The sequence below is a fragment of the Schistocerca nitens genome, chromosome 10 (assembly GCF_023898315.1).
Source record: "Schistocerca nitens isolate TAMUIC-IGC-003100 chromosome 10, iqSchNite1.1, whole genome shotgun sequence".
In the NCBI taxonomy this organism is placed as follows: domain Eukaryota; kingdom Metazoa; phylum Arthropoda; class Insecta; order Orthoptera; family Acrididae; genus Schistocerca; species Schistocerca nitens.
Window position 1 is genome coordinate 60331461 of NC_064623.1, and position 576716 is coordinate 60908176.

The 576716-nt window shown below is 45.1% G+C and overlaps 1 protein-coding gene and 1 pseudogene across 1 annotated transcript; one reads left to right on the top strand and one right to left on the bottom strand.

Annotated features, from left to right (window-relative positions):
• Positions 1 to 20548: 20548 nt before the first annotated feature.
• LOC126209864 (uncharacterized) lies at positions 20549 to 478172 on the top strand. Its single transcript, XM_049938990.1, has 2 exons — positions 20549 to 21167; positions 474710 to 478172. Exon 2 carries the CDS (start codon positions 475545 to 475547, stop codon positions 478170 to 478172), a length of 2628 nt encoding a protein of 875 aa, XP_049794947.1. The 5' UTR covers positions 20549 to 21167; positions 474710 to 475544.
• On the bottom strand, positions 275162 to 275279 carry LOC126210686 (5S ribosomal RNA; annotated as a pseudogene).
• Positions 478173 to 576716: the final 98544 nt, after the last annotated feature.

A 576716-nucleotide genomic window follows, 5' to 3' on the forward strand; every position in this document is an offset into this window, starting at 1 on the left:
GTTTTGTCATGACTGGCTCCCCCAAGGCCATCAGTAGTTCTAATGGAATGTTGTCTACTCCCGGGGCCTTGTTTCGACTCAGGTCTTTCAGTGCTCTGTCAAACTCTTCACGCAGTATCTTCTCTCCCATTTCATCTTCATCTACATCCTCTTCCATTTCCATAATATTGTCCTCAAGTACATCGCCCTTGTATAAACCCTCTATATACTCCTTCCACCTTCCCTTCTTTGCTTGGAACTGGGTTGCCATCTGAGCTCTTGATGATCATGACAGGGCCAAATATCTCACGAAATAAGCGACAAAAGAAAAACCTACAAAGATCGAAACTTCTCTAGCTTGAACGGGGAAAGCAGATGGCACTATAGTTGACCCGCTAGATGCCGTTGCCATAGGTCAAACGGATATCAACTGCGTTTTTTAAATAGGAACCCCCATTTTTTGTTACATATTCGTGCAGTACGTAAAGAAATATGAATCTTTTAGTTGGACCATGAACCGTGATTTATTTTCAAAGAATATTCTTAAGAATATATTTTATTTACTAGCGATTCATCAAGAACATTAACACATTTAATCACACTAAGCAAGCATGGAAGTAGTTGCCAGGGAGTAGCTGATGAAACCATAATCAAATTGAGAATTTTACTCACTTTAGTAGTGCCTAAAAGCATTTTTTTAAAAGAAACATTTAAAATTATAATCAGAAAGCACGCTCTAAATATCAAGTTACAATTTATTCAGAGGCAGAAAGAAACAAGTTTCGACTGTATGAGCTTTCGGGCAGAGAACCTTGCCGCTGCCTTTTAACACGGCCGTAGTCACGACCGCTCACAACAACCTCTGAAAGACTACACTGGTGCAAATCTGCAACACTCCAGATTACTTTAAACTAAAAATTTTAACAACTCACACAAGCACATAAACTATGCACCCCGTAGGAGGCATGGAATGGTACAAAACACTAACATTAAAAAAATTAACTTGCCACGGAAGGTGCAACTTGATTTCTTTTTTTTTTAAAAAAAAACCTCTTACGGTCGAAGGGTGGCAACTTTATATACTAAAATGACCATTAAAATAAAAACCCATAAAATGCAGTCTTACACAAAATGTACATGCTCTACATTACCCATATACCGCCTCTCAAGATGATACGCGAGATAAAAACATATTTCAGGAATTCAGCCGATACACTTCAAGCAATAAATTTGTTAACACCGAATCCGACACATATAACAGAGGCACCTATTAACGTATGGCAGACCGACAGTCAGACAGATAGACACTAACTGCCTTAACAAATGCGGACGGGAGACAGACGAGCAACCTGGGGACGAGAGACTAACCAAGAAAACAAGTAGAATTTAACAAGTAAATGAAACAGCATGTCACGAATCACTTAACTTCTAATAAACTGCGATGTCTGGCGAAGACCTGGCGCAGCACCCCAAAAACGCTCTCTCGAACCGTCCGCTGCCAGCCGCTTCAACGGACGCAGGAAGGCGCGCCGATCTCCCGTCTCACGGCGTCGCAGCTCGCACCGGCCAGACCAATGTCGTGGGTTGACTCCTGTTGCTTTCGTGTCGGCCGCGAAGCCACTACCCCTCGATAAACGGCGCGGCCCACTGGACTGACGTGGCGACCACACATGCGACGACTCTCAAGACGGACAAGTCATCTTGTGTCCCACTGCGCGACCGACCAACAGATCGATCCAACCGCCAATGATCATTGCCTGAACAAAATCGAGCAGACTGGCGGCCTAACACATACTAGCACTCCGGACGACAGACAGAAACTGACTGTCCCCACACTAACCCGGCTGCCCAACTCACCAGATTCCCCGCCTAGCGAGCTCATAGCGCCCCTTAAATGCACGTGAGCAGGCTACCTTTCCCACCAGAGGAAGACACCAAAGCTGCGATTGCCACAGCGGCGCCACTGCCAGAAACGGAGGGCGACTGCTTCACACTACGCGCTGCGGCGCGCTCTTCAAAACAGCAATTTTTACCACGGCTCAGAGAGAATAAAAGAGAGTGACACAGATATAAAATGAGGGGACAAAAGCCATGAGATAGCGACACATATACACATACTATCGCGTATACAGGGTATAAATGGACAGTGGATTGGTGGAGCTGTCATTTCTACTCACGTGTTTCATGTCAAAAGGTTTCCGACGTGGTTATGGCCGAACGACGAGAATTAACAGACTCTGGACGCGTAATGGTATTTGGAGCTACACTCATGCTCATAAATTAAGGATAATTGCAAAATGTGGTGCCACACTACGTGGCACTACAAAAAACTGGCGCTAATAGCATAGGCACATAGGGAACACACACGACACAGATCTGTAAGTCCACGGTATTGGTGATAAGTTGAGAAAACCGTCCCGAAACACATGTGCTACATGACACCACTGTTTCCTGCGCATGTACCCCGACATCAATATGGGATATGATCACCGTGCACACGTACACAGGCCGCACAACGGGTTGGCATGCTCTGGATCAGGTGGTCGAGCAGCTGCTGGGGTATAGCCTCCAATTGATGCACCAGTGCCTGTCGGAGCTCCTGAAGTGTCGTAGGGGTTTGAAGACGTGCAGCGATACGTCGATCGAGAGCATCCCACACCAGCTCGAGGGGGTTTAGGTCTGGAGCACAGGCAGGCCACTGCATTCGCCTGAAATCTTCCGTTTCAAGGTACTCCTCCACGATGGCAGCTCGGTGGGGCCGTGCGTTATCATACATCACGGGGAGGTGGGACACACTGCATCCCTGAAAAGGCGGCCGTACTGGTGCAAAATGACGTCCCGGTACACCTCACCTGTTACAGTTCATCTGTCAAAGACATGCTGGGATGTACGTGCACCAATCATAAACTCACCCCACACTATCAAACCACGACCTCCATACATGACCCTTTCAAGGACATTAAGGGGTTGGTATCTCGTTGCTGGTTCACGCCAGATGAAAACCCGGCGAGAATCACTGTTCATACTATACCTGGACTCGTCCGTGAACATAACCTGGGACCACTGTTCCAATGACCGTGTATTGTGTTCTTCACTCCAGGCTTTACGGGCTCTCCTGTGACCAGGGGTCAGTGGAATGCACCTTGTAGGTCTCTGGGCAAATAAACCATATCTGTTGAGTCGTCTATAGACTGTGCATCTGGAGACAACTGTTCCAGTGGCTGCGGTAAGGTCCCGAGCAAGGATACGTGCAATACTCTGTGGCCGTCTGCGGGCACTGATGGTGAGATATCGGTGTTCTTATAGTGCTGTACACTGTGGACGTCCCGTACTGTAGCGCCTGGACACGTTTCCTGTCTGCTGGAATCGTTGCCATAATCTTAAGATCACACTTTGTGGCACACGGAGGGCCCGTGCTACGACCTGCTGTGTTTGACCAGCCTCCAGTCGCCCTTGTGTTCTACCTTTTATAACGTCATCAATATGTGTTCTCTGAGCCATTTTCAATACACAGTAACCATTAGCACGTCTCTCCTGGGCTTGTGACCATGTCGATTGGATCTCAGACTGTAAAAACGTGTCGTGGTCAGATGAGTCCCGATTTCATTTGCTAAGAGCTGATGGTAGGGTTCCAGTGCGGCGCAGATCTCAGACTCAAGTTGTCATCAAGGCACTGTGCAAGCTGGTGGTAGTTCCATAATGGTGTCGTCTGTGTTTACATCGAATGGCAGGGGTCATCTGGTCATACTGAACGGATCATTGACTGGAAGTTCTTATGTTCAGCTACTTGGAGACTATTTGGAGCAATTTTGCAATCCATGTTCCCAAAAAACCACGGATTTTTTACGGATGATATTGCGGCACGTCATCATTCCACAGTTTTTCGCAGTTGGTTCGGAGAATATTCTAGACACTTCTAGCGCCCTACATTAATTCCGTAGAATATTAATGAGACCTAATAGAGAGGTCAGTTGGTGCACAAAATCCTGCATCGGCAACATTTTCGAAGTTATGGGCGGCTATAGAGGCAGCATGGCTCAATAATTCTGCACGGAATTTCCAAAGACTTGTTGAGTCCATGCCGATTTGCTGCGCTACGTCGAGTAAAAGGAGGTGAGACACGATATTACGAGGTATCTCATGACTCTCGTCTTGTGGGTGTAAAGAGTGTTTGATTATTATAAACACAAACGAAACGGGTGAACAGAGGACAATGAAACGAACGAATGAACGTAGGTCAGAAAAACTAGTGCTCAGAGTGAAGTTAAGACAACAGAGATGGCGTGGTGTCACGAGGCCGACAGGAAGTGGGACACAACACTGTGACAGGCGGCCGAGCGGTTCTAGGCGCTACAGTCTGGAACCACGCGACCGCTACGGTCGCAGGTTCGAATCCTGCCTCGGGCATGGATGTGCGTGATGTCCTTTGGTTAGTTAGGTTTAAGTAGTTCTAAGTTCTAGGGGACTGATGACCTCAGAAGTTAAGTCCCATAGTGCTCACAGCCATTTGAACCATTTTGAACAACTCGGTGTGAAGCAAAACGTATGACAGCCATCAGAGGAAGAAGTGTGTTGTAACTGCCGGCGAGGAGGTACAGAATTCAAATAACAGTGCAACTCTCAAAAATTCTAGAGAAAATCGACTCTGAGGATTCCCGAGCAACTTTATTTTTGAACGCGGCGCGTGGCTTACTCTGTACGTTGGAGAGCGGTAACTGATTATCAGTGGATCGCTGGCTCGGATTTCGCAACGGTCATTCGTCTTTCTACTCGAATACCTACATCGTTTAACCATAACATTAATCAAATATAAGCTGATTAACACATATCTAATCGTAGTTCTTTCTAAAAAGATGCACGTCTTTTTCATGCTACATATTGCGCACAAAATTCCAGTTTTTATTGCAAATACACTCCTGGAAATGGAAAAAAGAACACATTGACACCGGTGTGTCAGACCCACCATACTTGCTCCGGACACTGCGAGAGGGCTGTACAAGCAATGATCACACGCACGGCACAGCGGACACACCAGGAACCGCGGTGTTGGCCGTCGAATGGCGCTAGCTGCGCAGCATTTGTGCACCGCCGCCGTCAGTGTCAGCCAGTTTGCCGTGGCATACGGAGCTCCATCGCAGTCTTTAACACTGGTAGCATGCCGCGACAGCGTGGACGTGAACCGTATGTGCAGTTGACGGACTTTGAGCGAGGGCGTATAGTGGGCATGCGGGAGGCCGGGTGGACGTACCGCCGAATTGCTCAACACGTGGGGCGTGAGGTCTCCACAGTACATCGATGTTGTCGCCAGTGGTCGGCGGAAGGTGCACGTGCCCGTCGACCTGGGACCGGACCGCAGCGACGCACGGATGCACGCCAAGACCGTAGGATCGTACGCAGTGCCGTAGGGGACCGCACCGCCACTTCCCAGCAAATTAGGGACACTGTTGCTCCTGGGGTATCGGCGAGGACCATTCGCAACCGTCTCCATGAAGCTGGGCTACGGTCCCGCACACCGTTAGGCCGTCTTCCGCTCACGCCCCAACATCGTGCAGCCCGCCTCCAGTGGTGTCGCGACAGGCATGAATGGAGGGACGAATGGAGACGTGTCGTCTTCAGCGATGAGAGTCGCTTCTGCCTTGGTGCCAATGATGGTCGTATGCGTGTTTGGCGCCGTGCAGGTGAGCGCCACAATCGGGACTGCATACGACCGAGGCACACAGGGCCAACACCCGGCATCATGGTGTGGGGAGCGATCTCCTACACTGGCCGTACACCACTGGTGATCGTCGAGGGGACACTGAATAGTGCACGGTACATCCAAACCGTCATCGAACCCATCGTTCTACCATTCCTAGACCGGCAAGGGAACTTGCTGTTCCAACAGGACAATGCACGTCCGCATGTATCCCGTGCCACCCAACGTGCTCTAGAAGGTGTAAGTCAACTACCCTGGCCAGCAAGATCTCCGGATCTGTCCCCCATTGAGCATGTTTGGGACTGGATGAAGCGTCGTCTCACGCAGTCTGCACGTCCAGCACGAACGCTGGTCCAACTGAGGCGCCAGGTGGAAATGGCATGGAAAGCCGTTCCACAGGACTACATCCAGCATCTCTACGATCGTCTCCATGGGAGAATAGCAGCCTGCATTGCTGCGAAAGGTGGATATACACTGTACTAGTGCCGACATTGTGCATGCTCTGTTGCCTGTGTCTATGTGCCTGTGGTTCTGTCAGTGTGATCATGTGATGTATCTGACCCCAGGAATGTGTCAATAAAGTTTCCCCTTCCTGGGACAATGAATTCACGGTGTTCTTATTTCAATTTCCAGGAGTGTATAAATACTTAAATATCGATAAAGGAATGTTAATAAATTTATAATTTTTTTATTTAAACAATCCTTATTAACAATATCGTAATAAATTATGATTATACACTGGAGAGCCAAAGAAACTGGTATAGGCATGCTTATTCAAATACAGAGATATGTAAATAGGTGGAAAACGGCTTCGGTCGGCAACGCCTATGTATGACAACGAATGTCTGGTGCAGTTGTTAGATCGGTCACATCTGCTACAATGCCAGGTTATCAAGATTTAAGTGCGTTTGAACGTAGTGCTACACTCAGCGCACGAGCGATGGGACACAGCATCTCAGAGGTAGTGATGAGGTGGAGATTTTCCCGTACGAGTGTACGGGGTGCATATCAGGAATCCGGTAAAACATCAAATCCTCCACATCGCTGCGGTCGGAAAAAGATCCTGCACGAACGCGACCAACGACGACTGAGGAGAATCATTCAGCGTCACAGAAGTGCAACTCTCCTACAGATTGGTGTAGGTTTCAATGCTGGGGCATCAAGAATTATCAGCGTGCGAACCATTGAACGAAATATCATCTATATGGGCTTTCGGAGCCGAAGGCCCACTCCGGTACCATTGGTGCATGACACAAAGCTTTATGTCCCGCGTGGGCCCGTCAGCACCGACGCTGGACTGTTGAGGACATGTTGCATGGTCGGACGAGTCTCGTTTCAAATTGTATCGAGCGGATGGACGTGTACGGGTATGGAGACAGTCTCATGAATCCATGGACCCTGCATGTCAGCAGCGGATTGTTCAAACTGGTGGAGTCTTTAATAGTGTGGGGCTTGTGGTGTTGGAGTGATATGGGACTTCTGATACATCTAGATACGAGTCTGACAGGTGACACGTGCGTAAGCATCCTGTCCTATCACATGCATCCATTCGTGTTCGTTGCAAATTCCGACGGACTTGGGCATTTCCAGCAGGATACTGCGACACTCCACACGTCCAGAATTGCTACGGAGTGCCTCCAGGAACGCTCTTCTGAGTTTGAACACTTCAGCTGGCAACCAAACTCTCCAGACATGGACATTATTGAGCATATCTGGGGTGTCTTGCAACGTGCTGGTCAGAATCTCCACCCCCCTCGTACTCTTAAGGATTTATGCACAGCCCTGCAGCCCTGCAGCACATCTTCAGACATTAGTCGAGTCCATGCCACGTCATGTTGCGGCATTTCTGAGTGCTCGGGGGGGTCATACACGATATTAGCCAGGTGTACCAATTTCTTTGGCTCTTCAGAATAGATGTTTTAACTAACATATATTTGATGGATTTTAAATTTGCAGCAGATAGTAGCAAAATTCGAACCAGTGATTCGGTTATTACTGAATTACGATCCTCCAACGCTATCGAGTGAGCCACGTGGCCTGTTTTGAAAATCCAGTGAAATAAATTTGCTCAGGAACGTACGAAATCGATTTACTGTAAATTTTTTGAGAGTTACATCGATCTGCTTTGGGACATTGTTGTTTGAGTTATGAACTTCAAGTACAATAAAATAATATAAAACATTACAATTCCCAGTGGTCGCCTTGTTAGATGCTTAAAGTTTTACCTATGGCTGATGCTCTTGTTAAGAACAGTGTTTACCTCTGATACATTGCGATTTCTCCACAGTATTGCGTAAAGTGATTTAAAAATCTTGTAAGAGACTTACATTGAGAAAGGCTGAATGGGTGTCAACCGTCCAATATCAGAAACAGAATTAATCATACCCCGGATGGGCACCCGAAAGATGTTGGAATGTGCAATCCAAGTCTTACAGTTGTTTGTTGTCGCGAATTAGTTGTGCACGGTAATAGAAAAGTGGATAAACGAGGGAAATATGAATTTTAGAAATGCAATTCAGCTATGACGTGAGCTGTTGGGACATCAAAAATAGTGTATACAACAAATAGTTGCCAAGCTGTTGCCATAGAGCTCGGATCACGCTTTATGAAGGACGCAAAAAATTACGAAATCTTCGAACCCACACCAGGCGAAGAAACGCTGGTGGCCGTTCATCCACATGATTTGCATTTGATGCCATGAGTTTCATCCTGCCTCGAGACGCAGCTGAAGTAGAAACGATAAGGAATCACTTTTAACTCGTGCGTATATCTCTGCAAGAATTTTCAAGGTGGTTTGCTGCATAGCTTCGAGTAACGATTTGGTTCAAAATTCTTCCTTTTTGAAAACAAGTGTCCAATCGTTCCTTCGTACTTCATCAATGAGAAAACTGAAATCAGTTTTGAGATTACGTAAAAAATGGTTCAAATGGCTCTGAGCACTATGGGACTCAACTGCTGAGGTCATAAGTCCCCTAGAACTTAGAACTACTTAAACCTAACTAACCTAAGGACAACACACACATCCATGCCCGAGGCAGGATTCGAACCTGCGACCGTAGCGGTCGCGCGGTTCCCGACTGTAGCGCCAGAACCGCTCGGCCACCAGCGGCCGGCTGAGATTACGTAAAGACAAGTTACAAGTATTATTTAATCCGCAATATTTAGACATAAATAAATACTCTCAAACACAAGGCTATTCGGATCTGCTCAGTAACGATAAGTTTCCTATAAACCCACCGACCCAATCTCGAAAAATGTGTTCACAACTTTTTTACATTTTTTTAAAAAACGTCACTTGCGAAACGAAACATTGTTGTCTTTTTCATATCTTTCTATGGTTACAGACACTGCACGAAATACCTTAGTTAACTCTTTCACTACCGTATTAATTTTTGGCGCAGTGAAAGACATTCATGTATAGTTAACATAATGGAAGTACCGATTTCTAACATTTATTGCACAAGGCGGCCAGTGAAACTAATGAACTTTGAAAGGTATTTTGCACAAAGAAAAAAAATCATGTCTGTGTACGTAGCCATTAAGAGTGGTAAAAATAGATGCCTTCATAATCATGACTGCGATAGTACCTTCCCTATCGCGCATTAAATTTTCCAATAACTGAACTTCGAAAACTGTAGTACTACTAATTTCTGCCCTGCCTACCGATCAGGTTCTACGATGGAAATGACACGAAAGTAACAACATTTCGCTGGCCGGTGTGGCCTAGCGCTTCTAGGCGCTACAGACTGGAACCGCGCGACCGCTACGGTCGCAGGTTCGAGTCCTGCCTCGGACATGGATGTGTGTGATGTCCTTAGGTTAGTTAGTTTCAAGTAGTTGTAAGTTCTAGGGGACTGATGACCTCAGATGTTAAGTCCCATAGTGATTAGAGACATATGAAGCAAGCTATTACTTTATGTTGACAAGAGCCTCTACCTGCGGACATTTACTAGTGAGCATTCATCCTGAAGTACGACATATGTAATCTGGCTGCTATCTAAAGCCATGCCGTGGGATAATTCTTGTTTTGTCAATTTTGTATATGACAAACCCGTTCGGCGTCATCTACTCTAATGTACCATCATGCGATGTAACAAGGCCCACTACTTCTGAAGAAGATATTTTTACAAATATCGCAACCTAGGGCAAGGACTAATAATCCATTCTTTGCAACTGCATGGTTGATTTTTCGACCTCTTCAGATTTTTACAGTTGCTGTCTCGCAGCTATGTTTAAGATAAGATCGGCTTAGCGCGACCGCGGACGTAGTAGTGTACTGATTTGAAAAGATCGGCCGTCGGTCGTCGGTGGAATCCACCGATATCGGATGCCCCGTGACGGCAGCCTTAAGCCGTCGGCACACGGACCGTGCATCCGAACGTTGAGCGTGCCGAGTTTCTGACGTCATAGCGTGGAATCGCAAGTTCTGGAGTCTCTCCGAACGTGCAGGACAATATCTGGCATGTCAGATATTCTGAGCGTGCGTCTGAGCGTTGACCAATGAGATGGCATAACGCCACCTACGTCACACGCACGCCGTCTCCCTTCAGTACAGTGTTATGAGGCACCACATTGGCATTCATTTCAAGCCTATATGTATATATGCCGTTTCTAAGCACCAGAATATTGAGAATCACTGGAAAACCCGTTGTTAGTTGTGTGATTCGTTCCAATACAATAATGAGAAACATCATATTCGTGGCAAAAGAGTCATTGTAACTTGCGTATTATGAGAGTAGGCTATTTGAGGGCAGCGACACACTGAAGATCCGCGCAAAACGTATTGTTCTTGGTACAATTTGTTATAATTAAATTTCAGTTAGGAACATAATTATCTACGATTAGCGTTTATAGCAAGGGGTAACCTAATGTGATAAGTACAGCGAGCGTGTTATCGGTTCAGCGTGCCGGCACGGTAGCTCAGCGTGTTCGGTCAGAGGGCTGTGTGCTCTCTGTAATAAAAAAAACTGTCAAGGAATCAACGATGAACTTGAACGGATGTCTTGTGATGTCCGCGCGGACCAAACGCAAAGAACTATATCGAACGAACAAAAAAAAAAGTGTGTTCGGACAGAGAACTGGCTGCTCTCTGGAAAGAAAAAAAAAATAAGGACGGGATGAGCAACGAACAGCAACGGATGTCACGTGACGTCTGCTACGACCATATACAACGAAAAATCGCGAACCAAAAAAATAAAAAAAGCGTTGTGAGTAGCGTGTCTGTCCAGTAACGAGTTTTTGCTGGGGCGGTGATTCCAAATTTTTTTCCTGACATTCGCGTTTTTATTAGGTTCTGATACTTTATTATTAGTTTAACATGAGTATATGCTATAATATTTGATGTTATGTAAATATAAATTCACCTTTTTTGAGGTGTGACTTTGTTCGATTGGCTTAATCTCAAATGGTTCAAATGGCTCTGAGCACTATGGGACTTAACAGCTACGGTCATCAGTCCCCTAGAACTTAGAACTACTTAAACCTAACTAACCTAAGGACAGCACACAACACCCAGCCATCACGAGGCAGAGAAAATCCCTGACCCCGCCGGGAATCGAACCCGGGAACTCGGGCGTGGGAACCGAGAACGCTACCGCACGACCACGAGATGCGGGCGCTTAATCTACAGGACAGCTTACGCTACTTGTATAAAGATATTTTGGTCCTCTTTCTTTTACGCTTAGTAATTCATTTGTTGCAAGGATTCTGCTACTGGGTAGGAACAGTGATCAAGTAAGCTGACCTTGAGGTTTTACTAAAATGTGGAAATGATGAAATAATGTTTATCTTATGCGGAGAAGTATTCCAAATTTGTACCGCAGTGTTTGTAATGGAACTTTTATAAGTCTGTGTGCTTATTGATTAAAGGACAGCGGTTTTACAAGCATGAATGAGATTAAAAGTGCACACTTAACAGATCTATTAACTGTCCCGAAGAGACAGCTCCTAAAGTGTTTCGGGAATTGGAAAAAGCACTGGTGTAGTATGTATTGGGGAATATTTGGAAGAGGGTAACACTACTGTAGATTAACAAATAAAGTTCTTACAAAAAAATATAAATGGATGTGTGAACGCACCTCGAATGTCAAGCTTTTTGCTTAGAAGTCGAGAATCGGTGTACATGTTTCGAAGGAAATTTCATCGGTGTTTGCCGCGCGGGATTAGCCGAGCGGTCTAGGCGCTGCAGTCATGGACTGTGCGGGTGGTCCCGGCGGAGGTTCGAGTCCTCCCTCGGGCATGAGTGTGTGTGTGTTTGTCCTTAGGATAATTTAGGTTAAGTAGTGTGTAAGCTTAGGGACCGATAACCTTAGCAGTTAAGTCCCATAAGATTTCACACACATTTGAACATTCTTTTTTTTTTCATCAGTGTTTAGAATATGGCTCTGAGAACTATGGGACTTAACTTCTGAGGTCATCAGTCCCCTAGAACTTAGAACTACTTAAACCTAACTAACCTAAGGACATCACACACATCCATACCCGAGGCAGGATTCGAACCTGCGACAGTAGCGGTCACGCGGTTCCAGACTGAAGCGCCTAGAACCGCACGGTCACACCGGCCGGCTCCCACAAACCGAAACGACGTATATCACTGCACGCCGATCTACATCGCTAGACCGACAACAGGCAACAGATTTTGAGAAGCTTCAACAGGACTGGCATTTTACGGCGGGATTTACCTATGAAACCATAATTTCAGAGTAGCCTATTCTACTAATAATACACTCCTGGAAATGGAAAAAAGAACACATTGACACCGGTGTGTCAGACCCACCATACTTGCTCCGGACACTGCGAGAGGGCTGTACAAGCAATGATCACACGCACGGCACAGCGGACACACCAGGAACCGCGGTGTTGGCCGTCGAATGGCGCTAGCTGCGCAGCATTTGTGCACCGCCGCCGTCAGTGTCAGCCAGTTTGCCGTGGCATACGGAGCTCCATCGCAGTCTTTAACACTGGTAGCATGCCGCGACAGCGTGGACGTGAACCGTATGTGCAGTTGACGGACTTTGAGCGAGGGCGTATAGTGGGCATGCGGGAGGCCGGGTGGACGTACCGCCGAATTGCTCAACACGTGGGGCGTGAGGTCTCCACAGTACATCGATGTTGTCGCCAGTGGTCGGCGGAAGGTGCACGTGCCCGTCGACCTGGGACCGGACCGCAGCGACGCACGGATGCACGCCAAGACCGTAGGATCCTACGCAGTGCCGTAGGGGACCGCACCGCCACTTCCCAGCAAATTAGGGACACTGTTGCTCCTGGGGTATCGGCGAGGACCATTCGCAACCGTCTCCATGAAGCTGGGCTACGGTCCCGCACACCGTTAGGCCGTCTTCCGCTCACGCCCCAACATCGTGCAGCCCGCCTCCAGTGGTGTCGCGACAGGCGTGAATGGAGGGACGAATGGAGACGTGTCGTCTTCAGCGATGAGAGTCGCTTCTGCCTTGGTGCCAATGATGGTCGTATGCGTGTTTGGCGCCGTGCAGGTGAGCGCCACAATCAGGACTGCATACGACCGAGGCACACAGGGCCAACACCCGGCATCATGGTGTGGGGAGCGATCTCCTACACTGGCCGTACACCACTGGTGGTCGTCGAGGGGACACTGAATAGTGCACGGTACATCCAAACCGTCATGGAACCCATCGTTCTACCATTCCTAGACCGGCAAGGGAACTTGCTGTTCCAACAGGACAATGCACGTCCGCATGTATCCCGTGCCACCCAACGTGCTCTAGAAGGTGTAAGTCAACTACCCTGGCCAGCAAGATCTCCGGATCTGTCCCCCATTGAGCATGTTTGGGACTGGATGAAGCGTCGTCTCACGCGGTCTGCACTTCCAGCACGAACGCTGGTCCAACTGAGGCGCCAGGTGGAAATGGCATGGCAAGCCGTTCCACAGGACTACATCCAGCATCTCTACGATCGTCTCCATGGGAGAATAGCAGCCTGCATTGCTGCGAAAGGTGGATATACACTGTACTAGTGCCGACATTGTGCATGCTCTGTTGCCTGTGTGTATGTGCCTGTGGTTCTGTCAGTGTGATCATGTGATGTATCTGACCCCAGGAATGTGTCAACAAAGTTTCCCCTTCCTGGGACAATGAATTCACGGTGTTCTTATTTCAATTTCCAGGAGTGTAGTTTGCATAGGAATTTAATCCACTCCTTGCACAATAAGAGCGATAAACTTTCCCAATCAGGAGTGTATAAAATTACATGCGGGGATTGTCCAAAATTTTACATCGGGCAAACGGGACCATCTCTGGGTGTCAGGTATAAAGAGCATATTCCTACTACAAGCGGTGACGGTACTAAGGGCTCTACTTACGCGGAACACCTTGTGCAAACGGCTCATGCGCCCAGCCCCCAGTTAATATCGAGTTACTTCATGCCGAGGTTAAGGGCTTTAAACTGGATGTTTTGGAAGAAATGCAGATCTTTAAGCATCTGCAACATGATAAAGACAATATCCTTAACGACCAACTCCTACTAAGAAACAGAAAATTTTTTGAAGGTTTCGCACCTTTAATTTATTCTTTATACTAGTAAATCTGATGATCAGGGGATTATCACATGCGCGCGCTGATTGGCGAGCGCGGTTGGTCAAGCTGTTCATCTTTTTTTCTTTTTTCCCCATTTCGTTTACGATGAAGGTGATTTTAGCCCGTTGAACAAATGGCTCTGAGCACTATGGGACTCAACTGCTGAGGTCATTAGTCCCCTAGAACTTAGAACTAGTTAAACCTAACTAACCTAAGGACATCAAAAACATCCATGCCCGAGGCAGGATTCGAACCTGGGACCGTAGCGGTCTTGCGGTTCCAGACTGCAGCGCCTTTAACCGCACGGCCACTTCGGCCGGCCCCGTTGAACACCTCACGTTTTATCCCTATATCTTTATTACCACGACGTCTTTAGATTACGTCCACTCAACCACCTCCCCCCCCCCCCCCCCACCATCCAGGCTAACTATTGGCTTTAGGAATAGTTTCTAAGAGCTCCTCCTGTTGTCATAGGCAACTTCATATATGATTCTTTCCTAGCATAACTAACCGTGTGCGGTTAGTTTTAGGTTTCATCTCCTACTTAGCTCGTCACTTATTCTATCCATTCTATTTTTTGATATATTCCACGGTGGGGAATATATGGGGTATTTAGCCACGATCCATGTATAAATTTTCTCGTATTCGTATGCGCATGCGCATTCAAGTAATGTGGTGTCACCGCCAGACACCACACTTGCTAGGTGGTAGCCTTTAAATCGGCCGCGGTCCGTTAGTATACGTCGGACCCGCGTGTCGCCACTGTCAGTAATTGCAGACCGAGCGCCGCCACACGGCAGGTCGAGAGAGACGTCCTAGCACTCGCCCCCAGTTGTACAGCCGACTTTGCTAGCGATGGTTCACTGACAAATTACGCTCTCATTTGCCGAGACGATAGTTAGCATAGCCTTCAGCTACGTCATTTGCTACGACCTAGCAAGGCGCCATTATCATTTGCTATTTATCTTGTGATGCATGTACCGTCAGACCGATGTTTACCAATTATGGATTAAAGTTAAGTATTCCAGAAGCTACGTACTATTTTTGCTACTATAAAGACCTTGTCCTGTTCCAGACCTCACGCCATCCTGCGTGAGCTTAAACGCGTGCCTTTCGGCTACCTCATAGTGGCTTGGCTGTCTCGCCAAGTCACAAAAAGTAAGTTCCCTTGTCTTGCGCATGTGCATAGGTAGAGGGTCGGGCGTGTAAGTGAGCGTCCATTTGCAGCTGCAGTTTATGGCGGGTCATGGCCCATCGAACATAGGCCGGTGTGAGGTGGAGCGGTGGTGGTGGTGGTGGTGGTTAGTGTTTAACGTCCCGTCGACAACGAGGTCATTAGAGACGGAGCGCAAGCTCGGGTTAGGGAAGGATTGGGAAGGAAATCGGCCGTGCCCTTTCAAAGGAACCATCCCGGCATTTGCCTGAAACGATTTAGGGAAATCACGGAAAACCTAAATCAGGATGGCTGGAGACGGGATTGAACCGTCGTCCTCCCGAATGCGAGTCCAGTGTGCTAACCACTGCGCCACCTCGCTCGGGGACGTGGAGCGTACACCATTAAGTTAAGTAGTGGTTTTGAATTTGCACATATGTACTGTTTGTGTTTTCCTTTTTTTCGTTTATGAATGTATAGCCATGGTGTTCTTTTAATAATTGACCATGGTCTTCTTAGGCACTTGTGGGTTTTATTGTTCTGAAGAACGTGTAGTTATCTACGCCGAAACCTAGGTTAACACTAGGTGCTTTTTTCGCAATCGAGGCGGGTTTCTAGTTTCTTAATACAACAGATTTTGGGTGCCCCTGTAGGCCGGTGTCAGCGTTCTTCATAGAAAGGCCACTTCCCCCACCAAAAGCGCTGCTCGCTCTTGAGTTTACAGACACCCGGTGTACCTCCTACGGTTTGAGCAAGCAGAGCCCTGGCGCTGTGGGGCCGCACCGCACGCAGGCTGGGAGCGGGTCGCTGTTGCAAAACCCGGCGAGGCCGCAGCCGCAGCGGCCGCTACCGGCGGAGCGCAAGTCGAGGGCCGGCTTCTGCAAAGTGGACGGCGGCGGCGCGCATGCGCAGTGCCGGCTCAGTGGCGAAACCGCGTGGCTCGCCGTGCCTTCAGCAGTAGCGGCCGCGGCGCAGTCCCGATCGGAACGGAGCGGAGCCGTGCGGCAGCGTAGCAGCCGTGCGTCGCGTCGTATCGGGCGTCCTCCAGCCGCTCCTGGAGACCTCGCTCCAGGGCCTCTTTCTGCGTCGATAACAACATCTCCGCAGCGGGACAGCTTCTGACTGGAAATGCGGTCTCGGCGCGGATGCTGACGAAGCCGTAGCGATTTCGTGTGTGCACTGTCTTGCCATCCACTTCCCATTCCGAATCGTAACTACATTCGACCCAATTTCGCCAGCAGGATTGTCGATTTAGTTCACTGTGGGTTCAGTAAAAGACCTAAATTTGCCTATACCCACGATAAATACTACATGTGCGTGTACTGTGCTCTAACTAGCATCAACTGAAATGTAAATCCTAGACTCTGTACCCCATTCGCATCGAAAATAAAAAAAAAAGTAGTACACTTCGTATGATGAGCTAGAACTTTGGACAGTGCAAGAAATCGATGTAGTTTACCGTGGTTTGCTCTTCGAACTTTTGACGACAGCTACAGTCGTCGATAATTTCGAGAAGAGATCGCACCCAGTTCTCGGACGCCGTTGGAAACATTTACTTCGCTGACAACAGACTCTCCACCTGTTGCAACTGGGAAATACTTCTGAATGGTTCTGCGTGATCGACGTGAATACTGACGAAGCCAGAGAAACTTCGAGTGTATTGTCACCCAATTCTCTCTCCCCTCCCCCTCCCGCCCCACAAAACCACCACCCCCTTCACCCTTTCCGAATTGCTCGTGTTTTCGGATCACTTCCATAAATCCAATTGTTGACTGGATGCACTTTTCAGACACCGTTTTGATGCTACCCACAGGAAATACAACGTAAATGCGTAGTTCACCCTGACACCTTCGATTAAAACGTCAATCACTAACGATTCTCGGCGAAAAAGAGTCACTCGTCTATGGTAAATATTGCAGATGTACAAGAACTTTACAGCGATGTCGGCCATGCTGTAAAATCGCTATAGTTTACTGTGACGGCTGTGAAATTTATCGTTATTGGCCAAGTGGGTTCAGTTTCCATAGTTTCTCAAAGAAAACGCACCCACACATTAACGATCTACTTGTACATTCCTTGAGTTCCGTGCCCTTATTGTTACCTCGGCTAAAAAAATCAGTCATTCACCATTTCGTATCAGTTTCGGTATTTTCGGGATGCAGCGTGCTTACATATTGTCACTCCCTATGTAGATTATCTAAGACCATTGCCTTTACTGTGAGCACAGTTGAAAACGTCAGATCTGTACCAGAGAGCTGTTTCATTTTTGCATATCAAGGGAGTCACTAACAGGTCTATTACGATACGCCCTACCAGTAGTTCTACATTTTTTGTTTTTGTTGTGTTTTGAATACAGGTTTTTGAACTAGTCTGCCGTTAACAAAAGCACTTTTTTTGGCAAAGCTGTTTCATTCTCAGAGTTTACACACGCTGCGTCTTAATGCCATCTGGAATATTTACCTGTTGCCATTCACTGCAAAGTTAACCGGCACATCAAAAATGCAAGCAGTTTCTAGGAAACTATTGATCGTCCTGCTTGCCACACCAAAAATCTACTTTTTTATGATAAGAATCTTCTAGTTACTGTCATTGGACAATAACCCCATTTCTACTATTACTCGAATATTCCACTGATACTTGAGACTTGGTGTTACAGTGTTTGTCAGAAAATCAAAAACGTTGCGTAATGATGATTTCATAATTCGTACGTCAATATTTGATGACAGACAGCTGTAGTAACCATAGTTTGTTGCGTGTGTGTCTCGTATTTCATCTATACTATGAAATACTGGTGCTGCAGGCTACACTGGCAACATTTCAGCTGAATCACTCATTTCTCGATTGTGAGCGACAGTTACAGCTGTGTAACAAGTGTCGCACAAAATGTATCTGTAATCGAGAAACGTGCTCCATTTCCTAAAGCACCATACACTCAATTTCGGCAAGATACTGTCCGCATTGCTTTTGCAAGCGTCTTTTGCGTGCTTCTAGATTTCTTGTGTGAGACAGTGATAGACGTTTTCCTCTCACCTGTTGCTGAAAGGGCGTCGTAGATTCAGTACCTGAGAAGGATAAAAAACATAAAAAGTAACTGCGTTTATGTCCTGGAAGCTAGGTCGCTTCAGAGTATGGGATAATATTTTTCTCTAGAGGAGCTTACTCTTAATAACTGTGACGGGTAAGTGATCCCCACACAGTCATTTGGTGTGTATGGAATCGATATAGTTATCGATGGTTACTGTAGTATTCGAGGTGCGCTGATAACCCAACCCTTTATCTGGCATCGCGAAAAGCTGAAGTGCCAACTAGCGTAACTAGAGCAGACATTAATCTTGCTGTACTACTAAAGCATCAGTAAATCCCAGCGACAACATAGGAATAGTTTTATAGTATGTCCTAGTGTATGTAACATTGTACCTGGCTTAGCGCAGAACACTCATATTGACAAAGATTCACCTTTAGAGAAAGCGTTTTCTGCACCTTCACCTTTGTGCGAAACGCATGATACTGCAAAAATGGTTATCAGATCCTTGACAAATCAGTGATTAATCTGAACCGCGCGGTGGACAAGAAACTTGTTGCCATACAGCGTAGTGAAAACTATCTCGAGATCGACATATCAAGAAGCGTTCTGGGACGAGATAATGAAAAATCTCTCTTTATACATTTCTCAGATACTGAAGCTACAGGGGCACGTCTGTAAGCTACAGCTCTACACAGGAAATTTGTGTATTTAACTTCTGTCATATTGGTCGAGTGTCGAAGAAACGAGTTCGATCAATTGCTCCTCGCTGTTATTTATCGCAGCCTCTGAGTGTATTCGCCAAGACCGCGCGTATTTCACATTCTGTCACATTTGAAAACACCGACTACAGACACTGAATTCGCATCCTTGGTCTGCTGCACTTAAGTCAAGGGGGGCAACTGGGTGGATGTTGCACAGTGCTATTCATTGTACAATTCCGCTGTATTATCCTTAAACTTTTTCATTCTTAAATTTATTTACAACGTTTTGCCTACAACGTACCGTCGTTTACATTAGCACGAATGAATCATAAGATCGCATACTTTTTGAACCATTTATTAACTGACATAAATTAATGGTTCTGCGTTTTAGATACTCCCAGATCAGACTGAAGAGCAATTCAACTTCTTATTTCTTATAGGTATGTTATAAGGGCGTAAAGCTTACACGAAATCTTCTTCAGGTACCGTATTGTACCCCGGTTTCTTCTCTGCTGCTATCGAAACTTACATCGAAGTCATTCGCTACAGGATTTCTGTCGTTTTGTTTGATTTCCCTATCCCCAATCTTGCCCTCTCACGTCATTGGTACCTTGCATAATGTCACAATTTTTTCATCACATTTTCTGATTCTTAAATTTTTATAATATTTTACGTCTTAATATCGAAAAATTAAATACTATTTTTTCTAGAACGTACAGTCAACAGGTCTTCTTAACCATTTCTTAATAGACCTAAATTAATTTTTCTGTATCCTAGGCAGTCCCAAATAAAATTAAAGAACGTATTAATCCCTCTCTCTGTATAAGTGTGTTAAAAGTTCGAAAGGCTAACACGGAATTCCCTTTGGGTTTCCATTCGGCAATCTATCGTCTTGTTCGATTCTCATCTACCCAGTTGTTTAGAATGTTCTGTGTCGTAATATAGAAATAAAATATATATTAATTCTCCCAGAAAGTGCCACTAAAACAACGATTCTTTCTTAACCATTTCATAACAGACCCAAATTACCATTTTTCTACATTTCAGAAAGACCCAGATTAGCGGAATAAAGTGATCAACCACTTATTCCTTACTGATATGGTGTAACCACGAAAGGCTGACACGGAATTTCCTTCGGGCTCCTCGTTCTGCCTCGACTTTTCCTCTGCTGCTATCGATATATCGAAACCATTCGCGACAGGTGTCACTGGCCATTGACACTCCAGTCGTTTTGTTTCAATTCCCCTCTCCCCACCCACATCCCTACCCTTCCCCAGATTTCCACCCCCCCCCCCTTCCCTCCAGTCTACCGACGATAACCCTCGATACAGTGCGTCGACGCCCCGCGGACGGCGTCGATAACCTGTTGCGAGAGTATCGACTCAGCCGCGACCCGCCTCAACAGGTGCGGCGCTTCGACTGGACCCGAGCCAGTGCCGCGCGGGACGTCGCCCGGTGCGCACCACTCAACAGGACGTCGACGGCGCCTGAGTCGAACAACGCCTCGACCGAGCGCCACTCACCTTCGCCTGGGACCTGGCGGCAGGGATAGGACCACGGATGCGCCGGGAACAGTGACTCTGCCGCGTATGGGACTAGTTGCACGCCGTCAACTGTTTTTCGCACAGTGTTTGGCGCCCAGACATCTGTTTACTGCCCCAGTGCCGCCGCGTTCACACGGGTGTGCCCCAGTTCTTCGACTTAGCTGTGCCGAGTTCCTTTTTTTCTTTCTGCTCCACTTTCTTCGTCGCCTCATTCTTCTTGCCGCCGTCTTCTCACGGTCGCTCGTCGTTTCCTTTAAAGCGCAACCAGCGCCTCCGCGCTTAAGGAAAGTTGCCACAGGAGAGCGGAATAATTTCTGCCCCTCGACGTCTTCCACCTCCAACCGGCCCTCACCCCTCTCCCTCCCCAAATAACGCTACTGTCTGCGTGTGGTGCGTGTGAAAAGTGCGTGCGTCTACAGCCATCAATCCGACGAGAACGGACAACAGACGGGCCCGCTGCCATCGGTTCCCGTTTTGTTTTCGTTCCTGCGCTCCGCACCGCTGCACGCCAGCCTAAACAGGTAGGTGAGCACAGCCACTAGCTGTGATCGTACAAATCAAACGTAATAGTCGGGCGAGGCTATCTCGCCCGCTTTCTTTAACATTATCGCCTAATTTAGCACCTTATTTGTACAGATAAAAAGTCCGTACGGAGAAAAAGTCTCTATCGTAATCTCGTCGGTGAATTTATTGACCAAAATAACACCGCGACCGCAGCCGGGAAGTCATTCGGAGGTGCCATCTCTTTTGGGGCTTATAGGCAGCCGAGTACCTCACCTCCTCCGAGCGTCATCGGAACAACATGGCACGTTTCGGGCCGCTGTGAAATATTTCTTTTCGGGTCATGAATTTTTCACGCTGCGGCGTAGATGACTTAATCGTGTTCGGGAAGACCGGTCCACTGTGTTTTCGTAATCCAGAGCCGTGTTGGCTGTCGCGGGAACTCTCCGTTCCACTCTCAGGCGAGTGTTTCGGAGATACATGTCAGCTTAAGCTGCCCAAATAAATACAAGACCAATGGTGGGCTCACATCAGAGCTAATTGCCTCACTGTCACGGAAAGGACAAAAGTTAAACCAACCGCAGTATCTCTCGTAGCATCTACAGTAACATAATACACAAAAAGTATCTCAAACCTGAGCTGATCCCCAAGATTATGTCTTATTATTATTATATATTTTTTATCTTCGTACTGATGAATAAGGATCAAGTAACAACTTGAGTTCCCCTTCGTTGTTTCCAATTTTACGAGTGCTCCAACTTGTCCACGTCTTTCCTTTCTTCTGTCCAATTCTACTCATTTCTTATTTATTCTGCCTTGAACGCCTCCTACATTATTTTATTGTTAAAAGAGATTCTTGCTATTATTTCCGACACGTTGAAGTTGTTTCTAGCGTCTTCTTATTTCTGTAATGCATGCTATTGTTGACTTCTTTTTCCAGAAATACAGGAATTCTCTTTCGTTAATCTTATCTCTGCATCCAAAGAAGATTAAACCTTGCTTTGCCGTTATATTATGTTTTTTCTGTACGTTTTAGTAGATCTCCTCATTACTTCTCATTTTCCAACTATCTGTAGTTCGTATTACACTCATTATATTTGTGATAATTTGCCTTTCAGCTGTGTTCTGTCCCTGCTTACAATACTGCGTTAAAAATTCACATTCACATAAAAACTACGGTCTTGCCACCGAGTTATATTGCTTAAGTTTTGTATTTCTGTATATGCATTTCTTGCTGTAGATATTTTTTGTGAAGCTCGTATGTAATGTTGCGAATTTTTCTAGTTTATTTCTGCTATGTATCATTATATATTTTATCTTTGTATTGATCAGTTATGACAAGTAACAACTTCAGTTCCTCTTCGTCGTTTCCAGTTTCTCGAGTGCACCAACATCTCCACAACTTGTCTTTTTCTTTCTTCTGTCAAATGCTACTTATTTTTTCTTAATTCTTCTGCTTTGAAAGCCCCCTAGATTAATTATTTTATTGTTAAAAAGAGATTCTTGCTATTATTTCTGATTCATTAGAGTTGTTTCTAGTGTCTTTCTATTTCTGTAATGCATGGTATTGCTGTTTGCTTTTTACACAACCACAGGAGTTCTCCATCGTTCACCTTTTCTCTGTGTCCAAACAAGATTAACCCTTGCTTTGCCTTCATGTCCTATTTTTCTGCACATTTCGGTAGATCTCCTCATTGCTTCTCATTTTCCAACCGTCTGTAGTTCGTATTACACTCATTATGTTCCTAATATATCGTTAAAAATTCACATTCACATAAAAATTATCCGATCTTACCACTGAGTTATATTACTTAAGTTTTTTATTTTTTCCTGTAGATATTTTTTTTTCAAGCTCCGACACCTGTTGCAAATTTTTCTGGTTTTTTCTGTCTTGATAATAGCACATAAGACCAGTGCTATTGGCTACTATTCATTCTGTTTTGTCTTTCTTCTCCTTTCTTCGTTATACTCGGTTAAAAAGTGCAGTTGGAATTACTAGCTATTAAGCATTATTTGGTACAATACCTTACCTGACTGTATCAGCATACAAGAGGATGTGGTTCTATGAAGAACATTATTCTCATTGTACATAGCTCAGCACCACAGAAATACTTTACAGCACTTCAAAATTATGTACATCTGAATTACTAAGTGTACGTTTTGTGAATGAACTTATCTTTTTGTACATGTCTGATTGTCTTTGTTGGCCACCTCGATTACCGATACATCGCCATCAATACATAAGTATAATATACTTCATTCTTATTGAACAAAACTTGAAAATGAAAAGAAACCGAAAAAACTGAGAAATTATTTGTGAAATGGTGTGTCTAAAAGTAATTGAATGAAATAAATTAGATAAAAACATGATGCCCCTTCAGATACAGAAAATGAGGTGCCAACTGAGAATTTAAGAATCAGTGTTTAAGTCATAATAGTAGAATTTCAAACAGTGAGGGAGGATACGTGTCAGGTGGAATTGCAGGCAGTGGTCTCATTAATGTATGAGCACCTCAGTTGCTCTCCATGATTTCGAGCAACATTCGAATACACGTCAAACGTTTCTCTAATCCATTTTATTTCATAACTTAAGCGATTCCTCAACACTATTTGTCCGTTTTCTTTTTCAATCTTCTTTCCATTCTTCGGTTACTCTTGTAAGGTGACACGTAATCTTCTCGTCAGTTCTCTGTCTGCGAATTAGACTTAACATGACTACGTGATATTCTGTACTTTGGACAGAGGAAAAAAGTTTCATGCAGTTACCAAATATCTTGAAATTTTACAGATCGTTTTCGGAGTATTAGCATTACAAACGATTTATTTGGGCTGATCAGAGTACTGTCTCATCGAGAATCATCAAAGATGGTGCACACGTCTTTGGGAAATGGCAAATAGTGGTACTGCAGCTCGAGTTAATTTCCGTGCTTGGAAAAAAAAATTCGGATAATTTCCGAGTTATGCAAGCATAATTCACTTTTCTTTTTCTTTTTCCTTGTCCATTTTAGTGCTATCTCGTGATTTTTATTTATTTTTTATGTATTACTCGCACAATAGAGCCCACCAGGGTGAATGGCTATAGTGTGTGGTAACCTACATCACCGCATAGGTAGTTTCAAAAAGTCGATCTCACCTATGGGGTCACCTCCTTATCAGTGCGGTAGTCCATCTTTTCGTTGGCGCTCATTGGGTATTTCTTATTGGTTGGACTGGGCGACATGTTATGTTACAGACGTTAAGAACCTTTATTCGTGTTATGGAGATCCCTGCCAGAAATCCACGATCTGCCATCAAGATTTCCACGAGTTCCCTAAATCGCTCCGGGCTGGGATGGTTCCTTTTAAAGAGCACGCCCGCCGTCCTTCCTCGACCTTCCCCAGTCCGACTTCGCGCTCCGTCTGTAATGACATATTCGTCGACGAGACGTCGGAGCAAATATTAATTTATTTCGGCTCATCAGATGTGTCTTTCTCTGTAGATAGCACTTAGTTTTTAGACTGTGATGCCGCTTACCGACATGCCGTAACACTAGCAGCTCTGCACGTATCGTTTTGCATTGTAACGCATCAGAACCAGATTTTTGACAAATTTAAAGTGCAATTTATCACCGATTTTTGCGCGACAAATTACCTGCGCTTCACTAAAACATTACCGTCCCAGAAAGACAACAGAAGTGGTTTTTTGCACTATGGCAGAGTAGCGACGGTAAAAACACCGACCATTTAAAACTGATACCGGTACTTTAGTTCTGAATAACTGCTATTTCTCGGTACTTCTTTAGTCTCGGTTACAACAGGTATTTTTATTTTCTACTGATATTCGGTTGTGGAACCCATATATCAGTGTACCGTAAGAGTGGTAATAAAATGTTTGGTTTTCAGGTAACGATTTTTCTAGAAACAAGATTGCTAGGAAGTTCTGTGGCTTCTAAAAGATTCATAGTATTCTGAATGATATTGGTTTCTAAGGAAATGAGTGAAATTACAGATGAGCCCATTACAGAACGATTATATATGAACGGATTCAAAAATAGTTCAAATGGCTCTGAGCACTATGGGACTTAACATCTGAGGTCATCAGTCCCCTAGACTTAGACTACTTAAACCTAACTAACCTAAGGACACCACACACATCCATGCCCAAGGCAGGATTCGAACCAGCGACCGAAGCAGCAGCGCGAACTGAAGCGCCTAGAACCGCTTGGTCACAGCGGCCGGCATGAACGGATTGGAGAATAATAATCGGCCATCGTATTAATTCATTACTAAAATTTTAACTATTGTCATGTGTTTGTTCCAGGAAAACGTCGTATTTTGCGTATTGTCCAAGTTAGTCATTTCAATTTTTTAAAGGGGCATTTTCAGTTCCGTCAGTAGAAAATTACCTTAAAAAGTAAAGATATATATTTAAGAAAAACATGTGTTTTTCATTCGAAATCTACATCTACATCTACATGATTACTCTGCAATTCACATTTAAGTGCTTGGCAGAGGGTTCCCTACCATTCCACTCCCGAACAGCGCGCGGGAAAAACGAACACCCAAACCTTTCTGTTCGAGCTCTGATTTCTCTTATTTTATTTTGATGATCATTCCTACCTATGTAGGTTGGGCTCAACAAAATATTTTCGCATTCGGAAGAGAAAGTTGGTGACTGAAATTTCGTAAATAGATCTTGCCGCGACGAAAAACGTCTTTGCTTTAATGACTTCCATCCCAACTCGCGTATCATATCTGCCACACCCTCTCCCCTATTACGTGATAATACAAAACGAGCTGCCCTTTTTTGCACCCTTTCGATGTCCTCCGTCAATCCCACCTGGTAAGGATCCCACACCGCGCAGCAATATTCTAACAGAGGACGAACAAGTGTAGTGTAAGCTGTCTCTTTAGTGGACTTGTTGCATCTTCTAAGTGTCCTATCAATGAAATGCAACCTTTGGCTCGCCTTTCCCACAATATTATACTTAGTTGAATTGACAGCCTTGAAAATTGTACTATTTATCGAGTAATCTAATTCCAACGGATTTCTTTTGGAACTCATGTGGATCACCTCTCACTTTTCGTTATTTAGCGTCAACTGCCACCTGCCACACCATACAGCAATCTTTTCTAAATCGCTTTGCAACTGATACTGGTCTTCGGATGACCTTACTAGACGGTAAATTACAGCATCATCTGCGAACAACCTAAGAGAACTGCTCAGATTGTCACCCAGGTCAATTATATAGATCAGGAACAGCAGAGGTCCCAGGGAAACACCTGATATCACTTCAGTTTTACTCGATGATTTGCCGTCTATTACTACGAACTGCGACCTTCCTGACAGGAAATCACGAATCCAGTCGCAGAACTGAGACGATACCCCATAGGCCCGCAGCTTGGTTAGAAGTCGCTTGTGAGGAACGGTGTCAAAAGCTTTCCGGAAATCTAGAAATACGGAATCAACTTGAGATCCCCTGTCGATAGCGGCCATTACTTCGTGCGAATAAAGAACTAGCTGCGTTGCACAAGAACGATGTTTTCTGAAACCATGCTGATTACGTATCAATAGATCGTTCCCTTCGAGGTGATTCATAATGTTTGAATACAGTATATGCTCCAAAACCCTACTGCAAACCGACGTCAATGATATAGGTCTGTAGTTCGATGGATTACTCGTACTATCCTTCTTAAACACTGGTGCGACCTGCGCAATTTTCCAATCTGTAGGTACAGATCTATCGGTGGGCGAGCGGTTTTATATGATTGCTAAGTAGGGAGCTATTGCATCAGCGTAATCTGAAAGGAACCTAATCGATATACAGTCTGGACCTGAAGACTTGCCCGTATCAAGCGATTTGAATTGCTCCGCAACCCCTAAGGTATCTACTTCTAAGAAACTCATGCTAGCAGCTGTTCGTGTTTCAAATTCTGGAATATTCTATTCGTCTTCCCTGGTGAAGGGATTTCGGAAAACTGCGTTCAATAACTCCGCTTTAGCGGCACAGTCGTCGGTAACAGTACCATCGGCACTGCGCAGCGAAGGTATGGACTGCGTCTTGCCGCTTGTGTACTTTACACACGACCAGAATTTCTTCGGATTTTCTACCAAATTTCGAGACAATGTTTCGTTGTGGATCCTATTAGAGGCATTTCGCATTGAAGTCCGTGCCAAATTTCGCGCGTCTGTAAATTTTAGCCAATCTTCGGGATTTCGCGTTCTTCTGAACTTCGCATGCCTTTTCCGTTGCCTCAAAAATGGTTCAAATGGCTCTGAGCACTATGGGACTTAACATCTTTGGTCATCAGTCCCCTAGAACTTAGAACTACTTAAACCTAACTAACCTAAGGACATCACACACATCCATGCCCGAGGCAGGATTCGAACCAGCGACCGTAGCGGTCGCGCGGCTCCGGACTGAGCGCCTAGAAACGCGAGACCACCGCGGCCGGCTTCCGTTGCCTCTGCAGCAGCGATCGAACCTGTTTTGTGTACCATGGGGGATCAGTTCCATCTCTTACCAATTTATGAGGTATGAATCTCTCAATTGCTGTTGCTACTGTATCTTTGAATTTGAATAATTAAAGAAAAACAAAGCTACTAATTGCACCCAAAAGATTGTTATTTGTCTCTCATTTCTAAGAAATATCAACAGCTGAAGGAAGTTGTGCGAACACTAATATATTAAAAACTTTTCATACTTGCCAATAAAAGTATGAAATAGCTGATCAGTTGTCTGTATCTACACTCCTGGAAATGGAAAAAAGAACACATTGACACCGGTGTGTCAGACCCACCATACTTGCTCCGGACACTGCGAGAGGGCTGTACAAGCAATGATCACACGCACGGCACAGCGGACACACCAGGAACCGCGGTGTTGGCCGTCGAATGGCGCTAGCTGCGCAGCATTTGTGCACCGCCGCCGTCAGTGTCAGCCAGTTTGCCGTGGCATACGGAGCTCCATCGTAGTCTTTAACACTGGTAGCATGCCGCGACAGCGTGGACGTGAACCGTATGTGCAGTTGACGGACTTTGAGCGAGGGCGTATAGTGGGCATGCGGGAGGCCGGGTGGACGTACCGCCGAATTGCTCAACACGTGGGGCGTGAGGTCTCCACAGTACATCGATGTTGTCGCCAGTGGTCGGCGGAAGGTGCACGTGCCCGTCGACCTGGGACCGGACCGCAGCGACGCACGGATGCACGCCAAGACCGTAGGATCCTACGCAGTGCCGTAGGGGACCGCTCCGCCACTTCCCAGCAAATTAGGGACACTGTTGCTCCTGGGGTATCGGCGAGGACCATTCGCAACCGTCTCCATGAAGCTGGGCTACGGTCCCGCACACCGTTAGGCCGTCTTCCGCTCACGCCCCAACATCGTGCAGCCCGCCTCCAGTGGTGTCGCGACAGGCGTGAATGGAGGGACGAATGGAGACGTGTCGTCTTCAGCGATGAGAGTCGCTTCTGCCTTGGTGCCAATGATGGTCGTATGCGTGTTTGGCGCCGTGCAGGTGAGCGCCACAATCAGGACTGCATACGACCGAGGCACACAGGGCCAACACCCGGCATCATGGTGTGGGGAGCGATCTCCTACACTGGCCGTACACCACTGGTGATCGTCGAGGGGACACTGGATAGTGCACGGTACATCCAAACCGTCATCGAACCCATCGTTCTACCATTCCTAGACCGGCAAGGGAACTTGCTGTTCCAACAGGACAATGCACGTCCGCATGTATCCCGTGCCACCCAACGTGCTCTAGAAGGTGTAAGTCAACTACCCTGGCCAGCAAGATCTCCGGATCTGTCCCCCATTGAGCATGTTTGGGACTGGATGAAGCGTCGTCTCACGCGGTCTGCACGTCCAGCACGAACGCTGGTCCAACTGAGGCGCCAGGTGGAAATGGCATGGCAAGCCGTTCCACAGGACTACATCCAGCATCTCTACGATCGTCTCCATGGGAGAATAGCAGCCTGCATTGCTGCGAAAGGTGGATATACACTGTACTAGTGCCGACATTGTGCATGCTCTGTTGCCTGTGTCTATGTGCCTGTGGTTCTGTCAGTGTGATCATGTGATGTATCTGACCCCAGGAATGTGTCAATAAAGTTTCCCCTTCCTGGGACAATGAATTCACGGTGTTCTTATTTCAATTTCCAGAAGTGTACATACACTGAAGCGCCAAATAAACTGTTACAGGCACGCGTATTTACATACAGAGATATGTAAAAAAGCAGAATACGGCGCTGCGGCCCGTAACTTGTATATAAAACAAGCGTATAGCGCAGTTGTTATATCGGTTTAAATGAGCTTGGTTCAAATGGCTCTAGGCATCAAGGGTCTTAACATCTGAGGTCATCAGTCCCCTGAACTTAGAACTACTTAAACCTTACTAACCTAAGGACGTCACACACAGCCATGCCCGAGGCAGGATTCGAACCTGCGGCCGTAGCAGCAGCACCTAGAAGCGCTCGGCCACAGCGACCGGTCAGGAAGAAGGTACACGGCTCGTGTTTAGTTCAATCATGCCTAGGCAGGCAATACCGCAGTTCGACGGCGTCCGCATGGTTACTTTGTGCCAGGAAGGACTCTCAACAAGGGAAGTGTCCAGGCGTCTCGGAGTGATGTTGTTCGCACAGGCCGGCCAAGGGCTACTACTGCTGTGGATGACCGCTACCTACGGCTTGTCCTCAGCTCGTGGTCGTGCGGTAGCGTTCTCGCTTTCCGCGCCCGGGTTCCCGGGTTCGATTCCCGACGGGGTCAGGGATTTTCTCTGCCTCATGATGGCTGGGTGTTGTGTGATGTCCTTAGGTTATTTAGGTTTCAGTAGTTGTAAGTTCTAGGGGACTGATGACCATAGATGTTAAGTCCCACAATGCTCAGAGCCATTTGAACCATTTGAACCTACGGCTTACGGCTCGGAGGAGCCCTGACAGCAACGCCACCATGTTGAATAATGCTTTTCTGGCAGCCACAGGGCATCGTTTTATGATTCAAACTTTGCGCAATAGACTGCATGATGCGCGACTTCACTCCCGACGTTCATGGTGAGGTCCGTCTTTGCAACCACGACACCATGCAGCGCGGTACAAATGGGCCCAACAACATGCCAAATGGACCGCTCAGGATTGGCATCACGTTCTCTTCACCGATGAGTGGTGCCTATGCCTTCAACCAATCGTCGGAGATGTCATTGGAAGTGGCCCGGTCAGTCTGAACGCGAGTGCAGCAAGGTGAAGGTTCCCCAGCTGTTTTTGGGTGGCATTACGTGGGGCCGACGTACGCCTCTGGTGGTCATGGAAGGCGCCGTAACGGAGGTACGATACGTGAATGCCATCCACCGCCCGATAGTGCATCCATATCGACAGCATATTGCCGAGGCTTTCGTCTGCATGGACGACAACTTGCGCCCCCAGCGTGCACATCTTGTGAATGACTTCCTTCAGGATAATGGTATCGCTCGACTAGAGTGGCCAGCATGTTATCCAGACATGAATCCTATCGAACATGCCTGGGATACATTGAAAAGGGCTGTTAATGGACGGCGTCACCCACCAACCATTCTGAGGGTTGTACGCCGAATCGCCATTGAGGTGCGGTATGATGTGGACCAACACTGCCTTGAAGGACTTGTGGATAGTATGCCACGACGAATACAGGCATGCATCAGTGCAAGATGACGGGCCACTGGGTATTAGAAGCACCGGTGTGTACAGTAACCTGGACCACCACATGTGAAGGTCTCGCTGTATGGTGGTACAACATGCAATGTGTGGTTTTCATGAGCAATAAGAAGGGCGGAAATGGTGTTTATGTTGATCTCTATTCCAATTTTCTGTTCAAGTTCTGGAACTCTCGGAACCGAGGTGATGCAAAACTTTTTTTGATGTGTATATATGGGCGCAGCGGACGGCCGAAGGAAACACCTGCCGTCATCTGATGATCCGGTAGCAGCCTCTAAATGGCCGCTTTCTTTGATACATATTGTTTTATAACACTTTTATTAATCAATTTAGAATCTTCGTAATTTATTATGAATGAAGTTAAGTTGGCTTTAATTACAGAAAAAGTCTTAGCTCGAGTGCATTGAAACTGTGCCGTCTAGAATTTTTAGAACGGAACCGACGGTAGAACAACTGAACTACAACTTTAAGAGACTTTACATCAAAGTCTCGAAACTTGTTATAGCTACACTACTGGCCATTAAAAATTGCTACACCAACAAGAAATGCAGATGACAAACGGGTATTCATTGGACAAATACATTATACTAAAACTGTCATGTGAATACATTTTCACGCAATTTGGGTGCATAGACCCTGAGAAATCAGTATCCAGACCGACCACCTCTGGCCGTAATGACGGCTTTGATACGCCTGGGCATTGATTCAAACAGAGCTTGGATGGCGTGTACAGGTACAGCTGCCCATGCAGCTTCAACACCATATCACACTTCATCAAGAGTAGTGACTGGTGTATTGTGACGAGCCAGTACCTCGGCCACCATTTACTAGACGTTTTCAGTTGGTGAGAGATCTGGGGAATGTGCTAGCCAGGGCAGCAGTCGAAAGTTTTCTGTATCCAGAAAGGCCCGTACAGGACCTGCAACATGCGGTGGTGCATTTTCCTACTGAAATGTAGGGTTTCGCAGGGATCGAATGAAGGGTAGAGCCTCGGGTCGTAGCACATCTGAAATGTAACGTCCACTGTTCAAAGTGCCGCCAATGCGAACAAGAGGTGACTGACACGTGTAACCAATGGCACCCCATACCATCACGCCTGGTGATACGCCAGTAAAGCGATGACGAATACACGCTTCCAATGTGCGTTCACCGTCATGTTGCCAAACACGGATGCGACCATCATGATAACTGTAAACAGAACCTGGATTCATCCGAAAAAATTACGTTTTGCCATTAATGCACCCAGGTTGCGTCGTCGAGTCCACCATCGCAGGCGCTCCTGTCTGTGATGCAGCGTCAAGGGTAACCGCAGCCATGGTCTCCGAGCTGATAGTCCATGCTACTGCAAACGTCGTGGAACTGTTCGTGCAGACCGTTGTTGTCTTGCAAACGTCCCCATCTGTTGACTTATGGATCGAGACGTGGCTGCACGATCCGTTACAGCCATGCTGATAAGATACCTGTCATCTCGACTGCTAGTGATACGAGGCCGTGGGGATCCAGCACGGCGTTCCGTATTACCCTCCTGAACCCACCGATTCCATATTCTGCTAACAGTCATTGGACCTCGACCAACGCGAGCACCAATGTCGCGATACGATGAACCGCAATCGCGATGGGCTACAATCCGACCTTTATCAATGTCTGAAACGTGATGGTACACATTTCTCCTCCATACACGAGGCATCACAACAACGTTTACCCGGCAACGCCGGTCAACTGCTGTTTGTGTATGAGAAATCGGGTGCAAACTTTCCTCCTGTCAGCACGTTGTAGGTGTCGCCACCGGCTGCAGCCTTGTTTGAATGATCTGAAAAGCTAATCATTTGCATATCACATCATCTTCTTCCTGACGGTTAAATTTCGCGTCTGTAGGACGTCATCTTCGTGCTGTAGCGATTTTAATGGCCAGTAGTGGTTCAAATGGCTCTGACAAGGGCACCTCCCCATCGCACCCCCCTCAGATTCAGTTATAATTTGGCACAGTGGATAGGCCTTGAAAAACTGAACACAGATCAATCGAGAAAAAAGGAAGAAGTTTTGTGGAACTATGAAAAAATAAGCAAAATATACGAACTGAGTAGTCCATGGGCAACATAGGCAACATCTAGGATAACCTGAGCACAAGAGCGCCGTGGTCCTGTGGTTAGCGTGAGCAGCTCCGGAACGAGAGGTCCTTGGTTCAAGTCTTCCCTCGAGCGAAAATTTTATTTTTTATTTTCAGACAATTATCAGAGTTCAGGCACTCACACATAATCAACTTCGCTTTCCAAAATTCCAGGACATGTTCAGATTTGCTTGGACATATGCAGGATTTGACGGTCTACACACGGAAAAATTTGAAAACGTTAATAACATATGTTTTGACAGAGCACAGAGAAAAATATGGGACTATAAAACTGTTGCATTCATTTGTTGCAGTTTATGTGACACACTCTGATGTTTTCATCACTTTTTTGGGAGTGATTATCACATCCACAAGGAAATCTAAATCGGGCAAGGTAGAAGAATCTTTTTACCCATTCGCCAAGTGTGCAAGTTAGGTGGGTCGACAAAATATTCGTGTCATGTGACGCACACGCCGTCAGCAGTGACGTATAGAATATATCAGACGTGTTTTCCTGTGGAGGAATCGGTTGACCTATGACCTTGCGATCTAATGTTTTCGGTTCCCATTGGAGAGGCACGTCCTTTCGTCTACTAATCGCACGGTTTTGCGTTGCGGTCGCAAAACACAGACACTAAACTTATTACAGTGAACAGAGACGTCACTGAACGAACGGACAGATCATAACTTTGCGAAAACAAAGAAAGTAAAATTTTCAGTCGAGGGAAGACTTGAACCAAGGACCTCTGCTTCTGCAGCTGCTCACGCTAACCACAGGACCACGACGCTCTTGTCCTCTCGTTTCCCTTGATGTTGCCTATGTTGCCCATGGACTACTCAGTTTGTATATTTTGCTTATTTTTTCATAGTTCCACACAAGTTCTTCCTGTTTACTCGATTGATATGTGTTCAGTTTTTCAAGGTCTATCCACTGTGCCAAATTATAACTAAATCTGAGGGGGTTGCGATGGGGAGGTTCCCTTGTGAGCACTATGGGACTCGACTGCTGTGGTCATCAGTCCCCTAGAACTTAGAACTACTTGAACCTAACTAACCTAAGGACATCACACACATCCATGCCCGAGGCAGGATTCGAACCTGCGACCGTAGCAGTCGTACGGTTCCCGACTGCGCGCCTAGAACCGCGAGACTACCGCGGCCGGCTGGCCAGTAGTGTATATTATATAATAGATGTAATCAAGCGCTGTAATCACAACTTTCTATCATTAATATAATCGATACTTAATCTATTACAAATAAGGACGTTTTTGTTCCGAATTTAGTTTTCAATAAAGTACTCGAAAACTATTAGGGGCAGGATAATGTGTCATATAGTTAATGTTTTGATATGAAACTGAAGCTTCATATGAATTTTCATCTTTCTACTGTAGCGCCTTCAGTTTTTCGAAAAATCTCCGATTTTAACCAGATTGTTGCTCCGATCAAGTTCAGACTTGTAACAGTTGATTTTTACATACATTTGCAGATTCTGAACAATTTTTGGCTTTCTAGATTTATTATTTAGCGCCACTTGTTTTTTGTTTAAATTTTTTATTTAGGGAAACATATTCATCCAATCACTCTGAGATTTAACAATTTTAACGTTAATATACGAAGCATATGTTGACAAAGTTTGGGAAAGCTACTTTAATTTTTAATTTCATCCTTAGATTATGATGCAATATGTGTATGTTACGCACAGGGGCGTTGTGATGACGTGGCGTTAGTAGTTTCCGGCACACACGCTCCCCTCTGTATCTCTCAAGTGATGCAGCGCTTGATCGAGGGAGGTGGCGCAGTGTTAGCACATTGGACTCGCAATCGGGAGGACGACGGTTCAAACCCGCGTTCCGCCATCCTGATTTAGGTTTTCCGTGACATCCCTAAATCGCTACAGGCAAGTGCCGGGGTGGTTCCTCTGAAAGGGCACGGCCGACTTCCATCCCCATCCTTCCCTGATGCGATGGGACCGATGACCTCATTGTTTGGTCCCCTGCCCCCAAATCATCCATCATCGCTTGTTTTACGACAACTACCGTATAGACCAAATGCGGCAAGTATACCATCTAATAGGCCACAACTCACGTTAACAGGTACATTATTGTGTGTGCAGCGCTGTACGAATTCGGATTCCATGTGTTTTGAGATGTGATATTTACTGGTATTAAGGGAAACGTGGAAGGGAGGACCCACCAATGTTACTTTCTTTTCGGACAACCTTTTTATTTAACAGTATATAATCATAAATTTGTTTTCTTTAGAAATTAACAAATTTGTGAAATGAATAAGCTTTTACAAGAGAAATCAAAACAAGCACAACATAATAATTACAAGGACCGGGACCTGCAGCCCTCCCGTTATCGGGTGAATCAGCGGTGTTTACTACCGCACTGGACACAGTGTATATTATTAAATGCCCTTCTGCAACACCTGAAAACATATAAGTAATATTGATGAAAAAAAATGGCTCTGAGCACTATGGGACTCAACTGCTGTGGTCATAAGTCCCCTAGAACTTAGAACTACTTAAACCTAACTAACCTAAGGACAGCACAGAACACCCAGCCATCACGAGGCAGAGAAAATCGCTGACCCCGCCGGGAATCGAACCCGGGAACCCGGGCGTGGGAAGCGAGAACGCTACCGCACGACCACGAGATGCGGGCAATATTGATGACAAGAGTGTTTCAATTACTCAAGCAGATGACGTAATTATTTAAATTTGGAAACTATATGTCGGAATCCAGAATGAGATTTTCAGATTTAATCTGCCAGGAAGTTTCTCCGCTGCAGTGTGAAAATCTCATTCTGGAAACATCCCCCAGGTTGTGGCTCAGTCATGTCTCCGCAGTATCCTTTCTTTCAGGAGTGCTAGTTCTGCAAGGTTCGCAGGAGAGCTTCTGTAAAGTTTGGAAGGTAGGAGACGAGGTACTGGCAGAAGTAAAGCTGTGAGGACGGGGCGTGAGTCGTGCTTGGGTAGCTCAGTTGGTAGAGCACTTGCCCGCGAAAGGCAAAGGTCCCGAGCTCGAGTCTCGGTCCGGCACACAGTTTTAATCTGCCAGGAAGTTTTATATGTCAGAAGGTTCGGGGCCCACGCTTAAAGGGTAAACAGGAAACAATTATGACAATGATAAGGCTTGCTTTAAAGCGAGCAACATTTTCGTTTCAATCAGCAACCAAGGAGCGACTGGATCTCATCGCGTCCCTTTTGACAATCTTATTCTGACTAAAGTCCTGGTGACTTCGCTGTTAATATGTCAAAAGTTTTCCCACGCCCGGGTTCCCGGGTTCGATTCCCGGCGGGGTCAGGGATTTTCTCTGCCTCGTGATGGCTGGGTGTTGTGTGATGTCCTTAGGTTAGTTAGGTTTAAGTAGTTCTAAGTTCTAGGGGACTGATGACCATAGCTGTTAAGTCCCATAGTGCTCAGAGCCATTTGAACCATTTTTTTGTCAAAAGTTAAATTGCTTCTCAATTATGTACGACGCTGTGAAGGAACGTTTTAAACCATTAGGTATGAGCACTTATTACAAGAGAACTCACTCGGCGGAACCACAAGATCCAGTTAAAAATACACCAATAATGACCTGGCCTTTCAAAGACAGGAACGCACAACTTAGTACAACAGGTAGTTCAGATTATCTCAAATGCAGTTACAATCATGGAATTGAACCAGTTAACATCTAAATCTAACCACAAGACTCCTGTGTGTTTAACGCCAACCTGTGCCTTGGTGCAATTGTTCCGACTCGATTTCCGACCAGGAGTTGACTCATTACAACATAAATGATCGGGTATATACTAGAAAGGAAGGGCAATATAATATCAGAACAAATTTTTAAGTGACAACCAGTGTCTTAGTAGAATACTACGGCCTATATTTACGACCAAAGAGCTGACCGAGTAGAATTCCGAGGGTCGGGTGCAAACCAGAAAATAATTAGGAGGTCGGGTAGACAATGACACGAATCACCACGAGGATTACAGAACGTTACTCCCCTTTCTCAGAAAGTAGCTCCATGGATCCACGCTGCGTCGCGGCGGTTACTGAGTAGTGAAGATGAAAGCCAGGTAGAAGAGGGCATATTCCCGGCGGAGGTTCGAGTCCTCCCTCCGGCATGGGTGTGTGTGTTTGTCCTTAGGATAATTCAGTGTGTATGCTTAGGGAGTGATGACCTAAGTAGTTAAGTCCCATAAGGCCACGAGCGGTCGTCCGACACGAATGTTGCCAACCAACCGACGGGATGTCGGTCTGATGCTTGTAGTCGATGCTGACTCCGGTGAAGCACTCCGGTATTCTTCTTCTGGGCAGGCCCTCCTTGCACAGCTCGTTGCTTCTGCCGCTCGGACCTCGTGACCGCCTCTTGTCGCGACGCTACCGCCAATCCCCAAACATGGTACTTCCTTTCTCGGGCCACCAAACCCGTATACATATCGTCAAGCAAAGAGCTTCCGATGACACAACCCACAACCCACATAGATATTGGCAACGGGGCCGCAAGAGGCAGTCGATACTGTCCTCAGAGCTAGTGGTGCCAGACAAGACAGTTCACTAACTTAATGGCACCACGGCTCATGTTTGTTGCCGGCCGGTGTGGCCGTGCGGTTCTAGGCGCTCAGTCTGGAGCCGCGTGGCCGCTACAGTCGCAGGTTCGAATCCTGCCTCGGGCGTGGATGTGTGTGGTGTCCTTACGTTAGTTAGGTTTAAGTAGTTCTAACAAGGGAACCTCCCCATCGCACTCCCCTCAGATTTAGTTATAAGTTGGCACAGTGGATAGGCCTTGAAAAACTGAACACAGATCAATCGAGAAAACAGGAAGAAGTTGTGTGGAACTATGAAAAAAATAAGAAAAATATACAAACTGAGTAGTCCATGTGCAAGATAGGCAGCATCAAGGATAATGGGAGCTCAAGCTCGCCGTGGTCCCGTGGTTAGCGTGAGCAGCAGCGGAACGAGAGGTCCTTGGTTCAAGTCTTCCCTTGAGTGAAAAGTTTAATTTTTTTTATTTTCAGACAATTATCAAAGTTCATTTACTCACACACAATCAACTTCCCTCTCCAAAATTTCAGGACATGTTCAGATTTACTTGGACATATGCAGGAGTTGACGGTCTACACACGGAAAAATTTGAAAACGTTAAAAACATATGTTTTGACAGAGCATAGGGAAAACCGTGCGACTGCGAAACTGTTGCATTCATTTGTTGCAGTTTATGTGACAAACTCTTAAAGTTTGATTACTTTTTTGGGAGTGATTATCACATCCACAAGAAAACCTAAATCGGGCAAGGTAGAAGAATCTTTTTACCCATTCGCCAAGTGTACAAGTTAGGTGGGTCGACAAAATATTCCTGTCATGTGACGCATATGCCGTCACCAGTGTCGTATAGAATATATCAGACGTGTTTTCCTGTGGAGGAATCGGTTGACCTATGACCTTGCGATCTAATGTTTTCGGTTCCCATTGGAGAGGCACGTCCTTTCGTCTACTGATCGCACGGTTTTGCCGTGCGGTCGCAAAACACATACACTAAACTTATTACAGTGAACAGAGACGTCAATGAACGAACGGACAGATCATAACTTTGCGAAAACAAAGAAAGTAAACTTTTCACTCGAGGGAAGACTTGAACTCAGGACCTCTCGTTCCGCAGCTGCTCACGCTAACCACGGGACCACGGCGCTCCTGAACTCACGTTGTCCTTGATGCTGCCTATCTTGCACATGGACTACTCACTTTGTATATTTTGCTTATTTTTTTCATAGTTCCACACAACTTCTTCCTGTTTTCTCGATTGATCTGTGTTCAGTTTTTCAAGACCTATCCACTGTGCCAAGTTATAACTAAATCTGAGGGGGGCACGATGGGGAGGTTCCCTTGTAAGTTCTAGGGGACTGATAACCACAGATGTTAAGTCAAATAGTGCTCAGAACCATTTGAACCATGTTTGTTGCTAATATCTGTCGCCATTGTTATTAAAATAGCACTGATCGCGTTCCCCATTTTCTATGATGACACAGCCTTTCAAAGCAATGGAAATTTTAAGGATAAAAACTACTCGTTGTTTTAAAGATACTTTGGTATGCCTTCTGTGGCTAGTTGGTATTTTGTGAAACTTGTTTTTTTTTGTTAATAGGGTTATAAGCGAAAAATAAAAAGAAAAACACGCGTTATAACCGAGATCAAACAAATACCGAAAAATACTGGTTATTCGGAACTAAAATACCATCATCGGTTTTTACCGGTCTGTTTTTCTCATGCCTACGTGACGCGCACCATACCACGATTAGGCTGTTTTTAGCAGAAAGTCGGTTGTGTAAAACAGACTTACGGTCGGAGGCAGGTGAGCGCTTACAACCGTGATGTTCAAAACAACTTTGTGGTTGAAGCTAGTGAGCCGTGGCGAGCTGGCGCCAGTGTTGTTTTGTTCGTGTATCGTTGAGATCGATTGTGGTTGAACTAAGCTGTCATTGCTTTTCGCGTGTCTTATCTTCCGGGTTGGCGGGCGAAGGAAGGGGGTTGTTAGCCTTCGACGGATAACCCTCGAGATCTCGTGACATTCGCTGGCAGACGAGTGTCAACGGCTGCCGAACGAGCGTGATGACCGTTATATGTTGTGGAGTGAAAATGGTCGGGCGTTTTGGCGACATGGGCAGCTTGGAATACAAGTTCTGTTACTTCGCTGGGAACAAAATTTGAAGTGAAGCGGTGAGCTGTAGAACCCGTTCCTTCGTATTGTGTACGTGATATGAAGTAAGTGGTGATAATTGTGTTTTGTTAACCGACGCACTCAGAGGCATTTAAATTTTATTTTTATGGTGGACTTTCATAGTCGAACTTTAAGATGGTGTGGAAGAGTTCAGTTGGACTAGTTAAATGGTGGCCGTTATTTGAAACTTTTCTCAGAAGTTTTACTAGTGCACTGTGTTTCTTGTGATCAAACGATTTTGTGTTGGCGTTTTAAAGCCTGCACTCTATTAATGCAGTTATCCATATGTAAAATGCTTAAGGTCAAAGTTACGAATTTGTCAGTAGTGTGACGTTTTCCTTTACACGCTTACCCATATGTCGAGTCAAAGGTTCTGCCGAATGTTTCTATGTTCCAGAGTTATTGGAATGACTTTGTGATTCGCGCAAAAACCTTTGATTGTGCCAGCGCCTTGGCGGGGGGTGAAATGTCGTCCGAGGTCTACGCCTGGCAGTGTTTAAGAACCTGGCCACTACCGGGAGATGTTCACATACCGCCTTCCAAAGTTTAGTATTTATCTTACCTCCTCCAAGGCGGGTTAAGCTGGTAGATATACGTATAAATATATATTGTATGTAACTTGTTCTTATACGAGGCTGTTTCCTTAAATATTAGCGACTGGCAACTGGCTAAACTTTAAATTGCATAGCATCTGCTGAGTTCCTTGCGCAGCTCATTCTAGTAGTCTTTTATTACCACGTCTGAGCACGTCAACATTCCTTTTTAAAGATCAGTGTTTCTGCTGTAGTTTTTTATGCAAGTGGTTCTATCATATTATGTAATTGGATCTTAGATTAGCACTAGTGTTGAAGTATCATTAAGTCACTCTTTACTGGTAACTGTTTCCATTATATGTAAAAAAAAAGAAAGTTCAAATGTGTGTGAAATCTTACGGGACTACCGAGCGAGTTGGCGCAGTGGTTAGACACTGGACTCTCATTCGGGAGGACGACGGTTCAATCCCGCGTCCGGCCATCCTGATTTAGGTTTTCCGTGATTTCCCTAAATCGCCCAAGGCAAATGCCAGGATGGTTCCTTTGAAAGGACACGGCCGATTTCCTTCCCCGTCCTTCCCTAATCCGATGAGACCGATGACCTCGCTGTCTGGTCTCCTTCCCCAAAACAACTCCCCCTCCCCAACTCTTACGGGACTTAATTGCTGCTGTCATCAGTCCCTAAGCTTACACACTACTTAACCTAAATTATCCTAAGGACAAACACACACACACACACACACACACACACCCATACCCGAGGGAGGACTCGAACCTTCGCCGGGACCAGCCGCAATATATGTATGTTGAGGGAAATCCTATAAGGGAGTTTGGATTTCTGAAGTTTGTCAGTAATTCTGTTTTCTTAGTAAGGGAAAATAAAGCGAGGGGTATTAATTAGTGCCTGGCAACGTTAAGTTTGTAACTGACCTTTTAACAAGTGCTTCTTTAATGGATTGAAACAGTAAGGTTATGAGGGTATTTTAGTGAAGAATATTAAGTGTGGCCATATTAATATAATAACTGGTTTTACGGAGATTGATGAAGTGGCTATGTGAAGTAATTGATAATTGCTATGCTTAAGGTATCTATAAATGCCTGGCACATTAAGTTGGCTCAAATGGCTCTGAGCACTATGGGACTTAACATCTGAGGTCATCAGTCCCCTAGAACTTAGAACTAATTAAACCTAACTAACCTAAGGTCACCACACACAGCCACGCCCGAGGCAGGATTCGAACCTGCACATTAAGTTTTTTATAACCTTCTCTTAAGGGACTGTTTATTTGAGTACTGAGTACGTTGGGTTTCTAACTGTATTTGCAAAGCTTTATCTACTGGCTCGTCCACAATTTGTAATTGGCAAATTCCTTAAAAGGCGTAGTGTCCGTATACTGTCTTCATTATAAATTGTGACTACCAATCATGATTCCATCCCGCTTCCTCTTTTATGGTATCTAAGATATGGTGGGCAAGTGTGGTACGAAAAGGGAACCACGTACCAGCTAGGTCTACCTTTGACACAGATTCGTCGCCAGACCTACCTGGCGTCTACATCTACATCCATACTCCGCAAGCCACCTGACGGTGTGTGGCGGAGGGTACGTTGAGTACCTCTATCGGTTCTCCCTTCTGTTCCAGTCTCGTATTATTCGTGGAAAGATGGATTGTCGGTATGCTTCTGCGTGGGCTCTAATCTCTCTGATTTTATCCTCATGGTCTCTTCGCAAGATATACGTAGGAGGGAGCAATATACTGCTTGACTCTCCGGTGAAGGTATGTTCTCGAAACTTCAACAAAAGCCCGTACCGAGTGTCTCTCCTGCAGAGTCTTCCACTGGAGTTTATCTATCATCTCCGTAACGCTTTAGCGATTACTAAATGATCCTGTAAGGAAGCACGCTGCTCTCCGTTGGGTCTTCTCTATGTCTTCTATCAACCCTATCTGGTACGGACCGGCCGGTGTGGCCGTGCGGTTCTAGGCGCTTCAGTCTGGAACCGCGTGACCGCTACGGTCGCAGGTTCGAATCCTGCCTCGGGCATGGATGTGTGTGATCTCCTTAGGTTAGTTAGGTTTAAGTAGTTCTAAGTTCTAGGGGACTGATGACCACAGATGTTAAGTCCCATAGTTCTCAGAGCCATTTGGTACGGACGCCACATCGGTGAGCAGTATTCAAACAGTGGGCGAACAATTGTACTGTAACCTACTTCCTTTGTTTCCATTTACTAAGGGTTCCTCCAATGAATCTCAGTCTGGCATCTGCTTTACCGACGATCATTTCTTTTTAAATCACTCCTAATGCGTGCCGGCCGGTGTGGCCGTGCGGTTCTAGGCGCTTCAGTCTGGAAACCGCGTGACCGCTACGGTCACAGTTTCGAATCCTGCCTCGGGCATGGATGTGTGTGATTTCCTTAGGTTAGTTAGGTTTAATTAGTTCTGTTCTAGGCGACTGATGACCTCAGAAGTTAAGTCGCATAGTGCTCAGAGCCATTTGAACCAACTCCTAATGCGTACTCCCAGATAATTTATGGAATTAACTGCTTCCAGTTGCTGACCTGCTATATTGTAGCTAAATGATGAAGGATTATCTTTCTTTGTATTTACAGCACATTACACTTGTCTACACTGAGATTCAATTGCCATTCCCTGCACCATGCGTCAATTCGCTGCAGATCTTCCTGCGTTTCAGTACAATTTTCCATTGTTACAACCTCTCGATATACCACAGCATCGTCCGCAAGAAGCGTCAGTGAACTTCCGATGTCATCCACAAGGTCACATATGTATATTGTGAATAGCAACGGTCCTACGACACTCCCCTGCGGCACACCTGAAATCACTCTTACTTCGGAAGACTTCTCTCCATCGAGAATGACATGCTGCGATCTGTTATCTAGGAACTCTTCAATCCAATCACACAGTTGGTCTGTTAGTTCATATGCTCTTACTTTGTTCACTAAACGACTGTGGGGAACTGTATCGAACGCCTTGAGGAAGTCAAGAAACACGGCATCTACCTAGGAACCCGTGTGTATAGGCCTATGAGTCTCGTAGACGAATAGCGCGAGCTGGGTTTCACACGATCGTCTTTTTCGAAACCCATGCTGATTCCTACAGAGTAGATTTCTAGTCTCCAGAAAAGCCATTATACTCGAACATAATATGTGTTCCAACATTCTAAAACTGATCTACGTTAGAGATATAGGTCTATAGTTCTTCACATCTGTTCTACGGCCCTTCTTGAAAACGGGGATGACCTGTGCCCTTTTCCAATCCTTTGGAACGCTACGCTCTTCTAGAGACCTACGGTACACCGCTGCAAGAAGGGGGGCATGACCACTGGTGCCCTCTGTCCACGGTAGATTGGGTAGGTACGAGCATGTGTGTACGTGCGTGCAGCCCACACAGCGCGTAACAGCAGCGTAAGCAGACACGCACAGCTACGCAGCCTCCCGTGGCCTGTGTGGCTGCCGCCAACATCGACAGAGCCGGTGGTGCTCCCACTCGGTACCGCCGCGGCCATGAATAATGCATCAGGGCAGTGACGTAGCTCCGTGCCCCCGTTGCCCTGCACAAGCGGCGTCAGCGTGCGACGTCTCGCCCCCCCCCCTCCACCCCCCCCCCCCCCGCTGCCATCACTGCTCTGCTCTACTGTGCGGTACACACAGGGACGCCCGCAGCTAACAGCCGGGCCGGTACAGACGTGCCTGGAATGCGCACTGCTGTTAGAACATACTCCACTGCTATCTTGCCAAACTCTGCCTTGGGTCATACTGAAACAGCATCCCCATTACTTTCGTCAGCGGCTCTCAAACAGTGCATTAACCTGTTCTTCTTCTAGTGCTATCGGTCTCGGATGTTTGAGACCATCATAGCTACAGTAGCGACAAGAAATATTCTAGAATGATATTTTCACTCTGCTGCGCTGATATGAAACTTCCTGGCAGATTAAAACTGTGTGCCGGACCGAGACTCGAACTCGGTACCTTGCCTTTCGTGGGCAAGTGCTCTGCCATCTTTTTTTCTTTTATTGCACAAAAAAAGTAAAACAAGTGGCTACAATGAAACGACATAAATAAGGTGACGGATAATTGAAGTCATAAATTACAGCATTCAAAGAATGAGTCTTTAGCAGTAGCACAATTTAGCACCTTCATTGTCACCTTCAACTGGTGGCAGTTCAGCATGCACATTTTCTTCTCCTGCAGCCTGAGGTTCCTCATCATCATTCCCCAGACCCAAATTAATCATTCAGTAAATCCTTGATGTGTGTTCCTCCCAGGGTAAATTACGTGGACAGACGAGCAGTCTCGAACAGTGACATCACAAAATCCTTCACTGCCTTGTTATTTTTTGTCAGTTTCAGCCTTCGGAGTTCAAGATCTTCCTTTAGAACAGACACCAGATGTTTGTCGCCATACTCTTGTATCTGCTGTACTACTGATTTATTTTTCATGTGTGACTTGCAGGTGAGGTTAGGTTCGGGAACGTGACCCAACACATTCCCTCTCTACTAGGAATCCAGTTCCTAACCTATAACCATTCTGTTGAAGACAACTCGGAGCAGCCGGCCTGTGTGGCGAAGCGGTTCTAGGCGCTTCAGTCTGGAACCGCGCGACTGCTACGGTCGCAGGTTCGAATCCTGCCTCGGGCATGGATGTGTGTGATGTCCTTAGGTTAGTTAGGTTTAAGTAGTTCTAAGTGCCTGATGACCTCAGATGTTAAGTCCCATAGTGTTCAGAGCCATTTGAACCAATTCGCAGCATGTTACCATATTTATTGTTATGATTCTGATATTTTAGTATCAAGCACGACTCACGCCCCGTCGTCACAGCATTACTTCCGCCATTTTATCGTCTCCTACTTTCCAGACTTTACAGAAGCTCTCCTGCGAACCTTGCAGAACTAGCACTCCCGGAAGAAAGGATATTGCAGAGACATGGCTTAGCTACAGCCTGGGGGATGTTTCCAGAATGATATTTTCACTCTGCAGCGGAGTGTGCGCTTATATGAAACTTCTTGGCAGATTAAAACTGTGTGCCGGACCGAGACTCGAACTCGGGACCCTGCCTTTCGCGGGCAAGTGCCGAGTTCGAGTCTCTGTCCGGCACACAGTTTTAATCTGCCAGGAAGTTTCAATAAATATTCTGACAAACACATTTTCGCCGCTGGCGTGTGCGTCGTTCGATTCCTGTCTAGCTAGCCCGTCTTGGCTCACTGTGTAGCGGCTAGCGTGCATACACTGACGAGCCAAAAGATTATGACCACCTGCTTAATAGCTTGTTTGTGCATATGTGGAAGGAAATACATCACAGATACTGCGTTTCAGGGATCCCACAGTTTGTTGGTACGTTTGTGGAGTTATGTGGCATTAGATGTCTACGCACACGTCATGTGATTCGCATAGATAACGGGTCGCTGTTTTCTGCGTAAGCAGTAATGGCGCCCGGTAGCGACCAAGATGGGTACCAAAGAATTTACATCCGGCGGATTTGGTCGCCAAGATATCAGCATGAGATCACTTCATTGTTTCTCAAACCACTGTAGCAACATTCTGGCTCCGAGACATGGACAGTTATACTGCTGAAAGATGGCTTTGCCGTTCGGGAAGACATCCATTACGAACGGATGTAACTGGTTCGCAGCTGTCAGCCTGTCTTACTTTAATACCACAGGCCCCATCCAAGCGCTGGGGAACGTCTCCCACAGCATAGTACTGTTCCTGCCAGCCTGTGGCCATGGCACGTTTCGAGCAATCGTACACCTCGATGACGGCGTTTTGTGGAGACAATCATCGACCTAGTGTAGCAAAAATGTGATTCACCCGAAGGGCCGACGTGTTTCCCTTGATCGAGGGTCGAATCCCATTGGTTCTGCGCCCACTTCAGTCACAGTTGACAATGTCATTGGCTGAACCTGTGAACACATCATGTGGTCCACTGTGGAGCTGTATGTTCAACACTGTACAATGAACAGTGTGCTCACAAAACACACCAGCGTTATGCTCTTTCCGCAGAGATGCCACAGATCACTATCCTACTTCACAGAGCAGGCAAGACTCTGAAGCCCTCATTCCGTCAAGAGTCGTGGACGTCCAATCATTTAGCGTCTACTGGTAGTTTCACTGTCCTTCTGTCTCTTTCTGTAGATGCTTACGACAGTAGCATGTGAACATTAGCCGTTTTCCAGAAACTCCTACACATGCTCTGCGTGATAATAATCTCCCCTTTGTTAAAGTCACTTATCTCAATGGATTTTCTCGTTTACAGACCAAATCTTCACTATGCTGATCCCACATCCATGTCTACACCGTTTACATACGCTACTGGCCATTAACATTGAAGAAATGCAGATGAAAAACGGGTATTCATTGGACAAATATATTATACTAGAACTCACATGTGATTACATTTTCACGCAATTTGGGTGCATAGATCCTGAGAAATCAGAACCCACAGCAACCACCTCTGGCCGTAATAACGGCCTTGATACTCCTGGGCATTGAGTCAAACAGAGCTTGGATGGCGTGTACAGATACAGCTGCCCATGCAGATTCAACACAATACCACAGTTCATCAGGAGTAGTGACTGGCGTATTGTGACGAGCCAGTTGCTCGGCCACCGTTGACCAGACGTTTTCGATTGGTAAGAGATCTGGAGAATGTGCTGGCCAGGGCAACAGTCGAACATTTTCTGTATCCAGCAAGGCCTGCACATGACCTGAACATGCGCTCGTGCATTATTCTGCTGAAATGTAGGGTTTTGCAGGGATAGATTGAAGGGTAGAGCCACGGGTCGTAACACATGTGATATGTAACGTCCACTGTTCAAAGTGCCGTCAATGCGAACAAGAGATGACCGAGACGTGTAACCAATGGCACCCCATACCATCAGACCGCGTGATACGCCAGTATGCCGATGACGAATACACGCTTCCAATGTGCGTTCACCGCGATGTCGCCAAACACGGATGCGACCATCACGATGCTGTAAACACACCCTGGACTCATCCGAAAAAATGACGTTTTGCCATTCGTGCACCCAGGTTCGTCGTTGAGTACAACATCGCAGGTGCTCCTGTCTGTGATGCAGCGTCAAGGGTAACTGCAGCCACAGTCTCCGATCCTGATAGTCCATACTGCTGCAAACGTCGTCGAACTGTTCGTGCAGATGTTTGTTGTCTAGTGAACGTCCCCATCTGTTGACTCAGGGATCGAGACGTGGCTGCACGATCCGATACAGCCATGCGGATAAGTTGCCTGTCATCTCGACTGCTAGTGATACGCGGCCGTTGGGATCCAGCACGGCGTCGGTGTTATCCTCTTGAAGCCACCGATTCCATATTCTGCTAACAGTCATTGGATCTCGACCAACGCGAGCAGCAGTGTCGCGATACGATAAACCGCAATCGCGATAGGCTTCAATCCGACCTTTATCAAAGTCGAAACGTGATGGTACGCATTTCTCCTCCTTACACGAGGTATCACAACAACTTTTCACCAGGCGACGCCGGTCAACTGCTGTTTGTGTATGAGAAATCGGTTGGAAACGTTCCTCATGTTTGCACGTTGTAGGTGTCCCCACCGGCGCCAACCTTGTGTGAATGCTCTGAAAAGCTAATCATTTACATATCACAGCATCTTCTTCCTGTCGGTTAAATTTCGCGTCTGTAGCGCGTCATCTTCGTGGTGTAGCAATTTTAATGGCCAGTTGTGTATCTCCCCTCTACAACCTCGAGAAATGTGTAAGGTGAATTGTGAGTCTCTACACATAGCGATTTTTTAGGATGTAAATGAATATCTATTTAACAACCACAAACGTTTGCTGGAGTTTTGGATTTCCTGCCGGATGCTCGTTAGTTGTGGCAGTGGAGCGTCGTGCGCAAGTTTTCACTGAGGCAGCTGGGACGACAGATTGCATTGTTTACTCGAGGCAATTTCGAAAGGCTGGCGGTGAGGAGAGCAAGGCGTTTGTTATTACGGCGAGGTCACGACTCGGCGCCTCACCGCCGGATGCCTGGAAAAGTGGCGGCTGGCGGAACGACCTTGCGGTGGTCGTTGTGGTGGTCGTGGTCGTGGTCGTGTGATGTGAGGAACCGGTGGGAGTCCCCAGGGAGAGCCGCAGTCGTTTAGACGTTGAAACGTGACGGCAGCGCCCTCTCCAAATATTTACCAGTCAGGCGTGAAAGGGGCAGGGAGAGCTCTACACACACCCACGGCGGTGCGGTCGCGCCGGCTGCGAAGGAGCGAGGCGAACGCACAGTGTCGATTCAATCCGCATAATTGCCGCCTATCGCCCGTGTCATACGTCACATGATATCCACTGAGGAAGTAACCCGTCTGACCAAATGTAACCGCACACTTACGAGGGAAGATCGGAAAGCAACGCAAAATAATTTTACTACCAAATTCTTCCAATCCATCTGTGGCATGAATCAGCAAACCGGTGTTTAGTAGTACTCCGTTTTCAGGCCACGAGCGGCCTACCGGGACCATCCGACCGCCGTGTCATCCTCAGTGGAGGATGCGTATAGGAGGGGCGTGGGATCAGCACACCGCTCTCCCGGTCGTTGTGATGGTATTCTTGATCCGCGCTTTCTGATTATTTGACGAACCGCAAATTGCGTCATTTATTCACAGGGAAGGAATTTTCAGTCCCGTCCATGTCACAAGTTTTAATGTGATTTAACATGTAAGCATTTTTTCTCTCTTTCTAGATACTGATTGTAACGATAATTGTGGTGACCACTTTCTTCCAAATTAGCGCATCTAGCCTGATGTGGCTTCTAAAGAACGAAACCGCTCGTTAAATAAATTATTCACAACAGCATCCAAGCGGTTGTTATTCATGGAATTTCAGGAACGTTGCACATCAAGGAAAGAATAGCAGTGGGAACGAAATGCATGCATTCCCTCAGAGAGACGCTTGGTTCTAAATCGATCTCAGTGAACACTAAGATGAAAATATACAACATAGCGATATGCCCAGCAGTGATGTACGGTTCAGAGGAGGAGGAGGAGGGTATTGATGTTTAACGTCCCGTCGACAACGAGGTCATTAGAGACGGAGCACAAGCTCGGATTAGGGAAGGACGGTAAAGGAAGTCGGGCGTGCCCTTTCAAAGGAACCATCCCGGCATTTGCCTGGAGTGATCTAGGGAAATCACGGAAAACCTAAATCAGGATGGCCGGATGCGGAATTGAACCGTCGTCCTCCCGAATGCGAGTCCAGTGTGCTAACAACTACGGTCAGAAACATGGAGCATGACTAAGCTAGAAAGGGACAAACTATAAATATTTGAAATAAGAGTAATGAGGAAGATATGGGGACCAGTTTCAGATAACGGATTATGGAGGAGGAGGAAAAACGAGGAAATCTACCTTCTGATGTGACAACCAACTAACGTACAGGAGATAAACAGCAAAAGAATACAATGGGTGGGCCATGTAGCCCGTATGCCAAATGGAAGACAGGGGAAGATGGCACTAGCGGAGAAACCAAACACCAAACGCCCCATTGGACAATCAAGGCAGCGCTGGATGGACGACCTGGCGAAGGACCTAACAGCCCTGGGAGTTGAAGACACCTGGAGGGACCGGGCACAAAACAGGAAGGAATGGAGGCAGAGTGTGGAAGCAGCGCGGGCCTGTGATCGCTGAATATCTCTCTGTCTATCTGCTGTATGAAAACCGTTGCCTCACAGATGCTGCCATGAGTTGCGTTGCATTGTCACGCTGCTACAGTTATTGTGTCCGAAGTCCTTCACTACTGTACGCAGTACACAGTGCTCTAAAATGTTTTCATATCCTAATGCATTTAAGTGTTTACTTAAGCGCAACAAGGGAAACACACCCTAACCACGAGAAACTCCATGTACCGCAAAACCACCACCTCCAGGTAACATTCTCCAGGCCTATACGAATACTCAGCCCTTCGATCGGACTGCCACAGGGTACAGAGTGATTCCAAATCACTCCTTTCCAATCATCTACTATCCAGTGGAGCCGCTCTTTATTCAACCTCCAGAACCTCTAAACATTGACAATGGAAATCTGTGCCTTGACACGCTGTTCTACTATTCTCCATCCTTTTTAACTCCCAACTCACGGTTATCGTGGTAGCTGGGTCGCTGGAAGCACTTTGTAACTCATACTCATTCCTTCCACTCATTTCGTGCGCTTTTTATTTTATTTTACTTTATCTTATTTAATTTTTTTGTAACTACACTCCCCAATTCTCCTCATTCCGTGTCTTTTAGTACATCAGGCCTGCCTGATCCCGGTTTAGCTGTGGACTGGAAAGTTGCACAGGTCACTCCAGTATTCAAGAAAGGCAGTAGCATTAATGCACTAAATTACAGGCCCGTATCATTAACGTCGATATGCAGCAGGGTTTCGGAACATATATTGTGTTTGAACATTATGAGTTACCTCGAAGAGAACGGTCTTCTGACACATAGTCAACACGGATTTAGAAAACATCGTTCTTGTGAAACACAACTAGCTCTTTTCTCACACGAAGTGTTGAGTGCTACTGACGAGGGATTTCAAATGGATTCCATATTTCTAGATTTCCAGAAGGCTTTTTACGCTGTGCCAAAGAAGCGGCTCGTTTTAAAATTGCGTGCTTATGGAACATCGTCTCAGTTATGTGACTCGATTCGTGATTTGCTGTCAGAGAGGTCACAGTTCGCAGGAATTACGGAAAGTCATCTAGTAAAACAGAAGTGATTTCTGGCGTTCGCCAAGATAGTGTTTAGGCCTTCTGTTGTTCCTTATCTATATAAACGATTTGGGAGACAAGCTGAGCAGCCGTCTTCGTTTGTTTGCAGGTGACGCTGTCGTTTATCGACTAATAAAGTCATCAGAAGATCAAAACGAATTGCAAAACAATTTAGAAAAGATATCTGTATGGTGCTAAAACTGACAGATGACCCTACATAATGAAAAGTGTGATGTCATCTACATCAGTGCTGAAAGGAATCCCTTAAACTTCGGTTACACGATAAATCTGTCAAATCTAAAGGCTGTCAATTCAACGAAATACCCAGGAATTGCGATTACAAAGAACGTAAGTTGGAAAGACCACATCGAAAATGTTGTGGGTAAGGCGAACCAAAGACAGCGTTTTATTTGCAGAACAATCAGGAAATGCAGCCTACACTATGCTTATCCGTCCTCTTTTGGAGTACTGCTGCGCGGTGTGGGGTCCTTACCACATAGGATTAATGGAGCACATCGAGAAACTTCAAACAAGGGCAGCACGTTTTGTATTACCGAGAAATAGGGAAGAGAGTTTCACTGATGTGATACAGGATTTGGGGTGTACATCATCAAAACAAAGGCGTTTCTCGTTCGGCGGCATCTACTCATGAAGTTTGAATCACCAACTTGCTCCTCCGAATGCGAAAATATTTTATTGACACCGATGTATATAGGGAGAAACGATCATCATAATAAAATAAGGGAAATAGGAGCTACCACGGGAAGGTATAGGCGTTCGTTTTTCTCCGGGTTGTCCGAGAGTTGACTAATAGAAAAATAATGTGAAGGTGGTTCAATGAGCCCTCTGGCATGTATTTAGCTGTCAGTTGCAGAGTATTTACGAGGTGTGGCTAGAAAAAAACCGGACTAGTACTGGTGAAACAATAAAACGAATGCAATAAGGCTGAAAGTCGCGTGGCCTGTCACGTGACTCTCGCTCCGCCTACTGCTCGAGTTTCATCTGCCTCCTGCACTCAGTCTGCCCGTGGCGTCTGTTTTAAGTAGTTGACGTTTTGTCTGTGCGACGGAAAATGTTGAGTGTACAGAAAGAACAGCGTGTTAACATCAAATTTTGTTTCAAACTAGGAAAATCTGCAAGTGAAACGTTTGTAATGTTACAACAAGTGTACGGCGATGATTGTCACAAGTGTTTGAGTGGTTTAAACGATTTAAAGATGGCCGCGAAGACACCAGTGATGACACTCGCACTGGCAGACCATTGTCAGCAAAAACTGATGCAAACATTGAAAAAGTCGGTAAACTTGTTCGACAAGATCGCCGTTTAACAATCAGAGCAGTGTCTGAGTTAACAGGAGTTGACAAGGAAAGTGTCGAACAAGTTTACCGATTTTTTCAATGTTCGCATCAGTTTTTGCTGACAATGGTCTGCCAGTGCGAGTGTCATCACTGGTGTCTTCGCGGCCATCTTTAAATCGTTTAAACCACTCAAACACTTGTGTTCGCGATAAACAATCATCGCCGTACACTTGTTGTAACATTACAAACGTTTCACTTGCAGATTTTCCTAGTTTGAAACAAAATTTGATGTTAACACGCTGTTCTTTCTGTACACTCAACATTTTCCGACGCACAGACAAAACGTCAAGTACTTAAAACAGACGCCACGGGCAGACTGAGTGCAGGAGGCAGATGAAACTCGAGCAGTAGGCGGAGCGAGAGTCACGTGACAGGCCACGCGACTTTCAGCCTTATTGCATTCGTTTTATTGTTTCACCAGTACTAGTCCGGTTTTTTTCTAGCCACACCTCGTATGTAGACGTAGAAGGAGTAGCGTATTGTGTGTTCAGCGATTTGTGCATCTCTAGCCTTAAAACACCTATTCTACAGAAATAAAGAGTTTTACAGGTAAATGACCTTCAAGAATGGTAATACACATTCTCGTACTTGAAAATAATTTATATACGGCTTCAGCCGTTAGTGCTGAGTTATTTCCGCTGTCAGTTTCTCATATTAGAATATCGATCAATTTCTGGCGGCTCCTCTACTCGAGGAAAACGATGTAAGTTTCAACGCACGATTCTCAAGGGAATCCTGTGTCCCACGGTAGCCTTTGCATCTTTTCCCACGGCCCTCGACAATATCATATATCTGGTCCGCATCTGAAATAACACGGCTAACGTTTCGCTACTCTAATAACTGCGCTTAATGTCTCAACTTACGGCCGATACAGTCGGAAAATTACGACCTACGAAAAACAAATATACACCGTCTTCATAATATCGTGACACTTCACATAAATAAGGGGTGTGTTTCCTCGCGAATGAGCATCTGGTTTCACCGCGTTTATTACCAGGTTTCCCGAGGCGTCACTAGGAACCTTGATCTACACTGAAATGTGGGTCTTCGTGACAGGAGGGAAACTGGAGTATTCCAGAGTTTCATCACTTTACGTCAAATGTGAAAGCATTTCTGAAGAAGAAAAATTTGTTAGCATCGAGTATTAATTTAAATGTCAGGAAGTCGGTTCTTAAAGTATTTGTATGGAGTGTAGCCATGTATGGAAGTGAAACGTGGATGATAAATAGTTTGGACGAGAATAGAAGGTTTCGAAATGTGGTGCTACAGAAGAATGCTGAATATTAGATGGGTAGATCACATAACTAATGAGGAGGTATTGAATAGAACTGGGGAGAAGAGGAGCTTGTAGCACAACTTGACTAGAAGAAGGGATCGATTGGTAGGACATGTTCTGAGACATCGAGGGATCACCAATTTAGTATTGGAGGGCAGCGTGGAGGGTAAAAATCGTAGAGGGAGACCAAGAGATGAATACACTAAGCAGATTCAGAAGGATGTAGGCTGCAGTAGGTACTGGGAAATGGAGATGCTTGCACAGGATAGAGTAGCATGGAGAGCTGCATCAAACCAGTCTCAGGACTGAAGACCAAAACAACAACTTGTCAAGTGTCTTTTTTGTTTTTCTTTCGGTCTGGTAACATTCTGGTCTCGTAAATACACCGGTTTTTATGCATTCATGTATATGTTTTTATTGCTGGAGTTCACTGTTTGAACACAAAGAAAATAATTTAATGGTGGTTAAATAGAAAGAAGTTAGCATTTTCACTTCCATTTTTCACTTTTTTTTTAAAAATTAGCTGGACATTTCACTACTCATGATAGACACTGTGTTTACATTCAAACATGTAGGTTATGGTCAAAGAACTTAGACATAGGAGGTTCAAAGATGTTGCTCATACAGAACCATTTAGGTTATTTTGTACGTCCATCCTTTTAGCAGGAGGTCTCTGGGACGACGGCCGTTCACTGTCGTGACAAGTAAATAAAAACCCCTACAGCCGTCCTTATGACTTTATTTTATTTTGTCGCTACCGGTTTCAACGCTTCAGCGCGTCATCTTCAGGCTGTTTTTGATGCGATACAGGTTGATATAATCCCCATGCATACCACGTCTGTTGCCAGCATTACTGGATACGGAGATAATGTGTCAGCTCTCCAACCATCAACTGCAGCTGACGATGGCAACAGATGTGGTACGCATGGGGATCATATCAACGTGTATCGCGACAAAAACAGCCTTAAGGGGCTCCGGAAAGGCTCAAAATCATGAAAAGTTCAATTTTTACTTTTTTGCGTTTTCTGAATCTGCAGACTATTACCTTTTAATAGATATATAATTTATTCAATTCCGAAGACTACAACTATTTTTAATTTTTTTTGAAATGTGTTCTACATGGGCGTGACCTACTGTGGCGCTGTTAAACTGCTGTCAAATGGTGTTATTATTAACGTCCGTGTTCATCAGGTACATTTTAGTGATGTGAGATAAAGTATGTGTTGTGGCTAACCTGTGATGGTTCAATATATATCGCTGGTGTGAGTGTCGATTGTTTCATGTTTATTTACTCTGTCGTTATCTCGAAAATATTCGTAATTAATTCTGTTTCTTGAGTCTCTGTTTTGTTGAAGTATAATAATGAGTAAAAGTAAAGTTATTAGAAATCCTCTGAAGGCTTTTAAGAAAAGGAGAAATGTTGGAAAGCCAAAGGTATGTGTTATTACTGGAAACAATAAAGACGATGAAAATCCCCAACATAGCTTGTGTCCCAAAGAAGAAGACAGTTGGTGTAAATATAACAAAGGATTGCTAACTGGTGAAGTGTACACTCATAAGCATAGTCTGCCTCATGCAATAATGGGCGTGATAAAACCTATTTTCAGAGACTTAGCAGCACCTGAACTGTTGAAAAAGTGTATTCACGGAAAAACTCAAAACCCCAATGAAAGTGTAAATAGTGTTATATGGTCGAGAATCCCCAAGACTGTATTTGTTGGAATAGAAACACTTCACTTTGGTGTGTATGATGCTGTTGCGACTTTCAATGATGGCAACATTGTAAGGTGCAAGGTATTTAGAAATATGGGAATGAAGATAGGTTCTAACATGGTACGAGCGATGCTTGCTTTAGACAAGGAACGCCTTCGGGCTGCAGATAGGGCTGTAAAGAGTCTAGAAATACAAGCAAGAGTAAACAGGAGGAGGAACAACAGGAAGCTGGAGGAGGAGTTTGCAGAGGATGAAGATAATCCATCCTATGGACCTTGAATGCACTAAAAAGTTAATCCAATCTTTGTCGCTCGATTCCCAAAACTTTTATTTTCTCATACTAATTACATGTTTTCTAAGGATCTTCCAAACATATTTGTTTCAAACTTTCAGTAAATGTTACACAGTACCTTCTGCATAATTTAACACAGCCTTTTTGAATATATAAATAAAAAATTGCAAAAAAATGTTGTGAATTTTCATTAAATTAGAAAAAAATCATCTTTAATAACTGAACTAAAATTTTGTAAAATCCCTGTGTTAAGTTGTAGCCCATATTCCAATAAATAATCTGTAAAAAGTTCAACTTCCTACCTCAAATACTTTGTGAGGAAAGATGTAATTTATAAGCGTTATTTTAACATTGCAAGTATAGGGCGTTCCGGAGCCCCTTAAGCGTTAAAACTGGTAGCGACAAAATAAAATAAAATCATAAGACGGCTTTAGATATTTTTATTTACTTGTCACCATTTAGGTTATGGTGAGTGGTGCTCCATACAGTCCAGACCTCGCATCGTCGGACTTTCATCTGTTTAGTCCCGTGAAGAAATTCCTGACCGTCCGACGCTTTGCGACAGATGCGGAAGTGGAACACCAGCCCGCAGATGGCTAAACTCCAACCAGAAGGGACTTGGCTAAAAATGGTTCAAATGGCTCTGAGCACTATGGGACTCAACTTCTGAGGTCATTAGTCCCCTAGAACTTAGAACTAGTTAAACCTAACTAACCTAAGGACATCACAAACATCCATGCCCGAGGCAGGATTCGAACCTGCGACCGTAGCGGTCTTGCGGTTCGAGACTGCAGCGCCTTTAACCGCACGGCCACTTCGGCCGGCCAGAGGGGACTTCTACGAACCGGACATACTGAAACTGGTACACGGTTGGAGAAATCTATAGGGAACATCGGTGACTGTGTAGAAAAGTAGACAAAAGTTCACTTGTGATCCCTTTTTTTTTCTTAACCTATTAAAGTTTTTGGTAGTAAAGTCACTGCGCGCTACCTTCCGATTTTTCCCTTGTACTTTTGAAAGGTAAATTCCCCAACGGACGTGCTTGGCGGATACTCCAAACATATTTTACAGTATCCAGTGATTTATCGACGGTAGTGCAATCGAACGGCGACGGGGACTGTCGCCTATTTGCGCGCAACTAATTACATTTATTTACAGCCAGCGGTGACTCGCGGCAACATTGCCAGGCGTCGATGCTTTGCACACCTTCCCGCGTTCAGTTGCGCCGTTCTGGCGTCGCAGTCCTCCTGTATACAACTGCACCATCCGCGAGCAGCCTCAGCCAGCTTCCGATGTCGTCCACCGCATTATTCGTACGGAATATATCATCGCTAGTAGCGATAACTGACACGGGCGGCAATATGCGGTAATAGAAGCAAAAACATACCATTAAACATTCGTTCGCAAAGGAGCTGTTTGCGAGGTAATAAATTCCTACTTGTCCTGCTTCTCTAACTGCATTCGATTTTTTTTTTTTATGTTCTCACTGCAACTGGAAAACCGGAAGGTATAAATTCTGTAAATTTAGATGGTGGTATTACGGTATACCTTTTTTTGTGTATGTACTTACACGTCTTGCGCCTACTGCAACACGCAAGACGCCGTTAACAGTCTGTCTTTACGTCGAGCCATAACGTGGTACGAAAATATTGCGACAGTACAGTGTGTTGCAGAAAGCGTTCGACGATGTGAGATGTTCGGAATTCTGAGAAAAATAGGGGTAAGCTATAGGGAGGGACGGGTGATATACAATATGTCAAGAGCCAAGAGGGAATAATGAGAGTGGACGACTAAGAACGAACTCCTCCGATCAAATGGCTCTGAGCACTATGGGACCTAACTCCTGTGGTCATCAGTCCCCAGAACTACTTAAACCTAACTAACCTAAGGACATCACACACATCCATGCCCGAGGCACGATTCGAACCTGCGACCGCAACGGTCACGCGGTTCCGGACTGTATCGCTTAGAACCGCTCGGCCACTCCGGCCGGCTCCTCCGATCAATTTAGCCCATACTGTTCAGTCTGTACATTGAAGAAGTAACGATGGAAATAAAAGGTTTAGCAGTGGAATTAAAATTGAAGGTGAAAGGATATCAATGATACGATTCGCTGATGACATTGCTATCCTGAGTGAAAGTGAGGAAGAATTACATGATCTGCTGCACAGAATAAACAATCTGATGAGTACAAAGTGCAGATTGAGAGTAAATCGAAGAAAGACGAAAGTAATGAGAAGTAGCAGAAATCAGAATAGCAAGAAACTTAACCTCAGCATTGATGGACACGAAGTAGATGAAGTTAACGAATTCTGCTACCTCGGCAGCATAATAACCGGTGACGAATGGAGGAAGAAGGACATGAATAGCAAGCCAGCACTGGAAAAAAGGGCATTCCTGGCCAAGACAGATCTACAAGTAACAAACACAGGCCTTTTTGAGGAAGAAATTTCTGAGAATATACGTTTGCAGTACAGCACTGTATGGGAGTGAAACGTGGACTGTGGGAAAATCGGAACAGAAGAGAATCGAAGCATTTGAGATGTGATGCTACAGACAAATGTTGAAAATTAGGTGGACTGATAAGGTAAGGAATGAGGAGGTTCTGTGCAGAATCGGAGAGGAAAGGAATGTGTGGAAAACACTGATAAGGAGAAGTGACGGGATGATAGTAAATCTGTTAAGACTTGATGGAATGACTTGTATGTTACTAGAGGGAACTGTAGAGGGCAAAAACTGTATAGGAAGACAGAGAGTATACATACAGCGAATAATTGAGGGCGTAGGCTGCAAGTGCTATTCTGAGATGAAGAGGTTGGCGCATAAGGGGAATTCGTGGTGGTATGCATCAAACCAGTTAGAAGACTGATGACAAGAGAAACAAAAAGAAAAAAACAGTTTTGTAGAGGACAGGGGGTTTTTATTAGGAAATACGGTACGAAATTGTGATTTAGTGTGTTTCAGTGCGCGATGCGCCAGCCTCACGGCAGACGGCGGACGAAGCCTGGCCAGCGCGTTATGCAGGTGACACAGTTTTCAAACGAGCGTCGGTATGTGTGTACGTGCGAGGCAGCCATAAGAACGCAGCATTAGCAGAATTACGCAGGCGCAGGCCGCGTGTGGAGCACTTGCGTTAGTCAACTCATCGAGAACCTTCTAATAAACTGCTGCGTAACCGGCGGATTCAACAGTGGCCTTCACTATTTAAGTGCCTCAGAGGTGGGCGTCGGCATCGGTTCGACGGATTGGGCGTTCTGTCGCTGTCACGTCGTCGTCGTCAGTGACGCTGTCCCCGAGGACCGGATGGCCGGGGGGAGGGGGGGGGGGGGGGTTGCCCGCTGCTGCACCGGCGACTCCCGGCGTCGTCACGAGCCGCTGCGTCTGCGAGCTGGGCCGGGCCTCGTGCTGCTAACCTCTTACCGCCCGCGCAGCCACTGACCGAGCGCGGCGTCGTGTTCCCCGGGCTGTGCGCATCAGCCTGTTTCCACCACGACACGAACAGTGGGGCTGAGCTACCGGAAACTGTATTGGAAGAACCAACAATAAAGAGGAAGATTGCTAAAAACAGCCACCTTCTTCTACCCAGCCACGGCCTGCAACGCCGACACGTCACCCGCTCCAGTCATCCTACGAGGGCAGTTCAATAAGTAATGAGTCATCCTACGAGGGCAGTTCAATAAGTAATGCAACACATTTTTTTTCTGAAACAGGGGTTGTTTTATTCAGCATTGAAATACACCAGGTTGTTCCCCAATCTTTTAGCTACACAACACTATTTTTCAACGTAATCTCCATTCAATGCTACGGTCTTACGCCAGCTTGAAATGAGGGCCTGTATGCCTGCACGGTACCATTCCACTGGTCGATGTCGGAGCCAACGTCGTACTGCATCAATAACTTCTTCCTCATCCGCGTAGTGCGTCCCACGGATTGCGTCCTTCATTGGGCCAAACATATGGAAATCCGACGGTGCGAGATCGGGGCTGTAGGGTGCATGAGGAAGAACAGTCCACTGAAGTTTTGTGAGCTCCTCTCGGGTGCGAAGACTTGTGTGAGGTCTTGCGTTGTCATGAAGCTCCAAGTTCGTTCTGATTTTTGTGCCTACGAACACTCTGAAGTCGTTTCTTCAATTTCTGAAGAGTAGCACAATACACTTCAGAGTTGATCGTTTGACCATGGGGAAGGACATCGAACAGAATAACCCCTTCAGCGTCCCAGAAGACTGTAACCGTGACTTTACCGGCTGAGGGTATGGCTTTAAACTTTTTCTTGGTAGGGGAGTGGGTGTGGCGCCACTCCATTGATTGCCGTTTTGTTTCAGGTTCGAAGTGATGAACCCATGTTTCATCGCCTGTAACAATCTTTGACAAGAAATTGTCACCCTCAGCCACATGACGAGCAAGCAATTCCGCACATTCTCCTTTGCTCTTTATGGAGTTCGGTTAGACAACGAGGGACCCAGCGGGAACAAACCTTTGAATATCCCAACTGGTGAACAATTGTGACAGCACTACCAACAGAGATGTCAAGTTGAGCACTGAGTTGTTTGATGGTGATCCGTCGATCATCTCGAACGAGTGTGTTCGCACGCTCCGCCATTGCAGGAGTCACAGCTGTGCACGGCCGGCCCGCACGCGGGAGATCAGACAGTCTTGCTTGACCTTGCGGCGATGATGACACACGCTTTGCCCAACGACTCACCGTGCTTTTGTCCACTGCCAGATCACCGTAGACATTCTGCAAGCGCCTATGAATATCTGAGATGCCCTGGTTTTCCGCCAAAAGAAACTCGATCACTGCCCGTTGTTTGCAACGCACATCCGTTACAGACGCCATTTTAACAGCTCCGTACAGCGCTGCCACCTGTCGGAAGTCAATGAAACTATACGAGACGAAGCGGGAATGTTTGAAAATATTCCACAAGAAATTTCCGGTTTTTTCAACCAAAATTGGACGAGAAAAAAAAATGTGTTGCATTACTTATTGAACTGCCCTCGTATTACAGTATGCAGATCATTGTGGCATAAGTGCAATCTCACTATCTCGATAAGACTTCGATGACAATCTCACACTGTTCGTCGTCTCCTTCCCCGCCATGTACTGCCGTGTGGCATCCTTTAACGAGGCGCAGACGAATCATTGTCAGGTGCCTTGACAGAGAAACGAGTCGGAGGCTATAACACGAAAACTGCTGAAGCGACTGCAGTTCAACTGCCGGTGGAAGGAGGTGCGGTCGCTGCGCTGGTGTACCAAACGTCCCGCCTGATGGTAACAGGCGCAGCCGTCACTAGGACTGTTGATATTTTCAATAAATATTGGAAATCCGATATACTGAAATTAAAAAAAACTGTCATCATCGTCCTTCGATACATAGTCAAAGAGTCGATATATGTCCGCAGCTCGTGGTCGTGCGGTAGCGTTCTCGCTTCCCGCGCCCGGGTTCCCGGGTTCGATTCCCGGCGGGGTCAGGGATTTTCTCTGCCTCGTGGTGACTGGGTGTTGTGTGATGTCCTTAGGTTAGTTAGGTTTAAGTAGTTCTAGGGGACTGATGACCATAGATGTTAAGTCCCATAGTGCTCAGAGCCATTTGAATTTAGTCGATATATCGAAGGTGAAAATATCGACAAATCTGCCTGTAAAATTATCGCCTGCACATTATAAATAGCCTCCGGTTTTAGGGTTGTATGTTTAAGTATTGATTTATTATTATATGTCCCATACATCCACAAGCTAGCTTCCTGCCTATCCCCTTTAGACTAAGGATAGAGAGAAAAACAATTTGAAAACCTGTACGTTAGTATAGGGACTTTATGCAGATGAAACGCTTGTATTACAAAGCGTTGTTGATAGACTGTTGTGTCGTTAATTCATAACTGTATACTTGGTGCATAGTCATGCAATATTTCGTTCCAGTTAACCTTTCATATCTTCTTTTTTTAATTTGTCATTCCCTACATGTCGAAATAAACGTTTTTCCACGCTGTTGTAGAAGAACTGCGTGGCGAGGCTAAACGTTGCTGTTGGTAGCGCCGATTGCGTCAGCATTTCCACTCACACATCTCCGCCCGCCAGACAAACCAATCACGTCGTTGCGGTTTTTGTTCATCATTTTCGGCAGCCGTTTTCGAAGAATGCTCATAAGAAATAGCACACTAGTGGCATTAAAAATTGCTTTTTTTTAGCGCAAATGGTGTGCTGTTTCTTCACACTGGAAATCATGTTAATCCATTTTCACCGCCACACCCTAGTGCAATCGGACTTCTTTTGTGCCACCTATACTTGCTCCACACAGTGAAAGAGAGAGAATGCACGCGATGAAAGCTCAAAAACTTGTTATACTCCTTCACACGGTAAAAATAAAATTATATTGTACTACCAGTTTCAAAAGAACAGTTTCACATATTTACCGAAAGCTGCGTAAAAATATAATATAAAATAAAAATATTGGAACTCGATATTGCCATTTTGATACTGACCTGTCGATTTATCAGGGAAGAAAATATCGCAAACATATTTCGATGCTGAAGATTAAATGGGTAGATCAAGTAACTGCTGGATAGAATTGGGGAGAAGAGGAATTTGTAGGAAAGAAAATATCGCAAACATATTTTGATGCTGACGATTAAATGAGTAGATAAAGTAACTGCTGGATAGATTTGGGGAGAAAGGAATTTGTGGCACAACTTGACTAGAAGAAGGGATAGGTTAATAGGATACGTTCTGATGCATCAAGGGATCACCAGTTTAGTACTGGAGGGAAGCGTGGGGGGTACAAATCGTAGAGAGAGACCAAGAAATTTGAAAATTTGTGGTAAGTTCCTATGGGACCAAAGTGCTGAGGTCATCAGTCTCTAGGTTTACACACTAATTAATCTAACTTAAACTAATGTACGCTAAGGATAACACACACACCCATCCCCAAAGAGATGAATACACTAAACAGATTCAGAAGGATGTAGGTTGCAGTAGTTACTCGACATGAAGAAGCTTGCAAAGGATAGAATAACATGGAGAGCTGCATCAAACCAGTCTTTGGAATGAAGACCCCAACAACAACATATCAATACCTTCTTGGGAAATCCTAGACCTATCCGTGACCCAAATTCGTACTCAATGGCTCCCCATACCGTGACTCCAGCGCAACATCACTGGCCTTTCCAATGCACTGGAATAATGAGACCTCTCCCCAGGTCGCCTGCTCTCTCGCCGGTGACGGTCATCCAGGCTGGGTCAGAACTGAGGTTCATCGCTGAACATGATGCGATGGCAATCGTTTGCAGCCCATGCTACCCGGTCATGACACTACTCCACACCCATTGATTTGTGTTGTAGCATTAAGTGCAGCCAACACATGGGACTGTGAGGTAGCCACTATTCTCCAACCAATGGTGCGGGATGACAAAGGAATTTTCTGGTAATCCATTACGTGTTCTCAGACGTCAAGCGCATATGTGAAGGGATTTTAATGCGCTTGGTGCACAATACAGCGATATTTTCCTTTTCCCCATGGTCAGACCTGTTCAGCCAGAACCTTAATGTATGCCTCTCTTGATCCATTGCGGACAAGGGACAGGAGTTGGTCAAATATTTAACAAAGAAATTCGCCAAACAGCCCGGCAAATTGAGAAATTATATTATTTTCGCTATAGTTTCGGCAATTTACTATGACATCTTCAGGCCCCATATGCACTCCTAAAAATTATCGAAATTGGCATCCTGGAGCCATTTGTTTCCGGATGTCGTGAATTTTAAAATGCTTCCTTCGAAGACAACTGCAACTAAGTGCACCCGCAGTCCAAGAAATTGGTCCTTAGCATCCTGTTCTTGATCTTCCATGCTTACTTTTCCCTCTCGTTCTGGTAAATATTGCACATTGCATGACCCTTATTGTAGCTTACACCGATTTTCCTGATAACTTCGAACATCTTGCACCGTTTCATTTACTCGAACACTTCTTACAGGCCGATGAAAATGACAAACGTGGTGTCCCGACTTTTAAAAAAAAAAAAAAAAGAAGCACAGCCATGTATCAGAACGCTGGCTGTTTGGTGTTTTTTAAGTCAGAATCCGATACGCAAATAAAGCAGTCCCTCTACTTTATAACGAGGCAACACTGTTGTCAGACAGAAAGAAAACAAAAGTAAACACAAATACATACAATTGACATGAAGTGATGAAACTCTAGAAGACTCCAGTTTCTCTCCTGTCACAAAGTCCCACATTTCAGTGTAGAACAAGCTCGTCGAATCGCACAATTTCCATGTTTGCCGCGCAGGATTAGCCGAGCGGTCTAGGGCGCTGCAGTCACGGACTGTGCGGCTGGTCCCGGCGGAGGTTCGAGTCCTCCCTCTGGCATGGGTGTGAGTGTTTGTCCTTAGGATAATTTAAGTTACGTAGTGTGTAAGCTAAGGGACTGATGACCTTAGCAGTTGAGTCCCATAAGATTTCACACACATTTGAATTTTTTTCCCATGTTTGTGGGGCATTCGGATGTGGCGGTGGCACGACGTTGGACTGCAAGGGAATGTCGTGGCAGACACATATTAATTTTCTTATTCAACGAAGAAACTCGCAAAAAACCATGAAAATCGAGATTTTATTTTCGCTACCAGTTTCGGCAATTCATTACTCCATCTTCAGGTAACATATGCACCTCTCAAAAATTATCGATATTGGCATACTGGGGCCATACGTTTCTGGATGTCGTGGATTCTCAGGTGTTTCCTTCGAAGTATTGACTGCAACTGTGCACGCCTACAGTCCAGCAACGTGGTGTAAACACCTTCAAACATCTATTGTACAGAAATAAAGAGTTTCGCGTGTCAATGACCTTCATGAATGGTAATACAGATCTTCGTATATGAAAATGATTTACATACGGATTGAGCCGTTAGAGCTGAGCTACTTGCCTCGGAAGGTTCTTATAGCGGAATATTGAACAACTTCTGGCGGCTCCTCCGCTCGGCGAAAACGACGTTAACTTCACTGTACGATTCTCAAGGGAATCCCGTGTCCCACAACAACCTCTCCACTTTTCCCACGGCTCTCGACAACATCATATATCCGTTCCGCATCTGAAATAAGGCGGTTGACGTTTCGCTGCTCTAATAATTGCGCTTAATGTCTCAACTAACGGCAGACACAGTCCGAAAGATACGACCTCCGAAAAATAAATATACAGCATCTTCATTATATCGTGACGCTTCACATAAATACGGGATGTGTTTTCTCGGGAAAGAGCATCTGGTTCTACCGCGCTTATTATCAGCTTCCCCGAGGCGTCATTGGGTAGCTTGTTCTACACTGAAATCATGACAGTAGAGAAACTGGAGTCTTGGAAGAGTTTCATCACTTAGTGTCAAGTGTCCGTAATTGTGTTTACTTTTGTTTTCTTTCGGTCTGACAGCATTGTGGTCTCGTAATACAATAGAGGAACTACTTTTTTTGCGTATCGAATTTTGACTTAAGTACACCAAACAGCGTTCTGGCACGTTGTTATGTTTCTTAAAAAAAGTCGGGAAACATCCATAATTTTGGTCGGCCTCCAAGAAGCGTTCGAGTACGTAAAATGGTGCAAAATGTTCGAAGTTACCAGGAAAATAGGTGTAAGCTACAGGAAGAGTCATGTAATGTACAATATACACAAGAACCAAGAGGAAAAAGTAAGAATGGAAGATCAAGAACGAGGTACTAAGGACCGCGTTCTTGGACTGTGGGTGCGCTCAGTTACAGTCAAGTGTTTGAGGGAAGTCCTTGAAAATTCACAGCGTCCATAAACATATGGCCCCAGCATGCGAATATCAATCATTTTTGAGAGATGCGTAAGGGGCCTTAAGATGGAGCAATGAATTGCCGATACTGGTAGCGAAGATAAAATTAAGTAACGTCTCAATTTTCACGGCTTTTTGGCGAATTTTTTTTGTTATATAAAAAAATTAATGTATACCTGCTATGACGTTCCCATGCAGTCCAACGTCGGGCCACTGCCACATCCGAAATCCCCACAAACCTGGATATTGCGTGCTTCGACCAGCCAGACAAATGGAGAGCTATAACGAGGCGCCTCTCAATATCTGTCAGGTGCTGATAACGCTATCTCACACAGTAACTCACCGTACGACAGTTTGCAGAGGGTACGTCGTACCATTATGAGTCATTTTCTTTCCTGTTCCACTCGCAAATAGAACAAGGGAAAAACGAGTGTCTACATGTCTCCGTATGAGTCCTAATTTCTCGTATCTTATCTTCGTGGTCCTTATGCAAATGTAAGTTGGAGCCAACAGACTCGTTCTTCAGTCAGCTTCATATGCCGGTTCTCTAAACTTTCTCAGTAGTGTTCCTTGAACAGAATGTCGCCTTCTGCCTAGGGATTCTCATTTGAGTTCTCCAAGCATGTCCTAACACTTTAATGTTGGTCGAACCCACCAGTAACAAACCTAGCCGCACGCCTCTCAATTGCTAGGGTGTATTCCTTCAATCCAACCTGGTACCGATCCCAAACATTCAGGCAGTACTCAAGAATAGGTCGCACTAGCGTCCTACAGGTGGACCATAGTTTCCTAGAATTCTCCCAGCAACCAAGGTCGACCATTCGGCTTACCTAACACAATCCTCACAGGCTCGTTCCAGTTCATATCGTTTTCAAACCTTATGCTCAGATGTTTAAACGATGTGATTGTGGCTCACAGGACACTACTAATGCTGTAGCCTTGCATTACAGGTTTGTTTTTCCTATTCATCCGTACTAATTTTAATTTTTCTACGTTTACAGCGAACTGCATTCTTCACACCAAGTAGAAATTTCGTCTAATTTATCTTGTATTCTCCTGAAGTCATTCAGCATCGACACCTCATCGTACACCACAGCATCGTCAGCAAACAACCGCAGATTTCTGACCACCTTGTCCGCCAAATCATTTATGTACATATAGAACAACAGCAGTGCCATCATGCTTCCCTGAGGCACTCCTGACCATATCCTTGTCTATTATGAACGCTCGCCGTCAAGGAAAACATAGTGGGTTCTGTAAGTCTTTGAACCAATTTGCCTGTCGCCCTCCAGCCATAGCTCGCATTATATCATCTGAGAGACGAGCAAGCTAAGTTTCGCATCGGCGATGCTTCCTAAAACCATGGTATTCGTGAACACAAGCATCTTGGTCTCAAGAAAATGCACGAGATTGGAACTGAGAATATCTGACGCTGCTCACACCCGTTAGATACCGTACCTGTTGACAACACGCTCTTGTAACTGTCACAGAGAACTGCCGCTGTGTTCGTTTACAGACCCACTGATGGTGGGGAAGTGTACGAAATCACACTCACATTCGGCCACGTCTGCTGGATGCTTCACGTTCTTCTCAGACAGTGTAGTTATTATGTTTTTCGATCCCAAGCATTAATAACGTATCAAGAGCCACGAATGACCGTAAAATACTTCACGATATCCAGTATTGCAAATTTACTCTTTCTGATGGACACACGTCCAGATCGTCCGCTCTCAAAATTCTGCCATCTCTCTTCCCACATCCACCACTGCTGGCGGCTCACCTCCAACTGCGCAACGCTACGCGCTGTTCACATCCAACTGCCCAACACTACAAAGCGAATCTTCCGACAATGAGTCCAACCAGCCACAGACTGCAGACACCACAGTCAATGATTTTGACACAGAGCGCTACGTGGCGTTACCAACATAAAAACCTAAACAGCCTGCTTACAGTTTTTACCATACAGAAAATTTCATTTCACCCTGTAGGGGGTAATTACCCCCACGTTGGGAAGCACTGCTTATGTGATGCATTCATTCTTTCTGGTGGTTTATACTGAATCTGTTTTTCGATCCCAAGCATTAACAACGTATCAAGAGCCCCGAATGACCGTAAAAAAAAAAAAAAAAAACGTACACATTGGCAAAACTCATGAGTCAAATACGTAAGCTACAATCTCTTCATGAAGAAATACTTGTGAAATAAAATGGCCCTGAGCACTATGGGACTCAACTGCTGAGGTCATTAGTCCCCTAGAACTTAGAACTACTTAAACCTAACTAACCTAAGGACATCACACACATCCATGCCCGAGGCAGGATTCGAATCTGCGACCGTAGCGATCGCGCAGCTCCAGACTGAAGCGCCTAGAACCGCTCGGCCACAACGGCCGGCGTGAAATAGCACATAATGACAACTTACTGCACTGTAGACAAGAGATAACGAACACACTATTCTATCCAAAACAAATGGTTCAAATGGCCCTGAGCACTATGGGACTCAACTGCTGAGGTCATTAGTCCCCTAGAACTTAGAACTAGTTAAACCTAACTAACCTAAGGACATCACAAACATCCATGCCCGAGACAGGATTCGAACCTGCGACCGTAGCGGTCTTGCGGTTCCAGACTGCAGCGCCTTTAACCGCACGGCCACTTCGGCCGGCTATCCAAAACAAGCGTGTATTTCTACTGATGTCTGCTCTGATGACTGGCATTTCCTTTGACACACAACAATTTCGAAGTCAGAAGAAACCCTCATTGTTGCATTTCACAAGACATCCAAATTCACGAATATTTGTTTAATATAATTAGCTTTCCTTCAAAAGACGACTGTGCTGAATAATTAAGACGTATGCGGCTCTGATGTAGCAACAGCTGTGTTAATAGTGTCTAGTTTTATCATTACGCTTGTTTGGCAGTTTTCTTTTCAGCTACAGCTATGGTGGCTTAGTTGGCAAGTTAAATAATGTAGGCATTGCATTCCGTATCTATTTACTATTTAACACATTCATAAACTGGTTTGCCTTGAAGTGTTGTTAGCAAAACTACTCGTAATTATGTAGATATACGACTTCTCTCTGCAATTCATCATGCTTTCTTCTAATTACTGTTTCCTGTACTTAAAACAAAGTTATTCTTCAGTAATTGTGTGCAGGTTACGAGAAGATCATAACTAAACAGTGCTGTAATGAACTCTTTCTTACCTCTTCTCTTCCTTAGGAAAGCTGTATAATGACAAATTTGGTGTCTTCTTTCCGTTACTGACACAATTTATTGCGCTATATACGCTCCGTTCCCTACTAACTGTCTTAAAGATCATTACAAACGATGATACTTGCTTTGAGCGGATATCGTATTGAAGCAGCTTGGCTTACTGTCCACTTGGTGCGCTGCTGTAGCAGTGCACAACAAAAAGCGAGCATCAGCGCCACGACGCTGTGTGTGTTATACTGTGACGTCACCATCAGATTGTATTCCGTTCACACAAAAAAGGGACGTAAACATGACGTCACGTCGCTTAACCCAACGCTGAACCGTGAAAGTAACGTTATGAAAGTTGTTTGAGATTTGATGACTGACTTTTATGTACTTTTCAGCGCTGATTTCAAAAATGAAATCCATTTTTTTCTATCACGTCAGGTCTTCTCACAAAAATGGGAGTATTTTTGAGTATAATAACAAAATTTAAGCAATTTATCACATTTTCCCCAACATTATAATTTTTTTATTTATAAATCATTGTTCTAAACTACATTTCCAGTACACTTCCATTTCTCTTTAAGCTCATAAAGTCCTTATAATAGCGCTTTCGCTTTCGTCGAAGCTTCTTTTATTGCTTTTCCGGCTGTGGACTGTACAGGATCATCTCTTTTTATCATCCGGCAGTAGTCCTCTATCATGTTGACAGGATATCAAAGTTCGGTCTGTCTTATTTTTCGCGCTGCATTATGCGTGTTCCTGATGTTTCTGTTACTATTTTCTTTTGTGGTTTATACTCGTAGTTCTGTTTTTAGCTCCTGCTCTCCCGAAACCCCCTAATACCCAAGTCTGTCCCGTTATTTTTATTTATTTTATGGACTTCGATAAATTGCAATTTTTTATTTACGTAACATTTTTTTAGAATTAAGGGTTTACTTGGTGTGCATGTACGATCTCTGTTCCCTGTGCTACATTTCTTTTTTCCTGTTCTCGTTACACTATAACGTTAAAAGCATGGGGTTACGTGATGTATGCGAACGATCTCTATTCTCTGTCTTGTATTGCTTTGGTTCCGAACGTTCGTTTAGCTTTCAAAATTTTTGTCATCTATCATCCACGTCTTACGTGTGACGTGATTGGTCAAAACTGACGAGTTGTATGCAGTTTTCACAGTCATGTATATTCGACAAATATGGAGACGTTCGAAACTGCAGTTACATTCAGGATAATTCGATTTTGCAAACCAGTCCTCGAGACTGTTTCTCCAAGTTTGTCTGAGGCAGTGTGTGTTGGGGCAGCATGAGTTTTGTTAAATTTGTAATTAGAGGACGATCGGAATGCTGTAAATTATACATTCTCCTACGAAGTTGCTCCTCGAGCCGAGTGTATCACAGTAATATCTTGAAACACACGTTTTCTAAGCATCATAAGAAGTAATTCATTTTATAAAAATTTATGACAATTTTAGACGAGTTTCAGTTATTGAGTTGTGGTTCTTCGCCAACCTTGCCACTGAAAATAAACGAAGCCGGAAATGGCTTAAAAGTGATGCCTGTGTATCTCTACCACGAAATAAAAATTGAAGAGGTAATAGATCATGAAAATGCCGTAGCTGTCCGTCTTTTTTCTTAACGAAGCAAGCCGGACGAGGTAAGGTATTTAATATACAAGATTGAAGGACAAATTGCTTCTAATAATTAATCGAGATTTAATACTGGACCTGGCTAAAAGCTCATGATTAATGGGATTGAGTCTTTTATTTTTAACTGTTAATTTTCGTTTGTAGAGCGACTCAAACTTTTTTGAATACAGTTTCTTTCCGTTTAGGCCGGCCGAAGTGGCCGTGCGGTTAAAGGCGCTGCAGTCTGGAACCGCAAGACTGCTACGGTCGCAGGTTCGAATCCTGCCTCGGGCATGGATGTTTGTGATGTCCTTAGGTTAGTTAGGTTTAACTAGTTCTAAGTTCTAGGGCTTCCCTCCTGAACCATGGACCTTGCCGTTGGTGGGGAGGCTTGCGTGCCTCAGCGATACAGATGGCCGTACCGTAGGTGCAACCACAACGTAGGGGTATCTGTTGAGAGGCCAGACAAACGTGTGGTTCCTGAAGAGGGGCAGCAGCCTTTTCAGTAGTTGCAGGGGCAACAGTCTGGATGATTGACTGATCTGGCCTTGTAACATTAACCAAAACGGAATTGCTGTTGTGGTACTGCGAACGGCTGAAAGCAAGGGGAAACTACAGCCGTAATTTTTCCCGAGGACATGCAGCTTTACTGTATGATTAAATGATGATGGCGTCCTCTTGGGTAAAATATTCCGGAGGTAAAATAGTCCCCCATTCGGATCTCCGGGCGGGGACTACTCAAGAGGACGTCGTTATCAGGAGAAAGAAAACTGGCATTCTACGGATCGGAGCGTGGAATGTCAGATCCCTTAATCGGGCAGGTAGGTTAGAAAATTTAAAAAGGGAAATGGATAGGTTAAAGTTAGATATAGTGGGAATTAGTGAAGTTCGGTGGCAGGAGGAACAAGATTTTTGGTCTGGTGATTACAGGGTTATAAATACAAAATCAAATAGGGGTAATGCAGGAGTAGGTTTAATAATGAATAAAAAAATAGGAGTGCGGGTTAACTACTACAAACAGCATAGTGAACGCATTATTGTGGCCAAGATAGACACAAAGCCCATGCCTACTACAGTAGTACAAGTTTATATGCCAACTAGCTCTGCAGATGATGAAGAAATTGATGAAATGTATGACGAGATAAAAGAAATTATTCAGGTAGTGAAGGGAGACGAAAATTTAATAGTCATGGGTGACTGGAATTCGTCAGTAGGAAAAGGGAGAGAAGGAAACATAGTAGGTGAATATGGATTGGGGGGAAGAAATGAAAGAGGAAGCCGCCTTGTAGAATTTTGCACAGAGCATAACTTAATCATAGCTAACACTTGGTTCAAGAATCATAAAAGAAGGTTGTATACCTGGAAGAATCCTGGAGATACTAATAGGTATCAGATAGATTATATAATGGTAAGACAGAGATTTAGGAACCAGGTTTTAAATTGTAAGACATTTCCAGGGGCAGATGTGGATTCTGACCACAATCTGTTGGTTATGAACTGCAGATTGAAACTGAAGAAACTGCAAAAAGGTGGGAATTTAAGGAGATGGGACCTGGATAAACTGAAAGAACCAGAGGTTGTACAGAGTTTCAGGGAGAGCATAAGGGAACAATTGACAGGAATGGGGGAAAGAAATACAGTAGAAGAAGAATGGGTAGCTCTGAGGGATGAAGTAGTGAAGGCAGCAGAGGATCAAGTAGGTAAAAAGACGAGGGCTAATAGAAATCCTTGGGTAACAGAAGAAATATTGAATTTAATTGATGAAAGGAGAAAATATAAAAATGCAGTAAATGAAGCAGGCAAAAGGGAATACAAACGTCTCAAAAATGAGATTGACAGGAAGTGTAAAATGGCTAAGCAGCGATGGCTAGAGGACAAATGTAAGGATGTAGAGGCTTGTCTCACTAGGCGTAAGATAGATACTGCCTACAGGAAAATTAAAGAGACCTTTGGAGAGAAGCTCAGATGGCAACCCAGTTCTAAGCAAAGAAGGGAAGGCAGAAAGGTGGAAGGAGTATATAGAGGGTTTATACAAGGACGATGTACTTGAGGACAGTATTATGGAAATGGAAGAGGATGTAGATGAAGATGAAATGGGAGATAAGATACTGCGTGAAGAGTTTGACAGAGCACTTAAAGACCTGAGTCGAAACAAGGCCCCGGCAGTAGACAACATTCCATTAGAACTACTGATGGCCTTGGGAGAGCCAGTCATGACAAAACTCTACCATCTGGTGAGCAAGATGTATGAGACAGGCGAAATACCCACAGACTTCAAGAAGAATATAATAATTCCAATCCCAAAGAAAGCAGGTGTTGACAGATGTGAAAATTACCGAACTATCAGTTTAATAAGTCACAGCTGCAAAATACTAACGCGAATTCTTTACAGACGAATGGAAAAACTGGTAGAAGCGGACCTCGGGGAAGATCAGTTTGGATTCCGTAGAAATGTTGGAACACGTGAGGCAATACTAACCTTACGACTTATCTTAGAAGAAAGATTAAGAAAAGGCAAACCTACGTTTCTAGCATTTGTAGACTTAGAGAAAGCTTTTGACAACGTTAACTGGAATACTCTCTTTCAAATTCTGAAGGTGGCGGGGGTAAAATACAGGGAGCGAAAGGCTATTTACAATTTGTACAGAAACCAGATGGCAGTTATAAGAGTCGAGGGGCATGAAAGGGAAGTAGTGGTTGGGAAAGGAGTGAGACAGGGTTGTAGCCTCTCCCCGATGTTATTCAATCTGTATATTGAGCAAGCAGTAAAGGAAACAAAAGAAAAATTCGGAGTAGGTATTAAAATTCATGGAGAAGAATTAAAAACTTTGAGGTTCGCCGATGACATTGTAATTCTGTCAGAGACAGCAAAGGACTTGGAACAGCAGTTGAACGGAATGGACAGTGTCTTGAAAGGAGGATATAAGATGAACATCAACAAAAGCAAAACGAGGATAATGGAATGTAGTCAAATTAAATCGGGTGATGCTGAGGGAATTAGATTAGGAAATGAGACACTTAAAGTAGTAAAGGAGTTTTGCTATTTAGGGAGTAAAATAACTGATGATGGTCGAAGTAGAGAGGATATAAAATGTATACTGGCAATGGCAAGGAAATCGTTTCTGAAGAAGAGAAATTTGTTAACATCGAGTATAGATTTAAGTGTCAGGAAGTCGTTTCTGAAAGTATTTGTATGGAGTGTACCCATGTATGGAAGTGAAACATGGACGATAACCAGTTTGGACAAGAAGAGAATAGAAGCTTTCGAAATGTGGTGCTACAGAAGAATGCTGAAGATAAGGTGGGTAGATCACGTAACTAATGAGGAGGTGTTGAATAGGATTGGGGAGAAGAGAAGTTTGTGGCACAACTTGAGTAGAAGAAGGGATCGGTTGGTAGGACATGTTTTGAGGCATCAAGGGATCACAAATTTAGCATTGGAGGGCAGCGTGGAGGGTAAAAATCGTAGAGGGAGACCAAGAGATGAATACACTAAGCAGATTCAGAAGGATGTAGGTTGCAGTAGGTACTGGGAGATGAAGAAGCTTGCACGGGATAGAGTAGCATGGAGAGCTGCATCAAACCAGTCTCAGGACTGAAGACCACAACAACAACAAGTTCTAGGGGACTAATGACCTCAGCAGTTGAGTCCCATAGTGCTCAGAGCCATCTGAACCATTTTCTTTCCGTTTATTTTGGAGGTATTTGTGTGTGTGTGGCTTTTTTTTCGATTAAGTCATCGTTTTGCGGAGGTGCTTGTGGTATCCCTACGCTATATAGGTCCAGTGTACGCTGTGATTCTACTTGTGTGACTCTTTTTATATTTTTCTTTAGTTTATTGAGGATGAATGTGTGTTATTTTTCGATTTTGTAATTGTTTGTGGAGGTGTGCCTGCTATCGCTGTCTCCGTTTGAGCGCTACAGGTCAAGCGAAATATTCGACTCCAGTTGAGATTTTCTCGCGTCTTTCTATTTGATTTATTCTGGAGCAGCTCGCCTGCGTTGTTTGTCCGTTATATGATATCGTGTAACTTTTTGAAAAGAGACAAATGTCCCGTTAATTTGGAATTAAAATGTTCTGTTCAAAAAATCTCTTTTACGTTCATTAAAAGCCACGGCTAAATTTTATTTCTCTGGGCGCTGTCGCCAGAAACATCATACGTATTGCAACGTGAAGACATCCGTCTTACTCACGATGGATAAAAAAAATCTTTCTTTAGAGTTACGCGATATGCAAATTAAATAAAATACTCAAATAATTATTTTTCTCTGTGAGGCTCGATGCTCCAGTATAGTTGCCTACGTACAATGGCAGCGTACACAATTAAAATAATTCTTTTCAATAAAACTGTACCTCTGGCCTAAAATAAAATGGAAATTATTATGAGACACCGTTTTACATTTATTAAGATTAAACCCTTTCAATACTTTCAGAATTAAACGACTATTAAGAAGTTTTTGTCAATTTTAACAGCAATGGCGTCGCTTCAACGATGCAACTACAAATGGCCAGGGCAACATTTAATTGTTACGTAATTAATTAAATAAAGGGGACAGGGAAAGTACTTTCTTGCAACTAAGAAAACGACATACCGCATTAGATACGTATATATATTTAACAGAAATTCTAAATACACTACATGTGAGTACATTAATTAATTACAAACCGTGATCTATGTGCGACCTAGGACGTCAGAACCAAGAAGTCGAAAGAACAGCAGAGAGAACAAAGAAACAAAGTTTCTTTCTTTTATACTACTTGACAAAGACCATGCTTGTTATAATTCTCAGAGCGCATATATCGCTTTCATTTTCGTTTAATATCGATTATTATATTTTACATTCCTATTTTTCAAGATGCGGTGCTATAGTATTTCATCTATTTGTTTGTGTGTTTGTGTGTGTGTGGGGGGGGGATGGGTTGGCAGGGGGGGGGGGGTGTTTGATATCGCTGTCTTCGATAGAGCTGTGAGCTGTGTAGGTCCAGTATACGTTGCGATTGCACTTGTGTGATTCATCGTATATTCTTTAGGTCTGTTGTGGAGGAATTCCTGTGCGTTATATCGTTGTTTTGTGGGCGTGTGTGTAGTGTCGCTGTCATCGTTTGAGCTTTGTACATCAGTTTAGCGTTTTCTGTATATTCACGTTCTGTTTATTCCAGATGAATTCGAGTGTTGTTATTTTCGACTGTCTGATTGCTGTGCAATGATCTTACCTTTATTAATCTTTTTAAAGTTTTTCCCGACCCAAAATTTCCTCATTTGCCCGGTTGTCCCGTTCATTTATTTTATTTCCTGAGTGAAATACCTCGCGTGATCTTTACGTTTGCATTTTAGCTTAACGGTCTGTATTGTGGTCGCCATCTTGAATAGTTAAATGCTCAACCATGGTCGAAGACTGACTGTTACCTATGATTATCTTAGGAAGTAAAGTATTCGATCACCTTTCCTCTCTGCATGATGCCATTGGCCGACGGGAGGGGGGGGGGCGGTGGTAGTGATTGGAGAATGGAGACAGAGAGGACATCCGGCCACTCTCCACCACTTCTTCGTAGGTCTTCAACAACCAGCTTGGTTAGTACCCGTCCGCCATTCATTTCCGTCCTCGGCCTTCCTCGAGAGTGGTGCAGCTGGTATCATCCATAATGTAGTTGACGTCTTCTAGTCTCGGTCTGCGTATTATATTTTTTCCTTCTACCGTCCCTTCAATTATACATTAATGACGCCATCATGCCTCAGTCGATGCCGACCCCGTGTGTCCTTTCCGTGTTCGATTACCTCCAGGAGACAGCACGGCTTTTCTTCGTGTTCTCTGCGGAGCACCTCTTCGTTTTGATATCTTGCCTGCACAAGAAATCTTGAGCTTTCTGCAGCACCACCACACAGGGAAGACGGTTATTTTATGTTTTTCTCCTTCTCCAAGTGGTCGTGTTTCACTTCAGCAGCACCCTTTACGAGGATTTTCCTGAGATGTTTATCTATGCTACGGGATGTGAAAAGGTTTCATCTCTCCTTAAAAGCATCTTTTGTCTAGTGGATTCGGGATATACGAGGGGCGTTCAGAAAGTAAGCTCCGATCGGTCGCGAAATGGAAACGACTATGAAAATCCGATAAAGCTTTGCACAGATGTGTTGGGTAGTGTCTCTAGTATAACCCCAGTTAGCATCACGTCGCTCTTCTCATTTCTGAGCTCGCAGTGAGTGCGTAAAGATGTCTAGAAAATAGTGTCTGCCGCCAAGTACGAGGGCCTGGTGAGAAATTTCGCCTGAAGCTATGCAGCTAACATTACATAACTGTCGTGCTGTTTCATCTTCAAGACATTTCTCAGCCACATTCTGCAGGGGCAATGAAGATGCTCCTGCATCGTTTTCAAATGGAAATGTGAGATTACCCACAATACAGTCCGCAATTGTCTCCCCCTGAGTTTCATCTCTGGTCACATGAACCGCTGTCTTTGAAGACAACATTTTGACACAGACAACGAGGTGTAGGCCAGCGTGGAGAATTGGCGGAAAGCACTGGCGGCTGCCTTCTATGATGAGGCTATTGAAAAGTTGGTACAACGCTATGACAAAAGTCTAAGTCAGAACGGCGACTACGTAGAGAAGTAGCTGAAAGGTGTAGCTAATTGTTACAAGTAAAACATTTCTGATGTTCACTGTGGTTTCAATTTGGCAATCAATCGGAGCTTACTTTCTGAACAGGCCTCGTAACATTCTGCTGGCACCCACCTACATAAGGAGAAATCATCATTACGATAAAAAAAAAAGAGAAATGAGGGATCGCATAAAAAAAATTAAGTGCTCGTTTTCCCCGCGCTCCATTCGAGAGTGGAACGGTGGAGAGACAGATTGAAGGTGATTCATTGAACACTCTGCCAGGCACTTTATTGTGAATAGCAGAGTAATCACGTAAATGCAGATGTAGATGTACAATATCCTCCCTTGACCTTCTGTCTAATGTAACTAAAGAGTCGACAGTCTCCCATCACTCATTGTTAAGTGAGCATTTGGCAACGTTGTTTTGTGTCTGCTCACCACTACGACTTTTGTTTTGTTTTTATTAAACTTCATATTACAGGAACATTTGAATGTGGTTTTCATCTGGGTCAACATCGCTGAACCACTAACACAGCCAGTTCCAGATCAAATACACACATCAAAAAAAGTTTTGCATCACGACGGTTCCCAGAACTCCTGAAGATAGACGTCGACTGTGGGTATTGTATCACAGACTGTTCAGAGATGTCACTAAACGCGCCCAAAGAAGTAAGCAACCATGCATGAGCAGCTCCTATTAGACGGAGGGGGTCCGACAGCCGATCAGTTGCAGTCGTTCCACCAGGAAGGAGGTACAAGGTTCATGTTGTCTGTAGTTCAACCATGCCTACACGGTCAATACCGCGGTTCGATAGCGTCCTCAATGTTACTTTTTGCCAGGAAGGGCTCTCAACAAGGGGAGTGTGCAGGCGTGTCGGAGTGAACCAAAGCGATGTTGTTCAGACACGGAGGAGGTACAGAGAGACAGGAACTGTCGATGACATGCCTCGCTCAGGCTGCCCAAGGGCTACTACTGCTGTGGATGACCGCTACCTATGGATTATGGCTCGGACGAACCCTGAAAGCAACGCCACCATGTTAAATAATGCTTTTCGTGCAGTCGTGTTACGACTCAAACAGTGCGCAATAGGCTGTACGCTGCGTAACTTCACCCCCAACGTCCATTGCGAGGTCCATCTTTGCAACCAGTACACCATTCAGCGCGGTACAGATGGGCCCAGCAACATGCCGAATGGACCGCTCAGGATTGGCATCACCTTCTCTTCACCGACGAATGTCGCTCACACCTTCAACCAGACAATCGTCGGAGACTTGTTTGGAGGCAATCCGGTCAGGCTGAACGCCTTAGACACACTGTCCAGCGAATGCAGAAGGTGGCATTATGTGGGGCCGACGTACGCTGCTGGTGGTCACGGAAGGCGCCGTAACGGCTGTACGATACGTGAATGCCATCCTCCGACCGATAATGCAGCCATTTCGGCAGCATATTGGCGAGGCATTCGCCTTCATGGTAGACGATTCGCGCCCCCGTCGTGCACATGTTGTGAATGACTTCCTTCAGGATAACGACATCGCTCGACTAGAGTGGCCAGCATGTTCTCCAGACATGAACCCTATGTAAGATGCCTGGGATAGATTGAAAAGGATTGTTTGTGGACGACATGACCCACCAACCACTCTGGAGGATCTAAGCCGAATAGCAGTTGAGGAGTGGGGCAATCTGGACCAACAGTGCCTTGATGAACTTGTGGGTAGTATGCCACGACGAATACAGGCATGCATCAGTGCAAGAGGACGTGCTACTGGGTATTGGAGGTACCGGTGTTGTCGTGTCCCACTGACGTGTCCTGAGAGGGAGTGGAAGGACTGCGTTGGTGCGCGTCAGAGAACTTACTTGGCATGAGGTCTCGGTGGTGTGGGCCGCCAACTCCTCACTGCTCCGTTGTAGAGAAGGCTGCAAGGTGAGCTAGAGTACGGAACTCGGATAGGATCTTAGGGAAGCTTTCATGTATGAACACTCGATGTATAGAACGATTATACTGGAAGTACCCCTGGCACTTGTGAGTTAAATAAGATTCTATATACAGTCTCCAATGATTGCCTATCTGGCTATGCAGTTGCCATTCCTAACTTCCCAAACTTAATACAGCAGAGGCGAGCGCACCAGACTAAGTGTCAGCTGTGTCGATTCAGCCTAAGTCCCTACTTGTTGCTGTGCTCAATACTCTCCTGCAACTCTTGCAGCATCCCGACGCCGACTAACGTGGACCGGCGTCATAGGTACCTCACTCCATCACTGTCCTTCGATCTAGTGGCTATCCGCTTTTATAGGGGGTAGTGCACCCGGCACCACTTGTTCTAGAAGGTTCTAGCAGGTTCTAGCATGTTCTAGCACCCCCGAACTTTGAGCCCTGAGTAGGCTAGTCACGCGGCAGCATGTGATGCCTACGTGATGAACTAGCCATTCTCCACTGTTTGCTGTGTCCAAGGGTTGCCACTAACTGTGCTTGAGCCTCGTGATACTGCATACTCCGTTCTTGTTAGTCGAGTACACATTACACATGAGATAGTCTGGTCACGTCCGCCTCGCTTGATCTGTAGCAATAATTTTCCAGCCTACAGCCTACATGATTTTAATTCTAGCTTCTACTATTCGCGACAGTGTGTACAGCAATCTGGACCACCACCTCTGAAGGTCTCGCTGTATGCTGGTACAACATGCAATGTGTGGTTTTCATGAGCAATAAATAGTGCTGAAATAATGCTTATGTTGATCTCTGTTCCTGTTTTCTATACAGGTTTCGGAACTCTCGGAACAGAGGTGATGCAAAACTTTTTTTGATTGTATGTCGATCCCGTTTTTTGTGGGATGAAGCGAGGAAAAAGAAGAAGTAAAGAACTTTACGTCGAAAGGACACTCATTCCTTTCTGTTCTGCATCTGCATAAAATGATGGCAGCTTTTCCTCTATCGGTTTCCGATGTAGCGGTTTCGTCGAGGCTGTCACTGCGCGAGCGGTTAATTTGTCCCAGTAGTAATCTGCCAGGATCTCAACCTGTCGAGAGCGTTTGCAATGTTCCGAGGCTTTATTTCAGGTACGGAAATGCCGGAGGGAGTCGGACGCTGCGACAAGCTGTTCTGACGGCTTTCGACGCTTATTTTCCCAGGAGTGTGGCCGGATCGCGCAGCCTGTTCTCCGAGCGTGTTTGGATTCCCGTCTCGCCATTCGTTTTGCAGCGCCGGCCCTGGAAATGGCCCATTCCCACCACACAGAGCCGGCGTTTCAGAGCGGCGGCTGCCCACGGCTGCCACAGAAACAGAGAGAGAGAGAGAGAGAGAGAGAGAGAGAGAGAGAGAGAGATGGACAGAGAACGCGCCGTCCTCCTCCCAGATGCTCGAGGTGCCTGGTCGTCCATTTCCCAGCCGTCCAGAGCGCTCTCCAACTGGATCTGCCCTGCGAGCGTCGAATCTCGCCCGCATCTGTCCGCTTCCTCTCGACACGCCGGCGTCGGCTCGCCTGTTATGCAAAATAACTGCGCGGCTTCGCAGCCAGTGACGAGATGGCAGATACACACACACACACACACACACACACACACACACACACACACACACCAGAGAGAGAGAGAGAGAGAGAGAGAGAGAGAGAGAGAGAGAGAGATCAGATGTGGGTTCCCCGTGCATCCGTGACCACCGCTGAGTTATACCGTCCTAGAGTCGCAGTTCCTTTGCGGGAACAGGGATGAGGACCGCCGGAGCGTCACAGGGGACTGAACTCCCTGGTTCCAGGTTGTCGTGGGAAGCGCCAAGTGGGCGCATGTTCAGGAGGCTGCCAGTGGGAACTGGAGAGTACAGGCCAGAAGTATGATCGCGAGGCTGACGTCACTCACAGATTACCCGATAATTATCAATTCATTTTCCATTTACTGCCACGAATTTTTGACATGCTATCTGGGAACTCTAGACAGGACCTACATATTGTATAATACTGACGACATACGATGATCTGTCCTTGTATTCAGCAATAAATTATATCAACAGCAAGCAGTGGTATTACTAGTGTAGAAATAAAACAAAAGATTGAAAATATAAATCAATTAAAAACATAAAATATAAGGAATTAACTTCCAAGCCGGCCCCTGTGCCATAACGGTTCTAGGCGCTGCAGTCCGGAACCGCGCTGCTGCTACGGTCGCTTCGAATCTTGTCTCGGGCTAGGATGTGTGTGATGTCCTTAGGTTAGTTGGGTTTAAGTAGTTCTAAGTTCTAGGGGACTGATGACCTCAGCTGTTAAGTCCCATAGTGCTCAGAGCCATTTGAACCAATTGAGTTCCAAATGAATAACATCCGGCTTGTATTATTACGCTACTGACCATTAAAGCAGCTACACCACGAAGATGACATGATACAGACGCGAAATTTAATCGACAGGAAGCAGATGCTCTGATATGCAAATGATTAGCTTTTCAGAGCGTTCACATAAAGTTGGCGCCGGTGCCGACCCCTACAACGTGCTGACATGAGGAAAGTTTCCAACCGATTTCTCATACACAAACAGCAGTTGACCGGCGTTGCCTGGTGAAACGTTGTTGTGATGCCTCGTGTAAGGAGCAGAAATGCGTACCATCACGTTTCCGACTTTGATAAAGGTCGGATTGTAGCCTATCACGATTGCGGTTCATCGTATCGCGACATTGCTGCTCGCGTTGGTCGAGATCCAATGACTGTTAGCAGAATATGCAATCGGTGGGTTCAGGACGGTAATACGGAACGCCGTGCTGGATCCCAACGGCCTCGTATCACTAGCAGTCGAGATGACAGGCATCTTATCCGCATGGCTGTAACGGATCGTGCAGCCACGTCTCGATCGCTGAGTCAACAGATGGGGACGTTTGCAAGACAACAACCATCTGCACGAACAGTTCGACGACGTTTGTAGTAGCATGGACTATCAGCTCGGAGACCATGGCTGCGGTTACCATTGACGCTGCATCACAGACAGGATCGCCTGCGATGGTGTACTCGACGACGAACCTGGGTGCACGAATGGCAAAACGTCATTTTTTCGGATGAATCCAGGTTCTGTTTACAGCATCATGATGGTCGCATCCGTGTTTGGCCAAATCGCGGTGAACGCACATTGGAAGCGTGTTTCGTCATCGCCATACTGGCGTATCACCTGGCATGATGGTATGGGGTGCCATTGGTTACACGTCTCGGTTACCTCTTGTTCGCATTGACTACACTTTGAAGAGTATTACGACCCGTGGCTCTACTCTTCATTTCAGCAGGATAATGAACGACTGCACGTTGCGGGTCCTGTACGGGCCTTTCTGGATACAGAAAATATTCGACTGCTGCCCTGGCCATAACATTCTCCAGATCTCTCACCAATTGAAAACGTCTGGTCAATGGTGGCCGAGCAACTGGCTCGTCATAATACGCCAGTCACTACTCTTGATGAACTGTGCTATCGTGTTGAAGCTGCATGGGCAGCTGTACCTGTACACGCCATCCAAGCTCTGTTGGACTCAACGCCCAGGCGTATCAAGGCCGTTATTATGGCCAGAGGTGATTGTTCTGGGTACTGATTTCTCAGTATCTATGCACCCAAACTGAGTGAAAATGTAATCACATGTCAGTTCTAGTGTAATATATTTGTCCAATGAATGCCCGTTTATCATCTGCATTTCTTCTTGGTGTAGCAATTTTAATGGCCAATAGTGTATAATACTGATGACATAATAAATTATGTCAACAGCAACCATAGGTATTACTAGTGTAGAAATAAAACAAAAAATTGAAAATATGAATCAACTAAAAAACGTAAAATACAAGGAGTTAACTTCCGTGTGAATAACATCCGGCTTGTGTTGCTAGATATGTTACTGGCAGCCTCGAAATTACTCGAGGTTTGCCGACTTCTAAACCCATGCACGACTTTCGAGACTAGGATTCTGGGAAGAAAGAATGTTGGCAATAAATGACTTAACCGCAGATTCGATGAGAGGTACTGTCAAAAATAGAGCTGTGAGATGTGGTCCTGAAAAGTGCTTGGGTAGTTGAGCGTCGGTGTTGAAACAGAAACCTGTCTTTTTTTAGAAGAGGAGCCTATGTTAGTCTCAGAAAACGAAGAAAAGGCCCACTATAGAAGATGAGTTTGTTAATTTGTTTGTTCTCGAACGGGAGATTTGTTTGTTGTAAAAGAGTAGCCTTGTAGTCTTAAGAGTGAAGCCTCGGTTGTTACAGCGGAAGAGCTTTGCTTGTGTCAGAAGCGGTGTCTTGACTGAGTTCGAAAAGAAGCTTTGATGTGAAAGAGGAGACTTGTTTGCTTTAGACAAAGAATAGAAGCCTGGTTTATTTTAGAAGAGTGGCGATATTCGTCTACATCTACATCTACATCTACATTTATACTCCACAAGCCACACAACGGTGTATGGCGGAGGGCACTTTACGTGCCACTGTCATTACCTCCCTTTCCTGTTCCAGTCGCGTATGGTTCGTGGGAAGAACGACTGCCGGAAAGCCTCCGTGCACGCTGGAATCTCTCTAATTTTACATTCGTGATCTCCTCAGGAAGTATAAATAGGGGGAAGCAATATATTCGATACCTCATCCAGAAACGCACCCTCTCGAAACCTGGCGAGCAAGCTACACCGCGATGCAGAGCGCTTCTCTTGCAGAGTCTGCCACGAGTTTGCTAAACATCTCCGTAACGCTATCACGCGTACCAAATAACCCTGTGACGAAACGCGCCGCTCTTCTCTATCTCCTCCGTCAACCCGACCTGGTACGGATCCCACACTGATGAGCAATACTCAAGTACAGGTCGAACGAGTGTTTTGTAAGCCACCTCCTTTGTTGATGGACGACATTTTCTAAGGTCTCTCCCAATGAATCTCAACCTGGCACCCGCCTTACCAACAATTAATTTTATATGATCATTCCACTTCAAATAGTTCCGTACGCATAATCCCAGATGTTTTACAGAAGTAACTGCTAGCATTGTTTGTTCCGCTATCATATAACCATACAATAAAGAATCCTTCTTTCTATGTATTCGCAATACATTACATTTGTCTATAGTGGGGGTCAGTTGCCACTCCCTGCACCAACTGCCGATCCACTGCAGATCTTCCTGTATTTCGTTGCAATTTTCTAAAGCTGTACTTCTCTGTATACTGCAGAATCATCCGCGAAAAGACGCATGGAACTTCCGACACTATCTACTAGGTCATTTACATATATTGTGAAAAGGAATGGTCCCCGTCTACCGTCCGCAGCTCGTTGTCGCGCGGTAGCGTTCTCGCTTCCCGCGCCCGGGTTCCCGGATTCGATTCCCGGCGGGGTCAGGGATTTTCTCTGCCTCTTGATGACTGGGCGTCGTGTGATGTCCTTAGATTAGTTAGTTTTAAGTACTTCCTTCAAAGTGACACTCATATGGAAACTGTTTGGCAACATAGGCAGCAACTACCCATATTCTGTGGTCGAAATGTTCTAGCAATCGTTCAGTGCCTCGATGATAGAAATCCGCTTCTCGGTCAGTGAGCCATTCTAGAACCACTGTGGCCTTCCCGATCAGCATGGCCCACGTCTGTGTGACCTCGGTCAAATTCTTAGGACAGTTTCACTACTGCTGGACCTGACAATGCGTTTGGCCCACACACCGCCAGAATTCGACTGTGAATCCCTGTATAATTTACACGTTTTGCCCACAATAATCGTATTGTCCCTCACTCACTGCAGTACGCACGCCAGGATAGTCGTGCGTGTTAAAGCATAACTTCTGGAACAGGGAAGCGAGCCGACCCCCGCTCGGATTCGGCCGGCACTGTTCAACTTGGATATGGTTTTTAGGCGGTTTTCCTCATCTCACTAGGTGAATACTGGACTGACACCCAAATGCCGCTTCAGTCAGACGAATCGCAAAAGACTTAGGAACCTCTCACTCACTTTCATGCGAATAAGTCTGCACTTATTCTGTCCATGGGGGTTACGGGTAGCGTCAGGATGGGCATTCCGGTCAGCTCTCAAACCAGGAGTAGTCAATCTTTTTTAACTATGGGAAACTCCCACTTTTGTATGCTTTTAATTGTAAAGTTTTCCAAATTGAAATGGCTCTGAGCACTATGCGACATAACTTCTGAGGTCATCAGTCCCCTAGTACTTAGAACTACTTAAAGCTAACCAACCTTAGGACATCACACACATCCACGCCCGAGGCGGGATTCGAACCTGCGACCGTAGCGGTAGCGCGGTTCCAGACTGTAGCGCCTAGAACCGCTCGGACACTCCCGGCCGGCCTTTTCCTAATTCCCGCCGATTCTGCAGTCATCGTGATTTATAAAGCAGGGAAGTAACTTTTCAAGCTTTATAAAGCACAGTACAGCAAGTTACAGCTGGTTGTTGTTGTTTTTGTGGACTTCAGTCCGAAGACTGGTTTGAAGCAGCCCTCCATGCTACTTTATCCTGTGCAAGCCTATTCATCTCCGAGTAATTAATCACTGCAACTTACATCCCTCTTAATCTGCTCACTGTGTTTACCTCTCGGTCTGTCTAGGATTTTTACCCTTCCCCGCCCCCTCCCCCCTTCCCACACACACTTCCCTCCATTACTAAACTGGTGATTCCTTGATGTGTCATAACGTATCCTATCAACCGATCGCTTCTTTTGGTCAAGTTGTGCCACAAATCACTTTTCTCCCCAATTCTGTTCAGTAGCTCCTCCTTAGTTACACGATGGAGCCATCTAATCTTCAGCATTCCTCTGCAGCGCCACATTTCGAAGGCTTCTATTCTCTTTTTATCTAAACTGTTTATAGTCCATGCTTCATTTCCATGCATGGCTATACTCCAGACAGATACTTTCAGAAAAGACTTCCAAGCACTTAAGTGTATATCTGATGCTAACAAATTTCACTTCTTCAGAAATACTGGAACAGGGAAGCGCGCCGACCCCCGCTCGGATTCGGCCGGCACTGTTCAGCTTGGATATGGTTTGTAGGCGGTTTTCCTCATCTCACTAGGTGAATACTGCCAGTTTACACTTTACATCCTGTATAGTTCGGCAAACGTCAGTTATTTAATTCGACTACAATCCATTATCCTCGTTTTGCCTTTGTTGATGTTCATCTTGTATCATTTCAAGACACTGTCCATTCCGTTTAACTGCTCGTCTAAGTTCTTTGATGTCTCTGAGAAAATTACAATGTCAGCCTTAAATCCTAAAAATTTTAATTCTGCTCCCTGATCTTTAATTCCTAATCCAAATTTTTCTTTGCTTTCCTTTGGTGCTTGTTCAGTATACACATTGAATAACATGGGGGATAGGATTGTAGCCTATCGCCGATGCTATTGAATCTGCATATTGAGCAAGCAGTAAAGGAATCAAAAGAAAAATTTGCAGTAGGAGTCAGAGGTCAGGGAGCAAAATAAAAATTTTGGCGTTTTTCGATGACGTAATTCTGTCAGAGACAGCAAAGAACCTGGAAGAGCAGTTGAACGAAATGGATAGTGTCTTGAAAGGAGAATATAGGAGGAATATTAACAATAGCAAAACAAGGATAATGGAATGTTGTCGAGTTAAATCAGGTGAGGCCGAGCGAATTAGATTAATCTGCCAGGAAAGTTTCATAACAGCGCACACTTCGCTGCAGAGTGAAAATCTCATTCTGGAAACATCTCCCAGGCTGTGGCTAAGCCATGTCTCCGCAATGTCCTTTCTTCCAGGAGTGCTAGTATTGCTAGATTCGCAGAAGAGCTTCTGTGAAGTTTAGAAAGTAGGAGACGAGCTACTGGCGGAAGGAAAGCTGTGAGGACGGGGCGTGAGTCGTGCTTGGGTAGCTCAGGTGGTAGAGCACTTGCCCGCGAAAGGCAAAGGTCGCGAGTTCGTGTCTCGGTCCGGCACACAGTTTTAATCTGCCAGGAATGTTTCAGATAGTGTGTTGCATTAAGGTAGACTCACAATTCCCATATTGCTGTCTGAAAGGTATGCGTCTATTGAAAACAATGAGTCGAAACAGAAGTTACTTTGGCTACGTGATCAACAGATTCTACCTAATTTCCTATCATAAATCGTAGCACTTAACACGAGGTTTCATACTTCTTCGCTTCTCTGACGTGAAATTTGAGAAAACCTTAACTGATTTCTGGTCGTATGAAGGGAAGCCCCTTCGATTCTGAAATGTCTTTCGTTTTTTTGGCTTACTTGTGGCAATGAATAACTTTCCTGCAAGTGTTGTCGGGAAGCTGCCGCTGCTTCTGTAATTGAAAGCTACTAAAGAGACGCGACTCAGTTACTAAACGGCAAACTAACTACAGGTGAACTTCGTGTGTAATGCGTCCCCGTTATGTGGCCGGCCGAAGTGGCCGTGCGGTTAAAGGTGCTGCAGTCTGGAACCGCAAGACCGCTACGGTCGCAGATTCGAATCCTGCCTCGGGCATGGATGTTTGTGATGTCCTTAGGTTAGTTAGGTTTAACTAGTTCTAAGTTCTAGGGGACTAATGACCTCAGCAGTTGAGTCCCATAGTGCTCAGAGCCATTTGAACCATTTTTTATGTGTCTGCATTTTAAATTCCAGTTGTGAAACTTCAGTGAATGACAAAAATTGTGAAATGGATGATGACGTGCTAAATTACGTTAACGCTGATACCTTTAAAAGGTGTACTGGCAAATTCAGGAAAGTCACTTTGCAAAAGTATTCTTCATTACAACCAACAATTGCAAAGAAATAATATTAAAAAGTATATGTAGATTACAAAATGCTACACGAAAGGAGTTAACCTTTCCTGGTTCGTCACTAGCGGTACCTGACTAAGAAGGGGGGAAAGTTCTGTGTTGGATACCAAATTTTTATGATGGTGTGCAGGAAGTATCTCGAGCGCAATGAAAGAGAGGAAAATTAATTATTACATTATTGTGAACTCTTCATCGAATCAGTCAAAAAAGGTTTCTCTCTCGCAGCAAAGATATAAAAAATCGTATTATAAAATCAATTTTTTCAAAAAAAAGATATTCATAGGTCTTGAAGATGCAGCAAAATTTGTCGAAACCGGTTCGTTTAAGTAAAGAAATATTTATGCTGTCTTAGCTTTGTATTGTTTTCTCTCAATAATGACAAATTTTCATGAATCTTGCCATGTCGCGCTCTAGGCCGTGGCTCACTTCACGATTAACAAGCGAAGACTCACCTTCTCTGTGGGCAGCACCCGTGCGGAGCAGCCGATCCAGAGATGTTACTGCAGACTTGCAGTGTCGCAGGTGACATAGCACGCTGTCTGCGAAACAAAATAAGGTGACTGCAGTATGTGTATTCGAGTCAAAAGGGAAGCTGATTGTGAACAAATACACTGAATCGCTAAAGAAACTGGTACAGGCATGCGTATTCAAATAAAGTGACATGTAAACAGGCAATTTAAGCCGCTGCTGTTGGCAACGCCTATATAAGACGACAAGTGTCTGGCGCAGTTGTTAGATCTGTTACTGCTGCTACAGTGGCAGCTTATCAAGTGGGTTTGAACGTCGTGTTGTAGTCGACGCACGAGCGATGGGACACAACATCTCGAAGGTAGCGTTGAAGTCGCGATTTTCTCGTACTACCATTTCACGAGTGAACCGTAAATACGAGGCCTGTTCATAAAGTTAGCTCCGATTGATTGCCAAATTGAAACCACAGTGAACATCAGAAATGTTTTACTTGTAACAATTAGTTACACCTTTCAGCTACTTCTCTACGTAGTCGCCGTTCTGACTTAGACTTTTGTCATAGCGTTGTACCAACTTTTCAATAGCCTCATCATAGAAGGCAGCCGCCAGTGCTTTCCGCCAATTCTCCACGCTGGCCTACACCTCGTTGTCTGTGTCAAAATGTTGTCTTCAAAGACAGCGGTTCATGTGACCAGAGATGAAACTCAGGGGGAGACAATTGCGGACTGTATTTGGGTAGTCTCACATTTCCATTTGAAAACGATGCAGGAGCATCTTCATTGCCCCTGTAGAATGCGGCTGAGAATTCTCTTGAAGAAGAAACAGCACGACAGTTATGTAATGTTAACTGCATAGCTTCAGGCGAAATTTCTCACCAGGCCCTCGTACTTGGCGGCAGACACTATTTTCTAGACATCTTTACGCACTCACTGCGAGCTCAGAAATGAGAAGAGCGACGTGATGCTAACTGGGGTTATACTAGAGACACTACCCAACACATCTGTGCAAAGCTTTATCGGATTTTCATAGTCGTTTCCATTTCGCGACCGATCGGAGCTTACTTTCTGAACGCCCCTCGTATAAAGAGTCCGGTAAAACATCAGATCTCCGACATCGCTGCGACCGGAAAAAGATCCTGCAAGAATGGGACGACGACTGAAGGCAATCGTTCAGCGTGACAAAGTGGAAATCTTCCGCAAATTGCTGCAGATTTCAACGCTGGGCCATCAACTAGTGTCAGCGTGCGAACCATTCAACGAAACACCACCCATATGGGCTTTCGGTGCCGAAGGTCAACTCGTGTACTCTTGAACACTGCAAAATGGTTCAAATGGCTCTGAGCACTATGGGACTCAACTGCTGAGGTAATCAGTCCCCTAGAACTTAGAACTAGTTAAACCTAACTAACCTAAGGACATCACAAACATCCATGCCCGAGGCAGGATTCGAACCTGCGACCGTAGCGGTCTTGCGGTTCCAGACAACACTGCACGAGACATAGTTTTACACCTCACCTGTGCCCCTCAATCCTGACATTTATGACTGGAAACATGTTGGCTGCTCGGACAAGTTTCGTTTCAAATTGTATCGAGCGGATGGACGTGTACGGGTTTGGAGAAAACCTCATGAAACCATGGACCCTGCATGTCACCAGGGGTCTGTTCAAGCTGGCGGAGGCTCTGTGATGGTGTGGGGCGTGCGCAGCTGAAGTGATACGGGACCCCTGATACATGTAGATACGACTCTGACAGGTGACACGTACGTAAACATCCTGCCTTATCACTTGCATCCATTCATGTCCATTGTGCATTCCGACGCTCTCGGGCAATTCCAGCAGGACAATGCGACACCCCATTCGTCCAGAATTGCTACAGAGTTTTTCCAGGAAGACTCTTCTGAGTTTAAACACTTCCGGTGGCCACCAAACTCCCGAGACATGGGCAATTCCAGCAGGACAATGCGTCACCCCATTCGTCCAGAATTGCTACAGAGTTTTTTCCAGGAAGACTCTTCTGAGTTTAAACACTTCCGGTGGCCACCAAACTCCCGAGACATAAGCTTTATTGAGTACATCTGGGATATCTTGCAACGTCCTGTTCAGAAGAGGTCTCCACCCCCTCCAACTATTACGGATTTATGGACACACCTGAAGGATTTATGGTGTCAATTCCCTCCAGCACTACTTCAGACATTAGTCGAGTCAAGGCCACGTCATGTTGCGGCAATTCTGTGTGCTCGCGGAGGCCCTACACGATATTAGACAGGCGTATCAGTTTCTTTGGCTCTTCAGTGTACCAACACAACACCCGTTTCGGTATTTCTCGAGGGAGGCTATGTTCCGGTTTCGAATCCCGGCCCACCACGTAGTGTTAGTCTAGCGGGAAGCTTCGTAACAGCACATACACGGCTGCACTGTGCAATATTCATTCCAGCTTTCATTCTTTCCTTCCTGCCAAAGAATGAAGAAGACTGACGTGTGCAGCACGGGCTACTGGCGTCCTATACTGTAGCAGAGTTGATGGGATGAACAGGTTCGCACTGTTTGGGAAAGAAACTGAGGACGGTGTCAACCATTGGAAAAGACTTACGAGTCGAGAAAAAAGACGAACGGGCGCTGTGACCGCATTCCTCGCGTTCGGAAGGCGCTAGAAGTCTCCAGAGGCGCGGAGTCGCTTCTCACATTGCCTGAACGTGGCGTGGCGTGGCGTGAATTCGTAATGAGGATCGCGACCCAGCTGCCGCGCGCGGGGTCGTAACTCAGGACCGCCAGCTCCGCGTCTGCACTCGCTGACTTTTCTGTACTTCTTAGTATTCCTTCCATCCCGAGCGCGTATATCACTGCAAAGCGACTGTAGCGGCATTCGCCACAAATACTGGCGTTACTTCCTGGCAAGTTTCGCTCAGAGGTGCTCCATAAATCCTCCCCCCCCCCCCCCGCCCCCATCCTGCTGAAGATGGCACTCTCTATGCGGTTCGCTCGGTGTTCCTCAGCGTTGCGTGACAGTTAATGGCTTTCACTACGCGGAAGGCACATCTCGACGATAAAACGTTGACCATCGACGAGTTTCAAGTGCAACGGACGCAGTCGGGCAATGTAAGGTTGGACGTTACAAGCAAATATTCGCTTATTTTTCGTCGTAACATCCCTTTCGATCATTACAATTTTTCCTATGAAAAATTCCGTTCCTGATATACGGTTCAGGAGGCTCTACAGTCTACCTGTAAACCCATTAGTGTCGATAAATTTCCTTACCACAGATACCTTTAGATGTCACAGCAGGGGGAGTAAAAGGGTACTATGTTGGGTGAACACAGAGACCAGTCAGAAAGTTTTAATTATCACTTAGAAATTATAAAGTTACGTAACTTTTTGTTTTACTTACATCTTTGTAGTCCTATTGCAAATTCAAATACCCTCGCCAAATTACTGTACCATGATGCTAGTAGAATCAAAAGTAAGTGCCAAAGCCTATGGATTACGTGGAGTATCGCCTGGTAGTTTGTTCACAGCATTAATGGAGACGTTGCAGCTGTCGGGGCCAGTACGTCACTCTGTAGATCAGAAAAACCGATAGCGGTATTTTAGTTCTGAACAACCGGTATTTTTCCATATTTGTTTGGTCTCGGTTATGATAGGTGTTTTTTTAATTTTTTTTACTAATAACCACGTAAAAAACTGAAATATCAATTAGTCATAGCAAGAGAGCCGAAATTTTTCGCTCTTAAATAAACCATTTTTACAAAAGAGTAAGTTTTATGCGTAAAATATGTGCTGATGTGAAATATTGCGTTATTGTATGATATGGGAAAACAATGCCGACAGAAACTGGCAACAAACCCATGGCAGAGAAACTGTTATACTGAGACAATAACGTCGCTGTGGCAGTGTGTCGTGGGTTAAGTACGCGTGTGAAAGAGTTGGCCCCACTGTCGTCGCCGGACATCCTTGTATTGCAGCATGGCACCAGCCCTGGACTGGAAACGTTTATACGAAGTGACGTAGCAATGAAGTACAAGGCTTCATTTGCTTTAAAATAATAAAATATTGCTATGCCATTTCTATAAAATAATAAAAAGCAAGGAAAATTGTGCTAAGATAAATTAAAAAGTGAAAACATTTCATTCACAGGATACAATAAAAAGAGAAGCTAGATGACCTGCCGCCTGTGTACATAATGGGCAAATATCTATAAGGAACACTACGAATGTAGGTTGTGGACCGTTGGGTATCACGTGAAGAGTGCAAGGGATAAGTCCCTGCACTTGCACTATTCTCTGTGCCCTGGGTGGCTCAGACGGATAGAGCGTCTGCCATGTAAGCTGCAGATTGTGACATTACAGCCTTTATCACTGCGATTTTGAACATGTAAAAGTTTTTTTTCTGTATTCGCGTCAGTATGTGCGAGCTTTTAACATATACCAATGAATGTTGTAACCCTATATCTTTGCCGCGCTCCTGAAAAGCGCAGAATATCACGATAGCTATAAACTGTTATACGCTGCTATCGATCAGTAAAAAAACGATGCACCTATGTTTCAAAATAACAATTGCCAATTTTTACTTCTGCAGGGAGCCGCGCCGCTCTCTAGCTGTTCTTCTGTGAATGTGTTGCGAGTCGGACGCAAAAGTATTGTGCTCCATACTGATATAATCATTTTATTGTAAATTTAAGAGTTTAAGTGATTAAAAATATATGTAGCCACAAACAAGCGAGAATGTGTATCATGAAAATTCGCTCCACCGCCACATTGGGTGGCCATGTTAATGTAAGTTTCCGTTTCATAATATAATACTTGAAGCCTTGAAGTTTATTTAATTTCAAAGAAAATCTCTCACCTTATTTTCATTAATTATACTTGTGATAATCTTTCCTGTTTAAAAGATTTATGCAGCCTCTGATCCAGCGTGTGTTCTGTCGGAACAGGAGGCTGTCGTGACGACATCGTTATAGTATTTATTCCAAGTTCTTTCAGTTCCGTTTATATGTTCGTACAAATCCAATTAGTTGGTCCCTTAGGTTTCTTTCATGTAACTTCTGTCTGTTTTCTCCGCGCGATCTTCCTCCGAAAAAAAAAATTCTGTTCATTTTTTAGTAATTTTCGATATCGCGAATGAGAAAAGGCAGCCGCCTCCTGCTCCGAACGGAACACCACGACTTTTCTAACGTCGGAGAGTACCGCACGAATTTTCCGCTAAAAGGTAATAGGATTTCTTAAAGCTGGATCAATTACACATGTTGCTGCTGTTCTCCGACAAATCTGGTGTGATTAATAGTAATTTATTCTGTCACGACAAAAAGAACCAATTTTATTTTTGCCAAAAAAAAAAATCATACCAGAAGACCCCGGCTTCGAGTCCCAGCCGGGGCACACATTTTCAGCTATCCCCATTGATGTATATCAACAACACCAGTCGGCAGCTAAGGGTTTCGATTAAACTATTATTTCATTCTAGAGAAGCTGCGCGGTCATCAATGCTGTTTCTTTTGGGACAGATACCATCTTCATATAATATGGCTTTGTTTGGTTGCAGTCCTTAGAAAACTGACAAATTAACGCAAACGCAGAGTTCTTGAGCCTCATTTTTCACTCGTGAGCAGTGAGTATTCGTAACGCCCAAATAATGGTACGATCTCCGACTGCAACATAACTTCTGAGCTGTGTTTCAAAAAATTAGAATCAATAAGAGTAGTCGTGATTTCTGTAGTATCACTTATCGAGGAAAGCAGTTAAAGATGGACGGACTTTCTTTTATTGGCCTATTCAATTTAGTATTTTGATTCTGTGTATCTTGAAACTTAGACTCGAAATTTTTCAAATACACTCCTGGAAATGGAAAAAAAGAACACATTGACACCGGTATGTCAGACCCACCATACTTGCTCCGGACACTGCGAGAGGGCTGTACAAGCAATGATCACACGCACGGCACAGCGGACACACCAGGAACCGCGGTGTTGGCCGTCGAATGGCGCTAGCTGCGCAGCATTTGTGCACCGCCGCCGTCAGTGTCAGCCAGTTTGCCGTGGCATACGGAGCTCCATCGCAGTCTTTAACACTGGTAGCATGCCGCGACAGCGTGGACGTGAACCGTATGTGCAGTTGACGGACTTTGAGCGAGGGCGTATAGTGGGCATGCGGGAGGCCGGGTGGACGTACCGCCGAATTGCTCAACACGTGGGGCGTGAGGTCTCCACAGTACATCGATGTTGTCGCCAGTGGTCGGCGGAAGGTGCACGTGCCCGTCGACCTGGGACCGGACCGCAGCGACGCACGCCAAGACCGTAGGATCCTACGCAGTGCCGTAGGGGACCGCACCGCCACTTCCCAGCAAATTAGGGACACTGTTGCTCCTGGGGTATCGGCGAGGACCATTCGCAACCGTCTCCATGAAGCTGGGCTACGGTCCCGCACACCGTTAGGCCGTCTTCCGCTCACGCCCCAACATCGTGCAGCCCGCCTCCAGTGGTGTCCTGACAGGCGTGAATGGAGGGACTAATGGAGACGTGTCGTCTTCAGCGATGAGAGTCGCTTCTGCCTTGGTGCCAATGATGGTCGTATGCGTGTTTGGCGCCGTGCGGGTGAGCGCCACAATCAAGACTGCATACGACCGAGGCACACAGGGCCAACACCCGGCATCATGGTGTGGGGAGCGATCTCCTACACTGGCCGTACACCACTGGTGATCGTCGAGGGGACACTGAATAGTGCACGGTACATCCAAACCGTCATCGAACCCATCGTTCTCCCATTCCTAGACCGGCAAGGGAACGTGCTGTTCCAACAGGACAATGCACGTCCGCATGTATCCCGTGCCACCCAACGTGCTCTAGAAGGTGTAAGTCAACTACCCTGGCCAGCAAGATCTCCGGATCTGTCCCCCATTGAGCATGTTTGGGACTGGATGAAGCGTCGTCTCACGCGGTCTGCACGTCCAGCACGAACGCTGGTCCAACTGAGGCGCCAGGTGGAAATGGCATGGCAAGCCGTTCCACAGGACTACATCCAGCATCTCTACGATCGTCTCCATGGGAGAATAGCAGCCTGCATTGCTGCGAAAGGTGGATATACACTGTACTAGTGCCGACATTGTGCATGCTCTGTTGCCTGTGTCTATGTGCCTGTGGTTCTGTCAGTGTGATCATGTGATGTATCTGACCCCAGGAATGTGTCAATAAAGTTTCCCCTTCCTGGGACAATGAATTCACGGTGTTCTTATTTCAATTTCCAGGAGTGTATTTTGTTCGACTTCTACGTTTATTAGAGGAAATAATAAGAATAAAATATCGAAAATCGGTTATTTCAGAAATCGGTTATTTTGAGCGGTTTCAACAGTCATGTCAAAGTAGCTTGGAAAAAAAAACGATATAACCCAAAACCGGTAGTTTCAGAGATAACCGGCATCCCTACGTACTCTAGAGCGGCGCGGCGGAGGACTGGGCCGTTCGTGAGGCAGAAGAAGGCGCCGCTTGCTAGCCGAGACGTTGGATGCACTGGTGGGGGTGGGGGTGGTTATGCTGGTGATGGATGGAAGCGCTTGCCGAGCCGTCACTGACAAATCCCTGTTTACAACCGATTGCGAGATTCGCGCTGCACTGGGTTCGGGAGCACGATAGTGAAGTTTGTAGAATTATTGGCTATCTGCTTCATCTGATCTGAATCCTAGGCAAAACTTGTGGGACACTATCGGGCGCCAGCTTTGCCCCTGTAAGCCGCCGGCCCCTAATTTGCGGAAACGAAGTAATCCGTGAGTAGACATCCGGCGCCACACACCTCTGGAAGCCCACCAGAACTTGCAAAATGCAAGCCGCGCAGAGTCGCTGTTGTACTGTATTACACTGAAGAGCCAAACAAACTGGAACACCTGCCTAAGGCTAAATTACACTGCCCGCGATGCGATGCGATGCGATGCCGAGCCGAGCGGAGCGATGAAGCGCTGAAATCGCGTGAGAAGGGGCAGGCTTGGTTTAACAGTGGCAACAGAGCGATGACCGTTTAGACTGCAGGCTGGGCCGAGCGATTTGATGCGGTGCGATGCGATGACTCCGCTGTAGTCGCAACCGAGTTTGCGTTTCGCGCGAGTGTTTCGAGCGATTGCTTGTTTGCGCTTGCGTCTGAAATAATTGCTTGCTTGCAATGGACATCGAAAGACTAATTAACAGTGTGCGTGAACGCCCTGTGTTGTGGGACCAGAAAAATAAATATTACCACAATAGGGATTTTGTTCGTCAAGAATGGAATGAAATAGCTGAAGATTGTGGAACAGACAGTAAGTACAAAAAAGTAAAATAAATAGCTAAAAGACTCCAAGAAATAAGTAACACAAACAACTTCGTTTATTATCTAATTTTAATTGTGTATAGATACTATTACAGTATTTTGATAATGAAATGACGTTCACAATAGTTACAGTATTTGATAATTTTGACATGAAATATATTTGCGTTAATGACTGTTGACATAGTTTTTGAAGGCCTCTGACACTCCTCGCTCTTCTTGAAGCACTACTGTTTGCTCTGACATTTTGGAATTTCACGTCTATATTTTCAGGCGAGGAACTGAAGAATAAATGGAAGAACCTACGTGACACTTTCCGCTCTGAACTCGAAGAAACTCGTGCTGAACGTTCAGGAGACGAAGGTGGCATGCCGCCTTTCCAATCCAATTGGCCGTGGTACGAGCTAATGACCTTCCTGACTGACATAATGACGCCACGGAAGACGAAGAATAATGTTCATCACAGTAAAAGAACAGCATCGCAACACGAGGACGCACACGACGACGTATCATTTTCACCAGCTCTTACAGAGAGAGAGAGAGTGTTTCACCTGATGAAACCAACCAAGCCAGGTCTTCAAGACTGTCTGTAAGTTCAGAGGGTAGCGTTTCGATGCCTCCTCCCTCACCCACCCTACACACAAACCAAAACAAGAGATCCAAGAAATCGACAAACTTGAGTTGCTAAATATAGAGAAGCAAAAGTTGAAGCTAACTGAGCAACAAATGTCGAAACCAGAAACGCAAGGATATAAATTCAGCAGGTTCTTTTGGAAGAATTGGAACAGTCGACTTCCACTGCACACTCGTTGATATCACCCTATGCACCTGAAAATCCAGTTGAAATCGTAATTGCTGGAAATCCGCAGAATGAAATAGTCATTTCTGAAATTCAACCTGATGACATTGTTATTTCAAGCCACCAAGATTCTGAAAACTTTGATACTTAAGTGAGTGAACTGTGATGTATTTTACTTCTCATTGTCAACTATGTCAAAATGTATTAAAAGAAAGTTAGAATCTATCACAATTTGCAAATTTTTCATAATAAAATGATTGCTGTAAACTTAATACTGTAGTTACCTGATGGTGATCATAACTTTCTCTTCAGGGGTAATAACCATTCTGAAATTTGTGTTTTGCCTCTGTAATCTATTTGAAACTGACGACACTATATAATCAAGTGTCTCTGTACTCATTCTGAAATAACTCCAAAATTTATCCTCATCTTTTCTCAAGTCACTGTACAAATGATGAAATTCTCCTAAAGCCCTCCTCTCCTTGTTGATTTCATGCACCCATTCACGACTGCGTTGAATTCTCAGAGCACTGTTTTCTAATAAAAAAGAATTTACTGGGTCGAGGAAACACGACATCGTGCCGAGACTGCTCAATTGCTGGCCAGATCGCGCGCGAACGCGCTGTATCGTGTGCAATGTGAACGCTCCATCGCATTGCATCGCTTTGGCCATTATGCCTCACATCGCATCGCAGGCAGTGTAAACGTACACTAATACCGTGTAGGGCCACCGCTAACACGCAGAAGTGCCACAACAAGACGTGGCATGGACTCGGCTAATGCCTGGAGCTGTGCTTGAAGGAACTGACACCGTGAATCCTGCTGGAATGTTCATAAATCCGTAAGAGTAGGAGGGGGTGGAGATCTTCTGTGAAGAGCTCGTTGCAAGGCATCCCACACATGCTCAATGACGTCCATCTATCGGAATCTTGGCGGCCGGCGGAAGTGTTTAAACTCAGAAGAGTGATCCTGGAGCCACTCTTCAGCAATTCTCGATGTGTGGCAAGTCGCATTGTGTTGCTGGAACTGCCCAAGTGCGTCGGAATGCACAATGGTTATGAATGGATGCACATGATAAGGCAGGACGTACGTGCCACCTGTCAAAGTCGTATCTAGACGTATTAGTGGTCACATATCACTCCAACTGCACAGACCCACGGCATTACGGAGCCTCCACCTACTTGAAGAGTCCCTGCTGAAGTGCAGCGTCCATTGATTCATAAGGTTGTATCCTTACCCGTACACGTCCATCCGCTCGATACGATTTGGAACAAGACTCGTCCGACCAGGCAACGTGTTTCCAGTCATCAACTGTCCATTTCGATGCTGACGGACCCAGGCGAGGGGTAAAGCTTTGTGTGGTTCTGTCGTCATGGGTACACGAGTGGGCCTTCGGCGCCGAAAGCCCGCATCTACATCTACATCTACATCCATACTCCGCAAGCCACCTGACGGTGTGTGGCGGAGGGTACCTTGAGTACCTGTATCGGTTCTCCCTTATATTCCAGTCTCGTATTGTTCGTGGAAAGAAGGATTGTCGGTATGCTTCTGTGTGGGCTCTAATCTCTCTGATTTTTATCCTCGTGGTCTCTTCGCGAGATATACGTAGGAGGGAGCAATATACTGCTTGACTCCTCGGTGAAGATATGTTCTCGAAACTTCAACAAAAGCCCGTACCGAGCTACTGAGCGTCTCTCCTGCAGAGTCTTCCACTGGAGTTTATCTATCATCTCCGTAACGCTTTCGCGATTACTAAATGATCCTGTAATGAAGCGCGCTGCTCTCCGTTGGATCTTCTCTATCTCTTCTATCAACCCTACCTGACACGTATCCCACACTGCTGAGCAGTATTCAAGCAGTGGACGAGCAAGTGTACTGTAACCTACTTCCTTTGTTTTCGGATTGCATTTCCTTGGGATTCTTCCAATGAATCTCAGTCTGGCATCTGATTTACCAACGATCAACTTTATATAATCATTTCATTTTAAATCACTCCTAATGCGTACTCCCAGATAATTTATGGAATTAACTGCTTCCAGTTGCTGACCTGCTATACAGTAGCTAAATGATAAGGCATCTATCTTTGTATGTATTCGCAGCACATTACACTTTTCTACATTGAGATTCAATTGCCGTACCCTGCACCATGCGTCAATTCGTTGCAGATCCTCCGGCATTTCAGTTAAAACCTCTCGATATACCACAACATCAGCCGCAAAAAGCCTCAGTGAACTTCCGATGTCATCCACAAGGTCATTTATGTATATTGTGAATAGCAACGGTGTCACGACACTCCCCTGCGGCACACCTGAAATCACTCTTACTTCGGAAGACTTCTCTCCATTGATAATGACATGCTGCTTTCTGTTATCTAGGAACTCTTCAATCCAATCACACAATTGGTCTGATAGTCCATATACTCTTACTTTGTTCATTAAACGACTGTGGGGAACTGTATCGAACGCCTTGCGGAAGTCAAGAACCACGGCATCTACCTGTGAACCTGTGTCTAAGGCCCTCTGAGTCTCGTGGACGAATAGCGCGAGCTGGGTTTCACACGACCGTCTTTTTCGAAACCCATGCCGAATCCTACAAAGTAGATTTCTAGTCTCCAGAAAAGTCATTATACTCGAACATAATACGTGTTCCAATATTCTACAACTGATTGACGTTCGAGATATAGGTCTATAGTTCTGCACATCTGTTCGGCGTCCCTTCTTGAAAACGGAAATGACCTGTGCCCTTTTCCAATCCTTTGGAACGCTACGCTCTTCTGGAGACCTACGGTGCACCGCTGCAAGAAGGGGGGCAAGTTCCTTCTCGTACTCTGTGTAATGATGATGTTTCGTTGAATGATTCGGACGCTGACACAGCATTGAAATCTGCAGCAATTTGCGGAAGAGTTGCACTTCTGACTCACTGAACGATTGTCTTCAGTCGTCGTTGGTTCCGTTCTTGCAGGATCTTTTTCCGGGCGCAGCGACATCGGACATGTGATGTTAGCGGATTCCTGATATTCACGGTACACTCGTGAAATGGTCGTACAGAAAAATCCCCACTTCATCGCTATCTCGGAGAAACTGTGTTCAATCGCTCGTGCTCCGACTATAACACCACGTTCAAACTCATTTGAATCTTGATAACCTGCCATTGTAGCAGCAGTAACTGATCCAACAACTGCGCCAGACACTTGTTGCCTTATATAGGCGTTGGCGACAGCAGCGCCGTATTCTGCCTGTTTACATATCCCTGTATTTGAACACGCATGCCTATACCAGTTTCTTTGGCGCTTCAGTGTACAAAGGTGAACCGACATGCTGTTAAGGCGGAAATGGCCGACTCTTTCCTTGGTTTGAACCGTACTTGAATGGCCTCAGTAATACGGTGGTGGAAAATTAAAATGAAGGAACTTATGAAAAAAAAATATTTTTTATGAAACTTCCTGGCAGATATCGGCGCACACTCCGCTGCAGAGTGAAAATCTCATTCTGGATACATATTTTTTCTGTATTTGATATTACACGCAGTTTTCACATACAGTTTCAAACAAAGCAAAATAAATTCGCTCATATTTCACTATTAGAATTAGGAGTAGTGTTAAAAACTGAGAAAAGGCGACCTTTCGAGTAGGAAGGGCGGAAGTTGGTATGTAGGTAGATCCGCTAGATGACGCGCACAGTGGTGAATATCACCAGTTAGCTACAGTTAACAGTTTGGAGGTGTGTCTGCTGACGTCGTACGCAGTTGCTGCGAAAATGGCTCCTGGAAAATCTGTATGTGGTGACGAGCAAGCAAGTATTAATGCGTGTGAAGACATGGGCCTGTCTAATCGCCAGATTACTAAGAAATTAGGGCGTTCCAGTTGTCTTACTGATAATTTTGTCAGACTGGGTCCACAATATGGCAAAAATGGCGGATATGTCCATAAAACTGTTAGCACCAGAAACGCGTTTGATTCTGCGTCAAGCAAAAGTCAGCAGCTTGTGCACCTCTCAAATCGTGGCTAGTTGCTGTTATCCTTCCCTTCCAGACGCGTTAGACAAATCCAGGCTCAAGACGGGAACCTGGAATTCAAGAAACTGCTCCATAAGCCACATTTGAACCATGCGGATAAGATGGCTCGACTAAAGTTTGTGGACGAACATGTATCGTGGACAGTAGAATGGAGCAAAGTAATTTTCATTGAGAAAAAGCTTGATATGGATGGGCGATATCGTTTTCAGTATTACTGGCATGATATTCGTACAGAAGGACACGTTTCGATGACTATAAACTTTGGCGGTGACAGCTTTATGATCTGGGCAGCATTTTGTGCTAACGGCGCGTCCAAAATAGGATGGTTACACCCCAGACTGTAATCCGATGATTCTAAAAATTGAATTGATTCGTGTGCATGAGGAATTTGAGGATGGTAACGTACTATTCCAACACGATAATGCTGTGCTTCACAGGCCTGCCAAAACAGTCGTGGTTTCAGGACAGGGGAATTCCACTTCTGAGCTGAACATCGAGTAGTCCGGATTTAAATCCCATGGAGACCTGTTTTCCGCAGTGGATGACAGTTTGAGACTGTGGCCGAACTGAAAACTGCAGTTCGAATGGAGTGGACCGAGCGAGGTGTTGCAGTGCTTAGCTAGCACACAGGAATCGCATTCGTGAGGACGAAGATTCAAACCCGCGTCCCTCCATCCTGATTTACGTTTTCCGTGATTTCCCTAAATCGCTTCAAGCAAATTCTGGGATGGTTCGTTTGCAAGGGCACGGTGCACTTCCTTCCCCATTCTTCCCTAATCCGATGGGACCGATGACCTCGCTGTTTGGTCCCTTCCCCCAAATGAACCAACAACCTGAATTGGTATCAATCTCGTCACTACCCTTATACAATCAGTACCTAAGAGGTTTTTTGCAGTTATTAACAGCAACGGATGTTGGATTAAATTCTAGTTCATAGTTGTGATCTATTTACTGTATGCGTTAGGTTGTTCGGACAACAGTTCAGTGCCTTTATGTCAATTTCCACTCCTGTTGGAACACGTGAGGCAATACTGACCCTACAACTTATCTTAGAGAATAGATTAAGGAAAGGCGAGTCTACGTTTCTAGCATTTGTAGACTTAGAGAAAACTTTTGACAATGTTGATTGGAATACTCTCTTTCATATTCTGAAGGTGGCAGGGGTAAAATATAGGGAGCGAAAGGTTATTTACAATTTGTACAGAAACCAGATGGCAGTTATAAGAGTCGAGCGGCATGAAAGGGAAGCAGTGGTCGGGAAGGGAGTGAGACAGGATTGTAGCCTATCCCCGATGTTATTCAATCTGTATATTGAGTAAGCAGTAAAGGAGACAAAAGAAAAGTTCGGAGTACGAATTAAAATCCATGGAGAAGAAATAAAAACTTTGAGGTTCGCCGATGATATTGTAATTCTGTCAGAGAAAGCAAAGGACTTGGAGGAGTAGTTGAAGGGAATGGACAGTGTCCTGAAAGGAGGATGTAAGATGAACATCAACTAAACCAAAACGAGGGTAATGGAATGTAGTCGAATTAAATCGGTTGATGCTGCGGGATTTAGATTAGGAAATGAGACGCTTAAAGTAGTAAAGGAGTTTTGCTATTTGGGGAGCAAAATAACTCACGATGGTCGAAGTAGGGAGGATATAAAATGTAGACTGGCAATGGCAAGGAAAGTGTTTCTGAAGAAGAGAAATTTGTTAACATCGAGTATAGATTTAAGTGTCAGGAAGTCGTTTCTGAAAGTATTTTTGTATGGAGTGTAGCCATGTATCGAAGTGAAACGTGGACGATAAATAGTTTGGACAAGTAGAGAATAGAAGCTTTCGAGATGTGGTGCTACTGAAGAATGCTGAAGATTAGGTGGGTAGATCACATAACTAATGAGGAGGTATTAAATGGAATTGGGGAGAAGAGGAGTTTGTGCCACATCTTGACCAGAAGAAGGGATCGGTTGGTAGGACATGTTCTGAGGCATCAAGGGATCACCAATTTAGTATTGGAGGGCAACGTGGAGGGTAAAAATCGTAGAGGGAGACCAAGAGATGAATACACTAAGGAGTTTCAGAAGGATGTAGGTTGCAGTAGGTACTGGGAGATGAAGAAGATTGCACAGGATAGAGTAACATGGAGAGCTGCATCAAACCGGTCTCTGGAGTGAAGACCACAACAACAACAAGGTTGTCTCGTTTCTTTAAACTTCTTAAGTATTAATGCTAGTGGTAAGATGACAGGGAATTTAATTTACATTGTTGAAAGCTGTACGAGAAAAATACCTGCAATTCCAAATACGTATATATACATATCTTTTCCTTATCGTTGCCTTTATGCTTATTTACACCACTGTAGAATACGGCATTACAAGCTGAATAGCAAAGTAGCTCTTGACAGAAGAGCTACGAAGCGGAATCCACTTGTCCCGGTCCTACAGCTGGTTCAGAGAGCGGAGGCGCCAGACCTCAACCCACCCCGTGCGTGCTGGCCTTCCATATTCGATCGCCGCCGCCCGCCGGCAGATGGCAGCGGTGTCGCAGCCAGAGCGGAGCCCTCGTCCTGCCGCAGCCATATTTGCCGTGCGCAGGTCGGCGTCTGGCGTCTGCGGGCTTTTTGCAGCTCTCCCCCTGCTCCTCTTCCGCCGGCTGCCGTAGCTCACCGCTTTACGAGCTCTCCGGCGCGACTTGGCGACCGTGCCAGGACTCTCCGTGAAGAACAGCCGCCACTCCACGCTTGGCCTGGTACCCTGTGTGGTCGCCGGCGGGACAGGTGGTACTGTGTTATTACCTAAAACAGACTCCTTAGCGCAACTCGAGTACAAATACAGCGATGAATTATCTGTGTAATGTGACTATACTTGGCTTGTAGAATAGTTGAGATGCGACTGTTAAACTGCTGGCTATGAAAACTGGCAGCTTGAAGGCAGCATGCAACAAACTTACAACTGGCATTGTTTGAAATGCTCGTACGTAAATGATTACCATTTCACCTCTAGCTAACAAAGTAGGTACAAGTAACAGCATTTACATTCTGCATACGGTAGACGTGTCTACACTGGTGTGCAAAACTTAAGGGCGAAACTAATATATGTTTTGTCAGTATCAAGTCAGGCAACGGCCTTGCCGCAGTGAATACACCGGTTCCCGTCAGATCACCGAATTTAAGCGCTGTCTGGCGTGGCCGGCATTTGGATGGGTGACCATCGGGGCCGTCAAGTGCTGTTGCCATTTTTCGGGGTGCACTCAGCCTCGTGATGCCAATTGAGGAGCTCGTCGACTGAGTAGTAGCGGCTCCTGACAAAGAAAACCATCATAACGGCCGGGAGAGCGGTGTGCTCACCACACGGCGCTCCTACCCGCATCCTCAGCTGAGGATCGACCACTTGTGGCCTGAAGGCGGAGTGCACTACCAAGTCACTCGATGACTATACGTACGGAGAACTGCTACAGTTATAACAAAAGGTAAATGAAAGGAATACGCAATGAGACGAATTGAAATGACACTTTCCGAGACAATAATTAGACGGAAGTCTTCGTGATTTATCACAGTCCCATGGACATTAAAAGAAGCAGAACATGGTTCTTAGTAGGCTGTGTGATCACCAATGGACGGCAGTGCATGCTCTGGAGCGTTCTACCATGATGGCGAAGTGGTTGATAAGGAGAGCCTGTAGTAGGGCGTTCCATTCCTCCACCAGTGCTGTTGACAACTGGTGGATGGTTGATGGTGCATTCCACACGTGTCCTGCGGGATTTAAGTCGGAGCGACGGGCAGACCAGTCCATTTGCCGAAAATCTTCTCCTTCCAGGAGCTCCCACACCTGCACCGTCCCATGACGTCACTCATTGTCATCCATAAAAATGAAGTCACTCCTGTTTCATATCACGTGCCGTCCAGCTCCCTGAGCACGAGTGCGAGATTTCTGGCGACATGCTCCCGCAGACTCGTTCATTTCCACCCAGTAATTAATATGTTGCTTTCTGTATCATGTCCTTAACTTTTTGAGAGAGTTTGTTTTGTTTAACGTTTCACGAATTAGTAAAGCACGACCACAACCGCAAGTAACAAACTAAGTCACGTGGTATATAGCGATTCCCAGTCTGAGACTGCAAATGACAGGCTGTATAATGTGTGGTAGATATAAAGCTACCAGCACACACAACTAATAACGTCATGTGAGTATGTGAATTGACATCTAACCGTTTTACTCCAAAATTTAGCATCCTAGACATAAATGTTTAAGCATGGTGTGAGTGAACGACATATAATGCCCCAGCTTAGCGACATATGTCGTAACTACTCTCACCTTCAGAAAACACAAAACGCCTTGAAGGATTAGCGATAGGACGCCGATATTCACAGGACATGTACATTAGTATATTCTGCAGAAATGATTAGCATTTCAACCATGTCGGCCGGCTGGTTCAATGTCAACATCGATATCGCGGCGCAACACTAGGTACAGGTAAAATGTGGCTGCGGCTCTCGTTGTCGCTAAAAACAGTAGGTAATGGATGAGCGTGACTTTAGCACACGTTCAGGATGCCTCACACTGTTATGAGCGATCCGTAACGTCCAATCAGTTTGAAAGAGGGTGCATTATTGGCATGAGAGAATGTGATGCATCCATCTGGGAAACTGCCGCTCGTGTGGGACGAAGTGACTCGGCAAAGCAACAGGTGTGTGCAGAATGGTTCACAGAGTGCCGTAGAACACGACGAGATGGGTCAGGTCGCACCACCCAGACCACCTCCTGAGAAGATCGACACCTCAACCGAATGGCACTGCAGGACAGATCTGCGTCCTCCTCGTCTCTTGGGCAGCAGTGGAACACATCGTTCAAATGGTTCAAATGGCTCTGAGCACTATGGGACTCAACATGAGAGGTCATCAGTCCCCTAGAACTTAGAAGTACTTAAACCTAACTAACCTAAGGACATCACACACATCCACGCCCGAGGCAGGATTCGAACCTGCGACCGTAGCAGTCACGCGGTTCCGGACTGAAGTGCCTGGAACCGCACGGCCACCGCGGCCGGCGAACACATCGTACACCAGGGCTTCACAACATACGTGCTCGCGGAGCAAGCTGTGAGCAGCAAGGCGCGAGCACTCAGCAGCGCGAGCACGCTACCCCCACTACCGGACCAGAGCGGAGAGTGGGGAGAGTCACGTGGGGTACACAACAGCTGCCGCCAGTCAATGTAAATCCGCGGCCACCTGCAGGGATATCACCCAGGAATTATTACTGCGACAAATGAAACAAATAAAGGAGAATGTATACGTGCCACATGATTTTATTAGCTTAGTGTATGCCTCTACATTCGTATTAATTTGTGAACTGTTACACAATAAAAGGTATCACTGAAGTGTGGGATTCTCGGTTATATTGTACTTTTTGCCCTTTACAATTGCGTCTATGTTCGGGGTAGTTGTTCTTGTGCATTTTAGGCACAGCGTGCAGTTTAAATTTCGATCAGACAACGCGTTTCTCAGGCGCGTCTTGTTACATTTCATTGCAGAGAACAGTTCTTCACAAACATACGTGGAACCGAACATTGATATTATTGTAGCCGCCAGTTTGTGCAAACGAGGAAATCTATCCTGAGGGAAGTGTCTGTAGAATTCCAAAATGTTTTTCTTGTTCTGAAAGTTGTCTCTGTATTCTCTGTCACACTGCAGGTCAATAATTTCTAGTTGCAGCTCAGGACGAATCTCTTCAATATTCGCTGGATATGGAGAGGAGAACAGATCAAAATCACTGTCTAGTGCTGTCAGATCTTGAAAGCGTTGATCAAATTCTTCCTTAAGGGCAACTAAACTATGTGAATAACGTTCACAGTCTTTGGGAACATCTTGCATGGATGATAATTTAGGAAAATGAGCTAGGTTTCCTGTTTCCAGCTGACTCACCCAAAGTGTCAATTTCATTTTAAAAGCTCGTATTCGATCTATGAAATGAGTAATTAGCAGATTTTTATCTTGTAGTAAAATGTTCAAAGCATTCAGATGGCTAGTTAAATCTGCTAAGAACGCGAGATCATATTCAAATGTGCGCGCGCATTTCCCCTCCCTCCCCTCCCTCCCTACTCCGCGACCTTGCACCTGCTCGCGAGCACGTGCCTGAGCAGACGCGAGTACTCGCGCTCAAAACCGGCCAGTTGTTAAGCCCTGTCGTACACTGTCAGTGGTAACACTCTGTCGCCATTTATTGCGGCATGGTTCACGTGCGCGTCGTCCACTTCTCCGCCTACCTTCGACGAATGTGCAGAAAATGCTAGATTGCAATCGTGTGTGGAACGACGTCACTGGGGACGGGAGTGGCATCAGATAGTGCTCTCGGACGAATCTAACTTCTGTTTGCTTGAAAATGATTGCCGCATTTTGGTTCGCCGCAGATGGACCGGCATCGCAGTGATGCATTCGCAGAAGACATACGGCGCCAGCTCAAGGCCTTATGATCCACAAGGCACACGTGTGCGTGTCCTGGGCAGTGTGACCAGTGTAATCTACGTGAATGACATGCTGTGACCCGTAGCCACGCCCTTTCTGCCACTCCCCAGACGCCGTTTTTCAGCAAGACAACGCACGACCACATGTTGCTGCACGAACACGTGCCTTCTTGGTGTCGCAGGATGTCAGCCTTTTGCCCTGGCCCGCCTGATCACCAGACTTGTCGCCAATCGAAAATGTGTGGGGTGTGGTAAAGCGACGGGTGCAGTGCTGTGACCCAATGCTGATCATCACGGTTAAACTTCGGAACCAGGTGAACGCAGCATGGATGGCTATCCCACAGTACGCCACCCGCCCCTTATACGCCTCGATGCCATCACGCATGGAACAAGTTATGGGGACGCATGGGGGACGCTGTGCCTACTAGGCAACAGGATGCATGCTGAACCGAGGTGGCTGAAATGCTAACCATTACTGCAGATAGGTGTATATGTCCTGTGAATATAGACGTTCTATGTCTAGTCGTTCAAGGTGTTTTGTTCTTTGTAAACATGAGTTTATATACAATAAGTAAAGCAATGTAATATGTTTCACACCTAATAACTGCTCCTTTATAGATTTAAAAACTTTAGAGCCAAAAAATCATATAACCTACGGAAGATTAACAATTATGTCTGAAAAAAGCTCTTCTCTCGTACTGAGCTTCCTTCACACTACGTTCCATACCAATAGAATGCGGTTTTTAATATTCACTGCGCCATATTTTTTTCCCATTTCAATCAATGTTTGCCCTAAATTTAGAAAGGCTACACGCTGTTAAATGGCCGCAAGTCCTTAGCACACATTTCCACTCTCATCAGCCACTTCGTCCTTTTCCAAAATATTTAATGAGTGAGGAAACTGCTGGTCAATTCTCAACATACTCGAGGTTCCCGAATGAGTTTCAGTGACTTTTTCCACAGTTTGTATTGTTAGACACCTACCGATTTTTTGAAGGTACCCCATAAATGTACGAAAACTTTCCCTTGCTGTACTTGTTTTCTTACTCGTATACATTCCCCAATTCTAAATTTCTCCTCAGTTTCCTTTAAGTTTCGTTTGTTCATTTTGCTGTTCCCATTGTGGTGTCACCACCAGACACCACACTTGCTAGGTGATAGCCTTTAAATCGGCCGCGGCCCGTTAGTATACGTCGGACCCGCGTGTCGCCACTATCAGTGATTGCAGACCGAGCGCCGCCACACGGCAGGTCTAGAGAGACTTCCTAGCACTCGCCCCAGTTGTACAGCCGACTTTGCTAGCGATGGTTCACTGACAAATTACGTTCTCATTTGCCGAGACGATAGTTAGCATAGCCTTCAGCTACGTCATTTGCTACGACCTAGCAAGGCGCCATTATCATTTGCTATTTATCTTGTGATGCATGTACCGTCAGACCGATGTTTACCAATTATGGATTAAAGTTAAGTATTCCAGAAGCTACGTACTTTTTTTACTAGATTCAACTCCTTTAAACTGTTCCAGACCTCACGCCAGCCTGCGTGAGCTTAAACGCGTGCCTTTCGGCTACCTCATAGTGGCTTGGCTGTCTTGCCAAGTCACAACACCCATCATTGCAGTGAAACTGCCTACCCTAACAAACACCTGGCTGTTCTGTAGTGCCGGCCGAAGTGGCCGTGCGGTTAAAGGCGCTGCAGTCTGGAACCGCGAGACCGCTACGGTCGCAGGTTCGAATCCTGCCTCGGGCATGGATGTTTGTGATGTCCTTAGGTTAGTTAGGTTTAACTAGTTCTAAGTTCTAGGGGACTAATGACCTCAGCAGTTGAGTCCCATAGTGCTCAGAGCCATTTGAACCATTTTGTTCTGTAGTCACGTTCGATTGACAGGGCAACGCGTTGTCAGAAGCAGCAGGCTGAACGCGTCCCATGGAGGTTGCAACGCCTGCGGAAACCCAGGTTGGCCTCCCTCTTAACCATTGTGTTTCACATTACGTAAATTGAAGGAAGGGGGTGGACGAAGGAAAGGAAAGGCATTACTGATGTCAGCTGCATCGGGATTTAGTGCGGCATCAGCGTAGACAAATGCAAAGGTGTGCCGGACTGGGATTCAAACACGGCTTCTCCTGCTAGCTACACAGTAGCGTTAACCACTGCACCACCCGGACACAGTGCATATCGTACCTGACCTGACAATCTTGCCAACGCCCTCGGCCGACCCTCATTCCCACGTAGCGGCACCTGTCCACAGTTCCTGTCCATATCCTCCGTGCGCCGTGCTCGCTACTTTGAGATTCCTGCAGGAGGCGGGACGTAGTTGTGCATCCGCACTGAATGCGGTGGATCCATTGCCTATCGAGGCGAATCAGTTACACCGAAGAGCCAAAGAAACTGGTACGCAGCCTAACATCTTGCAGGGCCCCCACGACCAGGCAGAAGTGCCGCAAGACGACGTGGCGTGGACTCCACTAATGTCTGAAGTAGTGTGGAGAGAATTGGCACCATGAATCCTGCACGGCTGTCCATAAATCCGTAAGAGCACGAGAGGGTGAAGTTCTATTCTGAAGAGCACGTTGCAAGGCATCTCAGATATACCCAATATGTTCATGGTTCAAATGGCTCTGAGCACTATGGGACTCAACTGCTGTGGTCTTAAGTCCCCTAGAACTTAGAACTACTTAAACCTAACTAACCTAAGGACATCACACGCATCCATTCCCGAGGCAGGATTCGAACCTGCGACCGTAGCGGTCGTGCGGTTCCAGACTGTAGCGCCTTTTACCGCTCGGCCACTTCGGCCGGCTTACTAAATTGAATAGGCCATATGTTCATGTCTCGCGAGTTTGGTGAGTAGAGGAAGTGTTGAAACTCAGAAGATTGTTCTTGGAGCCACTCTTCAGCCATTCTGGACGTGTGGGGTGTCGCATTGTCCTGCTGGAATTGCTCATGTTGGTCGGCTTCCACAGTGGACATGACTGGATGCAGGTGATACGGCAAGATACGTACGGACGTCTCACCTGTCAGAGTCGTATCTAGACGTATCAGGCGTCACATATCACTCAGACTGCACAGGCCCCACACCAGCCTCAGCCAGCTTGAACAGTCCCCTGCTGATATGCACGGTCCATGGATTCATGAAGTTGTCTCTATACCCGTACACGCCTATTCGCTCGATACAATTTGACACGAGACTCGTCCGATTTTGTTTCCAGTCATCAACAATCAAATGTCGGTGTTGACGGGCCGATGCGAGGCGTAAAACTATGTGTCGTGCAGTGATCAAGGATACACGAGTGGGCCTTCGGCTCCGACAGCCCGTATCAATGATGTTCCGTTGAATGGTTCGCACGCTGACACTTATTGCCGGCTCAGCATTGAAATCTGGAGCAGTTTGCGGAGGGGTTGCACTTCTGTCACGTTAAACGAATCTCTTGAGTCGTCGTCGGTCCCGTTCTTGGAGGATCCTCTTCCGGGCGCAGCGCTGTCGGAGATTTGTTGTTTTAGCGGATTCCTGATATTCACGGTACACTCGTGAAATGTTCGCTACCACGGAGATGCTATGTCCTATCGCTCGAGCGCCGACTACACTCCTGGAAATTGAAATAAGAACACCGTGAATTCATTGCCCCAGGAAGGGGAAACTTTATTGACACATTCCTGGGGTCAGATACATCACATGATCACACTGACAGAACCACAGGCACATAGACACAGGCAACAGAGCATGCACAATGTCGGCACTAGTACGGTGTATATCCACCTTTCGCAGCAATGCAGGCTGCTATTCTCCCATGGAGACGATCGTAGAGATGCTGGATGTAGTCCTGTGGAACGGCTTGCCATGCCATTTCCAGCTGGCGCCTCAGTTGGACCAGCGTTCGTGCTGGACGTGCAGACCGCGTGAGACGACGCTTCATCCAGTCCCAAACATGCTCAATGGGGGACAGATCCGGAGATCTTGCTGGCCAGGGTAGTTGACTTACACCTTCTAGAGCACGTTGGGTGGCACGGGATACATGCGGACGTGCATTGTCCTGTTGGAACAGCAAGTTCCCTTGCCGGTCTAGGAATGGTAGAGCGATGGGTTCGATGACGGTTTGGATGTACCGTGCACTATTCAGTGTCCCCTCGACGATCACCAGTGGTGTACGGCCAGTGTAGGAGATCGCTCCCCACACCATGATGCCGGGTGTTGGCCCTGTGTGCCTCGGTCGTATGCAGTCCTGATTGTGGCGCTTACCTGCACGGCGCCAAACACGCATACGACCATCATTGGCACCAAGGCAGAAGCGACTCTCATCGCTGAAGACGACACGTCTCCATTCGTCCCTCCATTCACGCCTGTCGCGACACCACTGGAGGCGGGCTGCACGATGTTGGGGCGTGAGCGGAAGACGGCCTAACGGTGTGCGGGACCGTAGCCCAGCTTCATGGAGAAGGTTACGAATGGTCCTCGCCGATACCCCAGGAGCAACAGTGTCCCTAATTTGCTGGGAAGTGGCGGTGCGGTCCCCTACGGCACTGCGTAGGATCCTACGGTCATGGCGTGCATCCGTGCGTCGCTGCGGTACGGTCCCAGGTCGACGGGCAAGTGCACCTTCCGCCGACCACTGGCGACAACATCGATGTACTGTGGAGACCTCACGCCCCACGTGTTGAGCAATTCGGCGGTACGTCCACCCGGCCTCCCGCATGCCCACTATACGCCCTCACTCAAAGTCCGTCAACTGCACATACGGTTTACGTCCACGCTGTCGCGGCATGCTACCAGTGTTAAAGACTGCGATGGAGCTCCGTATGCCACGGCAAACTGGCTGACACTGACGGCGGCGGTGCACAAATGCTGCGCAGCTAGCGCCATTCGACGGCCAACACCGCGGTTCCTGGTGTGTCCGCTGTGCCGTGCGTGTGATCATTGCTTGTACAGCCCTCTCGCAGTGTCCGGAGCAAGTATGGTGGGTCTGACACACCGGTGTCAATGTGTTCTTTTTTCCATTTCCAGGAGTGTATAACACCACGTTCAGAGTCACTTAGATCTTGATTACCTGCCATCGTAGCAGCAGTAAGCTTTGTAACAACTGCGCGAGGCAGTTGTTTTATTACATAGGCAACGGCCTTGCCGACTGCAACGCTGTATTTTGCCAGTTTACATATTTCTGTATTTGAACACGCATGCCTATGCCAGTTTCAAGGTGTCTGTTCTTTCGGACATGTCCGAGAGGACAGACGCCACACATTCATATACAGAATCTGATCAAAAGTATCCGGACATCCCCAAAAACATACGTTTTTCATATTACGTGTATTGTGCTGTCACCTACTGCCAGGTACTCCATATCAACGACCTCATAGTCATTAGACATCGTGAGAGAGCAGAACGGGGCGCTCCGAGGAACTCACGGGCTTCGATCATGGACAGGTGATTGGGTGTCACTTGTGTCATACGTCAGTACGAGAGATTTCCGCACTGGTAAACATCCCTAGGTCCTCTGCTGCCGATGTGATAGTGAAGTGCAAACGTGAACGGACACGTACAGCACAAAAGCGTACAGGGCGACCTCGTCTGTTCACTGACAGAGAGACTGCTGACAGTTGAAGAGGGTCGTAATGTGCAATAGGCAGACATCTATCCACACCACCACACAGGAATTCCAAGCTGCGTCAGGATCCACTTTAGTACTATGACAGTTAGGCGGGAGGTGAGAAAACGAATTTCATGGTCTAGCTGCTGCTCATAAGCCACACATCACGCCTGTAAATGCCAAACGACGCCTCGCTTGGTGTAAGGAGCGTAAACATTGGACGATTGAAAAGTGGAAAACGTTGTGTGGAGTGACAAATCACGGTACACAATGTGACGATTCGATGGCAGGGTGTTGGTGTGGTGAATACCCGGTGAATGTCATCTGCCACTGTGTGTAGTAACAACAGTCAAGCCGGCCGCGGTGGTCTCGCGGTTCTAGGCGCGCAGTCCGGAACCGTGCGACTGCTACGGTCGCAGGTTCGAATCCTGCCTCGGGCATGGATGTGTGTGATGTCCTTAGGTTAGTTAGGTTTAAGTAGTTCTAAGTTCTAGGGGACTGATGACCACAGCAGTTGAGTCCCATAGTACTCAGAGCCATTTGAACCATTAGAGCCAACAGTCAAATTCGGAGGCGGTGGTGTTATGGTGTGGTCGTTTTTTTCATGGAGTGGGCTTCGACCCCTTGTTGTTTTGCGTGCACTATCACAGCACAGGCGTAAATTGGCACCTTCTTGCTTCCCACTGTTGAAGAGCAATTCGGGGATGGCGATTGCATCTTTCAACACGATCGAGCACCTGTTCATAATGCACGGCCAGTGGCGGAGTGGTTACACGACAATAACATCCCTGTAATGGAAGGGCCTCTACACTGTCCTGACCTGAACCCTACAGACACCTTTCGGATGTTTTGGAACGCGACTTCCTGCCAGGCGTCACCCACCGACATGGATACCTCTCCTCAGTGCAGCACTCCCCAAGAAACCTTCCCGCACTTGCTTGAACGTATGCCTGAGAGAGCGGAAGCTGTCATCAAGGCTAATGGTGGGCCAACACCTTACTGAATTCCAGCACTACCGATGGAGGGCGCCACGAACTGGTAAGTAATTTTCAGGCAGGTGTCCCAGTACTTTTGGTCACATGGTGTAACCGTATAACACTGTGATTCGTTACACTTTTGTGTGACGGTGCAGCAGGTTGAGCTACTGTAATGGTTGCGGCGGAGATATGGGTAGACGGGCTGCAAGGAGCATCTGTAGACATGTGGTATCACTACAACTGCAATGGTAAATGGTTCAAATGGCTCTGAGCACTATGGGACTTAATATCTAAGGTCATCAGTCCCGTAGAACTTAGAACTACTTAAACCTAACTAACCTAAGGACATCACACACATTCATGCCCGAGGCAGGATTCGAACCTGCGACCGTAGCGGTCGCGTGGTTCCAGACTAAAGCGCTTAGAACCGCTCGGCCACACCGGTCGGCCATCCGGAACTCGACTTCAAGTGTCGGCAGGTTGTAGCGCTAGCTGCTAGGTGCGTTACCGCCGTAAAAACGTGGGACTTCTTTCTCGCACAGGGCTGCTGACAGGCAGCGTCCTAAGACTGGCTGCCGGCCATATAGAGAGCCGTGTGTCGCAGGCCAGCTGCGAGCGGTAACAGTCGCTGTACACTCGGTAGAACACATTTGTCTGGTCAGGTCAAGGCGAGAAGCAACGGGTGCAGTGTTCCTGGATATAGAGAAAGCATCTGACCGTGTCTGGCACGATGCCATAATTTACGAACTAGACCAGATAGGGTACCCTGTATCGTTAATTCCTTCTTACGTGACGACAGTTCTTGGTAAGGAACGGCGACAGGTCCACGAAGACACGGCAGATAGCGCCAGGGGTCCCGCAAGGCTCAGTTTTAGGTCCAGTCCTTTATATCACATACACGAATGACATTCCTAAGCACATCGGCGGAGACATTGCTGTCTAAGCCGATGAAACTGCCACATGCAAAAGCAGTCGCAGCCTCCTCCATATACACCGCCACCCACAGCAACACCTCGACAACATTCAGTGGTTCGCACACTGGACTTGCCTTCGCAAGGACGGCGGTTCAAACCCATGTTCGGCCATCCTGATTTAGGTTTTCCGTGATTTCCTTAAAACGCTTCAAGCAAAAGCCGGGACTGTTGCTTTGAAAAGACACGGCCGATTTTATTCATCATCCTTCACTCATCCGATGGGACCGATGACCGCACAGTTTGGCCCCCTACCCCAAATCAACCTACCAACCAACTCGACAATATTACGCAGTGGTGTAATCGATGGAAGATAAAGATCAACCCCACAAAGTGCCAGGCGATCTATTACACCGCCAAATTCAAGATTCCTGATCGTCAACTCACCACTGACGGCAGAAAAATGACCTGGAGAAACTCAGTAATTTACCTAGGCCTTGAAATAGATGGACGCCTGATATGGAACATGCATCTCACCACTGTAGCAAACAAAGGCTGCGCACTTTTCTTTAGGTCGTATCCCCTCCTGAAGGGACATGTATAAACCGTTCAGGGCAAACTCTTCTGGCGCCAACTCATACTTCCGCCAAAACGAAGTTTTCCGAGTCATCTCAGGTGCTTGCAGATACGTCCCCAACACGTACGGATTTACACACTTATTCATGGAAGCCCTACCGCTGTGGCCGAGCGGTTCTAGGCGCTTCAGTCCGGAATCGCGCTGCTGCTACGGTCGCAGGTTTGAATCCTGCCTCGGGCCTGGATGTGTGTGATGTCCTCAGGTTAGTTAGGCTTAAGTAGTTCTAAGTCTAGGGGACTCATGACCTCAGATGTTCCCATAGTGCTCACAGCCGTTTTTTGAACTTATTCGTTAAAAACACACAACATTTTATGAAACAACACAAACTCTCCCCCCCCCCCCACCCCACTCCCACCCCACCCCAGTTTCTCATACAAAATTTGGGACACGAACCATCAGAAACTTTATCTATATCCACATCTACATAGACACTCCGCAAGTACGGTGCGTGGCGGAAGGTACCCTTTACCATTCCTTGTCCTTTCCTGTTCCACTGGCAAAAAGAACGAGGGAAAAACGACGTTCTGTATGCCCTAATTTCTCGTATCTTATCTTCGTGGTCCTTATGCGCAATGTATGCTGGCGACAGTAGAATTGTTCGGCAGTCAGCTTCAAATGCCACTTCTCTAAATTTTCCCAACAGCGTTTCTCGGAAAGATCATCGCCTTGACCCCAGGTATTTGCAATTGATTTCCCGAAGCATCTCAACAACATGTAAGTATTATTCGAACGTAACGGTAACAAATGTAGCAGACCGCCTCTGAATTGCTCCGATGTCATTCATCGACCTGATCTGCTACGGATCCCAAACACTCCAGCAGTACTCAAGAATAGGTCGCACCAGCGTCGTATATGCTGTCTCTTTTACAGTTGAACCACTCTTTCCTAAAATTATCCCAGTAAACCGAAGTCGACCATTCGCCTTCCATACCACAATTCTCACACGCTCGTTCCATCTCGCATCTCTTTGCAGTGTTACGCCCAGATATTTATTCGGCTTTACTGAGTCAAGCAAGACACTGGTAACACTGTATCAGAACGTTACAGATTTGATCTTCCTATTTATCCGCATTATTCACGTTTGTCCACATTTACGCCTAGCTGCTATTCATCACACCAACTGGAAATTGTGACTAAGTCGTCTTGTATCTTCCTTCAGTCACTCGACTTCGACACCTTAGCGTATACCACGGCATTATCAGCAAACAACCGCAGCTTGTTGCCCATCCTCCCCGCCTAATCATTTATATATATATATATATATATATATATATATATATATATATATATATATATATATATATATATATATATATATATATATATATGTGTGTGTATATATATATAGAGAAAATCCACCAAAAAACCGTAGGCAAATATCCTGCACATAAATTTACCAATAAAAATGGTACAAGGCTCGTCGAACTATGTAAGCAGAATAACCTGAAGATAATGTCAACATCTCTAAGAAAATGTCCAAGAAAACAAAAGACATGGAGATCTCCTATACAACAAATTGGCGAGTTTCAAATAGATCATGTGGCGATTTCATACCCAGTACAAAAAGAAATTTACGACGTCCAAGTACGCAGAGGAGCAAACATTGATTCAGACCATTACCTAACTAGAATTAAAATCAAGTTTACAGCACGAAGAAGTCATCAGAAGAAAACAGAAATACAGAAATATGACACCAAGAAGATTAAAGAATCTAAAGTAAAAGAAGAATGGGAGAAGGAAAAGGCAAACACATGGGAAGAATTTCATTCTAAAATCACGCGAATAGCTAAGGAAACTATTCCCTTGAAAAAGATATTCAAACACCCTTGGTGGGATTCAGACTGTGAAAATGCATTGGAAAGGAGAAAAAAAGGCATTTCAAGAATATAACAGTAAAAAATCACAAGAAAGCCTACATTTATTTAACGAGGTTAGAAAACAGGTTTCAAAATCTATTAGGCAAGCAAAAAGGAAGTACACAAAGGCACAACTGGATGCCATAGAAGAAAATTTCCAAAACTATAATACAAGAGACTTCTACAGAACTTTCGCAGATAAAATACGAGGATATATCCCTCAAAATTTATGTTTCAGAAAACCAGATGGTAAATTAGCCCTAACAAACCAGGAAAACTGTCAAGTATTGGCTCAATATTTTTCTAACCTACTAAATTGCCCAGAACCTAGTTTAAGGTTTCCCAAAGAAACCTGTGCCAACGCTCAACCGGATTCATTACCACCAACACAGGAAGAAATCAAATGTCACATTAAAAACTTAAAAAATAATAGAACATCTGGCGAAGATGGCATTGTTGCAGAGCTATTAAAAAACCTAGGACCAAAGACGTTGCAAGAGCTCACAAAAATAATAACAAAAATATGGGAAACAGAAAAATTACCAGAGGAGTGGAAATGTGCCCTTATTCACCCGTTACATAAAAAAGGAGACAGAACAAATGTCAATAACTACAGGGGAATCTCACTTTTACAAGTCACCTACAAAATTCTCTCAACATGCCTGCTGAAAAGAACACAAGAGCAGCTGGAATGCCAAATTGGTGATTATCAAGCAGGCTTCCGCCCCGGTCGCTCATGCATAGAACAAATATTTAATTTAAAGACAATATTAAAACACAAAGCAATTAGAAATGCCCCCATAATTTGTACATTTGTAGATTTTAAGAAAGCCTATGACTCAATTGACCGGCAATCTTTGTTTAACATTTTAGAGGAACTTGGACTTGACTCCAAAACACTAAGGCTTATCAAAGAATCACTGACAGACACTGTATCTAAAGTTAAATTCAGGGGAGAAATCTCTGAACCTTTTCTAATAAAAACTGGAGTACGTCAAGGTGACGGGCTATCTCCACTTTTGTTTAATATAGTCCTGGATAAAGTCATTAAGGAATGGGAAAAAGAATTAAAAAATCAATCCTGCTGGAAACCAATCCATCTTGGTAGAACCAAAGACAACGTGGAGATATCTTGTTTAGCATTCGCGGACGACTTGGCCATACTTGCAGATGATGAAGAAATCGCCACCAAACAAATAGAGATCCTTAAGGAATGCGCGGATAAAGTAGGTTTACAAATTTCGTTTCAAAAGACAGAATTTTTCTGTACGAAATTCCATATACACAGTTTGAACACAAAATATGGAAAAATAAATAGAGTAAAACATTTTAAATACCTAGGTGAAATTTTGGAGCCAACCGGAGGAGAGAAAGTTGCACAGAAGATCAGACAACAGAAAATGAAGAGAGCATATGGTATGACACATGAAATATACAATAAAAAATGCATCTCCTCGAACACAAAAATCAGACACTACTGCGCAGTAATTAAGCCAGCAGCACTATATGCTAGTGAAACGCTCACACTCCACACAAAATGTGATTTAGAAAAAATACTAAAAGAAGAACGAAAAATTATGAGAAAGATTTTAGGTCCAAAATTAACAGAAGAAGGATACCGGATACAATCAAGAAGAACCACATAAACTATATCAAACCTGGCAGCAGACATAAGAAGGCGAAGATTAAAATTTTATGGACATGTCACTAGACTTCCCCCCACACGACTCACCAACAGAATTCTCACTTACATAGAAAAAGTCAAATCAACAACACCATGGATTAGCCAAGTAAAATTAGATTTACAAAAAGCAAATATTGAACTTAAAGATGTCAAAGGTAGAAAAACTTTTAGAAATAAGGTGGAAAAGTGGAATGTATTGTCGGAGAAGGAAGCACTAAAGAGACCAGGAACAAAATGGACAGAAGAAAGAAAAAGAAAACATGGAGAACGAATGAAAGAAGTATGGAAGAAACGACATCAGAAAGCTTTGCGTGATCCTTCTGGGTCCATTCGCGATAAGTAAGTAAGTATATATATATATATATAGAGAGAGAGAGAGAGAGAGAATAGCAGCAGTCCTGTCACACTTCGCCGGCCGTTGTGGCCGAGCGGTTCTAGGCACCAGTCTGGAACCGCACGACCGCTACGGTAGGAGATTCGAATCCTGCCTCGGGCATGGATGTGTGTGATGTCCTTGGGTTAGTTAGGTTTAGGTAGTTCTTTCTAGGGGACTGATGACATCAGATATTAAGTCCCATAGTCCTCTGACGCACTTGAACCATATTTTGTCACACTTCCCTGGGGCGCTCCTGACAATATCCTTGTCTTCGGTGAGCACTCGCCGCCGAGGACATCATACTGGGTTCTATTATTTAAGAAGTCATCGAGCCACGCACATATCTGTGAACTTCAGAATGAAATTTGCACTCTGCAGCGGAGTGCGCGCTGATATGAAACTTCCAGGCAGATTAAAACTGTGTACTGGACCGAGACTCGAACTCGGGACCTTTGCCTTTCGCGGGCAAATGCTCTACCGACTGACCTACCCAAGCACGACTCACGCCACTTCCTCACAGCTCGGGTAGGTCATTCGGTAGAGCAAAGGTCGCGAATTCGAGTCTCGGTCTGGCCCACAGTTTTAATCTGCCAGGAAGTTTCATCTGTGAACTCATTATATATGCTCGTACCTTCGTTAACAGCCTGCAATGGAGCACCATGTCAAATGCTTTCCGGGAATCTGGAAATATAGAATCTGCCTGTTGCCTTCCATCCGTAGTTCGCAGTGTAGCATGTGAGTAATAAAAGAGAAGCTGAGTTTCGCACGAGCGAAGATTTCCAAAACCATGCTGATCCGGGACATATGCTTCTCAGCCAGCTTCTCAGAAACGTACAAAGTTAACCCTTACACACACAAAACACCAAACACAAGCTGAAAACACACACACACACACAACACGAATCTCTCATCTTCCCAGAATCCCACAGCGCATCCTGAAGTCAGACAGGCACAGCCCTGTGGTACTTCATACACAACATAAACAACCACAACTGCTGGTAAACCTTTCGGGATGTGAAGTCGTGGTCCAAGAAACTCTTCCGTTCTTGACGTTTCGTCCAGGACTGCGCTGGGCACCTTCAGAGGAGCTCTTCCGCTGAGTCTTGCCGACTTACTGGGCAGACGTCCGAGAGCGACATATATGCTGTAGGAAAGTGGGCGTGGTCGAAGTAACACGGCCGGCCTCTGTGGCCGAGCGGTTCTAGGTGCTTCAGTCCGGAGCCGCGCTGCTGCTACTGTCGCTGGTTCGAATCCTGCCCAGGGCATGGATGTGTGTGATGTCCTTAGGTTAGTTAGGTTTAAGTAGTTGTAAGTCTAGGGGACTGATGACCTCAAATATTAAGTCCCATAGGGCTCCGAGCCATTTGAACCATTTGAAGTAACATGTGACGAGCAGAGATAATCCTTGTCAGGGTTAAAATTGTCTAGACAATTTTATCTCTGACAAGACGACAATCGATAGTCAAGTTTTATCTTTGACAAGGATTATCTCTGCTCATCACGTGTTACTTCGACCACGCTCTCTTTCCTCTCGGACGTCCGACCAGTCAGTCGCATCTCTGAAGATGTCCACCGGAGAACTGGACGAAACGTCACGACATCACATGCCGAAAGGTTTACCAGCAGCTACGTCATCCGGTCGGGAAAACTTTCATTCTATGATAAACAAACATAGCCTTCGTCGTCGCTGTACATTACACCAGACCTCACCACATCGCCGCTGTCCACAGTCAGGCGTTGTTTGTGCATCTACAGGTTCGCGTCCACACTGCTTAATATTCCTGGCACCTCCCACCTCCCTCAGCAGACTCGCCTCGGCCAGAGAACAGCCCTACGTCTAGAGAGGATATCTGCCGCATTACTGTGTAAAGCGTGTACACCGTTCTGACAGGAAAAGACCCGACTCCCGGGACGGCTTATGCTAATGGCGTGATGTGGCCCTTAATGCCCAATCCTCTAGCGTCTCTGCGTGCCCAGCGGTGAGCAGGCGACAGCTACATTAAGCAGTTGTCACACTGGCGCAGGAATTCTTATTAAATGCTAATTTCACAAATCGTTACTCGACGTTGCTACACGTTTAAACTCCGGCTATACACCTGGCAGAAGTAACGATGCATACTCGAAAAATGCTCTCAATTGGGGTCACGTTCTGCTATTTTTATCGCTGCAAACAGAGCACGTAGTACGCCAGAATTAGTTTCTGGAACATACTACTATCCACGTAGACACACCAAACCAAAACTGTACCGATAGCATTGTAGATACTTTCCAGGGAGGTCATCTTACTATTCTGATACAAACTGAGGAGACAAAAGTCATAGGACAGCGATATCCACATACACAGATGGCGGTAGTATCGCGCGCACAAGGTATAAAATGACATTGCATTGCTGGTGCTGTCATTTGTACTCAGCTGACTCATGTGAAAATGCTTCTGACGTGGCTGTGGGCGCACGACGGCAATTAACACACTCTGAACGCGGAATAGTCGTTTGAGGTGGACACACGGGAAATTCCATTTCGGAAATTGTTAGTGAATTCAATAACCCGAGATCCACAGTGTCAAGAGAGGCGGGAATATCAAGTTTTTGGTATTATCTCTCACCACAGGTAACGAAGTGGCCGAAGACCTTCACCTAACGACCGAGAGCAGCGGCGTTTGGGTGGACTTGTCGCTGCTAACAGACAAGCAACGCTGCGCGAAATAACCGCAGAAGGCAATGTGGGACGTAGGGCGAAGGTGTCCTTCAGGACAGTGCGGTGAAATCTGGCGTTAACGGGCTGTGGCAGCAAACGACCGACGGGAGTGCATTTGGCAACAGCACGACATCGCGTCCAGCGCCTCTCGTGGCTCGTGACCATACCATTTGGACCTGGACGACTGGAAGACTGTGGCCTCGTGAAATGAGTCCCGATTTCAGTTGGTATGAGCTGATCGTGGGATTCGAGTGTGGCGAAGATCCCACGAATCCATGGACCAAGTTGTCAACAAGGTACTGTGCAAGCCGGTGGTGGCGGCTCCATAATGGTTTGGGCTGTGTTTACTTGGAATGGACTGGTGCGTCTGGTCCAAATGAACAGATCGTTGACTGGATGGCTATGTTCGACTACCTCGAGACCATTTGCAGCTATTTATGGACTTGATGTTCCCAAAAAACAATGGAATTTTTATACGAGCGTAATCCCAAAAGTAAGGTCTCCTATTTTTTATAAGTATATAGACCTGTTTATTTTCACAATGGTTTACATCAGTTTACAGCTTGAACATTTAGCTATTTTTCGACATAATCACCATTTTTGTCGAGGCATTTTTGTAGACGCTGTGGCACTTTTTGTGTGTCCATGTCATACCAGTTCGCCGCCATGCTATTCAGAAAATTATGAACATCTTCTTTCATCTCGTCGTCGGAGCTGAATCGCTTTCCCGCCAAATGTTCTTTTAACCTAGGGAACCGCTGATAGTCACTGGGCGCCAAGTCAGGACTATAGGGAGGGTTGGTGATTATGTTTCACTGAAACTGGTGCAGGACAGCAACGGTTTGGCTAAAATGGCTCTGACCACTATGGACTTAACTTCTGAGGTCATCACTCCCGTAGAACTGAGAATTACTTAAACCTAACTAACCTAAGGACATCACACACATCCATGCCCGAGGCAGGATTCGAACCTGCGACCGTAGCGGTCGCTCAGCAACGGTTTGCCGAGCGATGTGTGGGCGAGCGTTGTCATGGAGAATGTGTACGCCCTTGCTCAACATTCCTCCTCTCCGGTTGTGAATTGCCCGTTTGAGTTTTTTCAGAGTCTCACAGTACCTGTCAGCGTTAATTCTGGTCCCAGCGATTCAGCTCCGACGACGAGGTGAAAGAAGAGGTTCATAACTTTGTGAACAGCATGGCGGCGAGCGGGTATGACATGGACATACAAAAACTGCCACTGCATCTACAAAAATGCATCGACAGAAATGGTGATTATGTTGAAAAATAGCTAAATGTTCAAGCTCTAAACTGATGTAAACCATTGTAGACATAAACAGGTCTATGTACTTATAAAAAATAGGAGACCTTACTTTTGGGATTACCCTTGTATAAAAATTCCACTGTTTTTTGGGAACATGAAGCCCATAAATAGCTGCAAATAGTCTCGAAGTAGTCGAACATAGCCATCCAGTCAACGATCTGTTCATTTGGACCAGACGCACCAGTCCATTCCAAGTAAACACAGCCCAAACCATTATGGAGCCGCCACCACCGGCTTGCACAATACCTTGTTGACAACTTGGTCCATGGATTCGTGGGATCTTCGCCACACTCGAATCCCACGATCAGCTCATACCAACTGAAATCGGGACTCATTTCACGAGGCCACAGTCTTCCAGTCGTCCAGGTCCAAATGGTATGGTCACGAGCCGATGAGAGGCGCTGGACGCGATGTCGTGCTGTTGCCAAATGCACTCCCGTCGGTCGTTTGCTGCCACAGCCCGTTAACGCCAGATTTCACCGCACTGTCCTGAAGGACACCTTCGCCCTACGTCCCACATTGCCTTCTGCGGTTATTTCGCGCAGCGTTGCTTGTCTGTTAGCAGCGACAAGTCCACCCAAACGCCGCTGCTCTCGGTCGTTAGGTGAAGGTCGTCGGCCACTTCGTTGTCCGTGGTGAGAGGTAATGGTTCAAATGGCTCTGAGCACTATGGGACTTAACATCTGAGGTCATCAGTACCCTAGAACTTAGAACTACTTAATCCTAACACACCTAAGTTTAACATTTTAATGTTCGTATAATAAGTTGCCGTCTCTTTAATCTAAGAATAGATGATCAATGCAGCTAGCCGCTATCTCTGTGTAATGTCTTGTCCGTATAGACGTGTATCTGTTGTCTTTAAGATCCCTTCACCTTCGCACATAAGTCTATACAGTCAAGTAAGGCCCTCCCAGTTGTTGGCTGATCCCTGGTAAGACAGGCGAAAAATTAGACTAATGGAGGATTGTTAGTATTATCTCTATTTTCATTCGCTCTCTCTCTTTCTCTCCTTTATCTGTGTATAATTTTTAATATAAGATTTCATTTCGTGATAAAAAGAATCAGCCAAATATAATCTTTGGTGGAGTCGTTCGTCTTGGTAATCAGCGGCTGGCTTGCTGTAAGAGATCTTTACATTCATTATTACTGTTAAACACTGCAGACAGTCGGGAGAATCAATCGTTTGGACAATTTGTTCCTTTTACGAAAGATTGCGAATTCCAGATGTGTACGAAGCCTTTTTGGACGTTTTAACAAGGACTCAGTGATTGCAGGCTCTCTTCGACACAGCTGAAACTTCCCCACTAATTACAGGGCCAATGTGATCAACAAATGATTCAGAAAAAACTCCTTCGTTCATTCAGTCCAGAACAAAAACGTCACAAACCTTATTTATGCAGGAAATCGTGAATTAAATCCATCTCCATTACATGTCCAGATCTCCGGTGATTCCGCGCCTTAATTATTTTCCTTTTACAATCTCTTTCTCTTTAAAACAAACCGCTAGCGGTACAAATGTTAATTGGCTCCCTTTAGCGAGAAGAAAAGCAGAATATTTATCTCTCAGAAACACGTCAATCCCTCAACAGATACTCCAGATGCTGCCCTAGTTACCACTCTAACAACCATGGAGAATGCATATATGCATCTCTGTTATTTCAAAGAATAAACGCACTAGAAAATACTTTGGCGTCGACGAACTGGCGCCGCATATATTACGAGAAAATCAGATCAGATAACTTTTCCAAAGTGAATATATGTGTATGGTGTGATTGAAAATGATTAATTGGTGCGTGGTAGAGGGTATTCGCTGTGGGGACATTACATAAGGACATCAGACACATCCATTCCCGAGGCAGGATTCGAACCTGCGACCGTAGCGGTCGCGCGGTTTCACACTGTAGCGCCTAGAACCGCTCGGCCACCCCGGCCGGCAATCGAGAGGTCAGTTCGTACACAAAACCCTGCACCGGCAACGCTTCCGCAATTGTGGGCGGTTATAGGGGCAGACGACTTGTTGAGCCAATACCACGTGGAGTGTCTGCGTTGAACCAAGCAACAGATCCGACACGATATTAGAAAGCATCCCATGAGTTACGTAAAGTCAGCGTGGTGTACTTGAAGACTCTTTCTTGCCGAATTCATGGCTGGAGGCATTAGTGTGAAGAGTGCTTTGAATGACTCATTTCTTGTCCGCGGTTATCACATTCTACACTCCTGCAAATGGAAAAAAGAACACATTGACACCGGTGTGTCAGACCCACCATACTTACTCCGGACACTGCGAGAGGGCTGTACAAGCAATGATCACACGCACGGCACAGCGGACACACCAGGAACCGCGGTGTTGGCCGTCGAATGGCGCTAGCTGCGCAGCATTTGTGCACCGCCGCCGTCAGTGTCAGCCAGTTTGCCGTGGCATACGGAGCTCCATCGCAGTCTTTAACACTGGTAGCATGCCGCGACAGCGTGGACGTGAACCGTATGTGCAGTTGACGGACTTTGAGCGAGGGCGTATAGTGGGCATGCGGGAGGCCGGGTGGACGTACCGCCGAATTGCTCAACACGTGGGGCGTGAGGTCTCCACAGTACATCGATGTTGTCGCCAGTGGTCGGCGGAAGGTGCACGTGCCCGTCGACCTGGGACCGGACCGCAGCGACGCACGGATGCACGCCAAGACCGTAGGATCCTACGCAGTGCCGTAGGGGACCGCACCGCCACTTCCCAGCAAATTGGGGACACTGTTGCTCCTGGGGTATCGGCGAGGACCATTCGCAACCGTCTCCATGAAGCTAGGCTACGGTCCCGCACACCGTTAGGCCGTCTTCCGCTCACGCCCCAACATCGTGCAGCCCGCCTCCAGTGGTGTCGCGACAGGCGTGAATGGAGGGACGAATGGAGACGTGTCGTCTTCAGCGATGAGAGTCGCTTCTGCCTTGGTGCCAATGATGGTCGTATGCGTGTTTGGCGCCGTGCAGGTGAGCGCCACAATCAGGACTGCATACGACCGAGGCACACAGGGCCAACACCCGGCATCATGGTGTGGGGAGCGATCTCCTACACTGGCCGTACACCACTGGTGATCGTCGAGGGGACACTGAATAGTGCACGGTACATCCAAACCGTCATCGAACCCATCGTTCTACCATTCCTAGACCGGCAAAGGAACTTGCTGTTCCAACAGGACAATGCACGTCCGCATGTATCCCGTGCCACCCAATGTGCTCTAGAAGGTGTAAGTCAACTACCCTGGCCAGCAAGATCTCCGGATCTGTCCCCCATTGAGCATGTTTGGGACTAGATGAAGCGTCGTCTCACGCGGTCTGCACGTCCGGCACGAACGCTGGTCCTACTGAGGCGCCAGGTGGAAATGGCATGGCAAGCCGTTCCACAGGACTACATCCAGCATCTCTACGATCGTCTCCATGGGAGAATAGCAGCCTGCATTGCTGCGAAAGGTGGATATACACTGTACTAGTGCCGACATTGTGCATGCTCTGTTGCCTGTGTCTATGAGTCTGTGGTTCTGTCAGTGTGATCATGTGATGTATCTGACCCCAGGAATGTGTCAATAAAGTTTCGCCTTCCTGGGACAATGAATTCACGGTGTTCTTATTTCAATTTCCAGGAGTGTATATTACTCAAGATATCACCGAAGATGCGCAAAGTGCGTAGTCCTGCTCACCCTTGCCTGGGCTGTCTTCTCAGTTGTAAATCTGTAGTGGTCAAATGGCTCTGAGCACTATGGGACTTAACACCTGAGGTCATCAGTCCCCTACAACTTAGAACTACTTAAACCTAACTAACCTAAGGACAGCACACACATCCATGCCGGAGGCAGGATTAGAAGCTTTGCCCGTAGCAGTCGCGCGGCTCCGGACTGAAGCGCCTAGAACCGCTCGGCCGCCGCGGCCGGCGGAAATCTGTAAGCACAGCTAGAATGTGGCGAGTGTTTCTCCGCGCGGAGCAGGACCCGCTGTGCCCCGCCACCGGATGGTAGGTGACAATGGAGAGCGGTGTAGCGCGCGCTCGTGTCGTCCGCCAATTTGCGCCAACAGTGGCAAACCTGGGGCCGAGCTGCAAGTCAGCGAGGCTAATGAGTCAGCACAGCGCCGGCCGACGCCACGCCTCCCTCCACACACGATGTGTGGACCAATTAGGGCCGCTTGCTCGAGTCGCCTCCGCCGTCCACGCCCTCATTACCTCGCCCATTATTACTTCACTTGTATTGCAGTGGACATCTGTCTCTGTTACAGAAATTTATGAAAGAAAAGTATTTTAGAAATATCGGTGATAGCTGGCCGTACAGCTTAATGTGCAGTGCGCTAACTATAGAGACGGGGAGGCATGCCAGTCAGACCCGTATCGAATTCGACGACCAATGGGGCTTCGTACGCCAGCCAGATTGTACACTACTGGCCATTAAAATTGCTACACCAAGAAGAAATGCAGATGATAAACGAGTATTCATTGGACAAATATTATACTAGAACTGACATGTGATTACATTTTCACGCAGTTTGGGTGCATAGACCCTGACAAATCAGTACCCAGAACAACCACCTCTGGCCGTAATAACGGCCTTCATACGCCTCAGCATTGAGTCAAACAGAGGTTGGATGGCGTGTATAGGTACAGCTACCCATGCAGCTTCAACACGATACGACAGTTCATCATGAGTAGTGACTGGCGTACTGTGACAAGCCAGTTGCACGGCCACCATTGACCAGACATTTTCAATTGGTGACACATCTGGAGAATGTGCTGGTCAGGGCAGCAGTCGAACATTTTCTGTATCCAGAAAGGCCCGTACACGTCCTGCAACATACGGTTTGGCATTGTCCTGCTGAAATGTAAGGTTTCGCAGGGATCGAATGAAGGGTAAAGCCACGGGTCGTAACACATCTGAAATGTAACGTCCACTGTTCAAAGTGCTGTCAATGCGAACAAGAGGTGAGCGAGACGTGTAACCAGTGGAATCCCATACCATCACGCCGCGTGATACGCCAGTATGGCGATGACGAATACACGCTTCCAATGTGCTTTCACCGCGATATCGCCAAACACGGGTGCGAACGTCGTGATGGTGTAAACAGAACCTGGATTCATCCGAAAAAATGACGTTTTGCCATTCGTGCACCCAGGTTCGTCGTTGAGTACACCATCGCAGGCGCTCCTGTCTGTGATGCGGCGTCAAGGGTAACCGCAGCCACGGTCTCCGAGCTGATAGTCCATGCTGCTGCAAACTTCGTGCAGATGGTTGTTGTCTCGCAAACGTCCCCATCTGTTGACTGAGGGATCGAGTCGTCGATGCACGATCCGTTGCAGCCATGCGGATAAGATGCGACTGCTAGTGATACGAGGCCGTTGGGATCCAGCACGGAGTTCCGTATTACCCACCGCTTCCATATTCTGCTAACAGTCATTGGATCTCGACCAACGCGAGCAGCAATGTCGCGGTACGATAAACCGCAATCGCGATAGGCTACAATCCGACCCTTATCAAAGTCGGAAACGTGATGGTACGCATTTCTCCTCCTTACACGAGGCATCACAACAACGTTTCACCAGGCAACGCCGATCACCTGCTGTTTGTGTATGAGAAATCGGTCGGAAACTTTCCTCATGTCAGCACGTTGTAGGTATGGCCACCGGCGTTAACCTTGTGTGAATGCTCTGAAAAGCTAATCATTGCATATCACAGCATCTTCTTCCTGTCGGTAAAATTTCGCGTCTGTAGTACATCACCTTCTTGGTGTAACAATTTTATTGGCTAGTAGTGTAGTTTTCACGCAGTTTGGCACACACGTTCAGAAAAACTCTGGTCTGGCCCCGAGCAGATATGATAAATGAACAGTTGAAGAGCAACAACATACACAACATACTTTACAAGACTCACAGGAATAACCACTGGTTCCTAGCACTTAGCGTAGAAACAGAAGATTCTGATGTGCCAACTGCTGATGGGTACAAGATAACAGCCCAGATCAGAGAACAAACAAGAGTTTATTCAATACAACTTACACAAAAATGTCCTCTAAAACGAAGCAAAAGAAAGAATGGTTCTTGAATAGATGAAGCAAAATCGACACTAGTCCTTCAATAAGTGAAACAAAATAAATAGTGGCTCATACATAACGGAGTCACTTTGATTTCCAATATCACAAATAAATATGTTCTGTGATACTTGAAAGAGATACACAAGCTTCAGTGGACACAATCTTAAAGTCTGACAAAGACAGAAACTTTGAGTGTGACACTATCTTCTCAGCTAAGAGATCAAGTGCGCAATTATTTCAAGTGTCAGTGAGCAGATTATGGATCACTTATTAGAGTCCCAGCTGAGGAGGTGGCATGCTGTCCACAAGTCAATGGCCCAGTCCTTGACGCAGCATAGTGCAGATCTTGAGGTTGCTGGCTGCGACTGAACTGTTCTCCAAAGCCCGTGCGGTGGTCTATGTAGCCGCCTCGTAGTGGATACTACTGCCTGGTGATGTGGCCAGAGTGCTGTTGACGCTCTGTTCTGGCCTGACCGTGGAGTTCCGGGACTGCTGAGTTCCGTGTCATCTGCACTGTATGGGCTGAGCTCGTTGCAACCCACATGACGAGTAAGTTGTGCGTAGTGCCATCAGCGCCTGATGCCTATGGCGCCACATGGCCCAGGTAACAAATACAGTACATCAAATAAGTCTTACCCTTTGGTCAGACACTTATTAGGCCCAAAATAAATTAATACAGAATTCTTCAGCGTAATATTTTAGGGCCAGTACTGTTCCTGATATACAGCAGTGGCTTTCCCAGTACTGTTAACCTTGGGGGGAAATTCGCATTCCTGATGACACTAAATGTAAATGTCTTGTGACTAGGACTTCCCGTCGGGTATACCGTTCGCTGGGTGCAAATCTTTCGATTTGACGCCACTTCGGTAACTTGCGCGTCGATGGGGATGAAATGATGATGATTAAGACAACAGAACAACCAGTCCCTGAGCGGAGAAAATCTCCAAGCCAGCCGGGAATCGAACCCGGGCCCTTAGGATTGACATTCAGTCACGCTGACCGCTCAGCTACCGGAGACGGACGCTGATGACATTAATGAGGTAGGAGCCCGAATTTCGTCACCTTAGTACGTCAGGACCTATATAAGCTCTGAAAGGATATAGAAAAGGCTGCAAATTGTTATATATATTCCTGAATTTATGCTCCACATGAAGATAAGTTACAATTAAACTGTTGTAACATATTAAAACCGGTATTTGACATAAATGTTAACATTGCAAAAATAGAAATACAAAAACAGTGTTTGTAATTTCGTCTCCATAAAAATTCTCTAAAGCAAAATTAATTTAAATGTATTTTTCCTATCTAACATCAGGCAGTTTCACTACTACGAATCGCTTGAATCTTATGAATGAACAGCTCTTTCAAGTTGTTTCGCCCTGCCAAAGATGTATAGCTTATGAATTTGTATGTCTGTGTAGATCAACAGCATATTTCGTGATAACGAACTACTCATTTCGTGCAACGAATCCAGTTCTCTCCACTTGCGTTGTTCCATGTCAAAAAAAGGGCAATAAACTTTATAAAAAAATATAAAATGAAGGTTTCATAACAATTCCAAATTTCGTCCCAGTGACAAAAATGCAAACTCAGTGGGTAACGAAGTAACAAACATCCCCAGCTTTATTATATTGGTCGTTACCGCAACATCTACATCTACATGACTACTCTGCAATTCACATTTAAGTGCTTGGCAGAGGGTTCATCAAACCACAATCATACTATCTCTCTACCATTCCACTCCCGAACAGCACGCGGGAAAAACGAACGCCGGCCGGGGTGGCCGAGCGGTTCTGGGCGCTACAGTCTGGAACCGCGCGACCGCTACGGTCGCAGGTTCGAATCCTGCCTCGGGCATGGATCTGTGTGATGTCCTTAGGTTAGATAAGTTTAAGTAGTTCTAAGTTCTAGGGGACTGATGACCTCAGAAGTTAAGTCACATAGTGCTCAGAGCCATTTGAACTTTTTTTTTTTAAAGAAAACGAACACGTAAACTTTTCTGTTCGAGCTCTGATTTTTCTTGTTTTATTTTGATGATCATTCCTACCTATGTAGGTTGGGCTCAACAACACATTTTCGCATTCGGAAGAGAAAGTTGGTGACTGAAATTTCGTAAATAGATCTCGCCGAGATGAAAAACCTCTTTGCTTTAATGACTTGCATCCCAACTCGCGTATCATATCTGCCACACTCTCTCCCCTATTACGTGACAATACAAAGCAACATAGGTCAAACCCTTTAACGCATGTCTACCATTTTTGTTATGAATCGTCAGATCTAGGAAATTTATCTTTTTGGCTACTTCACGACAGAAATTCATGTTACGAGACGCAGAGAAGCTGACAACCTCCTCAAAGAACAGAATGAATTTGCAACAGACGCATACTTCAACATTTACGACGATCTGTTCACCTGAGCGAATCGTTTGTATAACATACGTGCCTCAGCTGAGGATGGAGCCTTGGGTAGTGCGGGCCGCTGCAGATGTCAACAACCTCTAAGGCGGAGGAGCGTCCCATCCACCTGCAGCAGAGCACCACACTCGCCGTTCTGCCTGTGTCGTCCCTCCCGTACTGATGGACAACGGCATAAACAGGAAATAGCCGGAAATACAGCCCCACCGGGCGTCAGAAATACACTCCACAAGTGCTACTACTATTTTCATCTATAGCAATGTTTTCTCCTTGTTCCAAAATGCTATTTCACCGATTTAATGATCTGTTCTGTAATTTTAATTTTATATATATTTATTTGCTATTAAAAACAGTCTTGATCACGATTTATATTTATTAAGGTGACCGGTTTCGACCACTGCTGTGGTCATCTTCAGACCTACAAGTAGCATACAAAGCTTTAATTAGAGGGCTCCATACATTAAAGAAAATACATAAAGTTATAAAACGATGAATTACCATTGAGTAGGAACCTCTTTCAGCTGGAGAATCACTACTGGAGAAACCAGTGCACGTCTTACTATACAGGATGTTCCAAAAATTTACAAAGGTACGGTCAACCTTTCAGGAAACATTCCTCACACACAAATAAAGATAAGATGTTATGTGGACATGTGTCCGTAAACGCTTAATTTCCATGTTAGAGCTCATTTTAGTTTCGTCAGTATGTACTGTACGAGGTGCATTCAAGTTCTAAGGCCTGAGGCTGCATTCATTGTCAATACGTCCCAGAGATGGCAGCACCGTACGGAAGATGGAATGTTACCGCCAGCGGCGAGAATGAGAACTGTTTTAAATACTTAAAATGGCGACGTTTTCCTTACTTGGACAGCGTGCAATCATTCGTTTTCTGAATTTGCGTGGTGTGAAACCAATTGAAATTCATCGACAGTTGAAGGAGACATGTGGTGATGGACTTATGGATGTGTCGAAAGTGCGTTCGTGGGTGCGACAGTTTAATGAAGGCAGAACATCGTGTGACAACACACCGAAACAACCCCGGGCTCGCACAAGCCGGTCTGACGACATGATCGAGAAAGTGGAGAGAATTGTTTTGGGGGATCGCCGAATGACTGTTGAACAGATCGCCTCCAGAGTTGGCATTTCTGTGGGTTCTGTGCACACAATCCTGCATGACGACCTGAAAATGCGAAAAGTGTCATCCAGGTGGGTGCCACGAATGCTGACGGACGACCACACGGCTGCCCGTGTGGCATGTTGCCGAGCAATGTTGACGCGCAACGACAGCATGAATGGGACTTTCTTTTCGTCGGTTGTGACAATGGATGAGACGTGGATGCCATTTTTCAATCCAGAAACAAAGTGCCAGCCAGCTCAACGGAAGCACACAGATTCACCGCCACCAAAAAAACTTCGGGTAACCGCCAGTGCTGAAAAAATGATGGTGTCCATGTTCTGGGACATCGAGGGCGTAATCTTTACCCATTGCGTTCCAAAGGGGACTACGGTAACTGGTGCATCCTACGAAAATATTTTGAAGAATAAATTCCTTCCTGCACTGCAACAAAAACGTCCGGGAAGGGCTGCGCGTGTGCTGTTTCACCAAGACAACGCAGCCGCACATCGAGCTAACGTTACAAACAGCTTCTTCGTGATAACAACTTTGAAGTGATTCCTCGTGCTCCCTACTCACCTGACCTGGCTCCTAGTGACTTTTGGCTTTTTCCAACAATGAAAGACACTCTCCGTGGCCGCACATTCACCAGCCGTGCTGCTATTGCCCCAGCGATTTTCCTGTGGTCAAAACAAACTCCTAAAGAAGCCTTCGCCGCTGCCATGGAATCATGGCGTCAGCGTTGTGAAAAAGTGTACGGTTGCAGGGCGATTACGTCGAGAAGTAACGCCAGTTTCATCGATTTCGGGTGAGTAGTTAATTAGAAAAAAAGTCGGAGGCCTTAGAACTTGAATGCACCTCGTAGTTCCTCGATTCAGCGCCAGTTGGCCCAAATGAAGGAAGGTAATGTTGACTTCGGTGCTTGTGTTGACATGCGACTCATTGCTCTACAGTACTAGCATCAAGCACATAAGTACGTAGCATCAACAGGTTAGTGTTCATCACGAACGTGGTTTTGCAGTCAGTGCAATGTTTACAAATGCGGAGTTGGCAGATGCCCATTTGATGTATGGATTAGCACGGGGCAACAGCCGTGGCGTGGTACGTTTGTATCGAGACATATTTCCAGAACGAATCTGTCCCGACAGGAAGACGCTCGAAGCAATTGATCGGCGTCTTAGGGAGCACGGATCATTCCAGCCTACGACTCGCGACTGGGGAAGACCTAGAACGACGAGGACACCTGCAATGGACGAAGCAATTCTTCGTGCAGTTGACGATAACCCTAATGTCAGCGTCAGAGAAGTTGCTGCTGTACAAGGTATCGTTGACAACGTCACTGTATGGAGAGTGCTACGGGAGAACCAGTTGTTTCCGTACCATGTACAGCGTGTGCAGGCACTATCAGCAGCTGATTGGCCTCCACGGGTACACTTCTGCGAATGGTTCATCCAACAATGTGTAAATCATCTTTTCAGTGCAAATGTTCTCTTTACGGATGAGGCTTCATTCCAACGTGATCAAATCGTAAATTTTCACAATCAACATGTGTGGGCTGATGAGAATCCGCACGCAGTTGTGCAATCACGTCATCAACACAGATTTTCTCTAAACGTTTGGGCAGACATTGTTGGTGATGTCTCGATTGGGCCCCATGGTCTTCCACCTACGCTCAATGGAGCATAGTCTACCTGTGCTGCTAGAACATGTGCCTTTACAAGTACGACACAACATGTGGTTCATGCACGATGGAGCTCCTGCACATTTCAGTCAAAGTGTTCGTACGTTTCTCAACAACAGATTCGGTGACCGATGGATTGGTAGAGGCGGACCAATTCCATGGCCTCCACGCTCTCCTGACCTCAACCCTCTTGACTTTCATTTATGGGGGCTTTTGAAAGCTCTTGTCTACGCAACCCGGTACCAAATGTAGAGACTCTTCGTGCTCGTATTGTGGACGGCTGTGATACAATACTCCATTCTCCAGGGCTGCATCAGCGCATCAGGGATTCCATGCGACGGAGGGTGGATGCATGTATCCTCGCTAACGGAGGACATTTTGAACATTTCCTGTAACAAAGTGTTTGAAGTCACGCTGGTACGTTATGTTGCTGTGTGTTTCCATTTCATGATTAATGTGATTTGAAGAGAAGTAATAAAATGAGCTCTAACATGGAAAGTAAGCGTTTCCGGACACATGTCCACATGACATATTTCCTTTCTTTGTGTGTGAGGAATGTTTCCTGAAAGTTTGGCCGTACCTTTTTGTAACACCCTGTATATAATGGAGGCTCCGCCCACTTCTGACGGCATGATGTCATTACTAACCAATGAGTTATAAGTCGAATACAAATGTAAAATTTCTTAGTTAAAAGAACATTGTCAAGAAATAAACATAAACACACACTAAACTTAGCTTATTAAACAGCTATTGTCAGTTAAGAAGCGTTAAAAATACTTAAATATGTAGGATAAATGAACTTCGGTTTGGCAGTACATGGGTTGCTCTCTCAAGGCATGTTAGTGAACCATTTGGAACCACTGGTTGCCATGGTGAAGTTGGACGCCGTTCCAAAGATGAGGCAGCAAGCTTCTTTCCACTGATGTTGTTGTAAAGTCGATAGGCGAATAATAAATATTTGTAACACATTGATCACTGCCACTCCTATAATGTATTCAAAAGTAATTATATATATTTGACCTAGATATTAATAGTAAATTTGTCATATTTTAGGCTTTTGAAAAATAAAGACACTCTTATAGAGGAAGCGCGCGGCTAGCACAGAGAGGGGGAACAAAATCTAACAAATTTGTATATCTATACAAGACCGGTGTTTTACATTTTGTAGCTAGTTTGACAACGCATGAACCTGTGTTCAGTGTATGCCGCCTTTAGGTATGAACTATATGTATTTCACACAAATTCAGTTAGATTACTAATAAGCCTCGTTAAATATTGCACTTATTTTTAGGTTTTAATATAAATTTTCTTTTGTATTGTTACAGAGTGTGAAGATGGTCATCGTATGGTCGAAACGGGTTACGACTGTGTCATAAGAATGTGATTGCGTCTATAAATAAACAAAAAAATTTTCAAGCATGTTATTGATGTTTTCTTGGAGCTTTCAAGTGTAAATAGGACCTCGCCGCTGCATCCCGCTCGGCTCTCTCCTGGCGATTGCAGGAGTCTGCGACCAGACACCTGTAGCTTTAAGACAGCCTTCACAACCGAATCAGTGAGTGTGTCCGGGCCAGAGGGCGTGAAACGCCATATTGATAAGTGGGCTCACACTACCAAGTTCTTCGAAAATTTAATTCTATTTTGTTTTCACTGAAGGCAACAGCCTTGCTGCAGTGGATACATCGGTTCCCGTGAGATCACAGAAGTTATCCTCTGTCGGGCGTTGTCGGTACTTGGATGGGTGACCACCCTGGCCACCATGCGGTGTCGTCATTTTTCGGGGTGCACTCAGCCTCGTGATGCCAATTGAGGAGCTACTCGACCGAACAGTAGCGGCTTCGGTCAAGAATACCATCATAACGACCCGGAGAGCGGTGTGGTGACCCGCGCCCCTCCTATCCGCATCCTCCATTGAGGACGACACGGCGGTCGGATGGTCCCGGTAGGCCACTCGTGGCCTGAAGACGGAGTGCTTTGTTTTCACTGAAATAACATCATATATGCTCTGAACTGAGGATGTTTCGTTTTCCGCTGTCATTCTGGGTGCTACCCCTGTTTCTTTCCAAGGCAGTATACCCGCTACTGCCCCTGAGCACCTTGCAGATACGGCCCCTCTAGATTGAGCCACCAGCTACGCTACAGTATGGGCGTATTTGAGTAAACCAGTCGTGCAGTTGAGACCGGTACAGAGAATTGGCAGCCCAACAAATTCGCGCTCGCCGGTGATTAACCGCTAGACGCGCAATTCACTGTGCGCTGTTTATGCCCGTCGACCGGTGCAGTGGGCGAGGGACGCCCCGCTGCGAGAAGCACTTAGCCACACATGCGCTCATACATATTCAGCGGTCCGCGACTACACACGGCCTGCGACACCTGAGTAACGCCCCGGCAGCCGCGTCAGCGCGCTGACAAATTAACTCGCGACGTCTCCTACGGGGTGCAGTCTCCTCCGCATATGCTTTGTTAATGTCTGCGCGTAGGCCTGCTGGTCGAAAGCAAATTGTTGTAGACCACATCCTGCGCCTGCACTCGTATCGCCTTTCTCGGCATACGGCGTAATAAAGACACCCGTGTTACTATGGCGAATAATTTCTGTACGTCAGCAGACTACTTGTTACAAGAGGCAATCATTCCAGGAAATGTACTTGGCGCAATAACAACATAGACTGAAGTAAATATAGGTTTGCATTATACTAGCCCTGGCCGGCCGCGGTGGTCTAGCGGTTCTAGGCGCGCAGTCCGGAACCGCGCGACTGCTACGGTCGCAGGTTCGAATCCTGCCTCGGGCATGGATGTGTGTGATGTCCTTAGGTCAGTTAGGTTTAAGTAGTTCTAAGTTCTAGGGGACTGATGACCACAGATTTTAAGTCCCATAGTGCTCAGAACCATTTGAACCATTATACTAGCCCTGTTTGCCATGTGCTTGTAAACAATACCATCACTCGACAACAGTAAGCCGCGCGGGGTAGCCGCGCAATCCGTTCGCCTTGCCACTGTTCGCGCGGCTGCCCCGTCGGAGGTTCGAGTCCTGCCTGGGGCATGGGGGTGGGGGGTTGGGTTGTTTGGAGGAAGAGACCAAACAGCGAGGTCATCGGTCTCATCGGATTACGGAACGAAGTCGGCCGTGCCCTTTCAAAGGAACCATCCCAGCATTTACCTGGAGCGGTTTAGGGAAATCACGGAAAACCTAAATCAGGATGGCCGGACACGGGTTTGAACCGTCGTCCTTCCGAATGCGAGTCCAGCGTGCTAACCACTGCGCCACCTTGCTCGCTCGGGCATGGGTGTGTCTTGTCCTTAGCGTCAGTTGGTTTAAATTAGGTTAAGTAGTGTAAGCCTAGGGCAGTTTGGTCCCATAGGAACTTACCAAAAATTTCCAAAATTTCCGACAGTTGTAACATCACCTTTGAAAACGATAACACGAAATTGACGTTTCTTTGCGAAATAACTAGAAATCGGTGATTTTAACAAAATATCTTTGAAATTTGCCCTTTTCTTGCATAAAAAAATTATAAATCTGAGGACCAAATTCGTTTACCAATATTCGTAGCTATTAGTTAATGAATGTTGCAACTCTACTTTGCCTTTCCTCATGGCTGAAATTGGTGTAAACCTTAAAAAGACAGCCGGCCAGTGTGGTCGAGCGGTTCTGGAAACACGCGACCGCTACGGTGGCAGGTTCTAATCCTGCCTCAGGCATGGATGTGTGTGTTGACCTTAGGTTAGTTAGGTTTAAGTAGTTCCAAGTTCTAGGGGACTGCCAACCTCAGATGTTAAGTCCCATAGTGCTCAGAGCCATTTGAACCATTTAAAATGACAGTTCATACCTCACAGAACGATCTATGATGTAATGTAAAAATTAGCACTGAAAGTGGCCAAAACATTAACATCGAAATTCACAAAAAAAACACTTAACTAGGCCAAAAGTAAACGAAATTTGCCAAAAAATAACATCGAATATCACCAAAACTGGCACAAAAAAGCATCGAAATTTGTGGAAAGAAACTGCATCAAAAAAAAAATTAAAAAAATAAAAAATATGAAGGAAATTGGCAAAAATTAGCACCAAATTCAGGTAAAAATAACACCAAAAAGTGGAAAAGTGGAAAATTCAACACTAAAATTGGCAAAGAAAATAAACAACGATCCTGGCAAAAACGACACAATATGGCAAAAAATTGTAACGAAGTTGGCAAAAAATAACACCAGAACCGCCAAAAAATAACCCTAAAACTGATAAAATTAACACCGAATTTGGCAGAAGTATCATCGAATTAGACAGAAATATCATCGCATCTGGTAAAAAAACACCAAAACTAGCAAAAGGTCTCACAGAAATTGGTAAAAACTAGCAACGAAGTTGACAAAAAATAACACAGATGAGTGTAAATAACACGAAAGTTGGCAAAAATAACAGGGAAATTGACCAAAAAACGAATTTGGCAATAAAATTGGACTTCTGAATTTTACCTAAAACTATCACCGGAATTCGCCAAGAGTAAGACGGAAATCACCAAAAATTAACCCCAAAATCGGCAAAAAATGACACGAAAATTGGCGAAAAAACACAAAAGTGACGAAAAATAATACAAAAAAAAATGTTCAAATGTGTGTGAAATCTTACGGGACTTAAATGCTAAGGTCATCAGTCCCTAAGCATACACACTACTTAACCTAAATTATCCTAAGGACAAACACACACACCCATGCCCGAGGGAGGACTCGAACCTTAGCCGGGACCAACCGTACAGTCCATGACTGCAGCGACTTAGACTGCTCTGCTAATCAATAATGGTTGAAATGGCTCTGAGCACTATGCGACTTAACTTCTGAGGTCATCAGTCGCCTAGAACGTAGAACTAATTAAACCTAACGAACCTAAGTACATCACACACATCCATGCCCGAGGCAGGATCCGAACCTGTGACCGTAGCGGTCGCTCGGTTCCAGACTGTAGCGCCTAGAACCGCTTGGCCACTCCGGCCGGCGCTCTGCTAATCCCGCGCTGCAAAAATAATACCGAATTTGCCCATAAAATAAAACACAACATGGTAAAGACAACCGTGTTATTAGGGATAATCATTTGTGGCCGTTGGCTGACTACTTCTGACAACCGGCAGTTCTTCCCGGAAATGTACGTGGCGCAGTAACAACAGAGACTGGAGGGAATATAGGTTTGCATTATGTTTACCCGACGCGTCATGTGATTGTAAACAATACCGTCATTCAAGAAGCGTAAGTTCACCGTGTAGCATATTGGTCAACTCTTCTAAAAACCTAAGCTTTTAGCACTGCTGCTACCGCTAAATTCATATGCCAGTTTTTTACTCGGTTATTAATAATAAACGAAAGAAATAAAATTACCGAAAAATACGGATTATTGAAAACTGAAATACCGGTTTCGGTGTTAACCTGGGTAGCATCTGCATATCTCGTGGCTTTTCCATATTTTTGTGCGACCCCTGTAGGTTACCGCGAATACGAACCAGGATGGTTATTTCAGCATTCTCGCTTATGAAGTGAAGTGTAACACTTTCGTTTACGTTCACACGGTGTGTTTGCTGTGGACGTCGTCGCCTTCCAAGATGACAGCCGTCGCATTAGCAAGACTTCCGCTTGTGTTCCTGGTTTGACGAACGCTCGGGCACCATATTGCAGATCCACCGTCCCGCTCAGTCCCCCAGTCTTAATCACGAGAATATGTCTGGCACAATTTTCAACGGCAGTAGAAACATAGCTATTGCATTGTTGTTAAGACACGAGTCCGAAGACCGGTTTGATGCAGCTCTCCATGCTACTCTGTCCTCTCCAAGGCTCTTCATCTCCGAATAACTACTACAACCTACATCCATCTGAATCTGCTTACTGTATTAATTTTTTTTTTGGTCTTTACGATTTTTACCCCCCACACTTCCCTCCAGTACTAAATTTATGATCTTTTCATGTCTCAGAATGTGTTCTATCATCCCTTCTTTTGGTCAAGTCGTGCTACAGATTCCTTTTCTCATTAGTTCTATTCAGTACCTTCTGTTTAGTTATGTGACCTACCCATTTAATCTTCAGCTTTCTTCCGTAGCTCCACATTTCAAAAGCTTCTGTTCTTTTTATCGCCCACGTTTCCAATGGTTCAAATGGCTCTGAGCACTGTGGGACTTAACTGCTGTGGTCATCAGTCCCCTACAACTTAGAACTACGTAAACCTAACTACCCTAAGGACATCACATACATCCATGCCCGAGGCAGGATTCGGACCTGCGACCGTAGCGGTCGCGCGGTTCCAGACTATAGCGCCTAGAACCGCTAGGCCACTCCGGCCGGCGCCCACGTTTCACTTCCATACATTGCTACACTCCATACATCGGAAAAAGACTTCTGGCCCTTAAATTTATGCTCCATGGTAGACATTACTTTCTTCAGAAACACTTTTCTTGCCATTGCCAATCTACATTTTATATCCTCTCTACTTCGGTCACCAACAGTTAATTTTCGGCCCAAGTAGCAAAACTCACCTACTACTTTAAGCGTCTCATTTCCTTTTTTTTTTTTTTTTTTTTTTTAATCTTGTGGTACTCTACTGCTAAGGTCGTCAGCCCCTAAGCTTACACACTACTTAACCTAAATTATCCTAAGGACAAATACACACACCCATGCCCGAGGGAGGATTCGAACCTCTGCCGGGACTAGCCGTTTCCTAATGTACTTCCCTTAGTATCACCTGATGTACATCGACTACATTCCATCATTCTTGTACTGGTTTCGTTGATTTTCACCTTATAAGCCTCTTTCAAGACACTATCCATTCCGTTTAACTGCTCTTCCAAGTCCTTTGTTGTCTCTGATAGAATTACAGTGTCATCGACGCACCTCAAAGTTTTCATTCCTACTCCAAATATTTCTTTGCTTACCTTTACTGCTTGTCCACTGTATGGATTAAATAACGTCGGGGATAGGCAACAACAATGTCTCACTTTCCGTGCTCCTAGACTCTTTTAACTGGCATCTGGTTTCTGTACAAGTTGTAAACAGTGTTTCGTTCCCTGTATTTTAGCCCTGCTACCCTCGCAATTCCAAAGAGAGTATTTCAGTCAATCATCATTCACAAAAATACTGGCGGCTCTAGCATATCTAATCATCAGTGAGTGATCCCAGGTGGATGTAGCATACGTGAAGAACCTTGCCACTCTTCATCGCCGAAATGAAGCCATTCTGAAGACCAGAGGCGGTGTTACACGGCACTAGCGAAATGTTTCGCGGTTCTAATTGATTCCTTTGTCCCCTCACGCGTACTTTGACGTATTACGGCTTCATCTGGAATGGGGCGGAAGACTCCAGTGTAAACAAACAGACTTCTCTCCAGTGGTTCTACATGACACTTTCATGGGGACGTCTCTCTTCAAGGCAGTAAAACGCCTCGTTTCGTCTGCCGACATATCTTTTGCTGTAATTTAAGAGCCTTAGGGAAGCTCAGGCGACAAATATCCACGCACTTAAAGGTCGTAAAACATTAATGTACGCTGGATGCGTTCTTGCGTGGGCAGAAGATGCTCGCCATTAAACATCGCGTCCTCGTGATCGGATAACCTCAGAAGAGATACGAAAGTGACTTTGCGACAGTTTCGCTCCTTGCAGTCGTCCCATAAACTTGACGAAATGCACCTTCTGTACTTCGTAAAATGTACCGAGATACATAAAACTGGGGTCGTCGCGAGGAATTCGCTTGTGGGCGATTTTAACGAGTGTAGCTCCAGGTCTCACGTAGCTGGGAGTGTGTACAGAGCTGTCGGGTTTCACACGACTATTTGTATCGCCCGCACTGCGGAATGTCGCAAGTGTACGATCTGATAAAGATCTGTCTGAACGAAACACGTGCAAAGGTGAAGATGGGAAATCGCGTAACTGAGGAGTTTGAAATTGTGACAGGCAAGGAGATGGGTTGTCCCCTATCCTGTTCAACTTTGCCCTCGAGAAGATCGTACGCGAGAACTTCCAAGAGAACGAACGGATTGAAATCGAAGGAAAGAGACTGGCATACTTAGCCTATGCAGACGACATGTGTTTACTCTTTAGGTCGGAAGAGGAGTTGGAGCAAATGACCAAAGCACTAAAGGAGGCTGCCAGCAAATTTGGGCTAAACATAAACGAAGCTAAGACAGAGTACCTCGTTATGACGTGTGGTCATTGTCAGACTGCTGATCATCTACAATCACTGCAGGTGGGGGACCAGTCCTACAAGAGAGTCCAAGAATTCAAATACCTAGGGTCACTTTTCACTGAGAACTCCTCATGTGAAGCAGAGATCAATGCCAGAATACAGGCAGGAAACCGATCTTATCACAGCCTAGCACAACTGCTTCGGTCCAGATATCTCTCCAGACAGTTCAAGATTTGACTGTACAAAACCCTGATCCAGCCTATTGTTCTACACTCCTGGAAATGGAAAAAAGAACACATTGACACCGGTGTGTCAGACCCACCCTACTTGCTCCGGACACTGCGAGAGGGCTGTACAAGCAACGATCACACGCACGGCACAGCGGACACACCAGGAACCGCGGTGTTGGCCGTCGAATGGCGCTAGCTGCGCAGCATTTGTGCACCGCCGCCGTCAGTGTCAGCCAGTTTGCCGTGGCATACGGAGCTCCATCGCAGTCTTTAACACTGGTAGCATGCCGCGACAGCGTGGACGTGAACCGTATGTGCAGTTGACGGACTTTGAGCGACGGCGTATAGTGGGCATGCGGGAGGCCCGGTGGACGTACCGCCGAATTGCTCAACACGTGGGGCGTGAGGTCTCCACAGTACATCGATGTTGTCGCCAGTGGTCGGCGGAAGGTGCACGTGCCCGTCGACCTGGGACCGGACCGCAGCGACGCACGGATGCACGCCAAGACCGTAGGATCCTACACAGCCCCAACATCGTGCAGCCCGCCTCCAGTGGTGTCGCGACAGGCGTGAATGGAGGGACGAATGGAGACGTGTCGTCTTCAGCGATGAGAGTCGTTTCTGCCTTGGTGCCAATGATGGTCGTATGCGTGTTTGGCGCCGTGCAGGTGAGCGCCACAATCAGGACTGCATACGACCGAGGCACACAGGGCCAACACCCGGCATCATGGTGTGGGGAGCGATCTCCTACACTGGCCGTACACCACTGGTGATCGTCGAGGGGACACTGAATAGTGCACGGTACATCCAAACCGTCATCGAACCCATCGTTCTACCATTCCTAGACCGGCAAGGGAACTTGCTGTTCCAACAGGACAATGCACGTCCGCATGTGTGCCGTGCCACCCAACGTGCTCTAGAAGGTGTAAGTCAACTACCCTGGCCAGCAAGATCTCCGGATCTGTCCCCCATTGAGCATGTTTGGGACTGGATGAAGCGTCGTCTCACGCGGTGTGCACGTCCAGCACGAACGCTGGTCCAACTGAGGCGCCAGGTGGAAATGGCATGGCAAGCCGTTCCACAGGACTACATCCAGCATCTCTACGATCGTCTCCATGGGAGACTAGCAGCCTGCATTGCTGCGAAAGGTGGATATACACTGTACTAGTGCCGACATTGTGCATGCTCTGTTGCCTGTGTCTATGTGCCTGTGGTTCTGTCAGTGTGATCATGTGATGTATCTGGCCCCAGGAATGTGTCAATAAAGTTTCCCCTTCCTGGGACAATGAATTCACGGTGTTATTATTTCAATTTCCAGGAGTGTATATGGCTGTGAGACATGGAGTATCCGGAAACAGGACTTCCATAAGCTCCTTGTTTTTGAGAGAAAAGTGCTTCGGAAGATCTTCGGTCCGGTTCTGGATGCAGATACAGGGGAATGGAGGATCAGATACAACCACGAGCTTGAGGAACTATACCAGCAGCCCAACATAGCAGGAACTGTCAAAGCCAAACGAATGCAGTGGGCCGGCCATGTGGCCCGGATGGAGGATCACAGATGGCCCCGGAAGCTCCTGGATTTCACACCTGCAGGAAAGAGACCGCCAGGGAGACCCAAGAAGCGTTGGAGGGATGGACTCCCCGAAGATTTAAACCAAGTGTCAATAGATGTGGACGAATGGCGGATAGCAGCAATGGACAGAATACAGTGGAGGAGACTTGTAGATGCGTGCGGTCCACTGGGACTGATCACGTAGTAGTAGTAGTACGATGGAGAACCGGCGTGTGTAGTTGTTGACGTAGGAAGACGTCTAATGCGCCGGGATAGGCAGGTTGAACCCGGGGTGTAGCTGGACCTCTAGCACCACCCGACCGCATTCTTCCCGAATTTTGTTTCCGGGATCATCTCGAAAGTTAAGTGTGCACAATCCCAATGATACGGCAGGTAGGTGCCTTATCAAGGTTTACGAGATGATCCGGGAATTATTGCAATAATTCGTAGCTCACTTCAGAGATGAGCACAGTATTGCATCCAAATGCATCAACACACCTTCTTCAGTAGCGCTACAGCCCTTGGTGAACCTTGGCTTCTTCAACAATCTTCCTCCACAATTCTCGGTTATTTGCAGCTCTTTTCCATCCCCGGATTCCCATACGGGTGATATCCTTTATTACCTCGTCGATCCATCTTCTTCTAGGTCTCCCTTTTCGCCCAGCTGAATGGATCACACTTTTCATCATTTTCGTTGGAATTCTATCACCTTCAATTCTCTCCAAATGTCCTAGTCATATTCGCTGTGATTTCACAGATTTTACTATGTCCCTGCATTGTATTAACTCTTGTAATTCAGCATTGTAGCGTATTCTCCAGCCATCTTTCTCCCTTATTGGCCCATAGATTTTGCCTAGCATTTTCCGCTCAATGGTTCCTAGTGCATTTTTATCGTGTTCTGTCAACGTCCATACCTCCGACTCATACGTTATAACTGGGCGGACTAGGGAATTATATATTAGCAGTTTTGTTTTTCTTGTAACAAGGCTATTTTAGAAAAGTTGCATATTTTCAAAGTATTCTCTGTTTCCTGCTTGTATTCTTTCCAATACTGTTATCATTTGTTATTAGGCTTCCCAAGTAGTTAAAAGACGACACTCCTTTGAAGCATTTCCCATTGGTTTAGGTTTTTAGGCGTTCTTCTGGCCTGATATTGTGACACTACCATATATTTTGTTTTGTTTTCATTTACTATGAGGCCAAATTTTTAAGGCTTCTGTTTCCACTGCCCCGTATGTTTCTAGGAGTGTATTGGTATATCTTCCTACTATAGCAATGTCATCAGCGTATGCACATATCTGGCTAGTTTTCATAAATATGGTGTCTCTTCTGTTGACTTTATTTACTACACTAGGCAGGGCTATATTGAACATGACAGTGGAGAGATTATCATTTTGCTTCACACCTTTATTAAAGTCTAAGTTTTCACTTGTTCTGCTAAGGAGCTTTACTTTTTCTCTTGTCTCTGTCATTGTCATTCTGATTACTCTTATTAATTCAGCACATATACCAACTTCTTTCAGTACTCTGTATAGCTCTTGCCTATTATGCTGTCAAAGGCTTATTTGAAGTCGATGAATAGGAAATTCAGATCTATATCATATTCATAGAACTTTTCTATCATCCACACGTGGACGTCTCTTTTAACGGTGCGAATGAATTGTAGTGTGTCGTGGTGAATGATAACGTACGTGAAGGAACTATTATAGCATATATGTCGGTAGTGATTCCGTTTCATAAAAAAGGAAACGCTCAGCGTTGTGAAAACTACAGAATCATTTAATTAATTTCACATGCCAGCTAGATTCTTCTGTATGTCATCTATGAACCTACTTAGATAGAGAAATACCACTAGAGCAAGCTGGGTTTGTGCATAATGAAGGAACTCGAGAGCAGATTTTCAGTGTCAGCTACTGGGAAAATGTTAAGGATTCACTACCGCATTAGTTCTTTTTTTCCTGGACTGCAGCAAGGCTTCCCACTGTATTCGATAGAAACAACGGTGGGGGTTACTAGCAGAAATGGGCGTTCCTGATGATCTTGTTACCCTTACTCTACTCTGGTAGTTAGGGAACAGTCAGAGTGGATGAAACTATTTTTAGTTCTTTTAAACCGTGTAAAGGAGTTAGACAAGGGTGCATTCTATCACCAATTCTATTTAACAGCTATGGATAATATGTTATGAAAACAAGTCTTAATTGGATGGGGTTGACTGATTTGCAGGAGGGGGGCCCCAAACAGCGAGTTCATCGGTCCCGTTTGGCTGGGGAAGGATGGGGAAGGAAGTCGGCCGTGCCCTTTCACAGGAACCATCCCGGAACTTATCTCAGGCGATTTAGAGAAATCATGGAGAACCTTAATCTGGATGCCCGGACGCAGGTTTGAACCGTCTTCTCCCCCAGTGCGAGTCCAGTGTCCTAACCATTGCGCCGCCTCGCTCGCTCATGATAAATGAGTCACTAACACTGCAACCCCTTCGTATGGACATTGGAGATGGGAAAAACCGACCGGTTAAAACGATACCAGTATTTAAATTTGGATAACTAGTATTTTTCGGTATCTGTTTGGTATCGGTTTTATAACATGTGTTTTTTTTTATCTTTTACTCATAACCGAATAAAAAACCGAAATATCTAATACCCTAGCACCAGTGCTACAATCTTTCGTTTATAAATAAACCTTTCGTAAGAAAGGAATTATTTTTATTCGTTAATTTGCATTAGCTTGAAATTATGCCTCATTGCAGAAAATGGGAAACCTGATCAGTGCTATTTTAATAGCCGGCCCGTGTGACCGAGCGGTTCTAGGTGCTTCAGCCGGGAACCATGCGGCTGCTACGGTCGCAGGTTCGTATCCTGCCTCGGGCATGGATGTGTGTGATGTCCTTCGGTTAGTTAGGTTTAAGTAGTTCTAAGTTCTAGGGGACTGATGACCTAAGATGTTAAGTCCCATAGTGCTCAGAGCCATTTGAACCATACACTAAGGACAACACGGACTAACTATTCGTAATGCCCACGTAGTGCTATAAACGTAGGTTTGCCTTTCCTTAACCTACCTTCTGTAAGAAGTCGTTGGGTCAGTACTGCCTCGCTTGTTTCTACATTTCTCCGGAATCCAAATTGATCTTCTCCCAGGTCGGCTTCTACCAGTGTTTCCATTCTTCTTTAAAGGATTCGTGTTAGCATTTTGCAGCCGTGACTTATGAAACTGATCGAGCCACTATTTCTGTGGTAACGGGTTCTCCTTCTGTCACGTTTGATGCAAACTCCACTTGGTGTTTACAAAAACACCAAAGCACTTACGACCTGTTACGTGTCAGGAGAGGGATCGAACTCCACCCCTCCTGAGTGACAGAATAAATTTCTGAACTACTGCGTGACCTACAGAAGTTAAGTGAAAATATTTCTCATTCTGCGGTCGCGAAATATTTTCACACAAAAGATAGCTGACTGTATAGCATTATGATTTCAGCTAGATATGAAATGAGCTACCTTTCTAAAGGCTCCATGGGAGTTCGAACTCACTTATGGATTTATCGATCCCAAATGAGATTGTTAATTCAATTGTGCAATAATCCCTCCAGATATATTCCCCCCCCCCCCCCATTCTCTCTCTCCCTCTCTCTCTCTCTCTCTCTCTCTCTCTCTCTCTCTCTCTCTCTCTCTCTCTAACACACACACTGTGACATTAACATGCTGCTCACATCGCGGCTAATGGCTGCCGGTGAAGCGAGAGCTCTCCCGTTACAGATGGCTGCTGTAACGCTGACTTACGGCATGCCGGGCGACGGCCTTTTAATCCGACACCGCGACCAACTGCCTCGCGGCTCGTTAGCACTGCGTGAGGGGAACCCAGCTGCCGAGCTGGCGATCCCAAGCAGCAGGACGCGGTGCAAGGCCACGCTCCACTAGCCGCGAGTCTAGAGTGTGCGCAAAGCCCCCCAACACTTGCAAACAAACAAAGTTCAAGGCGTAACGTTACTACGGAATCTCTGCTGGAGGTGTGAAAATTTCAGCTAAGAGCTGTACTTTCACCTTACGGCCTGAGGTGTTTCGTGGTGTTACCGCGTGTTGTGGTACACTTCAAGCGCTCTCTCTCACCCGGAATGCGTGTGTCACTTGTAATAGTCGCCTAGTCGTAGATATTGCTATAATCGCACTATTTCACTCCCATTTAAGTAGCTTGTTAGCACTTGATGTTAGGTTGGCGCCATTAAAATGCATTGTAGTAATCGCTGCTGCTTGCTGGATCGCTGCTGTGTCTCGATGCTAATGCTGTCTCAATATCTGGTTGTCTAGGGGTAAAAAGATGAGGTCCCATGTTTTGATGTGCTTTTGATGGTAAATAATGAGCGAAACCAAAAAATAGTTAAAGTTCAAATATTTATTACTCTGGTGGCCATCTTAATTCCACTGTCCACCAAAGACAACGACACAACACAAAGTAGCACTTCTTTTACATGTTCTTTGCAATGTTTATCCACCTCGAACAGTAACACACATACACTTTGCCAAAGTGACACTCAGACTCCGCTCCCGACCCTTCTTGCTGCTTGCATTTATAACCTTGTCACAGAACTACTAAAAAGAGATATAGTTTATAAGTCACATGTACATCTGTTATCGTAATTTGTTGTGAAAAGTTATTAATTTATATTGAGTGACGTAATTTAACAGGTTATTAAAATGACAGACAGATTTGTTTACTTGACAGAATAATTCTTTGTTACAAAAAGGCTGTTTTTTAGAAGTTTGTCAGTTGACTTCTCTAATTTGCATAAATAAGTAAATAACATGAATTATTAAGAATTACATTGGTTTTAGTCTAAAATAGGAGTGTTTACGTGAATACTGAGTGAAAACGGTCCTAGTGAACAAATAGGTTTCACTGGGTGATTTTTATTTATGGAGATCCAAAATACGTAAGTTGGCCACTATTTTTCGTACTTCATATTAATTATTTAAGATCAACTTAGTGTTTTTACAAGATGACATTTGCTGTATCAGTGATCAAGTGATATTAACTTTTGTGTGGGTCAGTTATTCAGCATAATTTAATGGGTTGACTGTTTATGGAGACATGTTATGCAATCATTGTTAACATACACAATAACTTTTCTATAATCATAAATACTCGTTAAACTGGTTGAATTTAGAGGGTATCGCATACTTCGGTAAAGTAAAGCCTTTAATAGGTTCCGTTACACACTCCACCTCGAAAATAATTATCGGGCGCCGTTCTCGAAGTCAGTAACTTGCGTGGTCCTGCTGTAGAGTGACGCATGAGTGTTCTACCGGACATCTTCACGTTGTTGCGATGCACGGGACCTGCAAGAGTGCTACAATACGCGGGTAAGTCAAATGAAAACCTTAAATATTTTTTTTAAATATTATTTATTATGCAGAAGTGGTACAAAGCTGTATCACTTTTCAACATAATCTCCCCCACTCTCAATGCAAGTCCTCCAGCGCTTACAAAGTGCATAAATTCTTTTAGAAAAAAATTCTTTTGGTACTCCGCGCAACCAGTCATGCGCCGCGTGGCGTACCTCTTCATCAGAACGGAACTTCTTTCCTCCCATTCCGTGTTTGAGTGGTCCAAACATGTGGATATCACTTGGGGCAAGCTCTGGTGCGTATGATGGATGAGAAAGACATTTCAAATGCAGGTATGTGATTGTTGCAACTGTTGTACGGGCAGTGTGGGCCTTGCATTGTCATGTTGCAAAAGGACACCTGCTGACAGCAATCCACGTCGCTTTGATTTGATTGCAGGCCGTAGATGATTTTTTAGGAGATCTGTGTATGATGCACTGGCGACATTGGTCCCTCTAGGCATTTAATGCTCCAAAATGACGCCTTTTTTGTCCCAAAAGAGAGTCAGCATAACCTTACCTGCTGACGGTTCTGTTCGAAACTTCTTTGGTTTTGGTGATGAGGAATGGCGCCATTCCTTGTTCGCTCCTCTTCGTTTCCTTGAGACAGAAGATATCAGGCGAATGGAGTGGCCTTCCTGTTCTCCAGACCTAAACCCAATCGAACACGTCTGGGATAGTCTCGGTCGACGTATCGCTGCACGTCTTGAAACCCCTACGACACTTCAGGAGCTCCGACAGGCACTGGTGCAAGAATGGGAGGCTATACCCCAGCAACTGCTCGACCACCTGATGCAGAGTAGGCCAACCCGTTGTGCGGCCTATGTACGTGTGCATGGCGATCATATCCCATATTGACGTCGGGGTGCATGCGGAGGAAACAGTGGCGTTTTGTAGCACATGTGTTTCGGGATGGTTTTCTCAACTTATCACCAATACCGTGGACTTACAGATCTGTGTCGTGTGTGTTCCCTGTGTGCGTATGCAATTAGCGCCAGTTTTGTGTAGTGCCACGTTGTGTGGCACCACATTCTGCAATTATCCTTTATTAATGAACATGAGTGTATTTAAAACAGACATGTGTGTTGCTACGACATTAGTCATCGAAAGTGAATGATAGTTCTTTAAACTATTTTTCATTTGTTTCTGCTCGTTTACATTCTTGATCCCCAAGACACCGTCAATCCGTAAACCTCCAATGAACTAGAGCGCGGCCACGACAGATACAGAGGTGGATTCGCTGTTGCGCCTCGCCCACGGCCGGAGCTCACGTGGCTTGTACTATACCCGCACAGGCATAAAAACCAGAGCACGCAGATTGGGACGTTTTATCCCTAAGAACTACCTAAACTACATTTTCAGCTCTCACGAACGTCTTTCTTCGACCTAAAGAGATAACAGTGCAACATGTTATTCTGAAGAAGCCCATGTTACACGACAGTCCTCAATGATGTGTTAGATGTATTCCGATCTCTGTCTTCCTGTACAGTTTTCACGCTCCACGGACCCCCCTACTTCCACGGACGTTGCCCCCTGATGTCTTCACACGTTCGCTAGAGCCCTGTCACTTATCCTCGTGAATATTTTATACTGGGTGTTTCGGTAAGAGCGTGCAAAAATTTAACAGCACATACAGGATGGTCCAATCAACAATTTGAGGTAGGAAACCTGGGGTCGGAGAAGCCAGCTGAAGGACATAATAGGAATAAAATCACTTTTTTATTTATTTTTGTCATAGTTGACTGCAAATACGATCATTGACTCATTGGTCGTACCATTTGTACTGTATCTATCTCTACATCTACGTGACTGCTATTGACAATAAAGTGCCTGGCACAGGGTTCAATGAACCATCTTCAAGCTGTCTCTCAACCGTTCCAGTCTCGAAAGGCGCGCGGGAGAAACGAGCACTTAAATTTTTCTGTACGAGCCTTGATCTCTCTTATTTTATCGTGATGATCATTTCTCCCTACGTAGGTAGGTGCCAACAAAATGTTTTCGCAATCAGAGTAGAAACTGGTGATTGAAATTTCATGAGAAGATCCCGTCGCAACGAAAAACGCCTTTGTTTTAATGATTGCCACTCCAATTCACGTATCATGTCTGTGACACTATCTCCCCTATTTCGCGATAATACAAAGCGAGCTGCCCTTCTTTGTACTTTTTCGATGTCATCCGTCAGTCCCATCTGATACGGATCCCACACCGTACAGCAATACTACATAGTAGAGCGGACAAACGTGGTGTAAGCAGTCTCTTTAGTAGACCTGTTGCACCTTCTAAGTGTTCTGCCAATGAATCGCAATCTTTGGTTTGCCCTATCCACAACACTACCTATGTGATCGTTCCAATTTAGGGTATTTTTAATTGTAATCCCTAAGTATGTAGTTGAATTTACAGCCCTCAGATTTGTGTGACTTATCACGTAATCGAAATTTAACTGACTTCTTTTAGTACTCATGTGAATGACTTCACACTTTTCTTTATTCAGGGTCAATTGCCACTTTTTGCACCATACATTTATCTTATCCAAATCATTTTGCAATTCGTTTTGGTCATCTGATGACTTTACAAGACGGTAAATGACAGCATCATCTGCAAACAATTTAAGACGGCTACTCAGATTGTCTCCTATTTCGTTAATATATATCAGGAACAATAGAGGGCCTATAACACTTCCTTGGGGAACGCCGGATATTACTTGTGTTTTACTCGATGACTTTCTGTCTATTACTACCAACTGTGACCTTTCTGACAGGAAATCACGTATCCAGTCGCGCAATTGAGGCGATACTCCGTAGATACGCAGTTTAGTTTGGAGACGCTTGTGAGGAACGGTGTCGAACGCGTTCTGGAAATTTAAAAATATGGAATCAGTTTGACATCCCCTGTCGATGGCACTTATTACTTCATGATTATAAAGATCTAGTTGTGTTTCGCAAGAACGATATTTTCTGAATCCGTGCTGATTGATGTTGTTGTGGTCTTCAGTCCAGAGACTGGTTTGATGCAGCTCTCCATGCTACCCTATCCTGTGCAAGCTTCTTCATCTCCCAGTACTTACTGCTACTTACATCCTTCTGAATCTGCTTAGTGTATTCATCTCTTGGTCTCCCTCTACGATTTTTACCCTCCACGCTGACCTCAAGTGCTAAATTTGTGATCCCTTGATGCCTCAGAACATGTCCTACTAACCGGTCCCTTCTTTTTGTCAAGTTGTGCCACAAACTCCTCTTCTCCCCAATTCTTCAATACTTCATCACTAGTTATGTGATCTACCCATCTAATCTTCAGCATTCTTCTGTAGCACCACATTTCTAAAGCTTCTATTCTCTTCTTGTCCAAACTATTTATCGTCCATGTTTCGCTTCGATACATGGCTACACTCCATACAAATACTTTCAGAAACGACTTCCTGACACTTACTCGTAAATCTATACTCGATGTTAACAAATTTCTCTTCTTCAGAAACGCTTTCCTTGCCATTGCCAGTCTACATTTTATATCTTCTCTACTTCGACCATCATCAGTTATTTTGCTACCCAATTAGCAAAACTCCTTTACTACTTTAAGTGTCTCATTTCCTAATCTAATTCCCTCAGCATCACCCGACTTAATTCGACTACATTCCATTATCCTCGGTTTGCTTTTGTTGATCTTTATCTTACATCCTCCTTTCAAGACACTGTCCATTCCGTTCAACTGCTCTTCCAAGTCCTTTACTGTCTCTGACAGAATTACTGTCTCTGACAGAATTACTATGTCATCGGCGAACCTCAAAGTTTTTATTTCTTCTCCATGGATTTTAATACCTACTCCGAATTTTTCTTTTGTTTCCTTTACTGCTTGCTCAATATACAGATAGAATAACATCGGGGAAAGGCTACAACCCTGTCTCACTCCCTCCCCAACCACGGCCTCCGTTTCATGCCCCTTGACACTTAACTGCCATCTGGTTTCTGTACAAATTGTAAATAGCCTTTCGCTCCCTGTATGTTACCCCTACCACCTTTAGAATTTGAAAGAGAGTATTCCAGTCAACATTGTCAAAAGCTTTCTCTAAGTCTACAAATGCTAGAGACGTAGGTTTGCCTTTCCTTAATCTTTTTTCTAAGATACGTCGTAAGGTCAGTATTGCCTCACGTGTTCCAACATTTCTACGGAATGCAAACTGATCTTCCCCAAGGTCGGCTTCTACCAGTTTTTCCATTCGTCTGTAAAGAATTCGCGTTAGTATTTTGCAGCTGTGACTTATTAAACTGATAGTTCGGTAATTATCACATCTGTCAACACCTGCTTTCTTTGGGATTGGAATTATTATATTCTTCTTGAAGTCTGTGGGTATTTCGCCTGTCTCATACATCTTGTTCACCAGATGGTAGAGTTTTGTCATGACTGGCTCTCCCAAGGTCATCAGTAGTTCTAATGGAATGTTGTCTACTCCCGGGGCCTTGTTTCGACTCAGGTGTTTCAGTGCTCTGTCAAACTCTTCATGCCGTATCGTATCTCCCGTTTCATCTTCATCTACATCCTCTTCCATTTCCATAATATTGTCCTCAAGTACATCGCCCTTGTATAGACCCTCTATATTCTCCTTCCACCTTTCTGCTTTCCCTTCTTTGCTTAGAACTGGGTTTCCATCTGAGCTCTTGATATTCATACAAGTGGTTCTCTTCTCTCCAAAGGTCTCTTTAATTTTCCTGTAGGCAGTATCTATCTTACCCCTAGTGAGATAAGCCTCTACATCCTTACATTTGTCCTCTAGCCATGCCTGCGTAGCCATTTTGCACTTCCTGTCAATCTCATTTTTGAGACGTTTGTATTCCGTTTTGCCTGCTTCATTTACTGCATTTTTATATTTTCTCCTTTTATCAATTAAATTCAATATTTCTTCTGTTACCCAAGGATTTCTACTAGTCCTCGTCTTTTTAAGTACTAGATCCTCTGCTGCCTTCACTATTTCATCCTGCAGAGCTACTCATTCTTCTTCTACTGTATTTCTTTCCCCCATTGCTGTCAATTGTTCCCTTATGCTCTCCCTGAAACTCTGTACAACCTCTGGTTTAGTCAGTTTATCCAGGTCCCATCTCCTTAAATTCCCACCTTTTTGCAATTTCTTCAGTTTTAATCTACAGTTCATAATCAACAGATTGTGGTCAGAGTCCACATCTGCCCCTGGAAATTTCTTACAATTTAAAACCTGGTTCCTAAATCTCTGTCTTACCATGCTTACCGTGCTGATTACGTGTCAATAAATCGTTTTCTCCTAGGTACTTCATAATGTTCGAATACAATATGTGTTCCAAAACCCTACTGCAAATCGACGTTAGTGATATGGGCCTGTAATTCAAAATATGTTGATACTGGCGGCCATCAACCTCACCGGAAGCGTGACATCGGCAGACAAGATTGTCACGTACCCTGACAAATATCGCTGGCGTGTTTCGAATCTCGTCACAGGCAGTTACAATTCTGGCAAGTAATTATATCTAAGTATCCACTGGGGCCTCATACACAAGTGACTTTAGATACCCCCGTAGGAAATAATCAACGGGATTCAGGTCATATGACCTCTCAGGCCATGGAATGGGACCTCCCCTTTCAATCGAGCGACGGAAAATGCAGCACTAATATGATTCGGACATACACTCTCAAGTTAGGCGGTGCACCGCCATGTTGTATCCACATCCTCTAACGAACGCTATAAATACGATACAACAGAGCCATCTTCAGGAAAAGTAAACAAAACCTGAATCCTCGACTTCCTAGTATTGAGGCTCGTCCTCCTTGTTTCCTTACAGAAAAGAAAGTATGTACGAAACAGAACAGTACCTGTAATGGTAGACAAAGCTTTAGACAAGTTTACTTCCTTTTCGCCTTACGCTGGCTTCTCCGGCCCCAGTTTCGCTACCTCAAATTGTCCGGTGGAGCATTCTCTGCCTCCTGTTATATTTTTGCGCGCTTTTGCGGAATCATCCCGCATGCAAGAAGTCCCAGGAAGAATGGTCAGCATTCGGGGATATGATAGGAACGCTGATTCAAAGCAAAAAAGTCTCGTAAGCATGGACTTCGAAATACATACCTTAGGTGCTATGAGCACTTCTTCATTTTCGATATGTCAAACAAATATCTTCTACAGCATGCTCTTTGCTTTCCATATTTCCAGACGTGGCGGTATGGACCACAATAAGGAAAATACGTCCAGTACACTTGGGCTGTAAAGTGCTTTCCTGAGGAGCAATTAGCACTACTTCATCTTCTCTACTGTGAAACACATGTCTTCTACTGAACTAGTGCTCATAGTTCTTAAAATATGCATTTTAAAGTTTTCTAGCCTTTTTTGCTTCGCATCATCGTTCCTCTCATATCTCTGAATATTGTCACTCTGGCCATACTGTACATGCCTTTCCTCGCTGATTCTGCTCAGAACCTCCTCACCCCTTATCTTCCCTGTCAACCTCATTTTCAATATCCTTCTATAGAATCACACCTCAGACGCTTCTATTCTCTTCTTCTCCCATGTTTCCCACATTCCATGGTTCACTTTCATACAGTTCTGTGTTCCAAATGTATTCTTCTCAGATATTTCTTCTTATTATTAAGGACTATGCTTTTCTTGTTAGCGAGAAACTCCCTCTTAACCTGTGCAAGCCTGCTTTTGCAGTCACCTTGCTTCGTCCGTCATGGGTTGCCTTGCTTCTCAAGGAAGTAGAATTCCTCCATTGCGTTTACAACGTGGTCCTCAATTTACATATTAAGTTTATTGACAATTTCATTTGCGCTGACCTCATTACTTTCGTCTTTCTTTAATTTACTCTCAGTTCACAGTCTCTTCTCAGAACGGTGTCTTCCATTCAACATGCTCTCTGTATTACAGCCATACTGGTTGTCAATCGGGCGTATGAGTATGAAAAATATGAAAAGGTTTTTTCAGAGACCGCTATTAGTCACAAAACTTTGTTGAGTTACTTAAATGATCTAACGAGGCAACATATCTCGAGGAAAAGAGCTAATCCTCAAGCTACAACACCAATGCCAAAAACGTTTGAAAGATGCAGGGAAAAAACAAGTTTTTTTCTCAAAAGGAATTTGAGAAAAGACTGCGAAAAGACTGTCTGTTAGCAGTATGAAACAGGAATTAAAACAGCTTAGTCACGGGTTTATTTGCCCCTAAAGTTCTTGCCGTACAGGAAACGAAGTCGATAAGTCAACTACCCCCCCCAAAAAAAAACAAAAAAAAAACTGGTACGTCTCCTGCAGCTCAATAGATGGCAGTACGGTCGCCGAAATTTCCCACCACCATTATATGTAGTTTTAATGTTGCAGCTATTCTTTTTTCTACACTGTCTTTCTTAGTTTACAAACGCATGTATTGTGATGAATGCTGAGCCAAATTAAAAGCGCTGTCCCCAGAAAAAGATAAAAGAAAAAATGAAATAGTTAATTACTGTGTATGTTCTTCACAAAATAAAAGCCAAAAACTCCAACAACTCGGAAGAGCTGCAAAACACTACTATATGAAGACCAAAAAGAGTGAAGCAGTTTGTATGGATGTCGCGAAAAATGTCTCAGTACCAAACGTAACTGCGAACGAAGTATATTTTAAGCGCCAGCTATCGATGTATTCATTCGACATCCACATTCAGTTTTTTATGTGGGGATTGCCAACAAAGGACCTAAAGACGCAGTGTCATTTCTTTTTCACTTCTTTATCAATACCCGGATAACAGTATTGGTGACCTGTAACGGTATACTTTTTTAGAGACGATCGATTTCAGTCTGACCACCATCGAGTCCATCTGAGCTATGCGTTTGCGTATTGGAACAAGAGTTATCAGATTTACATTGTTCCATCACTTACATTAGCTGTATATACACAGCACTGTATTAGTTTCTTTTGTTAAACAGTCATAACGTGACGTACATACAGCTAACATCAGTCGTGGAACAATGTAAATCTGGTAACTGTTATTCCAATACGCAAATGCACAAAATGGCTTGGTTCAAATGGCTCTGAGCACTATGGGACTCAACATCTTAGGTCGTAAGTCCCCTAGAACTTAGAACTACTTAAACCTAACTAACCTAAGGACATCACACACACCCATGCCCGAGGCAGGATTCGAACCTGCGACCGTAGCAGTCCCGCGGTTCCGGACTGCAGCGCCAGAACCGCACGGCCACCGCGGCCGGCGCAAATGCACAGCTGAGATTATTTTGGACAGAATGATGCTTAGATATTCACCTCTTTCAGAAGACGCCAGCCGATTAATTAATATAGAGCTTCAGGTGGTTGGTGACATCTGTGTGACGATGCAAGGAATCTCGTTAATTCAAGTGAAATTTCCTCAACATTAAAGCGCTTAACTCATCAGATTAGATCGAGGCGATAGGTCCAATCATACATAATATTTCATGCAGTGGCCTAATTACGCAAACTGTGTAAGCTGGCCTATAAATCAGAGCCTTTAATTAGTACTTAAATTCCTGCGGCAGCTCGGGCGGCGAGAAGACCATACGTAGGAAGATGATTTTTGTAGGACATCTCTAGGCAAAGAAATCAAAGTAGCTGGTAACTAGATTAAAAAGAGAAATACTACACATAAACGTTAGAACAGCATCCAATGACAAGTATAAAATCATGTAATAACCACACTTTAGCGATAAGAATCAGTTTAAAGCTAAGTGAAAATAAAAACTTCTGATAGTAGTGTTGCGTAAAGTAGGTAATACGAGAATACGATTTGCTTTTACATTGTCTCGAGTTTTCAGTGTGATGAAATAATGGCGACGAATGGAAAGATATGTAAGGAAAGGGCTATATAAGTTTTGTATGCGAGGTTCCATACAAAACTGAGCATGGTTTACTTTTGCTCTTACCTACAGCTGTCAATACCGTCTTCTAACTAACAACTGCTGTTCAGCATTTGTAGAACGGTCCTAGCGAATTAAATACGAAGTTCCCTGAGGTGATGCTGTTGCATACAGAAAAGTTGCAAGGCTATAACGGATTTAGAAAACATCGTTCTTGTGAAACACAACTACTAGCTCTTTACACACACGAAGTGTTGAGTGCTATTGACAAGGGATTTCGACTGATTCCGTGTTTCTATATTTCCAGAAGGCTTTTGACCCTGTACCACACGAGACGCTTGTTGTGAAATTGCTTGCTTATGGAATATCGTTCAGTTATGTGACTCGATTCGTGATTTCCTATCAGAGAGGTCACAGTTCGCAGTAACCGAGGGAAAGTCATGGAGTAAAACAGAAATGATTTCGGGCGCCCCTCGAGGTAGTGTTACAGGCCCTCTGCTGTTTCGTGTCTATATAAATGATTTAGGAGACTATCTGGTCAGCTGTCTTACGTTATCTGCAGATGATTCTGTCTTCTATCGTCCAGTAAAATCATCAGAAGAACAAAACAAATTGCAAAACGATTTAGAAGAGACATATGTATGGTGGGAAAATTGGCAATTAGCCCTAAATAATGAAAGGTGTGAGGTCATCCACATAAGTGCTGGAAGGAATCCGTTAAACTTCGGTTACACGATAAATCAATCAAATCTAAATGCCGTAAATTCAATTGAATAGCTAGGAATTACAATTACGAACAACTTAAATTGGAAATAACACGTAGAAAATGTTGTGAGGAAGGCAAACCAAAGACAGCGTTTTACAGGTAGAACACTTAGAAAATGGAACAGATCTACTAAACAGACTGCCTACACTACGATTGTTTGTCCTCTTTTGAAGTACTGCTGTGCGATCTGGGATTCTTTCCAGACAGTATTAACGGAGTACGTCGAGGACGTTTTGTATTACCGCGAAATAGGCGAGAGACATCATTAAAAGAAAGGCGCTTTTCGTTGCGACGGAAACTTCTCACGAAATTTCAATCACCAGCTTTCTCCTCCGAATGCGAAAATATTTTGTTGACGCCGACCTACATAGGGGAAAACGATCATCACAATAAAATAAGGTAAATCAGAGCTCTCACGGAAAGATAGAAGAGTTCCTTTTTTCTCGCGCTGTTAGAGATTGGAATAACAGAGAATTACTGTGAAGGTGGTTGGATGAACCCTCTGCCAGGTGCTTAAGTTTGATTTGCGGAGTATCCATGTAAATGTAGATATAGAAGCAGGAAGACATGCAGACGATCGAAGGTTGGTGCAGGGATTGGCAGCAGACCCTCAGCACAAATAAATGTAACATATTACGCGTAAACAGTTGGATAGACCAGTTATTGTACGATTGAAGATTGCAGAACAATCACTGGGAGTAGTCACGTGATTAGTATCTAGGAATACCTGTGGGGAGCGATTTAACGTGGACCCACTACATAAAACTAACCGCATGCAACGCAGATTCATTGGAAGAATCATTGAGAAGTGTAATCCATCCACAAAGGGGGCAGCTTACAAAACCGCCATCCGAGTGATAGTTCGATGCTGCTAATTAGTCTGCGGCCTGTACCAGATAGGGCTGATGGAGGAAATAGAGTGGATCCAAAGAAGAGCAGCACGTTTCGTCAGAGATTCGTTTAGTAAGCACGAAATGGTAAACCAGTGGCAGACGTTACAAGAGATGCATTGTACATCATTGAGTGGTTTACCGTTAAAATTTCGAAAGGGTACTATCGTACAAGAAACAACCAATATATTGCTTCCTCCTAAGTGTATCTCGCGGAAAGTCCGTGAAGACAACATTAGATAGATTCCAGCTCGCACTGAGGCTGGAACTGGAAAGGGAGAAGTGACAGCGGTACAGAAGGTACCCTCCGCCACACAACGCAAGGTCACTTGAGGAGTATGGATGAGAACGTAGATGCAGAGCTCTTAAAGTCTATAATATTTACGTGAGCGAAATGGTAGTACTGAAAGTGCAAACTCGAGGAAGATAAGTTGGTGTTCAAAATGGTTCAAATGGCTCTGAGCACTATGGGACTTAACATCTGAGGTCATCAGTCCCCTAGAACTTAGAACTACTTAACCCTTTCGTGGGCAAAATTATTGAGCAGTTTTTTTTAATGAATGGAGAGCAGATAGTAGTTAACAGATAGGTATATTTATCATACAGAATATCAAATTTGCTCCAACTGTGAAAGTGAGGTCACACAACAAGGTGGGAAGTATTCTTCCCACTGCCCTTCCTTGGAGTTAAACGACAATAACAACTTTTTCAATATATGTCATATTTATTTGATAAATTTACTTCTCTTGTTACAATGATTGTCCACAATTACTTGCCATGAAATTTTCTGAAACATGGGTCTATGCAAAGTGGTATTTGACAATATGCACAAACACAGCGAGTGCTCATTTCCGCAGCTTTGGTACTACAATGACGGCACGTCCAGTAGGTTTCTCCTGAACTGGGTTGATTCTCCCCTACAGCCACATGACGAAAATCTTCAGGTACTTTAGCCCTTTTTGCCAGAAAGACAGGTTTTTGTCCACGCCTTTTTTGGGATGAGAAGCCAGCAATCAATTCTCAGGCTAGATGGATCCTGTATGTGAGCTGACCATGCTGTCCACTTTCTCTTTTACTTATTTTCCACAGGATAAAACTGTTCAGTGCAGCAACATCCACCAGGAAATAAAATATTCTGTGCTACCATTTTACAGAACGTCTGCCAATAGCATACCTTTCTCGTAATTGATCAAACTTATCGACACCACGCATTATTTTGTGGTATTCTGCCACAACTTCAGGACAAGAAATCTCTGTACTAGTACCATCCTTGTTTTTCTTTTCACTGTAGCTGTTTCTCATGGGTCATGAATTGAGGACAGGAAAGTGACTCGACGGTTATCCATCCATTTTGCCGCAGAAATGGCTCCTTTTGTTTCATACTGGAGTTCTCCTCATTCCAATTTTACGTTTTCCTTCATAAATTTGGGTAAATCAAAAGTATTTACCTTATACTATAGCTCTGAGGAAAAAAAATCACAAAATGTCACTCAGACAGCACTGAAAGGCTCCTCTACAGAGCAACACTCAGCCATACAATGCCTCTGCGCGAAGGTACAGCAAAAACGGTGGGAACTTCCGATTGGAAGTAGTACCCTATACTGTTCACTAAGTGGTAGCACCATACAGAGGTGGGAACTGTGAATCCCACGGGACTAGGAGCGAGTTCATTGTAGTGGGAAGCATGTTTCCCACTGCTCACGAAAGGGTTAAACCCAAGGACATCACACACATCCACGTCCGATCGTAGCGGTAGCGCGGTTCCAGACTGAAGCGCCTAGAACCGCTCGGTCACACCGCCGCCCAAGTTTGTGTTAAGAAGTGTGTACGACAGGTTTATGACTAATTACATATTTCGGAAACTTCGATATTATACTGTCGGTATATCGACATCATCATTTTGAAATATGCACTCTTCAAGATATTTGAGTGCAGATCTAAGGGCATAGAGAAGATACATAGACATTGTCAGCCTAAGGTTTTGAACTAAGGTGCAAAATCTACTTTTTTTTTTTTTTGTTCAGAGTCATTAGCAAGAGCTGTTAATCAGATTACAAAACACGCTGCACTGCTCTTACACAAGTTTTGTCGTAAAGGTTAGAAATGTGCGAAGTGGAAGGTGCTTCTCATACATAGTCACATCACAAATTGCTCGCACTGAACACAAAGGAGAAAATGGCACCACCTTTGTCCCGTGATGAGAACCTCGACTCAGCAACGATATCACTCCGTAATAACACTGTATTGAAACTTCTGAATAAAAATTTTTATTCTTTAGTGGACTGCCTCAAAGATATTGGAAGTTACCCTATTTCACTTCGTACTACAAATGAAACGCCTTGCAGAAAAATGGTGCAATCTTCACTTTTACGACATAGTAAAGTAGGCCTTCCGTGAAATTCTTTAAAGGAAGTTGTTAGTTTTAAAGCTGTCAGAACATTTTTGGCACATCTACAAATTGTTTAAGGATGAGTCTGGTCTTCTAGTGATTATTCTATTTTAATATTCAAAATGAGACTGTTTTTTAATATCATTCCTATAAGCCCACACTGAAATACACTACTGGCCATTAAAATTGCTACACAACGAAATTGGCGTGCTACAGAAGCGAAATTCAACCGACAGGAAGAAGATGATGTGATATGCAAATGATTAGCTTTTCAGAGCATTCACACAAGGTTGGCGCCGGTGGCTACACCTACAACGTGCTGACACGAGGAATGTTTCCAGCCGATTTCTCATTCACAAACAGGAGTCGACCGGCGTTGCCTAGTGAAACGTGCCTCGTGTAAGGAGGAAAAATGCGTACCATCACGTCTCCGACTTAGATAAAGGTCGGATTGTAGCCTATCGCGATTGCGGTTTATCGTATCGCGACATTGCTGCTCGCATTGGTCAACATCCAATGACTGTGAGCAAAATATGGAATCGGTGGGTTCAGGAGGGTAATACGGAACGCCTTGCTGGATCCCAACGGCCTCGTATCACTAGCAGTCGAGATGACAGGCATCTTATCCGCATGGCTGTAACGGATCGTACAGCCACGTCTCGATCGCTGAGTCAACAGATGGGGACGTTTGCAAGACAACTACCATCTGCACGAACAGTTCGACGACGTTTGCAGCAGCATGGACTATCAGCTGTAGACCATGGCTGTGGTTAGCCTTGACGCTGCATCGCTGACAGGAGCGCCTGCGATGGTGTACTCAACGACGAACCTGGATGCACGAATGGCAAAACGTCATTTTTTCGGATGTATCCAGGTCCTGTTTACAGCATCATGATGGTCGCATCCGTGTTTGGCGACATCGCGGTGAAAGCACATTGGAAGCGTGTATTCGTCATCGCCATACTATCGTATCACCCGGAGTGATGGTATGGGGTGCCATTGGTTACACGTTCGGTCGCCTCTTGTTCGCATTGACGGCACTGTGAACAGTGGACGTTACATTTCAGATGTGTTGCGACCCGTGGCTCTACCCTTCATTCGATCCCTGCAAAACCCTACATTTCAGCAGGATAATGCACGACCGCATGTTGCAGGTCCTGTACGGGTCTTTCTGAATACAGAAAATGTTCGACTGCTGCTCTGGCCAGCACGTTCTCCAGATGTCTCACCAATTGAAAACGTCTGGTCAATGGTGGCCGAGCAACTGGCTCGTCACAATACGCCAGTCACTACTCTTGATGAACTGCAGTATCGTGTTGAAGGTGCATGAGCAGCTGTACCTGTACACGCCATCCAAGCTCTGTTTGACTCAATGCCCAGGCGTATCAAGGCCGTTATTACGGCAAGCGCTGGTTGTTCTAGTTACTGTTTTGTCAGGTCGTATGCACCCAAATTGCGTGAAAATGTAATCACATGTCAGTTCTAGTATAATATATTTGTCCAATGAATACCCGTTTATCGTCTGCATTTCTTCTACCTGTAGCAATTTTAAAGGCCAGTAGTGTACTTGAAGCTACTACGCAGAAATTAAAAAAGGAAACGAATGTTTCTCATTTCCAAAGAATATACTCTCTCTCTGTGCTATCTGTTGTAACACAGAACCGCGCGAACTGTGGCAAGGCGCCTCGGACCGGACGTCCAAATACTGTAGAAAATTACACCAATGCTGTGTGTGTTTCATTCATAATGTTACAAAACGTGTGTCGCACTTGCTGCTCCAGGCTCTGTCTACGTCATCGTTGACCTCAGAAGGTGAAGACTAGAGGAGATGGAATCCAGTGCGGATGACCAGGTGTAAGCTCTACGCGTGGAGGTTCTGTGAAAGCCGACGCGTCCGTGGGTGCGATGTCGCTTCACGTGGTTCCTGCTCATACCACCTGTGGAGAGCCACTCTTGTCTGACTGCGTATTTCTGCCTCAGATTTCTTTTTTTTTTGCGCGCCATGTAGATGTTAGTGTGTGTGCGCCCGTGCGGCTATCTCGGGCGAGCAATCTCACGCTTTCCGCGGACGACTTATTTACACGGCCAGCTAAAGGCTCGCTTCCGTCACGCCTCACCGCTTTCCGCAAGTGGCTGCGCCCGCCATGCGCGTCAGGAAACAATAACAAAAAGGAGAGCGTCAGAAGCAGACGTCAGCCGGCTGTCACGTATTCGGAGCGCTGAGATGCCACACCTCTTCTCGGAGCATGACACAGGACGTGACGTGGTGCGACCTGTTCACTTTTACCTTCCGCGGCGCTCTGCATTCTTCGCGACTTCACGGAGTCGTGTGAGACGAACCAGGAAAGTAGTTGGGCTCGAACAAACAGATCTGTATGAACGTTTGGTTACAGGACCATTATGTCCCTCTGAATGTGCTGGTGGGTGTCGTTTTTCTGCAAAACTCTGCAGTCATGCTCTAGATATCACTGTAGATGTAATTGTAGACGCCATACGCAATGCAGCAGTCTTAACTATAAATGTAAATGCGGCGTGTCAATAAAATGCTCCGAGCTATACGAATGACTGCAAAACGCACAGGGAAGAAATTCAAGTTGATCGCATGGCGTATTTGCACATTCTACACTCCTGGAAATTGAAATAAGAACACCGTGAATTCATTGTCCCAGGAAGGGGAAACTTTATTGACACATTCCTGGGGTCAGATACATCACATGATCACACTGACAGAACCACAGGCACATAGACACAGGCAACAGAGCATGCACAATGTCGGCACTAGTACAGTGTATATCCACCTTTCGCAGCAATGCAGGCTGCTATTCTCCCATGGAGACGATCGTAGAGATGCTGGATGTAGTCCCGTGGAACGGCTTGCCATGCCATTTCCACCTGGCGCCTCAGTTGGACCAGCGTTCGTGCTGGACGTGCAGACCGCGTGAGACGACGCTTCATCCAGTCCCAAACATGCTCAATGGGGGACAGATCCGGAGATCTTGCTGGCCAGGGTAGTTGACTTACACCTTCTAGAGCATGTTCGGTGGCACGGGATACATGCGGACGTGCATTGTCCTGTTGGAACAGCAAGTTCCCTTGCCGGTCTAGGAATGGTAGAACGATGGGTTCGATGACGGTTTGGATGTACCGTGCTCTATTCAGTGTCCCCTCGACGATCACCAGTGGTGTACGGCCAGTGTAGGAGATCGCTCGCCACACCACGATGCCGGGTGTTGGCCCTGTGTGCCTCGGTCGTATGCAGTCCTGATTGTGGCGCTCACCTGCACGGCGCCAAACACGCATACGACCATCATTGGCACCAAGGCAGAAGCGACTCTCATCGCTGAAGACGACACGTCTCCATTCGTCCCTCCATTCACGCCTGTCGCGACACCACTGGAGGCGGGCTGCACGATGTTGGGGCGTGAGCGGAAGACGGCCTAACGGTGTGCGGGACCGTAGCCCAGCTTCATGGAGACGGTTGCGAATGGTCCTCGCCGATACCCCAGGAGCAACAGTGTCCCTAATTTGCTGGGAAGTGGCGGTGCGGTCCCCTACGGCACTGCGTAGGATCCTACGGTCTTGGCGTGCATCCGTGCGTCGCTGCGGTCCGGTCCCAGGTCGACGGGCACGTGCACCTTCCGCCGACCACTGGCGACAACATCGATGTACTGTGGAGACCTCACGCCCCACGTGTTGAGCAATTCGGCGGTACGTCCACCCGGCCTCCCGCATGCCCACTATACGCCCTCGCTCAAAGTCCGTCAACTGCACATACGGTTCACGTCCACGCTGTCGTGGCATGCTACCAGTGTTAAAGACTGCGATGGAGCTCCGTATGCCACGGCAAACTGGCTGACACTGACGGCGGCGGTGCACAAATGCTGCGCAGCTAGCGCCATTCGACGGCCAACACCGCGGTTCCTGGTGTGTCCGCTGTGCCGTGCGTGTGATCATTGCTTGTACAGCCCTCTCGCAGTGTCCGGAGCAAGTATGGTGGGTCTGACACACCGGTGTCAATGTGTTCTTTTTTCCATTTCCAGGAGTGTATAATATCAGTGTTGAACGCCATCCAGAGTTTGTGCATATTTTGTAGTTTTAGCCGGAATGATTTTTAAATCTACATGTTTTCCGCCAAGTGCTTCCAGTAGTACTCGTTCATCCTTATGTCCAGACCAGGAGTCACAAAGTACTAATGACTTTCTCGACAAATGTGGATTCAAAACTGACAGAAAAAACGTCTTCTGATGTTGTTTCGTCATCTTCCGACTGACACTTGCATCGACGACGACATTTGGAGGGCACCGCGTTTCTATTTCCCTTGACACGCGGGGTCCAAACTTTCCACTGGATTCTTGGAAGCATATATAGAGTTTGTGTTCCAATCGTCCGTCCACTGACATAGCAACATCGATCGTGTAACTTTGTGTTGCACAGTTAACTGACTGCAACATCGCGACAGTGTTTCTCTCCCCTTTCATGGATAGTGTTCTGTCACAAGAAAGTTCATAGTTGAACTGACTCTGATCACAGTTCCATACAGAACTAATATCGATGTTTCCTCTCGTGATATGCTCACTGACGTCAGCAACAAACGTTTGAGCTCTTTCAATCAGCTCTTCTTCGTCATCCTTATCTTTTCGTGCTTGGAGCATAGTGATACGGCGTGATGTTATCCTAAACTCCTTTTTCAAATTAGTAATAAATCCTAGTGAAGCTGTAAAGTTTGTACACCCGAGATTTCTGGCTACGACAAATGCCCAATGTTGTAAATGCCAGTAATGAACGGCGGAACCGCATTCTCGCGCTTCTTCGAATTTCGCCATTACACGCTCCTTGATGGTCTTGAACAGCAGTGTACGATTTCCTTCTGTTTTCCTTGCCACGTAATCCAGTATGTTTTTAATATTGCTTTTAGACTTCAGTTTAGGGTATCTTTGCAGAAGCTTGTCGTATGTGTCGAAACCTCTTACGTAATAATAATCGTACATGTTAATCAAAATATCCACGGGTGTGCTGCCGGTCTATAGTGTCCAACGGGCACAATATTTCGGCGATCATACATGTCGCCATCATCAGGTGAACTGACGGACTGAGCTCCTGTGAACGTGCCGGCAAGGAGATCCGTACGCTATGGCTGCTCAGAGGGAACTGGGTTCGGTCGCGGCGGCGGCCGATTTAAATACCCTCCGCCCGCGGCGCGCTCCCTCCGCCGTCCGCGCCCCGCGCCACGGTCGCACGGTGGAACAGATTGCGACGGCGTCTGAGATGACGTCGGTGTGATGGCTCTGTCCGCCGTGGTTGTCACAACTATACGTTTGCTCTATTTACTCTCGATTAACCCAATCGCTGGTTCCCAAGCCTTGCTAAGATTATAGCCACAGTCACGGTTTATGAGGTCGTCATTGGTGCGAATTTCGATGGCCTCTCTAACAACGCTGTCCCAGTATCTCGACGTCTGTACCAGAATCCTCGTGCGGTCATACTCCATGATGGCGTGATTTTCCGACAAACAATGTTCAGCGGCCGCCGACTTGCTCGGATACATCAGTCGAGTGTGCCTCTGGTGTACGGATCTCCGTGCCGGCACGTTCACAGGAGCTCAGTCCGTCAGTTCACCTGATGATGGCGACATGTATGATCGCCGAAATATTGTGCCCGTTGGACACTATAGACCGGCAGCACACCCGTGGATATTTTGATTATCAAATACGCCGGGAGAAACTCAAGAATCACATCGTACATGTTCTCCAGTGTGTTGTCATCAAGCACCGTGATGATACTTGCAACTTTAACCTTCTTCTTTGGAGACGGTTGGTATTCACTGTCACTGCTTCCCGCACTTGCCGTAGCACTGCCGTTTGCATTGAGTTGTTCGTCATTATCATCCCTATCATCATCATTATATGTTAGGTTTACAACAGTATCTGTTTCTAACTTGTGCTCATATTTCTGCACTATAATAGATACCAGAAAACATGCGAATTCGTCTTCTACGCCAATACCATCTTCACGAAGATGGGTTCTTCGTAACTTCATATCAACCAATCGCAGTACATTAGCAGGATTGATTACCAATCGCCGAGCCATCTGACGCTTCAATACACGAATAATGTCACAAAACGCAACTTCAGAGGCACACTGCACCGTCCCTACTGGTCCCGACTGGAGTACTGGCAGGTCAGTGTGCAATACGGCGTGGCATACGCAGAGGCCTCTAACGGACGACTGCAAAAGTTTTGCAGATGCGGCAGTATCACTAGTGCAATAAGAGACCTTTACATTATTTCTCACGCGATTTTGGTGTATTTGTGATTGTTCGAGCCCAAGTACTTTCCTGGTAAATTTTATATTGCGATTTTCATAGCACTTGAAACCTACTGCACTAAGAGCTGACGCTTCACAACAACAACACTGCTGCAAAAAAAGAAAAAAAAAGTTTGAAACACCATCAAGGATTATTGTTCAGTGGCACGAGGGATATGTGCATTAGGGATGGCGGTTATCGCTGAAACAACAGGTTTCCGGGTTATGTCACTTTTTTCCCACGCCAGTTTAACATGAGTGCTAAAACCGCTCAAAAGACCGGTTCCTGAAATAACCGATTTTCGGCTGTTCTTCCTGTTATTTCCTGTAAGAAACGTAGAAATCGAACAAAGATTGAAAAACTCTGACTCTGTCAGTTTCAAGGTACACAGAATCAAAATATTTAATTTAGTAGGCAAATAAAATAAATTTTGTCTGGCCATCGTTCGCTGCTTTTCTCGAAAAGTGATAACTGGTTGAATACTATCAACAAAAAAAAAAAAAAAACGCCGGTATTCTCCCACCGATTTACCACCAGAAGGAGGTTCTTACTCATTGGTCTGAAGATGACCACAGTAGTGGTCGAAACCGGTCACCGTAATAAATAAATTGTGATCAAGACTGTTTTTGATAGTAAATATTTGTAACACATTGATCACTGTTCACTCCCACAATGTATTCAAAAGTAATTAGTTCATTTATAGTTTACAATAAAAACAGAAAGCAGCTGATCAGCTGCTTGTCTGTATATAACACAACTTTATCTTCCTGTGGCCCTTGAAAACTGACAGGTTAGGACGAAAAATAGAGTTATTTAACGTCAGTTTCCACTCTTCGGCACTGACACAACTCGTAATGTCCAAATAGTGGTATGATCCTCTATTACACCACGGTTTTTGAGCGAAGTTTCAAAAAATTTACATGTGTAGGAGAATGGTGCTGAATTTTTGTAGTAGTCAACGACTTATGAGTTTTCCAGAAAAGCAGCAAACTATGGATGGACTAGCTTTTATTTTATTTGCCTATTTAATTTAATATTTTGATTTGTAAATAACATATTTCAGCTATCAGTCGTCATTTGAAACTTTATGGGCGGATCTAGATTTCAGCTAGAAACTAGGCATTCTCAATGCACTATCATTTTTGATCAATGCACATGTAATGCCTGTTGGTCGGGCTTCATCCACAGTTCATTGAGTATTCAAGTATTGAGTACTGAATACTCAATGAACTGTGGATGAAGCCCGATCAACAGGCATTACATGTGCATTGATCAAAAATGATAGTGCATTGAGAGTGGCTAGTTTCTAGCTGAAATCTAGATCTGCCAATAAAATTTCAGAAGGACGACTGATAGCTGAAATCTATTATTTACAAGTCAATATAACAGTCGCTGCGTGCAACAGCCTCTGAATGGAGGGTAACCTGATAATGCTTTGATTCTTTCTGTCTTGAAACTCAAGGAGTCATAGTTTTTCAGTGTTTATTGGAATTCTACGTTTATTACAGGAAATAATAGGAATCAAAGACCGAAAATCCGACCTTTCAGCAACCGGTTATTTTGAGTGGTTTTAACAGTCCGGCTGAAATGGCGTTGAAAAAAAGACGATGTAACCGAAAACGGGTTGTTTCAGCGATAACCGCCATCCCTACAACGCAGGCCTGTGTGGGGCCGCCAGACAGGAACACATCGCTCACTGCCGCTAGACGTCACGCTGACACCGTGTGACGCCGCCACTGGTCTGGACAGCGGACCAAACTGGAGGAGGTCGGGAGTCCACGAGTGTCTTCGGATAGTCCACATCCAGCTGGAGCCACTCTCTGATGATTAGACCCGGCGGAGCTTCCAAGTTGCGGGATGTTGATCGCTATGTTTCTGCCGCCGCTCCATACTATTCCGGATCTTCACTATGGGGTTTAAGTCAGACGAGATAGCGGCGACATTGTGCCCGAGTGCTCGGCAAAGTAGGAATGTGTGCGTGCAGCCATCAACTTGGAAGACGGGAGCATCCACAGCGTACTACTGATGAAGGTGCGGAAGAAAGGCCAACAGTTTACAACGCTACGGACCTGTACAGTGGTGGAAATTAGTATAAAGGCACGTAGCTGTTTGTGGAAACAAACTCTTTGGTACACGTGTACGTGAAAATTGACAAGATACATCCTACCGAGATTTTAAGTTCTTAAATTCTGATGATACCTGTGGCGGAAACTCGTTAAGGCGTACAACTTTTAAGAAATAAAAATAGTGATAAAAAATGGACAGCTATATTGACAAGAGAAACACCCTTGGTCGAAACAAGGGTCGGGAACTATTTTTTAATTCTACGGCGATATCTCCCAGGCTAAATATTGAAATCTAGTGAACGTGAATGTCAGTTTACATTTATGAAGAGAAAAAGTCAATAGTTTGCCTCACATTTCTCTGTTCCTTTTTTTCTGTTGTTTGTGTTTTGGTTTAGCTGCAACTACTTATGCTGTCTGTCTGTAAAGATTTTATCAGTGTTTGCGCAGCTAATTTCCACAAGTCATGCTGGAAATTGTATGACGGAGAGACAGACAATATGAAATGAAACGGATACCCTAATTTAAATTAGGCGAGGGCAGTTATTGCCTGCCAGTGAGACAGCGACTGTCCAAATGAAGTTTCTTAGAACGGCCACAAGTAGCCCTCAATATTTTTTACCGGCCGGTTTCTCTCACTTTAACAAGAGCGACAGAAACTACATTATTTCCTGTTTACAGGCGCTGAAAAATATAAACGGTGACAGTTGAAAAATGTGTGCCCCGACCGGGACTCGAACCCGGCACCTCCTGCTTACATGACCTGTAAGCAGCTAAAGGTCTGGATTTCATTATAATTTCATTCTTCAGGAGCTGCAGCTTCGCCAGTGGTGTCCGCATCAGGTGGAACTGACGGATGACATCGAAAAGGTACGAAGAAGCGCAGCTCGTTTTGTATTATCGCGAAATAGGGGAGAGAGTGTCACAGACATGATATGTGAATTGGAGTGGCAATCATTAAAACAAAGGCGTTTTTCGTTGCGACGGGATCTTCTCAGGAAATTTCAATCACCAGTTTTCTCCTCCGATTGCGAAAACATTCTGTTGGCACCCACCTACATAGGGAGAAATGATCATCACGATAAAATAAGAGAAATCAGGGCTCGCACGGAAAAGTTTAAGTGCTCGTTTTTCCCGCGTGCCGTTCGAGAGTGGACCGGTAGAGAGACAGCATGAAGGTGGTTCATTGAACCCTCTGCCAGGCACTTTATTGTGAATAGCAGAGTAATCACGTAGATGTAGATTACTCGTATTTCGGGCGTTCCCGTTTTATGTGGGAAACCATGTATAAAAACGTAGATGTCTATACAAGAACGGGGGCGTCCACAGGTTTCAAAAGTTTTTGTGTTCCATAGTACGCAGCCTATGCCGGAAAGGTCGGCGCCGCCAAAGTTCTGACTTGTAGGGGTCAGCCGTGATTTAGAGCCGCCGGCGCACTACACGACCGCCGGTCCAGGGCGCAGGCCTGCCAACGACCACGCCCCGTGTTCTGCTCCAGCGGCAAGTCATTCCTCTCCCCGTATCGTTTCTTTAGTCTCCGCCGCTCCAGCGAGCAGCGTACCGCTTAGCGGAGGGACTGAATGCGAGTGGGGAGCATGCGTGGCAGTGTGATTGCCGGGAAACTTCTCAGTCTGCCCCAGAGATGGGGTGGATGGGACGCGTTGGTAGGCCCGCACGTCGCGCTAAAACCTGCAGCAAGTCAAGCTGAGATCTTCCTCGCGTATTGCCCTAGGACTTCTGCACGGTCACGGAAATCCCCATTGCTCTTTAAGGGCACAGGGTACTTTTGAATGATGAAAAAGCGACAATATTTTCATTAGTTTATTAAATTCCATTTTTTTTCTGCTTATGTTGGTGTACATACACTATGGCCATTAAAATCACTACACCAAGAAGAAATGTAGACGATAAACGGGTATTCATTGGACAAATATATTATACTAGAACTGACGTGTGATTACATTTTTACGCAATTTGGGTGCATAGATCCTGAGAAATCAGTACCCAGAACAACCGCCTCTGGCCCTAATAACAGCCTTGATACGCCTGGCCATTGAGTCAAACAGAGCTTGGATGGCGTGTACATGTACAGCTGCGCATGCAGCTTCAACACGATACCACAGTTCATCAAGAGTAGTGACTGGCGTATTGTGAAGAGCCAGTTGCTCCGCCACCATTGGCCAGACGTTTACAGTTGGTGAGAGATCTGGAGAATGTGCTGGCCAGGGCAGCAGTCGAACAATTTCTGTATCCAGAAATGTCCGCACGGGACCTGCAACATGCGGTCGTGCATTATCCTGCCGAAATGTAGGGTTTCGCATGGATCGAATGAAGTATAGAGCCACGGGTCGTAACACATCTGAAATGTAACGTCCACTGTTCAAAGTGCCATCAATGCGAACAAGAGGTGACCGAGACGTGTAACCAACGGCACCCCATACCATCACGCCGGGTGATACGCCAGTACGGCGCTGACGAATACACGCTTCCAATGTGCGTTCACCGCGATGACGCCAAACACGGATGCGACCATCATGATGCTATAAACAGAACCTGAATTCATCCGAAAAAATGACGTTTTGCCATTCGTGCACCCAGGTTCGTCGTTGAGTACACCATCGCAGACGCTCCTGTCTGTGATGCAGCGTCAAGGGTAACCCCACCCACGGTCTCCGAGCTGATAGTCCATGCTGCTGGAAACGTCGTCGAACTGTTCGTGCAGATGGTTGTTGTCTTGCAGACGTCCCCATCTGTTGACTCAGGGATGGAGACGTGGCTGTACGATCCGTTACAGCCATGCGGATAAGATGGCTGTCATCTCGACTGCTAGTGATATGAGGCCGTTGGGATCCAGCACGGCGTTCCGTATTACCCTCGTGAACTCAGCGACTCCATATTCTGCTAACGGTCATGGAATCTCGACCAACGCGAGCAGCAATGTCGCGGTACGATAAACCGCAATTGCGATAGGCCACAGTCCCACCTTTATCAAAGTCGGAAACGTGGTGGTACGCATTTCTCCTCCTTACACGAGGCATCACAACAACGTTTCACCAGGAAACGCCGGTCAACTGCTGTTTGTGTATGAGAAATCGGTTGGAAACTTTCCTCATGTCAGCACGTTGTAGGTGTCGCCACCGGCGCCAACCTTGTGTGAATGCTCTGAAAAGCTAATCATTTGCATATCACAGCATCTTCTTCCTGTCGGTTAAATTTCGTGTCTGTAGCACGTCATCTTCGTAGTGTAGCAATTTTAATGGCCAGTAGTGTATTAGGTTTATAGTGAAAAATTACCTCTATACGCTAAATTTCACAACACGTTTTCACATTCTCATTTTCTTTTAAATTATAGAAACCCAATAGTTTTTCGCATAACAGCTGGACTTTTTTTCTTTCAGCGATTCTATTAGAGATAGACTCGCTCTGGTAACTTTGTTGGTTTCCAGCATCTATAAATGATCGTCTTTGCTCCTGTTTATTGTCAATTTGTTGATGTCTTTTGTTTATCTTCTATTGAAATTTTGTTTCTGGAGATTTTTGTGAACCTACGTTTTCATTAGTAATCAATAAATACTAACAGTGTCAAACATCAAAAAATACGAAAAAATAAAATTAAAAGGTAACCACTTTACAAAGAAACCAGCCCGTACTATTGAAAGGAATCTATGTATCAGTTCTTCATGGATGATTCCAATTTTTTGTGTTAACAGTGCTGCTGTCTGTAGTGGATCCTAAAGTCTTCCCACTACCTAGTTGTCCAGTTATTTTCACGCCAATTGCATCACGCATCTCGCCACTTCCTTTAATAAAGAAGATGCTTTGGTAATCAATAACTGATTATTAAATTTGATCGTAGTACCCTAGAATTTTACACATAATGATGAATTAAATGTAGAATTCTACTCCAAGGCAGGTATAATTTCTTGTAAGTAATTATAGATACATTTATGTAAAATGCTTTTATCTTCCCAACTATAATTTCTTGTAAGTAATTACAAATCCATTTGTGAAAAATGCTTTAATCTTCCCAACAACTTCATGCAAGAAAAAGAATTTATTATTTTTTTTGCTAACGTATGCGTACATAAATATAATTAATTATTTTCACCAATGAGGCAATAAGTACTTTTAAAGAAACCCAGCAGGAAGATTAAAGATGCTGCAGGAGGAAGACTATGATTCAACGATTTTCTGAGGTCAATAATAATATGACTGAAATCTTATTTTGCAATTTTCCGAAAGCTGTGTTTTTCAGAATTTAGGTAGCCATGTTTCCACAAATTTATAAAGTTTGCTATTGACTATATCTATCGTGTAGACCTAAAATTTATTGCATGTACAACCAAACTTATAGAGAAACAAAATTTTTAATTAGAAATAACAGTCTAAAAATTTAAAATATAAAACACAATACTTTTTGTTCTGGTTAATATATTTAATGTTCAGGATTAAGTAGGTCTAGTTCAAATGGTTCAAATGGCTCTGAGCACTATGGGACTTTACTTCTAAGGTCATCAGTCCCCTTGAACTTAGAACTTTAAACCTAACTAACCTAAGGACATCACACACGTCCATGCCCGAGGCAGGATTCGAACCTGCGACCGTAACGGCCGCGCGGTTCCAGACTGTAGCGCCTAGAACCACTCGGCCACTCCGGCCGGCTAAGTAGGTCTAGTATTTCAGCCGACATGTCACACATATCAGGTGAAATATGGTCTCCCTCATATGTGTATTATTGCATTAAATGATACCTGAATCTGAAGAAACCTTTGCAAAATCTTGTGCATTCTTTCTAATTATTGATTTTCATAAACATCAATATGTCCCAATTTGCTAAAAATACTTGAAAATTCATTAGAAAGTATTCCTCATTAACTGTGATAAATCGCAAAACTATAAAACATACAGAAAAAAAGCATGGATGAAAGAAATACGTGCTGATTTTCACCAAATACGGAACCGAGAAAGTACCTTGCTTCCTTAAGCGGCCCTCACACTCTCATCATTACTGACACAAGACCAAGAACAACTCAATAATAACGCGGAATATCTATATCGTGGAAGCGTCAGGTAGATATGTGCCTTTGTAACGAACTTGTCGGCTCCACAGGGTATGTAACTCGCGCGTATTGCAATTGATTTGCTTGTAGCAATCACGCAAAACGGGAGGAATAAGTCAGAAACGATCTCAGTGAAAACTTCAGTCTACCAGAGTCTCATTTGGTTCATTTGCGGCAGCATGGATTCGTAAACAACGACGACAATTAATTTGATTAATTGCAGAACAAGTTTTAACAAATTTCTACTCCGTTTTTTTTTTAATTTTAATTGTCTTGCCAGTATCAGGCGACATACAGATATCAACTGCCACAGCTGTCACGAACAGCAGTTGATTTTCCGTATCAGGTCTTGACGGCGCAGTTGCATACGAAAGACTGGTTGGGACTGCTTGACAAATCGCGTCGTGTGTGACGGGGTCGAAGCGGTCGATGTGTGAACTGTGCAGTTTATAGTGCACACGTGCTGTTTTCCATACAGGGTGAATCACCTAAATCTGGCACCGCGGATAATGCAGAAATGGGAAGTGCTATTGGTGTGCGATTATCAAAGAATGGTTTGGTATTCAGGGACCAGTACTGTATTCAGTCAACAGATTCTAATAGTATTTAGAAAGTGTTTTTTTGTGCAGAGATACAATTTTTAAAAGCAACAATGCCTATTGACATTAATTAACTAAAAGTAAGGTAAATTAGAATGTCAGTGGTGTTCGTTGCAGGATTCTAGTGTAAATCGCTTACGGGATGTCGTATTACGCAACTTCTCCACACCGGCACTTGTTTTGTTCCATTAAGATGCGTAGTTGCTTGTACGATGTTTCCAGAATGAGCGTTTCACTCTGCAGCGGAGTGTGCGCTGTTATGAAACTTTCTGGCAGATTAAAACTGTGTGCCGGACCAAGACTCGAACTCGGGACTAGGTACTGGCAGAAGTAAAGCTGTGAGGACGTGGCGTGAGTCGTGCTTCGGTAGCTCAGATGATAGAGCATGTGCCCGTGAAAGGCAAAGGTCCCGAGTTCGAGTCTCGGTCCGGCACGCAGTTTTAATCTGCCAGGAAGTTTCATATGTACGATGTTGTTATATGTGCTTACAGTGCGCTTGCGTATTCCTTGCGCGGACTGCGACTTGCTGGGCAGTTACAGTGTGACAGTCCAAGCAATAGTTCTTGAGTTGACGATGGGATTTATCAACGCAGAAAAAGCCGACATATCGTGTGTGCGGTAATGGCCCTGAGAACTATGTGACTTAACTGCTGAGGTCATCAGTCCCCTAGAACTTAGAACTACTTAAACCTAACTAATCTAACGGCATCACACACGTCCATGCCCGAGGCAGGATTCGAACCTGCGACCGTAGCAGCCTTTTGGTCCGGACTGAAGCGCCTAGAACCGCTCGGCCACCGCGGCCGGCTCCGTTCAGTACTAAGGCGGTATCGTCGTGCCCTTACGGCCAAATTACGGTACTCTCCTTTTGATATAACACGTGATCGGCCATGCCGTGGTCTTCGGGATGCTGTTTCTGTCTGTATAAATTGTCGCCACAGCTAAGAAACAACAGAACGGTTCACGTTAAGCCATTTGGCCACACCAGTTTTCCATTGCCCTGCTTCCATTCTACCTATGGCTCTCCACCACACACGGCCTGGTAGACGTCTTCTCTGTGCCATACTTCACCGTCTGTGGCCGAATACACATAGATTGTGGATGAGGAACTACCTGGCAAGCACTACCCCGTTCGTTAGGTGCCTTGACATCATCGTTGACGTGGTTGCCCATTGACAGGAATGCCATCTTCCGTGAAGAACACGAGTGTACGGACCTCTGTTGACGTTTTACGTGATTATACCTCGAATTAGACACAACACGGGCAAATAACGGTTTGTTGCTTTAGTTTTGGACACCAGTGTGTTTTCAAATTCCTGTTCGGTGCAAAATGGCTCTGAGCACTATGGGACTTAACATCTATGGTCATCAGTCCCCTAGAACTTAGAACTACTTAAACCTAACTAACCTAAGGACATCACACAACACCCAGCCATCACGAGGCAAAGAAAATCCCTGACCCCGCCGGGAATCGAACCCGGGAACCCGGGCGTGGGAAGCGAGAACGCTACCGCACGACCACGAGATGCGGGCAAATTCCTGTTCGTTAAATGCCTCTGAGCACTATGGGACTTAACATCTGAGGTCATCAGTCCCCTAGAACTTAGAGCTACTTAAGCCCAACTAACCTAAGGACATCACACACATCCATGCCCGAGGCAGGATTCGAACCTGCGACCATAGCAGTCGCGTGGTTCCGGACTGTAGCCCCTAGAACCGCTCGTCCACAACGGCCGGCGTTCCTGTTGGCATACGTTCCTCGTCTACTGAGCTTGCTTTTTGTTTATTGGGTAACGAAAGCATTTTTAAGACTGGGCTGACCGCACTTGCGCGTCATTTTGCTTTAACCACAACATGCTTTACCCGTGAGGCGCGTAGCTTCCTGTTAGTGTCTGCACCGACCTGTTGCGTGCGGTGCGCTGATGGCGGCTGCAGAGGTACGAGCTCTGGAGTCGCAAGTGTATGAGCTACGGCCCAGCAGGTGCCTTGGCCAGCATATCTGCGGGAGTCATCGCAGGGGGCTACGGGAGTAGTTTATAGCCTCAGCCGGCCGTACGAGGCAGTGGACGGGAACAGCCTCTCTGGACGCGCGGCTGCCGCCAGCGCCGCTGTTCCACGCCGGGCTTACATTCACCTGGCCCCTCTTCCTCTTTTATTATCAACCAACAGTAGCCGTCCACCCCATACAAGCCATTCAACTCGCTGTTGCGTGCACCATGATACGCTAGCGAAAAATTAAATTATTATTAGCAGAAGGCGCAATAAGTTCGTGGTTTTTATCTTATGTGAATGGCAGAAAGCAATGTATTTGCGTTCCACTTCAGTCACATAAAAATACGCACTCGAAATGTGGAGCAATCATTCCTGGTGGTACCACAAGGTTCGATTTTGTGTCCTATCTTTTTCTGTCATGTATAAATTTTCTTCTAATTCAAGTTTCGCAAGATGCAAATTTTGTACTTTTTATCGATGACACTAGTATCTACATTTAAATCTACATCCATACTCCGCAAGCTACCTGACGGTGTGTGGCGGAGGGTACCTTGAGTACATCTATCGGTTCTCTCTTCTATTCCATTCTCGTATTGTTCGTCGAAAGCAAGATTGTCGGTATGCATTTGTGCGGGCTTTAGTCTCTCTGATTTTATCCTCGTGGTCTCTTCGTGAGATATACGTATGAGGGAGCGATATACTGCTTCATTCCTCGGTGAAGGCATGTTCTCGAAACTTCAACAAAAGCCCGTACCGAGCTACTGAGCGTCTCTCTTGCAGAGTCTTCCACTGGAGTTTATCTATCATCTCCGTAACGCTTCCGCGATTACTAAATTATCCTGTAACAAAGCGTGCTGCTCTTCGTTGGATTTTCTCCATTTCTTCTATCAACCCTATCTGGTACGGATCCCCCACTGGTGAGCAGTATCAAGCAGTGGGAGAACAAGTGTACTGTAAACTACTTCCTTTGTTTTCGGACTGCATTTCCTTCGGATTCTTATGAATCTCAGTCCGGCATCCGCTTTGCTGACATTTAATTTTATATGGTCATTCCACTTTAAATCACTCCTAATGCCTACTCCCAGGGCAACGGCCTTGCCGCAGTGGATACACGGGTTCCCGTCAGATCACCGAAGTTAAACGCTGTCTGGCGTGGTCGGCACTTGGATGGGTGACCATCCAGGCCGCTATGCGCTGTTGCCATTTTTCGGGGTGCACTCAGCCTCGTGATGCCAATTGAGGAGATCCTCTACCGAATAGTAGCGGCTTCGGTCAAGAATACCATCATAACGACCGGAGAGTGGTGTGCTCACCACATGCCCCTCCTATCCGAATCCTCCACTGAGGATGACACGGTGGTCGGATGGTCCCAGTAGGCCACTCGTGGCCTGAAGACGGAGTGCTTTAATGCATACTCCTAAATAATGTATTGAATTAACTGCTTCCGGTTGCTGACCTGCTATATTGTAGCTAAATGATAAAGGATCTTTCTTTCTATCTATTCGCAGTACATTACACTTGTCTATATTGAGATTCAATTGCCATTCCCTGCACCACGCGTCAATTCGTTGCAGATCCTCTTGAATTTCAGTACAATTTTCCATTGTTAAAACACCTCGATATACTATTGCGTCATTCGCAAAAAGCCTCAGTGAACTTACGATGTTGTCCACAAGGTCATTTATATATAACGTGAATAGCAACGGTCCTACGACACTCACCTGCGGCACACCTGAAATCACTCTTATTTCGGAAGACTTCTCTTCATTGAGAATGATATGCTGAGTTCTGTTATCTAGGAACTCTTCAATCCATCACACAATTGGTCTGATAGTCCATATGCTCTTACTTTGTTTATTAAACGACTGTAGGGAACTGTATCGAACGCCTTGCGGAAGTCAAGAAACACGGCAACTACCTGGGAACCCGTGTCTATGGCCATCTGAATCTCGTGGACGAATAGCGCGAGTTGGGTTTCACACGATCGTGTTTTTCGAAACCCATGCTGATTCCTGCAGAGTAGATTTCTAGTCTCCAGAAAAGTCATTATACTCGAACGTAATACGTGTTCCAAAATTCTACAACTGATCGACGTTACAGATATAGGTCTATAGTTCTGCACATCTGTTCGACGTCACTTCTTGAAAACGGGGATGACCTGTGCCCTTTTCCAATCTTATGGAACGCTACGCTCTTCTAGAGACCTACGGTACACCGCTGCAAGAAGGGGGGGGGGGGGGGCAAGTTCCTTCGCGTACTCTGTGTAAAATCGAACTGGTATCCCATCAGGACCAGCGGCCTTTCCTCTTTTGAGCGAGCATAGGAATAAAAATAGTGCCAGTCCCCATGCTGAAAAGGCAGACTGTAAAACACTGGAAAATATGAACAGATGGTTCAAAGTAAGATAATTATCATTCAGCTTTGATAAGACACAGTATTTACAATTCTAAGTAGAAACTGTATAGTGTTTGGGACTAAAGATGGATTACAACCTGAACTCGAAAGCCCACAGCCTAAAATTTTGCAGTGTACATGGTTACTACTACAGGTGATTTGAAGATGAGGGATCTATATTATTCTGGATATTTACATTCACTAAAAAGTTATTTATATACTTTCCGTGGATATTAAAGTTGCAAGAATATCATTTTCAGAGTACAGGAGCATGTTACAAGAATTACACCTGGTATTAACCCAGGAAAATGCTGCAGCGACTTGTTCAAACATCTGGATGTTTCTATTTCACGATACGTGAGGGAGCGCCAGCCATTACAAAACTCTTTCATCTGGTGTGCAAATTGTATGAAACAGGCAAAATACTCTGACATCAAGAAGAATGTAATGATTCTGCTTCCAAATAGAACAAGTGCCGGCAGGTGTGAAAATTACGCCGCGCGGGATTAGCCGAGCGGTCTAGGGCGCTGCAGTCATGGACTGTGCGGCTGGTCCCGGCGGAGGTTCGAGTCCTCCCTCGGGCATGGGTGTGTGTGTTTGTGCTTAGGATAATTTAGGTAAAGTAGTGTGTAATCTTAGGGACTGATGACCTTAGCAGTTAAGTCCCATAAGATTTGACACACATTTGGACATTTGTGAAAATTACGGAACCATAAGTGCTATAAGTCTTATAAGTCGTGTTGGCGAAATACTTACGCGAAATATATACAGGAGAACAGAAAATCCAGTAGATCAGTTTGGGTTCCGGAGAAATGTGGGAAAACTTGAGACAGTATTAACCCTACGACTTATCTTAGGAGCCGGCCGGAGTGGCCGAGCGGTTCTAGGCGCTACAGTTTGGATCCGCGCTACCGCTACGGTCGCAGGTTCGAATCCTGCCTCGGGCATGGATGTTTGTGATGTCCTTAAATTAGTTAGGTTTAAGTAGTTTTAAGTTCTATGGGACTGATGACCTCAGCAGTTAAGTCCTATAGTGCTCAGAGCCATTTGAACCATTTGAACTTATCTTAGAAGGTAGGTTAAGGAAAGGCAAACTTATGTTTACATCTTTTATACATTTAGAGTGGAGTACGCTCTTTGACATTCTGAAGGAAGCACGGACAAACTTCAGGGAGCGAACTGGTGCAGAAATTAGATGGCAGTTATAAGAGAACCAGAAACCAGATGCCACTTATAAGAGTCAAGGGGCATAAAAACAAAACAGTGGTTGAGAAGGAAGTGAGACAGGGCTGTAGCCTATCCCCGATGTTATACGATCTGTACATTGAGCAAGCAGTAAAGTAAAGTAACGAGGAAGTTGAAGAAGGAGCAGAAAAAAACCTTTGAAGTCTGCCGGCCCCATTGCTGTTCTGTCAGACAAAGCAAAGGACTTGCACGTGGAGAAGTAATGGACAGTGTCTCGAAAGAATTATATGAGATGAACATGAGCAAATGAAAAACAAGGGTAGTAGAATGTAGTCAATTTGAGTCAAACGATCCTGAGGGAATTAGATTCGGATATGAGACATTAAACAGTAAAATAACTGTTGATGGTCGAAGTAGAGAGGATATACGATGGCGTGCCGAAAAGTAATGCTTTCTGATTTTTTTGTGAGAAATTCACTCTACGTCTTGAAACTTCCTGGCAGAATAAAACTGTATGCCGGATCGAGACTCGAACTCGGGACCTTTGCCTTTCACGGGCATGTGCCCTTCTGTTAATGCCTGTAGGTCTTCATCCTTCATGTCTACCCTTTTATTTTTGAAAATAGTCATTTTCGTACACACACGTTTCTCCCTCCGGGAGACCATTTGTTGATATCGTCACTGTAGAATGTTTTAGTTTGTTGACAGAGCCAGAACTTCGCCTCGCCTTGCATCGCTCCATCACTATCAAAGTGAAGACCACGAAGGTGTTCTTTAAGCTTTGAAAACGGATGAAAGCAGGATGGAGCCAAGTCGGGTATATACGGATTACCGACAGTAAACTCAAGGTGCCGGATTGTTGTGAATGTCGCAGCGCTTGTGTGTGGTCTGAGATTGCATGTTGAAGGAGAGAACGCTCCATGAGTGGACGAACGCTTAGAGTCCGAAACTCGATTGCAGCACGTTGTTTCTCAAGCACAGACATGCATTATGTGATCAAAAGTATCCGGACACCTGGCTGAAAATGACTTAAAAGTTCGTGGCGCCCTCCATCGGTAATCTTGGAATTCAGTATGGTGTTGGTCCACCCTTAGCCTTGATGACTGCTTCTTCTCTCGCAGGCATATGTTCAATCAGCTGCTGGAAGGTTTCTTGGGGAATGGCAGCCCATTTTTCACGGCATGTTGCACTGAGGAGAGGTATCGATGTTGGTCGGTAAGGCCTGGCACAAAGTCGGCGTTCCAAAACATCCCTAAGGTGTTCTGTAGGATTCAGGTCAGGACACTGTGCTGGCCCGTCCATTACAGGGATGTTGTTGTCGTGTAACCACTCCGCCACAGGCCGTGCATTATGAACAGCTGCTCGATCGCGCCGAAAGATGCAGTCGCCATTCCCGCATTGCTCTTCGACAGTGGGAAGCAAGAAGGTGCTTAAAACATGAATATAGGCCTGTGCTGTGATAGTGCCACACTAAAGAGCAAGGGGTGCAAGCCCCCTCCATGAAAAACAACACCACACCATAACACCACCGCCTCCGAATTTTACTGTTGGCACTAGACACAGATGACGTTCACCGGGCATTCGCCATACCCACACCCTTCCGTCGTATCGCCACATTGTGTACAGTGATTCGTCACGCCACACAACTTTTTTCCACTGTTCAATCGCCCAATGTTTACGCTCCTTACATCAAGCGAGGCGTCGTTTGGCATTTACCGGCGTGGTGTGTGGCTTATGAGCAGCCGCTCGACCATGAAATCCAAGTTTTCTCACCTGCCGCCTGTTACAGTACTTGCAGTGGATTCTGATGCAGTTTGGAATTCATGTGTGATGGTGTGGATAGATGTCTGCCTATTACACATTCCGACCCTCTTCAACTGTCGGCGGTCTCCGACAGGCAACAGACTAGGTCGACCTGTACGCTTTTGTGCTGTATGTTTTTCTTCTCGTTTCCACTTCACTATCACATCGGAAACAGTGGATCTAGGGATGTTTAGGAGTGTGGAAATCCCGCGTACTGACGTATGACACAAGTGACACCCAATCACCTGACCACGCTCAAAGTCCAGGAGTTGCGCAGAGCGACCCATTCTGCTCTCACGATTTCTAATGACTACTGAGGTCGCTGATATGGATTAGCAAGCACTAGGTGGCAACACAATGCACCTAATATGGAAACCGTATGTTTTTGGGTGTGTCTGGATACTTTTGATCACATAGTGTAGTTACGTTACACACTGCCATGTTGCACGCTACAATTCGCACGCGGCTTAACAACTCAGAATATAGTTTTTCTTTACTTTGTTTTCACTGACAGTGCTCAATCTGCAGTGGACAACAGAAGCTCCTGAAGAGGATCCTAGAAGGGTCGAAACGTCGATTGTTTGAAGAAATATGTCGCAGTCTAACAAACCAGAGCATTTTAGCTCCATCTGCATTTATGTTCAAGCATGTATTTCCCTGGTTATTTCGATATTTTTCTCAACCCCTGTACATGTGCAGGCGCGTAACACATTGTGGTGCGCCTTCTTCAAGCTGTTGCGGTTGTAATAGCGAGCAGAATAATCGATGGAGTGGCCTCCGGGAAGCGAGTGACCTGCCGGAGGAGAAACGCCGATGGAAGCGAAGACGTAGAAAAACCGACGAATAAAATAATTCCTGCAGTACCGCGTCTCGTGCAGCGACTGTAAACAATCTGGGAAAGAAGTCTCGCGCTAGGAGCGTTCCTTTCCGCTATTTATGCGAGCGTTTCGTGCGCTTTACGAGCTTTTAGCGGCTGAACTACGGCGCGTCCCCGGCTGGGAGACGCCCGCTCGCCGCTTCAGCGCGTCGCCGCTCGCCGGCCAGTTAACGCAAATGCCGTGGGGCGCTGCTACCAGTGCGTGATTTACGGCTCTCCCCGGCTCGGCAGCCATTACTTTCCCTCGCCCGCTACGACGTCTGACGCGAAATGTCCATTGTGCGCGGCGGTTTGATGGCCGCGGCAGTACCCCGCGAAATGGAAATGGCGCCCACTTTGAGTGGTGTACGAGAACAGTTAACGGGATAGCTTTCCATACAGGGGTCGCCCCATCTGGCGCGTCTCGGCCGTTATGCCGCGTATTGCTTTCACAGTATACGACGGCGAGGCAGAAAGCTCTCGTCCGTGCGCGTAGGCTCAGCCGTAGGTAAGGAGGTTGGAACGGAAACCGACACAATCAGAAAAATGCAAGATGACTCAACTGCCCCTAGCGTGGTCGTTTTATGCAACCTGCAATGTTATTCTTGCTTTCAAAACCCAAGCGCGAGTTTTTCATTTCTTTTCGCTCGCTACGCGCAGCTTGTCTGCCCTCTGTTATCCGACTGGATTTGCGACTTCCTGTCAGAGAGGTGTTGCCCATCGTAGTATTACAGGCCCGCTGTTGTTCCTTATCTATACAGGGTGGTCCATTGATAGTGACTGGGCCAAATATCTCACGAAATAAGCATCAAACGAAAAAACTACATAGAACGAAACTTGTCTAGCTTGAAGGGGGAAACCAGATGGCGCTATGGTTGGCCCGCTAGATGGCGCTGCCATAGGTCAAACGGATATCAACTGTGTTTTTTTAAATAGCAACCCCCATTTTTATTACATATTCGTGTAGTACGTAAGGAAATATGAATGTTTTAGTTGGACCACTTGTTTCGCTTTGTGATAGATGGCGCTGTAATAGTCACAAACGTATGAGTACGTGGTATGACGTAACATTCCGCCAGTGCGGACGGTATTTCCTTCGTGATACATTACCCGTGTTAAAATGGACGGTTTACCAATTGCGGAAAAGGTCGATATCGTGTTGATGTATGGCTATTGTGATCAAAATGCCCAACGGGCGCGTGCTATGTATGCTGGTCGGTATCCTGGACGACATCATCAAAGTATCCGGACCGTTCGCCGGATAGTTACGTTATTTAAGCTCTTGCCAACTGAAATCGGGACTCATCTGACCAGGCCATGGTTTTCCAGTCGTCTAGCGTCCAACGGATACAGTCACTAGCCTAAGAGAGGCGCTGAAGGCGATGTAGTGCTGTTAACAAAGGCACTCGCGTCGACGGATACGTTCGTCGACCGAGTGTTGCTTGTCTGTAAGCACTGACGGCTCAACGTGATTTCTGCCGTTAAGTGAAGTTCGCAATGACAGGTAGTGCCCGAAATTTGCTATTCTCGGCACCCTCTTCGCACCGTGGATCTTAGGACACCTAGCGCGGTAGTGCAGTGGCTAGCACACTGACTTGCATTCGGGTGGACGACGGTTCAGAACCGGTTCCGGTCATCTTGGTTTAGGTTTTCCGTGATTTAGCTAAATCGCTGAAGCCAAATGACAGGACGGTTCCTGCCATAAGGCACGACCGCCTTCTTTCTCCATCTTTCCCTAATCCGAGCTTGTGGTCCATCACTAATGACCTCGATATCGACAGCACTCCTCCATCTCAGAATATTTAATTCCCTAAAGATTTCCGAAATGGAATGTCCCAGGTGTCTAGCTCCAACAATCACTTCTCGTTCAAAATCTGTTAAGTCCCGTGGTGCAGCCACAATCACGTCTGTTGTGTACACAGGAGGAGTGAGTGTTGTGTACATAGTTCCGCGTAGTCAGCTCGTACACAACTCTCCCACTAGAGCGCGCCCCGCTAAGCACAACAGCACAGGCGCAGCGCTCGTCCGTCTCCGCACTACGAGGTGGCACTGCCTTAGAGACGGACCAAATTCTGCTTCCGCCGATCGGCGTATTAATATGTAACGCAGCCAATGAGATTGCTGCTAACGTAGAACCTTTTCTCCTCGCGGATCACACTCGCGCAGTGTTACATGAATGCGCGAGGTATTATAACGAGTGTACAGACCTCTGATTAGTCAGTCTGCATTTGTCTGCACCAGTCTGTACCAGTCTGCATTAGTCTGTACCAGTCTGTGCGAGTTCTACATTTGTCTGTACCAGTCTATAGTCAAGTTTCAGTCAGCGCCTAATAAGATTACCATATTCCTGTACATAGCCATGAAGATAAATGTATAGACACTTTTGTCAATTATCAGAGATATATGTGAGAATAAGATTAACGTACTTCAGATTGTCAATTGTAAATAGCATCCAGAACCAAGTAAAGTAATTTTTATGCTTGTTATTATTTTAATAAATGTGTGTGAAAATTAATCAAGTTCTGTTTAAAGTTGGTCACCGTCAATCTGCTACTCTAAGCGTGCAAGTGGTATTTCTATCATCTGACCTAACGGCAGAAGATAAACACGCCACGATAAGACCACGAGACGTATTGCTGACACTCGCCTACTTCGTTAGAGCGACAAGTCAAATAATCTGATGGTGTGTGTACCGAAGGTCTTACAGTATGCTTCACCACAACATCGGAAACTTTTTCACATGTGTGACCTGAGTACGAATGACAGCGCCACCAGCGGACTGTCATTTTATGTTTCGTGTGCGCGGTACTACCGCCAGTTTTATATCTGCACATCGCTATAGCCTTTAGAGAATCTATTGCTGTGGGGGGGGGGGGGGGGAGGAGGGGGAGATTTGTGGCTGTCACCTAACTCGTTTACATACATTACAGGGGCTCGAGCGCTTCCACGAAAAAACCCCACGTATAAATTACAGTTCACGAAATGAGTTACAGTTTGTTACTGTGAACTGTGGCCTTTCTGGAAGGATATTCACGTCTTATGTTAGAAATCAATTTCGCCCTCGTACGATATAATCCATTCTTTTCGTAAAAAAAAGAAGTAGTTGACCGGTTTAGTTTACACTTGGGCCTGGCCAAGTAGCTAATCTCTCGCCTCGCGTATCGGCCGTCGCCCCTTTGGAGGCGCATTGCCTGTCAGCTGACCGGGTCGGCCCCAACCCGGACTCGCCTTAACGAGAGCCGTGTCACGGCGGTGCTGCGCGCTGCACAAGCAGCGGAGATCAGAGAACTTCCCGGGACAATGACCCGCCCGTTGGCTCTGCTTAATTAGCGACAGAGCGGCTGTACTTGTGGTCGCAACGCCGGCTGGGCTACCATACCAAATACCATAATTCTGCACTGCTCCGAAAGCGTGCCCTTGCCGCGGTTGTAACACCGGTTCCCGTCAGATCACCGAAGTTAAGCGCTGTCGGGCTGGGCTAGCACTCGGATGGGTGACCATCCGGTCTACCGAGCGCTGTTGGTAAGTGGGGTACACTCAGCCCTTGTGAGGCAAAATGAGCAGCTACTCGATTGAGAAGTAGCGGCTCCGGTCTCGGAAATTGACATAGGGCCTGGAGAGCGGTGTGCTGACTTCACGCCCCTCCATCTCCGCATCCAGTGACGGTTCTAGGCTAAGGATGACACGGCGGCCGGTCGGTACCGTTGGGACGTCATGGTCTGTTCGGGAGGAGTTAAGTTTAGTTCCTAAAGATGTGGGTTCATCGTCGTGGAGCCGTGTCTCCTAACCTTTCTGAGACCGTTACCCCTGAGTGCAGTCACACACTGGCTTAGTATACCCCGCGCTCCACCCCCACCCCACCTTTTCCATCATATGCTGCTCCCCTCCCCACAGTACGACCAACAATGTGCTTTGCAAATAATTTAGATGGGACCATTGGCGGGCGAGGGTGCAGAGAAAATAGGTTCGGAATCTACGAGGGTAACTCCAAAAGAAATGCAAACTATTTTTTGTAAAAACACAGTTTTCATTCTGCATGTGTGAAAGTTTTACAGTGTGTAGATACATCCTTCCTGCTTGTTTTAAAACTAAGTCAACCTGTTCTCGTGATCATGTCTTCAAGATGGCTGCTACACTTGACGTTCGTTAGAAGCAACGTGCTGTCATAGAATTCCTGTGCTGTGAGAACGAGACGGTGAGAAAAATCCGTAAGAGGTTGAAAAAGGTGTATGGAGATTCTGCTGTCGATCGCAGTACAGTTAGTCGGTGGGCAAGTAGGTTACGTGATGACAGCTGGCACGGCAATATCGAGGATTGTCCTCGCAGCGGCAGGCCTCGTACTGCACACACTCCAGACAATGTGCAGAGAGTTAACGAACTGGTGACTGCTGACAGACGCATCACAGTGAACGAATTGTCACGCTACGGTAGGATGGGGGAAGAAAGTGTTTGCAGAATACAGAAAGTGTTGGCGTTAAAAAAGTTTTGTGCCAGGTGGGTTCCCAGGATGTTGACAGTGGCTCACAAAGAAACAAGAAAAATGGTATGCCGCGAACTTTTGGAACAGTACGAGAATGGTGGAGATGAATTTCCTGGAAGAATTGTGACAGGTGATCAAACGTGGCTCCATCATTTTTCACCAGAGGCGAAGAGGCAATCAGTGGAGTGGCATCATGCAAATTCACCCAAGAAAAAAAAAAAAAAATTCAGAACCAAACCTTTTGCTGGAAAAGTTATGGCTACGATGTTTTTCGATTCCGAAGGACTCTTGCTTGTGGACATCATGCCAAGTGGAATCACCATAAATTCTGATGCAAATGTGACGACAATGAAGAAACTTCAAGCTCGAATGAGTCATGTTCGGCCACATCGGCAAAAGCAGGATGTTTTGCTGTTGCACGACAATGCACGGCCACATGTCAGTCAAAACACCATCGAAGCGATCACAAAACTCGGACACAGTCCTCACCTGGCTCCATGTGACTATCATCTCTTTGGGAAACTGAAAGACTCTCTTCGTGGAACAGGGTTTGAAGATGATGACTCCCTTGTGCACGCTGCCAAAGAGTGGCTCCAACAGGTTGGTCCAGAATTTTACCGTGCGGGTATACAGGCGCTGGTTCCAAGATGGCGTAAGGCAGTTGACGGGGATGGAAATTATATGGAGAAATGAAAATATTATTCCTAAAGGATGTATCTACGCACTGTAGAACTTTCAAACATGTAGAATAAAAGATGGATTTAAAAAAAATAGTATGCGTTTTTTTTGGAGTGACCCTCGTAGTAGATGCAGTGACATGAAACGATTCGCGTCCACGACGTGCAAAAGGCTTTTTTAAAAGCTGACCGATGAAAACGACTGCACTTTCGTGTCTGTATTCGTAGTACCTAACTGCAAATGCTTTCTGGAAAGCCCAGTGTAATCTCTGTATGACGATTAAGACGCCAGATACCATATCGCGAAGATTACTTTTAGCAAATAAAAACAAATAAGCCTCGACACAGAATCGAACCCACGACCTGCCGCATGATAACCCAAAATACTATACACTGCACCAACTGGACAGCACTGCTGCTTTGTTCTGACTGAAGTAGTTACTGTACACGTGAATACAGTGCTGCCACACTGCCAGTCCTTAAGGTCTGTTTATTGCTGGAAATACGCGCAGGACGAAATTTTGTGGGAGACATTTTTGTATTGCCTGTATGTGAGGAATTGCGCTAAGAATTCCGAGTGCCCGAACTTTTCTTCCCCCTGTACGTGTTGGTAGTTGATCTAAAGGCTTTGATAAGTGAGTTTGCGAATATCGAAATTTGTGACATGAATGGCCGTATCTGTCGATTGTCTTGGCATTGGAGCTTAATTTTTTACACTACCGAGGGACCATAGACCTTTATGTTTGACATAAACTTCAATTCGATAATTCTGCCCTGAGAAGAAGATCTCTTAATAGTCGGACAGAGAGACTGAGAGACGGACAATGAAGTGATGATACAGTCAATGTTCCGTTTTCATCAAATGAGCTGCACAAACCTAAAAATGTGGGAGTGAATAAATGACTCAAAGGAGAGACTACTAGAAAACTAGTTATAAAAGAATTACACAATAAACTGAAAAACGACCTTAGTGTTGTACAAGATATCTACACATCAAGTGCACTGTAGATGCTCTGATGCTATAGAGCGGTTGTTCCCAGCCCTTTCTAGACCATGTTTCCGCAGTTCGTGATCTCGCGGTTGCGTTCTCGCTTGCCGAGCATAGAGTCCCGGGTTCGATTCCTGACGGGGTCAGGGATTTTCACCTGCCCCGAGATGACTGGGTGTTGTTGTGTCGTCTTCATCACCATCATTCATCCCCATTACGGTCGGAGGAAGGCAATGGCAAACCACATCCGCTAGGACCTTGCCTAGCCGTCCGATGTGGCCGAACGGTTCTAGGCGCTTCAGTCTGGAACCGCGCGACCGCTACGCTCTCATGTTCGAATCCTGCCTTGGGCATGGGTGTGTGTGATGTCCTTAGGTTAGTTAGGTTCAAGTAGTTCTAAGTTCTAGGGGACTGATGACCTCAGATGTTAAGTCCCGTAGTGCTCAGAGCCATTTGAACCATTTTTAGGACCTTGCCTAGTACGGCGGTGCGGGTCTCCCGCTTCGTCCCCTACGCTCTGTCGAGGAGTATGGGAGCTCATCATCATCATCATCATCATCATCATCATGCAATTAGACATTATCTAATACCCCTCCGCTTAACCCTCCCCCTTCCCCACACTATCACCGACTTTAACACGGAACTAAATTGTAAAAAAAAAAAAAACGACTTGTCTTGGACCACTTTTATTTTTAAAATGATGAAAGACGAATGATATTTACTTGTGGTGCATCGCAAGTGCTACCCTACAAGTTCTTCTCAGATAAGAAAGCTAACAAATCCACAGTGAGGGTACACACTTGTTACAGAACGTACTTCGCCTGCATTACTGCTCTCCATTGCGGCACTTGCTTGTCCTGGACACTGCAACCTCACTTAAATTCAAATAAGTTCAGATGCGTGCACTATGCTTACTGATTCTAAATCACTTGATCGCTGCACTCCTTACTTCTGAACTGGCAGAGATTGGACTACTTCAGGCTATTAATGGTTTGTGTCTAACCAGTCTAACGATAATAATTATTATTATTAGTATTCTGATAGCGTGTACAGACTGATATCCTTACTACTGTGTCGTGCTGTCAGTCTGTCTGTTTCGTAGCGAGTAATGAAGCAATTTCTGGACTGCAGGTACTACCTACAACTTGCAGAAGACATTTTCTTAAGGTATTTAGTATCTTTTACGTATATATCTCACTTTTATCATCAACAATGGACGGGAAAAAGCAGCGACCAATATAGAACAAAATGAGATAAAAAAAAGTGGTCAGCGCGACAGAATTTCAATCCTAAGGGCCTGGGTTCGATTCCTGACTGAGTTGGAGATTTTCGCCGCACAGGGACTGGGTGTTGTGTTGCCCTAATCATAATCATTTCATCCCCATCGACGCGCAAGTCGCCGAAGTGGCATCAAATCTAAAGACTTGCACCCGGCAAAGAGTCTACTCGACGGGAGGTGCTAGTCACACGACACAAATAAAATCTCTGCTCCGCGATCGAGTAGGCACTGATTTTTGGGCGGCAGTTAGTTCCGATATCGAGTAACGTGTAACCTCCACTGCGATAATGCTACTAATTGAGAAAAAGTAGTTATTGGTAACTTATATAATCAATATTAGAGCCTTAAATTATGGTAATAGTAATGATCTTCCAAAAATAATTAAGTATTTTGACTGAAACAGAGTCGAATCGTTTAGCTTTTACCCACTATAAAATTTCATTATACCCATCAGGGGGTAACTACCCCCAGGTTGGGAGCCACTGCCGTAGAGGGACCTAACTCCATATCGGAACTAACTGCCGTCCAAAAATCACTGCCTACTCGGTCGCGGAGCGGCGATTTTATTTATGTCTTAAACTAGGGCCTCCTATCGAGTAGACTCTTCGCCGGGTGCAAGTCTTTCGATCTGACGCCACTTCGGCAACTTGAGCGTCGATGGGCATGAAATGATGATGATTAGGACAACACAACACCCAATCCCTGAGCAGAGAAAATCTCCGACTCAATCGGGAATCGAACCCGGGCCCTTACAAGGGAACCTCCCCATCGCACCCCCCTCAGATTTAGTTATAAGTTGTCACAGTGGATAGGCCTTGAGAAACTGAACACAGATCAATCGAGGAAACAGGAAGAAGTCGTGTGGAACTATGAAAAAAATAAGCAAAATATACAAACTGAGTAGTCCATGCGCAAGATAGGCAACATCAAGGACACAAGGACAGTCTGAGCTCAGGAGCGCCGTGGTTAGCGTGAGCAGCTGCCGAACGAGAGGTCCTTGGTTCAAGTCTATCCTCGAGTGAAAAGTTTAATTTTTTATTCTCAGACAATTATTATCTGTCCGTCCGTCCGTCCGATGCGAGGTAACTGCGCCGTAGTATGGGGACGTACACCTAAACAAATATCGAAACACACGACGTCAGTCGACTACAGCGCACGGAAGAGAGAGTATTCCTGCTAACGAGGCTCCGTGGCTGGCAGTTGACTGTTCGCTACTTTGGACGAGCGTGCATTAAATACATGAGATATATTCCGTGGGCAATATGAATATAGCTCGCGGCTTCAATAACAAGGTCAGTGAATATTTTCCGAACCCATAGTACGGCGCAGTTACCTCTCATCGGACGGACGGACGGACACATAATAATTGTCTGAAAATAAAAAATTTAACTTTTCACTCGAGGGAAGACTTGAACCAGGGACTTCCCGTTCCGCAGCTGCTCACGCTAATCACGGGACCACGGTGCTCCTTAGCTCATACAATCCTTGATGTTGCCTATCTTGCGCATGGACTACTCAGTTTGTATATTTTGCTTATTTTTTTCATAGTTCCACACAATTTCTTCCTGTTTTCTCGATTGATCTGTGTTCAGTTTTTCAAGGCCTGTCCACTGTGCCAACTAATAACTAAATCTGAGGGGGGTGCGATGGGGAGGTTCCCTTGTTAATCTCATTTTGTTCTACACTCCTGGAAATGGAAAAAAGAACACATTGACACGGGTGTGTCAGACCCACCATACTTGCTCCGGACACTGCGAGAGGGCTGTACAAGCAATGATCACACGCACGGCACAGCGGACACACCAGGAACCGCGGTGTTGGCCGTCGAATGGCGCTAGCTGCGCAGCATTTGTGCACCGCCGCCGTCAGTGTCAGCCAGTTTGCCGTGGCATACGGAGCTCCATCGCAGTCTTTAACACTGGTAGCATGCCGCGACAGCGTGGACGTGAACCGTATGTGCAGTTGACGCACTTTGAGCGAGGGCGTATAGTGGGCATGCGGGAGGCCGGGTGGACGTACCGCCGAATTGCTCAACACGTGGGGCGTGAGGTCTCCACAGTACATCGATGTTGTCGCCAGTGGTCGGCGGAAGGTGCACGTGCCCGTCGACCTGGGACCGGACCGCAGCGACGCACAGATGCACGCCAAGACCGTAGGATCCTACGCAGTGCCGTAGGGGACCGCACCGCCACTTCCCAGCAAATTAGGGACACTGTTGCTCCTGGGGTATCGGCGAGGACCATTCGCAACCGTCTCCATGAAGCTGGGCTACGGTCCCGCACACCGTTAGGCCGTCTTCCGCTCACGCCCCAACATCGTGCAGCCCGCCTCCAGTGGTGTCGCGACAGGCGTGAATGGAGGGACGAATGGAGACGTGTCGTCTTCAGCGATGAGAGTCGCTTCTGCCTCGGTGCCAATGATGGTCGTATGCGTGTTTGGCGCCGTGCAGGTGAGCGCCACAATCAGGACTGCATACGACCGAGGCACACAGGGCCAACACCCGGCATCATGGTGTGGGGAGCGATCTCCTACACTGGCCGTACACCACTGGTGATCGTCGAGGGGACACTGAATAGTGCACGGTACATCCAAACCGTCATCGAACCCACCGTTCTACCATTCCTAGACCGGCAAGGGAACTTGCTGTTCCAACAGGACAATGCACGTCCGCATGTATCCCGTGCCACCCAACGTGCTCTAGAAGGTGTAAGTCAACTACCCTGGCCAGCAAGATCCCCGGATCTGTCGCCCATTGAGCATGTTTGGGACTGGATGAAGCGTCGTCTCACGCGGTCTGCACGTCCAGCACGAACGCTGGTCCAACTGAGGCGCCAGGTGGAAATGGCATGGCACGCCGTTCCACAGGACTACATCCAGCATCTCTACGATCGTCTGCATGGGAGAATAGCAGCCTGCATTGCTGCGAAAGGTGGATATACACTGTACTAGTGCCGACATTGTGCATGCTCTGTTGCCTGTGTCTATGTGCCTGTGGTTCTGTCAGTGTGATCATGTGATGTATCTGACCCCAGGAATGTGTCAATAAAGTGTCCCCTTCCTGGGACAATGAATTCACGGTGTTCTTATTTCAATTTCCAGGAGTGTAAATCTGAGGGAGGTGCGATGGGGAGGTTCCCTTGTTAGGATTGACATTCTGTCGCGCTGACCACTTTTTTTAAAATCTCATTTTGTTCTATATTCTTCGTTGAATTTGTGGCGGACGTCCGACGACACTCGTTCAGGTTGTTCGTTGATCCGTGCACTCAGTTTCTTTTACTACAGAGGGCAGCTAACTCCTCTGACCGAACACGCTGAGCTACCGTGCGGGCACCACTCAGCTACCTCGGGCGATTACTCGCTGGGACTGGTCCCGTTCGCGGCCTAGGGATGGGAAGAACCGACCGGTTAAAACCGGTTGTTCTAAATAACCTTTGTTTATCGGTATTTGTTCCTTCTCGGTTATAACATATATTCTTTATTTGTTTCTAACAACTGGTTAAAAACCCATTTATCGGTTAGCCGTAGCAGCAGTGCTACAATTTCTTAAAGGAGGCATAATTTTTACTGTAAAATTTGCATTGGTTTGAAGTAATGCGTTACTCCAGAAAATGGGAAAAGATGAGTGCTGTTTTAATAACAATGCTGAAGGAAATCGGCATCAAACAAAGGGCGTAAGAATAGGCACAGCGTAACTGAATACAGTAACGTACATTGATGTTCGATTCCATTGGGAACCAAGTCCTCAACGACCGCAATATTAGTTTTGTAAACAAGAGAAACAACAGCCTCGGTGTTAAGAACCAAAATTTGTTGCATATCTGCTACGTTCTTCTGTACTGACGCCATTTCGAAGTTGTAATATGTGCTTTTATTACATGATTGTTCAGTATTTGCATTGAAGATGGCCACACGCATACTGAAATCGATTTGCTGTAATGAATGCTCCCAAAGCGGGTACGACCGAGGCTCCGATTTTTCTTGTTTACAATAATAATGTACCTGTTACCACGCGAGTTCGGCTATTAGTAAGCGTGCACATGCAGTGTGCAAGACTCGCCCCATCTGGTCTACACGGTACTTTCTCATTGTCGTCGTCAGACATAAGCTGTACTACAGAATGGCACCATCCCTAGTCTCGAAGTGTTTTACGAAGTGCGGTATTGATGAAATGTAATGCCTCATTTTGCTTTAGAAGATTAAGTATTTGAGGAGCCACAAAAAAACTTGCGACGTCATAGAAGGAGAAAACTTAGACCTTAACAATTCATTCGTTGTCTGCAGTGAAAATAGAAAGTAACTAATCTGTTGCCTTAGTCTACATAATATGCCTGTATCTGCTTGTAAATTTGGTAACTGGACAAATTACCGCGAAAAATAGAGTTATTCACCATCAGTTTTCGCCATTTAGTACTGGCTACTCGAATTGCCCAAATAGTGGTATGAACCCAAAATACAAAACTATTTTTGCGCAAAGTTTAAAAAAATTGGAATCACCAGTATGATGTTGCGGATTTTTTGTTGTATACAACCACTCTCACTTTTCGAGAATCTCTGCGTACGTGGACTGACTATGTTTAGTTTTATTTGCTAATTGAAATTCGTATTTTGATTCCATGCACCTTGAAACTGATGGAGCGAATATTTTTCCGTCTCTGTTCAATTTCTACGTTTACTACAAGAACTAATAGAAATAAGAAATCGGTTATTTCGGAAACCTGGCGTTGGAAAAACCGGTTATAACTGAAAACCGGTTGTTTCAGCGGTAACCGCCATTCCTTCGTCAGCTGGGCTACGGTCTAGGATTGTTGACATTTTAAAAAAATATCGGAAATCAGATATATCGATATGTAAGAAATATCATTATCAGCTCTCGAAATATTGAGAAAAGTATCCCGGGTTCGATTCCCGGCGGGGTCAGGCATTTTCTCTGTCTCGTGATGACTGGGTGTTGTGTGATGTCATTAGGTTAGTTAGGTTTAAGTAGTTCTAAGTTCTAGGGGACTGATGACCATAGATGTTAAGTCCCATAGTGCTCAGAGCCATTTGAACCATTTTTTTTCATTCAGTGTCACTCCGCGGTTTTCGTTCACTATGGCTTCAAGTGCTGCAATGTTCTGTGGAGTCACAACTCTTTGTGCCTATATAAAGATATATAGATGTATCAACGGAAAAATTATCGACTTACCGGCCTATAAAAATATCTACTGCATATTGTAAATATACTGCCAGTTTTAGAGCTGTTGATTTACCTATTTATTTATTATTACATATTTTGTACATCAACAAACTAGCAGCCTTCCTCTCCCCCTTAGAGCACGAAGTGAAAGGAAAACGACGCACGTTCACGCTTGGCGATAACGACTTTGCTGACAATGGTAACGGCATGTAAGCCCTCCCGTCGGAGACTCGAGTCCTTCCTCGGGCATGGGTGTGTGTATTGTACTTAGCACACGTTAATTTAAGTTAGAATAAGTAGTGTGTAAGTCTAGGGACCGATGACCTCAGTAGTTTGATCCCTTAGGAATTCACACACATTGCATGTAAGTGACGCAATAAAAGGTGTCTGATAGGGCCGTCGTTCGATTTCGCCACATATCGTATTTCTCCGGAACACTTCATTTCGACTTCCCTGTTTTTTTTTTTTTTTCATTTCTGCAAACTCCAGCGATCTAGCAGTTGTTGTGTTAAAATTGCGTGGTGGAGTTAAACGTCGCATTTTCTCTCAGTAGCGCCGAGCGCCGATTACCTCAGCATTTCCCCTCACACGTCTTCGCCCACCGTAAAGACGAGTCTTGTCATTTAGATTTTTGTTCGTCTTTATTTTCAGCAACTGTTTTTGATGCCTGTCGATGCGAAGAAATAGCATTTCGATATCTGAATGTAGTGGGAAAAAAATACGGAGTATATATATATATATATATATATATATATATATATATATATATATATATATATATATATATATAGCCGAGCAGTCTAAGGCGCTGCAGTCATGGACTGTGCGGCTGGTCCCAGCGGAGGTTCGAGTCCTCCCTAGGGCATGGATGTGTGTGTCTGTCCTTAGGATAATTTAGGTTAAGTAGTGTGTAAGCTTAGGGACTGATGACCTTAGCAGTTAAGTCCCATAAGATTCCACACACACACACACACACACACACAAACACACACACACACACTCATGCACCGCCTGGCGTACCCCTTCATCAGAACGGAACTTCTTTCCTTCCATTGCGTCTTTGAGTGGTTCAAACATATGGAAATCACTTGGGGCAAGGTCTGGTGAGTATGGTGGATGAGGAAGACACTCGAAATGCAGGTCTGTGATTGTTGCAACTGTTGTGCGGGCAGTGTGGGGCCTTGCATTGTCATGTTGCAAAAGGACACCTGCTGACAGCAATCCACGTCGCTTTGATTTGATTGAAGGCCGCAGATGATTTTTTAGGAGATCTGTGTATGATGCACTGTTGACAGTGGTCCCTCTAGGTATGTAATGCTCCAAAATGACGCCTTTTTCGTCCCAAAAGAGAGTCAGCATAGCCTTCCCTGCTGATGGTTCTGTTCGAAACTTCTTTGGTTTTGCTTATGAGCAATGGCGCCATTGCTTGCTCGCTCTCTTCGTTTCCGGTTGGTGGAAGTGAACCCAGGTTTCGTCGCCAGTAACGATTCTTGCAAGGAAACCATCACCTTCTCGTTCAAAGCGCCGAAGAAGTTCTTCACAAGCATCAACACGTCGTTCTCTCATTTCAGGAGTCAGCTGACGTGGCACCCATCTTGCAGACACTTTGTGAAACAGGAGCACATCACGCACAATGTGGTGTGCTGACCCATGACTAATCTGTAAACATGCTGCAATGTAATTCAGTGTCACTCTGCAGTTTTCCTTCACTATGGCTTCAACTGCTGCAATGTTCTGTGGAGTCACAACTCGTTGTGCCTGACCTGGACGAAGAGCATCTTCCACTGCAGTCACACCATTTGCGAACTTCCTACTCCATTCGTAGACTTGCTGCTGTGACAAACACGCATCACCGTACTGAACCTTCATCCGTCGATGAGTTTCAATAGGTTTCACACCTTCACTGCGCAAAAACCGAATAACAGAACGCTGTTCTTCCCTAGTGCAAGTCGCAAGTGGGGCGGCCATCTTTATACTGATTAGTGATGGGGAGCTCGTGAATAAGTCGTTCAAATGAACGCTTCACTCCAGTGAAGTGTGAACTAACCACTCAATTTCAATGAACTGGTACTTCAGACTCTTCACAGATAGCACACTCCACATTTTCTTCTAGTTCACTCACTCTTCCCCTCTCCCTCACCCACGTCACTCATTCTCCCTTCACTTCAGTCCTCCCTCTACTGCCTGTCGACGAATCGCGCGGTGTTTGTGGGGAACGATAGGGTTAGGAAGGGTGGGGAGGTGAGGGGCGAGGGGAAGGCAGCGTCAGCTGCTACCTGCACTGCTGACATCGTTACCCGTGGGCCGTCACTATTTGTGCAGTTCCTTTATTCTATGTTCCTTGGTGCAGTTATACTACGCGTCTACGGGTAGCCTACCTTTGGCAGCGCTTGAAGACAAATGAATATTAAAGATACAAACGAAGAGGCTGGCTGTGTGAGCACGCACAGCCAACATGAAAATAAGAGGTTTGTTAATAACACTGAAAGAGGGATTTTACCTGAAATCGTACCAATGACTACAGGTGACAGTTTACGTTTTGAATCTGGTGGGTTATTATTCTCAACAAAAATAAAATCTACAGGAAAACTTCTGAATAATTACTTAACGTAGGTATATAGACTTTGTGACACTGTTAAACAGACTCATTCTATTTTGGATTAAATTTTAAAAGGAACATAAAATTGGACTGCATTTCGTTGGTAGCCCTATTTTTCAGTCTATGAATACAACAAATAATGTTTCATTTGGCAGATAAAGACTTTTTTGGGCGCTTCATGAGAAAATGTCGAGCAAGATTAAATGTAGTACCTTCTCTGTTTATCTTTCCTTTGTCCCCTTCGACCATGCTCTATTTAAGTTAACTCAGACGCTGTAAGAGCGTAAAACGTTGCGTGCACGTTACTCCATAGTTCCGCCATCTGTTGGTAAAATTGTGAAGTATTACGAAGCTTTATTGTACGAGCGAGGCGAAGCAAGCGTAGCAGCGGCTGAGCGGCGAACTGGGCAACTTCGCCAGGCTTCCGTACTTCACGAATGAACTACTTCATTTGAACGCTTCACGGCAAAGGGTGAAATGAATGAAGTAGTTCACGGGAATGAACGAGTTCGACCCATCTCTAATACTGATACTGCGACGGTATGTGTGCATTTGCACTGTGCTGCCACCTACAGGCCATTCTGCACACTGTTTGTAGCACGCTTACCAACTTACAGGATAACGGCGCGAAATTTCGATTTGTTATAACAAATTTAAGGTTTTTCTTCATTTGACTCACCCTCATATATATATATATATATATATATATATATATATATATATATATATATATAGAGAGAGAGAGAGAGAGAGAGAGAGAGAGAGAGAGAGAGCAGTTGATTTATATATATATATATATATATATATATATATATATATATATATAATCAACTGCTCTGCCACGTGCAAGTGACGCTCAAGCCGCCCGGCATCCGTCTGCCTCTCCACGGCCTGGCCTGCACACTCCGTGTCTCTGCGGTCGGCTGTGCGTGGCCCGTTCATTAGCGGGCTCGTTAATAACCCACCCGGCACTCGCTCTGTAATTGTGACCATTGTCCGCTGGACAGGGCGCCGAGGCGAACGCCACAACTCGAGCGCCTGTCCGGGCTGTCGCTGGCGAGCAACTCGATTCTCTGCCTCCTTTTCAACGCCTCGTTGCTCGACGAGAAGGGAGCGTGACAGAAGAAGAAAGGGGAGTCGATATCGATGACGTAAGGGGGTTCCCATATTACGGCCAGGGCGTAACGAAGTTTTGTAAGATGTGCGATCGAATTCACTCTGTGATCAAAAGTATGGGGACACCTGTTAGTGGACAATAATACTGGGTGTGTCCACCCTTTGCCTTTATGACGACTCGATCTCTGCTGGGGACACCTTCAGTGAGGTGTCTGAATGTCTAAAAAAGAGTGCCCCTCCATTCTACCTCGCCGGCAGATGTGACCGAGCGGTTCTAGGCGCTTCAGTCTGGAACCGCGCTGCTGCTACGTTCGCAGGTTTTTTATTTATTTATTTATTTATTGTTCCGTGGGACCACATTTAGGAGAAGTCTCCATGGTCATGGAACGAGTCAATACATGAAATTGTAACACGATTGTAGAAACAGAATGAAATGAAATATAAGAAACATATTCAGGCGACAAGTCGTTAGTTTAAATAAAGAAAATCAAGAATGTAACACTGGACTTTGATTAATTTTTTAGCTCTTCCAGGAGCTCCTCGACAGAATAGAAGGAGTGAGCCATGAGGAAACTCTTCAGTTTAGACTTAAAAGTGTTTGGGCTACTGCTAAGGTTTTTGAGTTCTTGTGGTAGCTTATTGAAAATGGATGCAGCAGAATACTGCACTCCTTTCTGCACAAGAGTCAAGGAAGTGCATTCCACATGCAGATTTGATTTCTGCCTAGTATTAACTGAGTGAAAGCTGCTAACTCTTGGGAATAAGCTAATATTGCTAACAACAAACGACATTAAAGAAAATACATACTGTGAGGGCAATGTCAAAATTCCCAGACTATTGAATAGGGGTCGACAAGAGGTTTTCGAACTTACACCATACATAGCTCGAACAGCCCGTTTTTGAGCCGAAAATACCCTTTTTGAATCAGAAGAATTACCCCAAAAAATAATACCATATGACATAAGCGTATGAAAATATGCGAAGTATACTAAGTATACTACTTTTCGTGTTGAAATGTCACTTATTTCAGATACTGTTCTAATGGGAAATAAAGCGGCATTTAGTTTCTGAACAAGATCCTGAACATGGGCTTTCCACAACAACTTACTATCTATCCATACGCCTAGGAACTTGAACTGTTCCGTCTCGCTTATAACATGCCCATTCTGTCTGATTAAAATATCAGTTCTTGTTGAATTGTGAGTTAGAAACTGTAAAAACTGAGTCTTACTGTGATTTAGCATCAAATTATTTTCCACAAGCCACAAACTTATTTGCTGAGTGCAAGATAGTGTGGGCTGCAAGCTGTAAGTGGTACAGAGTACAGAAAAGGGTGAGGATGATGAAGGAATCGGGATAGACACCTCTAGGATTCAATTTCTTATGAAAAGTATGTGGACGCTTAGGTTCGAATCCTGCCTCGGGCATGGATGTGTGTAATGTCCTTAGGTTAGTTAGGTTTAAGTAGTTTTAAATCTAGGGGACTGTTGACCTCAGATGTTATGTCCCCTAGTGGTTAGAGCTATTTGAACCATTCTACCTCAAGACCCGAAACCAGAGAAGATTGTTGGACGCAGGGATCTGGAACCAAGCCGACTTCCTAATTGATACCACAGGTGTTCCGTAGGGTTTGCCAAGTCTCGAGAGGGAATACGAAGAACACTTAGCTACAGTAAAAGATGGCTTACCTCATTAGACTATCTGCGGAGTGGAAGGTAGCATGGGCTGGTCCAACTGGTCTGCAAGCTGTTAGTGGTACAGAGTACAGAAAGCGGTGCGGATGACGAAGGAATCGGGGTAGACATCTCTAGGATTCAATTTCTCATGAAAAGTATGTGGACGCCAAGTAGTGGACATTAATAAGGGATATCTCCAGCGAACGCCATTTTGACGACTCGAACTCTGCTGCGGACAATTTCAGTGAGGTCTCTGAATGTCTGTGGAAGAGTGACACTCCATTCTTCTTGAAGAACCGAAATCATAGAAGGCTTTTGGACGTCGAGGTCTGCAGCCTTCTCGACGTTCTAATTCACCTCACAGGTGTCGTGTCCCGAGAGGGAGTGTAAAGGACACGTAGCTACAGTAAGAGGTGTCTTACGTCAGTAGACTATTTGCTGAGTGGAAGATAGTGTGGGCTGCAAGCTGTAAGTGGTACAGAGTACAGAAAAGGGTGAGGATGATGAAGGAATCGGGGTAGACACCTCTAGGATTCAATTTCTCATGAAAAGTATGTGGACGCTTAGAAGTGGACATTAATAAGGGATGTCTCCATCGATCGCCATTATGACGGCTCGAACTGTGCTGGGGACAATTTGAGACCTATTAACATGCTACCTATCATGCCGCACCAAAAACTGATGCATAATGAACTTGTAAATTCGTTTACACAGTTTGGTTTCCCTGCGACCATCTTTGGTTATTACATGCGATGTTGATTAGATTCAGTGTAAACATGACTTCATCAGTTCAAAAAAAGAAAATGATTCAAATGGCTCCGAGCACTATGGGACTTAACATCTAAGGTCATCAGTCCCCTAGAACTTAGAACTACTTAAACCTAACTAACCTAAGGACAGCACACAACACCCAGTCATCACGAGGCAGAGAAAATCCCTGACCCCGCCGGGAATCGAACCCGGGAACCCGGGCGCGGGAAGCGAGAACGCTACCGCGACTTCATCAGTGAACAATATTGTTGGAAGCGAAAACATAAATGTAGTTAAAATGTGCTCCATCTCAGAAACCATCTGTAATAGAGCATATGTCGACATGAAATTTTTTTCGAATGAGCTTTACTGTGATATCCATGAGTCTTTACCAATCCTCCCGAGACGGTTTTTCAAATAGATGTGGATGTAATAGAAAATGAGGGGATGTTTGATACAGAAAATTCGAGATGAATGAATAAATACATGGAGACAGAAGGTTAAGATATAAGAAGTGTAGTGTCGGCAGACTTGCCAACACTACGCACACTAATTGAAAGAGGCGGCCAAGATGCACGCGCTAACTCACGAAGGATGGAGTGAGGTCTGAAACAGGAGACTTAATGAATGCTATAAAGAAAAGTACGTAGCTTCTGGACTACTTAACTTTTAATACATCCTTGTATACATCGTTCTTGATGAGACATCTGGAGATTGTGGCGATACAAGTGAGACTCTTTAGACACAAGCTATCTAAGGCTAATGGCGCCTTGCTAGGTCGTAGACATGGACTTAGCTGAAGGCTATTCTGTCTCTCGGCAAATGAGAGAAAGGCTTCGTCAGTGTAGTCGCTAGCAACGTCGTCCGTACAACTGGGGCGAGTGCTAGTCAGTCTCTCGAGACCTGCCGTGTGGTGGCGCTCGATCTGCGATCACACAGTGGCGACACGCGGGTCCGACATGTACTAATGGACCGCGGCCGATTTAAGCTACCACCTAGCAAGTGTGGTGTCTGGCGGTGACACCACAAGAAGTATGGAAGGAACCGAGAGCGGTAAAGAAAGAAAGAAAGAAGAAAGGATGGTGGTGAGGATTTAACGTCCCGTCAGAAAGCGAGCACAAGGTAGCATTAAGAGAAAGAGATTGGCTTGTGTCCTTATCGTAGGAACAATCTCGTAGTGCACCTTGACCGATGTAGGGAAGCTATGGAAACCTAAATCTGTATGGCAGAATTGGTATATGATCCACCGTACTCCCGAATGCGAACCGAGGGACTTGCTAGTTCACCAACTCGTTCCGCGGGAAAATGAGAGGGACACAGAGAGGAGAGTAAACATAATGAGATACATGAACGCAGGGAAAGAGGTGCATGTAAGGTTGGGTGGGTGGAGGTGAGGGAGGTGGTTGTCTGTAGGATGTCATCGGTAGAATGGAACGAGGAAGGCTAACAAGGAACACTTTGAGTGCGAGGTCGCAATTCTAATTTTTAGTAGGGCTCATTTGAAAGTGTTTTGTTAACAATTATGACAGGAAAAATATTACTGGGCGACGGAAAATGAGCATCTGGGAGGTGCAGAGACGAACCTTCTATGATATGTATGAATTACACTTCACAAAAAAAATGGACATCGTCTACGTTGAAGAAATGTTCAAAACAAAGCATTAACCAAGAACAGTGAACAAAAAGGATCACAAAGGTTCATGCCATCAAGATCGAAGGCAAACTTCTTGGGAGTTAGCCGCGCAGGATTATCCGAGCGGCCTAGGGCGCTGCAGTCATGGACTGTGCGGCTGGTCCCGGCGGAGGTTCGAGTCCTCTCTCGGGCATGGGTGTGTGTGTTTGTCCTTAGGATAATTTACGTTAAGTAGTGTGTAAGCTTAGGGACTGATGACCTTAGCAATTAAGTCCTATAAGATTTCACACACATTTGAACATTTTCTTCTTGGGAGTTACAAACCGAACAGGATATTCAGTTAGGTATCCAGTCTCAAAGAATGCATATAGAATCCTATAAATGTTATAGGGTGATGAGATTTGATGGAATCTGATGACATGCAATCGAATGCGAAACAACATGTCACGGAGCTTATCGTGAATCTCACTATCCTTCGAAGCGTGGCTGCAGGTAGCGTGGGACGTAGAAGGTCGTAAACATCATTTCCCTTTTGCGATTTCGCACTCTAGGGGCTCCTTCTAAAAGAGCGAGAGAGACTGGCAAAAGAGAAATGATAAAAGATGCTGAGGAAGCTCTGTGGGGAGAGGAGGAGTTAGAGAGGGACATAGAGTAATTGGGGTGGCTGTTTATGAGGGAGCAGCAGTAACAGGGAACTTGGGTGCTTCCCTAGGCATCGCCGCAGCATACGTACAAGGATCGGCAGTAATCCTGCAATGGTCGTACCGACCTTTAGCCGACCGTTCTTATAAGGGAACGGCGAGTTTCGAGCATCGAACTGCGGACTCCTCATTAGCGTCGTCAGGCGAGTGATTTTCCTGCAAGCGTCTGCATTGCTAGACAGTCTCCGCGTCGATAGCGTTTCCACTCCGGGCTGTACATTGGCTTGACAAAAGCCTACTTACGCATCGCTACAGCGTGCTGTGGCCATACCGACGAGTAATTACTGCGAAAATCCGTGGAGCAGCTACTGAGAGGTGTAGTGCAGTGAAGACGTTAAAGACAGCCGCTGCACTTCCGGCTAATTAGGACTTAAATGGACCGTGTGCCTTGAATTCCCTGTAGCGCAGGCAAGGCATCTACTCAAAGGAGTAAACGAAATCCGTGAGATGCAGGTGCAGTTATAACCGAATCATCAACGCTCTGTACTTGCAGCAATGTCGAGAAGAAGTAAAAACTCGGTTAAGGTTAAATGAATATAAAATTAGGCTGGATGGAATTACAGTAGTTAGATAAATTTCAAAAATGTCATAAGTTTAGTTAATGAATATGAAATTTGGCTGGATGGAATTAATGGAAGTACAGTAGTTGGCTGAATTTGGAAAATTTCATATTTTTGGGTAATGAACTGAAGAAAATTAGCGATCACCTGTTCACGACATGAGCAAACTTACTGTCACTACACTGTCTTACTTACGAAAGAGTGCTTGGTTTTGTTGCAAGGCGAAAACAGCACAAAATTGGTAAATATTTCTCTAGCGTGATTTCGTCCCCAGCTCGTGGTCTAGTGGCTAGCGATGCTACCGCTGTATCACGGGGTCCCGGGTTCGATTTCCGGTCGGGTTGAGGATTTTCTCTGTCCGGGGTGGGTGTTTGTGTTGTCTTCATCATTTCATCATCATTCATGACAGTGGCCCGATCGGACTGTGTACAAATTGGACTGTGAAAAAAATTGGGACTTTTTACGGGCGCTGATGACCACGCAGTTAAGTTCTCCACAAACCAAACATCATAATCATCATCATCATCATCATGATCTCATCTAGCGTGATTCCAAATAGATATGTCACAGTGAGCAAACATCTTTCAGTTAAGTAGCAGCTCATGGAAATCAATTAATAATAATCAAAGAACAATAAGATCAAATCACTTGTAAACAGTTACGTCAACGCAAAAATTCGTGACATCAAAATGGGTCAAATGGCTCTGAGCACTATGGGACTAAACATCTATGGTCATCAGTCCCCTAGAACTTAGAACTACTTAAACCTAACTAACCTAAGGACATCACACAACACCCAGCCATCACGAGGCAGAGAAATCGTGACATCACTCATTGTAATGCGTACTGTCTTTAATTCTACTCAAAAAGTTATTTCTGTTTATTCATTACAGGATGCGCTCCTTCAGCTTACAATTTATCGTGATGATAGAGCGTTATTGAATAATCACTTCCCTTTGAGTAATAGTTACGTAATTTAGAGAGTCAAAATTTCGATTAGAAAATAATGGCAAAGGTCGTGATACAATTTTACTGACTCACTGGTGTCTTGTAACTTCAACATTTAATTAACAATTACTGCTAATCATTTTGTGCAATTACTGCTGTTATTGGCAGAAAACGTTAACACACATTCATAACTCATTGCAGTTGCTTAGAAATGTAAACTTATTTATCCATGAAAAAGTACAACAAGAAATATCTTCTAAGGAATCTTGCTCTGTTAAGTAATGTCTTTAAAATTACTGTTTGCTACACTGTAGCACTTGCGTTAATTATTGTTTTGCAAATTATTGGAATTTTAATTACTATTATTTTGTTCATAAGGCACTGCAATAGTTTCTCAACCATCAGGATATCTACATCTACATCTACATGGTTACTCTGCAATTCACACTTAAGTGCCTGGCAGAGGGTTCATCGAACCATTTTCATACTACTCCTCTACCATTCCACTCTCGAATGGCGCGTGGGAGAAAGGAACTCCTAAATCTTTCCGTTCGAGCTCTGATTTCTCTTATTTTATTACGATGATCACATCTCCCTACGTAGGTGGGTGTCAACCAGATATTTTCGCATTCGGAAGTGAAGGTCGGCGATTGAAATTTCGTAAATAGATCTCGCCGCAAAGAAAACCGCCCTTGTTTCAGTGACTACCACCCCCACTTGCGTATCATATCAGTGATACTCTCATCCCTATTGCTCGATAACACGAAACGAGCTGCCCTTCTTTGCTCTTTTTCGATGTCCTCCGTCAATCCTACCTGGTAAAGATCCCACACTACGCAGCAATATTTCAGCAGAGAACGGACAAGTGTAACGTAGGCTGTCTTTTTAGTGGGTTTGTCACATCTTCTAAGTGTTATGCCAACAAAGCGCAGTCTTTGTTTCGCCTTCCCCACATTATATGTATACAGCCAGCCAGCGTGGTAGTTGATTTTGTGTTTGAATAATACCGAGTTAAACCAGTGTTGAGGTTCACTGCCGGCCGGAGTGGCAGAGCGGTTCTAGGCGCTACAGTCTGGAACCACGCGACCGCTACGGTCGCAGGTTCGAATCCTGCCTCGGGAATGAGTGTGTGTGATGTCCTTAGGTTAGTTCGGTTTAAGTAGTTCTAAGTTACAGGGGACTGATGACCTCAGAAGTTAAGTCCCATAGTGCTCAGAGACATTTGAACCATTTTGACGTTCACTTTTGCCTAAGATAAAACACCTGAGTATGATCCATCCTATCCGTCGTTGATGAATGATAGATAGGATGGATCCTACTTAATTATTTGGTCTTAGGTAAAAGCAAAGTTCAGTACTTTGGTATAACTCGGTATTATTCAAACACAAAATGAACTATCACGCTGGCTGGCCGCATACAAGTCAGACAAAGTAATTAGTTGGAACTTACTTGAAGGTGAGATGTCGCCGGTGAAATTGAGGCATTGTTCGTTGACACTGTGTTGCCCAGGCTGTTCTTACTATAGTTCCGTATCAAATGAAACCGGGTACAGAGTACTCTTCATGTTTATTTTCATTCTCTTGCGGTAATTATACTGCGCCCATTTAATGCCATATACTCCGCCGAACCGCAGGAAATGTACGCCGTGCCATTAAATACATTAGCACCACTGCTTTACGACCGTTTCTCAACACAAGAGCCGCAGCGAGACTGGAGTCGATTCTCTCTCTCTCTCTCTCTCTCTCTCTCTCTCTCTGTCTCTCTCTCAACACTCACCTACGTCCTCATTTGAACTATACTTAACTGTACTCAGCGATAATGCAACTGCCTCACGACTCCAGAGAGTACTGCACCACAATCGATAAGGCGCGCTCGGAACACACGTAGTACAGCAATATGTGGATTGGAAGTATGCACTGTGCCTAGGTTCGCCAGGGGCCGCAGCTGCCAACCCACCTGTGTGGATAGCGATTGGTCGATGCCTCGTTAAGTACCGGAGCACTCAGCTATGGCAAACCCCTCCCAGGTTCTATAAATCCCTCCAAATCCTCGAATGCCATTCACACCTCGCCTTCCACATCCACCTACCATCCCCCACGTGCATCCTCTACGACCTCATCCCCTTCCCCCACCTTCTCCTTTTCCTTGAACACATCTACACACTGTATATTGTCCGCCAACTCGATCCCCCTCACCCCCTGGTGTCTCCCTTCCTCCCCAACCCCCAGCCCGTTGACGCGACTTTACCGTTGTGTCCCACCCTCTCTCCATCTCCACACCCTCCACCTCCTTTCCCTACGCAACTTCCGCCGTCTACCCCTCCTGGATGATGAGCTTCGCCCTGACATCTACCCTTCCTACCAACTCTAACCCCCTCTTCCTCCTGCGTCCTTCTCAGGGCTCCCTCTCCTCCCCTCCCCTCCTCCTGAGCACCTTCCCCCTCCTCCTCCCCCTTTCAGTGTCTCTGCGCTCCCTCCTGCCCTGTCTTCCCTCTTCATCTCCCACCCCACGTGTCTCCTGCCTCTTCGTGTACCTGCTGACACCCCTACTCTTTTCATCCTGCCCCCTCCCCTGCTACCCCTTGCTCTCCCCTCCTTTTCCATCCTCTCCGGCCTCTCCCTTGGCAGGTCCCACCTGGCAGTTTTATTCTTCGTCGTATGTGCTCCAAGTGGGTTTAAAGTGCGATGTCCTGGAGTGTTTTTAATACTGTGGCCAACTTTTAACCTGTGCATGTGACTCCAGTGTCTTTTTTGTGTTCTACGAATCGCCAACTGTGTTTTTCCACTTTATGTCGACTTTTTTCATTGTCCCCCCATGAACGTCTCCGTCTCAGTGTATTTTTACTTCCTTTATCTCCCCTTACTCTATTTTATGTCCCCCTTTTTTATCGCCTTATATGTAACATTTTATTCTTGTCTTAGTTGTCGTGTCACTCGGCTGAAGAGCGGCGGATTGTGCCACTGACAGCCCTCCCCTGCCCATATGGGGCAGGGGAATGAAATCACAATAAAGGAAAAAAAAGGCTTCGGTGTGCCAAGTTGTGCACAGTCTCCGGTTACCACCGAGTCTGCAAGCTGCAGTGTTCATCCCTCGTCTCTGAGACTCAGGCTCCGTAGGCATCGTAGGCCAGCTGTGGACTCTACGTAGGCATTGCTCAGAGGCACAGTGATAGGACTTTAATATTTTGGAGGACTCTTAATAATTTCAACGTCTAAGAAGCATCATTTGAGTATTTCTTCACATTTAATAAATATCATTTTGTTACTAATTGTTGGGAATCTTTCTGATTGCATATTACCTACGCCACCGGCCGGTGTGGCCGAGCGGTTCTAGGCGCTTCAGTCTGGAACCGCGTGACAGCTATGGTCGCAGGTTCGAATCCTGCCTTGGGCATGGATGTGTGTGGTGTCCTTAGGTTGGTTAGGTTTAAGTAGTTATAAGTTCTAGGGGACTGATGACCTCAGATGTTAAGTCCCATAGTGCTCAGAGCCATTTGAACCATTTCTTTGTTACAGGTTTCTTGCCATTTCCATGCTTTCTAGGCAACACGAAACCACCTTTATCTACAGTTCCTACAGCTCTGACACTTTTTTTCTTTTACAAGTCTGTTTATATTTCTCTTGCAGACACCACATGATTCTGAAGTCCGCTTCTTGTGTCTTCAACTGTCAATAGTAGGAGACCTGCTTTCAGATTCGCTATTGAAAAAGTTACAAATGCAGTAAATAATCCCCCTCGCCTGCTTGTGAAGCACTTCACATTTATTGCCGTCACCTGGAATTTTTTTTGATCATACTTAAACATTTACAGGTATACATTCACACCTATATAGCTATAAGAAAGAAAGAAAAAACAAAAGAAATTGACAGTTGAGTCGATAACTCGGTTGCCACGAAGTACGGCGACAGTGCATCATGTAGGAGCGAGGTTCTGGCTATCTAGCTGTAAGTCGCTGCTGGCCGCTTGGAAAGAGAATGAATATTATTGGCTGCCACTGGCTAGTGGAGCGGGGTGCGCAGATCGGCTGAAAATTGGGTCGCCTCCCAATATGACGCGGACTTTAGTCCTTGTGTATCACCTAAATAAGAAATCCATAAGGGACTGTCAGCACTTCTAAAGCTCCCGAAGTCAACTGCTGGTGATGTGACTGTGAAGTGGAAACACGAAACGACCGCAGTTAAAGCGACACAAGGCAGATCTCATGTAATCACGGGACAGGGAGAGTCGAGCATTGTCGAGCGTGGTTTGAAAACATCGCACGGAATGAGCAGATGGAGTCATTCGTGAGGTCTGAAGTGATATCAGCAGTCCACCTAGGACGATGGCTGAGCGTACAGAGTTAAAAAGAATGAGGTAGAATGGTCTATGTCTACATCTACTTGTTCACTCTGCAAAGCACCGTGAGGTGCATGGCAGAGGGCACGTCCCGTTGTACCAGTTATTAGAGTTTCCTCTCATTCCATTCACGTATGCAGCGCGGGAAGAATGATGATCTGAATGCCTCTGTGCGTGTAGTAGTTTTTCTAATCTTATCCCCATGACCCCTGTGTGAGCGATACTTAGGGAGTTGTAGTATATCCCTAGAGTAATCGTTTAAAGCCGGTTCTCGAAAGTTTGTTAATAGATTTTCTCTGGATAGTTTACGTCTGTCCTCAAGAGAGCCAGTTCAGTTCCTTCAGTATCTCTGTGACAGTCTCCCACACATTAAACAAACCTGTGACAATTCGAGTTTCCCTTCTCTGTATACGTTCAATAGCCCCTTTTAGTCCTATGTGGGCACAGGTCCCACACACTTGAGCAATATCCTAGGGTGGTTCGCACAAGCGATTTGGAAGCAATCTGCTTTGTAGACTCATTGTACTTCCACAGTATTTTACCAATAAACTGAAGTCTACCATCTGCTTTAACCGCGACTGAACATACGTGATCATTTCAGTTCATATCCCTATGAATTGTTACACCCAGGTATTGGTATCAATTGGCCAATTCCAAAAGAGACTCAATGGTATTATACACATAGGATACAACGTTTTGTGAACTGCACAATTTTGCATTTGTGAACATTTAGAGCAAGCTGGCAATCTCTGGACCATTTGAAATCTTACCAAGAAGTCACTGAATATTTATGCAGATTCTGTCAGACAGTACTTCATTATAAATAACTGCATCATCTGCAAAAAGCCTGGTTTTATTGTTAATATTGACTGCAAGGACAGTAATATACAACATGAACAGCGAGCGTCCCAACACCCTTCCCCTGGCGCACACCCGAAGTTATTTCTACATCTGAAAAAGACTCTGCATCCAAGATAACATGCTGTGTTCTGTGTCCTCCCTACCAAAAAGTCCTCAATTCAGTCACAAATTTCGCTTGATACGATATATGAAGCACAATAAGCGTAGGTGCCGTACCGAGTCAAATGCTTTTTGGAAATCAAAAAACACAGCATCTACCTGACTGCCTTGATCCAAAGCTTTCAGTGTGTAACGTGAGAAAAGTGCGAGTTGGGTTTCATATGATCGATGTTTTGGAAATCGATGCTGGTCGGCATTTTGTTCAAGATACTTCATTGCGTTTGAGCTCAGAATGTGTTGTAAGAGTCTACAAAAAATAGATGTCAACGATATTGGACGGTAGTTTTGTGGATCACTTCAACTACCCTCCTTGTAGACAGGTGTGACCTGAGCCTTTTTCCAAGTACCAGGTGTGGGACTTTGTTCGAGAGATCTGCGATAGATTACAGTTAGAAGAGGGGCTAACTCAGCCAAAAATTCAGTATAGAATCTGACACGAATTTCATCGGGCCCTGGATCAGGTCCTCATTAGCCATACATTTTCTGTAGTCAGCGCTGAGCGAAGCTTGATGTGGCGTAAAGAGCGAACCACTGGACAGGGATGACTGGAAACTACTGACCTGGAATTATCAGTGGCGCTATATCCTGAGGCAATGCGAAGAAGGGTTTGGGCTTGGCGAATGCCTGGAATAGCCACCTGACGTAGTGTACAGCGCCAGCAGTGAAATACAGAGAAGGTGGTGTTACGGTATTGGGAAAATTTTCTTGGTTAGGTTGTCATCCCCGTATCGCGCCTAAAAAAACGCTAAGTGTGGAAGCATGTGAACAGATTTTGCAGCATTGTGTGCTGCGTACATTTGAGGAACATTTCAAGGACGATGATTGTTTCAGAATGACAGAGCACCCAGATGTAAAGCAGCATCTGTGGGGCAATGATTTGCGAACGATAACATTCCTCGAATGGACTGGCCTGCCCAGAGTCCCGACCTTACGACAATGAAACACCTTTGGCATTAGCCAGAACGTGGACTTGGCTCCAGATCCTAGCGTCGTACGTCACTACACTCCAAGGTTTCGACTTTCGAGGAAAAATGGGCTGTCGTTCCGTAACAGAGATTCAGGCACTGCACTGAAAGTGTACCCAGCAGAGTCGAAGCCTTCACAAAGGCAAAGAGTGGAAAAACTACTTGTTGACGTTCTCTTTCAAAGAGATGGCGTATGGAAATCTGATAGCGATTAAGTGGGCCAGCATGTGTTCGTAGCCGGGACAGTGCATGTTTACGATGAAAATCACATCAAATGAGCATCTCCTCGATTCCAAGAGAGTCTGAAGAGACTACCTGTGCTTCTTTATACAATAGATCCAATATTTTGAAGCATTGCTACCTTTCCAGTAATTCTGCTACATTGCACACCAGCGCTGGTCGGACGTTCAGCGCGTGCAGGCCGCGTGCTTGCCGCATGCTTGCCGCGTGCGTGCCGCGTGCAGGTCACGGCCCGGCCTGAGACTCGGCTTTGATCGGTCCTTCTCGGAAGTACCCGGAATAGCGCAATATTTCATGTTGCTCTGCGGTACGGCATTTTTCGGCCGGCACAACTCTCTATGTTCGGCAGAACCGTGGTGTCAGCGCTGTTTACCTTCGCTATTTGTTCGTAGTATGAAGGACGATCACAGGTCCAGTGCCTGTTGGCACAAAATGAGCCAGTCTAGCGATCTATCGCTACAATCTTTTCAAATGAATTGGAGTGACAGAAGAGAAAGATGAGACTTCTTATTTCACATAAGCGATGGGTACTGCATATTTCCTACAAAACGACATTATACACTGAAGCGCCAAAGAAACTGGTATAACGCATGCGCATTCACATACGGAGATATGTAAACATGTGAATACGGCGCTGCGGTCGGCAGTGCCTATATAAGACAAGTGTCTGGCGCAGTTATTGGATCGGTTACTGCTGCTACACTGGCAGGTTTTCCAGATTTAAGTAAGTTTGAACGTGCTGTTATAGTCGGCGCACAAGCGATGGGGCACAGCATCTCCGAGGTAGCGATGAGGCGTTGATTTTCCCGTACGGCCATTTCACGAGTGTACCGTGAATATCAGGAATCTGGTAAAACGTCAGCCGGCCGTCGTGGCCGAGCGGTTCTAGGCGCTTCAGTCTGGAGCCGCGCGATGTCAACGGTCGCAGGTTCGTATCCTGCCTCGAGCATGGATGTGTGGGATGTCCTTAGGTTAGTTAGGTTTAAGTAGTTCTACGTTCTAGGAGACTGATGACCTCAGATGTTAAGTCCCATAGTGCTTGGTGCCATTTAAACCATTTTTTTGTTGATGCGGCCGAAGCGTTTCCTGTCAACATTGCAACGATGCGTTGTGTGCAGTATGCAGCTTCTGTCACACGTACAAACGTTGCTTTATGAACTAATCGTTCTTTACGCTCTATCTTAGGCCGAAGTTGGCTGTCAAAACGGGAGAATGATCTCGTAGTTCTCCCTTTCGTCCTTTATTCGTTTTGCAGACGGATTTGTTGGTAAACCTAAACACGTACTGGGCTGGAAGGAACTTTTGTATCGGCACATCGAAGCAAAGAGGAACTACGAGGAAACAAATCTATTGGTTCATTTAAGCTCCTCACAGCGGCTGTCTAGAAATACCCGCGACCAGCTGGTTGGTACTCGTCCTTTTAAGCCGTCCACCCGAATGCGCCGTCCGATATGTCTGCATCCAGTTACACGACTTCCGACAGTCGCTCGTTAGCGTAGCCGCCTTCGTTATATCGTTGCCGCAATCGCGCCTCTGCAATAAGAGGAACAGTTGCCGCGCGAAAGAGCATAAAAAAAAATATATTTCACTTACAGAGCGTGCTGCAGATGAGTTACTGCCATGCTTGGACAACTTTTGTGCTACTGGCAATTTATTTTACTAGTGAAAATAATTTCCGCCAAGCGTACATCATCTCATTAACCAGCGAAAGCATTCATCAGACCACACTTTTGGGTGTTTCTTCTGGTAGCTGGAGTTGTTCATCATGTCAAGACTTTAGAAACTTGATGTGAATTGCCGATGGGTAGCTACAGGCGTTCAGAAGAAATCGGTAGCTGATTCTCATTATAACACTGATCAGCAAAAACATTTTGACCACTGCCCATCCCGAAATTGGATGCCGCCAGGTGGCGTTTGTAAAGAAACTGGTTCTCTACTTCTGAAAAAAAAACTTTTAAATAATCAAACATGACCTATACAAGGAATATGACTACCCCTGTTAGTAATGGACGAAAAACAAAGTTTGGCATAGTCTTCGTCAGAACGCGCAGAATCTTATGTGGGCCAATAACACGTCAATTTTAATCTCAATATGGTATGCCAATGTTAACGTAATAAAAAAAAAATTAGGTAATTCAGTACAATTATTATATAGATGTGATAAATCACTTTAACGGGGGCCATATGAACAATTAAAGTCAATATAATTCCAGTAGACCTGCATAAGTAAAAAAAAAAAAAATTATTATAGGGGCCTACATAGACATCGCGCATCTGCTAGATGCCCACGAAATACGTAATTTTGTTTTGAAGATGACAGCCAATGAGAAAATAGGTGTAAAAATACTATTGGTCAGTTTTCAAGAAGTAATGGCGGACAGCACCAGCTGGTAATATACGTAATTTCATGGTAGCTAATTTTTCTGCACAAAAATCAAATATGTACTCCCTCCAAAAGCACTTACACACAAACATTAAAATAAAATTATGATGATCAGCAAAATGTCTGAGAAGAATTTTGAAAGAAAATTATTAATTGAACTTTAATTTGGCGGGTTTACAACACTATCAACAAGACGAAATAATGGAAAGAGTACTTATTGGAACTAAACAAAATTGAATCTTTATATTGTGACAGTATTTTTAAAATAGATAATTTAACTGCAATTGTCTGTAATTTTGAAATGAGAGAGAGCGTAATAATTTTAATGTCTTAGCTGTTGCTGCAGGCAGTGTGATGACGTCAGCGGTGGTCCGCGCGGACGATGTGTGAAGTTAATCCTGGTTCGTGGCGTGAAGATAATGATGGATCCTGCTGTTCCATTAATATTCCAGTTACGGCGCTGGTCCACGTCTCCGTTGTAGTCGAATCAGCTGGCAGCACTGGCGCGATAATAATAGTTCAAGTGTGTGCGTTGTCGTTACGCACGCGGCGTTTTATTATTACAAGTTTATTAATCACGCGGTGCTGGTAGGTCGGAATTATGCAAGGTCTTTAGTATTTACGATATATAGCAGGTTAATGCCAATACTTCGCACAGTTCTTTCACCGTGTTGCCACAGGAAAACAGTCACATGTGTTTATCACTATAACAGTCCATTAAACATCAGTTCAATTTACGTCGTCGTCTTTAAGACAGTTTGGATGATATAATAAATTATTCTTGATAAAATCACAGCACTGTTCTTTCACTTAACATTTTGGTTAGCTCCACTTTCACGCAATTCTAACAGTTAGTGTCTCCACACGACAATGGCGTCTGGTTCACGGCTAATTGTCACAAGTTCACACAGTTTGTACAATCGTCACCGGAAACACTCGATATACTTTTCAGGTTTTACTGTTTACTTAATAATGCACGATCTCCTATTAACACAGCGGACGCGCTGTAATTAAATGTTCCTCCGCGTATCACCGTCCTTCACGCCGAACTTTGCAACGTTCCTGCACCCGCGAACCGGCCACGATACCACAACTCGTACGCTCTCTACCGATAGTCGTTCGCTCTCTCTGTGACACAGTACTTCTCCTAGCCTAACCAAAGATTTACAAAGCATACAAAACCAGAACATCCATATTCGTAAAATATAAAATGTAAAACAGTAGCAAAATGAATGAAGAAACAATGTGACGTATTAACAACTAAAGAATAGTTGAAATAAATGATGCATACGTCCTATGACAAGGTAATGCACAAAAGAAGAAAAATATTGTCGACTTTCGGGGAAAGCAATGTCTTTACACGTTGCGGGCACGTGACGCGGTAACAAAAATATTTAAGCGGAGCAGACACGGACTGAGGATCACGCAAGCGAAGATATGGGCTGCAAAGGGGGATATCTATTCAGATAAGCGACTTTCAAAAATGGTTCAAATGGCTCTGAGCACTATGGGACTTAACATCTATGGTCATCAGTCCCCTAGAACTTAGAACTACTTAAACCTAACCAACCTAAGGACATCACACAACACCCAGTCATCACGAGGCAGAGAAAATCCCTGACCCCGCCGGGAATCGAACCCGGGAACCCGGGCGTGGGAAGCGAGAACAATACCGAGCTGCGGACAAGCGACTTTCACAAACGGCAGATTGTTGTTACACAGAGCCTGTGAACGAGTATCTCGGAGACGGCGAAGCTGGTCGAATGGTCACGTGCTACTGTCGTGAGCATCTACAGAAAGAGGTACAAGGACACTGAAACTACCGCTAGGCACTAAATGGTTGGACGTCCACGACGCTTCACAGAACATGGGGTTCGGAGACTTCTGCTGTGTAAAGTACGATGGATGGTGATCTGTGCCGTCTGTGCCGAAAGAGCACAACGCTGTTGCACGCACAAGTATATCGGAACAGACTGTTCATCGTACACTATTATTGATCCTGGAGCTCCGCAGCAGACCACCACTACGTGCTCACACGTTGACGCAACGACTGCTGCGATCAAGTGCTGTCCCTCACAACCTATATTGAGAAAGGCTTCCAGAACAAGATGAAAACTGGCCTGGTCCTCATAGACCTCACATCAGCTTATGACACAGTATGGATTGAAGGGTTGCTGCTTAAGCTAACTAGAATCATAAATTGCAAGCAGACTTACAAACTACTCAAGAACATACTAACGAACAGGAAAATCAAGGTCTCACTCCATGGTACGAACAGTAAGAGCATGGTTCTGAATAATGGTCTGCCACAGGGTTCGGCACTAGCACCCGCTCTCTTCAATCTATATATAGCTGACTTGCCAGAAACTAAATCACGCAAATTTGCATATGCAGATGACCTGGCCATCGCATATCAGAGTAAAAACTACAACGATCTCGACGAAACACTGAATACAGACCTTGAAGTCCTGAACACCTATTACTCCAAGTGGCACCTACTTCCCAACCCCAACAAAACAACCAGCACCATAATGCACCTCAACAACAGAGAGACACACAGAAAATTACAGATCTCTTCGAATGGCCAAAGCATAAGACATGAGGATAAGCCTAAATATTTGGGAGTGAAACTAGACCGGACCCTAACGTACAGCTCACACCTCGAAGACACAAAGCAAAAACTAAAATCCCGCAATGCTATCCTTTCAAAACCGGCTGGAACAACATGGGGATGTGGAGCGAGCACTTTGAGAACTTCAGCACTAGCCCTTGACTACAGTGTAGCTGAATACTGTTCACCAGTCTGGAGGAGAAGTGCACACGTATCTAAAGTGGATGTCCAGCTGAGGGAGACAACGCGAATAATCTCGGGAACACTCAGGGCCACCCCCTGTGCATGGCTTCAAATGGCTCTGAGCACTATGGGACTCAACTGCTGAGGTCATTAGTCCCCTAGAACTTAGAACTAGTTAAACCTAACTAACCTAAGGACATCACAAACATCCATGCCCGAGGCAGGATTCGAACCTGCGACCATAGCGGTCTTGCGGTTCCAGACTGCAGCGCCTTTAACCGCACGGCCACTTCGGCCGGCTGTGCATGGCTTCCTGTACTGGCGAACATAGAGCCTCCAGAAATCAGGCGACCACAGGTAGCCCTAAAAACCTACAGGAAAATTATAGACAACCCGGACCTCCCTATCCACCAAGATCTGACACCGACAAACAGGCTTAAATCCAGATCACCCTTTTGGAAAATCGGTGAAGAACTACAAGCCTTTGAGCCGAGAACGGCCTGGAACGAAGTATGGTCGGCAAGTGAATTTAAGAACAAAAATTTAGTACACGATCCGAACAAGAAGATTGATGGCTTCAACCTACCAAGAAGAGTGTGGACAGCTCTAAACCGGGTCAGAACGAGTGTTGGGAGATGTAAACACCTGATGAACAAGTGGGGCCTGGCAGACAGCGCTGTATGTGAGTGCGGTGAAATACAGACAATGGACCATCTACTCGTGTGCAAAGTGTATGGCTATGGTGGTGAACTCATGGACATACATAGACTCAGTGACTCAGCCATAGAGTGGCTCAAAAACATATCTAATATAGTGTAGAATTATATTGTTTTCTTTTTTAGTATATAGTGATAAGAATATTGTAAATTATGCCTCTGTGATGCCGAACCAGTAAGTAAGTAAGCAACGACGTCGTCTATTAGGATTGCAGTGGGCACGGGACTATCACGATTCGATCGTCTACCAATGAAAACGTGTCGGCTCTTCGGGTGATTAACATTTTTGCCACCCTAGTTCGATGGTCGTTTCCACAAACGCCGTCATGGAGGTGAACGACAGCTCAAAACGTGCAGCGCAGGTTGGTGGCAGCAGTATTATGGTACGGGAGACATTCTCCTGCGCTTGCATGGGACCTGTGGTAGTAATAGAAGACGCGCTGAGAGCTGAAACCGCCTGCATCCCCTCATGCTTGATGTCTACTCCGAGAGTGATGTCAATATAACTGTCCGCGTCTCGGTGCCAGAACCGTTCAAAATTGGCTCTGAGCACTATGGGACTTAACATCTCAGGTCATCAGTCCCCAGAACTTAGAACTACTTAACCCTAACTAACCTAAGGACATCACACACATCCATGCCCCAGGCAGGATTCGAATCTGCGACCCTAGCGGTCGCGCGGTTCCAGACTGAAGCGCCTAGAACCGCTCGGCCACTCCGGTCGGCGCCAGAACCGTGCTACAGTGGTTTAAGGAGCGTTACAGCAAACTGTAAGAAGGGTGTAAGACAAGGCTGAAGCCTTTCGCCCCTACTCTTCAATCTGTACATCGAGGAAGCAATGATGGAAATAAAAGAAAGGTTCAGGAGTGGAATTAAAATACAAGGTGAAAGGATATCAATGATACGATTCGCTGATGACATTGCTATCCTGAGTGAAAGTGAAGAAGAATTAAATGATCTGCTGAACGGAATGAACAGTCTAATGAGTACACAGTATGGTTTGAGAGTAAATCGGAGAAAGACGAAGGTAATGAGAAGTAGTAGAAATGAGAACAGCGAGAAACTTAACATCAGGATTGATGGTCACGAAGTCAATGAAGTTAAGGAATTCTGCTACCTAGTCAGTAAAATAACCAATGACGGACGGAGCAAGGAGGACATCAAAAGCAGACTCGCTATCGCAAAAAAGGCATTTCTGGCCAAGAGAAGTCTACTAATATCAAATACCGGCCTTAATTTGAGGAAGAAATTTCTGAGGATGTACGTCTGGAGTACAGCATTGTATGGTAGTGAAACATGGACTGTGGGAAAACCGGAACAGAAGAGAATCGAAGCATTTGAGATGTGGTGCTATAGACGAATGTTGAAAATTAGGTGGACTGATAAGGTAAGGAATGAGGAGGTTCTACGCAGAATCGGAGAGGAAAGGAATATGTGGAAAACACTGAAAAGGGGAAGGGACAGGATGATAGGACATCTGCTAAGACATGAGGGAATGACTTCCATGGTACTAGAGGGAGCTGTAGAGGCCAAAAACTGTAGAGGAAGACAGAGATTGGAATACGTCAAGCAAATAAAAAAACAGTAAACTGAAGTTGGTCTCTCGGCGACCAAATTTTGGTACTCATCCGGATCGTTATAGGGGTCCATCACCCCTTACGCAAATCAGCGGCCCATTATTTACGCGCTATACATGACCTGTGCGTAGACATCTAATGCCACATACCTCCAAAAACCTACCGACAAACTGTCGGATCGCTGATACACAGAATCAGTGATGTATTTCGTTCCAAAGATGGACAAACAAGCTGTTAAGCGGGTGATCATGGTGTTTTGGCTCATCAGTGACAATAACTGCATTCTAATGCGTCCTTTTTTTCTTATTTTTCCTTTTCTTTCTTCGGTATTTGGTCACATTTACACTATTTCATTCTTAATTGCAGTTCTGCCATGCACTTTGTTAGTTTGCTGTTTAAAACAAACGCATGAGTGCGAGTAGAATTAGCACTCTGAGGGTTCCACAGAAACTTAATTGTGTACGTAGATGATAATAATAATAATAATAATAATAATAATAATAATAATTTCATGTGGCTCAGTGGCCTCGTGAAAGTATTTTTATTGGGCACGGGACGTCCTCCTCTAGCATTACTTTTCGTCCACAGTATTTGTCGATACCAGTATTACTCGTATTTTTCGAATCGCAGGCAGGTCAGTATTATCTTAGCTGCTTTTCTCAAAACTTTCATATAATTTTATACACAATACGTTACATTTCAAGCTAAAATTTATGAAAAGGAATTACAGTATTTTCGATGTTACAATCGACAAGTACTAGCTCTGAATATACAGTAAAAATTATTGTTTTAGAAACATTTGAAATTACGAATTACTTGGCACACTGAAAATTTCTCTTAGTGGTTATGCCATCTAGTACTATTTATTATGTTTATCTCTAGATTGCTTTATGAAATATTAATTGAAGTTGATAGAAATTAATTTGTCAAGAAAAATTTGTAAACCCTTCCGGATATTGTTATTACCACAGAGTAAAGGTGTAGTAAGCATGCCTCTGATGTGATCGGATGTATTTTTGTATTTTGGGCGAACATCTTCATTTCGGCTTTGTTAATGTCAAAAGTCAAAAGACTGTCTCATATACTAAATGTGACAAAATATATTAACGTAACAACAAAAAGCCGGCCGCTGTGGCCGAGCGGTTCTAGGCGCTACAGTCCGAAACCACATTGCTGCTACGGTCGCAGGTTCGAATCCTGCCTCGGGCATGGATGTGTGCGATGTCCTTAGGTTAGTTAGGTTTAAGTAGTTTTAAGTCTAGGGGACTGATGACCTCATATGTCAAGTCCCATAGTGCTTAGAGCCATTTGAACCATTTTTGAACAACAAAAATTCTGCAACAATAATATTCAAATTTATTTAGATCAATTCAACCATGACGACGTAAAATGTAAGAATTTCGGCTTCCAGAATCAGATCCCTAGACAGGAAGAACTCCAGCCAACTCTACCAGAAAAGCTAAGTAAACTAGAAAGTTTAGTGTAAACTTCGCTCCTCTCACATTTTTCATAAAACACTTTGCTTATTGTGGACAATAAGCGGAATTAGGAAGGAGGGGGGAGATTACAACGCCAGTTCTATGACATGCGTGTTCCCAACCTACCACATTTACCCAACCGGGTTAAGCGAACCTATAGTCTAACGTGGAATCCAACCCACATGGTGTTTCTGGCAACTACTTACTTCCTCGGGAGATGAAGGCTACAATAAAATGACGACTAAAAAATGCGTGGATCAGCCGACGTTCGATCCCGAGTCCTCTCACCTTTATCACTATAACACATATCCCAAAATATATATCTTTAGTTCATCTACAATCTTTGATAAGTGAACTCTCAAATGTCGAAATATGTGACAAAATGGCCGTATCTTTCGATAGCGTCTCCATAGAAGCATAAATGTTTTGCTCTACCATGGGACCACTGACTTTTGTGTTTGACATAAATTTCAACTCTATATTTTTGCCCTAAGAAAAATGGTTCTTAATAGTCGAACAGATAGACGCAGTAATAAAATGAAACACCTACAGTCGTCCTTATTATATGGCTATCAGTTTCGGTGCTTCAGTACACCATCTTCAGGCCTTAGCTGATGATGAGGTAGCGAACTCAAATCGTATACACGATTCCATCTGTGACCAACATCTTTCAATTGGTTTCCGCAGATACCTGTAACAACGATGTTGTGTCTCCAAGCATCAGCTACGAACTCACTCGGTTGGTATGAGTCAGTTGACAGTTGATGGTTGGATTTTGTCAAAATTAAATGCAAGAAAATTTGAGTAATAAGCTAATTTACTGGCAATTAGCATGATTTCTTCACAAGTTATTGTTGTTGTAGTGGTCTTCAGTCCAAAGACTGGTTTGATGCAGTTCTCCAAGTTACTCTATCCTGTGGAAGCCTCTTCATCTCCGACTAACTACTGCAACCTACATCCCTCCGAATCTGCCTACTGTATTCATGCCTTGATCTCCCTCTACAATTTTTACACCCCCTCCCCACCACAACCCTTCCCTCCAGTACTAAATGGGTGATAGTTGTGCTTCAGGATGTGTCCTACCAACCGATCATTCTTTTAGCTAGGTTGTACCACAAATTTCTCTTCTACCCAATTCTATTCATTACCTCCTCGTTAGTTACGTGATCGACACATGTAATCTTCACCATTCTTCTGTAGCACCACATTTCGAAAGCGTCTATTCTCTTCTTGTCTATACGGTTTATCGTCCATGTTTCACTTCCACATATGGCTACTCTCCATACAAATACTTTCAGAAAGGATTTCCTGATATTTAACTCTATACACGATGTTAACAAATTTCCCTTTTCAGAAACGCTTTTCTTGCCATTGTCAGTCTACATTTTATATCCTCCCCACTTCGACAATCGTCCGTTATTTTGCTTCCCAAAGAGCAAAACTCATTTACTGCTTTAAGGTCTCATTTTCTAATCTGATTCCCTCAGCGTCACCTGATTCAACATTCAATTATCCTCGTTTCGTTTTTGTTGACGTTCATCTCATATACTTCTTTCAATATACTATGCACTCCATGTAATTGCTCTTCCAAGTTCTTTGCTGTCGCTGACAGAATTACAATGTCATCTGCAAACCTCAAACCTTTTGTTTATTCTCCCTGGATCTTAATTCCTAGTCCAAGTTTTTCTTTTTTTTCCTTCACTGCTCGCTCAGTATACGGATTGAATAACATCTGAGATATACTACAACCGCGTTTCAATCCATTCTTAACCACTGATTCCCTTTCGTGCTCCTCGACTCTTATAACTGCCATCTGGTTTCTGTTGTCAATAGCCATTCATTGCCTTTATTTTACCCCTTACACCTTTAGAATCTGAAAGAGAGTGTTCCAGCCAACATTCTCAAAAGCTTTCTCTAAGTCTACAAATGATATAAACAAAGTTTTGGCTTTCCTTAACCTATCTTCTATGAGAAGTAGTACGGTCAGTATTGCCTCGCGTGTTTCTACATTTCCCTCAGGTCAGCTTCTACCAGTTTTTCCATTATTCTGTAAAGGATTTGTGTTAGTATTTTACAGCCGTGACTTATTAAACTGATAGTTCGGTAATTTTCACACCTGTCAGCACCTGCTTTCTTTGGAATTGGGATTATTATATTCTTCTTGAAGCCCGAGGGTATTTCGCCTGTCCGATGCATCTCGTTCACTAGATGGAAGAGTTCTGTCATGGCTGGCTCTCACAAGCTCTAACGGAATGTTGTCTACTCCCTGGGCCCTTGTTTCGACTTAGGTCTTTCGGTGCTCTTTCAAATCCTTCAAGCTGTATCATATCTTCCTTCTCATCTTCCCCTACGTCCTCTTCCATTTCCATAATATTGCCCTCAAGTACGTCTCCCTTGTATAGACCCTCTGTATACTCCTTTTACCTTTCTGCTTTCCTTATTTTCCGGGGATTGGTTTTCCATCTGAGCTCTTGGTATTCGTACAGGTGGTTCTCTTTTTCCGAATGTCTCTTTAATTTTCCTGTAGGCAGCATCTATCTTACCCCTAGAGATATATACTTCTACATCTTTACATTTGTCTTCTAGCCATTCCTGCTTGGTCATTTTGCGCTTCCTGTCGATTTCATTTTGTAGACGGTTGTATTCCCTTTCGCCCGCTTCATTCATCGGATTTTTACGTTTTCTCCTTTCATGGATTAAATTCAATATCTCTTGAGTTACCACAAGTATTTCTACTAGCCTTCGTCTTTTTACTTACTTGATCCTCTGCTGCCCTCACTATTTTATCCCCGAAAGCTACCCATTCTTCTTGTATTGTTTTCCTTTCCCCTGTTCTGATTGTATGCTCCCTGTGAAACCCTCTACAACCTCTGGTTCTTTCAGTTTATCCAGGTCCCATCTCCTTAAATTCATGTCTTTTTTGCAGTTTATTCAGCTTTAATAAATTGTGATCGTAGTCCACATCTACCTCTGGAAATCTCTTCACAGGATATGGCTATTGAATAAAATAGATGACCAAATTACAGCCAGTGGCTGCTAAGACGCAATGTAGCAAAGTTTAAAACCTGTAATTTGGTCGTCTATTTTATTCCGCAACCATATCATGTGAACAAATCATGCTAATTGCCAGTAAATTAGGCTAGTACACAAATGTTCTCGCCATTAATTTTGACAAAATTGGTTTATATATCCGAAGATACATGTTTTAACGATGATTCACAATGAACGTTTCCGTGTAAATGTGTATTTCAACTCTCACTGTCTCCCCTTAATACGTTCTTTTTGTCGTCTTTTATATTTATCGTTTTCATCTTTTTATTAAAAATATCACTTGGCTGAAGAGCAGTGGATTGTGCCACTGCCAGCCGTCCCCTGCCCATATGTGACAGGAGTATGACATCACAATAGAGGAAACAAGAATTTGACGATGACTTACGTTCTACTCAAGGCTATTGATTTTTAGTACTTGTGAGACTTCATAAGGGCCTAAGGTCAAAATGTAGATTGTGTAACAAAACCTATTTTGTAATCAAATGGCGATTATCCTGGAAATGGAAAAAAGAACACATTGACACCGGTGTGTCAGACCCACCATACTTGCTCCGGACACTGCGAGAGGGCTGTACAAGCAATGATCACACGCACGGCACAGCGGACACACCAGGAACCGCGGTGTTGGCCGTCGAATGGCGCTAGCTGCGCAGCATTTGTGCACCGCCGCCGTCAGTGTCAGCCAGTTTGCCGTGGCATACGGAGCTCCATCGCAGGCTTTAACACTGGTAGCATGCCGCGACAGCGTGGACGTAAACCGTATGTGCAATTGACGGACTTTGAGCGAGGGCGTATAGTGGGCATGCGGGAGGCCGGGTGGACGTACCGACGAATTGCTCAACACGTGGGGCGTGAGGTCTCCACAGTACATCGATGTTGTCGCCAGTGGTCGGCACTGTTGCTCCTGGGGTATCGGCGAGGACCATTCGCAACTGTCTCCATGAAGCTGGGCTACGGTCCCGCACACCGTTAGGCCGTCTTCCGCTCACGCCCCAACATCGTGCAGCCCGCCTCCAGTGGTGTCGCGACAGGCGTGAATGGAGGGACGAATGGAGACGTGTCGTCTTCAGCGATGAGAGTCGCTTCTGCCTTGGTGCCAATGATGGTCGTATGCGTGTTTGGCGCCGTGCAGGTGAGCGCCGCAATCAGGACTGCATACGACCGAGGCACACAGGGCCAACACCCGGCATCATGGTGTGGGGAGCGATCTCCTACACTGGCCGTACACCACTGGTGATCGTCGAGGGGACACTGAATAGTGCACGGTACATGCAAACCGTCATCGAACCCATCGTTCTACCATTCCTAGACCGGCAAGGGAACTTGCTGTTCCAACAGGACAATGCACGTCCGCATGTATCCCGTGCCACCCAACGTGCTCTAGAAGGTGTAAGTCAACTACCCTGGCCAGCAAGATCTCCGGATCTGTCCCCCATTGAGCATGTTTGGGACTGGATGAAGCGTCGTCTCACGCGGTCTGCACGTCCAGCACGAACGCTGGTCCAACTGAGGCGCCAGGTGGCATGGCAAGCCGTTGCACAGGACTACATCCAGCATCTCTACGATCGTCTCCATTGGAGAATAGCAGCCTGCATTGCTGCGAAAAGTGGATATACACTGTACTAATGCCGACATTGTGCATGCTCTGTTGCCTGTGTCTATGTGCCTGTGGTTCTGTCAGTGTGATCATGTGATGTATCTGACCCCAGGAATGTGTCAATAAAGTTTCCCCTTCCTGGGACAATGAATTAACGGTGTTCTTATTTCAATTTCCAGGAGTGTATTTTTGAAAAGGTTTCATGTGTCTGTGGCTCCATACGAAGGTAATTTCGTTGGATACAGAGGGGTCCAAAAAATGTATCCACTGTTTAAAAGTCCATAACTTGCAAACTAATTGAGTTGTCTTATATTTGCTGAAAGTGCAGCTTAAAGTCCTACTCAAAGATATCAATGTAGGTGTTCGAAATGGGCACCATAAACATCCACACACAAACGATGCCGCCGAACTGCAGCACGAACTACTGACTGCAACGTGGTCAGTTGGATATTTGCACGCGAATGTACGATGGATTCTCGAAGTTCATCTAATGTGCGTGGCTTTTGTCCATAAACGACGTCCTTTTAATGTTTCCCACAGGTAAAAGTCCAGAGGAGTTAGGTCTGGGGTACGTGGTGGATACTCCACAGCACCTCACCGGCCTATCCATCTTCCTGGTAGATTTTCGTCGAGATACGCCCTGACACGATTTTGGTAGTGAGATGGGGCACCATCTTGTTGAAAGTAAACTCTTCCGTCTCCATACAAGTCTCAGATGGCAGGTAAAATGGATGTCTGAAGCTTCTGAAGGTACACCTCACCGGTAACTGTGCCGTAAAGAATGGCGCAATCAAGCCCCGGTAAGACAACACGCACCACACATTTACTCCTGGCAAATTCACGGGTTTGTCTACCTCGACGTTCGTATTTTAGGCGGCCCAGTAGATGCAATTGTGGAGATTTACTGTACCACTGAGTTTGAACTGTGCCTCATCAGACCACACAATCATCTCTGCAAACTCTTCATCGTTGCGCACCATGTTAGTAAACCACTCGCAGTACTCCATTCTACGATCTGGGTCGTCCTCGTTCATTGCCTGTAGCAATCGTGGGATGTAGCACTTCAACTTTGCTGTCTTCACAATTCGTCGAACACTTGAGCGACTCACTCCAGTTTCACGGGCACACTGTCTCACAGACTTCTGTGGTGAGCGAGTGAATTGTTGTAAAACACGACTGGAGTTAGATGGACTTGCTACTGTTACAGGTCGACTAGATCGTTGTTTGTGTACATCTTTAACACATTTAAATGTGTTTCGAATGCGACAAATCGTTAAACGTGTCGGTGGCTCTGTTTGATAATCATTTCGCCACTGCCGTTGAACCTCATTAATGTTTTCCTACTCAAAATACCACTTACAAACTGACGTCCTTTCATCGAATGCAAGCCTTGCGCCAGCCATGTTTACTCGAGTAACTAGGTGCAACTAAGAACAAAACACTGACTATCTGGCGAATGTCATCTGACAAAAGAAAACAACGCAATACAACGCTTGTGTGGCGATTGCCGGAATTGCAAACTATTACACTAACAAACAGGTGAAATACCAGCAGACTTCAAGAAGAATATAATAATTCCAATCCCAAAGAAAGCAGGTGTTGACAGATGTGAAAATTACCGAACTATCAGTTTAATAAGTCACCGCTGCAAAATGCTAACGCGAATTCTTTACAGACGAATGGAAAAACTGGTAGAAGCCGACTTCGGGGAAGATCAGTTTGGATTCCGTAGGAATGTTGGAGCACGTGAGTCAATGCTAACCTTACGACTTATCTTAGAAGAAAGATTAAGAAAAGGCAAACCTACGTTTCTATCATTTGTAGACTTAGAGAACTGGAATACTCTGTTTCAAAATCTGAAGGAGGCAGGGGTAAAATACAAGGAGCGAAAGGCTATTTACAATTCGTACAGAAACCAGACGGCAGTTATAAGAGTCGAGGGGCATGAAAGGGAAGCAGTGGTTGGGAAAGGAGTGAGACAGGGTTGTAGCCTCTCCCCGATGTTATTCAATCTGTATATTGAGCAAGCAGTAAAGGAAATAAAAGAAAAATTCGGAGTAGGTATTAAAATTCATGGAGAAGAAGTAAAAACTTTGAGGTTTGCCGATGACATTGTAATTCTGTCAGAGGCAGCAAAGGACTTGGAAGAGCAGTTGAACGGAATGGACAGTGTCTTGAAAGGAGGATATAAGATGAACATCAACAAAAGCCAAACGAGGATAATGAAATGTAGTCAAATTAAATCGGGTGATGCTGAGGGGATTAGATTAGGAAATGAGACACGTAAAGTAGTAAAGGAGTTTTGCTATTTAGGGAGTAAAATAATTGATGATGGTCGAAGTAGAGAGGATATAAAATATAGACTGGCAATGGCAAGGAAATCGTTTCTGAAGAAGAGAAATTTGTTAACATCGAGTATAGATTTAAGTGTCAGGAAGTCGTTTCTGAAAGTATTTGTATGGAGTGTAGCGATGTATGGAAGTGAAACATGGACGATAACCAGTTTGGACAAGAAGAGAATAGAAGCTTTCGAAATGTGGTGCTACAGAAGAATGCTGAAGATAAGGTGGGTAGATCACGTAACTAATGAGGAGGTATTGAATAGGATTGGGGAGAAGAGAAGTTTGTGGCACAACTTGACTAGAAGAAGGGATCGGTTGGTAGGACATGTTTTGAGGCATCAAGGGATCACAAATTTATCATTGGAGGGCAGCGTGGAGGGTAAAAATCGTAGAGGGAGACCAAGAGATGAATACACTAAGCAGATTCAGAAGTATGTAGGTTGCAGTAGGTACTGGGAGATGAAGAAGCTTGCACAGGATAGAGTAGCATGGAGAGCTGCATCAAACCAGTCTCAGGACTGAGGACCACAACAACAACAACAACAACACACTAACAAAGATGAGACAACTCCGTCAATTAGTTTGATAGCCACATATGCGAGATATGGACTTTTAAACAGTGGATACACTTTTTTGGACCCCACTTTGTTTATCCATTCTAGTTTCGGTTAACGCCTAGTACAGATATACACCTAGCTCCTTATGCGGGTGTAAATAGCGGGGGAAGAAGTCGTCTGCGCCTACGCGGGGTTTACTGCAGGCACTGCTGGGAGAGATCGCGGTGTCCCGGCATCGAACCCCGGAGGCAGCGCAGCACTCACTTCGTTAGGCGGCCGCTCCATTACGCCACAGGGCAGTTAACGACGGCGAGCCTTAAAAGGTGGCCGGCCGTGCAAGACAACCAGTTCGCGACTCGCCGAGCGCCGGCCATAGGCGCTCTCCGCCACACACCACATCGCGGACTCATTCACTGGGACGTCTCGTCACAGTCTTAACAGCTGCCGGTCTTACCTGCCCACTTCTGGCGCGTTAAAACTGCATTCGAGTCCGAGGACAGGCGGTCGACGTTAGAAGGCAGGAATAACGATATCGGTACGCTCTGAATTCCTTACAGCAAATTTTCTGACGAGTAGCTTAGTTTGAACGCCGCAGAACATTACTAGACTTCATCCCATTCGAAGTGACATGCATTTGTGTTTCTGCGCCTTCTGAAATACACCATTCAGTCAGACCATTGTAACAGCCGACCTACTATCGGCACAAACCTGACAAGACGATAGCAGAGTCATCTGGCGAGGAGTGACTGCTAGTCAGACACACGCACGGTGCATGTACACTACTGGCCATTAAAATTGCTACACCACGAAGGTGACGTGCTACAGACGCGAAATTTAACCGACAGGAAGAAGATGCTGTGATATGAAAATGATTAGCTTTTCAGAGCATTCACACAAGGTTGGCGCCGGTGGCGAGACCTACTACGTGCTGACATGAGGAAAGTTTCCAACCGATTTCTCATACACAAACAGCAGTTGACCGGCGTTGCCTGGTGAAACGTCGTTGTGATGCCTCGTGTAAGGAGGAGAAATGCGTACCATCACGTTTCCGACTTAGATAAAGGTCGGATTGCAACCTATCGCGATTGCGGTTTATCGTATCGCGACACTGCTGCACGCGTTGGTCCAGATCCAATGACTGTTAGCAGAATATGCAATCGGTGGGTTCAGGAGGGTAATACGGAACGCCGTGCTGGATCCCAACGGCCTCGTATCACTAGCAGTCGAGATGACAGGCATCTTATCTGCATGGCTGTAACGGATCGTGCAGCCACGTCTCGATCCCTGAGTCAACAGATGGGGACGTTTGCAAGACAACAACCATCTGCACGAACAGGTCGACGACGTTTGCAGCAGCATGGACTATCAGCTCGGAGACCGTGGGTGCGGTTACCCTTGATACTGCATCACAGACATGAGCGCCTGCGATGGTGTACTGACGACGAACCTTGGTGCACGAATGGCAAAACGACATTTTTTCGGATGAATCCGGGTTCTGTTTACAGCATCATGGTGGTCGCATCCGTGTTTGGCGACATCGCGGTGAACGCACATTGGAACCGAGTATTCGTCATCGCCATACTGGCTTATCACTCGGCGTGAAGGTACGGGGTGCCATTGGTTACGCGTCTCGGTCACCTGTTGTTCGCATGGACGTCACTTTCAACAGTGGACGTTACATTTCAGAAGTGTTACGACCCGTGGCTCTACCCTTCGTTCGATCCCTGCGAAACCCTACATTTCAGCAGGATAATGTACGACCGTATGTTGCAAGTCATGTACGGGCCTTTCTGGATACAGAAAATGTTCGACTGCTGCCCTGGCCAGCACATTCTCCAGATCTCTCACCAACTGAAAACGTCTGGTCAATCGTGGCCGAGCAACTGGCTCGTCACAATACGCCAGTCACTACTCTTGAACTGTGGTATCGTGTTGAAGCTGCGTGGGCAGCTGTACCTGTACACGCCATCCGAGCTCTGTTTGACTCAATGCCCAGGCGTATCAAGGCCGTTATTACGGCCAGAGGTGATTATTCTGGGTACTGATTTCTCAGAATCTATGCACCCAAATTGCGTGAAAATGCAATGACATGTCAGTTCTAGTATAATATATTCGTCCAATGAATACCCGTTTATCATCTGCATTTCTTCTTGGTGTAGCAATTTTAATGGCCAGTAGTGTAAATGTTAGTTGTTAGTGGACATGCTGTCTTAGGGCGACGCGACATTCCCAGAGGGTGTAGTGAAGTGGCAGTTGCATTGTCGCTAGCCGCGCAAGCGCGCTAGCAGTCGAGTTCAGTGCAGAGCAGATCGCAGGACAATGATGAGAAAGAAAGTCGAGGCGAGTCGCGCTGTGACTTTTTCTTATTGAGAAATCGTCGTAAAGCAGTGGTGCTAAAGTATTTTAATAGCTCGGCGCACATTTGGTGTGGTCAGGCGAAGTATGTGGCATTAAATGGGCGCAGAATAATTGCCGCTATCGGATGCAAATCAACATTAAGAGTGTTTGTTACGGAGCTACGAGGAGAAATGGCTCTGAGCACTATGGGACTTAACTTCTGAGGTCATCAGTCGCCTAAATTTTAGAACTACTGAAACCTAACTAACCTAAGGTCATCACACACATTCATGCCCGAGGCAGCGGTTTCAGACTGCAGCGCCTAGAACCGCTCGGCCATCCCGGCCGACTACGAGCAGAAGAGCCTGTGACACACATTGTGAACGAACAGTGTCTTAAACTGCACCGTCGACATCTCAACCTGAAGTAAGACCCAAGTAATTGTTTAGTCAGACTTGTATACGGCGAGCCAGCGCCGAAGTTCATTTCTTGGTTGAATAATACCAAGTTATACCAAAGTGTTGATCGTCACTTATACCTAAGACAAAATACCTAACTAGGATCGATCCTGTCCATTAATGGTGATCCGAGAGAGTCCTGCTAATTGAGAAACTGTCGCAGTGCTATATTAAAGAAATAATAGAAATTAAAATTTCTATAATATGCAAGACTACAATGAACAGTAGTGCTCTTGTTTACTAAACAGTGATTTGAAAAACAGTACGTAACACCTCAAGTTGCAATAAAAGAGGATTTGTCTGTATTTTTCATGGATAAGTACGTATTCAATTTCACGTGACTGCAGTCAATCAGAAATGTGTATTAACGTCTTGAGCAAATAATAGTATTAATCGCACAAAATTATTACCAGTAACTGTTGACGACTAGAAATAAAACTTGAAGATACACGAAACCAATGAGGTAGTAAAATCATATCACGAACTTTGCCTTTCATTTACAATCGAAATTTTGCCTTTGTAAATTGTGCAACCTTAACTCAAAGGAAAATGATTACTGAATGACGCCATATCGTTATGGTAATTTTCAAACTAAATGACAGCATTCAGTAATGAATAAACATAAATAACGTTCTGAGTAAAATTAAAGACAGTGAGGTTGACAGTGTGCCACGTCACGAAATTTTTGCATTTACGTGTCTGTTTACTAGTGGTGAGATTTTGTTGTTCTTTGATTATGGCTAACTGATTTACATGAGGTGCTACTTAAGTTAAAGGTGTTCATTCTGATATGTCCATTTGCAATTCCGCCAGGATAATATTTGCGTGCTAATTTCGCCTTACAACAAAACCAAGCATTCTTACATAAGTTTCTCAGTATCAACAGACAATAACTATAGAGACAGTAATTTTGCTCACGTAGTGAGTCGGCGAGCAGTATTTCCACTGATTCAAAAAAAAATGGCTCTGAGCACTATGGGACTCAACTGCTGAGGTCATTAGTCCCCTAGAACTTAGAACTAGTTAAACCTAACTAACCTAAGGACATCACAAACATCCATGCCCGAGGCAGGATTCGAACCTGCGACCGTAGCGGTCTTGCGGTTCCAGACTGCAGCGCCTGTAACCGCACGGCCACTTCGGCCGGCTTCCACTGATTCATTAATTAAATTTATAACAATTTCCAAATTTAAGTAACCACTGTAATTCCATCAAGCCAAATTTTATATTAATTTAGTTTAACCGAGTTCTCTTTTCTCGTCGCCATTGCTGCAAGTGCTGGGCATTGGTGATTCGGTTATAACTGCACCTACATTTCCCAGGTGTCATCTATTCTTCCGAGTTGTTGCCTTCCTCGCACAAGAGGTAACTTTAGCTACACGGTTCATTTTAGTCGTAAGTAACGGGAACTGTAGTGGGTCGTTGTAAGTCTTCCCTCGCGTGCTTTCAAATGTAACAGCGTCAACTACGGTTTCGCGCACAACCTGATCCAGTAGACTAATGAAGTACTCGATTCCGCATAATTTGGCTTCTCGGGAGTTTGGCATTTTGGTATGTATTTCAGTAGATGTTAACATGTTGGCATATGCAGGATGTAAAGGATAACTGTTTACAACGTACCGCAGCGGTGTAAGGAAAGTCGAGACGAACAGTTTGATGTAAGGCACTTGTGGCTCATCAAGCCGCGAGGCGACCTCAAATTGACCCACAAAGCACACTTACGCTACACCGCATACGCTCAGCGCGAGGTTTGTTAACATACACCCGCACTCTTATACGGAGACGGCGGAATATGAAGCAGCTGTACAGTACCACCAAACGGCTGTCAGTGAAGAACTTCAGACGTGAGGGACCAGCTACGAGCAAGGATGGGGTGATGGCTACAACCCAACAGGCACGGATATAGCGGTGGGAGGAGCATTCCAAGAAACTGGTACACTACTGGCCATTAAAATTGCTACACCAAGAAGAAATGCAGATGATAAACAGGTATTCATTGGACAAATATATTATACTAGAACTGACATGTGATCACATTTTCACACAATTTAGTTGCATAGATCGTGAGAAATCAGTACCAAGAAGAACCACCTCTGGTCGTAATAACGGCCTTGATACGCCTGGGCACTGAGTCAAACAGAGCTTGGACGTCATGTACAGTTACAGCTGCCCATGCAGCTTCAACACGATACCACAGTTCATCAAGAGTAGTGACTGGCGTATTGTGACGAGCCAGTTGCTCTGCCACCATAAACCAGACGTTTTCAATTGGTGAGAGATCTGGAGAATGTGCTGGCCGGGGCAGCAGTCGAACATTTTCTGTGTCCAGAAAGGCCCGTACAGGACTTGCAACATGCGTTCATGCATTATCCTGCTGAAATGTAGGGTTTCGCAGGGATCGAATGAAGGGTAGAGCCACGGGTCGTCACACATCTGAAATGTAACGTCCACTGTTCGAAGAGCCGTCATTGCGAACAAGAGGTGACCGAGACGTGTAACCAATGGCACCCCATACCATCACGCCAGGTGATACGCCAGTATGGCGATGACGAATACACGCTTGCAATGTGCGTTCACCGCGATGTCGCCAAACACGGATGCGACCATCATGATGCTGTAAACAGAACCTGGATTCATCCGAAAAAATGACATTTTGCCATTCGTGCACCCAGGTTCGTTGAGTACACCATCGGAGGCGCTCCTGTCTGTGATGCAGCGTTACTGGTACCCGCAGCCATGGTCTCCGAGCTGATAGTCCATGCTGCTGCAAACGTCGTCGAACTGTTCATGCAGATGGTTGTTGTCTTGCAAACGTACCCATCTGTTGACTCAGGGATCGAGACGTTGCTGCACGATCCGTTACAGCCATGCGGATAAGTTGGCTGTTATCTCGACTGCTAGTGATACGAGGCCGTTGGGATCCAGCACGGCGTTCCGTATTACCCTCCTGAAACCACCGATTCCATATTCTGCTAACAGTCATTGGATCTCAACCAACGCGAGCAGCAATGTCGCGATACGATAAACCGCAACCGTGATAGGCTACAATCCGGCCTGTATCAAAGTCGGAAACTGGATGGTATGCATTTCTCCTCCTTACATGAGGCATCACAACGACATTTCACCAGGCAACGCCGGTCAACTGCTGTTTGTGTATGAGACTTCAGTTGGAAACTTTCCTCATGTCAGCACGTTGTATGTGTCGCCACCGGCGCCAGCCTTGTGTGAATGCTCTGAAAAGCTAATCATTTGCATGTCACAGCATCTTCTTCCTGTCGGTTAAATATCGCGTCTGTAGCACGTCGTCTTTGTGATGTAGCAATTTTAATGGCTTAGCTTTGACTCATAGAAACATAGGTAGAAAATCAAAATTGCGAGGAAAAATTTTGGTTGCCCACGGTGTTGTTGCGTTACAGACTGACCGTGACAAGTAAGACAAACACAGCCTGCTGGGGTTTTATCAGACGGCAGAGAAATGAGCCGCGATACGCAGATAGATGCTGGTGGCCCGTGGCCTTTAGTGGGCTCGTCCGCCCCTCCCCCGCGCCTCGATGTCAGGGGTCCAGCCAGGCTGTTGGCCGCGCACGTGCCTCGCCTGCCGATGGCCGCTGTGACGTCACACCACTGCCGCCCATTGCGTAGTTTACGTCGCAGCAGGCGATGCCACGCTCCCAGACGGACGCTCCGTCTGCGTCCAGCGGCTACTGTCGTGGTTCGTACGTCTGCACGACTGATACTATTCGGCAGGGGAACTACGTACAGTAGAGTCTCGTTTATCCGATCTTCCCGTTATCCGACCTTCCGTGTTATCCGACCCTCCCACCGCGCCGGCCGTGCGCCAGCCCACGACAGGTCAGTGAGTAACGTGTCGTTTGTTGATACTCAGTTCATTGTCGCCGTCTGCTACTCCTCACTCCTCAGTGCTAACTTACGTTAGATATGTAGTGGAGTGGACATGTTGCGCTCTGTCTATTGTAAAAATTTGTGGTGATGGCTTCAAAACGGAAAAAGGTGGTCGTTTCAATCGAAGAAAAACTTACAGCTTTAAAAAGAATAGACGATGGTGAAACTTTATTAAAAGTTAAGATTATAACGTCGGGAAAACAACAGTTGGAGACTGGAAAACGAACCGCAATGAAATCGAGAAGTGGTGTTCTCAGCTGGACTGGAAAACCAGAAGACTTATAAACTCATTATATCTTAATCAAGAAGTTCCACTTAAAGTGAGAGGAGAAAGTACAAACTGGATCAGACTAGGAAAAGGAGTAAGACAAGGATGCTGTTTATCACTTACTCTTTTCAACCTCTACTTGGAGAATATGATTGGCCAATGCTCATTTGCTGACAAAGGAGTAGAAATTCGAGGAAGAGGAGTAGGGTGTTTGAGATTTCCTGATGACATGGTCCTTCTTGCCACAGGGGAAAAAGAATTGCAGGATTTGGTGGACACCATTGCAACTAACGGAAAAAAATATGGAATGAAAATTAACACAAATAAAACAAATGTATTGGAACTAGGAGGAAATAAGGAAATAAAAATTATGCTAAATGGAGAAATACTAGAACAGGTGCAAAATTTTAAGTGTCTTGGAAGCAGGATAGACACCGACTGGAAGTGCACCACAGTAATTAAAACAAGGAAAGCAATGGCAAAAGAGGCGTTTTATAAGAAAAGGAGAATTTTCTGCAGCGGTCTGGACAGAGAACTCAGAAAGTGACTCATAAAATGTCTTGTATGGAGTGTCTTCTATATGGCGCTGAAACATGGACTATGAGGAAAAAAGACAGAGAAAGGCTGGAGGCTTTTGAGATCTGGACATGGCGGAAGATGGAAAGAATAAGTTGGATGGACAGAGTAAAAAATGAAGAGGCACTGAGAGGAGTGGGAGAGAAAAGACAGTTACTAGATGTAATAAAGAGAAGAAAAAGAAATTGGATTGGGCATATATTAAGAAAGAATGACGGACTGATAAAAACAGTTTTAGAAGGTTATGTAGAAGGGAAACGGAAGCGAGGAAGGAAGGGATTTCAGATACTGGATGGACGGTACAACACACAGCAGACAATGGAGAGGCAAAGGACCTGCTAATGTAGCAGACAATTGATGATGATGTTCTCAACGAGCAATCTCGGCTGTTTTGGAAGATCGGAAAACCGTGAAAAAATGTGACTATGAAAAAGTAAGTGAAGCTTTGTTCCTATGGTTTACTCAACATAGAGATAAAGGTGTACCCATGTCGGGACCTATTTTGCAGGAAAAAGCCTTAAAGTTTCGTAACGAACTAAACGAAGGTGAACCTCATTTCACAGCTAGTGTAGGCTGGCTCGATAGATGGAAGAAAAGGTACGGAATTCGGCAACATAATGTCTGTGGTGAAAAGCTTTCAGAAAATTTTTAAACTGTTCAATTGTTTAGGAATAAACTTCACAAGGTATTGGACAAAGAAAACTTAACAGGCGATCAAATTTTTAACTGCGACGACACTGGTCTCACTTACAAAATGTTACCGGAAAAAAACATTAGCGTGAAAGGTCGAAAAGGCATCGCCAGGCTACAAATGTAGCAAAGAGAGAGTGACAATTCTTGCATGAAGTAACGCCACACCAAATTTGAAAATGAATCTGTCTATGATAGATAAGCTAAAAAAAACAGAAAGCATTTAAAATGTATCTAAAAATGCTTTACTGGTGAAATATTACAATCAAAAAAATGCTTGGATGAGCTCAGACATTTTTAAAGAATTTTTTTTTTTTTACCAGCTAGTGCTACAAACTGAAAAGTTTTTGAAAGCCAACAACTTGCCCCGCAAAGCCCTGTTGCTCCTAGACAATGCGACTTGTCATCCTAATGAAGATGAACTTCAAGATGAAGATGTAAAGGCCATGTTTTTGCCTCCAAATGTCACATCCTTATGTCAGCCTATGGACCAAGGGACCTTAGAGACACTGAAGAGAAACTACCGCAGAAACTTGCTTTCCTCTTTAATTAATGTTATAGACAAGGGAGAAGACATGGCTAGAGCAGTTCCGCCGTATTAATTTGAAAGACGTAGCTTATGACGTGCCCAATCTTGGGAGAGCGTTGGAACAAATACAATTGCAAAATCGTGGAAAACATTGCTACAGAAAAATCAAGAAAATTCTCCAGATAAGGAAAATACACAGCAGCAGACCGAACCAGAAAATGCTACCCTGCTTTCATTGTTACGAAAAGTTCCAGGATGTGCTGACGCCACAGAAGATGACATAAAAGAACGGATTGTCCAAGATGAACAATTTGAAGTGACAGATGAAGAAATAGTCAACATGGTAAACCAAAAAGAAGAAGACGAAGAAGTGGATGTAGTGGAGGAAAGTGCGCCCAAGATTTCTCACAACGAAGCATACAAGGCCTTAGAAACTGCTTTAACATATGTATAGCAACAGGAGGAAACATCGTCTACCGAGGTTTTACTTCTTAAGAGACTACGTGATTTAGCGGCAAAAAAGGGCAAACAGCAGGCAAACAAAAGAAAATTACTAACTTCTTCAGACAGTAAACATCTATTTAGTCTAGTTTAATTTGTATTGTATTAAATGTTTAACTCATTTGGCCTACTTTAGTTTAATTTTTATGCCTTTTTGTATTATTTTCCGTGTTATCCGACCTTCCCGCTTATCCGACCTTGCCGCGGCCGGTTTAGGTCGGATGATCGAGATTCTACTGTACTGGTTGTGCATTTGAGCCTGAAACCGGTTTTGATGCAGCTCTCCACGCTAGTCAATCCTGTGCAAGCCTCTTAGTAACTAAACTCCGACCAAACAGGTCTCAGAAGACCCACCGGTCCGACCGACCACCGTGTCATCCTTCGCCGATATACGTCAGTGGATGCGGAGATGGAGGGGCGTGAAGTCAGAACACTGCTCTCCCGGCTGTTGTCAGTTTTCGTGACCGGAGCCGCTACTTCTCAGTCAAGTAGCTCCTTCATTTGCCTCACAATAGCTGATGCGCTCGGCACACAGGACGGTCACCCATCCAAGTACGAGTCAAGCCCGACAGCGCTTAACTTCGTCGATCTGATAGGAACCAGTGTTACCACTGCGGCAAGGGCGTTGGCCTCTGCATAACTACCACACCTTAAGCTGTGCAGTACTCAAGCTTCGATCTTCCTCTACAGTATTTATCCTTCCACACTTTCTTCCAGTACCAAACTGAACGATTCCTTGATGCCTCGTGATGCGTCCTATCCGTCGATCCCCATTTTTAGTCAATTTATGTCAAAAATTATTTTTCCGGCAATTTGATTCAGTACCCCCTCATTTGTTATTCGATCTACCCACATAATCTCCTGAGTTCTACTACATAACTACGTTCCAAAAGCTTCTATTCCATTTTCATCCGAACTGCTCATAGTTCATATTTCACCACCTTCAAAGGCTACACACTGGCGAAATACAGGCTAGGGCAAATAAAAGGGGCGCAGAGAACATAGTTTCAGGGTACAAACAAGTTCAGCAGAGGAGAGGAAATACACTACTAACCTGACTACAGCAGATGATTGGAAGTGACCACCATTCGTCGCTTGCCGCTTTTGGGTTCAAAATGATTGAAATGGCTCTGAGCACTATAGGACTTAACTGTTGTGGTCATCAGTCCCCTAGAACCTATAATTACTTAAACCTAACTAACCTAAGGACATCACACACATCCACGTCCGAAGCAGGATTCGAACCTGCTACCGTGGCGGTCGCGCGGTTCCAGACTGTAGCGCCTAGAACCGCTCGGCCACTCCGGCCCTGGTTAGCAAGCTGCTAAAGGCGGAACAATGCTGGACTGCTGGAATAGCTGCAGTGCATTCCTACATGTTCTGCTGCAGTTCTTCAATAGTATGAGGATTGTCGCGATACACCTTAGACTTAAGGGCTCCCCGCACTAAGTAGTCACACACTGACAGATCAGGTGACCTGGGCGGCCAGCTAGAGCCGAGACCAGACTCACCTCTGCTAACAACTCTGTCAAGCGTCAAGAGTGTGTAAATGTGATCCAAGGTTCAGCCGGCTGTATGAGCGGGTGCTCCAACCCGTTGATCGTAGGTCTCCCGCCTCCTCCCGCTAATGCCCCACCCTGTACATTCAGGAAAAACTTAAATTTATATTCAGTCACAATTTTTAACACGGCTGACAGCAGCAACCGCAAATAAATTTTAGGTATATAAAGTATATAGCCAACCGCTTGCATAAGTTTAATCTAAAAGGCTTAACCAGGTTTCGATAACACTAATGATATTTTCTTCAGGGGGTATCAATTATAATGTTTAAACGTGTTGTAAAATAAATGCCTAAAATACTTAATACTGACCACATTGAAAAGGAGAACATGGAATAAAACTGGTACTTACATAAATTACATGACGATAAAATTGTAAACTTACATGATTAGCCTGCCTCGGGCATGGAAGTGTGTGATATCCTTAGGTTAGTTAGGTTTAAGTAGTTCTAAGTCTAGGGGACTGATGACCTCAGATGTTAAGTCCCATAGTGCTTAGAGCCATTTGAACCGTTTTGTACCAATCCTTGTCCTGGTGGTGGAGCAAGTGCTTCGCTGTGTGAATCACCTCCTCATCGTCCTCAAAATGACTTCAACGAATGCCATCCCTTAATGGCCCAAACAAGTGGAAGTCCGAGGAGGCTGGGTCAGGTGTGTCAGGTGTGACAGCCGTGGATGGACTCCCACGACCGCTGCAAATCGTGGCGCTCCGCTGAACTGCCTACTGATGACCTCACCCTCCGTGTCCAGCGACTAACTGCACTTCTGTCGACAGCAGATACTCCATAGACTTTACATTAGCGTTTGTGAATATTCCCAACAGTTCCTTTCTCTGCAGTGAGAAATTCAGTGACGGTGAGGTCATCCACATGGGAACTAAAAGAAATCCGATAAATTTTGGGTATACGATAAATCGCACAAATCTAAGGGCTGTCAATTCGACTAAATACCTTGTACCTTACAAGTAAGGTACATCCCCTACAGACGCCATTTTGAAACTGGCCTGCAGCTACGCTAGCAGTCGGAAGTGACGCAAACTTGGCGCACTCACTGAGGAGACATCAAATAATACATGCATTTCGCATTCGTAGCGCTGTATTCGGGGGAGAAGAAAAATGCGGTGCATTACAGTCTGGATCACCGTTGTAGTACGTATTTTTCAGCTCACGGACATAAGTTTCCTACAATATGCGCCGACCGGTACAGTTTAGGAAACGAGATTCCTAATTTGTATCACTTGCTGACGTTTAGAAACTTATGTTCAAAAATGGCTCTGAGCACTATGCGACTTAACTTCTGAGGTCATCAGTCGCCTAGAACTTAGAACTAATTGAACCTAACCAACCTAAGGACATCACACACATCCATGCCGGAGGCAGGATTCGAACCTGCGACCGTAGCGGTCGCTCGGTTCCAGACTGTAGCGCCTAGAACCGCACGGCCACTCCGGCCGGCGAAAGTTATGTGTAAAGTGTTTATCAGAAGATCCATTCTTTAAATCAGACGCCAGGGACAACATCGTGCAGTTGAAAATAACATTTTTTACATAATTCGGCAATTTACTGTTTAGACCGTAATAAATAAAATCTCAGAAATGATACAATTTAGGCAAGTATCGTTGGCGACCCTGCCAGGATGAAGACGGCCTCGGCAAGAAGTGAGGGAAGTAGGTGTTGTCTAAGGCTCGTGATACTGGTGGGAGGTGGTGGGGGTAGCAATGGGGACGAACGCACGCCCTAAGTTTTCAGCGCGTGTGGAAAGGCGATCCAGCTCCAGCGCGTGCGGCTCCAGACGTCGCGCCGGCCGAGCAGCGCCTGGAATTCATTAACTGGTGCACGGGGCGGGACGTTGTGCAAGCGCGGCGGTCACCTACCTACCAGGCCAGTCGGACAAGTGTCTGCCAACTTTCGCTCTCCTCTCCTCTCCTCTACACCGCTCTACTCTTCCCCGCCTTCTCATTCATTCGCCCCACGCTGCCGCGCTACCCCTCCCGCATTTCCTTTTATTTCTTCCCTCTCCTCTCTCCCTCTCTCTACTCTCTGCTACGGCTTTTATCCCGCGACACGCTCTGGCGCGTTTTAACAAATGTGACGCTTTATTGCGCAAATGAGACGGTTGGCTCACCGCCCGCTACAGGCGCGAAACACGGGAGTGTTTGGTTTCTGGTGAGGGGCGGGAAGGCGCGCCGCTGTCAGGATTTATGGCCGCTCCGATACTCTCTCGTCCGCCCCAGAGCGCCTGACGAATGGTCCTTCTCGCAGCGCCCCGACACGATTAATAGCGCCGTTAGATTTTTCCAGCGCCGAGCAGCCACGGACAAACAGTCCGTCTCTCCCGCGGCTGTTCCACGCTCTGCTTCCCCACTTTCGGCCGGCGCCCTTATCCAGTCAGCATCGGCTGCGTCTTCCCGATCCCCCCCCCCCCCCTCTTCGGGCTTCATTACGGAGGCGCCCCGCGCCGTAGAGCGAAATTAATACCGCAGCCCTTTGATGTCGCGCCGGTGAATGGAAAACACTTTGTCGTCCGGCTTTATCTGTGACGGCGCCATACGTAACGCAGGCTGCGCCGCTGTCGGGCAGCACTTTGTTCCAGCGGGCGCGGAAGAAAGCGGACAGCCGGCCTCGGCTCGGCTGGCGCCGATCGCGATCGTGATCGTGAGTCCTCCTCCCGCGCTCTTCCTTTTGCGGGCACAGGCAGTAGCGTCGGCAGGTAATTGATGTCCCGGCGGAGAAGATACGTCTGTCGATTAGCGGCTTGACAGCCACATGAAAGTGTTGCCGCTTCCAGCGCCCGTACTGGAAAAATGGCGCGCGATCCAGCTCGCTGGTTCGCTACAAATCGCCGAGGCAGCTGTTTGATTTCCAGTTGCCTCTTATTAAAACCGGAATCACCACCGATTACGCGTGATATTCGACAAGGGGGATACCCGAAACCACACAGTCGTATGGGTTCGGTTTTATCGTTTTGTTTTCCCCTTCTGAGGCACTTGCGTTACTGTCACGCGACCTGCAACAATTCTGAGCCTTCTGCGCTACCAACACACTAATCTACTGCTACACAGCCACCGCACCGAGCTTGGCACAGGGTACCCTGCATCACGACTAGTCATTTCGTTTCCTGTTCCACTCGCAAATAAAGCGAGCGAAAAAGATTGCCTATACGAGGTGCGGCTAGAAAAAAACCGGACTGATGCTGGAAAAAACATTTATTTACAATTATTTACAATTTCATGTTATCTCCTTCAATGTACTCTCCTCCTCGGTCTCTACACCGCTCCATACGAATTTTCCACTGTTCATAGCAATGCTGCAGATCATTTTCGGTAAGTCCATACAGTACTTCCGTCGCTTTTTCTTTTACTGCTTCAACAGTCTCAAATCTAGTTCCTTTCAAAGCTGACTTGACTTTAGGGAAAAGAAAAAAGTCACAGGGGGCCAAATCAGGTGAGTAGGGTGGATGATCTAAGATGGGAATGTTGTGTTTTGCCAAAAACGTCTTCACTGACAACGCACTGTGAGCTGGGGAATTGTCTTGGTGAAGGATCCATGACTTTTTTTCTCCACAAATCGTTCCGTTTTCTCCGTACTCACTCACGTAGGGTAGCCAGGACGCTAATGTAGTAATGCTGATTCACTGTTTGTCCCTCTGGTACCCAATCAATGTGCACAATCCCTTTGATGTCAAAAAAAACAATCATCATTGCCTTGAATTTCGATTTTGACATTCGAGCTTTTTTTTGTCGTGGAGAACCAGGAGTTTTCCAATGCATCGATTGGCGTTTAGTTTCGGGATCGTAAGTAAAAAACCACGATTCATCGCAAGTAATAACATTTTGTAAGAAGGTGGGATCACTTTCAATGTTTTCCAGGATGTCAGAACAAATCATTCTTCGGCGTTCCTTCTGTTCAATTGTGAGACACTTTGGAACCATTTTTGAACACACTTTGTTCATGTTGAAACTTTCATGAAGAATCTGCCTAACACTTTCCTTGTCAACTCCTGTTAACTCAGACACTGCTCTGATTGTTAAACGGCGATCTTGTCGAACAAGTTTACCGATTTTGTCAATGTTTGCATCAGTTTTTGCTGACAATGGTCTGCCAGCGCGAGTGTCATCAAATGGTTCAAATGGCTCTGAGCACTATGGGACTCAACTGCTGAGGTCATTAGTCCCCTAGAACTTAGAACTAGTTAAACCTAACTAACCTAAGGACATCACAAACATCCATGCCCGAGGCAGGATTCGAACCTGCGACCGTAGCGGTCTTGCGGTTCCAGACTGCAGCGCCTTTAACCGCACGGCCACTTCGGCCGGCTCGAGTGTCATCACTGGTGTCTTCGTCATCTTTAAATCGTTTAAACCACTCAAACACTTGTGTTCGCGATAAACAATCATCGCCGTACACTTGTTGTAACATTACAAACGTTTCACTTGCAGATTTTCCTAGTTTGAAACAAAATTTGATGTTAACACGCTGTTCTTTCTGTACACTCAACATTTTCCGACGCACGGACAAAACGTCAACTACTTAAAACAGACGCCACGGGCACACTGAGTGCAGGAGGCAGATGAAACTCGAGCAGTAGGCGGAGCGAGAGTCACGTGACAGGCCACGCGACTTTCAGCCTTATTGCATTCGTTTTATTGTTTCACCAGTACTAGTCCGGTTTTTTTTTCCAGCCACACCTCGTATGCCTCCGTATGAGTCTTAATTTCTCGTATCTTATCTTCCTGGTCCTTACGCGCAACGTTACAGGTGGTTATAACTAAACTTTCCCTGTTTAACAAGTTATAACACGTTAACTAACTACTGTACGAGGACCAAACTTGGTAGCATTAATTTCAAGGACTTGGGGAACAGAAATAATGCAGCATCAATTCAATTTAAACACTTTTAATGTGCTGCTGCGCTGCATCACACCATTACATAACGGTACCGTTACTGCTACGAACGGGGCTCGATATGGCGACCGTCAGTGTCCAGAAGAGTCTGGAAGCGCAGAATTGCTTCCTGCACAGCAGACCGAAGCATATCCGTAGGTATGCTGCCATCCTCTCTCGATATGCTGAGCTTCAGATCAGCACATGTGTGAATGTTCCCCTGATAAACTCTGTCCTTCGGGCAGCCCCGCAACCAGAAATCACAGGTGATCATGCCGGCCAAGCATTTGGAAACGATCGGCTGATAATTCGATCGTTTCCAAATGTGTTTCGGAGAAGCCCGCATCTCGTGGTCGTGCGGTAGCGTTCTCGCTTCCCACGCCCGGGTTCCCGGGTTCGATTCCCGGCGGGGTCAGGGATTTTCTCTGCCTCGTGATGTCTGGGTGTTGTGTGCTGTCCTTAGGTTAGTTAGGTTTAAGTAGTTCTAAGTTCTAGGGGACTGATGACCATCGATGCTAAGTCCCATAGTGCTCAGAGCCATTTTGTTTCGGAGAAGCTGGTGAACCTCACGAGCGGTGTGCGATGGGGCATTAAAACTGTTGACTTCAATGCGTCTCTCTTCTGTAGGGCAGGTATGACATGCTGGCGGAGCGAAGTAACGCTCGCCAGTCACACTGCACGTCTTTGGTCCTTGAGCGCCAACCTGTTCAAAAAAGAATGGGCCAGTTATGAATGCAGCCCTGACCCCACACCATACGGTGCCAGGTTCACCATACAGAGGAACTTCATGCGCGGTGACTGGAGGTGAAGATCCCCACACTCGGTAATAGCGTGTGTTCACCTCACCCGTCAGAGAAAAATGAGCTTCGTCTGTCCATAGGACGATCCAGGGCCAGCCCTTGTCAATTCTTGCGAGAAAGTGGAGAGCCAAGTAAACACGTCGCTGCGCGTCCTGTCGTGCAAGCTGCCGAACGATATGGTTCTTGTAAGGATACCATTTGAGAATGGTTCGAAGAACCTTCCGTACAGTGGACCTCGGGATGTACAACTGTCGTGACACAACACGGACACTGCATGACGATTGGAAATTGCGTGCAGCGTTGTCTGCCATAGCAACAGCGGTTACATCAACCACCTGTGGTGCAACCAGTCGTCGGCCTCTTCCCGGAGCGACGCTCAGTTCCCCATTTGATTCGAACTTCTTCATCATGCTCCGCACAGCAGGTGGAGAAACAGGACCCTTCTGTAGTCCTTTCAGCTGGTAAAATTGTAGAAGTGCAGCTCCACCATTACACTTGTTTTGATAATGTTGTTGTTGTTGTGGTCTTCACTCCTGCGACTGGTTTGATGCAGCTCTCCACGCTACCCTATCCTGTGCAAGCTGCTTCAACTCCCAGTACCTACTGCAACCTGCATCCTTCTGAATCTGCTTAGTGTATTTGTCTCTTGGTCTCCCTCTACGATTTTTACCCTCCACGCTGCCCTCCAATGCTAAATTTGTGATCCCTTGATGCATCAGAACATGTCCTATCAACCGATCCCTTCTTCTAGTCAAGTTGTGCCACAAGCTCCTCTTCTCCCCACTTCTATTCAATACCTCCTCATTAGTTATGTGATCTATCCATCTAATCTTCAGCATTATTCTATAGCACCACATTTCAAAAGCTTCTATTCTCTTCTTGTCCAAACTATTTATCGTCCACGTTTCACTTCCATACGTGGCTACACTCCATACAAATACTTTCAGAAACGACTTCCTGACACTTAAATCTATACACGATGTTAACAAATTTCTCTTCTTCAGAAACGCTTTCCTTGCCATTGCCAGTCTACATCTTATATCCTCTCTACTTCGACCATCATCAGTTATTTTGCTCCCCAAATAGCAAAGCTCCTTTACTCATTTCCTAATCTAATTCCCTCAGCATCTCCCGACTTAAGTCGACTGCATTCCATTATCCTTGTTTTGATTTTGTTGACGTTCATCTTATATCTTCCTTTCAAGACACTGTCCATTCCGTTCAACTGCTCTTCCAGGTCCTTTGCTGTCTCTGACAGAATTACAATGTCATCGGCGAACCTCAAAGTTTTTATTTCTTCTCCATAGATTTTAATACCTACTCCGAATTTTTCTTTTGTTTCCGTTACTGCTTGCTCAATATACAGATTGAATAACATCGGGGAGAGGCTACAACCCTGTCTCACTCCCTTCCCAACCGCTGCTTCCCTTTCATGTCCCTCGACTCTTATAACTACCATCTGGTTTCTGAACAAATTTAAATAGCCTTTCGCTCCCTGTATTTTATCCCTGCCACCGTTAGAATTTGAAAGAGAGTATTCCAGTCAACATTGTCAAAAGCTTTCTCTAAGTCTACAAATGCTAGAAATGTAGGTTTGCCTTGCCTTACTCTTTCTTCTAACATAAGTCGCAAGGTCAGTATTGCCTCACGTGTTCCAATATTTCTGTGGAATCCAAACTGATCTTCTCCGAGAGCTTCACCAATAATGCCCTGCTCCTTTTGTCCAAGCTCATCTTGACACATCAACAAGTGCACTGCAACTGGTGAGGTGTGTGAGACTATGAATCACGATGACTGATGATGATGACGGCACCCGGTGGCCGTAGTTGGAAATGGACGGTGGCGCTGTGACGCATGGAAATCATCCACCTCATACTCTGGATATTAATGCTACCATACAGTAATTGGTTTCCATGTTATAACGTGTTAAATAGGGAGAGTTTAATCACAATCACCCGGTATATTGGCGGCAATAGAATCGTTCGGCAGTGAGCTTCAATTCCTGTTCTGTAAGTTTTCTCAATAGTGTTTCTCGAAAAGAATGTCGCCTTCCCTCCAGGGATTCCCATTTAAGTTCCCCAAGTTTCTCCACAACACATGTTGTTGAACCTAACAGTATCAAATCTAGCAGCCTGCCACTGAATTGCTTCAGTGTCTTCCTTCAATCGCCGGCCGGTGTGGCCGAGCGGTTGTAGGCGCTTCAGTCTTTCCTAAGATTCTCCCAACAAACCGAAGTCACCCATTCGTCCATTCTACCACAGTTCTCACATGGTCATTCCATCTCAAATTGCATATGTTACGCCCCAATATTTACACGACTTGACTTTGTCAAGTAGGACACTGGTGGTGGTTATGGTGGTTAGTGTTTAACGTCCCGTCGACTACGAGGTCATTAGAGACGGAGCGCAAGCTCGGGTTTGGGAAGGATTGAGAAGGAAATCTGCCGTGCCCTTTCAAAGGAACCATCCCGGCATTTGCCTGAAACGATTTAGGGAAATCACGGAAAACCTAAATCAGGATGGCTGGAGACGGGATTGAACCGTCGTCCTCCCGAATGCGAGTCCAGTGTGCTACCACTGCGCCACCTCGCTCGGTGGGACACTGGTAATATTGTATCTGTACATTACATGTTTGATCTTTCTACTCGTCCACATTAACACATTTTCCCACTTTTAGATCTAGCTGCCATTCATCACATCAACTGGAAATTTTGTCTAAGTCGTCTTGGATCTTCCCACTCAACTTTGACATCTTACCATACACCATGGCATCATCAACAAACAACCGCAGATTCATGCCCACCCTGTCTGCCCAATCATTTATGTATTTGGAGAACAACAACTGTGCTCTCACACTTCCCTGGGGCACTGCTGGAAAACTTAAGGATGACAGTAGTATGTGACACTGCCAAGTAACACAGCTCTATCACACAAGGGCTATTCGAAAAATAAATTCCGGTAGGTCGCGAAATGGAAACTATTGTGAAAATCCAATGAAGCTTCCACAGATTTATTGGGCAGTGACTCTAGCATGCCCATAGATCGCGTCACGTTACTCTTTTCGTTTCTGAATGTACAGGGATCACGTAAAGACGGCTAGAAAATAGCGTCTCCAATGACGTATGAAGGCCTGGTGAGAGATTTCGCCTGATGCCATGCAGCCTGCATAACACAACTGTCACGCAGTTCCTTGTTTGTGACAATTCTAGGCCGCACTCTGCAGGGGCAATGAAGTTGTTATGGGAAGTGTTTGATCACCCTCAATACAGGCCATAAGTGGCTGCCCCTGAGTTTCACCTCTGTTCACATTAACTGCTGGCTATGAGGATAACATTTTTGTACAGACAACGAGCTGTAGATCAGCGTGGGAAGCACAGGTGACTGCCTTCTATGAGGAGAGTAGTCGAAAGTTGGTACAACGCTATGACAAGTGTCTGGAGCGGCGACTGTGTAGAGGAGTAGGTGGAAAGTGTAGCTAACTGTTGCAAATCAAACATTTTCGATTTTCACAGTGGTTTCCATTTTGTGACCGATCGGAACTTACTTTCTGAATAGCCCTTGTATTTAAGAAATGCAGTCGTGATCACATTTATTAATTTTTATTTTTTAGATGATCAGTTTTTATCCTCTAACAGATCATTATCTGATCTCCATTCTGTGAAGAGGCATACAACATAATGCTTCAGTTACGATCGAAATGGACATTAATATAAACTAATGCAGTGAAAAAGCACAGCTGATAGTGGGATAAGGGTGGGTATCAGGACAACTTGGTAGTGCGGATTGCCTACATCAGGTGCGAGTATACATTCAGGGGCAATCCTATTATTGTCTTCTGGTTGACAGGTCCTTAACCTATGGTTCAGCTAAGACTATTATGACCCCTTGGGGATAATCCCTCTTTCTGATTGACAGGTCCTTAACAAATCTTTTGGTTAAGTGGTTTTCCATGTCACTAGTCCCCCCCCCCTCGCCCTCCTCCCCCTCTCCCTTCTCCTCTCTCTCCCGTCTGGGAACGTCCCCCGCTGATACAAACACATTTTTGATATAAATTTGATTGACTAATTAATTAACTCAATCAATTATTTAACCCTTTCCCCTCTGGGAATCCCCCCAGCCCTCTCCCTCCTTTTCCCTTCCTGGAAAATGGCGGGAAAAAGACTCAATTGATCGGCCATTTGGTGGAAAATTGATAGCAGTGTATGGAATATGGTTTAAACAATTTAGACAAAGTGTGCAATACTGTACATTTAAACAGTTTAAGGGATAGAAGGTGATGTATGAAATATAGTTTACTTATTTATGTGAGAGTAGGAGTGGTTCGCATGGAGCAGGTCCATCCATGCAGGATGGAGAAAACTGCTGAATACGGTTCGGTTTCCGTTAGTTAAATAGCGCACGTCCCGTCCCTTCTCTCCGACATAACATCATTGGAAGCTAATGTTCGTGAGACTTGATTACATTGTGTAAAGAACGGGTTTTAGATGTATAATTATTAGGAATTCGGTCCTTCAAAAAACAACGAAGGATATTTTGATGTTACGAAGAAGAGCATACGTTTTAACAAGTGACGGAATAGAGGAACAGACAAGACGCAATGACAGGGCTCATTTAAACCTGAGCTGCCCTCTGCAGGCCCCTCTGTTAAACGTAAACGTAGCAAAGACGGTCGGTAGGATGCCAGCTTGGTAACCAGGGAGACGATACGTGTTCCGCTATTAATCAAAGATGTTACAGGTTCCCATTAACTAGAAGGACGCCAGCTAGTAACCACTGAAACGACGTGTAATCGGTAAGTACCGTTATTTGCCAACAGAAGTAGGTAACCATCTGCAGCTAGTGTAGTACACTTGCGTAATGCATATTTTACGTAAATTAGCTGCTTGTTATGTTGTTACTCTTGCCCAGATATAACTGATCTTTGTGTAAATGGCCGATTCACTGCCTACAAGGAAAATACAGACCTAAAGCATGGATTAAAAAACATACAGCCATTTCGTACCGGTGTAGCCGGTCGAAGTGGCCGTGCGGTTAAAAGCGCTGCAGTCTGGAACCGCAAGACCGCTACGGTCGCAGGTTCGAATCCTAAATCGGGCATGGATGTTTGTGATGTCCTTAGTTAGGTTTAACTAGTTCTAAGTTCTAGGGGACTAATGACCTCAGCAGTTGAGTCCCATAGTGCTCAGAGCCATTTGAACCATTTTTGTACCGGTGTAAGATACGTCTATATATCAAGATTGGACGAGCTTCCGGATCTAATTATGTATTAGCCGTAAACAACGATAAAATTAATAACAACGATAACGTGGTAAAATAAGAGGCATCATTTGCTAAATATTTACTTATGTACCTTTAATCTGCAGTTACTTATTGCGTTACGTTTGCACAGAAATATTTATCGTTAAAATGGCCATATTAGTGTTTAAAATTATAATAATACTGTCTTACAGTGTGGACGTCCGGCCCCGGTAGCTGAGTGGTCAGTCCGGCTTTCGCCGCCGTGCAGTACGGACGTGTTGTTATTTCCGCCTGCGGAGCGCGCGCGCTCGCTGTTGTTTACATTTCAGCGGCCGTCACTTACGTGTCGCTTACGTGCACTAGAATCATGGCCAACCGTTTTCGAAAATCAACTTTACGTTTCACCTTCTGCAACGACTACGCACGACCAAAGGCCTTGGAAGTGGAACGCTTCCTACGCGACGTTGCTAAGATCCCAGCTTCTGACATCTTGGGCATCCATTTGTCCATATTAAGCAGTACTGTGTACGTCAAAGTCGTCAATGACGCCGTATGTGAAAGAATACTTCGTGACACCAACCATGGATTACGCTTTTGCCACGCCGACGGCAATGTCGGAGCGGTCACTGTCGACCATGCCGGCTTAGGAATGCGCACCATACGAGTTTTCGAACTCCCTTTCGAGCTTCCAGCGGAAGACGTTATCGCGGCTTTCCGCCCCTATGGCACTGTACATGGCCACACTGCCGAACGCTGGGCGCAATTCCAAACGTACCCCGTTCTTAACGGTGTACGGCAGATCACCATCGACCTCCATCGCCACGTGCCATCTTACCTGCAAATTAGCGGGTGCCGCGCGGTTGTCATATACGACGGCCAACCCGAGACCTGTTCCGGGTGCGGCAAAGAAGGCCACCTCAGATCTGAGTGTCTTCAGCGACGAATCACCCAATTGCCAGCCGCTACCGTGGCACCTCCGGCTCCGACGACGGTTTTACCGATCACCTACGCCTCGGCGCTCTCTTCTCCTCCCACCGGCCGCCGCCCATCGGACCATGCACCGGTGACCCTTCCAGCTGCTACGGATACCGCTGGGGCCGACGCGTCGCGCTCAAAGCCTGACGCTACTCCGGCGCCACTACCAACAGCGACGACTTCCGACACCCACCCGCCTGAACATATGGACGCCCCTTCATTTGACGTTCCCGCGGCGGCCTTCCTCTCAGAGCGACGCGACTCCCTCCCGTCTTCCGACACGGAGGGGCGAACCCGCAAACAACGTTCACCTAAGAGGCGCAAGAGGAGGCGCCGTACGGTCTCGGAACGAGACGGATCACCACCCCCCGATGCTCCAGAGGCCGTCCGACCCGACGAGGCCTCGGAGAACCTACACGACGATACGAATGACGACAACATGACGCCGACTGTGGATACGTCGATGCATACACTACTGGCTCGCTCAGGTGCTCCTGAACCAATGGACTCCACAGATGCGACTGTCGCCGAGACGTCCTCTGCCCCTACGACCGAAGTGGAACGTACGACCATCACAACGACAACGCCTTCAATGGTGTGGAGTGAGGACGTCGATGAGGACCCGGACCACACGCTGGGGACAGAGTTACCCCAGACGGAAGCATCGTTACGCCGCTGATAACGCCGTCGGGTGGCGTACGGCACGACTCACCGTTGCCTCGTCCCTCTTCATCCTCCGCCGGTGGAGTTCCCCTCCACGGCGGGGTACGGCTCCAAACCTACCGAATAGCGACGATCAACACTAACACCATTAGCTCACCCGTGAAACTTCAACTGCTGCGAGAGATGATATGGGCGTCGGACGTCGATATCGCACTACTACAGGAAGTACACCTGGCCACACTTCCAGACGTCGCGGGATATAACACTTATCCTTCTCCTGGTGACCACCTGGGACGCGGCGTAGCCATCTACGCCAGAGAAGGCATTCCAGTGGCCGATATCACATACCTTCCATCTGCCAGAGGCATGGCCGTTACCGTCACGGGGACCCGTATCGTCAACATTTACGCTCCGTCAGGCTCCACCCGCAGACGCGACAGGGCACTCTTCTATTCAGAAGACATCGCTCCTTTGTTTCTTGGACGCTGCGACCATTACTTGCTTGGGGGTGATTTTAATTGTGTCTTGCACCCTAAAGATCAAGTGCCCCACTACAACACCTGTCAAGAACTGCGTCTTGTCGTCCGAGATCTGTTGCTCCGCGACACTTGGGAAGTTCGGCACGGCGACGCGCCTGGACATACTTACCAGACGAGTCACTCCGCGAGCCGCCTTGATAGAATTTACGTCTCTCGGGAACTCACGCCTGCAGTCCAAGGTGCAGAACTTTGGCCCCTGGCCTTTTCGGACCACTGTGCCTACATCTGCACCATTCTCTTCCCCAAGCAAGTGGTCTGGCGTAGTCGTGCACCGTGGAAGCTAAACACCTCCCATCTTCATGATCCCGAATGTCTTCAACGTGTTACCGAGACATGGGCCACCTGTGAACGTCGCTTACCTAAATACGGCACGACCTTGACCTGGTGGCTAGAATGTGCCAAACCTGCCATTCGACGTACTTTGATTCAGTATGGAAAGGAAGTTGCTATGTGGCGCCGGCACACTACCGACTATTTCTACGCCGTTCTCCGCGACCTGGACGCCCAACCGCCCACCCCCGACACCCAGAGGGAACGCAGCAGGATTAAGGCGCAAATTGTAACTTTGACACGCCGTAGACTGCAGGGGGCTATGGTGCGAACCCGACGTCAAGATTCGGCGGAACAAGAACATCCGACCATGCATCATATCGCCTCCGATAGGAAACATCGACGACGACAACTCATCACCGAGATCACCACCTGTCGCGGCCAGCACGTCACTTGCCAGGCCGACATCGTCAGTGCCTTTGTCGACCACTACCGCACAATGTACCAGGAGGAGACTACCAACAACCACCCTGAGGAGTCTGTGTTACCACACGTAACTCGCACCCTCACCAGAGACGAAGCGGACGAGCTGATGGAGCCCATTATGCGTGACGAAATCCACGATGCAATCAGAAAAGGTGCTCTGAATAAGTCACCTGGTGTCGACGGATTGCCGATAGAATTTTATCGCGCTTTCTTCGCACTAATGGCGTCACGGTGGACAACGATGTTTAATGAACTGCTGACGATGGGGAACGCCGTACCGCCGTCCTTCGTCACGGGAATTATTATACCCATCCACAAACCGACACCAGGTGTGACGACAGCACATTACCGTCCCCTGACTCTGCTTAACGCAGACTGTAAAATTTTTACACGCCTACTAGCAACGCGATGCCGCAAGATCCTGCCTAGCATTCTATCCCCGGAACAGACAACTCCGGGCGGCTCAGTTAATATACAAACGGCCACAGGAGAATGTCGCGATTTAATTGCACTGGCAGCGGCGTGCAGACTCCGCGCAGCAGTGGTTGCCATTGATTTTGACAGCGCATTCGACAAATTGCGACATCTTTTTCTGTTCTCAGTGATGAACCGCATGGGTTTTCCACCAACCTTTATCGACGTGATCCGGCGCCTGTACGGCACCGCCGAATCTCTGATTCAGGTTAACGGCCGTGTGGCGGGACCAGTGGCGATCCGGCGTTCCGTACGACAAGGCTGCCCACTTTCGACCCTACTGTATGCCATAAGCCTGGAGCCACTCATCGGGAGTCTGACGAGCCACCTTTCTGGTCTCACTTTGCGACAGCACAGTTTTCGATGTCGTGCGTATGCGGACGACCTCCTCCTCTTGATCCGCTCACGGAGTGAAACACACACGGTACTTGATTTGATATCAACGTACGGCACTGCAGCGGGCAGTAACATGAATGTGGCTAAATCCGCGGCGATGCCCATTGGACGCGGCCTCTCACACGACGACTTAGCACCTCTCCCGTGCGTACAACAACTACGATATCTTGGTATCATTTTCACCTCCACCGTGCGCCGCTCCGCTGCCATCAATTTTCGGCGTGCACTCCAAACTATCCGCACGACGGTGCGACAAAATCTTCTCCGACGGCTCGATTCTTTACAACGTGTCCAATACCTCAATCAACATGTGGCGGCCAAAATGGTCCACATCGCACAGGTCCTCCCCCTGCCATCAACTATTGGACGCAGCCTCCAGGCTGCCCTCGGATACTTCCTTACGGCCGGTACGATCTTTAAGGTCCGCTACGACACGCTCACCCTTCCCCCGCGAGCAGGAGGCCTCGGCCTTGTCAATGTGCGACTCCGAGCGGCGTCCTTGTACATGTCCACCATGCACAAGCAGTGGCACGGGGGCACCTCCCTTACGCGCAGCTTGCTGGAAATTCTTGTGCCCGCGACCATAACACCACCAGTACCAGTCGGACACATCAAGCACCATTTGACCCACATTTCTGATTTCATCGTCGACTTCAGTTATGCTCACACGCACTTACCGACCACGCGTTCTCCTCGACCTAAAGATTTTTACACCCCACTCCTTCGTTCCATATCCAGCAACAATATCGAACTGAGACATCCGTCCACGCGGTGGCCAACGGTTTGGCGTCACATCCACCAGCCTTTTCTTCCCTCCAACGTCCGGGCAACATGGTACCAAGTCGCAAATGAAAAATTCGCCACAAACCATCGCCTTCACGCCATCGGACTACAGGACTCTCCACTTTGTTCCATTTGCCACCTCGTGGATGACGATGTCCACCAACTGACTTGTGCTGCCACCAGTGACGTCTGGAAACTTGCCCGACAGTTTGTTGCCTGTTACCTCCGCGTTCCGCCGGACTCGATTGACCCACGGACTTTTATCCATCCTGAGAATTCTTATTTCCCCGCCTCCAAAAATCATGCGATTGTATGGGTCAAGGGGTGGACGATCACCTACATGTATAATGGTGGCGACAAATCACGCCTTGATTTCTGGCAGTACTTACAAACCGCCCACAGTGAGGTTGAACAGCGACCGTGCTACCGCGCCTTCTTCGCCAACTACCTACAAGCGATCTTTACTTCACCCCCGCTCAGTTGGATGGTGCCACACGCCGACAGCACTCCCGCCCCCCCTGCTGACATGTGAGACTCCCCGCGCTACTTTCTACATTTGTAACCCACAGTGGAGTAGGCGCATGGACACGCGCCTCCTTTCTTCAATGCACTATCCCAGACAACACTGGCTTTTCCCTCACTCCACTGTATATTGCTTCACACCTCTTAGATTACATCAGAATTATTATTCTTTTTTTCCCTACACCTTGTTCATAAAAAAAAAAATTCCTCGCCTTGTACGAGTATATTGTCTTGTGTTATTTTCGCCGGAAGGATGGCATTTCTGTTGTATTTAAGTTTGTACCAATAAAGATCTTTTTTTCATTTACCCTTTTCCTGGTAAAAAAAAAAATAAAATAAAATAAAATAAAATAAAAAAATAAAAAAAAGTGGTCAGCGCGACAGAGTGTCAATCCTAAGGGCCCGGGTTCGATTCCCGGCTGGATCGGATATTTTCTCCGCTCAGGGACTGGGTGTTGTGTTGTCCTAATCATCATCATCATTTCATCCCCGTCGACGCGCAAGTCGCCGAAGTGGCGTCAAATCGAAAGACTTGCACACGGCGAACGGTCTACCCGACGGGATTTCCTAGTCACACGACGTTTCATTTTACAGTGTTGACGACAAAATACATGTAAATTTAAAATGCGTGCATACGTCAGGAATCCAAATGTCTTTAGATCGTCGATAGGTCTTAGCCGTAAAGAACGATAAAATTGATAACAGTGATGGAGTGGTATGGTGAAAGTGGTTGTGTGTAACACAAAATATGTGTCAATTATTAGAGGCTAAAATACTGTAATGGGAGAATTCTAAAATACAGGGTGATTCAAAAAGAATACCACAACTTTAAAAATGTGTATTTAATGAAAGAAACATAATATAACCTTCTGTTATACATCATTACAAAGAGTATTTAAAAAGGTTTTTTTTCACTCAAAGACAAGTTCAGAGATGTTCAATATGGCCCCCTCCAGACACACGAGCAATATCAACCCGATACTCCAACTCGTTCCACACTCTCTGTAGCATATCAGGCGTAACAGTTTGGATAGCTGCTGTTATTTCTCGTTTCAAATCATCAATGGTGGCTGGGAGAGGTGGCCGAAACACCATATCCTTAACATACCCCCATAAGAAAAAATCGCAGGGGGTAAGATCAGGGCTTCTTGGAGGCCAGTGATGAAGTGCTCTGTCACGGGCTGCCTGGCGGCCGATCCATCGCCTCGGGTAGTTGACGTTCAGGTAGTTACGGACAGATAAGTGCCAATGTGGTGGCGCTCCATCCTGCTGAAATATGAATTGTTGTGCTTCTTGTTCGAGTTGAGGGAACAGCCAATTCTCTAACATCTCCAGATACTGTAGTCCAGTTACAGTAGCACCTTCGAAGAAAAAGGGACCAAAAACTTTATTGGCTGAAATGGCACAGAAAACGTTCATCTTAGGCGAGTCACGTTCATACTGAGTTGTTTCCCGCGGACTCTCAGTGCCCCATATACACACATTGTGACGGTTGACCTTCCCGTTAGTGTGGAAAGTTGCTTCATTACTAAACACAATCTTTGAAACGAAAGATTCATCTGTTTCCATTTGAGCAAGGATAAAATCACAGAAATCGATTCTTTTAATCTTATCAGCTGCAGACAGTGCTTGAACCAATTTCAGACAATAAGGTTTCATAACTAACCTTTTTCGTAGGACTCTCCATACAGTTGATTGTGGAATTTGCAGCTCTCTGCTAGCTCTGCGAGTCGATTTTCCTGGGCTGCGAACAAATGCTTGCTGGATGCATGCTACATTTTCATCACTCGTTCTCGGCCGTCCAGAACTTTTCCCTTTGCACAAACACCCATTCTCTGTAAACTGTTTATACCAACGTTTAATACACCACCTATCAGGAGGTTTAACACCATACTTCGTTCGAAATGCACGCTGAACAACTGTCGTCGATTCACTTCTGCCGTACTCAATAACACAAAAGCTTTCTGTTGAGCGGTCGCCATCTTAGCATCAACTGACGCTGACGCCTAGTCAACAGCGCCTCAAGCGAACAAATGTACAACTAAATGAAACTTTATAGCTCCCTTAATTCGCCGACAGATAGTGCTTAGCTCTGCCTTTTGTCGTTGCAAAGTTTTAAATTCCTAAAGTTGTGGTATTCTTTTTGAATCACCCTGTATAATAATATTTGCTAAATGTTGGATGTATGTAATGTACAAGTTGTCATGCTCTCTCAAACTTGGACCATAGATAGAAAGAACTAAAATTGAAAACTAAAACTAAACTCCGCCCGAACAGGCCATGAAGGTCCAACGGTACCGACCGGTACCCACAGGCGTCATCGGATGCGGATATGGAGGGGCATGTGGTCAGCACACCGCTCTCCCAGCCGTATGTCAGTTTATGAGACTGGAGCCGCTACTTCTCAGTCAAGTAGCTCCTCAGTTTGCCTCACAAGGGCTGAGTGCACTCCGCCTGCCAACAGCGCTCGGTAGGCCGGACGGTCACCCATCCAAGTTCTAGCCCAGCCGGAAAGCACTTAACTACGGTGACCAGCCGGGAACCGTTGTTTCCATTGTGGCAAGGCCGTTGGCAGGTAGAAAGAACTGTTACAGTATAATGCAGAAGGTAACTGAAAGAAATACATAGTGAGACCAACCATAAGTAACACTTTTATTCCAGGACAGTAATTACTCCGATGGCACAACGATTCATGGTGGTACCCTTCACATTACGGTTCTTAACAGGTTTTGTGACTACACCAGAAAGCAACGCATGCACTACGGCGTACTGCTATGCTGGCTACTAAGGTGCTAAGGAGTTTTTGTGGCACGGGGTACCATTCCTCCATCACTGGTGTTCACAACTGCTGGATGATCCCTGGTGCATGTACTGATGCTGTAATTCGTCTGCACGACGCATCGCACACGTGCCCAATGGGATTAAATATGGGGGGGGGGGGGATGTGCAGGCCAGTCCACTGCCTGGATATGGTCCCGCACCAAGAGCTGTACCACATTGCGCTGTTGGCTGTGGCATGGCCTTCCAGTCCATAAAAACGAAGTCGGGGCCTCGTGCACTTCTCAAAAGACGCACATGGGGAAGGAATAAACACTACTGGCCATTAAAATTGCTACACCACGAAGATGACGTGCTACAGATGCGAAATTTAACCGACAGGAAGAAGATGCTCTGACATGCAAATGATTAGCTTTTCAGAGCATTGATACAAGGTTGGCGCCAGTGGCGACTCCTACAACGTGCTGACATGAGGAAAGTTTCCAACCGATTTCTCATACACAAACAGCAGTTGATCGGCGTTGCCTGGTGAAACGTTGTTGTGATGCCTCGTGTAAGGACGAGAAATGCGTACCGTCACGTTTCCGACTTTGATAAAGGTCGGATTGTAGCCTATCGCGATTGCGGTTTATCGTATCGCGACATTGCTGCTCAAGTTGGTCGAGATCCAATGATTGTTAGCAGAATATGGAATCGGTGGGTTCAGGAGGGTAAGACGGAACGCCGTGCTGGATCCCAACGGCCTCGTATCACTAGCAGTCGAGATGACAGGCATCTTATCCGCATGGCTGTAACGGATCGTGCAGCCACGTCTCGATCCCTGAGTCAACAGATGGGGACTTTTGCATGACAACAACCATCTGCACGAACAGTTCGACGACGTTTGCAGCAGCATGGACTATCAGCTCGGAGACTGTAGCTGCGGTTACCCTTGACGCTGCATCACAGACAGGAGCGATTGCAATGGTGTACGCGACGACGAACCTCGGTGCACGAATGGCAAAACATCATTTTCTCGGATGAATCCAGGTTCTGTTTACAGCATCATGAAGGTCGCATCCGTGTTTGACGACATCGCAGAGAACGCACATTGAAAGCGTGTATTCGTCATCGCCATACTGGCGTATCACCCGGCGTGATGGTATGGGGTGCCATTCGTTATACGTCTGGGTCACCTCTTGTGCTCACTGACGGCACTTTGAACAGTGGACGTTACATTTCAGATGTGTTACGACCCGTGGCTCTACCCTTCATTCGATCCCTGCGAAACCCTACATTTCAGTGGGCTAATGGACGACCGCATGTAGCAGGTCCTGTACGGGCATTTGTGGATATAGAAAATGTTCGCCTGCTGCCCTGGCCAGCACATCTCTCACCAATTGAAAACGTCTGGTCAATGGTGGTCGAGCAACTGGCTCGTCACAATACGCCAGTCACTACTCTTGATGAACTGTGGTATCGTGTTGAAGCTGCATTACGGGCAGAGGTGGTTGTTCTGGGTACTGATTTCTCATGATCTATGCACCCAGATTGCGTGAAAATGTAATCACATGTCAGTTCTAGTATAATATATCTCTCCAGTGAATACTCATTTATCATCTGCATTTCTTCTTGGTGTAGCAATTTTAATGGCCGGTAGTGTAGAAATAGAGAGTGTCCTGGAAGTAGGGACGAATATTAAAGTTATATAACATACAAAATTTATTGAAAATGTAATGGTTTTTACAAGCACATTACGTAACTTCTCCCGTTTGTATATGAAAAATTATATCCTTCATATGACCACCGAGGGTCGCCCGGCAACGAGCAATGCGTTCATTGAAATTCTCGATGACGCGTTCACAAACATCTGGTCGGATTCCATTAATAACCCTTTTAATTTCATCCTTCAATTGGTGTATTGTTTATCGTTTTATCATTTTCGCTTTTGATTTCCCAAATCCCCCACAAAAAAGGTCACAAAGCTAAGATTGCATGATGTGGCAGGCCATTCCTGGTTGCCACTCAAAAGGATAATTTTTTGAGGAATCTTTTCATTCAGAAGAGCAATCGTTTCATGGAATGTGTGACATGTCGCACCATCTTGTTGAAATTAAAATCGTCAGTTTCATCAATAAAAGGGAGGAACCAATCAGAAAGCATGCTTCGGTCACGGTTGCCGTTCGCAGTGACAGCAGCTCCATCATCATATTCAAAAAAGTACGGGCCGGCCACTAACCCTGCCCAGAAGCAGAAGACGCTGTATTTACCGTCTAGTAAAACCATCAGACGATCAATTCCTATTACAAAATGATCTAGAACGAATTTCTGTATGGTGCGAAAAGTGGCAATTGGCCCTAAACAAAGAAAACTGCGAGGTCATCCACATGGGTACTAAAAGGAATCCGATAAATTTTGGGTATACGATAAATGTTACAAATCTAAGGACTGTTAATTCGACTAAATACCTAGGAATTACAATTACGAACAACTTAAAATGGAAAGACAACATAGACAATATTGTGGCGAAGGCGAAACAAAGACTGTGCTTTGTTGTTAGAACACTTAGAAGTTGCGACAAACCCACTAAAGAGACAGCCTACATTACACTTGTCCGTCCTCTGCTGTAATATTGCTGCGCGGTGTGGGATCCTTACCAGGTAGGATTGACGGAGGACATCGAAAAAGTGCAAAGAAGGGCGACTCGTTTCGTGTTATTGCGGAATAGGCGTGAGAGTGTCACTGATAAGATAAGCGACTCGGGGTGGCAGTCCCTGGAACAAAGGAGGTTTTCTTTGCGGCGACATCTATTTACGAAATTTCAATCACCAACTTCCTCCTGCGACTGTAAAAATATTTTTTGACACCCACCTACATAAGGAGAAATGATCGTCATAATAAAATAAGATAAATCAGAGCTCGAACGGAAAGATTTAGGTGTTCCTTTTTGCCACGCGCCATTCTAGAGTGGAATGGTAGAGAAGTAGTATGAAAATGGTTCGATGAACCCTCTGCCAGGTACTTAAGTGTGAATCGTAGAGTAAACTTGTAGATATAGATGCCCCACACCAACCAGTCGTGCGTTGTGGACGTATCTCACACTCCACAGCCAATCGCGGACTTGCGTTAACCCAGATTCTGCACTCCCCCTTACTAACGTACCCACTGAGGTGGAAGGGCGCCTCTGCCGAGGAAACTATTCTTCTTGTGCAGTTCTCTTTCTCCGCTTATCGAGCCAACACCCACTGAGCAAATCGGTGTCTCTTTCTATGATCTGCAGGCTTCAGCTCTTGTGTAAGTTGAATCTTGTACGGACGCATTTTCAGAGCTTGTGAAAGGATTTCATGCAGTGAACTTGGTGATATATTAAGTTGTTGAGCTCGTCGGCGAATCGATTTTCTGGGGCGTACGATCACATTGTCACGCACAACGGAAATGTTTTTTTTTTTTTTTTCGAACAGAACGCGGTCGTCCTGTTTTCTTAACGTCTGAAGCACAACCCGTCGTCTCAAACTTTCTGATCGACTTACGAGCTAATGATTCGGTTCAAAATGGCTCTAAGCACTATAGGACTTAGTATCCGAGGTCATCAGTGCCCTAGACTTAGAACTACTTAAACCTAACTAACCTAAGGACATCGAACACATCCATGCCCGGGGCAGGATTCGAACCTGCGACCGTAGCAGCAGCGCGGTTCCAGACTGAAGCGCCTAGAACCTCTCGGCCACAGCTGCCGGCCGGATGATGGTTGAATAGAGGTATTCATACAGTGCATAAAATTTTTATCTGCTCATACTCATGTGAGACTTATTGTGCACATTCCCTGATTTCGATAGGGTTTTAAAAAGGCCACGGGGGATTACATCCACAGTTCTTATCCGATACCGATATTATCAGAACAGTGAATCAGTCCGTAATATTTCACACACATCCGTTATGTCCTGCTCTATCGTACTGCTGTCATCAATCATAAAAAAAAGTTTAGCAGTGAAACGTTTTACGTTAAACTCAAATATGCAGTTTTCTCTTTTTGTGTCCCCGCAGAAATTGTACGCTTCTTTTTTTTAAATTATCGTGACATTATTTTATTGTTCAGTATTAATAAATTATCGCAGTCTTACCATTATTCTTCCTACTGCATTTCGTGTGTTAACTGAAAGGTAATTGCTTTACTTGCGAATGAATGGAAAATTAATGGAAGATATGTTCCGTCTTTGCAACCAAACGAAATGCGGTTTGTTTTTGCCATACGCGTTTCGCTCCTTTTATTTGAGAACCATCTTCGGTGGCCTGTGATACACGTTTCTTTCTGTATACTTAATGAATGTGTTGTGTGGTGGTTGCAGTGTGTTGCTGTGTTACAATATCTTACGTTTTTGTATTGTTTTTCAGATTAGAAACAACTTTTGTAGCACAAATTTCGTGAGGTTAAATTATCGTTTCATGTTACCATTTCCAATGTTGTTACTCCATATCGTAAGTAACAAACAAGAGAAAATGTAACTTAGTGACGTGTTGTAACTACCACATAATACATTTAGTATATGAATGAAAAGAGGCGGGTATTGCAGGAGGAGCGAAGCGCTTATGGCAGAAACGGGTTGTCTTTCATTTAGTTGGAACGGCTGAACACAATTCCAGGAATTCTGAAGCAACAAAGGAACGACGGAAAGCGGAAATAATGACGTATGGAAAATTGTTTTCTGCTAACAATGACGTAAACGTTTTCCTCTCATACTGATGATGCTCATCGTGATGACACTGGTATCTGGTCACGCAACTGCCGGGTTCTCAGCGCTATTTCCCGTATTTGAATTATCTGCGCATCACCACACAGTGAATTAGTATGTTCATCTCTGTTGGACAAGTCAAGTGCTCCATTATTAAGTCAAAAACATTGGCAACAACACGAAAAGAAACTGTAAATGACGAGTTCGCTAGAGAAGGAGGGAGCTCGTACAGGACAAGGGTGAGGAAGGCAACTGGTTGTATTCTTTTCAATGGAATCATCCTAGAATTTGCCGTGCTCTATTTAGGGAACCTTTCATCTGGAAAACCGGGCACAAATTGGATCTCAGTCCCATGGAATGCGAATCTAGTGTCTCAGACTCATAGAAAGTTGGAAGTGGCATACACTTTCATATAGACGACGCGCTAAACGGAATGGGATGCTCATTAAATTCCGATTTTCGCCTAGGATGTAGAGCATATATTATTATGCACCAACTTCCAAATCGCACAGTGATCACCATTCAAAGATAAGGGAAATTAGAGCTCGTACTGAGGCGTTCAGAGAGTCGTTTTTCACTCGTGCGATCCGCGAATGGGACAGAGGGGGGAAATATGACTTCGGCGTGAATTGTGCCCTCCACCACACACCGCTTGGTGGCCAGCGGAGTATATATGTAGATGGAGATGTAGATGATACCGTGGTAGCAGCATTACGTCAGAGTGTGACACGTAATTGACGAACGGTTGCCGTGGGACTTCCACTGTTTTTGTAATAACCTTTTATCATCTGGATACGTTGCTCGGTTGTCGTCTGCCCCGCGACGGAAATAAACATCGAACAACAATGCTCACCGCACAAAAGCTGTCAGGCTACTAATGGGAAGGATCGCAGATGAGAAGCATGAAAAAACTACTGCTGACAACCGTCGTATGACAAAATGGCGCAGTTCAGATTCGTGCTTACTTCCCGGACACACGTTAGAAAGGACATTTTTCTGCCACTGCCGCTCGCTAGGCGCGCCGTCCCTGGAGCGCTCACACACAGTACTTGGAGGAACCGCCGACCGCGCGCGAGCGCCGGCTGTGACGGCTCTGTTCGGTCTGTTTTTGCGCGCGCCACGTTTTAGCAGAAGATTAATTGCCCGCTTCTTGCTGCTGTCAGGAGCAGAATGGCTGTGGCGGCCGCGACTGGACGACTTTGCGCGCCTCCTGTCTCTAAGACAAAGAAATTCTGCGAGTCCGGCTGCGATTAAAAGCTCTCCAGCCGCGTGAAGCCGTTCCCGTAGCTCTCTTAAGGGGCTCCGGAACGCCCTATACTTGCAATGTTAAAATAACGCTTATAAATTACATCTTTCCTCACAAAGTATTTGAGGTAGGAAGTTGAACTTTTTACAGATTGTTTATTGGAATATGGGCTACAACTTAACACAGGGATTTTACAAAATTTTAGTTCAGTTATTAAAGATGATTTTTTTTCAATTGTAATGAAAATTCACAACATTTTTTTGCAATTTTTTATTTATATATTCAAAAATATACAGTTTTTTGGAAAAAGGCTGTGTTAAGTTATGCAGAAGGTACTGTGTAACATTTACTGAAAGTTTGAAACAAATATGTTTGGAAGATCCTTAGAAAACATGTAATTAGTATGAGGAAATAAAAGTTTTGGGAATCGAGCGACAAAGATTGGATAAACTTTTTAGTGCATTCCAGGTCCATAGGATGGATTATCTTCATCCTCTGCAAACTCCTCCTCCAGCTTCCTCTTGTTCCTCCTCCTGTTTACTCTTGCTTGTATTTCTAGACTCTTTACAGCCCTGTCTGCAGCCCGAAGGCGTTCCTTGTCTAAAGCAAGCATCGCTCGTACCATGTTAGAACCTATCTTCATTCCCATATTTCTAAATACCTTGTACCTTACAATGTTGCCATCACTGAAAGTCGCAACAGCATCATACACACCAAAGTGAAGTGTTTATATTCCAACAAATACAGTCTTGGGGATACTCGACCATATAACACTATTTACACTTTCATTGGGGTTTTGAGTTTTTCCGTGAATTCACTTTTTCAACAGTTCAGGTGCTGCTAAGCCTCTGAAAATAGGTTTTATCACCCCCATTATTGCATGAGGCAGACTATGCTTATGAGTGTACACTTCACCAGTTAGCAATCCTTTGTTATATTTACACCAACTGTCTTCTTCTTTGGGACACAAGCTATGTTGGGGATTTTCATCGTCTTTATTGTTTACAGTAATAACACATACCTTTGGCTTTCCAACATTTCTCCTTTTCTTAAAAGCCTTCAGAGGATTTCTAATAACTTAACTTTTACTCATTATTATACTTCAACAAAACAGAGACTCAAGAAACAGAATTAATTACGAATATTTTCGAGATAACGACAGAGTAAATAAACATGAAACAATCGACAATCACACCAGCGATATATATTGAACCATCACAGGTTAGCCACAACACATACTTTATCTCACATCACTAAAATGTACCTGATGAACACGGACGTTAATAATAACACCATTTGACAGCAGTTTAACAGCGCCACAGTGGGTCACGCCTATGTAGAACACATTTCAAAAAAAATTTAAAAATAGTTGTAGTCTTCGGAATTGATTAAATTATATATCTATTAAAAGGTAATAGTCTGCAGATTCAGAAAACGCAAAAAAGTAAAAATTGAACTTTTCATGATTTTGAGCCTTTCCGGAGCCCCTTAATGGGCGGCAGCGGTTCAGCGAGCACACGACGGGTCTATCATCTCGAGGGCTGTCGAAGAACGTGACTAGTCATCTAGAATGAAATTTTCACTCTACAGCGGAGTGTGCGCTGATATGAAACTTCCTGGCAGATTAAAACGGTGGGCCGGACCGAGACTCGAACTCGGGACCTTTGCCTTTCGCGGGCAAGTGCTCTACCAATCCTTTCATAGAGGAGTGCTAGTTCTGCAAGGTTCGCAGGAGAGCTTCTGTGAAGTTTGGAAGGTAGGAGACGAGGTACTGGCGGAATTAAAGCTGTGAGGACGGGGCGTGAGTCGTGCTTGGGTAGCTCAGTTGGTAGAGCACTTGCCCGCGAAAGGCAAAGGTCCCGAGTTCGAGTCTCGGTCCGGCACACCGTTTTAATCTGCCAGGAAGTTTCATGACTCATCATCGTCATCGTCACTTTCCAACTCCGGTTTCCCGGGTGTGATGTACAATCGCTCGTCATCTCTTCCTATCTTCATTCATCTACTGTTCAAAGACAACTTCCCATTTGTGTCTCTTCTCCTCCACATCTGATCTTACAGTCTCTATCCAGCGTTTTCTTCGTCTTCCCTGTGATCTTCTTCCTACGAAATTCAGGTTTAAATACCTGTTGGCAGGTTTTTCACTGTTCAGTGTCATTACAACACTGAATCCTACGTTTCTTTATGACACTGGTGAAAGGAACTTCAATAGCAGCTTCTTTTCTATTCACCTTAATCCTGATTTTGGCCTCTCCAATTGCTTGGTTCATAGTTCCAACGAATCTCATTTCTGTTGCTTGAATTCTGCTGAGGTCTTTGTTTACTAGGGCACGTGTTTCTAAACCGTATGTTAGGATTAGTATGAAATAGGTGTAGTACATGGTCGCTTTTGCTTTTCTTGGTATTTTATCAACCCAGTGAAGATTTCTGACTTGACTTTAAAAGCCGGCTGGTGTGGCCGTGCGGTTCTAGGCTCTACAGTCTGGAACCGCGCGACCGCTACGGTCGCAGGTTCGAATCCTGAGTTGGGCATGGATGTGTGTGATGTACTTAGGTTAGTCAGGTTTAAATAGTTCTAAGTTCTAGGGGAGTGATGACCTCAGAAGTTAAGTCCCATAGTGCTCAGAGCCATTTGAACCATTTTTCACTTTGGAGCGGAGTGTGCGCTGATATGAAACTTTCTAGCAGATTGAAACTCTGTGCTGAACCGAGACTCGAACTCGAGACCTTTGGTTTCTCGGGCAAGTACTCACCGACTTTTTTAAAATCTCATTTTGTTTGTTATTGTCCGTTACATTTGTTCGGGGAGGACGTTCCATGACACCCGTTGAAGTTCATCGTTGATTCATTCACTCAGTTCTTTTTATTATTATTATTACAGGGGGTAGATAACCCTCTGACCGAACACGTTGAGCTACCGTGCCGGCTACCGACTGAACTACCCAAGCACGACTCACGCCCCGTCGTCACAGCTTTAATTCCGCCAGTACCTCGTCTCCTATCTTCCAAATTTCACACAAGCTCTCCTGAGAAACTTGCAGAACTAGCACTCCTGGAGGAAAGGATACTGCGGAGACAGCTTAGCCGCAGCCTGGAGGATGTTCCCAGAAATATATTCTTATTTGACTACTACCAAATTTCGTTTTCGCTATTTTGTTTTGTAATCTGGCATTTTGTTATTAATTTAATAGAAGCATAAAATGCAACAGTCGATGTTACGTATTGTAAACAACGTATTTACTGCAATTCTTGTTGCGTATGCCAGTGGCGACAATGTTTCCCCAGTGTCCAGAAATCTTAACGTGACTGCCAGTCTTTGTCACAAAGGAAGCACGAGTTACACACAGGAAGTTGCAACTGCTATGAAACTTCGTGTCGAAGATATATACTTATCTCTCGGCTTGATCGACTGCCTCATGTTCGTATATTGTTGGTCAATATGTTTTAAATGGTCTTCAATATCTTAGAAAAAATCTCCTATTTCATTCAGTTGAAACTGTGAAACGAATACCGGTCTTATCTTGAAAGCTATGTGGTAATGTACATAACTTCAAGTGATGGTACTCAATACAACATCGAGAACGTGGAGTTCATGCGAGCATGAACTGACATTAGACACTACACTTTAACTATATTCAATTTAAAATCAATGGTTTAGTGGAGATTCAATTTCTAAGTTCCTCACTATATATTTCTGTATGAAACTTAGCCCAAGTTTAGCTCCCACTCTATACAAAATCTACGAGTTACCAAAACTAAAAACTCACAAACTGTTATCCAACTTAAGCTCATATGCTAACCTTTGGCCAAGAAGAACCTAATTTGAACTGATCTGTAACTGGTCCGAAATTAATTGTCTTCATATTAAATGCGCAACTAAAGAGAAACATTATTTGGCCCTAATCAAAATTTCTACTTATCTCGCGTCTTGACAACGTTGGTGCAGATTTCTTGAAAGGACAACAGCAAACAGCAAGCAGGCAACGGCTAAACTAGATTTCTATTTTTAAATAAAATTTCAAGACAACTGTTGCATATCCTATAGTGCATTGTGGTAATACGTAATGATAAACCTTCTTTAAACAGTGGGACGTGGAGAGTGACTATTCCTATGAAATGATATTGTAAGACAACGATTTTAGAATGAAGCATGTGTCCAAAAAGTCACAGTAAAATTTCGTGTGATCTTCACACATAACCTAGGTCTGAACAATACTATGCTTAACAATGGGAACAATGACTTGAAAAGGGTACAATGTTAACAGAGAATTTCTATAAAAACCAAACAGCTTAATCAGTTGATATGTTAATGCATGACACAGGGAAGTGAGGTGGGCTTTCTGGCAGCTCTGAGAGTTAACTAGCTGATGATAATGATTGCGAGAAACTAGTTGCGCAGAGCTCCAGCCTTACTTGGGATTTATTCTCTTCAGCCTTACTTGGGACTTATTCTCTTCAGACGTAATAACATTATTCAAAATTAAATTCTTTTCGCCTTTCGATGTATATATCATATCATCTTTCTTCATATAACAGACATAATCTTAAGTCAACACAGCACCACTGAATACGTCCATCACCTACCACACTTCAACTAACAATTTATTGGACTGCCACGACAAGACCGAACATTATTTAAAAGTAACGTAACTTGCTCTCTCTCTTACTCACTCTGACGTGCACATCGGTAAATTCCAAAAATGAAAATGACAAATGGTTCAAATGGTTCTGAGCACTATGGGACTTAAGGGGCTCCGGAAAGGCACAAAATCATGAAAAGTTCAATTTTTACTTTTTTGCGTTTTCTGAATCTGCAGACTATTACCTTTTAATAGATATATAATTTATTCAATTCCGAAGACTACAACTATTTTTAATTTTTTTTTTGAAATGTGTTCTACATCGGCGTGACCCACTGTGGCGCTGTTAAACTGCTGTCAAATGGTGTTATTATTAACGTCCGTGTTCATTAGGTACATTTTAGTGATGTGAGATAAAGTATGTGTTGTGGCTAACCTGTGATGGTTCAATATATATCGCTGGTGTGATTGTCGATTGTTTCATGTTTATTTACTCTGTCGTTATCTCAAAATATTCGTAATTAATTCTTTTTCATGAGTCTCTGTTTTGTTGAAGTATAATAATGAGTAAAAGTAAAGTTATTAGAAATCCTCTGAAGGCTTTTAAGAAAAGGAGAAATGTTGGAAAGCCAAAGGTATGTGTTATTACTGTAAACAATAAAGACGATGAAAATCCCCAACATAGCTTGTGTCCTAAAGAAGAAGACAGTTGGTGTAAATATAACAAAGGATTGCTAACTGGTGAAGTGTACACTCATAACCATAGTCTACCTCATGCAATAATGGAGGTGATAAAACCTATTTTCAGAGACTTAGCAGCACCTGAACTGTTGAAAAAGTGTATTCACGGAAAAACTCAAAACCCCAATGAAAGTGTAAATAGTGTTATATGGTCGAGAATCCCCAAGACTGTATTTGTTGGAATAGAAACACTTCACTTTGGTGTGTATGATGCTGTTGCGACTTTCAATGATGGCAACATTGTAAGGTGCAAGGTATTTAGAAATATGGGAATGAAGATAGGTTCTAACATGGTACGAGCGATGCTTGCTTTAGACAAGGAACGCCTTCGGGCTGCAGACAGGGCTGTAAAGAGTCTAGAAATACAAGCAAGAGTAAACAGGAGGAGGAACAAGAGGAAGCTGGAGGAGGAGTTTGCAGAGGATGAAGATAATCCATCATATGGACCTGGAATGCACTGAAAAGTTAATCCAATCTTTGTCGCTCGATTCCCAAAACTTTTATTTTCTCACACTAATTACATGTTTTCTAAGGATCTTCCAAACATATTTGTTTCAAACTTTCAGTAAATGTTACACAGTACCTTCTGCATAATTTAACACAGCCTTTTTCCAAAAAACTGTATATTTTTGAATATATAAATAAAAATTGCAAAAAAATGTTGTCAATTTTCATTACAATTGAAAAAATATCATCTTTAATAACTGAATTAAAATTTTGTAAAATCCCTGTGTTAAGTAGTAGCCCATATTCCAATAAATAATCTGTAAAAAGTTCAACTTCCTACCTCAAATACTTTGTGAGGAAAGATGTAATTTATAAGCGTTATTTTAACATTGCAAGTATAGGGCGTTCCGCAGCCCCTTAACTGCTGAGGTCATCAGTCCCCTAGAACTTAGAACTACTTAAGCCTAACTAACCTAAGGACATCACACACATCCACGCCCGAGGCAGGATTCGAACCTGCGACCGTAGCGGTCGCGCGGTTCCAGACTGTAGCGCCTAGAACCGCTCGGCCATCTCGGCCGGCTTAAAATGACATGCCCACATTACAAACTGAGTAAACGTATAACCTCTACAGGTCAACATCACAGCAAACGAAATCTTCCCCCTCCAACCAATCGTTTTTTCAAGCCATCGAAGAGTCCTGAACCTTCTTCGCGATGTTCTCCGTTCTTCTTTGACGATCGCTGACGGAGTTAACGCAGCTGCGTTACGCGTGTCCGTGTTCGGAAACAAACTGCGTCATTAGATGATGAAGCCGAGAACTGCCGCCAGAGAGGTCTGCTGTCGGAAATCACGCTGAGCAGCACGTCACGTCACGCCATCTTCCGTGAGATGTAGGGAGGTCGCTTCAGATGACGGGGGACAACACGTGTGGCGCGCTTCGCGGTGAGAAATACGTCCCGTGTGACGATGGCTATAGCGACGTGTGGCGGAGGGCACTTCTGCAACAGCTATCCGTTCCCCTCCTGCCATGTGCCATTCAACCGTGGCACGCGGAAAGAACGAATCTCTACAAACTTCTGTACGAGTCCGAAAATTTCTCTGATTTACTTGTCGCGGTCAGATGGTGAGACATAAATGACACGGAAGTAATGTGTTTGTTGCCTGTTCAGTCGATTCTCGAATACTGCCAGTCAGTTTGGGCTCTGTACAGAGGAGGAAATAGAGAAGATCCAAAGAAGAGCAGTGGATTTCGCCACAGGTTCATTTAGTAAGCGCAAACGTGTCACGGAGATGCTTAATTGAGTGTGGCAGTGTGTTACACAGTGTCTTTTACTGTAAATCTCAAAAGCCGGCCGCGGTGGTCTCGCGGTTCTAGGCGCTCAGTCCGGAACCGCGCGCCTGCTACGGTCGCAGGTTCGAATCCTGCCTCGGGCATGGATGTGTGTGATGTCCTTAGGTTAGTTAGGTTTAAGTAGTTCTGAGTTCTAGGGGACTGATGACCACAGATGTTAAGTCCCATAGTGCTCAGAGCCATTTTTTTGTAAATCTCAAAAGATTCAACCAGGATACAGAGTGGGCCCAAAGTCAGTTGTCAAAAATGCGCTTGGTGCAGTGATAGTAAACAAATTAAAACACAAATTTATTATCAACATAGAAATACTTGCACAGATCAGTGAACCTACAAAAGATACTCAAAGTGGTTTCCATGCTGTTCTAAGCAAACATTGCGTCTTTTCAACACTAATTTACAAAGTTTGTTGAATATCTTCTAGGACTGTAGGTTTTCAAATTCTGATTTGATTCATTCCTTCAGATGGTCAACATCACGAATCTTGACGGAATAAAGCCATATTGAAATTTCGCTGGATGTGGTATCTGGGGATCGTGGAATTCAGTCAGTAACACACCGACTGCCAGTCCATTCATCAAAGTTTTCATATAGAAAGACTCTCTTGTTGCTATATCAACTTTTCGTTAATAAGCTGCAGGTGTTCAAAAAATGGACTATTTTCCGGATGTAACAACGCTTCTTGAAACATATGTTGGTGATTTACAGAACTGGCAGTATCGGTGAAAGAAATAAGGCCCCATTAGCCCACCACTGAATATCGCTGACCAGACACCCACTCAGCAGAGTTTAACTCTGCCACATAGGGATTCGTAGAATAGACACAGTTGTGTCTCTTCACTCTGTCATTCACATTAAAAGTCGCTTCGTCGTTCCACATAATGCTTCTGCTAAACTTTGGATAGTCTTCTTGTCGGATTGTGTACATCTCTCAGAATTCCATTCCTCTGTCCGGATCACCTTGATTTAGGGCTCTGGAGTAAAGCAGGCCTACGTGGACTCAATATCAGCTTTTTCTGAATCATCCTAGACTTGCTTCTGGACACTTTTCTATGAGATTTAGTCGATGGCAGCACAAAACACTGCGCTATAACATCAAGATTTTCCTCTGTAGTAACATCTGGCCTACTTGAACGAGGAAACTCCGCTAAAGACCAAGTCTCTTCAAATCTTAAATTTATTTTGCGAATACCTGGTCGAGATGGAGGCTGGATGTTTGGAAAAAAAACTAAACTCCTCCAGAACAGGCCATGAAGGCCCAACGGTACCACCAAGCGGGGTGGCGCAGTGGTTAGACACTGGACTCGCATTCGGGAGGACGACGGTTCAATCCCGCGTCCGGCCATCCTGATTTAGGTTTTCCGTGATTTCCCTAAATCACTCCAGGCAAATGCCGGGATGGTTCCTCTGAAAGGGCACGGCCAACTTCCTTCCCAATCCTTCCCTAATCTGATGAGACCGATGACCACGCTGTCTGGTCTCCTTCCCCAAACCAACCAACCAACGCAACGGCACCGACCGGCCGCCGTGTCATCCTCAGACCACAGGTGTCACTGGACGCGGATATGGAGGGGCATGTGGTCAGCACACCGCTCACCCGGCCGTAGGTCAGACTCCGAGACGGGAGCCGCCACGTCTCAGTCACGTAGCTCCTCTGCCTCACAAGGGCTGAGTGCACCCCGCTTGCCAACAGCGCTCGGCAGACCGGATGGTCACCCATCTAAGTGCTAGCCCAGCCCGACAGCGCTTAACTTCGGTGTTCTGACGGGAACCGGTGTTACCACTGCGGCAAGGCCGTTGGCTGGATGTTTGGAAAACGTTCGAGAAAAAAATTACAATCAGCACTGTCGCTATCGTTATGTTTCCACCGTGTTTCCAAAACAAATACGCGCTATTCTGCAGTTATCTTTGTGTCCATTGTTTCTCAGATAACAATAGACAACATAACCTCAAACTGCTAGTTTCAACTGACTGATGGATACTATGCACTAGTCAAGTTCACAGCCCACCACCACTGTGCTAGGTACAACAAAATGTACGGATTGCCGGTGACAACTGATACATGGCCCAGCCCATATTGCTTCCTTCTACGTATATCTCCCGAGAACACTATAAAGGTAAAATGAGAGAAATTGTGTAAACTGATGTTGGAAGTGGAAGAAACTAAACGAAAGAGATCTATACCAGCTGCATCGCGACTTTGTGCAGAATCAGCTGCGAGGAGGGCCGGACCGGGACGCGAATTCGGTATCTCCGGCGTACTGGACAGCTGCGTTTACCCCTGCGCCATCTCGACACAGTGTTTATCGGAAATGCGCCGACTGTCCCTGCCGACTCACGTTCCCTCCAGCGGCACCTATCCACAGTTCCCGTCTATTTCCTCCGTGCTTGCAGAGTTTTAAATTCCCGCTGGAAGTCGAACGAAATGTGTACGCGCACTGAAGATTGTGGATTCATTGCCCGTCGAGGCGAAGCAATTATATGAATGCGTGGTATCTGTCTTTCGGCCATGATCGAAAGAAGAGACACCGAACATTTACACTACTGGCCATTAACATTGCCACACCAAGAAGAAATGCAGATGATAAACGGGTATTCATTGCACAAATATATTGTACTAGAACTGACATGTGATTACATTTTCACGCAATTTTTTTGCATAGATCCAGAGAAATCAGTACCCAGAACAACCACCTCTGGCCGTAATAACGGCCTCGATACGCCTGGGCATTTAGTCAAACAGAGCTTGGATGATTTGTACAGGTACAGCTGCCCATGCAGCTTCAACACGATCCCACAGTTCATCAAGACTAGTGACTGGCGTATTGTGACGAGCCAGTTGCTCGGCCACCATTGACCAGACGTTTTCTGTTCGTGACAGACCTGGAGAATGTGCTGGCCAGTACAGCAGTCGAACATTTCCTGTATCCAGAAAGGCCCGTACAGGACCTGCAACATGCGGTCGTGCATTATTCTGCTGAAATGTAGGGTTTCACAGGGATCTAATGAAGGGTAGAGCCACGGTTCGTAACACATCTGAAATGTAACGTTCACTGTTGAACGTGCCGTCAGTGTGAACAAGAAGTGAACGAGACGTGTAGCCAATGGCACCCCATACTGTCACACCGGATGATACGCCAGTATGGCGATGACGAATACACGCTTCGAATGTGCGTTCACCGCGATATCGCCAAACACGGATGCGACCATCATGATGCTGTAAATAGAACCTGGATTCATCCGAAAAATTGACGTTTTGCCATTCGTGCACCCAGGTTCGTCGTTGAGTACACCATCGCAGGCGCTCCTGTCTGTGATGCAGCGTCAAGGGTAACCGCATCCACGGTCTCCGAGCTGATAGTCCATGCTACTGCAAAGGTCGTCGAACTGTTCGTGCAGATGGTTGTTGTCTTGCAAACGTCGACATCTGTTGACTCAGGGATGGAGACGTGGCTGCACGATCCGTTATAGCCATGCGGATAAGATGCCTTTCATCTCGATTGCTAGTGATACGAGGCCGTTGGGATCCAGCACGGCGTTCCGTATTACCCTCCTGAACCCACCGATTCCATATTCTGCCAACAGTCATTGGATCACGACCAACGCGAGCAGCAATGTCGCGATACGATAAACCGCAATCGCGATAGGCTACAATCCGACCTTTATTAAAGTCGCAAACGTGATGGTACGCATTTCTCCTCCTTACACGAGGCATCACAACGTTCAGGCAGGGAACGCCGGTCAACTGGTGTTTGTGTATGAGAAATCGGTTGGAAACTTTCCTCATGTCAGCACGTTGTAGGTGTCGCCACCGGCGCCAACCTTGTGTGAATGCTCTGAAAAGCTAATGATGTGGATATCACAGCATCTTCTTCCTGTCGGTTAAATTTCGCGTCTGTAACACGTCATCTTCGTGGTGTAGCAATTTTAATGGCCAGTGGTGTATATAAAACGAGAGAAATTCGAGCCGACGCGGAGGCCTTTCAACAATTAGCCTTCCAGCAGACCACTCGCGACTGGAACAGAAAAAGCGCCAACTGGCTGTCGTATGCAGAGTACTTGCCTACCCTCCAGCATTCAACAACGTAACGTGAAGTGCAGGTGTAGATGTAGGAAATTTTGTATAGTTTTCATACCCGAAAGAGTTGACCTCTCGATTCCACTGTAAAGGCACGTGTGGTAGTATGCTATATAACTTGTCTATCACCCCCAGAATCCATACCATTAATTCTTACTCGGTGATGGCTCGCACCGTGACGATCCTCGCACGCTAACGAGACCCACTGCTCGCCCGACCACCGCAGTTAAGCCTGCCTGCAACGCGTGATTTAGCACCGGTTCACTACAATTAGGACGCGCATCCGAATAAATCTGCACAAAACGGAAAAAAAAGGGAAAAAGACGAGTGGAAAACGCCTCGGCGCACTGGCGCTACACGACCCATCTGTCATGGTGTAAACTCCTTATTATGCCCAGCACGAGTGCCCCCCGATTTATTGCCCGTACACTATACAGCGGTTAATGGTCGCACGCCTCAAGGATACCACCTATCTGCACCTGTTTCCCACTTCTAGCCGTTTTTTACGCACGCTGTGTGTCCGCTCAAGAAGCCGCTAGTATTTCACGTGCTTCTCTTTCTTGATATTCCACATTTGGTAGTTTTCTTCCTATCCTGTCCTTACCTCTTCACCTCACAGTAGCACTTCCACCTAAGTGACTCAATTACGTCTGATATACACTCCTGGAAATGAAAAAAGAACACATTGACACCGGTGTGTCAGACCCACCATACTTGCTCCGGAGACTGCGAGAGGGCTGTACAAGCAATGATCACACGCACGGCACAGCGGACACACCAGGAACCGCGCTGTTGGCCGTCGAATGGCGCTAGCTGCGCAGAATTTGTGCACCGCCGCCGTCAGTGTCAGCCAGTTTGCCGTGGCATACGGAGCTCCATCGCAGTCTTTAACACTGGTAGCATGCCGCGACAGCGTGGACGTGAACCGTATGTGCAGTTGACGGACTTTGAGCGAGGGCGTATAGTGGGCATGCGGGAGGCCGGGTGGACGTACCGCCGAATTGCTCAACACGAGGGGCGTGAGGTCTCCATAGTACATCGATGTTGTCGCCAGTGGTCGGCGGAAGGTGCACGTGACCGTCGACCTGGGACCGGACCGCAGCGATGCACGGATGCACGCCAAGACCGTAGGATCCTACGCAGTGCCGTAGGGGACCGCACCGCCACTTCCCAGCAAATTAGGGACACTGTTGCTCCTGGGGTATCGGCGAGAACCATTCGCAACCGTCTCCATGAAGCTGGGCTACGGTCCCGCACACCGTTAGGCCGTCTTCCGCTCACGCCCCAACATCGTGCAGCCCGCCTCCAGTGGTGTCGCGACAGGCGTGAATGGAGGGACGAATGGAGACGTGTCGTCTTCAGCGATGAGAGTCGCTTCTGCCTTGGTGCCAATGATGGTCGTATGCGTGTTTGGCGCCGTGCAGGTGAGCGCCACAATCAGGACTGCATACGACCGAGGCACACAGGGCCAACACCCGGCATCATGGTGTGGGGAGCGATCTCCTACACTGGCCGTACACCACTGGTGATCGTCGAGGGGACACTGAATAGTGCACGGTACATCCAAACCGTCATCGAACCCATCGTTCTACCATTCCTAGACCGGCAAGGGAACTTGATGTTCCAACAGGACAATGCACGTCCGTATGTATCCCGTGCCACCCAACGTGCTCTAGAAGGTGTAAGTCAACTACCCTGGCCAGCAAGATCTCCGGATCTGTCCCCCATTGAGCATGTTTGGGACTGGATGAAGCGTCGTCTCACGCGGTCTGCACGTCCAGCACGAACACTGGTCCAACTGAGGCGCCAGGTGGAAATGGCATGGCAAGCCGTTCCACAGGACTACATCCAGCAGCTCTACGATCGTCTCCATGGGAGAATAGCAGCCTGCATTGCTGCGAAAGGTGGATATACACTGTACTAGTGCCGACATTGTGCATGCTCTGTTGCCCGTGTCTATGTGCCTGTGGTTCTGTCAGTGTGATCATGTGATGTATCTGACCCCAGGAATGTGTCAATAAAGTTTCCCCTTCCTGGGACAATGAATTCACGGTGTTCTTATTTCAATTTCCAAAAGTGTATATTCCAATCTCCTTCTTCGCCTGTAGTTTTTACACCCTACACTTCTCTTTGCTATCACCGAATTTATGCCCTAATGTCTTGACACATGTCCTATCATCCTCTCATTCCTTCGTGTCAATGGTTTCCACATGCTCCTCTCCTCGTCAATTTCTCAGAGAACCTTCTCTCTCTCCTGATTTTGTCAGTCTACATAATTTCCAACATCCTTCTACAGAATCACATCTCAAACGGCCCTATTCTCTTCTTTTCCGGTTTTCCCACAGTCGCAATTCGTTGCCATATAATGGTGTGCTCTAAACGTACATTCTCAGAAATGTCTTCCTCGGACTAAGGTCTAAAGTAGACTTCTTTTAGGCACGAATACCCTCTTTGTCTATGCTAGTCTACTTTTGAATATCGTATGTAATCTTAATTTGTCATATGTACAGGGTGTAATAGGTGTAAAGCACTCCGTCTGCAGGCCACGAGTGGCCTGCCGGGACCATCCAACCGCCGTGGCATCCTCAGAGGAGGATGCGGGTAGGAGGGGCGTGGGGTCAGCACACCGTTCTTCCGGTCGTTATGAAGGTATTCTTGACCGAAGCCGCTACCATTCGGTCGAGTAGCTCCTCAGTTAGCATCATGAGGCTGAATGCACCCCGGAAAAAGGGAGCAGCGCATGGCGTCCTGGATGGACACCCATCCAAGTGCCGACAACACCCGACAGCGCTTAACTTCAGTGATCTGACGGGAACCGGTGTATCCACTGCGGCAAGGCCGTTGCCCGTAATAGGTATAAGTGCAGATGTTTCTGTTGGTCACAAGGGATGGTGTACTGAACAACATTACATAAGTATTTGCTTTATTTGCAGACTATTTATTGCAGCTATTAGGAGTAGTATGTTCTTATGTTGGCTAGTCCCTCCAAGTACATGTGGCAAGATGAACCATTAATTCTTGTTTTCTAATGGGCAGCAGGTCAAGTAATGAAGTGTGGTAAGAGGGATGCAATACAGTTAGTCTATACTGACTGGCAGCCATGGGCCACTTAGTGGTGCCATGAATCGATTTCATCCAAATTTTGCAGGGAAACAGCAGCCCTCTCAAGTATCAGCACTGTGGGGTTTATAATCATCTAGTTCCAGCAGGAGTCAAGATAGGCAAAAACGTATTTTTCCCAACTCTAGGTGAATAGGCAGTCCTGCATGACAGGCCTGTTGCATGGGAACATTATTAGCCTGTCAGAAACCTGCCATGCAGGGCAACCTACATGTCAGGCGTAAGAAAATTTTTCCCGGCTGCAATATGTAGGCTGCCCTGCATGACAGGTGTGTTGTATTCGACTATTATCAGCCTGCTTTATCGACCTACTTAGTATGACAGCCTGTATGCAGGGGCAATTAATGATTTTTATGCACCTGATGTGTGGCCTACCCTGTAGTGCAGTCGTGTCGTGGGAGTAGTATCAGCCTGCTTTTTTGAAATATATTACAGGGAACGCACACGCCGATGAGTATGGCTGGGAACAGTTTGAGATGGATAGAGGTGAGGACAGACAGTGTGAGGGAGAGGAGGAAATTGACAGAGACAGTGGCAGGGATGCATAAGGATATGGAAGATGTAGAGGGATAGTGAGAAGGTAGAAAAGGAAGAGGAGGAAGTAGAGATGGAGTGAGGGAGAGGGAGGAGGATATGGTGAGAGAGAGGGGATGGAGGAAATGATTAAAGAGAGAGATGGAGGGCGAGATGAAGAGACAGAGAGGATGGAGAGGAGGAGATAGACGGTTAAGAATGGAGGAATGAGGAGGACAATCAGTCAGAGGGAGGAAGAGATGGGAAATGCATGCATTGAATGCATAAGCCAGTGATGCAGTGGGGAAACGTGTAGTAGTTATATAATTACTATTAAAATAAAAATTTCTACAAAAAATGATTTTAGTCATAATACTAGCGTCGTCTCACTAAATGGGTCCAGTGATAACTGTCATACAATTTAGATAGGCAAGAGGATTTGAAAGTTATTGTGCATTTTTGTAAAAATCATAATTTATAAAACTGGTATGTTGTTTTGTACTACACTAAGTAATAAACATTTAAAAAATAAATCTTCACTTGCAACCTTCTTTTATATTAATACCGTAAAACATCATATACAAAGCATTTACTGTTGGCACTACACACTGGCAGATGAGGTTCAATGGGCATTCGCCATACCCACACCCTGCCATTGGATCGCCACATTTTTCAAAAAAATGGCTCTGAGCACTATGGGACTTAACTTCTGAGGTCATCAGTCCCCTAGAACTTCTTAAACCTAACTAACCTAAGGACATCACACACATCCACGCCCGAGGCAGGATTCGAACCTGCCACTTTGTGTACCGTGATTATTCACCCCACACAGCGTTTTCCCACTGTTGAATCGTCCCATTTTTACGCCCCTTACACCAACGGAGGCGTCGTTTGGGGGGGGGGGGGCTTATGGGCGCTCAACATCGAGGTCATCAGCGGCGTCGTTTGGCGTTTACCGGCGTGATGTGTGGCTTATGAACAGCCGCTCGACCATGAAAGTTTTCTCACCTACTGCCTAACTGTCATAGTACTTGCGGTGGATCCTTATGCAGTTTGGAATTCCTGTGTGATAGTCTGGATAGATGTCTGGCTATTACACATTACGACCCTCTTTAACTGAGGTCGGCGTGTACGCTTTTTGTGTTGTACATGTCCCTTCACGTTTCCGCTTCACCATCACATCGGAGACAGTGGACCTATGGATGTTTAGGAGTGTGGAAATCTCGCGTACAGGCGTATGATACAAGTGACTCCCAATCACCTGACCACGTTCAAAGTCCGTGAGTTCCGCGGAGCGTGCCATTCTGCTCTCTCACGATGTCAAATGGCTACTGAGGCCGCTGATATGGAGTACCTGGTAGCAGGTGGCAACACAATGCACCTAATACGAAAACGTACGTTTTTGGGTGTGCCCGGATACTTTTGATCACATAGTGTACTCTATTTACCGCGTCATGTGCCTGCAGCATTTCAAGATGGCATTCAGCGAACAACACTACCCAACCACCTGTTCAGAGAGTTGGTTAGTTCCCATCGATAGGCCTGTAGTGTGACCTGACCTGTATTGCGAGATGTCTGCCATTGTGTGTGTGTATGTGTGTGTGTGTGTGTGTGTGTGTGTGTGTGTGTGTGACATGATTGCAGGACGCGTGGTCCTATGACCGCCCGCATTTCTCGACCACTTCTGATATTCGTACTGTAAAACTGTATTGTATGTGTAGAAGGATAATGCAGTGGAACTGTCGTTCGAGATAATCTGTTCAGAGATGAAAAGCCCAGTGATTACAACTGTACACAATGTGCAGCCTTCATAGTACGTGAATAATTCATTCAATTGGGACCATTGCTACCGAGTGTCTGCACGTCTTTAATTTGCCACTACCGTATCATTAATGAAGGTAGTTTCACAGTGAACCACTGGCAGTGCGCCCTTTCTCTTCAGCTACTGCTTCTGCATCCTCTTACTCCTCCACTTTTTGCTCACCAGCCTTCCGGGCCAAACGTCTTTGAAGATACCGTCGAGCTCGGCTTTACGGCCGGAACACTGCTATCTGGGACAACAGGTGTCTGCCCCACGCTGACTGCCTGCCTTGTAATTCGCTCGTTGGTCGTAAACCGCCCACTGGTGACCGAAGCCGCAAGTCACTAGCGGTAATGAGGGAATCATTCTAATGCCCAACAGTCCCGGCAGAGCTCGCCGGCGGCTAGCGTGTCTGCAGAGGAATGCGAGTTCGTGTTTCGCGTGATGGATGCGAGCGCGGCTACGTGTCTGTGTGAACGGTGCCTCAGCTGAGTAAACGCCGTGAGGTAAGACACTTGTAACAAACAGCCACACTTCAAGTGGATGGTACGAAAGAGTCGAGGACGGCGTTACGTACAGATAATCGCTGATCTTCTGCCGTACAGTCCTTTTCAAAATTAGCAGTAGTTAAGAAGTTCAAGACCTTTGGAGAAAAGAGAACCACTTGTATGAATATCAAGAGCTCAGATGGAAACCCAGTTCTAAGCAGAGAGGGTCTATACAAGGGCGAGGAACTTGAGGACAATATTATGGAAATGGAAGAGGATGTAGATGAAGATGAAATCGGAGATATGATACTGTGTGAAGAGTTTGACAGAGCACTGAGCGACCTGAGGCGAAACAAGGTCCCAGGAATAGACAACATTCCATTAGAACTATTGACGGCTTTGGGATAGCCAGTCTTGACAAAACTCTACCATCCGGTGAGCAAGATGTATGAGACAGGCGAAATACCCTCAGACTTCAGGAAGAATATAATAATTCCAATCCCAAAGAAAGCAGGTGTTGACAGATGTGAAAATTACCGAACTATCAGTTTAATAAGTCACGGCTGCAAAGTACTAACGCGAATTCTTTACAGAGGAATAAAAAAAACTAGTAGAAGCCGACCTCGGGGAAGATCAGTTTGGATTCCGTAGCAATGTTGGAACACGTGAGGCAATACTGACCCTACGACTTATCTTAGAAAGTAGATTAAGGAAAGGCAAACCTACGTTTCTAGCATTTGTAGACTTTTGACAATGTTGACTGGAATACTCTCTTTCAAATTCTGAAGGTGACAGGGGTAAAATACAGGGAGCGAAAGGCTATTTACAATTTGTACAGAAAGCAGATGGCGTTTATAAGAGTCAAGGGGCATGAAAGGGCAGCAGTGGTTGGTAGGGGAGTGAGACAGGGTTGTAGCCTCTCCCCGATGCTATTCAATCTGTATATTGAGCAAGCAATAAAGGAAACAAAAGAAAAATTCGGAGTAGGTTTTAAAATCCATGGAGAAGAAATAAAAACTTTGAGGTTCGCAGATGACACTGTAATTCTTTCAGAGACAGCAAAGGACCTGGAAGAGCAGCTGCACGGAATGGGTAGTGTCTTGAAAGGAGGATATAAGATGAACATCAGCAAAATCAAAACGAGGATAATGGAATGTAGTCGAATTAAGTCAGGTGATGCTGAGGGAATTAGATTAGGAAATGAGACACTTAAAGTAGTAAAGGAGTTTTGCTATTTGGGGAGCAAAATAACTGATGATGGTCGAAGTAGAGAGGATATAAAATGTAGACTGGCAATGGCAAGGAAAGCCTTTCTGAAGAAGAGAAATTTATTAACATCGAGTATAGATTTAAGGGTCAGGAAGTCGTTTCTGAAAGTATTTGTATGGAGTGTAGCCATGTATGAAAGTGAAACATGGACGATAAATAGTCTGGACAAGAAGAGAATAGAAGCTTTCTAAATGTGGTGTTACAGAGGAATGCTGACGATTAGATGGGTAGATCACATAACTAATGAGGAGGTATTGAATAGGATTGGGGAGGAGTTTGTGGCACAACTTGACTAGAAGAAGGGACCGGTTGGTACGACATATTCTGAGGCATCAAGGGATCACCAACTTAATATTGGAGGGCAGCGTGGAGGGTAAAAATCTTAGAGGGAGACCAAGAGATGAATACACTAAGCACATTCAGAAGGATGTGGGTTGCAGTAGGTACTGGGAGATGAAGAAGCTTGCAAAGGATAGAGTAGCATGGAGAGCTGCATCAAACCAGTCTCAGGACTGAAGACCACAACAACAACAAGAAGTTCAACAGACGAAGAAACAGATGATGTAGGCCTAATAAAAACAGAGGGAAAGAACAAAATTAACACTGTTTCCGCGTTCTGCAGTTGTAATATACTTACTCACAAACTGAGTTTCCAATCCTTTCAGCATCATCAGTAAACCCCATAGTCTTTACAGAATCCAGCTCCCATGTCTAATACAGCTTTAAACACCTCATTACTTTACAAATGAGTTAATGTGTTAAATATTTGAGGTTAAGCGTGTAAGCGAGAAAATGTTTAGAAAACGTTTGAAACTATGTCTAAAGCTTGTTATACGTCTCGTCTGCCAGCTAGCCGCGCGGTCTAACGCGCTGCTTCCCGGGTGGGAAGGCGTGCCGGTCCCCGGTACGAATCCGCCCGGCGGGTTAGTGCCGAGGTGCGGTGTACCGGCCAGGCTGTGGATGGCCTGCCGGCACGGTAGCTCATCGTGTTCGGTCATAGGGTTTGCTGCTCTCTGTAATAAAAGATAACTGAGTAAACGGATCAACAAAGAGACTGAGCGGGTGTCATTGGACGTCTGCCCCGCACGAATTCAACGAGCAATATAGAACAGAATCAGATTTTTTATAAAAAAAATCGACAGAATAATAGTTTCACGCGCAAGAGCCTGTGGATTCGAATCTCGTCAGGTGCCAGAAACTTTTTTTCTAAATCTTTATTTAAATGACTTTAATCATTATATTTATTCTGTTAATTGGTTTAAATGTATTTTTTATTTCTATTCCACATTATTTTAATCAAATTATGAAGTTTTTCATTTGTTTCGTTTTTCCATTATTCATTCTTTTTCCAGTCGGAATTTTTGTGAATATGAATTTTATTATATTTATCAATTACAAAAATCAATTATTTGAAAATTCCGGTCAGTTAAGAAACAAAAGACCAAATAATTTACATATATTGACAGTGCAGCGGTGTTCGTTATCAGCTGTGAATTTTTTTGAATGGTAATTTTCATACAGACACTGAAAACATCATCTAAATACCTATTGAACTATGAACAAAATAATTCAGATGGAGATTTAAACGAAAGAAGTGTATGTAAGTATAACTAAAATCAAACGAAATGACAAATAGATACAATTAACGCAATGTGAACGAAAAACAGGCTGATAAAACAAAAGAAATTAATGCATAAAATTAATTAAAAACACATGAACAAAGATTTCAAGTGGAAAAAGAATGATAGAAAGAAAAATGAGAGTAAATAATGAAATTAATATTGTGATTAAGATGATGTGACAAAGGAATACAAATAAAAAATTACATTTAAATCAATTAATTGAGTAAAATTTGCTGAACCTGGCGAGATTCGAACCCATACCCATACCCTCCTGCTGTGCATTTGTTTTATGGTAATTCTCATACAGACGCTTAAAACATCATCTAAATACCTACTGAACTATGAACAAAATAATGCAGATGAAGATTTAAATGAAATAAGTTTTTGTAAGTACGAGGGCGGTTCAGAAAGTAACCTCCGATTGGTCACAGTGCGGGTTGTGGGGGGAGTAGCGACGCCATCTGTGCGTTCACGCACTCAACAGGTCAGTCGGCATCAAGCCGTGGTCGAGTGAACGTCGTACCTGCGCTAGTTTAGTTTTTGTGGCAGTTTGAAATGTGTGCTGCAATAGAAAACCCCGCCAAATGTGAAGTGCGTGCTGTCATAAGGTTTTTTACAGCCAAAGGATATTCTGCAGCAGCTATTCATCGTGAGCTTTGTGCCGTGTACGGACCAAGAGTTATGAGTGAATGAGTTGTCCGTAAATGGGTACGTTTATTTAAAAGTGGACGAGAAAACGTTCATGATGAAGAGAGGAGTGGTAGACCATCATTGGTGACTGACGAACTCGTTCAGACAGTTGATGCAAAAGTTCGTGAAAATCGACGTTTCTCAATGTCGGAGTTGTCTACTGGTTTTCCACAGATTTCTAAGACTCTCTTGTACGAGATAGTGACAGCAAGATTGGGTTACCGTAAGTTCTGTGCACGATGGGTGCCCAAAATTCTTACCGACCACCACAAAACTCAAAGAATGGCCTCTGCATTAGACTTTCTGTCACGTTATGAGGACGAAGGAGAACCATTGTTAAACAGAATCGTGACCGGTGACGAAACCTGGATTAAGTACGTGAACCCTGAGACAAAAGAACAATCAAAGATGTGGGCACATTCAAATTCGCCTACCAAACCAAGAAAAGCCTCGCAAGATTTTTCTGCCAGAAAACTGATGGCAACGGTGTTTTGGGATGCCAAAGGGGTGTTGTTGGTTGAATTCATGGAACGTGGTACGACCATTAATCAAGACGTGTACTGTGAAACAATAAAAATGTTACGACGGGCTATACAGAACAAACGCCGTGGTATGCTGACTTCCGGTATCGTTTTTTTTGCACGATAACGCCCGTCCTCACTCTGCTCGCAGAACAACGGCCCTTCTTGAGTCCTTCAAGTGGGACGTTATCAACCATCCACCTTACAGCCCAGACCTAGCGCCAAGTGATTATCACCTCTTCATGCATTTGAAGAAATGGCTCGGGTCACAACGGTTTGATGACGACGAAGAGCTCAAAGATGCGGTCACAGGCTGGCTCCAGGCACAAGCGGGTGATTTTTATGCAGAAGGAATTTCAAAGCTTGTGAAGAGATACGATAAGTGCCTCAATCGCTATGGAGACTATGTAGAAAAATAGTGCAAAGATGTAGTTGTAAGATGTATATATTAAAATATTTTTATTTAACTTGGTGTATTTTTTTAAATCAACCGGAGGTTACTTTCTGAACGGCCCTCGTATAACGAAGATCAAACGAAATGAGAAATAGATACAATTAACGCAATGTGAACGAAAAAACAAGGTGATAAATCAAAAGAAATTAAATCGTAATTAATGCGTAAAATTAATTAAAAACACATGAAGAGAGATTTCAAGTGGAAAAAGAACGATAGAAAGAAAAATGAAAGTAAATAAAGAAATTAATATTGTGATTAAGATGATGTGACAAAGGAATACAAGTAAAAAATTACATTTAAATCAATTAATTCAGTAAATTTGCTGAATCTGGCGAGATTCGAACCCATAACCTCCTGCATGTAAAACTACTACTTGTTTTCAATTTTTTTAGTACAAAAACTCTCTAAACTGAACACGCTGAGCTACTGTACCGGCTCCACAACACTACACAAACAACTATTTGGCGCAGCAATTTTAACGCATCTGAGAGTCACACAAAATTCCGAAATGTTTTTTCCGTCAATTACTCGGAAATGAGGGCATACCGGATTGAATGGCTGCACTGTGTGATACCCGAGATCTTAGCCTGCATAACCGTATAGATGGTTTCAAATGGTCTATTGCACCATTTGGGACCTCTCCTAGTCTGTAATATATGTAGAGACTGTCAGCACTGTGTATTGCGAATAGAGTTAGTAGTAAAAGAGTAACGAACTAAACATTACGTCAGACGATGAAGTTATACTGCGTGTCCTTTTTAAGAAAAAGCTAGTTTCTCACACATCTAAATTTTTAGGACGTTATATCTCCCGAACCATGTGTTGTACAATGATACTCCAAAAGAAATGCACACTATTCTTCTAAAAATACAGTTTTCATTCTGCTTGTGTGAAAGTTTTACTGTATGTAGATACATCCTTCCCGCTTGTTTTCAAACTTAGTTCAACCTGTTCCCGTGAGTGGCGCAGTCACAGTATGTCTTCAAGATGGCTCCTACACTTCATGTCAGAAGCAACGTGCTGTCATAGAATTCCTGTGCTGTGAAAACGAGACAGTGTGAAACATCCACAAGAGGTTGAAAAACGTGTATGGAGATGCTGCTGTCGATCACAGTGCAGTTAGTCGGTGGGCAAGCAGCTTGAAAGCGGGCACGGCAATATTGAGGATTGTCCTCGCAGCGGCAGACCTCGTACTGCATACACTCCAGACAATGTTAACGAATTGGTGACTGCTGACTGACGCATCACAATGAACGAATTGTCACGCTACGTTGGGATAGGGGAAGGAAATGTTTGCAGAACACTGAAAGTGTTGGCGTTAAGAAAGGTTTGTGCCAGGTGGGTTCGCAGGATGTTGACAGAGGCTCACAAAGAAACAAGAAAAACAGTATGCAGCGAACTTTGGGAACAGTACGAGAATGGTGGAGATGAATTCATTTTTCACCAGACACGAAGAGGCAACCAATGGAGTGGCATCATGCAAATTCACCCAAGAAAAAAAAATTCAAAACCACTCCTTCTGCTGGAAAAGTTATGGCTTCGGTGTTTTTCGATTCCGAAGGACTCTTGCTTGTGGACATCGTGCCAAGTGTAACCACCATAAATTCTGGTGCATATGTGATGACACTGAAGAAACCTCAAGTTCGACTGTGTCGTGTTCGACCACATCGACAAAAGCAGGATGGTCGGCCGGAGTGGCCGAACGGTTCTAGTCGCTTCAGTCTGAAACCGCGCGACCGATACGGTCGCAGGTTCGAATCCTGCCTCGGGCATGGATGTGTGTGATGTTCTTAGGTTAGTTAGGTTTAAGTACTTCTGAGTTCTAGGGGACTGATGACTTCAGACGTTAAGTCCCATAGGGCTCAGAGCCATTTGAAAAGCAGGAGGTTTCGCTCTTCTACGACAACGCACGGCCAAGTGTCAGTCAAAAAACCATGGAAGCGATCACAAAAATCGGATGGACAACACTGAAACACCCGCCTTCCAATCCTGATTTGGCTCCATGTGACTATTATCTCTTTTGGAAACTGAATGACTCTCTTCGTGGAACAAGGTTTGAAGATGATGACTCCCTTGCGCACGCTGCCAATTTTTACCGTGCGGGTATACAGGCGCCGGTTCCAAGATGGCGTAAGGCAATTGAGGGGGATGAAAATTATGTGGAGAAATGAAAGTATTGTTCCTAAAGGATGTATTTATACACTGTAAAACTTTCAAACATGTAGAATAAAAGATGGATCTAAAAGAAAAATAGTGTCCATTTCTTTTGGAGTGACCCTCGTATAATTCTGCAAGTACAGTGATATAAAGAGTGTAACAAAAATGTATGGCACAAATTGCAGGATACAGTCCTCACACGTAAATGAAGAAACTATATTATAGAAATATGGGTCAAAAAACGCTGTGTTTCCATGTTACAACTCATTGTCTCCAACTCATTATTCACACGAGTGGAACGCACGAGCTTACCACATGCAACTCTTTCGCACAGGAGATTTTCAATATCCCCTCCGTGCACACTTATACACGCATCAACCCACCGTCGTAGTGAATGTTGGATGCGCTGATGCATTCCTTCAGTAATGTGTATGGTTTCGCAACCTTCCACAACATGGGCATGGAGAGTCTGAACATATCGTACTGGGGGTCCATACATAAGAGCTTTCAAATGTCATCACAAATAAGAGTCCAGTGGGTTTAGGTCCGGAGAGCTCGGAGGCCAGGCGATTGGTCCATCTCTACCTATCCATCTGACACTGAATCTGATATTTCGAGGCTGACGGACATTAACACTGAGATGAGGAGGTGCTCCATCGCGCATGAAGTAAGTGTTTTGTCGCACAGCTAAAGGCACGGCTGCTAACAGGTCAGATAGAACTTTCTCTACGAAATTATGATAACTTTGTCCATTGAGCCTGGGTGGAAGAAAGTAAGGTTTAGCGAACAGTCACCAATAATGCCGGCCCAAACATTGATAGAAAATCTTTGTTGATGAGTTGTTTCAACAGTTGAGTGAGGACTGACGTCTGTCCATACATGCCGATTGTGAAAATTTACAATCTGACCTCGTTGAAACAACGCCTGATCTGTGAACAGCACCGTTGCACTAAAATTAAGGTTGACATTCTGTTGAATAAATCACTGTCAGATGAATACCTGTGCTGCAAAATCAGCTGTTGATAGTGTCTGCACATTCAGTAAATGGTTTGGATACAGCTGCTCTTGTTAACACTTGCCAGACAACCAAGTGGTCAACGTTGAGTGTTGCAGCTACATGTCTTGTACTGACTCTAGGGTCTTGGTCAACTGCACGAAGAATTGCCACCTCCTGTTGCGATGTCCTCGTCCTTCTAGGCCTGTCCCAGTCGCGAGTATAGGGCTCAAATCCCCCATTTTCTCTAAGTCGATGATCAGTGGCCGCAATCGTTTTCCTATCCTGGCACCTTCGTCCTGGAAATCTGTACTGATACAATCGTTGAGCACGAGCGCCATTGACATCAGACAATCCAGATGTCAAATGGGCATCTGCCATCTCTTCATTTGCGTACTCTTCCACTGCATGAGCCATGTCTGTGATTAAATCTACGTAGTAACCTGTATGCTTGCAGCGGTCGTAGTGGTCGCTGGAACAGTTGATGTTATCTGCAAACAAGCAATGATGTTACGGTATATTAATAATTTTTACTTATGGACCGTCTGACAGCAACTGAATAAAACACAATTTTAGTGCCATACGCGTTTCGCCTTATTTTCTGCAAGGCATCATCAGTGGCCTGGAATATGTACATATGTTAGCTATTTTATTTACATTTTTGTCATTGTGCCTATAGGTTATAAACAGTTCTGATGGTTGGTATTTCCTATTAAGTAGTAATGCTTTGAACTGCACTTACAGGTTGCGTGGACAATTTCCTACATATTACGCTCATGTTGCATTTTTGGTGTTGTTCTTCTTCTTACGAACGCCAATTTACGGTTTTTTCCCCATTCCACAACACTATGCACTGAACGCCTGTTTTAAAGCAATGTTTTGGTTTCTGTTACCGACTGTCAAATGTTTTTGCCAAAGATCGAATGTTATAGCCAAACTTATGAGTGTAACTATTGAAGTATCTGTGGTCTGTTCGTGTATGCGTTTGTGTGTGTGTGTGTGTGTGTGTGTGTGTGTGTGTGTGTGTTCCAGGCCACTGATGATGCCTTGCAGAAAATAAAGGCGAAACGCGTATGGCACTAAAATTGTGTTTTATTCAGTTGCTGTCAGACGGTCCATAAGTAAAAATTATTAATATACCGTAATAACACGCAACTGAGGAAGACAGGACTATAAAAGTTGAAGCAATGATGTACGTCGCATGGCATTAGGGACAAAACACTGGTGGCGTACAACTTAAACAGACGTCACAAACAGTGCATGTTCCTCATGATTCTAACATCGTGTTCTTGTGTGTTCCCCATGATTAATGAGTTGGAGAAAATTAGAACTTGGAAACAAAGCGTTTCTAGAGCCATGTTCATATGAAATTGTATTGTATTGCATGGAACTGGGGACCTAGAAATGATGGAGAGGCTTCATCCCCGTCATAGGCCTCAGTGGTTCACAACCCCACAACAGGCTACAGCTATCAACTCACCCCACCGCCGCCTCACACCGAACCCAGGGTTAATGTGCGGTTCGGCCCCCAGTGGACACCCCGGGAACGTCTCACACCAGACAAGTGTAACCTCACTGTTTGCGTTGTAGAGTAATTATGGTGTACGCGTACGTGGAGACAGCGTATGCGCAGGAATCGCCGACATAGTGTAACTGAGGCGGAATAAGGGGAAGCAGCCCGCACTCGCCGAGGAAGATTGAAAACTGCCTTCAGAACCATCCACAGTCTAGTTGGCACACCGGACCTCGGCCAGACGGATTCGTGCCGGGGATCGGCACGCTTTACCGCCTGGAAAGCATCGTATGACATAAATTCTTCGGTTACGTGTGAGGAATGTGTCCTGCAATTTCTGCCGTACCTTGTTGGTACACCCTGTATGCGGTTCCTGTTCGCAAATTTTGTTCAGAGTAGAGTCTGTAAAAAAGAAATAATAAATTAATACGTCATACGTGGTGGTTAAGTTTGACAGCACTAGCAACGAAAATACAGTAAGCCATACATTTTTAAGGTCTGAAATTATGTGTAAAGCTACTTGGAAGTTGGTAAGTGCTCTCATTCTCAAATCCTCGATGAAAATAGTCCTGGTAGTTGCTCGCCCGAGTTACGCTGCCGCAAGACACAATCTTCCTAATTGTATTAAGGTGTTGAACTTTTAACGTAATACTACACCTCTTACGAGTAGAACATGAAACACTTTAAATTTATATTTGGTCAATAATTAGCGAAATACTGAAAATCAAATTTTTGCTGCCCCTGGACGGCATTAGGTAGGCAACCTTTAAATATGATTGGGTTTCAGGACAGCAGTTCAGATGAGTTGACGGCTCGTCACCAGTTTGTGGGGATATTAACAGTATGTTTCCTTTTTTCTTATTTTTTTCATCTGTATCAGTAAACAGCCATCCGCCTTGCCGTAGTGATAACACCGGTTCCCGTGATATCGCCCAAGTTAAGCGCTGTCGGGCTGGGCTTGCACTCGGATGGATCACCGTGTGGGTCTGCTGAGTGCTGTTGCCAAGCGGGGTTCACTCAGCCCTTGTGAGGCAAAACTGAGGAGCTACTTGACTGAGAAGTAGCGCCTCCAGTAACGAAAACTGACAACTGCCGGGATAGCGGTGTGCTGACCAGATGCCCCTCCGTATCCGCATCCACTGACGCCTAAGCGTTGATGATGACGTGGCGACCGGTCGGTTCCAAATAGTTCAAATGGCTCTGAGCACCGTGGGACTTAACAACTGAGGTCATCAGTCCCCTAGAACTTGTTGTTGTGGTCTTCAGTCCTGAGACTGGTTTGATGCAGCTCTCCATGCTACTCTATCCTGTGCAAGCTTCTTCATCTCCCAGTACTTACTGCAACCTACATCCTTCTGAATCTGCTTAGTGTATTGATCTCTTGGTCTCCCTCTACGATTTTTACCCTCCACGCTGCCCTCCAATGCTAAATTTGTGATCCCTTGATGCCTCAAAACATGTCCTACCAACCGATCCCTTCTTCTTGTCAAGTTGTGCCACAAACTTCTCTTCTCCCCAATCCTATTCAATACCTCCTCATTAGTTACGTGATCTACCCACCTTCAGCATTCTTCTGTAGCACCACATTTCGAAAGCTTCTATTCTCTTCTTGTCCAAACTGGTTATCGTCCATGTTTCACTTCCATACATGGCTACACTCCATACAAATACTTTCAGAAACGACTTCCTGACATTTAAATCTATACTCGATGTTAACAAATTTCTCTTCTTCAGAAAGGCTTTCCTTGCCATTGCCAGTCTACATTTTATATCCTCTCTACTTCGATCATCATGTTATTTTACTCCCTAAATAGCAAAACTCCTTTACTACTTTAAGTGTCTCATTTCCTAATCTAATCCCCTCAGCATCACCCGATTTAATTTGATTACATTCCATTATCCTCGTTTTGCTTTTGTTGATGTTCATCTTATATCCTCCTTTCAAGACACTGTCCATTCCGTTCAACTGCTCTTCCAAGTCCTTTGCTGTCTCTGACAGAATTACAATGTCATCGGCGAACCTCAAAGAACTAGAACTTAGAACTACTTAAACCTAACTAACCTAAGGACATCACACACATCCATGCCCGAAGCAGGATTCGAACCTGCGGCTGTGGCCGGTCGGTACCATACGGCCTTCAAGGCCTGTTCGGACGATGTTTGTTTTGTATTACTAAATGGCTCAGCCGATGCATGCCATTAGTTGCAAGTTGCGTATCTGACGGGTTATAGGGACAACAAATATTTGATATTGAATATTTCATGCAGTTTACTGGCCGAACTTAAAAGATTTAAAATGCTGTTATGATCTGCTCATTAAGAACTATAATCTTATGTTAAAGATTTTACAGAATGACTGTGATAGCCGGCAGCTGTGGCCGAGCGGCCCTAGGCGGTTCAGTCCGGAACCGCGCTGCTGCTATGGTCGCAGATTCGAATCCTGCCTCGGGCATGGGTGTGTGTGATGTCCTTGGGTTAGTTAGGTTTAAGTATTTCTAAGTCTAGGGGACTGATGAACTCAGATGTTGTCCCATTCTGCTCAGAGCCATTTCAACCATTTGGAGTCTGATATTACGGCTAGAAAATTAAGGGAAACCAGTTTATCACTTACTACATTTTCGCTGTTCAAGCAGAAAAACTTCAGCAAAGGTCAGGACTTTTTAATTTATCACTTCTTTTCGACTAACTGTATTCACGAGACATCCTGCAGTCAGTATCTACGTATATCACAGAATGTACCTGGAAAATTATATCACTGTATGCCTCATCGTTCAGGAGACATGACAACACAAGTATTGAGGTGCGTGGAAAAGCATCGTTTGCTTAGAACACCGAGCAGGTTACCCGGACTGTACTCGTGCAGTTTTTTTCTAATGACAGCACATAGTGAGTCCAGCAAACTTTGAGCATAAATTCAAACCTCTAAAGTCATCCATGATAATGACAGAAGGTGAAAAGATGAATTAAAACGTCTGCTATAGCATAGCCTCCGGTAAAAAAGGAGTATAAATAGGTTATCTATACGCAACAATAAAGAAGCGTGATCTGCGCTCTCCGAATCGAAGTAATTATGATCTTTGTCCAGTTGTATAAAAATAATGACCGTTTTTAGTTTAATTGTCTTCTCGATTCTGATGTTCTAGCTGACGGACGATTATTGTTCACGGTCTGTAATTCATACAATTATCTGTAGCAATACTAGAATTTTTATCAATATATATGAGAACACTGGTTATAAAATGTGTTTTTGTCAGTAACCAGTACCTTTCCTGAATGTGATTTAGTTACGTAATAATTCAATGATGCCCTGGCCATTTTTCTGTGGCATTGTTGTAGTGACGACATTAATGATAAAAATGATGTAAGCTCCTTTAATAGTCATTTCATGCTAAAAGTATTAAAGAGTATAATCTCAATAAATGGAAAACGGTGACTTGTAATATTTTCCAATTCATATTAGGCCAGAGGTACAGTTTTTTTTATTAACAGTAATTTCTATAAATGCTTACGCTGCCATTGCAGGTAGGCAGCCATCCTGGAGCATCAAGCCTCACAAAAAAATTAAGCATTGTGTTTAATGGATTATCGAAGAGAAAGAGTTTTAATCCATCATGAGTCAGACGGTGCCTTCACGTTGGGATACATATGATATTTCTGGCGATAACGCCCTGAGAAAATTTAGCCGTGGCTTTTAACAAACATAAAAGAGTATTTTCAAAACCATTTCATACAATAGGAATAACGGCACAGTTACCCTTGTATGAAATAACAGCATTTTGAAAAAGTAACGCGATACTGCCATGGCCAGGACTTGAACACAGGTCTTCTTGCTTAATGGGTTGGCATGCTAGCTATTACACCACCACACTATTATAGCTAACACAGCTGCTTGATCAGTGTACAGATTGAATAGCAGCGGCGATAAGCTACAACCCTGTCTCACTCCTTTCCCAATCACTGCTTCCTTCTCCCTCGGCTCTTATAGGTGTCGTCTGGTGTCTGTAGAAGTTTTAAATAGCATTCTGGGGCCTACAGGGTGGTCCATTGATCGTGACCGGACCAAATATCTCACGAAATAAGCGTCAAACGAAAAAAACTACAAAGAACGAAACTTGTCTAGCTTGAAGGGGGAAACCCGATGGCTAGATGGCGCTGCCATAGGTCAAACGGATAACAACTGCGTTTTTTAAATAGGAACCCCCATTTTTATTACATATTCGTGTAGTACGTAAACAAATACGAATGTTTTAGTTGGACCACTTTTTTCGCTTTGTGACAGATGGCGCTGTAATAGTCAAAAATATATGGCTCACAATTTTAGACGAACAGTTCGTAACAGATAGGTTTTTTAAATTAAAATACAGAACGTAGGTACGTTTGAACATTTTATTTCGGTTGTTCCAGTGGAATACACGTACCTTTGTGAAGTGATCATTTCTGAGAACGCATGCTGTTACAGCGTGATTACCTGTAAAAAACACATTAATGAAATAAATGCTCAAAATGATGTCCGTCAATCTCAGTGCATTTGGCAATACGTGTAACGACATTCCTCTCAACAGCGAGTAGTTCGCATTCCGTAATGTTCGCACATGCATTGACAATGCGCTGACGCGTGTTGTCAGGCGTTGTCGGTGGATCACGATGGCAAATATCCTTCAACTTTCCCCACAGAAAGAAATCCGGGGACGTCAGATCCGGTGAACGAGCGGCCCATGGTATGGTGATCTGACGACAAATCCACCTGTCATGAAATATGCTATTCAGTACCGCTTCAACCGCAGGCGAGCTATGTGCCGGACATCCATGATGTTGGAAGTACATCGCCATTCTGTCATGCAGTGAAACATCTTGTAGTAACATCGGTAGAACATTACGTAGGAAATCAGCATACATTGCACCATTTAGGTTGCCATCGATAAAATGGGAGCCAATTATCCTTCCTCCCATAATGGCGCACCATACATTAACCCGCCAAGGTCGCTGATGTTCCACTTGTCGCAGCCATCGTGGATTTTCCGTTGCCTAATAGTGCATGTTATGCCGGTTTACCTTACCGCTGTTGGTGAAACCAATTGTCCGTCTAAAATTGTGGGCCATATGTTTGTGACTATTACAGCGCCATCTATCACAAAGCGAAAAAAGTACTCCACGTACTCCACGAACATGTAAAGAAAAATGGGGGTTCCTATTTAAAAAAAACGCTGTTGATATGCGTTTGACCTATGGCAGCGCCATCTAGCGGGCAAACCATAGCGCCATCTGGTTTTCCCCTTCAAGCTAGACAAGTTTCATTCTTTGTAGTTTTTTCGTTTGACGCTTATTTCGTGAGATATTTGACCCGGTCACGGTCAATGGACAACCTTGTATATTTTACCGTTGCCACCTTCGGAATTTCGAAGACAGTATTCCGGTCAAGATTGTCAAAAGCTTTCAGTATCTCTAAAAATATTATAACGTAGGTTCACATATCCTTAACTTATCTTCTAAAAGAATTCGTAGAGTCAGAATTGCCTCGTATGTTCCTACACCCCTCCGGAATCCAAACTGATCTTCCCTGGGGTCGACTTCTGCTGCTTTTTCCATTCTTCTGTAAAGAATTTGTGTCAGTATTTTGCAACGATGACTTATTAAACAGGTAGTTCGGTAATTTTCACACTAATAGCTATCATAAATAAATTTGCATCTGTTGTCTTTGATACACCAGCTAAGCAGGGATCGAAATGTTCTCTCCATTTGATGCTGTACGGTGGCGCTGGGGGTAAATTTGGTGCAATACCATAATACTGATGGATGTATCGTTAGTGCAACATAGTTCTGGAGTGGGTTATGAAGAACTACAAAGCAAGAAGCAAGTTATGTAAATGCCGACTTTCTACCAATGTATTGTTATTACTTTGTCCAGCCACTTTGTGCAGGCAAACGACGTCGCACAATCTGCCGGCCATGACAGTACGTGGTATCGGTATTCTGTGTGGTCAGTCGCCACTATGGCTAGAGATGCTAAGCCGACAGTGCGCATTGCCTTCGCGCTGGCTGCGCCTCGCCTCGCGTGACCTATCGATGTGTGTAATCGACACCCTGGGACTACGCTAATCGCCGGCTGGACGCTTCGTGCCGACAAGCGACGTGCCTGGATTACGGTGATTATCACGTCGCGCGGTGACAGCCCAGAGGTCTCGCCTGCCAGTGTCGACTGACGTATCGATAGTGTCGGATCGGCCGGGCCGGCGGTCCTCGCCCGCGCCGCTGGAGCGCGCGATATTATCTCGATAGGGGCGCGCGCAGATGGCCGGGGTCGATAGGTGCGCTGTCGACTGGTTTCTGCGATCGCTGCCCTCTCGTGAGCAGATCGCGAAGCCGAGATAGCACCCACGCGGGAGCGAAGGCAAATGTTGATTCCCGGCTGCGCGGCTTACAATGCGATCCCGCCTACTGCCGCGGAATAAATTCCAAGACGGAAAAGTTCTTGTACGCTGCTAGGTATTTCACTTTAATGTTATTATATGCTAATGGCGTTCTTTTCACGACCTCCTCATACAGCTACAGGTCAGCCCCTGTGCAGATACACAGAGTAGGCAAATACTATGCTCTCGCATATCAGTAGTGTTGTCGTGACGGAGAGTAAGTAAGCTAGTGTATGTGCAATAATGTCAGCTGCCGTCACTTGTCTGGCTGTTGGGGTAAGCATAGCTCGTGATGTTTACCCCACTCTCCCACCATCTCGACCTGTGCCAACACACGAACACACGATGCGTCAGAATACGTTGCATCGTTTCCAAGCAACGCATATGTGTGTGTGTGTTTCGGGAGGGGGGGGGGGGGGAACAGGAGTGCGCGTGTCTGCATCGTGCTATTGAAGGAGCTACATATTATAACAACACGTACATCACGCAACAAAAAAATTACAACATAAGAAAAAAATTTATGTAGACTAATGAAATTTTGGGAATACATTTGTCTAGGTAACATATTTAAGTAATGAACTTTGCAGAATGACAGGTTAATATAAGGGTGAGATATTCCGTTGCAAATGTTAAATTCTGGTACATTAATAACTGGTGGAACCGCCAATATGTGGAATACAAACACGCAAACGCGCATGCATTATACAGGGTGAAAAGTATTTAAACCGACAAACTATGGGAGGTTGTAGGGAACATCAAAACAAATATTTTTCCCCGATGTCAGTTTTTCCTGTGAGGATTATTTAAACCGGTGGAGGCCGTATTACGCTCTTCAGTTGTAGGCAACTGCTGTCCACCAGTGTAGTAGTGAGAGACAATGCACTACTGTTTACTAATGGAGCGATACACCTGGAGTGAGTACACTGATATGGTTGGTGCGTACTACGCAGCGCACCACAACGGACGAGCTGCACAGCAGGTTTATCAACAACAATATCCTAATCGCCGTATCACGCATCATACGACCTTTGCTGCTGTGTACCAACGTCTGCGTGAGACCGGGTCATTTAGCAGATTACCTGGACAGGGAAGCCGTCGCACGGTAAGAACGCTGCAATTTGAGGAAGCTGTCTTGCAGCATGTGGAGCGGGATCCTTCAATCAGCACTCGTGCAATTGCACGTAACATGGGGACGAATCAGACTAATGTAAGAACAGTCCTTCGAGAGCAATTGTTACGTCCATTTCACTTACAGCGTGTCCACAACCTGGAACCAGTTGATTATCTACCCAGAGCAAAGTTTTCGCAGTGGTACCTGGAACAGTGTGAAATGCATCCTACATTTCCTTCCTCTGTGTTGTTTACCGATGAAGCAACGTTCGGATATGATGGAGTCTTCAACATGCACATGTTCGCATGTTTGGAGTGAGGATAACCCACATGCCACAGTTACTAGCGCTCGTCAAGTGCGGTTCTTCGTTAATGTGCGGGTCGGTGTTGTTGGGGACTGTTTAATTGGGCCGTATCTGCTACCTAGGCCATTAAATGGCAGGCACTATTACAATTTTCTCGCCAGAGCATTGCCAGAATTGCTGGAAGACGTCCCGCTCCCTACAAGACAACGCATGTGGGGCGCCGGCACATTTCAGTCGTCGTGTGCGTCGATTCCTGGACCGACTGTTCCCAGAAACGTGGATTGGCAGAGATGGTCCTGTACCATGGCCTACTCGATCCCCAGATATGTCCCCTCTGGACTTTTTTTGTGTGGGGACAGATGCGCAACCTTGTTTACGCAACTCCTGTTGCATCAGAAGAGGGTCTGGTTGCCCGGGTAGTAGCAGTAGCAGGCACAATTCAGGATACTCCTGGGGTTTTTGCCCGTGTCAGACAGAACATGATCCGACGGTGTAACCTTTGTTTGCTTGTCAATGGAGGCATTTTTGAAAATCTACTGTAACTGAAACTGGGTTGTCTGTTGGTCATAAAAAAAATGGAAAAGTGTTTGTTGCTTTAATTAATTTGCCGCCAGAGAAATCTTCCTCTACCGGTTTAAATACTCCTCATAGGAAAAAAATGACATTAGGGAAAAAGATATGTTTTGATGTCCCCTACAGCCTCCCAGAGTTTGTCGGTTTAAATACACTCCTGGAAATTGAAATAAGAACACCGTGAATTCATTGTCCCAGGAAGGGGAAACTTTATTGACACGTTCCTGGGGTCAGATACATCACATGATCACACTGACAGAACCACAGGCACATAGACACAGGCAACAGAGCATGCACAATGTCGGCACTAGTACAGTGTATATCCACCTTTCGCAGCAATGCAGGCTGCTATTCTCCCATGGAGACGATCGTAGAGATGCTGGATGTAGTCCTGTGGAACGGCTTGCCATGCCATTTCCACCTGGCGCCTCAGTTGGACCAGCGTTCGTGCTGGACGTGCAGACCGCGTGAGACGACGCTTCATCCAGTCCCAAACATGCTCTATGGGGGACAGATCCGGAGATCTTGCTGGCCAGTAAGTTGACTTACACCTTCAAGAGCACGTTGGGTGGCATGGGATACATGCGGACGTGCATTGTCCTGTTGGAACAGCAAGTTCCCTTGCCGGTCTAGGAATGGTAGAACGATGGGTTCGATGACGGTTTGGATGTACCGTGCACTATTCAGTGTCCCCTCGACGATCACCAGTGGTGTACGGCCAGTGTAGGAGATCGCTCCCCACACCATGATGCCGGGTGTTGGCCTTGTGTGCCTCGGTCGTATGCAGTCCTGATTGTGGCGCTCACCTGCACGGCGCCAAACACGCATACGACCATCATTGGCACCAAGGCAGAAGCGACTCTCATCGCTGAAGACGACACGTCTCCATTCGTCCCTCCATTCACGCCTGTCGCGACACCACTGGAGGCGGGCTGCACGATGTTGGGGCGTGAGCGAAAGACGGCCTAACGGTGTGCGGGGCCGTAGCCCAGCTTCATGGAGACGGTTGCGAATGGTCCTCGCCGATACCCCAGGAGCAACAGTGTCCCTAATTTGCTGGGAAGTGGCGGTGCGGTCCCCTACGGCACTGCGTAGGATCCTACGGTCTTGGCGTGCATCCGTGCGTCGCTGCGGTCCGGTCCCAGGTCGACGGGCACGTGCACCTTCCGCCGACCACTGGCGACAACATCGATGTACTGTGGAGACCTCACGCCCCACGTGTTGAGCAATTCGGCGGTACGTCCACCCGGCCTCCCGCATGCCCACTATACGCCCTCGCTCAAAGTCCGTCAACTGCACATACGGTTCACGTCCACGCTGTCGCGGCATGCTACCAGTGTTAAAGACTGCGATGGAGCTCCGTATGCCACGGCAAACTGGCTGACACTGACGGCGGCGGTGCACAAATGCTGCGCAGCTAGCGCCATTCGACGGCCAACACCGCGGTTCCTGGTGTGTCCGCTGTGCCGTGCGTGTGATCATTGCTTGTACAGCCCTCTCGCAGTGTCCGGAGCAAGTATGGTGGGTCTGACACACCGGTGTCAATGTGTTCTTTTTTCCATTTCCAGGAGTGTACTTTTCACCCTGTATTGTGCAGGTGCTATATGTCAATTTGTGGGATGGGATCCCATGCCTGTTCTACTTGGTCGGCGAATACGGGGTTGCTTAATACTGTTTGTGGATGATGCTGGAGTTGTCGTTCACTAATGTGCCATACGTGCTCGATCGGAGACAGATCTGGTGATCGAGCAGGCCAACGAAACATGTCGACACGTCTATCGACCATGTCGGGTTACGGCAGCAGTATGTGGGCGAGCGTTATCGTGTTGCAAAATACCCCCTGGAATGGTGTTTCTGAATAGTAGCACAGCACGCCAAATCACCCGACTGAAGTACAAATTGGCAGTCAGCGTGCGTGCGATAACCACGAGAGAGCTCCTGCTGTTACACGAAATCTCACCCCAGACTCATGGTGCGTCTAGCACGCAGAGAGATTGGTTGCAGGCCCTCAACTGCCCTCCTTGTAAACAACACACGGCCACCACTGGCACCGAGGCAGAACTTTGTTTCATCAACAGATCTCGACCCTGTTATCCAGGGAGCTCTCGCTTGACACCTCTGAAGTCGCAAATGGCGGTGGTTTGGGGTCAGTGGAATGCTCGATACACGGAGTCTGGCTCGGAGCTGTCGTTGAAGTGATCGATTTGCAACAGTTGGTTGTGTCACTGTGGTCTCAACTGCTGCTCATTGAAACGTGGTGCTTAGGGAAAGGCAGGACTGAGTGTGGACAGGGCCGTACTCACTTACCGTTGGTTGCTCAGTTTTTTTTTTTTTTTTAATCACGTACACTTTATTTGAAAATTGGAAATAAGGTTGACAATAAGGAACCATAATCAAATCTGACTGTTAAGGCACAATGTCTAATAAAAAATTTATTAAGCAAGTTGCACTGTCGGCTGAAGGCCTTATTGACCAGAAATTAAACTTATTTCCCTGCTGAAGGCCCCAATGTTGTTGTTGTTGTGGTCTTCAGTCCTGAGACTGGTTTGATGCAGCTCTCCATGCTACTCTATCCTGTGCAAGTTTCTTCAACTCCCAGTACCTACTGCAACCTACATCCTTCTGAATCTGCTTAGTGTATTGATCTCTTGGTCTCCCTCTACGATTTTTACCCTCCACGCTGCCCTCCAATGCTAAATTTGTGATCCCTTGATGCCTCAAAACATGTCCTACCAACCGATCCCTTCTTCTAGTCAAGTTGTGCCACAAACTTCTCTTCTCCCCAATCCTATTCAATACCTCCTCATTAGTTACGTGATCTACCCACCTTATCTTCAGCATTCTTCTGTAGCACCACATTTCGAAAGCTTCTATTCTCTTCTTGTCCAAACTGGTTATCGTCCATGTTTCACTTCCATACATGGCTACACTCCATACAAATACTTTCAGAAACGACTTCCTGACACTTAAATCTATACTCGATGTTAACAAATTTCTCTTCTTCAGAAACGATTTCCTTGCCATTGCCAGTCTACATTTTATATCCTCTCTACTTCGACCATCATCAGTTATTTTACTCCCTAAATAGCAAAACTCCTTTACTACTTTAAGTGTCTCATTTCCTAATCTAATCCCCTCAGCATCACCCGATTTAATTTGACTACATTCCATTCTCCTCGTTTTGCTTTTGTTGATGTTCATCTTATATCCTCCTTTCAAGACACTGTCCATTCCGTTCAACTGCTCTTCCAAGTCCTTTGCTGTCTCTGACAGAATTACAATGTCATCGGCGAACCTCAAAGTTTTTACTTCGTCTCCATGAATTTTAATACGTACTCCGAATTTTTCTTTTGTTTCCTTTACTGCTTGCTCAATATACAGATTGAATAACATCGGGGAGAGGCTACAACCCTGTCTCACTCCTTTCCCAACCACTGCTTCCCTTTCATGCCCCTCGACTCTTATAATTGCCATCTGGTTTCTGTACAAATTGTAAATAGCCTTTTGCTCCCTGTATTTTACCCCTGCCACCTTCAGAATTTGAAAGAGAGTATCCCAGTTAACGTTGTCAAAAGCTTTCTGTATGTCTACAAATGCTAGAAACATAGGTTTGCCTTTTCTTAATCTTTCTTCTAAGATAAGTCGTAAGGCTAGTATTGCCTCACGTGTTCCAACATTTCTACGGAATCCAAACTGATCTTCCCCGAGGTCCGCTTCTACCAGTTTTTCCATTCGTCTGTAAAGAATTCGCGTTAGTATTTTGCAGCTGTGACTTATTAAACTGATAGTTCGGTAATTTACACATCTGTCAACACCTGCTTTCTTTGGGATTGGAATTATTGTATTCTTCTTGAAGTCTGTGGGTATTTCGCCTGTTTCATACATCTTGCTCACCAGATGGTAGAGTTGTGTCATGACTGGTTCTCCCAAGGCCATCAGTAGTTCTAATGGAATGTTGTCTACTCCCGGGGCCTTGTTTCGACTCAGGTCTTTCAGTTCTCTGTCAAACTCTTCACGCAGTATCTTATCTCCCATTTCATCTTCATCTACATCCTCTTCCATTTCCATAATATTGTCCTCAAGTACATCGCCCTTGTATAAACCCTCTATATACTCCTTCCACCTTTCTGCCTTCCCTTCTTTGCTTAGAACTGGGTTGCCATCTGAGCTCTTGATATTCATACAAGTGGTTCTCTTCTCTCCAAAGGTCTCTTTAATTTTCCTGTAGGCAGTATCTATCTTACCCCTAGTGAGACAAGCCTCTACATCCTTACATTTGTCCTCTAGCCCCAATAGCCTCTAGCCCCAATAGTAACGCAAAATTGTTAAGGCTTTCGTGGCCACTTGTTGACAAACTGCCTATTGGCTTCTGTCTCGGGTTCTTCGGCCGCCGTTCATCTAATGATTTTACTGACGTTTCGCTAGCACGAGTGGCTGGCATTGTCAAAGCTTCACCCTCCATTGCCGGTGGTGAACTGGAGCCGAGCTCGCGGCCGCAGACTATATGTACCTGGCGCGCCAACGTCCGAGGGCTTCTCCGCGGTCATTTCCGGTGCGGTTCTCCTCTTGCTACCTGCGACGGTCGTTCGCTGCAGTACGGGAAGCCAGGATCTGTTTACCTTAATGCTTTCCTCTTTCTTGTTGAAGCTGTTCGCGTGTTTTTGTATTTCTACAGCTTCTCTGAGCAAGCGCGTGTGATAGTGCATCTCTACAGCCAGAACTTCGGTGTCGGCGAATTTTATTACGTGGCCGGTCTCACTCAGTGCGTGCTCTGCCACGGCCGATTTCTCCACCTGCCCAACCTGCAATGTCGCTTATGTTCTTTGATCCTGGTGTTGATTGATCGTACAGTCATTCAGATATAAACTTTTCCGCATATGCATGGTATACGGTATATTCCCGACAATGCAAGTCGGTCCCTTTTCTCCTTTGCCGATCTAAGACACTCTTCCTTGTCGGTTTGAAAATCGTCTTTAACCCATCCTTGCGCAATATACGGCCGATTCTGTCCGTCACTCTGGGAATGTATGGCAGAAAGGCCGTACCCGACGTTTCTTGTTATGATTCCTTACTTTACCGAGTGTTTGGCTCTGTTGCACTTCTAATATCCACAAATGATGTTCACCGCACACGGCGAGAGTTTCCACTGCTTCTCTTACAGTGCTTGACAAACCCTTCCTTGGCCAGCGAGATCGCGGTATCTCTCCCCGAATAAGAACGTCTGAAGCACTACGGGCGGGGTCCTCCATCAAAGCCGGCCGCGGTCGCCGAGCGGTTGTAGCCGCTTCAGTCCGGAACCGCGCTGCTGCTACGGTCGCAGGTTCGAATCCTGCCTCGGGCATGGATGTGTGTGATGTCCTTAGGTCAGTTAGTTTTAAGTAGCTCTGAGAATAGGGGAGTGATGACCTCAGACGTTAAGTTCCATAGTGCTTAGAGCCATTTGAACCATTTGAACTGACTAACAGTACATGAACGAAATAGTACTTACAAGTCACGTAAAAGATAAATATCAAGCCACAAACACTTTAGTCACAAAAAATGCTCAGACTGTTGCTACCTGCGGCTTTATACGTATGAGCAGCCCATACTGGCTCGCCCTTCACGTATTCTTTTTAAATTTTTTTGTCACTAAAGCCTTTCTGGCTTGATAATTACCTTATACGTGATTTGGAAGTACTGTTTCGTTCTTGTACTGTTAGTACCTGCACTTGTTGTTGTTGTTGTTGTGGTCTTCAGTCCACAGACTGGTTTGATGCAGCTCTCTATGCTACTCTATCCTGTGCAAGCTTCTTCATCTCCCAGTACCTACTGCAACCTACATCCTTCTGAATCTGTTTAGTGTATTCATCTCTTGGTCTCCCTCTGCGATTTTACCCTCCACGCTGCCCTCCAATACTAAATTGGTGATCCCTTGATGCCTCATAATATGTCCTACCAACCGATCCCTTCTTCTAGTCAAGTTGTGCCACAAATTTCTCTTCTCCTCAAATCTATTCAGTACCTCCTCATTAGTTATGTGATCTACCCATCTAATCTTCAGCATTCTTCTGTAGCACCACATTTCGAAAGGTTCGATTCTCTTTTTGTCTAAACTATTTATCGTCCACGTTTCACTTCCATACATGGTTACACTCCATATAAATACTTTCAGAAACGAGTTCCTGACACTTAAATCTATACTACAAGTTAACAAATTTCTCTTCTTCAGAAACGCTTTACTTGCCATTGCCAGTCTACATTTTATATCCTCTCTACTTCGACCTTCATCAGTTATTTTGCCCCCCAAATAGCAAAACTCATTTACTAAGTGTCTCATTTCCTAATCTAATACCCTCAGCATCACCCGATTTAATTCGACTACATTTCATTATCCCCGTTTTGCTTTTGTTGATGTTCATCTTATATCCTCCTTTCAAGACACCGTCCATTCCGTTCAGCTGCTCTTCCAGGTCCTTTGCTGTCTCTGATAGAATTACAATGTCATCGGCGAATCTCAAAGTTTTTATTTCTTCTCCATGGATTTTAATTGCTACTCCGAACTTTTCTTTTGTTTCCTTTACTGCTTGCTCAATATACAGATTGAATAGCATCGGGGAGAGGCTACTACCCTGTCTTACTCCCTTCCCAACCACTGCTTCCCTTTCATGCCCCTCGACTCTTGTAGCTGCCATCTTGTTTCTGTACAAATTGTAAATAGCCTTTCGCTCCCTGCATTTTACCCCTACCCCCTTCAGAATTTGAACGAGAGTATTCCAGTCAACATTGTCAAAAGCTTTCTCTAAGTCTACAAACGCTAGAAACGCAGGTTTGCCTTTCCTCAATCCATTCTCTAAGATGAGGCGTAGTATCAGTATTGCCTCACGAGTTCCAACATATCTACGGAATCCAAACTGATATTCCAGGTTTTCCATTCGTCTGTAAAGAATTCGCGTTATTATTTTGCAGCCGTGGCTTATTAAACTGAGAGTTCGGTAATTTTCGCATCTGTCAACCTCTGCTTTCTTTGGGACTGGAATTATTATATTCCTCTTGGATTCTGAGGGTATTTCGCCTGTCTCGTCCATCTTGCTCACCAATTGGTAGAGTTTTGTCAGGGCTGGCTCTCCCAAGGCTATGAGTAGTTCTAATTGAATGTTGTCTACTCCCGGGACCTTATTTCACTTTCACTTGGATATAAAAAAAATTCTCATTAATTTATACTTATGTTAAAGGCCAATTCGAAAACGAGTATTTAATTTCTGATGAAGGCACTCATAGTAGTGTTTAACCCTGATCAAACGATAAAAAATTTGTGGTCGAGGGCTTATTTAGTTTAACTTTAGTCTTAATGCTGTTCCAAAAAACAATAGAATTTCTCGTCTCACCACCTATAGATGCCCCTAAAAACTACATTCTTTCATCGATAAATTCTGTAGTTAGTTGAATAACATGGTACATTATGAAGTTTTGCATAATAAAACATACGGTGAAATACTGTCTTCTTTGTATGTTATCATTTGTCAAACTTTCATTCAGATATCTCAGACCGTTTATGAAATACCAGGAACGTTGTGGACATTTCATTCTGGCTTTATCGGCAGTGTGCGCGGTCGCAGATGTGTATGCTATAAAGTGTACAACTTTGCTTCCGCCGTTAGCCGATAGGTAGCGACAACGGCAAGTAGCGGTCAAAAGAAACAGATCGCAGACGTCAGGCAGTTAGCTTGGACCTGGGTCAACATAACCTCAATCAAACATTAGTCGATTTGTGTCTGCATCATAGAGTTGTTCTTGACTGAAAATGTCAGTTTACGAGCCTAATTCCCTTCATTTGCGGGAGGTGTTACTGTTTTGCTTCAATATGAAGAAAACAGCGCCTGTGTCTCACAGAATGCTCTCAAGTACGTATTGTAAGGACGCTATTAGTGAAAGAACGCTTCGTGAGAGGTATCAACGCTTCAAGAACGGCGATTTTAACGTCGTAGACCGGCATAGTGGTGGAAGAGAGAATGTTTTCGAAGAGACATTGCTGAGTGAAGACTCGCGTCAAACTCAAGAAGAATTGGCAGGATTAGTGGGAGTGACACAGCAAGCCATTTCAAAACGTCTCAGGGCTATGGGCACGATTAAGGAAGAAGGAACTTGGGTCCCGTTTGAGCAGAAACCAAGAGACGTTGAACGGCGTTTGTGTGTTTGTGAACTGTTGCTTCAGAGGCAAAAACGGAAGGGATTTCTGCATCGCATTGTGACAGGGGACAAAAAATGGGTTCATTACGAAAACCCTAAACGCAAAAAATTATGAGAATATCCCGGCGAGGCTTCCACGTCGACGGCCAAACCGAATATTCACGGCTCCAAGATCACGCTCTGCATTTGGTGGGTCCAGCTCGGCGTCTTGTACTATGAGATGTTAAAACCAAGTGAAACAATCACAGGTGCTCGTTATCGAACGCAATTAATGTGTTTGAGCAGAGCATTAAAAGACAAACGGCCGCAATACAACGAGAGGCACGATAAAGTGATATTGCAGCACCACAACGCTCGACCCCACGTTGCAAAAGAGGGCAAATCATAGTTGGAAACGTTAAAATGGAAAGTCCTACCCCATCCGCCGTATTCTCCAGACATTGCTCCCTCTGACTATCACCTGTTTATATAAATGGCGCCTTGCCTGGCTGACCAACACTTCCGATCTCGTGAGGAAGTCACAAATTGGATCGATTCGTGGACCGCTTCAAAAGGTGAACAATTTTTTTCGAAGTGGGATTCGTACACTGCTCGGAAGAGAAGAGAAAGTAGTGGCCACCGATGGAAAATACACTACTGGCCATTAAAATTGCTCCACCGCGAATATGACGTGCTACAGACGCGAAATTTAAGCGACAGGAAGAAGATGCTGTGATATTCAAATGATTAGCTTTTCAGAGCATTCACACAACGTTGGCGCCGGTGGCGACACCTACAACGTGCTGACATGAGGCAAGTTTCCAACCGATTTCTCATACAGAAACAGCAGTTGACCGCCGTTGCCTGATGAAACGTTGTTGTGATGCCTCGTGTAAGGAGGAGAAATGCGTACCATCACGTTTCCGTCTTTGATAAAGCTCGGATTGTAGCCTACCGCGATTGCTGTTTTTCGTATCGCGACATTGCTGCTCGCGTTGGTCGAGATCCAATGACTGTTAGCAGAATATGGAATCTGTGCGTTCAGGAGGGTAATACGGAACGCCGTGCAGGATCTCAACGGCCTCGTATCACTAGCAGTCGAGATGACAGGCATCTTATCCGCATGGCTGTAACGGATCGTGCAGCCACGTCTCGATCCCTGAGTCAACAGATGGGGACGTTTTCAAGGCAACAACCATCTGCACGAACAGTTCAACGACGTTTGCAGCAGCATGGACTATCAGCTCGGAGACCACGGCTGCGGTTACTCCTGACGCTGCATCACAGGCAGGAGCGCCTGCGATGGTGTACTCAACGACGAACCTGCGTGCACGAATGGCCAAACGTCATTTTTTCGGATGAATGTAGTTTCTGTTTACAGCATCATGATGGTCGCATCCGTGTTTGGCGACATCGCGGTGAACGCTCATTAGAAGCGTGTATTCGTCATCGCCATAGTGCCGTATCACCCTGCGTGATGGTATGGGGTGCCATTGGTTACACGTCTCGGTCACCTTTTGTTCGCACTGACGGCCCTTTGAACAGTGGGCGTTACATTTCAGATGTGTTACGACCCGTGGCTCTACCCTTCATTCGATCCCTCCGAAACCCTACACTTTAGCAGGATAATGCAGGTCGTGTACGGGACTTTCTGGATACAGCATATGTTGGACTGCTGTCCTGGCCAGCACATTCTCCAGATCTCTCACCAACTGAAGACGTCTGGTCAATGGTGGCCGAGCAACTGGCTCGTCACAATACGCCAGTCACTACTCTTGATGAACTATGGTATCGTGTTATAGCTGCATGGGCAGCTGTACCTGTACACGCCGTCCAAGCTGTGTTTAACTCAATGCCCAGGCGTATCAAGGCCGTTATTACGGCCAGAGGTGGTTGTTCTGGGTACTGATTTCTCAGGATCTATGCACCCAAACTGCGTGAAAATGTAATCACATGTCAGTTGTAGTATAATATATTTGCCCAATGAATAGCCGTTTATCATCTGCATTTCTTCTTGGTGTAACAATTTTAATGGCCAGTAGCGTATGTAAAGAAACCGATAAAACCGAAAACTGGTTGTTTCAGCGACAACTGCCATCACTAATTAGAAGAGCTGCGGTTTTTGTGAGTGGCGGCGCGCGAGACCACCGTGACACGGTCGGTCCAGCCGCCATTCGAGAGCCGCGGGTGGTCGGCGCCGCGATCACGGCGGCGCTGATTGCTGCGCGCTGGAGCGTGAAATTCCACATGGAGCGTAAGTGGGCCCGGACCGCCGTGGCCCAGCTGCTGTTGTGGGAGGGTAGTCCAGTGCTGCCACTACAATAGCAGGAGGGGGGGGGGAGGGATGAGGCTGGGTGGGGGGGCGGGGGGGGGGGGGATCACGTCGTGTCCCACGATGTGTGTCGCACTGCTTCAGACAGGGGTGGAGGTCTCTGTCTGTCACCATTCTCGAGAAAATTGATCTGATGTACAAGGTGTACAACTTTGCTTCCGCCGTTTTTTCCCCAACACTTGAGGCTTTAATGAAACAAATTGTTTACACATGTATCATTCAAAGTACCACCTATCGCTGCTTTTCTCGATTGGATGCTACAAAAAACTCACCAGTATTCTCCTGCTGACTCTAATTTTTTGTGTTCAAAAATCACGATGTAATCAGCTATCATACCACTATTGCGGCATTACAAATAGTCTACATCTACATCTACTCTACATCTGCTAATCATAATAAACTGGCTGACAGAGGGTTCAATGAACCAGCTTCAAGCTGTCTCTCAGCCGTTCCAGTTTCGAACAGCGCGCGGGAGAAACGAGCACTTCAGTTTTTCTGTGCGGGCCCTGATTTCTCTTATTTTATCGTGATGAACATTTTCCGTATGTAGGTAGGTGCTAACAGAATGTTTCCGCAATCGGAGGAGAAAACTGGTGATTGACATTTCATGAGAAGATCCCGCGGCAACGAAAAACGCCTTTGTTTTAATCGTTGCCCCTCCAATTCACGTATCATGTCTGTGGCACTATCTCACCTATTTCGCTATAGTAGAAAACGAGCTGCCCTTCTTTGAACTTTTTCGATGTCATCCGTCATCCCCTCCTGATGTGGTTCCCGCATCGCACATCAATACTCCAGAATAGGGCGGACGAGCGTGGTGTAAGCTGTCTCTTTAATAGAGCTGTTGCACCTTCTAATTGTTCTGCCAATGAATCGCAGTCTTTGGTTTGTCTACCCACAACACTATCTATGTGATAGTTCCAATTTAGGTTATTTGTAATTGTAATCGCTAAGTATTTAGTTAAATTTATAGCCTTCAGGTTTGTGTGACTTATCACGTAATCGAAATTTAGCGGACTTCTTTTCGTACTCATGTGAATAACTTCACACTTTTCTTTATTCAGGGTCAATTGACACTTTTCGCAACATACAAATATCGTATCTAAATCATTTTGCAATTCATTTTGGTCATCTGACGAATTTACAGGACGGTAAATGACAGCATCATTTACAAATAATCTACGAGGGCTACTGACATTGCCTCATATGTCGTTAATATAGATCAGGAACAATAGGGGCCTATTACACTTCCTTTGTAACGACGGATATTACTTCTGTTTTACTGGATGACTTTCCTTCTGTTACTACGAACTGTGACCTTTCTGACAGCAAATCACGAATCTGTTCCCACAACTGAGGCGATGTTCCTCGGGCACGCAGTTCGGTTCCAAGACGGTTGTGGGGAACGGTGACGAAAGGCACTGCTAAAAGTGGTAAAAGGTGAAAACTGAGGTTGAAGATCACAGTTTTTCGTGTTACTTTATCCGTTTCCAGGGGCTACAAGCAGTTAAAGACGTATTACGTAGGCACAAGCAACAGATCAGTTATTTTCTGTTTTTAATGTATATTATGAATGAATAGGTTTGTTTTTGGAGAGGGTCTGCCATGAGCGGAGCACAGTTTTTAGTTTTCTTTTTATTCCCCAGACATGTTTCGCCGAAGCTTCAGCATCGTCAGTGGGTTTTTAACTATCTTCTATAAAACAGGGGAAAAGCTTTTTACTACTTGTACACATATAAATTTGAGCTTTTGAGATAATGGTACGATGAACTTGCACAGTACAGCGACTTGAGGATGGTCCATGTAGATTTACGTGCAGGCTGTAGTCATTCTTTTTGCCCTTCTTTAGCTGCGAAAATAAAAACAGAACTTCGTGCGATGTCGTTCGATAACTAGTGAAATGTCGTATTGGTATAATGGTTGTAATACTCCTCCAGTGGCTAAGAACGGACGGAAATCTGGAAATTTGCGATAAGTTCACGTGGGACCAAACTGCTGAGGTCATCCGTTCCTAGGTTTACACACCACTTAATCTGACTTGAACTAACTTACGCTAAGGACAACACACTGACTCATGCCCGAGGGAGGACTCGAACCTCCAATGGGAAGGCGCCTAGACAGCGCGGCTACCCCGCTGGGCTAACGAGGGATGTTGGATGAGAACTGAAATAGGACAGACGGATAATGACAGAGTCCAACTCTCCCGCGAAAGCCTACTTGGAAAATTTCTAAAACCAGCATTAAATGAGAGGTGTAGGAATGTACACTGCTCCACACGACGAAAGGACCTCTTTTTTCAAATGCTGTAATTGTCTCCCATTGCGACGCACAAGTTTCAAATTTGTCTAAAAAGTGCCTACAGCATCCCTGTGATGGTGCAAAAACGTGGCGGCCTGGTGACGTCACACTCGGGGTCTACGACGCTTCAGGCAGCAAGGTGTCGACGAGTGCGAGGAAAGGGCCAGAACTCAGACGTCTATATAAGGTGGGTTGACGATGTCACATTCGCAGCAAATTTCACTAAAATTCTATCCAGCACCACAGCAAGTATGTCAGACGATCATAGCGTAGTCATACGCCCTCTTACCCGTATGTCACTCCTTCTTCTAACCCTTCTGCGGTGGAGATCAGAGACGAAACGCCCATCGCGGAAATAACGCTGTTTTCTTGTGGGTGAGGCAGTAAAATATTTCGGACACACCACCGGTAAGAATCGACACGAGAAGGCGTCAGGGGGTGACATGAAGAGCGTCAATGAAACCAGCCCTTCCCTTGGGACGTTTGTTTCCACGCATTTCGTGCTCGAAAACAACAGTTTGCAGTCCAACGCAAAGAGGTCGATGTTCTTTATAAACTTTGCCACCGATGACACCCTCTGAACAATTCATCTGATTTTTATATACATCGTGGGCTGCAACCACATAGAATGTGATCTCTCTCCCCTTTGGAGTGTAGCGTGACCACATGTTTTGCTTTGATATACAGGGTGTCCCATTTATCTTGGCCACTCCAAATAACTGTTTGTTCAGATACAAGTTACAAAATGTTTCAAGCCAGTGTTTTTTAGCCGTCAGGGGGACAAAAATCAGCATGATTGCCTTCGTTGTAGCTTCGTTTTTTACTAAGCTATGAACAGCGGTATGACTTTTTTAAATGGCACCCTGTATTTTACTCGGTAATTCATTTCCTCTCCTAAAGACGCATTCAAAATTGTATCACAGTGTACCATTTACTGAAACACAACGTTATTAATTACATAACGTTTCCGGACATGGACTCCTACCTAAAACTTTATCTACTAAGTCCCCTCTGCAACCTACATCTACATCTACATCCACATACATACTCCGCAATCCACCATACGGTGCGTGATGGAGGGTACCTCGCACCACGATTAGCATTTTCTCCCTGTTCCACTCCCAAACAGAACGAGGGAAAAATGACTGCCTATAAGCCTCTGTACGAGCCCTTATCTCTCTTATCTTATCTTTGTGGTCTTCCCGCGAAATGTAAGTTGGCGGCAGTAAAATTGTACTGCAGGAAGCCTCAAATGCTAGTTCTGTAAATTTCCTCAGTAGCGATTCACGAAAAGAACGCCTCCTTTCCTCTAGAGACTCCCACCCGAGTTCCTGAAGCATTTCCGTAACACTCGCGTGATGATCAAACCTACCAGTAACAAATCTAGCAGCCCGCCTCTGAATTGCATCTATGTCCTCCCACAATCCGACCTGATAGGGATCCCAAACGCTCGAGCAGTACTCAAGAATAGGTCCTATTAGTGTTTTATAAGCGGTCTCCTTTACAGATGAACCACATCTTCCCAAAATTCTACCAATGAACCGAAGACGACTATCAGCCTTCCCCACAACTGACATTACATGCTTGTCCCATTGGATATCGCTCTGCAATGTTACGCCCAAATATTTAATCGACGTGACTGTGTCAAGCGCTACACTACTAATGGAGTATTCAGACATTACAGGATTCTTTTTCCAATTCATCTGCATTAATTTACATTTATCTATATTTAGAGATAGCTGCCATTCTTTACTCCAATCACAAATCCTGTCCAAGTCATCTTGTATCCTCCTACAGTCACTCAACGACGACACATTCCCGTACACCACAGCATCATCAGCAAACAGCCGCACATTGCTATCCACCCTATCCAAAAGATCATTTATGTAGATAGAAAACAACAGCGGACCTACCACACTTCCCTGGGGCACTCCAGATGATACCCTCACCTCCGATGAACACTCACCATCGAGGACAACGTACTACGTTCTATTACTTAAGAAGTCTTTGAGCCACTCACATACTTGCGAACCAATCCCATATGCTCGTACCTTAGTTAGGAGTCTGCAGTAGGGCACCGAGTCAAACGCTTTCCGGAAGTCAAGGAATATGGCATCCGTCTGATACCCTTTATCTGTGGTTCGCAAGATATCATGTGAAAAAAGGGCGAGTTGCGTTTCGTAGGAGCGATGCTTTCTAAAGCCGTGCTGATGCATGGGCAGCAACTTCTCTGTCTCAAGGAAATTCATTATATTCGAACTGAGAATATGTTCGAGAATCCTGCAATAAACAAGGATATTGGTCTGTAATTTTGAGGATCCGTCCTTCTACCTTTCTTATATACAGGCGTCACCCGCGCTTTTTTCCAGTCGCTCTGGACTTTACGCACCTCTACAAATGTGTGAGATGAATTGTCAAACACTCTCTATACTTCCCAAGACAGGGCTACTCCCGCGCCGCGCCGAATTAGCCGAGCGGTCTCAGGCGCTGCAGTCATGGACTGTGCGCCTGGTCCCGGCGGAGGTTCGAGTCCTCCCTCGGGCATGGGTGTGTGTGTTTGTCCTTAGGGTAATTTAGGTTAAGTAGTGAATAAGCTTAGGGACTGATGACCTTAGCAGTTAAGTCCCATAAGATTTCACACACATTTGAACATTTTTGCTACTCCCTATTACAGAACCGCGGCTCGCATTTTCGTAATTAACTGAGTTGGCCCTGTTAGCCCCACGTACCACTTGGGCCGCGTATCAGAACCGCATCTGATGAAGCTGAGCGGCGAGCAGCTTACTGAATACACTGTAATAACGGAGGTTTTCAGACGTTCGTACGAGGCTGCCTGCTGTAGATTTATCTGCGCACCACAGACGGTTGTCTCTCGATGGTTCCATAAGCTCTTTCCGCTCGGGCGCACGCCATCGTCGGATGCACAAAACTCTGTCCGTCACGGTCCGCACCCGCCATTTGTCAATCCAGGAGGCTGTTTTCCGCTCGTTAGCGAATCTCTGCATCGAGCCGACTGCGTCCTGTGCAAGCCACTTGTCTGCCAGTGTAATAACCAGCGCACGAAGAAACCTGCTCTGATGGACATTCCCCGTGAAGAATGTCCTCGCTCGTCAAGTTCATCCTGTCCGCGACCGGGACGTTAAACCCTTCGGACGTCATCCGTCTCGCTTCCGATTCTTCGAACTTCATATTTTTTTAAATGTTTTTACACTCCCCGTATAGACCTCGTTCCGCGTCTGGGTTTGTACAAGTCATTCGCTCTCTCCTCATTAGAGCGACAGAACTAATGTCTCAGTTTTACTGTGCCGCCTCTCGAAATTGTTCGGCAGATATACCGGTTGGAAATTATTACATGAACAGTAGTATTACTACCTCTTTAGCAGACCTTTTCTATTTCCATTATTTACGAGGGCTATTCCGAAAGTAAGGTCCGATCGGTCACGAAATGGAAACGACTATGAAAATCCGATAAAGCTTTGCACAGATGTGTTGGGTAGTGTCTCTAGTATAACCCCAGTTAGCATCACGTCGCTCTTCTCATTTCTGAGCTCGCAGTGAGTGCGTAAAGATGTCTAGAAAATAGTGTCTGCCGCCAAGTACGGGGGCCTGGTGAGAAATTTCCCCTGAAGCTATGCAGCTAACATTACATAACTGTCGTGCTGTTTCGTCTTCAAGGCAATTCTCAGCCGCATTCTGCAGGGGCAATGAAGATGCTCCTGCATCGTTTTCAAATGGAAATGTGAGATTACCCACAATACAGCCCGTAATTGTCTCCCTCTGAGTTTCAGCTCAGGTCACATGAACCGCTGGTTATGAAGACAACATTTCGGCACAAGACAACGAGCCGTAGGCCAGCGTAGAGAATTGGCGGAGAGCACTGGCGGCTGCCTTCTATAGCGAGGGTATGGGAAAGTTGGTACAACGCTACGATGCACGTCTAAGTCGGGTCGGCGACTATGGAGATAAGTAGCTGCAAGGTGTATCTAACTGTTGCAAATAAAACATTTTTGATTTTTACCGTGGTTTCCATTTCGCGACCTATCGGACCTTACTTTCGGAATAGCCCTCGTATTTAACCTCATCAGATTACGATATTCAGGCCCCCTCTTACTGTACTTCGGACCAGTGTCCCAAACGCAGAGTTTTCTTGCATCATTGCCGGCCGTGTGGCGGAGAGGTTCTAGGCGCTTCAGTCCGGAACCGCGCTACTGCTGCGGTCGCAGGTTCGAATCCTGCCTCGGGCATGGACGTGTGTGTTCTCCTTAGGTTAGGTTTAAGTAGTTATAAGTCTAGGGGACTGATGATCTCAGATGTTAAGTCTCGTAGCGCTCAGAGCCATTTGAACCATTTTTTGCATCATAGTTACCTAAGAAATAGCTACGATTTTAATATGACAAATAGTAATAAAATAAAATTAATACAATCAAAAATTATTTGAATGTATGTAGAGACAATGTGAACAAATAATAGACCTACTAACTAGGAGACTACACGTAAAAAGGATTTCTGTAATTTTTTTGCATTTGTGGTACTTCAAGATTAGAAATCAAATTTCATTCCTCCAAAGCAATTACATGCAAGTCCCAAAAACCACCCAGAAAATCGCCCTTGAGTTTCTCGAGTGTCTTTAATATCCTGAAGGAAAGTCAGTTCTTCGACAGCCGGCTTAGCTGTGTGGTATAGCATGGTGTTACTGGATGGGAAGTGGGGGGGGGCGTGGGGGGGGAGGGAATCGTCACCTTAGTGTGCGCGAGTAATGAGGTGGATGGGCAAATATCTATTAGGTACATTACGTATGTAGATTGTCGGCAATTGGGAATGTGGGTCTCAGGGGAAGCGTGCAAGGGGTAAGTCCCTGCAGTCGCGCTATTCATCTGTGTCCTCGGTGGCTCAGATGGATAGAGCGTCTGCCATGTAAGCAGGAGATCCCAAGTTCGATTCCCGGTCGGGGCACACACTTTCAGCTGTCCCCATCGAGATATATCAACAACACCTGTCATCAGCTGAGAATTTCAATTAATTATCGTTTGGACACTAAGCTGTTACCTACTACTTCATTCCGAAACACCGTCAGTGTCTAATGTGTGCCTCAGACAAAAAAAGTACAAATGTTATTTTATCTATGTTGGATCTTGCGAACTCCGCACCCGTTAATGATAGTTGGCTGGTTGCGTAATTTACCAACTAATAGTATAAATACCTTTCATATTACAGTCTGTAAAATTTGCCTGATAGTCACGATTGATCTCGTTTTGTGTGTTGTTAGTAACTCGCAAAAATAGTTCCAGGTGTATACTTGTGTCTGGTGTCTTAAACGGGCTCGTGTACAACGCCTCCCTCTTGACTCGGTGCAAACTCGTGCTCCGAGTTTAATGACCTCGACGACGACGGGGCGTTACGTTCCTCCCTGCCTGCCTTAAATCATACGGCTTTCGTCAGTGATGTGCGCACGTCCATCCGCTGGGCGTAGTAATGGCTCTCACTTGTCAGTCCAAGACAAGCACAAGGATTTCCAGTTGTAAAGCGTGCAGTTAACGATTTACTCACACCGAACGAGTTGTTGTCGCTGATGAAACTTATGTGATGCTGTACATTACACGTGGGAGAGCGTCGCAGACTCATCTGAATCTGCAGGCATTTGACTATGTGAATCACAGTATCCTGCTAGATAAAATTACTTTTTATGGAATTGATGGTGTAGCCAACCAATGAATAATTTCGTATGAAACTGAACGAATTCAAAACTTTGTGCTTAATAATTCAGCCAACGTGAGCAAGTTGGATTCTTCTGCCTAGGAAGAAATCACTTATGGGGTTCCACAAGGCTCAATCGTAGGTCCAATGTAGTTTCTCGTATATGGAAACGATCTGCCACCTAATAGTTTTTACACATCAATCTAGTCGCGTAATCAGTACAAACATACATAAATCTAAGCAATACATGGCAAATAACATTCTTGAAAGGGCAAGTTGAATTTCGCACAAGCGATGCTCTCTAAAACCGTGCTGATTTTTGGACGGAAGTTCTCCCTCTCAAGGAAATTTATTGTATTCGAATTGAGAATATGTTCAACGCTTCTGCATCAAGCCGATATTAAAGACCTTGTTCTGCAATTTTGCACATCCGTTAGTACAACCTTATTACGCTATGTGATCAAAAGTATCCGGACACCTGGCTGAAAATCACTTACAAGGTCGTGGCACCCTCCATCGGTAATGCTGTAATTCAATATGGTGTTACCCTACCCCTAGCCTTGATGACATCTTCCACTCTCGCAAACCAGACGTTCAGTCAGGTGCTGGAAGGTTTCTTGGGGAATGGCAGCCCATTCTTCACGGAGTGCTGCACTGAGGAGAGGTGTCGATGTCGGTCGGTGAGGCCTGGCACGTCGTTGGCGTTCCAAAACGTCCCAAAGGAGTTCTGCAGAATTCAGGTCAGGACTCTGCGCAGGCCAGTCCATTACAGGGATGTTATTGTCGTGTAACCACTCCGCCACAGGCCGTGCATTATGAACAGGTGCTCGATCGCGTTGAAAGGTGCAATCGCCATACCCGAATTTCTTTTCAGCAGTGGGAAGGTAGAAAGTGCTTAAAACATCAATGTAGACCTGTGATGTGATATTGCCACCCAAACCAACAAGGGGTGCAAGCCCCCTCCATGAAAAACATGACCACACCATAACACCACCGCCTCCAAATTTTTATGTTGGCACTACACACGCTGGCAGATGACGTTCACCGGACATCCTCCATACCCCCACCCTGCCATCTGATCGCCACAATGTGTACCGTGATTCGTCACTTCACACAACATTTTTCCACTGTTCAGTCACCCCATGTTTACGCTCCTTACACCAAGCGAGGCGTCGTTTGGCATTTACCGGCGTGATGTATGGCTTATGAGCAGCCGCCCGACCATGATATACAAGTTTTCTCACCTCCCGCCTACCTGTCATAGTACTTGCAGTGGATCCTGATGCAGTTTGGAATTCCTGTGTGATGGTCTGGATATATGTCTGTCTATTACACATTACGACCCTCTTCAACTTTCGGCGGTCTCTGTCAGTCAACAGACGAGGTCGGACTGTACACTTTTCTGCTGTACGTGTCCCTTCACGCAGCCATTTCACTATCACATCGGAAACAGTGAACCTAGGGATGTTTGGGATTGTGGAAATCTCGAGTACAGACGTATGACACAAGTGAACACGTTCGAAGTCCGTGAGTTCCGCGGAGTGCCCCATTCTACTCTCTCACGATGTCTAATGACTACTGAGGTCGCTGATATGGAGTACCTGACAGTAGGTGGCAGCACAATGAGCCTAATATGAAAACGCGTGTTTTTTTTGGGGGGGGGGGGTGACATAGTGTATATACAGGAATCACCTCGGTTTTTTCCAATAGCCTCGCACGTTAAGCTGGGTCAGAGATTCGCAATAAAAGGACGCTAATTAAGGGGCCAATGCTGTGGAGTACTCTTTGTGATACCGAACTGGGGCTCTATGAGGACCTGTCTACTTTATTTGCTTTTAACCTTTTTCAGTTGTTTCTTTACATCGCCGACACTTACTACTATGTCACCCATACTGGAGTCTGTCCGGAGGTCAAGCGACGATATATTTTTTTGATTCTCATGCGTGAAATATTTCTCAAATGCGAGATTCAAAACTTCGACTTTATTTTTGGTATCCTCAACTGCAGTACCAAAGTGGTCTACGAATGCCTGGATAGAAGTCTTAGACCCACTTAGCTGTTTCACGTAGGACCAGAATTATCTCAGATTCTCTACAAGATCTGATGCTATGACAAGGTAGGAGACGAGATACTGGCAGAAGTAAAGCTGTGAGGACGGGGCGTGAGTCGTGCTTGGGTAGCTCAGTTGGTAGAGCACTTGCCGGCGAAAGGCAAAGGTCCCGAGTTTGAGTCTCGGTCCGGCACACAGTTTTAATCTGCCAGGAAGTTTCATGACAGTGCTACTTGTTGTAAGCTTCGCGCATAGATCTTTTTGTAGACGCACCAATTTCTACTAATGTTTGCCTTTATTGATTCATGCGTTCACTTTTCTACCGAGAGTGCAACAATCTTTGCTTCCACAGCATTTTTCGAATTTTTGTTATTCCACAATGTCCACCCCTAATCCACTTATTCGGGACACAGATCCCCAGAGTATGATTTACAATCCGTTTAAATTTTTCCTATAATTCCTCTACGTCTATCATACTGGAATTAATGATGTCATATCGTTGTGTAAGTGAGTTGCTCACTAGTGCCTCTCTGCTGATTGTAGCAGAAACGCTTTCCTATCCTTTTCGATTGATTTATTAACTTTTGTAATCAAAGTCGCTGTGATTACATAATGGTCACTAACTAATCCCTGGCTCTATACTGAAGCCGTCGGGTAGGTGAGGTCTATTTGTAGTAACAACGTCTGAAATATTTCCATTGCGTGTGGGCTTTCGAACTAGCTGCGCAAGACAGTTTTCGGAAAATATGTTCAAAAAAACTTCACAAGGCTGGCTGTCTGTACGCCTTGCGGTGAATCCATACACGTCTCAGTCTATATTCGTTAGGTTAAAGTTGCTTCCAACTAATATTGCACGATATTGGTATTTCCGCTCTACTTACTGTAGACTTTCTGTCAGTGACTATAATCGTCAAAGCGGAGTCGAGTGTCCGGTAAATATATCCAACAATTAAAATTACCTAGAGCTGTTTAACGCGACCGGATAACTTCACTCTCACACTCAAATTCATCCTCGGTAGAGACAATATTTTTGTCAACTGCGATAAGCACCTCCCCTCCTAATCTTTTTCGAAATACATTCGATGAATCGCTAAATACCATAGACCTTCCTACTTTGCGCTTCAACCAACTCTCGGTCTCGAGAATAATTTGAGCATTCATGGAGGACAGTAAAGTCGGGAACTTTGTTACGAATGACAAACTGCCTATTGGCTTCTGTCTCGGGTTCTTCGGCCGACGTTCATCTAATGATTTTTCTGACGTTTCGCCAGCACGAGTGGCTGGCATTGTCAAAGCTTCACCCTCCATTGCCGGTGGTGAACTGGAGGCGAGCTCGCGGCCGCAGACTATATGTACCTGGCGCGCCAACGTCCGAGGGCTTCTCCGCGGTCATTTCCGGTGCGGTTCTCCTCTTGCTACCTGCGACGGTCGTTCGCTGCAGTACGGGAAGCCAGGATCCGTTTACCTTAAGGCTTTCCTCTTTCTTGTTGAAACTGTTCGCGTGTTTTTGGATTTCTACAGCTTCTCTGAACAAGCGCGTGTGATAGTGCTTCTCTACAGCCAGAACTTCCGTGTCGGCGAATTTTATTACGTGGTCGGTCTCATTCAGTGCGTGCTCTGCCACGGCCGATTTCTCCACCTGCCCCAACCTGCAATGTCGCTTATGCTCTTTGATCCTGGTGTTAATGGATCGTCCAGTCATTCCGACATAAACTTTTCCGCATGTGCAAGGTATACGGTATATTCCCGACATTGCAAGTGGGTCTCTTTTCTCCTTCGCCGATCTAAGACACTCTTTGATCTTCCTTGTCGGTTTGGAGATCGTCTTTACGCCATGTTTGCGCAATATACGGCCGATTCTGTCCGTCACTCTGGGAATGTATGGCAGAAAGGCCGTACCCGACATTTCTTTTTCTGGTTCCTTACTTAAACCGACAAGGAAGATCAAAGAGTGTCGCTATCTGCGAGTCTTGTGGCGAGTGTTCATCACAGGTCCCCAACCTGCAAAAAAAAAAAAAAAAAAAAAAAAAAAAAAAAAAAAAAAAAAAAAATGTCCACTCCACAAGTACTCTGCTACCTGTGTAGCTGCTTCCTTTGTGTGGTGCACCCCTGACCTATCAAGGAGAATCCTACATTACCAAGCCGATAGTGCAGGCCTAGAAATATGTAGCCGAGTGGACGAAGCCTTCATTGAGAACCTCCACTCGGGACGCCAGTGAACCCTGGGGACAATGCTGCAGATTACAAGCTCTGCTTGCAGCCTGTGCACGAGGCCAGCAGCCTCATCACCTCCTCCAGCCTTCTGTATGGCCTGAGAATGGCCTCAGAACCCAAGCGACAGGCGTCGTTGGTGCCAACGTGAGCCACGACTTGCAGACCACTGCACAGTGCACGCTCTATAGCTGCAGACAAGACCGCCTCCACCCCTTGGATGAGGCCCACAGACAGACATACCCAGTGCACATTGTCTCTCTTTCTGGCCCAGAACGCTACCTGCCTAAGGGGCTGCATAACGCGCCTAACTTTGGCGCTCCCGATAACTAGTAAACCCCTCCCCCCCCTCCCCCCCCCCCCAATGAACTTGCTCGGACACAGCTGAAGGAGCGTCCACGTTTCCACTCACAGGGTGAATGGGCGAAGATATACGACCAGCCTCCACACTGGCGCGACACCTTGAGAGATGCAAACGCGTTACCACTCGCCACTCACAATCCTCTGAGGTTAGATCCACCTCTTCGGGTACACTGGGACGTACCTGAGCAGCGGAGCCCGTGCCGAAACAAGCGAGGCGTGAAGTGGCTCATGCAACGCGCCACTTCCTTCGCCTTCGCTACTCCTCCAAGTAGCAACCTGAAGACGACTAACTGTAACCAAAAGCATATTCAGCTGTTGGCAAACTGCGGCAGCACGCAGTATGCACTTGTACTACCCATCACAGCAATTGTGCATGGAACGTGAAACTGATTACCTTCTACATCTGTACTGTGCAAGGAACCTTATGGTTTGTGGTAAAGGGTACTCCTCTCTCGCCCCCTTTTTCTGTGCCAGTCACAAATGGTGCCTAGGGAGCACTATTGCTGATAAGCCTCCGTGTGAGCTACATCTGTGTAATTTTTCCCCACATATGCACTATCTAAGCCAAAGCATCTGGACATACGTATGTCATGCGGGACAGCCTACTGGACGCCATGAGAGGTGGACCTTCCAGAATAAAACGAGGCGCTTACTGTGTCGTTAGCAGATAGGTACTAACAGAATGGGTTGGCCAACGGGTTCAGTGACTTTAGACATGGACTCGTCACTGAGTATCGCTTGTGTAACTACGACATTTCAACCCTTCTAAAGCTGCCCAAGTCGATTGTTGCTGCTTTTACTGTCAAGTGAAAATGCGAAGAAACCACCAAAGTTGAAACAAGACCAGGCAGGTCCAGTACTTCTGAAAAAATCGCATGAAAAATGAAAACAGCGCATGACATTACTCGTTAGTTCCAAATTGCTACCAGGAACCCAGGTAAAACAATGACTGTGCATGGTTGGTGGTTGGTTGGTGTGGTCTTCAGTCACCAGATTGGTTTGATGCAGCTCTGCATGCTACTCTAGCCTGGGCGAGACTTTTCATCTCCGAATAACTGCTGCAACAAACATCCTTCTGAATCTGCTTACTGAATTCATCTCTTGGTCTCCCTTTACGATTTTACCCCCCCCCCCCCTTTCCACGCTTCCCTCCAATACTAAATTGGTGATTCCTTCATGTCTCAAAACGTATCCTATCAACAGATCTCTTCCTTTGGTCAAGTTTTGACACAAATTTCTTTTCTCACCAGTTACACACACCGAAATAAGTTCCGAATCAACTCGGTTCCGGGGTACAGAACGTTGGAATAGAGATCAACGTTAACATCATTTACGCCCTTTTTATTGCTCATGAAAACCACACATTGCATGTTGTACCACCATACAGCGAGACCTTCAGAGGTAGTGGTCCAGATTTCTGTACACACCGGTACCTGTAATACCCCGTAGCACGCCCTCTTGCATTGACGCATGCCTGAATTCGTCGTGGCATACTATCCATAAGTTCATCAAGGCACTGTTGGTCCAGATTGTCCCACTCCTCAAGGCGATTCGGCGTAGCTCCCTCACAGTGGTTGGTGGGTCACGTAGTCCATAAAAAGCCCTTTTCGATCTATCCCAGGCATGTTCTATAGACTACCCTAGTGGAGCGATGTCGTTATGCTGAAGGAAGTCGTTCACAAAACGTGCACAATTGGGGCGCAAATTGACGTCCATGAAGACGAACGCCTCGCCAATATGTTGCCGATATGGTTGCACTATCTGTCGGAGCATAGCATTCACGTATCGTACAGCCGTTACGGCGCCTTCCATGACCACCAGCGGCGTACGTCGGCCCCACATAATGCCACCCCAAAACAGCAGGGAACATCCACCTCGCTGCACTCGCTGGACAGTGTGTCTAAGGTGTTCAGCCTGCTCGAGTTTCCTCCAAACACGACAGTTGTCTGGTGGAAGGCATATGCGACACTCATCGGTGAAGGGAACGTCATGCCAATCCTGAGCGGTCCATTCGGCATTTTGTTGGGCCCATCTGTACACCGCTGCATGGTGTCGCGGTTGCAAAGATGGACCTCGCCATGGACGTTGGGAGTGAAGTTGCGCATCATGCAGCCTACTGCGCACAGTTTTAGTCGTAACACGACGTCCTGTGGCTGCACGAACATGGTGGCGTTGCTGTCAGTGTTCCTCTGAGCCATAATCTGTAGGTAGCGGTCATCCACTGCAGTAGTAGCCCTTGGGCGGCTTGAGCGAGGCATGTCATAGGCAATTCCTGTCTCTCTGTATCGCCTCTATGTCCAAACAACATCGCTTTGGTTCACTCCGAGACGCCTGGACACTTCCTTTGTTGAGATCCCTTCCTGACACAAAGTAACAATGCGGACGCGAACGAATCACGGTATTGGCCGTCTAGTTATGGTTGAACTACAGACAACACAAGCCGTGTACCTCCTTCCTGTTGGAATGACTGGAACTGATCGGCTGTCGGACCCCCTCCGTCTAATGGGCGCTGCTCATGCATGGTTGTTTACATCTTTGGGCGGGCTTAGTAACATCTCTGAACAGTGAAAGGGACTGTGTCTGTGATACATTATCCACTGTCGACGTCAATCTTCAGGTGTTGTGGGAACTGCGGTGATGCAAACTTTTTTTGATGTGTTTATATTCAGTATCTCCTCATTAGTTATTTGAACCACCCATCGTTAGATCATTTCAGCACTGATCTGTAGCACCACATTTGAAAAGTTTTTTTTCTCTTTTTGTGTAAACTGTTTATCGTCATGTTTCACTTCCATACATGGCAAACTACAGACAGATACCTTCACAAAAGACTTCCTAACAGTTATATCTATATTTTATGTTAACAGATTTCTGTTCTTCAGAAATTTTTTCTTGCCGTTGCCAGTCTACATTTTATATCCTCTCTGCTTCGACCATTATCAGTTATTTTGCTGCCCAAATAGCAAAACTCACCTACTACTTTAAGTGTCTCGTTTCCTAATCTAATTTCCTCGGCATCGCCTGATTTAATTCGACCACATTCCATTGTCTTTGTTTTGCTTTTGTTGATGTTCATCTTACAGCCTCCTTTCAAGACACTGTCCATTCCGTTCATCTGTTCTTCCATGTCCGTGTCTGTCGCTGATAGAATTACAATGTCATTGGCAAACCTCAAGGTTTTTATTTCTTCTCCCTGGATTTTAATTCCCTTCTCCAAATTTTTCTTTTGTTCCTTTACTACTTGCTCACTATACAGATTGAATAACATCGGGAATAGGATACAGTCCTGGTCGAAATAGAATATAAAATATAGACTGCCGGTGGCAAGGAAAGCGTTTCTGAAGAAGAGAAATTTGGTAACATCGAGTATAGATTTCAGTATGAGGAAGCATTTTCTGAAAATATTTGTATGGAGTGTAGCGGTGTATGAAAGTAAAATATGGACGATAAACAGTTTGGACAAGAAGAGAATAGAAGCTTTCGAAATGTGGTGCTACAGAAGAATGCTATACACTGGGTGGGTATATCACGTAACTTATGAGGAGATACAAACAGGATTGGGGAGAAGAGGAGTTTGTGGAACAACTTGACTAAAAGAAGGGATTTTTGTTAGAAATGGTTCAAATGGCTCTAAGCACTATGGGACTTAACATCTGAGGCCATCAGTCCCCTAGACTTAGAACTACTTAAACCTAACTAACCTAAGGACATCACACACATCCATGCCCGAGGCAGGATTCGAACCTGCGAGCGTAGTAGCAGTGCGGTTCCGGACTAAAGCGCCTAGAACCGCTCGGCCACAGCGGCCGGCGATTGTTTGGTAGGCCACGATCTGAGGCATCAAGGAATCACCAATTTAGTATTGCATGGATGCGTGAAGGGTAAAAATCGTAGAAGGAGGACGAATACACCAAGCAGCTTCAGAATGATGTAGGTTGCAGTAGTCACTCGGAGATGAAGGGGCTTGCACAGGATAGGGTAAGATGATGAACTGCATCGAACCAGTCTCTGGACTGAAGGCCACAACAACAACACAGGGCTTCCTTGTCAGTCACATTCGAACCTGATGTGTGCACCGTCTGTAATAACTTGGATGGCGGTGGCCGGTTAAAGCCTAATGAATTTTTTTTTTCTCTAACCGAAGTAGTCCTCCGTCTTTAACGATCCCATTGTGGTGAGACATCGATGGAATTCTTCCTTTTTTTGTACTGATCCGACACGCCTTTTACTTAACGAATGCTGTAAATAACGTCCCACTCGCGTGCATTTCGACGCAGCGGGTAATTAGCCCAGCTGGTCAGCGACACTGCTCCACGCGGCCTTAATTGGCCGTACAAGCGCGCAGAGCCGGCGGGTGGGTACGGAAACGTAACATCAGAGCCAGACGTCTCCATTACACCTCGCTCTGCTAATGCTCGAAACGCCAACACGGTCTGCGGTCGATCTTTCCGATACAACCGCGACGCAGCTACACGCCCAGTGGTCGGGCTCACCCGGAGATCCACAGCTGATAACCGGGGATCCCACATGTGGCCGGATTTCACCGAGCCGAGTGCGTTCCGCGGCTTGGGTCGTAAACTTTTATAACTTCATTCCAAACGCGGAACGCCACTAATAAGGCAACAGTAAGAGACGTAATTCGGCCCGATTAGGGTCGGCGATGCGGCGGTGCAGGCCCTCCTGCGGTTTGCGAAAGCCATCCCCTCCGAGTGCCTAATGGGGCAGCGACGAGCAGTGTTTGCGGATCGAAGATGCGAGCTGCGGACGCGAAATCGGCTCTTTTTTTCTGTCCGCCGAGATAATGGCTATCATTCTTTCTCTGTCGTGCCAACGACGAGATACGTAAGACAGGGGTATTAGGAAAGGTCGGCTTGTCATTACACTCGCTATTGGCGGAGTATGAACATCTACCCAATAACCGCGTTCGGTTGCAAGGCTGTATCGCTGTCATCAATTTGTCGTGGAATTGTGGAACACGTTTCATACTCGTGGGTAGTGACCTTTCTGGGAGGCCTACCATCTCTTCTGTACGAATAGACGGCAGCGAAAGGTTACCTACAAGTCGGATGGAAAGTGGATGGCAGCTAAGGGCCAAAAGACGTGGAAGAGTGCAGTGTTTAAGAAGGGAGTGAGGCTGGAGTCTGAAAATTGAGCAAGCAGTAAAGGTAACCGAGGAAAACTTTGGAAAAGGAATTAAAGTTCAGCAACAAGAAATAAATAATTACGGGTGTGCTGATGCCATTGTAATTCTGCCACAGTCGACAAAGGACTTGGAAGAGCAGTTGAATGGACTAGATAGCGTCTTCAGAAGAGGTTATTAACTGAAATCAGTCAAGGTACAAGACGTGTTCTGGAAACGCCTAAACGAGGCGATGCTGAAGGGATGAAAAATGGCTCTGAGCACTATGGGACTTAACATCTGAGGTCATGAGTCCCCTAGAACTGAGAACTACTTAAACCCAACTAACCTAAGGACATCACACACATCCATACCCGAGGCAGGATTCGAACCTGCGACCGTAACGATCGCGCGGTTCTAGACTGAAGCGCCTAGAACAGCTCGGCCACAAAGGCCGGCGCTGAAGGGATGAGATTACATAATGAGACACTTAACGAAACAGGTGATTTCTGCTGTTTGGACAACAAAATTTCTGATGATGGGTAAAGAAGGAAGGATATAAAATGCTTACTGGTTATAGCGCGAAAAGCATTTACCAAAAAGAGCAGTTTGTACACATCTCGTATAAATTTAAATATTAGGATCTGAGGTCTTGATATTCTACATCTTCTTCTCTTTTCTCCGAAGACCTCTTTAATTTTCATGCAGGCGGTATCTATCTTTCCCCTGGTGATACATGCTTCTAAATCCTTACATTTGTCCTCTAGCCATTCCTGCGCTAAGCACTTCCTGTCGATCTCATTTTTTAGACGTTTGAATTTCTTTTCGCCTGCTTCATTTCATACATTTTTATATTTTCTCCTTTCATCAGTTAAATTCAGTATCTACTGTTTTAACTAAGGATTTCAGCTAGGTCCCGCCTTCTTACCTGTTTGAGCCTCTGCTGCCGTCACTATTTTATCTTTCAAAGATAGCCATTCATTCTCTAATGTATTCTCTTCACATGTTCCAGTCAACCGTTGCCTAATGCTCTCTCTGAAACTTCCAACCACCTCTGTTTTCTTTCAGCTTATCCAGATCCTATGTCCTTAATTTCCTACCATTTTTGCAATTTCTTTAGTTTGAATCTATAGTTCATAACCAAGAAATTGTTGTCAGAGTCCACATGTGCCCCTGGAAATGTCTTACAATTTAAAATCTGGTGCCTAAATCGCTATCTTATGTAATCCGGCTCAAACCGTGTCTCCGAGGCCTCTTCCACGTATACAACCTTCTTTCAACATTCTTAAACCAAGCTTTAGCTTTGATTTCCTTCCTTTCATCCAGACCATATTCACCTACCATTATTCCCTCTGTTTCTTTTCTTGCTGTCGTGTTCCACACGAACAACAATTAAATTTTCGTCTCCCTTTCCTATCAGAATAATTTCTTTTATCTCCTCATACATTTCTTCAATCTCTTCTTCATCTGCGTAGCTGCTTAGCGTATAAACTTGTACTACTGTGATAGGTGTGTGCTTCGTGTCCGTCTTGGCTGCAGTAATGCGTTCATATGCTGTTCTTAGAAACTTGCCTGCCTTTTTATGTTCATATTCATTAGTGAACTTCCTCCTGCATTACCCCTGTTTGTATTTATACTCTCGTTTTTACCTGACCACAAGACCTGTTCCTCCTGACATCAAACTTCACTAATTCCCACTATACCTTTCAACCTTTCCATTTCCTTTTTGAAATTTTGTAACATACCTGTGCGTTTAAGGGGTCTGACATTCCACGCTCCGATCCGAAGAATGACAGTTCTGTTTCTCCCGCTGACGACATCCTCGTGAGAAGTTCCCGCCCGGAGATCGGAACGAGGCACGCATGGAACAAGTTATTAGGGCCCATGGCCGACCCTGTAGCCACTAGGCAACAGGACACATGCTGAACAGAGGTGACTGAGATGCTAATCATTTCTGCAGAACATACTAATGTACTGGGTGATCAAAAAGTCAGTATAAATTTGAAAACTGGATAAATCACAGAATAATGTAGATAGAGAGGTACAAATTGACACACATGCTTGGAATGACATGGGGTTTTATTAGAACCGAAAAAATACAAACGTTCAAAAAATGTCCGACAGATGGCGCTTAATCTGATCAGAATAGCAATAATTAGCATAACAAAGTAAGACAACGCAAAGATGATGTTCTTTACAGGAAATGCTCAATATGTCCACCATCATTTCTCAACAATACCTGTAGTCGAGGAATAATGTTGTGAACAGCACTGTAAAGTACGTCCGGAGTTATGGTGAGGCATTGGCGTCGGATGTTGTCTTTCAGCATCCCTAGAGATGTCGGTCGATCACGATACACTTGCGACTTCAGGTAACCCCAAAGCCAATAATCGCACGGACTGAGGTCTGGGGACCTGGGAGGGCAAGCATGACGAAAGTGACGGCTGAGCACACGATCATCACCAAACGACGCGTGCAAGAGATCTTTCACGCGTCTAGCAGTACTTTGTTTTTTTTTCTATTTTTGGTTCTAATAAAACCCCATGTCATTCTAAGCATGTGTGTCAATTTTTACCTCTCTATCTACATTATTCCGTGGTTTATTAAGTTTTCAAATTTATACTGACTTTTTGATCACCCAGTTCATATTCTGTGACTATGAAGTACCTATCTCTAGTCGTTTAGGGTGTTCTGTTTTTTTCTGAACATGAGTGTATTAAAAGGCATGTAAACAAAACCGATGACGTTTCAAGGAGTCGAACCCATAAGAGCCAAAAGTGTTATAAATGTACAAATAATTGTGGAACAAAAAGAGTTTAAATGTCTAGTGTGCAATTTTAAATTTCCCGGGTCAGATAGTTTAGTGCTGAAGATTGTGACATTTGTCAGGGACAGTACGACGTACATTGAAACATAACGTACAGAAACACTAATTCAGATTTTTAAAGTAGTAATCACACTTCATTTTTACGAACTTGCAGCATGTTACAGGTGAAGAATGGTTCCGAAACGTGTTATATAATTGAAATAAATGGTTGTAACTGCTTTGTAAGTTGCATCGAGAAGCCTTTGTTTTTTAGGTTTCATTTATTTCTTGATGATGACTAGTTTTGGACACCTGTTGATGGTCAAAGCGGCACTATGGCAGACTCAGCTACAGTTATTGAGTCGGCCATAATGCCACACTGATTATCACTGCAGGTGCAGTTTCTGTACATAGGCTATCGCCTGTATTTGTTCACACTTAACGATACAGATGGTTTGAAAATGGCCACAAGTTTCCAAAACTAGACACCATCAAGAAATAAATGAAAAAGTATTTGTAAGTGCATATGACGGAGCTACAATCATTTATTTCAACCATACATTTGTTGCTGTATGATACCGAGTGTTGGACCTTAACATCGGATCAATTATGACAAATCGAATCATCAGAGGTCAAGTGCCCCCGCTTTCAAACAGTATGGTCATTACTGGACCATAAAAGAAACAGCCATATTAGATAATAACTAAATGTTGACTCCCTGAAAAGACACATTCAATGAATGTGTAAGTAGGCTGTTTAGGTTTTTATGTTGGTAACGCCATGTAGCGCTCTATATGAAAATCACTGACTGTGCTGTGTGCAGTCTGAGGCTGGTCGGCATTGTTGCAATATTTCACACGATAACACAGAAAAGCACAATTTGAAGAGCAAAATAAAAAAAAAACACATTAACATAGCACTGAAAATAATTTCTCGTTAATTGCTAGTGCAGCTGCGAAATACTTGGCGCTAATCTACATGCATGCCACAATTGTTTTACTGAACAGCAATGAAAAACTACAACTAAAAACGAAATTCTCTCTGTAATTACGCGCTAGCAATAAACAATAGCTACACTAATTACACAAATTACAAGAAAAAATCAGAAGATTCCAGTGAGGTGTCCTCGGCTAAGGGTCGACATATGTAACGTCCCCTTAGAAAAATTTATGAATTACTGTACTGGTAAACCCCCTACGTTATTTGATTTTCAAACAGCTGAGCAAAACTGAACGTACTCAGACATTTCTCTCTTTACTTATTCTGATCATCAGTAAACTGACACAATATTTTTAGCACAACGCAATGTGACTTTCAATAAACCCTACAAAAGAATGGCCCTGACTAACAATAACCTAATACTTTGATGAATCACTTACCTCACAAACATCTTCATTACTCAAACTACTGCAATACAGCGAGCGCCAATACTGCCAGCTAAATAAAAGATTCTAACTACTGAAGTCACTAACTACTGATAGGCATAGTTAGCAAATGAAAGATTTTGATAGAGAACAAACAATGTATTTACCTTAATAGTGTTCAGAAGTCATATATATATATATATATATATATATATATATATATATATATATATATATATGAGTTCATAACATCCAGTCTTACAAATTTACTGTGTGTGATGGACACACGTCCAGATCATCCACTCTCAAAACTCCGCCATCTCTCTCCCCACATCCACCACTACTGGCGGCTCACCTCCAACTGCGCAACGCTACGCGCTGTTCACATCCAACTGCCCAACACTACAATAGCAAATATTCCAACAATGCCGACCAGCCGCAGACTGCACACAGCACATCCAGTGATTTTCATACAGAGCGCTACATGGCGTTACGAACATAAAAACCTAAACTGCCTACTTATAAATGTCTAATAATGGGATAATTACAGCTGCAATATTATATAATGAAATCAAAAAGAGAAACTTGAGCGTCCCTTAAAGAGGTTGCGTGAACAATTCTGAGTCGGAACAGACCAAAAGGCCTAACCCTTGAAGACAATGACAATGAGAATGATGATGATGATCTCAGAATTGCGTCAAATGCATACTGCTGTGCCAGATAACAGCACGTGCAATCTCATATATAGAAATAGAACAATTCGACCGTGGGTGCTTCAGCTTCACTGCAGTGCAATAAACGTGCTTTGCTAATAAACTAAGTTAAAAACTCGCTTGAACTAATGAAGGGGAAATTAACGTAACAACACACGCTCGACCGCTTTGTTTTACATCATGCGCCATTTACGACCGCAGAGCTCTTAGAGTGCAAATGGCAGTACGGAGAAATGCCGTCCCGCATCCGATACGGCTGGTGACGACCATATGAGGGCATGCTAACTATCATGATGTACTACGTATTGAGGTCGCCCATTAAGTCCTGCGGGGTTAATGCTGGTCGTGTTGGGGCTATACTCTCTTAAGTCACCGTTAATGCGAGCTATTAGACTAGTGTACTGTGCCAGGACATGAACCTACATACTCGTCATTAGAGGCCAGTTCTTTCCAATCTAAGTCGCTCATGTGATCCTCGTCCACGAAGTTCTAAGGCTGGGCAGTCACATACACCCATGGATGTCAGAGCTACCTGTATTGGGTCACCTTAACGTTAAACTGACATGATAATTAAATCAAGACCCTAAGCTGTCGACAGACGTTGATACACATCAACGGGGACAGTTGAAAGCCCGTATCTCGTGGTCGTGCGGTAGCGTTCTCGCTTCCCACGCCCGGGTTCCCGGGTTCGATTCCCGGCGGGGTCAGGGATTTTCTCTGCCTCGTGATGGCTGGGTGTTGTGTGCTGTCCTTAGGTTAGTTAGGTTTAAGTAGTTCTAAGTTCTAGGGGACTCATGACCAAAGATGTTAAGTCCCATAGTGCTCAGAGCCATTTGAACCATTTGACAGTTGAAAATGTATGCCCCGACCGGGACTCGAACCCGGGATCTCCTGCTTACATCGCAGACGCTCTATCGATCTGACAATGGGAGGCCGCCAATTGTGAAATTCAGATTCGATTCATACTGCGCATAATAAAAGCTCATGGCCAGAGGTGTAATGTGGCAAAGCACCAAGATGCACTTCTCAGCCGTTGTCGAGAAAATCGACAGTTAAAAGAACCCGTTGCGGTGAAATGCTCTCTACGATTAATGATGTTCTACAGCACAGTGGCGCAGCGGTAAACTCTCGGGTTCGTAATCCGAAGGTCGCCGGATCGCATCTCGCGCACTGCACCTTTTTTTTTGTATTTGTTTTTTGTAATTCAAATATATATATATATATATATATATATATATATATATATATATATATAATTCCCGGCAATCAGTTGCAACAATTATGCATATAATAAGTTGTTGAAAGTCGTTTCTCGTGGAAAAACTGGCGACTTCGAACATCATTACGTTTTCCGCAAACAAAGTTGTATTTCACAAATTTTATTAATTGTCTTCATAATGTTAACCACGTATAGTTAACGGAAGACGTAGAAACGATATTCCGAAACGTACGTGGTTAACATTATGAAGACAATTAATAAAATTTGTGAAATACAACTTTGTTTGCGGAAAACGTAATGATGTTCGAAGTCGCCAGTTTTTCCACGAGAAACGACTTTCAACAACTTATTATATGCATAATTGTTGCAACTGATTGCCGGGAATTATATATATATATATATATATATATATATATATATATATATATATATATATATATATATATTTGAATTACAAAAAACAAATACAAAAAAAAAGGTGCACTGCGCGAGATGCGATCCGGCGACCTTCGGATTACGAACCCGAGCGTTTACCGCTGCGCCACTGTGCTGTAGAACATCATTAATCGTAGAGAGTATTTCACCGCAATGGGTTCTTTTAACTGTCGATTTTCTCGACAACGGCTGAGAAGTGCATCTTGGTGCTTTGCCACATTACACCTCTGGCCATGAGCTATTATTATGCGCAGTATGAATCGAATCTGAATTTCACAATTGGCGGCCTCCCCTTGTGAGCCACCGAGGGCACAGAAGATAGTGCGACTGCAGGGATTTATCCCTTGCACGCTCCCCGTGAGACCCACATTCCACACACTACATTCGTAGTGCCCCTGCCCATTACACTCATTACTAGCGGCAGACAATCTTACCGAGTCCCGTAAGAGTTCGGGCAATGCGTGTGCGTCCGCACAGAAGAATAAGGTCAATGGCCAGTTAGCCTTAACTATATTAAGATGATGTCTGTTGTTTCGGACATGTCCGAAAGAACAGATACCATCTTGCAAGCTCCCAACGACTGTTATTTAGATCGTAAATGTCGTTAATTCTCCTTGTCTGTAGCAGGCTGAGAAGGGAGTTTGCTTAATTTTATCAGCAGGGATTACTTTTATTCATTTTTATATAAGCCTGCTGTGGAGAAGGATCTTATGCACACTTTTTCTCTCTCGGCAGCGTAACCTTCCCTGACCATTCTGCCCGCTTTAGAATTGATGTTTAGGCCCATCAGAGTTCAGAATACAATCTTATCGATTGAATTTGAAGTCGCAACGGATAACGCAATTGTAATTTTGGGGATGGTCATAGAAAACTAATTCCTGCACGAATCTAGTCTTGTGCCAATAATTTTAGTAAAGGGGCAGCGTGATTGATATGACTCTCTTTTCTTAGGTACGGTTTAAATGAGCAAGCCGAGAACGGAAATTACTTCGAAAAACAAAGTTAATTTTATTTTAACCAAGATTAGACAAATTTAAGAAGTTACTTCTTAACAATCTTTTGAATACACATTAACTATGGACAAAGATTATTTACTATGCACATAGATTATTTCTCCTTTGAATTACAAGTCGTGTTGCCTTTGATTTGCATCGTCCTGTGGGGGGAAGGAAAATCTTGGAGAGCACGTGGTCACTACTACTATGATGACACATGCACATGCACTAAGTTACCACTGAAATGCAAATATCGTAACTATTTCTCAACGCAGATTTTCTGTGTACAGTGGCTGGCATCGAGCAAGACTCGTGGCTGGTATCTCCAGCGCGAAGTGCTTGAATACGAAACGATTCATCTTAGAAAAGCTACCCTCGTCACTAAAGTTTCAATAAGCTGTTAAACATCGACACACGCTAGCATAAATGTTCAGCAATCGCAAAAACTGGCTACAACTCCCTCTATTAGGTTTCTCGGCGGTTGCAGTTTGAAACTATGCACCACGTGGAGGGTCGTAACGGAAATCTCGAACAGAGAAGATTATTCTTATATCAGATAAATTGAACAAAAATCAGTAAATGGTTCTTAATTAATCAATCGCGAAAACGCCTCCGATAAATAAATTGTTAACATTAAACATACGAGGCCTGTTCGGAAAGTAAGCTCCGATTGATTGCCAAATTGAAACCACAGTGAACATCAGAAATGTTTTACTTGTAACAATTAGCTACACCTTTCAGCTACTTCTCTACTTAGTCGCCGTTCTGACTTAGACTTTTGTCATAGCGTTGTACCAACTTTTCAATAGCCTCATCATAGAAGGCAGCCGCCAGTGCTTTCCGCCAATTCTCCACGCTGGCCTACACCTCGTTGTCTGTGTCAAAATGTTGTCTTCAAAGACAGCGGTTCATGTGACCAGAGATGAAACTCAGGGGGAGACAATTGCGGACTGTATTGTGGGTAATCTCACATTTCCATTTGAAAACGATGCAGGAGCATCTTCATTGCCCCTGCAGAATGCGGCTGAGAATTGTCTTGAAGAAGAAACAGCACGACAGTTATGTAATGTTAGCTGCATAGCTTCAGGCGAAATTTCTCACCAGGCCCTCGTACTTGGCGGCAGACACTATTTTCTAGACATCTTTACGCACTCACTGCGAGCTCAGAAATGAGAAGAGCGACGTGATGCTAACTGGGGTTATACTAGAGACACTACCCAACACATCTGTGCAAAGCTTTATCGGATTTTCATAGTCGTTTCCATTTCGCGACCGATCGGAGCTTACTTTCTGAACGCCCCTCGTATTTAAACATTCAAATACCTTTGTCCTGATTTCGACGCAGCGCTCTGAAGGAACGTCTGATCGCTCACCTGTCTTCCAAAAAACTCCCCGTAACCGTTGCGCGGCTCTTTCTCCCGAGCAGCGCGAGGTGGTGGGGGAGGCCCATGACCAACCTCTGGTAAGAAAACGTTTTTTTTAGACTTTCGCCCCTCTGGTCGAACCATCCTGTTCTTGCTCTTTGCCTTCCACTGACTGTGTTAAAGTTGGTAGAAGATTCTGAGACCCAATGCATCTCTGGTTTGCCTGCTACCACACTCAAAACATTCACACCTGACCACGTACTTTAAGGAGAGGTGGGGAAATGTAAATAGGGACACAGGACGTGCATATTTTAATGAGAATAAAAGACTTTGATCCATAATTGTTTCTACATGCATGTAATTTGGGGCTGAGATTATTTCACTGTTCAGTAATTATGTAAAGTAATTGAATTTACGCTGATAATGTCTATCAGCTGATAGCAACATAACACTGATTTTAACTATGTAACGAAGCCTATTGTGACGTTACAATCTTCATATGATGATGAGGTCCCATACTCCGAGGAGCGTAGGGGAGGATACGGGAGACCCGCAACGCCGACTAGACAAGGTCCTAGCGGAGGTGGTTTGCCATTGCCTTCCTCCGAACTTAATGAGGATGAATGATGATGATGATGATGAAAACGACACAACAACACCCAGTCATCAGGAAAAATCCCTGACCCCGTCGGGAATCGAACCCGGAACCCCGTGCGAAGGAAGCGAGAACGCTGCCGCAATACCACGAGCTGCGGACCATCTTCATATATTAAAGATAAACAGTTCACCCCCCCCCTTCCCCCCCCCCCATAGGACAACGTGAATTTAATTGCAGGTGTCGTGCAGTGGACAACTAACAAGGAACCCCTTGAATGCGAGGTCGCCAGTTAACTCTGTAATAAAGTTCATTTGAAAGTGTTGTGTTAACAAGTATGACAGGAAAAATGTACGAGGGCGACAGAAAATGAGTGTCCGGGAGGTGCAGAGATCAACCTTTTATGGGATGTATGCATCACAAAATTGTGATCGTCGAAAGGAGGTTATCATGAAACTGGCTGCCCTTTAAGGCATAGCTGCAGATAATGCGATAATATGTTTGTAAGCACGGAAAAAAAAAGAAAAATCCAGAGACTGAATTTGTGACGTGGTTTCAGGTGGTACGAATTCCCTACTACACTTGCACGATCACGCACACGAGAAAGAGTGGTTGGGGAGAGAGCACCTCCAACTTCTCGCAGCACAGTAAATAACTTTGCAGCCAATTTATCGCCAAATTTGTGTATGAATGAGTTAAATCATTGGTGTTAGTAGTCGATTTTGATACAACTCTCTTTATACCTCTAATTTCCGGGGTTCCTTTCATAAGCATTTCCTCTTAAAATCCCGATTGGTCGGGGTTGAAAACAAATTCCTTATTGAACGATGGGTTAAGTTTGTATATCTTATCTACAAATTTTCAAGACGACTCTGCAGTTCGCAGTGCATCGTCAAGGTAATGCTTTGTTTGAAATTTCGTTACCTTGTATTTTCCAATTTTGTGGGGCTGTTTGAATTTATGCAACCATCCTCTACTTGCCTTGAATTCACTGCAATCTATGTCGCGCGCAACTTGATTTACGTAGCGTAGTAGCTCACTATTGACTACTATGCACATCCGAACATCTTTGAAACGCAGGTTTTGTGCCAAGTGCGCCTTGTCCTCCGTTGAATATCCGTACTTTTTCTTATGTACTGCAAGATGTTATGGCTGCGGACTTATTTTAAATATGTTCACAATTGTTTTTTTTTTACTATCTTCCAGATGATATTCCACGTACTTAATTATGTTTAGTACCCGCACCTTGGACAACGATCTTCCTTTACTACGCTTCACTCCAAAAAAAAAAAAATGGTTCAAATGGTTCTGAGCACTGAGGACTTAACATTTGAGGTCATCAGTCTCCTAGAACTGAGAACTACTTAAACCTACCTAACCTAAGGACATCCACACACCAATGCCCGAGGTAGGATTCGACTCTGCGACTGTAACGGTCGCGCGATTCCAGACTGGAGCGCCTGGAACCGTTCGGCCACAGTGGCCGGCGCTTCACTGGAGACCGGATTTGTGGCTCCCTGTCCGACAAGGATGATGAACTAAATGGCTGTACACCTGTTTCAGTATCACTATCACTTGTTGAGCAATTATCATCATGATTGTACTCCTCATGTACATTGCCCATACACTGTTTGCTATATTTATTGTTGTCATTGCTCTGCTTTTTATCAACACCAGCAGATTTATAGAGCCGTTGTGGTTTACAGGTCGACTAAGTAATTCATCTGCACTCCATAGCCCCATGCTGTGTTCACCAATGGATAACTCCAGCCGGTCGGCGTGGCCGAGCGGTTCTAGGCGCTACAGTCTGGGACCGCGCGACCGGTACGGTCGCAGGTTCGAATCCTGCTTCAGGCATGGATGTATGTGATGTCCTTAGGTTAGTTAGGTTTTAAGTAGTTCTAAGTTCTCGGGGACTGATGACCTCAGATGCTAAGTCCCATAGTGCTCAGAGCCATTTGAAGCATTCGAACCTTCTGGTTAAGCACAATGTGCACAGCTAACAGCCACTTTCATCAAGTATAAACATAGGCTACAGCTGAATTAAAGGACTTACTTTTCTCGAAGTTGACACAGTGTCGTACTTCAATACAAAGATCACAATCGCTATTACCTTTAACGAGCCGGCCTGGGTGGCCGAGCGGTTCTAGGCGCTACAGTCTGGGACCGCGCGACCGGTACGGTCGCAGGTTCGAATCCTGCCTCTGGCATGGATGTGTGTGATGTCCTTAGGTTAGTTAGGTTTAAGTAGTTCTAAGTTCTAGGGGACTGATGACCTCAGATACTAAGTCTCATAGTGCTCAGAGCCATTTGAACCATTTTTAGCGTTTTACGTATAATATCACAGACACTGCTGTATCGTATTTGTACGGACAGTGGGCACGTGCTTTGAATTAACATGTCTCGCCTGGACATGAATATACGTAATGAATGTAGGAGCGCAGGCAGTAGACATGTGGTTTACGAGGTACAGAAGTTCGCGTCTGGCGCTGGAGATAGCCTAATGGCAAGGCGACTGCTAACGATAAGCTGGCAATCCGGGTTAGAGTCCCGGAAAGAGGAATCAAAAGAGAGCAATGCCCTTTTTTCACTGCTATTTATGCTAATTACACATTAGGATCATTGTATGATTATCAATACCTTGTCCAGAGGAGTCTGGTATAGTTCCATTACTTTGTGTGAATTTCGTGTAAAAGTTTGTGACGTTATAAGGTCCAGGATGAAATTTTCACTCTGCAGCGGAGTGTGTGCGGATATGAAACTTCCTGGCAGATTAAAACTGTGTGCCGGACCGAGACTCGAACTCGGGACCTTTGTCTTTCGCGGGCAAGTGCTCTACCATCTTAGCTATCCAGGCACGACTCACGCCGCGTCCTCGCGGCTTTACTTCTGCCAGTACCTCGTCTCCTACCTTCCAAACTTCAGAGAAGGTCTCCTGCAAAACTTGCAGAACTAGCACTCCTGGAAGAAAGGATATTATGGAGACGGCTTAGCCACAGCCTGGGGTATGTTTCCAGAATGAAATTTTCATTCTGCAGCGGAGTGTGCGCTGATATGAAACATCTCCCAGGCTGTGGCGAAGCCATGTCCCCTCAATATCCTTTCTTCCAGGAGTGCTAGTTCTGCAAGGTTCCTGTGAAGTTTGGAAGGTAGGAGACGAGGTACTGGCAGAAGTAAAGTTGTGAGGACGGAACGTGAGTCATGCACGGATAACTCAGATGGTAGAGCACTTGCCCGCGAAAGGTAAAGGTCCCGAGTTCGAGTCTCGGTCCGGCACACAGTTTTAATCTGCCAGGAAGTTTCACGCTATAAGGTATTCGTCGAAAGCTCGAGGTTTTAGTCTGAACTGCCACGACAAGAAGTCCGAGGATGTTTCATACTGACGAAAAACGTTATACAGATTTGCTTCACGTCCTTTTCAAGAAGCTCACTGGTCGAAAGGTCTTGGGAAAGTAATACTATATGTGTAGTAAAGCCCTCCGTCTTCAGGGCACGAGTGGCCTATCGGGACAATCCGACCGCCCTGTCATCCTCAGAGGAGGGTGCGGATAGCAGGGGCGCGGGGTCAGCACACCGCTCTCCCGATCGTCATGATGGTATTCTCGACCGAAGCCGCCACTATTCGGTCGAGTAGCTCCTCAATTGACATCACGAGGCTGAGTGCACCCCGAAAAATAGCAACAGCGCATGGCGGCTGGATGGTCACCCTTCCAAGAGCCGGCCACGCCCAACAGCGCTTAACTTCGGTGATCTCACGGGAACCGGTGTATCCACTGCGGTAAGGCCGTTGCCACGTGTGGTAAAGACAAACTTAAAATTCAATTATACAAAAAATTTTTTGTGTCATATAGTCTATGCAACAAAGCACAGACGCCGTAATCAGAGCTAAAGAAGTCATCACGGTGCCTGTAACTGAACACTTCACGAGTACACGTACAGTTCTTTCGGGTGATACAGGGTGTTTCAAAAATGACCGGTATATTTGAAACGGCAATAAAAACTAAACGAGCAGCGATAGAAATACACCGTTTGTTGCAATATGCTTGGGACAACAGTACATTTTCAGGCAGACAAACTTTCGAAATTACAGTAGTTACAATTTTCAACAACAGATGGCGCTGCGGTCTGGGAAACTCTATAGTACGATATTTTCCACATATCCACCATGCGTAGCAATAATATGGCGTAGTCTCTGAATGAAATTACCCGAAACCTTTGACAACGTGTCTGGCGGAATGGCTTCACATGCAGATGAGATGTACTGCTTCAGCTGTTCAATTGTTTCTGGATTCTGGCGGTACACCTGGTCTTTCAAGTGTCCCCACAGAAAGAAGCCACAGGGGTTCATGTCTGGCGAATCCACGCCGCCTCCTGTATGTTTCGGATAGCCCAAAGCAATCACACGATCATCGAAATATTCATTCAGGAAATTAAAGACGTCGGCCGTGCGATGTGGCCGGGCACCATCTTGCATAAACCACGAGGTATTCGCAGTGTCGTCTAAGGCAGTTTGTACCGCCACAAATTCACGAAGAATGTCCAGATAGCGTGATGCAGTAATCGTTTTGGATCTGAAAAATGGGCCAATGATTCCTTTGGAAGAAATGGCGGCCCAGACCAGTACTTTTTGAGGATGCAGGGACGATGGGAGTGCAACATGGGGCTTTTCGGTTCCCCATATGCGCCAGTTCTGTTTATTGACGAAGACGTCCAGGTAAAAATAAGCTTCGTCAGTAAACCAAATGCTGCCCACATGCATATCGCCGTCATCAATCCTGTGCACTATATCGTTAGCGAATGTCTCTCGTGCAGCAATGGTAGCGGCGCTGAGGGGTTTTCGCGTTTGAATTTTGTATGGATAGAGGTGTAAACTCTGGCGCATGAGACGATACGTGGACGTTGGCGTCATTTGGACCGCAGCTGCAACACGGCGAACGGAAACCCGAGGCCGCTGTTGGATCACCTGCTGCACTAGCTGCGCGTTGCCCTCTTGTGGTTGCCGTACGCGGTCGCCCTACCTTTCCAGCACGTTCATCCGTCACGTTCCCAGTCCGTTGAAATTTGTCAAACAGATTATTGTATCGCTTTTCGGTCCTTTGGTTACATTAAACCTTCGTTGAAAACTTCGTCTTGTTGCAACAACACTGTGTTCTAGGCGGTGGAATTCCAACACCAGAAAAATCCTCTGTTCTAAGGAATAAACCATGTTGTCCACAGCACACTTGCACGTTGTGAACAGCACACGCTTACAGCAGAAAGACGACGTACAGAATGGCGCACCCACAGACTGCGTTGTCGTCTATATCTTTCACATCATTTGCAGCGCCATCTGTTGTTGAAAATTGTAACTACTGTAATTTCGAAAGTTTGTCCGCCTGAAAATGTACTGTTGTCCCAAGCATATTGCAACAAAAGGTGTATTTTTATCGCTGCTCGTTTAATTTTTATTGCCGTTTCAAATATACCGGTCATTTTTGAAACACCCTGTAATATTCATTACTGAAGTCAATGAACAAAAGCATTAGATTCGTCCTAAGGATTCAGTGTTTTCCCAGTGGGAAAGCGGCCGTATATGTTGGACAGGAAAGCGTAGTGCAAGACGCGGACATTCCGATCGCCGTCCGTCATAAAAGCGAACGGCACTCAGCCAACCGGCGCCATTAAGCCCTTAGCGCGAGAAGTCTGCCCGCTTTGAGGCCGTTGCGAAAGCAGGAAGCCCGTCTCCTTGCACTCCGCAACGCGGCCGTTTGTCTCTCTCGCGGGGACACGAGACACTAAAGATGTCGTCACACGCTCGCTTCCGGCCGCGTGTGGGCGTCAACATCAGTTTCGTGTTGACGTCCAATCGCCGTCGTCGGGATACCCGGAAACTTTAGAAAGCCACAAAGCTGCTTGTTTATGTGACGTAAATAACGTTTCTCTTCGTGGCCGCGAAGTAGAAAAGGGTCAGTTATTACTGTAATTTAAGAGTCATCATCTTGTAAGTGTGTTGTCCGCAGATACAAATACTACGACATTAATACCATTGTCAGGCGAGTAGAAATTCATTACGTTCTCGTGCATTGCAAAACAGTGTCCTCGAATTATACAGGGTTATTACAAATGATTGAAGCGATTTCACAGCTCTACAATAACTTTATTATTTGAGATATTTTCACAATGCTTTGCACACACATACAAAAACTCAAAAAGTTTTTTTAGGCATTCACAAATGTTCGACATGTGCCCCTTTAGTGATTCGGCAGACATCAAGCCGATAATCAAGTTCCTCCCACACCCGGCGCAGCATGTCCCCATCAATGAGTTCGAAAGCATCGTTGATGCGAGCTCGCAGTTCTGGCACGTTTCTTGGTAGAGGAGGTTTAAACACTGAATCTTTCACATAACCCCACAGAAAAAAAACGCATGGGGTTAAGTCGGGAGAGCGTGGAGGCCATGACATGAATTGCTGATCATGATCTCCACCACGACCGATCCATCGGTTTTCCAATCTCCTGTTGAAGAAATGCCGAACATCGTGATGGAAGTGCGGTGGAGCACCATCCTGTTGAAAGATGAAGTCGGCGCTGTCGGTCTCCAGTTGTGGCATGAGCCAATTTTCCAGCATGTCCAGATACACGTGTCCTGTAACGTTTTTTTTTTTTTTCGCAGAAGAAAAAGGGGCCGTAAACTTTAAACCGTGAGATTGCACAAAACACGTTAACTTTTGGTGAATTGCGAATTTGCTGCACGAATGCGTGAGGATTCTCTACCGCCCAGATTCGCACATTGTGTCTGTTCACTTCACCATTAAGAAAAAATGTTGCTTCATCACTGAAAACAAGTTTCGCACTGGACGCATCCTCTTCCGTGAGCTGTTGCAACCGCGCCGAAAATTCAAAGCGTTTGACTTTGTCATCGAGTGTCAGGGCTTGTAGCAATTGTAAACGGTAAGACTTCTGCTTTAGTCTTTTCCGTAAGATTTTCCAAACCGTCGGCTGTGATACGTTTAGCTCCCTGCTTGCTTTATTCGTCGACTTCCGCGGGCTACGCGTGAAACTTGCCCGCACGCGTTCAACCGTTTCTTCGCTCACTGCAGGCCGACCCGTTGATTTCCCCTTACAGAGGCATCCAGAAGCTTTAAACTGCGCATACCATCGCCGAATGGAGTTAGCAGTCGTTGGATCTTTGTTGAACTTCGTCCTGAAGTGTCGTTGCACTGTTATGATTGACTGATGTGAGTGCATTTCAAGCGCGACATACGCTTTCTCGGCTCCTGTCGCCATTTTGTCTCACTGCACTCTCGAGCGCTCTGGCAGCAGAAACCTGAAGTGCGGCTTCAGCCGAACAAAACTTTATGAGTTTTCGTGACCATATGTCAATGAATGGAGCTACAGTGAATTTATGAAATCGCTTCAATCTTTTGTAATAGCCGTGTATAGTGTGGGCTCTAATCTCCAGTGTTTACACTTTTGCTTTTTCAGTCGTATCACGTTACACCTCATAGCGCTGGAGACTTCATCAGAGGCTATAAAGACGTAGTCACCGTAACGCCTAGATTACTTAAAACTCCTAAAATGCATGGCTGCAGTAGGGTATACAACACGACATTTAGTACATAATTTGGTATGTAACATACCATTACAGATCTAACAACAATAATTAAACAATAAATAACGTATAAGTTCTGACTTACTTTCCATAAATTTGAAATATTAAGCTTTAGGATGGTTTATTTTCGCCCCTTTAGTGTTCCAGGGTTAATGAAGGGTAGTGACCAAGGAGCAAATGAACATCATTCACGTAAAGACTGAAAATTTTTATTTACCTAGGCCAGTACTACAGTGATTTAATAAAACTTCCAGATAACACAAAGAAGTGCCAAAAATGGTGTTAAGTGCACAGTCCGATTCCAACCGGCTGCTTTGACTCAGGATGCCTTTTGTGACGTCATGAGTTTACGATGCGAAGGATGTAGACAACCTTAAACGTTATCTGAGGTCGTTTTGCTAGATGACATAAACCATGTTTGTAAACTATGCTGTTTATTCAAAAAATGTCATGATTTATCAGAGAGCACAGATTAAATTATTGCTAGAGAAACTAGTAACGATTTGATACGTATATTCTTGCTCCACAGGAGTATTTGCTGTTCTTTTAGGCAGGAACGCAACAGTACAGCTTAAATTGTGGGGAGTGAGACAGGGGCCCTCCAACCAAATTACGTGTCTATGGAATATCGGCTCAGTTGTGCGTCTGGATTCGTGATTTCCTGTCAGAAAGGACACAGTTCGTAGTAATAGACGGAGAGTCACCGAGTGAAACAGAAGTAATAACCGGCGCTCTCCAAGGAAGTGTTATAGGCCCTCTGTTGTTCCTGATCTACACTCCCGAAAATGGAAAAAAGAACACATTGACACCGGTGTGTCAGACCCACCATACTTGCTCCGGACACTGCGAGAGGGCTGTACAAGCAATGATCACACGCACGGCACAGCGGACACAACAGGAACCGCGGTGTTGGCCGTCGAATGGCGCTAGCTGCGCAGCATTTGTGCACCGCCGCCGTCAGTGTCAGCCAGTTTGCCGTGGCATACGGAGCTCCATCGCAGTCTTTAACACTGGTAGCATGCCGCGACAGCGTGGACGTGAACCGTATGTGCAGTTGACGGACTTTGAGCGAGGGCGTATAGTGGGCATGCGGGGGGCCGGGTGGACGTACCGCCGAATTGCTCAACACGTGGGGCGTGAGGTCTCCACAGTACATCGATGTTGTCGCCAGTGGTCGGCGGAAGGTGCACGTGCCCGTCGACCTGGGACCGGACCGCAGCGACGCACGGATGCACGCCAAGACCGTAGGATCCTACGCAGTGCCGTAGGGGACCGCACCGCCACTTCCCAGCAAATTAGGGACACTGTTGCTCCTGGGGTATCGGCGAGGACCATTCGCAACCGTCTCCATGAAGCTGGGCTACGGTCCCGCACACCGTTAGGCCGTCTTCCGCTCACGCCCCAACATCGTGCAGCCCGCCTCCAGTGGTGTCGCGACAGGCGTGAATGGAGGGACGAATGGAGACGTGTCGTCTTCAGCGATGAGAGTCGCTTCTGCCTTGGTGCCAATGATGGTCGTATGCGTGTTTGGCGCCGTGCAGGTGAGCGCCACAATCAGGACTGCATACGACCGAGGCACACAGGGCCAACACCCGGCATCATGGTGTGGGGAGCGATCTCCTACACTGGCCGTACACCACTGGTGATCGTCGAGGGGACACTGAATAGTGCACGGTACATCCAAACCGTCATCGAACCCATCGTTCTACCATTCCTAGACCGGCAAGGGAACTTGCTGTTCCAACAGGACAATGCACGTCCGCATGTATCCCGTGCCACCCAACGTGCTCTAGAAGGTGTAAGTCAACTACCCTGGCCAGCAAGATCTCCGGATCTGTCCCCCATTGAGCATGTTTGGGAGTGGATGAAGCGTCGTCTCACGCGGTCTGCACGTCCAGCACGAACGCTGGTCCAACTGAGGCGCCAGGTGGAAATGGCATGGCAAGCCGTTCCACAGGACTACATCCAGCATCTCTACGATCGTCTCCATGGGAGAATAGCAGCCTGCATTGCTGCGAAAGGTGGATATACACTGTACTAGTGCCGACATTGTGCATGCTCTGTTGCCTGTGTCTATGTGCCTGTGGTTCTGTCAGTGTGATCATGTGATGTATCTGACCCCAGGAATGTGTCAATAAAGTTTCCCCTTCCTGGGACAATGAATTCACGGTGTTCTTATTTCAATTTCCAGGAGTGTATGTGTAAGCTTAGCTTCTCTTCCGACTTATTAATCTTCGAGACCAATATTATATGTGAATGCTATGTATATTAATTTTCTTTTCTTTTCTTTCGGTTTCACATAGGATTATACAGCCAACCAGTTGCACATAACTGGTAGTTAGATTGACCTACTTGGGGTGTCTTCATCAGAAGGAAATTTTTATAAAGCGTAAAGTTCAATTGCTAAAAAGCAATTGTCGGAAGACCAACTATGCTCAAGTCAAAAGTGAAACAAAACGTGCTAGGCTTTACCACTTGTGCCCAGCTGGGAACAACATCACACTGGCCACACGTGGCAAAGGGTAGAACGTTTTATTTCACTTTTGACTTGTGCGTAGTTGCTCTAAATTCTGACCATTGCCTTTTAGCAATGTAATTTCACGAGTTATCAAAATTTCATTGTGATGAAGACATCCCTAATATGTATCGATACCTAGGTCTATGTACCTACGAGTTACGTCCAACCAGCTGGCTATAGATTCCTGTGCTGAAACTAGCATACCGTTGCTGAATAACAGCCATGGTTAAAACTGCATTTTTTCGGTTTATTCTAGACGTGTGACAGTTTCCAGTCGTGTTGCAGAGCGCTCTGATGACTTGAAGAACCGATCGTCCCGCGACTGTATGTAAACGGTTTTCGTTTTGCTGCGCTATTTTTAAGTTAAAAAAATTAGCTATGTATAGTTTAGTAGCCTCTGCGGGTGTCTCCAGCATTAGGAGACTAAAGGCTAAGCACAGAAACATGCCTTAGAGCACGATTTAATGACCATCGCGCAAAAAGCACCATGAATGTCCTCGAATTTCTTAACACGCGCGAAATACCGGTTATCACAAAGTGCACAGTGAAAGATGGTCAGCTTCAGGTCATACAACGTGGTGTTGCATCCAATCCAACAACTTCTGCAGATACCCTCTGCAAGTCACTGTGAACTGCGTGACAGACACACTACACATATTAGGGTCTCCATACCTTTGTGTGTCCATCTCCGGCCGGCCGCGGTGGTATAGCGGTTCTAGGCACTCAGTCCGGAACCGCGGGACTGCTACGAAAAAATGGTTCAAATGGCTCTGAGCACTATGGGACTCAACTGCTGAGGTCATAAGTCCCCTAGAACTTAGAACTACTTAAACCTAACTAACCTAAGGACATCACACACATCCATGCCCGAGGCAGGATTCGAACCTGCGACCGTAGCGGTCGCGCAGTCCGGAACCGTGCGACTGCTACGGTCGCAGGTTCGAATCCTGCCTCGGGCATGGATGTGTGTGATGTCCTTAGGTTAGTTAGGTTTAAGTAGTTCTAAGTTCTAGGGGACTGATGACCACAGATGTTAAGTCCCATAGTGCTCAGAGCCATTTGCACCATTTTTTTTTTTTGTCCATCTCCAAATGTACTCCTGATACGCCTGTGTGCGATCTGTTGTCTGTCTACTTTTATCTTAAATTTCTCTGGGGAATAAGCAGTAAGGATAATGAGAGAGTTTTAATTATCACCTCCAAAAGTTTATGCTGCAACCATGAACGTGAAGGTGAAGGTACCAGCTGTCCTCTGCATTTTCACCCTTCAGATTGACATCCTCTTCCTGTCGATGGACTACTTTGCTGAGACCTTGCTTGTTGAAGTCTTCATTTTGACTGCTTACGAAACACTCCTTTACGAAGATCATCTGGTCTTAGTTCTGGAAATGCTTGCTCTACATCCGTAGAAGAATGAAGCACTCACTCACTGTATGTCATTTCAGGAGAATACAGGGAGTGAGGTAAAATTTGACACCACGGAGAAGCAGCCTGTGTGAATGTGTCAAACATAGAATCAGCAAGGGCACTGTCGTGGCGTGTGGTCTTGGATGAGATAATGACTAAGATGGCAGAAAAAAAAACTGGAAAAGAGAAGGAGAAAGCAATGGAGTTCGCGGATGACTTGATGATCTGGAGGGAAGAAACAGGGGGGCGGAGGGGGGGGGGGGAGGACAACAGCTGGACGTTTAGGAAAAAACTGTGAGACAATATGGAAAAATGTGAGACCCTAATTATAACTAAAAAGAAACACCAACTAGTGGAATAGGTACTGGAGGTGAACTGCTGAAGAAGGTGACCAGTATTGGTGGTTCAAATGGCTCTGAGCACTATGGGACTCAACATCTTAGGTCATAAGTCCCCTAGAACTTAGAACTACTTAAACCTAACCAACCTAAGGACATCACACACACCCATGCCCGAGGCAGGATTCGAACCTGCGACCGTAGCAGTCCCGCGGTTCCGGACTGCAGCGCCAGAACCGCTAGACCACCGCGGCCGGCGTGACCAGTATTAAGTATTTGGGAACTGTGGATACGAAAATGGAAGAAATGAGGAAGAGATCAGTGAACGTGGCAGAGAGGCGAACTGTTAAGAGCCTGGTTTGGAAAAAAGGTGTCTCACAAAAAAGGAAAGAAGTCGTGTATTGAAGTTACTACATCCTTGTATTGACCTATGCATCTGGAACATGGATAACGAAGAAGAGAGATGTAAGCAGATTACAGGCGTGTGAAATTAAGTTCCTAAGAAGTAGGAAAGCCCGCATCTCGTGGTCGTGCGGTAGCGTTCTCGCTTCCCACGCCCGGGTTCCCGGGTTCGATTCCCGGCGGGGTCAGGGATTTTCTCTGCCTCGTGATGGCTGGGTGTTGTGTGCTGTCCTTAGGTTAGTTAGGTTTAAGTAGTTCTAAGTTCTAGGGGACTTATGACCACAGCAGTTGAGTCCCATAGTGCTCAGAGCCATTTTTGAAGTAGGAAAGGAGTAACAAGAAGAGGTAGGACAAGGAATGAAAGGGTAAGGGAAATAATGAGAGAGGGACCCTTGCAGAGCAGGATAGAAACATCAGGGCTGAGATGGTATTGGCACTTAAAGAGACTGGAAAATAATAGGATTCCCACGAAGATACACGAAGTGGAGAAGCGAAGGAAACCATCAAGAGGAAGATGAAAGGATAGAAGGCTGAAAGGCGTGGAGGAGTGTGTTGAAAACGGAGGCGAGGACTGTACCAGAGTGAACACAGAAAGATGGTTGGGGAAGACGACTAGGTGGTGGGACTTTTGTTCCTGGGCTCGAAAATGTCGGAGATGTCGATGATGATGACTGTTGTGGCACAGAAGCACGCCCTCGGCAACTTCACGCGGCACCCCGTCTTGACAGTCTCCTTTAAGTTCGTCAGGCGATTACTGTAGTATCTGCCTGTGATGATTTGCCCCTTGCGAGCGGTTTTCCAAATACGTGTGAGGAACCGCGTGTCCCAGCGTGCGGCAACCTCTGTCACGTTCAGAATACCGCGCACAGTGTTTAAAACTGGTCCGTGACTGATATTGTCAGGGTGGCAGAAACACAAGTAGCTTCGACTGTGCCACAGAGAAGTGTGTTGGGACCCTTGCTGTTCATATTGTACATTAATGTCCTTGCGGACAATATTAACAGTAACCTCAGACTTCTTGCAGACGATGCAGTTAGTTATAGTGAAATACAGTCCGACAGCGGCTGCATAAATATTCAGTCAGACATTGATAAAATTTTAAAGTGGTGCAAATATTGTCAACTTGCTGTAAATGTCCAGAAAAGTAAAATTGTGCACTTCACGAAACGAAAAACTGTAGTATCCTACGATTATAATATCAGTGTTCAGAAAAGTAAAATTGTGCACTTCATGAAACGACAATAGGTAGTGTCCCATGATTGTAATATCAATGAGTCACAGTTGGAGTAGACCAGCTCATCAAATACCTGGGTGTAACACTTTCTAGGGATATGAAATGGAATGATCACACATGTTGAGTTGTAGAATTAGAAGGTGGTAGACCTTAGTTTGTTGGTAGGATACTGGGGAACTGCAATCAGTCTCCAAAGGAGATTGATTACGAATCACTTGTGCGACCCATTCTAGAATACTGCTCAAATATGTGGGACCTATACTAAATAGGACTAAGAGAAGGTATTGAATGTATACTGAGAAGGGCAGCACAAATGGCCACAGCTTTGTTTGACCCTTGGGACAGAGTTACAGTGATACTGAAAAAACTAAACTGACAGACCTGTGAACATAGACTATCACGAGAAAGTGTTCTTACAACAACTGGCTTTAAATGATGACTGGCAATATACTACAGCCTGCGGCGCATTGCTCAAATAGGGCTCTTGAGGACAAGATTAGAATAGTTCCACCACACACAGAGGCATGCAAACAATCATTCTTCCCGCGCTCCATATGTGAATGGTACAGGAAGAAACCCTAATAACGGGTACAATGGTGCGTACCCTTTGCAGTGCACTTCTCGGTGGTTTTCAGAGAGTCGATGTAAACATAGATGTAGATTTTACTTTGCCCTCGATTTGAGTACGCCGGTCTTCGAGCACCACACGTTCTTTGATTCCCGGTTCTTCACACAGTGATAGTGAGTGGATTGTTACAGCTTTGTTCGACTTCAAAATCAAAAACGACTAACTTCACCAATTTGTTTTAATTTTTACGAAGTGATAATTAAAACTTCGTACACTGAAGAGCCGAAGAAACTGGTTCACCTGTCTAATATCATATAGGGCCTCCGAGAGCCGAAAACAACGTGGCATGAACTCGACTAATATCTTAAGTAGTGCTGGAGGGAACTGACACCATGAATCCTGCAGGGCTGTCCATACATCCGTAAGAGTACGAGGCGGTGGAGATCTCTTCTTAACAGTACGTTGAAAGGAATGGCACATAATTATGCTCAATAGTGTTCGTGGAGCCACTCTTTAGCTATTCTGGACGTGTGGGATGTCGCATTGTCCTACTGGAATTGCTCAAGTCCGTCGGAATGCACAATAGACATGAATGTATGCAGATGATCAGAAAGGATGCTTACGTACGTGTCACCCATACACGTCTATCCGCTCGATACAATTTGAAAGGATACCCATCAGACCAGCCAACATGTTTCCAGTCATCAACAGTCCAATGTCGGTGTTATGGGGCCCAGGCGAGGGATAAAGCTTTGGTCGTGCAGTCAGCAAGGATACACGAGTAGGCCTTAGACTCCGAAAGCCCTTATCGATGACATTTCGTTGAATGGTTCGCACGTTGATGTCCCAGCAGTAAAACCTGCAACAATTTGCTGAAGGGTTGCACTTCTGTCACACTGAAGATTCTCTTCAGTCGTCGTTAGTCCCGTTCTTGCAGGATATTTTTCCGACGGCAGCGATGTCAGAGATTTGAAATTTCACCGGATTCCTGATATTCGTGGTATACTCGCGAAATGCTCGTGCGGGAAAATCCACATTTCATCTCTGCCTCGGAGATGCCTGTCCCATCGTCCGTGCATTGCAAGTTCAGCTCACTTAAATACTGATTAGCTTGAAACGTCTCTGTGAAGTCGTTTCATCAGACGATTGTCGAATTCGCTACAACTTATTCACTTTACTACCTCAATTCATGAACTCTTCCAGAAAGAGTGGGCACTCAGATAAGGCCTATTGAATAATATATGTGTGTTTTAATGTGGGGTTTCGGTTTTGTTTTGTGGGAAACGCTGAGTTGGTCATCGTCTGTTGGGAGCAGACGATGTTGCTTCTCGTTCGAAGGAGAGCACAGGATGTCCAACTTAGGTTTCCAATGCCTGAACAGAGAGGTTAACCCATCGTATTCGAAGGCTGTTTTTGTGTGTGAGGTTGGTGACGGGGTGCTACCCCTCTGGTAGCTTCGGCTGCACGGGGAGCTAGGTACTCTAGAAAGAGAAAGGGGCACTCTTCGGTGAACGCTTGGTGAGTACGGATCGAAGCTGTTAAGGGGAGTTTCAGGTGATAGGAAGCAGGTTGAGTTAGGATTTCGTTATGTTTAACTGTTGAAATACTTAAGAAGTTCACCTTAACTAAAGCGTGTGAAGCAAGTTATATTTCCGAATGTGCCATAATTATATTGCTTTAAATAGGCAATTTTTGGGTGTCTGAGTTAAAAGTGTGGAAGTTACTTTGTTCATTAAGAACAACGGTGAAGTAAAATTTGAAACAGTAAATCTGATTAGGAAAAGCTGGTTAGGATCACTTCAACCGTACGTGGGTGTAATACTGTGTCGAAGCGAGTATGAATTTAAATGATTTTTAATCTTATATTTTGTGGAAGTTGCTTTTGTCATTGTGTGTCGATTTTGTGCCACGTGCTTGGTAATCAATAACCCTTCCGGTCCACCACGGCACCGCAATAGGCTTTATTTAACAGTTTGATTGTTTAATGAGCTATAATTTCTGCAAGATTATCTGTTCTTTCGTGCGCTTTCTACAAAGCAGCACAACAGTTTGATTCGGAATGCACCAAGTGATCTAGTTCGGCCGTTTGCAAGCAGCAGACGCAGTTAGTATGTTGAATAATTATCGCACAACCTTGTGTATTGGTTAAACCTCTGTCCAGAATAGTGCATGCGTAGAATCGTAATGCGAATCTCACTGAGATATTTTTATGGTATGAATGGAAAGGAGACGATAGTATCATTGTCCGCCACCCCCGTTTTCTGCGTTTCTTCTTGCTCTTGTTAAATTGTGCTCTGTTACATTCTCACGTAATTCTTACTTAAATATTTCTAGTCAGGCACCACTTATGTGTAGTTAGCATGTGCAACCAAATATTTAGCTACAATAAATAATCTACGTGAAAGATAAATTGTGTAGTGTGGATCTTACCCACTTACTCCGGTTTCCAATCCTGAATTAATCAAGTTGCTTCATGCACGACATGCAGTGCTATTTATCTCGCTACTTAAAGAAATCTGCATACTTATAATTAAATTATTAAAGTAATTAAACTAATAATTTTGCAGCTTCGTTCTTTTTCTAAATGGTTAGGAAGGGCTTGGGCTGGTGGCGACCCTGAAATTCTGAATTTTTATCATTATTTGTGTGTGAGAAGAAGCTAGAAATGCGAGGTAACGTATATGGCTCCATGAGAAACGTCGTAAAGATAGTAATACGTGACAAGCTACATCTACATCTACATACATACTCCGCAATGCACCATGCGGTGCGTGGCGGAGGGTACCTCGACCACAACTAGCATCTTCTCTCCCTGTTCCACTCCCAAACAGAACGAGGGAAAAATGACTGCCTATATGCCTCTGTACGAGCCCTTATCTCTCTTACCTTATCTTTGTGGTCTTTCCGCGAAATGTAAGTTGGTGGCAGTAAAATTGCACTGCAGTCAGCCTCAAATGCTGGTTCTCTAAATTTCCTCAGTAGCGATTGACGAAAAGAACGCCTCCTTTCCTCTAGAGACTCCCACCCGAGTTCCTGAAGCATTTCCGTAACACTCGCGTGATGATCAAACCTACCAGTAACAAATCTAGCAGCCCGCCTCTGAATTGCTTCTATGTCCTCCCTCAATCCGACCTGATAGGGATCCCAAACGCTCGAGCAGTACTCAAGAGTAGGTTGTATTAGTGTTTTATAAGCGGTCTCCTTTACTGATGAACCACATCTTCCCAAAATTCTACCAATGAACCGAAGACGACCATCCGCCTTCCCCACAACTGCCATTACATGCTTGTCCCACTTCATATTGCTCTGCAATGTTACGCCCAAATATTTAATCGGCGTGACTGTGTCAAGCGCTACACTACTAATGGAGTATTCAAACATTACAGGATTCTTTTTCCAATTCATCTGCATTAATTTACATTTATCTATATTTAGAGATAGCTGCCATTCTTTACACCAATCACAAATCCTGTCCAAGTCATCTTGTATCCTCCTACAGTCACTCAACGACGACACCTCCCGTACACCACAGCATCATCAGCAAACAGCCGCACATTGCTATCCACCCTATCCAAAAGATCATTTATGTAGATAGAAAACAACAGCGGACCTACCACACTTCCCTGGGGCACTCCAGATGATACACTCACCTCCGATGAACACTCACCATCAAGGACAACGTACTGAGTTCTATTACTTAATAAGTCAACCTGCCATTGTAGCGGCAGTAACCGATGTAATAATTGCGCCATTCACTTGTTGTCTTATATAGGCGTTGCCGACCGCTGCGCCGTATTGTGCCTGTTTATATATCTGTGTATTTGAATTCGCATGTCTTGACCGCTTCACCACTTGGTGCAACCAGTGGTTGCTCAATGTCAATCCTTCTAAGACCCAGGTGATCATGTAGGCAAAGCCACCCCTTCCTTCCGTCTCCTCGACTTCTTTATCACCATTTATGGCCGTCCTATCGCCCTCACCCCTATCCTTAAGTACCTTGGCGTCACCCTTGACCGTCACCTCTCCTGGACCCATCTCCGGACAATCCAAGGCACGCTCCTGACCGTCTCCTCAAACACCTTGCACATGGGGTCCGGACCCCTTCACCATCCTCCATACCTCTAAATCCCTCATCCGCCCTATACTCTGCTACGCCCACCCTGCCTGGATCTCTGCCCCTCCTGCCATTTACAAATCCCTTCAAATCCTAGAACGGCATGCTCTCCGCCTCGTCTATCACATCAATCTCCCCTCCACCACGCGGATCCTGTATGACCTTATTCCGTTCCCACACCTCCTCCTTTTCCTCAAATGGATACGGATCCTCTACACCTCCTGTAAACTTGATCCCCCTCACCCGCTTGTCTCTTCCATCCTCTCCCACCCCCGTCTACTGCCGCGCCTGTATTCCCACGTCCCACCTGTTCTCCATCTCTCCACTCTCCATACCCTCGCCCAAGGTGGCTTCCGCCAGCTTCGCCTCCATGATGATGCCCTCATCCCCTCCATCTACCCCTCATACCAACTTTGATCCTCCTCTTCCACATCCTGTGTTTTTTCCTTAGGGCACCCTCTCTCCCTTCTGTCCCTCCTCCCTTCCACCCCTCGGGCTTCCTCTACCACCTTCTTTCCTGCCCCCCCCCCCATCTCCTCTGCCACTAGCATCTACACTCTCCCCTCCTCCCCCACCTTTCCCCTTTCGGCAGGTCCCCGGACTCGCACACGTCAAGTGAACATTCGCGCGCCGGAGATCATCGCCATCAGTTCTGTGTGTGTGTGTCGTCGTGTTAGTGCTTCAGTGTTTTCACCGCCCGCGCTCCATCGGTCACATGTGTCATTTCCATCATCAGTGTTCGTGTACAGCGCTGACCGTTTTTTTTATTTTTCTACGCCTGTGAACGGCTTCATGTTTTTGCTCATGTGTCTACTGTTTTAGTCCACCGTTATGTTTTGTGTTTCTATGTCTTCCTTGATTCTATTTGTACTTTCTGTGGCCGAAGAGCGGCGTAATATAGCCGCTGACGGCCCACCTTTTTATGTAAGGTGTTAAAATAACAATAAAGATAAAAAAGAAAAAAATACGCATGCCTATATCAGTTTCTTCGTCGCTTCACTGTGAAAACTGTCAGTTAGCCCCGGTGCGAGGATCGAACCGACGCCAATCGCCGAGTACGGACGCCGGCAGCGCGAGACTCGTAGTGCTTTGAGCCGAGGCGGGCGAGCGATCAGATTCCCGCGCGACACGCCTCCCCGCCGGCGGACGTGCCAAGTGGAGCGGAAATCACTTTGCGCTGCGGGGCGAATCGGCAGATCGATCCGCAAATCGACCGGTCGCCGGCCATTAGAGGCCTCTTTAAGCCGCCCAGTGCTCGCGCGCTGCGACGTGCGGAAAAAAAGCAGATCGCCCGCGGAGATCCTCGCCCGGCCTCGGAGGGGATGGCGCCACGTTCCGACGTGCCAAATGGCGACCCCCCCAGGGGCGGTCTGCAGGAAAACTGGTTCGGCGGATTACAGCCTGCGACCTCGCCGGCGCGATTTCGCGAGCTTTGACGTGCTCCTAGACGCGGAAATTGCAATGTTGCGCTACGGCAATACGTTAGCGTCGAGGCTGGTCCGCGTGAAGGTAGGGATTACGTACGGAGCAGGTGGTTCGCCCGCCGGAGAGCATCGCTAATACGATTTTGCAAAATTGGCGCGTGTTTGGGCAGTCGCTGGGTGAGTGGCAGATTGACGAGTGGAGTGCGCGCACGGGATAGCTCGACCCGGCCTGCGCAGACGGCGGTGGTAGGGGAGGGGCAACGGCAGTGGTGGGAGCTCTGTCTGAGCGGCCACTGCACAGTAGGGGAGGCGCAGCTCAAGAGCTGAAGCCTGCAAACAAGTATGTGTATCCCATTACTTTTAAGCGACTGTACAATGACAAAAGTCATGGGACAGCGAAATGCTCGTACACAGATGGCAGTACATCGCATCCACAAGGGATAAAAGGGCATTGCATTTGGTAGAGCTGTCGTTTGTACTCAGATAATTCAAGTGAATGGAATTACGATGTGATTACGTCCGCATGATGGTAAGTAACACATTTTGAATGTAGAATGGGACATTCCATTTCGGAAATCGTTAGCAAGTTAAGTATTCCGAGATCTACATTATCAAGAGCGTGTTGAGAAAGTGAGGCCTGAGCCATTACCTCTCACCAAGGACAACACAGTGGCCCATGGCCTTCAGTTAACGACCGAGAGCAGTGGTGTTTGCATAGAGTTGTCAGTGCTAACAGACAAGCAACACAGCATGGAATAACAGCAGAAATCAATGCGGAAAGTACGACAAACGTATCTGTCAGGACAGTGCGGCGAAATGTGGCGTTAATAGGCTAAGTCAGTAGATGACCAAGACGAGTGCCTTCGCAAACAGCATGATATCACCCGCAGTGCCCCTCCTGGGCTCTTAGCCTTATCATTTGGACTCTAGACAAATGGAAAGCTATGACCTCGTCCGATAAGTCACGATTTCAGTTGTGCTGACAGTAGGGTCCGAGTGTGGTGCAGCCCCACGAAGCCGTGGATCCAAGTTGTCAACGAGGCTCTGTGCGAGCTGGCGGTGGCTCCATAATGGTGTTTGCTTTGTTTATATCGAATGCAACGGGCCCTCTGGTCGTACTGGACCGATCATTGACTGGAGTAGACCATTTGCAGCCATTTATGGACTTCATGTTCCCAATCAGAGAGGGAATTTCTTTGGCTTACAGTGCACCGTGTCACAGTTGATCGTAATAGTTTTGAAGAACATTCTGGAGAATTCGAGTGAATGATTACGCCACCGCAAATGACCGACATGAATCTCATCAAACATTTATGGAACATAATCGAGTTTGAGATTTTTCACTCTGCAGTGGAGTGTGTGCTGATATGAAACTTCCTGGCAGATTAAAACTGTGTGCCCGACCGAGACTCGAACTCGGGACCTTTGCCTTTCGCGGGCAAGTGCTCTACCATCTGAGCTACCAAAGCACGACTCACGCCCGGTACTCACAGCTTTACTTCTGCCAGTACCTCGTCTCCTCGCAGGAGAGCTTCTGTAAAGTTTGGAAGGTAGGAGACGAGATACTGGCAGAAGTAAAGCTGTGAGTACCGGGCGTGAGTCGTGCTTTGGTAGCTCAGATGGTAGAGCACTTGCCCGCGAAAGGCAAAGGTCCCGAGTTCGAGTCTCGGTCGGGCACACAGTTTTAATCTGCCAGCAAGTTTCATAATCGAGTTGGTAGGACATGTTCTGAGACATCAAGGGATCACCAATTTAGTATTGGAGGGAAGCGTGGAGGGTAAAAATCGTAGAGGTAGACCAAGAGATGAATACACTAAACAGATTCAGAAGGATGTAGGTTGCAGTAGGTACTAGGAGATGAAGAAGCTTGCACAGGATAGAGTAGCATGGAGAGCTGCATCAAACCAGTCTCAGGACTGAAGACCACAACAACAACAACAACAACAACAACAACAATCGAGCGGTCAGTTCGCACAAAAAATCCTATTCTGGTAACACCTGCCGAATTACAGACGGCTATAGAGCCCTCAGTATTTCTGCTGGGACTTCCGAGGACATGTTGAGGCCATGCCACGTCGATCGGTTTGACTACGCGGGGCAAAAGGAAGTCCGACACGATATTAGGAGGTATCCCATGTCTTTTGTCACCTCAGTGTGCTAACAGTTTAGGTCGGCAATACTGACAATTCGCCAAATATTGAGGTTCAGACTCGATAGTTTCTGTCTAAAGTACCAAAAAAGAAATAGTTGCATAAAAGCAATAACAAGTCTGACAACACGCTGCAAGAAGGAAATCTCATAAAACAAAGAATGGCTAATGTAGTGTAGTGGACAACGACGCAAACTATGATACCGACAAAATAAAATATGGATGCAGGGATGAACGAAAACTGTTGGTTGTTTAACAGCATGTTGATCAGCGTGGTACTGGCTCAGGACAAGTTACTCTTGTTCAAACGAAAAACAAAGGACAGAAAAAATATTTCACGTACGTTCTCCAGTATATACAGGGTGTTACAAAAACGCACGGCCAAACCTTCAGGAAACATTCCTCACACACAAAGAAAGAAAATATGTTATGTGGACATGTTTCCGGAAACGCTTACTTTCCATGTTAGAGCTCATTTTATTACTTCTCTTCAAATCACATTAATCATGGAATGGAAACACACAGCAACAGAACGTACCAGCGTGACTTCAAACACTTTGTTACAGGAAATGTTCAAAATGTCCGCCGTTAGCGAGGATACATGCATCCACCCTCCGTCGCATGGAATCCCTGATGCGCTGTTGCAGCCCTGGAGAATGGCGTATTGTATCACAGCCGTCCACAATACGAGCACGAAGAGACTCTACATTTGGTACCGGGGTTGCGTAGACAAGAGCTTTCAAATGCCCGCATAAATGAAAGTCAAGAGGGTTGAGGTCAGGAGAGCGTGGAGGCCATGGAATTGGTCCGCCTCTACCAATCCAGCAGTCACCGAATCTGTTGTTGAGAAGCGTACGAACACTTCGACTGAAATGTGCAGGAGCTCCATCATGCATGAACCACATGTTGTGTCGTACTTGTAAAGGCACATGTTCTAGCAGCACAGGTAGAGTATCCCGTATGAAACCATGATAACGTGCTCCATTGAGCGTAGGTGGAAGAACATGGGGCCCAATCGAGACATCACCAACAATGCCTGCCCAAACGTTCACAGAAAATCTGTGTTGTTGACGTGATTGCACAATTGCGTGCGGATTCTCGTCAGCCCATACATGTTGATTGTGAAAATTTACAATTTGATCACGCTGGAATGAAGCGTCATCTGTAAAGAGAACATTTGCACTGAAATGAGGATTGACGCATTGTTGGATGAACCATTCGCAGAAGTGTACCCGTGGAGGCCAATCGGCTGCTGATAGTGCCTGCACACGCTGTACATGGTACGGAAACAACTGGTTCTCCCGTAGCACTCTCCATACAGTGACGTGGTCAACGTTACCCTGTACAGCAGCAACTTCTCTGACGCTGACATTAGGGTTATCGTCAACTGCACGAAGAATTGCCTCGTCGATTGCAGGTGTCCTCGTCGTTCTAGGTCTTCCCCAGTCGCGAGTCACAGGCTGGAATGTTCCGTGCTCCCTAAGACCCCGATCAATTGCTTCGAACGTCTTCCTGTCGGGACACCTTCGTTCTGGAAATGCGTCTCGATAGAAACGTACCGCGCCACGGCTATTGCCCCGTGCTAATCCATACATCAAATGGGCATCTGTCACCTCCGCATTTGTAAACATTGCACTGACTGCAAAACCACGTTCGTGATGAACACTAACCTGTTGATGCTACGTACTGACGTGCTTGATGCCAGTACTGTAGAGCAATGAGTCGCATGTCAACACAAGCACCGAAGTCAACATTACCTTCCTTCAATTGGGCCGACTGGCGGTGAATCGAGGAAGTACAGTACATACTGACGAAACTAAAATGAGCTCTAACATGGAAATTAAGCGTTTCCGGACGCATGTCCACATAACATCTTTACTTTATTTGTGTGTGAGGAATGTTTCCTGAAAGTTTGGCCGTACCTTTTTGTAAGATCCTGTATAACCAGGATACTGCGCTCGGAAAGGCTCAGGAGGAATAAAGTGCAGCTCTAACTGTGGAGGACGTGACCTCAGATGCTGACGACGGAAGGTCGACGCTGGGCTCGAAAGCGGATCGAACCGAGTTGGAGAGCTGACGTTAGTGTCGTGCTACTTGCCGCCGCTGGCCGAGCTGAGGCGAAGCCATTACAACAGGAGGCAGTAGCCAGCAGAAGAGTCGCCGATATTCAATTTCCGCGGCGGCCGGCCGGTCCAATCAGCGGTGATTGCCTCCCGCGGCCAGCCCACGGGGCACCAGCAGACCGCAGGTCGCGAGCGCCGTGCTGACGTCACGGCCGCCGCACTGGCTGCCCGCCAGATGAGGTCGTTTCGCCGCGCTGTTTGCTCTGCGCGCGGGGTCGCCAGGGTTACGTCGTGACAACAGCGCCTCTGATGGCGAACGCGACCACAAGCCCAGCGCGCCCGTATGTGGCCTCCCATACTTCGTGCTCTTCTCTTTTCACGCCACGTTCGAGGGCAAGCAACTGAATGCTGTCTAGCACCGGGAGAGCGTCTAAAGTTGTGTAGCACTTTTCGAGTTGTTGTATTTGTATGACACCGGTACACTCTTCACCGCCATCAGAGCTTATACAGTCTGAATGCGAGGGTGAGTCAAATGAAAACTTTAAATACTTTTTTAAATACCGCGTGATCAAAAATACAGTATAAATTTGAAAACTGAATAAATCACGAAATAATGTAGATAGTGAGGTACAAATTGACACACAAGCTTGGAATGAAATGGGGTTTTATTAGAACCAAAAAACTACAAATGTTCAAAAGATGACCGACAGATGACGCTTCATATGATCAGAATAGCAATGATTAGCGTAACAAAGTAAGACAAAGCAAAGATGATGTTCTTTACAGGAAATGCTCAATATGTCCACCATCATTCCTCAACAATAGCTGTGGTCGAGGAATAATGTTGTGAACAGCACTGTAAAGCATGTCCGGAGTTATGGTGATGTTGTCTTTCAGCATCCCTAGAGAAGTCGGTCGATCACGATACACTTGCGACTTCAGGTAACCCCAAAGCCAATACGGACTGAGGTCTGTGGACCTGGGAGGCCAAGCGTGACGAAAGTGGTGGTTGGGCACACGATCATCACCAAACGACGCGCGTAAGAGATCTTTCACGCGTCTAGCAATATGGGGTGGAGCGCCATCCTGCATAAACATCGTGCGTTCCAGCAGGTGTTTATCAGCCAGGCTGGGGATGATGCGATTCTGCTGATAGCAATCCCCGTCGCTTTGATTTGATTGCAGGCCGCAGATGAGTTTTTAGGAGATCTGTGTATGATGCACTGGTGACAGTGGTCCCTCTTGGCATGTAATGCTCCAAAATGACGCCTTTTTTGTCCTAAAAGAGTCATCATAACCTTCCCTGCTGATGGTTCTGTTCGAAACTTCTTTGATTTTGGTGATGAGGAATGGCGCCATTGCTTGCTCGCTCTCTTCGTTTCCGGCTGGTGGAAGTGAACCCAGGTTTCGTCCCCAGTAACGATTCTTGCTAGGAAGCCATCAGCTTATCGTTCAAAGCGCCGAAGAAGTTCTTCACAACCATCAACACGTCGTTCTCTCATTTCAGAAGTCAGCTGCCGTGGCACCCGTCTTGCAGACATTTTGTGAAACTGGAACACATCATGCACAATGTGGCGTGCTGACCCATGACTAATCTGTAAACATGCTGCAATGTCATTCAGTGTCACTCGGCGCTTTTCCTTCACTATGGCTTCAACTGCTGCAAAGTTCTGTGGAGTCACAACTCATTGTGCCTGACCTGGACGAGGAGCATCTTCCACTGAATTCACACCATTTGCGAATTTCCTACTCCATTCGTAGACTTGCTGCTGTGGCAGACATGCATCACCGTACTGAACCTTCATTCGTCGATGAATTTAAATAGGCTTAACACCCTCACTACGCAAAAACCGAATAAAAGAACGCTGTTCTTCCGTGGTGCAAGTTGGAAGTGGGGCGGCCATCTTTATACTGCGACGGTGTGTGTGTGCATCTGCACGCTATTTGTAGCACGCTTACTAACTCACAGGATAACGGCGCGAAATTTCGATTTGTTATTACAAATTTAAGGTATTCATTTGATTCACCCTCGTAAAATAAAACTTGTACCATAAATATTGTGGAAATGGAAATTGCTAATGTTCTGCGGTTTTCAGCCGGCCGAAGTGGCCGCGCGGTTCTGGCGCTGCAGTCTGGAACCGCGAGACCGCTACGGTCGCAGGTTCGAATCCTGCCTCGGGCATGGATGTGTGTGATGTCCTTAGGTTAGTTAGGTTTAACTAGTTCTAAGTTCTAGGGGACTAATGACCTCAGCAGTTGAGTCCCATAGTGCTCAGAGCCATTTGAACAATTTTTTTTTTTTTTTGCGGTTTTCACTGAATGTGTTGGTAGTCAGAGGCTTGTATTGTTCGCCGACAAATAGATTTTAATAATACCCACAAAGTGCATTTTTTGCCCATACATAAACTTTCTTAAATGGAACAATGCCTATTGACACTAACGGACTAATATTGGGTAAATTAGAATGTCAGCGGTGTTTGTTGTATGGGTGGTATCGTGCTCTCCTCCCGTGCAACCGGGCCCGGGTTCGATTCCCAGCCTGTTGGGAGATTTTCTCCGCTCGGGAACTGGGTGTTGTGTTGTCCTCATCGTCATTTCGTCCTGCTCAGCGGCGCGCAAGTCGCCCACTGTGGCGTCGACTGAAATAAGACTTGCACTTGGCGGCCAAACTTCCCCGCAGGGGGACTCCCGACCAACGATGCCATGCGCTCATTTCATTTCGTTTCACTTGGGTAAATTAGAATGTCAAGGGTGTTTGTTGCTGGATTCTAGTGCCAGTCGTTTATGAAATATCGTATTTTGTAAAGTTTCCAAGTGGTTCAAATGGTTCTCAGCACTATGGGACTTAATATCTGAGGTTATCAGTCCCCTAGACATAGAACGACTTAAACCTAACTAACCTAAGGACGTCACACACATCCATGCCCGAGGCAGGATTCGAACATGCGACCGTAGCAGCAGCGCGGTTCCTGGCTGAAGCGCCTAGAACAGCTCGGCCACAACGGCCGGCGAAAAGTTTCCATACCGACACCTGTTTCTGCCATTCAAGCAGTGTAGTTGCTAGGTAGGACATTGTTATGTTCGCATACAGTGTGCTTGTGAGTTACTTGACAGCACTGTGACTTGTCCTCAGTTCGTGACAGTGTAACCAGTAAGTCGTGAGGGGACGGTGGGATTTACCACTGTAGAAAAACTCAGACACCCTCGTGGTGTACGAAGAGTGTCGGAAGAATGCAGTTCCTCTAGTATGGTGTATGCGGCAAGATATCCCAAGAGACGTCAGCTATCTCGACAACCTCTTCAACCAGTTGTGTGAAATATCGTCTCGCTGCTGTTGCAGGTTATGTTTCATGGTCCACCCAGAATGGAATCGCGCGACCTTTTCTAGGTTTCTAGGCACCTGCTTTACCACAAGACCACCAGGCTGGTGATAAATATTTTGGACAAACCATGAGCTCGAACGGTCCAGAACGTTCTTCAAACAAACCGCGAACAGTGGTGAACCGCTGTCATGGCGCCTTGTCATCCATAAAAATTCCTTCGTTGTTTGGGAGGACTTACACTTTCACTTAGTGGTTTGTGAACTCTATACCCTGCTAAGTTTTGTAAGTTTATCAAATGTGCATCATGGTCTGATAATCTATTTATCACAGGGAAAGCATGTGTTAGTTTTACATCCTCTTGCTGTACAAATGCATTATCTATTAGAGTGCTACTGTCCTGAGCTATATGTGTAGAGAAATTGATCACTGATTCCAAGTTATATGTCATTAATAACACTTATAGTTCACTTTTCGTATCAGTATTGCTCAGAAAAATCACATTGAAATCACCACAGATAAATAACGTTTTCTTTTTGTCTGACAGAGAGTATAATACGGAGTCAAACTTTTTTTATGAATAGCTCCCACTCTCGTAGTGGGGACCTGCACATTCTTGCTAATATCAACACTGCGTTATCTTACTGTAGTTCACATGCACAAACGTCAAAGTGCTGATCGATACAAAATTTGCTTAACTCTACTGTTTTGAACTTATGCCCTTGTTTTGTGTAAATGGCAACTCCCCCTTTATCCATGCTAGATCTGCAAGTGTCAGATGCTAAATTCTGCTCATTTATACTGACACTTTCCGTGCCCACAGTTACATGGTGTTCAGACAGACAAAGTGTACCAATGTCATTCTTATTTTTGAGATCATCTAAACACACGATCAGCCCATCTATTTTATTTTTTATTCCTCTGATATTTTGATAAAGTCAATTGATACTACCCTTAGCTGATCGTGCATATAAAAAAGTTTAACCCATTTCACATAATCAGGTGAAGACATCCGCTACGTTACGATTTCACTTTTGGCGACAAATCGCTCGTAAAATTAACTATCCTAAAATCCGTAGTACTAACAATGCAGAGTTACTTATAAACAAAACAAGCAGTAGGAAAAGCACATGCCAGACTGAGATTCGCAGGGGGAATCTTAAGGAATTGTAATTCATAGACAAACGAACTTTCTTAGAGAAGAATGACATTTGAATATCACTCGCCAGCGTACGCTCTGAACAGACTGGGGCAACATATTATTTCTTTCCACGTACGTCTGGCGGAATGATCACGATGACAAAATTAGGAAAATTGGATTCGTACCGACGTTTAGCGACAATCATTCTTCCCATGCACCGATCATGAATGGAACTCGCACACCGTAAATGTCTTGCGCGGAGTATAGGTGTAGATGTGGACGTAGATATAAGCTGATAAGCCAAAACATTACGACCACTGCTCACCGCGAAGTTGGTGGCGCCGGCCGCTATGGCCGAGCAGTTCTAGGCGCTTCAGTCAGGAACCGCGCTGCTGCTACGGTCGCAGGTTTGAATCCTGCCTCGGGCATGGATGTGTGTGATGTCCTTAGGTTAGTTAGGTTTACGTAGTTCTACATCTAGGGGACTGATGACCTCAGATGTTAAGCCCCATAGCGCTTAGAGCCATTTGAATTGTCATTTAGATTTTCGTTTATAATTTTAAGCAACTGTTTTTGAAGAATGCAGATATGAAAAAAGTAGCACATCAGGTGCGTTAAAATTGTTGTGCCATTTCTTCACATCGAAAATCTTGTTACTCCATTCACACCGCCATCTCGCAGTGCAATCGGACTTCTTTTTTTGTGCCACAAACAGTTGCTTCACATAGTCAAAGAGGAGGATTGGACTTGATGAAAGCTCCTTCACGTACTGTTTCAAAAGAACAATTTCAAATATTTATCGAAAATTGTGAAAAAAGTATAATATACTAGGTGTGGCTAGAAAAAAACCGGACTAGTACTGGTGAAACAATAAAACGAATGCAATAAGGCTGAAAGTCGCGTGGCCTGTCACGTGACTCTCGCTCCGCCTACTGCTCGAGTTTCTCTGCCTCCTGCACTCAGTCTGCCCGTGGCGTCTGTTTTAAGTAGTTGACGTTTTGTCTGTGCGTCTGAAAATGTTGAGTGTACAGAAAGAACAGCGTGTTAACATCAAATTTTGTTTCAAACTAGGAAAATCTGCAAGTGAAACGTTTGTAATGTTACAACAAGTGTACGGCGATGATTGTTTATCGCGAACACAAGTGTTTGAGTGGTTTAAACGATTTAAAGATGGCCGCGAAGACACCAGTGATGACACTCGCACTAGCAGATCATTGTCAGCAAAAACTGATGCAAACATTGAAAAAATCGGTAAACTTGTTCGACAAGATTGCCGTTTAACAATCAGAGCAGTGTCTGAGTTAACAGGAGTTGACAAGGAAAGTGTCGAACAAGTTTACCGATTTTTTCAATGTTTGCATCAGTTTTTGCTGACAATGATCTGCTAGTGCGAGTGTCATCACTGGTGTCTTCGCGGCCATCTTTAAATCGTTTAAACCACTCAAACACTTGTGTTCGCGATAAACAATCATCGCCGTACACATTACAAACGTTTCACTTGCAGATTTTCCTAGTTTGAAACAAAATTTGATGTTAACACGCTGTTCTTTCTGTACACTCAACATTTTCAGACGCACAGACAAAACGTCAACTACTTAAAACAGACGCCACGGGCAGACTGAGTGCAGGAGGCAGATGAAACTCGAGCAGTAGGCGGAGCGAGAGTCACGTGACAGGCCACGCGACTTTCAGCCTTATTGCATTCGTTTTATTGTTTCGCCAGTACTAGTCCGGTTTTTTTCTAGCCACACCTCGTAAAATAAAAATATTGGGACTCGATATCGCATTTCTAATATCGATAATCGGTCGGAGCGGAATTGTCGACAAACATCGATATGCATTGGGAGGAAGCCCGATACATCGATATTTCGGTATCTCACCAACAGTCCTAGTTCGAGGCGTCTCCTGGCGGCGACAGTGCTTTAATGTTGGCCCACAGACCCGTCCCCTGCAGGCGACAAACCGCTCGGGAAGCTGTTGCTTCCAGAGAGGCTAATAACGGGAGGCAACTATCGATATCTGAACGTACCCGCACTGAACAAGTCTCTTGTGCTACAATTTTCTCAGACGTTAGTGTGCGTCGAGAACTAGTGATTTGCAATTCTGATTCTCCTTACTGCCCTCTTTATAGCACTGTAGAAAAGTTGGCAAGTGTTTTTACTACAGCCGCAAGCAAGTGTATTATTTCACGATGATCACAGTGAGTGGAGAGCCAAATCGTTATTTAACCAGAGCCGGCTCTAAATAATCGGAGCGGCCATTGTTGCGGACGGAAGTAGAATACCGCCGTGGTTTGTGAGGGTACATATATGTATGTATCCTGCCCACGAGGCATCATTAAGGACTCCTGCTGCCACTAGTGGCGCAGTTAACAAGCATGAGTAACGACCGCTTGTCCAGAGCGATATCTGAGCCCTGCTACCGTGCTCCAGCCCGCTCACATGACTACCACTGTCCGTCCGTAGTTAAGCATGGCGCCATAAGTCAAGGTCATTGGCTGGGGCAATATAATCTTCAGCCAATTTACGGGAACTGGGAACTTATTAAGCTCATCACGTCTCACTGTCTAAACGTATAGGAGTACTCCTTTCCCACATGTCTTGCCAACTTTTGAATGTACGAGGGTGAGTCAAATGAAAACCATAACTTTTTAAAATATTATTTATTGTGCAGAAGTGGTACAAAGCTGTATCATTTTTCAACATAATCTCCCCCACGCTCAATGCAAGTCCTACAGCGCTTACAAAGTGCATAAATTCCTTTAGAAAAAAATTCTTTTGGTAGTTCGCGCAACCAATAACGCACTGCGTGGCGTACCTCTTGATCAGAACGGAGTTTCTTTCCTCCCATTGCGTCTTTGAGTGGTCCATACTTATGGAAATCACTTAGGGCAAGGTCTGGTGAGTAAGGTGGATGAGGAAGACTCCCAAAATGCAGGTCTGTGATTGTTGCAACTGATGTACGGGCAGTGTGGTGCCTTGCATTGTCATGTTGCAAAAGGACACCTGCTGACAGCAATCCACGTCGCTTTGATTTGATTGCACGCCGCAGATGATTTTTTACGAGATCTGTGTATGATGCACTAGTGATAGTCTTCCCTGTAGGCATGTAATGCTCCAAAATGACGCCTTTTTCGTCCCAAAAGAGAGTAAGCATAACCTTCGCTGCTGATGGTTCTGTTCGAAACTTCTTTGGTTTTGGTGATGAGGAATGGCGCTATTCCTTGCTCGCTCTCTTCATTTCCGGTTGGTGGACGTGGACCAAGGTTTCGTCCCCACTAACGATTGTTGCAAGGAAGCCATTACCTTTTCGTTCAAAGCACCGAAGAAGGTCTTCACAAGCGTGAACACGTCGTTCTCTCATTTCAGGAGTCAGCTGCCGTGGCACCCATCTTGCAGACACTTTGTGAAACTGGAGCACATCATGCACAATGTGGTGTGCTGACCCATGACTAATCTGTAAACATGCTGCAATGTCATTCAGTGTCACTCGGCGGTTTTCATCCATTATGGCTTCAACTGCTGCAATGTTCTGTGGAGTCGCAACTCGTTGTACCTGACCTGGACGAGGAGCATCTTCCACTGAAGTCACACCATTTGCGAATTTCCTACTCCATTCGTAGACTTGCTGCTGTGACAGACATGCATCACCGTACTGAACCTTCATTCGTCGATGCATTTCAGTAGGTTTCACACCTTCACTATGCAAAAACCGAATAACAGAACGCTGTTCTTCCCTGGTGCAAGTCGCAAGTGGGGTGACCATCTTTATACTGATACTGCGACTGTATGTGTGCATCTGCACTGTGCTGCCACCTACAGACCATTCTGTTCGCTGTTTGTAGCACACTTAACAACTTACAGGATAACGGCGCGAAATTTCGATTTTTTATTACAAATTTAAGGTTTTCATTTGACTCACCCTCGTATATGTACATCTGTATCTCTCAAGCCATTACACGGATCATGGCAGGATGTACTTCGCAGTGGTATCATTTTTTGTTCTTCCGATACTATGCATGAATAATACGAGGGAAGACCAGAAAGCAATGCACAATAATTTTGCTACCAAAAAGTTTAATAGGTAACAAAACAAAAAAATAACAAATGAACTTACACTTTTTACTTACTTTTCTACATTGTCACCAAAGTTCAGAACACATTTCTCCCCTTCTGGTACCAGTTACAATATTCCCTGCTCGAAGAAGTCCACTTGGTTGTAGTACAGCCATCGGTGGATTGCTCATTTCACTTCCGCATTTATCGCAAAGAATTGGCCGGCCAGGAGTTTCGTCACAGGACCAAACAGATGCAAGAGCTCAACTGTATGGTGGATGCTGGAGCACCTCCCACCCAAATTTGGCGATTCTCTCACGAACACTTAGCAGCAACATGGGTCCGAGCATCGTCATGAAGAAGTTCGACACTGTCAGTATTATTAATGCAGTGGCTTTTTTCACGAAGGGTACGACGGAATTTAACCAAAGTTTTAATGTAGGCTGCAGCATTCACTTCAATCCCGTGTTCAGCAAATTCGACCAATAACACACCGGCATATCCCAGAACGATGTCATCGGCACTTTCCTATCGGACTGAGTTACTCTGAATTTTTTTCGTACTGGGGAGGCAACATGTTTCTACATCTACATCTACATGGATACTCTGCAAATCACATTTCAGTGCCTGGCAGAGGGTTCATCGAACCACCTTCACGATTCTCTATTATTCCAATCTCGTATAGTGCGCGGAAAGAGTGAACGCCTAAACCTTTCCGTAACAGCTCTGATTTCCCTTATTTTATCGTGGTGATTGTTCCGCCCTATGTAGGTCGGTGTCAACAAAATATTTTCGCATTCGGAGGATAAATTTGGTAATTGGAATTTCGTGAGAAGCTTCCGTCGCAACGAAAAACGCCTTTCTTTTAATGATTTCCAGCCCAAATCCTGTACGATTTCTGTGACACTCTCTCCAATATTTCGCGATAATACAAAACGTGCTGCCTTTCTTTGAACTTTTTCGATGTACTCCGTCAGTCCTATCTGGTAAGGATCCCACACATCGCAGCAGTATTCTAAAAGAGGACGGACAAGCGTAACGTAGGCAGTCTCCTTAGTAGGTCTGTTACATTTTCGAAGTGTCCTGCCAATAAAACGCAGCCTTTGGTTAGCGTTCCCCACAACATTTTTTATGTGTTCTTTCCAATTTAAGTTGTTCATAATTGTAATACCTAGGTATTTAGTTGAATTTACGGCTTTTAGATTAGACTGATTTATCGTGTAGCCGAAGTTTAACGAGTTCCTTTTAGCACTCATGTGGATGACCTCACAATTTTCGTTATTTAGGGTCAACTGCGACTTTTCGCACTATTCAGATATTTTTTTCTAAATCGTTTTGCAGTTTGTTTTGATCTTCTGATGACTTTATTAGTGTATAAACGACAGCATCATCTGCAAAAAACCGAAGACGGCTGCTCAGATTGTCTCCAAAATCGTTTATATAGATAAGGAACAGCAAAGGGCCTATAACACTACCTTGGGGAACGCCAGAAATCACTTCTGTTTTACTCTATGACTTTCCGTCAATTACTACGAACTGCGACCTCTCTGGCGGGAAATCGCAGAGCTAGTCACATAACTGAGATGATATTCCGTAAGCACGCAACTTTACTACAAGCTGCTTGTGTGGTACAGTGTCAAAAGCTTTCCGGAAATCCAGGAATACGGAATCGATCTGAAATCCCTTGTCGATAGCACACAGCACTTCATGTGAATAAACAGCTAGTTATGTTTCACAGGAACGATGTTTTCGAAACCCATGTTGACTGTGTGTCAATAGGCCGTTTCCTTCGAGGTAGTTCATAATGTTCGAACACAGTATATGTTCTAAAATCCTGCTGCATATCGACGTTAACGATATGGCCCAGTAATTTAGTGGATTTCTCCTACTACCTTTCTTGAATATTGGTGTGACCTGTGCAACTTTCCAGTCTTTGGGTACGGATCTTTGGTCGAGCGAACGGTTGTATATGATTGTTAAGAATGGAGCTAATGCATCAGCATATTCCGAAAGGAACCTAATTGGTATTCAGTCTGGACCAGAAGACTTGCTTTTATTAAGTGATTTGAGTTGCTTCACTACTCCGACGATATTTACTTCTACGTTACTCATGTTGGCAGCTGTTCTCGATTCTAATTCTGGAATATTTAAAAAAAAATGGCTCTGAGCACTATGGGACTTAACTTCTGATGTCATCAGTCCCCTAGAACTTAGAACTACTTAAACCTAAGTAACCTAAGGACATCACACACATCCATGCCCGAGGCAGGATTCGAACTTGCGACCGTAGCGGTCGCGCGGTTCCAGACTGTAGCGCCTAGAACCACTCGGCCACTCCGGCCGGCCTGGAATATTTACTTCGTCTTCTTTTGTGAAGGCATTTCGGAAAGCTGTGTTTAGTAAATCTACTTTGGCAGCACTGTCTTCGATAGTATCTCCATTGTTGTCGCGCAGAGAAGGCATTGATTGTTTCTTGCCGCTACCATACTTTACATACGACCAGAATCTCTTCGGATTTTCTGCCACTCCATAGAGGTTTGCTTGGATTCGGGCGTGTAGTGGTACGCCCACGACTCATCCCCACTGATTATTCCTTTCAGAAAGTGACGCCCCTCTGCGACGTAACACGTAAAGTGATGCCAGCTTGTCATCATTCCCTGGCCCTTGGTGCTGTGTGTCAGGTTGTGGGACACCCATCGAGCACAAACTTTACGAAACTCCAACGAGTCATCAACAGTATCGTTCATCGCACCATATGAAATGTTTACCTGCTGCGATAAGGTTCGCATGTGCACACGCCGGTGCTTCAAAATTGCTGCCTCAATGGCTCCGACATTCTGCAGTGTTGCATCGGTTATCGGCCGCCTGGAGCGTGGCGATTCACTGAAGTTCACACGGCCTACGGCCTTTTTGGAAGAAGGCACGCCACATGCAGACATTGCCACTCATGTCCCTGTCAATTTCACTCGGTTTGTGCTCTCTTTGGGCCACAAATATCGAACTACACTTCGCTGCTCTTCACAAATTGACAACAGTGACATGCACGCCTCGTTTGTTTTGTAGTTCATGGTTCTCTCGCTAGAGATGTACATGAAAACAAAATACCCTCCGTAGCGCAAACTTCAAACTACACTCCTGGAAATTGAAATAAGAACACCGTGAATTCATTGTCCCAGGAAGGGGAAACTTTATTGACACATTCCTGGGGTCAGATACATCACATGATCACACTGACAGAACCACAGGCACATAGACACAGGCAACAGAGCATGCACAATGTCGGCACCAGTACAGTGTATATCCACCTTTCGCAGCAATGCGGGCTGCTATTCTCCCATGGAGACGATCGTAGAGATGCTGGATGTAGTCCTGTGGAACGGCTTGCCATGCCATTTCCACCTGGCGCCTCAGTTGGACCAGCGTTCGTGCTGGACGTGCAGACCGCGTGAGACGACGCTTCATCCAGTCCCAAACATGCTCAATGGGGGACAGATCCGGAGATCTTGCTGGCCAGGGTAGTTGACTTACACCTTCTAGAGCACGTTGGGTGGCACGGGGTACATTCGGACGTGCATTGTCCTGTTGGAACAGCAAGTTCCCTTGCCGGTCTAGGAATGGTAGAACGATGGGTTCGATGACGGTTTGGATGTACCGTGCACTATTCAGTGTCCCCTCGACGATCACCAGTGGTGTACGGCCAGTGTAGGAGATCGCTCCCCACACCATGATGCCGGGTGTTGGCCCTGTGTGCCTCGGTCGTATGCAGTCCTGATTGTGGCGCTCACCTGCACGGCGCCAAACACGCATACGACCATCATTGGCACCAAGGCAGAAGCGACTCTCATCGCTGAAGACGACACGTCTCCATTCGTCCCTCCATTCACGCCTGTCGCGACACCACTGGAGGCGGGCTGCACGATGTTGGGGCGTGAGCGGAAGACGGCCTAACGGTGTGCGGGACCGTAGCCCAGCTTCATGGAGACGGTTGCGAATGGTCCTCGCCGATGCCCCAGGAGCAACAGTGTCCCTAATTTGCTGGGAAGTGGCGGTGCGGTCCCCTACGGCACTGCGTAGGATCCTACGGTCTTGGCGTGCATCCGTGCGTCGCTGCGGTTGCGAGGTGCCGGGGCTAGTAGTGTATTTATCACTAAATTCTACTAGAATCCACATGTGTAAATCATGCTCTAAGCCCCCCCTATTCTAACTCCGACTTTTGCTGTTGCACAAGGATAAAACAAATACGCGAACTGACTCTAATCAACCCTGCTAGTGGAGTAGAAGAGAGTTTGGCACCTGCAATAATTTAATTTGATAAATAAGTTAAATAAACAAAGGTTTCATTAGCATAGTGAGGAATGATAGGGTTGCTCTATTGATTAACAGAAAGAAAGTTCTGTCCAAAATAACAATATGATTTATTGAGATTAAACGCAGAATAGTAAAAGAGACACAGGAAATATAAAACATCAAATTGGCTAAAATTGGAGATTCATACAAACACAGTAAAGGTGAAGTTGTCCCTAACTTAGATCGTGAGGTTTAAGACGAAGTGGTATGTGGAGCCAATTCCTTTCCACTCAAATCTCAAGAGAGACACACAGCTAACCCAATAGTAATTGCTGCTACTCGAAACTGAACAAAGTTAGAAAAGGATGAACAGGCGCGCTCTGCTGAGCTCTGATTATCACCTAGGAAAATCCCTATCTGCCGGTGCTGCGGACATACATTACCAACAGTCTTCTTATCTCCCAGAACACGATCTGGCGTACCGCAGGCGAGGGCTGGTTGCTCCGACGTCCTCGACCGAAAGGCGACTGCCGACTACCCAGAGCACCCGCACAGGCCGAACACCGAACATTCCCGCCCCCACGACAGTGGCCGTGGTTACGTTCCAATCAGCGACTCGAAAACCGGCGGAAATTCCACTCCATTGCCGGAGCACTACCATTCCACCAATGGAGATTCTTGGCGCCAATTTCTGTGCTGATTTTGCAGAAAGTGCGGGAATTTTCCCGCCACAACTGCGTGGGTACACAAGTCATTCCCACGCCTCGCTGGTAGCCCGCCAGAAAGTGTTTTCGCAAAGTTTCTCTGAAGTAACGGAACCTCTAGCCCAGCCGCTACTTCACACCCCAGCGGGCGTGTCTCTTGACAATGTCGGCGTCTGAAAAGCATTCACTCGACTGCCTCACACACGTCGGCTTAACTCTCTCCAGTTCCACAGAGCCCGCCTGTCACCGGCCCACCCGGGTGACGAGAGACGCTGCGTGGGAAGTACGCGTGTTAAGGAAAAGCAACCCTCCACCGCATGCAACTAGAGAGGAGAATCGTAAGATAGAAATATGAGAGGGGGCTCATGCCACCTCTCATTGCCCCTACGCCATTTTAGATTGTAATTGGTGAGCGGTTGGCTCACTTAGGAGCAAGGTAGTGAGTCAATCGCCCAAGAACAATCTTACAAAGTGACTCCACATACCGCACTCTATAAAAAAAGATCATTGCAACTGAAAAATGCAACTCATAGAGGGAGGATTATTTATGATGTAGCCAACTTCACCTTCTTAATATGGAACACTAACACTCACATCACACATCCATACCCAGGGAGCCCCTTCCCAAACACCGATTCACGCAGACATTCACTCTCTAAATATGGCCCGGGCATCTGAGCCAAATATGGAGCAGTTTATTCTTTACAATCAGAGTTGGAGTGCTCCGCAATTAAATGCCCAAGATGTTACAACAATTTTAATCATTAAACTAACCTGAACTCACTCACACATGATACTATATAAGTTAACAATCTCTTTGTGAGCTTTCAGAATCTAATTACAACCTCCGATTCATTCTGTCTCCCTGCAGCAAGAATAACCTTTACAAAATGTTCCCTGAACTGATGGTCCATTCACAATGACAGTGGTGGTATCTGCTTCAGTTTATGGGGACTTCAGGCACACTGTTTGCATACACACAACAATAAACACAAAATACAAAAAAACATGGTGTGGAGAACAATACAGTAATCTGTAATAAGAATTACAGTGTAAAACACAAACGCATACAAGGTATGACATACATTACCAAAACAACATAAGAGAAAGAAATTTAAGAAAAAAAACAAGGTTCATGGGGCATCAAATTGTGCGTGCACATTGCACAAAGTTCACGACTGTGCTGAGAATGAGGCACTAAATCACATTGTTAGAAATATCCGTGGCACTTCACTGATTCCACTGTACTGACATCACATAAGGCTAAACGTCGGTTGTAGTTGCTACGTTGTGGCAACAGCAATAGGGAGTTCTGGAGTGTCTGCAGTACGCTGTTGAGATTGTAGTCAGACCCACGCATATGATCACGGCAGTACGGTAGGAAGACACAGTGATAGGCTCTCCTCACGTCGATTAATTGTCTCTGAGGTCTACTCGTTGGGATACATCACTAGTCTAGGTCTCTTCTCTCGCTGGACAGAACTTTATGTTTCCCAATATTGCAGTTCGACGAGGGATGATGGCACGTGGAGTGACTCCACAAGTGTGTGAGGTCATCCATACAGGATCGAACTAGGAGCGACTATTGTTAAAAACTGCTCTCTAATAGAGAGGAGAAGTAAGACATGAGACCATACATTTGTTAGTGTGGCACGATACTGCTTTGTGTATGCAGATCGGCCAATGCTAGTGAGTTGTAAAAACCCAAACAGGTGAGTATAGAGCGTCCCTTTCTGTCCTGAGGCACATGAGGCGCAGGTTCTGACACGATATGTGATCTTCTTCGTGTACTCACGACAACGTGGTCTGCCGCAGGGAATCCCTCCAAGCGGCTGCCGCGTCCGGAGAGCTAGCAGGCTGTCGCGTGTCAGGGTCAACGGCCAGCCCCACTTTCGCTTGTGGCGGGGCAAGGGTCCCGTGTAATCCCTCAGGTAGGCAGCCGGGTGACTGTCAGCGTGTAGGACGGGACGCTCGCCCTCTAGCAGGTAGCCGAAGACCTCTTGTTTTTGCGCTGGCTGGCCTCTGCATTGCCACGTTCCTCGTCATCTGTACAATTCTTACAAAAGTCTTATGCCTAACTTTTTCCCATGACCTTCTATGTTATAATAAATTTACCTAATGAAACATTGATGGTCTGTCATTTCAGACACTCTTATTTTATTTTTATAGTTATTAATCTATGGCAATCATTATAACATCTAATCTAGACATGGAAATAATTTATTTTGATATACGTGTAGAGACCGATCTCAGTAAGTACATGGTGTGTGATAACTGATGCTTTGTAATGGATGAACAACTAAATGTGCGGGCCCGCACTAATATTACTATTAATTATATAGATCGACAGTAGACATGCTTCAAGAATTAACTACCATATCCCAACGATCTACATTCTACGTCTTTTAATTAAATTATGTTGTTATGCAGGTCTAAGTTTTACTGTGCTATAAGGAACATGCAACTACGCTACTTTCGCTCGCCCGTCGTCCCTCCATCTCGGGTCTGTGGTTTGGTGACCTGAAAAATAGCAACTCAACAGGCGCGCGCCACACTTGTGGTAGAAAACCCCCACAATATTAATCTAGTTATTGTTAAATCCTACAGTTTAACTTATCCTAGTATCGTACTTTCCCTTTTATTTATTTATTTATTTATTTTATTTATTTATTTATTTATTTATTTATTTATTTTTTTATTTACCTTATACAATACCCTTACATAGTTCCTGTTACGCTGAGATGTCTTGCTGCTCGCCGCTATTGACGACAGTGATGTGCGCGCCGTACGACATGACCTCCGAGTTTTCATTACGCCTCACTGAAACTCCAGAGACTGGGTTAGCCATGGCTATACACGACAATAAATTTATAGTTGCAACTTCCTTCTCTATGTGAAGCGGTTTTCGCGATCGAAGTACACCTTTCCAGAAGCAATGTAATATGACCAAGCCAGGACTGGTTCCTGTTGAGGATTCAGACACCCAACACACGCCAGCTACACAGTATGTCACGAATATCCAAGTACAATTCCTTGGTGATTCATCTGTGACAAAAACGAGCAGCACGCTAAATCCCCAACCACCACATTAGCATGGTAGGCTTTTATGCCCTCATTTCTCTCGTCTAGGGCACCATTAGAGTCAAATGCTCACAGGTTCACCCCGACTTGCAAGACAACGATACCGGCGCAGCTCTGCAAAAACTATACTGCCCATATTCACCCTCGAAATCGCGCAATATACCACAATCGTGCAGTGCACTGACGCGTGCCTGCAAGCATTGGTATGAACGTCTCACGAACTGGTTGTGGCCGCTATGGAGCGTATCACGACTTCTCAGAACGCTTCTAAGAGCACGTTCTTGTATGCGCCCGTTTGTGCGACGTCTCGTCACTCATCCTTATCCCTTAACATGGACACCAGATAGGAAAGGACAAAAACATTGCTCATGAAAAGGTAGTGTCTCCTACTCCATCGACATTGGAGATCGCAAACATAAACAAAAAGAGGATAGCAGCAGTAAATTCTTATGCAAGACAACGCAGCGTGTTAATACTTTAGCAATCTTAATCTATTAATGTAACGATTATTGTTCCCCGAACAAAGGTTCATATATTTGCCTATTCTACTATGTACATTTCTTACACTACTACTATTCTACGAACTCCTTTATGTGAGATATGTGGTGGAGTCCTATGGACTTCTTTCCTTTCAGCGTCTCCAATTCATAAGCATTGTGGTGAGCTGCTCTCCTTATACGGTACGGGCCGTTGTAAACAGAATAGAATTTTTGGCATTTCATTTTTTGTTTGTTCGAAAGTCGGAAAGACTTAACGAGCACCTTTTGTCCAACTTGGAAGTGTCGTAGACGAGCTCCCCTGTCGGCACGTCTCTTCCTGACCTCTGCTGCAGCCCGTATCCTCTTGAGAGCCAAATCCACTATGGCTTGGTGCTGCGTTCGCGCCCTTGGTGGGAAGTTTACGACCTTGGTTATCAAGTCCTTAGGAATCCAGTTTTTTAGTACTGTAATGGGTGCCAATTTTGTTATCCCATGGGGTGCCTCATTGATCACCTCCTGGAAGTCTTTAAGGAAAACGTCCCATGTCGTGTGCTGTTTGTTACAGTACAACCGGCACAAGTTTCCGAGTTCTTTAATAACCCGTTCTGCAGCATTCGAGCTCGGATGGTGTGAAGATATAAAAATGGGATCAATTTTACATCGACGCAACGTCTCCTTCCATGTTTTTGACTTAAACTGTGGCCCGTTATCAGAAATGATTCTACTCACATGACCAACCTGTGGTAGGAAATCCCGGATGAGGGCTCGTGATACAGTTCGTCCTGTCGCCCTCTTCAGTGGCGTAAAGGTAACGTATTTGGACGTTAGTTCAACAAACACTAATACGTAAGTATATCCTCTTCTTGTTCTTGGCAAAGGTCCCATCAAATCTGTTGCTGCTAATTGTCTTAATTTGGTCGGTACGATTGGGTATAATGGTGCCTGCATGCTCACAGTGGTGTGCTTCGCCTTTTGGCAGTCTTTACACACCGACAGTACCCTCCGAATTCGACGCTCCATGTTTCGAAAGTAACACATGGTCCTTAGCTTGAGATTGCACTTGCGTGGTCCGAAGTGTCCATAGCTAAGGTGAGTATGCCATATAACCTTGTTTATTAGGTGTTCAGGGATGCATACCCCCCATTCAGTGTCATTGGTATAATTTCGGTGGAAAATTATGCCTTTACGCAAGAGGTAGAACTGCCTGATGGTGGCGTGTCTTCTGTCTATCCATTTCTGCTTCAATAACACTAGGGCAGGGTCCTTGTCTTGCTCCTTCTTGATGTCCTGCATACTACAGGTAATAAAATTCTCAAAGGCTACTTTCTGCATATAGTAAAGGCAGTAGTGATTTTCCTCTAGATCTTCTTCCATGTTGTGCTCAAATCCGATCGGTGACCGTGATAAGGCGTCTGCAATAATGTTCTGACTGCCGGGGATATATTCTATCGAAAAGTTGTACTGCTGTAGATATGATGCCCACCTAATGAGCCGCCTGTGATTAAGCTTTGCAGTCATCAAGAACTCGAGTGCCTTGTGGTCTGTGTAGACTTTCGTCTGGCGACCAAACAGAAGGTATCTGAATTTTTCAAACGCCCATACAATAGCCAGCGCCTCTAACTCGGTTACTGAGTAATTCCTCTCGCTCTTGGCTAGTACTCTGCTAGCAAACGCAATTGTCTTCCACACCCTGTTTCCTTCATGTACATAGTCTTGGAACACCATGACACCCAGACCGGAGTATGAACTGTCCGTTACTATGCAAAGCTCTTCAGCTAAATTAGGGTGTGATAGGATGGGTGCTTGTAATAATGCGAATTTTAATGTTTTCCATTCGGATTCGGCCGCCTCATCCCATTCCCAAGGAATCTTCTTTCCTGTAAGTTGATGCAACCGAGGACTGCTCTGAGTTTTGACATGTATAAAGCGGTTGTAAAAATTTATGATCCCCAAGAACCCCCTTAACTGCTTCTTTGTCGTAGGAATGGGAAACTTTTCAATCGCTTCGATCTTTTCGGGATTTGGCGCAATGCCCTCACCCGTGATGATATGTCCTAGAAATTTCACAGAGGACGTCCCAAAATTCGATTTTTCGATATTGATAGTCACACCGTATTCCTTGAATGTCGCTAGGAGTTCACCGAGGACCGCATTGTGCTCTCCCCAAGATTTCTCCGCGATCAGCAAATCGTCCACATAGCTGGTGACATGACGTTTCAAATTATCGCTTAGTATGCCGTCCAGCCCCCGAATGAATGCGGCAGATGAAACGTTCAAACCAAATGGTAGACGACGAAACCGGTAACATCTTCCAAATGCTAAAAAGGCTGTGTACTGTCTGCAATTTGGATGGAGCTCGATCTGCCAGAAACTCGATTTTAGATCAACTGATGAGAAGATTGATATTCCATGGAAGTTTTGTAAGAGTTCCTCTAATCGTTCCGGTCTGTCTGTTTCGGGTTCTATTATGGTATTAATTTGTCGCGAGTCCAAGACTAAACGAATACTACCATCTGCCTTCTCGACTACTCTTAACGGGTTATTATAGGCTGAAGCCGTAGGTTCTATTATTCCTTCACTCAGCATTCGCGTAATTTCAGCTGCTACTTTCTGTCGATATGCCAAGGGGATTGGATAGGGTGGCACACGAAACTGGTTGTGCGGACGTACACGAAATTCATATTGGAAGTTCTTTATTGATCCTGTCTTGGGAAGGAAGACCTCCGCATGTTCTACTAGTAATTTATGAAGTTCTTTGCGGTGTTCGCCCCTTATATTCTTTATTGCTTCCACTTTTTCTCCTATTTTCTCCTTTATTTCTCCCATTATTCCGACTTCATTCTCATCCGTGTCCTCTCCCCTATCCGCAACGTCGTCCTGTTCTTCCTTTCTGTCTTTCAGACACGCATAGTTTATCCGAACACAGTTAGACGGTAGTTGAGCTGGGATCAGCTGATCGTCGAACTTAATGTGGACGGGATTCCCTTTCCTCAAAACCACTTCACCTCGTCCTAGATCAACTATCGCTTCATGTTCATTTAGGAAGTCCGTTCCTATTATCATGTCGATCGCCAGATTTGGCACGATCCAGAAGTTAGACTCTATTTTGTGTCCTTGGCAGGAGAATTCCAGTCTTGTTTGTTGGGTGACCTCCGTACATTTACCCGCTAATGCCCCTTTTATTTTGGTTTTCTTAACCGATGGGACAGGCCAGTCCATCTCCTGAGAGCACCTCTTGTATGCTGCCTCAGATATTGCTGTTATGTAGCTTCCACTATCTATTATCGCATTCAGACTCTTTTCAGCTATTGCTACTGTGATAAGAGGCTGCCGATCATGTCGAGGAGTTGCTTTATGTTCCTCGAGCAGGATTTCTGATAAATCTTCGTAATGTATCATCCGTAGTTGGCCAGGTCCGAGATTACGTGCGAAATTCCGGCGGCCTGTGTTCGCACTAGTCTGGCGTCAATCCCTAGTTAGGCTCCCCCTCCTCTGACGTGCATTAGGATTTGCGGGTCTGGTTTCAATCTCCTGGTTCCACCGTTGTCCTTGGTTTCGCTCTCTCCAATTACGGTCGCTTTGCCGTTCGTTATTCCTTCTATCCCAGATTCCTTGTCTAGATTGACCCTGCTCCCTGACGTTCTGGTTTCCGTGTCTTTGGTTTCCATAACCTTGAATAGCGTAACCTTGACTTCCGTAACCCTGGTTTCCTAACTGACCAGTGCGATTATGCAATCTGCTGTCGTCTTCTGTTCCTGGCCGGTGGTATTTGTTACTTTGCCCCTTCTTCCTGTCCTTTGCGTCTTGTTTATCAAAGACTACTTCGAGTTCGCGCAATAGAATCTTGAATGCTTCTATGTCAGCTCCACACTTGCCGACAAGTGTCTGTTGGTACCTAACTGGCAATTTGGAAAAGCAAAATTTAATGATTTCTCCGTTACTATATGGACTATCTAAAAATTGATTCTTCTTGAGTAAATCATCAAGAAATTTGGTTGCGCTCCTATGCCCGGACACTTCCAGTTCAGGACAAAATATTATTTCCTCTTTAATCCTATCTTGCGTTTCCTTTGACCAGTAGGTCCGCAGGAATGCACCAACAAATTCCTGATAAGTCCGACACGTCACTGCCACACCCCGCATCTTTTCCGCGGCTTGGCCTTCGATGTGTCCACACATGAATTCTAATTTTGCCTGGGTTGGCCATGATGCCGGTAATGAATTTGTAAACTGCATCACCCAGCTCTTCGGATGCATCGACCCTCCATTTTCTTTGAACTTCTGGAATTTCAGTATCGACAGGAAGTGATTGTGATCAAAATCCTGTCTGATCCTCGCACTGGTGTTGTCACTCGTTTCCGATACTTGCACGTCTGCGGAGTGTCCTGATCTATCTTGCTGATAACTGTGATGTGCTACGTCTGTATCACAGTGGAAGTGGCATTCAGCATTCACTCTTCTAAGTGGGCTGCAATTATTGGAGCTATTACTCGCTGTTTCTGCGTGTGCATTGTTTGTTCCGCACGCTGTCACTGGGCTAGAGCACGGCGGGCTTTTCCTCGGAGACACAATCCTGTGTGCTCCATCATTGGTATCCGAACGCGCAGTGCTCGTGTGCCCATTTCGCTCTAGTTTTGCTATCCGACTCTCTACTTCTTTCATTCGTTTCGTGATGTTCGTAACCGCAATATTACCTTGAGTCTTTAAGGCCGCTAGGGATTTCGAGTGGACTTGTGTCGCACGTCGCAAGCGCCCTGCGAGTTTAGAAGTTACTCTTGCGATTTTCATTGCCCCTGTTGCTGCAGTTTTGGCTAGGCCTGCTACTTTTTGTGCTACCATTGACATTTGTTTTGCTTCTCCACATTCTTTCTTTATTGTTAATAATTCCCCACGAATTGCCCCTATATGCGAGATTATTGCCTCAGTGTCCCTCTTACGCTGTTCGTCAGCTTCTTCCTTCTCCTTCTTACGTTGTTTCTCCTCTTCTTCCTTCTCCTTCTTACGTTGTTTCTCCTCTTCTTCCTTCTCCTTCTTACGCTGTTCGTCAGCTTCTTCCTTCTCCTTCTTACGTTGTTTCTCCTCTTCTTCCTTCTCCCTCTTACGCTGTTCGTCAGCTTCTTCCTTCTCCTTCTTACGTTGTTTCTCCTCTTCTTCCTTCTCCCTCTTACGCTGTTCGTCAGCTTCTTCCTGCTTCTTACGCTGTTCGTCAGCTTCTTCTTTCATTGATCGTAGGAAGCTCAGTATTGGGTTTACGTCATCTTCTTGATCCTCTTCAAACATGGGCGATGTAACTCTGGACACCTGGGCGCTAGAGCTCTGACGTGACCGAGCTGGCCTCTGTCTGCACTCGTTCGTTTGACTATAAACTTCTGCTACCGTCTCGACCTGTGTGCCTGTCTCTGTTTCATCCTCTACTTCACTATCATAATCACGGCCGCAACGCTGCTCTGAGATCGCGTCCAAATCACCTTCCTCATCAATGCCCCTGGCGCCCTGTCCTGCTAAAAATGTGCCCATCTCATCTCCGAACCTATTCCCGTCAGTAAACTGCCCCTTATCCATTATGCTATCCTCTTTTGTTTTAGCTTCGCCCGATAATAGTCGTGCCTTACTTCTCGTTATCATTCATAAAAACAAATTCATCTAAAATGCACAATAAAATTAATCTACTCCATATATTTTTTACACATAAACATAAAATTTCAACAACGCTGTTCCAACGCTGTAATCACAAACACAATTTGATGTGGTACAGAAACCGCACACAAATCCGACAAAGTGCGATGCGGTACAGACACCACATCAGCGAAACACAAAAAAAACAATGAACAAAAAATATATACACTGAAAACAAAAACTGTAGTCATGCGCCGCTACTTAAAACTAAACGCGGAACTACCAAAAAAAACTTGGGTATTAATCATTAAAAAAAATAGAGAGAAAAAAAATTGAATGTTCCTACTAAGAATCCTGTTTGTTTATCAGAGATTCACAGGAAAGATCCGAGGCCAAGGGTCGCCATATTATGCGAGGTGCCGGGGCTAGTAGTGTATTTATCACTAAATTCTACTAGAATCCACATGTGTAAATCATGCTCTAAGCCCCCCCTATTCTAACTCCGACTTTTGCTGTTGCACAAGGATAAAACAAATACGCGAACTGACTCTAATCAACCCTGCTAGTGGAGTAGAAGAGAGTTTGGCACCTGCAATAATTTAATTTGATAAATAAGTTAAATAAACAAAGGTTTCATTAGCATAGTGAGGAATGATAGGGTTGCTCTATTGATTAACAGAAAGAAAGTTCTGTCCAAAATAACAATATGATTTATTGAGATTAAACGCAGAATAGTAAAAGAGACACAGGAAATATAAAACATCAAATTGGCTAAAATTGGAGATTCATACAAACACAGTAAAGGTGAAGTTGTCCCTAACTTAGATCGTGAGGTTTAAGACGAAGTGGTATGTGGAGCCAATTCCTTTCCACTCAAATCTCAAGAGAGACACACAGCTAACCCAATAGTAATTGCTGCTACTCGAAACTGAACAAAGTTAGAAAAGGATGAACAGGCGCGCTCTGCTGAGCTCTGATTATCACCTAGGAAAATCCCTATCTGCCGGTGCTGCGGACGTACATTACCAACAGTCTTCTTATCTCCCAGAACACGATCTGGCGTACCGCAGGCGAGGGCTGGTTGCTCCGACGTCCTCGACCGAAAGGCGACTGCCGACTACCCAGAGCACCCGCACAGGCCGAACACCGAACATTCCCGCCCCCACGACAGTGGCCGTGGTTACGTTCCAATCAGCGACTCGAAAACCGGCGGAAATTCCACTCCATTGCCGGAGCACTACCATTCCACCAATGGAGATTCTTGGCGCCAATTTCTGTGCTGATTTTGCAGAAAGTGCGGGAATTTTCCCGCCACAACTGCGTGGGTACACAAGTCATTCCCACGCCTCGCTGGTAGCCCGCCAGAAAGTGTTTTCGCAAAGTTTCTCTGAAGTAACGGAACCTCTAGCCCAGCCGCTACTTCACACCCCAGCGGGCGTGTCTCTTGACAATGTCGGCGTCTGAAAAGCATTCACTCGACTGCCTCACACACGTCGGCTTAACTCTCTCCAGTTCCACAGAGCCCGCCTGTCACCGGCCCACCCGGGTGACGAGAGACGCTGCGTGGGAAGTACGCGTGTTAAGGAAAAGCAACCCTCCACCGCATGCAACTAGAGAGGAGAATCGTAAGATAGAAATATGAGAGGGGGCTCATGCCACCTCTCACGGTCCGGTCCCAGGTCGACAGGCACGTGCACCTTCCGCCGACCACTGGCGACAACATCGATGTACTGTGGAGACCTCACGCCCCACGGGTTGAGCAATTCGGCGGTACGTCCACCCGGCCTCCCGCATGCCCACTATACGCCCTCGCTCAAAGTCCGTCAACTGCACATACGGTTCACGTCCACGCTGTCGCGGCATGCTACCAGTGTTAAAGACTGCGATGGAGCTCCGTATGCCACGGCAAACTGGCTGACACTGACGGCGGCGGTGCACAAATGCTGCGTAGCTAGCGCCATTCGACGGCCAACACCGCGGTTCCTGGCGTGTCCGCTGTGCCGTGCGTGTGATCATTGCTTGTACAGCCCTCTCGCAGTGTCCGGAGCAAGTATGGTGGGTCTGACACACCGGTGTCAATGTGTTCTTTTTTCCATTTCCAGGAGTGTATATCATCGTGAATTTTCAGCTTAGATACCAGGAGGAAAAAATTTGTTGTACGTTACTTTCCGATCCTCCCTCATATATGGGAAAAAGTCACCTGTCTTCCGGTTGTTTAATGATCAAAGCGTTAATGGAAGGCACAAACTTCAGTAGATACAAACACGGGATGTCTGTCTAACCGCACAGATACCGGTAATGGAGTCCCACTAGCATGCGTGGTAGGTCGAGTATGTTTTCTTCTACACGTGTGCTGATCCTTCTACTGCTGGATCTCCATATTCGATAGTTGCCTTCTGTAACAAATATAATGAAGTGTCGTGACGCAATTCGTGGCACCTAGGACTGGTATTTTTGCATAGGTGGAATTGAAATACCAGTCTAGCGGTAACATATCGTCCTAATCCAGACAATGGCTCTACCATCTTGGCTGATCATGAAGTCAGAGCGGGTTTCCAGCGTCCGCTGGAAGGAGGAGGATAGGAAAGGGGAATTTATCCAGAATCTAAAATCCTTCTAAGTGGTTTGTGGTCGAAGCCTGTCGGGCTGGCTTATGGGCTAGTGACTTTCCCACGATCTCAGGTGCTGTACAACAGATGTTGGAAATAAACTTCTGAGAACTCCTAACAGCCAACAGAACTTTGCATAGGAGTGCTAATAGAAGGGAAGGGGGTTATAACGAGTTTTCCACGCTAGCTTAACCTGACAGTTAAAACCGTTCAAAATCACTGGTTTGTGATGCACTATCAGTCTTCTGTCCCAGTGACAGAAGACTTACTGTGACAGAAGACTGATAGTGCATCACAGCAACAAGAGCGAACAAAATGAAAAGTGCGAAGAAAAAAGTTCGGTACAAAAAAACATCCTTATGTATCGTAAATAGAGCGGTAGTGCGACCTCCAACATGTGATGGGATGTGAGAAAACACAGGTGCTTACCAAAAACGCAAAGGACTGCAATGAATCACTTTTTACATAAAAACCGAGGCGTGAATTCTTTTATAATCTGCAAATAACACGTATGAATATCAAAACAAAGCTGTAACATTATAGATCGCCCTGATGATGCCTTAAAGTGAAAAAAGGCGAAAAACGTCTGGGAGAAATAAGATACAGTGCAGCTAGAGAAGGCGTTTTTTTATTTACAAAACAAATATTTGTGATCGTATCTCATATTGCATAATGCATATAAAATTCTGTTTCGAGACTGAAATTTTCACTCTGCAGCGGAGTGTGCGCTGCTTTGAAATTTTCTGGCAGGTTAAAACTGTGTGCCGGACCGAGACTCGAACTCGGGACTCCCGAGTTTGAGTCTCGGTCCAGCATATAGTTTTAATCTGCCAGGAAGTTTCACAATTTCTGTTATTAATCAATTAATCACACAGACAGCACAACAACACTTTGCCAGGCATTATGTTGTCCCAACGCTGGAATAGTTGAGGGTGACAGCAGCAGTGTGAAACAGAGAAAATTCGACATGCAGTCTTCCGAATGGCACAAAATTTTAACGATCAGTACTTGAGAGCCAGCGGCCGACTTACTGAACCCTTAGTGTAGTTACTCTGTTAGGAGTTATAAAATACTAATTTGTGTATGTGGGCTATTAGTTACAAGCTCGGTAAAAAGCTGCCTGAGATGCTGGCCCACAGTGTTAGTAAAAGTTTGACGAGCACTCATCTAGAATGTCGTTTCTTCCCTCACTCCATTTGCTATACCGGACCTCCTCGCCAAAGCAGTCGGCAACCCTTGGGGCACCTCTCGCACGCGTGCGGCCTACATTGCCCCTGCAGGCCTCAGCGTCACGAACTCGCCCTGTCGCAGTAACGGACGGACCCCAGGCGGCGGTACCAGCGCTAGTAGACGCCGCCACTTCCAAGGGACATACTCGCGACCGCCACACACGTGACCAGAAAACAGAGCTGCTAGTATTCCACCGCCGGCCGCTATAAAGGTCAGTGCCAGAACTACCAGATGTCTGGCCAGACATGGGATTACATCCTTCTACCATCCTCCACATTTACGAATCCCTCACCCGTCCTATCCTATATTATTCCAGCTTTGCCTGGATCTCCACACCCACCCGCTTTTACAAGGCCCTCCAAATCCTTGAATGCCATGCGCTCTGCCTCGCCTTCTGTATCCACCTTCCTTCCCCCACACGGCTCGTGTACGACCTCACCCTCCACCTCCTCCTTTTCCTCCAACATCCTCCACATCCTTTACACTGTCCGCAGGCTTGATGGCCCCCACCACCTGGTTTCCTCCACCCCCTCCACCCCCTGCCCATTGCTGCACCTCTATTGCTGTACCCACCTCCACACTCTCCTTCATCAGGGCAATTTCCAGCACCCCCCTCCAGGATGTTGAACTTCGCCGTGACATCTACCTATCCTTCCAACTGTAAGCTGTCCTTGTTCCCTCCCCTCCCCAGGGCCCTCCTTTCCCCTCCTTCTCCCAGAGCGGATTTTCCTCCTGCCCCCCCCCCTCCCTGAGTTCCTGCACCGCCTCACCAACTGTGCCCCTCCCACGTCCATCCCTCCCCCCCCCCCAGCCCTCTTCGTCAGTCCCCCACCTGTCTCCCCCCTGTACCCCCTCCCTCCCCTCTTTCCTTCTCCCTTATCTCCAAGCCCCTGACAAATCCTGTGTTTTGCTCATTATCATCAGTGTGCTATGTCAGTGTTGTGTTTGGTGCTGTTCTCCTGTGCATCAATAGCTGTGATTTTAGTTGTGTGCTGGACTTGTACATAGTGTTACTGTCAGTGAGAGTTATATGCTACGCCGTCCACCGCTTCTTTTATGCTGAAGCCATTCTTCGCCTTGTGTTCTTTTAATGGTCACAGTGTGTGTTTTTTTGTGCCCAATTTCGAGTTTTTGTCTCCATTTTACAGTCGCCCAGTTTTTGTGTGTTCTCGTCCATTATGTTCCTCCTTTTTTATAGTTTTGCCTGCCATATTTCCTCCTTTGTAATTTTAAATGTCTTCTGTTCTATCGTTATTGTCCTTCTTCTGAAGAGCAGCACATACGCTGCTGGCAGCCCTCCCCGATGGGGAATTGAAATACAATAAAGGAAAAAAAACCAGATCAGTTCTTCTAGCTTCAACAACCACTCATAGCCTCTGGGCAGGTGCGATTCAACCCATCGTCTTAAGGCGCTCCTCGAAGTTCATCATAGGTACCGACACCACTGTATTCAACATTCGTCATTGTTTCCCTCGGTGCTTCAGACTGTATCTAGGACAGACTTTTCTGTTCCTAAGCTGGTGTTATTCAGGACAGCTTCATCGGACTTAGAATATTTTCCATACAACCGTATTTGTCTATGAACATCCTAACTGTCTTACTTTGCCAGACTCTGGCATCACCATACTGTCAAGTCTCCATACCAGTGAGACACTGTATTTGTGATTTTGTTATTATCATCGAAGCATACGATTCTTTCCTTGGTCAAAAATTTTGCAAACTCTGATCAGCGTTTTCCCTGAGTCGGCGTGAGTGGCACATCACCATTTCGAAGTGAAACAACAAAGTACTTAGAATGAGATTTTCACACTGCAGCGAAATGTGCGCTGATATGAAACTTCCTGGCTGATTAAAACTGTGTGCTTGACCGAGACTCGAACTCGGGACCTTTGCCTTTCGCGGAAGTTTGGAAAGTAGGAGACGAGGTACTGGCGGAAGTAAAGCTATGAAGACGGGACGTGAGTCGTGCTTGGGTAGCTCTGATGGTACAGCACATTCCTGCGAAAGGCAAAGGTCCCGAATTCGAGTCTCGGTCCGGCACACAGCTTTAATCTGCCAGGAAGTTTCAACAAAGTGCTTTCTATACTTCGATTAATATTACTTGATAGTTGACGATAGTCACTTGCCGTTACAGTGTTGCCAAATCCGCTGCCGGCTACCGCTCGGTTATAGGCGACACACAACACGGCGGTCTATTCACAAATGCCGTTAATGTGGATCGCGGAGCAGTGTTGGAAGCTGGCGCCGCGAGGTATGACGGAAATGCGAGATGCTGTGTAGACAGCTCGTTTTAAGTGACCAATGACTAAACTACGGCAGACTACGGATTTTGTAGTCTTGAGTTTAAACTCACGTCCTGTTGTTGTTGTTGTGGTCTTCAGTCCTGAGACTGGTTTGATGCAGCTCTCCATGCTACTCTTTCCTGTGCAAGCTTCTTCATCTCCCAGTACCTACTGCAACCTACATCCTTCTGAATCTGCTTAGTGTATTCATCTCTTGGTCTCCCTCTACGAGTTTTACCCTCTACGCTGCCCTCCAATACTAAATTGGTGATCCCTTGATGCCTCAGAACATGTCCTACCAACCGATCCCTTCTTCTGGTCAAGTTGTGCCACAAACTTCTCTTCCCCCCAATCCTATTCAATACTTCCTCATTAGTTATGTGATCTACCCATCTAATCTTCAGCATTGTTCTGTAGCACCACATTTCAAAAGCTTCTATTCTGTACTTGTCCAAACTATTCATCGTCCATGTTTCACTTCCATACATGGCTACACTCCATACAAATACTTTCAGAAATGACTTCCTGACACTTAAATCTATACTCGATGTAAACAAATTTCTCTTCTTCAGAAACGCTTTCCTTGCCATTGCCAGTCTACATTTTATATCCTCTCTACTTCGACCATCATCAGTTATTTTGCTCCCCAAATAGCAAAACTCCTTTACTACTTTAAGTGTCTCATTTCCTAATCTAATTCCCTCAGCATCACCCGACTTAATTCGACTACATTCTATTATCCTCGTTTTGCTTTTGTTGATGTTCATCTTATATCCTCCTTTCAAGACACTGTCCATTCCATTCAACTGCTCTTCCAAGTCCTTTGCTGTCTCTGACAGAATTACAATGTCATCGGCGAACCTCAAAGTTTTTATTTCTTCTCCATGGATTTTAATACCTACTCCGAATTTTTCTTTTGTTTCCTTTACTGCTTCCTCAATATACAGATTGAATAACATCGGGGAGAGGCTACAACCCTGTCTTACTCCCTTCCCAACCACTGCTTCCCTTTCATGTCCCTCGACTTTTATAACTGCCATCTGCTTTCTGTAGAAATTGTAAATAGCCTTTCGCTCCCTGTATTTTACCCCTGCCACCTTCAGAATTTGAAAGAGAGTATTCCAGTCAACATTGTCAAAAGCTTTCTCTAAGTCTACAAATGCTAGAAACGTAGGTTTGCCTTTCCTTAATCTTTCTTCTAAGATAAGTCGTAAGGTCAGTATTGCCTCACGTGTTCCAGTATTTCTACGGAATCCAAACTGATCTTCCCCGAGGTCGGCTTCTACTAGTTTTTCCATTCGCCTGTAAAGAATTCGTGTTAGTATTTTGCAGCTGTGGCTTATTAAACTGATTGTTCGGTAATTTTCACATCTGTCAACACCTGCTTTCTTTGGGATTGGAATTATTATATTCTTCTCGAAATCTGAGGGTATTTCGCCTGTTTCATACATCTTGCTCACCAGATGGTAGAGTTTTGTCAGGACTGGCTCTCCCAAGGCCGTCAGTAGTTCCAATGGAATGTTGTCTACTCTGGGGGCCTTGTTTCGACTCAGGTCTTTCAGTGCTCTGTCAAACTCTTCACGCAGTATCGTATCTCCCATTTCATCTTCATCTACATCCTCTTCCATTTCCATAATATTGTCCTCAAGTACATCACCCTTGTATAGACCCTCTATATACTCCTTCCACCTTTCTGCTTTCCCTTCTTTGCTTAGAACTGGGTTTCCATCTGAGATCTTGATGTTCATGCAAGTGGTTCTCTTATCTCCAAAGGTCTCTTTAATTTTCCTGTAGGCAGTATCTATCTTACCCCTAGTGAGATAAGCCTCTACATCCTTACATTTGTCCTCTAGCCATCCCTGCTTAGCCATTTTGCACTTCCTGTCGATCTCATTTTTGAGACGTTTGTATTCCTTTTTGCCTGCTTCATTTACTGCATTTTTATATTTTCTCGTTTCATCAATTAAATTCAATATTTCTTCTGTTACTCAAGGATTTCTACTAGCCCTCGTCTTTTTACCTACTTGATCCTCTGCTGCCTTCACTACTTCATCCCTCAAACCTACCCATTCTTCTTCTACTGTATTTCTTTCCCCCATTCCTGTCAATTGTTCCCTTATGCTCTCCCTGAAACTCTGTACAGCCTCTGGTTCTTTCAGTTTATCCAGGTCCCATCTCGTTAAATTCCCACCTTTTTGCAGTTTTTTCAGTTTTAATCTACAGGTCATAACCAATAGAGTCCACATCTGCCCCTGGAAATGTCTTACAATTTAAAACCTGGTTCCTAAATCTCTGTCTTACCATTATATAATCTATCTGATACCTTTTAGTATCTCCAGGGTTCTTCCATGTATACAACCTACTTTCATGATTCTTAAACCAAGTGTTAGCAATGATTAAGTTGTGCTCTGTGCAAAATTCTACCAGGCGGCTTCCTCTTTCATTTCTTAGCCCCAATCCATATTCACCTACTACGTTTCCTTCTCTCCCTTTTCCTACTACCGAATTCCAGTCACCCATGACTATTAAATTTTCATCACCCTTCACTATCTGAATAATTTCTTTTATTTCATCATACATTTCTTCAATTTCTTCGTCATCTGCAGAGCTAGTTGGCATATAAACGTGTACTACTGTAGTAGGTGTGGGCTTCGTATCTATCTTGGCGACAATAATGCGTTCACTATGCTGTTTGTAGTAGCTTACCCGCATTCCTATTTTCCTATTCATTATTAAACCTACCCCTGCATGACCCCTATTTGATTTTGTGTTTATAACCCTGTAGTCACCTGACCAGAAGTCTTGTTCCTCCTGCCACCGAACTTCACTAATTCCCACTATATCTAACTTAAACCTGTCCATTTCCCTTTTTAAATTTTCTAACCTACCTGCCCCATTAAGGGATCTGACATTCCACGCTCCGATCCGTAGAACGCCAGTTTTCTTTCTCCTGATAACGACATCCTCTTGAGTAGTCTCCACCCGGAGATCCGAATGGGGGACTATTTTACCTCCGGAATATTTTACCCAAGAGGACGCCATCATCATTTAATCATACAGTAAAGCTGCATGCCCTCGGGAAAAATTACGGCCGTAGTTTCCCCTTGCTTTCAGCCGTTCGCAGTACCAGCACAGCAAGGCTGTTTTGGTTATTGTTACAAGGCCAGATCAGTCAATCATCCAGACTGTTGCCCCTGCAACTACTGAAAAGGCCGCTGCCCCTCTTCAGGAACCACACGTTTGTCTGGCCTCTCACCAGATACCCCTCCGTTGTGGTTGCACCTACGGTACGGCTGTCTCTATCGCTGAGGCATGCAAGCCTCCCCACCAACGGCAAGGTCCATGGTTCATGGGGGGGACTCAGGTCCTAACATACCCAAAATCTGGTGATGACCAATGTATACGAGAAAACGGCGTCAACAATCTACGGCAGAACAAAAATCACGATCGCTTTGTTCACAGCATTCGAGGCTAACCTCTACGAGAAAACTCAAGACATAAAAATTTCATTACATGTTTGTTTTGTTAACCACATTCTGCAACAAAATTTCGGTTCTAGTGATAAGAGCGAACTGTAATTCTTGCTGTCATTAACTGCCTGAAACTATCCTCACACTGGCTACACGGGATGCCGCGTTACCAACCGATGAGTCGCCTTGATTGGCACTTGGTTGCAGATTACAGGCGACACAAGCAGATTACAGACGATACAAGAAAGATAGGAAGGAAAATGAGGGCAGACAAAGAGGCCAATAAGATGATGAAAATGACACGGCACAGTATTAGAAATAAAAATAAAACACGTTTAAACGAAGTAAGCGAATACATATGATAATCAAAGTATTTTGAGTGGATATTTGAAAATTAAAAAAGATTCGTGGTATTCGACAAGATTCGAACTTCTGACCTTTTGCATGTGTCGTTCGTACGCTGTCGTCTACGATAGGCCGTTACATTGTAATCCATTGTTTTATCTAAGACACTGGGTGTTTCGTGCGGCTCCCCCCGTCGGAGGTTCGAGTCCTTCCTCGGGCATGGGTGTGTGTGTTGTCCTTAGCATAAGTTTAAGTTATATTAAGTACTGTGTAAACTTAGGGACCGATTACTTCAGCTGTGTGGTCCCGTAAGACCTTACCACAAATTTCCAGTTACACTAGGTGTCCCAGTCACAACGCTTAATTCACAACTCTCAAAAATTCATCTTCACGCAATGTCGTGCGAAACTTGTTTAGTGTAAGTCGATCTCTGTGGTTGTAATAACTATATAAATGACGCTGAATCGCGTCTTGCGCTGAAGGATCTAATAGTGTTTGGTTACTGCTGTGTATGAAACGTGTGTGTTTCACTAGCATCGTTGTGTGTGTGTGTGTGTGTGTGTGTGTTTGTGTGTGTATTTGTTTGTTTCGCTTTTGGTGCGGTTATAGTGTGTGATGAAATACGATATAAAAGTGCCAAAGCCATGATTCGGGATCCAAACACGTCAAGAAAGATTACCGAACAGGGAAGTGGAAATTAACTATTTTTTGTGGCAGTTTGGCAACGGCGAATTGTCCGGTCGCGACGTTGAGGGCTCTGATTGGAGGAAACAAGCTCCAACACGTGGAGTGTCAACTATCGAGTAATTTTAGTTGGACTATGGTAGACTACTAGTAGCAGTGGATCAAGGTACCCTCCGCCATTTACCGTATAGTGGCCCGTGAATTATTTTTGTGGATGACGCAAGTTTTTGCAGCTTACGGCGCAATCACGATGTTAGTATTCTGCCGAAACGCACTGCGCTTAATTTCCTTAGTAGGGCAAAGTGTTTGGTTGGTTGGTGTGGCGGAATCGGTTTATAGTATTTAGTGACTTTAATTACTTATAAATGAGATTTCAGGTAGATAAAAAAAATATAAAACCAGTTATCTATTTTCAGGGTTACAAGTCGTTTAATCTCAAAAATGATTATCCTGGCTAATATTTTTCACTCTGCTAAAGAAATCTCCACTTGACGTTGTGTAGAAATGTTTTCCGTAAAGTCGTGTGAGTGACACTAAATTGCAAATCATTTATCGGATTTTACACAACTGTTACTTAAGATGGAAGCACTTTTCTCTAGCAAAGGGAACATTTAGTCACTAAATACTGCCCGCGCACAACACTGACGTATGTCTCCTATTAAAATATTCCATGTAAATCGTCCGAAATAATTAGGCTTCACACATCAGAAAATAAGAAATTGATATTACGTAACTTGCTGTGAGCACTATTTTTAAGAATCAATCTGAGTTGAATTCTGTCTTTTAAAGTAGATTCGGGACCCCTGGTGCACATTTATTTCCATTCATTTATGTTTGTTAAAATTCTCTATCCAAAACTGCCGCAGAGATACTTTTGCTAAGATGGCGGCAGACAGACGATAGTCAATTTGTCTATTGTTATTCTCGATTCCTTTTATATCAAGTTAATATATTCAAATAAAACTCTTTAAGCATTTTGCTTTCTATTCTTTAGCATTTAAAATTATTCTCAGTGAAAAATACTTCATATTTTTTGTACCAGCTACTAATAAACTCCGCTGTAATTTACTAGGGCTAACGGCTGCGCTCCTACTTGTGGAGCTGAAAATTAACACTTAAAACATTAGTTAGATTGGATTACAACTGAAATAAATACAAATCCACGTCTAGACAATAGCGACTGTATTTTTTAAATAATAATTAACAATTAATTAGAGGATTTTTTCACACCTCACACGTCTCACGTCCGATCAGTTCATCGGTTGGCACAGGAAGCACAACTGAACCACAATTATCACAGATAACAAAAAAGATTATAATTGTCGTTGCCTATGAATTTAGTTCTCTAATAATAGTTTTTAATTCACAGAGAAATTAAATTATTACAGAAATAATGAAATAATTATCGTCATTTTTACACGATACGGTCTTTTTTATACGTAGTATCGATAATATTTGTTGAAATTTGCACACTTAGTTCATTAACATCTTCTGGCTAGAACACAGTGTCATGGATATTACTTGGCTAGTTTGGGGGAGGGGATCAAACGGCGAGGTCTACATCTACAGCTATGTGATTACTCTGCTATTCACAATAAAGTGCCTGGCAGAGGGTTCAATGAACCACCTTCAAGCTGTCTCTCTACCGTTCCACTCTCGAACGGCTCGCGGGAAAAACGAGCACTTAAATTTTGCCGTGCGAGCCCTGATTTCTCTTATTTTATCGTGATGATCATTTCTCCCTATGTAGGTGGGAGCCAAGAGAATGTTTTCGCAATCGGAGGAGAAAACTGGTGATTGAAATTTCCCGAGAAGATCCCGTCGCAACGAAAACCGCCTTTGTTTTAATGATTGCCACTCCAATTCACGTATCATGTCTGTGACACTATCTCCCCTATTTCGCGATAATACAAAACGAGCTGCCCTTCTTTGTACTTTTTCGATATCATCCGTCAGTCCCACCCGATGCGGATCCCACACCACACAGCAGTACCCCAGAATAGGGCGGACAAGCGTAGTGTAAGCAGTCTCTTTGGTAGAGCTGTTGCACCTTCTAAGTGTTCTGCCAATGAATCGCAGTGTTTGGTTTGCTCTACCCACAATATTATCTATGTGACCGTTCCAATTTAGGTTATTTGCAATTGTAATCCCTAAGTATTTAGTTGAATTTACAGCCCTCAGGTTTGTGTGACTTATCGCGTAATCGTAATGTAGCTGATTTGTTTTAGAACTCATGTGAATAACTTCGCAGTAAATCACGAATCCAGTCGCACAACTGAGGCGATACTCCGTAGGCACGCAGTTTGGTTAGAAGACGCTTGTGAGGAACGGTGTCGAAAGCCTTCTGGAAAGGACATCGGTCTCATCTGACTAGGAACGGATGGAGAAGGAAGTCAGCCGTGCCGTTTCTAAGGAACCATCCCGGACTTTCCCTAAAATGATGCAGAGAATCACGGGAAACCTAAGTGACGATGGTCGCACGCGGCTTTGAACCGTCGTCCTCCCGAATGCGAGTCCAGTGTGCTGACCACTGCGGCACCTCTCTCGGTAGGGGGCAAAGTGGGACGGCAGCGTCCGTCCACCTCTGGACAGCTAGAGAGACACCGACGCAGTGTAATTGGTTTCCTCCGCCGATGAAGACAGCGGAAGAGAGCGCGGCTTAGGGCCGGGGCCTCCCGCACGTGACTCGCGTGCTGTGGGCTGTCATCATTGTGTAGCGCGCGGCGGCGACCCCTGGCTCTGTCACGGTACGCTTCCGCCGCAGCCATTGTAGTGCGCTGTCCGCTGTTTCAGCGGGCCAGTCTCGGTGACAGGCGCAACGTGCGTGTTGTGCAGATCAGCTGGCGACTCAAAGCGGCAGCGGTGGGTAGCCAGGAGCGTAAAGAAGGGGGGGGGGGCGCCTCAGAGGTCCGGTCGAGATCGGAATCACTGGGGACAGAGCACCTCCACAGTTGGACAACTCTAAAGAAGAAAGTTACCTGCATCGACTGTTATTCGTCATGTCGGGTGACTAGGGCCTCCCGTAGGGTAGACCATTCACCGGTTGCAAGTCTTACGATTTGACGCCACTTCGGCGACTTGCGCGTCGATGGGGATGAAGTGATGAAGATTAGGACAATACAACACCCAGTACCTGAGCGGAGAAAATGTACGACCCAGCCGGGAATCGAACACGGGCCCTTAGGATTGACATTCTGTCGCGCTGACCACTCAACTACCGGGCGCGGACGTCATAAAAAGCCTCCTTATTCTCACGAAGTAATGAGTGCTATCGACAGGTCACGTCAAACGGATTCCATATTTTTACACTGCTGGCTATTAAAATTGCTTCACCACGAAAATGACGTGCTAGAGACGCGAAATTTAACCGACAGTAAGAAGATGCTGTGATATGCAAATGATTAGCTATTCAGAGCATTCACACAAGGCTGGCGCCGGTGGCGACACCTACAACGTGCTGACATGAGGAAAGTTTCCAGCCGGTTTCTCATACACAAACAGTAGTTGACTGGCGTTGCCCGGTGAAACGTTGTTGCAATGCCTCGTGTAAGGAGGAGAAATGCGTACCATCACGTTTCCGACTTTGATAAAGGTAGGATTGTAGCCTATCGCGATTGCGGTTTACTGTATCGCGACATTGCTGCTCGCGTTGGTCGAGATCCAATGACTGTTAGCACAATATGGAATCGGTGGGTTCAGGAGGGTAATACGGAACGCCGTGCTGGATCCCAACGGCCTCGTATCACTAGCAGTCGAGATGACAGGCATCTTATCAGCATGGCTGTAACGGAATGTGCAGGCACGCCTCGATCCCAGAGTCAACAGATGGTGACGTTTGAAAGACAACAATCATCCGCACGAACAGTTCGACGACGTTTGAAGCAGCATGGAGTATCAGCTCGGAGACCACGGCTGCGGTTACCCTTGACGCTGCATCACAGACAGGAACGCCTGCGATGGTGTACTCAACGACGAACTTGGGTGCACGAATGGCAAAACGTCATTTTTTCGGATGAATGCAGTTTTTGTTTACAGCATCATGATGGTCGCACCCGTGTTTGGCGACATGGGGTGCCATTGGTTACACGTCTCGGTCACCTCTTCTTCGCATTGACGGCACTTTGAACATTGGACGTTACATTTCTGGTGTGTTACGACCCGTGGCTCTACCCTTCATTCGATCCCCGCGAAACCCTACATTTCAGCAGGATAATGCACGACCGCATGTTGCAGGCCCTGTACGGGCCTTTCTGGATACAGAAAATGTTCGACTGCTGCCCTGGCCAGCACATTCTCCAGATCTCTCACCAACTGAAGACGTCTGGTCAATGGTGGCCGAGCAACTGGCTCGTCACAATACGCCAGTCACTACTCTTGATGAACTGCGGTATCGTGTTGAAGCTGCATGGGCAGCTGTACCTGTACACGCCATCCAAGCTCTGTTTGACTCAATGCCCAGGCGTATCAAGGCCGTTATTAGGGCCAGAGGTGGTTGTTCTGGGTACTGATTTCTCAGTATCTATGCACCCAAATTGCGTGAAAATGTAATCATATTTCAGTTCTAGTATAATATATTTGTCCATTGAATACCCGTTTATCATCTGCATTTCTTTTTGGTGTAGCAATTTTAATGACCAGTGGTGTAGATAGACGACTGTGTCCCGTGAATGTTTCCCATCTCTAGAGAAGTGTCACGGTGGGGTTGCCCCTGGGTCACTGTGGCTGCGGTGTGTAGGCAACCTAGCGACAGGCAGAATTTACGGCGCGCGGCGGCGGCGACCTCGGTCGCGGCGTGCGGGGTTCGACCCTAGCCGGCGGTGTATCGCGCCCTGGCGTCTGGGGCCCGTCTCCACACGCGAGAGCGATCCCCGGCAGCGGCCGCGGCGCCGCTGTGAGATTTACGGCTCCCCCGGACAGCCGGTGCCGTGGCCCCGATCGCGGCGCGCGATACTCGCTCTCATTCGTCTCCACCTTCCGCCCTTCCTCCTCCTCTTGCACTTACTCCGCCTCCTCCCTCCCTCATCTAACTTCTCTATCATCACCTCCTCCACTGCCCCGTTGTCTCGTACTGTTCGCACTCATTTTCCCCGTCGCTCGTAAAATCCGCTACTAGTCACGCCTCATACTTTACTGTTCACAATGCACCATTGCGTAATCAGCCTCTCCCTTTTAGTATCCACGCCTTAGAAAAATGGGAGCCATAATATATCGTTGGACTACTTTATCGTGCAGTTTCTATATTCACCGTAACAAACTAACGAGTGACCCATGCTTCTGTCGACACACTGGGATAATGGTAAACTGCACTACAAATAGAGCAGTTCATAACCTTACTCTGTTACACACACACACACACACACACACACACACACACTGGCAGATGCACAAACTCACACAAACTAGAATTCTGAAAGCACATCAGACTAAAAAAAATTAGTCATACCCAACAGCCAATGCGAAAATACCGTGAAACAGCGCCTCTGGCTTTGATAATGTCATCAGTTCATACAGGGTGTTTCAAAAATGACCGGTATATTTGAAACGGCAATAAAAACTAAACGAGCAGCGATAGAAATACACCGTTTGTTGCAATATGCTTGGGACATCAGTACATTTTCAGGCGGACAAACTTTCGAAATTACAGTAGTTACAATTTTCAACAACAGATGGCGCTGCAAGTGATGTGAAAGATATAGAAGACAACGCAGTCTGTGGGTGCGCCATTCTGTACGTCGTCTTTCTGCTGTAAGCGTGTGCTGTTCACAACGTGCAAGTGTGCTGTGGACAACATGGTTTATTCCTTAGAACAGAGGATTTTTCTGGTGTTGGAATTCCACCGCCTAGAACACAGTGTTGTTGCAACAAGACGAAGTTTTCAACGGAGGTTTAATGTAACCAAAGGACCGAAAAGCGATACAATAAAGGATCTGTTTGCAAAATTTCAACGGACTGGGAACGTGACGGATGAACGTGCTGGAAAGGTAGGGCGACCGCGTACGGCAACCACAGAGGGCAACGCGCAGCTAGTGCAGCAGGTGATCCAACAGCGGCCTCGGATTTCCGTTCGCCGTGTTGCAGCTGCGGTCCAAATGACGCCAACGTCCACGTATCGTCTCATGCGCCAGAGTTTACACCTCTATCCATACAAAATTCAAACGCGGCAAACCCTCAGCGCCGCTACCATTGCTGCACGAGAGACATTCGCTAACGATATGGTGCACAGGATTGATGACGGCGATATGCATGTGGGCAGCATTTGGTTTACTGACGAAGCTTATTTTTACCTGGACGGCTTCGTCAATAAACAGAACTGGCGCATATGGGGAACCGAAAAGCCCCATGTTGCAGTCCCATCGTCCCTGCACCCTCAAAAAGTACTGGTCTGGGCCGCCATTTCTTCCAAAGGAATCATTGGCCCATTTTTCAGATCCGAAACGATTACTGCATCACGCTATCTGGACATTCTTCGTGAATTTGTGGCGGTACAAACTGCCTTAGACGACACTGCGAACACCTCGTGGTTTATGCAAGATGGTGCCCGGCCACATCGCACGGCCGACGTCTTTAATTTCCTGAATGAATATTTCGATGATCGTGTGATTGCTTTGTGCTATCCGAAACATACAGGAGGCGGCGTGGATTGGCCTCCCTATTCGCCAGACATGAACCCCTGTGACTTCTTTCTGTGGGGACACTTGAAAGACCAGGTGTACCGCCAGAATCCAGAAACAATTGAACAGCTGAAGCAGTACATCTCATCTGCATGTGAAGCCATTCCGTCAGACACGTTGTCAAAGGTTTCGGGTAATTTCATTCAGAGACTACGCCATATTATTGCTACGCATGGTGGATATGTGGAAAATATCGTACTATAGAGTTTCCCAGACTGCAGCGCCATCTGTTGTTGACAATTGTAACTACTGTAATTTCGAAAGTTTGTCTGCCTGAAAATGTACTGTTGTCCCAAGCATATTGCAACAAACGGTGTATTTCTATCGCTGCTCGTTTAGTTTGTATTGCCGTTTCAAATATACCGGTCATTTTTGAAACACCCTGTAGAAGGGCTATAACACTAACGTGCAGTCAAACACGGTAATGTTAGGTGGTCAAACTTCTAAATCCTCTCGGAGTGGATTTAGAAGTTTGACCACCTGTGTGTCTAATGGACAAGAGTATCGGACTATAATTTCGAATTTGGTGAAATTAACAGAAAACCCACCTTGGGAGTTGATGAAAATCGTAAAATCATGAATGAATGAAAAAAATGAGCGGTTGCCAGACGAATTAGGCAAATTAATTTGGAAATATATATTTAAGAAAAATTAAAAATTGGTTACTGACGTTGGTTTTGTTCAGATTCCCCTTTGACCAGTAACAGGATAGAAACTGACACAGTGCACTCTGTACTGTGTGTAGCAGCACTTACCAATAGCACACACAGCAGCATATTATGGGGAGCAAATTTGCGCCAAACTCATACTAATGACAGCCACACTCAAAGGCATTCCTAATCAAATACTGAAATGCCAACACCAAAAAAAGCTTTGCATCACCTCCGTTCCCAGAGTTTCGGAAACTGTACAGAAAATTGGAATAGAGATCAATATAAATATCATTCCCACCGTTTTTATTGCTCATGAAAATCACACATTCCATTTTATACCACCATACAGCGAGACCTTCAGAGGTGGTGGTACAGATTGCTGTACACAACATTACCTCTAATACCCTGTAGCACGTCCTGTCGCATTGATGCATACCTATATTCGTCGTGGCATACTATCCACAAGTGCATCAAGGCACTGTTGGTCCAGGTTGTTCCACTCCTCAACGGCGATTCGGCGTAGATCCCTCAGACCGGTTGGTGGTTCTCGTCGTCCATAAACACCCCTTTTCATTCGATCCCTGGCATGTTCCATAGGGTTCATGTCTGGAGAACATGCTGTCCACTCTAATCGAGACATGTCTTTATCCTGAAGGAAGTCATTCACAAGTTGTGCGCGATGGGGGCGCGAATTGTCGTCCATGAAGACGAATGCCTCGCCAATATGGTGCCGATATGGTTGCACTATAGGTCGGAGGATGGCACTGACGTATGACGTATCGTACACCCGTTACGGTGCCTTCAATGACAACCATAGGCGTACGTCGGGCCCACATAATGCCACCTCAAAACAGCAGGGAACCTCCACCTTGTTGCACTCTCTGGACAGTGCACCTAAGGCGTTCACCCATCGGGAGTGAAGTTCCACATCATGCAGCCTATTGCGCAAATTTTGAGTCGTAATTCGACATCCTGTGGCTGAACGAAAAGCGTTGTTCAACATGGTGGCGTTGCTGTCAGGGTTCCTCCGAGCCATAATTCGTGGGTAGCGGTCATGCACATCAGTAGTAGCGTTTGGCCGGCATGAGCGAGGCGTATCATCTACAGTTCCTCTCTCTTTGTATCTCCTCCATGTCCGAACAACATCGCTTTGGTTCACTCCGTGACGCCTGGACACTTTTCTTGTTGAGTGCCCTTCCTGGCACAATGGGGACGCGATCGAAACGCGGTATTGACCGTCTAGGCGTGGTTGAACCACAATCAACGCGAGCTGTGTACCTCCTTCCTGGTGGAATGACTGGAACTGATCGGCTGTCGGACCCCCTTCGTCTAATAGACGCTGCTCGTGCATGGTTGTTTATATCTTTGGGCGGGTGTAGTGACACCTCTGAACACTCAAAGTGACTGTGTCTGTGATACAATAACCATAGTCAAAGTCTAACTTCAGGAGTTCTGGGAAGCGGGATGATGCAAAACGTTTTTCGATGTATCTTCAAACAGATTAATTTATATATAAAAATTTAATCTGTTCTAATTTAGTTACGATTGCTACCCTCGTAACTCAAACGGCTGTCGGCCACCACGTTGTAGCATGTTGGTAAAATTCTGCACGAGACACCAGTGTTTGTTTGGATCCTGTATCTTCTTCAAAAACCTGAAACTTATGTGTGTAGCGCTCTGATCAAAGCAGTTGTCTTAAAGTAAGTTGCGATTTCCGTAACTTAAACATTCTAAATGATTTTCGAGAAATGGCAACAATTGTTCACCTGGATCTTTGCTACAAGTCCACGATAATCTGAACGAGTGGGCCCAAGTATGATAGGCAGAACACTTCTAAAACATCATAGAACCATCTCTGCTCTGAATTGCACCCTTCATACACTGTGGGTTAGACACCTCATTGGCCTCTCCAGTTTCACTGAAGGCGTGCAGCTCTGTGTACCATTCTCACCAAAGGTCTTTTGCGAAGTATCCGATTCCAAATGTCCATTACACAGTATATAAAAATCTTCGCTTGGAGGCACCAACATTCGCTGACAACAGCAATTCCTGCTGGATTTGCAACTGACATGGCACTGACACTCGCTCTGCTCCCTGTCGGTATAGACTGACTAACAACCGCTGTTCTTACGTCACGTTACCTGGCCGCTGGTGGTGCACCATTCCTTGTAGACACGGAAATGAAATGAGCGCATGGCTTTGTTAGCCGGGAGGCCACAGCTGGGGAAGTTCGGCCGCCGAGTGCAAGTCTTATTTCAGCCGACGCCACATTGGGCGACTTGCGTGCCAGTGACGAGGATGAAATGATGATGAGGACAACACCCAGTCCAGGAGCGGAGAAAATAATCTCCAACCCAGCCGGGAATCGAACCCAGGTCCGACTGCATGGAAGCAGAGCACGTTACCATCCAGCTAAGCAAGCAGACCCTTGTAGACATATTGGCCAACAAATCGATTTGTACGCCAACAAATTGGGCAACTTCACTCATGATGGAACCGTTGGCACATAAGAGAACACCCAGTCCACGAGCGGAGAAAATCTCCAACCCGGCCGGCAATTAAACCTGGGTCCACTTGCACGGGAGGCAAGCACATTACCACCCAGCTAAGCTGGCGGACCCTAGTAGACATATTGGCCAACAAATTGACTGGTACGCCAAAAAATCGAGCAACTTCACTCACGATGGAACCGTTGGCACCTAAGAGAACACCCAGTCTATGAGCGGAGAAAATCTCTAACTCAGCTGGGAATCAAACCTGGGCCCACTTGCATGCAAGGCAAGCACATTACCACCCAGCTAAGCAGGCAGACCCTTGTAGACATATTGGCCAACATATCGGTTGGAATGCCAACAAATTGGGCAACTTCACTCACGATGGAGAAGTTGGCACCTAAGAGAACACCCAGTCCACCAGCGGAGAAAATCTCCAACCCGGCCGGTAATTAAACCTGGGCCCACTTGTACAGGAGGCGAGCACGTTACCACCCAGGTAAGCTGGTGGACCCTTGTAGACATATTGGCCAACAAATCGGTTGGTACGCCAAAAAATCGGGCAACTTCATGCACGATGGAGCCGTTGGTACCTAAGAGAACACCCAGTCCAAGAGCGGAGACCATCTCCAACCCACCCGGGAATCGAACCCAGGCCCGCTTGCATGGCAGGCAAGCACGTTACTACCCAACTAAGCAGGCGGACCCTTGTAGATATATTGGCCAACAAATCGGTTGGTACGCCAAAAAATCGGGCAACTTCACGCACGATGGAGCCGTTGGTACCTAAGAGAACACCCAATCCAAGAGCGGAGACCATCTCCAACCCACCCGGGAATCGAACCCAGGCCCGCTTGCATGGCAGGCAAGCATGTTACTACCCAACTAAGCAGGCGGACCCTTGTAGACATATTGGCCAACAAATCGGTTGCTATGCCAACAAATCGGGCAACTTCGCTCAAGATGGAGCTGTTGGCACGTAAGAGAACAGTAGCTCCTTACTGCCATTCTGACAAGTCTCCACGCCATCCATCCTAACTGCGTCGATTTCTGACGTCAGGCTGTGCACGTACATATCACATTAATGTCGCAACTTGCGTCAGCTGTTGAGGGTCACACGATCTCCTGTTACCAGTTCCGCTCCGTCTACAGCGCTCCAAAGAGTCCAGTTGCCAGTTATAAAGGGTAATACTAATCTCGTAAGACTTCCTGCATACGTGACATAGTTTTGACGTTAAACGCAATATTGACCATGTATGCGGCAGGCGCTGTATTCAATTTGGCGTACGGTGAGATGTTAAAGCAATAGGGTGGCGATATGCATATACAAAGATGGCCGCACTATCGCCTGCAGAAGGTATTGAAAAGGGAGTTAACAGGCATTGAACGTGAAATGGTAGTTGGAGTTAGATACAAAGGACATTCCATTCCGGAAATAGTGTATTCAGTAATCCGAGGTCCACAGTGTCAAAAGTGTGCCGAGAATACCACCTTTCAGGCGTCAGTTCTCACCACGGACGATGCAATATCTGACTGCGTTCACTTAACAACCGAGAGCAGCGGTGTTTGTATAGAATTGTTAGTGGTAACAGACAAGCAACACTACGTGAAATAAACGCAGAAATCAATGTGGCACGTACGACGAAGATAGCCGTTAGGACAATGTGGCGTTAATGGGCTATGGCAGCAGACGACCGACACGAGTTCAAGTGTAATGACTTTTCGCGAGACTGGAAATCTACTCTGTAGGATTTAGCTTGGGTTTCGAAAAAGACGATCGTGTGAAACCCAGCTCGCGCGATTCGTCCACGAGACTCAGAGGCCCACAGATACGGGTTCCCAGGTAGATGTCGTGTTTCTTGACTTCCGCAAGGCGTTTGATACAGTTCCCCACAGTCGTTTAATGAACAAAGTAAGAGCCCATGGACTATCAGACCAATTGTGAGATTGGATTGAAGAGTTCCTAGATAACAGAACGCAGCATGTCATTCTCAATGGAGAGAAGTCTTCCGAAGTAAGAGTGATTTCAGGTGCGCTGCAGGAGAGTGTCGTAGGACCGTTGCTATTCACAATATACATAAATGACCTTGTGGATAATATCGGAAGTTCACTGAGGCTTTTTCCGGATGATGCTGTAGTATGTCGAGAGGTTGTAACAATGGAAAATTGTACTGAAATGCAGGAGGATCTGCAACGAATTGACGCATGGTGCATGGAATGCAATTGAATCTCAGTGTAGACAAGTGTAACATGCTGCGAATACATAGAAAGAAAGATCCTCTATCATTTAGCTACAATATAGCAGGTCATCAACTGGAAGCATTTAATTCCATCAATTATCTTGGAGTAGGCATTAGGAGTGATTTAAAAAGGAATGACCATTTAAAATTAATCGTCGGTGAACTGAGAATCATTGGAAGAATCCTAAGGAAATGCAGTCCGAAAACGAAGGAAGTGGGTTACAGAACAGTTTTCGCCCACTGCTTGAATACTGCTCACCGGTGTGGGATGCGTACCAGATAGGGTGGATAGAAGAGATAGAGAAGACCCAACGGAGAGCAGCGCGCTTCGTTACAGGATCATTTAGTAATCACGAAAGCGTTACGGAGATGATAGATAAACTCCAGTGGAAGACTCTGCAAGAGAGGCGCTCAGTACCTCAGTACGGGCTTTTGTTGAAGTTTCAAGAACATACCTTCACCGAGGAGTCAAGCAGTATATTGCTCCCTCCTACGTATATCTCGCGAAGAGACCATGACGAGAAAATCAGAGAGATAAGAGCCCATACAGAGTCATACCGACAATCTTTCTTTCCACGAACAATACGAGACTGGAATAGAAGGGAGAACCGATAGAGGTACTCAGGGTATCGTGTCGCCGCCAGACACCACACTTGCTAGGTGGCAGCCTTTAAATCGGCTGCGGTCCTTTAGTATACGTCGGACCCGCGTGTCGCCACTATCAGTGATTGCAGACCGAGCGCCGCCACACGGCAGGTCTAGTCTAGACAGACTCCCTAGCACTCAGCCCAGTTGTACAGCCGACTTTGCTAGCGATGGTTCACTGCCTACATACGTTCTCATTTGCAGAGACGATAGTTTAGCATAGCCTTCAGCTACGTCATTTGCTACGACCTAGCAAGGCGCCATATTCAGTAATTAGAATGAATTCTGAACAGACAATATTGTGAATCATGTACCGTCAAGAGCGACGTTCATCATTAATGGATTAAAGTTAGGTATGAAACTATTTACGTCCGCTTTTTGAATTCTAATTCCTTGTCATGTTCCAGACCTCACGTCAGTATAGTCCGTCCCTCCTCACGCCAGCCTGTGTGAGCTAAAACGCGTGCATTTCTGCCTCCTCTAGTAACACGGTGCTGGCTCTTCTGCCAACACAATATTAATAATTAGAATTCAGAAAGCGGACGTAAATAGTTTGACACTTAACTTTAATCCATTAATGATGAACGTCGCTCTTGACGGTACATGAGTCACAATATTATCTGTTCAGGATACATAGTAACTGAATATGGCGCCTTGCTAGGTCGTAGCAAATGACGTAGCTGAAGGCTATGCTAAACTGTCGTCTCTGCAAATGAGAGCGTCTGTAGGCAGTGAACCATCGCTAGCAAAGTCGGCTGTACAACTGGGGCGAGTGCTAGAGAGTCTCTCTAGACTAGACCTGCCGTGTGGCGGCGCTCGGTCTGCAATCACTGATAATGGCGACACGCGGGTCCGACGTAAACTAACGGACCGCGGCCGATTTAAAGCCTGCCACCTAGCAAGTGTGGTGTCTGGCGGTGACACCACACAAGGTACCCTCCGCCACACACCGCCAGGTGGCTTGCGGAGTATGGATGCAGATGTAGATGTAGATGTAGATGTAGATTGCCTTTGCTAACAGCACGACATCGCCTGCAGCGCCTCTACTGAGCTCGGGAGCATATCGGTTGGACACTAGACGACGGGAAAACAATGTCCTGGTCAGATGAATCATTGTTTCAGTTGATAATAGCTGATGGTAGGGTTCTAGTGCGGCGCAGTCCTCACAAAGCATGGCTCCATGTTGTGAACAAGGCACTTTGCAAGCTGGTGGTGATTCCATAATGGTCTGGGCTATGTTTACATGGAATGGACGGGGTCTTCTTGTCCAAGCGATCAGTGACTGGGAGTGTTTATGTTCGGCTACTCGCTATTTTTTGGTCTTGGTTATAAAATGTGCTATTTTTTACCAGTAATCCAGTAAACAATTGTAATACAAATTAGCCATAGAAGCAGTGCTAATTTTTTTCATTTTTAAATAAATCTTTTTTAAAAATGAGTAAGTTTTAATTGTAAGATTTGAATTGGTGTGAAATGTTTTGTTACTATAGGAAATCGGATAAGCGATCAGCGCTATTTTGATAACAGTACCGATAGAAACGAGCAACAAACACATGGCGTGGGAACTGGTACAGCATTTGATAAGTCGGTAATGTCCATGTTGTCGAAAGTCGTGGCTTAAGGTACGCGTGTACGTGCGGTCTGCAAGACGTGCCCGTAGCCTGGTCTCAACTGTAGTCTCCTTCTTCTCGTACTTATATTCTATGATATTCTGCTTTCGTTGTTCTCACGGTTTTAGCTCAAGTATATATAAGTGGATATATAAGTTGGTAATTTCCCAAACTCCCACAAAAAAATTAAAAATATTAAGTGTCATGTAATATTTTGTGCAATCTAATATCTTGTATAGACACCTTTTATTAACCTGACACGATCCACATCATTACGAAGTGTCGTATTCATGATCTATGGAACAAGTACTAATCTAATCTAATCTCTCTTAATCTTGACGAGCTCATACTAGAGAACGTGAAACGCCTGTCAGCTATGCAGACCGCATCACTGCGCCGCACCATGAGTTGCAAGCACGTTTGGAGTAGGGCGTCTCTTGAGTTTCAACAATCAGAGATACTTCCAACCAACCAACCAGCGGATTATAGTAACCCGCTTAACGAAAAATGTAGACTTTCTATCGATTCCGTGAAACATTGATACGTGCTTGAAAACTGATGGCAATGATGCAGAAAATTTAGGGATTTATTCAAAACATATGGTGAAAGATTCTTCCCATTTCACGAGGCTACACCTTCTACATGAATGATGACTGAAACTTGGAGTGAACTTTAAATTACGCATCGAAGCTAAAAATTTACCTTGGCATTAGCCAGTTGCAGTTTGTAGTTCTAATCTGCCAGGAGGTTTCATATCAGCGCACACTCCACTGCAGAGTGAAAATCGCATTCTGAAAACATCCCCCAGGCTGTGGCTAAGCCATATCTCCGCAATTTCCTTTCTTCTAGGCGTACTAGCTCTGCAAGGTTCGCTGAAGAGCTTTTGTGAAATTTTGAAGGTAGCAGGCGAGGTACTGGTAGAATTGAAGCTGTGAGTACGGGTCGTGAGTCGTGCTTGGGTGGATCAGTTGTTAGAGCACTTCCCCGCGAAAGGCAAAGGTCCCGAGTTCGAGTCTCGGTCCGGCACACAGTTTTAATCTGCCAGTAAGTTTCATATCAGCGCACACTCCGCTGCAGAGTGAAAATCTCTTTCTGAAAACAACCCCCAGGCTGTGGCTAAGCCATGTCTCCGCAATATCCTTTCTTCCAGGAGTTCTAGTTCTGCAAGGTTCGCAGTAGAGATTCTGTGGAGTTTGGAAGGTAGGAGACGAGATACTGGCAGAACTGAAGCTGTGGGGGCGGATCGTGAGTCGTGCTTGGGTAGTTCAGTTGGTAGAGCACTTGCCCGCGAAAGGTAAAGGTCTCGAGTTCGAGTCTCGGTCCGACACACAGTTTTAATCTGCCAGGAAGTTTGTTGGTGGTACGAGTCCCCGTGGAGCGGTTAGGTCGCTTGATCGTTCATTAGCCGATGAGCATCGAGTAGATGGGGCGATAAGACAGCAACAAGGGCGTTTTGCGTTCTTCGTTTCCAAAGACGCAATTTTGTCACTATTGTATGGAGCGATTTTCGTCGAGAGTACGGGCGCCTCATAGAGCTCAAAGCATTTGACATTGGCAATAGCAGTCTGTTGTCTTCATGCCCGCACACCCACTCTCGTCGGGACTGCGCAGGTATCACTTCGACGTTTCCCCCCCGCAGCGGAGCTGATCTCAAAAGTTTGTGTATATACTGTCCCGTCTAGTTAAGAACCATTCCTCGCCGTGTGGGTCGGGCATAAAACATCTCTGAATCACGTTGTGAATCTAATTGTGTGAACTAGCAGTTGAAAATTGATCTCGTTTTTTTTTTTATTTCCAGAGATATTTCATAGACTTTCAACCACGACGGATCCAAAGACAGTCATCTTATTTATTACTCGAGAATAACATAGCAGTCGGGTTCCAGTCTACTTTTTCTAATTTTTGTTCCTCCGTAGTCAATATGCCCTCGTTAAATCCTATTATCTGTTTGTAACAGGTTGATCAGCGTTTCTCAATAACCCTTGAATATTCACGGATATAATTGTCTATGTACTAGCTGATTTTTGGGATTTAGAAAACACGGAGAAAGTCTCGTATATATCCTGTTTTATTGACACAATTCACGTCTTAAATTAATGAGAGATGGCACTCGGGAATCAATGAAGAAGGAATTGATCGTAGTGTGTCTCATTTCGGTATACTAACAGTCAGTTCGTATCACATTCCTTCGCGTCCCTATCACCAAAGATATGATTTCCCATGAAACTGTCCTTTACCATTAATATCCGATAAATCATAAACATGTCTCTGGCTTTACAATGTCTAAGCTTCTTAATTCTCACGACACGATATGAATTATAAGTTCGAGTTCTTTCAAAGTCTGTTCAGCACAAATTTAGTCTTTTCACGGACTCTATATCTCACGTCTCGTTTAGTAGCAGAATCGCCTTGACAGCGATCGGCAAAGATATTGGTATGATAAGGTCCAACTATTTTCTGTTCCAGTATCTCAAAATAATCTATCATCCACAACACCAATGTCTAATCCAGTTATCAGGATGATATTTAATTAGGCTTATAATCACTAAATTCATACTACCACGGAAGACTGCAAACATGCTCCATTGAAAACAAAGACTCAAGAGAGCTAACAATGTTGCGCATGGGTTTATATATTATACTCGTACGCAAAAGGAAACGCAGCTGTGTTATGTTTTCCTTGGATTCCCTTTGTGTTACTTTGCGTTATTCTACACTCCTGGAAATTGAAATAAGAACACCGTGAATTCATTGTCCCAGGAAGGGGAAACTTTATTGACACATTCCTGGGGTCAGATACATCACATGATCACACTGACAGAACCACAGGCACATAGACACAGGCAACAGAGCATGCACAATGTCGGCACTAGTACAGTGTATATCCACCTTTCGCAGCAATGCAGGCTGCTATTCTCCCATGGAGACGATCGTAGAGATGCTGGATGTAGTCCTGTGGAACGGCTTGCCATGCCATTTCCACCTGGCGCCTCAGTTGGACCATCGTTCGTGCTGGACGTGCAGACCGCGTGAGACGACGCTTCATCCAGTCCCAAACATGCTCAATGGGGGACAGATCCGGAGATCTTGCTGTCCAGGGTAGTTGACTTACACCTTCTAGAGCACGTTGGGTGGCACGGGATACATGCGGACGTGCATTGTCCTGTTGGAACAGCAAGTTCCCTTGCCGGTCTAGGAATGGTAGAACGATGGGTTCGATGACGGTTTGGATGTACCGTGCACTATTCAGTGTCCCCTCGACGATCACCAGTGGTGTACGGCCAGTGTAGGAGATCGCTCCCCACACCATGATGCCGGGTGTTGGCCCTGTGTGCCTCGGTCGTATGCAGTCCTGATTGTGGCGCTCACCTGCACGGCGCCAAACACGCATACGACCATCATTGGCACCAAGGCAGAAGCGACTCTCATCGCTGAAGACGACACGTCTCCATTCGTCCCTCCATTCACGCCTGTCGCGACACCACTGGAGGCGGGCTGCACGATGTTGGGGCATGAGCGGAAGACGGCCTAACGGTGTGAGGGACCGTAGCCCAGCTTCATGGAGACGGTTGCGAATGGTCCTCGCCGATACCCCAGGAGCAACAGTGTCCCTAATTTGCTGGGAAGTGGCGGTGCGGTCCCCTACGGCACTGCGTAGGATCCTACGGTCTTGGCGTGCATCCGTGCGTCGCTGCGGTCCGGTCCCAGGTCGACGGGCACGTGCACCTTCCGCCGACCACTGGCGACAACATCGATGTACTGTGGAGACCTCACGCCCCACGTGTTGAGCAATTCGGCGGTACGTCCACCCGGCCTCCCGCATGCCCACTATACGCCCTCGCTCAAAGTCCGTCAACTGCACATACGGTTCACGTCCACGCTGTCGCGGCATGCTACCAGTGTTAAAGACTGCGATGGAGCTCCGTATGCCACGGCAAACTGGCTGACACTGACGGCGGCGGTGCACAAATGCTGCGCAGCTAGCGCCATTCGACGGCCAACACCGCGGTTCCTGGTGTGTCCGCTGTGCCGTGCGTGTGATCATTGCTTGTACAGCCCTCTCGCAGTGTCCGGAGCAAGTATGGCGGGTCTGACACACCGGTGTCAATGTGTTCTTTTTTCCATTTCCAGGAGTGTATTTCAAATATCTACACTTCGTGAAATTTTAACTATTACTTCCAAATACAACTACCGTTTTTTGGCTCTTGGGTCATTTCGTATTACAGAATTTAATATAATAATCGTTTCTGAATACCCACTCTCTTAAGAGCAGTTATATCTACCACTAGACAAATGATTTAATAATACCGCGAAACCGTAATCTGCCATATCAGATTTATGTTGGTCAGCTCCCGACCTTGTGTCATATATGCAACTCTGAGTTAAAGGAAATCATGTGTCTGTGCATCATTTGCATTTTCGTGTATAGCTTTGACCAGCAACAGGAAAAGTAAACGTCTCGACTGAAATGATTTACTGCAGTATTTACCACCAATGCAGTGTGAAAAACTTCTTAATTCTTTTGTCTGTTTGTTAATAAAGCAGGTGGACGTCACTCCTGCAGGGTGGAGAACTGAGCAGTGCCAGCAAGTCCGAGTGATAATACCTCACCTGGTTAATTTTATTTTCGTGGTCGGTGACCGTTCTTTCTTTATACATAGAGAGTGTTTCACAGTTCATGTTACACTCTTCTAGAGACTATAGACGGGACTTCGTAGATCAAGTTTTACGTAGGAAACCATGTCCGGTTAAACGTCATCCAACGACGCTACAGATCGTCAGAGTTATAGTCGCAGGCACCTGTAAGTGTATATGCAGTGGGTGTCCCATTTATCTTGACCACCCTAAATAACTGTTTGTCCAGATGAAAATTACAAAATGTTTCAAGGAAATTTTCTTTAGCCGTCAGGGGGACATCAATCAGCATGATTTCCTTCATCGCAGCTTTGTTTTTACAAAGATATGAACATCGATATGACTTTTTTAAATGGCACACTGTATTTTTTATTCGGTAATTCATTTCCTCTCCTAAAGACCTATTCAAAAATGTATCACAGTGTACCATTCACTGACACACAACGTTATTAATTACATAACACAATATTGAAACTGACGCTCCCAGCGCTTAGTGCAGGTAGTCGGGGCAATGGAACACATCCATGTGCTGACGTTGACAGAGGACAAATGTAAACATAAGTAGATTGCACACGCGTCATTCCGTCAACCATCGTCAGCTGAACAGTTGTGTGAGTAGAATGTACACCAACGAAGAGAAGGTAGAAATGCTACTCATCTGTGGGGAGTGTAAATTAGCAGATTAGTAATTGCAATATTGTTTTCTTATGTACGGCTACATTTAGTACAGTAGTTTATTCCTTTCAAATACGGTTGTGTACAGTAGGCATACAGTAAAGGCTGTCCTTCCTACAAACTGCATCGACATAACGTTCCTTTTATTGCTGTTGTTGTTGTTGTTGTTGTTGTTGTTGAAGGTAGGCGAAATGCTACGCAGGCAGAGAGCGATATCCTGACAAGAACCCACCTTCCCGGCGGATGTTTTGTCGTCTTGTTGCGACGCCTCAGGAAACGGGAAGTTTCAACCCACGACAACGCAATTGTCGTAGCACTCGCACAGACGAAGCTGCCGAAGTTACTGTTCTCGCTTCCGTTGCTATGAATCCACATGTGAGCCCACGACAGCTTGAACACGAGACTGGCATTCCAAAAAGCAGTGTACATCGTATTCTTACAGGTCACCGGTTCCATCCTTATCTTGTACACCTAAATCAAGAATTGCATGGGAATGATTTCCAGAATCGTGTACAGTTCTGTCAGTGGGCACAGCATCAAATCCTCGCCAACCCGAACATCTTCTCCAATGTTCTATTTACCAATAAATGTTCCTTCTCAAATAAAGGACAGGTAAATACGAGGATTATTGGTCCCGCGACAACCTACGATGGCTTAGACGAGTGGAACATCAGCGTCAATGGAGAGTTAATATCTGGTGTGGGATGCTTGGTACTACAATTACTGTACCTTATTTCATGAATGGTTGTCTAAACAGTACAGCGTTTGCCAACTTCCTCAGACGAATTCTTCCTCCTCTTCTGGATGAAGTGCCGCTAAGAACCAGAATGCTTGTGTGGTATCAACAAGATGGGTGTCCCCCTCATAATGCCTTGCGTGCACGTCGTGTGCTGAACCGAAGGTATCCTGCCAGATGGAGTGGTCGAGGAGTAACAGTTACTTTGCCTGCTAGGTCTCCTGATTTAAATCCTCTGGTCTTCTTTCTTTTGTGATGCATTAAAGACGTAGTCAATTGCGGTATTCCAACAACTCCAGAGGACATGCGTGAACGTATCGTGCTTGCAAGTAATTCTCTTCAGCAGGCAACACTGGACGCAGTAAATATTTCTTTCATTCAACGAGAGCACCAGTGTATCGGTGTCGAGGGTCACCACTTGGAGCACCTTTGAATGTTCTACTACTGGTCAGTGGTACAGGATAGTCAAAGTAAATTTTGTGTTATATTTTTACTTGGTTTTCATTTGTTTTCTGACAACTCCAGCAAGTGGACGAGTTTGTGATCCCGGGCTCAAAGTCATTGTTGTGTTATGTAATTAATAACGTTGTGTTTCAGTGAATGGTAGACTGTGATACATTTTTAATAGGTCTTTAGGAGAGGCCATGAATTAGCGAATAAAAAATACAGAATGCACATTTAAAAAACTCATACCGATGTTCTTATCTTTGTAAAAAACAAAGCTACAACGAAGACAGTCATACTGATTGATGTGCCTCTGACGGCAAAAGAACATTTGCTTGAAACATTTTGTAATTTGCATCTGGACAAAGTTATTTAGGGTGGTCAAGATAAATGAGAGACCCTGTATATATCGGGTAATTCCGTGAAGATGTTACAAACTTCCAGGGATAATGGAGAAAGATAAATGTATCAGTTTGAGATAAGTGTCTTTGCAACGGAAACGAACGAGTCTAAAGTTATAAGCAAAAATAATTGTGATACCTTCGACAGTAGAATACATGTAGCGGTGCCATTGTTGCTACGATTGTAGGGTAGGCAACTTTCAGAGGTAGCACTATTAATCAAAACAAGGAAAAAATGTCGAGTATACATGGGTTATAAAATGCATACCTTAAGAGATACGAGGACTTCTTCAATAGAGGAGATTCTTTCACACTAAAGAAGATGAGCGAGTGCCCACATTTACTGGACACTTTTTCCATTTTTTTGATCCATACTACCACCTCTGAAAGTTGGTAAGCCCCACAATCTGAGCAACAACAGTACCACTACATGTATTTCCCTGTCAGAAGTATCAGGACAGATTTCGCTTATAACCTACGACTTGTTCGTTTCCGGTACAGGGATCCTTACCTCAAATTCTGCATTTAGTCTTCTCCATCATTCTAGAAAATTTGTAACATCACGGACTCACCCTACATACAGGGTGATCAAAAAGTCAGTATAAATTTGAAAACTTAATAAATAACGGTATAATGTAGATAGAGAGGTAAAAATTGACACACATGCTTGGAATGACATGGGGTTTTATTAGAACCAAAAAAATAAAAAGTTCACAAAATGTCCGATAGATGGCGCTGGACAGCAAAATGTCAGTGACTGCTACCGTGACGGGTGAGAGGTACGCCGATATGTTACAGAATCGCATCATCCCCAGCCTGGCTGATAAACGCCTGCTGGAACGTCCGATGTTTATGCAGGATGGCGCTCCACCCCATATTGCTAGACGCGTGAAAGATCTCTTGCGCGCGTCGTTTGATGATGATGGTGTGCTCAGCCGCCACTTTCCTCATGCTTGGCCTCCCAGGTCCCCAGACCTCAGTCCGTGCGATTATTGGCTTTGGGGTTACCTGAAGTCGCAAGTGTATCGTGATCGACCGACATCTCTACGGATGCTGAAAGACAACAGCCGACGCCAGTGCCTCAGCATATCTCCGGACATGCTTTACAGTGCTGTTAAGAACATTATTCCTCGACTACAGCTATTGTTGACGAATGATGGTGGACATATTGAGCATTTCCTGTAAAGAACATCATCTTTGCTTTGTCTTACTTTGTTATGCTAATTATTGCTATTCAAATCTGATGAAGCGCCATCTGTCGGACATTTTGTGAACTTTTGTATTTTTTTGGTTCTGATAAAATCCCATGTTATTCCAAGCATGTGTCAATTTGTACCTCTCTATGTACATTATTCCGTAATTTATTCAGCTTTCAAATTTATACTGACTTTTTGATCACCCGGTACATAGGCGCCGCCGTCTGTAACTTCGACGATCCGTAGCGTCGCTGGATGATGTTTCCGGACATGGATTCCTGTGTAAAACTCGCTCCATTAAGTCCCCACTGCAACCTCTAGAAGTGTGTAACATGAATTGTGAAACACCATGTATATGATCTCTGCATGGGAATTACAGAAAGTATTTCCAGAAGTGTAATTCTACTCACATTCCTCTAATATGAACTCCAGTAACATGGCAGACGTTTGAGATCAGAAGTATGTTTTTCCAAAAAAAGATTACGCCCTTAATACCTTCAGTTGTATCGTTTTCTTTCCAGTCCAGTTTAACCTGACAGTTAAAACCGCTCAAAGTATCCGGTGTCAGAAATAACCAATTTTCGGTTTATTTGTTATAATAAAAGTAGAAACTGAACAAAGATCGAAAAATGTTGACTCTCTCAGTTTCAAGATACAGAGATCCAAAAGATTCAATTAAATACACAAATAAAAGAGTTCTTCTTCCATTCGCAACTTTTCTTGAAAAGTGATGAGCGGTTGAATACTACAGAAAATCACCAGTATTCTCCTATTGATTCGAATTTTTTCAAACTCTGCTCTAAGATCGTGTTGCAATCGAGGACCATACCACTATTTGGGCGTTAAAAACAGTCAGTGCTGAAGGGTGAAAACTGATGTTGAAGAACTCTGTTTTTCGTGTTAGTTTGTCCGTTTTCAAGGGCTATAAGCGAAAAAAAAGGCATACTATGCTGACGCAGGCAGTAGACTTTTTATTTTTATTTTGTTATATGGATGAACTGTTAAGTTTCCAGTTTAACACAAGATTTAAATTTACCATAACATCGTTCCTCCTTTATTATTTCATAAATATGGGCCGGTCGCTGTAGCCAAGCGGTTCTAGGCGCTTCAGTCTGGAACCGCGCTGCTGCTACGGTCGCAGGTTCGAATCCTGCCTCGGGCATGAATGTGTGTGATGTCCTTAGGTTAGTTAGGTTTAAGTAGTTCTAAGTTCTAGGGGACTGATGACCTCAGAAGTTTAGTCCTATGGTGCTCAGAGCCATTTGAACCATAAATATGGCACACAAATCTTTAATCTCTCATTGTTACGTCACTTTGCAAAAACATTCCCAGACTAGCGTTGGTGCCATTTTGCAATACAACGTATGTCCGGTGAGGACAGCGAGGAACTACGGTACAGATTTGGTGGGAGCAAGTGTCGCACACTGCATCTTAACCCATGACAAACGGCAACAGCATGGACATTAGTGTTCTCAGCAATGCTGTACCAATTCTTACGCATTGTGTTTGTTGCTCATTTCTGTAGGCATTGTATGAAGGCTTTCACGACCAGATGAGATATCTTCTGGTAAACCTTCCGGGATGTAAGGTCGTGGTCCACGAAACTCTTCAGCTCCTAACGTTTCGTCCAGGGCTGCGCTGGACATCTTCAGAAGGGTGTTTCTCCTCCGGTGAGTCTTGCCTCCCCGTCCTTCCCTAATCCGATGAGACCGATGACCTCGCTGTCTGGTCTCCTTCCCCAAACCAACCAACCTACCAACCTTAACTTTCGTCGTACTAATTTGTCGGATCTATCAGGATAACACTGTTCCCTACTTTAAATTATCATGACATCAAAGTGAACAATTACAACGAAGAATGGACATAGTATCGAAAACTTCAATACCTGATTAGCCTTGAGTAAGAAACATTAATACGACCACACGAAGATAATACAAATACGTCGATTGTAAAAGTTGTCGTAATTGTCACGATTACCGAACTGGAAAGAAGCGTAATTGATCTGACCCATCGGTGTGCGTGTGGTGTGGTGATTATAAACTAACTGCTAAGAAGGAACAACAAAAATTGTTTGTCAGTCATGGAAATCTCACATGTTGGCTCCATCATTAATTGAACTGTGTGATAGCTGATGATCAAGATTAATTAACTGTGAACATTTTAATTAAAACAGTGACTTGATGAACATTGAGCATTGAAAGGAGTGTTTTGCCGAAATAATATTAGGACGCACGAAAGAAAGATAGCTTTATAGATTATCTCTGGAGTTGCGTGGTGCTGTAGTGAACAATTCTACCTAGCAACGTAACAACTACTGATACCGAACCGCAAAAGAATTTTTCCTCGCTTCAGTGGTGTGAAACGACGCCGGTGATGAATGATTCGCTCAATACTGCAATAACTAACTAACCTGGCATAGCAAATCATCATAAAACCGTAACAGACAATTATAATCAGCAGTTCGCATCGCTGAGAAGACTGTGCGGACTCGCAAACAGACTTTAATACATTGTTATGTTCACATAATATGCAAAAAACTGGTGATTTCTCAAACTGGGGAACAATCAAGAATGGGGTGCCGCAAGGTTCGGTCTTGGGTCCTCTGCTGTTCTTAATATATATTATTGACTTGCTACTCTATATTCACGAAGATGCAAAGCTGGTACTTTTTGCCGATGATACAAGTATACGTATTACACGCGACAGACAAGAATTAACTGGTGAAATTGTAAACGGTGTTTTTCAGAAATCATTAAGTGGTTCTCTGCAAATGGGCTCTCATTAAGCTTTGACAAAACACAGTATATACAGTTCCACACAGTAAATGGAATGACACCATTAATAAATATAGACTTCGATCAGAAATCGGTAGCTAAGGTAGAATATTCAAAATTTCTAGGTGTGTGCATTGATGAGGGGTTGAACTGGAAAAAACACACTGAGGATCTGCTGAAACGTTTGAGTTCAGCTACTTATGCTATTAGGGTCATTGCAAATTTTGGCGACATACATCTGAGTAAATTAGCTTACCACGCCTATTTTCATTCTCTGCTTTCGTATGGCATCATATTCTGGGGTAACTCATCATTGAGTAAAAGAGTTTTCATTGCACAAAAACGTGTAATCAGAATAATTGCTGTAGCTCATCCAAGATCATCCTGCAGACACTTATTGAAAGAGCTAGAAATCTTCACTGTAGCATCACAATATATATATTCACTCATGAAATTTGTTATTAACAATCCGAACGAATTCAAAAGTAATAGCAGTGTACATGGCTACAACACTAGGAGAAAGGATGATCATCACTACTCAAGGTTAAATCTAAGTTTGGCCCAGAAGGGGGTAAATAATGCTGCCACAAAAGTCTTTGGTCACTTACCTAATAGCATGAAAAGTCTGACAGGTAGCCATATAGCAGTTAAAAGGAAATTAAAAGAATTTATTAATGGTAACTCCTTCTACTCGTTAGATGAATTTTTGGATATAGTAAGTGGGAAATTTCCCAACCTCCACAAAAAAAAAAAAAAAAATTATTGAGTGTCATCTAATACTTTGTCTAATGTAATACCTTGTATGGACATCTTTTATTAACCTGACACGTTCCACATCATTACGAAGTGTCGTATTTATTATCTATGGAACAAGTACTAATCTAATCTAATCTACGCGAGGAACAATTTTCCTTAGAGATTTTCAGGTGCTGTTCCACGTTATCCGACGGGGACAACCATCACTGCGCGTCGCGTCTCCATTCCACCGACCGAGCTGTAGCAGTAGCGGCTCAGCACCAACAAATGGGGAGAGGGGACGTCACATATGGCTAATTCATATTTCGTTTTTTTTTCTACTTGGTTATTAAAAAAAAATAAAAAATACCTGTTGTGCCCGATACCAAACAAATACCGAAAAATATCGGTTATTCAGAAGTAAAATACCGGTACCGGCATTAACCGGCCGGTTTTTCCCATCCCTAGCGTGCCCGGGTGCACTTAATCAGCGTTAGTTGCCAACTGCGTGTGGCGGACAATGGCAGCGGGAGACGCGGACATAATTAGCTGTTAGGTGCCGTGTCCGCTATACAGATGGGCCATTAGGCCTGGCCTGGGTGAGATGCCCGTTAATTGAACGCCAGCGATCGCAAGAAACGGCACAATCGATCGCGCCGACGTGCGCTCGGAACGCACGGAGGCCCGGCGCGGTGAAAAGTCGTGCCTGAAGACGGCTCGCCGGCGGTGGGCGTGTTCCCGGCTCTCGTGCTCACTGGCGGTCCAGCTCTGCCGCCGCCGATAAGCAGAAACACGCGACGCCAATTACTGCCCCGCTGGCCAGTTACCGGACCGAGCTTTACAGATCGCGCCATCGCCACTGTGGCGGCGTTTACTGCAGGGAGTGTTTCGGTATGCGAGAACGCGGCCACTTCCGGGGCCAGAGGTGGATGTAAACGGGAATCTTGCCCATGGAGAAGCCACACACGAGTTTTCATGTATTTTTTTTTTCGTGTTCTTTCCGTTCAGTATACTTCACAACATTGTCGGAAGGGAAGTGAAAATAGGTCATGCGAAATATGATATTACGAGAAGAATTTGGCACAGCACTAAAAGATCCAAGTAGAAATAAGGCTACTACAGTAGACGGCATTCTCTCATGATTATTGAGATCCTTGGAAGAGCCAGCTAGACAGGATATGCACCCAAAAACATACGTTTTTCATATTAGGTGCATTGTGCTGCCACCTACAGCCAGGTAGTCTATATCAGCGACCTCATTAGATGTAGTGAGAGAGCATAATGGGGCGCTCCTTGGAACTCACGGATTTCGAACGTGGTCAGGTGATTGGGTGTCACTTGTGTCATACGTCTGTACGCGAGATTTACACACTCCAAAACATATCTCACTGCTTCAGATGTGATAGTGAAGTGGAAACGTGAAGGGACACGTACAGCACTAAAGCGTACAGGCCGACCTCGTCTGTTGACTGGCAGGGACCGCCGACAATTGAAGAGGGTCGTAATGTGTAATAGGCTGACATCTATGCAGACCATCACACAGGAATTCCAAACTGCATCATGATCCACTGCAAGTACTACGACAGTTAGGCAGGAGGTGAGAAAACTTGGATTTCATGGTCGAGCGGCTGCTCATAAGCTACACATCACGCCGGTAAATGCCAAACGACGCCTCGCTTCGTTAAGGAGCGTAAACATTTGACGATTGAACAGTGGAAAAACGTTGTGTGGAGTGACGAATCATGGTACACAATGAGGCGATCCGATGGCAGGGTGTGTCCATGGCGAATGCCCGGTGATCGTCATCTGCCAGCGTGTGTAGTGCCAGCAGTAAATTTCGAAGGCGGTGGTGTTATAGTGTGGCCGTTGTTTTCACGGAGGGGACTTGAATCCCTTTTTGTTTGGCGTGGCATATCAAAACACAGGCCTAAAAATGGTTCAAATAGATCTGAGCACTATGGGACTTAACTGCTGAGGTCATCAGTCCCCTAGAACTTAGAACTACTTAAACCTAACTAACCTAAGGACATCACACACATCCATGCCCGAGGCAGGATTAGAACCTGCGACCGTAGCGGTCGCGCGGTTCCAGACTGTAGCGCCTAGAACCGCTCGGCCATGATGACCCTAATCTTGCCAGGGCACATAGATAGAAATAGAAAGAAATGACTGTCAACAACCGCCGAGTCACAATCAGAAATGCCTCCCATGATTTAGGTACATCATTTTGCTCATACCCGGAAACTTTTACGTATGTTGTGGGAACGAAACAAGTGACAGGAAAGTTTGTTGAATTTCGAACAAAAACAGCGGGGAATGCTAGTTGTTCGAAAGCCACTGAAAGAAGCCAATAACCATACAGTATTTCTGAAACGTGTCATCACAGGTGATGAAACATGGGGTTACGGATATGACGTGCAAACTAAGGCTCAGTCGCCACAGTGGATGCATTGAGGATCACGAAGGAAGCTGCTAAAGTGAGGACAAATGTGAAGGTTATGCTAACTGTGTTCCTCATTTTTAACAGCATAGTGCAACATGAGCTCTTGCAGAAGGTCGATCGATCTACAAGAAGTAATACGTACAAGTTCACCGCCGTTTGCGTAAAGCAGCCCGGAAAAACTGCTCGGATTTTTGGCGAAACTATGCACGGCTTTCGCACCAGGATGAAACACCTTCTCACGCATCATTACTCGTTCTTGAATTTTTTGCCGTAGAAAATACTATAATGGTGCCCCAACCTAAATATTCGCCATATATTTGGCCTCGTGTGAGTTTCATCTGTTCCCAAACCGAAAGAACACTTTAAAAGTCGTCGTTTTAAAACGTAAATAGGATTAAAAACGCATCGCTGAGAGCTAAAACCTGTCCCAATGATCTAATTCCAGGGTTGTTTCGGGGATTGGAAAAAGTGTGTAAAATATTATAGTGATTTTATTGTGTATATACGGATCTGTAGATTCGTTGTAGCAACAATGTGATGTGTTTTACGTGTGCGTGAATCATGAGTGGGTACGAGATACTGAACATTAGGTGTGTGCACACATGTGCTGTTTGTAACAAATCGTAAGATCTCATGGGGCTATGTACAACATATTCACTACAGTTTCATTCCACGGCCAAGAAATTTCATCCTTGATATCGTTAAGGCTTTCTACATTCAAATGCCCGATTAATGAATCACTCTAGAGTGTCTGTACAGAAATAAAACAAATTAGGACAAGATCGCTGTGAAGCTTCTTAATCGTTCACTTTTAGAAGTATTTCAGGGTTGCAATGGAATCTCGTTTAGCGTGAATAATAATTTATACCTTCGTAGGTTAGCGTGGAGAAGCATTTTAACGTGGTACACATATTATTAATTCAAAGCAGAGCAGTTTAACCGCGAAAAATCCAGTCACTTGAACAAAAATAGCTGTGACGCGGCAGCCACAAGAATCTGTTTTGATATCGATACTACACTATGCAAAATGTATGAAATTAACTTGACTTTAGTCTGTCTATTCAAGAAATCGATTGTAAGCCATCTCCTTTTGGCTTTACACCACGTAACAAATCGTAAGATCTCATGGGGCTATGTACAACATATTCACTACAGTTTTATTCCACGGCCAAGAAATTTCATCCTTGATATCGTTAAGGCTTTCTACATTCAAATGCCCGATTAATGAATCACTCTAGAGTGTCTGTACAGAAATAAAACAAATTAGGACAAGATCGCTGTGAAGCTTCTTAATCGTTCACTTTTAGAAGTATTTCAGGGTTGCAATGGAATCTCGTTTAGCGTGAATAATAATTTATACCTTCGTAGGTTAGCGTGGAGAAGCATTTTAACGTGGTACACATATTATTAATTCAAAGCAGAGCAGTTTAACCGCGAAAAATCCAGTCACTTGAACAAAAATAGCTGTGACGCGGCAGCCACAAGAATCTGTTTTGATATCGATACTACACTATGCAAAATGTATGAAATTAACTTGACTTTAGTCTGTCTATTCAAGAAATCGATTGTAAGCCATCTCCTTTTGGCTTTACACCACGTAACAAATCGTAAGATCTCATGGGGCTATGTACAACATATTCACTACAGTTTTATTCCACGGCCAAGAAATTTCATCCTTGATATCGTTAAGGCTTTCTACATTCAAATGCCCGATTAATGAATCACTCTAGAGTGTCTGTACAGAAATAAAACAAATGAGGACAAGATCGCCGTGAAGCTTCTTAATCGTTCACTTTTAGAAGTATTTCAGGGTTGCAATGGAATCTCGTTTAGCGTGAAAAATAATTTATACCTTCGTAGGTTAGCGTGGAGAAGCATTTTAACGTGGTACACATATTATTAATTCAAAGCAGAGCACTTTAACCGCGAAAAATCCAGTCACTTGAGCAAAAGATAGCTGTCACGCGGCAGCCACAAGAATCTGTTTTGATATCGATACTACACTATGCAAAATGTATGAAATTAACTTGACTTTAGTCTGTCTATTCAAGAAATCGATTGTAAGCCATCTCCTTTTGGCTTTACACCACGTAATATTGGAGTAATTTGAAAAAGAATCTGTCGACTTGCAAATGGCGGCCAACAATACTAATTACAACGCAGTCTTTACTGCACATTATTGATATTTGAAAATGTACAGTTAAATTTCCGTACATGTATGGATGCAAATGCTACTGAAATAAGTGGTTCGGTTATCAATAACAGCATATATTTACTAGAAATGCGTTACAAGATAAATAGGTCTCCACGTACGTCTTTCTCGTAGGAAAATTTGAACTAGAGTAAAAAAAGTATGAAAATCTATTTCTATTGTTTACATTGTTCTCAGTATTTTTACTAGAAAACATGGATTATCATGAAACATAGATATTGCTTTTCCTACACATCACAGTGAGATAATTCATATTTTAATGTACTCTTCTGTACACAAAATAAGAGTTCGTTTTATTACGTGAACATTTCATGTCAGCCACTAATAAATGTTTCTCGTTCCCAGAGGGACCAGTAAACTATCTCATGCAGGTTATTTTGAACGGGATAACACTGATGTAGACGAATGAACAAAATTATTTGCAAAAAAATGAATGTTCCCGTAAGCTTTTTAACATATCTCGTGTGATGTCCTCTCAGAATTCGTATAGGCCGTGGGCTGGTGTTACAAGAAGGCGCGTCGGGGACTTGCCGTTACCAGATGGCGATGGTGCGCGTCGATGAGTCACGCCTCGTCTTGTTTGCAGCAGGCAGGTCAGGTGAACTGATACGGTAGGGCCTATCCTCTTGGGAAGGCGATGCTGATGCAGCCCCTCTTAATCGAAACTCATTAATAAGTTAATCTAGCGCGGATAGATCGGTTTACTGGGACAAAGCCCGGCGGTATAATGAAATTTTAATGACTAAGCGACTCCGTTCAAAGTCTCCATTCAGCGGCCTCCCTACTCGCCGACAGCAGGGAGCACGGCGGCTTATGAGGACACTGTTCGTCCGGATTGGCTTCCACGCCGGCAGTGCCGTGCGTGAATACTCACACGTGCTCTCATACAGTTCTCCAAATCATCACATATTAACGGTATTACAAGAGCGTTTTCTGAACGTCTCATCAGACGCTCCGTCTAATTTTGATCTTCTCCGGAATCAGCGTAACGTTAGTTCGAGCTTCCTACCTTTCTCTGCTCGTGTTCCATCCAGCAAAAAAATGGTTCAAATGGTTCTGAGCACTATGGGACTTAACTTCTGAGGTCATCAGTCCCATAGAACTTAGAACTACTTAAACCTAACTAACCTAAGGACATCACACACATCCATGTCCGAGGCAGGATTCGAACCTGCGATCGTAGCGGTCATGCGGTTCCAGACTGTAGCGCCTAGAACCGCTCGACCACCCCGGCCGGCTCCATCCAGCAACTCGATAAATGTTTCAGGTTATGGAAAACATACAGAGTGTTTCACAATTCATGTTACAAAATGGTTCAAATGGCTCTGAGCACTATGGGACTTAACTTCTGAGGTCATCAGCCCCGTAGAACTTAGAACTACTTAAACCTAACTAACCTAAGGACATCACACACATCCATGCCCGAGGCAGGATTCGAACCTGCGATCGTAGCGGTCGCGCGGTTCCAGACTGAAGCGCCTAGAACCGCTCGGCCACCCCGGCCGGCTTCATGTTACACATTTCTAGAAGTTGTAGAGGAGGTTACAGTTCCTCACATAGTCCACTCACTACACACATATGTGGTGCTTTGTCGTGTACTTCGCTGATAATAAAAGTGAGACATTGCTAACAAATGCTAAATATCTCAAGAAAATGTCTTCTCCATGCTGTATTTAATACCTGCAATAGTCCAGAAGTTGCTTCATTAATCGCTTCGAGACAGATAAATGAATTAATTGACAGCATGACCCAGCAGTAACTACATAAGGGTTGCTATAGTGCTGTACACAGAATTAATATTATTATTATTAGTATTGGTGGCTATGGTCAGGCATAAAGCATGAATAGCCTGAATTCTTCCAATTTCTGCCAGTTTAGAAGTATGGAGTGCAGCAATCAAGTGATTTCCGAACAGTAAGTATAGAGCTCACTTCTGAATGTGTTTGAATTTAAATGGGGTTTAAGTGTGCAGGTCATGCAAGTTCCGTAACGGAGAGCAGTAATGCCGGGGGAGTAGTTTTGTGACAAGTGTTTACCCTCCGTGTGGTTCAAATGGCTCTCAGCACTATGGGACTGAAATCTGAGGTCATCACTCCCCAAGAATTTAGAACTACTTAAACCTAAGTAACCTAAGGACATCACACATCCATGCCCAAGGCAGGATTCCTGCGACCGTAGCCGTCGCGCGGTTCCTCAGTGAAGCGCCAAGAACCGCTCGGCCACAACGGCCGGCTTACGCTAAGTGTGGATAGAGTTGTGGGCGGCACTTGCGACGCATCAAGAATCCTTTGTTATTCATTCTGACACCCCCCCCCCAACCAATCATACACATACATCCACACACACACCACACACACACACACACACACACACACACACACACACAAACCAATTATCATTCGTCTTTCATTATTTTAAAAAGAAAAATATTCCAAGAAAAGTCTTTCATTCTGCAGTTAGGTGCTACAGTTGATGATGACAGTGTGGGCGGAGAGTGGGGGGCAACAGACCGACAGATGCCGGGGGGCGGAGGGTGGGCGGGTGTATTAGCTAATGTCTGATTTCTCTCAGGGACGCAGGGGTAATAGCGTAAGAAAGGCTCTCAGATCAGAGGTAACAACTTCGAACACTGGTAATGCTGCACAAACGCACCGAGGTCTGGAAATCTCTGCAAAATATGTAAGCGCGGCAACATTTACAGGAAAATTGCTATGCTGGAGTTTCTGAATTCCATGATCACGAATCTGTAATTGGAAGTATATTTTCTAAAAACCTGGAGGATCCAATAAGGCGGCCAAGAATTACCTCCAGAATGGCTCTCATAGAACGCAATACTGCACCTGCGTGCGAAGTGGCGGTGTATATATGGACGGACGTATTGAAATTCCACACCACTGCCGCTCCAAAAGTCGACCTCACGACCGCTTCCCAGCGTGTCGCCTCAGCGGGCAAAGTTAATGAGTCCGACAGCGGTTTGATTTAATAACGTGCGAGTCTACAAATTCCGTATACGTGTGTTTCTCGCCGATCGCGTTCCTGCATGTGAATGGGGCTACGGCGAGGCCCCTACCGGTAAGGTAACAGGTTGCGGCCGCGGACGTAAATTATCTCTCTTAATTGAATCTATAATGGATGCCAATTAGGAATGGAAGTGACAGAGGTGGACGGCCGTCGTTTATCACGGATTTTATGGGACAAGCACGATTTGTTTCCTTTCAAAATTTCCTCCGCACATGCGATGTACGGGCGGCGGTCTCGGAGCCTGCGGCGCATGCGTCATAGCGGCCAATCAGGATCTCGCCTGCCGCTCTGGGTAATTGGCGGCTCTTCTAACGAACGCCTGGAGGCAGAGCACAGAGTGTGTGCGTGTGTGCCGGCTACTGGGTGTGTGTAACAGCCGACAGTGCTCTGATAGACATCGTCCTGTCTGCAGGGGAATGTCTAGCTGGCGTCGTCTAAGCCGGAACGAGACCCCTGTAACGGACGACACTCCCTCAGATTTACTGAGATCCTTCGGAGCGTCAGCCAGGACTACACTACTCGACGTGATTTGCAGGATATACGAGACAGGGGAAATACTCTCAGAACTGAAGAAGCGCGTAATAATTTCAATTTCAAACTAGACAGGTGCTGACAGGTGTGAATATTAGTTTAGTAGTAGTCTTGTACAAGGACAATCCAAAGAGGATAAGAATTGGAAGTGCAAAAGATGATATTAGCTTCAACTGCTTTGGATTCGCTGATGATCTTGCTCTCCTAGCCAACACCGTTCAAGAACCAGGCAACAAGTGAAATCACTGCAAGAAATAGGAGAGAAAGTAGGCCTTAGAATGTCATTTGAGAAAACGGAGATTACGCTAACTGATCCACCACTTGCAAACAAAATTACAATAGGAGAACAGGAAATCAAAATTGTTGATAAATTTAAATATTTAGGCGAAATAATAACATACAATCTAAATGAGAAGCCATCATGGCAAAATAGAATAAAAAAACTGAACTATGCAAATTACATTACCAAAACTACATACAACAAAAAAAACCTATCTATAGATGCAAAATTAAAACACTATAAAACAGTTACACAACCAGAAATAACGTATGCAGCTGAAACTATCTTCAAAACAACTAATACAGCAGAAATTGACAGAATACTAAAAATAGAAAGAAGAATAATTAGGACATATATAAATAAACAGTATAAAATAAATGGACATTGGAGAATAGCATCAAATGAAACAGTATATAAGAAAATAGAATCAGTCATGAGCACAATCAGGAAGAAACGCATCTCATTCTTTGGACATCTGATGAGAATTCCAGAAAACAGAATTAGTAAAAAAATAATACAAAAATTGCGGAATAGCAAGAGCGACATTAAATGGATCACAGAAAGTAAGGAAGATATAAAAGAACTTGAAATTACAGTAGGTGACCTAAAAAACAAGACAGAGAAAACCAGAATACTGCAAGACCCGCAAACCAGACTACAACTGAAAATCAATAAAAGGAGTACAGGAAGAGTTGTCTCAGATGAAGAAAGAAAGAAAATATCTGAAAGAATGAAGAAATATTGGGCAGACAGAAGAGCAAAACACCTTTCATATAAGAATAGCCTCTAATAATTATATTACCTAAATATATTAAGTTATTGTCGAACCAAATTGTATCCATGTGTAACAACTTGTTTAGAACTTTGCATTTTTGACTAGAGTGGTCCAATGAAGGCTATAAAATAAATAATAATAATAATAATTAGTAGTAGTCTGTTTAGTAAATAAACCTCGCATTATACTGACATGAATTAATTACATAAGAATCGAAAAACTGGTAGATCCCGTGCTCGAGAAAGATCTGTTTGAGTCACAGAGAAGTGTAAGGACACTTGAGGCAATACTGACGCTACGAGGAGAGAACCCTTTGATAACGTTAAGCTGGCCGCTGTGGCCGAGCGGTTCTAGGCATTTCAGTTCGAAACCATGCGGCTGCTACGGTCGCAGGTTCGAGTCCTGCCTCTGGCATGGATGTGTGTGATGTCCTTAGGTTACTTAGGTTTAAGTAGTTCTAAGTTCTAGGGGACTGATGACCTCAGATGTTAAGTCCCATAGTGCTCAGAGCCATTTGAACCAATACCGAAAGTCAGTTATTTGTGTAAAGGCAAATCGCAGGGCCGTTCCCGAGTGGCCTGATACAGACGTCGGAAGCATCGGCCACGATTTCACAGAGTCCACCGAAATCCATTCGCCATGCGGCTCGACAGCTCTACATGCACCCGATGTCCGTCTGGCTTGTGTTGCGTCACCTTTACACATGAAACCATACAGAATACAGCTACTGCAAGCTCTTCGTGAAGGTGACAAACAACAACGTATGGTGTTCTGTAATTTCGTTCTTGGTAAGATGGAGGATGACAGTTTTCTTTCATGCTCAGTGTTTAGTGACGAGGCAACATTCCTTTTAAATGCATAGGTGAACTGTCATAGTGTTTGGATATGGGGTAAGGAGGCAACCACATGAAGTTGTACAACAAGAGATGGACTCTCCAAAATTTAATGTGTTTTGTGTAGTTTCAGGCGAAAAGGTTTATGGTTCATTCTTCTTTGCCGGGAACTCTGTTACAGGAAGCACATATCTCGATATACTTGTGAACTTCCTTTCCCTACACTTGTAGTCTGATTCGAACGACTTTATTTACCAACAGGATGGAACACCGCTACACTGGCATCTGGAAGTGCGGGGATTTTTAAATCAAAGGATTGCTGAACTATGGATCGGTCGCACTGGACCAAATGATTCAGCCTTACATTAGTGACCTCCAAGGTCACCGGACCTGGCTGTATCTGATTATTTCTTGTGGGGGTTTATTAAAGACACTGTTTATGTGCCTCCGTTACCAACAACAGTGAATGAACTGTCATATCGCTTAACAGCAGCTGTGGAAGCTGTAACTCAAGACATGCTCGCTGCAGTGTGGGAACAACTTGAATACCGTATTGACATATTTCGTGTTCCTCAAGGGGGGCACACTCAACATGTATGAAAAGATATGGGAGAAAATTTGTTGAGTTCCTCGTCCTTCAAAAAAAAAAGTCATTGTATATATTCATTAGTTTCAGAAACATAGACGTGGTAAATCGGATGATTCTCTATGATACACCCTGTGTAGTGGTTACGCAGTAGATAAGTCACAAGTTTCGACTATCTCTGACTGCTGTATGCGAATGGGACAGATATGTGAACCGCTTTGCGCCGTTTTCCTCGTGTCGTGTTCGACGCTGCGTAGCTCTAGCGTTCGTACAGCGCTGAACATTCAGGATTCGATACAAGCTTCCCTCTGATCTGCATTTTCTTTAATTCTGAGCATATTTACGACTCGTATGAAACGACGTTCTTTCATTACATTGTAATTTTCAATTTAATATCGATTTCCACTTTAAATCCAGCGAATAATTTTACTGTCTCACTTCACAATAACTCCCCAATCGATCTCCTAGATAAAAGCGTTTTTTTTTTTTTCCTTATTGGATTTCAATTCACCCTCCCCCCCCCCCCCCCCAACAGCAGCGTAATATGCTGCTGTACAGCTTACAGAAAAGTTAAGAAACATAATGACGATAAAACATTGTAAAAAACTGTAAAATAGCGGAGAGTTGTAGTATTTAAAATATAAAAACACTGCGGTGATGATGCGGATAAAGACACATATAAACGCGTTTCCACACCGCGTCAGTTTAATACTTTATACAAAGCTTATTCCGACGAGCGAACACACGCTTTCACGTCAGAAACGATTTTACGATAATTTAAAGTGTAGTCAATTGTAAGAGAGAGTACACGAATCTATGATGCCAACATTTCACTGCCTTAGCTGTCGCCCGCGATCTTTTTCTTTCTTTCTTTGTTTTTGCCGTTCAAAAATGAAAAGTTCGCATCGCCGCTAACGGACGTAATTGCGCCGGCAGAGGTCAGGGCGATCGCGTAGTTCAATTATCTTTGGCGGGCCTGTGGCCAAATTGATTAGTGCGAGTCTGCAGCGATTAACGATGCGCTAGCGCACACGGTGTGGTATACGTGTTCGTAGAACGTTGACCCGTGTAAAGGGTAACGGGAAACACAATTCAGTTTTCTTTTTATATGATGAACAGCGTCCACGCACGTCAATGTACGGAAAGGAATGCCAGTAAGAGTACACCGAAAAAAAATGTTGTTCAATAGAAGTCTTTATGGGATACAGAATGAATAAGTACTGAGCATATTAATGGAAATTGCTGCCAGTTTCTACTGTTAAAATCTGCTGTTACCATATAAATTATTCATTAGCTACCGCATTTAATTCACTAAGCTGCTGAACATAAATTACAATATTGTCGATTAAAAAGTTAAGTGTGGCCCCCCATCGTGCAAGTTTTTCTACTTCGCGCAACTTTGGTGCCTTGCGTGTGAATGTCGCCGGTTATTTATTAAAGCAGATTCTCACGTGGCGCGAAGAAGTGAACCGGATCTGGTCTAGAACTTTTATGTTCCTGAGAAATCTGAGATGGTCGCCGCGCATCGACACAAAAGAACTCAGCGAAACAGCAGATCGCGGAAGAGATTTGCGGTTATTCATAGCTAAGAAGAGGTACATCACAGTCATGATCATCATCATCATCCTCACTCCAGTGATCAGACTGTAGCATTGCTTCGTAAGCTTTTCGATAAGTGGAACCGTTGTTAATATCCACTTCTGTCTTGGAGACCCCGATTGGTCTACAGTAGCCTATACTATTAGTGCAACGTTCTGTAAATGGATCATCTGTAACAAAAATAATTACAAGTAATATTCTTTTCTCAAAGAAGAAGCAGTCTTGGATGCAGTGTTAAAATTTTTTAATTATTTCCCAATGACTTATTTCACCTTAATTTAGGCAATTTCGGATTTTCCTACGGAAGAAATACTTTTTTTTTCTTCCATAGGCCAATCCGAAGGTAACTAAATAGAGGTGAAACACGTCATTGGGAAATAATAAAAATTTTTAAAAATAATAAAAAATTTTAACACTGCGGCCAAAACCCCTTGTTTCTTCATATCATACGCCGTACGAACCTGTTATGAACTGCACAATGTTTCAATATTTTTTTCAATAAGTTCTTTGAATATTTATCCGAATGTTCTTACAGTAACTCAAATTTAAATTAATAGAATCAAGTAGAACTTTCAGCGCGTTACGGAAACCAATCTCCCCTAAAAGTAGAGTTTTTTTTCATGCAACGACGAGTACACAGTTGACGGTGTGAATGACAGAATTCCGTCAGTCAGTAGAATTATTCTAGGCTTTGAATGACTGCAAAAACAGACCAAAAGAGCTCTTTTCGTCGAAAATACTTTTAGTCTCAAATTTCTCGTAGTTCTGTTAAACAGAACAGAGCGAAGGCTTTCTTCAGGGCCGTAATTCGTGAAAGCCGGCTGGAGTGGCCGAGCGGTTCTAGGCGCTACAGTCTGGGAACTGCGCGACCGCTACGGTCGCAGGTTCGAATCCTGCCTCGGGCATGGATGTGTGTGATGTCCTTAGGTTAGTTAGGTTTAAGTAGTTCTAAGTTCTAGGGGACTGATAACCTGAGCAGTTAAGTCCCATAGTGCTCAGAGCCATTTGACCCATTTGAATTCGTGAAATGCGAGGGAAGGCCGGAAAGTACCGCACAATAATCTTATTACCAAAAAGTTCAATAGGTAACAAAACGAAACAGAAAAATCACAAATGAACTACATAGTCACCAACGTTCTCAACACATTTCTCCCATTGTGGTTCCAGTTTCAATAATCCCTGTTCGTAGAAGTCCGTTTGGTTGGAGTATAGCCATCTGTGGACTGCTGATTTCACTTCCGCGTCTGTCATGAGACCAAAACAGATTAATGTGCGACGGTTCAAGGTCCGGACTGTACTCAAATGGTGGAAGCTGGAGCACCTTCCACCCAAATTTGGCGATTTTCATACAAACAGGAGCGGCGACATGGGGGCGAGCATTGTCATGATGAAGTTTGACACCGTCACCATTAATGTTGTCGTGTTTGTGACGAAGGGCACGACGCAACTTAACGAAAGTTTTAATGTAGGTTGCAGCATTTGTTCAGCAAAGTCTACCAATAACACATCGCGCATATTCCAGAACACTATCACAGGCACAGCACATTAAATCATTTTGAATTCTTTTCGTACTGGGGTACCAGCATATTTCCACTCTATAGAGGACTGCTTAGTTTCGGGAGTATATAGGTCACATCAGCACTGACAATTCCTTTCAGAAAGTCATGCTCTTCTGTGGCGTAACGCTTCTCGTCATTCGCTGGCCCTTGTGGTTGTCTGTTAGGTTCTGACTTTACGAAATGTCACGAACAGTATCGTAAACCGCACCATAAGAAACGCTGAACTCCTGCGGTAAGGTTCGCAGCTACACACACCGGTCGTTCAGAACTACTGCCTCAGTGGCTCCCACATTGTGCAGGGTTGCTGCTGTTGCCGACCGCCCGGAGCGTTGCGAATCACAGAGATTCACACGGCAGTGTCAAAAGAATGCACATGACCGGGAGACATTGGTACGGTCCACACAGTCGTCACCATACACGCCACGCACATCCCTGTGAATTTCACTCGTTTTAGGCCTTTGGCCCAGAAATATCGAACAACTCTTTGATGCTCTTCACAAATTGACAGCTGTAACATGCACGCCATGTTTGTTTCGTAGTTCAGGCCTCTGTCACTAGAGCTGCACACCAAAACAAAATACACTGTGTAGCGCAAACGTCAGAGTACATCGACGTGAAATTTTAACATTCCCGCTGCAATACCAGGTGAGAAAAAAAGATTATTGTGGGTTACTTTCCGATCTTACCTCATATTTCGAGCGCACTGCAGACATCAATGATTGCTCAAATACTTGTTTGAAAATTTGTTTATATTCCCGAGCAGCCACACTCAGTTTCAACAAGAAATTACCTACAAGGCAGGTCACATCCGTCTGCCGCACAGGGTCCCAAAGATGGAAGCTTTTCGCTTTCCGGGCAAATGGCCTACCGAGAGAACTACAGTGGTACGGCTTAGGTACTGGCGGAAACACAGCTATGGGCGAGGGTCGTGAGTCGTATTTGGATAGCTCAGCTGGTAGAGCAGTTACCGCAGAGCGGAAATGTCCCACGTTCGAGTCCTAGCACAAAGTTTGAGTCTGGCAGGAAATTTCTTACTGTGTGTGATTGTGCAGAAAAATAAACTATGAATTTACAAAAAATACACTATGTGATCAAAAGTATCCGCACACACCCGGAAACATAGTTGTGGTGCCACTAACTGCCAGGTACTCCATATCAGTAGACATCGTGAGAGAGCAGAATGGGGCGCTCTGCGGAACACACGGACTTAGAACGTGGTCAGGTGGCTGGGCGTCACTTGTGCCACACATCTTTACGCGAGATTTCCACACTCCTAAATACCCCTAGGTCCACTGTTTCTGATGTAATAGTAAAGTGGAAACGTGAAGGGACAATTACAGCACAAAAGCGTACAGGCCGACGTCGTCTGTTGACTGGCAGAGACCGCCGACAGCTGAAGAGGGTCGTAATGTGTAATAGGCAGACCATCACACAGGAATTCCAAACTGCATCAGGATCCACTGCAAGTACTATGACAGTTAGGCCCGCGGTGAGAAAACTTGGATTTCATGGTCGAGCGGCTGTTCATAAGCCACACATCACGCCGGTAAATGCGAAATGACGCCTCGCTTGGTGTAAGGAGCGTAAACATTGGACGACTGAACAGTGGAAAAACGTTGTGTGAAGTGACGAATCACAGTACACAATGTGGCGATCCGATGGTAGGGTGTCAACGTCATCTACCAGCGTGTGTAGTGCCAACAGTAAAATTTGGAGGCGGTGGTGTTATGGTGTGGTCGTGTTTTTCATGGAGGGGCCTTGCACCTCTTGTTGTTTTGCGTGGCACTCTCACAGCACAAGCCTACGTTGCTGTTTTGAGCACCTTCTGGCTTCCCACTGTTGAAGAGCAATTCAGGGATGGCGATTGCATCTTTCAACACGATCGAGCACCTGTTCGTAATGCACGGCCTGTGGCGGAGTGCTTACACGACAATAACATTGTTGTAATAGACTGGCCTGCACAGAGTCCTGAACTGAATCCTACAGAACACCTTTGGGATGTTTTGCAACGCCGACTTCGTGCCAGACCTCACCGACCGACATCGATGGGCTGCCATTTCCTAACAAGGGAACCTCCCCATCGCACCCCCCTCAGATTTAGTTATAAGTTGGTACAGGGATAGGACATGAAAAACTGAACACAGATCAATCGAGAAAACAGGAAGCAGTTGTATGGAACTATGAAAAAAATAAGCAAAATATACAAACTGAGTAGTACGTGTGCAAGATATGTCACATTAAGGTACCTGTTCCCTGAGGAGCACCGTGGTCCCGTGGTTACCGTGAGCAGCTACGGAACGGAAGGTCCCTGGTTCAACACTCCGTCGAGTGAAAAGTTTTAATTTTTTATTTTCAGACAATTATCAAAGTTCATGCACTCAGACATGATCAACTTTGCTCTCCAAAATTCCAGGACATGTTCAGATTTGCTTGGACACATGCAGGATTTGACGGTCTACACACGGAAAAACTTGAAAACGTTGAAAACGTTTGTTTTGACAGAGCACAGGGAAAACTGTGCGACTGTGAAACTGTTGCATTCATTTGTTGCCGTTTATGCGACAAACTCAATGTTTTCATCACTTTTATGGGAGTTATTATCACATCTACAAGAAAACCTAAATCGGGCAAGGTAGAAGAATCTTTTTACCCATTCGCCAAGTGTGCAAGTTAGGTGGGTCGACAACATATTCCTGTAATGTGACGCACATGCCTTCACCAGTGTCGTATAGAATATTTCAGACGTGTTTTCCTGTGGAGGAATCGGTTGACCTATGAATTTGCGATCAAATGTTTCCGGTTCCTATTGGAGAGGCACGTCCTTTCGTCTACTAATCGCACGGTTTTGTGGTGCGGTCGCAAAACAAAGACACTAAACTTATTACAGTGAACAGAGACGTCAATGAATGAACGGTCAGATCGTAACTTTGCGAAAATAAAGTAAGTAAAATTTTTGCTCGAGGGAGGACTCGAACGAAGGACCTTTCGTTTAGCAGTTGCTCACTCTAACCACGGGACCACGGCGCTCTTCGTGTTATATAGTCCTAGATGTTGGATGTGTTACACTTGGACTACTCAGTTTTTATATTTTGTTTATTTTTTCATAGTTCCACACAACTTCTTCCTGTTTTCTCGATTGATCTGTGTTCAGTTTTTCAAGGCCTATCCACTGTGTCAATTTATAACTAAATCTGAGGGGGGGTGCGATGGGGAGGTTCCCTTGTAAGAAACATTCCAGCATCCGATTCAACGTATACATGCGAAAGTGAAAGCTGCTGTCAAGGCTAAGAGTGGGCCAACACCCTTTTGAATTCCAGCATTGATGGAAGGCGCCACGAAATTGTAAGTCATTTTCATCCAGGTGTACAGTTACTTTTGATGACATAGTGTACATGAAATACTTTACGATTCACAAACATGCTGCTGAAGAATATAAATAACACAAATAAAACCTTGTTTAAAAGCAAAACGAAGATCGAACCCATCACTTGACCACACACTAGAAACAGTTTAGACTGGTCTTGGGACTGACGAATACACGCTGCTGATCAGAACTGTAATGTGACCAAATTCCAATAGAAGGAAGTAAAAGAACAGCAGAAATCAGGCAGTAACAATCTGTTCAGATAGAGACCGCACCACAGTAGGATGGAAAGGAAGTGCAAAGAACATAAAGACTAAAAATTCGCTTGCGCTGGCAATTCACAGTAACGTGACGACCGCCTACGTCCGACGTCAAGCTTCAACAGTCACTCAAGGACCGGCCAGCATCAGCAATATCAGTGGAGGGTATACAGGGTGTTACAAAAAGGTACGGCCAAACTTTCAGGAAACATTCCTCACACACAAATAAAGAAAAGATGTTCTGTGGACATGTGTCCGGAAACGCTTAATTTCCATGTTAGACCTCATTTTAGTTTCGTCAGTATGTACTGTACTTCCTCGATTCACCGCCAGTCGGCCCAATTGAAGGAAGGTAATGTTGACTTCGGTGCTTGTGTTGACATGCGACTCATTGCTCTACAGTACTGGCATCAAGCACGTCAGTACGTAGCATCAACAGGTTACTGTTCATCACGAACGTGGTTTTGCAGTCAGTGCAACGTTTACAATTGCGGAGGTGACAGATGCCCATTTGATGTATGGATTAGCACGGGGCAATAGCCGTGGCGCGGTACGTTTGTATCGAGACAGATTTCCAGAACGAAGGTGTCCCGACAGGAAGACGTTCGAAGCAATTGATCGGCGTCTTAGGGAGCACGGAACACTCCAGCCTATGACTCGCGACTGGGGAAGACCTAGAATGACGAGGACACCTGCAATGGACGAGGCAATTCTTCGTGCAGTTGACGATAACCCTAATGTCAGCGTCAGAGAAGTTGCTGGTGTACAAGGTAACGTTGACCACGTCACTGTATGGAGAGTGCTACGGGAGAACCAGTTGTTTCCGTACCATGTACAGCGTGTGCAGGCACTATCAGCAGCCGATTGGCCTCCACGGGTACACTTCTGCGAATGGTTCATCCAACAATGTGTCAATCCTCATTTCAGTGCAAATGTTCTCTTTACGGATGAGGCTTCATTCCAACGTGATCAAATTGTAAATTTTCACAATCAACATGTATGGGCTGACGAGAATCCGCACGCAATTGTGCGATCACGTCAACAACACAGATTTTCTGTGAACGTTTGGGCAGGCTTTGTTGGTGATGTCTTGATTGGGCCCCATGTTCTTCCACCTACGTTCAATGGAGCACGTTATCATGATTTCATACGGGATATTCTACCTGTGCTGCTAGAACATGTGCCTTTACAAGTACGACACAACATGTGGTTCATGCACGATGGAACTTCTGCACATTTGAGTCGAAGTGTTCGTACGCTTCTCAACAACAGATTCGGTGACCGATGGATTGGAAGAGGCGGATCAATTCCATGGCCTCCACGCTCTCCTGACCTCAACCCTCTTGACTTTCATTTATGAGGGCATTTGAAAGCTCTTGTCTACGCAATCCCGGTACCAAATGTAGAGACTCTCCGTGCTCGTATTGTGGACGGCTGTGATACAATACGCCATTCTCCAGGGCTGCATCAGCGCATCAGGGATGCCATGCGACGGAGGGTGGGTGCACGTATCCTCGCTAACGGAGGACATTTTGGTTCAAATGGTTCAGATGGCTCTGAGCACTATGGGACTCAACTGCTGCGGTCATCAGTCCCCTAGAACGTAGAACTACTTAAACCTAACTAACCTAAGGACATCACACACATCCATGCCCGAGGCAGGATTCGAACCTGCGACCGCAGCAGTCGCACGGTTCCGGACTGCGCGCCTAGAACCGCGAGACCACCGCGGCCGGCCAAGAGGCCATTTTGAACATTTCCTGTAACAAAGTGTTTGAAGTCACGCTGGTACGTTCTGTTGCTGAGTGTTTCCATTCCATGATTAATGTGGTTTGAAGAGAAGTAATAAAATGAGCTCTAACATGGAAAGTAACCGTTCCCGGACACATGTCCGCATAACATATTTTCTTTCTTTGTGTTTGAGGAATGCTTCCTGAAAGTTTGGCCGTTTCTTTTTGTAACACCCTGTATAGACCGTGTTGGGAGGACGCGGAAAACAGTGCAGTCGTTCTCGTAATGTGGAAACGGAGCGATGTATCTCACGTCCAAAAGGGCATGATCATTGGCTTTCGGGCCGAGGGTGAGAGTATTCCTGAAACGTCGAAATTTGTAAACAACTAGCGTGCCGCCGTGGTTAAAGTGAACCGTACGCGACAATATGGCGCTGTTTAAAATCGGCGCCGATGCAACTGTGGTGCACGATAAGCCATAGGTGACGAGGATGGCTGTGGAGATGTGTAGGGGCGAATAGACGTGCAAACTCTTGAGCATCTGACCACCCAGATGAACTCAGCGGCTACCAACCAGTGTCTCCTGCACGACTTTTCAGGGAACGTTGCTGCGTGTGGGGCTCTGCAGCTGGCGCATGGTTCATGCACCAGTGCTGGCTACTGTTCACTGGCGACAGAGGCTGGAATTCGCGCGCCAGTACCACAACTGACCGTCCACTGAATGGCAGCAGGTGGCCTTTTCAGATGAATCACGTTTTATGCTCCAAAGGAGAGATGGCCGTCGGCGTTTATGGCCCTGCAACAATCGTCGGGAGACCCCAACCTGGAGGAGGGAGCGTTATGGTCTGGGGAATGTTTTCTTGGCATTCCTTACGCGTTCTTGTCATCCTGGAAGACACTGTGCATCAACTCAAGTCTGCATCTATCATTGGTGGATCATGGCCACCCCTACATGCAGTTAGTTTCCCTCAGCAGGATGGCGTTTACCAGCAGGACAATGCAACGTTCACGCTGCTCGTAGTGTACGTATGTGGCTGGAAAAGCACCAGGCTAAGATCACAGTACATTTCTGCCCACCAAACTCCTCGGATTTAAATCCAATCGAGAATCTGTGGGATAACCTCGGTCGAGCTGTTCACATCATGGATCCTCAAAGCAGACCCCTAGGGCAGACGGATACGACACTGCAGTTTATATGGCTCCAACATCCCTGTCGGTACCTTACAGAAAAAAAAAGTTCAAATGTGTGTCAAATCGTATGGGACTTAAGTGCTAGCGTCATCAGTCCCTAACCTTACACACTACTTAACCTAATTACCCTAAGGACAAACACACACACCCATGCCCGAGGGAGGACTCGAACCTCCGTAGGGACCAGCAGCACAGTCCATGACTGCAGCGCCCTAGACCGTTCGGCCCTTCCAGATCCTCGTTTATTCTTGCATGTCTGCGCTGCATGTGGTCACGTCAATGTGACTGGACCATGTATTTCACTAGCAAAGTAACTGATGATTAACAGAGCAGACTGTAAACAGAAATAAATGCATTTATGAGGAACAGAAATGTAAGAACACCGAATAAAAATTTAAAATTTACGAAGCCTCCCCTGAATGTAAGTGTCTGAGGCATAGACTTCTACGGTTTGGGTTGGTTGTTTGGGGAAGGAGACCAGACAGTGAGGTCATCGGTCTCATCGAATTAAGGAAGGACGGGGAAGGAAGTCGGCCGTGCCCTTTCACAGAAAAATGGTTCAAATGGCTCTGAGCACTATGGGACTTAACTGCTGTGGTCATCAGTCCCCTAGAACTACTTAAAACTAACTAACCTAAGGACATCACACACACCCATGCCCGAGGCAGGATTCGAACCTGCGACTGTAGCAGCAGCGCGGCTCCGGACTGGAGCGCCTAGAACCGCACGGCCACCGCGGCCGGCCCCTTTCACAGAAACCATCCCGGTATTTGTCTGGGGCGATTTGGGGAAATCACGAAAAACCTAAATCAGGATGGCCGGACGCGGGATTGAACCGTCGTCCTCCCGAATGCTAGCCACTGCGCCACCTCACTCGGTTAAACTTGTACGGGAATGAAACATTGACAATAAGCAATTCAGACAAGAAGAAGAGAACAGAAGCTTTTGAAATCTGGCACTAGAGAAGAGTGATGGAGATTAGATGGATAGATCATGTAAGTAACGAGAAGATACTGGATGCATTTGGGAGAAAAAAGAAATTTGTGGCTCAAATTTATGGAAAGAAGGGATCGGTTGGTGGGACACGTTCTGAGGCATCTAATAAAGTCTAGAGAAAGTTGAAAAAAAATGCGATAACTGCATGGTGCGAAAAGTCGCAATTGAGTCTAAAAATTTAGCAGTGTAAATTGTTCCACACAAGTACACTCCTGGAAATTGAAATAAGAACACCGTGAATTCATTGTCCCAGGAAGGGGAAACTTTATTGACACATTCCTGGGGTCAGATACATCACATGATCACACTGACAGAACCACAGGCACATAGACACAGGCAACAGAGCATGCACAATGTCGGCACTAGTACAGTGTATATCCACCTTTCGCAGCAATTCAGGCTGCTATTCTCCCATGGAGACGATCGTAGAGATGCTGGATGTAGTCCTGTGGAACGGCTTGCCATGCCATTTCCACCTGGCGCCTCAGTTGGACCAGCGTTCGTGCTGGACGTGCAGACCGCGTGAGACGACGCTTCATCCAGTCCCAAACATGCTCAATGGGGGACAGATCCGGAGATCTTGCTGGCCAGGGTACTTGACTTACACCTTCTAGAGCACGTTGGGTGGCACGGGATACATGCGGACGTACATTGTCCTGTTGGAACAGCAAGTTCCCTTGCCGGTCTAGGAATGGTAGAACGATGGGTTCGATGACGGTTTGGATGTACCGTGTCCCCTCGACGATCACCAGTGGTGTACGGCCAGTGTAGGAGATCGCTCCCCACACCATGATGCCGGGTGTTGGCCCTGTGTGCCTCGGTCGTATGCAGTCCTGATTGTGGCGCTCACCTGCACGGCGCCAAACACGCATACGACCATCATTGGCACCAAGGCAGAAGCGACTCTCATCGCTGAAGACGACACGTCTCCATTCGTCCCTCCATTCACGCCTGTCGCGACACCACTGGAGGCGGGCTGCACGATGTTGGGGCGTGAGCGGAAGACGGCCTAACGGTGTGCGGGACCGTAGCCCAGCTTCACGGAGACGGTTGCGAATGGTCCTCGCCGATACCCCAGGAGCAACAGTGTCCCTAATTTGCTGGGAAGTGGCGGTGCGGTCCCCTACGGCACTGCGTAGGATCCTACGGTCTTGGCGTGCATCCGTGCGTCGCTGCGGTCCAGTCCCAGGTCGACGGGCACGTGCACCTTCCGCCGACCACTGGCGACAACATCGATGTACTGTGGAGACCTCACACCCCACGTGTTGAGCAATTCGGCGGTACGTCCACCCGGCCTCCCGCATGCCCACTATACGCCCTCGCTCAAAGTCCGTCAACTGCACATACGGTTCACGTCCACGCTGTCGCGGCATGCTACCAGTGTTAAAGACTGCGATGGAGCTCCGTATGCCACGGCAAACTGGCTGACACTGACGGCGGCGGTGCACAAATGCTGCGCAGCTAGCGCCATTCGACGGCCAACACCGCGGTTCCTGGTGTGTCCGCTGTGCCGTGCGTGTGATCATTGCTTGTACAGCCCTCTCGCAGTGTCCGGAGCAAGTATGGTGGGTCTGACACACCGGTGTAATGTGTTCTTTTTTCCATTTCCAGGAGTGTATTAAAGACATTCGGTAATTTGCGGTTACGCGATAAAACATGCATATTTAAAGACTGTGTAGTTAACTAGCGATTACAGTTACATACAACGCAGAGAAAATGCTGTGGCAGAAGACTTAAGAGTATGCAACAGATCAGCTAAAGAGACTACCGACACTACGCTTGACCGTCCTGTTCTCGAGTATAGCTGCGCAGTGTGGGGTTCTTACCAGATAGGACTGACAGAGCGCACTGAAAAATTTCAAAGCTGGGCAGCTCATCCCGTGTGGAGATAAATACGATATCGCAGAGCCTATGTTAATCCGAATTCGATGAGACATCCGCCGCGCGTAGAAGCCGAGCGGTCAAGGACGCGTTGCCACGGTTCGCTTAGTTCGTCCCGTCGGTGGTTCGAGTCCTCCCTCGGGCACGGGTGTACTCGTTGTTCTTAGCGTAAGTTAGCTTTAGATTAAATAGTGTGTAGTCCTAGGGACCGATGACCTCAGCAGTTTGGTCCCACAGGAACTTACCACAAATTTCCAATTTTTTTCGGACATGTGTCGTAATTCGGATTAACATAAGCACTGCAATATCGCACTTTCTTTGACGTTTCTTGAACAGAACGCCGATCTTTAGGGATTCGCCACCGACATAGGATAGAAAACTCGTACTAATAGAGCTCTCCGTTTCTTCTGGCTTTTCTTGAGGCTTATTGCGTGCAGGATGAATTGCGTTGTGAGTCCCAGTACCCGTTCTGTACTCTGCCCGTTATCGCGGGCAATGGCAATTGAATCTCAATGTAGACAAGTGTAATGTGCTGCGAATACATAGAAAAAAAGATCGCTTATCATTTAGCTACAATATAGCACGTCAGCAACTGGAAGCAGTTAATTCCGCAAATTATCTGGAAGTAGGCACTAGGAGTGATTTAAAATAGAATGACCATATAAAATTAATCGTCAGTAAAGCAGATGCCAGACTGAGATTCATTGGAAGAATCCTAAGGAAATTCAATCCGAAAACAAAGGAAGTAGGTTTCTGTATGCTTGTTCGCCCACTGCTTGAATACTGCTCAGCAGTGTGGGATCCGTACCAGATAGGGTTGATAGAAGAGATAGAGAAGATCCAACGGAGAGCAGCACGCTTCGTTAGGGGATCATTTAGTAATCGCGAAAGCGTTACGGAGATGATAGGTAAACTCCAGTGGAAGACTCTGCAGGAGAGACGCTCAGTAGCTCGGTACGGAATTTTGTTAAAGTTTCGAGAACATACCTTCACCGAACAGTCAAGCAATATATTGCTCCCTCCTACGTATATCTCGCGAAGAGACCGTGAGGATAAAATCAGAGAGATTAGAGCCCACACAGAAGCATACTGACAATCTTTCTCTCCACGAACAATACGAGACCGGAATAGAAGGGAAAACCGGTACAGCTACTCAAAGTACCCTCCGCCACACAGCGTCAGGTGGTTTGCGGAGTATAGATGTAGATGTAGATCGCGCTGGGCCGCGATGTGCCGCGCGCTTGCGCAGATCGTGGCTGGTTTCTCCGGCAGCGAGCCGTGTTCTACGGTTCATCTGCGATGACTTTACAGCCACACCCGATGTCGCCTTGCGACTCAACGTATGTATTAGCGAGCCACTGCAGCAAAATGTCAGTAAGCACCTGAAGATGAAGAGCCGCCGCCTCGTTCAAATGCTGTGCTGGTCGCCCTTGGACCAGTGAAGCAGAGATCGAGAGGCTTGCACAAGGTATCTACATCTACATCTACATGGATCACATTTAAGTGCCTGGCAGAGGGTTCATCGAACCACCTTCACAATTCTTTATTATTCCAATCTCGTATAAAGCGCGAGAAGAATGAACACCTATATCTTTCCGGACGAGCTCTGATTTCCCTTATTTTACCTTTGTGATCGTTCCTCCCTATGTAAGTCTGTGTCAACAAAATATTTTCGAGTTTCAGAGGAGAAAGTTGGGGATTGGAATTTTGTGAGAAGGTTCCGTCGCAACGAAAAACGCCTTTCTTTTAATGAAGTCCATCCCAAATTCTGTATCGTTTGTATGACACTCTCCCTCATATTTCCGATAATACAAAACGTGCTGCCCTTCTTTGAACGTTTTCGATGTACTCCGTCAGTCCTCTCTGGTATGTGGATCCCACACCGCGCAGCAGTATTCTAAAAGAGGACGGACAAGCGTAACGTAGGCAGTCTCCTTAGTTGGTCTGTTACATTTTCTAAGTGTCCTACCAATAAAACGCAGTCTTTGGTTAGCCTTCCCCACAATGTTTTCTATGTCTTCCTTCCTTCCAATTTAAATTGTTCTTAATTGAAATTCCTAGGTATTGAGTTGAATTTATGGCTTTTAGATAAGACTGATTTATAGTGTAACCGAAGTTTAACACGTTCTTTTTGGCACTCATGTAGATGAGCTCACACTTTTCGTTATTTTAGATCAACTGCCACTTTTCGCACCATTTCGATATTTCTTCTAAACCGTTTTGCAGTTTGTTTTCATCTTCTGATTACTTTGTTAGTCGATGAACGACAGTGTCATCTGCAAACAACCTAAGACGGCTGATCAGATTGTGTCCCAAATCGTTTATATAGATAAGGAACAGCAAAGGGCCTATAACACTACCTTGGTGAACGCCAGGAATACTTCTGTTTTACTCGATGACTTTCCGTCAATTACAACGAACTGTGACCTCTCTGACAGGAAATCACAGATCCAGTCACATAACTGAGACGATATTCCATAAGCACGCAATTTCACTAGGAGCCGCTTGTGTGGTACAGTGTCGAAAGCTCTCCGAAAACCCAGAAATGCGGAATGGATCTGAAATTCATTGTCAATAGCACTCAGCACTTCATGTGAATAAAGAGCTAGTTGTGTTTCACAAGAACGATGTTTTCTAAACCCATGTTGACTGTCTGTTAATAGACCGTTTCCTTCGAGGTAATTCATTACGTTCGAACACAATATATGTTCTAAAATCCTGCTGCATATAGACGTTAACGATATGGGCCAGTAATTTAGTGGATTACTCCTACTACCTTTCTTGAATATTGGTGTGACCAGTGCAACTTTCCAGTCTTTGGGTACGGATCTTTCGTCGAGCGAACTGTTGTATATGATTGCTAAGAATGGAGCTAATGCATCAGCATATTCCGAAAGGAACCTAATTGGTATTCAGTCTGGACCAGAAGACTTGCTTTTATTAAGTGATTTGAGTTGCTTCACTACTCCGACGATATTTACTTCTACGTTACTCATGTTGGCAGCTGTTCTCGATTCTAATTCTGGAATATTTAAAAAAAATGGCTCTGAGCACTATGGGACTTAACTTCTGATGTCATCAGTCCCCTAGAACTTAGAACTACTAAAACCTAAGTAACCTAAGGACATCACACACATCCATGCCCGAGGCAGGATTCGAACTTGCGACCGTAGCGGTCGCGCGGTTCCAGACTGTAGCGCCTAGAACCACTCGGCCACTCCGGCCGGCCTGGAATATTTACTTCGTCTTCTTCTGTGAAGGCATTTCGGAAAGCTGTGTTTAGTAAATCTACTTTGGCAGCACTCTCTTCGATAGTATCTCCATTGTTATCGCGCAGAGAAGGCATTGATTGTTTCTTGCCGCTACCATACTTTAGATACGACCAGAATCTCTTCGGATTTTTTGCCACTCCATAGAGGTTTGCTTGTATTCGGGATTACTCCTACTACCTTTCTTGAATATTGGTATGACCTACTTTCCAGTCTTTGGGTACGGATCTTTCGTCGAGCGAACGGTTGTATATGATTGTTAATTATGGAGCTAATACATCAGCATACTCCGAAAGGAACCTAATTGGTATACAGTCTGGACCAGAAGACTTGCTTTTATTAAGTGATTTGAGTTGCTTCACTACTCCGAGGATATTTACTTCTACGTTACTCACGTTGGCAGCTGTTCTCGATTCGAATTCTGGAATATTTACTTCGTCTTCTTTTGTGAAGGCATTTCGGAAGGCTGTGTTTGGTAACTCTGCTTGGGCAGCGTGGAGGATTTCATCGAAGTAGTCTGCGGACTGAGGACGAGGAGAGCGACAACGGATACATGAGAATCATTATAAAACCATACAGCCTAGTGGCCCATCGCCGGGGCCCCGCGCAGAGTCAGTCCCGTGTTGTGTTGTCGAGCGCGTGGCCGGCTCTGACACAACGCGCAGCTGGCGACCACCAGAGCCGCGCAGAGCGTAGCAGAGGCCGGCCTTCCTAGTGGCCGCCGAGTTGGGCGCCGCAGGATGTGGGCCAATCAGAGCGGGCGACGACCCCCGCGCTCACACGGCAGCCGGCGGGAGCCTCCGTTCCCAGGCGGGGCCGCGACCCGCACACCGCCCGAACAGCTGGGCCGACCTCGCAGGTCCGTCAGCGGACAGGTGACCGCGTGACCGCGGGGTACCACCTCACTAGAATAGACCGGAATATTTCGGAAGCGGTTCTACTTTGCCATTGATTCACACTGAAGCACCATCAAGAATAGCAGAGACCGAAATGTTGCTTATTCTGCTTACACATCGAGGTGACAAAAGTGATGTCATACCTCATAATATCGTGTCAGACTTCCACTTGCCCGCCACAGAGCAGCGCGTCGACGTGTCATGGACTCAAAAAGTCGTTGCAACACATCGTTCGAAGGCCCCCGCAGAAATACCCTCCCATGCTGCCTCTATAGCCGTCCCTGCTACTCTGGCAACGTCACTTACCGACAGGGATTAATTCTCCAATTTACAGGAAGCCATACGATATACTAAAGCAAGCCGGCCGCGGTGGTTTCGCGGTTCTAGGCGCGCAGTCCGGAACCGTGCGACTGCTACGGTCGCAGGTTCGAATCCTGCCTCGGGCATGGATGTGTGTGATGTCCTTAGATTAGTTAGGTTTAATTAGTTCTAAGTTCTAGGGGACTTATGACCACAGCAGTTGAGTCCCATAGTGCTCAGAGCCATTTGAACCATTTACTAAAGCAAATGAAACTACTTCAAATGGCTCTGAGCACTATGGGACTCAACTGCTGTGGTTATCAGTCCCCTAGAACTTAGAACTACTTAAACCTAACTAACCTAAGGACATCACACACATCAATGTTCGAAGCAGGATTGGAACCTGCGACCGTAGCAGTCCCACGGTTCCGGACTGCGCGCCTAGAACCGCGAGACCACCGCGGCCGGCTGAAACTACTTGCGGAAGAATTCATCGACCAGCTAGTGGATATACGAGGTGCATTCAAGTTCTAAGGCCTCCAATTTTTTTTTCTAATTAACTACTCACCCGAAATCGATGAAACTGGCGTTACTTCTCGACGTAATCGCCCTGCAGACGTACACATTTTTCACAACGCTGACGCCATGATTCCATGGCAGCGGCGAAGGCTTCTTTAGGAGTCTGTTTTGACCACTGGAAAATCGCTGAGGCAATAGCAGCACAGCTGGTGAATGTGCGGCCACAGAGAGTGTCTTTCATTGTTGGAAAAAGCCAAAAGTCACTAGGAGCCCGGTCAGGTGAGTAGGGAGCACGAGGAATCACTTCAAAGTTGTTATCACGAAGAAACTGTTGCGTAACGTTAGCTCGATGTGCGGGTGCATTGTCTTGGTGAAACAGCACACGCGCAGCCCTTCCCGGACGTTTTTTGTGGAGTGCAGGAAGGAATTTGTTCTTCAAAACATTTTCGTAGGATGCACCTGTTACCGTAGTGCCCTTTGGAACGCAATGGGTAAGGATTACGCCCTCGCTGTCCCAGAACATGGACACCATCATTTTTTCAGCACTGGTGGTTACCCGAAATTTTTTTGGTGGCGGTGAATCTGTGTGCTTCCATTGAGCTGACTGGCGCTTTGTTTCTGGATTGAAAAATGGCATCCACGTCTCATCCATTGTCACAACCAACGAAAAGAAAGTCCCATTCATGCTGTCGTTGCGCGTCAACATTGTTCGGCAACATGCCACACGGGCAGCCATGTGGTCGTCCGTCAGCATTCGTGGCACCCGCCTGGATGACACTTTTCGCATTTTCAGGTCGTCACGCAGGATTGTGTGCACAGAACCCACAGAAATGCCAACTCTGGAGGTGATCTGTTCAATAGTCATTCGGCGATCCCCCAAAACAATTCTCTCCACTTTCTCGATCATGTCGTCAGACCGGCTTGTGCGAGCCCGAGGTTGTTTCGGTTTGTTGTCACACGATGTTCTGCCTTCATTAAACTGTCGCACCCACGAACGCACTTTCGACTCATCCATAACTCCATCACCACATGTCTCCTTCAACTGTCGATGAATTTCAATTGGTTTCACACCACGCAAATTCAGAAAACGAATGATTGCACGCTGTTCAAGTAAGGAAAACATCGTCATTTTAACTATTTAAAACAGTTCTCACTCTCGCCGCTGGCGGTAAAATTCCATCTGCCGTACGGTGCTGCCATCTCTGGGACGTATTGACAATGAACGCGGCCTCATTTTAAAACAATGCGCATGTTTCTATCTCTTTCCAATCCGGAGAAAAACATCGGAGGCCTTAGAACTTGAATGCACCTTGTAAACCATCACAGAACCAAATAATAGCTCCTGAGAGCAACCACAGTCCTGGTCCCAGAAAATTCAATGGATGGAACCAAAATCTATCGCGTTTGTTTCGACTACAGGTAATTAGACGCTCGAACCATCACATATATCTGCTTGATACATAATATGATGGAAATGCCTCATAATGTAGTTAAATGCAAATACCTGTCCACAATAGATTAGCAGAGTGGTTATCAACAGATGGAGTTAGTGCTAGAGGACAGATCGAAAAGAGCTTTTACAGTCTCACGGGGACATTCAGTATTCCAGGATACGATTTAGATTTAAAAATATGCCATATTCTCGATTATCTCCCATAAAACCTCGATGGGACTCATTTCGAGCACTGCTGGATCCCAAACCATTGGCTCTAATTGTCCGACTCGCGCGGGGTAGCCGTGCGGTCTCAGGAGCCTTGCCACGGTTCACGCGGCTCCCCCTTTCGGAAGTTCGAGTCCTCCCTCGGACAATGGTGTGTGTGATGTCCTTAGCGTAAGTTAGTTTTACATTACGTAGTGTGTAAGCCTAGGGACCGATGACCTCAGCAGTTTGGCCCCATAGGAACTTGCCACAAATTTCCAAAATTTTCTAACTGTCCGAAATGTTCTCACATGTTGCCCGGTGACATGCCGCATTGTCATCCATAAAAATTCCACCGCTGTTTGGGAAGTCCATGAATAACTGCAAATGGCCCCAACTTAGTCTCAGAATGCGAATTATTGGCGCCGACCTACATATTTAGAAACGATCATCAAAATAAGGGAAATCAGAGTTCGCATGGAAAGAAATAAGTGTTTGTTTTTTACGCGTGTTGTTCGAGATTGGAATGATGGAGAATTATCGTGAAGGTGGTTCGATGAGCCCTCTGCCAGGCACTTAAGTGTGATTTGCAGAGCATCCATGTAGATGTAGATGTAAATATTTTTGCATAAAAATTACTCGTTTTTTAAAAAAGGTTTGTTTAGAAACGAGAAAAAATTGTATTTCTGCTGTGGCTAACTGATTTTTAGGTTTTCCCATCTGTTATTACTGAAAGATAAAAAAGACCTCTTTTAACGAGGTACTGAAAAGTACAGATTATCCAGAACTAAAATATCGGTATCTGTCTTAACCGGTCGGCTTTTCCCATCCCTAAGTACCTAGACGAGTAAGAAGTATCTCATCTCGACTGTTTGGCTGGAAAGAGGCACGTCACAGCCGTGTTGTGAACTTTGCTAGACACAGCTCATTGTCCGTCACTTCCAGCCGAGGTAGGTCAGTACAGGAGGGGCAACATGCGGAATTGCGTTATCTCGTTGAAAGATAATGTCGCGGAGACGTCGAATATATGACAAAGCAACCGGCTTCAAAACGTCACAAATTACCGGCTCAGCGAAACAGAAGTGATGGTGCTGTGTACGCGATGCACCCCATTTTGTCATGAAACCTGCTAAGCCCGTATGTTGTTGACGAATTCAATTCGGCAACGTTCATTCTCCACGGCGCCTCCTGCTGCGTCCGTTCCGTCCGCCTGCGGCATCGGCTTCCCGCACGACCGAACAGCAATGCGGGATGCCTTCATCACAGCGAGTGAAACCAAAGCAGATGTTTACAGTACGGTCGAGGCTCCTGCCGAAGACGAAAACACAATCTCGTGCCTCAGCCAACGGCCACCTGGGCCCTCTACCCGAGCACTGCCGATCGACAGCAGCGCCAGAGTTCGCGATCAACAAGCAGACTATTTCCCTACGCCATTCACGTTATCGAAAGTAGTTCCAGAAGATCCATCCGTCAACAGGCCTTCTAAGTCGGCGAAACGCCGGCCAGAAGACATTTCGACACGCCCCCCGGACTTGTAGGGCTCTACCATCCCGGCCACAACATCCATGCGCCTCGTCTGCTCGTAGTCCTGGATCGTCAGCAGTGGTAGTTTCGGACTGTAACTCCAGAGTGTCGTGAAACGGTAATGTGGCCTCACTGGACAGCTTTGTGGCAATACTGTGCCGACCACTGTCTAGTAGTTTTGTTACCATCTTTTCTTTGCTGGACGTTCTCGAACGAGAGACTTGTGGGCAAAACATTATATAGGACTGTGCGGCTGGTTCCGGCGGAGGTTCGAGTCCTCCCTCGGGCATGGGGGTGTGTGTTTGTCCTTAGGATAATTTAGGTTAAGTAGTGTGTAAGCTTAGGGACTGATGACCTTAGCAGTTAAGTCCCATAAGATTTCACACACACACATAAATCATTATACCGGGTGATCAAAAAGTCAGTATAAATTTGAAACCTTAATAAACCACGGAATAATGTAGATAAAGAGGTAAAAAATGGCACACATGCTTGGAATGACATGGGGTTTTATTAGAATAAAAAAAAATTGCTAGACGGATGAAAGATCTCTTGCGCGCGTCGTTTGGTGATATCGTGTGCTCAGCCGCCACTTTCGTCATGCTTGGCCTCCCAGGTCCCCAGACCTCAGTCCGTGCGATTATTGGCTTTGGGGTTACCTGAAGTCGCAAGTGTATCGTGATCCACCGACATCTCTATGGATGCTGAAAGACAACATCCGACGCCAATGCCTCACCATAACTCCGGACATGCTTTACAGTGCTGTTCACAACATTACTCCTCGACTACAGCTATTGTTGAGTAATGATGGTAGACATATTGAGCATTTCCTGTAAAGAACATCATGTTTGCTTTGTCTTACTTTGTTATGCTAATTATTGCTATTCTGATCAGAGGAAGCGCCATCTGTCGGACATTTTGTGAACTTTTGTATTCTTTTGTTCTAATAAAACCCTATGTCATTCCAAGCATGCGTGTCAATTTGTACCTCTCTATGTACATTATTCCGTGATTTATTCAGTTTTCATATTTATACTGACTTTTTGATCAGCCTGTATTTTGTTATTCAAATGGTTCAAATGGCTCTGAGCACTATGGGATTTAATATCTGAGGTCATCAGTCCCCTAGAACTTAGAACTACTTAAACCTAACTAACATAAGGACATCACACACATCCATGCCCGAGGCAGGATTCAAACCTGCGACCGTAGCGGTCTCGCGGTTCTAGGCGCCTTAGTCTGAAACCGCGGTTTCAGACTGAAGCGTCTAGAACCGCTCGGCCACCGCGGCCGGCATATTTTGTTATTCTTCTGTTGTAAGGTTCGAAGTGGAATCCATACTTCGTTTCTTACTTTAATTGTGTTTGGTTTCGACTGCTTTGTCGACGTCAGCAATGTTCTTGGTTATTGGTGTTCCCTATAAAAACAGATTGAGGAATATCGTTCACATTTTCTCTCTGCCACCGCAGATACAGGACCTCCACACGGATATCACCATGCTTCTGTGCGTAGAACTGGACACGTGTGAGAAGAGGACGTGGTTTCGCTCATGTCTCTAGGGTTCCTGTTGGGCGTACCCCCACTGTCGCACCAAGGAAGCCGCAACACACGTCGGCACGCGGATAGTCCATACTGGGTACTGATCCTCTTGCATACCGGCGTATTTTCTGACAACAAAACACGAAATCCGACACAACACATTACCCTGCCTAATACAGTGCAGCAAGCCTATTGACATTCGAAACAGCTTCCATTCGTCCCGGAATGCATAAATACTGGTCCTGTACGGTTTTCAAGGTAATTTTGTGCCATTCTTCTTGAGAAATTTTGGCAAATTCAGATAACTATAACGGAGGTAGGTAGCGATAAATCATCCCTCTCCAAAGCAGACCACAAAGGCTTAGTAATATTCAGATATGTCGACTGTGGTGGCCGGGGATACGCAACTATCCAACCTCGTATTCTCGAAACCAGTACTGGACGATCTGTGGCGGTCTGTGTGAACACGGGACCAGTCGTCTTGGAACATAGCATCATCAATGCGAAAGAAACATTGTACTATAGGATGAACTTGTTCAGCCGAAACACATTATACTTGCCAGTAATACGACCTTACAGAGTAAACCTGGGTCCTATAGAATACCTCTATATAGCTGCCCAACTCACCGAACCCGCGTCATGTTTCACTCTCGTGATGTATACTAGGCCAGATGCTGAAAACAGTGTGAAACAACATCATCTGACCATACGACTTTCTTCCATTTCTTCATAGCTCAGGTTTCATGGCTTTGGCACCACGTTTCCATGTTACAGGCATTTGCATCACTGATTAGTGGTTTTGGACTTCCGCCTGCAGTTTCCTGCTTGTGGAGCTCCCTTCGGGTTTTTTGGTGCTGACAGGGTTCGCAAACTTGACATTCAGTTCTGCCGTGACATTTGAAGCAGCCCTCTTCTTATTTTCCGCCACAATCCTCTTCAGTGGCCGTGTGTCACGATCACTCAACACACACTTTCGTCCGCTTTGTGGCTTAGAGGATTATGTTTTCTCGCCTTCCATATATGAGGCAAAAATCTTCGATTTGGTGCCTATTTAAACACCAGACATTCCGGCTATGTTGCTTATGGAAACACCCAGCATACAAGCACCAAAATCTGCCCACGTTCGAGTTAGCTTAGCTCTGATATAATGCACTCAGAACTGCAATGAACACTATTCTGATAACTCGCGAAGTATTGAGGACGCTACGAAAGAGTCTTTTCCGGGCAAATGCATCAGGGCAATCTGTAGGCATGGCTAATATCTGCATTTATGTTGACGCACGCATGTTTCTCAGTGTTTCCATATTTTTGTGACGTGACTGTACAATCCTGGACAGCCAGGCTACCAATATGCGTGCCTCTCGGGCGCTAGTCGCGTGTGGCCGCTGAGAGCCTGCATGACGTTAACTGTGGCCCTCATGAACACATAATTTCCACATTCGCATGACAGTCGTGAGATTCTTACCAAGGCGAGCAGCAATGTCGTCCAAGGATAACCACTGTCTCAATAGGCCACTGTGCTACCACTTCCGAATTACAACCAGTTCTGGTAGACGTCTCTGCTTCTCACTCGAGGCATCGCACGATCTGATTATATTCAGCACAGAAATGCAATTTTGGACTACGAAACTCACTGTGGTTCAAATGGCTCTGTGCACTATACGACTTAAGTTCTGAGGTCACCAGTCGCCTAGAACTTAGAACTAATTAAGCCTAACTAACCTAAGGACATCACACACATCTATGCCCGAGACAGGATTCGAACCTGCGACCGGAGCGGTCGCTCGGCTCCAGACTGTAGCGCCTAGAACCGCACGGCCACTCCGGCGAAACTCACTGTGGAGTATTTCCTTACATGCAGAATGTAGATAGAGTTGTTCCTAAGTACTTAGTGCGGTTGGGTTGAAATGCCTTTCATTAGCGTATCAGACGAAGTTCCCGATTAAGGATACGTCACAGTTGGGCAGTAGGCTGCGACAAAGCGTCTCCGCAATACCCATTCTTCCAGGATTGCTAGACACGCAAGGTATGCAGCAGAACGTATGTCAAGTTTCGTATAAAGGAGACGAGGTACTGGCGGAAGTAATGCTGTGAGGGAGGTTCGTGAGTCATGCTCTGGTAGCTCAGTCACTAAGAGCGTTGTCCGGAAAACCCAAAAGTTCTGGGGTTCAGGTCTCGATCCGCGAGAAGTTGCGATCTGTCAGGAGGTTGCCAGTGGTACATCCCTACCTTTTTGGACAAACAGCACTTTGCGACTGTAGTGTGTACACTTTAAAGTGTTCGATTCATCAGAACTAAGCTGGAGATCAGACTTTTTTTTAATTTATGTACTGTAATCCACACAGTCTTTCGTCACAGTGCACGTTCCTTCAATGTCTGTACCTTAGACAATCGTCAGTATGGTTTGCACACGACACTTGATAACCTGAGGATTTTCTAACAGTGAGTACCACAAATAATCGCATGTATAAAACATTTGAGGAGACTTGCCGTGTGCCGGCCGGGGTGGCCGATCGGTTCTAGGCGCTACAGTCTGGAAACGAGCTACCGATACGGTCGCAGGTTCGAATCCTGCCTCGGCCATGGGTGTGTGTGATGTCCTTAGGTTAGTTAGGTTTAAGTAGTTCTAAGTTCTATGGGCTTGATGACCTCAGAAGTTAAGTCCCATAGTGCTCAAAGCCATTTGAACCATTTTTTAGACTTGCCGTGTCAATTCTGGATAAACACTCAGGCTTCCGACGATGGTCACCGTCGTCATCATCATGACCTCCTTCAGAATGGTGGCAGTTGTCGAAAACTTGAGGTTTTACCCAGAACTGAGGAAAAAGAAGTCCAGTAATTTTTTTACCAGAGTGTCGTCGCGAAAAACTTAGTTTTCTGTAATATAGAATGAGATTTTCACTCTGCAGCGGAGTGTGCGCTGATATGAAACTTCCTGGCAGATTAAAACTGTGTGCCCGACCGAGACTCGAACTAGGGACCTTTGCCTTTCGCGGGCAAGTGCTCTACCATCTGAGCTACCGAAGCACGACTCACGCCCGGTACTCACAGCTTTACTTCTGCCAGTATCTCGTCCCCTACCTTCCAAACTTTACAGAAGCTCTCCTGCGAACCTTGCAGAACTAGCACTCCTGAAAGAAAGGATACTGCGGAGACATGGCTTAGCCACAGCCTGGGGGATGTTTCCAGAATGAGATTTTCGCTCTGCAGCGGAGTGTGCGCTGATATGAAACTTCCTGGCAGATTAAAACTATGTGCCCGACCGAGACTCGAACTCGGGACCTTTGCCTTTCGCGGGCAAGTGCTCTACCATCTGAGCTGCCGAAGCACGACTCACGCCCGGTACTCACAGCTTTATTTCTGCCAGTATCTCGTCTCCTACCTTCCAAATTTTACAGAAGCTCTCCTGCGAACCTTGCAGAACTAGCACTGTAATATAACTTGCTCGAATGTTGCAGGTTGTTGTCCAGTGACGTACACACATCAAAAACGTTTTGCAACACCTATGTTCTGAGACTTCCGCAACAAGTACAGAAAATTGGAATAGAGATCAACATAAGCATCATTTCCGCCCTTTTTATTCCTCATAAAAACCACACATTGCATGTTGTACCACCATACAGCGAGACCTACAGAGGTGGTGGTCCAGACTGCTGTACACACCGGTACCTCTAATACCCAGTAGCACGTCGTCTTGCATTGATGGATTCCTCTATCCGTCGTGGCATACTATACACAAGTTCATCGAGGCATTGTTGGTCCATATTGTCCCACACCTCAATGGCGATTCGGCCCAGATCCCTCAGAATGGTTGGTGGGTCACGTCCTCCATAAACAGCCATTTTCAATCTATACCAGGCATGTTCGATGGGGTTCATGTCTGGAGAACATGCTGGATAGTCGAGCGATGTCGTTTTCTTGAAGGAAGTCATTCACAAGATGTGCACGATGGGGACGCGAATTGTCGACCATGAAGATGAATGCCTCGCCAATATGCTGCCGGTATGGTTGCACTATCGGTCGGAGGATGGCATTCACGTATCGTACAGCCGTTACGGCGCCTTCCATGACCACCAGCAGCGTACCTAGGCCCCACATAATGCAACCCCAAACAGCAAAGAACCTCCACCTTCTGCACTCTCTGGACAGTGTGTCTAAGGCGTTCAGCCTGACCAGGTTGCCTCCAAACACGTGTTCGACGATTGTGTGGTTGAAGGCATATGCGACACTCATCGGTGAAGAGAACGTGGTGCCAATCCTGAGTGGTCCATTCGGCATGTTGTTGAGCGCTGCACGGTGTTCTGGTTGCAAAGATGAACCCCACCATGGATGTCGGCAGTAAATTTGTGCATCATGCAGCGTATTGCGCACAGTTTGAGTCGTAACACAACGTCCTACGGCTGCACAAAAAGCATTATTCAACATGGTGGCGTTGTTGTCAGGGCTCCTCCGAGCCATAATCCACAGGTAGCGGTCATGGACTGCAGTAGCAGCCCTTGGTCGGCCTGAGCGAGGCATGTCGACAACAGTTTCTGTCTCTCTGTATCTCCTCCATGTCCTAACAACATCGCTTGGTTCGCTCCGAGACACCTGGATACTTCCCTTGTTGAGAGCCCTTCCTGGCACATAAGTAACAATGCGGACGCGATCGAACCGCGGCATTGACCATCAAGGCATGGTTCAACTACAGACAACACGAGCCGTGTACCCACTTCCTGGTGGAATGACTGGAACTGATCGTCTGTCAGAACCGCTCCGTCTAATAGGCGCTGCTCATGCATGGTTGTTTACATCTTTGGGCGGGTTTTGTGACATCTCTGAACAAAGGACTGTGTGAGACAGTATTCACAGTCAACGTCTATCTTCAGGTGTTCTGGGAACGGGCGTGATGCAAAACTTGTTTTGATGTGTGTAGTATCTAAATTTAAGGGGCTCCGGAACGCCCTATACTTGCAATGTTAAAATAACGCTTATAAATTACATCTTTCCTCACAAAGTATTTGAGGTAGGAAGTTAACTTTTTACAGATTATTTATTGGAATATGGGATACAACTTAACACAGGGATTTTACAAAATTTTAGTTCAGTTATTAAACATGATTTTTTTCAATTGTAATGAAAATTCACAACATTTTTTTGCAATTTTTTATTTATATATTCCAAAATATACAGTTTTTTGGAAAAAGGCTGTGTTAAATTATGCAGAAGGTACTGTGTAACATTTACTGAAAGTTTGAAACAAATATGTTAGGTAGATCCTTAGAAAACATGTAATTAGTATGAGAAAATAAAAGTTTTGGGAATCGAGCGACAAAGATTGGATTAACTTTTTAGTGCATTCCAGGTCCATAGGATGGATTATCTTCATCCTCTGCAAACTCCTCCTCCAGCTTCCTCTTGTTCCTCCTCCTGTTTACTCTTGCTTGTATTTCTAGACTCTTTACAGCCCTGTCTGCAGCCCGAAGGCGTTCCTTGTCTAAAGCAAGCATCGCTCGTACCATGTTAGAACCTATCTTCATTCCCATATTTCTAAATACCTTGCACCTTACAATGTTGCCGTCATTGAAAGTCGCAACAGCATCATACACACCAAAGTGAAGTGTTTCTATTCCAACAAATACAGTCTTGGGGATTCTCGACCATATAACACTATTTACACTTTCATTGGGGTTTTGAGTTTTTCCGTGAATACACTTTTTCAACAGTTCAGGTGCTGCTAAGTCTCCGAAAATAGGTTTTATACTTTATCTCACATCACTAAAATGTACCTGATGAACACGGACGTTAATAATAACACCATTGGACAGCAGTTTAACAGCGCCACAGTGGGTCACGCCCATGTAGAACACATTTCAAAAAAAAATTAAAAATAGTTGTAGTCTTCGGATTTGAATAAATTATATATCTATTAAAAGGTAATAGTCTGCAGATTCAGAAAACGCAAAAAAGTAAAAATTGAACTTTTCATGATTTTTGAGCCTTTCCGGAGCCCCTTAAAGTATTTGCCGTTTCTTTACTGGGTGCTGCAGTCGTACTAAATGCTGCGAGGCGGGCGGAAGCTAATTCTCCACACGAGCTAGGGAAAAATTAGTGAGCGTCATTCCTCGCTGTCGGTGGCTGTCAGAAGGCTGGAGAAGGAAGGAGGGGGGAGGGAGAAAGGCCGATTAGGCCGGCAGGTTAATTGGATACACGCCGAGCCGGCAGCGGACTCAACGTGGCGGTGTTCCCGAGTCTCCTTCCTAATGCGGCCGACTAACTATGTCTCATTTAATTTCCGGCGCTGACCTTTCAGGCACCGTTAAAGCCCGCTCTCGAAGATGATGTCAGGTAGCGTTACGGAGGATGACGTCCGCTTTTCTATAACTCCCACTTTTTCTTCTGTTAGCATCACGTTTACAATTAGCCAGTCAGTCTGTTCGTATGTGAAACCGGGTCACATGGAGATGGAATGGGAGTAGCGGTTCTTTTCTGTCTCTCTTTCTTCCTTAAGTCGTCATATTTAGAATTTTTCCCATGGTCTCGTCCATGTCTCTCTCTCTCTCTCTTTTTACTGTTTTGATGTGGCTCGCTACAAATTCCTCACCTGTTCCAAGTTCTTCATCTCAGGTTAGCACCTGCCTCTCGCGTCCTCAATGATTTGTTCTATATTTTCCAATCTCTATCGTCTGTACCATTACCTCCTTTCTGCGTATTTGTTGTCGTGTAGAAGTAATTTTCTCATTTCGCATACGTCAGTGCCGATTGCCACGTGTGGTTTGACATTCGCGCGAATGCGTCAATCGCAACCTACGGCAACGATATTGTAACGTAGCAGTTTAAATTCTGAATATTGCTTTTGGAAGGTCACGTATATTTTGAGCGCGAGTAAATGCGTCTATAATATACGTAGCGTGACTTAATCTCAATATGCAGGCAAAAAGTTATTTATTACTAATGGAAATGTCACGCTCTCTTTCAATGAATGAGAACGTAACGTGACCTGCAACTAACCCAGCGACAATATAAAGCTTGAAATGACTTCTTTTCCCAGCAAATTAATGTTACACTGAAAGAAAGAACGTTACAAACACCTGAGTACTACTGAAATAATTGAAAAGAATTTCTTTAACTTTATCTCTTTAAGAATAAAGTTAACTTTTAATCCTTTGAATTAACCGAAAATATTTTAAAACCAGAGGTGAAACCCCACCTAAGCCTTGCAGTGTTAAATCTCTGAATAGGTTTCGTAATCAAAAGCATTAACTAACTTTAATATTGAAAACTGACTGTAAAAATTCACAAAAGCACTTAGAATTATTTTCCTTTGCGAGTGGTACTCGCAAACGCTGAAATGTTGTTTAGTACACCGAAGCAGTCGAACCAGATGGGCAATCCACAGCAATATTATTATTGTCTTTAAATAAATTTCACTCGTAGGGAGAGGTATATTTGAAAGGAAACATAAAATACTTTCAATTAAATGTATATTGTAATCTTAAAGCTCATAGAGACAGTTAATTATACATACATCGATCCACATGAGAGAAAGAAAAAACAGGCGAAAAACTGAGAACAAACTGGGTCGAGCAACTTGGCTCTTGTATATATATATATATATATATATATATATATATATATATATATATATATATATATATATATATTACGCTTGAATTTTCACGCTTTCATGGAAAGTATTGAACTGTCGTATTCTTTATCTTTGCAATTAATGGAAAATATTACAATACTTGCTACAAAATATTATCAGACTCGGCAAAATGACTCATAATACTACAGGCATTACTTTCTTCTTTTGCATTACATTCATATCAGTTGAATAAACAGGCTTCCAAGGGACGCCACATGTCCCTTACAGTTTTTACCCTCTACAGCTTCCTCTAGTACTATGAGACTTATTCAATGACAATGTAACGATCCCTTGCCCCACAGCCTAACTAATTAACTAATTATAGCATGATCTGGAGGATAAGACAGAGGTGTAGTCTTTCGCTCCTATTTTCAAAGTATAGGTCGAAGACACAATGAGAGAAATAAAGGAACGTTCAAGAGTGGGATTAAAATGCAAGGTGAAAGGATGTCAGTTATAAGACTCGCTGATTACATTGCTATCCTGAGTGAAAGTGAAGAAGAATTGCAGGATATGTTGAATGGAATGAACAATCTAATGAGTACAGGATATGGACTGATAGTAAATCGAAGAAAGACGAATGTAATGAGAAGTTGCGGAAATGAGAACAGCCAGTAACTTAACACCGGAATTGAGGATCGCGAAGTAGATGAAGTTAAGGAATTCTGCTACCTATGTGGCAAAAGAACCAACAAGGCAAGGAGCAAGGACATAAAAAGCAGTCTAGCACTGGCAAAAACTGCGTTCCTGGCCAAGAGAAGTCTACAGGTATCAAATATAGGTCGTAATTTGGTGAAGAAATTTCTGAGAATGTACGTTCGGAACAGTAGTGAGACATGGACTATGGCAAAGCGCAACACAAGAGACTCGAAGTCTATCGGATGTGCTGCTACAGAAGAATGTTGAATATTAGCGGACTGATAAGGTAAGGAATGAGGAAGGTCTCCGCAGAATTGGCGAGGGAAGTAGTATGTGGAAAACACTTACTACGTGAAGGGTCCGGGTGGTAGGACATCTGTTAAGACACCGGGGAACAACTTCCATGGTACTAGAGGGAGCTGTAGAATGCAGCCGGCCGTTGTGGCCGAGCGGTTCTGGGCGCTTCAGTCTGGAACCGCGCGACCGCTACGGTCGCAGGTTCGAATCCTGCTTCGGGCATGGATGTGTTTGATGTCCTTAGGTTAGTTAGGTTTAAGTAGTTCTAAGTTCTAGGGGACTGATGACCTCAGATGTTAAGTCCAAAGTGCTCAGAGCCATTTGAATCAATTTAGAGGGCAAAAACTGTAGAACAAGACAGAGATTAGAGGAAGGAAGAGACAGTATTATATATCCAGCAAATAACTGAGGACACAGGCGCAGTGGAAACGTCTGGCAGATTTTATTATTCCCTGGCTGGATGGAACGGGAGGTTTGCTTTCCCCGTGCCTTCTGACGACCTCGCGGAGTACATAACGGTTTTCTCCAGCGACTGACGCAGATCCTAGCAGGCCAGCAATGAACAGCGAATAATTGAAAGGAATTACAGAGAAAGTCTCAGAAATAAACGATGCCACCTCATTTTATTGCATTCAGTCTCAAAACGAGGACAGTAAATGTTGTTATAATAAATTACTTGAGACCCAGTCTGGAAGCTACATACAGGATGGTCCATTGATAGTGACCGGGCCAAATATCTCACGAAATAAGCATCAAACGAAAAAACTACCAAGAGCGAAACTCGTATAGCTTGAAGGGGGAAACCAGATGGCGCTATGGTTGGCCCGCTAGATGGCGCTGCCATGGGTCAAACGGATATCAACTACGTTTTTATAAACAGGAACCCCCATTTTTATTACATATTCGTGTAGTGCGTAAAGAAAAATGAATGTTTTAGTTGGACCACTTTTTTAACTTTGTGATATATGGCGCGGTAATAGTCACAAACGTATAAGTACGTGGTATCACGTAACATTCCGCCAGTGCGGACGGTATTTGCTTCGTGATACATTACCCGTGTTAAAATGGACCGTTTACCAATTGCGGAAAAAGTCGATATCGTGTTGATGTATGGCTATTGTGATCAAAATGCCCAATGGGCGTGTGCTATCTATGCTGCTCGGTATCCTGAACGACATCATCCAAGTGTCCGGACCGTTCGCTGGATAGTTACGTTATTGAAGGAAACAGGAAGTGTTCAGCCACATGTGAAACGTCAACCTCGACCTGCAACAAATGATGATGCCCAAGTAGGTGTTTTAGCTGCTATCGCGGCTAATTCACACATCAGTAGCAGACAAATTGCGCGAGAATCGGGAATCTCAAAAACGTCGGTGTTGACAATGCTACATCAACATCGATTGCACCCGTACCATAATTCTATGCACCAGGATTTGCATGGCGACGACTTTGAACATCGTGTACAGTTCTGCCACTGGGCACAAGTGAAATTACGGGACCATGACAGATTTTTTGCACGCGTTCTATTTAGTGACGAAGCGTCATTCACCAACAGCGCTAACGTAAACCGGCACAATATGCACTACTGGGCAACGGAAAATCCACGATGGCTGCAACAAGTGGAACATCAGCGACCTTGACGTATTAATGTATGGTGCGACATTATGGGAGGAAGGATAATTGGCCCCCATTTTATCGATGGCAATCTAAATGGTGCAATGTATGCTGATTTCCTATGTAATGTTCTACCGATGTTACTACAAGATGTTTCACTGCATGACAGAATGGCGATGTACTTCCAACATGATGGATGTCCGGCACATAACTCGCGGTTGAAGCAGTATTGAATAGCATATTTCATGACAGGTGGATTGGTCGTCGAAGCACCATACCATGGCCCGTACGTTCACCGGATCTGAAGTCCTCGGATTTCTTTCTGTGGGGAACGTTGAAGGATATTTGCTGTCGTAATCCATCGACAACGCCTGACAACATGTGTCAGCGCATTGTCAGTGCATGGTTGGTTCAAATGGCTCTGAGCACTATGGGACTTAACTTCTGAGGTCATCAGTCCCCTAGAACTTAGAATTACTTAAACCTAACTAACATCACACACATCCATGCCCGAAGCAGGATTCGAACCTGCGACCGTAGCGGTCGCACGGTTACAGACTGCAGCGCCTAGAACCCCTCGGCCACCCCGGCCGGCATCAATGCATGTGCGAACATTACGGAAGGCGAACTACTCGCTGTTGAGAGGAATGTCGTTACACGTATTGCCAAATGCACGGAGGTTGACGGACATCATTTTGAACATTTATTGCATTAATGTGGTATTTACAGGTAATCACGCTGTAACAGCATGCGTTCTCAGAAATGATAAGTTCACAAAGGTACATGTATCACATTGGAACAACCGAAATAAAATGTTCAAACGTACCTACGTTCTGTGTTTTAATTTAAAAAACCTACCTGTTACGAACTGTTCGTCTAAAATTGTGACCCATATGTTTGTGACTATTACAGCGCCATCTATCACAAAGCGAAAAAAGTGGTTCAACTAAAACATTCATATTTCTTTACCTACTACACGAATATGTAATAAAAATGGGGGTTCCTATTTTTAAGAAACGGAATTGATATCCGATTGACCTATGGCAGCGCCAGCTAGCGGGCCAACCATAGCGCCACCTGGTTTCCCCCTTCACGCTAGACATGTTTCGTTCTTTGTAGTTTTTTCGTTTTAACGCTTATTTCGTGAGATATTCGGCCCGGTCACGATCAATGGACCACTCTGTATGTTCCAAACCCCTACTGGAAATCGACGTTAGTGATATGGTCCTGTAATTCAGTGCATTACTCCTACTTCCCTTTTTGGATATTTGGTGCGACTTGAGCAATTTTCCAGTCTTTAGGTACGAAACTATCTGTGAGCTAGCGGTTGTATATAATTGCTAAATATGGAGTTATTTTATGAGCATACTCTGAACGGAACCTGACTGGTATACAATTCGGACCGGAGGCCTTGCTTTTATAATCGGGGTGCAAACAATTTAGTTACTCTCAGAGTCCTCGTAGCCACGGCATTGTAAGCAGCGTCTATACAGTTATGCAGAGATGAAGAGAACTGCAGAGGAGAGACCAGAGTGGAGAGTTGCATAGAACTAGTCTTCGGACTGAAGACCACAATAGCAGTTGAGTGACGGTACAGTAACGTCAGCAGTGGAGTACGTAATGCGCACGGGTCATTAATCTTGTGTCTGTTTCCAGTCTGGCTCTGCCGTCTGCGAGACGAAACAATTCGTAGGGCAGGTTTAGACAGAGTTCTTTTCTCCTCTTCACATTTCCTTTTATTGCCACTTTGCTGGCTCACGTCGGTGTTCCGTTGACGCTGATTGCGCATAAACGTCACGAGATATCTGAGCGCGGAGGTTAGATTTATGAGAATCTCCGGTGTAATGAGAGACAACGACGCGGCTTTCTAAGGTTTCCCCTCCGGCAGTGTTTATGTTGTCGCTGTCAACGTTACTCCCGCAGAGAGGGCTCCAAATCTCTCCCTATTACCTGCCGGCTGAGCATAGGCTGGTTACCCGATATCAAAGTTCCTCTGCCCATGAAGAGTCCGGCTGTCAACGGGAGAGTAGCAGCGGCGCGTTGTGAGACTGCATTCCGAACAACTTATGCAGTCTACAAAACCGACGAAGCAGTCCTCTTATCTTCTCCCTCATCTCCCTTACGTGCTCTTCGCAGCCTCGGCTTGTAAAACTCACTAATTGCTATTTTTATAGCCAACGCTGTACGTTCTTGGACACGTCTCCAGCGTAAAACTAAGTGTTAATTAAGGAAGAAACGAGGAAGACAAAATCGTAAACACAGAAGATCTCCACTATAAATTGTGGAACTTCTGAGGACATGAAATTTCTCTTTTTTTTCTTGGCTGGGAATCGTGTAAAAGGAGTTTCTAAATTGATTTGTCATGTCTTTTTTAAGAAACCTGCCTAATTGAAACCGTGCACCTTCCAACTAATTAAAGAAGTAGATGTACAGGGTATCGCGAAAGAAGAATTAATTTTCGGTTCTGTCACTTCGGCTGATTCGGCGGCGAATATCCCTTGACGTCGTTTGCTAAAGCTTTTTGTTCATTTTAACTGTGATGTGCATCTGTAAGTGGTTTCGAAAAAAATTCATCCCATTTCACGACACAATAAACAGTGTAGAGAAATTCAATGTATATGTAATTTTTCCATAGGATGAGGTTTAACAGCCATAAAATATTTTATAAAACGTATTTTAACCATCAGTTATTTGTCCCATTTGTCATCTGCCGGTTGTTTCTCCTGCGATGTCTGTATGTAATATGTTGATTATTTCTTGCTACTGTAGGGTTATCTTGAAGCTGTGAGAAAGGAGGGCAGGCGTTCCAAGGTGCGGAAGCAGAGACGATTCTGAGGGCAGACGAAACTGGGAGAGATATTGTTACATGAAGTAAACTGTGAGGGGAGAGACTTGCGAAAATGCAGACGCCCCCAGACGCGGTCCCAGGGCGTTAGTTACTCTTCAAGGAATCAACATGTAACTTCACATGTCGTCTAGACGCTGTGGTAGGTTGGCACCGTAGAACTTTGTAACCAACAGGCACGTAGTAGTGTGTAAAGCCAGCTTGATACCAGCCCTGAGAACAGCAAAGTCAGTAGGCTCACAAGGGTTAGAAAGAGAGCGAAAAGGCCAAAAAACTGTTGACCTAGCAGTGCCTACTCCGGGGAGCCCGAGGGGCGGGGCTAAATGACGTATAACAATAATGCTGCAAGCCTTGTTTGGCAGAACAGTTACGTTTAGCTTTCAGTTGAACAATGTTGATACCGAATACGGACTTAGTGCAACTGCATTAAAATCCCCGCCTTAGGAGCAGTAGAGGGGACCTAATTAAACCGTGATTTGCAGGCGCCTACTAAATGGCTCCGAGCACTATGGGACTTAACTTCTAAGGTCATCAGTCCCCTAAAACTTAGAACTACTTAAATCTAACTAACCTAAGGACATCACACACATCCATTCCCGACTCAGGAATCGAACCTACGACAGTAGTGGTCGCGCGGTTCCAGACTGTAGCGCCTAGAACCGCTTGGCCACCCCAGAGACCTGCAGGATTGGTTGGGTGGCTTTAATTGGGAAAAACAGTGCCCCCACGCGACTCTTTAAAACCCCTAGATTCCGCATTTTGGCGGAGTTCTCAGTCAGACGATCTGGGCGCCGAATCCGCGTCTGTCGACTCCAGCTCTCTCTCTCACTTGGAGTGCCTCAGTGAACAGTGTCACATTCAGTATGTTTTGTTTAGCAACTAAGTTGTTGCCTTAAGATGCTGCTGATGTTTGCTACTGTGGGTAGCATCCACACCTGGGACTTCTGCACTGGTTTCTGTTGTAACAGTGATATTCACGCTTTTTCTAACCCTAGCATCCAGTGTATTATTTAGTCCTGTCTGGAATAGACAACTATTTCAAAATCCTCTTTGTGCAAGAGTCTCCGCAACGAGTTCCCTACCAAGCCTCACCACCTGAATTTCTTGTAAATGCCTGTACCAGTGTTGGCTCGGATAGAAGAAAACAATCAACTGCCTTCAGTGTGAATTGTCCTTCTGCCTTCTGCTCTGTACCGCTCTGGAGCGCAGACTGACATGTAACAGCTTTTCTCCCTCTCCCACCTGTCAGGACACGACATGTACGAGGTGCGGCTAGGAAAAAAAACCGGACTGATGCTGGAAAAAACATTTATTTACAATTATTTACAATTCCATGTTATCTCCTTCAATGTACTCTCCTCCTCGGTCTCTACACCGCTCCATACGAATTTTCCACTGTTCATAGCAATGCTGCAGATCATTTTCGGTAAGTCCATACATTACTTCCGTCGCTTTTTCTTTTACTGCTTCAACAGTCTCAAATCTAGTTCCTTTCAAAGCTGACTTGACTTTAGGGAAAAGAAAAAAGTCACAGGGGGCCAAATCAGGTGAGTAGGGTGGATGATCTAAGATGGGAATGTTGTGTTTTGCCAAAAACGTCTTCACTGACAACGTACTGTGAGCTGGGGCATTGTCTTGGTGAAGGATCCATGACTTTTTTCTCCACAAATCGTTCCGTTTTCTCCGTACTCGCTCACGTAGGGTAGCCAGGACGCTAATGTAGTAATGCTGATTCACTGTTTGTCCCTCTGGTACCCAATCAATGTGCACAATCCCTTTGATATAAAAAAAAACAATCATCATTGCCTTGAATTTCGATTTTGGCATTCGTGCTTTTTTTTGTCGTGGAGGACCAGGAGTTTTCCAATGCATCGATTGGCGTTTAGTTTCGGGATCGTAAGTAAAAAACCACGATTCATCGCAAGTAATAACATTTTGTAAGAAGGTGGGATCACTTTCAATGTTTTCCAGGATATCAGAACAAATCATTCTTCGGCGTTCTTTCTCTTCAATTGTGAGACACTTTGGAACCATTTTTGAACACACTTTGTTCATGTTGAAACTTTCATGAAGAATCTGCCTAACACTTTCCTTGTCAACTCCTCTTAACTCAGACACTGCTCTGATTGTTAAACGGCGATCTTGTCGAACAAGTTTACCGGTTTTTTCAATGTTTGCATCAGTATTTGCAGACAATGGTCTGCCAGTGCGAGTGTCATCACTGCTGTCTTCGCGGCCATCTTTAAATCGTTGAAACCACTCAAACACTTGTGTTCGCGATAAACAATCATCGCCGTACACTTGTTGTAACATTACAAACGTTTCACTTGCAGATTTTCCTAGTTTGAAACAAAATTTGATGTTAAAACGCTGTTCTTTCTGTACACTCAACATTTTCCGACGCACAGACAAAACGTCAACTACTTAAAACAGACGCCACGGGCAGACTGAGTGCAGGAGGCAGATGAAACTCGAGCAGTAGGCGGAGCGAGAGTCACGTGACAGGCCACGCTACTTTCAGCCTTATTGCACTCGTTTTATTGTTTCACCAGTACTAGTCCGGTTTTTTTCTAGCCACACCTCGTATATTTGACATGCGATATGACCGACAGTATCCTAAGACAAATTACGCCAGAATTTCACTGGATAATTTCGATATTGTTCAGCTTCAAAGGAATATGGGATGCTTTTAACTAATCTGTTGTACCCTACATCCTGAATGATGGTTTAACCGAAACTGATAGATGGCTAATGGAACAAATGAACAGCTGATGGTTAAAATGCATTTTATAAAGCAGATGAATGAGAAAATAAATGCTGTATTGCTCGAATACATATGCTGCTTGATAGTCCGCTGCTGCTAGATTTATTACCATTACGTTTAGTCAACACGCGAGTGTTACGGACACACCGTGTGAACTCAAATAGCAATCTTTCTTTGTTTTCTTGTTCGTTGCATAAATATGGACACCAGTGCGACTTTTTTTTAAAAACAGTACCCAAAATTCTGTATTTAGTAATCCACTCCTCAAGACCTGTTAAAAAACGTATCGCGTAAACAAATAATTTCCGTCAATAAGCAAGTCCACATCTACGTACTAGAGTGTGTCATTAGCTGTCGATGTGGACTCGCTGCTTGACATGGTAAAGTGTGTCTCGATGTGGATTTACTTCATCATGAAAATTATCGTACACAGTTATTATTGTGAGAGTTTTTAGGTGTTATGTAGAGCTTAGAAGAGCAAATCAGTCTTGTTCAGATTATGGTATAACTTTCCTGCCGTTTATGCCATTGACTGTTGATAAGGGTCATTGACCGAAACTAGTAGCGAACAGTGCAAAAGAAATGACAGCTGAAGATTTCAGCATGAATTTTAAGAATTATTTGGCGGCTGGCTATCCCACCTGCAAACATACATATATTGGCTACTAACTCCGCCTACAAGTGGTTAATAAAATTTTTATAACGCCCTGTATACGATGTTTTGCTTTTCAGAATGAACTGTACTAGCACCTCGTCAGATTCCTTCTCCGCTATGGTTTCGGCACTGAACTTGCGCTTTCCGATAGCTGTGAGAACTTTTGTGTATCTTACAGCTTTTCCGTACTTCATGTTCATCTTTACATAGTTTCGTGTACCATGGATCATCTGCACTATCAATCGTAATGACACGGAGCATGTCGTCTTACACTAACAATACACATTAATATATAAATGTGGCTACATGCTTACCATTTAAAAAAGCTTTAATATCGTTTTCAGTTAGTAATTTCTGCTGACAACTTTTTACAAGTTTCAAAAATAGAAATTCTTCTACGAAGTAGTGAAGTCGTCAAGGAGAACCTTTCTCAATTTCTTTTCATATTTAACTTTACTGTCTGTCAGTCATTTTGTATCGCTACGTAAATGATCTGAAATTTTGGTTTGGAGTTTTGTGGATCCCTGTTTGTGCTAAACATAATCTTAGTGTGGAATAGTAAAAGTCATTTTTTCCTTCTAGTGTTGTAACTATGTACATCATTGTTCCTTTTTAATTGCAATGGAATATTTATAACAATGTTAACGAGGGAATGAGTATGCTGCGAGGAAGTAGTCAAAATGCCTAACGCCAAAGACACGTGTCTATTAGATGATCCTTGGTGGGCACCTCATATTACATTTACAGCACGCGTTTGAGCAATGAACACTTTCTGATTCAGCCCAGAGTATTATTCCACATGACATTACTGAATGAAAATACGCAAAATATGTCTTAACTTATTCATTTGTCTCTCAAGATTTGCAACGATTCCAAGTGCAAGTGAGGCTGAAATAAGTGGTTGCAGTTTACAAAATTTTATTTTTCCAGTTCAAATTCTCATCAATATGGACATGCAAAAAATTTCACGTTTCCATCCTAGTTGTTATTTCGTCACCATGTCGTGCACTTATCGTTGACGTAGTACCTCTAGATGGGCAGAACTGAATATGTTGTGTCGTTTTTAAATCGACCATGAGACAATCCGCAGAAAATCACTAAGTAATACTTTGAAGAACATTATTAACCATTTCTGCGAATAAATATAAGAACTCTGTTGCTCTGCTGTACTACTTCGCACTTTAAACATACTTGTTGCTTTGACAGAAGACTTATTCCATGCGAAGGTATGGATTTTTGAACTTATTTTGTGGGCTTCACTTTCGGCGAACTTCGCAGTTTCTTGTCAAACTTGTTCCTGTTTTTTCATTTATCTGTTGGGTGCTTTACACTATAGTCTCTAAACTTTGAAACTGCATTATAGTTTTAAACGTATACGAGGTGCGACAATAAATTAATGAGACTGATCTGAAAAAAAATGTAGCTTACCGTTTTAGTCAAGTTTAGTGTTGTCTCCTTCAAAGTAGTTCCCTTCTGATTGCACACACTTTTTCCAGCGCTTGTGCCATTGATGGTAACACTTCTGGAACTCATCTTCTGTAATATCCTCCAAGACCCTCATCACAGCTTTTTGGTCATCTTGAGTTGTTCGAAAATGGTGTCCCTTGACCGCTGTTTTTACTCTTAGAAATAGAAAAAAACGTTGCACGGAGCGATATCTGGTGAATAAGGTGGCTGTGGTAGTACTGAAATTTGTTTTGAGGTTAAAAATTGCTGTAATGACATAGCAATAGGGGATGGCGCATTATCGTGATGCAGAATCCATTTATCAGCTATGTTGGCACAGACGATGTCTTTCTAAAATTTCTTGTAGTAATATTGGTTAACTGTTTGTCCAGGAGGCACCCACTCTTTATGAACAATTCCCTTGGAATCAAATAAGCGCACAAGCATGCATTTCACTTTTGACTTTGACATGCGAGCTTTTTTTGGTCTGGGTGATCCCTTTGAGCACCATTGCAAGCTTTGGCGTTTTGTCTCTGGGTCGTACTGAAAAAAACTATTTTCATCACCAGTGATAACACGGCTCAACAATTCTGGATTGATTTCTGTTTGATCTAACAGATCGGCTGTCATATTTTTCCGTGTTTCTCGCTGTTGTGGTGTGAGATTTTTGGGGACTATTTTTGCACAAATCTTTCTCATACCAAGATCTTCAATTATTATTAGAAGAACCGTTTCTCGATTGACGTTCAGTTCTTCTGCAATGATTTTCATGGATAATCTTCGATCAGATCGTACGAGTTCAAGCACCATGTCCAAGTTGACATCCGTTCGTGAGGTTGATGGTCGTCCACTGCGGTCTTCATCTTCAACATTCGTTCTGGCTTCACTAAACATTTTATGCCAACGAAAAACTCAAGCTCTTGACATAAACTCCTCTCCAAAAGCCTTCTGAAGCTTACCGTAAGTTGTCGTCGCGTTTTCACCCAGTTTAACGCAAAAAGAAATGGCATACCGTTGCGCTATATTATGCGGTCCGATTTCCATGACGAGAGACGCAAACACGTGTCAACTTATTACAGCACAACTCATGACTGAGCAGTTGTATCGACGTGCCGCTTGGACTAGAAGCAGCGTATAGACCAAGGTCAAAGATATTGTGCCTAAGCAAGCCTCCAAGGTTGCCACATCTTGCAAAGAAAATCAGTCTCATTACTTTATTGTCACACCTCGTATTCCTCCAGGACCTACAAGATTTCAAAAACTGATATGGAAGTTGAGTATGCGATATTTAGCGCATCATTAGTATTGGTCTACCTTAGAAAAGTGGACATGTTCTTCTGGTGCTTGAGAGTCCTCGTCTGCAAGTGTCAGCCATGCAATCAACTGTTTGATACCTGTTTAACAGGACATCTTAACGAAAATCTTTTTCGCAACTTTCTTATTTTGTAGTCAGGATTAATTAGTACTACGTTGAAATAGTATGATCAAAAAATGGTTCAAATGGCTCTGAGCACTATGGGACTTAACATCTATGGTCATCAGTCCCCTAGAACTTAGAACTACTTAAACCTAACTAACCTAAGGACAGCACACAACACCCAGCCATCACGAGGCAGAGAAATAGTATGAGAGGCGATGTTCATGCGCCACAGGAGGATGAAACGCAAAAGTTGATAATAGTTACTTGCCTAAATCTGTTTTTCGAGTAAATCTTTATTCCGGTGGTGTAACTCATCAGATATTTTATACGATTTCGCAGAGTGTGAGACTGCATGGAGGCTGTTCAGGATCTGAGAAATGAGGAACATTACTCGCCAAGTGAATCTCAGTGAAGTACTGTGGATTAGTTTAAAGGAGTTCACATTGACAGGAGGAAGTGGCAGAAGCAATTTTAACCCTCGGAAACAGAGACTTTTTCTCCGTACGGCGATCAGATTTGCAGTTTTTGTTTGTGCTGCAAATCGAGTTACATATAGTTCGCTCGTACATAGTATGTCTTAAAAGAATAAGTGTTTACCTTCTCGAGTACGTACCGAGTTTATTCATGTCTTTTGTGTTCAGGCGGAATTGTCAGCAGCAGGCTGAGAAGATCTGGCTGAGAAAGGACCTTCGTGAGGTGCGGTCTAATCCTCGAGGCCCACCGATCGCTCGTCTTGTGCAGCTGAGTGCGACAACGAGACGCGGCCGTGCTGGAGTGAGAAGACAATCATTTCTCCTCCTGATCGTCTCACCTGTTCCGAAAGGATTCGAGCAGACTACTTTGTCAGTAGAAAGGAACGGCTGGTGCTGCATGAACCAGGCGACCTCTCCGACTGTCAGTGGGAGTGTCACCCGGTCACTAAATTCCCGTAACTTCTGCGAGTAAATTCAGATGTTATTTTCTACAACAGAGTACATACAGAGAAGTTGTTCACTTCCTCTTTCCTCAACATCATTCACGTAATATGTTCATGTTCTAATTGTGAAGGATAAATTGACTCAGTGCTGTGACTGTTGACCAAGGGAGGCTAACATTCGTTACCAGCATTTGGGATCCAAAGTCAAGTTACTGAAAATGAAGCTCAAGTAACCTCAGCATCAAACAAACCTGCAAAGGCTACTAAGTGCATGATATACAGTACTTACCAGAAGAGTTGAAGCTGTTTTAGTGAGTCGTGCCAACACTGACATTTGACCTAATGCAGAACTCAAACTTTATATCATATCGTAAAACGTCAAAAATGGCAGCATTTATTCTCGTAAACAGGTAACTATTTACAAATTTTTACGTATCCCCCCCCTCCCCCACGAGAAATCCACAAAAATAGACTCACAAGTGGATGTGACATCAAGAATGGAAGTATTCGAACTATCACTCAGCCGGGGATGAGATGCGATAAGTGACGTCACACAAGTTATGACGTCAGACATTCGTAGGCCACCTGCGCCGGGCAGATCCGGTCGCGGTAGTTCCCAAGACGGTCGACAGGGCGGGGCTGCTGGCGAATCTGCCGACATGTCCGCAGCGCGTTTTAGTTCCCCAAAAGGACTGCTCGTGGCAGCTTCGGAAGAGGATGAGGAGCTGACCAGTACTCCCAGCCGCGAGCTACGGCCTCGGGAGGTTGCTGAAAGGGACCCAGACGATACGACTGGCAGAGTTAGAGGTCAAGTATCTGCGATCGTATCAGAACGAGACGAATCAGATGATCTGGTGGCCAAGTCTGACGCGAGACATCTGGCTCAGCAACTCGCTGGTATAAATTTGGGCCAAAAGTCTCAAATTCATTCCCAAGACAGCGAAACAAAATTCCCAATGCAGGCACAGGGAATTTGTGGCACTAAAACTAAATTATTAGATAAAAAGCAAGATTTTGCTGAGAGAGATGTACTGAATGTATCGAAGAGTCCTGTAACCCAAAGCAGGCCGCTCGGAAAAGAAGCAGACCAATCCCTCAGCGACAAACGCAGTGGAATAGTTCTCCCGAAATTAAACATTGAAACTAAAGCGAAAGATCATTCTATATCGCTCGAGACTCTGATGGAGGAGGAAACGGACTCCAGCAGGAATCTAGTCTCCCCTCAAGTCGAAGTAATAATACATGAAGATACTACTGGTCCGTCAGAAGAACTAGAAGATTGGGCGGTGATCATTGGAAGGGAGAGGAAGTGCTCTGAAGAAGAATCTGGCGGGATGGGCCCTCACAGGATATCGCCTTCGTTTAGTGGCTGGCAGGCAGACAGTGGTGAAGACACACCCATAGTGTCGCCATTGCTTTCGAGGCGTGACTCCCGAATGACAGGGGACACAGACAGCGTATCCACAAGGAGTTCCATTTCGTCAGAACCGTTACTCTCTTCACGCACCATGGGTGATGTCGATAGTCTGTCTACTAGAAGTTCAATCTCCTCAGAACCTGCGATGACATCTTCAGTTACTGCATCTTCTAGATCCAGTCGAGGCAGCCTAGAACTAGGAAGTGAACACTATGGTGGGCTGCTGTTAACTCCGTCAGACTTCTCTAGTACTGATGACGGAGCTTCTGACTGCTCTGGCCTCACTGTGGACTTACAACACCGAACGTCACTGGATGATTCAATTCCATTGACATCACCCAAAGACTGGGGATTTCTCGAAGAAGTTGGTAGTCGCATTGTGAATCCACTACTACATCCTATGCCAGGACGCTTCTTTCATAGTCTGGACCAAGACTGCGGTGCGTCTTTGCCTGGAGGGTGGTGTGCCTCAGATGAATCGACAACAAGTGGCTTCATGAGTGCATCGGTGACTTCGTCTGAGCTATCCAGTAGTCGGCCCAAGAGTTCATGGAGGTCAAACAGTGGGGGCGAATTGCTACTGGCAGTCGATCGGCGGTTATCGACAGATGATACTGCTTCGACTTTGTCCCCGCCTGTCGGCTGGAGTGCTTCTGATGAACCTCTGTGTGGACCCAGTGGTATTTCGAGTTCTGGAGAGAACGCGGGAAATAAGGTCGGACAGGAAGACACAACAGAAGCAGTGGGGCGACAGAGAAGGCGCAGAGCATCAGACGAGGAAGGCCCAGAGCTCGGCTCCACATGTGCTGAGGACTGTTCGTCAGAAAGGGATGGATCAGTGATGATTAGCGATCAGTCAGGTGGAAACAAAGATGCGATAACTAGCATGAGAAAGCAGAGTGCCCCAACAGCTCCGTCATCGGGTGCCGGATCCGAGACGACGACGAGGAAGGAAAGGAGGCTGCCGCCGATTGCACCAAAAAGTGGGAGACCACAGCCTCTGAGGAGGTTCAGTGCCGGGCCGATGCAACGGACCTACTCCGAGGTCTGCTCTCAGAAGCCTCCTGTCAGGCTCTCTGCTCGCCGCCAAACTCTGGCGTACGCCGGAGGAACAGGGTTCCCAGAGGAGCGGGCAGACGCCGCGACCGGAGGTGACGGACGGGGAGGTGTGCAAATCGTCGGGCAGGTGCGAAGCGGCAGGAAGATTTCCTCCGGGACTATCGGAGCAGGGAGGGGTCAGCGCTCCGCCCAGGCGCCTCAGAGGCGAATCAGGGAAGAGGGACCACCAGTGGCGGAGCCCCAGTCCGACACCAAAGCGGCGGAGGGTTCCGGGGGTTTCGCGTCTGCGGGCTCCCCGGAGGTCGTCGGGCGGGGCGAGCCCCCCGTGTGCCGGACGCGCGCGGCTGTGGGGCTGACGATGCCGCCCCCGGGGGCGGAGGAATCCCCGGACTCGCCGCCGCCTCCCGGCGACTGGCCCGGAGGCCCCCGCTGCCCGTCACCCCTGCACGGCTCCAGCAGGCCGCGCTCCCTCATGGAGTCCCTGCTGCTGGCCAAGATGGAGCGCGCCTCGGCGCCCGGGGCCGGCGGCGGCCTGCTGAGGCGGATGGACTCCACGGACTCGGCCACCAGCTCGCTGTCCTCCAGCTCGGCCGCCGGGCCCGACGTCTGCCGCTGCGACGACTGCCTGCTCGGCATCGCGGACCTGTACGCCTCGTCACCCGCCGAGGACGCGCGCCGCCGCAAAAAGGTAACCCTCACCTCGCACAACTGACTCCCACTCTGCTACATGTCGGGGTCTTTCTCCTATGTACAGAGATGTGCTTTAGTTTATCTGAAATTGCACTACTAACCATCCCAAATAATAACGCAAATGTCCTATGTGGTTTTTCTTTTCTGCATAGGAGTACATGGTCCAAGGCCATGGTTCAACGCCTGTGGGCTCTGCCTGTTTTTTCGTCTCACGGGATATAAAGACTCAAATAGCAGCTTAAAACGTAAACCCACCAGGGTAGCCGAGAGAACTAATGCGCTGCTTCCTGGACTCGGGTAGGCGCGCCGGCCCCAGATGGAATCCGCCCAGCGGATTAACGACGTCGGCCGGTATGCCGGCCAGCCTGGATATGGTTTTTAGGCGGTTTTCCACACCCTACTACGTGAATACCGGGCTTGTCCCCACGTCCCGCCTCAGTTACACGACTCGCAGACATTTGAAACACATTCACACTATTCCTCGATTTACACTAGCTGCAGACAACGGGGGTACACTAATTCCGTCCCGGGGGGCGGGGGGGGGGGTTATGGGGTGACGGGAGAAAGGGCATCCGGCCACCACTTACCATTAACCATCCCAAATCCGTATTTAATCCTGCCGACCTAGCGCACCATGCGGGATAAAGGCGGTAGCGACAGAAAGAGAGAAAGTAGTTTAAAACGTAAACAAGCTCAGCAAGCGGAACTGTTCTCACGTGTCTACGCAACTGGTGGTTTGGGACAATATCAGACCGCTACCTAAGGTCGCAAAGGCGCGCTGAATGGATCCTACAATGGGCATGATTTATATTGCTCTGCGGCCCACAACCTGTCTAATTTCAGCCCTTGTTCATTTCTGTAAAAACTGTTTTTGTACTCGTCGTGGACTGGGTTCGTCCACTTTCATGAACATTATGCTGCCGCTAACATGGCTAATAAATGTGTCCTGGTAGGGTGGATGCGTAGATTCTAGGGCAGCTCACACACAAAAATTTTGGAACACATATTATGTTCGAGTATAATGACATTTCTGGAGACTAGAAATTTACTCTGTAGGAATCAGCATGGGTTTCGAAAAAGACGTGTGAAACCCAGCTCGCGCTATTCGTCCACGAGACTCAGAGGGCCATACATACGGGTTTCCAGGTAGATGCCGTGTTTCTTGACTTCCGCAAGGCGTTCGATCCAGTTCCCACAGTCGTTTAATCAACAAAGTAAGAGCATATGGACTATCAGACCAATTTTGTGATTGAATTGAAGAGTTCCTAGATAACAGAACGCAGCGTGTCATTCTCAATGGAGAGAAGTCTTCTGAAGTAAGAGTGATTTCAAGTGTGCCGTAGGGGAGTGTCGTAGGACCGTTGCTATTCACAATATACATAAATGACATTGTGGATAACACCGGAAGTTCACTGAAGCTTTTTGCGGATGATGCTGTGGTATATCGAGAGATTGTAACAATGGAAAATTGCACTGAAATGCAGGAGGGTCTTCAACGAATTGACGCTTGGTGCAGGGAATGGCAATTGAATCTCAATGTAGACAAGTGTAATGTGCTGCGAATACATACAAAAAAAGATCCTTTATCATTTAGCTACAATATAGCAGGTCAGCAAATGGAAGCAGTTAATTCCATAAATCTGGGAGTACGCATTAGGAGTGATTTAAAATGGAATGACCATATAAAATTAATCTTCACTAAAGCAGATGCCAGACTGAGACTCATTGGAAGAATCCTAAGGAAATGCAATCCGAAGACAAAGGAAGTAATTTGCAGTACACTTGTTCGCCCAGTGCTTGAATACTGCTCACCGGTGTGGGATCCGTACGCGATAGGGTTGATAGAAGAGATAGAAAAGATCCAAAGGTGAGCAGCGCGCTTCGTTACAGGATCATTTAGTAATCGCGAAAGCGTTACGGAGGTGATAGATAAACCCCAGTGGAAGACTTTGCAAGAGAGACGCTCAGTAGCTCGGTACGGGCTTTTGTTGAAGTTTCGAGAGCACACCTTTACCGATGAGTCAAGCAGTATATTACTTTCGCAAAGAGACCACGAGGATAAAATCAGAGAGATTAGAGCCCACACAGAAGCATACCGACAATCTTTCTTTCCACGAACAATACGAGACTGAAATAGTAGGGAGAACAGATAGAGGTACTCATGGTACCCTCCGCCACACACCGTCAGGTGGCCTGCGGAGTATGTATGTAGATGTAGATGTAGAAGAAAGTAGTACAGAATAGGGAATAGTGAAATATATTACTCAACTGTGGTAACGCTGGTTACAGCAATTGTAGAATGCTTGTTTAGCCTATCCATGAATACAAACTGAATAATGTTCTCTGAGCTAAAGTCGGAAGAAAAGTGACGTTCTGTCTTCATATAATATTCGCAGATCAGTTCCAAACTAACAGTACTCTGTTGAATCTCCATGCAGGCGGTCTCTGTCCAAACACGATAATTGTATTCACTGTTCTGTTTCTACTGAATACTAACCATTGTGTATCGGCCACTGTTTGTCTTACTCAACGACTTGAAGATTTCTAGCCACGACGAATATTCTGCAGGAACTCCCTAGGGAGACTCGGACTGACGTACAGCTCATAAGCGCCAACTTCTGCTCGTGCACGGTGACTTAAGCGCGCGTCTGTCTTCCTTGTGGAGCTGGCGCTCCAGGGGGCGTGGTCCTCGAATTCAGCGTGACTGGTTTGCGCGCAGCGATGTTGCTGGTGTCGACGGACATCCACAGAAGTTCTGGTACCAGTTGTTACAAACTCTTCTTCTGTGGTATCTCAGTACACCACACTACGTTTAAATTTCGGCAGTCTCTCTGTACATCGTAGTATAGTAGTGACTGTAACTTGATAATACCATTGTATCGAAGAAATGAATTTGATGTTTCCTCGTCGTAGTGCATGATATTGTGCTACCGAATTACCCCTGTTTCCCAGAATTAAGAAACACGAGAGAGATTGTCATCTGAGCAACACAGATAAAGCGGCAGTAGTAAGTCCTGCTCTGTGACCAGGGAACCATCAAATTACTTTCTCCGATACTATCGTTTTACCATTACTATGCTATGGTGTACAGAAACATCTTAAAGAAGAAGCGTTGAAACTTTTTGGCAGATTCAAACTGTTTGCCAGACCGAGACTCGAATTCGGGACCTTTGCTTTTCGCGGTCAAGTGCTCTACCATCCGAGATTCCCAGGCACGACTCACGATCATTCCTCACAGCTTCCGTTGCGGCAGTACCTCGTCTCCTACCTGCCAAAATTCCCAGAAGCCCTCCTGCGTAGCTTGTAGGAAGCTTTCTGAAGAAGCGTTGAAGTCAGAGGCGTTGTGGGCCTTAGCACTAAATCAAGGAAACAGCGACAACGCTTCCCCACCGTTACCCCATAACACACGTGTGCACAGGTCCGCGATCTTAGGAGACAGCGGTTTGATGGTGTCACACCCAACCGTTGTTTTACAGATACGTATAAACAATTCACCTTCCTGAGCTCGTTAGATATTGTTTTCTGAGTTGTGATAGTCTCTGGTGATTACCTACAGCACTACGGAACCAAACGCTGGGCAGAGAAATATGTCTCGAACTATGACCTACTGCCCACCCAAGAAGAATAGCCTACGAGCCAAATATGGGCCGTGAAATCCTGTATTGCTTGATAAGAACATAGAATCCCAAATCGACACTTCGAGTGGATATACAGTACTTACCTTGTGGTCGTTCGTTATCCAGGGCTACAGGTCCAGAGGTCCATTTCATCACTGAGGTGATACTGTGGTTACGAAAAACAAGCAAAAAGTCCAAGTAATTTTTTTATTACTGCTAAGTACAGGAACAATAACACGAATTCGATGCACTGAAATATATCTCTGTTTCAACACAGGCAAAAGAGTACTGCGCCATTTGAATGAATACGCACATCTTCGCCGGCCGTGGTGGTCTCGCGGTTCTAGGCGCGCAGTCCGGAACCGTGCGACTGCTACGGTCGCAGGTTCGAATCCTGCCTCGAGCATGGCTTTGTGTGATGTCCTTAGGTTAGTTAGGTTTAAGTAGTTCTAAGTTCTAGGGGACTGATGACCACAGCAGTTGAGTCCCATAGTGCTCAGAGCCATTTGAACCATTTGAACGCACATCTTCAACTGTCAAGTTGTACGCTTGCTACAGCCGGCTGTAGCGCTTCAAGACACACCCCACACCCCCCCCCCCTCCCTTTTTCAGCTGAGGTTGCTGCTTTTATTCTAGAGCACTCCGACGACCTTCACAAGGAGTCAAACAGAGCTATGCTGCCATCATTGGATCTTACGTTTTAAAAAAAAATTTAAAGCTCAAGATCCGTTGGTGACAGCATAGCCCTTTCGAAGCTCATCATCCAATAAAATGCTGTTTTGGCGCTCTTGGGTTGTGAAGTTCCCTTCAGTTATCGCAACTGTTGTTAAGGTTTTGATTTATTACTGTCACGAAAATTTGCTTCCTCTTTTATCATTATTTCATAGAAATGACAGAGAAATCTTTAATCTTTCGAAACAAATCAGCAATGAACTTCATAGCTGCATCATTTCACAAAAATATTTCCAGACTAGGCTTGGTTCCATTCTGCAATAAAACGGATGTCTGGGGACGACATCGAGAAACTACCGAACAGAACAGGTTGGGCAGGGGGGGGGGGGCAGGTTTTGCACACTGACACGTACTCACGTACCTAAAGTCACGACACACGGCAACAGGGCATTATTGTCTCGGTAATACTGTAGCGATCTTTGTGCCATGCGTCGGCATTGTTATTAAAATAGAACGGATCGCTTTTCCCATTGGCTAGAACGAAACAATATTCCAGATAAACGCAAATATTACTAACAAAAATTGCTTTTTTTTAAAAAAAAGGTTTATCTAAAACGAAAAATTTTAGCACTGCTGGTACGATGAGATATCCATTAAAAAAAATAATAATAACGGAACAGCATTGTCGTGAGCGAGGATTTTGTAGTACGCATTTCTGCCGCTAGGCGTTTATAGTGTAACTCATTGCCCATTCAGTGCCGCCTGTGTTGTCGACCTGGCTTGTTCTGTTCATCTGCAGTGATTGCTTTTGCAAGAGCTGTTTTGTTCTTGTTTCGTTTTTTATGATGAAAAGTTTAAGTGAGCAACATGCAGCTGTGAAATTTTGTTTTGTACTCGGTAAAAATGCTGCTGAAACTGTTTTAGTGTTGAAAACATCTTACCAAGATGACGCTATGGAAAAACTCAAGTGTATGCGTGGTTTCCTAAGATTTAAGTGTCGATTGTTGACATATATCGTCCTGGACGTCTATCAACTGCAGAATCGACGAAACTATTAAAAAAATTCGAGAGGCTGTGATCACAGGCCGTCGACATTTGATCAACTGTCAGAGATTGGTGGGCTACTTTGGAGCTCGGTTCAGCGAATTTTAGCGCAAGATCTGGGCAGACAAAGCACCTGCACACACAGCCATCTCAGACAGTTTTCGGCTAAAAATGGTAGCGTTGTTCCGCTGCCCGACGCGTATTACACGCCTCACCTGGGTTCGGTCACTTTAATTTCCACGCATGAAAAGGGGCACAGAAGTACATCGACTTGAAGACGTCAAGGAAAAAAACCAAGGGACGAGCTGTCAGCCAATTCCAAAGATGACTACAAAAAATGTTTCTAATAGTGGAAGCACCGATTGAACAAACGTATTAGTTGTAATGGAAAGTATTTTGAAGGGGTTGTTTTGTAAACAATTTGAAAATTTATAACTTTTCCACATTTAATTATGGTTTTTTGGAAACCCCTTCGCAGCGCTAATTCATATTTCGGTCTTTTTACTTTGTTATTCGCAAAAAATGAAAACCACCTGTTATAACCGAGACGAAATTTCGAAAAATACCGATTGTTCAGAAGTGAAGTACCGATATCGGATTTAACCGATCGGTTTCCACCCTAGGCAGGACATGGGTACCAGCCAGGTATTTAACTAGAGGGAAACCGCCTAAAAACCACATCCAGGCCTGCCGGCTGACCAGGCCCGCCTCCCTGTGTCCCAGAAGCAAGAGCGTTAGTGCCCTCGGCTATCCGCGCGGGTTTACATCCACACAGCGTAACTGTGAAACAATATGAGTGAGCTCTTGAAAATGGCACGTCACTGAAATCAGCTGATCGTGTGAAATAAATGGCGGTGGCCGCAATACGGCCGAGGTGGGAAATGGGGTTGTTTTCCAAGCACTTTTTTTCTAGTCATGACCAGGTCTTCAGGTACAAATCTGCTAGCAGTTTTAAGAAAACACGGTGGGGATCACAGGGTATATGGGCAGTAGCAAACCGCGCCGCTGACGTCAGAGTGAATCCAACCAGCGCTCAGTAGCTCGAAAATGCCATGACGTGTTGTGTTCTAATTGCGTTTACGAGTGAAAACAAGGCTGTTTCCTGCAGTGTGAATGTTTACTAGTAACCAACGACAGAGTACAGAATTATGCCGTAAATATCAGTATATTGAGAGATTTTTTAGAGTAAGTTCTTGAGTGAAAAGTAGTGGTTCGCTGTGCGATCACCAATTGTACTACTCACAGCAGATAAATGAATAAGTTAGGGATCAAGTTTGATACATTTCTTAAAAACAATGAGACGAAACGAAAATGGATAAATGCTTGTAATCAATCAGATCCGTTTTCAGTTGAAAACGCTTGTGTCTAATTGAAAACGCTCATGTCTTCTCAACACATTTTTCTGATTCGGGTTGTGAAAGGAATTTGAAAAGTGAAATGTCGCACATTCATTCAGACGCAAAGACTGATGCTATCCTACTCTGAATCTACCATCCTTCGACGCTGATTGAGGGCATATTAATGAGCCTAATATGAGCGAAATATCTGGGCGGAAAAACTAAGACACCATAAAGAAGCAGAATATTTTTTTCAGGAAAATATTTTAGCAGCTAATGAAGAGACTACGACTAGACAAAACGTTAAACGTGAAAACAACCACTGCTGTGAATGTGACAATGCGTGCTTACGCCAGCAGTTAAAACTTATGCAAACAGAAATAAAGGGCTTTAGGCAAAGGAACACAGATTTACGGGACCGTCTCTCTCAGTGTACTGCTGAGTTACTGAAAGTGAAACATGATCAAAACGAGATTCAGGACTCTCTTTCTGTCAACATGAATGATCGGTCTGCTAACTGATCATTTCAAGATAGTGTAAGAGCTGTCACTTATACAGCGTTATCTTTTGCCGGGAGTTTTCTGTAATGTTTCGTAAAGACAGAAACTTTCATTAGAATGAAAACTATGAACAAGGCAAAAAAAAAACAAAAACGTGCAAAGGCAGTAAGCGAACTGAGACTGAACAAACGCAAAATCTGAAAAAAATGTGGAGAAAGTGATTCAAATGACTCTGAGCACTATGGGACTTAACATCTGAGGTCATCAGTCCCCTAGAACTTAGAACTACTTAAACCTAACTAACCTAAGGACAACACACAACACCCAGTCATCACGAGGCAGAGAAAATTCCTGACCCCGCCGGCAATCGTATCCGGGAACCCGGGCGCGGGAAGCGGGAACGTTACCACACGACCACGAGCTGCGGACAAAAAATTGTAGCATAATCTTTCAGAATAGAAAAAAGAAATCCTGTTAATAATACAGTTGCACGGTTTAAGGTAAGATTCTATGGTGTTTCTCCGACCTACAGGTTTATGAAGCCGAAGCCTGTGCAAGTCTCTTCTCCCACAAAAACAGCAGTGTCCTCCTAGATGCTGAAAGAGGTTTAGACCCTTCGGACACTGGAAAAAGTAGTCTAATTGATGTAAAGCTTAACGATAATAACAGTAAATACACGAAAGCCCGCCCGGTTAGCCGTGCGGTCTAACGCGCTGCTTTCCAGGCGGGAAGGCGCCCAGCGGCTTAGTGTCGAGGTCCGGTGAGCCTGCCAGTCTGTGGATGGTTTTTAAGTCGGTTTTTTTATCTGCCTCAGCGAATGCGGGCTGGTTCACCTTATTCTGCATCAGTTACATGATATCGGAGATTACTGCGCAAACACTTTCTCCACATACGCGTCCACCGAAATTACTCTACCACGCAAACGTTGGGGCTACACTCGTCTGGTGTGAGACGTTCCCGGGGGGATCCACTGGGGGCCGAACCGCACAATAACCTGGGTTCGGTGTGGGGCGGCGGTGGGGTGAGTAGACTGCTGTAGCCTGTTGTGGGGTTGTGAACCACTGAGGAATACGGCGGGGACGAAGCCTCTTCGTCGTGTATTCTGGTAACCGTGGTTGGAAACAATGCTCATTCTGCTGCAGTGCTAAGCATTCGTCCTATAAACTTCTGTTTAGACAACTCGCTGCCTTACTTCACCAGATGTCGAGGTAAGTGTCCACATTTATTTACGCATTCTAGTCGTCTGCTACACATCATCCAAACGTTACATGCGTTTCTCCTGGAAGGTAAGTACACCTAATTAAAATATCTTTTCCTAACACTTACAAAATATTATTGTTTCGTGTTGATGTGTAGTTGCGATAAAATCTTTGATAACTGCTAGCTTATGTAAATGTGAAATGAAAATTAACGAACGTTGCGGCAAGTGGGTTTCCTTCGAACGAAAGAATTCTGTGGTGAGTCGTTCACAGATAATTCTGCCTATTTGACTATAAAGTCTTCAGCACCTGGCATGGTATCTGATCGTAAACACACCAATCAACTATCCCTCAAAAAACTTAATTTTTTTTCAGTTTCGTCGGTAATTGTTTTCAGTAGCTACATCTGTTATTCCTTTGGAGACGCAAGAAATTGATGTAATTTTTGTTTTACAAGAAGTTGTAATTCAGTTTAGCGACATCAGATACAAGACGATCATTCAAGAAAATGTGAAGGACAATCAAACGGTGTAAAATCAGAGATGGTAAAATAGTCTATATGAAACTGAGTGATAGTCCAAATCCGTGTATTCACTGTATGACGACGGATTTCAAGTAAAACTAATACTTCGTGTGCCACGACTGCCAAGGTGCGAGTGCGCATAAAAAGATATCGCTCTTCGGTGAAACCTTCGATGGAATGGCAGATGGGCATCCGATCCGAACCTTACGTGATCAGTAATACATATCCAAAACTCTGTCAAAAGACGAGTCCAGACAGCCCATGACAGTCCTCGTTCAATAGGATGAAACCATCGTCAAAATCTGCAGGGGAAACAATGAATTAAAAGACACACAATCCTTGGTGGTTGTCAACATACTAAAAAATATTGGCAGGCGTCAAATACAACTGCTCGTTACAGCGTTAGCCACACACACACTGTGAAGTATGTTGACGACTCCCAAAGATTGTGTGTCTTTTAATTCTTTGTTTCCCTTGCGGATTTTGACGATGGGCTCATGATATCATACGTGGACTGTCATATGCTGTCCGACTTCGTCTTTTGACAGCGTTTTGGAGATGTTTTACTGACCACGCATGGTTCGGTTCGGATGCCCTTCTGCCGTTTCATGCAAGGTTTTGCCGATGAGTAACATGTTTTTACGGGCGCTTGAACCTTGGAAGTCGTGCCACATGAAATATTAGTTTTATATGACCTGAAGTTATACCTCCATGGTGTGTAACCGGCCGTCATAACAGCTACTGCGGATTTGGACTGTCACTCAGTTTAAAGTAGACTATTTTACCATCTCTGTCTTTAAATTGTTTCATTGTCCTTCACATTATGTACAAGTTCTTCAGCTGTGGTTGCCCGACCTATTAGGTTATTTGTAGATCACTGAACATATTGCATTTATGAGTAATGCCAGTAACATTAGCCCTTTTATTGTTGTTCTATTTTCCTTTCCTGACAAAGTCTGGACTACATATTATATTCGACTTGGTTCTGAAATATCTGTCTCCTCCAAGGGATGTAACGTTTTGCATCTGTAATAAAGACTTTTGAGTATTTTCGGAAATGAGGGACTGTTGATGTTTGTTTCACAGCCAAGAGACAGGAATTCCATTGCTGATCCGATAGTGAAGTCCAGTCACGCAAGAGTTTGGTATCGGCTGGAGCCATATTCCACACACTGCTCTATCCCTTCGCGCCGAGGCACGGTGGCGGGTAAGACGCATTTAATTGTATATCAAAATCTGGAGTGTAAGGCTGCAAATTTTGTCACCTTAGCCGAGCAGAGCCGCGGTGGCTTGTTCTTAAAAGGGTGACCACGACGTTGTTACCACGGATTTACTTCAAATATTGTACACCTTTTGTTGTGACTGACAGTTCGCAATTTTTCACAAACACAACTTTTATTGATGTAAGTTCACAAGGTTGATGACTGAACATACAAACGAAAGGTAACAATAACGAAAAAAGTCTCATAATTGAGGGAAACAAAAGTTGACTTCTAATTTTCCACAAAGGTCCGTGGTAACACACTCACACACTAGTTAACAGACCAATTCCGAGACGAAGACTTAATCTTCAACGGTCGCAGTACACGAGGTCGGAATCCGGAGTAGACTGAACTTCGAGGCTGGTTCTAGCCCCTGTATAGCTGTCTCCAGCCAATCAGGTTTTGGCATAGTGATACTTCCTGCAGGCCGTGGCTCGAGCTCCCCCTGCTGCAGGAAGTAGTGCTTGGAATGTCTGTTTCCATTATCTTATATGTAAATAGCCGGTGTTTACCATGGTGCTTTTGGGTACGCCTTGGGCATAGACAGCCTCGTCCTCTGTGGTGTTATACGGGTTGCCGGCCGTCAGGGGCTACCTTGGCTCCGGTATAACACCCTTAGCGGACCATTAAATCAACATAACGAGCAAGTAGTAAAGTGCACCACTCTGGCAATTCCGCCAAAATTTCAAGAGAGGTTTGACGCGTCTATTATCTAATTAACGTATCTATATGAAGGTGCTGGCCGCAAGAAGTCATTTTGGTCAAGAGGTTAGCGCTCACCTTTCCCAGGCGGGTTGCGGACTAAGCGACGTTTCGAATCCAGCTTCCACTTACTTTTTAGTGTATATTTTTTTCATCACTCATTATTTAATTTGTATGTCATTTGAGATGTAATATAATGAAAAAGAAAATCACGTGCATTTTCACGAATTTGTAATGAATTTCATATGTTATTTGGCTATTTACTATTTGTAATTAAATTTTCAAGGACGAGGGCAGACTTGGGAAGCCCAGGCCAAACCTCGATAAATAATGATGCGAATGACGTCATTCTCAATCAGGAATACAGCAAGTTACAATGTGCCAGACCACAAGAGTAATGTACAATTACTCTTCGGGTGTGCTCTCAACATCTCACGTTGCAGGATCGTATTCGTTATACAGACATAGAAAACATAAATTGAGACTTAATGGAAATACTTCATCCAGATACACGTGTTTTTTCGTTATATTATCTCTCAGATGTCACCTAGATTAAATAATATGAAAAAAGACAGATTAATAATGAAGTGTGAGCGGTAGTCGAACCGTCGCCTCATACATCTTCCTCTTACGAAGCTCGAACTCTAAATCCCCTGACTACTTGACTACCGTGATCTCTAACGTCCAGTATCTACGCATACATACATAAGCCGCATAACAGACGCGTAAAACTTCTCTTAATTTTCTCAGAACTGCCTGGGTAGTGCACTTTACTACTTGGACGTATGCTGTTTGAATGGCCTACTAAGGGTGTACAAATTTGAAAAAGAACTGCAATCCCAAAGTCGCGGTATTCCGTTGTTAGATATGTGTACAGCGGGGTGAATTCGTCACTCTGAGTGATACACTAGAGACGTGCAGTCTATTATCAGCACACTGTCTTCAAGAAAGAAAACCGCATGTGCCGACAAAGCACGGAGCAAAGGACATAAGTTTTCTAAGTATCGCACCGCGTCATAACGCAGAAAAAAAAAGAAAAAAGAAAACCTTTTCTGCAGAAAGCAAAGGTTCAGCCGTTGTAACCGTGGCTCAAAGTTTCTTTTCTTCAGTATAGTTTTTTTTTTACATTATGACTGCAGCGTCCGTCGCGTCCCCTGCGACGTCGGCATCCCGCATGACAGTACAGGGATGCGGGATGCCTTCATCACAGCGAGTGAATATCAAAGCAGACGCTGTATGAATGTACGTCGTCTGTTCTTTCCGTTATGTCAGAAAGAACGGACACCACGCAGAATCCGCAGCTGTCATACATTATATGTAAATTGAAGGTGAAGAGGGGAAGAAAGTAAAGGAAGGGGAGGAGTCGCTGTTGTTAGCTGCATTGGCACATTACACTGAATCGGCGGCGACGACTGAAAATGTCTACACGACCGGTATTCGAACCCAGGATCTCGTGCTTACTCGGCAGGTGCGGTAACCACTGCGCCATCTGGGGCGTAGTGGTATCGCAACTACACAATCTCGGCTGGTCTCACCTGCGCAGTGTCCGCCCCAATAGCTGAGTGCTATGCCGGCACGGTACCTCAGCGTGTCCGGTCAGAGAACTGGTTGGCCTCTGTAATAAAAAAATTGAGTAGAAGGATCGACAGACGAACTTGAACTGATGTCATGTGACGTCCGCAACGACCAACCACAACGATCAACAACGAACAAAATGAATAAAAAAAAAGTGGTCAGCGTGACGGGTTGCCGTCCTACGGGCCCAAATTCGATTCCCCGCTGGGTCGGGGATTTTCTCCGCTCAGGCGCTGGGTGTTGTGTTATCTTCATCATCATTTCATCTCCATCCGGGCGCGCAGGTCGCCCAGTGTGGCGTCGAATGTAATAAGACCTGCACCAAGGCGGCCGGACCTGCCCCGTAAGGGGCCTCCCGTCCAATGACGCCAAACGCTCATTTCCATTTTACCTGCCCAGTAAGCAGGATATCCCGGGTTCGAATCCCCGTCCGGTACACATTTTCACTCGTCGCCGCCGATTCCGCGTAATGTGCTTGTGCAGCTGATAGAAGTGACTCCTCCTCTTTCCTTTTCTTTCCTTTCTTCCCCTCTTCACCCTCAATTTACATACAAAGCAGGTGTTTATTATACGACAGAGGCCGCTGCCGCAGACGAAAACACGTGACTCGACCAACGGCCGCCAGGGCACGCTACCCTAGCACCGCGTGTAGACAGCAGCGCCAAAGGTTGCGATCAACAAGCGGACTATTTTCCAACGCCGCTCACGTGATCGAAAGTAGTCACAGGACATCCATCTGCCAGCCGGCCTTGTATGCCGTTTCACCACCGACCATAAGGCATTTCGACAAGCCACGCGGACTTCTAGGGATCTGACATTCCGATTGCTCCTACGCGGCTCGGCTGCTGCCCGTTCCGGACTGTCAGGAGTGGAAGCTTCGAACTGTGACTGTAGAGTGTCGTGAAACAGTGGTCTGGCCTACCTGGACAGCTTTGTGATAATACTTTGCCGACCACTCTCAACTAGTTTTATTTCCAACTTTCCTTTGGTAGACTTTGCCTGGGTGAGGAAAACATTTTATTTTCTTGTTCATCTGTTATAAGATTCGAAGTAGCATCCATCGTTTCTTGCTTGGATTGTGTTTTGTTTCAACCACTTTCTCGATATCATCCATCTTCTTGTTAACTGGTTTTTCCCAGCAAAAACAGATTGAGGAATATCGTTGGCGTTTTGTCTCTGCTACCGCATATAAGCAGTGTCGCGGTGCGATAACCATAAAACATTCAAGCCAACTGAAGCTGGCCGTGGAAACCCACGCAGTTAGACGGAGCGGGTGCTGACCGCAACCGTGTTCCAGAAACTGCGGGGCTCATGAGACCCACATCCTGCCTCTTGAGTCTCTATTACTGACCACCTCTGCTCAGGTCCGCCCGCGGGACCAACGCCTGGGCCCGCTCGTTTAACAAGAAAATTTAAAGCCCTCTGCTGATCTGAAGCCTTCTGCCTAATTAGCAAACATGTACTCTCTCCAAAAATAGCCAAGAAACATGCAAAACATTAACAAAACATCGCACATCGATATGTGACCGTCATGTGACAACAAATTACATTACACATGTGGAAATGGTTCATAATCGGCATTAAATTAGATGAAAAGAGTACATTGACGACATATACGAGGGGGAGAACTTGTTAGATGGCGTGATTAAGGAACAAATGGGAATCGATATGGAAGACATAGGAAATCCAGTCTTAGAATTTAATAGAGTCTTGGAACATTTGCGATCAAATAAGGCACAGAGGATACACAACGTTCATTGGAAATTTGTAAATTCGGTGGAGAAAGTGGGAACCAAGTGATATTGAAGTTGTTGTGTAGAATATGACAGTCTGGAGACATCCCATCGGATTTTCGGATAATTACCATCCACACCAAAGCAGGTTAAGTGCGAGAAGCGTCGCACAATCAATGTAATGGCTCAACCATTCAGGTTGGTTACAAGAGTAATGTACAGAAGTTTGGAAAAGAAAATTGATGATGTGTTGGGTCACCATCAGTCTGGCTTTCAGAAAGATACAGGCAGTCCTGATGCGATTGGTTCAAAAAAGCTCTGAGCACTATGGGACGCAACTGCTGAGATCATTAGTCCCCTAGAACTTAGAACTAGTTAAACCTAACTAACCTAAGGACATCACACACATCCATGCCCGAGGCAGGATTCGAACCTGCGACCGTAGCGGTCTCGCGGTTCCAGACTGCAGCGCCTAGAACCGCACGGCCACTTAGGCCGGCGTTGCGATTGGTAGTGGAAGCAATACTTAAGAGAAATCAAGACACGTTCATAGGATTTGTCGACCTACAAAAAGCGGTCGACAATGTAAAGTGGTGCAAGATCTCTTAAATTCTCAGAAAAATTAGTTTGATCTATAAGGAAAGAGGAGTAATGTAGAATATGTACAAGGACGAAGGGCGAATAGTAATAATGGTAGGCTAAGAACCAAGAGCTGATATTAAAAAGACTGTAAAAGACAGGTACTGTCCTTCACCTCTACATTCCATACTACACATTCAGGAACCAATGAGTGAAATTAAAGAAAGGTCCAAGAATGGGATTACAATCCGAGGTGAAAAGAATTTCACTCATAAGGTTCCCTGATGGCATTGCTGTTCTCTGTGAAAGTGAAGAAGACGTGGTGAATGGAACGGACAGTCTAATGAGTGTAGAATGTGGACTGACAAGTAGAGGGCCCCAGCGGTGGGATCGACTTTTTGAAAGCGTCGATACCGTGATGTAGGTTAAGATCCCAGGTATCTCACAGGGCAGCTGTTCACCCTGGTAGGCCCTCATTTGCGAGTAATTGGCGAAAACATATTTCGGAATTGTCTGTGACACCCAAGTTACAAAAATTATAAAAATAGTATGTTTGCTTGGTGTGATGGATAGGTTAGTAGATTCGCAAGCCAGATGTTGAGGATTCGAATTTCAGCAGTGTGGATTCGAATTTCACCAGTGCAGTAATTGATTTTTTTAGTTTTAAATCTTTATCGAAATGACTTTGATCAACACTTTCATTCACTTAATTGATTCAAATATAATTTTTTTATTTCAATTCCTTTGTCACATCGTTTTAATCATAATACCAACTTCATTTTTCTCATTTTACTTCCTATCATTCTTTTTCCACCTGAAATCTTTTTTCGCGTGCTTTTAATTAATTTTATGTATTAATTTCGATTTAAATTCTTTCGTTTTATCTCTCTGATTTTTCGTCCTCATTACTGAATTCATTATATCTATTTCTTATTTTGTTTGACATTCGTTATACTTATAAACCCTTGTTTTGTCCATGGTGCAACAGGTATTTACTTTACGTTTAAATGTTTGTATGAAGGTTAGCATGCACAGAAATTGCACATCTGGTAACGAAAAATTCATTTTTCACAACACTGTAAAGTCGATATAAATGGAATTTTTAGTATTGTAATAGATAAATGTAATTAAATTCATATTTTAAAAAATTCTGACGGAAAAAAAATTGGCATAAAGAAAAGATGAAACAAATTTTAAAAAATTCATACGATGATTAAAATAATGTGGCAAAGCAATGAAAATAAAAAAAATTCATTTAAACCAAATAACTGAATAAACATAATGATGAAAGTTGCTTCGATAAAGATATAAAAATGAAAAAAAAACTCAGTACACCTGGCAAAATTCGAACGTACAACCTGTTGCATGACTTCCATGGTATCAAAAGAAGCTGTAGAGGGCAAAAACTATAGAGGAAGAGAGAGATTGGAATAAATGCAGCAAATAATTGTGGACGTTGAATGCAAGTGTTGCTGTGAGATGAGTAGGTCGGTACAGGAAAATTCATGACAGGCTGCTGTGGACCAAAATGATGAATCAAAAAACAACTAAATCAGAAATAAACATAAATACCGACGAAATAACAGGCAAAACGTTACGTGTAAACAACTGACAATTTTTATGATGTGATGTGTTGTTATACATCGCCATTCGTTGCTGACGTCGAGGTAATCAAACAACGATGTCCTCAAGTACCCCGCAGGCAGTAAATCGAGCGTGTCGAAGGTACCGGGCACAGAAAAGCCAGTGGGCGCGCGCGCGCTCGTAAAACGCAGAGGACTCCGGGACCTGCAGCCTTGTCGTGGGAAGGAGTCCTTGGCGCACGTGCCCCTCACGTGCACACGCACCATCCTAACAGGGGCCCCAGCACCGACGAAACACTTGCTGGCCGCGTCTAGCTGGGCCTCGGCCGAGTTCGCCGAGTCCACTGGAGGAGCGGCCAGCAGCGGAATGTCCAGTGTGTTCCGAGGCCGTGCCGCCAGTGTGTTGAGTTGCGTCGGGAAGAGTTGTCGGTAGTGCGGTGGTCCGTGGTGCAGGCGTGGCGAAACCAGCCCTGCCGGGATGCTCGGTGTCGCCATGTCAGCTGGTCGCACGTGGTCGAGCGACGGCGAGAATTCTGCGGCAGCTGTGTGGACCGCAGGGGCGTGGCCGCAGTCTGCTCCTGAGGTACACCTGCCATCAGCACTAGGCAACGTGCCCGTTTCCATTATTCCTTTTTAACAGAAAAAATCAAGGAAAAAAGTCTTCAGAGCCAGTCTGGCGGTAACACTTGAAGATAATCTCGCGGATTCTAGTCTTCACATATGGAGCACCATTTCAAGTTCTTAACATTATCTCCACACGAATGGCAGTTCCAAGTGACACATTCAAAAATTTGCTGTTAAATATTTTCCGAGGAACTTTTAAGTCTCTAAATCACTTTTACGTGGAAACAAAATGGCTCAAATGGATCTTAGCACTATGGGGCGTAACATCTGAGGTCATCAGTCCCCTAGAACTTGGAACTACTTAAACCTAACTGACCTATAGACATCACACATATCCATGCCCGAGGCAGGATTCGAACCTGCGACCGTAGCGGCCGCGCAGTTCCAGACTGAAGCGCCTAGAACAGCTCGGCCACTCCGGCCGGCACGTGGAAACATATTTGGTTCACTGCACATGTTTCGTGCCTCTCCGGAAAGTAGGTTTATACTTTGTACTGAGATAATTTCAGGGTTTCGCGTCTGCATGGGGCGCGTTTCTGATTGCTCGATTTAATCGTCCAGCGACTGACGATCTTAAACAAAATTCGAATGAAAATGTCAGTCTCATTTTGGAGTTGATCAAATCACGGTTAACAAGCTGTCAGTGTGGATAATGTTGACAGTCTAGTTGGAGTCGAAGTCAAATAAATGTATGTGCAGGTAAACGTACGCAGGTGAATATTTGCAGGTACAAGTGTGCAAAAAAAACATTTTAAGTACCTAATATTAATAAAAAAAGTTATTCATTTGCCGCGAAGCGTCACAGTGTGAATTGCCGTATTCTTTGTATGCTCCAATACGACACCGCTCACGTTCCCGTATCCATTCTCAAGCTTCATGACCATCTGTCGTTTTATGGGATTCGTTTTATGAGGTGGGGGTCTCCTATCGATCCTAACTCCTTGCTGGCATGCAGCAGCGTAAACCTGCAACATTCTGTGATAAAATATAATAGAATGTCGGTTGACGTGGGTCATAAATGCCACAAGAGAAACACGTAATTATATTCCACTGTCCATAGCAGTACCATCCTGTCCCTGCTTCTAGTCAGTGTTGTCCTCATCCTCCTCTCCCCGATGATTCTGCGGAGAAACACCTAATTTCTTATCAGTACAGCCGGCCGCTGTGGCCAAGCGGTTCAAGGCGCTTCAGTCTGGAACCGTGCGACCGCTGCGGTCGCAGGTTCGAACCTGCCTCGGGCATGGATGTGTGTGCTGGTTGGTTGGTTGGTTTGGGGAAGGAGACCAGGCAGCGAGGTCATCGGTCTCATCGGATTAGGGAAGGAAGTCGGCCGTGCCCTTTGAAAGGAACCATCCCGGCATTTGCCTGGAGCGATTTAGGGAAATCACGGAAAACCTAAATCAGGATGGCCGGACGCGGGATTGAACCGTCGTCCTCCCGAATGCGAGTCCAGTGTCTAACCACTGCGCCACCTCGCTCGGTGTGTGTGCTGTCCTTAGGTTAGTTAGGTTTAAGTAGTTCTAAGTTCTAGGGGACTGATGACCTCAGATGTTAAATACCATAGTGCTCAGAGCCATTTGAACCATTTCTTATCAGTGCATCAAATTTTGCAACATCCTTCTGGAGTGGCACCTATCAAACTCCTTGATTCCCTTCTTTTCCGGATTTTCCACCGCTCCATTCTTCACTTACTTGCAAAATTTCTTTCTCAAGTTAAGGCCTTCTTTTGGCCCTTTTTGACTACGCTAGGCTGCTTTTTATATCCTCTTTGCTTCGCCGGCCAAGGGTTATTTCGCTTCCGAAGTAGCAGAATTCCATAACTTCATCTACTTTTACTATCAATTTTAATGTTAAGATTATCGCTAATGTCGTATCTGCTATTCCTTACGTGTTTTGTGTTTCGTCAGTGTACTGTTTGTGCTCACTAGACTAGCATTTCGATTCAGCATGTTGTTTGGCGTCACGGTAGGGAGAATTTGAATGTCTTTCCAGAACATCTGAACTCGATCCACCCGAACATTCGTTTTACGATGGAGGTGGAAGAGGATGGTTGCCTTCCCTTTCTCGACGTGTTGGTTAGGAGGAAGGATGATGGATGATTGGGACATGCAGTCTACAGGAAACGTACTCACACCGACTTGTACTTACAAGCTAATAATTGTCACCATTCGGCTCAGCGTGAAGGGGTACTTCGTACCTTGGTACACAGGGAACATGTCGTTTCTGACGCTGAGACTTTGCCAGCTGAGCTGTCCCATCTTGAAGTTACATTTCGTCATAATGGTTATAGTGATAGACAGATTGAACGTGTGTTGCGCTATCGACCAACTGTACATCGGGTGATTGATGATAATTCTGAGTCAACACCTAAGTCTACTGCCTTTTTGCCTTACGTAGGAAACACGTCCAATAAGATCGGTCGTATTTTACGGAAATACGATGTGAAATGTGTTTTCCGACCTCCATCTAAAATAAGAGCACTTTTGAGTTCCGTTAAGGATGATCTTGGACAGCGTAAGGCGGGTGTTTATCGTATTCCTTGTAGCTGCGGCATGGCATAGTATATTGGTCAAACTATCAGGACCGTGGAGGACAGATGTACTGAGCATAAACGGCACACACGATTACAGCAGCCAAATAGATCTGCAGTTGCCGAACATTGCTTGGATACTGGTCACCCCATGTTATATAATAACATCGAGATATTGGCATGCACGTCCAGCTATTGGGACAGTGTCATTAGGGAGGCAGTTGAGATTAAATTAGCGAGCAACCTCGTTAACAGGGATGGAGGTTTCTGTTTAAACTCTGTTTGGAATCCGGCTCTCTCCCTTGTCAAAAAACAGAGGAACAGAGTCAATGCTGCCTCACCTGCGCATTCATAGTCTCACTATCGATAGCTCTGACTTTGGTCATCTTTGGTGGCACTAGTGTTCAGTGTGTGTGTGTGTGTTATCTTTCCTGCTTCTGTCGGAGAACCGAGGTATTAAATTTGCATGTACGCCGCCGGCCACGGTGGTCTCGCGGTTCTAGGCGCGCAGTCCGGAACCGTGCGACTGCTACGGTCGCAGGTTCGAATCCTGCCTCGGACATGGATGTGTGTGATGTCCTTAGGTTAGTTAGGTTTAAGTAGTTCTAAGTTCTAGGGGACTGATGGCCACAGCAGTTGAGTCCCATAGTGCTCAGAGCCATTTTTTTGCATGTACGCCGCCTGTCCGTTGCAGTTTGCCTTGAAAATGGCGGGGTGTTCTCCCGCCGAAATATCGGCGGTCGCTGAAAGTGTTACCTGGCTGAATTCCCGGAAGTTATTTGAATGTTCCGTAGTTCTTCCCATCGTCGGTGAGTATAGCGAAACAGGCACGATCGAAGCGAGTCGTCCGTCTGGGTGAGCCAACGTGACGTCATGTCATTCCCCTACAGTGTCATTCATTTCTCATGGCCGCGCAATATTTGAACCGCAAAAGGAAAACGGAACTTAAACATTTATTTCGAGGTTACATTTTGATCTTCCCATACACTAGCCTTTGTATTCTTCGATAATATGCACATTCTTGATGCTCTGTGCACATGTACAATACTCGCAGCGCAAAAAGCCACTTGAAGCGGGGATTTCTGGGAGCGAACCTTATTTGCCCGCCTGTGTGCTAAGTTACAGCCGGCCAGTGTGGCCGAGCGGTTCTAGGCGCTTCAGTCTGGACCCGCGCGACCGATACGGTCGCAGGTTGACTACTGCCTCGAGCATGGATGTGTGTGCTGTCCTTAGGTTAGTTAGGTTTAAGTAGTTCTAAGTTCTAGGGGACTGATGACCTCATATGTTAAGTCCCATAGTGCTCACAGCCATTTGAACCATTTTTTTTTTCCTAAGTTACAGTGCGCGTATAGTAGCAAGTTACAGTGCGCATATAGCAGACTAAACCACAAAATGACTATATTACCCTCAAGCACCACTTTTTTCCATTTGAAATGGCAATATTCTGTAAGGTATTGACACATCGACTTTCCGTTAACTAGTGTGACCTGCAACTTCAGCCACTCAAACTGGCACAATGAGTACAGATTGACATTAATTAAAACTCTAATATTACATTTATCTAGTATGTTACTAAAGTCATCGTAACAAAATCATAGAATGGAACTGTTTACAAGCAATAAGCTGATACAGAAAGACAAAGTTCATGATGATTCAGTTCCACTTAAATTCGAAAGCAACATGACACGGGTTCCCTAACACTTATTTGCAGACATGTAAGTTATCCGACATTTCACAGTGATAACAATCAATAATAGTAACAGTTTCCAAAACGAGAGCAGCTCAGAATTATTCAAGTGCAGATTTTAGTGTGAACCTCTCATGTACTCCCAGTCGTTTTACGCCCACACATCTCTATATTATAATTTTCTACAGAGGGCGTCCTCCTCCTTTATTTGAAAATTTTCACTCAATACCAGTACTAGCATCACTAAAATCTGAAACCAACAATAGCATTACAAAAATCCAAAACTACAATCTAAATCATTCATTAATAAACTTAAAAACGCCTTAATATAGGACATTAGAATCATTCAGATATAAATAAATATTCACGTAGTTTGCAAACATGGACGAAATGGCTCCTCTGTCACCAACGGGGTACATTTCCACTCATCTAACCGCCGTTATTTGTTCGGGCCTTTCTGTTTACTGTTCACACAGATGACAGGTGGTTACCGTACCTAAGGTTCATCTGAAGCAGAGATACTGTACGACACAGCTTCTGCTGACCAGCAAAGTACAGAAAAATCCACGTGAGGTCCTATGACACAGTTTGATACCAAAAACGCGCTGTAATCCAGTTCCCACATCACCAAACTGCGTCCTGTATACTCGCACCACAGCATGCGCACTACCCCGATAGGCAACTATCAATAACGTCTGTTCCATTATGTGAGTTCTATATTGCTTAGAGGGCCACAAAGCAAAGACCAACTATAGCGGCCCTGAATTTGCGGCAAAACAGTGACAACAAGCAATGAATTATGTCAATTCAGAACAACAAACTGCCCTCTGTACAGAATTTTTTAGAAGGCCCAGCCATACTACAGAACAGGAAGTTTGCTCTCGTCCACTACGTTCCATGAGAAGCAACATTCCATCGTGTCCATGCTACAAAGGGCCTCGTTCCTCTCTGACGGCAGTGAGTCAAAGTCTCCACAGACTTAACCACTGTAGATTTCCACGTCAGTCACAGAACACCGACCGCCGTAGCCCCACTTGTTACACAGACGTTCCGTCACGTCCTGCCTCACACACAGCTCGCACTTGTCGCTCAGCGTCCCCCTCCTAATAACCGTGCTGGCTGCCGCCGCCGTCCTCCAAGCTACGCACGACTCGCAGCCGATCGACCTCCATAAAACTATCGATAGGCTGTGCCAACCGGCACACTGGGTAAGTCGAATGCAACGCCGACGGTATAGTGAGGGTAAGATATCGATACTTTCGATAATTCGAATTTTCAATGTAACAAAAACGACTGTGTACTATTCGGTGTTCCAGTTCTACATTCGTGTTCTACATCTACATCTACATTCATACTCCGCAAGCCACCTGACGGTGTGTGGCGGAGGGTACTTTGAGTACCTCTATCGGTTCTCCCTTCTATTCCAGTCTCGTATTGTTCGTGGAAAGAAGGATTGTCTGTATGCTTCTGTGTGGGCTCTAATCTCTCTGATTTTATCCTCATGGTCTCTTCACGAGATATACGTAGGAGGCAGCAATATACTGCTTGACTCATCGGTGAAGGCATGTTCTCGAAACTTCAACAAATGCCCGTACCGAGCTACTGAGCGTCTCTCTTGCAGAGTCTTCCATTGGAGTTTATCTATCATCTCTGTAACACTTTCGCGATTACTAAATGATCCTGTGACGAAGCGCGCTGCTCTCCGTTGGATCTTCTCTATCTCTTCTATCAACCCTATCTGGTACGGATCCCACACCGGTGAGCAGTATTCAAGCAAAGGGCGAAAAAGTGTACTGTAACCTACTTCCTTTGTTTTGGACTGCATTTCCTTAGGATTCTTCCCATGAATCTCAGTCTGGCATCTGCTTTACCGATGATTAATTTTATATGGTTATTCCATTTTAAATCACTCCTAATGCCTACTCCCAGATAATTTATGGAATTAACTGCTTCCAGTTGCTGACCTGCTATATTGAAGCTAAATGATAAAGGACCTTTCTTTCTATGTATTCGCAGCACATTACACTTGTCTGCATTGAGATTCAATTGCCATTCCCTGCACCATACAATTCGTTGCAGATCCTCCTGCATCTCAGTACAATTTCAACCTCTCGATATACCACAGCATCATCCGCAGAAAGCCTCAGTAAGCTCCCGATGTTATCCACAAGCTCATTTATACACTCCTGGAAATGGAAAAAAGAACACATTGAAACCGGTGTGTCAGACCCACCATACTTGCTCCGGACACTGCGAGAGGGCTGTACAAGCAATGATCACAAGCACGGCACAGCGGACACACCAGGAACCGCGGTGTTGGCCGTCGAATGGCGCTAGCTGCGCAGCATTTGTGCACCGCCGCCGTCATTGTCAGCCAGTTTACCGTGGCATACGGAGCTCCATCGCAGTCTTTAACACTGGTAGCATGCCGCGACAGCGTGGACGTGAACCGTATGTGCAGTTGACGGACTTTGAGCGAGGGCGTATAGTGGGCATGCGGGAGGCCGGGTGGACGTACCGTCGAGGCGTGAGGTCTCCACAGTACATCGATGTTGTCGCCAGTGGTCGGCGGAAGGTGCACGTGCCCGTCGACCTGGGACCGGACCGCAGCGACGCACGGATGCACGCCAAGACCGTAGGATCCTACGCAGTGCCGTAGGGGACCGCACCGCCACTTCCCAGCAAATTAGGGACACTGTTGCTCCTGGGGTATCGGCGAGGACCATTCGCAACCGTCTCCATGAAGCTGGGCTACGGTCCCGCACACCGTTAGGCCGTCTTCCGCTCACGCCCCAACATCGTGCAGCCCGCCTCCAGTGGTGTCGCGACAGGCGTGAATGGAGGGACGAATGGAGACGTGTCGTCTTCAGCGATGAGAGTCGCTTCTGCCTTGGTGCCAATGATGGTCGTATGCGTGTTTGGCACCGTGCAGGTGAGCGCCACAATCAGGACTGCATACGACCGAGGCACACAGGACCAACACCCGGCATCATGGTGTGGGGAGCGATCTCCTACACTGGCCGTACACCACTGGTGATCGTCGAGGGGACACTGAATAGTGCACGGTACATCCAAACCGTCATCGAACCCATCGTTCTACCATTCCTAGACCGGCAAGGGAACTTGCTGTTCCAACAGGACAATGCACGTCCGCATGTATCCCGTGCCACCCAACGTGCTCTAGAAGGTGTAAGTCAACTACCCTGGCCAGCAAGATCTCCGGATCTGTCCCCCATTGAGCATGTTTGGGACTGGATGAAGCGTCGTCTCACGCGGTCTGCACGTCCAGCACGAACGCTGGTCCAACTGAGGCGCCAGGTGGAAATGGCATGGCAAGCCGTTCCACAGGACTACATCCAGCATCTCTACGATCGTCTCCATGGGAGAATAGCAGCCTGCATTGCTGCGAAAGGTGGATATACACTGTACTAATGCCGACATTGTGCATGCTCTGTTGCCTGTGTCTATGTGCCTGTGGTTCTGTCAGTGTAATCATGTGATGTATCTGACCCCAGGAATGTGTCAATAAAGTTTCCCCTTCCTGGGACAATGAATTCACGGTGTTCTTATTTCAATTTCCAGGAGTGTATATTTTGCGAATAGAAACGGTGCTACGACACTCCCCTGCAGCACACCTGAAATCACTCTTACTTCGGAAGACTTCTCTCCATTGAGAATGTCATGCTGCGTTCTGTTATCTAGAAACTCTTCAATCCCATCACACAATTGGTCTGATAGTCCATATGCTCTTATTAACGGAAGTGCTGAAAACTGCACTTTTCACATGATTCTAGACAACAGAGGACAATGTATAGGACGTGCTCGACCTATTTTCTTGGATCGTATTGTCGCGTTAGATGTCGTCTTATCGGCAACAGTAAAATACGCCGGTGCCACATCGTGCATCTACAACACTCCAAAGCACTGCGCACGGGAACACCATCGAGCAGTCCTGGAAGAGCACGCCCCATAATCTGAAGTGTTCTTACCAGACTGTGCGGCCCAGTGAGACGAACAGCTGGCACCCCTAATCATACATTCAACGAGAAACGTTGCTGACTAGGTGATCCTTCAACGACACATGTATGTATGTCTCGTTTGAGCCTAACTACACTCCTGGCAATTGAAATAAGAACACCGTGAATTCATTGTCCCAGGAAGGGGAAACTTTATTGACACATTCCTGGGGTCAGATACATCACATGATCACACTGACAGAACCACAGGCACATAGACACAGGCAACAGAGCACGCACAATGTCGGCACTAGTACAGTGTATATCCACCTTTCGCAGCGATGCAGGCTGCTATTCTCCCATGGAGACGATCGTAGAGATGCTGGATGTAGTCCTGTGGAACGGCTTGCCATGCCATTTCCACCTGGCGCCTCAGTTGGACCAGCGTTCGTGCTGGACGTGCAGACCGCGTGAGACGACGCTTCATCCAGTCCCAAACATGCTCAATGGGGGACAGATCCGGAGATCTTGCTGGCCAGGGTAGTTGACTTACACCTTCTAGAGCACGTTGGGTGGCACGGGATACATGCGGACGTGCATTGTCCTGTTGGAACAGCAAGTTCCCTTGCCGGTCTAGGAATGGTAGAACGATGGGTTCGATGACGGTTTGGATGTACCGTGCACTATTCAGTGTCCCCTCGACGATCACCAGTGGTGTACGGCCAGTGTAGGAGATCGCTCCCCACACCATGATGCCGGGTGTTGGCCCTGTGTGCCTCGGTCGTATGCAGTCCTGATTGTGGCGCTCACCTGCACGGCGCCAAACACGCATACGACCATCATTGGCACCAAGGCAGAAGCGACTCTCATCGCTGAAGACGACACGTCTCCATTCGTCCCTCCATTCACGCCTGTCGCGACACCAGTGGAGGCGGGCTGCACGATGTTGGGGCGTGAGCGGAAGACGGCCTAACGGTGTGCGGGACCGTAGCCCAGCTTCATGGAGACGGTTGCGAATGGTCCTCGCCGATACCCCAGGAGCAACAGTGTCCCTAATTTGCTGGGAAGTGGCGGTGCGGTCCCCTACGGCACTGCGTAGGATCCTACGGTCTTGGCGTGCATCCGTGCGACGCTGCGGTCCGGTCCCAGGTCGACGGGCACGTGCACCTTCCGCCGACCACTGGCGACAACATCGATGTACTGTGGAGACCTCACGCCCCACGTGTTGAGCAATTCGGCGGTACGTCCACCCGGCCTCCCGCATGCCCAATATACGCCCTCGCTCAAAGTCCGTCAACTGCACATACGGTTCACGTCCACGCTGTCGCGGCATGCTACCAGTGTTAAAGACTGCGATGGAGCTCCGTATGCCACGGCAAACTGGCTGACACTGACGGCGGCGGTGCACAAATGCTGCGCAGCTAGCGCCATTCGACGGCCAACACCGCGGTTCCTGGTGTGTCCGCTGTGCCGTGCGTGTGATCATTGCTTGTACAGCCCTCTCGCAGTGTCCGGAGCAAGTATGGTGGGTCTGACACACCGATGTCAATGTGTTCTTTTTTCCATTTCCAGGAGTGTAGGTTGAGACTACGAAAGATGTACATTTCAAATACGTTTGTACTAGGCAGTACACCATTGCACATACTGCATTCAGTGGCGAATCGTTAACAAACATTCGAAAATACACTGAAGAGACAAATAAACTCGCACACCTGCCTAATATCGTGCAGGCCCCCGAGAGCACGCAGAAGTACGACAACACGACGTGGCATGGACTCCGCTAATGTGTCTGAAGTAGTGCTGGAGGGAACTGGCACCATGAACCCTGCAGGGCTGTCCATAAATCTGTAAGAGTACGAGGTGGGGGGGGGTGAAGATCTTTTCTGAACGGCACTTCGCAAGGCATCCTTGATACGCTCAGTAATGTTCCTGTCTGGGGAGTATGGTAGACAGCGGAAGTGTTTAAACTCAGAAGAGAGTTCCTGGTGCCACTCTGTAGCAATTCTGGACATGTGGGGTGCCGCATTGTCCTGCTGGAATTTCCCACGTCCATCGGAATGCACAATGGACATGAATAGATCTGCTACGGTCGCAGGTTCGAATCCTGCCTCGTGCATGGATGTGTGTGATGTCCTTAGGTTAGTTACGTTAAAGTAGTCCTAAGTTCTAGCGGACTGATGACCTCAGATGTTAAGTCTCATAGTGCTCAGAGAGATGTAGGTGATCAGATAGGATGCTTACGTACGTGTCATCTGTCAGAGTCGTATCTAGAAGTGTCATGGGTCCCATATCACTCCATCTGCACACGCCCCACATCATTACAGAGCCTCCACCAGCTTGAACATTCTCCTGGTGATATTCAAGGTCCATGGATTCATGAGGTTGTCTCCATACCCATACACGTCCATCCTCTCGATTCAATTTGAGACGAGACTCGTGCGACCAGGCAACAAGTCTCCAGTTATCAATAATCCAATGTCGGTGTGATGGGCCCGGGCGAGACGTGAAGCTTTGTGTCGTGCAGTCAGCAAGGGTACACGAGTGAGTCTCCGAAAGCCCATATCGATGACGTTTCATTGAATCGTTCGCGTGCTGACAGTTGTTGCTGGCCAAGCACTGAAATCTGCAATATTTCGCGGAAGGGTTGCACTTCTGTCACATTGAACTCTTCTCTTCAGCTGTCGTTGGTCCCGTTTTTTCAGGATCTTTTTCTGGTTGCAGCGATGTCGTAGATTTGATGTTTTACCGGATTCCTGATATGCACGGTACTCTCTTAAAATGGTTGTAGGGTAAAATCTCCACTTTATCGCTACCTCGGAAATGCCGTGTCTCATATCTCGTGCGCCGGCTATAACATCACGTTCAAAGTCACTGAAATCTTGATAACCTACGATTGTAGCAGCAGTAACCGATCTAACAACTGCTCCAGACACTTGTTGTCTTATATAGGCGTTGCCGATCGTAGGGATGTATTCTGCCTGTTTACATATCTCTCTATTTGAATACGCATGCCTATACCAGTTTCTTTGGCTCTTCAGTTTATATCACAAACGTCTCGTTTGCCGTCCCGTGTTCACTGCAAGGGTTTTGCTGAAATTATAGAATTATTTATTACATACAAAACATGCCTGTATGTGTAGATACCTCGAACAAAAAACTGTACCTAAGACGTCCGAAGAAAGCACGAATCACACTCGTCTAGAAAAAAGACAGCAGAAGTGATCTACAAAAGTGCCGCCAGTATCTTTGACATCCATTTCTTGTACACTATTAGGACTTACCCTGAGCTCAAATGAAATACGGCATCTCGAACACAATGACCTCCTCCATGTCAACAAGCTTGATTCCGAAAACATCTCTCTTTTCTCACATGACGTTCTCAATTCTTTGGATCAAGGCAGTCTGATAGTCATTATTTATTAACCATACTTGGGTACGAACTGAAATGAATATAGAATTTCTTGGTAGGCAGGATCCAAGATGTCATCTTGTCCCAGGCAAATGTACGAGCACTTTTACTGTTCATGCAGAATATTAATGACCTGCTAGACAGTGTTAATTGTAACCACAGTTTTTGAAGATGTTATGTTATCTATAATGTACCATGGGAAAACAAGCTTCAAAAATGATCAGTCAGATTCTGAGGAGATTTCTAGGTGGTGCAAGGACTGGTAATTTACTTTAAATGTTCAGTAATATAAAATTATGCAATTCACAAAATGCAGAATGTGGCTACAATACCAGTGATTCAGAAGTGGAATTATTTAACCCATAAAAATACTTGGGTATAACAGGTTTGGTGACATGGAATGATGAGAGAGACGTTATTCAGTCTACAAAAGACGCTGCTTCTGAAGCACCTGTATACCCTAACTTAGAATATTGAAATCTGTGGGAATATGATGTAGGACTAACTTTTGGTACTGAATGGACACACACTTCTTTGACCGACGAGAGAAAGGAACATTCTACAGTCCCCTGAATATCGCTCAGATTGGTTCCTCGAGATAAGGTTAGAGCAACTCCATTGCGCACGTAGGCATTTAAGCAGTTATTAGTGAAATGAACGGTAGAATTCTGAATACGTTGTACAGTTAGCGATGATGCCATGCACTGTACAGTAGTTTTGAAGAGAACGTATTAAGTAGGAGGCGATGTAGATGGTATATAAGACGAAAGGAACCAAAGATGGGATTAGTTGGCTCTCTGTTCAGGCAGTTCGTTCACAAAACGGTAACGTCAAGTGTGTAGCAGACTTCATACGCGACGTGTAATATTGAGCGCAACCTGTATATAGCCACGATACGTGTGCTATTCGCTGCGCGGCGCGGCAGTAGCCTCTGCACTGTCCAAGCAGTAAAGGAGGGAGCGCCTCACTGATAGGCAGCCGTAAATACTAGTTAGAAAGGCGTGTTGCCTATTTCAAACTCGCAGGGGATAGCCACTCAGAAAGCCACTCATAACACATTAGGTTTTCGTGTCCGCTGCCAATGAAAGTGAAATACCCTACGCTGTTATGAGGCGTCCTTCTTCTGATTTATTATTTCTTCTACTTTACTACTGAACTCCACAGCTGAGATAGTATGCAAGTTGTCATTCTGTAGATGAACTCCAAAGGAATACGCAATGTGGTTTGAAGCCTGTGATGGAGCTTCTTATTTGAAACTACATAGCACATTAAAACTGTGTGTCAGGCCAAAACTCGAACTCGGAACCTTTGTATTTCGCGTGCAAGTGGTCTCCTGCCCGAGCACGATCGTCCTCACAGCTTTACTTCCGTCAGTACCTTATCTCCTACTTGTCCGCGAAAGGCATAGGTCTTCAGTTAAAAACTCGGTCCTCCACAAGTTTTAATCTGCCAGAAAATTTCATATCAGAACACTCTCCACTGCAGAGTGAAAATGTCCTGTTTGTTTAACCGAAAAATATCCTTCACAGATATTAAATATGCGCAAAATGTGTAATGGATTCTATATATGCAATTACGCTACAAATGTGAAACTAAACATTTCTCATTTACAGTCAGAAAGTCAACCAGTGTATCTACCACAGATAGTCACCGACAAATATCTCTCTCTCTCTCTCTTTCTATCTTTCACATACAGACACACAGACAGATACACAAGTGTTGTCGATAAGCCTCGAAATCATCTCGCATTTCTCTGCTTTTACTAGCAGGATTATTTTGAGAGATATTTTTTGAATGATGAGATACTTTACTTGACTCTTTTAGACACGTACGCTCGAGTAAATTCACAACGCCTCTGTCGTAGCGTATGCCACTGCAGTGGTTTGAACATGTTCGCGACGGAAGATTCCGCTGTGTTTTTAGAACGTTATCCACCTGCTTTATTAATATCACTTGTCAGCAATCCCGGAATGACTTGTAATAGCCAAGAAACCGGTCGGACGGATGTGATATAATTGTTTACAATTAACAACTCTTTCTATAAATTCTAGACCTAATGGAACTTCTAGATCTAATACAAGTCGATTCCTTCAGATGAAAACTCCTTTGTAAACTGTAATCTGACTGCGTAATAGTATTTGGTTTCGATGTAAATTAAGGGGCACTTTCAGCCTTTAGATAAAATTGCCAGAAATTATTCATATCGCCCATTTTATTTCCATTTACTCTGTCGACATTCTTCGTGTGGATAAGGTTTTAGCCGGCCGCGGTGGCCGAGCGATTCTAGGCGCTTCAGTCTGGAACCGCGCGACCGCTACGGTCGCAGGTTCGAATCCTGCTTCGGGCATGGATGTGTGTGATGTCCTTAGGTTAGTGAGGTTTAAGTAGTTGTAAGTTCTAGGGGACTGATAACCTGAGAAGTTAAGTCCCATAGTGCTCAAAGCCATTTGAACCATTTGATAAGTTTTCACGGGAAACGGAGCCTAGTGATGCCAGACGATGATCTGGTTGACCGATCAGCAGCGGTACTAAGTCTGCCAAACCGACGACATGCGGGAGACTCGTGCGCTGATTATACGCTCCTCCATACCTTTTCTCGTTGACACCATTGCCTGAGGATGACACGATGGTCGGTCGGGACGGATTGGCCCGGATGTGGCCAGAAAGGTGGTGCTTTCCTTGTTCTTCCCTTCCTAACATGTATTGGATATCACATCCACCAAGCCGTCCAGAATCTCACCTGTGAGATTAAACACGGTGCGTCATCGTGATGTGTTTTCTTATTGTGTTCGGTTTTCGAGACGCTCATACTTTGCCATTTGGCAACCCTTAGCTTGTTGCCTAGTACAGTCAGCTACCGCCCAGGTAGCGCTATATACCGAGACCTGGGCGGCAGATATAGCCAAGATGTCCGAAGAGACATTTTCATGTAGTGATACCGTTAAGGTCCGAAGAGATATTTGCATGTAGTGATAATTTCATGGTCCGAAGAGATATATTCATGTAGTGATAATTTTATGGTCCGAAGAGATATTTGCATGTAGTGATAATTCCACGGACACTACGTGCGGTTTGCACCGCGACTAACGCAGCCACTCTCCCACTAGGACTGCACTTGCCGCGCGATTGTCACCAATATTGCAGCAGTGAAGACAGCACGACACATGAAGATGTCGGACACATCATTCTGTGCAATACTGTGGAAATTGTACAATGTTATCCGAGACTGTATAGTCAGTACTCTGGTTTATTTGCTTTCTAAGTAAAGGAACAACTCGTGCACCAGTAGTGAGATTTATAGGGCCGGCAAGCAAGTGCTGTGACTACGGCAGTGTGACAGGCAGAAGTCAAATCACACTAAGCGACATCTGTTTTCATCGGTTTAAAAAATGGCTCTAAGCACTATGGGACTTAACATCTGAGGTCATCAGTCCCCTAGATCTTAGAACTACTTAAACCTAACTAACCTAAGGAAATGACACACATCCATGCTCGAGGCAGGATTCGAAACTGCGACCGAAGCGGTCGCGCGGTTCCAGACTGTAGATCCTAGAACAGCTCGGCCACTCCGGCCGGCCATCTGAAGTCATCAGTCCCCTAGAACTTAGAACTACTTGTTGTTGTGGTCTTCAGTCCTGAGACTGGTTTGATGCAGCTCTCCATGCTACTCTATCCTGTGGAAGCTTCTTCATCTCCCAGTACCTACTGCAACCTACATCCTTCTGAATCTGCTTAGTGTATTCATCTCTTGGTCTCCCTCTACGATTTTTACGCTCCACGCTGCCCACCAGTGCTAAATTTGTGATCCCTTGGTGCCTCAGAACATGTCCTACCAACCGGTCCCTTCTTCTTGTCAAGTTGTGCCACAAACTCCTCTTCTCCCCAATTCTATTCAGTACCTCATCATTAGTTATGTGATCTACCCATCTAATCTTCTGCATTCTTCTCTAACACCAAATTTCGAAAGCTTCTATTCTCTCCTTGTCCAAAGTATTTATCGTCCATTTTTCACTTCCATACATGGCTACACTCCATACATATACTTTCAGAAACGACTTCCTGACACTTAAATCTATACTCGATGTTAACAAATTTCTCTTCTTCAGAAACGCTTTCCTTGCCATTGCCAGTCAACATTTTATATCCTCTCTACTTCGACCATCATCAGTTACTTTGCTCCCCAAATAGCAAAACTCCTTTACTACTTTAAGTGTCTCATTTCCTAATCTAATTCCCTCAGAATCTCCGACTTAATCCGACTACATTCCATTATCCTCGTTTTTCTTTTGTTGATGTTCATGTTATATCTTCCTTTCAAGACACTGTCCATTCCGTTCAACTGCTCTTCCAAGTCCTTTCTCTGACAGAATTACAATGTCATCGGCGAACCTCAAAGTTTTTATTTCTTCTCCATGGATTTTAATATCTACTCCGAATTTTTCTTTTGTTTCATTTACTGCTTGCTCAATATACAGATTGAATAACATCGGGGAGAGGCTACCACCCTGTCTCACTCCCTTCCCAACCGCTGCTTCCCTTTCATACCCCTCGACTCTTATAACTGCCATCTGGTCTCTGTACAAATTCTAAATAGCTAGAACTACTTAAACCTAACTACTAAAACCTAACTAACCTAAGGACATGGCACACATCCATGCCGGAGGCAGGATTCGAACCTGCGACCGAAGCAGCAGCGCGGTTCCGGACTGAAGCGCATAGAGCCGCTCGACCACACCGGCCGGCTGTCTTCTGTGAGTTGTGTTTCTCTGTCAGCACTGACAAATTTTTGAATACAAGCGTAAATCATATCAAAGGTATCATGAAATGAAGAAAATTCAGGAAGCACACTCATGTTCAGAGGGAAAAAAAAATAGAACACCTTAAACCACTAGACACAGCACGTTCAAATTCACAGGTCATGTTCTGCAGGAATGATTAGCATTTTAACCATGTCCGCCCGCGGATTAGAGATCGATGTCGATGTCGTAGCGCAACACCACCTACCGGCGAAAATGTGCCTGCAACTCCCGTTGTCTCTATAAACCGTAGGTAATGGTTCAGGGTGACTTGAGCTAGCTACAGGATGCCTCGCAGACGTGTGCGCGTATCGTCAAAACAGTGAGTTTGAAAAAAAATGTTCAAATGTGTGTGAAATTTTATGGGACTTAACTGCTAAGGTCAACAGTCCCTAAGCTTACACACTACTTAACCTAAATTATCCTAAGGACAAACACACACACCCGTGCCCGAGGGAGGACTCGTACCTCCACCGGGACCAGCCGCACAGCCCACGACTGCAGCGCCTTCGACCGCTCCGCTATTCCCGCGTGGCAGTGAGTTTGAAAGAGGGTGCATTATTGACATGAGAGACTGTGATGTACCTTTCCGTGAAATTGCTGCTTGTGTAGGACTAAGCGTTTCGGCAGTGCAACGGGTGTTTGCAGACTGGTTCACGGAAAGCCGTAGAAGACGACCAGATGGGTCAGGTCGCACCACCTCCGAGAAGATCGATACCACATCCGAATGGCATTGCAGCACAGATCTGCTTTTCCTCAGCTCTGGCGCAACAGTGGAACAGTGTAACACATCGTACACTGTAAGGGGTGACAGTCCGTCGCCGTTTATTACGGGACGGGTTACGTGCTTGTCGTCCACTTCTCCACCTACCTCTGACAAATATGCAGAAACATACTAGACAGCAATGGTGTGAGGAACTACGTCACTGGGGACAGGAATGGCATCAGATAGCGTTATCGGACGAATCCAGGTTGTGTTTGTTTGAAAATGATCGCCACATCTTGGTTCCCCGCAGACAGGGGGGAGTGGCATCACAGTGGCTGCATTCGCACAAAACATACAGTGCCAACTCAAGGCCTTATGATGGAAGGTGATATTGGGTACAACCACAAATCGTAACTGGTGCGCGTCCAGGGCGTGTTACAAGTGTGACCTACGCGAATGAGACCCTGCGGCCCACACCAGTACACCCGACGCCATTTTTCAGCAATATAATGCACGACCGCATGTTGATGCACGAACACGTGCCTTCTTGGTGTGAAAGGATGTCAGTCTTTTGCCCTGGCCCGCCAGATCACCAGATTTGTCGCCAATCGAAAATGTGTGTGATATGGTGAAACGACTGATACAGTGCTGTGACCCAGTGCTGACCACCACAGATGAACTCTGGAACCAGATGAATACAACATGGGTGGCTTTACCACAGGACGCCATTCGCACCTTATACGCGTCGATGCTATCGCCCATGGAACAAGTTATCAGGACCTATGGTGGACCCTGTCTTTATTTACTGCCCGCATCTCGTGGTCGTGCGGTAGCGTTCTCGCTTCCCACGCCCGGGTTCCCGGGTTCGATTCCCGGCGGGGTCAGAGATTTTCTCTGCCTCGTGATGGCTGGGTGTTGTGTGCTGTCCTTAGGTTAGTTAGGTTTAATATAATCCATTATGGAGTCGAGGTAGCAGTTGTCGTTATACTGGTTATCACATTTAGCATTCAACCGCGATTTTTCTATATATTTTAACAACGCGTTTCGAGAGACAATGCTCTCATCATCAGGTTGTAAAATCTATGTCGCGAAATTAAACGTACTAAAAAGACAAAATACCATCACCAATAGTTGGTGGGTCCATAAAGTAAAAAAGAATTAAAAGTATATTGGACTGTGGGTCCTCGTCTTACATTAAAGTTGTTGACGCAGGTCGATGGCCGTCCCATAGCTACCAAATATGCTGTCGACTGCGCCGGCTCGGGTGCTGTTGTGGACTAACGTGCCTAGGTGTTGTGGCGTGGTTACCGCCGTGTGCTTGACGGTAACGCTATGCTATTGGGCGCCTCATTTCCTTACTGCATTGGTCTGCCATCGTTAGCCTCTCGCAACTCCGTCATTGACATGCTACAAGTTTTAGGTCGCATGCCTGCCCTAAAATAATTCTAAAAACCCGCTAAAAAATCTCATTTCTTTAAAGTTATCTTGTACATTTAGGATATTGCTTTGTTTCTTTTCATGGATAGCTATCTCGAATTCCTCTAGTAAGTCAAGTTTCCTCCCTTTCTTTTCTACATGCAATATTTCTACGTTGTCTTCTATGCTATTAAGGGGATGGCCTGTTTCATATATATGGTTCGCAACAGCTGATTTGTCATAATTTCCTAACCTGAACGCATCTTTATGTTCTTTATATCGGATCGCGAATGATCTTCCTGTCTGCCCTATATATTTTGCATCACACGTTCTGCACTGAATCTTATAAACTCCCGATCTTTCAAACTTATTTCTCTTCTCGCCAATATCGTGCTTAAGGCTATACCTCACTAGGTTATTAGTCTGAAAGGCTATTTTGACATCGTATGGCTTAAAAATATTTGCTATCTTTTGTGAGACTTTTCCGTAGTATGGCATCGTGATAATTTTCGCTTTCTCTCCATCAGGTTTATTCTTTTTGCGCTTATTACATTTTCGTAACAGTTTTTTAACTATATCTATTCTGTAACCGTTATTCTTCGCTATTCTCTTAACGGTGTTAATTTCAGTCTCCCTATCTTTTTCACTCATAGGTATATTGACTGCCCTATGCACGAGACTACGGAAAGCAGCTTCTTTATACGCCTGCGGATGGCATGAATCATTCGGGATCACGGCATCAGTTGTAGTTTGTTTTCTATAAACGGAAAACGCATGTTTGTTGCCCTGCTTTTTTATATTCAGGTCCAGGAACTGTAGACAATTGTCAGTTTCGTACTCCACGGTAAATTTTATTTTATTATGTGCGTCGTTGAACTTTTTTACTATTTCCTCAATGTCCTCACTGGAACCATCAACAAGTAACAGAGTGTCGTCAACATAACGTTTGTAATAAACAATTTTATCCGTAATGTTTTCGTCAGAATTTAGAACTTTATCTTCAAGGCGTATAAAGAAGCTGCTTTCCGTAGTCTCGTGCATAGGGCAGTCAATATACCTATGAGTGAAAAAGATAGGGAGACTGAAATTAACACCGTTAAGAGAATAGCGAAGAATAACGGTTACAGAATAGATATAGTTAAAAAACTGTTACGAAAATGTAATAAGCGCAAAAAGAATAAACCTGATGGAGAGAAAGCGAAAATTATCACGATGCCATACTACGGAAAAGTCTCACAAAAGATAGCAAATATTTTTAAGCCATACGATGTCAAAATAGCCTTTCAGACTAATAACCTAGTGAGGTATAGCCTTAAGCACGATATTGGCGAGAAGAGAAATAAGTTTGAAAGATCGGGAGTTTATAAGATTCAGTGCAGAACGTGTGATGCAAAATATATAGGGCAGACAGGAAGATCATTCGCGATCCGATATAAAGAACATAAAGATGCGTTCAGGTTAGGAAATTATGACAAATCAGCTGTTGCGAACCATATATATGAAACAGGCCATCCCCTTAATAGCATAGAAGACAACGTAGAAATATTGCATGTAGAAAAGAAAGGGAGGAAACTTGACTTACTAGAGGAATTCGAGATAGCTATCCATGAAAAGAAACAAAGCAATATCCTAAATGTACAAGATAACTTTAAAGAAATGAGATTTTTTAGCGGGTTTTTAGAATTATTTTAGGGCAGGCATGCGACCTAAAACTTGTAGCATGTCAATGACGGAGTTGCGAGAGGCTAACGATGGCAGACCAATGCAGTAAGGAAATGAGGCGCCCAATAGCATAGCGTTACCGTCAAGCACACGGCGGTAACCACGCCACAACACCTAGGCACGTTAGTCCACAACAGCACCCGAGCCGGCGCAGTCGACAGCATATTTGGTAGCTATGGGACGGCCATCGACCTGCGTCAACAACTTTAATGTAAGACGAGGACCCACAGTCCAATATACTTTTAATTCTTTTTTACTTTATGGACCCACCAACTATTGGTGATGGTATTTTGTCTTTTTAGTACGTTTAATTTCGCGACATAGATTTTACAACCTGGTGATGAGAGCATTGTCTCTCGAAACGCGTTGTTAAAATATATAGAAAAATCGCGGTTGAATGCTAAATGTGATAACCAGTAACTAGTTAGGTTTAAGTAGTTCTAAGTTCTAGGGGACTGATGACCATAGATGTTAAGTCCCATAGTGCTCAGGGCCATTTGAACCATTTTAGCTTTATTTACTAGGCAGCAGGACACATCATGAACCGAGGTGACTGAAATGCTAATCATTTCTGCATAACGTACAAACGCACATGTCCTGTGAATATGAACATCTTGTCTCTAGTCGTTCAAGGCGGTGTTTTTTTTTCTGAACATGAGTTTATCGTGGCAGTTACCTGATTTCTTGTTTTTTTTTTTTTTTAATTGACACATAGTCAGTTTGAACTATACGATCTTTGGAAATGTTTGTACAATAATTTCTTAGATCACGATTGCTAAAATATAATTTTTTTTTAGTGGATGAATCACATCTGAAGATGGCAACTACGTGCCGAAACCGATAATGTGAATAGTTTTTATACCTAAGCGATCATGACGTAATAAATTGTTATACGTTTCAGTTACCTGAATTTCGATTTTACATGTACTGCTGTCGAAAATGATCAGCGATCACAATGCTTAATGTGTTTCAAAGCCCTACTTACTGAAAGCAAGCTTGCTAATAAAATGAAACGACATTTCGAGTCAAATCACGGTGGTTTGGTAAGCAGACCACGAGAATGCGACAGAACAAAAAGCTTTCATTAAACAAGCTAATATTCCTACAAAGGCCCTTCTTTCGTCTTAGAAAGTCTCCTGCCGTGTACCAAGTGCAACAAATCGCATGCCATAGAGGATTTAACATCTGTTGTGGACAGGGTACCTGTTCAAACAGGTGTCTAGGTACGGTATTCATTATAATAGGTGAGTCAACACGTGTGGCTTTGTTAGACAACACCATCACTCATATGTCTGACGACGTTAACGGCCTGGTGGTTAAAAACTCAGAAGTAATGGGGATTTTGTTATTCAGCTGCATGAAGCTAGAGACAGCCGCAATGATGCGCGTTTGATTAGTAGTCTCTGTTTATAGATGACTTAAGGGGCTCCGGAAAGGCTCAAAATCATGAAAAGTTCAATTTTTACTTTTTTGCGTTTTCTGAATCTGCAGACTATTACCTTTTAATAGATATATAATTTATTCAATTCCGAAGACTACAACCATTTTTAATTTTTTTTTTTTGAAATGTGTTCTACATGGGCGTGACCCACTGTGGCGCTGTTAAACTGCTGTCCAATGGTGTTATTATTAACGTCCGTGTTCATCAGGTACATTTTAGTGATGTGAGATAAAGTATAAAACCTATTTTCGGAGACTTAGCAGCACCTGAACTGTTGAAAAAGTGTATTCACGGAAAAACTCAAAACCCCAATGAAAGTGTGAATAGTGTTATATGGTCGAGAATCCCCAAGACTGTATTTGTTGGAATAGAAACACTTCACTTTGGTGTGTATGATGCTGTTGCGACTTTCAATGATGACAACATTGTAAGGTGCAAGGTATTTAGAAATATGGGAATGAAGATAGGTTCTAACATGATACGAGCGATGCTTGCTTTAGAAAAGGAACGCCTTCGGGCTGCAGACAGGGCTGTAAAAGAGTCTAGAAATACAAGCAAGAGTAAACAGGAGGAGGAACAAGAGGAAGCTGGAGGAGGAGTTTGCAGAGGATGAAGATAATCCATCCTATGGACCTGGAATGCACTAAAAAGTTAATCCAATATTTGTCGCTCGATTCCCAAAATTTTTATTTTCTCATACTAATTACATGTTTTCTAAGGATCTTCCAAACATATTTGTTTCAAACTTTCAGTAAATGTTACATAGTACCTTCTGCATAATTTAACACAGCCTTTTTCCAAAAAACTGTATATTTTGGAATATATAAATAAAAAATTGCAAAAAATGTTGTGAATTTTCATTAGAATTGAAAAAAAATCATGTTTAATAACTGAACTAAAATTTTGTAAAATCCCTGTGTTAGCTTGTAGCCCATATTCCAATAAATAATCTGTAAAAAGTTCAACGTCCTACCTCAAATACTTTGTGAGGAAAGATGTAATTTATAAGCGTTATTTTAACATTGCGAGTATAGGGCGTTCCGGAGCCCCTTAAGACTTCGTGCAAGAAAATAACTCTTGGAACAAAATCAGCAGACCTCTTTGAAATTCGACAATCTTTTGTGGAGGATAATAATATTAACTGAGAAAATTGTATAGGTGTGTGTACAGATGGTCTTATTTGTCGTAGAAACAGTGCTGATGTAAACATTACGCTGCATGTTCTTCCGTGTCCGCTGTTACCTCATTCGATTTAATTTCCTGTGGAGCCTCAGATGTGTACAGTCGGGCACAATAATACCCTTACGTTTTATGCAGCACCATAGCTCGCCTGCACTACTCCGCGAAGATTACCGAACCCACAACGCTTTACCGCCGCATTTAAACAGGGAAATCGGTCCATCAAGTCAACAGTGATGTGCTGAACTGCAGATAATCGAGTAGAAGCTTAGTTGTTTCTGTTCGACATTCCGCAACTGAATGTCAACAATGTTTCGTATAATCTATTCCAATTGCCTTATTCTAACGCTTCTCACAGATAGGTATTTGAAAATGCTAGAACACTGCAGCCATTCATGTCAAAAGTATTAAAATAAAATATTTGGAAGCAGATTAGCCGAAACCTTACCTTGCAGATAATTAACAAAATAGACAACCAGCAGACAATTAATAAAAATTGAAATGTCATTTAAATTTTATAAGGGATAAATTAATGTACAGTAAAACTCCGCTAATACTCTTATTAAGGGCCAGACAGGACCCAAATTTTAGTTTAGAAAAAGAAGATCATAAAAAAATGCTTGCATAAACACAGTATAATATATCTGCGAGAGCATTGTGTGATTTTGCAGAGATATTGCTGTATAACGAAATACTGAAGCCACTTCAGGTATTACCTCAGTCGCGTGGTAACCTCTGAACGCCTTCCATCTCTGAATCTGAATGTGAAGAAGACATTTCATCAGTGGAACTGCCATCTTCAACACTGATAACTAGCCAGTCAACAACACAATCTACAAAACCATCTACGTGTCACATCTTGTCTTCTTGTTCTATTAAGTGTTGTTTTGCATCCCACCTGCGTTCGGCAGTGACGTGCGACAGAGCTTCGTGCATTAATGTGAGGAGGTCTAGTAGCTTAAATGTCTTTCCCGTCTGCCAATTTACGATGCCTTCCATTTCCCCAAAAATTTTGTTGCCTGTATTCAACCTTAACACGATGATATGAAGCAGTATCCATAATTATAACACTGTTGAGTTCTAATTTGGGTAGAAAATCTTTGAAAAATTTTAGGAACTCTTCATCATGCATGTGCTTATGATAATTTCCAGCCGGCCGGGGTGGCCGAGCGGTTCTAGGCGCTACAGTCTGGAACCGCGCGACTGCTACGGTCGCAGGTTCGCATCCTACCTCGGGCATGGATGTGTGTGATGTCCTTAGGTTAGTTAGGTTTAAGTAGTTCTAAGTTGTAAGGGACTGATAACCTCTGAAGTTAAGTCCCATAGTGCTCAGAGCCATTTTTTATAATCTTTTTGATTCAAAAATCATTTCAGCGCCTTCCACAATACCACAGTTGCTTCCTATATGCGCAACAACTAGATTTCTCTCTTTTCCCGTTGAATTTCTTAAACCCTCTGACAGGCATGCAACAAAAGCTCGTCTCTTATCAGTCAATACTTTGTCAGTCCACTATTTTTGATTTACTTGTACTTCGTACTTTCGTCTAAATCTTCATCTACGTTATCTTGTCCATAGAGCCATAAGAATATATGTTTTCAATGCCAGTATGACGATTACCATCCAAAAAAACTGTACATGTTGTAACTAAAAATAAATTTTTCACACTCCTACACAGTCAATATAAATAGATTATGTCATCCTATTTTTTTTAACGGATGGATCAACATTTTCAAATGATAACATATTATGATAGATAAAAATAATTAAATTTACATGCACACAGATTCCAGACGAAAAAAGAATAAAAGGTAGAAAAAAGTAGAGTACATCAAAAAGTTAAAACAATGATAAAATGACGTGACAAAGGACTAGAAATTTAAAAAAATGCATTTACCCCGTTTAATTGAATAAAACTGGTGAAAGTAATTTCGATAAAGGTTTAAAAATTAAAAATTTCAGCGTACCTGTTGAGATTCGAACCCACAACCTCCTACAAATGAATAATGTACTTTAGTCATTACACTACGCCAGTAGTCTGTGTAACACTTCTGTTTTTAAAGATCTGCCAAATACTCATATTTTTAAAGCTCTAGAGCATCACACGAAATTACGATAATTTTTTTTTTTTTTTTTTTTCATAACTAGCTAACGACAGCCACCAGGGTCAATGGTTGCACGGTGTGATACCTACGAACCTAACCTACAGCATCATATAGATGGTTTCAAAAAAATCTATCCCACTCCTGGGGATCACTCCTCGTAAGTTCTCCACAGAACTGGCGAGGAAAGGAACATATATAAAAAACACTGACAAGGAGAAAGGAACGGATGATAGGACATGTAATACGACATCACGGAATAACTTGGACAGAAGTAGAGAGAGCTTCTTCTTCTTTTTTCTTCTTTTGGTACTGCCTTTATCCCGCAATGTGCGCAGGGTCGGCAGGGTTAAGTACGGATTTGGCATGAATAAGTATAAGGGGTGGCCGGATGCCCTTCCTGCCGCCACCCCATACACCCCGGGACGGTATCAGAGTATCCCAGCTGTCTGCGTCTAGTGTTAATCGTGAAATAGTGTGAATGTGTTTCAAGTGTATGCGAGTCGTGTAACTGAGGCAGGACGTGGGGACCAGCCCGGTATTCACCTAGTAGGATGTGGAAAACCGACTAAAAACCACGTCCAGGCCGTCGTCGTTAATCCGCCGGGCGGATTCGATCCGGGGCCGGCGCGCCTACCCGAGTCCAGGAAGCAGCAAGTTAGTAGTCTCGGCTACCCTGGAGGGCAGTAGTAGAAAGAGCTGTAGAGGTCTAAAACCTTGTGGGAAGACAGATAATTGAGGGAGCTGAGTGCAGCGCTGCTCTCAGTTGAAGGGGTTGGCACAAAAGAGGAATTCGAAGTGGGCCGCATCGAACCAGTGTGATAACGGGAAAGATTATCTCTACCCATAAACAAATAAATTCCAATTGCATTAATGATACTGACGACCGATAATGTACTAGAAATATAGGACTGAGTGAAAGTGGAAGTAACAACCGATTTTACGGTTTTCATTCACAAAGGTTAAACAGTTCTAGCAAGAAGCGCTAGGGTGATACGCCGGTGTTAAACGCGCAAACGAAGTTGACACTCGGCACGGTGTCTAATGGGAGCGACTGTATATAGCAAATGCCTTTACGGTCGCTCCCACCAGCCACCGCGCCGAGTCTCAATTTTGTTTGCGGATACAGTATATGCGGGCGCAGCGGCGCGGTGCTGCCTGGGAGCGTGACGTCAGCAGCGGGAGGCCACAGTAGCAGCTGCTGCTGCTGCTGCTGCCGCTGCTGCTTTCGTTGCATAAGAGGCGACGGCGGTTTCGCGCCCATTAAGGCCCCGGATTCGCGGGAAGTCGTGACGCGCTCGGGTCAGGATCCACTGCGTACCTACGTGCCGTCCATCACACAGAAGCGCCAGAAACCGGTCTGGCGTCTCGGCCGACCAAGGAGAAAATGTCAGCGCGCGTCGACCCTGTCAGGAATGTCGCGTGTTGCTCCTGCTGGTAATGAATTTAACTGAAGAAAGACGAAAATATTAAAATGCAGCAAAAGAAGCGGGCGAAAGGGGATAGGTACATACAGGGTGTTTCAAAAATGACCGGTATATTTGAAACGGCAATACAAACTAAACGAACAGCGATAGAAATACACCGTTTGTTGCAATATGCTTGGGACAACAGTACATTTTCAGGCAGACATACTTTCGAAATTACAGTAGTTACAATTGTCAACAACAGATGGCGCTGCGGTCTGGAAAACTCTATAGTACGATATATTCCACATATCCACCATGCGTAGCAATAATATGGCGTAGTCTCTGAATGAAATTACCCGAAACCTTTGACAACGTGTCTGGCGGAATGGCTTCACATGCAGATGAGATGTACTGCTTCAGCTGTTCAATTGTTTCTGGATTCTGGCGGTACACCTGGTCTTTCACGTGTCCCCACAGAAAGAAGTCACAGGGGTTCATGTCTGGCGAATAGGGAGGCCAATCCACGCCGCCTCCTGTATGTTTCGGATAGCCCAAAGCAATCACACGATCATCGAAATATTCATTCAGGAAATTAAAGACGTCGGCCGTGCGATGTCGCCGGGCACCATCGTGCATAAACCACGAGGTGTTCGCAGTGTCGTCTAAGGCAGTTTGTACCGCCACAAATTCACGAAGAATGTCCAGATAGCGAGATGCAGTAATCGTTTCGGATCTGAAAAATGGGCCAATGATTCCTTTGGAAGAAATGACGGCCCAGACCAGTACTTTTTGAGGATGCAGGGACGATGGGACTGCAACATGGGGCTTTTCGGTTCCCCATATGCGCCAGTTCTGTTTATTGACGAAGCCGTCCAGGTAAAAATAAGCTTCGTCAGTAAACCAAATGCTGCCCACATGCATATCGCCGTCATCAATCCTGTGCACTATATCGTTAGCGAATGTCTCTCGTGCAGCAATGGTAGCGGCGCTGAGGGGTTGCCGCGGTTGAATTTTGTATGGATAGAGGTGTAAACTCTGGCGCATGAGACGATACGTGGACGTTGGCGTCATTTGGACCGCAGCTGCAACACGGCGAACGGAAACCCGAGGCCGCTGTTGGATCACCTGCTGCACTAGCTGCGCGTTGCCCTCTGTGGTTGCCGTACGCGGTCGCCCTACCTTTCCAGCACGTTCATCCGTCACGTTCCAAGTCCGTTGAAATTTTTCAAACAGATCCTTTATTGTATCGCTTTTCGGTCCTTTGGTTACATTAAACCTCCGTTGAAAACTTCGTCTTGTTGCAACAACACTGTGTTCTAGGCGGTGGAATTCCAACACCAGAAAAATCCTCTGTTCTAAGGAATAAACCATGTTGTCCACAGCACACTTGCACGTTGTGAACAGCACACGCTTACAGCAGAAAGACGACGTACAGAATGGCGCACCCACAGACTGCGTTGTCTTCTATATCTTTCACATCACTTGCAGCGCCATCTGTTGTTGAAAATTGTAACTACTGTAATTTCGAAAGTTTGTCCGCCTGAAAATGTACTGTTGTCCTAAGCATATTGCAACAAACGGTGTATTTCTATCGCTGCTCGTTTAGTTTTTATTGCCGTTTCAAATATACCGGTCATTTTTGAAACACCCTGTAAAATGTGAACGACAGGTAGCGCAAAATGGCTAAAGGAGAAACGGACAACTACTGAAGAGTATAACATATCTGGATAAGAATCCTACGTCGAAATGGCAAATTTTCTTTACTAATTACCGGTTTCGGCTCGTTAGTGAGCCATCTTCCGATCAAAATAAAATGTTATCCACTGTGTGACACTCATTACACGTCGCCATATTTTTTTAGAGTTAAGTCGCTCTAGCTAAAAAAAATCCTAAAGTGAAAATCTTAGTTATGAAAACGTTAATGAAATGTTGTTACAATGCCCATTTTGCCACACACATGCATAAAGTAACCAAACACTTCCTTGTTCCTGATATGAATGGTAGAAATGACATCTTCTTGACATTCACTCATGGGCGATGCAACTGTCATTGCTGTCGATTACACATACACTGAAGAGCCAAAGAAACGGGTACACTTGCTAATAACGTGTAGGGCACCCGCGAGCACCCAGAAGTGTTTAAACTCGGAAGAGTGTTTCTAGAGTCATTCTGTAGCAATTTTGGACTTACCGGATCTCGCATTGTCCTGCTGGAATTGGCCAAATCCGTCTGAATGCACGATGGACGTGAATGGATGCAGGTGATCAGATAGAATACTTACGTACGTATCACCTGTCAGAGTCGTATCTAGAAGTATGAGGCGTGCCATATCGCTCCAACTGCTCACGCCCCATACCATTACACCTCCACCACCTGCTGACATACGGGGTCCATGCATTCATGAGGTTGTCTCTACACCCGTTTACGACCATCAGCTGGATAGAATTGGAAACGAGACTCGTCCGACCGGACAACATGTTTCCAATCATCGACAGTCCAATGTCGGTGCCGACGGGTCCAGGCGAGGCATAAAGATTTCTGTCATGTAGTCCCCACGGGCAATGAGCGGGCCTTCGGCTCCGAAAGCCCATATCGATGATGTTTCCTTGAATGGTTCGCACGCTGACTCTTGTTGATGGCCCGGCATTGAAATCTGCAACAATTTTTGGATATGTTACACTTCTGTCACGTTGAACGATTCTTTTCAGTCGTTGGTCCCGTTCTTGTAGGATCTTTTTTCCGGCCGCAGAGATGTCAGACATTTGATGTTTTATCGGATTCCAGATATTCACAGTACACTCGTGAAATGGCGTACGGAAAAATCCCCACTTCATCGTTATCTCGAAGGTGCTATGTCCAATCGCTCGTGCGCCGACTATGACGCCACGTTCAGACTCACTTAAATCTTCGTAACCTGCCATTGTAGGAGCAGTAACAGGTCTAAAACTGCGCCAGACTCTTGTCTTATATAGGCGTTGGCGACCGTAGCACCGTATTTTGCCTGTTTACATATCTCTGTATTTGAATACGCATGCCTATACGTTTCCTTGGCGCTTCAGAGTAAGTGGCAAAATGGGTACTATAACAACATCTGATTAGTGATTAACCTTATCCATTAACATAACCAGTTAAGTTGCACGTTAGGAATTATTTAACTGTGGCAACATGACTCGAAAAAATATGAAGGTGTGAAGAGTGTCACACACTGCACAGTATTTTAGACTGATCTGAAGATGGCTCGGTAATGACCCGAAACCGGAAATAAGTAAAGGAAATTTGCAATCGTGATGTAGGATTTTTATCCACACATGTTTTAAAGGAAGAGAGCGCATCTCTCTTCCCACTGACAATGTCAAATAGTAACATATTGAAGAATACATGACTGTGAGAAATATGGATAGTACAAAACGTAAAATTAAATAGAGCTGTGGAGAAGAGAGAAGCAGCTGATGGAACACAACATATAGTGAAAAACCTGCGGTCACCTGTCACTGGAATTTAACATAGGATGTGTCCGACCACCACATGTATGACGGCTTGTACCGTCCTGGAAGAAATTTCAGTGGCGTGTGTGAATGTCTTGTGGACGAATGGCAGGTTGTTCTTCCACAAGAGCCGAAAGCAGAGAGGGTATAATGATGCTGGATGCTGCGGTCTGGAGCGGTTCACGTCGACACTGTGGGCAGGCCAATCCACTTCCAGAATGTTGTTGCTCCTCTATGGTTCAAATGGCTCTGAGCACTATGGGACTTAACTTCTGAGGTCATCAGCCCTAGAACTTAGAACTACTTAAACCTAACTAGCCTAAGGACATCACACACATCCATGCCCGAGGCAGGATTCGAACCTGCGACCGTAGCGGTCTCGCGGTTCCAGACTGTGGCGCCTAGAAGCCCCTCTATGACAGAGTGCGCTGTCTTGCAGGTAAAAACAGTCGTCCTGTCCCACCGGTTCCTCTGCTGTACGCAATACACATTGCTCTAAAACGTTAGCCTATCCTTCTACATTTAGTGTTTTGTTAAGCGCAATAAGGGGACCACAGTGTAAACACGAAATGTGTCCACATACCGTAATATCACCTGCCCCGTACTTCACTGTTGGGACTATGCTCGATTGTAGGTAATTTTCTCTGGGCATTTGCCAATCATAAACCATTCAGTCGGATTGCCGCAGGGTATAATGTGATTTACGATTCCAAATCATTCAATTCCAATCATACACTACTGGCCCTTAAAATTGCTACATCAAGCAGAAATGCAGATGATAAACGGGTATTCATTGGACAAATATATTATACTAGAACTGACATGTGATTACATTTTCATGCAATTTGGGTGCATAGATCCTGAGACATCAGTACCCAGAACAACCACCTCTGGCCGTAATAACGGCCTTGATACGCCTGGGCATTGAGTCAAACAGAGCTTGGATGGCGTGTACAGGTACAGCTGCCCATGCAACTTCACACGATACCACAGTTCATCACGAGTAGTGACTGGCGTATTGTGACGAGCCAGTTGCTCGGCCACCACTGACCAGACGTTTTCAATCGGTGAGAGATCTGGAGAATGTGCTGGCCAGGGCAGCAGTTGAACATTTTCTGTGACCAGAAAGGCCCGTACAGGACCTGCAACATGCGGTAGTGCATTATCCTACTGAAATGTAGGGTTTCGAAGGGATCGAATGAAGGGTAGAGTCACGGGTCGTAACACATCTGAAGTGTAACGTCCTCTGTTCAAAGTGCCGTCAATGCGAACAAGAGGTGACCGAGATATGTAACCAATGGCACCCCATACCATCACGCCGGGTGATACGCCAGTATGGCGATGACGAATACACGCTTCCAATGTGTGTTCACCGCGATGTCGCCAAACACGGATGCGACCATCATGATGCTTTGCCATTCGTGCACCCAGGTTCGTCGTTGAGTACACCATCGCAGGCTCTCCTGTCTGTGATGCAGCGTCAAGTGTAACTGCAGCCATGGTCTCCAAGCTGATAGTCCATGCTGCTGCAAACGTCGTCGAACTGTTCGTGCAGATGGTTGTTGTCTTGCAAACGTCCTCATCTGTTCACTCAGGGATCGAGACGTGGCTGCACGGTCCGTTACAACCATGCGGATAAGATGCCTGTCATCTCGACTGCTAGTGATACGAGGCCGTTGGGATCCAGCATGGCGTTCCGTATTACCCTCCTAAACTCACCGATTCCATATTCTGCTAACAGTCATTGGATCTCGACCAATGCGAGCAGCACTGTCACGATACGGTAAACCGTAATCGCGATAGGCTACAATCCGACCTTTATCAAACTCGGAAACGTGATGGTACGCATTTCGCCTCCTTACAAGAGGCGTCACAACAACGTTTCACCAGGCAACGCCGGTCAACTGCTGTTTGTGTATGAGAAATCGATTGGAAACTTTCCTCGTGGCAGCACGTTGTAGGTGTCGCCACCGGCGCCAACCTTGTGTGAATGCTCTGAAAAGCTAATCATCTGCATATCACAGCATCTTCTTCCTGTCGGTTAAATTTTTGCGTCTGTAGCACGTCATCTTCGTGGTGTAGCTATCTTAATGGCCAGTAGTGTATAATGTGTCCAGTGGCGTCGTCACTTACACCAACTTCAAGCGCGGGCTGGAGCCACTAGACCTTCGTTCGCCATTGTTTTCAACTCCATACCCAACGCGGGCTGCTGGCAGCACTTTTGAGCTCACGAGTGATTCCTTCCACCCATTTGATTCGTTTGCCGTCAGTACATCAGGTCTGCCTGGTCTTTGTTCAGCTGTACTTGTTCCTTCGCGTTTCCACTTCACAATCATTTTACTACCAGTCCACTTGGGCAGTTTTGAAAGCGTTGAGATGTCTCTAATGGATCCATTGACTAGTCCACATTCATAATTGCTAAGCTCTCCTGACATACATTCTGCTGTTACTACTTCCCTGCTGATAACACAGTACTCCACAATTTCTTTCATACTCTTTTATGCTCTTGTCATTCACTAGACAGTTCCGCATGATACAGGGTGTTCCAGGAGTAACGTAAACCCTATTTGGGTTGTTTCCAAGACAGAACACATTTAATCGATATGTCTTTTTGGGTTTATGGCACGCACATACGTGTCTTACACCCAACCACTTCGACATCTTATTCTAGCTCTACACACCTAGATGCTTTCAGCCTCCTTGCTTGGGATGTCTTTCTACCATAGGAACTGGAGTGGACTTAACATTAAATCCAGTGGAACTACCTTTCTGATTTCTCCCCAGTCAGTAGTTTTTTCTAACTTTCCGACACTGTCTGAATTATTCAACCCAGCCTTTTGCGTTCTAATTGTTAAGTATGATTCGAACCAGCTGAGTGTAAAGCTATCAATTCCATCAATAACAATGTACATTCTCGGAAAACAAGCGAAATAGGAACACTTCCATATGAAGTTTCTCGATTGAAATGAGTGTTCCTGTCACGTATCTGAATACTGACCATTCTCCCTGCCACACCCTTTATGGGGGTGTCCGGATATCTTTCAGCGAATAGTACAGAATACCGGGTGATCAAAAAGTCAGTATAAACTTGAAAACTGAATAAATCATGGAATAATGTAGATACAGAGGTACAAATTGACACACATGCTTGGAATGACATGGGGTTTTATTAGAACCAAAAAAATACAAAAGTTCAAAAAATGTCCGACAGATGGTGCTTCATATGATGAGAATAGCAATAATTAGCATAACAAAGTAAGACAAAGCAAAGATGATGTTCTTTACAGGAAATGCTCAATATGTGCACCATCATTTCTCAACAATAGCTATAGTCGAGGCATAATGTTGTGAACAGCACTGTAAAGCATGTCCGGAGTGATGGTGAGGCATTGGCGTCGGATGTTGTCTTTCAGCATCCCTAGAGATGTCGGTCGATCACGATACACTTGCGACTTCAGGTAACCCCAAAGCCAATAATCGCACGGACTGAGGACTGGGGACATGTGAGGCTAAGCATGACGAAAGTGGCGGCTGAACACAAGATCATCACCAAACGATGCGCGCAAGAGATCTTTCACGCATCTAGCAATATGGGGTGGAGCGCCATCCTGCATAAACATCGTATGTTCCAGCAGGTGTTTATCAGCCAGGTTGGGGATGATGCGATTCTGTAACATATCGGCGTACCTATCACCCGTCACTGTAACAGTTTTGCTGTCCAGTGCCATCTGTCGGACAATTTGTGAACTTCGTTTTTTTTTTTTTTTTTTTTTTGTTCTAATAAAACCCCATGTCATTCCAAGCGTGTGTGTCAATTTTTACCTATCTACATTATTCCGTGGTTTATTAAGTTTTCAAATTTATACTGACTTTTTGATCACCCAGTATATTGGAATACAGTTCTCGTAATATCTGTGACCTGCGTTTCTGCTGAGACTTGTAGTGTCTTTGCCACCCCGTCAGCACTGACATCGACGGCCGTTGCTTTTCTGTGTCATGTTCCTCTCTCCCTCTCTCTCTGTCTCTGTCTCTGTCTCTCTCTCTCTCTCTCTCTCTCTCTTTCTCTCTCTCTCTCTCCCCCTCACTCTCTCTCTCTCTCTCTCTCCCTCTCTCTCTCTCTCTCTCTCCCCCTCTCCCTCTCTCTCTACGAGTAAACAGTGTAAATCTGCTAGCGACGTATTTGCTGTGCTGTACTGGCGACCTTGTATCGGAGCCGTTAGTTCGCCCACTGTGCAAACGGAAGAGAAAGCGCGAGAGTTGTGTTTGCTCAGAGCTTTCGACTTGCTGAGTGACACTGGGACCACTCCAGCTCCCGCAGACAGAAGGTAAACACGCCGCTGTTCTGCTCACCCGGCAGGCGCAGACTACACGGACGAGACCTGATCCGCGTTTCTTTGATGAGCACGGGGAAGGAGAGTTTCTCGACGGTTTGTTTCTATCTGGAAAGCAAGCGATGGAGTTATTTTCTGCTGCGATTAGGCAGGTGTCTGTTCACACTTCAGTACACTACCCACCTCGGTAGCTGAGGTAGATTACACGTCTTGTGCGGTGGCTCCCGGCTACGTAGTAGCGGGATAGAATCCTCGTCGTTGATGAAACTTTCAACACCAGTATCTGTCCAGCAAGGAGAGGAGAGATCATCTCGTGAAGTCCCTGATCGCCAGACTTTGTGCCAGTGTCCTGAATGAAATTTCAAATCTCACAGTCGTGTATCATGAAGCGAGAGCATGTGACAGAGTCTAACATACGAGCCACGAAACTCCCAGAAATTTTCTGCAAATTAGCTACTGCAGCACTGCTGCCCTGTATAAACATGACTGCGAAACGATTGTGTGCGTGCATATGGAACAGGGGGTGGGGAGAAGCACATTAAAATGCGGTCGTGTTTTGGCGCTTATTGTGGCGCTATAAATTGTGGCATCAATCAAAAATATAATTCAGAAATATCTCTTTTTTTATTTCCGAAGGATGCTGAGAGTAAGTCAATAATGCTACCATTAACAAATGCTCATTTTAGGGATGGCTTGTTATACTTTCGGACATGCCATAAAATGTGTAACATTTCCATTCATTCGTAGCGTGTTCAGAACTTCGGCTCCTCATGAGAATAGCAAAACCTTATCCACCATTTCACGATGTTACTATTGTATAAAAATGTCTGGACGTTTCCCAGCTGCAGATAAGCAGTCGACAACTTTTTCAATAGGACCTACTTAGCTTTCTCTCTCAATTTCACAAAAATATACTTACAGATATATTTTTGCACCCATCTACTTGATTAAAGCGCTGTTGAAGTAACTACAATGGTGGTGTATAAACAGTCAAGAAACTGTTAACATTAGCATGTCATATAAAATTCATAAATGCCAGGAAACATCCTGTATTACTTTAGGCTATATTGTCTCGGTATAAATGGGAATATTTTACGGATAATGTACAATGTTTTGGGGTCTAATATCCATGCGTTGTAAGGTAATTGTTTATTTTCACTCACCAGGTGCTAGATGCGGTTTATAAATACGAGAAGAGCCGACATACTGCAGTAAAAGATACGCACATAAATAAGAATAAAGCTTCATAGGTGGACACTGTCATATCTGGGAAGCAGGAAATATGAACGTAGTAGGTACAAGCAAGGCTCAGAAGCAAGTACAATACGAAGAGGGCGTTTACAAGGAGAACTAGCATCTAATCTCCAAAAATGAAAAAAAAATCATGTCTAGTTTTGAATTTGTCCGAAATCCGCTAAAAATCTCTTGAAACGATCTACAATGGTCGCAAAGCGCCAGAAAGGAAGCGCCCACCATACAGATATAAACACAATGAGTTCTTTTGGGACTTACACGCCTCCAGTTACAATTCATTTCTCGTGTTGCACGATTTTCAAGTTTACGATTACGACTCTGCTACTGTGAACCGTATGTACACTGAAGCGCCAAAGAAAGTGGTATAATTATGCGAATTCAAATACAGACATATGTGAAAAGGCAGAATATGGTGCTGCGGTCGGCAACGCCTATATAAAGCAACAAGTGTCTGGCGCAGTTGTTAGATCGGTTACTGCTGCTACAACAGCAGGTTATCAAGATTTAAGTGAGTTTGAACATGGTGCTCCAGTCGGCGCACGAGCGATAAGACACAGCATCTCCGAGGTGGCCATGAAGTGGTGACTTTCCCGGATGAAGATTTCACGAATGTGCCATGAATATCAGGATTCCAATAAAATATCAAACTTCCGAGATCGCTGCGGCCGGAAAAAGATCCTGCAAGAACGGAATCAACGACGACTCAATAGAATCGTTCAACGCGACAGGAGTGCAACCCTTCCGCAGATTGCTGTGGATTTCAATACAGGGCCACCAAGTGTCAGCGTGCGAACCATTCAACAAAACATCATCCATATGGGCTTCCGGAGCCGTAGGCCCACTCGTGAACCTTTGATGACTGCACGACACAAAGCTTTACGCCTCGCCTGGGCCCGTCAACACCGACTATGGACTGTTGATGCTGGAAACATGTTGCCTGATCAGATAAGCCTCATCTCAAATTGTATTGAGCGGATGGACGTGTACGGGTATGCAGACAACCTCATTAATCCATGGGCCCAGCATGTCGGCAGGGAACTGTTCAAACGGGTAGAGGCTCTGTAATGGTATGGGGAGTGTGCAGTTGGGGTGATATGGGACCCATGATACGTCTAGATGCGACCCTGACAGGTGACACGTACGTAAGCATCCTGTCTGAATACCTGCATCCATTCTTGCCCATGCCGACGGAATTCGGCAATGCCAGAGGGACAATGCGATATCTCAGACGTCCAGAATTGCTACAGAGTGTCTCCAGGAACACTCTTCTGAGTTTAAACACTTCCGCTGCCCACCAAACTCCCCAGACATGAATATTATTGGACTTGCAACAAACAAAGTGGTTTCACCATCGTGGTTGCCCAGCACATCAGCATGTAACAGCTTTAGAAGTAATGGGTCACGTGTACAATTATCGGTGGATCGGAACAGGTGGTCCAGTGTCTTGGCCTGCAAGATCACCATATCTTACTTTGCTTCTCTTTATTTCTGGGACCTACAACGTGCGATAACATGATTTAGCATATCAATTATGCGTATTAGTAGATTTCATCGGAAACACTTCCTAGTTGTGTCGAATCATTTTGTGTCTGGATAAATATGTGCATCGAAGTGGGCAGCGAAATTTTTAAGCACTTACTGTGAAATAATTCTTACAAACAAACACCCTGTTAATGAAAGGTGAGAGGACATACCTCAAATGAGCACTTTATTGATGAGAGGTGAGAGGACATATATCGAAAAAGCTTCTTTCGCAGTTACTGCTATTTTTTTTATTCAATTAATTTTTTTCGAGATAATACCGTTTGGGAACTCAATAGAGTGTTATTTGTCGGTTACAGTGTCATCTATTACACAACATCGAAAGTGTTGTGCATCTTCATATTTTCAGACGCAAATACTGATCCATAAAATTTCGGGCGTGCAGCCGCATAAATTTGACTTCTTCTAATATTTCGGCTGAATACCGTAATATTAGAAGAAGAAGTCAAATTTATGCGGCTGCACGCCCGAAATTTTATGGATCGAAAGTGTTACTTACAAAAGTTACGTTTTTTTTCATGTAATCCGGTTCAACGATACAAATTGGATGTTCCGTTTATGATTTAAAAGTTATTCCCCCCCCCCCCTCAACCCCACCCACTGAGGGTGGAGCAGGGGGATCAACATTGGTACCGTCACACAGCATTTTTTTTAAATGTTGAACGAGTATTTTTCCATTTTTTAATCCAATGTTTAGTTTTTGAGATACTTCGTTGTCTCAACATAAGATATTCATCTTGTATATCCAGAAATTAATAATTTAATATACGCCCTTACATACTATTATTATTACAATGAACAGTATCACAGCGAACTGAATATGAATGGAGAGTGGTGAGTCAAAGGTTCAAGTCAAACTGTAAGTTGAATCAGTAAACAAGCCAAGAGAGCTGTGAGCCAAATCAGTGAGTGATCCAAGAATGTAAAGAGCAGGGTGGCTCATGAGTTGCTTCATGATCTCCGTGCAGAGTCCAGAGCAGTGAGTGGCTGCCAGGAGCCAAATAAGCATACTGTTTGTGAGTCATCTGTGATCCTCTCTGTGCGGAGTCAGAAGTGGTAGGAGAGCCGAGTGCTTCTGCTTTGCAAGGCGTCGTCTCTTGTAGTGAAGCGTAGAATGGGCTGATGTGGCAGCTCTTTGCAAGCTGTCTTTTCAAATCAAAAGCAGAAATAGAAGGCAAGAAAGTGTTTTCTGCGTCAATGAAGTGTTCTAAGGGAGTGACCTTTCTTTGCTTTCTATTCTTTTCATGGCTGACAAAATTTGTTCACGACAGTAATGAACGTAAGCACATAAACAACACACTCCGTAAAGCTGCAGCGTAGACTATGTCATAATTACTGATTCAGCATTCTGGGTAGGACACTATTGGGGCAGCCTGTCCTAGAATCTTCGCTACACACACTGATGTTACTGTGCAGGCTTTTTGGATCTCAAGAGAGCTGCTCATTTTTTCCCTGAGTGATCAGTCTCTCACTATGTGAAAGGATCCAACTCTCTGAATCCGTTTGGGCGTGGATCGCCCATCTCTAGTCTGCACCACCTCTCCACACTAGTCTATCTCCTGCAAGTCTTTTCTCCGCTTAACTACTGTGACCTATAGCTATTTGAAACTGCTTACTGTATTCATCTCATGGTCTCCCTCTACCATTTTCACCCTCCACATATCCATCTGTTATGAAATTGTTGATCTCTCAATGCCTTTGGATGTGTCCAATCAACGGATCCCTTGTTTTCATCAGACTGTGCAATAAGTTTCTTTGTTTTCCATAGCCTGATTGAGCACCTCATTGATAGTTACTAAATTTACCAACCTAATCTTCAGCATTTTCTGTAACGCCACTTTTCAAAAACTCCTATTCCATTCGATACTAGGCTATACTCTACACAAAAATCTTCCTAATTTGTAAATTTATATTTGATGACAAGAAATTCTCTTCTTCAAAAACGCTTTTCTTGCTATTGCCAGGCAGCATTTTATATCCTCTCTACTTCAACTATCGTTCATTGATTTGCTGCCCAAATAGCAAAAGTCTTCTATTACTTGTAGTGCCTCATTTCCTAATCTAATTTTCTCGGTATCACTTGATTTAATTCGACTACATTCCATCACTCTGCTTATCTTTTCGTCGATGTTCATAGTATAACCTCTTCAAATCTGTGTCGATTCTATTACGCTCTTCCAATTCCCAACGAAATTAGCAAAGTCATCGGCAAACCTAAAAGGTTTTAGTTCTTCTCCTTTCCAAATTTCTCCTTGGTTTCTTTTACTGCTAGTTAAATATACGGACTGTATAATATCGGGCATGGACTACAACGCTTCGTCGCCACTGCTGCCTTTTCATGCCAGTCGACTCTGGCAACAGCAATCTGTTATCTCTACAATAAGTAAAGAATGCTTCACTCCATGTGTTTTACTCTAGCTACCTTCTGAATTCGCATTCTAGTCCTCTGAACACTGTCCAAAAGCGCAAACGCTACAAAGATAGACGTGCCTTTCTTCTGTCTATCTTTTAAAATAAGATGAATCGTCAGTATTGCCTCACGTGTTCCTACATTTTTCCGGTACGATCTTCTCCGTTTTTCTGTAAATAATTCACGTCAGTATTTTTCAACCATGAATTATAGCCATCACTTCTTTCTCGTTTTGATATTTTCGTATTAGGCGTTTTCCACGGTAACCGAATACAAATTAATACTCTCTTTTCTTCTTAGGACATGATTCTTAGACCGCAGTCACAGAGGCGCCGACGTCAGTTGATTTCTCCGACGGCCGACTTCGTCCGAAGACGACCTCTCTTTTCAAATCATTACGCCAGTACGGGCGCGGATGCATTGCAGCCGATCTCATCTCCCGAACGTCCAGATTTCGGACGGCAATCGGCGAAATTCATGTCAGTTTTTTTCGTCAATTGTATCGGCTGAAACGACCCGAAATATGTACTTTGAGAAACTGATAAGTCAAAGGAGGAGTTTGTAGCATGCTGAGAATGAAAAATATCATAATCTGGAAATAGTTCGGAATCTATGACCTGAAATAACGGGTTAATTGGAAAGCAAAAGTAGGAAAAAATTTTATCGGTAATTTTAGGCCTAAATTATAACTTCAGAACATTATGTGTCCAAGTGAGAAAAGTGACGTACTTTAATTTCGATTCCCAAAACTTGTGTAGCTGAAATTTTTTGGATTATAGTAGTTGGGCGTTAGCTGGATACGAGTAATTATTACTTGGTACTGGTGCTTTTATCCCAGTTTGATGGTAATTATTTTATATGGGGTTTACGTGTTTGCACTGTTCATTGCGTTAAGTGTTCAGAGTATCTTATTCTAAAATTTATAATTGTCCACACACACATGCTGAATAATAGTTATTTGGATGATAAGTGACGTATGTCTGTGTTACGTCTGCTACAGTCGACCCCTGCGAGGCAGACTACACTCAAGACGCCCCTGTGTACCATATAACATACACAAGCAATTGCAGGCGCAACCAAGTGGAAAACAATTCTCACCGGAGAATACTCAGTATTGTAGAACACCCGGTATAATGTCGTTTATTGAAACTGAACTACACATCTCGAACAATCACACACAGGGGTTAAAAACAAATAGCTTGTAGACGACCATTAATCAAAAGCGTCAGTGGGGTCCGTCGGAGCTGATCCTAGCTCAGCAAGGAATTGGCTGTACTGCTGCTGCGCTGGCCTTATAAAGCCGGCGGAGGTCGGCGGAGTACTCCAACTTTCCCTGTATCTGTGAGGCGAACACTGCAGAAAAAGGTTCGCATTAGTCTCTAGCAAGTTCTGTTTGTTTTGAAGAATTGTTATCCTCTTGCTTGCACCCGCAAGTGCTTGTGTATGTTATATGGTACACAGGGGTGTCTTGAGTGTAGTCTGCCTGGCAGGGGCCGCCTGTGGCAGACGTAACAATCTGTTTTACTGAATTTGTTTGAAGTTGTGCAGAGTGTTTGTAATCTTGCTTTTCAGTATCACCACGAATCATCTGGAGTATGTAATAGAACGTTCCCTTCTTCATCTCATGTATTCGTAAAACTTGTCTGGTTATTCGAGAAACAGAGGAGGGAGTGTGCAATACTTGCCACTTTCTTTTTGGGCAAATGAAGCTCACACACATGCATTCCGCGTGTTTTTAATAGCGAAAGCCTCACTGCAGCCCTCCAACCACACTGGTTTCGTGGCATCAGTCCCGCCAACGGAGGCTAAAGTAAATTCTCCTTAATAGAACGGATTATAATCTAACATAACATAACGTAATCCAAACTCCTTGATTCAGTCAAAAACTAGCGATGGAGACGCGTTGTAACCAATTTGTCGGGCGACCTCTGGCCACGGCGACGTATCGATTGTTGTCGCTCTCACGGTGAACGCCGCCTTAAAGAACATCATGGATGTAAATGGTAAATAAGTCGGAAAAGTGTTATAACACCGGTTCGTTTGTTGATTAGTTCACTGCATTACTCGCGTTTGTTGTGTGTCGAGTTTTATGCGAATTTTTTGTATTTAAATAAAAGCATCTGTCAGCGCTATAAAATACTTTTTAAAGCCCCTGCCTTTCGTTTTGACCCACTTCTCCGTCCTAGCTCGCCCTATAAAGTTTTTCAAAATTAGCAAACGCTGTGCGATTCTCTGTGTTAAACGATTTACAATCTCTTCAATTTGGTTCTGTCAAAACAATATCTGTACAGGACCATTTTTTGTACTACCATTCTATTAATTAGAAAACATTGTTTAAGGGGGGTAGGACGTCAAACGGGCCGACTTGGAGCAGGAGAGGCACAACAGGACATTTTAATTTCTGTCTATACTTTTACAAATAAATTCATAAAACTTTGACAGCATGACCAGGAAGGAATCAGGATTCATACTCATAGCAGTGGAAGCTCAAAATCGTAACAAAACACATTTTTTTTACATGTGAAATTTCATCATTTTTTCACTTACTATTGGCTGCATTTGTTGCTATAGGTATACTTTTCTTCCTAAGTAAGAGACATTCTTCGATGACATTTGCACAGCATACAAACCATAGTTACAGGTGTATAAAACCCTAGAAGTTATTTAATTTATGAAAAATGAATGAACTGTTAGATTTTAAACTTCATGTTTAGAAAAAACTGAAGTTTTATAGTAAATTATCTCAATTTTTTTCACAGTTTTAATACATTTCGAAAATTCTAGAATTTCATACCCCTGTAACTACTGTTTGTATGCTATGAAAAATTCATCGAAGAATCTCTCTTACTTAGGAAGAAAAGTGTACCTATAGCAACAAATGTAGCCAGTAATAAGTGAAAAAATGATGAAATTTCACATGTAAAAAAAGGTATTTTGCTACGTTTTTGAAGTTCCACTGCGATGAGTGTGAGTCCTCAATCCTTCCTGGTCATGGTGACAAAGTTTTATGAATTTATTTGCTCCAAGTCGGCCCATTTGACGTCCTACCCCCCTTAAAGTAACTTTCGACAAGTGATGCCACAGAAGGCTGTGGAAAATTGGGTGGATTGATAAGGTAAAAAATCAGACGGTGCTCTGCAAGGAGAAGACCAGGCTAGAACGAGGGACAGAATGGTATGGCGTGCGTTAAGGCACCAGGGAATAACGTCCATGGTACTAGAAGGAGATGTAGAGTGTAAAAACTACAGGGAAAGACAGGGACTGGAATACATCCAAGAAATTATTGAAGATTTTGGGTGCAAGTGCTTCTTTGATTGTAAATGATATTCCTAGCAAGAAAGGCGACGTAAGTATCAAGAACGTGTATTCGGAAGAGGCTGCACGACCACTGCACTATCTCGTTCTGGATCTTGATAATGAAGCGAATGAGATTAGGACACGTATTCAGGCGTATAGTCATTTTTCGATGCGCAAACGAAATAGGAACATAATTGCTAATGTTGGTAAGGTGTTGCCTACCCCGTGCGCTGCACAGTGACTAGTTTTTTGTGTGGAAGTAAAAAAAAAAAGAACTGATTGAGTGTCTTACGTCATCCGGCGACTGGGCCCTTAGAAACGGAGTTCATGAGTGTTCTGTGAATAAAACACAGCCCACGTTAAAGATATCGGTATTATTTTTTATTTTAATTGTGGTTCCGGCCGAATTTTTCTGTCTTCGGGTATCAGCTGTGGGATGACTGTTGTCAACAGCCTCACCTAGTGTGCACAGTGTTTCAGTAGGAGGTCGAAGGTTGCGCCTGACGCTAGGCAAACAATCGAGCTCCTCAGTTCTGCTGGTTGCCGCCACAGCCGTGCGGCAATGCTTTCTGCTGTAGTTCCATTTCCACAGTGTAGAGCTACGTAATGAAGCGTGGCTGGGACGGGAATCATTCTCTCTATGCCTCTCTCTCTCTCTCTCTCTCTCTCTCTCTCTCTCTCTCTCTCTCTCTCCCTCCTTCCATCTCTGTTTTTCTCATTCTCTCTCTATGTATGAAAACGGAACATAACCGAATGACCCTCTTCGATTCTCTTCACACTTGACAGGATTCGAAACTCAGACCTCAGACATCAATTTCATAATAAGACACAATTCTCAAAAATCGAAAGAAGTTGCATCTGAAAATTAGAATATTTCCCACCGCTGTTAACTACAAAATATGTTGCTTTCATAAACATATTTCTCGCTAGCTTAGTGCGTTGTGTAAAAGTGTAATAATCATAAAGTAACAACATTCTTTTCTACTTGTAAATCAACGAGTACCGGATCATAATTTTAATAAAAACAACATACTTAGGTTTTTAATTAATAATCACCTGAGAACCGTCTCTCTAACTGAATGAAGAAAAATGCCGTCAACTGGTTGAAGGGATATTCGGTATTTTACATATTCTCAAAAAGGGACTCGGGCGAAGAAAATTTATGGTTGTAAATGACTTCACAATTAACAATAGTTGTGACAAATATGTATTCTTCCTTAAAAGAACTGTGATATTGAAAAATAAAGTATCACAAAAGAAATTACGTAAAGAAAATTTTTTAGATATTTCCGTATTGAAGACTGTAACTAAATGTGTTACCATATATATAATTATTTGTAAAATAAGTTTTATGTTTTGTTGTGTGATGCGATTATGTGAAAGTGTTACACATCAAATAAAATTTCTGAAAAGAAAATTGTTAGCGGCGATGTCTTTGATACAGAATAACCCGGGTTCTTTTCCCAGTGCCTCCTGAGATTTTTTCTGAGGCAGAAAGATCTGCAACGGGGAGTTACTGGAATAAAGGAGTATAATGCCAGCCGGGTTCTGCTACTGGTTATAACGGTTGGAATGCTTGTCGACGTTCTCATGACGTACACATTCCATGGTCACAGGTTGACCATAGTACAAGGGATGGCGGTTATCACTGAAACAACCGGTTTTCGGTCACGCCAGTTTATCCTGAATGTTAAAATTGCCTTCTATTTTTATTCATGAAAACAGCAAGAAATACATAAATTACAATAGCACAGCTAACTAGAGCAATATTTCAGCTACAGACTGTATTTTTCCACACAGTCACTACCATTCTTTATGCATTTTTGCTAAAGATGAACCAGAGCCTGCATGCCGCGCTTGCAAAAATCGGAACCAGCTGAGGCTAACCACTTCCTTACAGCTTTGACAACAGCATCCGAGTCTAGAAAATGTTCGCCGTGTAGTCCATCTTTCAGAAACCCAAAGAGACAGAAGTCTGAAGGTGCTAAATCGGGACTGTACGGTGGATGTGGTAAGACAGGCCAGCCGAATTTTGCATTCAGAATGGTTCAAATGGCTCTAAGCACTATGGGACTTAACATCTGAGGTCATCAGTCTCCTAGACTTAGAACTACTTAAACGTAACTAACCTAAGGACATCACACACATTCATGCCCAAGCAGGATTCGAACCTGCGACCGTAGCAGCAGCACGGTTCCGGACTGAAGCGCCTAGAACAGATCGTCCACAGCGGCCGGCAATTTTGCAGTCAATCACGTGGTCGCAAAACTGGTGTGGGGCCTTGTGTTATCATATTGCAGGTGAAAATTGGTCTTCTTCTCTGGCCTTACCCCGGAAATTCGGGCTTCAACTTAGTGTCGTCTTGTAATGCACTGAACTGACAGTTTCTCTAGGCTCCAGGACATCCAAAAGAACCGCACCCTGGCTATCGCAGAAGACTGTGCACATCACTTTGCCTGCAGACGGTTGTGTTTCGAAATTCTTCTTTGACGGAGAATTCGCACCTCTCCATTCCATGGACTGTCTTTTGGATTCCTGCTCGTAGTGGTGATACCACGTCTCATTTCCGGTGACGATGTTATTCAGAAAATTGTCAACTCCAGCTTCATATTGGTTCAGCAGGGCCCGACAAAGTTCCATTCGATGAGTTTTTTGTTCTTCTGTAAGCGTCCGTGGGACTCATCTCGCACAGATTTTGCGATAACGAAGATTTTCCAGTATTGTTTCCAAGGCCTTATAGGCGGCATTCCGCTGTGCACACAATTCTCTGGTCGTTATCTACCTATCAGCACGGGTGAGTTGATCAAGACGCTCTTCATTGCGAGGGATAACAGCTCTGCAGGGTCGACAGGGCGGTGGCTTCTCATGCTCACCCTTTTCACCACCTTGAAAATGATGCCGTACCCATCGCCTCACATTGCTCACGTCTATTGTACCGTCCCCATACAGCTTTAACAAGCATCGATGGATTTCAATCGGCGCAATTTCTTCAGCACTGAGGAGTTCCGTCACGCATCGCTGTTTTATACGCGCGTCCATATCAGTCTCCATTTTGGAACACTCCTCTGCTGGGACCAACCACCGCAGAACAACGAAACCACCTACGAAGGAAAGAGAAAGGTTCAAGCATTAGCACAACACCAACGACATCGGGCGCGGACACCCAAAGTCACCAGGAACCAAAATAGGAGGCATTACTTTCGGAACGACCCTCGTGTCATAAACGTAGAAATCGAACAAAGGCTGAAAAATTTTGCCTTTCTCTGTTTCAAGACACATAGAATCGAAATATTAAATTAGATAAGTGGTAAGTGGTTGAATACTAGAAAAAATTACTGATATTTCGTATTGATTCTAATTGTTTGGAACTTTGCTAAACAATTATGTTGCAATAAGGGATGATATTAATATTCAGGCATTACGAATAGTCAGTGCTAAATGGTGACACCTGAGGTTCCAGAAGCCTGTTTTTCGTGTTAATTTGTACGTTTTCAAGGGTAACAAACAGATAAAGACATATTATGTAGACACCGGCAGTAGATCAGCTACTTTCTATTTTTATTATGCATTATGAATGAATAATTGTTAAGTTTTTAATTTGTTCCTGTTACCACACTCTTCTTCCTCTTTCATTATTTCACTGAAATGTCAGACAGATCTCTAATCTTTTAAAGGACATGAAGGACTTCGTGAAAATATTTCCAGACTAGGGCTGGTGCCATTCTGGAATATAACGGACGAAATGAAATTATTGGATCGTGTGGTAATGGCCGGGAGGCCCGTCTGGGTAAGTTCGACCGCCGGGTTGCAAGTTTTATTTCAGGTGACGCCACATTGGGCAATTCGCGCGTCGGTAATGAGATGATGACGAGGAGAGCACAACACTCAGTCAAATGGCTCTGAGCACTATGGGACTTAACATCTGAGGTCATCAGTCCCCTAGAACTTAGAACTACTTAAACCTAGCTAACCTAAGGACATCACACACAGCCACGCCCGAGGCAGGATTCGAACCTGCGACCGTAGCAGCAGCGCGGTTACGGACTGAAGCGCCTAGAACACCCACCCCACGAGCGGAGAAAATCTCCGACGCGGCCGGGAATCGAATCTGGGCCCGCTGCATGGTAGGCCATTTCCACGAAATGTAGCTTCAAGATGGGACAGTTCAGCTGGCAAAGTCTCTGCTTGTTCGTAGTCTTTCACTATCGATACCTCTAACTTTGGTCATCTTTGGTGTCACTAGTGATTAGTGTTGTGTCACCACCAGACACCACACTTGCAAGGTGGTAGCCCTTAAATCGGCCGCGGTCGGTTTGTATACGTCGGACCCGCGTGTCGCCACTATCAGTGATTGCAGACCGAGCGCCGCCACACGGCAGGTCTAGTCTAGAGAGACTCCCTAGCACTCGCCCTGTTGTACAGCCGACTTTGCTAGCGATGGTTCACTGTCTACATACGTTCTCATTTGCAGAGACGACCGTTTAGCATAGCCTTCAGCTCCGTCATTTGCTACGACCTAGCAAGGCGCCATATTCAGTTACTATATGTCTTCTGAACAGATAATATTGTGAATCATGTACCGTCAAGAGCGACGTTCATCATTAATGGATTAAAGTTAAGTATCAAACTAGCCACGTCCGCTTTCTGAATTCTAAATCCTTGTCATGTTCCAGACCTCACGTCAGTATAGTTCTTCCCTCCTCACGCCAGCCTGCGTGAGCTAAACACGTGCATTTCAGCCTCCTCTAGTAACACAGTGTTGTCTCTTCTGCCAACAGAACATTTAGTGTGTGTGTGTTATCTTTCCTGAATTACGCCAAGAACCGAGATTTTAAATTTGCCTGTACATCGCCTTTCCGTTGCTGTTTGTGCCTTGAAAGTGACGGGGTGTACTCCCGCCTTATATCGGCGGTCGCTGTAAATATTACCTGGCTGAATTCCGGTAAGCTGTTTGAAAATTGAGTGAAACTGTTGTGTCCTGTGCTTCATCCATGTAGCGCCACCATCAACGGCAATGGCGTCGACAACTTTTACCCATTCCCACGTATGCGTTACTTGCAAAAGGGCAGTCGTAGAGGAGTATGGGAGAAGCGTCTGAAATTGATCTGATTTTTATTCCGACTTATCGCTCACTGTTTGATCACTTTGTTATTGATTTACTTTGCCGGTGCAGAGATAATATCTTAGGTTAATTGCAACTATTCTTTTCTTCTGTTGCAGGTAAGGCAACTTCACTGCCGTTTTCCAGCGCCAGCGCAGCCGCTGCGGCCGGCAGGTAAGTGTGCGGTCGACGGGCGTATCGTGGGCCATTCTGCGGATGCACCGGTTGTTGCGTACTTGCTACCCATAAACTTCTTCCTGCATGACATCAGCTCAGTTACTTCCGCTTTGTTTCGAATACGCTGTTCTGCTGCTGGTACAGAGGAACATGAAGACGAACAAAGAGCGCCCGTACTTAGCCTGCCTGCCTGTGGAACCGGGCGGTGATGTAAGTGTTATCTCTGCTGCGTGGATCACAGACGTAAATAAACACAGAGGACTTGCTATTTCTCTTAGTACTCGTTGCTGTATCGCTGAGAAGATCCACAAAGCTGGCGTCTCTCTCTCTCGTACACATACACGCAGACACACACCCACACACCTACCCCCCCCCCCCACATACACACACACACGCCCATCAACAGCCCCCCACCCCCCAGCCACCCACCCCCAAACACACACAAGCAGTCAGGCAGTTGCATAATTAGTTCTCCTATAGATATACATACTGCACTCTTAAAACACTCTAAGAGGACACGCTTATTTAATATTAAGGACATTGCTGACAAATGGTGAAACAACGCTCTGGTGGGCGGTTTGCGGGTTTAAATCACCTCGGGGTATGACCATGTGGTGGTGGATTTGGCCTGCGGTCGTCGCACGGTGGCGCTGGCAGCAGTCCACATACGCAGAGCTGTGTTGGTGCATGTCAGAGTACGGTGCAGCGAGTAAGTGTGCAGACGTTTTCAGACGTGCTAATGGTGACTGTGTCTTGAAAATGGCTCAAAGAACACATATTGATGACGTTATGAGGGGTAAAATACTAGGGCGACTGGAGGCTGGTCAAACACAGCAGGTCGTAGCACGGGCCCTCCGTGTGCCACAAAGTGTGATCTCAGGATTATGGCAACGATTCCAGCAGACAGGAAACGTGTCCTGGCGCTACAGTACGGGACGTCCACAGTGTACAACACCACAAGAAGACCGATATCTCACCATCAGTGCCCGCAGACGGCCACGGAGTACTGCAGGTAGCCTTGCTCGGGACCTTACCGCAGACACTGGAACAGTTGTCTCCAGACACACAGTGTACAGACGACTGAACAGACTTGATTTATTCGCCCGCAAGGAGACCTGCAAGGTGTTTAAGGACTCCTGGTCACAGGAGAGCGTAAAGCCTGACGTCAAAAACACAGTACATGGTCATTGGAACAGGTTATGTTCACGGACGAGATCAGGTATAGTCTGAACAGTGATTCACGCCGGGTTTTCGTCTGGCGTGAACCAGGAACCAGATAACAACCCCTTAATGTCCTTGAAAGGGACCTGTATGGAGGTCATGATTTGATGGAGTGCGGTAGGATTATGACTGGTGCACGTACACAACTGCACGTCTTTGATTGAGGAACTGTAACAGGTCAGGTGTATCGGGACGTCATTTTGCACCAGCATGTCCGCCTCTTCAGGGGTGCAGTGGGTCCCACCTTCCTCCTGATGGATGATAACGCACGGCCCACCGAGTTGCCATCGTGGAGGAGTGCCTTAGTAGATATCAAGCGAATGGAGTGGCCTGCCTGTTCTCCAGACCTAAACCCCATCGATAGGATGGTCTCGGTCGACGTATCGCTGCACGTTTTCAAACCTCTACGACATTTCAGGAGCTCCGACAGGCACTGGTGCAAGGATGGGGGGCTATACCCCAGCAGCTGATCGACCACCTGATCCAGAATATGCCAACCCATTGTGCGGCCTGTGTACGTGTGCATGGTGATGATATCCCATTATGATGTCGGGGTACGTGTGCAGGAAACAGTGGCGTTTTGTAGCACATGTGTTTCGGGACGGTTTTCTCAACTTATTACCAATACCGTGGACTTACAGATCTGTATCGTGTGTGTTCCTTATGTGCCTATGCTATTAGCGCCAGTTTTTTGTAGTGCCCCGTTGTGTGGCACCACATTATGCAATTGTCCTTAAATTTTTAATTTGTGAGCATGAGTGTATATATGAATTAAGCGTGTCGTGTTGTTAATTGACTCATAATAACGTCGTGTAACTGGAGACAAGTGCAAAATTTCATTACATCAGTATGTATGTAAACAGCATCGGCATAGATGTAAAGTAAGAAGTAGATACTCACATCCAGAACGCAAGTACTAGTGATGGCCTCTTGAAAGAAATCATGTAATTTTTTACACCGCTAAGTACAGCAATTCATCACAGAGCAAACTTGCTTTCATTTTGTTCTCGATAATTACCTACAATGTAATTTGCATTTTAATATTTTCAACATTTCGCGGTCCTGTCAGCAACTGTATAAATATTAAAGTCCAACAAATTATTACAAATGTTAAGACAGTCGATATATCTTTGTTCCTTACAGGATAACGTATACGTCAATTTCGTTAGCTGCACCTGGTTATTCAAAAAAAAAATTAAGTTTGGGAGTACAGTGTTAACAAGTACGCATGACACACTATCGCGCATGCGCTCTCGAGGCTATAGCCAGTTCCAGCACAACATCCGTTGCTGCCGTACTGCGGTCGCGAAGTGGGGCCGAGGTTGTTTCCCAGATAAGTTATTGCAGTAAGACGATGTATTACTATATTATAGTTTTTAGTTTTTGACGTTGTCCATTATCGACAAATCGTAGTTCCTTTTATTCTGGAGAAGGTTGGGTTATCCCAACTGAATCCTAGGTAAATCTATGTGAACATTGCAACTGAGGTTGTCGTTAATTTAAAATTATTTTGCATTTCATTCTCCCTTAAACATTAAAACCCGCTCGTAAATATCCCTTGGTATTCAACCCTTTTGTGAGCGAATTAGGGAGGGTGCGATTTTGGTAATCAAAAAAGGAAATTTCTGTAAACACCGCAGAGGGTACAGGGCTTACCACTACACTGACGTTCCATCAAGAGTCTACCACAGCCACTAGTAAATTGATATGTATAGAATTTTATATAGTGTGACTGACTACTTAGGGGAAGCCCTTTCAGAATATACACAGTAGTGTTGGAAACTTGTGGGGCACTATTTATTGTGACCTACATCTGTACGATGTAGCGAAATTGCAGGTGCTGTACGGAAACAATACGGCTTGCATCTGAACTATCAACCCGTGCAGAGGTGAGTGGCTTTGATAAACTGTGTTGGACTCACGATTTCATCTATATCACTAAACAGTGCGAGCCAACATCCCATAGATGTTCGGGCTCACATGCCGTTCCTCTTCGTCGAAATGTCTTGGCTCAAACTCGTCTACCGGTTGAACCACACGTGTCTCATTACACGCTCTAAATTAGACACTTGTGACTCTTTGGTGAAATTGTCTAGCTGATGGAAAGTTTGCGAAATACAAAGTAAACATAACATACAATAACAAGTAATAATAATATCGAGAACTAAATTAACGACCCATAAATGATGTAGGCCACACTTGCGATTTAGATAGAATAATGTTTATTCAGAAAGCAAACTAATAGCGAAAGTGGTCGTATTTAGAGTTATACACTCGAGCGCATATTCATATGACACAGTTCGATCATTCACAGTCTCATCACAAAACACAAGTCCGATACTCCACCTCGTCATTTACACGAAAAGTTCACACCATGCGCGCGGCTGCTCACCGCTCAGAGACCTAGTCTCGCGATACCACACAACGCGAAATTTTCTGAGTTGTTTCACTTCATATCTGCCTAAAGACCGACTGTCCGCTTTCGCGTCACAATCCGAACTGTCCGCTTTCGCATCTGTATCCCCCCCCCCCCCTCTTTGGTGTCTCGACCCCTCTGTCCGTCTCCGACCGCGTTTTCCCGCGCACCGAATATCTTCGTTCAACTGACTAGCGCAGTTCCCATTCCTGAAGCCGTCCATCTGATTGGCTACAGCTTATTCTACATTATTTTACATTTTAACATGTTTAAATAATCAAAGCTTGACCACTTTCACGTTGTAAATAAAGTAACAATAATATCCATTGCATAATAAACTTCAACAGAAGCCCGTACCGAACTACTGAGCGTCTCTCCTGCAGAGTCTTCCACTGGAGTTTATCTATCATCTCCGTAAAGCTTTCGTGATTCGCGTAGGAATCAGCATGGGTTTCAAAAAAGACGATCGTGTGAAACCCAGCTCGCGCTATTCGTCCACGAGACTCAAAGGGCCATAGACACGGGTTCCCAGGTAGATGCCGTGTTTCTTGACTTCCGCAAGGCGTTCGATACAGTTCCCCACAGTCGTTTAATGAAAAAAGTAAGAGCATATAGACTATCAGACCAATTGAGTGATTGCATTGTAGAGTTCCTAGATAACACCACGCAGCGTGTCATTCTCAATGGAGAGAAGCCTTCCGAAGTAAGAGTGATTTCAGGTGTGCCGCAGGGGAGTGTCATAGGACCGTTGCTATTCACAATATACATAAATGACCTTGTGGATGACATCGGAAGTTCACTGAGCCTTTTGCCGATGATGCTGTGGTATATCGAGAGGTTGTAACAATGGAAAATTGTACTGAAATGCAGAAGGAGATGCAGCGAATTGTCGCATGGTGCAGGGAATGGCAATTGAATCTCAATGTAGACAAGTGTAATGTGCTGCGAATACATAGAAAGAAAGATCCTTTATCATTTAGCTACAATATAGCAGGTCAGCAACTGGAAGCAGTTAATTCCATAAATTATCTGGGAGTAGGCATTAGGAGTGATTTAAAATGGAATGATCATATAAAGTTGATGGTCGGTAAAGCATATGCCAGACTGAGATTCATTGGAAGAATCCTAAGGAAATGCAATCCGAAAACAAAGGAAGAAGGATACAGTACGCTTGTTCGCCCACTGCTTGAATACTGCTCAGCAGTGTGGGATCCGTACCAGATAGGGTTGATAGAAGAGATAGAGAAGCCTAACGGGGAGCAGCGCGCTTCGATACAGGATCATTTAGTAATCGCGAAAGCGTTACGGAGATGACAGATAAACTGCAGTGGAAGACTCTGCAGGAGAGACGCTCAGTAGCTCGGTACGGGCTTTTGTTGAAGTTTCGAGAACATATCTTCACCGAGGAGTCAAGCAGTATGTTGCTCCCTCCTACGTATATCTCGCGAAGAGACCATGAGGATAAAATCAGAGAGATTAGAGCCCACAAAGAGGCATACCGACAATCCTTCTTTCCACGAACAATACGAGATTGGAATATAAGGGAGAACCGATACAGGTACTCAAGGTACCCTCCGCCACACACCGTCAGGTGGCTTGCGGAGTATGGACGTAGATGTAGATGTAGAAATTCTTTTAAATAAAACCAATACAATTTCCTTATTAGCTTTAAATTCCACGACTAGTAGCCTTGCACCACTGTGCTTTCTGATAAATAAATAAAGAACAAAAGTAACTATTACGCACTAAACTCTACAACAAATATTCTATTACCTAATGATTCAATAACGTGTCATGCTGTCATCGTTGAAAGTGTTTCGTGTGGAGGAAACGATGATCTGATGCTTAACTGAAAATACTGATAATTTAATTTTACTATATCTTTCAAACAAATAAGGCTACAGTGTTGATATTTACAACGTTTGCCATTTTAATAATGAGCTTCTATATGAAATGTCTATCATTAACATCGACCAATGCGTTCAGATTTTAGCATTCAGGTCTTACTTACAAAACTTGTTAATTTCACTTTAACAGTAAATCCTAAACTATTATAGATATGATCAATATTCAAGTTTAATTGGGATCACCACGAAAATTTATGGAGGATGGCAGATTAAAATTACTGTGGCTTGATTCCCTGCATTACTAAAGAATTAAATAGTTTTCGTAAATGTTTCCCTTTATGGCTGATCTTAGGTCCGCCATTTTTAACACTGCTACGCTCCTCGGCCACAAAAGCCTTCTACTGGGTTTCCCTGTGACGTAGTTTCTCGTCTGCCTCACTTGGACACTACAGCGCTTAGGCCTCAATAGACAATAGACGCCTGTGAGTTTCCCCACCTCGTGGTTAATCTGCGCCCTTTGTGGCACACGGTCCTCGACAACAGGGTTCGCCGGCCGGAGTGGCCGTGCGGTTCTGGGCGCTACAGTCTGGAACCGAGCGACCGCTACGGTCGCAGGTTCGAATCCTGCCTCGGGCATGGATGTGTGTGATGTCCTTAGGTTAGTTAGGGTTAATTAGTTCTAAGTTCTAGGCGACTGGTGACCTCAGAAGTTAAGTCGCATAGTGCTCAGAGCCATTTGACAACAGGGTTCGTTTCACAATTCCTGTAGGCTGACTCTTTCGGCCATATATGTAAATGAGAGCGCAATGCTCGTTAACTGACAGCAGCTAAAACGGGCCACCCACTGGCCCGTCCCAGTTCCAAGTTGTCTCTCTACAGCTCCAAGGGGCAACAAAAATTTGATTTTCAGTATTTCATATACTTATTGGTCGAATTTAAAAATTTAAACTGCTCTCATAATGTACTCATTAACAGGCATAATTTGATGTTAACGATTTAGCACAGTAAGACAAGTATCAGAGTTAGAAACTGTGTCTGTATCTTGCAGCAGCTTTACTTATTTGTGCAAATTACACACACTATACGCTGAGTTGAGAAAAGTCATGGAGTACCTCCTAATATTGAGTCTGACATCTTTTTGCCTGGCTCAGTGCAGCAACTCTACGTGTGATGGAATCAGAGAGTCACTGAAGGATCCCTGCAGAAATATTGAGCCATTCTGCCTCTTTAGCCGTCCATAATTGCGAAACTGTCGCCGGTGCAGGATTTTGTGCACGAACCTACCTCTAGATTATGTTCCATAAATGTTCGTTGGGATTCATGTCGGTCGGACGATCTTGGTGGGCAGATCATTCGAGCTAATTGACCAGTATGTTCTTCAAAGCATTGCAAACAATTGTGGTCCGGTGACATGGCGCATTCTCATCTATGAAAATTCGATCGTTGTTTGGGAACGTGAAGTCCATCAAAACTGTTTCACAGAGGAAGACCGCACTGCAGTTCCTTCTCTAAATCCTCGCACGAACGAAAAAATGGCTGACATCGAAATAAGTGTCCAAGGAATAGAAAAGCAACTGAAATCACTCAATAGAGGAAAGTCCACTGGACCTGACGGAATACCAATTCGATTCTACACAGAGTACGCGAAAGAACTTGCCCCCTTTCTAACAGCCGTGTACCGCAAGTCTCTAGAGGAACGGAAGGTTCCAAATGATTGGAAAAGAGCACAGGTAGTCCCAGTTTTCAAGAAGGGTCGTCGAGCAGATGCGCAAGACTATAGACCTATATCTCTGACACCGATCTGTTGCAGAATTTTGGAACATGTTTTTTGCTCGCGTATCATGTCATTTCTGGAAACCCAGAATCTACTCTGTAGGAATCAACATGGCTTCCTGAAACAGCAATCGTGTGACACCCAACTCGCTTTATTTGTTCATGAGACCCAGAAAATATTAGATACAGGCTCCCAGGTAGATGCCATTTTCCTTGACTTCCGGAAGGCGTTCGATACAGTTCCGCAATGTCGCCTGATAAACAAAGTAAGAGCCTACGCAATATCAGACCAGCTGTGTGGCTGGATTGAAGAGTTTTTAGTAAAGAGAACACAGCATGTTGTTCTCAATGGAGAGACGTCTACAGACGTTAAAGTAACCTCTGGCGTGCCACAGGGGGGTGTTATGGGACCACTGCTTTTCACAATATACAGGGTGTCCCAGCTATCTTGTCCACCCAAAATATCTCTGGAACAATAACAGCTATTGGAAAACGACTTTCACCGGTATCAATGTAGGGCTGGGGCCGATGAATGTACATATTTGGAAACATTCTAAAACGAAAGCATATGTGTTTTTTAACACAAACTTATGTTTTTTTAAATGGACCTCCTATATTTTTTATTCAGCAACCCATAGCATGACAAAGCACATACACAATGGCGTTGATTGCATCGCAATATTCCCATTACATCCCGAGATATTGAGACCCGAAGTTGACGCTTGAAACACACGACATGCGGTGCTAGCGCACGTCCTGAGGCTCAGGCGTGAACCCCATGCTGCCCGTAATCGCGATGTGATTGACAAGTAAGTGTCCCTCTTGATAAGTATGGAGGTGTGATTACACATGTCAATCACATCGCGATTACGGGCAGCATGGGGTTCACGCCTGAGCCTCAGGACGTGCGCTAGCAGCACATGTCGGGTGTTTCAAGCGTCAACTTCGCGTCTCAATATCTCTGGATGTAATGGGAACTTTGCGATGCAATCAACGCCATTGTGTATGTGCTTTGTCATGCTATGGGTTGCTGAAGAAAAAATATAGGAGGTCCATTTAAAAAACAAATGTGTTAAAAAACACATATGCTTTCGTTTTAGAATGTTTCCAAATATGTACATTCATGGGCCCCAGCCCTATATTGATACCGGTGAAAGTCGTTTTCCAATAGCTGTTATTGTTCCAGAGATATTTTGGGTGGACAAGATAGCTGGGACACCCTGTATATAAATGACGTATTAGATAGTGTCGGAAGTTCCATGCGGTTTTTCGCGGATGACGCTGTAGTATACAGAGCAGTTGCAGCATTGGAAAATTGCAGCGAAATGCAGGAAGATCTGCAGCGGATAGGCACTTGGTGCAGGCAGTGGCAACTGACCCTTAACGTAGACAAATGTAATGTATTGCGAATACATAGAAAGAAGGATCCTTTACTGTATGATTATATGATAGCGGAACAAACACTGGTAGCAGTTACTTCTGTAAAATATCTGGGAGTATGCGTGCGGAACGATTTGAAGTGGAATGATCATATAAAATTAATTGTTGGTAAGGCGGGTGCCAGGTTGAGATTCATTGGGAGAGTCCTTAGAAAATGTAGTCCATCAACAAAGGAAGTGGCTTACAAAACGCTCGTTCGACCTATACTTGAGTATTGCTCATCAGTGTGGGATCCGCACCAGGTCGGGTTGACGGAGGAGATAGAGAAGATCCAAAGAAGAGCGGCGCGTTTCGTCGCAGGGTTATTTGGTAAGCGTGATAGCGTTACGGAGATGTTTAGCAAACTCGAGTGGCAGACTCTGCAAGAGAGGCGCTCTGCATCGCGGTGTAGCTTGCTGTCCAGGTTTCGAGAGGGTGTGTTTCTGGATGAGGTATCGAATATATTGCTTCCCCCTACTTATACCTCCCGAGGAGATCACGAATGTAAAATTAGAGAGATTTGATCGCGCACGGTGGATTTCCGGCAGTCGTTCTTCCCGCGAACCTTACGCGACAGGAACAGGAAAGGGAGGTAATGACAGTGGCACGTAAAGTGCCCTCCGCCACACATCGTTGGGTGGCTTGCGAAGTATAAATGCAGATGTAGATGTAGTAGATGTAGAATGGCTCCAAATGGTACCAAGTAGCCTAACATAACCAATGATCGGTTCAGCTGGATCAGAGGATCCATTCCATATCATGTACACATAGCCCACATTATCGAGCCATCAGCAGTTTTCACAGTGCCTTGTTGACAATTTGGGTCCGTGGCTTCATGGGGTGGGCCACACTCTAACCCTATCGCCAGCACTTACCAATTCAAATCGTGACTCATCTGACCAGCCACGGTTTTCCGGTCGTCTCCAGTCGATGTCGAGCTGTTGGCAAAGGCGCTCCTGTCGGGCGTCTGCTGCCACAGCACATTGACGCCAAATTTCGCCGCACTGTCCTAGTGGATACCTTCGTCGTACGTCCCACATCGATTTCTGTGGTTATTTCAGGCAGTGTTGCCTGTCTGTTAGCACTGACTACGCATACACCACTGCTCTGTCTCGTTAAGTGAAGGCCGTTGGCCACTGAATTGTCCGTGGCCAGAGGTAATGCCAGAATTTTTATATTCTCGGCACACTATTGGCACCGTGGATCTGGGAATATTGAATTCTTTCTAACGATTTCCGTAATGGAATGCGCCATGCTTCTTCATCCAACTACCATTCCTCATTCAAAGTCTGTTAATTCTTGTCGTGCGACCACAACAACCTCGTAAACCTTTTCCCATGAATCACCTGAATACAAATGACAGCTTCGCCAATGCACGGCCCTTTTATATCTCGTGTACGCGACACTGTCGCCATCTGTATGTGTGCATATCGCTATCCCATGACTTGTGTCACACCAGTGTGTTAGGCATACTTAACGGCAGTTAGCAAGCTATTTAAAACATTTATATTAAAAAGGAACACACTCCGTAACGTTCCAGGTGCAACAAAAATTTTATTTCCATTATTTCATGTAATAATGGACCGAATTTAAAAATGCAAATTGCTTTTTTTGCATAGTATGACAAGTATTGCAGTTAGAAGAAATTTGTCAAACAAGCGTAACTCGCTGCACACAAATACCCGGGCTATATTCATCCAGCGTGTAATAACTGGAGCACTTAGCTACTTTACATATAATTTCACACCTGTAAAAAACTTTTCCTCGCTGATGCACCCCACAGAATGATGAAAGGAAAGAAGTTCATCACTTACTACATTTTTACTGTTCATGCAGTAAAAACTTGAGCATAAGACGTGATGTTTTAATTTATTACCTCTTTACCACTAACTCTATTCACAACGCATTTTTTCAGGCAGTATCCACATATATCACTAAACATGTCTCCAAAAGTATACCACTGCGTGACACGTAGTTCACGAGATAAGACATCATATAAATTGAGATGGAGCTCAGCTTACACAGACTGTACTCATCCAGTGTTTGATCAAGAGAACTTCAGCGATTTCCAGCTGAACATAACTTGCAATCTTTCTCAACCTTTTCTCACTTACATGCTGAACGTCAAACATTTAACGCTTTCACTCATTTGTTAGGCAATCAGAAGTCCGTAACGTTTTTACACATGCGAGTTTGGGTCTTTAAATAATCGGGGACTTCCTGTTCTATAGCTCTCGTAGCTGTCATAGACCGTTTCCCCTTTCTTTCCACAAATAATCAGCTTGCTTCACTGCAGCTATAAGAGTATAAGGGACGGCTGTAATGCAGGGGCAGCTAGGATTTCGGCTCGAGGGCCATGCCGTGGCACAAGTGCCATAGCGCTCAGCCTCGCTGCACATCTCCCCCACCACCACGGCACGCCGTGTAAGAGCTTAGAGGGGGAGAGGGGAAAGCGGCAGACGCACTGCATCTAAATGGCAGCGCAGTCGCGCCACATTTAAATAGTAGTGCAGTCGCACAACTTAGTTTTGTGTTTCACATTTCTCAACAACAGAGATCACAAACAAATAAAAATTTCAGTATTATTTCGTTATTTTTGGGACGGTGAAGACATAATATAATTTTTGTCTGATACATAGGAACAGATGTGGACAGTTCCACAGATTTTTGCACTCAGGTTCCCACATAATCGTGACTTAGTTTCATAATCGGAAAAAGGTATTTCACAAACATACGTCGATAGAAATATTGTAGCACTTTTGCAACGTCATTGTGAAGAGGTGGAAACTGTACCTGAGGAAAGCAAAGTAGGCGTCCTCGACACGTTTAGTGTAAAAGGATTTGCCTTTAAAATGGGAATTACCTTGCTGGTAAATTAGCTAAATCTGAACATGCATAGAGTCGCTTTTAACTGAAATGGCAAACCGTCTCGAAAACAGATGTAAGATTCCCAATGTTCTCAAGACGTTTAGGAAACCATCCTTGTAATTCTCTCAACGTCACACTGAATTCCTCAAACATCTACATCTACATCTATACTTCGCAAGCCACCCAGCGGTGTGTGGCGGAGGGCACTTTACGTGCCACTGTCATTACCTCCCTTTCCTTTTCCAGTCGCGTATGGTTCGCGGGAAGAACGACTGCCGGAAAGCCTCCGTGCGCGCTCTAATCTCTCTAATTTTACATTCGTGGTCTTCTCGGGAGGTATAAGTAGGGGGAAGCAATATACTCGATACCTCATCCAGAAACGCACCCTCTCGAAACCTGGCGAGCAAGCTACACCGCGATGCAGAGCGCCTCTCTTGCAGAGTCTACCACTTGAGTTTGCTAAACATCTCCGCAACGCTATCACGCTTACCAAATAACCCTGTGACGAAACGCGCCGCTTTTATTTGGATCTTCTCTATCTCCTCCGTCAGCCCGATCTGGTACGGAACCCACACTGATGAGCAATACTCAGGTATAGGTCGAACGAGTGTCTTGTAAGCCACATCCTCTGTTCATGGACTACATTTTCTATGGACTCTCCCAATGAATCTCAACCTGGTACCCGTCTTACCAGCAATTAATTTTATATGATCGTTCCACTTCAAATCGTTCCGCACGCATACTGCCAGATATTTTACAGAAGTAACTGCTACCAGTGTTTGTTCCACTATCATATAATCATACAATAAAACATCCTTCTTTCTATGTATTCGCAATACATTACATTTGTCTATGTTAACGGTCAGTTGCCGCTCCTCGCACCAAGTGCCTATCCGCTGCAGATCTTCCTGCATTTCGCTGCAACTTTCTAATGCTGCAACTTCTCTGTATACTACAGCATCATCAGCGAAAAGCCGCATGGAACTTCCGACACTATCTACGAGGGCAACCTCGTCTTTTCTTTAATGGCATTGACGTTAGGAACCTAGACCGTCTTCATCAGAATATATCACTTCTACAACGCGATTTTCCTTTTAAATGAATCCTCATCAAATCAGAAAGAAATTATTTCTCACCCTGCAGTGTCTTACTGCGGGCCCTGTGCAATCGAATCCACTTAAAACTCGAGGCTTGCAATGCATTCCAATATTCGTTGGTACAATCCTTTTTGCCGTGTAAATTGAACAGTATCGGTTTTTAAATCGAAAAATCGTTCCAGGCTTGCCATTTGACTTAACCAATGTACTTGGTTGGTTGTGTTGGGGAAGGAGACCAGACAGCGAGGTCATCGGTCTCATCGGATTAGGGAAGGATGGGGTAGGAAGTCGGCCGTGCCCTTGCAAAGGAACCATCCCGGCATTTGCCTGGAGCGATTTAGGGAAATCACGGAAAACCTAAATCAGGATGGCCGGACGCGGGATTGAACCGTCGTCCTCCCGATTGCGAGTCCAGTGTCTAACCACTGCGCCACCTCGCTCGGTAAACCAATGTACTATGCAGTATTACATGAAGTCTCCATACTCTTCGTTCAGTTCCCCCTAAAACCGTTGCAACTGACAGTGGAATAATGCGCGCGATTTCTGAAATTTCACCATTCATACCACCAATTTCTTCACGTGATGCATGCCTGCAAATTTAACACTAAGTGCTACTTGGTGTACTGAACAATGAATCCCGTCTGTCGATCGGTTGTAATCTTTTCCCCCTTTGCTGTCAACTAAATCTTTAAATTCTTTCTGCATAGTATTGTAACATCGTTTCATAGCAAATTTGAAGTACCTGCCGAGGTATTCCGAGCCGTGACACACGACGCGGCCCGCGAAAAAGTTTTACGCGCCGTGGCCGGCGCTGCAGTAAAGCCTGACTGACACCTCCTCTCTGCTGTAAGCGGGGAGCGGGCGCGAGCCAGCAGCGTTCGGTCGCGTTCGGTTCGCAGGTGTTCTGCCACGCTGCGCTGATCACCGGTCTTTCAAAAATAGTTCGCATGTTTTTCCGCTCGCAGCCCGGCAGACCAACTGCTTTTGTTTTTGATGCGAGTTGCGATAGACGTGAGTGCGCTTCTGCAAATAAAAGAATGTCGACATCGTAAGTGCTTGTGGGGTCCGAGACAGCCACAGCACAAATGTCGGCAAAGCATTGGAACATGCCTGACAGGAATTTCCCAAAGGTCCAAATGGACGTTAGTTGCAGGATAAATTTGTTAGAAGCCTGGAAGATAAATTCGTTAGATGCTTGCGACGTACATGAACGGAAACTGAATAGAGAGTCACAAGATTTTGTGTTGTTTCCTACTGAAAAGGACCAACGCGATAAGTATTCTAGAAAGTAACCAGATATGAATAAGGTAGCCTATCTTTTATGCTGATTAATGCTAAATGAGACAAACATTCAGAGTGGTTATAATCACATCGCTTATGTATCACTGTTATTTTAGGAGTTCTTCATATAATTACGGAATAGACAACAATCCATTGTACCTTGATCGCACTCTCTCCCCTCCAACACAGTAGAGGGTGTTCAAATGGTTCAAATGGCTCTGAGCACTATGGGACTCAACTGCTGAGGTCATTAGTCCCCTAGAACTTAGAACTAGTTAAACCTAACTAACCTAAGGACATCACAAACATCCATGCCCGAGGCAGGATTCGAACCTGCGACCGTAGCGGTCTCGCGGTTCCAGACTGCAGCGCCTTTAACCGCACGGCCACTTCGGCCGGCTGTAGAGGGTGTCCATGAACTATTGTACAACTTAGGCTTTAATATCTTTAAAACAATACCAGTTATTAACAGATGGTTTTCAACAGGTGATACGATAACTCATAAACTTTTTTTTCCTCTTTCATACACGTCAGTGTGTGCATCTTTAGTCGGTGTTCCATTTCTCTTCAGGTACGATTCAAGATCACCGACGTTCCACGCTGAAATGCATTCCGGGTGTGTGCCTTCAAGTCCCGCACAGATCCCCACTGGAAGAACTCTAGTGGTGTGAGGTCAGGGGCCCGAGGCGTGTGTATGAACTACGCCACACACTGAGCCTCCTCCTGTGGCGTCCACATTTTATCAGGTTTTCAAGTTAAATATTGCGCCAAAATTGAAACCCCAGGAAGGTTAAAAAAATTTGTAAGCTATTTTATCATATGTAGTAAACTACTTGTTAATAACTAGTATAGTTTTAATTTTATTACTGTCTTAAGATGTACAGATATTTTATAACAACCGGTATGGCTGCGCGGTCTGGGGAGCCTTGTCACGGTCCGCGGGGCTCCCCCCGTCGGAGGTCCGACTCCTCTCTCGGGCACGGATGTGAGTGTCGTTCTTAGAGTAAGTTAGTTGAAGTTGGATTAAGTGATGTGTAAGCTTAGGGACTGATGACTTCAGCAGTTTGGTCCCATAAGACCTTACCACAAATTTCCAACACCCCGTATAACAGCAGGTTTTTCCAAGTACCCTTCAAGAAAAGTTGTATTATACTTTGACTTACGTTAATAATACGTTTCAACATCGTTTTTCTTATAAATGGTGTCATAAAATTCTTAGAGTGTCTCGTATATTCACTGGAGACATGCGAATTATCAGCTATTGAAATGTGGGACAGTTATTAATGTAACGTCTCCAGTTGTCAATAGCCAGAGCGTGACTGCCAGCCTTTCTTCAGATTATGTTGATCATCGCTAACTAGTTTACTGTTTTCATACGTCCTCTTCAGCTGCAATGGAGAATCCAGCGGAAAGCCCGAATCAAGGTATGTGCAAGATTTTTGAATAATGCTGAAAACAGTTGGCTCTTCAGCTTACTGTTAATTGTTTTATTCATGCCTGCAATTTTCAGCAAATGTAGTATTATATTTTTTCCGAATAAATTTCAATCATCAGTTGCAAATAAATTGGATTATACTTTACCGGTTCCGACAAATTAATTTGCCACCTTCAGAAGCTTAGTTTGGCACACGTCAATATCTTCTTCATAGAATGATAATTCCCTGGTATGTTCAGAATTTTAGACAGTGTATGTCATTATTTTAAACACTGCTTGACAATTTACAATAGCTGAATCACTATCGCCACGCTTTTCACCGATTGAGTAAAACTTCAGACACATACTTCTTTCCTTTTTCTATGTCATTACGCTCGCTATGCAAAAATAATCCCATTTGAGTATCACAGTTTTGCATCGTGGATATATCAGCGTTGTATCGAGTGAAACGTGTGTGTAGATTATAACTGAAAGAAAGGGAAAGGAAAAAACAATACCGCATCTTTGATAGGGTTGGCACACATTTGTCGCCTCGTGTTCTCTGCCGTTCCCTCGATTACAAGCGGTTGTGTTCACAGGCAGCTGTGAAAGCTGGCTGAGCGACCGCGAATGGTGGTTCGCTTGTGTACCCTTGCTAGCGCTTTAGCGGAAACAAGTCCCGAGATCTGAAGTTGAGGAGTCGCGCCTTCTGCCGTGTGTGCAGGCCACCCGCCAAGCACGCGTGCCGGAGGGGTCACCTCCGGGTGGCGGCAGGCGCGAGCCGTTACAAGCGGAGCGGCTTTGCACCGTATGCCCTATTCTCCGGATTCGTCCAGTTTATTTACACTTCCTGACAAGAAAAGTGAAGCACCCACCAAAAGAGGAGAACTCAATTAAACTTCACAGGCTGAGAGATTATATGATGTTATTTCAGTGATTACAAAATCGAATCACATTTACAGCGAACTTGTCGATATTGGCTCACTTTATCATACGACGTTGCACCCCCTCCGGCCCGGAAGCATGCGCACTGATTTGATTCGGAAAGGTGTCATGAAGCCGATGTGTCCACTCTTGAGGCAAGATTGCCAACATCTGTTATGACAGGTGCTCAGTATCCTGGATACTTGCACCGGGACAGAGTTGATGTCCGACCTAGCTCTGTCGGCGAGGATCTGATGATCTTGGTGGCTGTATGAATACCTGAACATCACCCAGACAGTTCATAGATTGAGTGCCATGTGTGATCGAGCATTGTCCTGTTGAAAAACGGCACCACCCACCGTCGCTTGAGAGGTAACACGCGAGTATGCAGGACACCCCTGATGTACTGTTGGGCTGTGAAAATCATTAGTGATGTGTTACAACGGTCCTATATAGAATAGTATGCGCAAATAAAATATAGAAGACGAGATGTCAATTACTCTAACAGGCCTAGAGGTAGCAAACGAAAACAATTCATGCTTATTGAAGAAATCACAGGAGAAGAAATAGACACAGCAACAAACACTGCACCCGGAAAGATGGAATTAGTAGAGCAACTCCAAGGAAAGAAACAACTGGAACATTAGGTTTCCTCTACAACAATCCTCTAAAATTAAAACAAATACCGCGACAATGGAAGACAGCAAAAGTAATCATGATACAAAAACCGTTAAATAATCCGACATCTTATAGACCCATAACATTAGTGTCAACTATTGAAAAATGCTTTGAGTCCATTTTAAACAGACGGATACACAACTTTGCAAAGATCAAAAGCTAATACCAGATATACAACCGGCATTAGAAAGCAACGTTCAACTGTAGACCCGACCATAGGAGTATATAGTAGCACCTCCAAAGCGTTAAATATTACAGACTGTGCATCGGCTTTGTATTTGGACATAGAAAGAGCATTCGACAGGACGTGGCGACATGGGTTATATTACAAGATTATTAATTTTGGTGTTCCAATACAGTTCTTTTCACTTTTTAGCTCCATCATTGCCAACAGACCCAAACATGTATCGGTCAATAACAAACTTTCTAGCCCTTTCATTTCAGAAGCTGGCGTGCCAAAGGGTGCTATTCTTTCCACCTTTACTACGTAGCTTATATACAGCCGATATTCCACAGTCCACCCTTTGGAATAAGGGTTTGGCCCTTTATGCAGGTGACACAGTTTATTGGTGTCATGAGAAAACAACACAAGGCCTGAATCATACCAATAAACAATGTTGTTGCTGTTGTGGTCTTCAGTCCTGAGACTGGTTTGATGCAGCACTCCATGCTACTCTATCCTGTGCTAGCTTCTTCATCTCCCAGTACCTACTGCAATCTACATCCTTCTGAATCTGATCACTGTATTCATCTCTCGGTCTCCCTCTACGATTTTAACCCCCCCTCCCCCCACGCTTCCCACCAGTACTGAATTGGTGATTCCTTGATAATGAATTTCTTGTAGTACTTGACTTGTGTGTATCCAAAAAACTGAGAATGTATTCTGTACCACAGAATTACTTTGTAAAAGACTTCCTGTAGATGCCGTGAACTGAATGTGAAACCATGCAAAATCAGTATTTGGGTGTATAAACTATCGTCTACGACATTCGCGTATCAATCATAAATTCTTTGTGATGTTCATCTAGAAAGCAAGGAATCATTTGGATACCTAGAACGCAGTTACAACCATTTCTCTATTAATATGATGATACGAAGTATGTCCTCGCTCAAGGTAAATACGTACTCGTGTATGAAACTGCTGTCGAATCTTAAACGTTGACATTTCTGCTGTAATCAGTGAAAGCACTGGACACATCTTTCATGCAGGGTGAACATGTCACCGTTTAAGATATGACAGCAGTAACAAGACCTGAGTACTATGAGCTAGGACACGTTTCCTACCCTACCATATTAACACAGACACGGTTGTAATTGAGTTCCGGGTATGCACACGTTTGTTTGGTTTCTAGATGAATATCGAGTTTAACGTCACAAAGAATTTATAATTAATTCAGATTTCATTGGTATAAAAATTTATAAATGACACACGTGACCCTGGTATAGGGATACGTGAAGTAAGCCGCTGACGATGGGTTAAGCAGACGAATACCGGTTTTACTATTAAACATTTTAAATAGAGCACATGGTGTTCCCAGGATGACCTTTAACGAATATTTGCCAACTGCGGAGAACGAAATATTCAAGATTCTTACAGATTTATGCTCATCACCTCAGCAATGCAAAAATAATGAGCAAACTTTGAAGACTCAGTAATTTGAAACTTCCTGGCTGATTAAAACTGTGTGCCCGACCGAGACTCGAACTCGGGACCTTTGCCTTTCGCGGGCAAGTGCTCTACCAACTGAGCTACCGAAGCACGACTCACGCCCGGTACTCACAGCTTTACTTCTGCCAGTACCTCGTCTCCTACCTTCCAAACTTTACAGAAGCTCTCCTGCGAAACTTGCAGAACTAACACTCCTGAAAGAAAGGATATTGCGGAGACATGGCTTAGCCACAGCCTGGGGGATGTTTCCAGAATGAGATTTTCACTCTGCAGCGGAGTGTGCCAGGAAGTTTCATATGAGCGCACACTCCGCTGCAGAGTGAAAATCTCATTCTGGACTCAGTAATTTGTTAAGAGCCATACTAGGGAACTTCAAAACGGTTCAAATGGCTCTGAGCACTATGCGACTTTACTTCTGAGGCCATCAGTCGCCTAGAACTTAGAACTACTTAAACGTAACTAACCTAAGGACATCACACACATCCATGCCCGAGGCAGGATTCGATCCGGCTCCACACTGTAGCGCCTAGAACCGCTCGGCCACTTCGGCCGGCATACTAGGGAACTGGTTATAGTGCCAGTAAGAAAGTTTCTGTTTCGCATGTCATTAATAAGGGGGTTCTACGTTTTATTCGCAGTAGTACAATTAGAGATATACGACAGTAATGTGTTAACCAATAACACTGTTGTCAACAAAATACACATCTCATATCTTTTAAACTTTTTACAAGAGAATAGCAATTAATTCAAGAAAAATATCTTTCGGTTCTGACTTCTGTTTCTTACACAACTACATTCTTGGCATCAGATGTTGCACAGTTTACTGCATAGCTCTTTGTGCTGTTATGGCTTTTCACAAAATTTTCCAGCCAGACCTTGTTTTCTCACTGCATTTCCCCAACTTTGTTTTCTATTTTTGAAACACACAATAACTCCTTCCTCTACAACGACGTTTTATTGATAGAAACGAAAGCTTACGTGCACTCTGCTTGCTACACAAATTGTGCATCGATAAACGGACAACACCTTGTGACTTGGTACTTGGACCGCCATAGGGGTGCACTGCTTGATACACAGACCATACTCCATCTACTAACAACTGCCTCAAATAAATTCTCCATGATTGGCACTTGGAAAATGTCTAGCTACATGGAAGAGTACCAAGAACACAACAGCAATAAAAGAGCGTTGTATGAAAAAAATAGTATTTATAATGCGTGACATTTCACTCGTCGGCTGGCCGTAGTGGCCGTGCGGTTCTAGGCGCTACAGTCTGGGGCCGAGCGACCGCTACGGTCGCAGGTTCGAATCCTGCCTCGGGCATGGATGTGTGTGACGTCCTTAGGTTAGTTAGGTTTAATTAGTTCTAAGTTCTAGGCGACTGATGACCTCAGAAGTTAAGTCGCATAGTGGTGGTGGTGGTGGTTAGGGTTTAACGTCCCGTCGACAGCCAGGTCATTAGAGACGGAGCGCAATCTCGGGTTAGGGAAGGATTGGGAAGGAAATCGGCCGTGCCCTTTCAAAGAAACCATCCCGGCATTTGCCTGAAACGATTTAGGGAAATCACGGAAAACCTAAATCTGGATGGCCGGAGACGGGATTGAACCGTCGTCCTCCCGAATGCGAGTCCAGTGTGCTAAGTCGCATAGTGCTCAGAGCCATTTCCCTCGTCATTTATACGCCTCTTACCTTTGTTATTTCCTAATCCAAAACGACAGACTTTTGTTATAGCCGACTGCGACAAGAAGAGCTCGTCAGTAGTGGGGCAGCTCTTATTCACTGCTTTCTTCAGAGCAGTAACAGCCGCGCTGGATTAGCCAGCGGTATAAGGCGCTGCAGTCATGGACTGTGCGGCTGAACCCGGCGGAGGTTCGAGTCCTCCCTCGGGCATGGGTGTGTCTGTTTGTCCTTAGGATAATTTAGGTAATGTAGTGTGTGAGCTTAGGGACTGATGACCTTAGCAGTTAAGTCCGATGAGATTTCACACACATTTGAACATTTGAGCATTAACAGTCTGCAATGCATTTAATGGGTTCAAAGAATGTGGAATCGAACTCAGTATACCCTTGTGTTTAACAAGCATGATTTTTCTGCTGCGAAAACCAAAGACGGTGTTTTTCTTACGGGCCATATCGAAACAGAATGCTCTTGCTTGGGCTACAACCACAGGAGCTCGTTAGGGGTTGCCTAATGACCGTAAGATAGAGGAAAATTCAGAACCACAGCCTTCGACAAATCGTGCTGCCATTAAGCCAAAACAGTACTGAACTACAGGAGTTGGACAAAAGCATGGAAACATCTACATCTACATCTACATGATTACTCTGCAATTCACATTTAAGTGCTTGGCAGAGGGTTCATCGAACCACAATCATACTATCTCTCTACCATTCCACTCCCGAACAGCGCGCGGGAAAAACGAACACCTAAACCTTTCTGTTAGAGCTCTGATTTCTTTTATTTTATTTTGATGATCATTCCTACCTATGTAGGTTGGGCTCAACAAAATATTTTCGCATTCGGAAGAGAAAGTTGGTGACTGAAATTTCGTAAATAGATCTCGCCGCGACGAAAAACGTCTTTGCTTTAATGACTTCCATTCCAACTCGCGTATCATATCTGCCACACTCTCTCCCCTATTACGTGATAATACACAACGAGCTGCCCTTTTTTGCACCCTTTCGATGTCCTCCGTCAATCCCACCTGGTAAGAATCCCACACCGCGCAGCAATATTCTAACAGAGGACGAACGAGTGTAGTGTAAGCTGTCTCTTTAGTGGACTTGTTGCATCTTCCAAGTGTCCTGCCAATGAAACGCAACCTTTGGCTCGCCTTCCCCACAATATTATCTATGTGGTCTTTCCAATTGAAGTTGTTCGTAATTTTAACACCCAGGTACTTAGTTGAATTGACAGCCTTAAGAATTGTACTATTTATCGAGTAATCGAATTCCAACGGATTTCTTTTGGAACTCGCGTGGATCACCTCACACTTTTCGTTATTTAGCGTCAACTGCCACCTGCCACACCATACAGCAATCTTTTCTAAATCGCTTTGCAACTGATACTGGTCTTCGGATGACCTTACTAGACGGTAAATTACAGCATCATCTGCGAACAACCTAAGAGAACTGCTCAGATTGTCACCCAGGTCATTTATATAGATCAGGAACAACAGAGGTCCCAGGACGCTTCCCTGGGGAACACCTGATATCACTTCAGTTTTACTCGATGATTTGCCGTCTATTACTACGAACTGCGACCTTCCTGATAGGAAATCACGAATCCAGTCGCACAACTGAGACGATACCCCAAAGGCCCGCAGCTTGATTAGAAGTCGCTCGTGAGGAACGGTGTCAAAAGCTTTCCGGAAATCCAGAAATACGGAATCAACTTGAGATCCCCTGTCGATAGCGGCCATTATTTCGTGCGAATAAAGAGGTAGCTGCGTTGCACAAGAACGATGTTTTCTGAAACCATGCTGATTACGTATCAATAGATCGTTCCCTTCGAGGTGATTCATAATGTTTGAATACAGTATATGCTCCAAAACCCTACTGCAAACCGACGTCAATGATATAGGTCTGTAGTTCGATGGATTACTCCTACTATCCTTCTTAAACACTGGTGCGACCTGCGCAATTTTCCAATCTGTAGGTACAGATCTATCGGCGAGCGAGCGGTTGTATATGATTTCTAAGTAGGGAGCTATTGTATCAGCGTAATCTGAAAGGAGCCTAATCGGTATACAATCTGGACCTGAAGACTTGCCCGTATCAAGCCATTTGAGTTGCTTCGCAACCGCTAAGGTATCTACTTCTAAGAAACTCATGCTAGCAGCTGTTCGTGTTTCAAATTCTGGAATATTCGATTCGTCTTCCCTGGTGAAGGAATTTCGGAAAACTGCGTTCAATAACTCCGCTTTAGCGGCACAGTCGTCGGTAACAGTACCATCGACACTGCGCAGCGAAGGTACTGACTGCGTCTTGCCGCTTGTGTACTTTACACACGACCAGAATTTCTTCGGATTTTCTACCAAATTTCGAGACAATGTTTCGTTGTGGAACCTATTAAAGGCATCTCGCATTGAAGTCCGTGCTAAATCTCGCGCGTCTGTAAATTTTAGCCAATATTCGGGATTTCGCGTTCTTCTGAACTTCGCATGCTTTTTCCGTTGCCTCTGCAACAGCGTTCGGACCTGTTTTGTGTGCCACATCACGCCAAAGACATGACTGAACATAAACGCAGATGCTAGATAGGTGTGAAGGTGGCGCTGTTTGATCACGAAAGGCACCCTCAATACGTTGCAACTGTTAGTCGTGGTCAATACGGTGTTCTGTGTAGCTGGTGTTGTTGTGAGTTCGTTATGTCGCAGATCAGTGTATTCGAAAGTAGGCACATTGTTCGTGTTCGCATAGTCGCTGCTTCCACACCCAAGGGAGCTGAAGTGTGTTTCAGGCTAGGTGTTTCAAGAGGCCCCGTATCGAAGATTTATCCTGCATACACGGAACGAATAAAATCATCCTCCGCTACGTCACAACACGGACGAAAGTGTGTGCTGATTGATCGTCACGAACTGTCATCGAAGAGGATTTTCACGAAAAATAAGAGGACGACAGCTGCAAAAGTCACTGCAGAACGCCAACCCTGTCAGCACAAAACAACGCTAAGGTATCTTGAAACGTCCCCTTTTAACAATTTTACTTCTTCTTCATGTGCCGTCTCCTCTAAGAAGGTTGGCTGTCATCATGGCAATTTCTGATCTTGATTTGGCCGATCTAAGGAGTTCTGACGTTGAACAGTTGTACCAATTTTTTAAATTGTCAATCCAGGATGTCCGTCTTCTACCCCTCGTTCTCTTCCCACAAATTTTCCCTTCTAGTATTATTCGAAATATTTTGTAATTTACTCCCCTAATAACATGGCCTAAATATTGTAGCTTCCTTACTTTAATAGTTTTAACTAATTCTTTTTCCTTTCCCATTCTTCTTAGGACATCTTGATTAGTAATCCTCGATACCCAACTAATTCTAAGTATTCTTCTATATGCCCACAGTTCAAAAGCTTCTAAACTGTTCATGTCCTTCTTTTTCAATGTCCACGCTTCCATTCCGTATAATAATTTTGAGAATACATAGCATCTTAGCAACCTCATTTTTGTGTTTAAACAAATGTCTCTCGAACAGAATGCATTTTTCATCTTATTAAAGATACTTCTGGCCTGTCCTATTCTCGATTTAATTTCTTCTGAGCTTTCAATCTCCTCATTTACAATTGTTCCGAGATATTTAAATTTACGTACTTGATCGACTCTTTCCCTATTGCTTGTAAGATTTTCTTGTTGGTGTGTTTTCGATATCACCATGAACTTAGTCTTGCTTACGTTAAGAGTCAAGCCAAATTCTTCACTTTTTTCTGCGACTTTGTCAAGAAGTAATTGTAGATCTTTGAGGTTTCCAGCTAGTAGTACAGTGTCATCAGCAAACCTAACATTGTTAATGTTTAGCCCATTCACTTTAATGCCAGCTATTTCATCTGATAGAGCTGCCTGGATTATGTCTTCTGAATACATATTAAACAATAAGGGTGAGAGAACGCAACCTTGTCTCACACCCCTCTTTATTTCTATATCATTCGATAATTCATTTTCTACCTTCACGGTTGCGGTTTGATTGTAGTAGAGGTTGTATATAATGCGGATGTCTTTCTTATCAAGTGTTTTCTTTTCTACACAATTTTACTAGACTGTGCTTAACCTGACGCACAATATTTTTAGCGCAACGCAATCTGACTTTCAAAATCTTCGCTGCTTAAGCTACTGCAATACAGCGAGCGCCACTACTGCCAGCTAAATAAAAGATACAAACTGTGGAAGGCACTAACTACTGATAGGGATAGTTAGCAAATGAAAGATATTAATAGAGAACAAGCAATGTATTTACCTTGATATCATCATATATATAGCAGTTCATGACAAATTACAAAACTCCGCCATCTCTCTCCCCACATCCACCACTGCTGGCGGCTCACCTCCAACTGCGCAACGCTACGCTGTTCACAGCCAGCTGCCTAACACTACAATGGCGAGTATTACAACAATGCAAAGCAGCCACAGACTGCACACAGCACAGTCAGTGATTTTCATACAGAGGTGGCGTTACCAATAAAAAAACCTAAACAGCCTACTTACAATCTCCATAAGCAAAACAATTCTCAGCCGCATTCTGCAGAGGCAATGAAGATGCTCCCGCAGCGTTTTCGCTCGCAAGTGTTTGATCACCCACAATACAGCCCGTAAATGGCTCCCTCTTGGTTTCATCTGTGCTCACATGAACGTCTGGCTATGAAGACAACGTTTTCGCTCAGACTACGAGCTGTAGACCAGCGTAGAGAATTTGCAGAAAGCACTGGCGGCTGCCTTCTATGGCGAGGGAATTGGGAAGTTGGATCGGGTACTATGTAAATAAGCCGCTGGAAGCGGTAGCTAACTGTTGTAAGTAAAAGGTTTCCCATTTTCAAAGTGGTCTCAATTTCGCACCCGATCGGACCTTACTTTCCGAACAACCCTAGTATGTATGGAAATGAGCATATGGGATCGTTGGCTGGGAGGCCCCTATGCGGGGAAGTTCGACTGCCGAGTGGAAGTCTTATTTCGGTCGACGCCACATTGGACGATTTGCGCGCCGGTGATGGGGATGAAATGATGAAGAGGACACAACAACGCCCAGTCGACGAGCGGAGAAAATCCGCAACCCGTCCGGGAATCGAACCCGGGCCTGCTTTCTTGGGAGGCGAGCATGTTATCATCCAGCTAAGCAGGTGAACTCTAGTATGTATAACAGAGAATAATAGTGGTCCTATCAGACTTTCCTGGGGCACTCCTGACGATATCCTGAGATCTCAAGGTCCCCATATGTATGTATAACAGCTTTGTAGATTATTTTAGTTGACGTAGCGTCCAGTGGCTTGCAGGTCAGAGCAATGTAATCAAAAAGAGTATCAAGGTCTGCGCTCAAGGCTTCATAAGTGGCCCGTTGATCTTGAATCTTAGTACTGAACCCCAGTTACATCCATTACATGGGGCAGAAGCTACTGAAGATGTTGTTGCATACGCAGATGACATCCTATTACTTGTGTCTGCAGACTCCAGGGCGAGACTTGAGGAAAAGGCGAATGATGTGCTTTTTCAGACGCAGCACAGGTGCAAGGGCAACGAACTGACTGTAGCTGTTCATAAAAGCACATGCGTACTTCTGAAGGGAAGACTCTCTCTTGCCAGAAATCCTTCCCTGAGACTACACGGAATCCCTGAAAAACGCAGCACCCAAGTCTGTTTGTAGATGTTTAGACATTCTTCTGGAGGAGAAAATAAACGTTCTACAAAGTGTGCAATCTGTTACTCAGAAAGCGGCTGACAGTATGCACAAGACTGCCCGAGCTAGCACTGCTGCACGTGGTGCGGTCATATTACTAACAAGGGAACCTTCCCATCGCACCCCCCTCAGATTTAGTTATAAGTTGGCACAGGGATAGGCCATGAAAAACTGAACACAGATCAATCGAGAAAACAGGAACAAGTTGTATGGAACTATGAAAAAAATAAGTAAAATATACAAACTGAGTAGTCCGTGTCCAAGATAAGCCACATCAAGGTACGTGTACACTGAGGAGCACCGTGGCCCCGTGGTTACCGTGAGCAGCTACGGAACGGAAGGTCCCTGGTTCAATCCTCCCTAGACTGAAAAGTTTTAATTTTTTATTTTCAGACAATTATCAAAGTTCATGCACTCAGACATGATCAACTTCGCTCTCCAAAATTCCAGGACATGTTCAGATTTGCTTGGACACATGCAGGATTTGACGGTCTACACACGGAAAAACTTGAAAACGTTAAGAACATATGTTTTGACAGAGCACAGGGAAAACTGTGCGACTATGAAACTGTTGCATTGATTTGTTGCAGTTTATGTGACACACTCTTATATTTTCATCACTTTTTTGGAAGTGATTATCACATCCACAAGAAAACCTAAATCTGGCAAGGTAGAAGAATCTTTTTACCCATTCGCCAAGTGTGCAAGTTAGGTGGGTCGACAACATATTCTAGTAATGTGACGCACATGCCGTCACCAGTGTCGTATAGAATATTTCAGACGTGTTTTCCTGTGGAGGAATCCGTTGACCTATGAATTTGCGATCAAATGTTTTCGGTTCCTATTGGAGAGGCACGTCCTTTCGTCTACTAATCGCACGGTTTTGCGGTGCGGTCGCAAAACACATACACTAAACTTATTACAGTGAACAGAGACGTCAATGAATGAACGGTCAGATCGTAACTTTGCGAAAATAAAGTAAGTAAAATTTTTACTCGAGGGAGGACTTGAACCAAGGACCTCTCTTTCCGCAGTTACTCACTCTAAGCACGGAACCACGGCGCTCCTCAGCTTACATACTCCTTGATGTTGCATATCTTACACTTGGACTACTGAGTTTGTATATTTTGCTTATTTTTTCATAGTTCCAGCCGGCCGAAGTGGCCGTGCGGTTAAAGGCGCTGCAGTCTGGAACCGCAAGACCGCTACGGTCGCAGGTTCGAATCCTGCCTCGGGCATGGATGTTTGTGATGTCCTTAGGTTAGTTAGGTTTAACTAGTTCTAAGTTCTAGGGGACTAATGACCTCAGCAGTTGAGTCCCATAGTGCTCAGAGCCATTTGAACCATTTTTCATAGTTCCACACAACTTCTTCCTGTTTTCTCGATTGATCTGTGTTCAGTTTTTCAAGGCCTATCCACTGTGCCAACTTATAACTAAATCTGAGGGGGGTGTGATGGGGAGGTTCCCTTGTAAGCTATATTCATTGCTATTGTGGGTTTCGCTGCCAGCGTTTGGGCGCGTCGCCTTACTAGACTAGAGAACTGCAAAATAATACTGAGACGAATTCAGAAGAGCGTACTTCTGACGCTCACCGGTGGCTGTCGCACTACACCTGGTGATTCTCGGGATACGATCCATGGATATCGTTGTACGTGACAGGACAGCGCTGTACTGATTGGGTCGTGGACAGTATGCTCGTCTGTAGGAGATCACAGGAACTGATATTACTGATAAAAAAGATATACGAGCCTGGAAGATGAATGGCCGTCTGACTGGGACACTATGAGCACTGCAAGTTGGGTTTGCAGTATATTCCCAAACAACAGGAACAGGCTCAAACTGCGTCACATTGCCCCTGCTCGAAGTATGATGCACCTATTAACAGGTCACGGTCCATATCCCAAACATTTCCATCGAGTGGGATGTAGTGACGCTCCAATATGTGAATATGGAGAAGAAGGTTCCTCTGATCATGTCGTTTCCAGTTGTCCCCTTTTTGATGTAGAGAGAGGCTGTCGACAGTTTGAATGTGATCTGCAAACAGTTGTAAGTGACGAAAACTTGTGAACTACAGTTAGTATGATTGCACACAGGATTTCTAAAAGGCAGCTACTTAAATAAGTGAGCGGTTCTAGGCGCTTCAGTCTGGAGCCGCGCGACCGCTACGGTCGCAGGTTCGAATCCTGCCTCGGGCATGGATGTGGGTGATGTCCTTAGATTAGTTAGGTTTAAGTAGTTTTAAGTTCTAGGGGACTGTTGACCTCAGATGTTAAGTCCCATAGAGCTCAGAGCCATTTTGAGCCAAAGTCCTAATGAACTGCAGCCATAGCGGCATCGTAAATGTTAAATGCGGAATCAGCACCAGCATCGTCAAATTCATATAAATAACATCATATGCACGAGTCATGTTGTCAGTCGCACTACTGTTTAAAACAAGCTGCGTACAGTAGCCACAAGATGTTTGTAAGTTCACCAGATGTCGCTAATGTCGGCATACACTAGTTTTCAATAATTAATTGAAACAGCGAAAATAAAGGGAGATACAATATTTGGAGTCTATAATGAGCTTATAACGTATAAAAGGCATTACAGTAATAAAAATCAATAAAAAGAAGAACACGACAAAAGTAAGAATGTTAAAAAGAGGAAGAGTCAAGAAACAGTGGTTGACATACGCTCTAACTTAGTGCCAATATTCTAGATAATGACATAAATATTATTCACCGTTGATAGTAAAACCAGCCCTCCCCATCTTCCGTCACAGACATTACAATGAGTTGTAGCTGTAGAGATTATGAATGTAATGCCATGCTTTTCCTTATCTTCGAATCAGTGCTATTCTGACAAGAAAGTAGTCCATTGCATTACGGTTAGTTCATTTCTGAACTGTAGCGTAATTTTGACTGTCGTTTCGACTTTCCTCTTGCCTTGCTGCGCTTTACTTTTAGACAATACCGGTCCCCACACACTTTCGAGTGACTACGCGAGAGGTAACATCGGTGTAGCTCCAACGTGCTTAGAGTGTCCTGTAAGTGAACCTCACGCCACCTACTCCATCTTCAGCGTAGCACCATCATCGTAAACGTCGGGTTGAATGGGCAATAAAGATCGAGGCAGTGTCGTGTGAGTTCAGCACTATTCCAGTTGCTGACGTAGTGTGATCCAGGGCACGTTTCCGTCACATCACCGCTTGATGGTATAATACTACCGCATTCCTCAAGCAACAGCTACAACCAGGGTTTATGTAACGGCTACATGCGGAGACTGTTTTACGAAGAAGGTGGATCTAGTCAGCAGAACCCGAAGCAGTCATAAAACAGGTACTGACATCAGATACTCTTTAGTTCATATGAAGACGGTATCCGTTCTTTTGGACATGTCCGAAATAACAAATACCATCTTTATATATATATATATATATATATATATATATATATATATTGTGGTCTTCAGTCCTGAGACTGGTTTGATGCAGCTCTCCATGCTACTCTATCCTGTGCAAGCCTCTTCATCTCCCAGTACCTACTGCAACCTACATCCTTCTGAATCTGCTTAGTGTATTCATCTCTTGCTCTCCCTCTACGATTTTTACCCTCCACGCTGCCCTCCAATACTAAATTGGTGATCCCTTGATGCCTCAGAACATGTCCAACCAAACGATCCCTTCTTCTGGTCAAGTTGTGCCACAAACTTCTCTTCTCCCCAATCCTATTCAATACCTCCTCATTAGTTACGTGATCTACCCACCTTATCTTCAGCATTCTTCTGTAGCACCACATTTCGAAAGCTTCTATTCTCTTCTTGTCCAAACTATTTATCGTCCATGTTTCACTTACATACATGGCTACACTCCATACAAATACTTTCAGAAATGACTTCCTGACACTTAAATCTATACTCGATGTTAACAAATTTCTCTTCTTCAGAAACGCTTTCCTTGCCATTGCCAGTCTACATTTTATATCCTCTCTACTTCGACCATCATCAGTTATTTTGCTCCCCAAATAGCAAAACTCCTTTACTACTTTAAATGTCTCATTTCCTAATGTAATTCCCTCAGCATCACCCGACTTAATTTGACTACATTCCATTATCCTCGTTTTGCTTTTGTTGATGTTCATCTTATATCCTCCATTCAAGACACTGTCCATTCCATTCAACTGCTCTTCCAAGTCCTTTGCTGTCTCTGACAGAATTACAATGTCATCGGCGAACCTCAAAGTTTTTATTTCTTCTCCATGGATTTTAATACCTACTCCGAATTTTTCTTTTGTTTCCTTTACTGCTTGCTCAATATACAGATTGAATAACATCAGGGAGAGACTACAACCCTGTCTTACTCCCTTCCCAACCACTGCTTCCCTTTCATGTCCCTCGACTCTTATAACTGCCATCTGGTTTCTGTACAAATTGTAAATAGCCTTTCGCTCCCTGTATTTTACCCCTGCCACCTTTAGAGTTTGAAAGAGAGTATTCCAGTCAACATTGTCAAAAGCTTTCTCTAAGTCTACAAATGCTAGAAACGTAGGTTTGCCTTTCCTTAATCTTTCTTCTAAGATAAGTCGTAAGGTCAGTATTGCCTCACGTGTTCCAGTGTTTCTACGGAATCCAAACTGATCTTCCCCGAGGTCGCCTTCTACTAGTTTTTCCATTCATCTGTAAAGAATTCGTGTTAGTATTTTGCAGCTGTGGCTTATTAAACTGATTGTTCGGTAATTTTCACATCTGTCAACACCTGCTTTCTTTGGGATTAGAATTATTATATTTTTCTTGAAGTCTGTGGGTGTTTCGCCTGTTTCTTACATCTTGCTCACCAGATGGTAGAGTTTTGTCAGGACTCGCTCTCCCAAGGCCGTCAGTAGTTCCAATGGAATGTTGTCTACTCCCGGGGTCTTGTTTCGACTAGTATCTTTCAGAGCTCTGTCTAACTCTTTACGCAGTATCGTATCTCCCATTTCATCTTCATCTACATCCTCTTCCATTTCCATAATATTGTCCTCAAGTACATCGCCCTTGTATAGACCCTCTATATACTCCTTCCACCTTTCTGCTTTCCCTTCTTTGCTTAGAACTGGGTTTCCATCTGAGCTCTTGATATTCATACAAGTCGTTCTCTTATCTCCAAAGGTCTCTTTAATTTTCCTGTAGGCAGTATCTATCTTACCCCTAGTGAGATAAGCCTCTACATCCTTACATTTGTCCTCTAACCATCCCAGTTTAGCCATTTTGCACTTCCTGTCGATCTCACTTTTGAGACGTTTGTATTTCTTTTCGCCTGCTTCATTTACTGCATTTTTATATTCTTTCCTTTCATCAATTAAATTCAATATTTCTTCTGTTACCCAAGGATTTCTACTAGTCCTCGTCTTTTTACCTACTTGATCCTTTGCTGCCTTCACTACTTCATCCCTCAAAGCTACCCATTCTTCTTCTACTGTATTTCTTTCCCCCATTCCTGTTAATTGTTCCCTTATGCTCTCCCTGAAACTCTGTACAACCTCTGGTTCTTTCAGTTTATCCAGGTCCCATCTCCTTAAATTCCCACCTTTTTGCAGTTTCTTCAGTTTTAATCTGCAGGTCATAACCAATAGATTGTGGTCAGAGTCCACATCTGCCCCTGGAAATGTCTTACAATTTAAAACCTGGTTCCTAAATCTCTGTCTTACCATTATATAATCTATCTGATACCTTTTAGTATCTCCAGGGTTCTTCCATGTATACAACCTTCTTTCATGGTTCTTAAACCAAGTGTTAGCTATGATTATGTTGTGCTCTGTGCAAAATTCTACCAGGCGGCTTCCTCTTTCATTTCTTAGCCCCAATCCATATTCACCTACTACGTTTCCTTCTCTCCCTTTTCCTACACTCGAATTCCAGTCACCCATGACTATTAAATTTTCGTCTCCCTTCACTATCTGAATAATTTCTTTTATTTCATCATACATTTCTTCAATTTCTTCGTCATCTGCAGAGCTAGTTGGCATATAGACTTGTACTACTGTAGTAGGTGTTGGCTTCGTATCAATCTTGGCCACAATAATGCGTTCACTATGCTGTTTGTAGTAGTTTACCCGCATTCCTATTTTCCTATTCATTATTAAACCTACTCCTTCATTACCCCTATTTGATTTTGTGTTTATAACCCTGTAGTCACCTGACCAGAAGTCTTGTTCCTCCTGCCACCGAACTTCACTAACTTTAACCTATCCATTTACGTTTTTAAATTTTCTAACCTTCCTGCCCGATTAAGGGATCTGACATTCCACGCTCCGATCCGTAGAACGCCAGTTTTCTTTCTCCTGAGCCGGCCGCAGTGGCCGTGCGGTTAAAGGCGCAGCAGTCTGGAACCGCAAGACCGCTACGGTCGCAGGTTCGAATCCTGCCTCGGGCATGGATGTTTGTGATGTCCTTAGGTTAGTTAGGTTTAACTAGTTCTAAGTTCTAGGGGACTAATGACCTCAGAAGTTGAGTCCCATAGTGCTCGGAGCCATTTCTTTCTCCTGATAACGACATCTTCTTGAGTAGTCCCCGCCCGGAGATCCGAATGGGGGACTATTTTACCTCCGGAATATTTTACCCAAGAGGATGCCATCATAATTTAATCATACAGTAAAGCTGAATCCCCTCGGGAAAAGTTACGGCTGTAGTTTTCCCATGCTTTCAGCCGTTCGCAGTTCCAGCGCAGCAAGGCCGTTTTGGTTGGTGTTACAAGGCCAGATCAGTCAATCATCCAGACTGTTGCCCCTGCAACTACTGAAAAGGCTGCTGCCCCTCTTCAGGAACCACACGTTTGTCTGGCCTCTCAACAGATACCCCTCCGTTGTGGTTGCACCTACGATACGGCTATCTGTATCGCTGAGGCACGCAAGCCTCCCCACCAACGGCAAGGTCCATGGTTCATGGAGGTATATATATATATATATATATATATATATATATATATAGTTAAGGGTAACCGGCCATTTGACCATCTTCTTCTGTGCAGATGCACAAACAGTGCCCGAACTCTTACGGGAATCGGCAAAAAGCCGCGAGTAATAATGGGCAGGGGCACTATGAATATAGTCCGGGACAATAAGTTGGGAATGTGGGTCTCACGGGAGGCGTGCGAGCGATAAGACCCTGCAGTCGCACTTTCATCTGTGTCCTCGGTGGCTCAGATGGATAGAGCCATGTAAACAGGAGATCCGGGTTCGAGACATGGTCGGGGCACACATTTTCAACTGTCCCCGTTGACTTATATCAACGACTGTATGCAGCTAGGGGTATTCATTTCATTGTAATTTCATACTATTCAGTTTCTCTCACGTGTAGTTTCTTACCACGAATGGTAGTACTTGCCTTCGTTGAATATTCGCGTTGCTCCTTTCGTAGACCAGTAACAGACTAAATCTCATCTTCCGTGCTTTCAGAACTCTCACATTCGACCACTTGACAGAAAAATGAGCAACGCGAACAGTGACTACAGATGCTGCTACCGACCTGTAGAAAACCCTGCTGATTATCTCCCCCAAAAACCAAAACAAGGTAACTGTTTGAGGTCAGAAAGGAAAGTGACACACTAAAATACAACATGTAACCATTTCATGGTTGATGGGACGTAAATTTCCCATGAAATTACATTTTAAGGGAAAAAAGCAACGCTCCACGACAGAACTATCCGAATGGGATGGAAATCGATAGATGT

Bases quoted from the DNA above. Each gene is read 5' to 3' on its own strand.
- LOC126209864 (XM_049938990.1), top strand. From the start codon at position 475,545: ATGACGTCAGACATTCGTAGGCCACCTGCGCCGGGCAGATCCGGTCGC.